The 496,547-nt window shown below is 44.2% G+C and overlaps 13 protein-coding genes across 56 annotated transcripts in view; 9 read left to right on the top strand and 4 right to left on the bottom strand.

The window, feature by feature from the left end:
• The first annotated feature begins 12,321 nt into the window (after positions 1-12,321).
• LOC102445789 (lysozyme g-like) lies at positions 12,322-32,197 on the top strand. Its single transcript, XM_075916771.1, has 6 exons — positions 12,322-12,475; positions 22,117-22,209; positions 23,008-23,109; positions 24,451-24,647; positions 30,212-30,350; positions 31,634-32,197. Exons 2-6 carry the CDS (start codon positions 22,167-22,169, stop codon positions 31,765-31,767), a joined length of 615 nt encoding a protein of 204 aa, XP_075772886.1. The 5' UTR covers positions 12,322-12,475; positions 22,117-22,166; the 3' UTR covers positions 31,768-32,197.
• Positions 32,198-40,453: 8,256 nt separating this feature from the next.
• Positions 40,454-60,519, top strand: LOC102446023 (lysozyme g-like). Of its 4 annotated transcripts, none has more exons than XM_006137415.4 (6): positions 40,454-40,643; positions 46,738-46,804; positions 47,648-47,749; positions 49,894-50,090; positions 58,975-59,113; positions 60,021-60,519. In XM_006137415.4, the coding sequence occupies exons 2-6, from the start codon at positions 46,792-46,794 to the stop codon at positions 60,152-60,154; spliced, it is 585 nt and encodes a 194-aa protein (XP_006137477.2). In that variant the 5' UTR covers positions 40,454-40,643; positions 46,738-46,791; the 3' UTR covers positions 60,155-60,519. The 4 variants fall into 4 exon arrangements, with proteins under 4 accessions (XP_006137477.2, XP_006137478.2, XP_006137476.2 ...); XM_006137416.4 differs by lacking the exon at positions 40,454-40,643 and adding an exon at positions 44,904-45,047; XM_006137414.4 differs by lacking the exon at positions 40,454-40,643 and adding an exon at positions 44,909-45,079.
• Positions 60,520-60,813: 294 nt separating this feature from the next.
• On the top strand, positions 60,814-80,463 carry LOC102445543 (lysozyme g-like). Of its 2 annotated transcripts, XM_006137412.4 has the most exons (6): positions 60,814-64,008; positions 74,051-74,143; positions 74,351-74,452; positions 75,551-75,747; positions 77,196-77,334; positions 79,480-80,463. In XM_006137412.4, the coding sequence occupies exons 2-6, from the start codon at positions 74,101-74,103 to the stop codon at positions 79,611-79,613; spliced, it is 615 nt and encodes a 204-aa protein (XP_006137474.2). In that variant the 5' UTR covers positions 60,814-64,008; positions 74,051-74,100; the 3' UTR covers positions 79,614-80,463. The 2 variants fall into 2 exon arrangements, with proteins under 2 accessions (XP_006137474.2, XP_075772877.1); XM_075916762.1 differs by lacking the exon at positions 60,814-64,008 and having other exon boundaries at positions 73,735-74,143.
• Positions 80,464-85,759: 5,296 nt separating this feature from the next.
• Positions 85,760-88,508, bottom strand: MRPL30 (mitochondrial ribosomal protein L30). Its single transcript, XM_075916763.1, has 5 exons — positions 88,352-88,508; positions 87,398-87,481; positions 86,768-86,914; positions 86,081-86,154; positions 85,760-85,995 (listed from the first exon to the last, which is right to left on the bottom strand). Exons 1-5 carry the CDS (start codon positions 88,403-88,405, stop codon positions 85,863-85,865), a joined length of 492 nt encoding a protein of 163 aa, XP_075772878.1. The 5' UTR covers positions 88,406-88,508; the 3' UTR covers positions 85,760-85,862.
• A 20-nt stretch (positions 88,509-88,528) lies between these two features.
• MITD1 (microtubule interacting and trafficking domain containing 1) lies at positions 88,529-94,562 on the top strand. Of its 2 annotated transcripts, XM_006137420.4 has the most exons (7): positions 88,530-88,834; positions 92,550-92,651; positions 92,795-92,931; positions 93,060-93,146; positions 93,776-93,891; positions 94,219-94,279; positions 94,354-94,562. In XM_006137420.4, the coding sequence occupies exons 1-7, from the start codon at positions 88,681-88,683 to the stop codon at positions 94,447-94,449; spliced, it is 753 nt and encodes a 250-aa protein (XP_006137482.3). In that variant the 5' UTR covers positions 88,530-88,680; the 3' UTR covers positions 94,450-94,562. The 2 variants fall into 2 exon arrangements, with proteins under 2 accessions (XP_075772857.1, XP_006137482.3); XM_075916742.1 differs by lacking the exon at positions 94,219-94,279 and having other exon boundaries at positions 88,529-88,834.
• A 4,637-nt stretch (positions 94,563-99,199) lies between these two features.
• On the bottom strand, positions 99,200-101,193 carry LIPT1 (lipoyltransferase 1). Of its 5 annotated transcripts, none has more exons than XM_075916710.1 (2): positions 101,017-101,193; positions 99,200-100,699 (listed from the first exon to the last, which is right to left on the bottom strand). In XM_075916710.1, exon 2 carries the CDS (start codon positions 100,416-100,418, stop codon positions 99,297-99,299), a length of 1,122 nt encoding a protein of 373 aa, XP_075772825.1. In that variant the 5' UTR covers positions 100,419-100,699; positions 101,017-101,193; the 3' UTR covers positions 99,200-99,296. The 5 variants fall into 5 exon arrangements, with proteins under 5 accessions (XP_075772825.1, XP_006137469.2, XP_075772829.1 ...); XM_006137407.2 differs by having other exon boundaries at positions 101,021-101,193; XM_075916714.1 differs by having other exon boundaries at positions 101,032-101,188.
• Positions 101,194-109,653: 8,460 nt separating this feature from the next.
• C1H2orf15 (chromosome 1 C2orf15 homolog) lies at positions 109,654-111,287 on the bottom strand. Its single transcript, XM_075920566.1, has one exon. It carries the CDS (start codon positions 110,233-110,235, stop codon positions 109,951-109,953), a length of 285 nt encoding a protein of 94 aa, XP_075776681.1. The 5' UTR covers positions 110,236-111,287; the 3' UTR covers positions 109,654-109,950.
• A 4,376-nt stretch (positions 111,288-115,663) lies between these two features.
• TSGA10 (testis specific 10) lies at positions 115,664-209,403 on the top strand. Of its 8 annotated transcripts, none has more exons than XM_025178620.2 (20): positions 115,664-115,937; positions 121,708-121,821; positions 126,985-127,200; positions 131,412-131,477; positions 133,651-133,851; positions 134,810-134,965; positions 135,727-135,900; positions 136,357-136,434; positions 141,071-141,222; positions 145,107-145,222; positions 152,212-152,366; positions 174,101-174,156; positions 175,192-175,360; positions 193,244-193,354; positions 195,091-195,276; positions 197,872-198,081; positions 201,102-201,304; positions 201,659-201,769; positions 207,843-207,977; positions 209,179-209,403. In XM_025178620.2, the coding sequence occupies exons 1-20, from the start codon at positions 115,887-115,889 to the stop codon at positions 209,201-209,203; spliced, it is 2,685 nt and encodes an 894-aa protein (XP_025034405.2). In that variant the 5' UTR covers positions 115,664-115,886; the 3' UTR covers positions 209,204-209,403. The 8 variants fall into 8 exon arrangements, with proteins under 8 accessions (XP_025034405.2, XP_075772807.1, XP_075772823.1 ...); XM_075916692.1 differs by lacking the exon at positions 115,664-115,937 and adding an exon at positions 116,177-116,231; XM_075916708.1 differs by lacking the exon at positions 115,664-115,937 and adding an exon at positions 116,212-116,231 and having other exon boundaries at positions 126,982-127,200.
• Positions 209,404-222,676: 13,273 nt separating this feature from the next.
• On the top strand, positions 222,677-310,749 carry CRACDL (CRACD like). 6 transcript variants are annotated; one of them, XM_075916687.1, is made up of 15 exons: positions 222,677-222,986; positions 223,825-223,941; positions 258,414-258,532; positions 259,509-259,600; positions 270,174-270,268; positions 277,171-277,247; positions 278,693-278,861; positions 284,249-284,384; positions 284,737-284,901; positions 285,776-285,844; positions 287,957-288,187; positions 291,282-292,923; positions 305,970-306,172; positions 308,484-308,631; positions 309,128-310,749. In XM_075916687.1, the coding sequence occupies exons 6-15, from the start codon at positions 277,181-277,183 to the stop codon at positions 309,268-309,270; spliced, it is 2,973 nt and encodes a 990-aa protein (XP_075772802.1). In that variant the 5' UTR covers positions 222,677-222,986; positions 223,825-223,941; positions 258,414-258,532; positions 259,509-259,600; positions 270,174-270,268; positions 277,171-277,180; the 3' UTR covers positions 309,271-310,749. The 6 variants fall into 6 exon arrangements, with proteins under 6 accessions (XP_075772802.1, XP_075772794.1, XP_075772803.1 ...); XM_075916679.1 differs by lacking the exon at positions 270,174-270,268; XM_075916688.1 differs by lacking the exons at positions 258,414-258,532; positions 259,509-259,600; positions 270,174-270,268.
• Positions 310,750-325,738: 14,989 nt separating this feature from the next.
• On the top strand, positions 325,739-451,540 carry MGAT4A (alpha-1,3-mannosyl-glycoprotein 4-beta-N-acetylglucosaminyltransferase A). 3 transcript variants are annotated; one of them, XM_075916644.1, is made up of 16 exons: positions 325,739-325,907; positions 333,217-333,527; positions 375,216-375,383; positions 379,211-379,351; positions 383,468-383,601; positions 401,276-401,322; positions 401,944-402,057; positions 403,930-404,005; positions 408,339-408,453; positions 420,374-420,504; positions 424,144-424,251; positions 424,665-424,858; positions 439,026-439,104; positions 443,076-443,142; positions 444,645-444,757; positions 446,589-451,540. In XM_075916644.1, the coding sequence occupies exons 2-16, from the start codon at positions 333,434-333,436 to the stop codon at positions 446,613-446,615; spliced, it is 1,608 nt and encodes a 535-aa protein (XP_075772759.1). In that variant the 5' UTR covers positions 325,739-325,907; positions 333,217-333,433; the 3' UTR covers positions 446,616-451,540. The 3 variants fall into 3 exon arrangements, with proteins under 3 accessions (XP_075772759.1, XP_075772771.1, XP_006137463.1); XM_075916656.1 differs by having other exon boundaries at positions 325,758-325,835; XM_006137401.4 differs by lacking the exon at positions 325,739-325,907 and adding an exon at positions 326,008-326,269.
• A 1,869-nt stretch (positions 451,541-453,409) lies between these two features.
• UNC50 (unc-50 inner nuclear membrane RNA binding protein) lies at positions 453,410-461,520 on the bottom strand. 4 transcript variants are annotated; one of them, XM_075916618.1, is made up of 6 exons: positions 461,388-461,520; positions 459,230-459,504; positions 456,859-456,979; positions 455,157-455,296; positions 454,969-455,070; positions 453,410-453,701 (listed from the first exon to the last, which is right to left on the bottom strand). In XM_075916618.1, the coding sequence occupies exons 2-6, from the start codon at positions 459,498-459,500 to the stop codon at positions 453,565-453,567; spliced, it is 771 nt and encodes a 256-aa protein (XP_075772733.1). In that variant the 5' UTR covers positions 459,501-459,504; positions 461,388-461,520; the 3' UTR covers positions 453,410-453,564. The 4 variants fall into 4 exon arrangements, with proteins under 4 accessions (XP_075772733.1, XP_075772723.1, XP_006137461.1 ...); XM_075916608.1 differs by having other exon boundaries at positions 461,321-461,469; XM_006137399.4 differs by lacking the exon at positions 461,388-461,520 and adding an exon at positions 460,788-461,025.
• Positions 461,521-461,542: 22 nt separating this feature from the next.
• Positions 461,543-472,128, top strand: COA5 (cytochrome c oxidase assembly factor 5). Its single transcript, XM_006137398.4, has 3 exons — positions 461,543-461,678; positions 469,066-469,149; positions 471,365-472,128. The coding sequence occupies exons 1-3, from the start codon at positions 461,577-461,579 to the stop codon at positions 471,404-471,406; spliced, it is 228 nt and encodes a 75-aa protein (XP_006137460.1). The 5' UTR covers positions 461,543-461,576; the 3' UTR covers positions 471,407-472,128.
• A 9,279-nt stretch (positions 472,129-481,407) lies between these two features.
• The window catches only part of INPP4A (inositol polyphosphate-4-phosphatase type I A), a 204,768-nt gene continuing 189,628 nt past the window's right edge, over positions 481,408-496,547 (top strand). For 10 of the 18 annotated variants that reach the window (XM_075916546.1, XM_075916548.1, XM_075916550.1 and 7 more), the window contains exon 1: positions 481,409-482,119. The gene's annotated coding sequence lies outside the window, so the exon portion shown is untranslated. Of the gene's footprint in view, positions 482,120-496,547 lie in introns of all 18 variants that reach the window. The other 8 variants (XM_075916551.1, XM_075916568.1, XM_075916572.1 and 5 more) reach the window with 6 other exon arrangements.

Genomic DNA, 496,547 nt, shown 5'->3' with positions numbered 1-496,547 from the left:
AAAGAACATGAAGTAATTGGTTACACCCTTTGGGCTGCAGTGTGTGTCAAACCTTTCATGTTATATTGTGCAGAGCACAGCATATCTCAGGCTATATCCCAGAGGTATCCCAGAAAAGCTCTGCCGCATCCAGGGAATGTGTCTGCCGAAAAAGTGAGCGCGTTCTTTCAGCATCCTTGTATTCCTCTCGGTGAGAGGAATAAGGGATGTACGAAAAGAGGTCTTTCTTAAATTTAGCCCAGTGTAGATGGATGAAATTTCAGAAAAGCCTCTTCTGAAAAAAAAAACCCACAAAAAGATACACAAAGATACACAAGAAATTTGCATATATTTTTCCGATAAAACTCTGCAGTCCAGATGTAGCCTCAATATCTGAGAAGAAGTAAAAGCACTTTGGTCAAGAATGGGCTGTAGATTGTGCTGATACGAGTGCCCTGTACTGTCTGCCTGGTCTATCAACAACCCTGCCTAGAGCTCTTAAAAACTGGGCTCTGTGTTTGGAAGAGTGCTGATCCCTCTCATGGAGTTGCCAGACATGAAGTTATTGTCCTTGGCCTTCCAGTACTGACTCTTAATACTCCTGACCATCTACTGGCACAAAGATCCCATTTGGTGGAGCCCTGGCTCTGCCAACTTCTTGCAGATGTCATCATAGAACAATGAATTCCAGGTCTCAATCTCAGAATCATCTTTCTTGCTGGCCTCACAGCAGAGGCCCAGCAGACCCTGGGCGTCAGCCTATGGTCAGCTGGCCACATGCTAAGAAGAGGTCTTTTTAGCTGCCAGTCCAATCAGAGAGTTCAGTACCAGAGCTGGAGACATGCTGATGCTTCTACTGAAAGCAACATGTGAATGTGGATTTCAACACTGAGCCTGCTCAGTTGAGCTGCCCAGTGGGGGTGGGTGGAAGAGGATTATGGGAAGGCATTGGAAGGCAATCAAGTTATGGTAGCCTGCATCAACACTGCAGACTTGCTCCATAAGGTTAAGCTTAATCAAGCTTTAGCCTATACTATTCTTAGGAAAGCCAAGTTGAGCTAAAAGAATCAACAAACTTGAGGCAGTGGTTTTTGTGTGTGGCAGGTCAAGAGTTAATCTGAAGCGAAGACAAAACTCAGTGGAGGCAGCGGCTGTCTTTTAGTAGGGAAGAGGAAGCTTGTGCGCGGTACTGCAATAAAACTAGAACTAAGAGGTCTATTTCTGCAAGTTTTAAAGAGACACACCTCTCATTAAGGATAGCTTTTCTCTTTATATTTCATGTATCGATTGAACATCTTATAGAAATTTGACCCTGGGAATTATCATCCAGTCTTTCCAAGGCCTCTCCTCTCCTTTTCTGGAAAGCCTGACAGTCTGTGTGGTTGTGAGTTGCACAATCTTAACTCTGTTAATAAATTTCATTGAGGGGGAGTGACCTGGAGTCCAACTATTATACAAAGCTACTAATTTCTCAGCAGGGATGTTCTGAAGCTAAAGGCAAAGCCAAGCACTTGCTGATCAGAACTTCCCTGACCTGATGATTCCTGGTGACACTGTGCCCACAATAGTGATGCCAACAGAATTGCTGTGCCCCTGGGCAAGGTGGATGGTTCTATGTTCCCAGAATACATGGGGCCTCAGGTGGAAGGTGTGAGGTTGGGGGCAGGCAGCCCTCAGTACCACCTGCAGCGCCCTGCCCAGTGTTTCAGTGGTGATTTAAAGCACCAGGGACTTCGGCTGTTGCCGCTCCAGCAGTAGCAGCAACAGTGGCCGGGAGCCCGGGGCCCTTTTGAATCAACAGGCTCCAGGGCGACTGCCCTGTTTGCACCCTCTGGTGCACTCCTAATTTGCACCCCCTGGTTTGCACCTCCTGGGCATAGGGGTACAGGAGATACATGGCTCCACGTACTTCCCCTCTCTGCTGGTGTAACCCACACACTTAGCGAGTGTGATTCACTGTCCCATGTAGTGGTACTGAGACCACTTACAGGGAGAAATAAGAACAAGTGCGCTCTATAGCCTAAGCTGAGAGCCAGCTGGCTTTATAGCTCAAGCTGTAGACCCGTGGTTCCCAAACTTTTCTGCATCACTCCTCCTTTTTGATTTTTGAGAAACCCTCAACCCTCCCCTCCCCCCCCAAAAAAATAGCAGAAAAACTTGTTGAGGGGGAAAAAAAGGAACTGCCCGCATATGAGAAACAAAAATAGCAGCAAAACTTGTTGAGGAAAAAAAAAAGGAACTGACCAAGGATGAGAAACAAAAATAGCAGCAAAACTTGGGGGGGAGGAGGAGGAGAGATTGATGGGGACGGTAGGGGCTGGGTCACCTTGCGCCCCTTTGGAATATCTTCACATCTCTCCCCCCCCCCCACATGGGGCACGCCTGCCAGTTTGAGAACCCAGGCTTGAGAGGCACTAAGGGTATGTCTACACTACCCTCCTAATTCGAACTAGGAGGGTAATGTAGGCATACCGCACTTGTAAATGAAGCCCGGGATTTGAATTTCCCGGGCTTCATTTGCATGAAGCCGGCCGGCACCATTTTTAAATGCCGGCAGTTCGAACCCCGTGCCGCGCGGCTACACGCAGCACGGAGTCGCTAGTTCAGATTAGGCTTCCTAATCCGAACTAGCTGTACTCCTCGTGGAATGAGGAGTACAGCTAGTTCAGATTAGGAAACCTAATCCGAACTAGCTACTCCGTGTTGCGTGTAGCCGTGCGGCACGGGGTTCGAACTGCCGGCATTTAAAAATGGTGCCGGCCGGCTTCATGCAAATGAAGCCCGGGAAATTCAAATCCCGGGCTTCATTTGCAAGTGCGGTATGCCTACATTACCCTCCTACTTCGAATTAGGAGGGTAGCGTAGACATACCCTAATATACTAAGCTCCAGAAGTCCCAAGTTCAAATCTACCCGGTGGTGGATATACTAACACTGCCCCCTCAGAGGAAGTGCACTGTTTCTGAGATTTCTTCAGTTCAGAGTCTCTCTCTCTCTCTCTCTCTCTCTCTCTCTCTCTTTCACATACACACACACACAGAGAGAAAGACTCTGAGCAGAGGGAATTTTCCGAAACAGTGCACTTCCTCTTTCAGAAGGCAGTCAGTCACACACACACACACATGCAGGCTATGTCTACACTACAGGGCTTTTGCGTAAAAAGCTTTTTGCAGACGAGATCTTCTGCAAAAACTTCTTGCACAAAAGCACGTCCAAACCTCAAAAGCACAACGAAAAAGCAATGTACTTTTGTGCCAGAGAGCATCCACACTGTATGGAGACTCTTGCACAAGAAAGTTCTGATGGCCATTCTGTGAATGGCCATCAGAGCACCTGTGCTTTTTGTGGTAGGCTCTTTTTGCGCAAGAAACCCCTGTGGAGCATCCACACACACCTTTTTGCACAAGAGTTCTTGCGCAAAAAGGAGTTATGCCTTGTAGAAGAGGTATACCTACACCGCAAAAAGCCCTCTGTTCTGTCAATTGACTGTAGATTTTCTTGTGCAAAAATGCGTTTGAGGTGTGGATGCTCCACGGGGTTTTGTGCAAAAACCCTGTAGTGTAGACATAGCCTCAGAGTTCAATTTCAGTGAAGACTGCTCTGAGTCCTCCTGAGCCACCTGTGCTCTCCCCTTTTCCCTGCTCTGCAGAGATGGGGTACAGGAGCACGGGGACACCCTGACATCAGTGCCTCCCTTCCCCTACCTCATTCTACACAGCCAGAGGGGGCTCTGGCAAGAAAGAGCAGTGTGGGTGGTGGGGAAAGGCACCTAAGCATATGCTGCTGGCCGTGCTTACTCTGCTTTCAGCAAACCTGTCTTACTGCCGCAGATTGATATCTATTGGGAGAGTCTCCAGGATCGACTAGTCATTCATGATCAACCTGATTGTGACCACTGCTCTACACTAACCCAACCTGTTTACATTCCCAGCCTGATAATCCTCCCTTTTGTCGTACCTGACAGTTTCAACCCACCCCTGTTGGCTCACATGCCTCTCCCACACCTCAATACACACACACACCCACCCAATGCTGCCATGCTCATGTAACCCTTCTGCCAGGCCGAGTAAATAGCAGCAGCAAGGGCCAGGTTCAGTATCTAGGGGTCTCCTCCCAACGAGGTAATACAACACCGGCTCGAGCCCCCACCCAGTGACCTGGGAAATCTTACATACACCTCTGGGTGCCTCAAAAGAGGCAATGCTTCCCCTCTCGCAAGCACAGAGCCCCAGTATAGTAGCAAACCTTTAATAACATGAGGTAACCGACATCTGCATTAAATTGGGGAAACACCACAACTCGGATTTACCAACCAAACAATGAGCAAAGGCCCTCCCCCCAGCCACAAATCTCCCCAAGTCCCAAAAGTCCAACACCCCAAGAGTCTCAGCCCTGGGTCAGTGCCGTCCCAGGGTTCAAAAGTCCACCCTCCACCCGGCAGGGTTTCACCATCCCAACCTGGAGGGGTGGGGGATCGATGCACCTTACGTGGCCCGGCGGTGGCTCTGCCTCTCCGTGCCGCCGCCCCGGGCTGCCAGCTGGTTGCTCCTGCTGCTGCTGCTGCTGCTGCTGCTGCTCTGCCAGCTGCCGCTCTTACCAGCCGCAGGCCGCCATCAGCCACTCCACTGTCTGCCCTCAGGTTGCCCCGCCAGCTGCACCTACTGTCCACCTGCACTTGCTGGTTGCCCCTTGCAAACTGCTCTGCTAGCAGCACAGCACCAGGCTCCCCTCAGCAACAGTGATTTCAGCTCTTGTCCACAGCTCAGCAACAGTGATTTCAGCTCTTGTCCACAGCACAGCGCCAGGCTCCCCTCAGCAACAGTGATTTCAGCTCTCATAGCACTGGCCCACAGCAAAGTTAGCGCCACAGCTCACAACTAGACCCCTAATGGAATCTAAATTAACTCTGATATTCCACAGTGGAGAGAGGAGGGAGTGCAATCAGTGTTGTTTAGGCCCTCAGACAAGGCCCCACCACCAGGTACCAAGACCTGTCCCCAACCTCTCTCAATTTGACTGGGTTTGGAACCCATGCCCCTTGTCTAGCGAGTGCTACTTAGTTTATGGCAAATCCCTCTGTCATAAACAGTTCCACCATTCCATTGTCCTTGATTCGCATAATCAGGGTAACAACACTTTTATCCCCTCTGCCTCAATAAGAGAGAGACTGGGGCTCCCACAGTGGCCAAAGTGACAATTTGGGCTGCTGTGGCACATACTAGACAGGGTGGGTGTGTCTATGCAAATTGGGCTCAGCCCCTGAAGTCTCTTTGCACCACTTGCCACAGTTCGCCACTAGATGTCAGGATAGAGTTTACCCTGACCCTGCTTACACTCAGAAAAACATTTCTTCTTACCTGGCATCCACCATCACCAGGTTCAGGAAAAAAAATGCTCAAAAATCCCCACTCCTGCTCCTCCTCCTCGTTAGGCTTAGAGAAGCAGGATCAGAGGCAGCAGGAGAAAACTGTGGGAGCAAGGAGCCATATACCCTGTCTCTACATGGTGACTCTGAATTAGCGCCACTGGAGCTTGTGTGACCCACTCTGTGCCTCCTACCCACCATCTATGCCAGGGCTACTCAACATGCGGCCCACGGCCTGTTTGTTTGCAACCCGCAGTGCAGTTTGGGTTTATGCAGGATTCAACATGTGGCCTGTGGGTTGGATCCTTTGAACATGGCCTCCACTGGAACATGATCCACAGAGGTGAGGCATCTCCCAGGCAGGGTGAGCACTGAAAGATGCAAGCAGATGGGCTGGCTGGAATAGATGGGTACAGGGTGTCAGCATTTCTAGCCCCCGGGGAAGAGATGCCAGGAGTGCAGGGGCATTGTGGGAAGTGCTGGCTGCTTAGCCTTGTGGGCAGAGCCTGAGAGGTGCTGACTGACTCACATGGCCACGTTTGGGTCCAGCATTGCATCTTAAGGCTTAATCTTTGTATTCATGCCCATCAGTGTGAAAGAAGCTATTTGCATATATATATATATATATATATGAATGTATATGAAACCACACTTAAGTTGTGGCCCTTGGCATGTGCTGTGAGTATCATTGTGGCCCCCTGTAGCCAGACAGCCACACCCCATCTCATCCATCTTATTTGCCTCTCTGAAGCATACAGGACAGAGAAGGAGCAGTAAAATCAGCATAATCTATGCTGGCTCATCTGATCCTGAGAAGCTGAAACATAGATATGAGGAGAGATCAGGATATGCGAGACTGCCACCGGCTGGCGCCTATGTTGATTCGAACACACACACAGTCCCTGGAAGAGGAATTTCCCACTGAGAAAAGAATCCCCAGTAATTCCAATTTAGTTATCTCTCTTACAAGTGTAAATTAAGTTCACAACTCCCTTGTAAGAACTGGTCTCACAAAAGACAGACCAGCCCCATTTGGCATGACAGACAAGAAAGAGAAATACGTGACCCCATGGGTATATAAGATGGGCCCAGCACACACTCACTTTGAGTGTCATTCTACCCTCTACCTGCTGGTCGGGTTAGGTGTTTGACCTCCCGAGGTTCTATGGGGACGCCCACCTCGTATTTTCGTCTTTCCTAGGAATTGAGGGACCGGCCCTGGCCTGACATGCTGGAGTCGAGAGGCACAGAAGGGGGTAAAAATTGTACCTGGATGTGGTCCTCTGTCTTAAGTGTACACATAGAAAGAGTAAGCTGTTACTTGGTACCATTATTTCTATTTTTCTATCTTTATCTTCTTTGTAACCATTTTTAAGATCTATATTTTGCTAGCAGTATCTATATTTTGCTAGTAGTTAAGAAATAGAGCAATAGCCATTGTAACCATATGATTTATAAGCTTCTTTAATAAACCTGTAACTGTTTAAGTTTTAACCTGACTCCTTCAGTTGCTGTAACAGAACCAAGCACAATTTAAAAGAACTTCAGCCGGTCTTAAGGGACAGATATAGGGAGCCCTGACCGTCGGCTGACACCCCCGGGGCTTCCAAAGTTGAATAGCCTCGATCTATGCGCTCTAGAGACTCCTGCCATATTGCTGGCCACAAGACCTAGTGCAGCTTCCATTGGGACAAGAGTCCCCTATCCACAGCAGGTATAGTCATGCTACGCAGTGTCTGCAACATGGCTGACAAATGTGCCATATCTGGTGGGGATTTGGCCAGGTAAGAGCTACTGAAGTGCATGAAGTGGTGCCCCACACTCAACTTGGTGGCGTTTGTCAGGATGTAAGGAGATAACTTTTGAGCAACACATTTGATCACTTCTAAAACTCTGGGAAACGTTCTAGGCATCAATAGGCAGAGTGAAGGAAGTAAAATTTCCTGAAATTTTGGAGGAATGGAAAAAACCAGCTCCCTTTTCCCATGAAAATGGAAATTCTGAAAAAAATTGAAGTATCTGCAGTAGTTACTTGCTTATTAAAACTAAACTTTATTTACTTCTTTAAGAAGGAGAAATATATTCTGTATAATTTAACTAGCACATAAAAGGTACTGTTGAATATATTAATGAAATAGATAAGTACCGATTCTTTAGTTTAAATTCAGATGATAATGATGAACATAGTTAGTATTAGGAAAGAAGCTGCAACTTCACACTAAGGTATTTAAGTGTATTTTTTAACCTCTTGGCACATAGGAAACTATTATAAAATGTTGAAAATACAAAGCACCACTATTGTTACAAACTAAAGGGAAGATTATATTTCACAAAGGGTATGTAAACAGACCTGGCTTAACATTATCATGCAGACAGTGGCACCATTTCAGCTTTTGGTGGGGGAAGAAGGGAGTGAGAGCCAGGGGAACGGACTGAACAGACAGAGGACAGAGACTTCAGCAGTGTTACTGAGTATGCTCAGTACAAGCCAAGCACCAAATGGAGGGTGAGGGGAGAACCAACCTCATCCGCCCTTCCTCACACATCATCTCTATCCAGGGGCTACTAAGGCATTGAAAAACTCATTCCCTACCCATTTTTGCTAATAGCCATTGATGGACCTTGAACTTATTTTGTTCTTATTGGAACCCTGTTATGGATTGGGCCTTTCCACCATCTCCGGGAAGATTTCCACAAGTTAACTATGAAAAAATAATTTTGTTTGTGTTAAGTCTGCTGCCTATAACTTTAATTGGGTCAGCTTCTTGGGTTCTGTTAGTGAAGGAATGAATAACATATCCTTATTCTATTTTTCTACTCCGTTCATGATTTTCTACACATCTGGCATATCCCCTCACCCTTTAGTCAGTTCTTTTCCAAGCTGAAAATTCAGTCTTATTAATCTCTCCTCATATAGAAGCTGTTCCTTACCACTAATTATTTCTGTTGTCCTTTCTGTAGCTTTTCCAAATACAATCTATCTTTTTTTACAGGGGGTGACCAGATCTGTCTACAATATTCAAGATGTCGGCATAAAATGACTTTATAGAGAAGCAATATGCTATTTTGTGTTATCTATTTTTTCCCCCCTAAGGATTCCCAATATTCTGTTAGCTTTTTAGTTTTTAGACTGCCATTGCACATTGAACAAATGTTTTCAAGAACTATCCACAAAGATTCCAAGATCTCTTTCTTGAGTAGTAACAGCTATTTTAGAACCCAGAATTTTGGATATATAGTTAGGATTATATTTTCCCATGTGCATTACTTTGCAGTTATCAACACTGAATTCTATCTTCCCTTGTGTTGCCCAGTCACCTGGTTTTGTGAAATTCCTTTGTAACTCTTTGCACTCAGCTTTGGATTAGTCGCTGTTCACCCCTTTTTCACAAACATTTATAAGTTTGAAAGCATTGATCCAAAAGCAAATCCCAGCAGCGCAACTCTCAATCCTACTCTTTTTTTCCTCCTAGCTCTTAAGTGAAGTACCCAGCAATGATTTGAAGATGATGAAATGATCCTTCAATTATTTGAATGCCAAGCCTTTTCTTATTCTTAATCACCGTGCCTCCCTCTTTTTATAACAAACTCCCTGCCCCATGGGCAAAACTGTAAGCAGCTCAAACTCTGTTGCAGTTAAGATTTACCTCTGGAGTCAGGGCATGAAGCTTAAAGCAGACCTCAAGTATGAAATCCAGGGGTTTTAAATTCAAGAGGGGGGCTATTGTCCCCCCAGAGCCCAATAAATGGTGCCCTTACATGCAGATATAAACAACATTTATGTTTCTACAAGGGTTTCAATTCATCACAGTCATCTCATGTGATTAAGTCAAAAAATGAATCATGATTAAGCACAGTTTTAATCATGCAATTAAACAATAGATTACCAATTGACATTTATTAAATATTTAGGATGCTTTTCTACATTTCCAAATATATTTATTTCAATTGGAATACAAAATACAAAGTTTACAGTATTCACTTTGTATTATTTTTATTACAAATATTTGCATTATAAAAATGATGAACAAAATAAATATATTTCAGTTGACCTTGCACAAGTCAACTGTAGTGCAATCTCTTTATTGTGCAAGTGAAACTTACAAATGTAGATTTATTTTTGTTACATAATTGAACTCAGAAATAAAACAATGTAAAACTTTAGAGCCCATAATGCCACTTTTTCAGGCACTCACTACGAGAAACAAGTTTGTTTACCTTTACTGGAAATAATGCTGCCTTGGGGAAGAGTTGTATGTCTCCTGCTCTGTGTTTTACCCACATTCTGCCATATATTTCACATTACAGCAGTTTTGGATGCTGACCCAGCATATGCTGTCCATATTAAGAATATTTTTACTGCAGATTTGACAAAATGCAAAGAAGATATCTGAGACAGGTTGGATCATAGAAATCCCCTTGGAATTGTCCCCCAGTGTGCTGATCAAGCCTCTGATGCTCACCTTCCTGCTCTTTGGGGCTTCCCACCACTCTGTCCTAGTGGGCCAGAAGTTCTGGTTTCCCCCTGACGATGCTGAAGCAGTTCAGCTTTAAGAGGATTCAGCTATATAATCCAGGAACCACCCCCAAAATAGACCAAAACCCCAAATAAATCCATCTTATTCGGTGTAAAACTTTTACACTGAGAAAGCTTATAAGGTCACCTCCTTTTATCAATGAGAGACATGGACAGTGGTTGTTCTTCTGGCAGGTAATAATTATTTACACTGGGCTTGATAATAAACAAAAGTGTTTTTATTGCATATAAAACATAGGATTTAAGTGGTTGCAAGTAAAAACAAACAGATCAAAGTAAGTTACTAAGTTAAAATAAACAAAAAATGCCAACTAGTTCTAATCCACTAAGAAACTTGTTACAGGCAAATTCTTACCCGAAACATCTGTTCTTATCTCAGACAGAGTATTTCAGGTCAGTGTTGATCTTTATTCTGGCCTGGGTCTACAGCTTTTTTCAGAGTTCTTTGTTGCCAAGTTTCTTCACATGTATCCTTTTAGGGTGGGTGAGAAAGTTTCACGGGACAGCTGAAGACAAAGACCTGATAGCTTTCCATTCCTTAAACAGACTTTCCCTCAGTGGGGCGACGTGGACGGGGGAGGAGGGAGGTGAGAGGTGGGAAGACCCTTTCTTTAGACTGCCCATCCCTAAGGAAAAATACCAGATTACAGATGGATTCCAATACCAGGTGGCATAGTCACATGTCTTTCTGGAATCAACAACGGTTAGGGCTTACAGGACAAACAAGACCTTTCACAGGTTGTTGGTTTGAATACAGAAACATTAAGTTCCTAAAGTATCACTAATGCCCTTCATTAGCACATTTAGAATTAAAATCACATTCACAATTCACATATCTAACTTCACATACAAGAACGACACATGTATAAAAATAGGATATACAGATTCAGCACTACATTACTTGTATTAAGTGAACTGAAAAAGAATATTTCTTTTATTTTTACAGTGCAAATATTTATAATAAAAAAGTGAGGACCATACACTTTGTATTCTGTGTTGTAAAAAAAATCCAAAAACATATATATATTTTTGTATTCTGGATGTTTATATGGATTCCATTTTTTTAAGAGCACAGCATTTTTAAGAACACAATTAATTACATGATTAGTCACAATTCATTTCCTTAATCACTTGACAGTCCTCATTTCTAGGGAAATATTTATTCATTGTGCTTACTTATTATTAGAAAGCATTTTGAAGGCCTGATAGGCAGAAGTAATGATATTATTTTAAACGTTCCTTTAAATATTTATTCACTCGTCATTCTGAGAGAAAATACGTCATATTAACAGTTTCTTTTCAATCTTCCCCAAAATTTCCAATCATTCCAGAAAAAGCCTCAGAAAAGAAATGCCATAAAAATTTTCCCAGCAAGATTTCAATTGTTCTTCTGGATCTCACATTTGAAGAGCTCTACTGATTTTCCTAAAAATCAGAAAACTGGAAAAGCCCTGAATGTTGTTCCTTACTCTCTGTGCTGTGACTCACCTAACAGTGCTGGGGTGGATTCAGAGCCAGCAGAAGGAGTCAGAGGTAGAGGAGAGAAAAGGAGACTTTGTTCTTTCCACACATGCTGTCTCCATAAGCCTGCTCCATATTTAGCGAAAGAGAGGTCAAGAGGATACCAGCCATAGGCTTGTCCCTTTCCATCAATGGGCACTGATGGAATTAAGCCTCCTTCACTGGAGGCTGAGGATAGTGAAAAGTGAAGGACACGGAGTGCCTGGCACAAAGGGAAGGAGAGAATGTGGGTGCCAAATACAGCTCCTGGTGTGAGGCAGGAGAATGCATGGAGCCCTGAGATATGCAGTGATCTGATATGTATGTATTACAGGACCATTTCTGTGCTCCATAAATGCAGGATATGAGGTGTAACTGTCACCAGAGAGTGTTACTTCTTTAGCTCAAGCTGTAGTAGTTTATGCTTTTAGCGTTAGAAGTTCCCAGTTCAGTCCCTGATGTATCAGCCAAGAAGGCAGCCATCTCACACCTAGCTCATGGGGCAAATGCAAGTGCCTCTGGTATGTTCCATGAGCTTGGAGTATGGACACAATGACATGCACCACCCGCTACTGAATAGTTACCCCCTGCTTTTTATGTTTCGTCCTTTCCAGAGTCTCCCCTGAGGGGATCTTTGACACCAGAACAGGATAGGACATGTTAGTCTGTAACTATAAAAACAACCAGGACACCTGTGGCTCCTTAGAGACTAACACTGTATTAATTTATTAATCATGAGCAACTATTTATTACCTAATAACCGTGTTCATCTCTAAGTTGCAACAGGACTCCTTCCTTGTTCTCTTGCTTTGGATTTTGTCACCAACTGCAAGAAGAGGAAACTAATAAAAAGGAGAACACAAGGGAAGGGGAAATTTTTTCTTTTGAAATTTGAATCTTGCCACATAGTGAAATTAAACTTACACCTTATCACACACAACCGTCATAGTGACAGAAGCTAGTTTGTTTTAATTATAAACACCAAACTTAATCACGTCTGATAGGGCTATTTTGAATAAAGAGGGAAGGAACCTTCTAGGATATATAAAGCTCTTCAAAACAACCATCTTCTCAGAAAAGAGAAACTGAAGACAGGTGAGTGAAATACTAAGCTCATTAGGAGTGGGACTAGTCTCTATTCTACTCATTAGTAAAATCCAATGGGTGGTAATGGAAGGCCATTTCTTGTCTCATTTACTTCAATGAAACTCTGCCTGAGAAATGACTCCATCATTTGCTCTTTAATAGTTGTTAATGTGTCTCTGCTGGACATTGAGTTCTGGATAAGAGGCATCTGCTGATTATTCAGATTACTTTAGACTAGAAAACTAGATTCACAGAGCAGCTACAAAGGAGTTTAAAGATGATAATCCCCTCTGCACTGCTCAAATAAAAAGGTGAATTTAGCAAACATCTGCACAGAGTATGCAAGATATCACGACACAGAAAAAAGTGCATTTATAGCAGTAGTGGGTCATATTAACACCATGAAGAATTTAACGTCCTGATTGAATATTACAAGGGTTTGTATTTAGAAATAAGATAAAATAAGGAACTGGGGAAACTTTTGGGATAGGGGGAGCCTATATAGGAAGGATGGGCTCCACCTAAATCAAAGTGGATCCAGACTGCTGGTACTTACCATTAAAAAGGTCGCAGAGCAGTTTTTAAACTAAGAGATGGGGGAAAGCCTATTGGTGCAGAGGAACACATAGATTTGACAGAGGAGAGTCTATTGATAGATATTCTCTAGGTTTTAGTCAGCAGGAGAGGATGGAAGAGGATAAAGTATGAGCCAGATAAGACAAAAAACATTCATATAAAAAAGAATCTGACACATCAGAAAAGGGCAGACAAATAAACAGTGGCAAGTTTTTAAAGTGCTTGTACACAAATGCTAGAAGTCTAAAAAATAAGATGGGTGAATTAGAGTGCCTCGTGTTAAAGGAGGATACTGATATAATAGGCATCACAGAAACCTGGTGGAGTGAGGACAATCTATGGGACACAATCATTCTGGGGTACAAAATATATCAGAAGGACAGAACAGGTCGTATGGGTTGGGGAGTGGCACTATATGTGAAAGAAAATTTAGAATCAAATGAAGTAAAAATCTTAAATGAATCAACATGTTCCATAGAATCATTATGGATAGTAATTCCCTGCTCTAATAAGAATAAAGCAGTAGGGATCTATTATCGACCACCTGACCAGGACAGTAATAGTGACTATGAAATCCTAAGGGAGATTAGAGAGGCTACCAAAATAAAGAATTTAATAATAGTGGGGGATTTCAACTATCCCCATATTGACTGGGTACATGTCACCTCAGGACGAGATGCAGAGACAACATTTCTTGATACCTTAAATGGCTGCTTCTTGGACCAGCTGGTACAGGAACCCACAAGGGAAAAGGCAATTCTCAATTTAGTCCTGAGTGGAGTGCAGGATCTGGTCCAAGAGATAACTATAACAGGGCCTCTTGGAAATAGTGACCATAATATAATAACATTTAACATTACTGTTGTGGGAAAAACACCTCAGCAGCCCAACACTGAGGGATTTAATTTCAAAAAGGGGAACTATGTAAAAATGAGGAGCTTAGTTAAACAGAAATTAAAAGGTACAGTGACTAAAGTAAAATCCCTGAAAGCTGCATGGAAACTTTTCAAAGACACCATAATAGAAGCTCAAATTAAATATATACCCCAAATTTTCAAAAAATAGGAGAAGAACTAAAAAAGCGCCACCGTGGCTTAACAACCATGTAAAAGAAGCAGTGAGAGATAAAAAGACATCTTTTAAAAAGTGGAAGTCAAATCCTAGTGAGGTAAATAGAAAGGAGCATAAACACTGTCAAATTAAGTGTAAAAATGTAATAAGAAAATCCAAAAAGGAGTGTGAAGAACAGCTAGCCAAAAACTCAAAAGGTAATAGCAAAATGTTTTTCAAGTACACCATAAGCAGGAAGCCTGCTAAACAACCAGTGGGGCCACTGGACGATCAAGATACAAACGGAGCACTTAAGGACGATAAAGTCATTGTGGAGAAACTAAATGAATTATTTGCTTCAGTCTTCACAGCTGAGGATGTTGGGGAGATTCCCAGACCTGACCCGTCCTTTGTGGGTGACAAATCAGAGGAACTGTCACAGACTGAAGTGTCATTAGAGATGGTTTTAGAATTAATTGATAAGCTTAACAGTAACAAGTCACCGGGACTAGATGGCATTCACCCAAGAGTTCTAAAAGAACTCAAATGTGAAATTGCAGAACTATTAACTATGGTTTGTAACCTATCCTTTAAATCAGCTTCTGTACCCAATGACTGGAAGATAGCTAATGTAACATCAATATTTAAAAAGGGCTCTAGAGGCGATCCCAGCTGTTACACACTGGTAAGTCTAACATCAGTACCGGGCAAATTAGTTGAAACAATAGTAAAGAATAAAATTCTCAGACACTTAGAAGAAGATAATTTGTTCGGCAAAAGTCAACATGGTTTCTGTAAAGGGAAATCATGTCTTACTAATCTATTAGAGTTCTTTGAGGGGAGTCAACAAACATGTGGACAAGGGGGATCCAGTAGATATAGTGTATTTAGATTTCCAGAAAGCCTTTGACAAGGTCCCTCACCAAAGGCTCTTACGTAAATTAAGTTGTCATGGGATAAGAGGGAAGATCCTTTTATGGATTGAGAACTGGTTAAAAGACAGGAAACAAAGGGTAGGAATAAATGGTAAATTTTCAGAATTGAGAGGTGTAACTAGTGGTGTTTCCCAAAGGTCAGTCCTAGGACCAATCCTATTCAACTTATTCATAAATGATCTGGAGAAAGGGGTAAACAGTGCGGTGGCAAAGTTTGCAGACAATATTACACTGCTCAAGGTAGTTAAGACCAAAGCAGACTGTGAAGAACTTCAAAAAGATCTCACCAAACTAAGTGACTGGGCAACAAAATGGCAAATGAAATTTAATGTGGATAAATGTAAAATAATGCACATTGGAAAAAATAACCCCAACTATACATATAATATGATGGGGGCTAATTTAGCTATAACTAATCAGGAAAGAGATCTTGGAGTCATCATGGATCAGGAGCAGCCCAAGGCTGGTTGCAGCAGCTGGAGCCCTAGCCAGAGCGGCACAATCGGCGCCCCTGCCTGCACGGCCGTCAATGGCCATGATGTCATCATGGGGCACCCTGGCACCCCGTGACGTCATCATCGGGCGCCCGGGCCAGCGGCACCCTGGGCAGCTGCCTAGCTCACCTAGGCTCACGGGCTGCCCCTGTCATGGATAGTTCTCTGAAGACGTCCACGCAGTGTGCAGCGGCAGTCATAAAAGCAAACAGGATGTTAGGAATCATTAAAAAAGGGATAGAGAATAAGACGGAGAATTTCTTATTGTCATATAAATCCATGGTACGCCCACTTCTTGAATACTGAGTACTGATGTGGTCTCCTCATCTCAAAAAAAGATATACTGGCATTAGAAAAGGTTCAAAGAAGGGCAACTAAAATGATTGGGGTTTGGAATGGGTCCCATATGAGGAGAGATTAAAGAGACTGGGACTTTTCAGTTTGGAAAAGAAGAGACTAAGGGGGGATATGATAGAGGTCTATAAAATCATGAGTGGTGTGGAGAAAGTGAATAAGGAAAAGTTATTTATTTGTTCCCATAATATAAGAACTAGGGGCCACCAAATGAAACTAATGGGCAGCAGGTTTAAAGCAAATAAAAGGAAGTTCTTCTTCACATAGTGCATAGTCAATCTGTGGAACTCCTTGCTAGAGGACGCTGTGAAGGCTAGGACTATAACAGGGTTTAAAAAAGAACTAGATAAATTCATGGAGGTTAAGTCCATAAATGGCTATTAGCCAGTATGGGTAAGGAATGGTGTCCTAGCCTCTGGTTGTCAGAGGGTGGAGATGGATGGCAGGAGAGAGATCGCTTGATCATTATATGTTCGATTCACTCCCTCTGGGACACCTGGCATTGACCACTGTCGGCAGACAGGATACTGGGATGGATGGACCTTTGGTCTGGCCCAGTATGGCCATTTTTATGTTCTTATGTAAAATTAGCAATGGGGAATGAATTATGAATGTCAACAAATCTGAATTATTGCTGAATTCAGGATTCTGAATTTATTCTCCTGGCTCTCTTCTATAGTGTAATAACCTTATTTGTGTGAGAGAGGCAGAGCTACAGTTATGGCCTCAGTCCCAGTAGTTATACAGGCAGTCCCCGGGTTACGCGGATCCGACTTATGTCGGATCCGTACTTACGAATGGGGCTTTTCTTGCCCCGGAGGACATGGGTGGCAGGACCACCCAGATGCGCCACGGTCCCACCACCCGTGTCCTCTGGGGTGAGAAAAGCTGCTCTGCGTCTCCCTGGTCTGCTGGGGGGGGGCCCAGCAGACCAGGGAGATGCGGAACAAAGCCGCAGAGGACGCAGGCGGCGGGATCGCCCAGACGTGCCGCAGTCCCGCTGCCCATGTCCTCCGCAGCAAGAAAAACTGCTCCACATCTCCCTGGTCTGCTGGGGGGGCCCCCAGCAGACTAGGGAGATGCGGAGCAAAGACGTGGAGGATGTGGGCGGCGGGTCCCGCTGGCCACGTCTCCCTGGTCTGCTGGGGAGGGGGGGCGCTAGTGCCCCCCCCCCCAGCAGATTAGGCTTTTCTCGCTGACACCTGGGGTAGAGCAGCTGGGGTGCTGCCGGGTTGGTCCCTGCAGCGTTGAGGTGCGGTGCTGCGGGGACCTACCCGGCAGCGCCCCAGCTACTCTGTCCCAGGCGTCCAGATTCAGCCGCTGTTGAAGCTGATCAGCGGCTGATTCCAGGAAGCCCAGGGCAGAGCAACTCTGCCTCGGGCTTCCTGTAGTCAGCCGCTGGTCAGTTTCAGCAGCGGCTGAATCTGGACGCCAGTTCCGACTTACATACAAATTCAACTTAAGAACAAACCTACAGTCCCTATCTTGTACGTAACCCAGGGACTGCCTGTACACAGAATTCATTTCTGTCTCATTCAGTCAAGACAATGCCCCAGCATTTCAAACATGGTTTCTTTGTACTGTAACCCACAGAGGGTATGTCTACACTACAAAGTTAGTTCGAACTAACTTAGTTCGAATTAGTTAATTCGAACTAAGCTAGTTCGAACTAACGCATCTAGAACTAAAAACTAGTTCGAACTAGCGTTTTGCTAGTTCGAACTAGTAAGTCCACATTGAGTGGACTCTGAACAGGGCTTAAGGATGGCCGGAAGCAGTGCCGGCAGGGCATAAAAGGAGGACTTAGAGCATGGAGATGCTGTCTCAGGCTAGCCGAGGGCTGCGCTTAAAGGGTCCCGACCCCCACCCCGGACACACAGTTCTAAGGGGTGCCCCGCTTGCAAAGAAGTTCTGGCTTGGAGTGCCCTGAGTGCCCACACTGGGCACATCACACCACTCGGCCATCAGCCCGGCTGCACTTGCCGCAGGCTGCCATCTGGGGAGAGGGAGTAATTGGGGGGCTGCAGGAGAGCTTCCACCCCAGAAGCCCGCAGAGCCAGCCCAGTCCTCCCCATCGGGGGCTCGTACCCCATTCCTCCCTCACCTCCTTCCACTTACCCTTCCCTAGCCCCCCTTCTTATTGATGTACAAAATAAAGATAACGTTTCTTCCAACATTGACTCTGTCTTTATTGAAAAAAACTGGGGGAGACTGGGAAAAGGAGGTGGGAGAGGGGAAGAGAAAGGCTGGGAGAGGGGAGGGCAACTAACATGATCAGGGGTTGGGAACAGGTCCCAGATGAAGAAAGGCTACAGAGACTGGGACTGTTCAGCTTAGAAAAGAGGAGACGGAGGGGGGACAGGATAGAGGTCTCTAAAAGCAGGGGTTGGGTGGAGAGGGTGCATTCAGAAAAGTTCTTCCTGAGTTCCCATAAAGAAGGACTAGAGGACACCAAAGGAAAGGAATGGGTAGCAGGCTTGAAACTAGTAAGAGAAAGTTGTTGTTGTTGTTGACAAAGCAAATAGTTAACCTGTGGAACTCCTTGCTGCAGGAGGCTGTGAAGGCTACAACTAGAACAGAGTTTAAAGGGAAGTGAGATAAAGTGATGGAGGTTGGGTCAATGGAGTCCTATTAGCCAGAGGGTAGGAGTGGTGTCCCTGCCCAAAGTTTGTGGAAGGCTGGAGAGGGATGGCACGAGACAAATGGCTTGGTCATTGTCTTCGGTCCATCCCCTCCAGGGTCCCTAGGGTTGGCCGCTGTCGGCAGACAGGCTACTGGGCTAGATGGACCTTTGGTCTGACCCAGTACGGCCATTGTAAGCTCAGGGCTCAGTGTCGGGGGTCTCAGTGGACCCCCTTGATTTTCATGCACACCTGGTCCTGGGTGGCCAGGCTGGCAGCTCTCCTGCCCTAGATGGCCACTTTCCTGTGCCTAGTGAGGAGATCGTGGACGAGGTCCACGATGTCCGCACTAGCCCAGGAAGGTGCCCGCCTCTTGCGGTCCAGGGCAAGCTCCCGGGAGCCGCCAGCCTGGTCCCGGCAAGAGAGGGTGGGCTGGGGGGCATCGGGTGGGTGGCTCTGTGCCGTGCCAGGTGCAGGGTCTGCTAGCTGGGTGCTGGCAGGCTTGCACCTGGCACGGGCACCGTAGCCAGCCCGTGCCCCTTTAAGGGGTCCGGGGCCGGGAGGGGGGCATAGAGTTTCCCTGGTGTTGGCCAGAGTGGCCACCAGGGAAACCTGGGGAGGGCTAGCCTCCCACTAGTTCGAACTAAAGGGCTACACAGCCCTTAGTTCGAACTAGCTAGTTCGAACTAGGCGTTAGTCCTCGTAAAATGAGGTTTACCTAGTTCGAACTAAGCGCTCCGCTAGTTCGATTCAAATTCGAACTAGCGGAGCGCTAGTGTAGCGCCTATTAAAGTTAGTTCGAACTAACGTCCGTTAGTTCGAACTAACTTTGTAGTGTAGACATACCCAGAGCTAGTTGCCCTTTGTTATATTCACTGCCTTGCTTTGGGTATATTCAGCTTTCATTTTATTCAGCTGTCATGCAAGAAAGCTACAGGCCTGTATGCTGTGAGGCATGTTGCTGAAGTGAGTTAACATAAGCAGGCATTAAGTATAATTAAGCATAACAGGCAACAAGCTTTGGCTTAGCTAAAGAGCCTAAGGGTTACATTTAGATTTAGAGAACTTAGGGGAGCTTGCTCAATGGTAGGAAGTAAAAATTTACCAGTAAATGCTGCCACAAGGAACATCAAAATAATAGCCACAAATCCATGTTTGGAAAGAGTAGCGGTTATGATAGTGAGCTCAGCGGTTATGATAGTGAGTGGCAGTTACATGGATCACTACATTAAGCAAATATATCATGACTCAGAGGGGTATCTGTGTTAATCTGTAACTTAAAAACCAACAAGTAGCCCTGTGGCAACTGAGAGTCTAACAAAATATACATAGTATCATATATAATATCCAGTGGGGTCCCCCAAGGATCTGTACTGGGACCCATCCTATTCAACTTATTTATGAGTGATCTAGAGAAAGGGGTAAACAGTGAGGTGGCAAAATTTGCAGATGATACCAAACTGCTCAAGATCATTAAGACCAGGGGTGTCCAAACTTTTTTCAAAGAGGGCCAGATTTGAAGAAGTGAACATGCGTGAGGGCCGACCATTTTGCCTGACATTCTTTGAACCATTAAAATTAAATGCAAATTAACTATTTTATGCAAAGTTTATTGCAAACGGCATACTTTTCATTTCGTCACATGGATGACAAATCTAAACAGGTGTTAAATCACTCTGCCTTTCATATCTGAAGGCCAGATGAAAAAAAAATCCAGGAAGCTGAAATATATGTCAGGAACGTTGTAAAGTACATTATATATTATCAACTTTTAAGTTCAAAAAATATGAACAGGAACATAACACCAACTATACATGTTGTGTCCAAATATATTTATAACTGATTTAGACCAACTGACATTAACTGAGATTTTACAATGTATTCATCTCAATTGAAAAAAAAAACTTGCCTACACTAATGTGAAGGGTGAAACTGAGATCTGGACTGCAGCACAGGAGAGCGCAGGGCACGCTGGCCTCACGGTGGCACGGGGGCAGGGCGAACCCGCAGCCAAGCGGGGGAGCGGGGCTGCGGACGTGCCCTACAGGGCAGGGTCTAGGACTGCGGTGGCGGCGGCAGCGCGGCCCAAAGCGGCGCGCTGCGCTGCGCGCGCCAGTTAAAAGGAACACCGGGGAGCCGGGAGAAGCGGGGGCCATATTAAATCCGACCGCGGGCCGCAATTGGCCCGCGGGCTGGACTTTGGACATGCCTGATTAAGACCAAAGCAGACTGTGAAGAGCTTCAAAAAGATCTCACAAAACTAGGTGATTGAGCAACAAAATGGCAACTGAAATTTAATATTGATAAATGTAAAATAATGCACATTGGAAAATATAATCCCAACTACACTTACAATATGATGGGGACTAATCTGGCTACAACTACTCAAGATCTTGGAGTCATCATGGATAGTTCTCTGAAAACATCCACTCAGTGTGCAGCGGCAGTCAAAAAAGCAAAGAGAATGTTAGGAATCATTAAAAAGGGGATAGCAAATAAGACTTATTGCCTCTATATAAATCCATGTTACTCCTGCATCTTGAATACTGCTTATAGATGTGGTCGCCTCATGTAAAAAATGATATATTGGAAAGGGTTCAGAAAAGGGCAACAAAAATGATTAGGGGTTTAGAACAGGTCCCATATGAAGAGAGATTAAAAAGACTTGGACTTTTCAGCTTAGAAAAGAAGAGACTAAGGAGGGATATGATAGAGGTCTATAAAATCAGGATTGGTATGGAAATAGTGAATAAGGGAAAGTTGTATGCTTATTCCACAAGATAAGAACTAGAGTCACGAAATGAAATTAAGAGGCAGCAAGTTTAAAACAAACAAAAGGAAGTTTTTCTTCACTCAGCACACAGTCAACCAGTGGAACTCCTTTCCAGAGAACTTGGTGAAGGCTAGGACTTTAACAGAGTTTAAAAAAGATCTAGCTTGATTCTTGGAGGTTAGGTCCATCAATGGCTGTTAGCCAAGATGACTAAGAATAGTGCCCCTAGCCTCTGTTTCTCTGTAAATGGATGACAGGGTGGCGGGGAGGGCTCACATGAAGATTACCTGTTGTGATCCCTCCCTCTGGGGTATCTGGTATTGGCCACTGTCAGCATATAAGATACTGGGCTAGATGGACCTTTGATCTGACCTAGAATGGCCGTTCTTATGTTCTTATGACCCTTCAGCTCACTGATGAACTTGGTGCATTGCACAAAGTGGCATGGTACAGATAGTTCTGGTCTGTTGTCTCTTACCACAAAGTCCTTAAGGAAGGGTGTGAGTATGTAAGTCTAAAAGCTTATGTAAAGAGTGATACTGCCGAAAGCCCCTACACTGTATTATCTATATGGTTTTATGTAGCTTAGATTTTTATTGGCTTTGTTCCTTATTTATTTCCACAATTTATTTGGTCCTCAGGGTGAGTTTCCCTGCCATCCACCCTGAGGCTCCCCAAAAGTGCCCAAAAGCAAACTCCATAGTTTAATTCTGTAGCCTGTGAGGAAAGAACTTATTACAGTCAGAACAATTGGCCATCATACAGTCATTATTAACTTCTAAAGGGCCAGACAACATAACTTCTTCACACTAGTACTGCACGGTGAGATATTTTGATTTCTTTGCAGATTTGGATTTATTTTCTCACTCCCTTGGGTGCTTGAGAAGAACCGTCCCCATGCTATTCACGCTGATGATTCTGGGCCTTGCTGCCCTTTTTGGTGAGTCTGGGGTCTCTTTCTATTTCACTGAGCTCACTGAGAAAGCAACTGTGTAAGATTGTTGTGGCGATGAAGTGTGGGATAGGTTTTATCTCTCTGGCATCCCCAGGAGAAGGGAGCCCCTCTCTCACACGGAACATCCTTCTCTGGACAGCAGCTTGACTGTAGCCTTTGCTCCAGACTGGGGGTCCAGCCCATGGAAACTGCCTCTTTGGGGCTTGGCTCCCTGCTGGCTCATGAGGTCAAAGCAGTCCAAGAGAAAAAGGCAAAACACTCCCGATAGCCAACTAATGGACCAGTTCCCCATAGTCTCATGTAGGGTACAGGCCAATAGGGAGGAAGGGTTGGGCTGCTTGTCCCTTGTGTGTCCAAACAACTGAGGCTGAGTCTCAGGGCTCCAAAAATAAAAGCGGGTCCTGCTGTTTCCTCAGAGGACTCAGGCAGCTTCTGTGTAAGAGAAATGAGTTTGGTTCAAGAGCAAATGGAATATAAATAAACTGTTTCTGACTAATTTGGCTCTTCATATCAATATATTGTCAGAAGTGGTAATAGGATGTTTTGCATGACGGGCACCTAACACAGAGGGCAAGAGGTTTTAATCTCTAGCCTATTTTAAAGATCTCACTTTGCACAGGCAGTGACTCCTGGCTAGCAAGACCTCCACTCCCAGAGAACTCAAACCAGACCCCACAACCTATGACACAGAACCCATCTGAGAGCGGGGCAGAGTCTGATTCTTGACTTTGAATCTTTTCACTGTACTTGTGTTAATTAAAATATCTCCATTTAATTTTTCAGGTACTTCTGAAAGTCAGTCTGGATGCTATGGTGACATAAAAAGAGTCGATGCCACTGGGGCTTCCTGTGCAACTGCAAGACCAGAAGGCTTAAGCTACTGTGGTGAGTAATGGCCGCTGTTTGGTTGCTGTATTATAGCACACAGAGTCATCACAGCGGTGCACAGTATTTTACTTCTGTAAAGTACTTTCCAAGAATTAATTGATTAAACCTCATAACATTCATTTACAGATGAAGAAATTAAGACAGAGAGTAGGACTTAATAAGATTTTGGTATAACGCCACCGTCTTTAATGCAGTTACACTAGGAATGATTTTGGCACAGAGAGGTGATGGTCAATTTTTTCACATGTGGCTCCTGGCTTTCTTTTCAGGAGTGCAACTCAGACACTTAGGTCTGATTTCCAGCAGTGCTGACACAAGCACCTCTTGTTAAAGTTATCAGGAGCTGTGAATATTTCTATCCCTCAACAACTAGACCCAAGGTGTCTCTGAAGAATCCAGAATTAACAACCACTTATTAAAATATGGCCCAACTGACTTTCTCAAGGCTTATCACAAATCAGTAGCAGAGGGGGATTGGCAGGGAGGAATTTCCTCACTCCCCGACTTTTGTTTAGTCCTTGCTGTTTTACACCCGCTACATGTACATCAGATCAACAGTTTATCTGGTATTGCTGGTAAAAAATGAAGGAACTCCCTGGTCTTTCACTCTAGAAACGAAACTGGACTGACTGCCAGACCCGCCCCTGCTGAGTAGGATTGAAATTCCCTCCTAATGCAGGATGAAATGGTGCTGAGACTCCCCTGCCCCCGCCATTCAAAAGGGCCCAGGGCTCCCAGCCACCACCACCACTAACACAGGAACTGTGGTGGCCGAAGCCTCAGGCCCTTTAAATTGCTGCTGGAGCGCTGTGGGGTGCGCTCCAAGCATTTCTTATGGATGCGGGAGGTGCTGGAGTAGTAGTGCTCTGGGCAGAGCTGAGGGCTGGCTTCCCCAGCCCCGCCCATTCTGAGAGCACGGAGCTATCCCTCCCCCATTTAATGGCCTAGCATGTCTGTCAGCCCTTCACTCTACATCTGTCCCTAGGAATCCCACTCTTTTGAATTCACCTCCCAACTTTGAAGCCCCGTATCACAGTCTTGTCTCTCTGGCCGTACGTAGATGGGTAGATGTCACTCCTCTTAGCCCTTATCTACATCACCCCTGCGTCATCCAGAGAGTGAGGCCTACTGAAATAAGAATTAAATCCAGATTTCACAAATTATTTCCAGGCACAATTTATTTTTCCTAGATACATCATTAACATTCATAATATGTAAAATGCAGAACACGCAAGTTGCACACGAGCAATGAGAGAGGAGAATGAAGCTCTGTGCTTAGGAAATCTCTTGCGGCTATTGCAATAAGAAACCATCTGATGACTTTTCCACTTACTACAGGAGTTCGTGCTTCAGCAGAGATTGCTCGGAAGGACTTGAGTAGAATGAACAGATATAAAACCATCATTAAGAGCGCTGCCAAAAAGTACTGTGTGGATCCATCTGTGGTTGCTGGTATCATCTCCCGAGAGTCACATGCTGGAGCTGCCCTAAAAGATGGCTGGGGTGATGGTGGAAATGGATTTGGTTTGATGCAGGTCAGTAATTGTCAATACACTAAGACCAAGCACAGCCAAGCACTTGGCAGAGAGCTAGGTGCATTTTCCGTACTGCAGCCCAGACAGAGATTGATACTTGGCCCACTGCCAGAAAATGCATTAGTGTTGAGGCACCAATGCATTGCTCTGGCATGTGTCAGACCGGGCAGTAGAGAGGCTGCCTCTTGTTCAACCTAAGCAAGTTCAACATTTTACCTTTCCACACAGAAGTTCCATTTCTCATTTGTATTATTTACTTAGGCGGCATTAACAGGGTTGCAAATCCCTGCTGTGTAAATACCAGAACAAAACAACAGTCATTAAAGTCTCAAGCTTTCATTTAAAGAGACACTATGCAGTAGTCCAGACATCTGACCTCTGTATTTGTTACCATATTGCCTCATTACAGCATCTATGATGGCACTGGTACTGATTTTATTAAACAGAGTGGAATCTCTGATTGCAGACATTCCCCAGAGCAGGAATAGGTATTAATTGTAATATTCAAGGAAACTGGACAGCTGTGCTGTTTGTTGATGGTGGGTGTACTCTGAGTGTTGACCACATCATAACTAAACATCTAAGTATCTGTTTGTCTTTGGTTTCTTTGGCTGGGTACATAATAGGTCCATTAATTTTTCCATAACAACTTCCCATGCCCATAACATTTCTTGAGGGCTTCACTATTTTTGTTTCTCAGCTGAGAGGTATCAATAGTCAGCAGCTATGAGCAGATGAAAGGTTCGTTCTTCATTTGCTTTCATGTGGCTAGTTCTACTAGGAAGGCTCTAGCCGTATTCCAAAGGATTATACAGAAATGATTTGTTGATATTTGGTTACAAATTGTATCTCAGTACTAGCCAGTGACCATATTGCACACATTTTCCTTCACCAGTTTGTCCAATACTTATCCCCTACCTATAAAAAATCCTCTTTCACTACTATTTCTCCAACACTTCTCTGTCTCCCAGTCTCCTTAACCCAGTTCTTTTAGTGTTAATTAGCTATACAGAATCTTTTCCCAGTGTGTCATATACAGACTTTTGTTGTTGTTAAGAAAGCTGGCTATGAAGGTTGATATTAATTTGTTATAACTTTTTTGTTTCATAATTGACCAGTTGCCATGGCTTCTATTAGAGTTATGTTTCTGTATAAAACAGCTTTCTTAGAAAGTTGAAAACATAATTCCCTAACTTTAGAGTACTGGTACCATGGAAGAATGGGCCAGTTAATGTTAGTTTTGTTATCTAAATGTGTTTAAAAAGTTTCTTTATTGAACAGATGTCCAACCATATGCATTCTATGGCTCTCCCAATTTTTAAAAATCATAGAATGCTAGACCTGGAAGGGACCTTGTGAAGTCATCAAGTCCAGTCCCCTGCCCTCACGGCAGTTCCAAACACCATCTAGATAGGCGTCTGTCGAACCTCCTCTTAAATATCTTCTCTGATGGAGATTCCACAACATCCCTAGGCAATTTATTCCACTGTTTAACCACCCATGTCTAGCCTAAACCTCCCTTGCTGCATTTTAAGCCTATTGCTTCTTGTCCTATCATTAGAGGCCAAGAAAAACAATTTTTCTCCCTCCTCCTCGTAACATCCTTTAGATACTTGAAAACCACTATCATGTCCCCTCTCAGTCTTCTCCTTTCCAAACTCAACAAGCCCAGTTTTTTCAGTCTTCCCTCATAGCTCATGTTCTCTAAACCTTGAATCATTCTTGTTGATCTTCTCTGGACCTTCACTGGTTTGTGATCTAGATTATTTGCAAGGGTATCATTAGAGAGGAGGAATAATTATCTTCTTTCTAGTTCAATCCCAAATGTTTAGAATAGCCTTTGCTCTAGCATGTGTGTGATTCCTGGAGGGTGTGATTTTTTAAAAAATTAATCCATGATAAACTAGGGATGTTTTCACTGCCACATTAACTGGATGTTGCATTGTAAAGCCAGTCTCCCCTGCATTTAACACTTCACTTTTACATCAAAAGCTAAGTATGGGACACTTCCAGTCCACTTAATTAGCCTCACTAGTACAAGTCCTATAATTGACAGGTACCCTTTTTTCCTCATTATAAAATACTTGGTTTCTGACTGTTATTCTTCTCTGGTTCATTATCTGATAAAGAGTGTCTTATCTACAAAAGTGATAGAAATGTAGCCGTGTTAGTCTGGTGTAGCTGAAACAAAATGCAGGACTATGTAGCACTTTAAAGACTAACAAGATGGTTTATTAGATGATGAGCTTTCGTGGGCCAGACCCACTTCCTCAGATCAAATAGTGGAAGAAAATAGTCACAGCCATATATACCAAAGGATACAATTTTAAAAAAATGAACACATATGAAAAGGACAAATCACATTTCTGTTCTGATGTGTAGGAGATGCAAAGTCAGATGCAAAGTGGGTCTTTGCCCACGAAAGCTTATGCTCCTACACTTCAGTTAGTCTATAAGGTGCCACAGGACTCCTCACCACTTTTGCAGATTCAGACTAACACAGCTACCCCGCTGATACTATTTCAAAATAGCGAGTCCACACTGAGTGGACCCTGAACCGAAGTTAAGGCTGGCTGGAACCAGTGCCGGCAGGGCATCAGGTTAGGACTTAGTGTGTGGGGCTGCTGCCTGAGGCTAACTGAGCTCTGTGCCTAAAGGGACCCTACCCCACTCCGGACAGACAGTTCTCAGGGTTCCCCGCTTGCTTGTCTACCTGATGAGGGACAGCAAAGCAGTTCTGTCTTGGAGTGCCCTGAGTGACCGAACTCGGGACACCACATCACTTGGCCATATGGAGCCAGAGCTGCCCCTGGGCACACCGGTGCATCTTGTGGGGTTGTTGCCATCAGGCCGGCTGCACTTGCTGCAAGCTGCCATCGTGGGGGGGTCCATCGGGGAGCTGTCAGGATCCAGGGGGCCCTGCAGGAGAGCATCCACCCCAAGGAGCCTTAAGAGCCACTCCAGTCCTCCCCACCAGGGCTCGTGTCCCATTCCTCCCTCAGGGTATGTCTACACTACCCTCCTATTTTGAAATAGGAGGGTAATGTAGGCATACCGCAATTGCAAATGAAGCCCGGGATTTGAATTTCCCGGGCTTCATTTGCATAAGCGGGGCGCCGCCATTTTTAAATCCCCGCTCGTTCAAACCCCGTGCCGCGTGTAGCACGGGGCTTCATTTGCAATTGCGATATGCCTACATTACCCCGCTAGTTCGAACTAGCGGGGTAGTGTAGACATACCCTCACATCCTTCCACATACCCTCCCTAGCCCCCTTCTTGATGTCAAACAAAAGACACGTATGTTCAAAAATAGAAACTGGGTATATTGAACAAAACTGGGGGGGGGGGGAATGAACCTCTGGGGAGACTGGGAAAAGGAGGTGAGAGAGGGGAAGAGAGACGGTGGGAGAGGGGAGGGGGAAACCTGAGAGGAGGGAGCTTGAATGGGGAAGCAAGGGGAAGAAGGGGGAGGGGAAGCTCAGGGCTCAGGGTTGGGGGTCTCGCCAGACCAACTTGATTTTCATACAAACCTGCTCCTGGATTCGCATGTGGCCTTTGGTAGCCAGGCTGGCAGCTATCCTGTCAAAGATGGCCGCATTCCTCCGTCTAGTGCGGAGATCATGGACGTTGGGGACATCCCCCCCAAACCTGAATAAGGTCCATGATCTCCACCCTGGAACAGGAAGGCACCCAGCTTCTCCAGCCCCTGTCAGGCTCCTGGGAGCTGGCAGACTGCTCCTGGGGAGCAGTGGAGGGCTGGCTGCCAGTGGCTTGCTGGCTAATGTTTTGGGGCCACTGGGTCAAGGGCCCCGGTGGCCACTGCTGGCTCTGGGCTGGCAGGCTTGGAGCTGGCACAGGCACTGTGGCCAGGGTCTACCCCTTTAATGGCTCTGGGGCTGGGAGACAGGAGAGTAAGTTTTCCTGGTTGTGGCCAGAGTGACCACCAGGGCTCCTTGGGAAGGGCTGGAGGCCCCCTATTTCGAATTAAGTGTTTACACAGCACTTAATTCGAAGTAGCTATTTCAAATTTGGTGTTACTCCTTGTAGAATGAGGTTTACCAACTTCGAATTAAGCACTCCGCTATTTCGAATTACAGGCAGTCCCCAACTTACGCGGATCCGACTTATGTCAGATCCGCACTTACGAACGGGGCTTTTCTCGCCCCGGAGCTCATAGGCGGCGGGTCGCCACCCGTGTCCTCTGGGGAAGAAAAGCTTCTCCCGGTCTCCCTGGTCTGCTGGGGGGGTCCAGCAAAGCCGCTGGACCCCCCCAGCAGACCAGGGGGACAGGAGCAAAGCCGCCCAGGCGGCGGGGATCCCGCCGCCTGTGCGGCTTTGCTCGGGTCTCCCTGATCTGCTGGGGGGAAGGGGGCGCAGCTAGTGCGCCCCCACCCCCCCAGCAGACCAGGCTTTTGTTGTGGGACGCCTCGGGTAGAGCAGCTGGGGTGCTGCCGGGTTGGTCCTGTGGGAACCTACCGGGCAGCGCCCCAGCTGTTCTCTCCCAGGCTCCAGATTCAGCAGCTGTTGAAACTGATCAGGCTGATTCCAGGAAGCTGGGGGCAGAGCAACTCTGCCTCCGGCTTCCTGTAGTCATCCCCTGGTCAGTTTCAGTGGCAGCAGCTGAATCTGGAGCCAGTTCCAACTTACATACAAATTCAACTTAAGAACAAACCTATAGTCCCTATCTTGTACGTAACCCGGGGACTGCCTATAATTTCGAAATAGGGGTTTGCATGTATAGACGCTATTAAAGTTAATTCGAAATAATGGCTGTTATTTCAAATTAATTTTGCAGTGTAGACATACCTAAGGTGCCATAGGACTACTTGTTGTTTTTACAGTTACAAACTAACATGAGACTTTTTAGCTCTTCAAAGGCAGTAACTTTCTTCTTTACTTGTTGTCAAATTAACTTTGTAGCCTTAATCTCAGGGATCAACTCCCAAATGTCCATTTTGGTAGTTGTTTGATTTTCTTCTGTACTTGGCATTTTTTCCTGATTTGGCTGCTATGTACTGTCTTGGAAGCTGAGAAGCTCATGCTCTGAGCCAGAAATACTGTCAGCGAGGTATCTTTTAAATGTTTAGATTTCGGGGTGGGGGAAATTGTGCTCCAAATTTGGGGGAGAATTTAGAAGGCTTAGGGGTGGATGGAGACAGATGTCTCTGCTATCCCCTCAGAATTCAGACTTCAGGTAGCCATGTTAGTCTAGCCCCTTGATGATCTCCATGCCCTCATTGTATATGCTTCTTGAGGCAGGACCAGTGGGACATATATACAGCAGCAGCAGGCATTGCTCAGTGCTAGCCAGTTAATTAATGACTATAACTTGAAATGGCAAAGAAGATGCATTTTAAAATAAATCCTTTTTCATTAGCACTATCCAGTGTATTATTCATCAGTGTTTATGCTGGGATTACAACAAGAAGTACCGTGAAGATGAAAACTTGACTAATTTCTCAACTGCAGTTTGAGACTTTAAGTTATGTACAGTGTGCTGGGAGGGAAGAATAGTATAAACACATTATCTTTTTCAGAAGTAATGTTCTCTCTGGCCCTTCTAGGTTGATAAACGCTCCCATAGACCAGTTGGAAAATGGAATAGCCAGGAACATCTCAATCAGGGGACAGGCATCCTTGTTAGTATGATAAATGGAATCAAAAGAAAGTTCCCTAAATGGACCAAGGAACAACAGCTGAAAGGTACAGTATAGACTGTATTCCGGACAGGAGCTAAGGGGACTTCTAGCACAAAAATCACGTTAACGATTTTTTTTGTTACTGATATTTTTAACATTTTACTGCTTATTATTCCAAGTACCCTGTATTATTTTTTTAACTATTGATGCTGTTTGTCTATTTTCTTATTTTGCATAGTTTGGGCAGTGAAACTAGATTAGTCAATTTTAGCATTTTTCCCCATTCTGTAGCATGGGTTTCCTTTCCAACACTAGATGGGGAACATTCATAAATTCTGCCCCCACCCACCCAATCTAGTTTATATTGACATTTGGGCCTCTACTGTTTCGCCATGAATGAAATCTGGTGCCTTTGAAGGCAATGAGAGTTTTGCAGTTTATTTGAATCAATTCAAAACTTCACCCCATATCTCTGTAGGTGTGTGGGTGTGGGTGCATTTTTAGGAAGTATACAGAGCTTCAGGGGACTGCAAAACTGTGTGGTACAACATGGAGCAGAGATTCAGAAAGGGGAGAAGAATGAAGTGCAAGCTCATGTTTTCACTTTCTCCCATATAGTTATTTGTAGGGCTGAATGTAAAGTAACATGGTAATTGGGTCTTATGTTCTATTAAGAACAGGCCTGGTACAAAGATGGAGGGCTTCTATTTGAACGTTCTGAGCCAAATGGTTCAGCAAGCTACTGACATTTGCTCACATCAAAACCAAAAAGCTCCCCGATCGTGGGTGGATTCAGACTTCTTTTATTCAGTCTCAGAGGGGTAGCTGTGTTAGTCTTCAACTAAAGAAACTTAAAAAACAACAACAGTCCTGTAGCACCTTAGAGATGAAAAATATATAGCTAGTACAATGAGCTTTTGTGGGCACAACCCACTTATTCAGATGCTAAAATATTTTGTCATCTGAAGAAGTGGGTTGTGCTCTCTAAAGCAGTGGTTCTCAACTGTGGGCCATATGGCTCCCAAGGGGCCACACCCTACCTCTAGGGGGCCACATGGAAAAAACGGATCATTAGGTAACTTATGTACCTTTTTTTCAACTAACAGTGGCTATGAGGGGGGCCACAGAGGTAAACAAGGCTCAGAAGGTGGCCAGGAGCAAAAAAAAAAGGTTGAGAAACACTGCTCTAAAGCTCCTGATACTATCTATCTAATAAAGACATTGGCTATGCATGAATTCTTCATTTATTTTGTTTGTAATAAGCTAAATCAAGACAGATCTGTCTGGAATTATTTGTGCTTTTTCATTTTAACACTGTTACTTTAAAATTCCCTTTTATTGTTTCAGGTGGGATTTCTGCCTACAATGCAGGAGTAGGAAACGTCCGAACCTATGCTGGAATGGATATTGGCACAACCCACAATGATTATGCCAATGATGTAGTTGAACGAGCCAAGTTTTATAAGAGAAATGGATATTGAATATGGGCGTTTTCTTTTCAGATATACAACGGTTCTTGCAGTGACTAGTGTTCAGGAAAGATACTATATATTTGGGGGAGATCAGAAGCTGGAACCTGCAAAATTTAATGCTGTAAATATTGTCATTGACTGAATGGGAAGACTTGCTTAAATAAGAGTTGACAGTCTCAGCCACCAAATTTTTACATTCTCCAGTCTTGGATATATGGTAATTTCAAAACAAATTTGGTCTTGGTCTTACTAAAAGGAATAGTAATAATCAGAGAGGATAGACCATTATTAAAATGCTTGTTTCTCTGGATTATTAAAGCTTCTCTATGTGACTATTGCTAATCATCTGCCTTCCAATTTTCAAGCAACAACATAAGATATTTCAATATCTGCTGCTGTCTTAACAATAAAAAAGGAAAGTAATCCATTGGGAAAGGAAGCCTGTATTTTCAATCTTTGTGGTTTATTTTGATCATATATTTTCCATTGCAGATGGACACAGGTGAGACAACAGACTCACTGGACAAGGGTGCCATTTATAGGAGACTAGGAGGGCAGTAGCCCCACTCTTGAGTTTGAACCCCCTGGATTTCATACTTGAGATCTGCTTAAATTCGCATGCCCTGATTCCAGATGTAGTTCCTAAATGCAACTGAATTTGAGCTGCTTGCAGCTTTGCCTTTGGGACAGGGAGTCTGTTATGAAAAGAGAGAGGGGTGGGGTGATTAAGAATAACAAAAGGCTGGGCATTCCAGTAACTGAGGAATCATTACATCATCATGAAAGCCTTGCTGGATACTCCACTTAAAAGATAAGGGGAAAAGAGTAGGAATGAGTGTTGTGCTGTAGGGATCTGCACTTGTATTACTGTGCAGTGACAGTCTAAAAACTAAAAAGCTAACAAAATAACAGGAATCATTAGGACATGAACAGATATTAAAACAAAATACCATATTGCCTCTAGATAAAGTCATTCTATGCCCACATCTTGAGTACTGTACGCAGATCTGGTCAACCCATCTGAAAAAAAGATAGATTGTATTTGGAAAAGGTACAGAAAGAACAAAAGAAATTATTAGGGGTAAGGAGCAGCTTCCATAGGAGGAGAGATTAACAAGACTGTGACTTTTCAGCTTGGAAAAGAAATGGCTAAAGGATGGGGGGATATGTCAGATGTCTAGAAAATCATGAATGGTGTGGGAAAAAGAATAAGGAACTGTTATTTATTTCTTCACTAACATAACACAAGAAGCTGACCCAATAAAATGTATAGGCAACAGATTTAAAACAAAGTAAATTATTTTTTCACAATCAATTTGTAGAACTCTTTGCCAGGAGATGGTGGAAAAGCCCAAACCATAACAGGATTCCAATAAGAACAAAATAAATTGAAGGAGGATAGGTCCATCAGTGGCTACTAGCCAGAATGGGCAGGGATTGGGTCCCTAGCTTCTGTTTGCCAGGCACTGGGAACGCATGACAGGTGATGGATCATGATGATTGCCTCTTCTCTTTATTTCTTCTGAAGCACCTGGCATTGGCCACTGTTGAAAGACAGGATACAGGGCTAGCAGGACCATTGGTCTGACCCAGTATGGCCATTCTGATGTTCTTATATAGAGATTAAATGTATCTGCCCCCTGCTGTAACCCACTGGACCCCACAACCCTTCCAGAGCTGAGATAGCGCCCAGCAGTCCTGACAGGGTCTGTCACCCTCCACAGAGTTAATAACAAAGTAAGAATATACATTAAAATATTAAGGCTAACCAGTGTCCCTTAAGTGACTTGCCACAAGATGTCAGAATATGTTCGTGTTCGAGCTGAGAGGATCTAATATTTAATTAATTGTATTTCTTTTACAGAAGAATTAGATACAGTGCTCCTGTCAGCTAAGTGCTAAGTTGTCTGCCAAAAAAAAAAATAGAGATTTCCAGGGCCTTCTCTCTTGGAGAGAGAAGATGTGTGTGTGTGGGGGGGGGGGACAGGGTGGATGGGGTTGGTCCCCCCCACTTGATGTCTGGCTTGTACCTGAGCATGCTCGGTAACACTGCTGAAGCCTCAGTCCGCTCCCCATTCTTTAACTCTTCCCCCCACTCTCCGCCTTCATCCTGGCATGCACAGGTCATCCCCTCCCCTTCCAAAATCTGAAATGGCACCCTTGTCACTGGGCCTCTGAGCAAGTTCGGGGTGGGGGAGGGGTGGGTGCTGCATTCCTGGAAGGGGTGGGATCTTTGCAGCTGAGATCTCTGGAGCACACTGCCTGGGTCTCTGCTGTGCATCACACAGGGCTTTGGCAGGGATTTAAAGGGCCCGCAGTTTTTGCCCCTCCCCTCCTGCCCTGTCAGCAGGCCTCACTGAACATGTGTCTAAACATATAGCATGTGGAGATTTTATCTATTATATTTTTGCTAGAAATGCCTGGAGACAGGACCGGATGCTTTTAATCAAACTGAAATAAGGATACAGACTGAATAAGAATTTTATTAGCAAATGCAGCAAGAGTCAAATATTCATCTTTCCAGCTGGAAAGTTCGCAAAGGTTGGATAATGATAATAGTCCGTGTAAAAGCAGATAAGCAAAGTAAAAAGCGCCTGTCACTGGCCCCTGCCAGAAAACAGGATACTGAGCTAGATGGACCATTGGTCTGACCCAGTGCGGTCATTCTTATGTTTACAGTAGTGAGAGGCTCAGCATGCTCAATAGGAGCATTTCCTGCTGTGCCTCAAGAAGTGAACCCAGGAACTCAGGTGGCTGGCTCACAAAGACGAGAAATCCGACACCTACTGGGTCTGTCAAAATTCAGTCCCAAAGAGGAGCCAAGGTGCATTTGTGCGGCTTCAGGAAGGCAGCAGTCACACTAGCAAGTGTGATCCTCTTGGGCAGCTCGAGTGGCCCCCTTCCATTCAGGAAAAGCTCAGGTATCCAACAGCCTTTGCCTGATGGCCGTCCTACAAAATGGTAAAAGAGGCCATTCTGGATAGACAAGGGCTGATACCAGATGCACACCAGCCCTACACTCCAGGAAAGCTTTCCCGTGGGAAATATACCGTTGTTTGGCGGCACTGTGGCTACGGTACCTGACAACAAAATGGGTCTAGCCCAACATGAATTCACTGGAAAAGGCAGAGGGCATTTTAATCATGGAATAATTTCTAAGGATCCTGCCTGGTGCTGTCCAAAGCTGGTTCCAGGTGTTTCAGTGATCTTCTACCAATGAGGCGGTAAGGAGAACAGAGGCCTATATGCAATTTGGTGATGCCTAGGCGGGAAACGCAGCAGGTAAGAGTATGGTAGGGAAGGGGAAGGAGATGGCAGCAGCAGCAAATCCAGAGCTTGGGCCTCTGGAGCCCAGGTAGGAGCCACGGGAAGAGAGGAAGAAAAGGGAAGGGAAGGGAAGGGCAGCAGCAGTCCCAGAACCCAGCAGACCTGATCCCAAGTAGGAGCCACAAGGGGGCAGAGAACAGATCCCCTGGAGCTTGAGTGCTCCAGGAACTGCAGGGGGAAGGAGAGGAGGAGCAGTGGCAGCCATCCCAGAGCTGGAGTTCTGAGCCCAGGCAGGACAGAAGCCCCGAGCTAGGCAGAAGTTGCAGGTATTGGAGCTGTGAGGTGGGGCAACCCTGAGCTGGAGCCATCCCCTGCAGGAGCTGCAGGGGGGAGAAGAGGCCTGAGCTTATGCAGGAGCCTGGAGCCTAGTTCTAGGGCTGCAGCAGCACAGAAATGACCTCACTGGAATGACCATAACAGAAATGACCTCACTTCTGTGCTGCCTGTAGAGATGTCATCTGATCTCCTTCCAATAACAGCTGAGAAGGGGAAATCCTGTCCCTCTCCAGCTTGGCTAGTTTCTGAGGGTATGTCTACACTACCACCCTACTTCGAACTAGGGTGGTTAATGTAGTCATACGAACTTGCAAATGAAGTCCGGGATTTGAATTTCCTGGGTTTCATTTGCATGTTGCCGGGCACCGCCATTTTTAAATGTCCGCTAGTGCAGACTCCGTGCCCGCGGCACGAACTAGATAGTTCGGACTAGGCTTCCTATTCCGAACTATCTGTACGCCTCGTGAAACGTGGAACAAGGTGTACAGATAGTTCGGAATAGGAAGCCTAATCCAAACTATCTAGTTCGTGCCACGTGTAGCCACGGGCACGGAGTCCGCACTAGCAGACATTTAAAAATGGCGGCGCCCGGCAACATGCAAATGAAGCCCAGGAAATTCAAATCCCGGGCTTCATTTGCAAGTTTGTATGACTACATTAACCACCCTAGTTAGAACTAGGGTGGTAGTGTAGACATACCCTGAGAGAGCAGACTTGATGGGGCAGAGCTAATTTCACTGTCCATGATATTTTTCATGGATGAAAATTGGTAGGGCCCTACCGATGATTAATGTTGCACAATTTCACTCTTACAATATAAATCTTTCCCCCTTTGGCCCTGGATATTCTCTATGGATCAGATTATTTCAGATCCTGAGTGCACCAACATTGTGATTTTCCAGCCATTGAAGTAATCAGACACATTAGCAGGTGTTTGGGCCGCTCTTCACATGGACTTTCTAATAGTTACTGATGATGACTAAGAAAATTCCTGTTTTCTTTGATGTGGCTTCCTTCTTCTTTGCAAATCCATGTCCATTGGCCATTGGCACTGCATTGGCTGCAAGTGTCATCTGAGCTGGGACCCACTTGGGAAACATTCTCTCTTAGCTGACCCCTGGGAGATCTGTGAATAGCTTACATCTGAGCCTCCTCCAATTTTTGAACCACTTCCTTTGCAATCTTTTTTCAATGAGCTGCTAAGAAGTTACTCTGGGGTTGGGAAATAACAGTCGATACTGATAGATTTAAGGAAACACCATTTTGCACTTTTTCAAGTCCTCATATCATCTGGTCCATAGCTAGCAGTTTATTTTCCTTCATCAGCAGATGATGAACTTATGAAGTTTCCCTGTTAAACCATTTATAATTGTCACCCAAGATTCTCTCATGGCTTGCACTGATCATAGGCCCCTCTCTGCATTGCCATCTCCAGATTAAGGCTTTACTCGAGCCATCTTCTGATCAGGTTGGGGTAGGAAAAATACAATCCATCTCCTAAATGCACACAAGTAACTATTCAGATGTTCCCCTCTTTGCTGCTTTGCCATTTCTTCAAGCATTTTAAAGAGGCCAATCCCACCTTATGTAAATGTTTACATAATAGGCTGTAAGAACCATGCTTTGCACTGGAAAACTGCTTTGTCATCACTATCTGTAATAGACAGGAGGAGTTCTGTCCTTTTCCGGGCATCCCAGTATTTGGTAACTAAAGGGTTAAAGTCAGGAAGCTAGGATGTGTTGGCAGGGAGCCAGGAGAGCCAAAGGAAGAAGGTGTTGAGATTTGAATTGAAAGGGACCCTGCTTGCCTTTTTTTCTTTGTGTGAGTTTAAACCAGGATCTGGGGGAACAAGATTAATTTAACCAGACAGGACTACCACGCCTACAAAAAATTCTGGGCATGGAAATGGACTGGACCTTGAAGCACAGATATGTGAGTAGATAGGGAATGGAATGTCTATTTAGATGTGATCGGTTATTTTCTTGGTTTCATTGTTTGGTTAAACTCTGTCCTAAGTCCATGTGTGCTCCCCATCCCCCATAAACTGTAATTTAAGTTGAATCCTAGGGATGGAAATCTGTTGTAATTTGCTCTTTTCTCAGTTGCTTTAAAATACCTAGCAAACAAGTATTCTTTACCAAGTATATTTTTTTGTTTTGTTAATAAAATCTCGGTTTTTTTAGGCTATGATTTGATTCCTATGTCTGGGAAGGTAATAGGAGGCCTATGTGTGCCTGCCTAAAACTCAGAGGTCAGTTATTAGGTTATGTCTACACTACAGCATTACTTCGAAATATCTTAATTCGAAATAGTTATTTCGAAATAACATTTCAAAATAATGCATCTAGACACAAAATTTAATTAGAAATAGCATTTTGCTATTTTGAAATAGCGCATCCACACTGACTGGACGCTGAATCGCATTTAAGGCCATCTGGAACTGGTTCTGGCAGAGTATCAGGTCAGGAGTTACCCTGTGCGGCTGCTGCCTGAGGCTATCTGAGGCCTGTGCTTAAAGTGACCTCCCCACCCTCCGCGGACAGCCAGTTCTCAGGTTTCCCTGCTTGCTTGACTACCTTGATGAGGGACAGCAAAGCATTTTGTCTCTGTGTGCTCTGGTTGCCCTCACTCAGGACACCACAGCACTCTGCAACATGGAGCCAGAGCTGCCCCCGGGCACTCTGGTGCTTCTTTTGGATGCGTTGCTGCGAGCCTGGCTGCACTTTCTGCAGGCTGCCATCTGGGAGGTCCATTGCAGGGCTGTCAGTATCCAGGAGGCCCTGTGGGAGAGCTTCCACCCTGAGGAGCACTAAGAGCCTCCTTGGTCTGCCCCCCTCGGGGCTTGTGCCTCATTCCTCCCTCAAATCCTTCCACTTTTCCCCCCAGCCCTCTTCCTGATGTAAAATAAAATACACGTATTTTCATGAACACAAACTGTCTTTACTTAACAAAACTGGGGGAGGGGAGGAATGAAACCCTAGTGAGACTGGGGAAAGGAGGCAGGATAGAGGAGGAGAGAGGGTGGGGGAGGGGAGGGGGAAACCTGGGAGGAGGGAGCTGAAAGGGGGAAGCAACAGAAAGAAGGGGGAGGGGAAGCTCAGGGTTGCGGGTCTCACTGGACCAACTTGATTTTCATGCAAACCTGTTCCTGGGTTCACATGTGGCCTTTGGTGGCCAGCTGGCAGCTATCCTGCCATAGACGACCGCGTTCCTCCATCTAGTGCAGAGATCATGGACGTTGGTGGCATCCCCCACAAACCTGAATAAGGTCCATGATCTCCACCCTGGACAAGGAAGGTGCCCACCTTCTCCAGGCCCTGGCAGGCTCCTGGGAGCTGGCAGACTGCTCCTCTGGAGCGGTGGAGGGCTGGCTGCCAGTGGCTTGCTGGCTCATGTTTTGGGGCCACTGGGTCAGAGGCAGTGACTGCTGACTCTGGGCTGGCAGGCCTGGAGCTGGCATAGGCACTGTGGCCAGAGTCAACCCCTTTAAGGGCTCCAGGGAGGGGGGAAGGAAGAGGCGTGTTCTTGGTTGAGGCTGAAGTGGCCACCAGGACACCCTGGGAAGGCCTGAGGCCCCCTATTTCGAAATACGTGTCTACACAGCACTTATTTCGAAATAGCTATTTCAAATTTGGCGTTTTTCCTCATGGAATGAGGTTTACCAAATTTGAAATAAGCGCTCTGCTATTTCATATTAATTTCAAAATAGCGGTTTGGCTGTGTAGATGCTAGTAAAGTTATTTCACAATAACGGCTGTTATTTCGAAATAACTTTGCTGTGTAAACATACCCTTTGAGAAAAAAGTTCGTTTACAGTTACAGGAGATAATACTGCCCACTTTGTATTTATAATGTCACCAAAAAGAGAGAACAGGCATTTACTTGGCAAATTTGTAGCAGGCATTGCAAGATATTTGCATACTTGATATAATGAACATGCATATGCCTCTTCATGTTTCATGCTTTGGACGCATTCCAATACAAGATGATGTTCATTAAAAATGCGTTCATTACATTTGTGACACAACTCTTCTGGGGAGAATCGTATCTCTCCGGCTCAGTTTTACCAACATTCTCCCATATGTTTCATGCAACAGCAGTGTCAGATGATGATGACCCAGCACATAGGTGACTAGTGAGAAGGGACAGAAAGGGGGCACTGGCCACGTGATCTCCCCACTGTCAAGTGACTCCTCCTGTGGTCTGGGTCTCCTCACCCCGCTTCCTCCCCATCCCATGTTACCTGCGTCAGGCTGTCTGTCTGTCCCAAAGCACTGCATCAGGCAGCAAACAGCATCCCAAGCAGCATGGTCAGAGGCTGCTTGGGACTGGTGAGAGTGCAGCTGGACCTCCCCATGCTTCCCCCCCCCCACCCCATTACTTGTCTAGGGTGCTGGGCTCTTTCTCTGCACCATGTGGACTGTGTCTCCTTTCCCCGGGTGTGAGCAGAGTGACCGGAGACTGCCTGGGAGAGTGCAGCAGCTGAGAAGCAGGGCTCATGGCATAGTGGGGGGGGAGGATCGGCCCTCCCTGACCCAGCACACATTTACTAGAGGGTAGTCTCAACCCTCGGGGGCCAAATCCAGTCAAGCCAGGGGCCATAACCAGCCCCTGGGCCATAGGTATCCCATCCCTTCTTTACAGCATTCAGTCCCCCGTACTGTAGCAGTGTAGAAAAAAACGCTGCAGGGGCTGGCAGGGCGAGCCAAGGCATTAGGACAGCTGCACTGTTTTAAGAGCACAAACAGGAAGCAGCCCTGTGCTCCCGCGCTGGTACGTTTCATCTGGAGAGAGGAAATAAAACCTCCTCTCTGCCCTCCTCTACTCCTGTTTTTGTACACTCCGCAGGTGGCTCATCTTCCTGGGTCACTGTTACCGCCTTTGCCTCTCTCTGTGTGAAGGCAACCTCCCCTCCCCTGAGGTGGACAGCACCTCCCCCCCAGCCAAACCCCAACTCCAATCATCCCCCATCTGATTTTTCCCTTCCAGTCCCTCTTCTGCCTCACCCTAAAGTTACCTGACCCCCCCCAGGCCACTTAATTTCTGCCCCCTGTTAATACTCTGCCCATCTCTCCACTGTGCCCTCTAAACTCCTTTTCAATGCTTGTAAAGAGCCAGAAATAGCATCTGAATCCATGTAAGGGCAGAGTGAAGGCAGTAGCAACAACAGCTCTTATTGAGCATGCTCAGTTTCAGTGTGCATGCTTACTACACACTAAGTATCAAATTCTGAGACTTCTGTCGCTGCACCCTCCCATTCTAGAAGAGAAACTGAAGACAGGTGAGTGAAATACTATGTCATATAAACTAGTCTTTATTTTACTCATTAGTAAAATCCTATGGGCAAGTATGCCGTTTAGGGGATTGGAGGCAGTAGCCCTCCTTCCTGAGTTTAGACCTGAAGTCTGCTTAAAGCTGCATGCCCTGACTCCAGAGGCAGTTTTTAAATGCAACAGAGTTTGAGCTGCTTTCAGTTTTGCCTTTGGGAAGGGGGTTTATTATAAAAAGAGGGAGGGGCAGGGTGATTAACAATAACAAAAGGCTGGGCATTCCAGTTGTGACAGACCGGGCCGGGTCTGGGCACGGCTGAGGGCATCCGCTCAGGGCGAATGGCTCAAACTCGGGGCTCCATACACCCCCAGACTGGAGGCCCTTCCCAAATAGGCCACAAACCAGTTGCACAGAGCACTTCAGCTGCCTGTCTGGCCAGCCAGAAGCCTCATGAACAAAACCCCTTTGAGACCTCAGCCCTATCTGTGCCCCTAACAGCCCAGGGCCTAACACACAGGTGCGGGGTTTAGAACCTAATCTCACCTTCTTAAAAAAGGTGTGAACAGGAACTAATCTAAAAATGACTGCAGAGTGATATAAGGATTTCATAAAATTGAGTGATTAGGCAACACAAAGGCAGATGGAATTCAGTGTTGATACATGCAAAGTAATGCACATGGAAAAATATAATCCTAACTATAGATACAAAATATCTGTTACCACTTAAGAAAGAGAGCTTGGAATTCCTGTGGATAGTTCCCTGAAAACATCTGTTCAATGTGCACTGGCTGTCTAAAAATTAAAAAGCTAATAGAATATTAGAAATCATTAGGAAAGGATTAGCTAATAAGACAAAATACCATATTGCAAAGATATATTGTATTTGGAAAAGGTACAGAAAGGACAACAGAAAATAATAGGGTATAGGAACAGTGCTCTTCACAGGTGATTAAGTAGCCTGCCCATGCACAGGGCCCGGAGCCTCTAACTGGGCAGGGCTGATTAATCACCTGTAAAGCTCTGTTGCCATGCATTTTAGAGGGAACATTGGTAAGGAACAGCCTCCATAGGAGTGAAGATTAACAAGACTAGGAATTTTCAACTTAGAAAAGAACTAACTAAAGGGGGGATATGTTAGATGACTAGAAAATCATGAACAGTGTGGAAAAGTAGAATAAGGAAATGTTAGTCATTCCTTCACAAACATAACACAGTAAGCTGACCCAATTACATTTATAGGCAGCAGATGTAAAAAAAACACAGTAAATTATTGTTTCACGTTCAACTTGAGGAACTCTTTACGAGGGGATGGTGGAAAGGCCCAAATCATAATAAGGTTCCAATAAGAACAAGGAAGTTCAAGGAAGATAGGTCCATCAATGGCTAATAACCAGAATGGGCAGGGATGGTGTTGCTAGGTTCTGTTTGCCAGAAGCTGGGAATGGGTGACAGAGGAGGGATCATGATGATTACCTCTTCTCTTTATTCCTTCTGAAGCACCTGACATTGGCTGCTGTTGGAGGACAGGATACTAGGTTGAAAGACCTTTTGTTTGACCCAGTATGGCCATTCTGATGTTCTTACATAGAGCTAAAATGTATCTGCCAACTTGCTGTAACCCACTAAATCCCAATCATCTTCCAGAGCTGAGCTAGAGTCCAAGAGTCTTGACAGGGTCTGTCTCTCTCCACAGAGTTAGTAACAAAGTAAGAATATATATTACAATGTTAAGGCTAACCAATGTCCCTTAAGTGACTTGCCACAAGATGTCAGAATATGTTAATGTTAGAGCTGAGTGGGTCTAATATTTCTTTAATTTTCTTTCTTATATACAGGGTATTCCCACTATACGTCTCCCCAGTATACATCCATTCCACACTAAGGTCATTGGCACTTGTAGGAACTGAGGGTATGTCTACACTACAGCACTAATTCGAACTAACTTAGTTCAAATTAGTTAATTCAAACTAAACTAATTCGAATTAGTGCATCTAGACTTAAAATCTAGTTTGAATTAGCGTTTTGCTAATTCGAACTAGCATGTCCACACTGAGTGGACCCTGAACTGAGGTTAAGGATGGCCAGAAGCAGTGCCGGCAGGGCATCAGATTAGGACTTAGAGCGTGCAGCTGCTGTCTCAGGCTAGCTGAGGGCTGTGCTTAAAGGGACCCAACCCCCACCCCGGACAGACAGTTCTCAGGGGTTCCCCGCTTGCAAAGCAGTCCTGGCTTGGAGTGCCCTGAGTGCCCACACTCGGCACATCACAGCACTCGGCCATCAGCCCGGCTGCATTTGCCGCAGGCTGCCATCCGGAGTGGGGTCAATCAAGGGGCTTCAGGAGAGCTTTCACCCCGAGGAGGCCGCAGAGCCACCCCAGTCCTCCCCATCGGGCGCTCGTACCCTATTCCTCCCTCACCTCCTTCCACTTACCCCTCCCTAGTCCCCCTTCCTGATGTACAAAATAAAGGACATGTGTGTTCAAAATAGAAACTCTCTTTATTGAACAAAACTCGGGGAGACTGGGAAAAGGAGGTGGGCGAGGGGAAGAGTGAGGGTGGGAGAGGGGAGGGCAACTAAAATGATCAGATGTTTGGAACAGGTCCCATATGAAGAGAGGCTAAAGAGACTGGGACTTTTCAGCTTGGAAAAGAGGAGACTGAGGGGGGATATGATAGAGGTCTATAGAAGCATGAGTGGTGTGGAGAGGGTGCATAAAGAAAAGTTCTTCATTAGTTCCCATAATAGAAGGACTAAAGGACACCAAATGAAAAGAATGGGTAACAGGCTTCAAACTAACAACAGAAAGTTCTTTTTCACAAAGCAAATAGTCAACCTGTGGAACTCCTTGCTGCAGGAGGCTGTGAAGGCTAGAACTATAACAGAGTTTAAAGAGAAGTGAGATAAAGTCATGGAGGTTGGGTCCATGGAGTGGTATTAGCCAGGGGGTAGAAATGGTGTCCCTGGCCTCTGTTTGTGGAAGGCTGGAGATGGATGGCACGAGACAAATGGCTTGGTCATTGTCTTCAGTCCATCCCCTCCAGGGTACCTAGTGTTGGCTGCTGTTGACAGACAGGCTACTGGGCTAGATGGACCTTTGGTCTGACCCAGTACAGCCATTCTAAGCTCAGGGTCGGGGGTCTCAGTGGACCACCTTGATTTTCATGCAAACCTGCTCCTAGGTGGCCAGGCTGGCAGCTCTCCTGCCCTAGACGGCCACTTTCCTGTGCCTAGTGCGGAGATCGTGGACAAGGTCCACGATGTCTGCACTAGACCAGGCGGGCGCCCACCTCTTGCGGACCTGGGCAGGCTCCTGGGAGCCGCCAGCCTGGTCCCGGGAAGAGGCGGAGGGCTGGGTGGCAGCGGGTGGCTGGCTCGAGCCGTGCCAGGTGCAGGGTCTGCTGGCTGGGTGCTGGCAGGCTTGCACCTGGCACAGGCACCATAGCCAGCCCATGCCCCTTTAAGGGGTCCGGGGCCGGGAGGGGGACAGAAGAGTTTCCCTGGTGGTGCCCAGAGTGGCCACCAGGGCAAGCTGGGGAGGGCTAGCCTCCCACTAGTTCGAATTAAGTGGCAACACAGCCCTTAATTCGAACTAGTTAATTCGAACTAGGCGTTAGTCCTCATGGAATGAGGTTTACCTAGTTCGAATTAAGCGCTCCGCTAGTTCGAATTAAGTTCGAACTAGCGGTTCGCGTGTATAGCGCCTATCAAAGTTAATTCGAACTAACGTCTTATTTCGAATTAACTTTGTAGTGTAGACATACCCTGATACATTATAAGTCCTCCCATTCCCCACTCTTAAGTCACTCAAAAAAACAAAATAAAAAAACAATTTGCACAAATGGAAGTCAGCCATAGGGAAAAAATTTAAGTTGTTTCGCTATAAATCCAAGTTTTTTGGAACGTATCATCTTGGATCTTATAGTGAGGACAGCCGGTATAGTAATTAGATACGGTGTTCCTGTCAACTAACTGCTAAGTTGTCTGCCAAAAAAAAAGTAGAATTTTCCAGTACTGTGGGAGCCACTGAACAAAGATGATGTGGGGTGGGTTGGTTCTCTATAAGCTGTGCACCTACATGGCTGCACAGCAGTTATCTAAGCTCCTCTCAGAAGCTCCATGCAGGCCAGGAGCTCAGCTGACCAGCAGGGGGAGAGGCATTGTTTCACTAAGCAAGCAGCTAATGGAGGGCAGCTGCATGCTTGAAACTGAGCAGCTCCCAGAGCATGTGAACAAGAGAGATAAGGAGAGAATAAGTGGCTGGGAAGCAAGCAAGAAAGGCAGGAAGCGAGTAATTGGCTGAGGGGGAGCCAGTGGGGAGGAGAGTTTAGAGAGTCTCATACACAAAAGGAGCGAGGCAGAAACTCACCACCCTCAAACCTCCTGGGAACGGGGAGATAAGATACTGACTTCTGATGTGAGTCTGGAGTTTGTTTGTCCTGTGGTGAGGTATGGATAATTTGTCTGTGCTCTTCCTGTCCTAATTCCCAGTTAGACTGCTGGTGCCTGCTACTTTGAGAAGAAACAGAAATTCTGCCCAAAGTGGGATCTATAAAACAATAGGAACCTAGCAGGCCTTTGTCTGGCAGGCATGACACACCCAAGGGAAGGAAGCAAAGACCCCGGGGGGAGGGAACTTCCCTGGGTTTGGAGGCTTAGCTGGAATACGAACAATTTGAGGGTGTGTGTGTAATAAGTTTGTACTGAGGTTTTAGTGTTAAAATTATCTAACTATTTTCTGTTATTTTAAATTTGTAACCTACTTTGCTCTGCCTCTTCTCACTTATAACCACTTAAATCCTACTTCTTGCCCTTAATAAAATCACTTATTTACTATCAATCCCAGTGTAAATAATTGTTACTTTGGGGAGCAGTCAGTGTACATTTCCCTTTCACTGTTAAAGGGGGGGTTACCTAAATAATTCATTTGGGGGTCTGATCCCATTTGGGGAGTGGTGTCCCAGGAAGCTAGGCCCAAAACTGCATTTTCCTGGTACTTAGAGTTTCAGTGTCTGTCCTGCTCCTTAGGGGAGGAGGAAAGAGGAGGGGGAGGGGGCATTGATCTCAGCTCTGTGCCTCGGCTGGGGAAGACCAGAGAGCTGTCCCAGCAGGACAGGGTAGCAAGAAGCCCCAGAGAGTAGGAAGGTGAGTGGCAGTGGCCTTGCCAGCACCCCGGTGCAGTAAGTTGAGGGTCAGTAACATGGAGTCAGCAGGCCTGAATAAAGGCCTGTAACATAAAAACAACAACAGGCCTTGAAACTAGCAAGCAAGTCTTTGGTTCAGTAACACAGGAGCCAAGAAAGAGACCCTATTGATAACTGTGTAAGTTAGGTTGAACATGGAAGGACACAGGGAGGCACCAGGTACAGGTTGTAAGCCAGAGGGGAGCAGCGGAACATCTTAAGAAATGACTTAATACCAAAGTAGAAAATGTTAGAGGAGGAAATGGGGTTCCTCCATCTCCATTTGGTGCTTGGCTTGTACTGACCATTCTCGGTAACACTGCTGAAGCCTCTGTCCTCAGTCTCCCCTTCCGCATACTTTCACTCTCCTCCTCCACCTCGTGGCATACACAAGACACCCCCCTCCACAAAATCTGAAATGGAGCCCCTTTCTATGGGTGGTAATAGGAGGCTATTTCTTTTCTCATTTACTTCAGTGAAACTCTGCCTGAGAAATGACTCCAGCATTTGCTCTTTAGTGGTTGTCCAGCAGAGACACATTAACAACCACTAAAGAGCAAATGCTGGAGTCATTTCTCAGGCAGAGTTTCACTGACATAAATGAGAAAAGAAGTGGCCTCCTATTACCACCTATGGGGCTAAATGTTGGAAAGCAATTGGAAAAAGCTGCACAAATTGTGTTCTGCAATCTGTGTAGCTTTTCTCTGGAGAAAAAAAAAAGCTATAGTGTAGACATACCTTTTGGGGAGCCTCAGGCTATCAAACTCCATAGTTTAAGTCTGGAGCCTAATTGTGGAGAAAAGAACCTTATTGCAGTCAGATCAATTGGCCATCATACAGTCGTTATTCACCTCCTAAATGGGTCCAACAACAGAACTTCTTCACACTAGTACTGCACAGTGAGATATTTTGATTTCTTTGCAGATTTGGATTTATTTTCTGACTCGCTTGGGAAGAACCATCCCTGTTCTGACAACCATGGGTCTCACTGGTGAGTCTGGGGTCTCTTTATATTTCATTGCACTCACTGCCAAAGAAACGATGTAAGATTGTTGTGAGGATGGGGTGTGGGATACATTTTACTTCTCTAGTATCTCCTAGGAGGAAGGGAGCCCCTCTCTCATGCTGGACATCTTTCTCTGGACAGAAGCTTGACTGTAGCCTTGGCTCCAGACTTGGGTTGCAGCCTCTGGCTCTGACTCTAGGACTCTTCTCCCTGCTATCATGTGGAGTCAGTAGTTCCAGAGAAAAAGGCAAAATACCACTATGGCCAACCAATGGACCAGTTCCCCCAAACTTAAACTGAGTACAGGCCAATAGGGAGGAAGGGTTGGGCTACTTGTCCCTTGTGTGTCCAAACAACTGAGGCTGAATCTCATGGCTCCAAAAATAAAAGTGGGCCCTGATGTTTCCTCAGGGGACTCGGGCAGCTCCTGTGTGGGATCAATGAATTTGCTTCAAGAGCAAATGGAATATAAATAAACCATTTCTGACTAATTTGGCTCTTAATATCCAGGGTGACTCTTCTCAGAAGTGGTAATAGGATGTTCTGCGTGAGGGGCTCTTGATATGGAGGGCAAGAGGTTTTAATCTCTAGCCTGTTTAAGAGCCAAATTAAAAGAGATCTCACTTTGCACAAGACTTCTTCACGCAGGCTGTGACTCCTGGCTAGCAAGTCCTCCACGCCCAGAGAATTCAACCCAGACCTCAAAACCAACGAAACAGAACCCATCTGAAACTGGAGCAAAATCTAATTAATGAGTTTGGATTATTTTTGCTTTACTTATGTTCACAAAACATCCTTAAACTACAATCTCTTCTTTTAATTTTTCAGGTTCTTCTGAAAGTGAAATTGAATGCAATGGAAACATAAATGACGTTGATACCACTGGGGCGTCCAGTACAACTGCAAGACCAGAAGGTTTAAACTATTCTGGTGAGTAATGGCTGCTGTTTGGTTGCTATATTTTAGCACACAGAGTCATCACAATGATGCACAGTATTTCACTTCTAATAAAGTACTTTACAGAATTAATTGATTAAACCTCATACCATTCCTGTTGGCCAAATACCATAGTCCTCATTTTACAGATGAAGAAATTAAGACAGACAGAAGGACTTAACATTTTGGTATAACTCCACTGTCTTTAATGCTGTTACTGAAGGAATGATTTTGGACAGAGAGGTAATGGTGGACTTTTTCACATTGACTTCAGCTTTTTTTTTTTTTCCCTTCAGGAGTGCAAATCAGACACTTAGGCTGCGTCTACACTGGCACGATTTTGCACAAAAGCAACTGCTTTTGTGCAAATTCTTGCCACCTGTCTACACTGGCCGTGAGTACAGGCAGTCCCCGGGTTACGTACAAGATAGGGACTGTAGGTTTGTTCTTAAGTTGAATTTGTATGTGAGTCGGAACTGGTACATATTGTAGGGGAAACTCTAGCCAAACATTTCTCCAGAACTCAGTTTTATTCTCCCACACCTCACTTCCCTCAGTCCTTTATTCTCAAGCTGAGGTGTCTGCTGAGAAAAGCTGCTCCCTGGTCTGCTGGGGGGGGGGCGCTAGTTTCGTGTCTCCCTGGTCTGCTGGGGGGAAGCAGCTAGTGCAGGGTTGCCTCACCCCGTTTGTAAGTAGGGATCTGATGTAAGTCAGATCCATGTAACCTGGGGACTGCTTGCATTTGCGCAAGAACACTGACTTTGTACTGTACAAAATCAATGGCTCTTGCGCAAATACTGCGGCGTTACAACTCAGGGATAAGCCCTCTTGCGCAAGAGGCCAGTGTAGACAGCCAAGTTAATTTCTTGCGCAAGAAAGCCCAATGGCTAAAATGGCCATCGGAGCTTTCTTGCGCAAGAGAGTGTCTACACTGCAACAGATGCTTTTGCGCAAAAGTATTTGTGCCAGTATAGATGCTCTCTTGCGCAAATACAGAAAAACTTTTCCGTTTAAAAGTGTTTGCGCAAAATCGTGTCAGTCTAGACGCAGCCATAGGTCTGATTTCCAGAAAGTTATCAGGAACTGTGAATACTTCCAACCCTCAAACTAGGCCCAAGGTGTCTCTGAAGCATTCAGAATTAACAGCCATTTAAAGTATTAAAGTTTGGCCCATGTGACTTAAATCAGTAGCAGAGGGGGATTGGCAGGGAGGAGGCTTTTGTTTAGTCCTTGCTGTTTTACACCCGCTACATGTACATCAGATCAACAGTTTATCTGGTATTGCTGGTAAAAAATGAAGGAACTCCCTGGTCTTTCACTCTAGAAACGAAACTGGACTGACTGCCAGACCCGCCCCTGCTGAGTAGGATTGAAATTCCCTCCTAATGCAGGATGAAATGGCACTGAGACTCCCCTGCCCCCGCCATTCAAAAGGGCCCAGGGCTCCCAGCCACCACCACCACTAACACAGGAACTGTGGTGACCGGAGCCTCAGGCCCTTTAAATTGCTGCCAGAGCTCTGTGGGGCGTGCTCTAGGCAGCTCTTAGAGATGAGGGAGGGGCTGGGGTAGCAGTGCTCTGGGCAGTGCTGAGGGCTCACTTCCCCAGCCCCGCCCATTCTGAGAGCGCACAGCTGCCCCTCCCCAGTCCAATGTCCTAGCAAGTCTGTCACCCCCCCCCCCCCCCCCCCCCCATTCTGCATCTGTCTTTAGGAATCACTCTCTTGAATTCACCTCTGAACTTTGAAGCCCCGTATCACAGTCTTGCCTTTCTGGTCATAAAGGGTTCGATGTGACTCCTATTACCCCCTGTCAACATCACTCCTGCATTATCCACAGAGTGACAGGTTTCGGCTGATTTCGCTATTGTGTCTGAGCACACTCCCCCTCCAGCTCCTCGGGGAACCTGTTCACCTTCACCTGGCAACCTCAGGAAATAAGAATTAAACCCAGATTTTGAAAATTATTTCCAGACACAATTTATTTTGCCTGGACACGTCACTAACATCCATAATACTTAATGCAGAACACACAGGTTGCACAAGAGCTATTAGAGAGCAGAGTGGAGCTCTGTGTTTGGGAAATCTGTTGCTGATATTGCAGTAAGGAAATATCTGATGACTTTTCCACTTACTACAGGAGTCCGTGCTTCAGAGGAGATTGCTCGGAAGGACTTGGATAGAATGAAAGGATATAAACCCATGATTATTAGTGCTGCCAGAAAACACAATATGGATCCAGCTGTGATTGCTGGTATCATCTCCCGAGAGTCACATGCTGGACTTGTCCTAGAGAATGGCTGGGGTGATCATGGAAATGCATTTGGTTTGATGCAGGTGGGTAAATGTCAATCAACTAGGGATAGGTATTTTTCAGTACTGTAGCCCAGACAAGGATTGATACTTGGCCTATTGCTAGAAAATACAATAGTGTTGAAGCAGCAATGCATTGCTCTGGCATATGTCAGACAACGCAGTAGAGAGACTGACTCTTGTTCAACCTAACCAGGTTGAACATTTTACCTTTTCACCCAGAAGATTCATTTCTTATTTGTATTATTTATTTAGGAAATATTAACAGGGTTAAAACAGGATCTCCTGATAAATACATCAATGGCCCAAAGTTGCTTCATGACAACATGAAAGCAACTCTTCTGAGCTGCACTGGCTCCTAGAGTGATCCTTTCAAAATACAAACAGGGCTGTATTATCGCTTGAAGCATGTTTGCAGTTTTTATTGCCGTCATTTTTTTACCTCATTGCTGGGAAGCTCCCATCTGGTGTTGAAATCGTCTACAGAATGAATGGAAAACTGTTTAGGCTTAGCAGTCCGAAAGCTAACAGTAAGATTTCCACCACATCAAGCATGGAACTTCAGTATGCTGATGACAATGCAGTTTTAGGCTGAAGATCTAAGAGTGGCAATCTTGAATGTGTTTGCTGATGCTTATGTATGTCTGGGTCTCACCCTCAACATCAAGAAAACCAAAGTGCTCCATCAGCCCTCTCCAAATGAGATACTATGTGGCACACCTATTAAAATTGAGGGAGAGGCACTGGAGAATGTTGATCATTTTCTCTACCTTGGAGGTTATTTTTCATCCAAGGCAGATATTGGTGTAGAAATCCAATATCGTCTGAGCTGTGCCAGTGCAGCCTTTTCTCATTTTGAGGCATGGGATTTTTGAAGATCACGACATTCAAACAGTGATCAATCTTCTTTTCTATCAAGCCATCGTTCTCCCATAACTACTGTATGGGTCTGAAACCTGGACAACCTACAGACATCACTTAAATGTCCTTGAGAAGTATCACCAATGCTGCCCCTGGAAGATCTTGAAGATCAAATGGAAAGACAGGTGCACTAACTTCAGTGTTTTGGAAGAGGCAAAGACCACCTGTATTGAGGCAATGATCATCCATCAGCAACTTTTCTGGACCGGTCATGTTATTCAAATGCCAGACGATCACTTCCCAAAACAGAACATGTTTTCTCAGCTGAAAGAAGGATACCGTAATGTGGAAGGACAACAGAAGCCGTATAAAGACTTGCTAAAGAATAACTTGAAGTGCAACATTGACATTGATACTTGGGAGACACTTGCTCAGGATCACTCAAAATGGAGACTAGTCCTATGCAATGGCTCCTGGCATTTTATATTTGCCCACTGACAAGCCGAGGAGGGGAAGAGGCACAGAGGAAGGGGAGACTGGCTTCTATCATGGTCAGCAGCCTCCTGCTGTACCTGGAAACATTTGTCCTCGCTGTAATAAGGCCTATCCTTGAAACACAAGCTCTATCGCCCACCTGAGAGTCCATAACTCCCATGGAAGATGATCATACTTGACAACAAGTGGTCACCCATCATCATTAACAGGGTTACAAATCCCTGCTGTGTAAATACGAGAACAAATAACAGTCGTTAAAGTTGCATGCTTTTGTTTAGAGACATTATGAAGTAGTACATACATCTGACCTCTCTATTTATTACTATATTACATCATCTAAGATGGCATTGTTAGTGATTTATTTAAACAGAGTGGAATCTCTGATTGAAGACATTTTATAGAGCAGGAATACCTATTAATTGTAATATTCAAAGACACCAGACAGCTGTTCTGCTAATGTTGCTGGTGGATGTGCTCTGAGTGTTGAACAAATGGCAACTAAACATCTAAGCATCTATTTGTCTTCGGTTTCTTTGGCTGAGTACATAATAGGTCCATTAATTTTTCCATAACAACCTGCCATACCATTCTTTAAGGGCTTCACTCTTTTTCTTTCTCCGCTGAGATGTGTCAATATCCCAACTGCTGTGAGCATATGAAAAATTCATTCTTCATTTTCTTTTGTGTGACTAGTTCTTCTAGGAAGGCCCCAGGAGGATTCCAAATGATTGTTTGGAACTAAATAGCCAATGATTTCTTGATATTTGGGTGCAAATTGTGCCTCCGTACTAGCTTATGACCATATGTGTACACATTCTCATTCACCAGTTTGTCCAATGATTATCCCCTATCTATAAAAATGTCCTCATTCACTATTCTTTCTCCAACACTTGTCTGTGTCTCAGTCTCTCAAACCCCATTCGTTTAAGGTTATTCATCTACACAGAGCCTTCTTCCCATGTGTCATATACAAACTTTTTTAAAGAAAGTTGTCTTTTTTGTTTCATAATTGACCAGTTGCCATTGCTTGTATTATAGCTATGTTTCTGTATAAAACAGCTTTCTTTGCTGAAATCATGCCTAACTTTATTGTAGTGGCACCATGGAAGAATGGGCCACCTACTATTAGTTTTGCCCTCTAAATGGATTAGAAAAGTTTCTTTATTGATCGGCCGTCCAATCACATCCATCCCATAGCTCTCCCAATTTTTAAAGATCACTGGTTTGTGATCTAGATTATTTGCAAGGGTCTCACTAGTGAGTGAAATAATGTATCTTACTTCTAGTTCCATCCCATTTCCTAGCATGCATTTAATTTTTGGAGGGTGTGATTTTTTTTTTTTTTTTTTTTGGTATTAATATATAGTAATCCAGTGATCTCATTGCCACAATATTTTTGTCCAATAATGACCGGATGTTTGGCTGGGTTAGAGCCTTTCTCTCCCCCCAGAACACTACAGCTTTGAGCTGGCGGGCTTGATCATATCAGACTGTTTGGAACAGCTAATCCACTCTGTTCAGTGGGTCTGTACAATGTATCTGCATTTATTCTTGATATTTTCTTATTCTATAGGAATTCTTACAATGTTCTCTGTGTTCCTGCTAGGATTTTAGTTGGGAAGACTACAGAAAGATTTTGAAACAAGAAAGATATCCTGAGTAAAATGTGTATGTTGAGTGTGTCTATTCTTTTTCCAACCCAAAATAGCTTATGTCCTTCAGCATTTCACATCCTTTTTTTTCCTTTGTTGAAGTAGTGGTTTGATGTACAGGCAGTCCCCGGGTTACATGGATCCGACTTACATCGGCTCCCTACTTACAAACGGGGTGAGGCAACCCCGCACTAGCTGCTTCCCCCCAGCAGACCAGGGAGACGCGAAGCTAGCGCCTCCCCCCAGCAGACCAGGGAGACTTGGAGCAGCTTTTCTCAGCAGACACCTCAGCTTGAGAATAAAGGACTGAGGCAAGTGAGCTGTGGGAGAATAAAACTGAGCTCTGGAGAAATGTTTGGCTAGAGTTTCCCCTACAATATGTACCAGTTCCGACTTACATACAAATTCAACTTAAGAACAAACCTACAGTCCCTATCTTGTATGTAACCCGGGGACTGCCTGTACATCATGGAGCTTTTGTGGGCTGTTTGATATTTAAATTCCCAAGTGACATACTGAAATTACTGCCCATTTGAACCCAAATGTTTTCAGAAGGAATGACTTCTCAGAGTCTGGTAAATTGACAACTAGTATTTCAGGCTTGGCACAGTTTACTGTAAATCCAGATGTTCCCCAAGTCAGAGATTTTCTTAAAAATAATTGTAGTGTATGCAGCACTTGTTTCCAAGGGGTTTCTGCAAGCTTTATTGCTGTGAGAGATTTGCTGATCCTTTTTCTGTGTGCAGAAAGCTCCGTGGCCTGTGCAGAAAGTAAAGGAGACAATGGACAAGTCCCCCGTAATTCAAACACTGCCTCGCAGAGGACAGGTGTAAAGTGCAGTTATCTGATTAAGGAACTGGGAACCAGTGTGCACGTAAGATAGGACTTCCAACACTATTCTGTCAAAAACTCTTTCTGCTTCAGGTGACATTTTGCTGATCTGGCAATATGGGTGCTTCAAAGTACCAGGGCTACAGATGGCGGGGGAGAGGGAGTAAAGGGGGCTATCACCTCAGCCTGGAGTTTCAAAGGGGCCCGGAGCTCCCGGCTGCTACTGCAGCTACAGCGGTGGCCAAAACCCTAGGCCCTTTCAGGAAGGACAGGTAGGGCTGGCAGGGGAAGGCTAATCTCCAGCCCACCCCTTCTGCGTGAGGCCTTATTCCTTCCAGAAGGGTCCAGAGCCAGACCCCGTCCCCTTTCCCAGGGGTCTGGCATTTCTGTCCTTAGCCCTGTATTCTCAGAATATTGCCTGACTGACATTTGACCAGTGTTAAATGACTCCACTTTGATCTGGATTTATAGAAGATGAGAGCGTGGACTGCACTCAGTAGCTAGTATTTTGGCTAAAATACTTATGCCATGATTCAGCAGTAATATGGGCCAACCAGAGTTGCATACAGTCAGATCTGTTTCAACTTTAGAGAGAAAGACAGCCTACCATCTTTCATAGTTTGTGTAAGATCTTTCCCTAGAACAATAGCTGTTTCTCTCAACAGATCTACTAATGCCACTTTAAATGCCTTATATAATTCAACTAAAAGCCATCAGCCCTGGAGTTTAGGGCCAATAGACAGTATAAAAAGCAGATAAATGTCATCTTCTGTTATTTCTTTATTGAAAGTCTCATGGTCAATTTTGTTTCCCTTTGTCAAGCCAGCTATTTCCAGGTTTTTTTTCTGCATAAATCAAGAGCTTGGAGTATCTGAGCTAGAGAAGTTTTTAGAATCTTTCATTTTGGTGTATAACTCCCTTCTGCTGATGCTATTTAATAGAGGAATAATATATTGTTCTTGAATCTCTTAAGCCAGATGTTTCCAAATGTTGTCACAGGAGCCTCTCTAACTTAAGAAAAACAAAAAGTGTGTTCTTCTCTAGAGCTTATTAAGACACTAGAAAGCATTGAAAATAATATAATTTGTACCAATACGTGTCAGGTGCTTGATGCAGGAAAACTGGCTTTGTAATGCGACATCCAGTTAATGTTTTTGTTCAAACCCAGAGTAACAATATCAAATTTACAGATGGAAAATTTAACTGTTTTCCTAGTCTTGAACAAAGTCTATAAAGTGCCGCAGGACTACTCAGTGTTTTTAAAGTTGGTGTGCATCTGCACTGCACTGTAACTCGAAATAAGATATGCAATTTGAGTGACACAAATTGCGTATCTTATTTCAATGCTATTTCAAAAAAGCTTATTTCATTATTTGGCACTGTTTACACAAGTGCCAAATTTTGAAATAAAATGCTATTCCAAAACATCCCTTATTCCTAATAGAATGAGGCTTACAGGGACATTGGATTAATGAACCTGAACCTGGACTGCTGTGAAGACGTGAGAGTTACTTTAGGATATCTCGATATCCTGAAATAGCGGTGCAATGTAGATGTAGCCTTACAGACTAACACAGCTACTCCTCTCAGACTTTCTACATCTTCTAAGGCAGTAATTTTTTATTTCACTTGTTGTCAGATCATCTCTTGTGGCCTTAATCTCAGGGATCGCCTCCCATATATCCACTTTAGTAGCTATTTGATTGTCTTCTGCCCTTGGTATTTTTTCCTGATTTGGCTGCTATGTGCTCTCTTGGAAGCTGAGTGGTTTCTTCACACTGTGAGCCAGAAAGGCTATAAATGAGGAACCTCTTAAATGTTTAGATTTGGGCATGGGGGAAATCCATCTTCTGCAGTTTGTGCTCCCAGATTTTGGGGGGAATTTAGAAGTCATAGGGGTGGATGGAGGCAGATGTCTTTTGAAAGAGGGAATATCAAAGACCCTGTAAACCTTGATTTACAAGGAGTAAGGGATCTTTCGAAAAAGGGCTTTTTTCCAACATTTGGCCCCGTCTATGCCAAAGAAAAACCTCTGCAAAAAGGATTGGGAAAAGATATGCAAATGAGAGCGCACTTTGCATATCTTCTGTTGAAAAAAACAGCAGTCTAGACGTCGCTTCAGACTTCAGGCGGCCATTGTAGCCCATCCCCCTGCTGATCTCCATGCACTCACAGTATAGGCTTCTTGAATCAGGAGTTATGGTGCAGGTATACTGCAGCAGCAAGCATTGCTCAGTGCTAGCCAGATAACACTGTTCTACAGCCAAAATGTTTCTGAAATAAATGGTCAAACTTTACTAATTCTGGGTCACTGAAAATGATGCTTAAAATTGTTGATTGACTCTAGTTTTCAAGATATGCTATTAGGTCAGTATATACGACCCTTGACTTGCAAATGGTGGAGGATAAGTGAGTTATAAACCAGAAATGACTAAAATACATCTTTGACTGGATCTATGAATAAATCTATGACTGGGTTTGGACAGTACTTGCTTTTTAGGCAAAACAATGAATGATGTAATCTGAAGCTAGCATTGCATGATACATGATATGAATTGCATCATGTTATTCCCAAAAGTCATGGATGATGCAATCATAATGAAGCTTATATCACGCTGCTGAACAAATTGCCCTATATCGGCTCTAGAAATCATACAGTGTCGTGCTCTCTTATTTGTCAGTGTTTGATTTTGCAAAGGGACACATTTCTGTTTAGCCAAAGTGAGCAGAGATGCCTCATACTTGTGTGAACAGTGCAGATAACTTCTGCTATGTTTGTGGTGAAGTGACTCTTGCATCACACAAGCGCAGTAAAACCACTATGGTTAAGAGAGCCTATCACCTTTAGTTTGGCTGCAAAATTGGAGATCAGGACAAGAGGTGGGCCCTACACATATGTTGCAACACTTGTGCAACAAATCTTCGCCAGTGGTTGAACAGGAAAAGGAAATCTATGCCTTTTGCAGTGCCAGTGATTTGGAGAGAGCCAACAGATCATACCAGCAATTGTTACTTCTGCATGGTGCCTCCAGTTGGGAAAGGTGTGTCAAAGAAGAAAAAGTGGACTGTGCATTATCCAAACATTCCATCAGCTATATGTCCAGTACTCCACGGAGAAGGACTGCCGGTTCCTGATGCACCAGAATCATTCTCACTTGAGTCAGACGAGGAAGAGGATGAAACTTCTGGTCCTGAGCCATCAATGTCACAGGACCCACATTTTCTCCCATCCTCCTCCTCTGAACCACACCTCATAACACAAGGTGAACTGAATGACCTTGTCAGGAATTTGGAACTACCCAAGAGTAAGGCAGAGCTGTTGGGCTCCAGACTACAGCAGTGGAATCTCCTGGCAGGTGATGTTAGGGTTTCCATGTTCCGTGACCGTCAAAAGGATCTTGTCCCATTCTTCTTCATGGAAGGTGATCTTGTAGCCTGCAACAACATCGATGGTGTGATGGCAGCCCTCAACATCATTCACGATCCAGATTAGTGGGACTGTTCATTGAGTCATCAAAGACGAGTCTTAAAGCTGTTTTGCTGCATAATGGCAATGTTTTGCCATCAATTCCAGTTGGTCATGCAGTCCATATGAAGGAAATCTATGACAACATGAAACAACTTTTGAGGTGCATAAACTATGACCAACATCAGGGGCAGCTTTGTGGCGATTTGAAGGTTGTTGCTCTCTTGCTTGGTCTGCAGACTGGATACAGGCAGTCCCCGAGTTACGCGGATCCGACTGATGTCGGATCCGCACTTACGAACGGGGCTTTCTCGCCCCGGAGCTTGCAGGCAGCGGGACCGCCCAGAGCGCAGCGGTCCTGCCACCTCAACCTCCGGGATGAGAAAAGCTGCTCCGGGTGCCCTTGGTCTGCTGGGGACCGTCTCCAGCAGACCAGGGACACCTGGAGCAAAGCCGGGGAGGCGGAGGGGTCCTGCGCCTCTGAGGCTTTGCTGTGGCAAAGCCGGGGAGGCGCGGGACGCCGCCGCCGCTGCTGCTTTGCTCCCGGTGCCTCTGGTCTGGTCGGGACCGTCAGTTTCAACAGCAGCTGAATCTGGACGCCAGTTCTGACTTACATACAGATTCGTGAACTTCTTCGAGATGATGCATTTAACCATGCACTGCGTGGCAAGGAAAAGACAGCATGGAAAGCCTTTCAGTTAGTGGCAATAAATATTCTCGGAAACAACAAGGCAGACAACTACAGGTTGTTGGTGGAAAACCTCCTCAAGGCATGCAAAAGCCTTGGTTGCAACATGTCACTAAAGATTTTTTTTTTTTTTTCCACTGAACTGCGGAGCAGTGAGCAATGAGCACGGCAAGCGATTTCACCAGGACATTGCAACAATGGAGAAATGCTGTCAGGGCAAATGGAGCCCATCAGTGCTTGCGGACTATTGCTGGATAGTGACAAGAGATGCTCCATTTAATGAATACAAGAGACAAGCCAAGAAGCACCGAGTAGACACTGAATAGGACTAAACTATGTACATAATAGTTTTTTGCCTTTTTGTTTCATAATAAATTTTATTTATATAACCCTTTTGCTGATTTTTAAAGTGTTACATAAACCAGACAGGTGAAATATTATCATGTAAAGCAACCATAAACACATGAAAAGACTTAGGTTTACAATTTATGATTAAAACTCTATCTACACAATATACATAGACGTAAAATGTAAACTTAAATATATTGGAAACAGTAGCCAGTCAGTTGTTTTAATTGTCATATTTGAATTCAGCACATCAAAATACATAGTAAATAGCACATTTTTATCTCTGAAGCAGATGACATCTAAAAAATTGTAGACCAGTGTAATTAACGACTATAACTTGAAATGGTGAAGAAGATGCATATTAGGATAAACCCTTCTTCATTAGCAGTATCCAATGTACTCTCCCTCAGTGTTTGTTGGGATTACAGTGAGAAGTACAGTAAAGTTGAATATTTGAGTAATTTCTCAACCACGGTTTGAGACTGAGTCGCGTAGAGTGTTCTGGGAGGGAAGAACAGCAGAAATACATCATCTTTTTCAGTAGTAGTGTTCTCTCTGTACATCTAGGTTGATAAACGCTACCATACCCCAGTCGGATCATGGAATAGCCAGGAACATCTCGATCAGGGGACAGGCATCCTTGCTGATATGATTAACACAATTGAAGATAAGTTCCCTGAATGGACCACGGAACAACAGCTGAAAGGTACAATATAGACTGTTTTCAGGCCAGGAGCTAAGGAGATTTCTAGCACAAAAATCATGTTAGAGGGTTTTTTGTAACTGATATTTTAAATGCTTTTTATTTCTAAGTATCATTTTTTTTCACCATGGGCGCTGATTATCTTTCTGATTTTTTTGTTTGTTTGTTTGCATAGTTGGGCAGCGAAACTGGTTAGTCAGTTACAGCAGGGTTTTTTTGTTCTTTGACGCAATACTGAGTGGTGGGTTTCCAACACTGTGTAGGGAACATTTATAAATCCATTCCCACCCTCTCAATCTAGTTTATACAGAAATGTAGGCCTCTACTAATTCACCATCAGTAAAATCCTGGTGCCTTTGAAGGCAATGAGCACTTGCAGTTTATTTGAATCATTCCAGGAATTATCCCTATATCACTATAGGAATGTGGGTGTGGAGTGCATTTTTAGGAATGGGACAGAGCTTCAAGTAACTGCAAAATTGTGCACTGCAATATGGAGCAGAGATTCAGGAAAGGGAGTGGAATTAAATGCGAGTTCATGTTTTAATTTTCTCCCTTACTTTACATTCAGTCCTGCAAATAATTGTAATATGGTAATTGGAGCTTGTGTTCTATTAAAAATAGGCCTGGTTCAAAGATTTAGTGTGTCTATTTGAATGTGCTTAACCAAATGGTTCACCAAGCTCCTGCCACTTTTTTGACATAAAAACCCTAAAGCCCTCTAATTCTGCGTGGACTCAGCAGAGAGCCTCCTTTTTATTTAATTACAATGTAATAAAGAATTCATACACAGCCAATTTTTTTACTTTATTTAATATCCTAAATAAAAAGAAGAAAGATCTAGCTGGAATTTTTATTGTTTTTTTTTCTTTTTTCTGTATGTAATTTAAATTCCCTTTTAATGTTTCAGGTGGGATTTCTGCCTACAATACAGGACCAGGAAACGTCCATAATTATCCTGGAGTGGATAATGGCACAACTCACCAGGATTATGCCAATGATGTAGTTGCACGAGCCAAGTTTTATAAGAGAAATGGATATTGAATATGGGGAGTTCTCTTTTGCATACACAATAGCGCTTGCTTGCTTAAATAAGCAGGGTTGTAAAAAGGGTGGGGCAAGTGGGGCAATTTCCTCAGGTGCATCATAATCAGGGATGCAGAGACACAACAAGTAAAAATAATAAGCTGCAAAAATAAAGAGAGACATACGCTAACCCTTAGAGGTGGGGCATAATTAATATTTTGCCCCAGGTGCAAAAATTCCTAGTTACACTTCTGCAAATAAGAGTTTACAGACTCAGCCACCAAATTTTTCCAGTCTTGGTGTTATATGGTAACTTCAGAACAAATGTGGTCTTACCAAAAGGAATGGAAATAGGATAGAACATTATTAAAACTCTTATCTGATTGATTCTCTGAATTATTACAGCTGCTCTGTCTGGCTAGTCATAATCATCTGTCTTCCAATTTCGAGCAACGACATGAGATATTTCAGTATTTGCTGCTGTCTTAACAATAAAAGAGGAAAGTAATCAGTTGGGGGAAGGAAGCCTGAACTTTAAATTCCTGATTTCTTTTGATTAGTTTGTCCTTGCAACTATACATCTGCAAGCCAACAGACCCACCGGGCCTAGGCAAACTGGGGGCATGGTACCATACTCTAAGAGGTGGGGCCTTAATTGGAGGGGGCAGGGCCTTGGCAGTTGGCCCTTAGCACTCTCGGGAATGTGCCGCCCAAGGCTCTGTAGAGCACCTCACAGGGCTTTGGCATTGATTTAAAGGGTCCAAGGATGTTGCCCAGTCCTCTGTCAACGTGCTTGGCTGAACACATGTCTGTAAACAGACAATAGGTGGTGATGGATCCCTTTAATCAAACTGAAATAAGGATACAGACTGAATGGCTACATCTAGACTGGCATGATTTTCCGGAAATGCTTTTAACAGAAAAGTTTTCCGTTAAAAGCATTTTTGGAAAAGAGCGTGTAGATTGGCACAGACGCTTTTCCGCAAACGCACTTTTTGCGAAAAACGTCTATGGTCAATCTAGACGCGCTTTTGCACAAAAAAGCCCCAATCACCATTTTCGCGATCAGGGCTTTTTTGTGCAAAACAAATCTCAGCTGTCTATACTGGCCCTTTTGCTCAAAAGTTTTGCACAAAAGGGACTTTTGCCTGAACGGGAGCAGCATAGTATTTCCGCAAAAAGCACTGAATTCTTACAGTAGGAAGTCAGTGCTTTTGTGGAAATTCAAGTGGCCAGTGTAGACAGCTGGCAAGTTTTTCCAGAAAAGCGGCTGGTTTTCTGGAAAAACTGGCCAGTCTGGACACAGCCAATAAGAATAGTAGCAAATGCAGCAAGAGTCAAATATTTATCTTTCCAGTTGGAAAGTTAGCAAAGGTTGGATAATGATAATAGTCCATGTAAAACCAGAATAGCAAAGTAAAAAGTGCCTAGGACTGGCCCCTGCCAGAAAACAGGATACTGAGCTAGATGGACCATTGGTCTGACCCAGTGCGGTCATTCTTATGTTTACAGTAGTGAGACACTCAGCATATCCAATAGGAGCATTTCCTGCTGTGCCTCAAGAAGTGAACCCAGGAACTCAGGTGGCTGGCTCACAAAGAAGAGAAATCCAGCAGCTACTGGATCTGTCAAAATTCAGTCCCAATGATGAATTGTGCAGCTTTAAGAAGGCAGCAGTCACAACAGCAAGGACTAGATCCTCTTGGGCAGCTTGCATGGCTCCCTTCCTTTCAGGAAAAGCTCCTACCAGCCTTTGCTTGCTGACAATCCTACACAAATGGTAGAAAAAGCCATTCTAGATAAAACAGAGGCAGACTCCAGAACCACACCAGCCCTACACTAGAATAGAGCATTTCCCTGGGAAATTCACCTTTGTTCGGTGGCACCCTGGGCTATTGGCCATGGTACCTGGCAACAAAATGGTTCTAGGCCAACATGTCTTCATTGACTAAAGCAGAGAATATTATAATCATTGAATAATTTCTAAGGACCATCTTTAGTCCAAGGCAGGTTCCGGAGGACTTCTACTAATGAGGCTGTAATGAGCACACAGGCCTATGTGCAACTTGGTAATGCCAAATCACCCAAACAAGGAGTTAGATCATGGGCAGGCAATACTTTTTGATAGGGGGGGCACCTCAAGATTTTTGTAAGCGGTCCAGGGCCACACTCTTCCATGATATTCATGGAGGAGGCGTGGGGTCTGGGATGGAGGTTGGGTGCAAAAGGGATCTTGTGGTAAGGGATTTGTTGCAGGAAGGGATGTGAGGTCTGGGTGGGAGTTTGGATGAAAGGGGCAGTTGTGACTTGGGGCAGGGGACTAGACTGCACAAGAAGTTACAGGGGTTCTGATTGTGACCTGGGGCAGCAAGTGCTTGTGACCTGGGGCAAAGGATTGGGATACAGGGTTTGGGAGGGGGTATGGGTTCAGAAGGGGAACAGTGCATTTGGCTTATGTGGGGTTGAGGGAGGAACCGAGGGACTAGTGTGCCAGAGGCAGGCTCTGGCTGGGAGACTTACTTGGGTGACCCCAGCCCAGCATGTTTCTCATGCAGTGTCCCTGTTTGCCCTGCACCAGCTGCATGGTGTGTCAGTGAATAAGAGCCTCAGGAGAGAAGGAAGGGTGCTTCACATGCTACCTGATCTTCAAACAAGAAGCTCCCATTGGCCAGAAAGAGGCCAATGGGATTGTGTTGGGGGCAGGGGCCATGTATGAAGATTCAAATGACCCAGCAGCTGCTTTTCTGAGCAGCATATGGAGGGTTCCTGCTTAGGCTCTGGGCTGCTGCCCCCTTCCAATAGCTCCTACTAGGATTGGGGGAGTGCCTGGGCTCCAGCTGGCACTCAGGACTTCAACCCTATGCAGCTCCTCTCTGGGTTCAGGAGGCTACAGTCCCTTTGGAGCCCAGGCAAGAGCCATGGGAAGAGAGAGAGGGAGGGAGGGAGGGGAAAGCAAGGGCAGCAGCATTCCTGGAGCCCAGGTGATCTGATTCCAAGCAGGAGCCACAAGGGGGGAGAGAACAGATCCCCTGGAGCTTGAGTGCCCAGAGTCTCCCTCCCACCAGCAGGAACTGCAGGGGGAAGGAGAGGAGGAGCAGCGGCAGCCACCCCAGAGCTGGAGTTCTGAGCCCAGGCAGGAGCCAGAGGGAGAGCAAAGCCTGGAGCAAGGATGTTAAATGGCTAATCGAATAGCCAATAAGGGTGCCTCTGTCTCTGAAGTGTAGCAACTGCCTCAGGGCTGTTGCTATACTTCAAAGGCGACAGCGCAGCAGGGGACTCAAGCAGTCCTCTGCTGGCCTCATGCGCCCCGTGGCATTTGAAAGCGGCAGGGTCAGTGGGGGAGTCCCCAGCTGGCTCCTGGCTGCACACAACATTTCAAAGCAGCAGCGCGGCATGGAGCTCAGGATCTGGCCCCAGGCTCCACGCAGCACAGCCGCTTTGAATCATCCCCACCTCGTTCCCTCCCCTGCTGCCTCTTTCTGATAGAGGAGGCAAGGGGGTGGGGAGGGAGCAAGTAGTCAACTGATAAGCATTGCTTAATTGACTAGTCATTCACATCCCTAGCCCAGAGCTAGGCAGAACCTGCAGGGACTGGAGCTGTGGCAACCACAGCCCTGAGCCCTGGCTGAAGCCATCCCCTGCAGGGAAGGTTGCCCTGGCTTGTTCAGGAGCCTGAAGCCCAATTCTGTGGTTGCTGCAGCACAGAAATAACCTCGTGTGTGTGCTGCCCATGGAGGTGGGTCTGATCTTCCAATAACAGCCAAGAAGGGAAAGTCCTTTACTGCTTTCTCAGAAGTTCACTCCTTCATAAGGAATAAACATCTCAAAATCCAGACACCTCTGACCTGTGGAGGAGTCAAATAATGTCTAGGGTGAGAAATTATTAGTTGTAACTAGTTTCTTTGGTGAATTTAGAGTGGATTGTGGCTTTGTATTATTATTGTGTGCTTTATTCCATTTGCTACCTCTTTAGCCACTTAAATACATCTTTTCATAATTAGTAAACCTATTTCTGATTTATAATACAATCCAGTTCATGTAATTTCTTACTGGCAGGGGTGGGCAGAGATAGTCTGTGCATATCTTCCCTCACATTGTGGTGAACCTCATATAACTTTGAGTATGTACTACAAAGGGGAAGGGAAATCTGGGTGCTATAGTAAGTCCCTGAAGTTGAGGCTTCCTAGAACTGTTCTCAGTGATGGTATTTTCTGTAGCTGGCTGTGACCCTAGTTCTAAGCTTTGCTAGAGGAGGCTTTAGTGCCTGGCTTAGCAAGACAGCTTAAGCGGGGCCCAGGCTGATGAAATAGGCTGACTCAGTGGTATCTTAACACCTTAGCTGGCATCCCCAGGCTGCTCCCAAATGCTCACAACGTGCATATGACTCATTGGATCACTGCAAATCCCACATCAAGCACAGAGTTAGGACTGAACTTCCTGCTTTGTTGTCAGCTGCTGTGTGTGGTGTTCTCCCTATGTATCATCCCAGCACTGCACTGTACAGCTGGTTCAGCAGCCCTCAGCAGAACTACTCAGAAAGACCAGAGTCAGTTTGCTGATGAAGGCTCTCGGCCAGGTTTATTGTTAAAGAAGCACAGTCCCTAGTAGCCTCCAGCCTCTATGGGAAAACTCACTCAAATATGCCTGCCACAATGGACCAGCTCATTCACACCAGGATTTTCTGCTGTCCCCTCAGCTGGACAAAGGTGCCCCTCCTGCTATTTCTTTGGATACATTGGTGCAAAGAAGTTACATGTCACAATCCTGAGATAGTTACTGATCCTACCCATTGTATCTGTTGCTTTAAAAACAAAACAAAAACAAAAAAACCCACACATTTCTGTCCATGATCCTATCCTCATCTTACTTGGGAGCAGTGAGTTCCTGTACTATCTTTCAGGACTATATTTACATCTTAACTCTATATTGGGTTGCTCCCATACACCCCCCCTGGAATGTCTTCACATGAATACCCTGCACCTAATACCTCTGAGAAGTGCCTCTGATTTAGCAGCATTAGTCACGTCATTGTCAAGTTCATTGATCAAACAGTTACCTTGTAAGAAAGAATCTGTTTTATGATAAGACTCGACTTTTGCTCATAGCATGGCTTTTGCTGACTTTGATTCAGGCTTTTGACCTCACACCAGGCCTCATGCTGCAGGCTCTCTTTCTACTGTTTTGCTAAGCTGCCCACACCCCAGCCAAATACACTGTAACAACATATGCAACCACTTAACACTAAGATAAAGACTTAGTGCCAGCTATTGGTGGTGGTGATGTTCACAATCATTACAGAAAAAAAACCCAGCATAACAAATGTAAGCACAAGTGGGCAGATTGGAACCTGGGACACTTGAAAGTAAATATAGGAGCTTCTATAGCTAGTTCTCAGCTTAGGCTATAGAGCTCACTCATTGTTATTTCTTGCTGTAAGTTGTCTAAGAGCCACTACATCGGACAGTGAACCACATCCCATAGGCATGTGGGTTACACACACACACCTGGAAGATGATCATGTTATAACAGCTTACCAGCACAGGTTCTGCAAAGAAAAAAAAATCCACATCTCACTAATCACTAATTGACTGTCAGGAAAGTAATGGAGAAAAGAGGACGAGTTCACATCATTTAGTTAGACTTCAAAAAGCCCAGAGTCCCATACAGGAGGTACTAAATAAGTTGTCACGGTCTGAGTCTCAAAGTATCGTGGTAGATCAAAAATTAGCTAAAAAAGAAAGAAAGGGGTAGGATTAAACGGCCAGTTTCCATCATGCTAAAATGTTAATAAGTGGGCACCTCAAGTTTCCCAGTAAGACCCCATAATGCTTAATGCCTTTGTTAATAATCAGGGAAGGGATGTAAGCAGGTAGGCAGCAAAATATGCAGACAACACAGTTATTAAGGTTAGTAAGAACCAGGGATGACTGTGAGGAATTTCAGAGGGACATAAACAAAATAGAATAGTGATAGAGATGCAGCTGTGTTAGTCTGGTCTAGCTGAAACAAAAGCCAGAACTATGTAGCACTTTAAAGACTAACAAGATGGTTTATTAGGTGATGAGCTTTTGTGGGCCAGACCCACTTCCTCAGATCAATATGTGGAAGAAAACTGGCACAATCATATGTACCAAAGTGATACAATCAAAAAAAGTGAACACATATAAAAATGACGAATCAGGTTTAAGAACAGAGGAGCGGTGGGGGGGGGGGGGAGGTAAGTGTCTGTGAGGTAATGACATCAGGGGGTGATAATTGGGGAATTATCTCACCCTTTGTAATGGGTGAGATAATTATAATAGCATAGTTAGGTCCAATTGGAACTTTCCCTTACAACAAACCCCGGTGCCAGCTTTGTCCACATACAGGCAGTCCCCGAGTTACGCGGATCCGACTTATGTCCTCCGGGGCGAGAAAAGCTGCTCTGGGTGTCCCTGGTCTGCTGGGGGGGGGGGGGCGCAGCTAGTGCACCCCCCCCCCCCAGCAGACCAGGCTTTTGTTGTGGATGCCTGGGGTAGAGCAGCTGGGGTGCTGCCGGGTTGGTCCTGGGGGGACCTACCCGGCAGCGCCCCAGCTGTTGTGTCCCAGGCTCCAGATTCAGCCGCTGTTGAAACTGATCAGTGGCTGATTCCAGGAAGCTGGGGGCAGAGGAACTCTGCCTCAGGCTTCCTGTATTCAGCCCCTGGTCAGTTTCAGCAGCAGCGCTGAATCTGGAGCCAGTTCCGACTTACGTACAAATTCAACTTAAGAACAAACCTACAGTCCCTATCTTGTACGTAACCCGGGGACTGCCTGTAAATATTTACAGGCAGTCCCCGGGTTACGTACAAGATAGGGACTGTAGGTTTGTTCTTAAGTTGAATCTGTATGTAAGTCGGAACTGGCGTCCAGATTCAGACACTGCTGAAACTGACCGCCAGTTCTGACTTACATACAGAATCAACTTAAGAACCCCAGGCGTCCCCAAGTCAGCTGCTGCTGAAACTGATCAGCAGCTGATTCCAGGAAGCCCGGGGCAGAGCAACTCTGCCTGGGGCTTCCTGTAGTCAGCGCTGGTCAGTTTCAGCAGCAGCTGACTTGGGGACGCCTGGGGCAGAGCAGCTGGGGTGCTACTGGACCAACCCAGCAGCACCCCATCTGCTCTGCCCCAGACGTCCTGATTCAGCCGCTGCTGAAACTGACCAGCAGCGGCTGAATCAGGACCTGGGGCAGAGCAGCTGGGGTGCTGCCAGGTTGGTCCAGTAGTGCCCACGGGCGCTGCAGGACCAATCGGCAGCGCCCCAGCTGCTCTGCCCCAGAGTCCAAAACAAAAGCCTGGTCTGCTGGGGGGGGGAGCACACTAGCTGCGCCCCCCCCCCCCAGCAGACCAGGGACACGGGGAGCAGAGCCGCAGCGGCAGCGGGGTGCCGCGCCTCTGAGGCTTTGCTCTGGCAAAGCCTCAGAGGCGAGGGACCCCGCCACGGCTGCGGCTTCAGTCTGGGTGCCTGTGGTCTGCTGGGGACGGTCCCCAGCAGACCACAGGCACCCTGACTGAAGCCGCAGCCGCGGGGGGGTCCCGCGCCTCTGAGGCTTTGCCAGAGCAAAGCCTCAGAGGCGCGGGGAACCGCCGCTGCTGCCGCTCCAGTCTGGGTGCCTGTGGTCTGCTGGGGATGGTCCCCAGCAGACCACAGGCACCCGGACTGAAGCCGCAGCCGCGGGGGGGTCCCGCGCCTCTGAGGCTTTGCCAGAGCAAAGCCTCAGAGGCGCGGAGAACCGCCGCTGCTGCCGCTCCAGTCTGGGTGCCTGTGGTCTGCTGGGGACGGTCCCCAGCAGACCACAGGCACCCGGACTGAAGCCGCAGCCGCGGGGGGGTCCCGCGCCTCTGAGGCTTTGCTAGAGCAAAGCCTCAGAGGCGCGGGACCCCCCCGCGGCTGCGGCTTCAGTCCGGGTGCCTGTGGTCTGCTGGGGACCGTCCCCAGCAGACCACAGGCACCGGGTCTCAAGGGGCAGCAGCAGCGGTTCCCGCGCTTCTGAGGCTTTGCTCTGGCAAAGCCTCAGAAGCGCGGGAACCCGCCCGGTGCCCCTGGTCTGCTGGAGACGGTCTCCAGCAGACCAGGGGCACCGGAGCAGCTTACAAACGGGGCTTTCTCGCCCCGACTTCCGGGGCGAGAAAGCTCCGTTCGTAAGTGCGGATCCGACGTAAGTCGGATCCGCGTAAGTCGGGGACTGCCTGTACTCTTCTGACGTCATTATTTGACCTAACCATGCCTATTACAAGATCAAGAACACATATTCCTGTTCATCCAGAAATATAATCTATGCTATCATGTGCCTAAAGTGTCTGTCTGCCATGTACATTGGACAAACGTCTCAGACACTTCGCCAAAGAATCAATGCACATAAAACAGACATCAGACTCTCTCACAGAGAGAAAGCTGTTGCTTGCCATTTCAGCCAGGCTGACCATTCTCTCAATGACCTTAAAACGTGTATATTGCTTCAGAGCGATTTTAACTCCAGACTTCAAAGAGAAGCTTCAGAATTGTCATTCATGCTTAAATTTGACACTTTGGCTACGTCTACACTGGCCCCTTTTCCGGAAGGGGCATGTAAATTTCACTAGTCGTCGTAGGGAAATCCGCGGGGGATTTAAATATCCCCCGCGGCATTTAAATAAAAATGTCCGCCGCTTTTTTCCGGCTTTTAAAAAAGCCGGAAAAGAGCGTCTACACTGGCCCCGATCCTCCGGAAAAAGTGCCCTTTTCCGGAGGCTCTTATTCTTACTTCAAAGTAAGAATAAGAGCCTCCAGAAAAGGGCACTTTTTCCGGAGGATCGGGGCCAGTGTAGACGCTCTTTTCCGGCTTTTTTAAAAGCCGGAAAAAAGCGGCGGACATTTTTATTTAAATGCCGCGGGGGATATTTAAATCCCCCGCGGATTTCCCTACGACGACTAGTGAAATTTACATGCCCCTTCCGGAAAAGGGGCCAGTGTAGACGTAGCCTTTATGTATGGGTCTCAACAAAGATGCTAATTATCTCACCCATTACAAAGATAGCTTCCTCAGTTATCACCCCAATGTCATTACCTCACTTTTAAAAAAAATAAGATGCAGAAGGAAAGGGATGGAAAGCCACACCAAAACTTGTATAATGCCTTTATGTAAATCAATGGCATGGGCCCATCCGGAATGCAATGCACAGTGCAGGTCACCTCATCTCAAGAAAGATATTGCAGGTGGAGATTCAGAGAACAGCAATGCTAGTGTGACCAAGGGACTGGAAGAACTCTCATACGAAGAAAGACTGCAATTGTTCACCCTAAAATAGGAGCTGAACAAGAGGGAATATGATAGGTGTATAAAGATATTAATGGTCTAAAGAAAGCAGATCGGGGACCTCTGTTCTCCCTAACTCATAACATACAAACAAGGGGACCATTCAAAGAGATTAAAAGGCAGAGAAGCTGAAAACAATAAAAGGAAATACTTTTCCACGCAGTGTGTAATTGATCGATAGAACTGGCTGAAGAGGAAGTACACAAAGCCAAGGACATAACATAATTCAATAAGGGATTTACATGGATGTCAAGAATATCTGAAGTTATCGTAATGAAAACAAGAATTTTCAGAGGCAAGGGGGCCGAGCCCCCTGCTCGCTGCACTCGCCAACCCCCCTCTTAGTGTGGGTAGGCAGCCTCGGCTCTCCCCCCAGGTGTGGGGAGGGCCAGGCCAATGCCGCAATATGGCAGCCCCAGCCCGCCCTTCTCCCCGGCCACTGGGCCGAGGACACAGTGTGACAGCCCCAGCCCTGCTCACCCCAGCCATCAGACTGGGGCCACACCAGCCCCAGTTCTTCCTCCCCTGGCCAAGACCACGCCAGCCCCAGCTGTTGCCCTCTCACACCAGCTGCCAGGTTGAAGCTGCACCCACCCACCACCCACACATACGGACAAGGCTGTGCCAGTTCCAGCTTTCTCCGACTTGAACCACTAACTGAGGCTACAGCAGCCCTGACTGTCCCCCACTGAAAACAGGGAAGGAGGAGGCCATGCGGCTGAGGGTGGAGACAGGCAGCGAGACACTGAGTGACGTGATGAAGTCAATGTCAGCCAGCAGGAAAAATTTAATTAGATATAGCGGTAGAGAGAATAAACCTTCTGTTTCATATCTTAAGCCAGTCTCTTACTAGTAAAAACCTGGATCAAACCTACGTGGGCTACACTAGGCTCTTACATTACCCTCCTGCACATTAGTCTCTGTCCACTGGCAGGTACAGGATAGTGAATTACATGCACCTGGGTTGTAATCCAGTATGTCAAGTCCTATGTAGTCTGAATGTTATGCAAAAATCAAGGACTTCTGAGACATATGTGGAGATTCCTGTGGTAATTTATGAAGAGTGTACCTTGACTGGGTTGTTGTGATGTTTACATTGTGTGCATGTATTGTGTTAGCTCTACAGCAGAATTGCCAGAAAATGCATCCGAGGAACGAGAAATGACTACAGATATAGCTATCTTTGTTCTTCCCATGCCACGTCTGTACATTTGGTTTTAGTTGTGAGACAATACGACCTATTAACCAGAGTCAATAATCTATCCTTGTCTGCAGGGCTGGGTGGCCCACTGGCCAGTGTCAAACTCACTCCCTTGTCTGCAGGGCTGTGTGGCTCATTGCTTACAGACAGGAAATGGGGAAAGGAGTCTAGGCCCTCCCTCTCTACTGCACTCCAGCCAAAGGTTCTATTAGTCATTGTAGCTTGAACCACTGAGTTGGTGGGGAAGAGTTCTGACTGAAACATGCGATCTCTTGGCTTTGGCTCACTCACTGGTTTGCCACCATCTTCTCCTTGGTGGGCGCGTGTTTTTAGTTTGCCCATAGAATCGTCTGTGATGCCAAAACAGTGCTGAGGACTGGAAGAAAACATTTATGAATGCCTTGTCTTTGGTTTGGACCTTGCCACAGATCTTTTACAGAGGAGACTGTGAAACCAGAGAAAGATGGGGGAGGAGAGACTGCTGGGAATAGGAAGTTTTAATTTTGAAATTTGAATCATGCCAAATAATGAAAGATTATATTTTTCCTCATGCCAGCTCCTACAATGGCACACACTGCAGTTTGTGTTAGTTATGAAACTTGAACAAGCTGAGTAAACAAGGAAGTACTGGCAGGTGTATATAAAGCTCTTCAAAACCATCCATCTTCTAGGAGAAGAGAAATTGAAGACAGGTGAGTAAAATATTAAGCTAATTCAGAGAGGGAGCTATTCTGAATTCTGTTCCTTAGAAAAGTCCTGGGGGTAGTCATGTAAAGCCAAATTCTCATGCATTGACTTTAGTGAGAGTTCTGCTGGAGGAAAGTCTCCAGGAATTGTCTTTAGATAAACATCTATGTTATGAAGTAGGAGTGTAATTCCCAGCTCACATACACAGTCACTCACCCTTTTTGCTCGAGGGCACTTGTAATAGCATGCACGACTAGCTTCCCTTCCAGGCTCAGAAGGCTTCAGTGTAGTGGAACACACATGTCCTTTTTTCCTTCCCAGTTTCATCACCACCAGCGTCCAGCTAGATAGAAATGCTACAAAGTTTTGCTCATCTCCCAAGCAGAATCAGTCACCAGCTACAAGGCTTCTAACTCCCTCCCTCACTAACTTCTCCTTGCCTTTTGGCTCCCTCCCAGACTTTGTAACCTCTGGCTCCCAGGCCTACAGGCATTGCCAGTTTTCAGGCAGACACCAAGGTTTTCCACCAGCCCCAATCTGTTCCTCTTTTTAAGAATGTAAGAATGGCCATACTGGGTCAGACCAAAGGTCCATCCAGCCCAGTACCCTGTCTGCCGACAGTGGCCAATGCCAGGTGTCCCAGAGGGAGTGAATTGAACAGGTAATGATCAAGTGATCTCTCTCTTGCCATCCATCTCCAGCCTTTGACAAACAGAGGCACAAAGGAGGCAGGGATTAATGAGGTGGTAGCTTAAAGCAGCCAGTCAGGGCCCGGGTGGGCTGTATAAGAAGGACTTCACATCAGAAGAGTCAATGGAGGAACTCAGGGGTGGGCACTGTGAGAGGGCACTACCCAAAGGAAAGGGTGCCCCAACCTGGGAGGAAGATAGCCCCCAATGTATTGGAGACCCTGAAAGAGATAGGTAACTACAGGCAGTCCCCGGGTTATGTACAAGATAGGGACTGTAGGTTTGTTCTTAAGTTGAATCTGTATGTAAGTCGGAACTGGCATCCAGATTCAGCCGCTGCTGAAACTGATCAGTTTCAACAGCGGCTGAATCTGGACGCCAGTTGTGACTTACATACAGATTCAACTTAAGAACCCCAGGCATCCCCAAGTCAGCTGCTGCTGAAACTGATCAGCAGCTGATTCCAGGAAGCCCAGGGCAGGGGCTTCCTGTAGTCAGCCACTGGTCAGTTTCAGCAGCGGCTGACTTGGGGACGCCTGGGGCAGAGCAGCTGGGGTGCTGCTGGGTTGGTCTAGTAGCGCCGCCACTCCTCAGCGCTACTGGACCAACCCAGCAGCACCCAAGCTGCTCTGCCCCAGGCGTCCTGATTCAGCCGCTGCTGAAACTGACCAGCAGTGGCTGAATCAGGACGCCTGGGGCAGAGCAGCTGGGGTGCTGCCGGGTTGGTCCAGTAGCGTCCAGAGCGGCGCTACGGGACCAACCGGCAGCGCCCCAGCTGCTGTACCACAGGCATCCGGAGCAAAGCCGTGGAGCACGGGGGCAGCGGGACAGCCCAGACGCGCCGTGGCTGTCCTGCTTCCCTCGGGCTCCGTGGCTTTGCTCTGCTTTGCCCCCCGTCCCCCTGGTCTGCAGACCAGGGGGATGGGGGGCAAAGCAGAGCAAAGCCGGGGAGCACGCGGGCAGCGGACAGCCCTGTCCGCTGCCCGCGTGTTCCGCCGCTTTGCTTCCTCTCCCTGGTCTGCTGGAGACCAGGGAGAGGGAGGGCCCCATTCGTAACTGCGGATCCGACATAAGTTGGATCCGCGTAACTCGGGGACTGCCTGTATTGCCAAGACACCACCAGAGGAGATTGCTCCTGGGTGGCAGAGCTAATTCTCGAGATAGACACAAGAGGTGCTGTGGTAGAGAGTACAGCCCTGTTACACTACTAAAATCAGTAGTGCAGTTGTGGGAACATGGACCATGGAAAGCAGCGATAGGGACTAGCAATGTGGAGTACTGACCTGCCCAACCCCATGGATATGTACTCCCCGTGCCACCACTCACCGCGGACTGTGGTCCTGCAGCCATGTCACTATTTTTAGTGCATTTAGTTAAGGAAAGCTAGCATGAGAATGTCTACGGAAGCTGGGAATCACAGCCCTAGTCCATGATGAAGACATATCCTTAGTAGCTGTTTAATGCTATAAAGTGCTGTATGCTGCATAGAAGAGATGAGGTATCTGATGATTATTTAGATTACTTTTTAGAAAATCAGCATCCTGGAATTGATGTAAAGAGTGGAGGGGATAATCTCTTCTATTCTGCTCATAGAAATAACAATTAGCAAACAACTGCCCCATGTGTATAGGAGACCCTGGCATAGAGTAAAGGTGCATGTATAGCCGTGGCAGGTACCTTCAACAGTATTATTTTTACTGATTCCAGATCAAATATTACTGGGGTTTGTACTTTGAAGTAAGCTACTAAGATGCTATGGGGCAAATTATGAATATGATCAAATTTAAATTATTACAATTTGCTGTGTTTAGTCTCCCAGATCTTTTTGACACTGAAATCTTTGTGTTCAGTGTCAAAAGAGACATAGGTATTATTGTGCCCACCATCCCAATATTTACACGAGTACACAAAATTCCCTTCGATCTAAGTATTTGCACATTCAGTGAAGAAAGACATCCCATCGTTTCTTTGTATTTCTTCACACCAGTATTTGCATATTTAGATATTTCAATTTTTCTGCAGACTTGGATTTATTTTCCAGCTCTCTTGGTCACTTGAGAAGAACTGTCCCCATGGTACTCACGCTGATGATTCTGGGCCTTGCTGCCCTTTTTGGTGAGTTTGAGGTCCATGTCTATTTCACTATTTCATGTCTAAACTCACTTCCAAAGCAACAATGTAAAGAGATGACTATGGGGAAGGGACAATATAAGAGATTAAGGCATTTTTCTGAACCTTCCTACAAAACCTAATTATGGACATGGAAGAATGAGTTTATGTTCACAACAGGTATTAATGTAAAATCACTCCATTTAATTTCAGGTACTTCTGCGAGTCAGACCAAATGCTATGGTGACATAACCAAGGTTGATACCATTGGGGCTTCCTGTAAAACTGCAAAAGCAGAAGGCTTAAGCTTCTGTGGTGAGTAGAATGCTGCTGTATCTCAGGACACAGAATCATTAAAATGATCTATAGTACTTTACACGCATGAATGGATTAAACCTCACAATATTTTAATCGACTAATTTCCTCATTTCACATGAGGAGAAAACTAAGACAGAGGAATATTAAATCTTTGGTGTAACTCCCCTGGTTTCAATGGAGCTACATTTGGGATGAAACCATCAGTGTTTACACAGGTGGCTTATGATTCTTTAGGCGTCCAACCTCAAATATTTCGGACCTAATTATCAGAAGTGCTCACATAAGCACCTCTAATTAAAGTTACCAGAAGCTGTGAATGTTCAAAATCTATGAAAATCAGGCCCAAGGTATCTCTTCTTGAAGCATTCAAAATTAACTGTCACTTATTAAAATTTGATCCAGGTGACTTTCCTGAGGCTGCTCAGCAAATCAGTGGCAGAGCTGGGATTGGTACTGAGGATTTCCTGTTCCCAGTTGCTCAGTTACACCTCATTACATTAAACTATTGATCTGGTGAATCTGGTATTTTAGACAACAAGGCATTCCCTATTCTTTTACTCTACAAAATAAATTGGACTTACTGCCAAAGTCTTCCATGCTGGTAGGATTGAGATTCCCTCCTAATGTAACATTAAATGGTGGTGAGATGGGAAATTCAAAATGCAGTTGTCCCCTTCTACCTTCTGCCTCTGTCACTAAGAATCCCACCAAGAATCCCCTTGGAACTTTGAAACCCCATAGTACAGTCCTAATCTGGCCACAGAAGGTAGATGTGACTCCTAGCTCCTCTCAACATCTCTCTTGCATCATCCAGACAATGACAAGTTGTTGCTAGTTTCTGCTCAGAGGCTGAGCATGCTCCTCCTCCCAAGCCCATTCACCTTCATCCTGGCACATAAAGAAAGAGGAATCAAACCAGCTTTTATATGTTGTTTCATGGCACAGTTCTTTTTTTACCTTGACACATTAACATTGACAGGGCAAAATTCACAATGCATGTAACTCTCAGATGGCAGAACAGAGCTCTGGGCTTCTGAAATCTCTCACATTGACTTAATCTTATAGAAAACACCCTTATTTTCACATTTACTATAGGAGTTCAAGCGTCAGAAAAGATCGCTGAGAAGGACTTAAATAATATGAACAAATACAAAGCCATCATTAAGAGCACTGGCCTAAAAACATGTGTGGATCCAGCTCTGATTGCTGGTATTATCTCTCGAGAGTCTCATGCTGGAGCTTCCCTGAAGAATGGCTGGGGTGATAATGGAAATGCTTTTGGTTTGATGCAGGTCAGTAACAATCCATAAAATACTATTGTGTAGCAAAGTGTTTCCACAGACTCAGCTTGTTTCTTGTCTCATTAGCCCCAGGCTGAGATCAATACATGACACTCTCCTACACGGTGCACCTTAGATGAGGCAGCAGCACATCACACTGTGTGACAGGGTGCTCGCCCTGCACTGGCCCTTTAAGGGCAGACCCCGGCCTGAACCAGGGCCAGGGAGTTTAGCCCAGCTGAGGCTGTACTAGTCCATTAGGGCCCAGCTGGGAGCTATAATAGAGGATGGGCTGCTGCTGTGAGGGGGAAGCAGTGAGAACCTGGCTGCTGAGGGAGGAGGAGGCTTCCTGGAGCTAGGGCAGGGCTGGGGGAGGCCAGGCAGGACTAGGGGAGCTCTGGCCAGCAAATCCTCAGACTGCAGGGCTTGAAAGTAGGCCCGATGAAGGAACATCGACCCCCGGAAGGGGGGCTCAGAGACAGACTTGAGCACTGCCGGAGGGCAGTGTGGCGAAGAGGACGCCGCAGCTGGGAGTAAAGAGGGGAGACACCACCCCAGAGAAGGCACCCTACCTGCCAAGGGAGCCAATTCCTGAGGACAGACGGCAGGGGGGTTACGGTGGTGAGTGCACCCCCCCTCACACACTGGCACATGCCAGGCCTGGGAGTGCAAAGGTTGCTTCTTGTGATGCAGTTTGAACGTCAGCTAATGCTATGGGTTAACAGAAGTTCCTGGAGAGGCTGCACATTTTACCTTTCTGTAGAAGAAAAGTGAAGTCCTTAGTGGCAGCAGCAAGTTAGGGGGAAAGCATCAGATAAAAAGACAAGGTGAAAACTGGCAGGTTCAGAATGACAGGGCAGGCTTTATCCACAAAGTCCTTAGGGATGATGATAGAATTTAAAACATGCACCTGTCTATCACCGCTTAGTGCACATTGCTTCTGTTAAGACTGTCAGTGATAATCCAACAACAAAAGAACAGAGTATAAATTTATGGTTCATTCTGAACTTTTGCATTTCTTTGAATTTAGCCAGGCCTTTGTCGTCTGTGGCAGTCCATGTTTATAATGAAGTCAATGAGACTATTCAGAAAGATTAAAGTCTTTAAGGATGAGAAATCAAGAAGATTTTTCCTAGATAAAACCCTTAACTTCCTCCTTGAGGCAAGAAGTGTGGCCCACAAACTGCAGCATCAGACATTGCAGCAGTAGAAGCCAAATACATAACTACAATTTGAAATGGAAAAGACGATGCATTATAAGACATCCTTTTTCATTAGCCCAGTCCAATGTACTATTCCGTGGAGTCCGCTCAGAGTACAACAGGAAATGCAATGAAGATCCATGGACATTACCAAAAATTGGTCTATCAAATAAAATTTGACAACTAAAATAACATAGATTATATTGAGAGAAATAGACAGTTTAAACACATCCTCTTTTTCCCCTCTGGCTTTTCTAGGTTGATAAAAACAATCATAAAATTGTTGGACGGTGGAATGATGAAGACCATCTGCTTGATGCAACACGAATCTTTATTGGCATGATAAATGGAATCAAGGCAAAGTTCCCCAAATGGACAATGGAACAACAGCTGAAAGGTACAGTATAGATTTGTGTTTATACCTGGAACTAAGGGAAAAATCTGACAACCCCATTTACAAGTTTGTGTTACTGAAACTTTAGAATAAGCATTTAAAAGAAAATCACAATTTTTCACCACTGATGCAGTTTGCTCAAACAATGGAAAAATCAAGAAGTAGACAGTGTCCCATTCTTTAGGACAGTGTTGTGTGGTAGATTTCCAAAACTGCACAGGAAATACTTGCATGGGCAGTGATTTATATGGGCTCGTGGTGCCCATGCTCCAGCAATATTCAGAGCCGGGGGCCCTGCTCCACCAATATTTGGAGCTGGGTCTCTCCCCCGTCCCTGCCAGGAGCAGACCCTGGCCCCCACCTGCCGGGGCCCCCACCTGCCAGCCCCCCCACGCATCCTCCCACCCCAGCCCCAGACTGACCCTGCTGTGCACAGCTTTCAGTCCGGCTCCCCCTTGCCGGCGCGCGCTGCCAGCTGCTGCTGCCATGCGCAGCATTTGCAGGTGAGCAGGGAGACGCCCGGGCGTGACATGACGGGGACAGGGTGGGAGCGGGGACAGGGTGATGCTGGGAGAGGAGAGAGTAAGAAGGGCATTGGCGGCTACAGGAGGGGGTGAAGGTGCTGGGAGAAGGCTTGAAAAAAGGGGTGGGCATGAGAAAGGTGGGAATGGAGCAAGGCATGTGTGAGGGCATAGAGGTGCATGAGAGGAACGGGGGCAGAGGGTGGTGAGGGGGTGAGCATCAGGGAAAAAGAGGGCAAAGGGGGCAGGGGCAGTGAGGGAAGGGGGAGGCACCAGAAGGGTGCAGGGGAAGGGAAGGTGCAGGTGCCAGTGGATTCTGGGGGTGAAGCAGAAGGGCAGACACCTTCAGAGGAAGGACCAGCACCAGAGGAGAGAGGCAGGGCAGGCGTGTAGAGGGAAGTGTTAGAAGAGGGGATGAGGAAGGGTAGCTCACATGATCAGAGTGGAGCTACTGGAGGAGTGGGCACAGAGGGGAGAGAAGGGCTGGTGGAGGGGGGCAGGTTGCAGGAGGGCTGAGGGCAGTGAGAAGGGCAGGAGTCAGGACAGCAGAGGAGGGTGAGGAGTTGGGGGGCAGCAGGCACGAGGGGAGCTGATGAAGCAAGGGGAGGAGACATGGCAGCAGACAGAAAAGGTAAAGGTTTATAAAAAAATGTATTAACAACTTGGGTGCCACAGTGGCACATCCAAACAAGCTACATGAACTCAGTACTGGTGCACAACACAATTCATTCTGCTCATGGGAGGAAACTCTTAGGCTATGTCTACACTGGTGCCTTCTTGAGCAATAACATCTTGAGCAAGGGTTCTTGTGCAAGAAGTCTTTTGCAAGAACACGTCCACACTGCCATGTGCGAGCTGTACTTTTTCGCAAGAGCATCCATGGCAGTGTGGACACTCCTGCGCAAGAAAGCTCCGATGGCCATTTTAGCCATAGGGGTTTCTTGTGCAAGAAATCCCTGCTGAGCATGCACACTGCCCTCTTGCGCAAGAGAGCTTACACCTGTTAGAAAAGAGCGTAGCTCTTGTGCAAGACACCCTCTCTTACTATGCCATACTGTAAAATTTCCTTGCACAAGAGCAGGCGGGCAGTGTGGATGCTCTGTGGGTTCTTGCGCAAGAACGGCTGTCCTTGCTCAAGAAGCCACGAGTGTAGACATAGCCTTGGAGGGAACATTTCCCCCAGCCTCTCTGCCCCTGAGTTAATGTCACACACATTGGGTTAATGCAATTGCAGGATAGTTGCATGAGGGGGGTTTGGTGGGGGCCAAACTAATCCCTGTTGGTAGGAGGATGGTGGGAAAAGTCCTTCGAGAGGGGTGACATGACACCTTTTACTTCTGGTCATATGTCCATATTGCCCCCAAAAATAAGCAAATGAAAATTGAACAAAAATGTGTTAGCAAATGCTCATCTTATCAGTTGCATTACCTTCAGAGGCCTGGCTAACGGGGGTCAGGGGGCGTGGTTAACAGGGGTCAGCAGTGTGGTTAATAGGGTTCAGGGGGTGTGGCTAATGGGGCACCACCAAAAATTATATAAACCTGCCACCCCTGAATACTTGTAATTCCTCCTTTCCCCAAAACTTGTTTCTATTAACTGTGCTCACTATTTTGGTGTTTTGTTTCAGGTGCAGTTTCTGCCTACAATGGAGGAATAGGAAATGTCCGAAGTTATGATAATATGGATATTGGCACACCTGGCAATGACTATGCCAGCGATGCCACTGCACGAGCCAAGTTTTTCAAAAAAGAGGGTTATTGAATCTGGAAATTCTCTTCTTTCAGATAATCGTAGTCACTACAATTTATCAATGTGATGTTAATGAGAGAGACTATGTTTGGGGAAAGATGAAAAGCTGTATCTATAAAATCCTTATTGATGCATGTTGGCCCATTGATGGCAGTGGTAAGACTTGCTTAAATATGGGTTTGCAATCTTGGACAACACACTTTAAATTCTGCAATCAGTAATACATTCATTATAGCTGGCTGTAATGGAAGCATTGATTCAGACCCTGCTCACCTTCAGTAACTTCAAAACATTTGGTCTCTAAGGAAACATTGATAATATCCTAGTCTGATTATTTCTTTGAGTTATTAAAACTGCTCTGTCTAGCTGTTAGTTTTCTAGCTTCCTAATTTTAATCATAGAAATTATATATCTTGTCTGCTGTTGGCATAACTAAAAAGAGAAGGTGATCTCTTCGAAAATAAATGCTTTCTTCCCCAATCTTTTAGTGATTTAATTTGACAATTTTTCACTGTAGCTGGACACACATCTGTAAACTTATTGCATGTGGGGATTTTATTGACACATCTTTTACTTTTTCATGGAAATGTCCATATCCTGGGATGAATGCTTTAATTGATCAAAAATTAGCAAATGAAAATTGAACAAAAATGTGTTAGCAAATGAAGTAAGATTCCAATGCTCATCTTATCAGTTGCATTAGTAAAGGTTGGATAAGTACAATGATATATTTAAAGCAAATCAAATAAAAAAAATCAAATGAAAGAAATTTGAGCTACATGAGACCATGGGTCTTCTCTCTTTTCAAAGGCCTTATAACACTTCCTTAAGTCCATGTCTACATTACGGGTAAGATAAAAGCAGCCACAGTTGATCTTCTGAGCTTCAAATTAGTGAGTCTAGTGAAGACATATTAATTCAAACTGAGAGGGTGATTCCATTGATACCACTAGTCCAGCTTCTATGAGGAGCAAGTCAAAGTGTGCTCCCTTCAACTTCCCACAGTACAGACATGGCCAAAATTCAAGTTAAGATACTTCGACTTAAGCAACGCAATTAATGTAGCTGGAGTTGCATAGCTTAATTCGAACTTATCCCTTAGTGTAGACCAGGTCTAAATGAAAAGTAATGATAAATGTCTTGAGAAAACATTAGTACTATCTGTAATGTAACAGGGGGTTTGGGACACCACTAAGAGGGTCAAATCAGGGCAAACTACTTAGAACCAGGGCTACTTACAGCCCAAGAATGGGGTCCTTCTGAAAAACCAGTCACACAGAGCACTCCAGCTGCCACTCTGGCAAGCAAGAATTTTCAAGAGCAATCTGCTTAGACACCTCAATTTTACGTGTGCCACAACCACCACCACTCCTTACACAGGGAGAAGGTTATAAAGCCAATATCACCAACTCTGAACAGGTTCTCCCGGTCCCAAAGGACCAACCGCGCTGTCCCAGGTCAATTTATACCTCCAACTTATCCAAGAAGTCCTTTAGAATCTAAATGCCAAAAGTTTATTAATAAAAAGAAAAGGTTGAGTGTAAGATTGTAAAAGAGAGCACATTACAAACATCAGTCACCAAGTTCTTGATGCAATCTCTTAGCAGAGATTTTACAAACTGCTACCTTAAAAGTCTTTGGTGTATATCCTATGCTAGGATGGATCAATGAATCCTTCTAGGCCCTATGTCCTTAGCAAAGGGGCTTCTGAAGCAGAGGGCAGGTGTGAAGAAAAAGATGGAGGCACCCCCTGGGATACTTTTATAATCATGCCCATGAGGCAGGAAATCCATTGTTCTCATGAGTGATGGCACCTCCCAAAATGGAGCTGATCACATGATCACCATGTCCTTTTTAGGCAAGGAGCCATGGAGTATCCAGGTATGTCCTAATTAGGCAAGGGGTCATTGTGTGCTCCTCAGGTATCAACTGGCAACATTTAAGAGCCATTGTCCATGCAGCATCCACTGGGTCGCCAAACCTCACAATAGGTGGGTGACACCTGGCACTATCTCCCAGACAGAAAACATTTAAAATATAAGTACAGAGCCCATACTCATAACTTTACATACAAAAACATACACCCATATGAGTAGCACAAACAGAATCAGCACAGCATAAGCTTTTATTAGATACCTCACATGGCCCACTTTGCACAGAATTTAGGGCAAACTCACAGTAGTGGGTGCAACAATGATCTACCTGGTCACATTAAAATCCAATAACGTGACACTATCCAACACAGCACGGTCTTACATTCTTGACTTTAATATCCAAATTGAGCACTTTTTCTGGAGTGCATTCATAGTTCACTTGCTCCCAGTGGGAGCTACAGGATAAGGAGAGTTTTTTTAAAACGGTGTCTTTGACTTGACCAAAAGAATCTGAACCAATGTCTATTGAGTCAATGGGAAGATGGTTTTACTATAAACAAAAAAAGTGAAAACATTCATGTTGGCATATGGAACCTCAACAATTTTACAGGTTTCTATATTCCTGAAAGCCTAGATAATCATTCTGGATTTGCGGACACGTTTTACAAACAAACAAAAAGATAACTCTACTGTTAATTATTCAATTGACAATACAACTGGTAGCTTGTTAGATTCCACTTGTCCAGTCAAACATTATAATTTCCCATATCATTAGTCTCCATTATCCATGTTTTCAATTAAAGTTAATTGTGAATATTTGTATCTTTCTTTAGATTCATAGAAGCATGTATAACCATGTTTCCTGGGAGTCTAACAAGAAACACTTAAACCAGGGGTCCCCAACGCAGTGTCCATGGGTGTCATGGCACCTGCCGGGGCATTTATGTGTGCCTGCAAGTGAACAGGGTCGGCCCAAGCCATTCTTGCACCCTGGGCGCCTGGCGCATGCGTGGTCCCCGCCCCGGGCATATGGTGCATGCACAGCCCCTGCCCCAGGCACACTGGCAACCCCAAAAGGTTGTGGACCACTGATTAACCAAATACACCAACTAAATGTTGTATTTCTTTTTTCTAAATGGAAAACCATCTTCACCAATGCATTTAGTAAGCACAGAAATACTAATCTGCATCCTCTTAATTTACATGCAAAGATTCTTGCAAACAGGCTGCAGTAGAACTGTCCTGTAAGCATGCCAAATCATAGGCTGTGTGTGTGATTTGTCTGTCTCTGCAATGGAGTGTAGTCAGCCATTGAAGTGTTGTTCTGGTGGCCCAGCAGTCATTTATAAAAGCAACATGTCCACACTACCAAGCCCATTGTTCTGTCATAAGGAGCTGCAGAAGTCAAATGCCATAGTCCTGCTTTTCACAAGGAATAACACTATTCTCAACCATTCATGTCCAAAATTATAGTGATAGAAATGAAGCCGTGTTAGTCTGGTCTAGCTGAAACAAAAAACAGGACTATGTATCACTTTAAAGACTAACAAGATGGTTTATTAGGTGATGAGCTTTTGTGGGCCAGACCCACTTCCTCAAATCAAATAGTGGAAAAAAATTGGCACAACCATATATACCAAAGGATACAATCAAAAAAATGAACACATATGAAAAGGACAAATCAAATTTCAGAACAGAAGGGAAATGGGGGGGGAGGTAAATGTCTGTGAGCTAATGATATTAGAGGTGATAATTGGGGAAGCTATCTTTGTAATGGGTAAGATAAGTAATGTCTTTGTTTATACCGAGATGTAAAGTGTCGAATTTAAGCATGAATGACAGTTCAGAGGATTCTCTTTCTAGTCTGGTGTGAAAAGGTCTTCGAAGCAGGAGGCAGGTAATCAAGTAGTTGGCGAATCAATGCCCACAAAAGAGATATTAGACAGGATCACAAAGAAAAAAGAGTTTCTTGCCATTTCAACCAGAAAGGGCATTGTCTCAACAACTTGATTACCTGCAGAAATGTCCATCCCATGTGGCCAGCTTCATAAGTCCTGTGCAAATGACCAGCATACGGAGACATGAATGCCCCCAATGCCCTCTTGGACTGCGAGCTCTTCTGCTCCCACAGTCTCTATTGAACAGGAATGCAGTGCACGGGAGATACTGGACCTCAGCAAGGTCTGAGAGGAAGGAGTCCATTCTCCACAACCTCCAGGCAAAGAAACAGAATGCTGACATCTACAGCAGGATCACCACCCACTTCACGGCCAAAGGACATACCAGGACTCTGAAGCAGTGTAGGCTCAAGATCAAGTTGCTCAGGCGGGCCTACCAGAAGGCCAAGGAGCAGAGCAGATGTTCTGGAGTGATACCTGCCACTTTTCTGACTAGCTGGATGCCATTCTAGTGGGGGTAGCCATTGCGCCTACCCTGGTCATTGAGTCTGCCCAAAACACACCTAGCATCACTCTGCAGGAGGGTGGGGTGGCAGAGCCACACAAGGAGGAGGAGACCAGCCAGACAACTATGCCCAAGATCCAGGAGCTGCTCTTCACCTTGGAGCTTGGTTCCCCCTCCCAGGGCATCTCTTTGGCCAGCAATGACTCCAGGGAGGGCACTTCTTCTGAGTTCTCTAATTACAGGTGGGATCAGGTAATAGGCTCTGGTGGGGCATGCTCTCTTTCAAACTACTGAGCAGGGGGGGTGCGGAACAGCTTCTACATGCATCTCAAGATGGAGTGCCAGTCATGAGTACTCAGTTCTATGAAGCTCTCACACAGGAACCCCTGATCCTTCTCACATTTCTGGGGAGGCCTGCTTAATTTCACATGGGGACCCGTAGTTCTTATATTGTGGGAATAAGTGAATAAGGAAAAGTTATTTACTTTTTCCATACTATTCATGATGTTATAGCCCTCTATCATATCCCCCCTCAGTCTCCTCTTTTCTAAGATGAAAAGTCCCAGTCTTTTTAATCTCTCTTCATAGGAAACATGTTCCAAACCCCTAATCATTTTTGTTGCCCTTTTCTGTACCTTTTTCAATGCCAATATATCTTTTTTGAGATGAGGCGACCACATCTGCACACAGTATTCAAAATGTGAGCATACCATGGTTTTAATGCCTCTACATAAGATATTCTCTGTCTTATTCTCTATCCCTTTTTTGATTCCTAACATTCTATTTGCTTTTTTGACTGCCGCTGCCCAGTGAGTGGATGTTTTCAGAGAACTATCCACAATGACTCCCAAGATCTCTCTCTTGAGTAGCTGTAACTAAATTAGTCTTCATCATATTGTACGTATTGTTGGGATTATTTTTTCCAATGTGCATTACTTTACATTTATCAACATTTAATTTCATTTTCCACTTTATTGCCCAATCACTTAGTTTGGTGAGATCTTTTTGAAGCTTGTCAAAATCTGTTTTGGTCTTAACTATCCTGAGCAGTTCAGTATCATCAGCAAATTTTGACACCTCACTGTTTAGCCCTTTCTCCAGATCATTTATAAATAAACTGAATAGGATTGGTCCCAGGACAGACCTCTGGGGGATCCCACTAGTAACCTCTCTCCATTCGGAAAACTTACCATTTATTCCTACCTTTTGTTTCCTGTCTTTTAACGAGTTATCAATCCACGAAAAGACCTTCCCTCTTCTCCCATGACAACTTACTTTACTTAACAGCCTTTGGTGAGGGACCTTGTCGAAGGCTTTCTGGAAATCTAAGTATTCTATATCCACTGGATCCCCCTTGTCCACTTGTTTGTTGACCCCCTCAAAGAACTGTAGATTAGTAAAGCATGATTTCCCTTTACAAAAACCATGATGACTTTCCACCAATAGATTATGTTCAGCTATGTGTTGAACAATTGTATTCCTTACTATAGTTTCAACAAATTTTCCCAGTACTGATGTTAAACTTACCGGTCTGTAATTGCCAGGATCACCTCTAGAGCCCTTTTTAAATATTGGCGTCATGTTAACTATCTTCCAGTCATTAGGCATGGAAGTTGATTTAAAGGATAGGTTACAAACCACAGTTAATAGTTCCGCAATTTCCCATTTGAGTTCTTTCAGAACTCTTGGGTGAATGCCATCTGGTCCTAGTGACTTGTAACAAATAAGTTTATCAATTTGTTACAAAACCTCCTCTAATAACACTTCAATCTGGGACAATTCCTCAGATGCGTCACCTAAAAAGAATGGCTCAGGTTTAGGAAGCTCCCCAATATCCTCAACCATGAAGACTGAAGCAAAGATAGAGACAGTAAGCTGTGCTTCTCATGGACAGATTGAGTTTCACTTTAATCATTCCTTAATACTTAAATTATTTAACTGATAAATTGGATTATTTTATAAAAGTGGGAATAGTCAGTGCATACTATGACATAATTGCTTTTTGTTCCACTGGTTTCAGACGCCGCCGAATTACTAATTCTCCCGTGCTCTTCAGGAAGGTATCTGACATTTCCTCTTCTGTTGGAATTCCATGAGGTAATTTCAGAGGTCGTATTCTATGGACAAGGGAATTTGTTTAAAACCTGGACAATGCTAACCGTTTCTTTTAATTGTTGCTGGTTAAAGGAACAGTTAACAAACCTTATCAGATGCTTTATGACTTTCAGTTTTGCATTCACAGCTGGGATATTTTTGTGCACTCTGGGCTGAAATCTCTGTAAACAATGCAAAATACAAACTCACTTCAAAAAGCAATATATGTCGGTAAGAAGTGAATATTAAACTGAAGCATTCATATATCAATAAAAGAAGATATATACACAAAATTAAACTACTTTGGGAAAATCACATCTTATTGAGAGTAAGTTAGTGAATCTCTTAAAGTTTAATGAATTTTAGCAGAAATTCACTAACATACCAGGGTTGCCCAATACTCATCAGCACGGATTAATATGACACCAGCATAAGAACGAGCATTCATAAATATATTTGAATTTTAATACATTAATTAAAGGCTAATAGGCAAAATTCTTCTCTGCCATGCATAGCAGTCTCAATGCTGGTGCTCTACTTTCCTTAAAAATGCATATTTCCTATTAATATCCACATATGTAGACTACAATTGTGCAAATGCCTACCTGTTGGCTCAACTTTACTATTGTGTGCAGTCCTTTTGATTTCAATGGGATTTCTCACTGTAGTCGCATTAAGCACATGCATAAACATTTGTGGAATCAGGATCAGATCTGAAAGAATTTTGTCCTAAATTTCTAGGCTAATTACTTTACTGATGTGCACGATAAACATGAAATAATTTAAAAAGCATACTTTATCCAGTCCAAAATCATGTATTATCTTCTTTTCCCAGTAGGGACGACCTATTCCACTTCTGATTCTAGTGATAAGATGCAATTTGTGAGGCTGCTGAGGATCACCTCCATACTTTTCATGATCTGAAGGTTGTAGCTGAAATACCTACAAATACAAGAAATATCTTTGTTTATTTTTAAACATTTACTGAATCCAAAAGTATCTTGCTGTAAGAATACTCTGCTAAAATATACTTTTGATCTTTCACAAAAAAGAAAACGGGGCAACTCTTGCTAAATTTCTAAAAATTGGTGATGGTGTTTCCTCATCACAGTTTGCAGAAAGACACAAAAAGTTTGGGATCATGATTCTACAATCGCATATCTGGGCATTTCAGTGGCCCCTGTACAAGAGCAAAGATCCAGTTATAGACCCAGGACTTGAATTTGTAAGATCACTGTGACAAGCTTATTATTCAAGAATGCCATATTTCAGAAATAAAATTAGCTACAATTGGATATTCACACAAGAACTTGAGTGCATATCTCTCTAGTTTAACAGAATTGTGCAGTACTCTTACAAATTAGTATTGAGAAAACTAAAAATAAAATCTAAACATGCTTTCAAATCCTTAAATATTGGGCTTACTGAAGCTGGAATTCTTGATTTAGTAAATTTATGGCGAATCCATCCTGTCCAGGTCAGTGACTCCATGCTGCTTTTTGCCAGATTCTAAACAAAACACAAAAAAATGGTACGTTGCGTCAAATATATTCAAGGATAAAGTTACCATTTGTATTGTGAATAAAAATGTATAATGACTAAATTAGGATCATGGTCCCATTGTTCAAACTAGAGATGTAAGATCCCAGTTAATCAGTTAACTGGTTAAACCAATTAACCGAGTAAGCAGGATCCTGCATGTGAGGGACCAGCTTCTGCTCCTGCCTTCCCCCTACACTTGGGGTTGCTGATGCTACCCTCCCCCTGAGCTTAGGGCTGTCTCCCCCTCCTCCACGTGGGGCAGCCAGTTCTCACCACCTGTTTCTGCAGGGATGGAGTAGCCCTCTGCCTATGGCAGGCAGCAGGTGGGGGGGCTGATCCTGAGTACGGGTTAACTGGTTACTGGTCAGCATCACCCGTTAACGGGTTACCCGTTTAGACTCCCAGTTTAAACAAAATAACGGACACACTGTTGTGCACTTATTGCATCAGCAGGGGCTCTGACTCTTAGAAATGTAGCCTATCCTCTCCGAAGGAAACCAAATGCTTCCGAATCCTTTTAAAGCCTGGGATTCTAGTGCCGGGGTCCTGGAACACGCGCGCCTGGCCCGAGCGCCCTGCAGAAGAAGACGGAAAACCTAAGCGGCCGGGACACGCTCTCGGGGAGCGCTCAGCCAGCGCAGCTCCCCGGGGGGTGGAATCAGGCTGCAGCGCGCCCTAGCGTGGCCCAGCAGGCCCGGAGAGGGGGGAGGCCCAGCCCCGCGCGAGGGGCCAGGGCAGCTGGCGGGAAGCAAAGCGCCGCCGCGGGGACCAGGGGCTGCGGGACGTCGCGCCCCCGCCAAATCAAAGGGACCCGCCGCGGCCCTGCGCCCCACTCACTCGCCAGGCGGCCAGGGGTCTCTTAGCAACGCAGCCCAGCACGGCCGCCGCCATGTTGGCCCCGGCCGCCGCTTCAGCGGCCACTAAAAGTCCGCGCGCAGAAACCGCCACAGTTTGGTTCCGAGGCGGGGAGGGGGAAGGAATAAAGCGAGACACCGCCGCCGCTTCCGGGGGGGGGGGGGGAGAAAACCACGTGACCTTATTTCCTCCGGGATCGCACCCGGCTGCCGCTTGTGGTGGCTGCTAACGCGCGTGCGCAGGCTTGGCCCAGCTGGGGTTCGATCCCCGCCCGGCGCGTGCCGCGCTGCTGCCCCCCGCGCCCCCTCCCAATGTCCCAGGATGGGCCGGGCGCGGTGGCCGCGCTGGAGCCCGCGGCGGTGGCGGCGCTGAGGCGGGCGGTGGAGCTGGACTCGGCGTCCCGCTTCCAGGAGTCGTTGGTGTGTTACCAGGAGGGGATCGACCTGCTGCTGCAGGTGCTGAAAGGTACCAACGGGCTGGACGCCGCCCACCTGCCCGGCCCGCTGCAGCCTCCCAGCCGGAGCTAACGCTGCTCGCCCCTGAGCTGGCGGGCGCTGGGGGCTGGGGACTGTCACGTTCTCTTGGGCTGCAGGGATGCATGGCACAAGGGAGCCCTGGTCTACACTAGAAAACTAAGTTGGCTTAATTGTATTGGTCAAGGGTGTGAAAAATCCCCCCTCCCCCACCGTCTGGTGTAGTTAAACCCAGCTAAATCCCTGTGTAGCCAGCGCTAGAAACATTCTTCTGGCAAGTTAGCGCTTGGGAGGTGGGTTAGCTATATTGTTGGAAGAATCCTCCCTCCTCCCCCCGAAGTGTCTATGCTGAAGGAGCACAGTTGTGCATTGCAGCTTTTTAAGAGTGGAGGAGCCCTAATGACTTTAACATAAAGGCAGTGAGGTGCATGTTATAGTTATTTTATGCGCCTGCCTTGGGCATCACTGTGAATAAATAAGGCTTAAGATTTTGTCATGGATATTTTACTAAAAGTCAGGGATAGGTCATGGTTAATAAAGAAAACTTCACAGAGGCTCATGTTCTGTCCCTGACTTTTACTAAAACTATCCATGATAACATGGCAATGGTTAACAGGCTACAGGGATTCCTTTGATGCCCTGCCACCTGTGCCAGGTACCCCTACTGCCCGTAGCAGCTCAGAGCTTGCCTGGTCCCTCTTGCCATGGGGGGTACACAGCTCCCTGCCACTGCAGGAAACCATGGGACCCTGCAGCTCCCAGCTGAAGTCATGGAGTCTTTGGAAGTCATATTCTGTGACAAAATTATGTCTTTATTCCTAAATGTCTAATGACTGGTCTACATTAGGAAATTAGGTCAGTAACTAAATCTCTGGGGTATTTACAATTAAAGCAGCCTAATCACTTGTGGACAGTTCTAGATGGATTAGAGCAGTGGTCTCCAACCTTTTACAGGATGAGATCGCTTTTTGAACATAAGTGCAATCCAGAATCTACCTCAAACACAAATATCTTTGCCCCGCCTCCTTCGTGCCTCTTCTCCAAAGCCCTGCCCCTGCTCACTCCATCATTCCTCCTTTCCATCAGGCAGGGGCAGAGGGTTGGGGTGCAGGCTCTGGTCTTGGGCTAAGGGATTTGGAGTGTAAGGGAGCTCTGAGCTGAGCCTTGGGCAGGAGTTGGGGTGCAGGAGGAGGTTCAGTGTAAAGCTCTGTAAGGGAGTTTGGGTTTAGGAGGGCTCAGGTCAGGGGCTTGAGGTACAGGAGAGGGTACATGACTGGCACAGGGATTCAGGATGCAGGCTCCAGCTGGACACTTCTTACTAGGGATGTTAAATATTGGTTAATTGATTAGTCGATCAACCTCATGAATTCTTATCGGTTAGTCAACTATTCTGTAGTCCCCAGGGATGGGTCTAGAAGCCAGTGCAGTCTGACCCCACTCCTGAGGAGCCCCCTACCACTCCACACTGCTGCCTCTGTATCAGAGCCATCAGCGTGAGGTGCTAGGCGGGAGCTGGTCTGCAAGAGGAGCCAGTTTAAAAATCCGCTCCCCTCGCAGACCAGCTATCTGTTGCCCTGGGCTGCTGCCTCTGGCATGAGCCAGAACTTAACCGGGCTGCCTGTCCACCTGACTCCTAATACACTTTAAATGCAGAGCCACAGTGGGGGTAGGTCCCAGACCCGGCATGAGCTAGAATTGAGCTGAGATGCTGGCCAGCCTGCTAAAAAATGTACTGGCAGGTGAGAGGTTTGGGGGGGGGGAGGAGGGGAAGGAATGAAGGTAGTATTAACCTATAAGCTTTTGCTTATCCATTAATCAATTATACTATTTGTGGCGGGTACCCCCCGATCCTGCACCCCGTTCTGACGTAGTGGGGGGTACCTTGCTGGTTGCTATGCTGGGCAGTGGGTTGTGAGTGACCTCCATTGGCTGCTGTCTGTAGCACGGCCCAGCAGGGCAGGGGATGAGTCATTATGCAAAGGGGACTTCGAACCTGTCTGACCAGTGATCTCCCAGGGAGCGAAACAATGGGAAGAAGGAGGATGGAGCCCTGGCTGGGGGCAGGGCTGGGAGCGAGTTAGTTTCTGTCTGGGATCATGGAGGAAGCAGCCTAGGCAATGGGCTGGGATTTAGGAGCCCAGGCTCCCCCATCTCAAGGGGGGCTGAGGCATCCTAGGCCTGCCCTGTAACCAGTTTACATTTGTGCTGTGCTGTATCCTGGAGAAGCAATAAACTCCCTCTATTCTACTGGCTGGTGAAGTCTGTCCATGCCATTACGGGGTGCAGGAGACAGGAAAACCCCAACGCGCTGTCACACCCATCTACACCAAGATGAGATTCCGCCAGCGAGTAGAAGGATGTATTGCTTCTGCAAGGTACAGCACAGCCTGGGTTCTATGTGGGCATCAAGGTGAGGGACCAGGTAGCCTCAGACTCTTTGGGGTAAGGGTCCACAGGCCCCCAAACTCCCAGTACTTAACTTAGTCTCTTCTCTCCATGTTTTCCCATGCAAGACCGACTCTTCCCCAAACCACACCCTTCCTTTGTTCAAACTCCTTCCCTCTCTGGTGAGAACCAGTTGGGCCATGGTCTACGTGACATGAGGGCCCTCAAGGCGACCCCCCCACTGGGAAGTGCTTACAGACAGAGACCACAGCCCACCATCCCAAGTATAGCGACCAGCGAGTGGACTGTACCCCCCACTACATCACACTATTACATCCCTCCTGCTTCCTACTACAGGTGGCTCCTTTGTGGTGGTACAGAGGGGCTAAGGCAGGCTCACCCCTTCCCTGGCCCTGCACAACTCTCAAAAGCAGCCAACAAACTCCCTGCACCCCAAACCCTGTTGTTCATCTCACCCCCATTCTGCGGAGATCGAATATAGGGTGACAGAGGGGGACAGCTCCAAGGCAAAGGGCAGGAGATGTGCAACAGTGGGGGAAGGGGTAGCTGAAGTGCTGTGCTTGAGAGCCTCTTGGCCAAACCAGTCAAGATCACCTGTCAGAGGCTCCAAGATCTACCAGTAGATCCTGATCACCTGGTTGGTGACCACTGGATTAGAGATTACCTACATCAGGGAGAAGTTCTCCCGGCAGAGTAGATAGCACTTCAGTGAAGTGCTACAGCAGCACTATTGAAGCATTTTGAGTGTAGGCAAGCCCCCTCTTACTTTTTTTTTTTTTAAAGAAACGCCATCTTTCTAGTACATACTTGTTAAATTCTCCTTGCTCTCTCATTCAGGCATCTGCTTGAAAACTTGATTTAAAGATACTAACTTTGTGTATTTTGACGTGATGTTAATAATTTCTAGGTTAACCATAAAAAATATCTTATTGAATCTCAACACCTAGTGTTGTTAAATAGTTGTTTTAACACCCTCCAGAGTTTTCCTGCAACTGTGAAAATTTTAAATTGATTAATGTTAAAAAGTGCTTAAAAATAAACCTTGAAAGTATCTGCCAAAATTAATTAAAAAAAAAAAATCTGCCACGCGTAGATATACACACAATAAAAAATACTGAGAACCAAACAATAAAGGGACTGAATCTTGGGCATGGATGTAGTTCCAGCCCAGGATTTCTCTCTTTTTCTGTACACTGTTAAATACAAAATATATCTGAGAATCTTTTATTGGTGGGACGATAGAAGATTAACTACCAGACATAGCTATCATCCTTTTTTGAGATATTATTTTTTATTTACAGGTACAAAAGATGAAACAAAAAAATCTCATTACAGACAAAAAATATCTGCCTACATGGAAAGAGCTGAAGCAATTAAAAAATGTATTGCAAAAGAGAGAGAAGGTATGAAGTTGTACTGGAATTTAAAAAAAAAATCATGAAATGATGCACTTGTACATCTGAAGTTATGATACAGTTACATAGGTTTTGCATAATACATATGTATGATTTGAACTGTCTTGTTGAGTGAAATATGCTTTTTTTAGATGGTAAATACCACAAGCAAATTAAAATTGAAGAGAATGCAACAGGTTTCAGCTATGAGAAGGTTTTCCAAGACTACCTTAATGAGACTGTTACAGAAGTTTGGGTAGAGGATCCATACATCAGGCATATTCACCAGGCAAGTGACTCTTGAATGTAGTCAGTCTCCTCCCTCTGTGTGTGTGTGTGTGTGTGTGTGTGTGTGTGTGTGTGTGTGTGTGTGTGTGAAACAATTATTTTAGTTATTAAATAATCTAACTCTTACAGTTGTACAACTTCTTACGATTCTGTGAGATGCTTGTTAAGGGGCCCTGCAAAGTGAGAACTATCCACCTCCGCACTTCCTATGATGATGTAAGTATCTAGACTTCTTGTATAAGATCTATTTATTCACATATACCAGTATTTGTCAGACCCTCTCTCTTTCAACAGGAGATGCAGGCAGGTCAAGAGGATTTAACAAACAGTGCAGTGAATAGTCTAACAGAATTTATTTACGTGGAATCCTAAGTGGAAGTATCCATGGAAAAAGAGATGTTTGTATTGTCATATTTGCCTGTCTACTGCACCATTTAAAAAAATTCTGCTGTGACACTAATAAGAAAGGGCTGGATACATTTTGATCTTTAAGGGTTATGACAAGTACAAACCTTCTCATTGTCATAGTACTCATTCTAGCCCAAATCTTAGTCTGAACACATAATCCTATGTATGTGGACACAGTACATCTAGTGGTTAGAGCATGGGACCAGAAGAGGGAATTGAGTCCTTATCTGTAATCTGTTGTGGTTTGCTATGTGTTCTTGGTCAAGGCAGTCATGGTGCCACAGTCATGCAATTTACAAAAATGAGGATAAATTATCTGCCTTTATAAAGCATGTTGAGTCTTGGACAAAATAACAAAGTGATGTTAGTGAATGACAGAAGATAAATGGACACAATCAGAACATGCATAGTGGAAAACAACTTTTACTCTTGAACAGGGCAATGGAAAGAATCAGCAGACAAGTTGCCTAGAAGAAATAAAGCAATCACTAAAGAACTATGGAATAACACTGAATGTCTCATTTTCATCTTCGATCCATGATCGAGAAATAAAGTGAGTGATGCAGAAAACTAATTAATTCAAGATTATTTAATCCTCACAAGTTGTCTCTGACCATGCTTACAAACCTCAATAAAAACAGCAGGCAGTTACTTTAGCCAGTAAAATAAGTTCTTCATAGTTTTACGTTGTATTCAACATTGAGACCCATAGGATATAGTTTAAATGCTTTTAAAAAGACACTACTGCATTACATAGTTGGCATCTACTTGAAGAAGTAATTGTGATTGAAATGGTAGGTGGAATTTGAATACCTTGTATTAAATGTATGAACAGTTTGCTACTCCATCTTCAAGTTTACAATGTGAATTTTTAAAATAGATTCAACAATGGATGGATGATTAAGATTGGAAGAGGGCTTGATTATTTTAAGAAACCACAAGTAAGTGTGTCTTTACTTTTGAATGCATTTGAACTACGTGATGACTTATTCTAAAACTGTGTTCCTTTCTGCAGGGTCGATTTTGTCTTGGATACTGTGACTTTGATTTGAGACCATGTCATGAAACAACAGTGGATGTCTTTCATACTAAACACACAAAGAAAACATGACCAAATATTTATATTTAATTACTGCTCTTCCAAGCTTAAAATGCCTGCTTTTAATGTCTCTCAATTATATGTACTGTATATTTTTATGGAATAAATTTTTATATTTTTGATTACTTGCAGTTTGTTTGAATCAAAATTTCTCTGTATATATAACAATTCTTCCTTCGGAACTACAAAATGACATCACATCACTCTGCATGCCTCCACCCTCATCTACGCAACCTCCTTCTTCATTCCTCCCCGTGCTCTGGAGAGCTGCAAGCTGTACTCCTTCCCTCCTCCCCGGTGCACAGGCATTGGACTTTCACTGTGGGCCAGAGGGGAGACATGGAGCAGCTGGCCACACACTGGCCCTTGTGCCTCACTCCTCAGCCCAAGTGATATGTGGAGTGGAACAGGGGGGAAAGCAGAAGCAGTCCAGGCCCTGCTCAGTGGCAGGTGTCCCATGGGGCCCGACAGATGGGAGAAGGGGCTACTTGCACACAGGAACAGTTTTAGCAACACTGGTTGTAGAACCCAAAGGGAAATCCGGGTAGGTCGTGTCTTTGCTTGTTGGGCTGCCCATTTGTTGGAGGGGCAGCATGTGCGTAGGGAGGGAGAAAGGGGCATAGGTGTATGTAGGGAGGGATGGTGAGATATAGGAATGGAGGCAGGAAGATGGGCAGTGTGAGGATGTAGAGGGGGAAGGGTTAGGGATGGATGGTGGGTGTACGAATGGAAGCAGGGGAATTGTGGTATAGAGATGGAGGTGGGGGGAAGGATGGAAGGAGGGGGGATGGGCAGTGGGCCATGGAGCTCCAGTATAAGGATTAGCAGCCCAGATTACCCCACTAGGATCTCTTCCAGTGTGACTCAAATCTTGTTTTCAGTAGGGCACAGGTGCACAAAGATGGAGACTCCTACATGGTTCCATGTCTGTCCATTGGGTCCTGTCCACATGGAGCATGTCCCAGCCCTGCAGCGGGAACTTGCTTGACAGCTGGAAGGGCACATCTCGAGCACTGCTGCCCTGTAAAGGCAGACAATAACTATGGAGAGCAGGGAATGCTCTCCCTACCTGGCCTCTAGCATGTAACCCTACCCTTGCCTCTCACTACCAGGAGCACCTGGAACAAAGGGGGTTTGCTTGGAGTTAGGCCCCATTTTACTGGTTTTCATTTACACGTGTGGTCCACAAGCCCATAGAACACAGCCCTCCCTGACATCACTTCCCCATAGACCCATGCTAGCTGCTAGGAGAGGCTACGAATTCTGCACATTAATGAACTATTTTATTGGTGGGTGGGGCAGGAGCAGAGGATGTGTGGGGGCAGGGAAGAAAAGCTGGCAACTGAAGGGCAGGATGGCTGAGAGTGTTCGGGGCTGTGGTGGGGCAGGAAGGAAGAAGGGTACAAGTGACTTGAGGCCATGGAAGCCACACAGCTGGGCTCAGTGCAAGATTAATAGGCTCTCTGACCACAAAAGTGGACAATGAGGGGAGGGGGGGTTGGGGCACATCGCTCTAGTAATTTCCAAAGAAATGAGTTAAAAGCAAGATACAGTAGAATCTCAGTTAAAGAGCAGGGCTATGTCTGCACTGGTGTGATTGTGTGCCAGAAGTATGCAAATGAGGCTAAGCATGCAATATCGCTGAGCCTCATTTGCATATCTAATGAGCCACCATTTTTGCAGAAGAGGCTCTTGCGCCAGAAGGAGCTGTGTACACTGCCCCTTCTTGCACAAGAAAAACCCTCTTGCACAATACCGTTATTCCTGAAAATAATCAGCGTAACGGCATTGCACAAGAGGGTTTTTCTTGCACAAGAAGGGGCAGTGTAGACAGCTCCTTCTGGCGCAAGAGCCTCTTCTGCAAAAATAGTGGCTCGTTAGATATGCAAATGAGACTTGGCGATATTCCACGCTTAGCCTCATTTGCATACTTCTGGCGCAAGATCACGCCAGTGTAGACATAGCCCAGGAGTTACAAACTGAGGATATATTTCCATTATGGGGTAAATAGACCCTATGCGGCTCACTTATTTCAACTCTGGTACTCCACAAGAACAAGATGTGTAACGGAAGTGGAAGAAAGTTTCTTCTATTGACCTAGCATACTGTGGACACTGCAGTAAGTTGATCTAAGCTACACTGATTTGAATTATACTAACATTCAAATTGTGTAACTTTGGGCATACTATGGCTACATCTAGACTGCCACTTTTTTCAGAAAACAGTACACAAATCGCACGCTGCATTTTGCATACCATTTTCTCAAATGTTTTTTTCGGACAAGACTTTTCCAAAATTTGGCCTGTCTACACTGGGCCAAGTTTCGCAAAAGCCTCCTCTTTTGGAAAAGCCCTTCTTCCTCGTGAAATGAGGAAGACAATTTCTAAAAGAGTGCATCTGCTCTTCCATAAAAAACATCAGAAGAGCAGATGCATTCCCTGGACGTGGCAGAGTGCCCAGCACCAGAGGAATCCCAGAAAAATTCTGTAGTCTAGACATAGTTTATGGGGATAAATCTGTCTATTAGGGCAGCTCTACAATACTTATTTTGAACTGAAGGTATGCAATTGGACAGCAGTATAGACAAACTCTCCTCCCCTTCCCCCTCCCCCCAAAAAAAGTACAATACTGTTTAAATTTAAGCTTTTAAAATGGGAAGTTGTAAAATACTGTCAAGGTAAATAAACTGTTTCTGTCCTTGTTTTGTTTATATTAAGATACAGTGAGCCCTCGCTACTTCGCGGTTCGACCATCGCGGATTCACGACTTCGCGGACTTTTTTCATTACATTATGTATATACGTGAATCCGCGATGGTCGAACCGCGAAGTAGCGAGGGCTCGCTGTATACATGTTAAATATACATGTCCCTACTTCGCGGATTTTCAACTATCGCGGTCGGGTTTGGAACCTATCTACCGCGATAAACGAGGGTTCACTGTAGCAGTATTTTTCTTCTATATTGTGAAGCCTCTTGTTGTAGTTGGCCTATGTTACTTTTGAAAGAACCGTAACATTGTCTAGAATTTAAAATTTCAGAATTAAACAGCCTTAATTACCAATGAGTTCAAAACTGAGGTTTTTCTGTATTCATGTCATGAATTAGCAATGCTGAAAGTTTAAATGCTTGAGACTAGTCGCATTTCTGTGAACTGTACATACACCATAAAGTTAGATCATTTTGTTCCAATGCAGAAAATCCAAATATATGGTGGTTAGGCATCATTCAGTGTCTTAATTTTAAAGAAAAATAGGACTTATGGAAAACATATTGTAGCTTAATTAGATACAGCCCAATTGTTTCCTTCTAAAACAGGCCTGGGCAAAATACAGCCCACAAGCCGCATCTGGCCTACCAAGCCCGGTGAGGCAGTGGGGAGCCCCCGGCAGCCTCCCCTACTTGGCCCACCGCCCACTCAAATGGAGCTATAGGGTGCTGTCTCTTTGTGTCCAGAGAGGAGGGGGAAGATTCAGATGCTGCTCCTGCCCCCAGCACAATCCTATGAGCCAGTTTCTGGACAGAAACTAGTCAGTGGGAGCTACCTGTTTGAATTACAGGCAGCCATGCTCCTGCTCACTCACTTAGGTACATAGCAGCAGGAAGAAACATTTTAAACTCTGTAAGCAGGCTGGTTTGGCTGCTAACTGGTAAGTAGTCTGGCCAGAACCTACCTCTGGTACCCCAGCTCCTCCCTCCCACAACCCTTTGCCCTCTATTCCCACCCTGCTATGCCACATGCACCTATACCCCCTCCCAGAACTGGCATCCCAGTCTCCTGTCTGAGATCACAATCCCCTCTTACTCTAGGTCACATCCCAAAACCTGCACCCCAGTTCCCTGGCCCATGTCACAATTGTGTCCTTCACCTAAACTCCCTCCCAGACTCCACTCTCCCTACTACACCCCAATCCCTTACCCCAAGCTCCCTTCTGCACCCACCTCCATCCCAGACCCCCCTGCCCTCCCACCTCTTATTAATATGGAAGAGGGTGGCCCTCAACCACTTTCAAAAATCTTAGAGTGGCCCCCCATCAAAAAATGCCTACCCCTGTTCTAAGACAAGGAGGAGAGCTGTAAAAATCAGTGAATACTATGCAGAGTCCTCTGAGTTACCAATTGGCCATCACACTGGAATTTAACAACTTTCAGAAGCCTTCTATTTCAGTGATAACTAATTTCAGTACTAATGGGAATACACATTTTGATAGGCTCAAATACCTGTAAATAGAAGATAGCCAAAACAAATGTGCCATACTTGATCAGGCTAATAATGTGTCCCTGCTTTATAGCCATTTATCCTTCTTGTTGAGAACCAGCCCTGAAAGCAAAAGCACAGGAATCCAAATCCAGTTCTGCATATCTGAGATGGTCACTGCGTTTTTACTTATTTTAAGACATCTTAACTATTTTTAATGTAGCCCACAAGATGGAAATCTAGAGTAAAGTTTAGTCCATAGCCTAAAATGTAGATAGAGGATACTCCATGTATAAGATTAACTTTTAAAGCTATCAAAGCACCACCTCATATTAGACTTGGGGCTTTACAGTCTTTTAAATATAAGTTTTCCTATCCAAATCCAGAATATCTTTGAATTCACTGTCTCTGAAATGTGAACTTTTAGCATATAAATCTGGTCTGAAGTATCTTCCTGTACTTGGATGACTATGTACATGTTCCATCTTAAGTAATTGAGTTTCATGTGACAACATATTTAGTTTTATGATCAGTCTAAGTTGTAGTTGCACAAACTAAAGCATAATCAACTTTTATAAAATAACCAGATTTTATTTTACATTTTTAGTAAATCATGTACTAGTCAATAGCAAAGATGTGACTGTATACACTTTCATTATTAAAATCACATTAGTGTCATCACAGTCTCACATAAGAGACTCCACTTGCTGTGCAACTCATAGTTTTGTGGACATACTCTCAGCAAAGTACTTGCTAATGCTGCGGTTTCACTTGGGCAAAGTTTACTGCCAGTTAGGTTCTTTTCTAGTTCACTGCACATTGCTGGTGGTAGCCACTGCTCCGGCAAATCTATGTTACAAGCTTCAATTCTTCCATGCTTTACTTGTATATCCACTTTAACTTCAAGGAGAGACTGTTTATACACCATGTTAAAGCAAGTTCTAATACTAAACTTTGGTGTCTTGCCATATATCCAGTCCCATGTTTGGAGTTCTTTGGTTTTCATGTTAATTCCAGGGAAAACTGTCTCATCACCTGGATTTATTAAAGTAATACAATGGTCAATTTTATGGCATCTCGCATATTCTGCAGCAATAGCATCCATGACAATCTCACATGTTAAACTAGGATCCTCTTCAAAGAGATTTTTCACTAACGCAGGCATGCTAGGAGTGGCATTGCTTTTTATCCCCTTGTAAGGACTCTTCAGCACAGAAGATAAAAGAAACCTATCCGCATTGCATAGTAAAGTGCAGTGATGGTAAGCTACAGTCCTTCCTAGCTTTGCAGCTGTACCTGAGATTTTAAAATTCCCATTTAGTAGCAGATCATATCTCTCGGTGGCACGCACATCAAACTGGGGTCGCAAGGCTTTTAGAGCCCTAACAACTAATTTTAGGTTTTCCATTCTTTCATATTTTTTCTTGGATGTGAAGAAAGTCAAATTGATATTGCCCAGATCATGGTAAACTGTCCCTCCCCCACTTCTCCTTCTGGCTAATTTTATGTTTTTTTCTCTCATTATCTTGAGATTACACTCTTGCCAGGGATTCTGGTGTCTCCCAATCACCACAGTGGGAGAATTTCTCCACATGAAAAGAACATGTCTATCCTCTAAAGTCATATTGTCATGAACCCAATCTTCGACTGCCAAATTCTGATAAATATCACTAGAAACAGACTGTATAATAAGTCCGGTGTTTGCTGAACACCTGAAGCCAGCTGCTGGAATCTTGAGGCCATAATGTAACTGAAAACAGTTCTTCAGGGATAACAGGATTACCATATTTTCAATACAATTCTCAGAAAATTTGCAGGAGACAGGTCTATCAAAATTAGGTGTGAGATGTTCATATTCTGCACTCTTTTAGTACAAACACATTACTAATGGCAGTCATGCCATAATCTCTTTCTTCCCTGGATACCAAAAATAGTGATGCCACTGCACTGAATGTTTTTACAAGGTGGTTTTCCTTCTTCCAAATCCAAGGATGGCACTGGGGCAGGGCCAATATCTAAGATGGGACTGCAGAAAGTGGCTTCCACTTGCTGCATGTTACTAGAAGCCTGCGGAGGAGAAAAATACAAAATCTGATATTGGTTTGTCCTCCCGCATGGAAGCTTTACAACACTGTCATTACCAGTAAATATTTAACAATACAATCTACCATTAATGGACAGGTTACTTTTTAAGACGTCAGTAAGGGGTCTAGCTCATTAGATGTAAATTGCCAGTGTGAAGGGTCTCTCGTCGTCTTATCACGACGCCCCCGCGCTGCCTCAGGGAGCGGCGCGGACCCAGTCCGGCTCCACGCCCCGTTGCTCGCCTGTCTGAGCTGGGCGCGGGCTCAGCGGCTCCCGGGCGGAACGTGCCCCGCCATTACCTACCGCCCAGGGGCCGGGCAGCGCTGGGACGCAGACACGCGGCGGGCCCGGGTCTGCCAGGAGAGCGGCCCTAGGCCTGGGCTGGGGGTGTCAGTCGTTTCCGGCTCCCCCACGTGTGCGCCGGGGCCCCTTATTTGAGCGTCTCTCCTGGGTGCGCTTCCCAAAGCCTTCCGGCCCCGCGCGGCAGCTGGGGCCTGACGTTCCCCTCCTCCCCCCGCGAATCGCCCGGTGACCTGGGGGAAGAGAGAAGAGGAGACACCGCATCCATCTCACGGGAAGGGGGCGGGGCTTGCCAGCCGAGCCCTGCAGGTCACATGATCGGGCGCGATCTTGGGCTGGGGGGAGCTGGCTCTGCAGAGCTGCTGTGGGTGGCCCCGGGCGCCGCGAGCTGCGCGGCTCTGCGTCTGCGGCATCGGCCCGGGCTGGGGTTAGGCGGGGGCTTTACGCTATGGGGGATCGGCCTCTGCTGGGGCAGGAGACAATCCCCTGTGGTTTGGCTAAAAACCCCAAACGAGAAAGGACGGGAAGAGCTTGGCCACTGGAGAGGAGTACTTGTTGCAAAGCCACCGCTCCATTCAGTCTTTGGCCTCCTGGGAAACTTGCACAACGGCTTCAATAAATGAACCTTGGAAATTGAGCTCATAGGCTGTGTCTAGACTGGCCAGTTTTTCCAGAAAATCAGCCGCTTTTCCGGAAAAACTTGCCAGCTGTCTACACTGGCGCTTGAATTTCTGCAAAAGCACTGACAATCTCATGTAAGATTGTCAGTGTTCTTGCAGAAATACTATGCTGCTCCCATTCAGGCAAAAGTCTTTTTGCGCAAAACTTTTGAGCAAAAGGGCCAGTGTAGACAGCTCGGATTTGTTTTCTGCAAAAAAGCCCCGATTGTGAAAATGGCAAGCGGGGCTTTTTTGCGGAAAAAGCGCGTCTAGATTGGCACGGATGCTTTTCCGCAAAAAGTGCTTTTGTGGAAAAGCGTCAGTGCCAATCTAGACTCTCTGTTCCGAAAATGCTTTTAATGGAAAACTTTTCCGTTAAAAGCATTTCTGGAAAATCATGCCAGTCTAGACGTAGCCATAATGTTTCCTGATCTTAAAACCCAGTCGAACCAATGACTTCATAGTTCATTACAACCATTTTCCACCCTACTAGCCTTCCTTTGGCCTATCATATATATAGTAGCCCAATGTCTGTGAGTCTGAAATGCTGGCTGTTTCCTCTGGGTGGCGCTGTTGCCTGAAATGCTGGCTGTTCCCTCTGGGTGGCTCATGCTGCATAGGGAGTGTGGGGCCCAAACGGGCAGCTGAGCAGCTCAGAAGTCAGCCAAGCGCCACGGCGGGAGGGGAAGGGAGGGCGGGACGGTGACGTGTGGCGTGACAGCGGCTGCAGGCCTCTCCCCCTGGCCATGAATGTCACTGCCCCGCCCCCCCTTTGCCTCCCGCCGTGGCACTCGGCTGACTTCTGCGCTGCTCAGCCGGGCCGCCGCGGGGGAGCAAGTGGTGCAAGCGACCGTTTGGGCTTCATGCTCCCCATGCAGCACGGGGAGTGCGGAGCCCAAACGGCTGTTTGAGCTCCATGGTCCCCCGAGTGAGAGGCAGGAGGGGGAGGAGAAGAGAAAGAGAGAGGCAGGAGGCAGAGGAGAGCTGAGAGAGAGAGAGAGGGAGGGAGGCAGGAGGAGGAGGAGGATAGGGAGAGAGAGAGAGAAGGAGCAAGAGACCAGAGGCTCAGGAGAGAAGACCGATGTGGAGGAGAGACCTGAAAATCCCGTCTTATGACGGACTAATTGGTTAGTCATATATATATATATATATATATATATATATATATATATATATATATAGTAGCCCAATATATATATATATATATATATATATATATATATATATATATAGTAGCCCAATGTCTGAGAGTCTGTAACAATGAAATGCTGGCTGTTCCCTCTGGGTGACGCTGTTGCCTGAAATGCTGGCTGTTCCCTCTGGGCAGCCCGTGCTGCATGGGGAGTGCAGGGCCCAAACGGCCGCTTGCGCCACTTGCTCCCCCCAGTGGCCCGGGTGAGCGGCGCAGAAGTCATCTGAGCGCCACAGCGGGAGGCAAAGAGGGGGCGGGGCGGTCACGTGCGGCATAACAGCAGATCCAGGCCCCACCCTCTGGCCGTGAACGTCACTGCTCCACCCCCCTTTGCCTCCCACTGTGGTGCTCGGATGACTTCTGTGCCGCTCAGCCAGGCCACTGCGTGGGAGCAAGTGGTGCAAGTGACCATTTGAGCTCCTCGCTCCCCATGCAGCATGGGGAGTGTGGAGCCCAAACAGCCGTTTGGGCTCCGCGGTCCCCTGAGAGGCAGGAGGAGGAGGAGAAGAGAAAGAGAGAGACAGGAGGCACAGGAGAGCTGAGAGAAAGGGAGGCAGGTGGAGGAGGAGGAGGAGCGAGAGACCGGAGGCTCAGGAGAGAAGACCGAAGTGGAGGAGAGAACTGAAAATCCTGTCTTATGACGGGCTAATTGACTAGTAACTGCAGAGTTGTTAATTGCCCATTTTATCCCGAATTATTTATTGCAGCCCCTTATGCCTGACAATATGTTCCACTTGTTTTTGTATTTGGTTGTGGCCCTCCAGTTACCATGCTGAGGCCTGAAGAAGAGTTTTGTATAGCTTAAAGCTCATCTCTTTCACCAACACAGTATGGATAAAAGGTATTATCTTGCCCTCTTTGTCTATCTCATATCCTGGGATCAACATAACTATAGTGTTTTTGAAATAGACATTTGAAATCTGTTTCCTTTTATTTTAAGTGTCCCTAATTCACTGTAGGAGTCTCTCTGATTCTGAATATGCCTCTAATTTTGCAAGTGTTGTCCAAATAATTTTTCACACTTTGCTTTCCCTATCTGTAAAATTGAGCCAGTAATCCTTCCAGTTTGTAACTGTTTTAAGATTAATCTTTGAAAAAACCTAAGTGCAAAGTATTCTTTATTAAAATAGCCTTAATTTGATAACCATTGTGTAGTTTCTCTATAAGCTTCTTCTCCCTTCAGGAATGTAACTTCAAGAGTTTATTTACTTTTGTGGAAAGGTAGGGATTTTTTGTTCTATCGCATTATAGATGATTGAGAAATTTGTTCATGAGTTTGTCTTCATTGTGTTAAAATATTAAAAATCAATAATGATCAGATATCTGATTGTAAAGTTCATATTCCACTAGGTCAGGGATGAGCAATATTTTTTTATTGGGGGCCAGTCCAATAATTTGGAAAGTGGCCAAAGGCCGCATTCTTCCATTATATTGATGGAGGAGGTGTGGGGTCTAGGTTAGAGGTTAGACACAAAAAGGAGCTTGGGGTAAAGGAGGGAGTCTGGGTGAAGGATGCAGTTGTGACCTGGGGCACTGGACTGGAGTGCAGGGGTTTGGATTGTGACCTAGGGCAGGGAATTGGAGTACAGGAGGATGTGCAGGAGTTTGGGTTGTGAATTAGGGCAGGAGGGACTGAAATCTGGGGCAGGGGATTCAGATGCCAGATCTGGGAGGGAGTATGGGTACATAATGGGGGCAGAGCATTTGAGTATGCGGAGTAGGGAGGCAGGAGTGGGAAAGGTAGGGGCTAGGGTGCCAGAAACAGGCTTTGGCCAGGAAACTTACCAGCCAGCAGCACATTCCTGAATTAGCCCCCTGCCTGCGCTGCCCCTGCATAGGCTGCAATCACGTGCTCTGTGAATAACTATGAGCTCCTTGTGCTTCATGACTGCCTGTTATTGAAACAGGCAGCTCCCATTGACCAGTTTCTGCCAGAAGCCGGCCAATAGGATTGTGCTGGGGGTGGGAGCAGTTCCTAAAGCTTCCCCCTCTCCCCTCTGGGCTCAGTTTTTAAAGTGGAACCACCCTTCAGATGTGTTTCTGAGTGGTGTGGGGGTGGGGCGAGGCAAGCGGATAACCTGCCCGCTCCCTGCAGCTTTCACAGGCTGGATCCAATGGCTTGGCAGGCCGGATCCGGCCCATGAGCCGTATTTTTCCCAGGCCTGCACTAGACAGTGGCAGATAGTAGAATATGGCTGTAAAGCAGTTCCCACAAGGGCTGCTAGAGTTTTGTCACCATTACTTTACTAGGACTGAAGCTGGCCAAGGCAGAAGGAATGCATCTTCACGTATGGTTTGATATAAGAAAATGAAGGAGGGAATGGTGGTTCAATATTCCACATTATCTAAAGATAATAGGTTATGGGATAGATTGAAACAAAAGATGAATGTGTGTGTGATGGGACATACTCTGTCCCACTGTCAGCAAGCCTAACAAGTGTCCCTGCATTCAAGTACAGTAAAACTCCAATGGTCCAGCACTCCTGATGGTCCGGCACCATCGGGAACCCGGAAGTGCTCCAGGCAGCCAGACAATTGGAGCTGCTCTGCCCCCAGCTTCCCCGATTCAGCCACTGCTGAAACTGACCAGCGGCTGACTCCGGGAAGCCCCACGGCAGCACCCAGCTGCTCTGCCCCGGGTCTGAGACGTTTGTCCAATGTACATAGCAGACGGACACTTTCGGCACATGATAGCATAAATTATATTTCTGGATGCGCAGGAATATGTGTTCTTGATCTTATAACTCACTTGGTTAGGTCCAATAATGGTATCAGCAGAATGAATATGTGGACAAAGCTGGCAACAGGGTTTGTTGCAAGGGAAGGTACCAGGGTTGGTATTAGTGTGGTATGTCCCGTGGTTGTTGGTAAGAATCATCTTGAGGTTAGGTGGTTGTCTATAGGAGACTATGGGTCTGTCTCCCAGAGCCTCTTGGAGTATGGTATCCTGTTCCAGTATAGGCTGTAGTTTATTGATAATGTGTTGGACAGGTTTAAGTTGGGGGTTGTAGGTGATGACAAGTGGTGTTCTATTGTTGGTTTTCTTGGGTCTGTCTTGAAGTAGATGGTTTCTAGGTATTCGTCTGGCTCTTTCAATTTGCTTTTTTATTTCTCCGGGTGGGTAGTTGAGATTTATAAATGCTTGGTAGAGATCCTAAAGCTTTTGGTCTCTGTCAGACACTTCACCAAAGGATTAATGCCCACAAAACAGATATCAGACAGGATCACAAAGAAAAAACAATTTCTTGCCATTTCAACCAGAAAGGACACTGTCTCAACGACTTAACTACCTGCATTCTGCTACAAAGACCTTTTACATCTGCACTTGAAAGGGAATCCTCTGAACTGTCATTCATGCTAAAATTCGACACTCTCCGGGGGGATTGAACAAAGACCCCAACTACCTTACCCATTACAAAGATAGGTTCCCCAATTATCACCTCTAATACCATTAGCTCACAGACATCTACCTTTCCCCACCTCTAATATCATTAACTGACAGACACTTACCTTCCTTCGCCCCCCCCCGTATCCCTGTTCTGTTCTGAAATGTGATTTGTCCTTTTCATATGTGTTCATTTTTTTAATTGTATCCTTTGGTATATATGGTTGTGATTATTTTCTTCCACTATTTGATCTGAAGAAGTGGGTCTGGACCACGAAAGCTCATCATCTAATAAACCATCTTGTTAGTCTTTAAAGTGCTACATAGTCCTGCATTTTGCTTCAGCTACACCAGACTAACACGGCTACATTTCTATTACTAGGTACATAGAGGCGTTCTACCCATTAGCTTCCCAGCATAGGATTCCTGAGCAGTATCATCCTGACATGGTTAAATCTGGCCAATATATGGGTTTAATACGTGCTCCGCTTCTCCCTCAATGTAAAGAGACCAAACACACTTGTGGTAACCAAGCTGAGATTTTCCCCAGACACCTTACTCCAATGCACACATTAAAATAAGTTTATTATCTACAAAAAATAGATTGTAAATGACAGCAAACAGATCAGAGCAGGTTACTTAACACATTAAAAAACTGCAAATTGAGCTTAATATGCTAGATAGGTAGTATATTAACAGGTTGAACCTCTCTTGTTCAGCAACTTTTTAGTTAGCTGGATGTCCAATTATCATGGGTGCTGCTAAGTTTCCCACAGTCTCATAAAGTTTGTTTACAGGCACCAGTCCTGGCTCTCAGTGTCCTGTGCTATTATTTTGCTTTAATTTACTCCTAAATGTCTTCTAAGAGCCCAGTAAGCAGTGGGTAAGTGGTGGCAATATTGCTATACAATATTGACCTCCCGTGGTTCAGCAAATTCTCTGGTTCGGCAACGGTCAGGTCCCAAAGGTGCCGGACTAGAAAGGATCAACCTGTAGCAAACTGTCTTTGCTTTGTAGCTTGGGTTTCCCAGGATTTCAAACACAGCCTAGAAATCCCTTTAGCCTGGGTCTATCACTTCCCCAGTTCAGGCTTTGTTCCTTAGGTGTCCCAGGTATGTTGTTGTAGGGAGAATGAGGAAAAATGATGTCATTTCCCTCTTTTGTATCTTCTTCCCACTTGCTGGAAAGGTTCTTTGTTGTGACCTGAGTCAAACAATTCCCATTGTGTAGTACTGTCTGAGATGTTTCTATTGTACCCAGTTTCTGGGGTAATCCTTGTGCTTGTGTGCATTTCTTCGACAAGCCATTTACATTGGCCTTTTTACTGTTGTACATGAAAAGCTGCTTGTGGATGTTTTCAGCCTCACATGTTTCAGTAACACATACATAGCCAAACTTCATAACTTCACATATGATAGCATATTCAATTCACGGAGATACTAATGTCTAGCAGATCAAGACTTTTAGAATAATACCTCACAAGGTGTACTTTGTGCCAAACATATCCTAATTATACAACAGTGTTCAACAAAATAAGGGAGTGCCAGAATGTCACAAGGTCTATATGTCCAATAGGTCAAAAGAACAAAATAGGAAAGGAAGTCTTTTTGACTGGGTATTTTATTTTGGTTCAGAATGTATCAAGATATATGCAAACTCTTCTCCATCAACAGAAGCCACTGAAGCAATTAACATTTTGGCAGGGGCATGAGGAGCGGTGCACCTCCTGAGGGCTACAATGGGTCACCTATATTCATCTGAGAGCTGATATATGATCCTATATGGGAGTCACCTGTGCTGAAGAAAAGAAGGATTTCTGTCCTTTGAAGGAAAGACATGCCAGGGTGTACCTCGCTGGTCTGGCACCTTCGGGACCTGACTGGTTCCAAATGAGGGCTACATCTACACAGCTTCCCTCTTCTGCAAAAACCTATGCAAATGAAGTGCGGATTAGCATATTACCACACTTAATTTGCATAATTAATTAGGAGCTGTTTTTGCACAAAAAGGCACCATCTACACAGCACCTTTTTGCACAAAACCCCCCTCTTGTGCAAGAGCAGTTCTTCCTGAAAAAATGAGGAAGAACGGCTCTTGCGCAAAAGGGGGGTTTTGCGCAAAAAGGTGCTGTGTAGACGGCACCTTTTTGTGCAAATACCTCTTGCACAAAAATGGCTCCTAATTAATTATGCAAATGAAGTACATCAATATGTAAGCCGTGCTTCATTTGCATAGGCTTTTGAGGAAGAGGGAAGCTGTGTAGACATAGCCAAGGATTTGCTGGACCAGGAAAGGTCCCTCCCTTCATGGCCATGCTACCATCAATGCTAGGGTTCCAGACTGCCCCCACTGCTGCCTCAGCCCCACTGCTGTTAGGGCCAGAGCTCCACAGCTGGGGCACAACTCCGCAGCTTCCTGGCTCTGCAGCTGGGGCTGGAGTTCTGCAGCCAAGGTGGAGGGATGGAGGCTGGAGGTCCACAGCCCGGCTAGAGCTCCCTGGATGCTGCTGGGGCTGGAGTGCCCCGGCCACTGGAGCCAGAATGTGGTGGAACTCCAGGGACACAGCCAGAGCTCCCTGGTTGCTGCTGGGGTCAGAGCTATCTGGCTGGGGCTGAAAGTCCACAGCCATGGCCAAGCTAGAGCTCCATGACCATTGGGGTCAGGGAGCTCCAGTGGGGTCAGAACTCCACACACACTCTCCACACACACATCCTCCACACACATCTTACGGCACTCCTGCCCCGCTGCCAGAGATCTCTCTTCCTGGGCTCTGTGGTCCAAGAACATCCATGGTCCATGCTGGACCATGGATGTTGCTGGACCAAGGAGTCCCAGTTAAGGGAGATACAACCTGTACCTCCCTGTAATAGAGTCCTCACAGGGCCAAGTGGTTCAGTAGGTAGTGCAGCCAATATCACCTCGCAGTGGGGAGTCCTGTCAGTCCAGTTCCTCACTTGAGCTGTCCGTGCCTTCTTCTTATCATGGAGGGACAAGGGGACACAAGATTGGAATGCGGTTTATTCCCCTCTTGCAGTTGGTAGAAGATCCCAGGCCCTTTGACTCCACTGAGCTCCCACAGGACTCTATGAGGATCAAAAGTGCCCTCAAAGATATCCTCCCTGGGTAACTTCTTACTTTCTGTCTCTTCCCATGGCTCCAAATCCAGTATAAGATAACAAAAGAAAAATGAAAGATAACAAAACTTTCTGTCCCTGTTGGTCTCAGCATGCAGCCCAGTTCCTCACAGGAATGCTTTTTCAACACCTTTGTCCAGGAGCTCTTAGGGCAGGTCTGTCATTCTCCCCACCCTCCTCCTTCTGAGCTTGGTAGTTTCCTGTAAACTACTTCTTCAGTTGAAAGATGCTCTACAGGTGGAGGGGTGGGGCTATTTAGATACAAATTGTTATTTGACCACTTTGGGACCAGTGTGTTTTTGTATACCCCATCACACTTCCATGAAGAATATTCTTTAAGACATTTGATCTGAGGTAGATGGGAAGAGTGAACATTCAACAATAATAACATTTACTCCAAAGATTGCCAAAATATAGGTTGTAATGCCAAAAGCACATTAGATAGGGTTATTTGACTCAACTATTAAACATTTTTTGGCTTTTATTTGGTAGATTAAATAGAATATTTTATGCCATATCCAATTGTTCAGGCTGGATCAAGTCCTGAATTATACCATCAAACTTTATTCCACATCAGTCATTTCTAACCCATCATTTTCTTTAACGTAAGTCACAGAGTGCAATGCATTACTAGAATAAGAATCTGTGTGAGTTTCTTCATTACTTCTAATGCTGTTTTCTGTCTCTTCAAACTTATTTTTTTCAGTATTTTGGAATAAGGCAGTCCTGGTTCCTAACTGGATTCCCTGAGTGTTTTGCAGTAAATAATCCTCTGTAGTATTCCCCATTTTTGGATCATTCTGTAGGACTAATATTGGAGTATTGGATTTACTGAAGCAGAAGCCCATGGTGCAATTTCAAGGCAAATCAGAGGAACATATACGGAGGCATCTTGAAGGTCAAAAAACAGGGTTAGCCAGGATGCTTTGCTTCAACTTGATTGTTATAAACATCCTATGCAGAATATTAGAAAAATATTTGAAAAAGATAAAGTATTAGGAAAAAATAGAATGAGTACAGGAACTCAGTTAACACAAATTAAAACAAAGGGGAAAAAATCTGCTTCTCAGCTGATATTAATGTCATGTTATTGGAAATAGGATAAGCATAAGAGTCCTGATGTACATTAAGTAGGAATTAACAGCTACATCTTGTTTACAATAAAAATTGTCATTATCTAAACCATGGGTTCCCAAACTGGGGGGTATGAAGAAATTCCAGGGGCGGGTGCGAGGTGACCCAGCCATATCCCTCTCACCCGTCAATCCCACCCCAAGTTTTGCTGCTATTTTTTTGGGAGTGGAGGTGTGAGGGTTTCTCAAAAATCAAAAAGGGGGGCATGATGCCAAAAAGTTTGGGAACCACTGATCTAAACTAAGGGCATATAGTATATTGATTTAGTTAAACTGTGGTAAACCCTTGCATGGACTTCTTAAATTGATGTAAACCTGTCTGATATCAATTTAGTTACATCAGTAAGGAATCATAGCAGGTTTGACTCACTATGTGTCACCTCCTTCTGGCCTGTCCTGGGAATTATCTTTCACCATCCAGAAATGTCCTCTTCTGGTTGGTGTTTCTCCTGCTGTTACCTGTCCCTTCACAATCTCGTCCCTCCCAGACAGCACTGCCCCTTCTCCTGGGTACTGTCCTGTGACAGCAGCCATATTCAGGAGTCCTCCCCTCCTAGGGAACTCAGTTACCCTTATGCCCATCACTTTCTTCAGTGACCCATTGCCATTCTTCATCTAGCCCCTTTCATCAGGACCAAACTGGTCGGAACTGGCAACTCACAATCAGCAACAGGGACGGACCTGCTTCCTATTCCTTTCTGGCTGTCCCTCTGCAGCCCTAGTACTTTCTTAGACCCATGTCTTTCAGCCTGGGAGTTAGGCCAGAACTTCTTTGGCTCCCCCTGGTGTTTCTCAGCACTGCTGTGCCCAAGGAACCTTTCCTTCAGTCCTTTTATTTCCAAAGTTGGAGCGAGATGAGCATGTCTATCTACACTAGGAAATTATTTTGAAATAACTAAATTTGAAATAATAACTCAAGAAATAACAGAATTGAAATAGTATGTCCCCACTACAGGGAGCCTCAAAATTAGTCCAAGGCAGACTATTGTGGATGCCCTACATTGACTAAGAGCCCCAGGAAGCACCGGGGAGTAATTACTTTGAATTTCTCTGGGGAGTAGTTATTTCGAAATAGCAGCAGCGGAGCGTCCACACTAAGGCTGTGTCCAGACTCCATGCCTCCGTCGACGGAGGCATGTAGATTAGCCAGCTCGGAAGAGGGAAATGAAGCCGCGATTAAAATAATCGCGGCTTCATTTAAATTTAAATGGCTGCCCCGATCTGCCGATCAGCTGTTTGTCGGCAGATCGGGAGAGTCTGGACGCGATGCCCCGACAAAGAAGCCTTTCTTCATCGACACAGGTAAACCTGGTTTCACGAGGCTTACCTGTGTCGATGAAGAAAGGCTTCTTTGTCGGGGCATCGCGTCCAGACTCTCCCGATCTGCCGACAAACAGCTGATCGGCAGATCGGGGCAGCCATTTAAATTTAAATGAAGCCGCGATTATTTTAATCGCGGCTTCATTTCCCTCTTCCGAGCTGGCTAATCTACATGCCTCCGTCGACGGAGGCATGGAGTCTGGACACAGCCTAACGCTATTTCAAACTAACTGTTTCAAAATAAACATTCCCCATGGAAAGCAGGAGCACAGATTTTGAAATAACCAATCCGTTATTTCAAAATAACGGGCTGAGTAGTGTGGACACTCTGCTTATTATTTCAAAATAAGGGGGTTATTTCAAAATAACTCCCTAGTGCAGGCCAGGGCAGAGTGAGCTCCCTCAGGCCAGCTGTCTTTTTATACAGGCCAGCAGAGCTCTCATTGCTGCCTCAAGCATCCCCCTCATTGGATGTTCAACCCCTTGTTCACCAGTGTGGTTGACCACCCCATTATAGGGATCAATTTAAGGATTGGGCCTTATTTATTAGCCCCCCAGGATAGTGTCCCATATCCTTTCTGCTTTGAAAGGAGCACCAACATATCTATATGCCAATAGACATATTAATATTAAGAATACCTTCTTCACTAAGTGCTCTGAGAAATTTACAATCTTCTTAATTTGGAAAGTCACTAATATATATTAGTATTAGTATTCCCGTACTGTTTTCGATCTAAGGGCCTCACTCTTTTTTGACCTCCTATGTAAAAGAGTACCCTTTCAATCTCTCCTACCACTAATGTTATCTGTTTATCTGTGTAAGTTTTTATCTATCTATATTTAAATAAAAAATATTATTTTTCTTTATGCTGCTTTTCCTGGTCAGGGTCATAGTGGCTGAATAGAGAGTAGGGAGGTCCTTATCTCGTTTTCCTCCCTAACAGGTTCCAGCTCTTCCCAGAGGGTATGTCTACACTACCCGCCTAGTTCGCACTAGGGTGGTTAATGTAGTCATACGGAGTTGCAAATGAAGCCCGGGATTTGAATTTCCCGGGCTTCATTTGCATGATCCCGGCCGGCGCCATTTTTAAATGCAGGCTAGTTCGGACTGTGTGCCGCGCGACTACATGCGGCACAAACTAGCTAGTTCGGATTAGTCTTCCTAATCTGAACTAGCTGTACACCTCATTCCACGAGGCATACAGCTAGTTCGGATTAGGAAGCCTAATCCGAACTAGCTAGTTTGTGCCGCGTGTAGTCGCGCGGCACGCAGTCCGAACTAGCCTGCATTTAAAAATGGCGCCGGCCGGGATCATGCAAATGAAGCCCGGGAAATTCAAATCCCGGGCTTCATTTGCAACTCCGTATGACTACATTAACCAACCTAGTGCGAACTAGGGTGGTAGTGTAGACATACCCAGAGAGATTCCCCAGAATTCTCAGGCTAGAAATATTATCCCTCCAGTATGTCATGGGTTAGCCTTGAGGCCTCTGCCCAATGGGATGTGACTAGTAGAGTTCCAACGGAAGCCTCCTAGATGGCATCCTTATCAGGTGCCCAAACCACATCAACTAGCTTCTCTCAGTCTGAAGGAATAGCAGCTCTACTCCTAGGGCCTCCCAAATAACTGCGCTCCTCACTCTATCTTGGATAGTAAGTCCAGCCACCCTGCAAAGAACCTCATTTCTGTCACTTGTACCCACAATTGGCGAGGGGGTGTAGGGTGTGTGTATGTATATACAAGATGTAAGGTGGGTATTCCACAATATGAAAATAATATTTACATAAAATAATATACTTATAAAAAGCTTTCAGTGTCCTAACACAACTAATACAACCAAAAAACAAACCAACCCCAACATCTTTAAAATAATAATATAACCTACAAAAAAAACCCTCTTCATCAATCTGGGAAGCATGCCCTCAAGTCCTTTCCAAACAGTCTCTCCAATAAATGTATTCTGCAGACCATCTACAAAAGTTGCCAAATTGGGGCTATTTTGGACCAATGTGGGGAGCAAACTCCTATCAAATAGTATCTATGAATTCCTTCTGCAATTATAAAGTGCACACAGTATTTCTCTCTCTCTTGTCATCATTTAGTAGGAACTGGACTTTGTATGAAGTTCTCTCTCTCTTTTAATGCAGTCTTCATACAGGAAGGTGAGGTCAAAGCCATCACTATGTTCCATCTCCTCTGTAAACAAAAGCATCTCTGCCTAACTGATGCTCTATCTACACTCATTTCTATCCTCCTGCTTCCTAATCCTCACAGATCACAGCTAATCACACCATCTCTGTCTTTCCTATCTTTCAAAAGTGCTGCTGTCACCTCTTCTCCTTCGGAAAACACTCTTCTGTATAGTGTCCAGTCTCCATTTCCTCACATTTTGGTTGGTGCACAGAAAATGCATTCTTTATTAGCACTGTTCCTTTAAGAGATACTCATTTTAGTTGGATTTCACTTAAGAGAAAAAAAAATCAAAAGTTCAAGAATAAAGCACAGATAAAAGATATTTCCCCTACAAATGAATTTTTCATAGTGAAGAATTTCACGGAAGGATATGAAATCATGTCCTGTAATTTCATTTCTATTTTGGAGACTAGATATTGTGTTAGATAATACAGATTTTCTTATCCTATACTTTCTGCTGCGACAGAGATAAAAAGCAATTTATTGATGCTAACCTGTCAGAGATGAAAACAAAGAGAGGAAGAGTGTTCCTGATACTGCCTGGAGGATTCTTGAGGTATAGTTGCTCAGGCTTCGCCCATGCTTTGTGGGTGGAGTTGTTTTTCAAAGATGCTGCTAGCTCCTAATCCCCAGGGGGGAATTGTCTCTGTCTAAATACAGGTATGTGTTTATACAGATGCTCGGTGGTGGCTAGCGGCAAACAGTTTGCCATGCAGAATGTCCTGGATACAAACTCCCTGTGCTAAAACCTGTTGGAGGAAGAGATGGTGCAAGTCTTTCCCATTCTCCATCAGCTCAGCTCTTGTAATCTTCAAAGAAGTTTGTCAGGAATGCCACCTTCACACTTTTTCTGGACAATGGCAGGCGTTAATGGTGCAAGAGGTCCCGGGGAATGACAAATCTTCTTGTCCCTTAACACCTCTGATGGTAGGGGGCAGGGCTCCACAGCATTGAGAGCCTGGGACTCATTTCCAGTTTGTCTTATGTTCCTAAAAGCTCATGCCTCAGAGTTTCAGCTGGCCACCTGCAGGATCTGGAAGAGATTTTTCTCCCAGTGTACTTGGGGTCATAAACTCATAAAATACTAGAACTGGAAGAGACCTTGAGAAGTCATCCAGTCCAATCCTCTGCCCTCACAGCAGGACCAAGCACCATCTAGACCAGTGTTTCTGAAAGTGTACCATGGAAACACTTTAATTGGCCTTTCCGGTTTATGTACAGGTGCTACAGCCACGGAGCCTCGCAGCTCCCATTGTTTCCTTTTCAGCCAAGGGGAGCCGCGGGAAGTGGTGTGAGAACCACTGACCTAGCCTCATGTATCCTGTATTCCATCAGCGATCAATGTCAGATGCACTGGCCACTGCCCTCTTACCACTGACCCTTTTACCTGCTCTTGCTCCACAGGCACGTTTCAATTCCTTCAGGCTGTGAGCGTTGAGCATAGGCTGTTCTGATGAACCAGCTCTTGCTTTGATAACTATTTTCAGTATCGCTCCTCCACAAGTGCAGCGGTGAGTCCCATGCACCAGGTGAGATAAATGCCAAGAGAGGGAGCTTAGTTGCGGGGGCAGGGAGGGACTATCAGAGCCACGGTCTCATCTCCAGGTGGGCATCAAAAGCATCTCTTGATTTTGTAAACTTCTGGCGGTTATTTCGGGGAGGGCGGGGGAGAGCTGACTCTCAAATGACCGACATAACAGTATCCAGCTCTCCCCCGCCCCTAGGCTCGGCACATTCAAGTCAATCGCAGCAGGCGGCTCTCAGGGCATTAAGGAATTGCCTTTGAAACCAAAAGCGCGTCTCATCTTCAGCCGCGCGGGCGCTGGCCAGAGCGCAGAGCGAAGGGGATTCATGCTGCGGTGGAAACTCCCTGGGCAGCTCCCCGCAGCCCCGAGACCGCAGGTGCAATTGTGCGTGGGGCTCTGAGGCTGGGGTTCTGCCCCCCCCCGCCCCATCCCGTGCATTACCGGGGCCGCAGCGAGCTCCCTGGCTCTGCAAAGGGGGGCTATACATAGCCATTGGCGCCCGGCTCTGCAGCGACGCTGCCCGCACGAGAGGCTGAAGGGCACGGGGCTAGCGCGCGCCTCACAACCCGCTGTGTGCGCGAGCGACGGTTGGGGGGGATGGAGCGCGCGGCTTAGAACGGGGCGGGGGCCGGGAGAGGAGCGCAGGGCAGCGAGGGGGTTAATGCAGCAGGTAACAGCAGAGGCGCAGGGGGTGGGGGGAGCCGGTGGCTCCGAGGGGCGGCTGGTCGCAGCCCGGGGCAGGTGGGGGAGCTCTCTGAGCAGTTGCCCCCCCCCCCCGGCCCGGGTGGCTGCGGGGCTCTCTGATTGGGCTGCCGGGCGGGAGCGGGAGAGGCGGGCGGCGAGGCGGGTAAGTGCGAGGGGGCGGCGGAGTCCGGCCAGAGCCGGGGGAGCCGCCGCCGCCATGAGCGCCAGAAAGTCCCCGGGGCGCAGGAGGAGGAAAGCGGCGCGTGCCCCACAGGTACAGACCCCCCCTCCCCGGATGGGGGGGGGAGCCGGGGACCCGCCCTGCGCTGCGCGGGGGTGGGGGGAGGCGCCGCCTGCGCTGGGAAGACCCCCCCTCGCCCCTCCCCCACCTGCCCTCTCCTGTAAGACCCGGCGCGGGGCGGGTTCCCAGAGCGCGCGGGGAGGGGGCAACAGCCTTTGCTCCCGCGCCGCCTGGGGAAGCGAGGCGCGGGGTAGCCCCGCAATCACCATGGTGACGGCTTGACTCTAGGCAGGGGGCATGGAGAGACGTTGGGCTTTGAGTGCCCGTAGCGTCCTGTGTGGCTAGACAACGATGGGTAAGCGCCTTGTCTTTACTGTACGGCCTCTTCTATGCAGACAGTGGAGTTCGCTTTAACACCCCCCCCCCCCCACCAAGCCATGGCCAAATCTGCACGGGGTTTGCAGAAATTTCAGAATATAGTAGCACGGGCACGAGAGCTGCTTGCTCACCGTAACAGTGATCAGGATGGAGAAAAGTTATTTTATTTACTGGTTAATCTCTGTCCCCCTCCAGTCACCCACAGCGGCTCAGGCAAAGAGAATCCCGAAAGGTTATTGCAGCAAGACCTTCTGGTCTAGTTACTTTCTCAAGACAGTGGATAGATAGAATGTTTCCCGCAATGAATAAGTTAGGAAGTTTCAGTAAGGGACTATGAAAGCATCACTTATGTTTTGTCGTGCCCCTCCCCCCCCAATAGATCTGATCTAGAAGTTTAGAAAGAAATAGCTAAAAGCAAATTTATCCAGGCTTTGTTAGATACTTTTAACATGTGAAAGGCTAGTTTTGCTTTTTTCATGGCTGGATCCAGTGATTTCTAATTTTTTTATAGCAGCAGACTCTAACCCTTATACAGTATTTTACATCTAATATCTTTCATTGCAATTTGTGATAAATACTATTTATTTTTACATTCAGTAACTGATTTTTATTTTTATGTGCTCATTACTAGGCAATCAGGGTGCATGTGTATTGTCTGTGATATAAAGTGTATCATTACATTTTCTTCCAAAGCATGACCACTTTTTTTAACTGAACCAATTTACCCCATTCATTTTTATAGCGCAATCCTGTTTCTTTGAAATTACCGTATTTTCCGGCGTATAAGACGACTTTTGATGTTAAAAAACATCCCCCCAAAATCGGGGGTCGTCTTATACGCCGGGTATGCGGCTTTGCAAAGCCGCGGAGGGGCTCCGGCGGCGGGGCAGCTCAGGCGCGCCTGGGATGCCCCGCCGCCGGCTTCCCCCGAGGCTTTGCAAAGCCGCGGAGGGGCTCCGGCGGCGGGGCAGCCCAGGCGCGCCGGGGCTGTCCCGCTGCCGGGGCATCCTCAGAGGCTTTGCTCCCGGTGTCCCTGGTCTGCTGGAGACGGTCCCCAGCAGACCAGAGGCACCAGGGGCAAAGCCGAAGCGGCGGCGGGGTGCCGCGCTTCTGAGGCTTTGCTCTGGCAAAGCCTCAGAGGCGCGGGACCCCGCCGCTGTTGCGGCTTTGCTCCCGGTGCCTCTGGTCTGCTGGGGACCGTCTCCAGCAGACCAGGGACACCGGGAGCAAAGGAGGTGGAGGGGCGCTGGGGTATAAGACGAAACCCTATCTTTTAACTAAAAAATTAGGGGATCGTCTTATACGCCCAGTCGCCTTATACGCCGGAAAATACGGTACTGGGGAAATTCAAATTTAATTGGAGTAGACTCAAACTCTTAGGCTATGTCTAAACTATGATCCTCCTCAGCAGGAGGAACTGCAAATGGAGCACTCATTTGCATATATCACACTCTCGTTTGCATTTCCTCCTCGGATTCCTTTTGTGCAGGCGGTTTTTGTGCAAAAAGCACTGTGTAGATGGCTCCTTTTTGCGCAGAAAAACCCTTTTGAGCAAGATCCTTATGCCTCCCGCTGACATAGATGTAGCCTTAATTACTAGCATTTGTCTTATTTTTTAGTTTGTTTAAAATGCTGAATACATGTGGTCAGTTTTGCCATTTTTTATTACAAAAACGTTTCTAATAATTTGACTCTGTAGAGCTGGTTCTCTACTAAATTTGTCGTCCTATAAAATTATAATAATCTACCCACTACTGCCTCAAAGAGTTTGTTGTATGTTTTGAGATCCTTGGGCTTATTACTAATGATTCATTACTAATAATCTTGTTTATTGTGGTGATGCCATAAAGCCAACGAGGCCTCACAGTGATAGCCTCTGCCCTGAAGAGTTTACAGTCTAATGGACAAGATAGTTTTGATTTTTCAGGACTAGATGTAGTGGTTATTTCAGTACTATTCCAGTTGGTAGGTGGAGCTGCACAAATAGACTTTTGGGCTTTTAGGGCACAACTACACTGCAGTCAATTGTATAGCTGAAGTAGAAATAGCTTAATTTGGTCTTTGGCACAGCAGGAAGTCAAAGGAAAAACGTTCTTCTTTCAATTTTGACTTCTCATACTCCTCATGAAATGGGTGTTACAGGAGTCCGAGTAAGAAGTCCTCCATCCCAAAATTATTTTGAAATAACGGCTTGCTGTGTATATGTGCACTTTGTTACTCTGAAATAACATCAGGGTATGTGTACACTAGCCACCCTAGTTCGAACTAGGGTGGCTAATGTAGTCATTCGAACTTGCAAATGAAGCCCGGGATTTAAATATCCTGGGCTTCATTTGCATGTTCCCAGACACCACCATTTTTAAATGCCCAGTAATTTGAACTACCTGCCCGCGGCTACACGCAGCACGGGCTAGGTAGTTCGAATTAAAGCTCCTAATTCGAACTACTGTTACTCCTCCTGCAATGAGGAGTATTATTTAAATCCCGGGCTCAGATATTTAAATCCCAGGCTTCATTTGAAAGTTCGAATGACATCATTAGCCTCCCTAGTTCGAACTAGAGTGGCTAGTGTAGACATACCCTCAGTTATTCCAAAAGAACACTGCTGTATAGATGTACTCCAACTTTCTGCAGTTTTGACTAGACTTTCTCCATCCCATTCTGTTTGCTCTAAACCTCTTTTTCTCACAGTGCATTCAGTTTCCTCTTCTTCCCTGCCCCATCACTTTCACCTCCATACCCTTTTCTTTGCATTCACTTTATCCCCTCAGAAGGAACACCCCTTAAAAACAACTGTAAAATTAACATAGTATGACGTCTTCTGCCATCACATTGTTCACTTTGCTTGCTTGTTATACTCTTTTATTCTGGGGTGTCTCTAGCTGGCTTCTCTCTATTTCTTTTTTCTATAATTTTTGACACAACTGATAGGTGCATTGCACTTCATTTGTGTAGGAGGCCCCAATCCTGCAAATACATTGAAAGTTACGTGCTTGTGGAAGAGTTTGCAAGGTCAGGGCATATATTTGGTATGCAACAACATTAATTCATGCACATAACTGGAGTTTTAGCTCAGTAATTTATCTTTTGGATTTACAACAGGAATTTGTTTCACTCCTGTGAATAATCAGTGGGTATTCTGTAAGGTTCTATTTTGGATCCACTGCTTTGTTTTTCCTTCATTCTGATGCTTTACGTATCATTTATATATGAACTGTAACTTTATTCATTTATATATGAACTGTAACTTTATTTTGTTTTAGGACAGCAACAGGCTGCTTTTATTTCTTATTATGAACAAAATATAAGTGTTAACAATACTTTTTTTTGCTTCCAAGCAGTATTCTTTTGTTTTCTGCATTACGGATCCAGCACCTACAGAAGTCAATGGAAATACTCCAGGGCTACGTCTAGAGTGGCATGATTTTCCACAAATGCTTTTAACGGAAAGTTTTCCATTAAAAGCATTTTTGGAACAGAGCGTCTAGATTGGCACAGATGCTTTTCCACAAAAGCGTCCGTGCCAATCTAGACGCACTTTTCTGCAAAAAAGCCCCGATCGCCATTTTTGCGATCGGGGCTTTTTTGCGGAAAACAAATCTGAGCTGTCTACACTGGCCCTTTTGCGCAAAAGGACTTTTGCCCGAATGGGAGCAGCATAGTATTTCTGCAAAAACACTGACAATCTTACATGAGATAGTCAGTGCTTTTGCGGAAATTCAAGTGGCCAGTGTAGACAGCTGGCAAGTTTTTCCAGAAAAGCGGCTGATTTTCTGGAAAAACTGGCCAGTTTAGACAGAGCCCAGTTGATTTCACTAGTTTTGGATTAAGTCCTAATTCCCAGTTTTATAAATTGTGGTTTAATTTATGTTTTATATGTTAGTCAATAATTAAAATGTGTGGATTTTAATATTTGTAATATTTTGTGTTTGTTACTAAATTGATGTAGTTGTATGACTCCGTTATTTCTTAGCTTGACTATTGTAATGGCTTTCTTGTCCAACTTTCCACTTTTTCCTTTTGGTATTCAGGCTGTTCAGAAGTTTGAAACTAGTTTCCAATATATTCTTTTATTACTGCTTTATTCAGGTTATACCTAAATCTACATGTTTTGTTAGTCTATAAAGTGTTACCACACCATTTGTTTTTTAAGTTTATCCTATACAGACTAACTTGGCTATCCCCTGAAGCAACTGGTAGAATTAGGTTAAATGTAAGGATTTTTGTTTTTGTCTTTTGTTTGTGGTTTTTTTTTGTATATTTACACACAGTCATTTATAGAATCCTGTTTACTCTCAGCTTCAGATTTGAGTCTTATTGTTTCCCAAGTGAAAATATTAGGCCTTTGTAGTGTGAGGCCCTTATGATATACATTTTCTCTTGAAATGTTTTTTATATTTGCTTTTATGTTTGCTATTTTGTTATCCTTGTAAAAGATGGTGGCTATTAATTGATGCCAAAGAAATGGAAAATCTGTATGCTTTAGAGTTAAATCACCCTCCCTAGTCAGTGGAGCTAGAGACTAGTGACAAAATCTAGGTTGCGTGCGTGGGGTTGTAGAACAATTCTACTACACGATCAGACTAAACTAAACCCTTTTGTTTGTTTTTAAAAATGAAATGGACAAAACTTTTAGCTTCTCTGGTGCATCCTCTTAGATCATGAACAATGTTAGTTCAGGAGTTCTTACAGTGTGTGGTGTTAAGTACCTTAAGGGGAAGTGATATGACATATCTACCAGGTAATGTCTTCTCCCATTTTCAAAGGTCACAGTTCATAATTGATGCCTAAATACCATTCCACAGATGGATTTTTTTATACTATTTTCCATTCCCCCCAAAAGGTAACAACAAGAGAAAATCATAGAAGGGATCCAGCATCTGACAGTGAGAAACCTTTTAAATTGGAGGAAAAGGCTAAGAACAAAGACAAAGTCATCCATAAACTGTATTTAAAGGTTGTTTTATTTTCTTCTTTTTGCTTTGGTGGCAGTTTGTAAGAAAAGGAATTCTGATAATTTTATATAATGGAATAACTCGGCACTAACATTAGTTATTTAAATCAGTGTCACAATCTGTAGAGCTGGCAAGATTTTTCTTACTGAAGAGAGTTACTGAATCAAATCAATCTAGTAAGCTTATCAGATAGTCAACTAGTGATGCAACTAGTTGCTTCCCCCTCTTGCTGCCCCTATCAGAGAGATAGGAAGCAAGGGAGGGGAGCAGGAGCCGGTGTTGGGGAGAACCAGCTTTAAAGCTGGTTCCCCCCAGCACTGTCTACGGGGAGGACAGGGACAGAAGGTAGAGGCACAGTAGGAAACGGTGCAGGGACTGAAGCAGTCTCTACTCACGCTGGTTCTGCTGTGATCCTGTCTGAAATATTTGAGAGCCCCACTAGGGCTCGTGTACATTTCAAAGGCTCAGGTGCTGCAGGGAATGCAGGGCCAGTCCCCTGCTGACCCCGTGCTCCCTGCTGGGCTTCTGCTTTTGAAGTGTAGAAAGAGCCAGGCAGGGCTATTGCTACAGTTCAAAGTCAGAGGTGCCCTTATCGCTTAATCAAATAGGTTAATCAAATGACCTGTATAGCATGCTTCTGGGCCTGTTTATTTAGCCAGGTTTTGGAGACAGAGAGGATGATATAGGTTGCGTGCGGGGGTAATGGAAATTTTTTTTACTGTGGTTGGTTAGTTCAAGTTTGAAGGTGTTGAGAAGCTGCTGGTTTCATCTTTGTTGTTTTTGTCATTTTTTATGTTGTTTATGCTATAACTATAAAGACATGTAAACAAATAATGTATTCCCTCCAACCAAGTGTGCAGATTTTGACCTCGCTGACATTACTTTGGTTTTGTCTGAAGACTCAGCAACTTCACCTTTATCCATTCTACTTCTTAACTGTGTTAGGTTAATCATTCCAGTGGACGAGCTGGATCAGTTGTGGGGGAAATGTGAAGCTGATTCTCTTCAGTTGCAACTCATATTTCCTTGCTAACTCTGTTAATATTGTATATGAGTTGAACAATAGGGGCGACAAAATTAGCCCTGGCAGTATCCCAAATGACAAGGATGTTGATATTTCTTAAAATAAGAACAGGACAGCCTGGAGCTCACCTGAACTGCCCTCCCTCTCCTACCTGTTGTACGAAGCTTGTAAGAGTTGCCCTCCCCATGCTGCCAAGGGCTAGCGTAGACCTAAGCTCTACACCACCCAGAGCTGGGGCTGACCTGCTGAGCTCTCCACTAGGACTGTGGCTAGCCTCCTGACCCTTGGAGGGTCAGCTCTGAAGGCACCAACAGCAAGTTTCTCCACACCCTTGCTGATGGGCACAGTTGCTTTCAGCTGTGTCCTAGGCAGAAGCCACCGCTCTCTGCTTTACTGCTGGCAGACAGTGCTGCCTTCAGCTCATCTCCTGCAGCAGCTGCTGATCTTCACTCTGCCTTACAGTAAGAATGTAATAGTATAGTTGTTTAGCCAATAAGCAAAAATGTATTGGTTAATGCTGTAGAATACATACATTTTCACTCCCCGCCCATTGCCAGAAAATATTTTAGCAGGCTGGCCAGCAGCCCATTTTAGTTCCAGCTCATGCTGGGTCCAGGAGTTCAGACCCGCCCCCTGGACAGGGTCTGCTGCCACCCCTCACTACTACCTCTGATACAGAGGTAGCAGCATGGGGCGACAGGCAGTCAGTCCGCGAGGAGAGGTGGTTTCTAAACTGGCTCCCCTCATGGACCAGCTCCTGTCTGGCACCCCATGCTACTGCCTCTGATACATCTGGCCCCACCCCCAGGGACTAAGGAATAATCGAGTAACTGAGAAGAATACGTGAGGTTAATTGACTATTCAATTAATCAATATTTAATATCCTTACCTTACAGACGGCACAAATGCATAGTTTTGGTGATAAAGTAGGGATGGCTGAGACAGTGAAAAAAGGAACTGTTCCTGCCAAAATGGAACATACGGTCTCCCTACAATAGATAGAATCCTCTAAAAGAAACATTTCACCCACACCATTTGAGGCCTCGCAGATAAGAATGATTCTGTTGACTGCTATTCATGTCTGCAGATACCCCAATAAATTGTTGTGGTTATTGATGTTGATTGCAGCTGACTGATCCAATAATAACATTAGGAACACTTAAACCTTACCAATTACTATGAGATTCTTCACCAGTGCAGTTTTTATTCCATGCTAGGTCTAACACCTGACTGACTGAGATCTCTAAAATTTAAGGATTCAAGCGATTGCCTGAGTGTCTGCCACAACTTTCTCAGTGACCTTCCCCAAAAGTGAGAGGGTCAGAGTAAACTGAAAGGTGGCAAGGTCACAGGCATATGATTGTTTCTGAAGCAGTTTCCTAAATGTAAGCGGGGGAATGGTCCCGCCCTTGTGGGGAACTTTCCTGGCTTCTATACACCCCGGTGAAATGAACCAGCGAAAGGATCTGAGTCCCCGCTCCCACTTCCTTTACCCCACGGCTCCCTGATCCTGAGGGCTCCCCCTCCACTCTCCTGAGTAGCAGAGCCCTTGAAACCCCAATAAGGCTGGGCCCAGGTTTCCTGGGGCTTAATCCCTGACCTTGTAGTCACTAGGGGCAGGAGTTAGGGTGTCCCCACTCCGAGGTGCTCTCTTTACACTGCAGGCCTTCTTGGCCCAGTGATCACTTCATAAGGTTCAAAGCAAATACAATTTATTAAACATCAACTGATTAAAGAGAATAGAATAAGAAACAATGAGAATGGTTAAATGAGAACACACAGCCCTGCTCTGTAGCACAGGGACATCAACACAGCAGTCTGCAGAGTGTAAGGACAGTTCACAGTCTCTTCCTTAGAAGCCCTGGATGTGCTGCAAGGGGCTGCAGGCTGGACACGCTTGCACTGGCAGCGACCACACAGCCTCAGTCTCTAAGTGGCCAGACCCCTCTCCCAGTCCAGAGCCTTTCCCCACACTTTGCAGGTCCCAGTAGCTCACCACATCCAGCTGCAGGCTGTGCTGCTTGGCCAGTTCCAGCTCCTTGTGTTGCTTCTCTGTTCCTTTTGGCTTTCTGAGCACTGCCAGTCTGCTGCTCAACACAGGGTCTGCACTGCTTGGCCTGTCTGTGTCTGGTTCTGTCGCTGCAGGACTTCTTCTTGTACTCCTCTTTCAGCTCTCTGTCTTTGCAGGACCTCTTCTGCACACAGCTTGTTTGTTCAGAGACAGAGCCAGAACAATCCCCACTTACAACCTGTCAGTCAGGCTGAGCTGGAGTGTTGACTGCTTTCCATTGTCTCTGGGGTCTGTCAGTCTCATGAACCCTTCCCCTTCTGAAGCTGGTAAACCAAAAAACTCCCACAGAGTTTTAGTAAGGGGTAACAGTCCCCTTACATAAAGAACATTACATATCCTGCCCTGCCTTTTAGGGAGATAGTAACAGTCTTCACCAATAACGGACCTAGTGTATTCCTCTAGCTTTTACCAGATGAAGGACATAGATCCCACAAGCAGATAGTGGAAAAGACACCTGCAAACACCTCTGTGAGCAAGACTAGTTGATATTCAGGCAGAGCTAAAGAGCCTTTCCTCTCCCAGAAGTATTAGAGGAATACTGCTGTAGCAGCTCAGTTTGTGAGGGTGACAAAGGGTGTCCCCAATGCCAGGGGTTACATGTCACACTGGGAGTCCAACAAATGGTGTACACATTGTGATGGGTTCGGTTACAGAGATTTCCTTGAGACTGACACTTGAGATGCTGAAATATCACTCAGCTCATCTTCCTAGGTTTTATTAAGCCAGGCCCTCCTGCCTCCTTCAACACTGACACAATGGTGGGATTACAACCCATAGCAGTGTAATACAGATGTTAATAATAGCTCAGCTGGCTTAGTTAAAGGGTCTTGCCACAGTACCTAAATTTACAGCCCCAGTAGGACCAGAATCTTAGATAAATGCATCCAAGTTTTATACTGAGCAAGTTAATATTGCCCACCCTCTTTCTTGCATAAGGAGAGATATGCACAGCTGCTTGCCCCTCCAAAGAATCAGTTATTTACACTGAGTTTATTAATACACAAAAGTGATTTTATTAAAAAAGTAGGATTTAAATGGTTGCAAGTAATAGCACTCAGAACAAAGTAAGCTACTAAGCAAAATAAAACATACCAAGTAAGCCTAATACGCTAAGAAACTTGTTCCATGCAATACCTTACCCTAATAGTAGTCATCTCTTTCACAGGCTGGAAAGCCTCCCAACCTGTGTCTGATCCTTCCCTCTATTTAGTCTTAGATATTTCCATTAGTCATCTTGGGTGGTAAGCAGGGGTGTCCTGACATCTGGCAGCTGCCTCTATTGTTTGGTTTCCCACCTTTATGTAGATTTTTGCCCAAGGCAGAAAACCCTTTGTGTTCAGTTTAAATTTTTTTTCACCTTCAGTGGAGAAGTACAAGGACCAAGATGGGTCCCAGCATCAGGTGATCTAAACACATGTCCTTGTGGCTTCTCTCAACCACTCCTTTGGACAGGTCCAAAGGAAAAAACAAACCCTTATGTAGATTGTTGTCCTTATCCATGAGACATCAAGTTTCCAAACTTTCCTTAATTGCCCTCACTTAGGATGCCTATATGAGTAAAACAGGTTTATACTTCATATTTTCTAATTTCAAATACAGGAATGTTACATGTACACAAATAAAATATACACATTCAGCAGATTACAACTTTTCAAATGACAAAAGAAATGTCATTCATGAAGCATATTCCAATTACGCATATTCAGAAGCACATGTCCATAAAGCAAATGGATAGATAGCCCTGTGAGACACATCACATAGAGAAGACAAGCAAAGAAGCTGTGGAGCTGCTATCAAAAGTTAACAGTTAGGATGAATGAGACACAGAAGCAGATTTCTAATTTCAACCCTGAATTTAGCAGTCTGCTTTCCCACTGCCATTACCTTTGTATACTCATTTACATCTGTACAAAATGTTTCTGGTGTAAATTAATGAAAAGCTTGGGCTTGTCATTGTCTTGCTATGCATTCAGTTTAGTGTAGATAAATATTTCTGCTGGGAAATGCCTCCTGTGTATGTCTTCTAATATTAAGAAAAGTAAATGTCTTTGTTCTTCTTGGTCCTAGTAGATTGATGAACTAAAGAAGAAAAACCATGAGTTAGAGCAACATGTTATGCAACTGCTTGATAAAAAGCAGGTGGTGGAGAGTCAGGTGGACAGTCTGACTAATAAGAATGAGTATCTGTGCAAAGAACTTGCTGTAGTTGATGAACTAGCTGAACAGCTGGAAAAAGAAAAAGAATTAGTATTGGATACTGCTGACCAGGAGCTTGAGGAAGCAAAGGTATTTAATTCAAAATAAAATACACATATTATAGTGGGAGCCAGTAAGTTTACAAAATTCAACCTTTTGGGCTGAAACTTTATAGCCATGGTCTTTGCCTGATGGTAAATTATTTTTGTTTGTCTTAATTTAAAATATTAATTTTAAAACTCACAAATGAATAAAGGAGAGAAGGAGTATTGGGGAGTGAAAATTGGAACATTCCAACCTGGTAAGTGTTGAATAGAGTTCCCAATAATGGGTTAGACTGAATGTCCAAGGGCAAGGAATTATGTTTAAACTAGCTAGAGTTACCCAGCGTTGCTCGGGACAGTTGATATAACTGAGGTGAAGAGCCTGAGAGGAGGGAGGGGGAAGGGAGCCGTGTGCCTGCTGCTGGCACCCGAGCCCACCCTCCACTTCCTTGTCCCTCCACCAGCCTTAGTGAGTGACTGTCCCTGCTGCTTCCCCCGGGAAGCTGCTTCTCCCCGCACTGCCAAGCTCTGTGCAGCCCCGGGGAGAGGCGTTGGTCTCTCATCTCTTCTCTCCCACAGTCCCTTAAAACCTCCTGGATGACAGGTTATCCCTCTGCCGGCCTTAGTGAGTGACTGTCCCCACCGCTTCCCCCAGGAAGCCGCTTCTCTCCTCACTGCCAAGCTCCGTGCAGCCCTGGGGAGAGGCATCCATCTCTCATCTCTTCCCTCCCACAGTACCTTAATACCTTTTTCTGGACAAAAGGTTATCCCATGTAAAGTTTGGTTGCAGTAGCTCCTATAGTGTCCAAGTTATTAGACCACAAACAGACAAACATTCTCCTTTATATATTAGATTAGGAATGTTAAAATGTATTTATTCTGGTAAACACGTATCCACTGAAAATTTCAGTAGTTGCATGTTACATGCAGAGGGAAGGTGGTTTTAAGCAGATGCAAAGCCAGCAGTACCGAGGGAGCCCTGCATGTAAACATGAAGTTTAACCGATGAGCCCAGGCTTATCGGGTAACTGTTTACACTTCCATATCTCTAGTTTAAATTAGGGAAGAGAGGTACCATTATTGGGCCTAACCAAGTGAGTTATACGATCAAGAATACATATTCCTGCGCATTCCGAAATATAATTTATGCTATCATGTGCCGAAAGTGTCCGTCTGCTATGTACATTGGACAAGCGTCTCAGACACTTCGCCAAAGGATCAATGCCCACAAAACAGATATCAGACAGGATCACAAAGAAAAAACAGTTTCTTGCCATTTCAACCAGAAAGGACACTGTCTTAACGACTTAATTACCTGCATCCTACTCCAGAAGCCTTTCAAATCTGCACTTGACAGGGAATCCTCTGAACTGTCATTCATGCTAAGATTCGACACTCTAATTGTCGGGCTCAACAAAGACACCAACTACCTTACCCATTACAAAGATAGCTTCCCCAATTATCACCTCTAATACCATTAGCTCACAGACATCCCACTCTCCCCACCTCTAATATCATTAGCTCACAGACTCTTACCTTCCTCCCCCCCACCCCCTGCATTCCCCTTTTGTTCTGAAATGTGATTTGTCCTTTTCATATGTGTTCACTTTTTTTTTAATTGTATCCTTTGGTATATATGGTTGTGACTATTTTCTTCCACTATTTGATCTGAGGAAGTGGGTCTGGCCCACGAAAGCTCATCACCTAATAAACCATCTTGTTAGTCTTTAAAGTGCTACATAGTCCTGTATTTTATTTCAGTTAACTGTATGTGTGAATGTGTGAGAGAAAACATTAGTGTTTTGTGGCTTGTTGAATTTATTAAAAAGAGGTCCAGATCCTCAGATGATGAAGTAAATTATCAGAGTTCAACTGAAGTAAGAGGCAATATGAAACTTACACCAGCTGAAGATCTGTCCTAGGGTGAATATTTAGAAAATGAATTTTTATAGTAAATTATATCATTCCCATATATTGAATTAAATTTTGTGCCCATCTACATAAAATGGGAGAAGAGTAACTCACATGAAAGACAACAGCCAGAGCTTCAGATTTTTGTAACTTATTTTAGAACTAGAAAATCCATGAAGGTCCCAGTTGTGCATCATATCCATCTGAACAGACCCCTGTGCTTGTAAGAAGTCCTGTTGGGCTCAGTGAGACTTTGGGTGCACTCAGGGTTGTCCTTTGTGGGATGCAGGGCCTAAGGCAACCCCTACCATAGGTCCTGCCCCCAATCCACCCCTTCCTTAAGCTCCATTCCTGGTCCACCCCCATTGTACCCCTTGCCTGAAGCCCCCTGCCCTGAGCAACATGAGCCAGGAGGATTACTGTGGGTGCCAGATGCGGTGTGGCAGCAGGGGTTGGGCTTCCTGAACTTACTATGGTGGCAGGAGCTGGAGTGACTTGGCAGCCTGCTCCGCTCCACCCTACCCACTGTCCATTTCTCAGCCTGCTATGTTCTGCTTCACCGTGGTGGCGGGAAGTGGAGTGCCCTGAGGCTGCAGCCAGGTTGCCCTGCTTGCCACTGCCACAGATGAAGCAAAGCACAGTAGGCTGGGAGATGGGTGGCAGAATGAAACGGGCTGACTGGTCGCTCTGGCGCTTGCTGCTGCTGTGAGTGCAGGGAGGCCTGCCTCTGGCTGCTGCCCATGCCAGACTCCCCAGGTAATTCTCTGGGCTGCTCTGGGCCCCGTGGGTACCATTCATAGGACAGTTGAAGCGGACAATGCAGGAGCACCCAAAGTGCAGGGCCTGGGGCAGCTACTTCAAATCATCCTATGGACAGGGTGGCTCTGGGTGCACTTAGAAGTCTCCCTGGGTATGTCTACACTTGCACTCTAGTTTGAACTAGGGATTCAAATGTAGGCATACGAAATAATCAGTGAAGCGGGGATTTAAATATCCTGTGCTTCATTAGCATGATCTCGCCGGCGCGTTACTCCGAATGCCAGCTGTTTCGAAAGTGAAAGTGCACGCCGGGACCAGTTAGTTCGAACCAAACCCCTTGATTTGAACTAACGTTACTCCTAATTTTTTGTATTAAAAAAGGGGTTTCGTTCGAACTAACGCGTCCCGGCGTGCACTTTCACTTTCGAAACAGCTGGCATTCGGAGTAACACGCCGGCGAGATCATGCTAATGAAGTGCGGGATATTTAAATCCCTGCTTCACTGACTATTTTGAATGCCTACATTTGCATCCCTAGTTTGAACTAGGGTGCAAGTGTAGACATACCCCCTGTCTGGAACTGATTGCAAGATTGAGGCTGTAATGACTGGAATATAGTAATTTAAAATGGCTGTAATTAACATTTTATTGTGGGTTCTGGAAGGAAGAAAGTAGCATACATTCTTGCCATTTTTTTAAATGTCCACTTCTGTGACAAAATGGTTGAGGGATGAAAGTTTTAATAGTTGTTGTTAAGAAATGCTTTTGAGCATTCTGCTAAAAATCCTTTTGATTTCACAAAGTGGTAAAAAAATATATTAACACTGTTCAGAAGAAAGGTAGGCTGTGCTATGCCTGTGTTGTTAATGTAACTACATGCTTATTCATCTTAGTCCCTTGGAATACTCAAACTGATACCATTTCCAAAAATTTATTGAAAATGCAGATCTGGTAAAAGGGGATCTTGAACCTTGTTCTTACTCAACCAGATAGACACTGCTTCTTCTTTGTCCTGATCCTGTACAATTTATGTAGGGTAGGGATGTAAAATCTTGTATAATTAGTTAACCAGTTAAATGCTACTGGCTGGGGCTACTCCAGCACAGCTGCTTCCAGCCCCACAGGGGGTGCTGGCTCCGAGCCTGCTTAGGCTGGGAGTTGGCAGCCTTGTGTGGGGATGGAAGTGGCAGTCTGTACCCATCTCCTGCCCTTTGGCTTCTGCTTCTGCCTTGCGTGAGGTTGCCGACTCCCAGCCCGTGTGGGCTAGAAGCCAGGAGCCCCTTGGGGCTGGAGTAGCCCTCTATCCACAGTAGGCGGTGGGTGGGCATTAAGGGTGATGCTTGCTAGGTAATCGGTTAGTGGGTTACCCGTTCACATCCCTAATGCAGGCAACTTTCTAATTGACTGCATTGTTTTGTTTTAATTAATCCTTTAAAGTTTCATCATCTTAAATGGTGTCTCCTGTCCAACAAACCTGGAAGAGTTACAACTAGATGCTTCAAAAAATCAGAAAATTAGACAAAAATGCTGTAATTTCATCTTACTATCTGTAAATAATACACTTCATCTTTATTATTTTTTATTCTAGACCCAAATTAGATGCCAGCAAAATAATATTAGAAAGCTGGAGCACACAATCAAAATACTTAAATCTGTAAGTTAAATCCGTATTCTTAGTATTTTTGCAGCTATTCATTTATATAGGTTATTACTTTCAAAGAGCAATTAATACCAATATAAGTACACATGTCTTTTTGTTTTCACTGGTAAACTAAAAAATAAAGATTATGGAGAGAATTTCCATTTTGGTGTATATTTGTAAATCTCATTTTTAAATTGTGCTATAATTAATCTTTTATATTGGATATTTTTGAGAGTTTCATTACGTTTTCTACAAAATCCAAATTTTAATTGCTCTGAATACTCCTAAACAGAATTCTGTGTATATGTGAAATGCAGTCAGTATTTTAGCCTTTAAACAATTATTTTAATATTCTGTCTTATCCAAATATTAATAACTACAAAGTTGCACAATGACATTTGGAAATATATGCAAATATATAAACGTCTAATAAATAGTTTATCAGCAAGAAAAACTTCTAAAAATGGATGTATATACTGATAATTTGCTTCCAGATTAAATTGGTATAACTAATAGAACTCTTTCATTTAATTACAAAGTAATTTTTTGAAGTTATCAAGATCACATAGACCTCTTACCATATATGTAGTAAACTTTTTCACAAATGTCCATGTTTACAGTATAAGGCTTTTGGTATTTACACTTGCTCCTTAGACCCCAATACTTTAATGAACTCCCCGTCAAAGGATTCCTTTTCAGTCCTCACTGCCAGATTAGGACCTTAATGGCTTTGATCCTATGAGTAGGAATTGTGGGAATTAAGAGCCCAGAAGAGCTGGACTCCAGGAAAATTTTTCTGTGATCTTGTCATTAAACACTGGCAAGCAAAATAGCCTTTTTGTGTTGTTAGTTGTGCTAAATTGAGACAGGTATTTATAGCACATCTTAATTTAGCACATTTATAATGACACAAAAAGGCTATCTAGCTTCCTGTGTGATTAAAATGACCTGATATTGAAATGGGATTTTGTCAGCCAAAACACAGGAATGGTGTACAAATCTTATTTCATGAGTATTCAACACTTTTTAAAGGTGACTCGTAAAACTAAACATTTGGTTTATCGTCCAACAGTAATGAGTGCATATTTAAAACACCCTTTCAGGCTCTCTTCCCTGCTATTTCTTTTCCATTAGAAAATCAGGTTCTCTCGATCTTGTGTTTCCTGAAAGAATCTGTTGATGACTGGAGAACTAATAGGTTTATAACATAAATGGCTTTATGTTATAAAGGTCAAACTGGAGTAAAAGAGAAAGTGATTCATATTCAGTTTAACATGTATTTAACTTAAATTAATTAAAAGCACTTAGGAGAAAAGATATCATTGTTAAAGACTCTGCACTTCTTCCTGCTCATATAAAGGCTTAACTTCCGCCCTCCCTCCAAGTCCACATCTGAGACCTCCAAATAGTTGTCACTCAAAACTAAGGAAGATGTCACTCAAAACTAAACTTGACATTCCTAGCCCTTTTAAAGTTATAAAAAACAAGCAGAAAAATGTGTAAATCTTTACACATCATTTAAAAAATAATCAAATAAACCACACCAATTTTTCTTTGCAGTTTCCTTTAATTAACATAATTACCTACTTTTCAGTTGACTGTCACCCTCAAAACTCACCATCTGCTACCCACACCAGACAAGATAGCACCATGTTTTGCCTTGTTGCAGTAGTAGTTATATTACTGTCTAGTTATGACAAGTCAGTAGTTTAATGGTGTTTCCTGTTAACTTGATGGTACTGTATCAAGGGTTAATCATCACTTCCCCATTTTGTCTTAGAGTTTATTAGCTCAAGACATATTACCTTTTAAGCAAAAAGCATTCTCAAGTGGCCATCTAAGTATACACAATCTTTGTTATAACTGGGATGTTGAAAGTTTCAAAGAGAACTCTTGTAAAAGGAAAAGTAGTTCAGAGATAAGATGGAGGAAACTAAATAACTTAACATCCTGTTAGATCAGCAATAGAGAGACATATTTGAACTTGGGGAAATGTTTCGGAATATGAATGTGCAAATATTCAGGCAGGGCTTCAAAATAATGAAGCCACATTTATTTTAAAATAAATAGTTACCTCACTTTAGTATTCTGAAGAGTATGTTTATCAACCTTGTGTTGAAAAATAAGTGTATTACATTTTTCAAACCTATTTCAATGAACGCATTTTTCATTTTGGCACTTAAAGGTTATTTTAGAAACAGAAACTGAAAAAGTACTAGGGAAATCTCCTTCAAGACTTGATACCTTTATCAAGGCATTGGAGGAGGACAGAGATTATTATAAAAGTGAAGCTGAGAATTTGAGGAAGATGTTTCAAAACACATCTTCAAGTCCTAAGCGCAGCCCTACTCGGAGCACCATTTCAAAACATTCTTCACTTATCCAGGTAAGTCTGGAATATATTATATTATAGCAACAATGCATTTATCTTGTACTGAAATCTGGCTGCTGGGCTCCGCTGATGGTACCAGCTGCTGGGCCTCCTGCCCCTGGCTGGTTTCCACAGCTCAGGCTGCCAGGCTCTCTGGCTGGACTCCTGCTCCACTGACCAGGACTCCCTGCCTTCAGGTGGCCTCCGCCGCCAGCCCCAGCCACCAAGCTTCCTGCACTTGGGCCGCTGATCTCTGCCACTAGCCCAGCTCTGCTCGTGGCCCTACGTCTGGACTCTGGACTCCAGGGCCAGCCCACAACATTTTGGCACCTGAGGCAGGAAGCTCAAATGATGCCCCCATGTTGCCTTGCTTGGGCCAAAATTTGAAAGGTCTCAGTTCTGCCTTCTTCCTGTTCTACTCTTCTCATGGCACTCCACCATCTCTGTGCATCTAGAGCAGAGAGAATACATATGCACCAGCAGCAGACAAAATTTTCTACACTCTGGGTCCTAGTGGTGTCCCCTCCCCTCTCCCGCCCCGCCACAGTCTGGCACCTGAGGCGGCTGCCTCAGTTCGCCTCATGGTAAGGCCAGTCCTGCCGGACTCCCAGCTGGCTGGGCTCTCTGTTCTAGGGGTTCTCTGGTCCAAAAATATACGTGAGTCTGCTGGACCAGAATGTACCAGATCAGAGAGGTTCAATTTGTATAAAATGAATAGAGAATACTGAGTCAGATTGATCCGAGACTGTTTTTGCATATGAAAGAGATTTCCAATCTCCATTTAATTTTTTTATTTAATATATAATATTGATAGAAATGACTATGCATTTAGGTTTGATTGTGTTGAATCTGTTTGATGCTAAGCTTTCTACTTTGTGTGTGTGTTGTTCAGAAGTAGTTTCAAACCCTAAAATACTGGAAATGTGTAAAAAAAATTTGTTTCTCATTATTAAACTTTTTTGACATTTTTAAGGGAATGAGTTTGGATCCAGAAATTATGAAAATATTCAGAGAACGTGAAGAACTTAAGACAATGCTGGAAAAATATGAGCGCCATATGGCAGAAATTCAGGGTAACATCAAGGTTCTAACAGCTGAGAGAGACAAAATCATCATTCTTTATGATCGGGTAATTTTATTCATAGGAGAGTGAGACATTGGAAAAATAATATTTGCAATACTTTAAAGGAAAAAATATTTTAGTCTCTTGCATTAGAAATTTGGGCCTCATCTACTCTGGAAAATTTTATGGTTAAAGTTTATCCCTTTTTTGGGTTGGCCCTTAAGTGGGTGTTTTAGTCCCCTTGACTTCAATTTAAGTTTGTTCATGAATGCTGTCCTAAATAAGGATGGTTTTCTGAACTGAAGAATACATTCATGAGTCAATACTTTCAGATTATGATCTGATTACTCACAACATTGTTGAGATACACTTGTATCTCTACTCACATGTCTTGTGATTTAAATCTGGTCAGAATTTTTTTTAAACAGTGATTTTTTTTTTGAAAAATCAAAAACTCAATTATTTATGCCAAAAATGATTTGTGCATGCTACTGCAACATCTTATGGGAGTTGTAGTACGAGTACTTCATGCTTTTATTTTCTTCTATAGGCCAAGCTTCCTTTTCAGACTATATCTCCCATGAAGTACCATAGTCTTTCTTGAAGAGAGCCGTAATGCATCATTGGAATGTTCAGGTGCTTAGTTTTTTTCATGAAAAATCTAAATTTTCTGCTTAAAGCAGACTTTTTAGCAAAACACTGAGTGAACAATCCAATTTTCTGTTAAGTTTTAATGGACATTTTTTATCCGGCCTTACTTATAAAATAGGTTGTCTGTAATACAGTACATTATCTGTTGCACATTTCCAATATAATATGTTTAACAGGCACAGGAAGAAATATCCCGACTTCGCCGAGATGTTATCAAGTCCCCCAAGACTTCTAAAAATACTATAACAGCCCAGGCTATCTTGAGGCGTGTGGAGGCAGAAAGGGATACAGCTCTTTCTGACTTCCGAAGGATGACCACAGAACGAGATAGCCTCAGGGAGAGGTTGAAGGTCTGATTTTTGTCCAACCTTTTTATAAGCATAATAGTATAGTTAAGTTTGCAATGTAGTGTTCATTTGATTAAATATACAGATTGAACCTCTTTAGTCCAGCACTATGTGGTCCAGCATGCTTTTAGTAAACTGGATGTCCACTTATTGAGGGTGTGACCACGTTTCTCATGGTCCATAAGGTTTGTTTACAGCCACCAGTTCTGGCTTCTCAGTGTTCTGTGCTAATATTTAGCTCTAATTTACACCTAATTGTCTTCTAAAAGCCCAGTAAGCAACGGGAGTGGTAGTAAGGTTGCTAGACAATATTGACCTTCCATGGTTCAGTAATTGTCTGGTTTGGCAGTAGTCAAGTCCCAAGGGTACTGGACTAGAGTGGTTCAGCCTGTACTAAATATATGCAGTGAATTTTAAAAGTAATGTTTTGTGTGCACTTTTTGCTTCTGTTTTAAACAGATTGCCCAGGAGACTGCATTTAATGAGAAGGCTCATCTGGAACAGAGAATTGAAGAGCTGGAATCGACTGTTCAAAATGTAAGGAAACTGTATCTTATTTAAATATAGATTTGTTTTAATGTCATAAAAATGACATTTATTGTTAAAGGTCTTCAGGTATAGGTTTAGTGCCTGCTTTTTACAGGCATATATACAGGCATACGTGCCCTCATAGTCCCATTTAAATCAATTTGACTGTTCAAGTGAGTCAAGTATTCACAGGATTGAGCCCTTAATTTATAAAAGAAAACTTTAATAAAGGAAATGTAAATATTAAGTATATAATTTCAAAGATTATACTGTTTTTTGAGGAGTAACATTAGTCCGAACCAAGGGGTTTGATTTGAACTAACGTGTCCTGGAGTGCACTTCCTGGTTCAAATCAGCCGTTGAATGGAATAATGTACGGGCGAGATTATGCTAATGAAGCACGGGATATTTAAATGCCCGCTTCATTAGCAATTTCGGTCGGCTACATTTGCATCCCTAGCTCAAACTAGGGAGCAAGTGTAGATGTACCCAAAGTGAGATTCTAATATACCAATAACTGAATATTACTTATAAGCAGCACTTATATTAAGCTAAAACCCACTAGAGTGGAACTCTAATAAATATTCTTAAACTTGTGTGATCCCTGAGCTGCAGGGCTTCATTTCTGCGAGAGACCTGGGGGTGAAGAAAGGGTCTTTGAAAAATAAACACTGAGAATTTAAGTTGTGATTACAAGTTTAAATAATTGATCTGTACCCCACATCCTCTTGGAAATCCCCTTGTTTAAGGGACACCCTTCTCTTTCTGAAATTTTCTTGATAAACATGGAGATTGGTTCACTGATATTCTGATCTTGTAATTTTAATGTTGAGAGATCTGATGAATATACATGAGTCCTATTGATTTGCTCTCAAATGGTTTGACTATTGATCAAAATAACTTAGTGAATCAATAAACTAAGAGAGAAGAAGGTGCAGAATTGGTAGGGTATTTTTTTCTGCAAACCCTTATACTAGGTGGAGTCAGTAGCGGCCAGGGCCAGGCTCAATATTTAGAGGTTCCTTTCCATTGATACAACATAGAACTGGCTCTAGCCCCCACATAGTAATTTGAGAAAATTACATACCAGCTCTGGGCACTTCTGAGAGACAATACTTCTTAACCTGCAAGTACAGAGGCTGAGTGTAGAAAAACTTGTTATGAAAGGAGGAAAGTCCCCCAACATTAATTAGGGTAAATTCCACAAGAGGATTGTTAATAACAGAATTGTGAGCAGGACAATTCTGCCTCATGTTCTGCTTCATATTCTTTAGTTCTGCAACCAAAAGTTCCTTTTCTGTGCCCCTTTACTCCTTCACCGGGCTGGGGGCCGACTGGCTAAGCAGCAGTTTGGCAGAAAAGGACCTGGGGATTATAGTGGATGAGAAGCTGGATATGTTACACCAGTGTGCCCTTGTAGTCAAGAAGACTAATGGCATATTAGGGTGCATTAGGAGGAGCATTGCCAGCAGATCTAGAGAAGTGATTATTCTACTTTATTCAGCACTGGTGAGGCCACATCTGGGCTGTGTCTAGACTGGCAAGTTTTTCTGTAAAATCATCTGATTTTGCGGAAAAGCTTGCCAGCTGTCTACACTGGCCGCTTGAATTTCCGCAAGAACACTGACGATCTCATGTAAGATTGTCACTGTTCTTGCGGAAATACTGTGCTGCTCCCGTTCAGACAAAAGCCCTATTGCACAAATCATTTGCGCAAGATGGCCATTGTAAACAGCACAGTACTGTTTTCCGCAAAAAAGCCCCGATCGCGAAAATGGCAATCGGGGCTTTTTTGCGGAAAACTGCATCTAGATTGGCCATGGACTCTTTTCTGCAAAAAGTGCTTTTGCGGAAAAGCGTCCTGCCAATCTAGACGCGATTTTTCTGAAAATGCTTTTAACGGAAAGCTTTTCCATTAAAAGCATTTCCAGAAAATCATGCCAGTGTAGACGTAGTCCTGGAGTATTGTGTCTAGTTCTGGGGGCCCCACTACAGAAAGGATGTGAACACCTTTGAGAGGGTCCAGCAGTGGGCAACCAAAATGATTAGGGGGCTGGAGCACATGACCTATGAGGAGAGGCTGAGGAATTTGGGCTTATTTAGTCTGCAGAAGAGAAGAGAGAGGGGGGATTTGATAGCAGCCTTCAACTTCCTGAAGGGAGGTTCCAAAGAGGATGGAGAGAGGCTGTTCTCAGTAGTAACAGATGGCAGAACAAGGAGCAATGGTCTCAAGTTACAGAGGGGGAGGTCTAGGTTGAATATAACAAAAAACTATTTCATTAGGAGAGTGGTGAAGCACTGGAATGGGTTACCTAGGGAGGTGGTACAATCTCCATCCCAAGAGGTTTTAAGTTCTAGCTGGGATGATTTAGTTAGCGTTGGTCCTGCTTTGGGCAAGGTGCCAGACTTGATGACCTCCTGAGGTCTCTTTCAGTGGGGGATTCACTATACCCCACTCACAATGGTTGTTCTTGGTCAGTGAGGACCCAGGGTTCTGAAGCACATCTATGTGAGTTCACCCCCATCCAAAAGAGAAGGCACCTTGCTTGCTCCATAATCTGAGCATTTGGTTTGGCTGGCTGCCATGTCAGCCACTGCTCCTCACTACCTGGCCGCCCTGCCAACTTCAGTCCTTGTAGACTAGCTGTCCTGCCATCTGCAGTTTCTTACTGCCTAACCAGCCACTTGTCGACCAGTCACCTTCTACTGCCACCTGCCTTCTGCTGTGACCTCTGCCCATTAATCTTTTCGTATTTTTCAGATCTTTGCAGGCTGAGCAGAAACTCTCTCCCATTTCAAGTTATTTCAATTCTCAGTGATTTTTTACACTTTGCAATCAGAAACTCAGTCCCACCACAACTGATTTCATTTTGATTGAGCATTTAAAATAATAGAGGCTCCTAATGAAGTCTGTTTAGCAATTTCTTTGAAAAGTGGTGAGAAACAAGATAAACTAGTCTAAGGATCTCTATAGAGAGCCCACACCTCCTGGCTGGGACACCTGTCTCAACCTCTTTTACTTTGGCAGGCTCTGGCATTCCAGTTCCTGGTTTAACAAGGTTCTTTCTGCTGAGGGTGACTCCCTCATTCAGGACAAGTCATCTGCTTCCCTGTATTTACACAATAAATATAACAATATTGATAACATTTTACTAGCACTGCATTCAGTATTAAAGTGATTTGTAACCCAAAAGACATAGTGATCACTTAAAACAGCTGCATTGTTCAACCTGCTGGATATATTGACATAATAGGTGGGTTCATGTAAATACACTTTGCTCCTAAAGCTTCTTCCACTTCCAGCTAGCTGTCAGAGGAATTAATTCAGACCCTGATTACATTTAGAGTGTTAAAACTTTCAGTAGATTGGAGCAGATGATTTCTTTAAATATTAAGCAGGAATTGTTTACTAAACAAGCTATCATCTTTTTGAAATAAACTGATTTTAATGATGGTTTACAAGGAATCATAATTGAAATTCTGGAATTAGTCTTTGTTTCTGGATTACAGAATTGAGAGACTACAAGGATAGCTTAATAAAAATTAAATTGGAGCCGTATGCTCTACCTCTCTGTTGTGTATTTGCTCAAGAGAGAGTGATGTCTAACATTTTTGATTCAGTGATTTTACTGTGTTGTGATTCTTTCACTCATTATCATGTTACATTATCCCACTCTGTGATTTTTAACTCTTTTAGGCATGATATGGCTTTTTTGGATAGGTATAATAATCAAACCAAGACTTTCATTAACATGGCAAACTACTACTAGAGATGAAAGATCTGACACTTCCTTTCTATGATTTGTCTCAGTCAAATAATATTGTTTTGCCAGTGCTGTTCTGTGCTAAGTACATTGATATAGAATCATAGAATACTAGGACTGGAAGGGACCTCGAGTCCAGTCCCCTGCCCTCATGTCAGGACTGAATACTGTCTAGACCATCCCTGATAGACATTTATCTAACTTACTCTTAAATATCTCCACAGATGGAGATTCCACAACCTCCCTGGGCAATTTATTCCAGTGTTTGACTACCCTGACAGTTAGGAACTTTTTCCTAATGTCCAACCTAAACCTCCCTTGCTGCAGTTTAAGCCCATTGCTTCTTGTTCTATCCAGAGGCCAAGATGAATAAGTTTTCTCCCTCCTCCTTATAACACCCTTTTAGATATCTGAAAACTGCTATCATGTCCCCCTTCAATCTTCTCTTTTCTAAACTAAACAAACCCAATTCCTTCAGCCTTCCCTCATAGGTTATATTCTCTAGACCTTTAATCATTCTTGTTGCTCTTCTCTGGACCCTCTCCAATTTCTCCACATCTTTCTTGAAATGCGGTGCCCAGAACTGGACACAATACTCCAACTGAGGCCTAACCAGCGCAGAGTAGAGTGGAAGAATGACTTCTCGTGTCTTGCTCACAACACACCTGTTAATGCATCCCAGAATCATGTTTGCTTTTTATGCAACAGCATCACACTGCAGACTCATATTCAGCTTGTGGTCCACTATAACCCCTAGATCCCTTTCTTCCATACTTCGAATCAGCCCCTGAGCACAGAGTAGAATTTGAACACTAAGAAGAAATACTCTGTACAAGACATATTTCTGCAGTTCTTAATGTCTAGTCATTTTACTCCTATAGCTTGACAGTGACCGTTTGGAACAAATATCAAAAATAGCATTGATGAAAGAGACCATAGATTCTGTGGAAATGGAGATGAAAATATTGGCTAGAAGGGCACTGGATTCAGAAAGTGAGCTCAGCAGACAAAAAGCAGAATGTGCTTCACTAAGGTACATTAAAGCATACACATAAAAATGATTGCAATTATAAAATAATCATGTATCCGCTGTGTTTCAAAGCTATTCTGTTAATTTAAAGGAGCTCATAACAGTGTTCTTATGAGAGGCCCTCATCTTGGTAATCAACTCTCTTCCTTTCCCCTGCCTTCACTTTGGTCTGATATAGCCTAGATTTGTTGACTTTCACAGGATGCTGCAAGGTATATTTATTTTCTCTGGCTTTTGTGAAAGGTAACATTTGATAAGAGTTTTGGTTTATATGGGGTATGGGATTTTTCTAGGAATGGATAAGGATTAAGTTTTGTTGGATATTGTTGAATCAGCTGCTAATTTTTATTTGTTTTGTAATTCCTTTAAGACCTTTCTTTTCTTCTATAAATCAAAGTAAATATAAAAACAAACATACATTTCATGTAATAGCTAGGTTTTCAGCCTCCTCTAGCTGCCCTCTGTTATTGAGAGAGGCAGCAAGAGGGGTAAATTATATTGGAGCTTCTTATAAGACTAGAACTACCAATCTTACTGGAGCTTCTGGCCAATACTAAAAGCTGCTAGTGGGACAAGAGGCATGAGCTACACTCAGGAGAGAAATAGTGAAGAAGGCAAATTTGGCAGCATGTGCAGGAGGAAAGAAAGATCAATAAAGGGGAAGCAAGATCAACAAAAGGGGGAAGCATGTACAGAGATGTGGAAAAGAAGAGGAGAAGGTGGTGCAGAATCATGTACAGAAGAGAGACAAATTTGTTGGTGAAGAGTCAATATGGTTTCTGCAAAGAGAAATCATGCCTTACTAATCTATTAAGAGTTCTTGGAGGCAGCCAACAAGCATGTGGACAAGGGGGATCCAGTGGATATAGTTACTTAGATTTCCAGATTGATAACTGGTTAAAAGATAGGAAACAAAGAGCAGGAATAAATGGTTAGTTTTCAGAATGGAGAGCGATAACTAGTGATGTCCCCCCAGGATTCATACTGGGATAAATCCTATTCAATATGTTCACATAAGTGATCTTGAGAAAGAGATAAACAGTGAAGTGCCAAAATTTGTAGATGATACTCAGTAAATCAGTGGTATCCAACCTTTTTACATCCAAGATCACTTTTTAAATGTCAGAACAAAGCCAAGATCTACCACCCCATCCTTCCCCCAAAACCCCACCCTCTCCTTGAAGCCCCGCCCTCTGTTCTCCTCCTCTCCATCACTTGCTATCCCCAGCCCTTATACACTCTCATGATACGGCTACACTGCCGCTTTTTTTTATACTGTCTTGACTGGGCCAAATGTCAGAAAAAACCCTTCTTTCGGAAGCCCCCTTATTCCTCATGGAATGAGGAATACAGGGGTTACCAAATGAGCATGTTCGCTGTTCTGCTAAAAAAAGTGGAAGAACAAATGCATCCCTGGACACAGAACAGTTTTTCCGGGATACCGCTGGAAACCCGGAAAAACTCCTGAAGTCTAGCCATACCATCACTAGGTTGAGACAGGATGTGTGGGCTCTGGGGTGGGAATGAGGGATTTGGGTGTGGGAAGGGGTGAGAGGTACAAGGTCTGGAAGGGAATTTGGATGGAGGAGGAGGTGGAGAAGGGGATGCTGGCTCGGGGAGAGGCCTCCAGGATGGGGAGTACAGGCAGTCCCCGGGTTACGTACAAGATAGGGACTGTAGGTTTGTTCTTAAGTTGAATCTGTATGTAAGTCGGAACTGGCATCCAGATTCAGCCGCTGCTGAAACTGATCAGTTTCAACAGCGGCTGAATCTGGACACCAGTTCCGACTTACATACAGATTCAACTTAAGAACCCCAGCCGTCCCCAAGTCAGCTGCTGCTGAAACTGATCAGCAGCTGATTCCAAGAAGCCCGGGGCAGAGCAACTCTGCCTCAGGCTTCCTGTAGTCAGCCGCTGGTCAGTTTCAGCAGCGGCTGACTTGGGGATGCCTGGGGCAGAGCAGCTCGGGTGCTGCTGGGTTGGTCCAGTAGCGCGGCCGCTCCTCGGCGCTACTAGACCAACCCAGCAGCACCCCAGCTGCTCTGCCCCAGGCATCCTGATTCAGCCGCTGCTGAAACTGATCAGCAGTGGCTGAATCAGGACTCCTGGGGCAGAGCAGCTGGGGTGCTGCCGGGTTGGTCCAGTAGCGCCAAGGAGCGGTGCTGCGGGACCAACCGGCAGCGCCCCACCTGCTCTACCACAGGCCCCAGGCTTTGCTCCACGTCTCCCTGGTCTGCTGAGGGGGGCACTAGCTGCGTCCCCCCCACCAGCAGACCAGGGAGACGCGGAGCAAAGCAGCGGAGGACCCGGGGCCGGACCCGCGGCGCTTCCAGATCAGCGCCGCGGGTCCGGCCTGGGTCCTCCGCCGCTTTGCTCCCCGTCTCCCTGGTCTGCTGGCTCCCCCAGCAGACCAGGGAGACCGGGAGCAGCTTTTCTTGCCCCTGAGGAGGCGGGCGGCGGGACCAGGCGTCCCGCCGCTCCAGTCCTCTGGGGCGAGAAAATCCCCGTTCGTAACTGCAGATCCGACGTAAGTCGGATCCGCATAACTCGGGGACTGCCTGAATTGGGTTTGGGTTACTGAGCAAGCCACATGCTTGTGGATGTGAGGGTGCAGGAATTTGGGTTGGAGTATGTGAGGGGCTCAGGGCAGGGAGGTTTGGAGTGAGATGGGCAGTGTGTGGATGGTGCAGATTTGCAGGTATGTGGATGGTGCAGGAGTGTTGTGGCAGAAGACTGAGGATGTGGGGCTGCAGGAGTTTGGGAATGTGAGGGGCTCAGGACAGGGGTTTCCAGTGTATGATAGGCTCAGATCTAGGGTCCAGGGCGTGGTGTACAGGAATGTTATAATGCTGCGGCCAGATGGGGGCTTGGCCCCAATTGGGGGTTTGTAGGCCAGGCTTCATTTTTAAATAAAATATTATGTCAAACACAAAAAGTTTCTGCATTGTCTTTATTTATGAGAAGGGCGGAGAACCTGTTCTGAGTCAGGGGTCACTGACCCACAGAAGTCAGTTGGAGCCACACAAGTAAGATGCAAAAAAATAACTCCTCCAGCACTCCCCCACACCTCTCTAATGTGGCCCCAACTGTGGTGATGGGAGCAGAGGACATGGTACTGGGGAAGGGTGCTAGTGGGGTCTGCGGCAGGAGATGGGATGCCAGTGGAAACAGGGTGCCAGTGGGTTCTGCGGCAAGGGACAGGGATCAGGGAACAGGGTGCCATTGGGTTCTGCAGCAGGGGACGGGGGCAGGGTGCCAGTATGCCACAGACCTGTGCCACAGGTCCCAGTGTGCCACAGACCTGCTTTGTGGTACAGCGCTGGCTGTTTAGGGGAGGGGGAGCAGCCTGTGCACTTCCTCAAACCCCAGAAGTGGCACGCAGCTGCTGGACTTTCGTCCACCCTGCAGAAAGCCGGCACTACTTCCTTCGTTGTTGGAGGTAGGTAGTGAGGCTTCTTCAAGGTGGGGAGAAATGGGAGGGGTCCTCACCATCAACTCGTCGGGGCTTCACGATCGATCGACGGGTTGCTGACCATGGCTGTAAGTGCACTTCTGTCATGATTTAATACAGTGTAACTTTCCTGTCCCAGTCTTGGGCAATTTCTAAGGAGAGCTTGTAGCTGATTAAAAGCTTTGAAATCTTACTCATTATTTAGTGTATGTTCTCTTGAAACCCCTCTAATTCTATGGGATTTTTGACCGGTATGGACTAGCCTTCCTACTAAAGACAAAGATACATGTTGATGCAATATCCAAGATGATCTGAAATATCTTGAATTTCTGATTCGCTTAACTTCAGCGATTGTGGTGACATTACAAAATGTGAGAAAAGCCATATTAATATACAGTGTTTGTATTAAAGCTGTCACTCTTAATACTTCTACAGCTTATTAAATGAAAAGACAGAACAGAGTCTTTCAGAGACACAACGACATCTTGCTAAAAAAAAATATGAATTACAACTTACCCAGGAGAAAATTATGGTTTTGGATGAAAAAATTGGTGAGTTAGATATTAGTTAAAATTAATAGTAGTATTGTTTTCTCTCACTTCTTCCACGTTATATAAAAAATGTTTGCTCCACAACTTTATTTTACACTATTAAGTGTTCCAGTAATACAAAGGCAAAGAAATTAATTCATCATCAGAAATTCAGCATTAAAATAGTCATTTATTTTATGGCTAAAAGGTATATGGGTACATCAAAATGCGATTTTATTCTTATGTTCATCAATAAACAGAAAATAATTTTCAGTTCTTAGGAGTTTTCTCCTTATCTGAGATGAGCTTAATTAAGATAAACTGCTCATTAGTTGAACAATAAGTTTTGTTACCCATCTACTTTGTCTGGGCTTATCAGTAATATTTGTTTACACAAACCATGACTCCCAATCCTGCAGGATACTGAGACAGCACTTCTAAAGACTGTTCCTTTAACTAAGGATGAAAGTTACCAGAATAAATTTTCAACTGACGTTCAGAGCAATATGCTCAAGTCAGGAAAAAGAGAAGGGTGCAAGAATGGTGGGGCAATCTGAGGATAATTGACCAAACTAGAACCCAATTAAAGAGTACTGTATAACCACTTTCTAGATCAGTCAACATAATCTATACTCGCCAAAGTAAAATGCAGCAGTTTACAAAAAAAATATTTTTTTACAGGTGGCAAAACCTACAGTTAAGATTGTTCAACACTTTCTGTTGTGTCATATTTTGTTTTCAGTTGCTTATGTGTACCTGTTGTGATTGTTGGGAGATAAGGGACCTCCTTCCTTCCCTCCAAACTAAAAATCCCTTAAACCAAGAGGAACCCATGCCACAAATAAATTCTGGGGGCAAATAGGAAAAAAAACCAGGTACTGGAGTGAAAGTCAAAGTCTAACAATTAGGAAACTGGGAGGGGATACAGTGCAGAGAACTCCTGATAGTACTCATGTTCCTCTGAGGCATCAGAGGAGTCGGTGTACACTGCCCAGAGGAATTCTGTTCAGATGTGTAATTTAACAAGAAATCTGAATTAGGTTGCTGAAGGTGCATCTACACAGCAGAGGTAACTCGAAATAAGCTACGCAAATTGAGCTACATCCATTGTGTAGCTTATTTCAAAATAGTTTATTTTGAAATTGGGAGCATCTACACAGCACTTATTTTGAAATAGGAGGACTCTTCCTCCGACTTCCCTTACTCCTTGCACAATGAGGGTTACAGGAGTCAGAGTAAGAAGTCCTCCAGCTTGACAGTATTTCGACATTATTTCAAAATAACTGCCTGCTGTGTAGACACAGGTTATTTCAAAATAATGTTGCTGTGTAGATGTGCCAGGAGTTGCAGAGTATACCTTTTGATGGTATGTGCTATTTGTACCACTGGGGCAGGCAAGTTGAAACCCACCCATATCTAAAGGCTCACCCCTCAATTGAGAGCGAGGAACCATTAAGCTGAAGTTACAAGAAAATAGCTGGGGCAACAAAAGAAAAAACAGGAGCAAGAGTGAGGTGAAAAATAAAGAATTCTGAGGGAGACAGTAAGCAGAGAACTCCTGATAGTGCTCATTGCTACTCTAGGGATAAATTGAGAGTCCCAAGCAGCCGTAACAGCCTAATAACAGATATTGAGTATGAAAGTAAACTGATGAACTACAGGTGAGAGCCTGAATTACATATTACCATGCCCCCGCCCCCAACCACCAAATCATTTGGTTATATTCTGGTGGAAGGTGTGCAATGAATGGAAAGAGTGGTCTCATGGTTGAGGCAGCTGAATGCTGCCCTGGGGAATTTGATTCTATCCTTACTCTGCCATTCAGTTCCTGTGTGATGCTAGGAAAGTCAATTAAACCAAACTTTTTACAAGTGATCACTAATTGTTCCTCATTTTCTGGGTGCCAAACCTGAGAGCCTGAGGCCTCATTTGCAAATTTGAGAAGCATTCACAGCTGCAATGGAATTCAATGTAACTTTTCTTTGCACATATAAAGTGCTATATTATACTATATACAAGTTCTTGGTGTCTTACATTAGTCACCTTGGATACTTTTGACTTCAATATATTTTTATATCTTAGTTCCTTGTAGTTAAATAGGGACAATAATGCCCTTTTATCTTACAAGGATGCTGTAAAAATAAAGTAATGTTACAAGCATTCAGATAAGTACCAAAGAAAAACTTAGGATGAAATTAGTAACACTGTCTTCAAAGCAGAATGTGAATGGTATGCAATAATTTAGTCTTGGAGCCACACATATAGAAGGAGAAAACAGTGAAACGCTATTCAGTATTTAAGTGAGCACCACTTATTCTATATACTGAATGAGGCAGAGAAAAACGATGATGATATAACTAAAGAATGTATGATAATATGTATGCACAATGGGACTGAACTAGAGTAGCACAAGCAACCTTAATTCTGGTTATAACTTTTTTGAATGCTTGATATTACAGTCTTAATAATTTTCTTTTAGTGTAGTTGCCTTGTATGTAAAATGCATAGGCATGTCACCATTTATTGTGTGTCATAGGCGTGTGCATGGGGTGTGCCGAGTATGCCCAGGCACACCCTAATGTCTGGGGCTAGCCAGAAGCTGCTGGAGGAAGAGGGGGATTTGGGATGGAGTGCCACAGCCCCTCACTTTAAATTCCTCGCAGCCATCTACTGGGCACTGTGGGGCAGAGAGAGCGCGTGAGTGGCATCCTCAAACGCCGTGCAACTGGTGAGAGGGGAAACGCTGGGAACTTTAAAACCCAGGAGCCCAGCTCCAAAAGCAGCTGGGGCCCGACTACAGACGGCAGCTCGAGCCATTTTTGCAGCCCGCGCCCAGCCCTACAGCACTGCACAGCGCCCCGGGGGCACCCCCGCCTGTCCCAGCAACACCACATGGCGCCCTGGGGGCACCCCCACGCGTCCCGGAAGCACCTGGCCCTGCAGCGCCCCAGGGGCACCCCTGCCCGTCCCAGCAGCACCGTGCAGCGCCCCGGGGGTGCCCCTCCCCAGCCGTTCAGCTTGGGCTGGGTCTGACTCCAGCCCTGCAAGCTGTAAGGCAGAAGTTAAAGGTAAGGAAAGTGGGGGGGAAATAAGAGGAAGGGGTGGGAGAGGAAGGGTTTTTTGCAGTGGGGGAGGGTAGAGGAAGAAGAAAGGGGAAGAGGTGGAAGAAAGGGAAGGCACCAAAGCAACAGGGTAGAGGAGACACAAATGCTAGGGGCGAAGTGGAGACAATGAGGAAAAGAGCAGGAGGGGAGGTGTCGGTGGGAGGTGGGATAGGGTGATGCTGGAAGAGGAGAGGGTAAGGGCATTGGTAATTGGAGAGGGAGGTGCTGGGAGAAGGCTTGACAGAAGGTGTAGGCATGAGGAAGGTGGGTTGGAGCAAGTCATGTGTGAGGGCACAGGGACATGAGAGGAATGGGGGCAGAGGCTGGTGTGGGGATGGGCATCAGGGGAAAAAAGGTAAAGGGAGCAGGGGCAGTGAGGGAAGGGGGAGGCACCAGGAGGGTGCAGGGGTAAGGGAAGGTGCAGGTGCCAGGAGATTCTGGGGGTGAAGCAGAAGGGCAGACACCTGCAGGGGAGGGACCGGCACCAGAGGAGAGAGGCAGGGCAGGTGTGTAGAGGGAGGTGTTAGGAGAGGGGATAAGAAGGGGTAGCTCACATGATCAGAGTGGGGCTACTGCAGGAGTGGGCACAGAGGGGAGAGAAGGGCTGGTGGAGGGGGGAAGGTCTCAGGAAGGCTGAGGGCAGTGAGAAGGGCAGGAGTCAGGACAGCAAAGGAGGGTGAGGGGCAGCAGGCATCAGGGGAGCTGATGGAGCAAGTGGAGGAGACATGGCAGCAGAGTGGAAAGGTAGATATTTATTAATAACTTGGGTGCCACAGTGGCACATCCAAACAAGCCACATGAATTCAGTACTGGTGCACAACACAAAATTCATTCAGCTCATGGGAGGAAACTTTCAGAGGGAACACTCCTTTCCCAGCCTCTCCACTCCCACATTAATGTCACACACATTGGGTTAATGCAATTGCAGGATAGTTGCATGGGGGGGCAAACTAATCCCTATTTGTAGGAGGATGGTGGGAAAAGTCCTTGGGGGGGGGGTCACATAACACTTTTTACTTTTGGTCATGTGCCCATCTTGCCCAGAGAGGGTTACCTCCAGAGGTGTGGCTAATGGGGGCCAGGGGCGTGGTTAACAGGGGCCAGGGGTGTGGCTAATGGGGGGGTCAAAGTACATTAAAAAAATTCTTTGGGTGCACACCCTAATGAAATGTGCTGCGCATGCCTATGTTGTGTGTCAAAACATTTCATTAGTTATTTCTTGACTACTAGAACTTACGATAATTTCTTACAAGTTATAGGTAGAGCATGGTCTATGTTTGCTTGACTGTCCCTCTAATTCATGGAGGACAATCTTCAGAAGTTTGAGAACTAGAACTCATCTTCTGGCAAGCAAGGACTGGGGCTTCAGCCCCACTCTTGCTGAAGCCCCAAGCCCTGGCAAGTGTATCCTGCAGGGCTTCAGCTCCAAGACTCCCCTCCCTTCTCAGAAAAAGACCTCAGCCTTGACTCCCTATTGGGCAGAAATCCCTACTATACCACCACTGTTGTAAGACAAAGCTCTCGATTTTTTTCTCTCCCCTCCCCCAAAGTCTGGTAGGTTGAGGATGGAGAGATTTGGGGAGGAGGGGCTCTGAGTCATACTCAATTTGCATGTGGTTGGTGAGCTATAGTTTGGCCACTCCTGAGAGAGTATGTATATGTAATCCTTCTGCCAGGTGGAGCCGGCAGCAACCAGAGTCGGGTATCTAGTGTTTCTTTTCAACAATACAACATATAACAGGCTTGCTCCATCCCCTTAGTGACGTAGGCACCTCTGAGATGCACTACATTCCCACTTGCAAGCACAGTCTGAGTGTAAAAAAGAAACTTTTAAGAAATGAGAGAAGTCACCTGACATTAATTAGAGACTATGCCAAAATCAGGATTCATAACATAAAACTATGAGCAGGACACTCACCCCAGAGTGCATGGTGCAAAGTCTTCTGCCTCATGCTTTTATGTTACGCAACCAGAAGCTCCTTTTTTGTGACCCCGCTCTGCTGCCTGATCATTCTCCACTCACAGTGGTTGTCCTTGGTCAGTGAGGACACAGAGTTCAATGGTGTTAACTGTGTGAGTTCACTTCCCACCTGAGAAAATAGGCAGCTTGCTTGCTCTACCATTTGAGCACTTGCCCTAGCTAGCCTCTCTGCCAGCTGCTGTTTCTCATCACCTGGCCACCCCACCTGCTGTTGTACCTTGCTGTCTGGCTCCCCTGCCAGATGTTCCTGTTTGACTCTTTTTTGCCAGCTGTCAGTCACTTACCTTCTGCAGGAACCTCTGTAGGTCAGTGTCTTAGTGACTTTTAGCTCTCAGCAGGCTGGGCATAAACACTGCCTCATAACAAGTGATTTCAACTCTTTTAGAATACAAGAAATAACAAAATAATGAAGCCTATTTAGCTCTATCTTTGAACTGTGGGGAGGAATCAATTAAAACAGACAGGGGAAGGGACCCTTAGGGAGAGTTCACATCTCCTGGCAGGCAGCCTGTCACACCTCTCTGATTTTCATGGGGCGCTGGCATTTGAGCCCCTGGTGTTAATGAGATCCTTTCAGCTAAAAGTGATCCCCTCATTTGGACCAGGATCAACACAATTCTGCTCTTCTTTATTCATACAATAAAGATAACAACACTGATAACATCATTTCACTATCCTGGCATTCAGCACTAAAGTGATTTGTAAACCAGAAGCCAAAGTTCATCACTTTGAACAACATAGCTCTTCTTCTGGATTTCTTGGTAGAGTAGGTGTGCTCATGTAAATACAGTTTGCTCCAGAAGTCTCTGCCCTTCCCCAGCTAGCTATCAGAGGCAAATTCATTCAGACCCTGCTTACATCTGTATGTGTGTAGCTGCAGTGCACCTGGGAGCCCTGCTTGTCAGCACTGATGCTAGCTCTGCTCTAATTAGCACTCTGCTAATTAGGACATGCTAGTTCTGCTCTAATTAGCACTCTTAAAATGTTAGTGTGGATGCAGTAGCACAGGGTGTGGTTTGGGCTAGCCACCGAAGTATATACCCAAAGGCTGTGTCTAGAGTGCATCCCTTTTCCGTAAAAGGGATGCAAATTAGACACATCGCAATTGCAAATGAAGTGGGGATTTAAATCCCCCCCGCTTCATTTGCATAAGCATGGCTGCCGCTTTTTTCCGGCTCGGAGCTTTGCTGGAAAAAAGCGCCAGTCTAGACGAGGGATCTTATTTTAAGAGGAATAAGGGATCTTTTGGTAAAAGCTATATTTTCCAAAAGATCCCCGTCTAGACTGGCGCTTTTTTCCGGCAAAGCTCCGAGCCGGAAAAAAGCGGCAGCCATGTTTATGCAAATGAAGCGGGGGGGATTTAAATCCCCACTTCATTTGCAATTGCGATGTGTCTAATTTGCATCCCTTTTACGGAAAAGGGATGCAGACTAGACACAGCCAAGGGGTCTGGCATGACTGTATTTAGACATCTAGCCCATGGTGCCATGTCCACACAGTTATTTTTAGAGCATTAACTTGTGTAGAGCTAGCATTTGTCTGCTGGGATGCATGCTCCTAACTGCAGTGTAGATTTAACCTTACTGTCATATAGCTCAGTTACAGCCTACTTAAAGTGTCTTGCATTATTTATATGACATTTTATTGTGAATTTGTTAGTTTTCTTTAGTTACTCATTCTGAATACTCTTGTGTGGAATACTCACTGCCCTTTTTGGGTTTTAATTAGCACTCAGGCATGGGCATTGAGTATGTTAGTAGTCTCATTGACATTAGTGTGTCTATTTCTGTATCTATCATTATGCTTAATTGATTTGCTGGTTCTGGGCCTTAGTTGTGTTTTCTTGTTGTTTAGAAGTATATCAAGCTATGTGAAATGGAAAATTAGTATTTTAAACAGAGTTAATGGGGCTTTTATATGTGCAGATAACTTTTCGAAACAAAATCTTACACAACAAGAAGAGATCCATATTCTCAAAGAAACTATTGCTGAACTGGATACAGAAAAGGATTCCTTACAAGAATGTATGGATGAAAAAACTGAAAAAATTGCTTCCTTTCAAGAAACCCTGGCAATTAAAGTATGTTCTTGCATGTACATTTCTATATATTTATTAGTATTAAAATATTTATCATAATAGTTATATATGCTAATGACCCATTAGGTCACCTCTTCATTGGGATCTCAAAAGTGCTATCTGTTAGCCAAACTCTGCTTCCATTAAAGTCTATTAAAAAAACTGTTGACTTCAATTGCAGCTGAGTTAGCCAGTGTTGAGTGCCCTGTCCTTCAGTGTTTTATACAGTCTAATTTTAACACTGTCAAGATGAGGAGGGATAGTTCAGTGGTTTAAGCATTGGCCGTCTAAATCCAGTGTTGCAAGTTCAATCCTTGTGGAGGCTGTTTAAGGATTTGGTGCAAAAAATTGTCAGGGAGGGTAGTTGGTCCTGTTATGGAAGGCAGGGGACTGGACTTGATTACTTTAGTCCCTTCTAGGAAATAGGTAATCTCCATTAATTTAATTTACTACTTTTCTTGGGTGAACCAGATTAAACTACAGGTTTGAACCTCTCTGATCCAGCACCATAGGGACAGGAGTGGTCCCAAACTAGGGAATTTGCTGGACCAGGGGAGGTCAGACATCTGGGCTCTCCTAGGACTTCCCTCCTGGCTGCTGCCCTGGGAAAACCCAGAGGCCTGACCTTGTGTGGCCTATTTGCCTGGCACTGCTGCCCCCAGCCTGCATACCTGCCCTCCAACCCCAGGCAGAGTGTCAGCTGCTTCTGGGGTTCCCCGGTTCTGCCTTGCGCATGGTGGCAGCTGCTTCCAAGGCTCCCTGCCCCCAGTCATAGCTAGGTCCCCTGTTGTAGTTCCAAGTTAGTTTCCCTTGTTTTCTTTAAAAAAAAAAAAGAAGAAAGCTAATTAAAATCTCTCCTCAGGGGGTTTGAACCTGCTCCCCCGCAAAGCCTCTGTGAACTGGGGCTCTTACAGCTGCTTTAAAAAAAAGAGAGAAGAGAAGAAGACAACAGCGACAAAAGAAGAGACAGAAATAAATAAAGACAGATAAACAAACAGCAAAATAAGAGAGGAGGAGGAGACAACTAGATATGTCTGGCTCCTCAGGATTTAAAAGATGTGAACAGTGCCGCAAGCCAATGCCGGCTTCAGACGGCCATGCAAAATGTATCCGGTGTCTGGAGGGAAACCCACTCACCCCAGACCTGTACACATTGTGCTTCCCTCATGGCGAGAGCCAGAAAAGACAGAGAGCTCCACCTGAGAATGATTTTATTTGAAAAGGTTTTACAACCTACTGAAGAGCAGGGGGCAACCTGACAAGAACTCCCCCCATTTGCGAAAAGTATTTCAAGACAGAGAGTCTCACTCTCTTCCACCTTCCTCCTCCCCAAAACACAGTGGAGGAGAGGCACGGGGCAGTATGAGGACCCCCGCTAGTAAAGCAGTTGGAAGATCCTCTCACTGAGCACTGGAACCAGTGCGTGCTTCCTTGGAGCTGGCAGAAGCCCAAGAGCACTCTAAACAGCCAGCACGGCAGGAAAAGCCAGTGCTGCTTAAAGCCATGGTGCCGCTTAAAGCTGCGGTGCCATAAAAGAAAGCAGCACACGCTGTAAAGCTGGCACTGACTCTACACCGACCGCCTGCACAGATAGGCAGCCAGACGAGGCTGCTATAGAACAGCCTCAAGCCTCTGCTGAAAGTCACAGCAGGCAGCAACATCCATGCCTGCCTCCTGCAGACCATTCACCTGAGAGATCTCTACCCAGATATTTTCCACATAGATCTAGGTCACCAATATCACTTCAAGAAGGTCCTTTATCTGATGATGACTGACACACAATATTCTCCTCGCGTCACACATTCTCTAGGAGATCGTGTTCATATCACTACAGGGGCTGTACCGCAGCAAAACACCTGGCACCATCCTGGGCTTACCCACCCCCACCTTATCCACCACACTGGGAGCCCTGGGACCATTGGGACCCATATAGATGCTGGTCCTCAACCCACTCCACACCATTGAGGAAAAGGTTGCCCCAGCCACAGTCCCTACCTCCTACAAAGCATTCAGAGGAGGAGAATGAACAAATTTCAGATAATGAATCAGACATTCACACAATGGATGTGATGTGCTCTGATAACCTGGCGTCACAAGCAGATGAGGCGGTTATACTGTCTGACTCTGTAGCAATTGATGACCTCAAACAATTTCAAGAATTATTTAAGAGTAGTGACAAGTCAACAAGTTTCCCTGCAAGAAGTACAGGAAAAACAGCACCAATTGCTAAAAAACCTATACCCCACCTTACATGGCAAAATTGCCTTACCAATAGAAGAGGCAATCATGGAAACTTTGGAAGAACTGTGGAAAGCACCTACATCCATTCAACCAACTAATAAAAGGGTTGACAGAAAGTACTTTGTTCCCCCAAAGGACAATGAATTTTCGTCTGCACATCCACAAGCAAACTCATTAGTTGTGGAATCAGCACAACAAAGAGCTAAGCTACTGCAATACAGAACCAGCAACCAGGACAAGGACCACAAGAAGTTAGATTTATTCAGCAAGAAAATCTACTCCTCTTTCACCTTACAACTAAGAAGCTCAAATTATTCTGCTCTGCTAGCAAATCATGATTTTGACAATTATTCTAAATTAGGAGAACTGATGCCACATCTCCCAGAATCCGAAAGATCAATTCTTAAAGCAATAGTCCATGAAGGGCATACAATCGCTTGCACCGCTCTGCAGACTGCAAAGGATATAGCAGACATCACAGCCAGAGTGACAGCTACAGCGGTGGTAATGCAGAGGGCCTCCTGGCTACAGTCCTGTGGGGTTCCCCATGAACTCCAACCCAAAGTAGAAGACTTGCTATTCGACATGTTAAAGTTATTTGCGGCTACGACGGATGAAATTCTCCGCAATAGCAAAAATTCAAGAACCACACTTCGCACTTTGGGCATGTGCACACCACCTTATAAATGGAAATGTTACAACCCATATAACCCATACAACCGAAAAAGATACGGGCAATAGAATCGACCACAGAGGTCCTATGCAGATACCAGACCAAGGCAACGGGGTCAGAGAAGGCACTCCAACCAAGGCAGCCCTCCAACTACTCAACCCTCAAAGCAGCAAATTTGAAGATGTGGTTGAGGGTCTGCACGACCTCCCTCACGATCTGACACCAGGACAACATGGCCATCTTTTTACCCACATCCGTTCCTTCCACAATGGGAATTTATAACATTGGACTGCTGGGTTCTAGAAATAATTCGAGTAAGCTATACCATCCCATTTACTACTATCCCACCAACCTTAACCTCTACACCACCCCTCTTCAAGGACCACTCTCACGAGACCCTACTAAAACAAGAGAGCAATCGCCTCTTGTACCCAAGAGAGGGTACCCGAGGAATTCCATGGAAAGGGGTTCTACTCGAACTATTTCTTGACAGAGAAAAAAACGGGGTTGGAGACCTATATTAGACCTCCACAAATTGAACAAGTTTCTCAAGAAACAACGTTTCAAGATGATTACACTCACAACGATCATTCCTGCGCTAGATCAAGGGGACTGGTTCACAGCCCTCGACCTGCAAGACGCGTACTTTTACATAGTCATCCATCCAGCACACAGACGCTACCAATGCTTTACCATTGGATTAGAACATTTCCAGTACAAAGTTCTCCCTTTCAGCCTTTCATCAGCTCCGAGAGTATTTTCGAAGGTACTAGCTGTTGTTGCTGCATACCTCAGATAAAAGAACATCATCATTTTTCCCTACCTAGACGACTGCCTTATAAAGGGATCATCACGGGACGAAACTGCCTCAATGATAAACACAACCAGAGCCCTCCTCAGTCGTCTAGGCCTTCTAGTCAATGAACACAATCAACATTGCATCCAGTCCAAGACAAAAAGCTTATTGGCGCACGCCTGAACTCAATCACAGCTTGAGCATACCTACCTCGACAACATTTTAAAACTATACAAGAAATTATAAACATTATATTTGCAACCCCTACCACCACAATACTTACCTATCTCCAGCTAATGGGCAACATGGCTGCCACTACTTACGTAGTTCATCACACTCACCTACACTTTCACTGCTTTCAACTTTGGGTAGAAACCATTTACATCCCATCACAACCTCGGAACAAAAGGTTTACCAGTCCACCAAATGTCCTCGCATCCCTATGATGGTGGACAGTACTGGACAATCTTCTGACAGGGGTTCCATTCCAACAAACCAAATACACTATCCAAATTACCACAGACGCATCCCTCCTCGGCTGGGGAGCGCATATAGACAACCAAGGGGTTCAGGGCAGGTGGTCTCTGAGCGAGACATCACTACATAACAACCTCCTTGAATTGAGGGCAGTAAGGGCCTGTGCACATTTTGCTCCTGAAATTGCCAATCGAATAGTCCGCATCCTAATGGAGAATATCTGCATGGAAGCTATCCGCCTGTGCAACTGGTGCATCCGCAACCAAGTCACTCTCATAGCATCCTCCCTACCTGGGGTGAACAACACCAAAGCGGATTCTATCAGCCGCAACTTTACCTTAGACCACGAGTGGGAGTTACACATGGAGGTCACCAATTCAATATTCCACCAATGGGGATGGTCATCTATAGACCTTTTTGCTTTTACCTGGAATACCAAGTGTCCCCAGTTCTGCTCATGGGCGGGACTTGGCAAGCATTCTCTGGAGGATGCCTTTCTCATCAAATGGACAGCCCCCCTACACTACTCCTTCCCCCCCATACTGCTCATCTCAAGAGTACTACGCAAAATCTGCAGAGACGAAGTCATAGTCATCCTGATAGCTTTGTCATGGTCCCGTCAAACTTAGTATCCATACCTCTACAGGCTAGTGGTTCAGCCTTCCTATCCATTACCACACTGGGCAGATCTTCTATCTCAGGACAATGGGAGGATACTGCACCCACATCTCCATACCCTACATCTTCAGGCATGGCTTCTCTCTGCTTCACAGAGATAGAAGACCAGTGTTCTCAGCAAGTGAAGGAGATCCTCCTCCATAGTAGGAGACCATCCACATGCAAAACTTACCTTTTTTTTTGGACAGCAGGCCAAAGTAGAACCCTGTATCTCTCCATTAAATATCATCCTCGACTACATTCTAGACCTTATAGCATTGGGACTGTCAATTTCTTCTCTAAGAGTCCACCTCTCTGCAATAACAGCATTCCACACCTCAGTGGATGGCTTCTCCATATTTGCCTATCCTATCATGAAGAGATTCCTTAAGGGACTTCACAATATATACCCACCCCATAGGTACCCACCTCCCTTATGGGACCTAAATCTTGTCCTGGATCCCCTCACCAGGCCTCCCTTCAAATGACTAGCTACCATGCCACTTCCTTTCCTTGTTATGGAAGTGTGCTTCCTGATAGCTGTTACCTCAGTTAGGAGAGTAAGTGAACTTGGGGCATTAATGGCAGAACCCCCATACACAGTTTTCACAAAAGATAGGGTCACATTGAGGCCTCATCCGGAATTCCTACCAAAGGTCTGTATGGTATTCCATCTGAATGAACCCATCATACTACCTACCTTTTCCCCAAAATCTCATGTCATCACAAAGGATGCTAGCTTACATACTTTAGACATTCAATGGGCTTTGGCCTTCTTCTTGGAAAGAACGAAATCATTCCGCAAATCCCAAAGACTCTTTATTTCTATCACTGAATGATCCAAGGGCACACCCATCTCATCACAATGAATTTCAAAGTGGATATTGACATGCATAGTCAGATGTCACATCCCGGCCAACAAACCACTACGATGCCAACCACAAGCACATTCCACTTGAGCTACAGCTGCTTCCACAGCCTTTTTGAACAATATCCCCTTAAGAGACATTTACCGGGCAGCGACATGGTCATCAGACCATACCTTTGCCAAACATTATGCCATCTTGCCACACAGTCCCAATTCAGTGGTTGCTACAACGGTGCTCTCCATCACCGCTAAAAACTGACTCCGGCTCCCTCCAGCCACCCATATTGAATACCGCTTTGTAGTCACCTGGGGAGGGTTGTGGAGCACCCACGGAGACGCCACTTGAAGAAGAAAAGAGAGTTACTCACCTCGTGCAGTAACGAGTGTTCTTCGAGATGTGTGTCCCTGTGGGTGCTCCATGACCCTCTCTTCCTTCCCTCTGCTCAGAGTTATAGTTACTTGGACGGAGACGAGGAACTGAAAGGGAGGGGATTGAGCCGTGCACTAGCAATGAGGCGGGAGCATCTCGAGACACCCCCTGCGCATGCATGGCCCAACCCGGGAAACTGCTTTGCAAAGCTTCGATCTGCGGCTCAGGCCAACCCTTCACATGGAGTGGAGCACCCACGGGGACACACATCTCGAAGAGCACTCGTTACTGCACGAGGTGAGTAACTCCCTTTTCCGCATTCTTTTTTTGAAATGTACAAGAGCCCCACTTCTTCAGAATCAACACTCCATGTCAATGTAATGGAACTACACACAGTTTGCAGTTCCTGTGCACACTATATGCCTCAAATCAAAGACAAAAACATATAGATGATGACAGATAATGTAGCCTGAATGATCCACATAAACAAACAGGGAAGAGTGAGATCCCACTCCAAGGCCATAAAACTCTGGACATGGTATCCACAACTCAATGTCATCATATCAGCCACCTACCTACCAGGATCTCAGAATATCATGGCTGATGCATTAAGTTGAAGTTCTTCTTTAAGTGGTCCCTGTCGGTGCTCCACTAACGGTGTCGGGCTCGTCTCGGCACCACAGCTCGGAGACTTTCAATAGCTGTGTTAAACCGGGTTGTGCATGCACGATCCACGGCTCATGCCATTCGCACCCTTTGATCATCGCATGCACCCGGCTCCTGCTCAGTTCCTCTCAACTGTCCTCGGCAACAGAGGGAGCTCCTTTCCCTTCAGCATTCTTTCAAACCCCTCAGGAGATCTATAAATAATTAGCTTTGACGTCCAAGTGGTCTTTCTCAGCGCCAAAATTGGCTTCAGTGCCGACAAGCGGCACCCACGCTTCAAAGGTGCCAGCACTGCTCTGCTCAATCCTGAAGATGGCGCTGGAGCAACAGCCACCCTCTCGGGCAGGGTCGGCTTGGAAAGAAACTCCACCAGCACTGGCAAGCAGGACGGTGCCGATGTCAGTACCGCAGAGCAGTCCCAGGGTGCAGACAACTCTGGCATTGGCAGAGGAACTGTAGCCTCTAGTAAGTCAAGTGCCGGCACAGGAGGAGGAGCCGGCACCGGTGAAAACAGCTGCAGAAACACAGAGGCAGCAGAGTCCTTGTTCCCTGTCTCCAATGTTCTTACCGGGACCCTCCCCTTCGCCTCTGCTATACTGGTAGCCACTCCAAAATGTCTACCGTCAGGACAGTCCCAGACATCACTACCACCACAGGCACTATTCGCTGTATAGATCCCGCACTCATTATAATGACCATTATAGACATCGATCCTACTCCCCGCCACAGAGACGGTCAACACACTATTCTCATTCTCCGCATCCAAGTTACAATAGACGATATACAAGCTGCAGATTGTCCAGGTACTGGTCACCTCACCCATCTGATCGATACTACGACCACCATTATGATTCCTCGTATTCTTTGTGTTATTGTTATTGCCAGCGTGCACATCAACAATCTCCACGCTCTGATCCACCATCAGTGTGATACATGCCACCACAGTCACAACATAATCGCCAAGTGACCCCTCCTGTACGCAGTCCGGGTGCACCCTCACAGCAGTCTGAGCTAGAAGAGGGCCAACTGTCGGAAGTGGAGGACTAACACATAGAGAACCCAATTCCTGACCGTTCATCTTCCTCTCCTGATGAGGCGGTGTTCCCAGTGGATATGTCTCTGCCGGATGATTTCAAACAGTTCCAGGAACTTTTTAAATGGGTGGCCCAGTCCCAGGAGGTCCAATTAACAGAAATACAAACAAAACAGTATTGGCTACTGAAGAATCTTCACCCAAAACAGAGTGCGAAAGTTGCCATCCCTATCGACGAAGCCATCATGGAGGCTGTGGAGGTCATTTGGCAGACACCAGCGTCGGTACCACCAACCTGCAGGAGAGCAGACAAGAAATATTTTGTTCCTTCCAAAAATCTAGAGTCCCTGTTTAATCACCCACAGCCGAACTCCTTGGTGGTAGACGTGGCACAACAGCGTGCCAAAACACCTCAGTACAAGACAACACCAGATGTCAAAAAGTTAGACATATTTGGTAAAAAAGTATATTCTTCCACAACCCTGCTCTTATGCATAGCAAATTATGTTGCCTTGTTACCTAACCACAACTTTGATAGCTATGAGAAGATAGCACAGCTCCTTTAGTATCTGCCAGAAACCAAGTGCCCCCTCTTAAAGTCCTATGTGCAATAAGGTTTTGCAGGAGTGTGAGTGGGCTTACAAATTTCATTAGATGTGGCAGACACAGCGGCCTGCACCACTGCGACAGCAATAGCTATGAGGCGCTCATCCTGGCGGTCCCCAAGGAGCTTGAGACAAAAGTGGAAGCCCTCCCGTTTGATAGAAACAAACTATTTGCTGAAAAAACAGACGAGGTCCTCCATTCGGGAAAGGATTCCTGCTCAATGCTCCATACTTTGGGGATGTATACACCTCCCTTTAGGTGCAGGAGGTACTATCCCTATCAAAGGAGGTACGACTACCCCTTTCAGAGGCAACAACATCAACAACGACCTATAGACCAATCTCACCCAAGACAATGCCCACAGCGCAGATGACCCCAACCATCCTGTACAGCCAACAAGCAAAATTCAAAGCAGCAAGTTTGATGGTTCTGTCGAGGGCATGTAGCAAGTCCTTCCAGTAAAGATCATAGAGCAGGTCACCTACCTCTTTCACCATCGACTTTGATCTTTTCAAGCTCAATGGGCAGCTATTACATCAGACCGCTGGGTATTACAACTCGTGGTATCTGGGCTCACCACCCCCTTTACCAACATACCACCGACAAATCCACCAACCCTGTCCATCTTCAACGACCCATCTCACGAGACCCTGTTGAAAGAAGAGGCCCAGAGTCTGCTGTCCATAGGAGCTATAGAGGCCGTTCCTCCCAAGTTCAGAGGAAGAGGGTTCTAGTCACGGTATTTTCCTCACAGAGAAAAAAAACAGAGGGTGGAGGCCTATCCTTGACCTCAGTAAGCTGAACAAGTACCTCCGCCATCAAAGGTTCAAAATGGTGTCCCTTTCCACAATAATACCATCATTGGACAAGGACAATTGGTTTGCAGCCCTCAACTTGCAAGACGCGTATTTTCATATAGCTATCCATCCAGCTCACAGACGTTTCCTCAGCTTCACCATTGGCGACAATCATTTTCAATACCGCATGCTACCGTTTGCCCTTGCATCAGCCCCCAGAGTTTTTTCAAAGACTCTGGTGGTTGTAGGGGCTCACCTGCGGCGCAGAAGCATAATCATATTCCTGTATCTTGACAACTGCAAAGGCACGTAGAGGCTAGAGACACTACACATGATCACGGTAGCCAAACAAACCTTCCAGTTGCTTGGACTCATCAATGAGCAAAAATCGACCACAGATCCCACGCAGATTATGAATTTTATAGGTGCATGACTGGATTCCACCACCTCTCGTGCATAATTACCTCAAGAGCGTTCACAATTTCATGTTAATGAACCTATCGTTTTGCCAGGCTTTTATCCAAAATCGCATGCCTCTGCTCAAGAATTGCTACTCCATATCCTCCATGTAGGTCAAGCTATAGAGTTTTATATCGACAGAATATGAACCTGGTGCAAAACTGACCGCCTAATGGTATCCATAGCGGATCGCTCCAAGAGCAACCCATTAACTTCCCAGCGTCTTTCAAGGATCATAGTTTCTTGCATCACTACCTGTTACTTGATCCGCAACAAGCCCCTTCAGACCTTACCTAGGGCACACTCCACCAGGGCAATAGCAACATCCACTGCCTTTGTCCATGGAGTCTCACTGCCAAACATCTGCAGGGCAGCCACATAGTCCTCAAACTTGACCTTTATGAACCAATACGCAATAGTTCAGCAGTGGGCAGCTGATTCCTCGGTGGCTTCAGCAGTACTTTCTGTCATTGAGAAACCTTAACTCTGGGAATGCAACAGGAGGTACTGCTACATAGTCACCATCAGTGGAGCACCCACAGGGACCACTCGAAGAAGAAGTTACTCACCTTAGCGCAGTAATGATGGTTCTTCGAGATGGGTTCCTGAGGGTGCTCCATGTCCCGCCCTTTCTCCCCGTTCCGGAGTTGTTGTTTTTTGTATCTTTGCAGATACCGAACGGTGAAAGGAACTGAGCGGGATCTGGGTACACGCGATGATCAAAGGGTGTGAATGGCACGAGCCGTGGATTGTGCATGCGCGACCTGGCTGAACACAGCTATTGAAAGTCTCCGAGCTGCGGCGCCCGACACCATCAGTGGAACACCCACGGGGACCCATCTTGAAGAACCATTGTTACTGCACGAAGGTGAGTAACTTCTTCATTCTTGACTATGAATGAGAAATCAATGCCTGAATAATCCAGAGCATATTTCATCTATGGAGATTTCCCCACAATAGACTTCATCAGCACAAAACAAAACAGCAAATGTCCAGCTTTTTCCTCCAGAGTGGGTCTGGAATCAGGATCCAGCAGTGACGCATTTTTCATTCCATGGCAAGCATCTCTTCCACATGTTTTTCTTCCCATCTCATTGTTGTCCAGGGTCTTGCACAAGATCAGAATCGATAGCATCAGCATGGTCCAGACAAAGCTGGTATGCATACTTGAAACAGGGGTCATCATGTATACTGCATTTCTTCCCATTTTTTCCAAATCTCTTTCAGGATGCAGGTCAGACTTCACACTGAGATTTAGAGTTGCTCCATCTCAGAGCCTGGCTCTTCAGTGGTTCCGGGGTAAGCCGATAACTTGTTCTGAGTACATTAAAGATGTCCTCTTATGCTACAGAAGACTTATATTCCACATATGCTTCCTAGGCAAAACAAATAACTCCACTGCTGCTTCCATACCAGTGGTCCTAGACTACATGCTCTACCTTAGGAAATCCAGACTTTCAGTGCATTCACTGTGGGTGCAACTCACAGCCATTACACCCTTTCAAGACAAAGTGGACAGTCTCAAAGTTTTAGTCTTTTCTCCCCCAGTTATCAAAGATTTCTCCAGGGAGTGTGCATCCTCTACCCAGAGCCCTAGTACCCTATGGAACCTGACTTCAGTACTTCAGTCTCTCACAACTACCCCATTTGATTCTTTGGCCAAATGTTTTCTTCTACATCTTGGCTTGAAGGTGGCTTTCCTAGATGCAATCATGTCTGTGAGACATTTAGGAGAAATTTGTGCTCTTATGACTGGACCACCCTATGTGTTTTTTCTCAAAAACAAGGTAACTCTCAAAGCTCACCCCAAAATTTTCTCTAATATTTCTTCTTCCTTTCACATCAGTCAGCCTATCCACCTTCTCAAAGTCATCCCTAAGCCTCATAAGGACAGGAAGGAAGTGATTTTGCACACCCTGGACATCAGAAAGACAGCAGCCTTTTATCTAGAACAGGCCAAATTGTTTAGGAAAACTACTAAATGGCTGTTCTTCACCATGGACTACTTCAAAGGCAAAACTATTTCTAAGGAGAGTCTTTCCAAATGGATTTCAGATTACATTCAGCTCTGCTACCAATAGTATGACCTACAGGCCCCCTCACAGGCTACAGTACACTCCATAAGATCTGTAGTGACATCAGTTGTCTTTTCAGTTCTGCACAGTTGTCAGCCGACGGTCAGGGCAGTGAGTCCCTTATGACCGGCTGAAGTTCTTTTAAATTGTGCTTGGTTCTGTTACAGCAACTGAAGGAGTCAGGTTAAAGCTTAAACAGTTACTATTTTATTGTTACAGGGTAAATTTAGCTGTTAAATGCTACTACTGTGTTACAGATAACACAGACACTACAAAGGACAGGACAGAAATTACACTAATAAGTTACTTACAGGTACCATGAAACCCTTTGGTTCTCTGAGCTCTTATTAAATGCATGCAAAATAGACACATAGCAGGTATATATTCTCACCCCTGCGTTCCAGACGTGGCGTGGCCAGCGTCTTTCTCTCAATCCCTCGGGAAGAAGTAGGGCGAGGTTGGGCGTCCCACAGACCTCGGGAGACAATCAATACCTGCCAGCAGGTATAGATGATTGGAGCTCAAATAGGGTGGGCTGCTGAACCTCTTTTATACCCCTTGGGTCATGTAGGCTTCTTCCTGGGCTCAAGTGGCCATTAAGGAAAAATGGCTTTGAATGCCAAGTTTCCCACGAAGGGTGCAAAGCATAATTTACACCTGGGAAAATGCAGACAATGGGCACCTCTAGTATGTGTTGGGCGAAGATTCCTCTCTGGGACAGTGCAGGCGTGTCAATTACTGGTACTAGCCATCAGGGCGACGGGAGGCCCCGGGTCATCAGCTAGCCCATTTACTGTCTGGTTTCTGTTTATGGTAGAGTCAGGGACAGGCAGCAAACCTGTGTTCCCAGGGCATCAAAGGCTGACTGCCTTTCTCTTGCTCTCTGGGGGGGGGGAACAAGATGGGGTTCGTGGAAAAACAAGATGGGGTTTTGTGTCTGGCTACATTCCACCCCCTTGACACGCCTCACTATGTCCCAGAACGCAAGATGGCGGTGATGCCAGCACCCTTTGCCCTCCTTGGAGGAAGCTAAAATCGCCCTATCAGCAGGGTCTGATCAGATAATTTGGATCAAGGGATTGATTAGGATCACTTCCCAACGCCATATACCAGATTTGTGCAAAGGAGGTAGCAGTGTACACAAAATACCTAACAATACATAGAAACATGCAGCAAGCAATTACAACAAGTAAAATGGTTAATATAGTATTTACAATAGAGTGAAGGAAGGGAGTTAACGAAAGTCCTAGGTGTTGGGCTAGACAATCTAGCCATGAGGCTTTACATTTTTAGTTACAGCATGTGTTATCCCATACCATTTGTTGCCACTTCCCTTGCCTCCCCCCTTGACCTCCCCCCAGAGTTATTTAGAGGATTGTGGTAGTCGCTGTCATTGAACCATACCGGTCCCCATCGAAAGATGTCACTTTGTTTCACCAGTCATTTGGGCTGAGAGGGACAAACTCGATTCCCAGTCCAGTAGAGGAGTCAAGTAAGGTGTTCTGGTACAGCAGTAGCAGTTGGGATGAGGAAGAAGACCATGGCGAGTTGGAGTACCATGTCTTATTTCAATAGTCTGTAACTAACAACAGTGGTTGCAAGCGCTACAACAGCAAGCGGTATATATATATACAAAAAGTTCATGGTGGTTTCCCGGATCCACACCAGCATTGGGAGGGATCCATCCCACTGGAGCACTGTTCAGGGCTATTGCCTCAGTTTCCTGTAAGAAAACATAAGGTTTGCTGGTCTTGGATACAATCCAAGCCTCAGTGATGGTTATTGGTGTTAGCCCAGCATCTGCAGTTGTCCAGACTCCTTTTCCCTTATAGGAGTGCAGTACATGGGTTTGTGTCCCCAAATTGGGGTGTTGGGACAAGGGCTATTAAGTGGTTTAGTCCCATGACTGTAAACAACCCTGTTGCCACTGGGGTTGAGTAAGCAAAAACCAATTCCTGAAACAATTTCCATTCCAGTTAAAACATACTTCCACCCTTGCTTACTGGTGGGTAGTGTACCAATATAATTTACTTGCCAGGTTGCCCATAGTATTTTTCCATCTCTTAGCCTGGCAAATCATTGCCTTTCTGTTACATGTTTTCTGAGTTCAGCACATAGGGTGCAAGCTTGTACCAGATTTCTGGCTTGTTTGTGGGTGATAGGCCACCCCCTGGCATGTGCCTGCCACACCAGCTTATCGCTCTCTGTGTGTCCCAAGGTTTCATGTAGCCAAATGTACAGGCGTTCCCAATCCACCTGGGCAGCAAAAATTTGTACTGCTGCATCTGCTAGGTTATTTAGCTATGCAGTCAGGGTGTTATTCTTTTGGACACATGACTTATGCTTAAGGCATTTTGGGTTGCATACTGGTATATCCATTTCCAATATTCCAATCTCCAAACAGGCTTTCCTATTTCCCAGTTATTATTCTTCCAATTAGTTATCCACTGGATGGCTCCAGCCCATACAGCATAGGAGTTAGTGTAGATGGTACTGGCCCCTGCCTCACAAGCTAATTGATTGCTGCCAGCTCTGCAAGCTGAGCTGTTTCTTCTATGTTTGTGGTCAGGGGTGCAGTGGATGTGTCTGCTGAAACAGCAACAGCCTTCCCTGTCCACTTTCCTTTGAAATAGCCAGGCAGCCTGTATTTACATATAATGTTGAATTTAAAAGCAAGCCAAAAGTGTTATCAACTCAGCCTTGAAAAGAGACAGTGAAGTTTCAAAGCTTGAATTTCTAAACTAATAATTTGGTTTCTAGAAAGTTAAATGTCCTTACAAGTTGAATGCCCAACAGAAGCACTAACCAATTTGTGCCTTGTCTATTTGCAATTTTAAGCAAGAGGACATTATCCAAAACAAAATAAAACTAGTTAATTTGAAATCCACAAAATAGAGTTACAATATATAGAGCTCATTCCTTATGCAGTTAACCAATTAAGTTTCAGTAGAATTCTTAATTTTCCTTTGCAGATTTAACAAAGGTGTCCATAGACAAAATGTTTACATTTGATTGTTTCTTTGCATAGATCGTTTGCACAGTGCTTAAGGAAGAGGCTGCAAAGAAACAAGGTGTCATTTTTAAAACAAGATTTCCCTTCACATATTATTACCATTGCTTAATTTTTTCCACACTCCCACGGAGTCCACCTTTTATCTTCACATTCCCTCAAATCACTTGCCTTGTCCTTTCAAAGAAAATGTCTCATTCCTAGTAACTTTCCAATGTCTGCCTTATTCCTTCAACTATGCCTATAGGGCTCCAAACTTTTTGCCTTCCCCTTCTTATGGTCCATCCTAATTCCTGCTAAATGACCTTTTTACAATGACACATGTTTGTCTACTATTAATTTGGTAAGGAGGGTGAGCTTGTTTACTAAGCCTCATACCTCCTGGTCCTTTTCTTAAGCATATTCCTGAGGGAAGAAAAATAAATACATCTGAGAGTTGCTTTAACTCTCAGCACCCATCCTTAAGGGAATCTAGCTCTGTCTAGGTACTGAGGGACATGCATGTCTACCTCTCCACTTCTGCAGCAGAGGCTTTTACATTTTTCCAGTTTTATATCTGGATTCTTATATTCAGACAATTTTGAAGAACACCTCATTACAGGTTTTCCATAGAAGACAAAAGCTGCAGCTGTTTCCCTCTCCTTTGAAGTTGAGGGTTTACATATCCACAAAGTTAGTCAATTTGTCTTCTAGGTCTGAAATTGTTTGGACAGCAATTAACACTTGATCAGACCAAGGGCTATGCCCGAACCTTTGCAAGATTTTGTTCAAAAGGGGTAACATCTTTTACAAATGCCAATTTCTCAGTCTTCTCTCTGCCTTCTTAAAAGACTGCTTACATTTAAACTTTTCCTAGTATACCCAACCTCCTATTGGGACTAAAACAGCAATACCAATATCTCCTTTTTCTTTCTTTTTTTTTTTTTTTTTTTTTTTAGGAGGGCTACAATTTGAACTTTCTGGTCTCAGGTAGTTTGCTGATAATACTATTACCTGCAAAGCTTCTTTGTGCTGTCAGCTAGGGCATTTGCACCACAAAGGAAATCACAACCTGTTGTGGCTCCTGGAGCTTTCACAGCATTTTAGTCTGTTTGCAGTTTTTACTCATTCTATAGTGTATATGGCATGTTACAGGAAAATGTGCAATCTTTGTTTACAACACTACTTAGCCACATTAAACTTTGCATATAGTGTAACTCTTTCTTTATGCTTACAGTTTTCCTGTTCCTTCATTAAACAACTTGGACTACAATGGTCTTACCAAACCACTTTGTTTTAAACCTACAAACAAGATTACTGGACCTTGAAAACTTCATATTATTTACACTATATATATATATATATCTACACACAGATACACATACATTCTCTCTGAACCTTTCTTACACTATTTCTACATAGCTATACAACAATTACATTCCCTTTTTATTCATTGGGGTAGTTCAGTTCCAATAGAACCCCTTCCCTTTAGAGTTCTTTTAGCAGTCTCTCTAATCAAATGTACGAATTTGAATCAAATTTGCCTGGGTTATTTACAGACATTCCTTTGGAAAAAAAGGGCCCATTTTTCCTTCAGAATGACTGTAAAGAAACCACAGTTTTCTATCTACACCATTTTAGCATTTGTACAACTGCTCAATTCTCTCCATTCTCTGCAGAGTTTAAATTCTCTGTGTTTTCCTTTTCTTAAAACACTTTCTTATCTCTAAAATAAAAAACTGGCCTTGTTTCAGATATTACTCTTGTAAGTATGTTTAAGGATTTAGATTTCCAGTACTTACTGCCTTTTTCTCAGTTCTACCACAAGGCTTTCAATCTTATCTGTTACCTGCCTGCTTGTCTGGGCCTGATCCTGTTTTCCATTTCTGCCTGCTTGTCTGGGCCTGATCCTGTTTTCCTTGCTAAATGGAAAGTGGCTCCTTTCCACAGACTCAGGCTTTGTCCCATTCTTTAGCTTGCAGGCAGTTCTATACTTACAGAACTGCACCCACAACTCCTCAGGATTTCCCCAATCCTTTCCTAACATTTCTCTATCCCATTTTGGGTTGCCCCAACCTTCCTGGGCAAACCCTTTCTCTATACCACTAAAATCCATGTCTATCATGACAGGCTTCTTGTTGCTGTATGTGAACCAGTAGCACAATCCTGCCGACTACGCCAATTCTGTCAGCCGACGGTCAGGGCAGTGAGTCCCTTATGACCGGCTGAAGTTCTTTTAAATTGTGCTTGGTTCTGTTACAGCAACTGAAGGAGTCAGGTTAAAGCTTAAACAGTTACTATTTTATTGTTACAGGGTAAATTTAGCTGTTAAATGCTACTACTGTGTTACAGATAACACAGACACTACAAAGGACAGGACAGAAATTACACTAATAAGTTACTTACAGGTACCATGAAACCCTTTGGTTCTCTGAGCTCTTATTAAATGCATGCAAAATAGACACATAGCAGGTATATATTCTCACCCCTGCGTTCCAGACGTGGCGTGGCCAGCGTCTTTCTCTCAATCCCTCGGGAAGAAGTAGGGCGAGGTTGGGCGTCCCACAGACCTCGGGAGACAATCAATACCTGCCAGCAGGTATAGATGATTGGAGCTCAAATAGGGTGGGCTGCTGAACCTCTTTTATACCCCTTGGGTCATGTAGGCTTCTTCCTGGGCTCAAGTGGCCATTAAGGAAAAATGGCTTTGAATGCCAAGTTTCCCACGAAGGGTGCAAAGCATAATTTACACCTGGGAAAATGCAGACAATGGGCACCTCTAGTATGTGTTGGGCGAAGATTCCTCTCTGGGACAGTGCAGGCGTGTCAATTACTGGTACTAGCCATCAGGGCGACGGGAGGCCCCGGGTCATCAGCTAGCCCATTTACTGTCTGGTTTCTGTTTATGGTAGAGTCAGGGACAGGCAGCAAACCTGTGTTCCCAGGGCATCAAAGGCTGACTGCCTTTCTCTTGCTCTCTGGGGGGGGGGGGAACAAGATGGGGTTCGTGGAAAAACAAGATGGGGTTTTGTGTCTGGCTACAACAGTTCATTAACAAAAAGATGACTAATGAGATGAATACAGGCAGTCCCCAGGTTACGTACAAGATAGGGACTGTAGGTTTGTTCTTAAGTTGAATTTGTATGTAAGTCGGAACTGGTACATATTGTAGGGGAAACTCTAGCCAAACATTTCTCCAGAGCTCAGTTTTATTCTCCCACACCTCACTTCCCTCAGTCCTTTATTCTCAAGCTGAGGTGTCTGCTGAGAAAATCCGCTCCACATCTCCCTGGTCTGCTGGGGGGGGGGGGGCGCTAGCTTCGTGTCTCCCTGGTCTGCTGGGGGGAAGCAGCTAGTGCGGGGTTGCCTCACCCCGTTTGTAAGTAGGGATCCGATGTAAGTCGGATCCATGTAACCCGGGGACTGCCTGTACTTTATTCCCATCTCAGAGGGATAGCTGCATAGACTGTAACTTTAAAAACAATGAGTAGTCATGTGGCACCTTAGGCTAAGTCTACATACAAAAAAAAGTCAGATTTGCGTATCTTTTCCCACTTTTTTTCCAAAAGAGGCTTTTCTGAACTTTGGCCCGTCTACACAGGGCCAAATTTTGGGAAAAACTCCTCTTTCGGAACATCCCTTATTCCTCTCAACTGAGAGGAATACAAGGATGCCGAAAGAATATGTCCATTTTTTCAGAAACTGTTCCAAAAAAGTAGATGTGTTCCTTGGACGTGGTAGAGCTTTTCCAGGATACCTCTGGTATACCAGAAAAGCCCTGCAGTCTAGACATAGCCTTAGAAACTAACAAAAATATATAATATTGTGCGCTTTTGTAAGACCCACTTTATTAGATGAGTTGTTCGTACCATAGCTATACAGTAATGGTCTATATCCTCCCTTTCCCGTGAATTACAGTTTTGTTTATTCAGCCCAAAATTGTATTGCCCTTTTTTATTGCAGTTGGGTCTGAATAATAACATCCTTTGCATACTAATGAGATGAATACTTTATTCCCATCTCAGAGGGATAGGGTTTGTCTACATAAGAAAGTTGCACTGATTTATTTAATTTAAACTGAACTCCGTATGGACATTATTATTTCAATTCAAGAGTGTTCAGTTGAGTTTAAACTTGATTGTTCGTTAAATCTAAAGTGAAAGAAATCACTCTTGAAACATAAATAAACTTGTCTACACCAGTTTTAACTAAATCGTTTTAAGGATGCTCAGTACCTTGGAGGATGGCCCATAAGCTAGCAGCATAGCAGCAACAACTTTCCTGTTACACTGGTCTACAATTTTTTAGAAGTCGTCTGCTTCAGAGATAAAATGTGCTATGTATTTTGATGTGCTGAATTCAAATATGACAGTTAAAACAACTGATTGGCTACTGTTTCCAAGATATTTAAGTTTTTATTTTATGTCTATGTATATTGTGTAGATAGTAGAGATTTAATCATAAATTGTAAACCTAGGTCTTTTCATGTGTTTATGGTTGCTTTACATGATAATATTTCACCTGTCCAGTTTATGTAACACTTTAAAAATCAGCAAAAGGGTTATATAAATAAAATGTATTATGAAACAAAAGGCAAAAAACTATTATGTACATAGTTTAGTCCTATTCAGTGTCTACTCGGTGCTTCTTGGCTTGTCTCTTGTATTCATTAAATGGAGCATCTCTTGTCACTGTCCAGCAATAGTCTGCAAGCATTGATGGGCTCCATTTGCCCTGATAGCGTTTCTCCATTGTTGCAATGTCCTGGTGAAATCACTCGCCGTGCTCGTCACCACTGCTCCGCAGTTTGGTGGAAAAAAATCTAGAGAGTGCAAAAAATGTATCTTTAGTGACATGTTGCAACCAAGGCTTTTGTATGCCTTGAGGAGGTTTTCCACCAACAACCTGTAGTTGTCTGCCTTGTTGTTTCCAAGAAAATTTATTGCCACTAACTGGAAGGCTTTCCATGCTGTCTTTTCCTTGCCATGCAGTGCATGGTTAAATGCATCATCTCGAAGAAGTTCACGAATCTGAGGACCAACAAAGACACCTTCCTTTATCTTAGCTTTACTTAACCTTGGAAATTTTCCATGGAGGTGTTTGAAAGCTGCTTGTGTTTTGTCCATGGCCTTAACAAAGTTCTTCATCAGACCCAGCTTGATGTGTAAGGGTGGTAACAAAATCTTCCTTGATTCAACAAGTGGTGGATGCTGAACACTTTTCCTCCCAGGCTCCAATGACTGTCGGAGTGGCCAATCTATCTTGATGTAGTGGGAATCTCTTGCATGACTATCCCATTCGCAGAGAAAACAGCAGTACTTTGTGTGTCCAGTCTGCAGACCAAGCAAGAGAGCAACAACCTTCAAATCGCCACAAAGCTACCACTGATGTTGGTCATCGTTTATGCACCTCAAAAGTTGTTTCATGTTGTCATAGGTTTCCTTCATATGGACTGTATGACCAACTGGAATTGATGGCAAAACATTGCCATTATGCAGCAAAACATCCATGACTTCTAGGAATAACATGATGCAATTCATATAATGTATGACACAATACCAGCTTCAGATTGCATCATTCATTATTTTGCCAAAAAAGCAAGTACTGTCCAAACCCAGTCATAGATTTATTCATAGATCCAGTCAAAGATGTATTTTAGTCATTTCTGGTTTAAATTGAGATCTCTTCCCTTAATAACTCACGGTATGTCTACACTACCACCCTAGTTCAAACTAGGGTGGTAATGTAGGCAACCGGAGTTGCAAATGAAGCCCGGGATTTGAATTTCCCGGGCTTCATTTGCATAAAGCCGGGCGCCGCCATTTTTAAATGTCCGCTAGTGCGGACTCCGTGCCGCGCGTCTACACGCGGCATGGACTAGGTAGTTCATGAAACGAGGAGTAACGGAGTAGGAAACGAGGAGTAACGGTAGGTAGGAAGCCTAGTCCGCACTAGCAGACATTTAAAAATGGCAGCTCCCGGCTTTATGCAAATGAAGCTCGGGAAATTCAAATCCCAGGCTTCATTTGCAACTCCGGTTGCCTACATTACCACCCTAGTTCGAACTAGGGTGGTAGTGTAGACATACCCTCACTTATCCTCTGCCATTTGCAAGTCAAGGGTCGTATATACTGACCCAATAGCATATCTTGAAAACTAGAGCCAATCAACAATTTTAAGCATCATTTTCATTCTCAGTGACCCAGAATTAGTAAATGTTGACTACATTTATTTCAGAAGCATTTTGGCTGTAGAGCAGTGTTATTGAAGCATTAGGAAAAATAAATGTTCTTTCAAAAATTGTTTCTCTTTATAGGGAATGGGGCCCCGAATCATAAATAAATTTGTGCCAGTTAATCAGTGGACAAGATCATCTTATTTGCTCCGGTAGGGGGGAAATGTGTCCATCCAGTTTTGGGTCCTCTCCCGCTGGACCTGTCTCTGCTGCTTTTGTTTGTTGTTCCTCCCCAAAAGCAGCAGAATGAAATTGATTTGATTCTTATTGGTATCCCTGCTGTCAGCACAATTAAATGGTAGCAGCAAAAGCTGACACTCATTAGTTTTCATTCAGCTGCATTATAAGTAAGTTTTGAGAAGACAGAGCTAATTGTTAGTAGTCTTCCAAAGACAGCACTGTGTTAACATTTGGTTCATATTCAGGAAATTATCTTTGTAACCATAGAGGTTGAAGAAAGGAAAGTTTAAAAAAAATTAGATTCTGCAGAAGTTAATATTATTGATTTCTCCATTTACCAGTGACAAGTAAGTAATTAGACTTTTACATGTGCTGGCCGTAGTAATGTACTGCCTTTATGCCAAAGTATATAATATTGACACAGTGATTCTCTATAAAATATATAGTGAAGTTCTGCAAAATCAGAAGGAGCTTGTAAGTTTCAATATAAACAATTAATCAAGCATTGAAATATTGACAGCCAAGAAGAAAAACAGTATTTCTGATTTTGCTCAATCTTTTTCATTCATTAACTAGGAGCAATAAGTTTTACTAAACATTTTATTTCTTTTCAAGGAAGAGACCATTTCAGGTTTGAAGGATTTCATTTCTGAGATGGAGCAATCATCAAAGTAAGTCTCAGATTTCAAGTACAGCATCATAGAGGTTTTAGTTTGACTACTATAAAATATGTGAAAATCTTACATTGTGAGCATACACACTGAAATCAAAATGTATTAACAAATAAATTATTTCTAATCTATCTTCTTACTGGAAGATTTGCCTGGTGTTACTTGGTTCCTTCAGGGATGAGGGTGTGTGGGGTGCAGGAGTCAGGACAGGAGCTTGGGGATTTGGTAGGCTCAGGGCAGAGGGCTGGGCACATGAGGGGTGCAAGAGTCAAGGTTGGGGGGTAAAGAGGGACTCAGGGCAGGGGACTCAGGGTGTGGGGGGGTCAGAAGTCAGGGTTGGAGATGAGGAGGGGCTCAGGGCAAGAGAAGGGGGTTCCAGAATGTATGGAGTTGGAAGGTATGTGGGGGTTCAGGGCAGGAGTGGAGGCGGCAAACACAGATGGCCCACCATCTGTCCCCTAAAGCTGGCCTGGGGCAGCAGCAGCCACACTACCTGGCTGCTGGTTTTTCCCCAGCACCAGCTTGGCGTGGCAGTGGCCATGCAGCCCAGCTGCTCCCTGGGGCTGGCCTAGGGTGGAAGGAGCTGTGTAACGTCCTGCCAGCTGCTCCTTGGGGCTGAGGTGCTTGCAGCTTCCTCTGGTCATTTGAGAGAGTATAACTGTCCTTGCTATCACATCCTTCCCTTTCTGTTTGATGAGAAACCATCACATCCACACACATCCCATTGTCCTTGCACAACCAAACCCTTACCTTGCTTTAAGTTAGGATAAGAGGAAGCAGTATGCCAAATTTAGTTGTCCTCGCTTTTACCCATTAGGAGAAGTTTTTGAACAATGGACTCACAGACAGACAGATGCACATTTCTAAAATATATAGTAAGAAGATTAAATGTCACTTTTCATTTTAGACCTGTTTTGCTTAATATTTATTTGTAAACTCTTTCACTCTTTGAAAACATATCAGTCTTGGTGGATTAATTATTATTATTTTATTAATTTAAATGCTTATTACATCCCTGTCTTATTTGCTGCATAGACAGTCTGCTGAAGCTCTTTGCATCTGTGAGGAAGATATAACCAGATTGCGCCAACAACTGGATGAAACCAATAATGAACTTGCTCAGACTGGAAGGGACAGAGAATCATTAGTTCAAGAGAACGATAGGTTACAGGAGCAACTTCATAGAGTTAAGAAGGAAAATCAGGTATGTCTATGTACAAAAAACTATGCTGAAAGGTAAAATTGCATATTTCCCAAAGTGTTGCATGTAATTTATATGCTATTTATATGCAAAAGAACTAAATTCAGATCTGCTGACTGGTTTATAATCTCAGCTCTGATATTATCATGCTCAGTTTCCTCCTACACCTCAATTACCTTCTGCAAGGGGTGAGAAATAAGCTTTTAGGTCAGAGATTCTCAATTTTTTTTTTCTTAGAGTAGATTATAGAGAGTATCTTCAGGGGCTACTACACTAATTTCTTACATAGAAAAGTAATATTAAGAAAGTATTTAGTACTTTAGTTGTCTTTTGGGTGACACATTCTTCTCCGTGTGCTTGTTCACATCGATTTCAGTGAGGTGTGTGCATTCTGGATACATGATCATTGGAAAGTTTTCTCCTTAACTGACCATTGGGTCAGATGTGGAGCTCCTTAGAGTGGTGCCTCCATGGTGCTTAATATAAAGCCCTGCTGACCTTTCCCCCCTTTGGTTGGTTCCTTCTTACCTCCATGATGATCACTGGAACAGTGTTTGTCTTTCCTGGCAAGTGCTCCTTTATCTCGTTAGTTAGTTCCCTTGGGTATGTCTACACTACCACCCTAGTTCGAACTAGGGTGGTTAATGTAGGAAACCGAAGTTGCAAAGGAAGCCCAGGATTTAAATATCCCGGGCTTCATTTGCATCTTGCCGGGCGCCGCCATTTTTAAAGCCCCGGTAGTTCGGACTCCGTGCCCGCGGCTACACGCGGCACGGAGAAGGTAGTTCGGATTAGGTTCCACCTGGATGGAAAGAGGTGTACCGGTAGTTCGGATTAGAGAGCCTAATCCGAACTACCTAATCCGTGCCACGTGTAGCCACGGGCACGGAGTCCGAACTACCGGGGCTTTAAAAATGGCGGCGCCCGGCAAGATACAAATGAAGCCCGGGATATTTAAATCCTGGGCTTCATTTGCAACTTCGGTTGCCTATGTTAACCACCCTAGTTCTAACTAGGGTAGTAGTGTAGACATACCCATAGTTATTTAAAGTTTCTCCTAGTTAAGAGTATTCTGTTTTGATTATGGACGAGGGTTCTATCCTTTCTCTTTCCGCCACTTCGCTCAAGAGCATAACTCAGACCAGGGGTTTAAGCTATGTGGCAAGTCTATGCCAACAAGTGACCCACCTGATGAGTGTTTGAAAAGCCTCACAGAAGTGCACCAAACATAAAGCTGTAAAAATTGTCATTTCGACAAGGACCAAGAAAAAGAGGTATTTTAGATTAAAACAAATCTTAATGGAGTCTGCTTTCTGACTGCAAATTGTGGATCCAAGTGAATCAGTGTGGAGCAGCCTAAAAAGCAGCCCAGTGATCCTCAGCACCATAGTGTTCCTCGCACTGTTCTCATTCACCGATGCCACGTAAGCAAAAGGAAAAGGCTGAGCAGAGCCATTCACCAATGAGGGCATCTCAGCCTTCAAGGCTAAAAGTAGTTTATCCCCAGTAGGAACACTAAACATCCAAGACTCAGGGGCCAGGGCTATTGACTTTGGTTCCCATTGTGCTTCTGTCAAGTCAGCATCTAATCTGTATCCTCCAATCTCAGGTGGAGGAATTGGATTTCCCATCCACCCTGACACTTTTGAAGCTACCTCATTGAGATGGCGGTGCTGTTAAGGACAAGCGTTCAATGCTGCCATTAAGGGGGAATACAGCTATGTTATGCCATTTTTCCTCAATGGCCAGAGCTGTTCTCCTAGGTGCCAGTCCCACTTGCTATCAATCCCAGTCACAGTTGGTACCCCCCGCATGAATGAAGTAGCACCATTTCTGGCACTGACAGAATGGCAGTGATTCCTGATCCTGGCCAAGTATCGACAATCCTCATTGGCACACCATTCAGCAATGGCACATTCAGCAGAGGTTGGTGCCTCCATAGTTTTCCAGCTCCAGATAGGAGCTATCAGGATTAGAAGTAGAATATGTTTACTCTTTTCTCACAGGTATGACAGCCAATACCTGCCTGTAACCTAAACCTGGTATTAGCTAGACTTATAGGACCGCCTTTTGAGCCATTAGTTACTTTTTCTTTACTCTCTCCTGGAAAGTGGCTTTCCTGTTTGCGGTCACATCAGCCAGGAGGATGTCTGAGCTGAAAGCACTAACTTTGGACCCTTCTCCTCCCTTATAGAAGGCCTTCTATAAGGACAAGGTGAAACCCAGCTTCACCCACAGAGCCTCCTGTGAATATAAAGGTCTGCCTGTGAAAGCAGCTACTCACTGGAAACGCCTCCTGACTATGAGACTGCACCACCCCCAACTCCATCCCCAGCTACATCTCCTGTTTGGGGCACTGCAGCCCCACTAGTAGCAAAGTTGGTGACAGTACAGATGCATGGCTGGGAAGAGCTGCCAGTACGGGACACTGGCTCCTGGGAGTGGTGACACCATGCTTGTCTCCTTTAGCCGCAGCATTTTCTGGGAATAGAGCCCTGCGAATTAGTGGATACCAATGTCTATCCACAAATAACTGCATCTGTGGGTAGACATTTGTATCCATGAAGGGCTCCACTCATCCAGCCTTCCTCCTCTAGGTGGTGACCTGGTTCCATATAACACCAGGCAATTGTCTGCCCATTTTTTACCCCAAGCAACACAGCAATGCTAGAGAATGACAGCTCTAAGCACTAGATGTTAGAAGGGCACTATCATTCTAAATCGAGTGCACCAAGCCATTCAGAAAATCGAACTGTTTGTGGCAGCAGTGGATAGCATGAAAGGGCTCTCAGTCTCAGTGTTTCTCTCACAACACGATGCTTACTTTTGACAGAAGGGTTTTCCAATGATTCCTTAACTCTGACCCTATCTCTGGAGAAAAACTTGGAGGTCACCTGCTTGGAATTGATATTAAGAAGCACTTGAAGAAAAAACACTCACCTTCTCGTAACTGTTCTTCAAGATGTGTTGTAGCCAGGAGTAGCTAGTGAGAAGGAACTGAAAGGGGAAGACTCATCAGGCTTAGCACAGCCAACCCAGTGTGTTCTGCTAAAAGAAAAACTTTCTGATGATCATACACACAGTGCATGCATACCTGATTAAAAGGGATATGAACAACACATCTTGAAGAGATTTCTTTCCTTTTAAAAATAAGTATTACACTATTATTTTTCATTCTTCCTTTTAACTCTCCCTCCCATGAGTTTTGTTCCTTTTTCTCCTCTTCTTTCTTGCACATGTTTCTCTCATGCATGCATGTCTTCTCCCCTGTGTATGTTTCCCTGTCATCTGGTTGCCCTCTTCGCTCTGAAGATGTTTTCCTGCAATTTGGTTCACTGTTCTTCTGGGTGTGCTGCCTAGTCACCTAGTGGTCTTCTCTGATGTCTTGAATGTTTTATTCTTTTCTTTTATTGCCATTCTTCCTTGCTTGTGCTAGATCATTTTGCTAAATAGAAGCTTGAAGGAAACTCACATTTGCTCTTCTCTTCTTAAATAGCAGTGGTATAACATATGCTTTATTTTCTCACAGAAATTGCATTGATTAAATATATTTCTGAATTGATTTTATTAAAATTAGTGCAACCTCTCCTTGTGTGGACATTCTTAAAAGGCTGTTATACGTATTGGTATTTGGTTTAATTTTTGTGTGTAGACCAGCTGGGAGAGAGAGCAAAACTTAGTTGCGGCTTCTTGTTTCAAGTTACTTTTACAGGGTTCCAGATTTTTCTTTGCAGTGATGAGTCTAGATTCCTGTGGCAGCAGTTGGAAGGAAGAAAACCAGCCTCCTGTAATCAGTCAATCTTCATTAGACCAATAGGAAGTGCTTTGTAGATTTAATCATTTTGCTCTTGCCCTATGGAACAGTTTTATCTTGGACTCTGTCTCACAAATAAATCAGAACTTTTTAAAATCCTATCTAAGAGGTTACCTCTTCTCCCCTAACCTTTTGTTATTTTGTTGAAGAGCTTTAGCACCAACTATCTTTGCTCCTTTTTATAAATCATTGTTCTTCATTGAGTAGTGTCCCCGAGGGTGCTCCACTCGAGGTGCTGGGCTCATCCTGGCGCTGCAAACTGGAGGAATTTTTCATAGCAGTAGCCCCCTACCGGACTGCACATGCGTGACTGCTTCCTCGTGCCTCTCAGCTGAGCGCGGTCCGGTCCTGTCAGTTTCTCTCCAACCGTCCGCAGCCGCAGACGGAGTTACATTAGACTCCCTTTGCCTCTCTGAGGGGAAAGGGAGATCTCTTAGTTAGACTTTGTTTCTTGTTATATGTAGATTAGTTGTTTCAGTTATAGTTGTAGATTAGTTGTAGTCCCGTTTTTTTTTGTTGTTTTTTTTTTAAAAGAAAACACAACAACAACAACAACCGTTTTTCTCTTCTGACGGTCAGTCCATGCCTAACCAGCATTGACCTGACTGAAATTGACTTAAAAAAAAATAGAAAGGAGGGAGAGCAGAACGACAGGATGCCAGGATCACCTGGATTCAAAAGGTGTATTCAGTGCCTGGAGGCTATGCCGGTCTCCGATGGGCATTCCTGCTGTGTGAAGTGCCTCGGGAACTCTCATGTCCTGGCAAAGTGCAGCCATTGCGCAAATCTGACAGCTTGCGCTAGAAGGGATCGCAAGCTGAGGCGGAGAGTCCTTTTATTCAACAAGACTCTCCAGCCTCCACAGATCTCTGAGTTGCGTTCTGCAGACGAACATCACACTGGATGAGAGATCCCCCATGGGATCCAGAAGACACTTGGTGGCAGAGCGGCAAAACCGGGGACCTCTGGCTCTTCGCCAAGGTTCCCCGCAGACAAGTCGGGCAAGGGTCGCAGCTCCTCGGCCCCTTCTGTAGCCCACCATAAGGACTCCGCTCCGGCACCCAAAAAGGGCTTGCGAGCGGAGTTGGTGCCAGCAACGGCTCCAATGGCCGCTGTGGAGCCGGCAGGGGAAGCCCCAGCACTGAGGGTATGTCTACACTACCACCCTAGTTTGAACTAGGGTGGTTAATGTAGGCAACCAGAGTTGCAAATGAAGCCCGGGATTTGAATTTCCCGGGCTTCATTTGCATATTTCCGGGCGCCGCCATTTTTAAATGTCCGCTAGTTCGGACTCCGTGCCCGCGGCTACACGCAGCACGAACTAGGTAGTTCGGATTAGGCTTCCTTTTCTGAACTACCGGTACACCTCGTTCCATGAGGAGTAACGGTAGTTCGGAATAGGAAGCCTAATCCGAACTACCTAGTTCGTGCCGCGTGTAGCTGCGGGCACGGAGTCCGAACTAGCGGACATTTAAAAATGGCGGCGCCCAGCAATATGCAAATGAAGCCCGGGAAATTCAAATCCCGGGCTTCATTTGCAACTCCGGTTGCCTACATTAACCACCCTAGTTCGAACTAGGGTGATAGTGTAGACATACCCTGAGACGTTTTGCACATGCGCAAGTGTAGCCAGCTGTACCAGCACCCGCAGGGCTTTCCCTTGGTGCCATCCCATGCTCCCCGGTGCCAGAGGCACCAGCACCGAAAACAGCACCACAGCAGAAGACTCTGCCGGTGCAGCCTGAGGCTGTGACGTCATCACCTGATCCAGTGACACCGAGCCTGAGCTCTGCAGAGGATCAATTTACAGAGCCTCCCTTGCTGCCTGCCTTGCTGCCACAAGCGGCTTCCCAGCCTTCCTTCACTTCCTCAGTGCCATCCAAAAGGCAACACAGTTCTGCACGGGTCCGGACACCATCGCTGACACCGGACCGTATGACCTTCTCTCCTGGAACTGACTCACCTCCCTCGTTCCGTTCTGATACCCATCGTCGTCGTCATCGTTACACGCCTCCCAGAGAGCACTACTATAGGTCACCTCGTCGCTCACCGCCATGTCGACACTACTGGGACCACTGTTCGCGGTCTCCTTCTCGCTACTCCAGGAGATCCTTATCGCCACGGTCTCCAAGACATCCAGCATATTCTTGTCGCTACGACACGCTCAGAAGACACAGCTGGTCTCTGTGCTACGACAGGCGGTATGACCGATGTTACCACGAGTGCTCTTCCTTTTCGTCTCATCGCAGAAGGCATTTGCAGTCACGCTCACCGCTGTTGTCTCGACCTGAGTTTCCACATGCTCCAGGCGAGTCTGCACATTATGTCACTCCACCGTCGTCTGCTGGAGATGTGGATTCAAGCTATCAGGAAGACAAGCAGGACCACACTCCTCATCAGGGGCAGCAGTGCCCTGATTCTCCAGCACGCCACTCCTCTTTGTCGCCTGATGATGCAGTGGTCCCTGGTGACTTGTCTCCTACGGAGGCCCACAAACAATTCCAGGAGCTCTTCAAAAGGGTTGCTCAATCCCAGGACATCCAGACCATGGATGTGCAGCAAAAACAGCATCGGTTGCTAAAGAATTTACAACCCCCCCAAAAGTCGAAGCTCACCTTTCCCTTTGATGACACTATCTTAGAGGTTGCCAATGACATCTGGCAGACTCCAGCTACATCCCTACCAACTAATAAGAGGTCAGTCAAGAAGTATTCATAAGCCAGAAGGGTATGGAGTTCCTGTTTACACATCCTCAGCCCAACTCCCTTGTGGATGCTGCACAACAAAGAGTAAAAATGTCCCAGGTCAAGAATGCTTCTAATGACAAGGAGGCTAAACGCCTGGATGTCTTGGGCAGGAAAATATATTCCTCTGCTACGTCAGCTCTGAGGATGTGTAACTTTGCAGCACAACTGGCAAATCATGATTTCGACAACTATTCAAAGCTGGTCCCTCTATTTGAACACTTGCCTGATTCCAAGCACCAGATTCTTAAGGCAGTAATCCAGGAGGGCTAATCAATCGCCCGAACAGCCTTGCAGATTGCGCTCGACACAGCTGATGCAGCCGCTAGATCCACAGCTTCGGCTATAGTCATGCATCGAGCGTCTTGGCTACACCAGGCCGCTGTTCCAAAGGAGTTGCAGGCCAAGGTGGAAGATTTGCCTTTCGATCGCCAGTCACTCTTCGCCCAGTCAACCGATCAGGTCTTCCACTCGGTCAAGGATACACGTACAACTTTAAAAGCACTTGGAATGTACACACCTCCCTTCAAGCGTAAAAGATACGTTCCTTACAATAGGCAAAGGCCTTTTACTTATGTGACACCTCGAAACAAGCCATATGAATAACAGAGGCCGAGACAGCGCCCCCAATAGCGTCATCAACAGCCTAACAAAGCATCCTCCCAGCAGCAGGGCCGGCAGAAGGTTTGATATGTTGATCGAGGGACTGTGGACCACCCCTTTGACAGACTCCAAACATCACACAAGGAGTGTTCCATCATCGTCTCAGGCCCTATCAACATCGTTGGACTCTCATATCCACCGACCGGTGGGTTCATGATGTAATCATCTCAGGATATGCCATTCCCTTCACTTCTCTTCCCCCTTCCTTCTCCCCTTCCCCGTCCCTTTTCAGGGACCCCTCTCAGAAGACTCTTCTTCACCAGGAAGTCTCTCGCTTGCTCACGTTAGGAGCGGTGGAAAGGGTACCAACTCGCTTTGTGGGAAGAGGATTCTATTTTCGTTACTTCCTCACCCAGAAGAAGTCAGGGGGTTGGAGGCCACGTTATCTTCGATCATTCCTGCTCTTGACAAAGGGGATTGGTTCACGTCCCTCGATCTTCAGGACGCTAACCTTCACGTAACAATACATCCTGCTCACAGAAGATTCTTTCGTTTCGTAGTGGGGTCTGACCACTATCAGTACCGTGTACTACCCTTCAGTCTCTTGGCGGCCCCATGAGTTTTCTCCAAAACCCTGGCGGTAGTGGCGGTTTACCTACAGCACCTCGACATTATAATATTTCCATACCTAGACGATTGCCTCCTGAAGGCTTCCACTGTCGATGAGGCCACGAGGGCGGTGTCCACCACTACCAGTCTATTTACAGCCCTTGGACTCATAATCAATCTAGAGAAGTCCTTCCTGACACCAACTCACGACCTGGAGTTTATCGGAGCAAGACTCGAGTCCCTGATCGCGAGGGCATACTTGCTCTAAAGAGGTTTCATCTCATACAGGACTTGGTGCAGTCAGTATCAATTTCTCCCAAGTCCGAATACTCACCTGTTTACAGTTGTTGGGGCATATGGCAGCCACCACATATATGGTTCCGCATGCCAGGCTTCATCTTCGCAGTCTTCAACATTGGTTGTTCACCATGTACACACCTTGGATGCACAGTACAAACAGGGTGGTTTAGGTGCCAACGCAGGTCCAGACTTTCTTGGCATGGTGGGACAGCTCCAACAATATACTGGTAGGGGTCCCCTTTCATGCCTGCAAGCCAGCACTACAGATCACGACAGATGCCTTCCTGCTCGGTTGGGGCGCTCACCTTCAGGAGCATCGGGCAAAGGGTCTCTGGATGCCCCAGGAATCACTACAACATGTAAACTTTCTCGAACTAAGGGCAGTCTTCAATGCTTGCAAGCATTTCCTCCACATAATTGGAGGTCACTCAATACAGATTCTCACCGACAACATATGCACGGTGTATTACGTCAATAGGCAAGGAGAGGCATGCTCCCGCTCTCTTTGCGCAGAGGCGGTATGCCTGTGGAATTGGACAATTCACATTTTCCAACTCTGGGGCTTCCCCAGTGTAGACTTGTTCGCCACCCAACACAACAGAAAATGTCATCAGTATTGCTCACGAGCTGGCATCGGCAAAGGCTCCTTGGGGGATGCCTTCCTGCTGGACTGGAGTCATCATCAATAGCTGTACGCCTTTCCTCCTCTTCCACTCATCCCGAGAGTTTTGGAGAAAATAGCAGCAGACGGCGCAACAGTAATTCTGATAGCGCCTTTCTGGCCCCGACAGGTCTGGCTAACACAGCTGTTGAGAATGTCAGTTGCCGAATCACGACGGCTACCGAAACTGTTCAACTTACTGTCTCAGCAGCACGGCACAATGCTTCACCCAGCCATCGACCGCATGTACCTGACAGCGTGGAACCTAGCTGGCTCCAAGCATCCGAGCTCTCCTGCTCTCAGGACGTGAGGCATGTGTTGATTAACAGTAGGCGGCATATGACACGTAAATCCTACCTCCATAAGTGGCATTGTTTTTAGTCATGGTGCTTGGCGAAGGATCTTGACCCTCTGTTGCTGCCTATACAACAGATCCCTGACGATGTGATATATCTAAAGGCAATGGGAATGGCGATTTCTTCCCTAAGGGTATGTCTACACTACCCCGCTAGTTCGAACTAGCGGGGGTAATGTAGTCATCCGCAGTTGCAAATGAAGCCCGGGATTTGAATTTCCCGGGCTTCATTTGCATGAAGCCGGTCGGCGCCATTTTTAAATGCCGGCTAGTTCGGACCCCGTGCCGCGTGTAGCCGCGCGGCACAGGATCCGAACTAGCCGGCATTTAAAAATGGCACTGGCCGGCTTCATGCAAATGAAGCCCAGGAAATTCAAATCCCGGGCTTCATTTGCAACTGCGGATGACTACATTACCCCCGCTAGTTCGAACTAGTGGGGTAGTGTAGACATACCCTAAGAGTGCATCTAGTGGCAATTTCGGCCTTCTGTCTTCCGGTGGACGGTCATTTGGTGTTCACTCATCCTATCACCAAAAGATTTCTGAAGGGACTCGGCAATTTATATCTGGCCCACAGGACCCCGCCAGACCCGTGGGACTTGCCGTTGGTATTGGACACTCTGATTCGTCCGCCCTTTGAGCTGCTGGCAACTTGTGATCTACAAACACTCACGATGAAGACGGTGTTCCTCCTTGCCATCACGTTGGCCCGTCGAGTGAGCGAATTGGCGGCTCTTTCAGCTGATCCACCGTACACGCAGTTCTTCAACCATGCAACAATACTGCGTATCCAACCAGCGTTTTTGCCAAAGATCAACTCTGTTTTCCTTATAAATGAGCCCATAACCCTTCAGACTTTCTACCCAAAGCCTCATTCCTCATTGGAGGACACACGCCTGCACACTTTGGATGTCAGGCAAGCACTGGCCTTTTACGTTGACAGAACTCGGATCTTTAGGAAGTCTCAATGGCTTTTCCTTTCTACAGCCAAACGTTCCAAGGGCAAGCAACTCTCTGCTCAGTGTATTTCCCACCTGGTCGTCGCTTGCATCACACGATATTATGCCTTGTGCAACAAATCTCTTCCAAGCGGACTTTGTGCTCATTCCACCTGGGGCATAGCAATATCTATTGCCTATCTTTGCGGAGTTCCATTGCAGGACATATGACATGTGGCAACCTGGTTGTCTACCCTCACATTCGCTAGACACTATGCCCTCGTGAACGTACTTACCTCTGATTCAAGTATGGCCCAGGCTGTCTTGTCTACAGCACAGGACCGATAGTTCCGAAGCACTCATAGGACAATTGAGCACTGCTGTGTATTCACCTCGAGTGGAGCATCCTCGGGGACACTACTCGATGAAGAAAAGAAAGTTACTCACCCTGTGCAGTAACATCTGTTCTTCAAGATGTGTGTCCCCGTGGGTGCTCCACGTCCCATCCTCCTCCCTGCTTCGGAGCTCCTATTTATATCTTTCAGATGCTTCTGGTTGGGAGGAAACTGACAGGACTGGACCGCGCTCAACTGAGAGGTGCGAGGAGGCAGTCGCGCATGTACGGTCTGGTAGGGGGCTACTGCTATGAAAAATTCCTCAGGTATGCGGCGCTGGGACGAGCCCAGCACCTCGAGTGGAGCACCCACGGGGACACATATCTCGAAGAACAGACGTTACTGCACAGGGTAAGTAACTTTCTTTTTTTGTCTTACATTAGCCAACTATGTATTTTTTTGCAGAATGTTGTTTTGTAACAGATTTAAATGTCCTTTTATGACTTTGATAAAAAATGAATCTGAAAATTAACTAGAAGTATAATCGTGTTAATATTTTCTGATATCTGTTTGAACAGCTGAAAAGTTTGAGTTTATAATTTTTTGCCTCTTTTAACCATAAAAAACTATGCATCAAAGTAATATTCAATAGTTCTTCGAGTGGTTGCTCATGTCCATTCGAAGTAGCTGTGCGCGCCGCGTGCACCACATCTTCCGGAGCGTTTTCCCTAGCGGTACCCGTAGCGCCGGCGGGGCGCCCCCTGGAGTGGCGCTGCCATGGCGGGGCATAAGTACCCCTGCCGGCGCTGCCCCACCTCAGTTCCTTCTTACCTCCGTGTCGGTCGTTGGAGCGTGTCTCTCTCTATAGCGGTTAGGCTTAGATAGTTAATGGTTCCCGTTTCTCACACTGTAAATAGTTGTGTAGTTAGATAGTTAGGTTTTTTGTTTTTTGTTCCTTCCCCCCTTGTGGGTAAGGAATGCCAGGGCCGCAAAGCTTCAAGGCGTGCGCTGACTGCGGGAAGTTTATGCCCAGGGGCGACCCACACGACATCTGTCTTAAGTGTCTGGGTGAGGCTCATTTGGCAATTGCCTGCAAAATCTGCAAGTCTTTCAAGCCTCGTACGAGGAAAGAAAGAGTTGCCCACTTGAAGCTTCTCCTCATGGAGACGACGCTTCAACCGGCATCGCCGGACCAGCCTGCGGTGCACAGTGCACCGGCCTCCACGCGCGAGGCCGCACACCGGCACCGGGCATCGACGTCAAGATCCTGGCACCGGTCTCACTCTCCACCATCTAAGAAGGTGAAGTCCCGGGGCAGGTCTCCGTCTAAGAAGCCGATGTCGGCTGGACACCGCACCAGCAGTTCACCGGTGCGTGTTTCCCCTCCGGTGCACCGTCGGCACCAAGGGGGTCTAGTGAGCCCTGGTCACCTGCCCTCTCATCGCCCATCTACGCCGGACACCTTTGAGGCGGCGCAGGACCTAATAAGTCTTACAACCTCCCCGCCATCATCGGTTGACTCGGACGGGTCGAGGTCGCCCCCGGTGCATGCTCGGAGGGCACCGCCGTCGCCCATGCATGGCCAGGGTCGGCATGCTACAGTGGCTTATGTGTCAGGACCAACCCCGGTGAGGTCGGCTCCCGCTACTACTATGGCACCCTTCACGACGCCGAATCATTACTCTCAGGGAGCGTCAAGCCATGGCAGGTCGTTGCTCTCCAAGTTGCCAGAGCCCCGCATGGGTGTACCGATACCATACCCCCATGGCCATGTGGCCTCCCAGGAATCGACGTCCGTCTCCGTGCCGTCATCAGCACCGGCATCGATCCAATGGTCTACCCCGGTACCGGGCCTGGGCACCCCGGTACTGCTTCAGTCGGGCACGACTCAGTTGGCATCGAGCCTGAGCACCTCGGTGCCATACCTGCTGGCCACGCAATCGGCACCAGGCCTAAGCACCCCGGTGCCGCAGCTGCTGGCCACACTATCGACACCGGGCCTGAGCACCCCGGTGCCGCAGCTTCTGTCGGCGCAACCGGCACCGGGCCTGGGCACCCCGGTGCCGCAGCTTCAGTCGGCGCAACCGGCACCGGGCCTGGGCACTCTGGTGCCGCAGCTGCACACGGCGCACCCGGCACCGGGCCTAGGCACCCCGGTGCCGCAACTCCAGGCATCGCAACCGACACCGAGCCTGAGCACCTCGGTGCTCCAGTTACTGGCGACGCAGCCGGCACCGGGCCTAGGCACCCTGGTGCCACAAACGGTGCAGCTGGCACCGAGCCTGAGCACCTCGGTGCCGCAAATGACATCGCAAACGACACCGGGCTTGGGTACCCCAGTGCCACAGCTTCTGACGGGGCAGCCGGCACCGGGCCTGGGCACCCCGGTGCCACAGTTGACTGCTTCAGCGGAGTTCGCTGCACCAGGTCTGGGTCCCCCGGTGCCGCACTTATCAGCGGCTTTTACGGCACCGGACATGGGTCCCCCGGTACCTCAAACGGCACGTCCTCGCCGCGCCCACGCAGGCAAGCCAGAGTCGATGGCCAAGTTTGCACCACATTCCTCGTCGGTTCCCCCTCGGCCTGAATCTGATTACTCTTCTATTCGGACGCAGTGTCAGTGCGGTCAGGGTCTTCGGGAGCTTCCTCAACCCACAGGTCCAGATCCAGGCACCAGAGGGACCACAACCAGCAGATGTGGCCCCCTCATGCGCAGTGGCCTTTTTGGACTCCCTGGGCCTATCATCAGTGGCAGGGACAACCACTACCATCTATGGGGTCGGAGGCTTCAGGGCACCGTTCCCGCCCCTCTGCGTCCCTGTCTAGGGCGCCTCCTCCCCCCTTCGAGTGCCGCAACAGGACCCTGTGGCACCGCAGCCACCGGTACCGGAGACAGGCTCTCCAGAAGCTCAGAACGTCCAACCGGCTCCGCAGTTGGTCACAACCGCTCCCCTGTTGATCCAGGAGTCGTCGTCATCATCCTCCCCCGATGAGGCACTGGCAGACCCAGCGCCCGGGCTACCATCAATGGATTCCAGAGCACATCAGGACCTCCTGCGGCGCATGGCTTCCAACCTGGCTGTCCCGGTTGAGCCCATAATTGAGGATACCGATCTGATGGTAGATTTCCTCACTGAGGACACCCCTGCACGCTTCGCTCTACCGCTCAATAAAACTGTTTCAAAAATTACTAATGCCCTGTGGCAAACGCCAGCAACTCTGACTCCTACCCAAAAAGGGGTAGAAAGGCATTATTTCGTCCCGCAGTCGGGTCACAAATTTCTCTACTCCCAGCCCATCCCTGGATCATTGGTCGTTCAGGCTGCGACCCAAAAAGAAAGGCTTCCCCAGCCCGGGCCTTCTCCGAAGGCAAGGGAGCCTAAGAAGCTGGACCTGTTGGGCCGCAAGGTCTACGCTACGGGTGCTCTGCAGCTCCGTATCGCTAACCAACAGGCGATGCTGAGCAGGTATGCTTTCAACACCTGGCAGGCGGTCGAAAAATTTAGAGACCGACTCCCGATGGAGGACTGCCAGGAGTTTGCAGCTATGACTTCCGAGGATAAGTCATTACTTGAACTGCCCTCTAAGCAGCTTTGGACACCGTGGACTCGGCAGCCCGCACCATGGCGACGGATGTCGTTATGTGCCGTGGAGCGTGGCTCCACGTCTCGGGGATTCCCTCGGACGTGCAGCACACCATACAGGACTTGCCCTTTGAAGGGAAGGCCTTGTTCTCGGAGCACACAGACTCCAGGCTCCATACCCTAAAGGACACTAGGTCAACTTTGAAGTCCTTAGACATACATATGCCAGCCACGCAGCGGCGACAATTGCCGTATAGGCAGCAGGGTAGAGCGCAGCCACAGGTCCCCTGTGGGGATTTCTACTGCTCCCAGGCCTCCGGTGGAGGTTCCGGGGCGGCTGCGCACCCTCAAGGGCCTAGGGGTTGACGTTGTCGCCCCAGGTCAGATTCCCAGCGGGCAGGCCCCCACGGCCCTTCCAATCAGGGCAAGCCTCAATTTTGACGTGGTGTTCGAGAGTCCCGTACCAGTCTGCCACCCTGGCCCCCCGTTTGGGGCCCAGCTTTCCCGTTTTGCCCAGGCATGGGCCCAAATAACATCAGATGCCTGGGTCCTGAACATTGTACATACGGGCTATTCTATCCCGTTCCTGGGCCCACCGCCTTCAAAACCCCCTACCCTGTCCCTAATAAGGGACAACCCTCACGAACACATCCTATTTCAGGAAGTGGGGGCAGTCCTCGGAAAAGGAGCAATAGCAAGGGTTCCCCCGCATCTGCGGGGCAAGGGGTTCTACTCCCGTTATTTTGTCATCCCAAAACCAAAAGGGGGGGTTCGTCCTATCCTGGACCTTCGATACTTAAACAAGGCGGTGGTAAAACACAAGTTCAGAATGGTGACTTTAGCCTCAGTCATCCCAGTGCTACAAATGGGCAACTGGTACGCGACTCTCGATCTAAAGGATGCCTACTTCCATGTGGCTATCAGGCCCAGTCACAGGAGGTTCCTCCGGTACTCCCCTTTGGGTTCACGGTACTCCCCTTTGGGTTATGTACTGCACCAAGGGTATTCACAAAATGTATGGCTGTGGTTGCCGCCTTTCTGCGCAATCGAGGGGTACACGTGTTCCCGTACCTCGACGATTGGTTAATCCGAGGTCGCTCATACGAGCAGGTAGAAGCTCACGTGTCACTCATAAGAGCTCTCTTCCTAAGGTTAGGGCTCATGATAAATGTCGAAAAGTCATCCCTGACCCCCTCCCAGAGCATAGAGTTTGTGGGAGCCCTCCTCGATGCGAAGGTGGCAAGAGCGTTCCTGCCCCACAGCAGGTTCCTCTCCATAGTGGAGCTGATTTCAGAACTAACCCGGTCCCCCATCACGACTCCTCGGGTCTGCTCCAGGCTCCTGGGACATATGGCGGCATTCACTTACACGGTGCGACATGCCAGGATGAGGATGAGATCTCTGCAGGCGTGGTTGGCGAAGGCCTTCTGCCAGTCCAAGGGTCTATGGGACTCCATAGTATCAGTGCCCCCCGGACATTCTGGACTCCCTACTCTGGTGGACCCAGGAATCCGTGGTGCGCAGCGGGGTTCCCTTCAACAGTCCTCCCCCCTCACTGACGCTGGTCACCGATGCAAATGACCTGGGATGGGGTGCACACCTTGGGTGCCACAGAACTCAGGGCCTCTGGTCCCCTTCTGAACGGTCCCTACACATCAACATCCAGGAACTGCGGGCGGTGAGGAGGGCCTGAGAAGCATTCCTGCCGAGGCTCTCCCACAGCTCCATCCTGGTATGTATGGACAACACTGCAGCAATTTTCTACCTCAACAAGCAGGGTGGGGCGCATTCGCCACCCCTATGCAAGGAGGCCCTGCGTATATGGCACCTGTGTGTCAAGCACAATATCACGCCTCAGGTGGAGTACCTCCCCGGGTGCAAAAACCTACTTGCAAACACACTGAGCAGATCCTTTGGAGCCCACGAGTGGTCGCTCAAGGACTCTGTCCTCAGCCAAGTTTTCCGCAGGTGGGGCTATCCCCACCTAGACCTGTTTGCCTCGGCATGCAATGCGAAATGCAGGAACTACTGTTCCCTGCTGGGGCTGGGGGAATATTCCCTGGGGGATGCCCTGACGACCGTGTGGCCAAAGGGCATTCTCTATGCTTTTCCCCCATTTCCGCTAGTTTCCAGGGTTTTGACCAGAGCGAGAACTTTCAGGTCCTCGATCATCCTCATAGCCCCCAGGTGGCCCAGGCAGTTCTGGTTCCCCATCCTGGTGGACATGCTGACCCAAGACCCTATAGCACTCCTTCCAGTTCGGGATCTGCTAACCCAACCTTGGGATGGGGGAGTAATGGTTCACACGGATCTCCGGTCTCTTCACCTAACGGCCTGGTTTATCCGTGGTTGAACCAAACAGAAAGGGAATGTTCCCGACAGGTACAGATGGTGCTCCTTAGCAGCAGGAAGCCCTCTACTAGACGGTCGTACGCTGCCAAGTGGCGGCGCTTCTCGTCTTGGGCGTCCCAGAGAGGAGTACAACCGTCCTCGGCCCCTATTCCAACTATTCTCGACTATCTCTTTCAACTCCGTTCTTCTGGCCTGTCCTTTTCTTCTATTAAAGTCCATGTGGCAGCTCTCTCCGCCTTCCATGTTGGTACGGCAGGAGCCTCTCTTTTTTCTAACCAGGTGGTTAAAAGGTTTCTTACTGGTTTGGAGAAATTGTACCCCTTGGTGAAGGCTCCATACCCTGAATGGAACCTCAACCTGGTTCTTCACAGGCTTATGTCCCCTCCTTTCGAGCCTTTGGCTACCTGCTCACTGAAGCACCTTTCATTGAAGGTTGCTTTCATAGTAGCCATTACGTCTGCTAGAAGGATATCAGAGTTAAGGGCGCTGACTATAGAGCCGCCCTACCTTGTTTTTTCACGTGATAATGTAAGGCTACGGCCTCATCCAACCAACCTTCCGAAGGTGGTGTCTCCTTTTCACCTATCTCAGGAGATTTATCTACCGATGTTCTTCCCTAAACCTCACGCATCCCCTAAGGAGCGTGTTCTACACTCCCTGGATGCCAAGCGAGCGCTTGCTTTTTATATTGACCGAACCAAATCCTTCCGTAAATCCCAACAATTGTTTGTTGCATTTGGGGATAAGGGGAAAGGTTCACCTATTTCCACGCAAAGGTTATCAAGATGGGTGGTGCAATGTATAGCAGAGTGTTATCAACTGGCTGGTAAAACCCCACCCAGGGTGAAGGCACACTCTACCAGGGCGCAGGCAACCTCGGTAGCCTTTGGTGCCCAAGTACCTATCACAGAAATTTGCAGGGCAGCCACCTGGTCTTCCCTCCACACGTTTGCAACACATTATGCGCTACCTCAACAGGCCAGGGAGGATGCAAGGGTGGGCTCTGCAGTCCTCGAATCTGTGATGTAAATATGTAAATATATAGATCTGGTTGTCTTGTTCTGGGTTGGTGAATTGTCACTGTTTAATTGTTCAAATAAATCTGTTTATTGTTCACCTTCCTTTTTGACTCTGGTGCTAAGACTGTTCCGACCCCTCCTCCTTGGGGTTAGCTTGGTAGTCACCTACTTCGAATGGACATGAGCAACCACTCGAAGAAGAAAAGAACGGTTACTTACCTGTAACTGTTGTTCTTTGAGATGTGTTGCTCATGTCCATTTGATTCCCACCCTACCTCCCCTTCGTCGGAGTATCTGGCAAGAAAGAACTGAGGTGGGGCAGCGCCGGCAGGGGTACTTATGCCCTGCCATGGTGGCACCACTCCAGGGGGCGCCCCACCGGCGCTACGGGTACCGCTAGGGAAAACGCTCCAGAAGACGTGGTGCACGCAGCGCGCACACCTACTTCGAATGGACATGAGCAACACATCTCGAAGAACAACAGTTACAGGTAAGTAACCGTTCTTTTACCTGATAATAAAATGGAATAAGAGTCTAAAGGCATATGAAGAGTATGTTCTATTTCTTCACAGAGTGTATACCAAAAATTTGCAAAGTGTCAGAATGAGTTTGATGATATGAAGTTGAAAGTGCAGGATTCAAGCACAGATATTGCCAGATTGAAGAGCACTTTGAATTCTATGGTAAGAATGAGTATGTAGGTGAGAAAATTAGAAAAAACTACATAGGTAACAAAAGCTGAGTTGTAGTTTTAATTCTTTTGCATTAGGCAAGCAAGGAAGAAGAGTACTTTACTGATTATTGTTGTTTGTTCGGGTTTTTTTTTTAAGCCCATAAAATGGGGTACTGGATGATGCAGGAACTGGGTGTCTTGCATCTCCAGGTCATTAATTTAATACCAGACTGGATCAGTAGTGACTGAAATGTAGCATCTAATTCAGGGCTACTCAACTTTGGAAGCTCCAGGGGCCATAATGATACAGCACATGCTGAGGGCCTCAACTTAAGTGTAGTTGCATCTATAAGCAAATATATGCAAATAGCTTCTTTCACACCAACGGGCATGAATACATAGATAAGGCAAGACTACACAACACGCTGGCCCTATTTAAGTCAGTTCTGCTATTAGTAAAATGCAATATTTACCTGATTTCTACCCATATAACAGCACTTTTAATGAACAATGCTAGTCTAGGAATTTAACTACTAAAACGCATATCAACAGAAGACCATTATATTGACTACTTTTTTTGTTTTGGATCCCACCTGCGGGCCGCGTGTATCCAAACTGCACCACGGGCCGCAAACAAATGGGCCGTGGGCTGCATGCGGCCCGTGGGCCACATGTTGAGTAGCCCTGATCTAATCAATATCCAGGGACTTTGAGTTCAGTCACAAATCTCCTGTTTGCTCCCATGGTATTCTTTGGCTCTATTGGTTTGGGGAGTGACTGTACACAACACAATGGGAACACAATTCCCATTAATAATAATGCTGACACTATTCCATGAAATGGTTGTAATTCACCAGATTTTTTTCAATATGAACCACTCCAAGTATATTTCAATAATCTCTCTCTTTATAAATATAAAAACATTTCCTGGGGGACAGAGTGATGTCATCTGTGTCCACATGCCACCACCATCACCTGCCTCCATCCTCAGCCGCTTGCTGTGGCCAGTCTCAGTGCCATTCCCTGCTGGGCATAGGCTGCTCTGGCTCCTGCTTTAATCCCCAGGGGGTTGCACTGCTGGGGAGGAGCTGCTGGGGATGGGTTCCCTCCACTATCTGTGCCCTCAGGCTGTGCAGGGTCCCCTCCATCATCTGAGCCCACCCCCCACTCCTTTGGGCCACCTGGTCCCCTCTACCATCTGAGACCCCCACCCTCCGGATTGCCCCACATCCCCTCCACCATCCAAGCCTGACTCCCTCCTCAGACCTCTCACTCATTCCACTGAGACCTTGCACTCCCAGGTTGCTCCTTCTCCCTCCCCCCGTTAGGGGGTGGGAAGCATAGAGAGCAGGGGGTGCAGCCCCCGACTGTCTATAAATGTTGGAACTTGTAACTTGGTATTTCTAGGATTTAGTGCACAGAGTTGAAAATCACTTATCTGCAGAACTATGACATTATTCCAATCATTTATGTGTCTGTTCAGGAATTTTTAATTTTAAAATATGAATGAGGCATATCGTTATACTGAAGAAATTCATTTTTATCATTTAACTTAAAAATGTGGTTATAGATAAGCCCATGTAAAAAGATACAAAACATTCTGACTCTTGAGAAACCTTTTATTGGATGTCCTGGCTAAAAGGGCAGACACTTTTTTTTCTTCCCTATAGATATTATGCTTCCTGTTTATTTGATATTACTCAGTACAGAAATCAGGGTTTTTTTTAATCAAATTCTGTATTTTAGGAGAGAGAGAACCGTGAACTTTCAGAGAGCTACCGCAGGGCCAATGAACAGGCAGAAAACTGGGAAACAAAATTTCACCAAGCAGAAGGAGATTGCAGCTCTGTCAGACTGATGCTCCTCAATACTGAGTCTGAGAGCCGTAGGCTGAAAGAAAGAATGGAGTCCCTTGAAACAGAGATTGAGCAAGTAAGCTGGCATAGTATCTTCATAGATGACCCTGATCCAAACAGTGCCTGGCAATATCTTAACTCTACAGTTGTTTAAATATTTCTTGTAATACCGTCTTCTACTGTATATTGCACAGAAGGAGGGGACAGAAGACAAATTTGTATGAGGAATCCTAGAACATGTTGTCACATAGGTTGGAATTCTGTTAATCACTGATTTAGGAGGCTCTTGATAGAATTTACACTTCTAAATGCCTAATTCCCATTTGAAAATGAAATTTAAACTCCTGAATCAGTTAGGCGTTACAATACTGAGCATAGCAACAAATACCTTTAACCTGGGACCAGATGTTTGGGGGATTCAGTAAAACTGGGACAAAACCCCAGTTCTATTAAAACTAACTCCTGTTCAATTAGAACTGTGGGTTGTAACCTACCCTTTAAATCAGCTTCCGTCCTAAAGACTGGAAGATAACTAATGTGATGCCAATATTTAAAAAGGGCTCTAGAGGTGATCCTGGCAATTACAAATGGGTAAGTCTAACGTCAGTACTGGGCAAGTTTGTTGAAATAGTAGTAAAGAATAAAATTGTCAGATACATACATGAACATAATTTATTGGGGAAAAGTCAACATGGTTTCTGTAAAGAGAGATTGTGCCTTACTAATCGACTAGAATATTTTGAGGGGGTCAATAAACATGTGGACAAGAGGGATCCAGTGGATATAACATACTTAGATTTCTAGAAAACCTTTGATAAGGTCCCTCACCAAAGGCACTAAGTAAAGTAAGTTGTCATGGTACAAAAGGGAAGGTCCTCTCATGGACTGATAACTGGTTAAAAGACAGGAAACAAAGGATAGGAATAAATGGTAAGTTTTCAGAGAGGAGCGAAGTAACTAGTGGGATCCCCCAAGGATCTGTCCTGGGACCAATCCTATTCAACTTATTTATAAATGATCTAGAGAAAGGGGTAAAGAATGAGGTAGCAAAATTTGCAGATGATACCAAACTGCTCAAGATAGTTAAGACCAAAGCAGACTGTAAAGAGCTTCAAAAAGATCTCACCAAGCTAAGAGATTGGGAGACAAAATGGCAAATGAAATTAAATGTTGATAAATGTAAAGTAAGGCACATTGGAAAAAAATAATCCCAACTATACATACAATATGATGGGTACTAATGTAGCTACAACTACTCAAGAGAGAAATCTTTGAGTCATTGTGGATAGTTCTCTGAAAACATCCACTCAGTGTGCAGTGGCAGTCAAAAAAGCAAATAGAAGGTTAGGAATCATTTAAAAAGTGATAGAGAGTAAAACAGAGAATATCTTAATGCCTCTATATAAATCCATGGTACTCCCACATCTTGAATATTGCATACAAATGTAGTTACCTCATCTCAAAAAATATATATTAGCATTGGAAAAGGTTCAGAAAAGGGCAACAAAAAAGACTGGGGATTTGAAATGGGTCCCATATAAAGAGAAATTAAAAAGACTGGGACTTTTCAGCTTAGAAAAGAGGAGACCAAGGGGGAGGGGGGGGGATATGATAGAGGTCTATAAAATCATGACTGGCATGGAAAAAGTGAATAAGGAAAAGTTATTTACTTGTTCCCACAATATAAGAACTAAGGGTCACCAAATGAAATTATTAGGCAACAGGTTTAAACCAAACAAAAGGAAGATTTTCTTCACTCAGCACACAGCCAACCTGTGCAATTCCTTGCCAGAGAATGTGGTGAAGACTAGGACTTTAACAGCTCTTTAAAAGAGCTAGATAGATTCATGGAGGTTAGGTCCATCAATGGCTGTTAGCCAGGATGGGTAGGAATGGTGTCTCTAGCCTCTGTTTCTCCAGAGGTGGGTGACAGGGGAGGGATCACGTGAAGATTACCTGTTGTGTTCCCTCCCTCTGGGGCATTTGGTATTGGCCATGAGAGCAGACAGTCAGGATACTGGGCTAGACAGACCTTTGGTCTGACCCAATATAGCCGTTCTTAAGGCCTCAAATTGGAACATACTTGGTAAACCACGATGTGCTCTGCCTAAACAAGGATGTTAATGAGAAGACCTGTGGCTGTGATCTTGTGAATGCTTCTTTGCTGTGATTTATTTTTGGTCACTTCCATAGGAACATCTCATTTTACAAGTAACAGCAATGTAAGTATTATTCACAATATCTAAATATTCATTTTTTCTTTTTCAGTCTGTTTTCTGTACATACAAAGTATTTATTTATTGTTCAGATAAGTAGTTCTGCTATGAAACTAAAGATCAAGCTGAAAGCAGAATTCTGAAGATTATCCACTCCACAGCACTGCAAAATCCCAAATGGATTCCAAAGTGTCAGTGACAACTTTATGATCATAAACAAGGTTTTCTGTAGTTATTCAATACAAGACGTGTGAAAAGTTTTATTTTAAAATTTACTCTAAAATCTTTCAGAAGTTCTAAGTTTTACAAAAGAATGCACAAGGATTTTTTTATTTTCCATGAAAGGTTTCTCAAAATCAATATGGATTGTTTTCTGGCAATATCAGGTTTGTGCATAGTATTAAATAGTTGTTAGTACAAGTTGTTACTTAACTTAGACCATTTGGTTTTGGCAGCACTTATCAACAGAAAAAGCCTACAAGTCACAGATTTCTACCATAAACAAGTCTCTCATGAAAATGGAAGAGGAACTTCAGAATGTGCAGCTGGAGAAAGTCTCTGTACTTGCGGATCTCACATCTACACGAGAGCTATGTATTAAATTAGACTCTAGCAAAGAACTACTAAATCGGCAGCTAAACTCTACAGCTCAAGAAGTAGAAAGGGTATGTAAAATAATATAAAATGAAATTTAATTTTTCTTCCAAATATATAAGAATTTTTTTGGTGCCTTGGGTCTAAATTTTCAAAAGGACTGGTGATGACTTGAAATGTATCAAAAGGGCATGGTCTTCAGAGGGCCGATGCACAGTACTTTCTGAAAATCGGGCCCCTTGAGGTGTCTTAAGTTGAACATCTCAGAAATGGAGTAAGCTAAAATTATTAGTCACTTCTGACAATGTGAACCTAAGATTTTAAATCCATATACCTGGTGCATCTTTCTTTGGAGCAGCTGGTTGCTAGCACAGACTTTTCCCAGAATTAATGTTGAGATGCCCAAACTCTGAAGAACCTGGCTGCTTTTCATACTGCTCAAATATTTTCAGTATAATGCTTCCCCTGTCGTTCCCTGTCTTTTTTATTTTCCTTTTGTCCCTCCTCCCAACATAACTCGATCATTCCTCTTTTCTGTCCCTGACTTTCAGCATTTTCCTTTATTTTTCCTCTCCTTTATTACAGACCCACTACCTTTAAAGATAATTCTGTGAGGTCTGGTAGTCTCTTTGCTGGGTTGTAGGTCAATTGTTTTAGTCGAATCTTGCATATTCTGCAGCTTTTCATGTCAAAGTAGTTCTGATAGGGGAAGCCACCTTCTTCTTTCATATGGCTGGGATAGGTAGCAATAATTACAAATTTATATCTAAGCTTGATAGCCAGAACATTGCTTCAAGAGTGAACTGATAAATGTTCTTCAGATCTCCTGCAAAAGAATGTAGGGGACACTCAGAGTATGTCTAGACTACGTGTTTCTGTCGCCAGAGCCATGTAGATTAGATTACTAGATGTACCCAAATGAAGCGTCGATTTAAATAATCGCTGCTTCATTTAAATTTAAATGGCTGCCGCCCTGAGCCAATCAGCTGTTTGTCGGCTCAGTGCGTTAGTCTGGACGCTTCGCGGTCGACATCAAAGGCATTTGTTGACAGCCTCGTTATGCCTCATGGGATGAGGTTTACCGGGGCAGTCGACAAATGCCTTTGATGTCGACTGCGGAGCATCTAGACTAGCACGCTGAGCCGACAAACAGCTGATCGACTCAGCGCGGCAGCCATTTAAATTTAAATGAAGCGGCGATTATTTAAATCACCGCTTCATTTGGGTATGTCTAGTAAACTAATCTACATGGCTCTGGTGACAGAGCCATGTAGTCTAGACATACCCTCAGATACAATTTGCAGGGGAAGCCCTATACTGTATAACTGGGTAGTTAGTTATTTTTTGTCAAGGTATAAATTTCTTCCATTTGATGTGAAGGCTGTACCTCAGGAATCTATTTATGAATGTGTGTAGCTTATGATTTGAAGACTTTTTAGTATGCCAGGTCTTGCATCCATATGTGAGCACACTCTTCACATTTGTGTTGAAGATTCGCAGTTTCGTCTTTGCAGATATTATTTGTGAACTCCATATAGGACGAAGAGTCTTGAATGCAGCTGTTGCTTTCCCTATCCTAGCACTGATATCCTTGTCTGTTCCTCCGTCTCTGCCCATAATACTCCCCAAGTAGATGAACTACTCCACATCTTCCAGGTCATCCCCTCCCAGTGTGATGGTGTTGTGGTTGGACTGGTTGATCTTCATTGTCTTGGCCTTTCCCTTGTTAATGCTCAGTCCAATCATTGAGGCAGTTTTTTCTAGTGTTGCAACCTTTTCTTCCATGCTTTCGTGGACATTGTCAGCAAAATCAATGTCCTCTAGCTATTTGAAAAGTGTCCACTCAGTGCCCCGTTGATGGCCATCTGTTGTCCTGCTCATAATCCAGTCCATTGTGATCAAGAACAGGAAAGACTTTGTCACAAATGAGGAGCTTTGGAACAGAGCAGGACAAGAATCACTTGTCATTCAAATCAAGAGTAGAAAGTGGAGATGGCTAAGTCACACTCAGAAAACCATCATCCAGCATAGTCCGTCAAGCTCTCATGTGGAACCCGCAAGGAAAATGCGAAAGAGGAAGACCTCGGACAACCTGGAGAAGATCTGCTGAGATTGAAGGACAACAACTGGGGTACGCCTGGAGTCAGCTAGAAGTTTTGTCTCTAGACAGAGTGAAGTGGAGGAGACTTGTAGATGACCTATGCTCCACTCCGAGAACAAGGGTTTAAGAAGAAAAAAATTTCCTCCGGAGAAAATAATACAAAAAACCCACCATGATGATAATATGTAAATAAAAGATTTCTGGGGTCCTTTCAAAAGCATCTGGCATTCTATATTAGTAGAACCCTATGTTTATACAAAAGTTTGTATCCTGTCCATGATCTACAAAAATGGTCCATGGATATAATGTGGATTTCTACAGATTTGCAGGATTCTATAGATTAAGCCTGCAATCTGCCTATTAACTACCCTCTGTATGAGGGCTGAGTGAGATTACCAGATTTGCTGGATCCTTTCATGAGCTCATCAAATAGGAGGGCTATTAGTGATTGTGGAGAGGAAGGAATGTTGCAGAATCTGTGTCTCGCTTTTCACATCGTTTATGTACATTTTACCCAAAGCTATGTATTCTCTGCCACATAGGTCCCTATTTTCTACAGCATTCCATTACAGAAATTAGCAACAAACTAAAAAGTCTATGGCAGCACGAAGTATATGCAAAATTGGAAATGTTTATGAATTAAAGTGGTCATGAATAATACTGTTATTACAGTATTCTACATATTCTAGTGTGCCTTATACCATGTATTTCATAATTACATTTATGCTGATTCCAAACTTTTAACATTTTCCATGTGCTGCAGATTTTTGTATTGATCTATATAGAACTACACTGTGAAAATTGAGAGGACAGGTAACTGAATTTTTTGACTGTGGGGTAGTAGAAAGCTGGACATCTGAGACCTGGAAAGATGATTTACATTTCAGCAGCCATCCTGCAATTTTAAATTAAAAGTTGAAACAGTACATTAAAGAATGGTTAATAGGCTAAATAGATATTAATGAAAGGCCTGTAAATCTTGTCTTTCAGCTGCAGAGTGAATGGGAGTCTTCTCGTTCTGAAGTAGAACTTCTCAGGAAACAACTAGCTAATGAAAGGATCTCTATGAAAAATCTGGAATCTTTGCTGGTGTCTAACAGAGAGAAAGAATTCCAGTCTCAAATAGCCAAACAAGAAAAGGAATCTGAAATTCAGCTTCTTAAAGAGCAGCTTTTGCTGTCCGAAAATAAACTGTGAGTAAACGACCAAGAGATAAAAGCTACATTATTATATGAACAGAACTAATTTTTGTCTGTCTTCTGATGTACATACATATATTGCTTATTTTCATTTATATTTTTGAGCAGTTAGATCTGAATTTTTTTTTAGATGGAAAAAGTTGAAGATTTACTCCCTGGTTTGGTTTAGCAATTGTACCATACACTATGTTTCCCCCTTTAGATTTTTATTTAACTCCTTTTTTGAATTGTTAATTTGACCTGCACTCCAGTACAGCCCTTAATGACTAAATTGTGTATATTGATGTATTTGGAAGGTTATAATAGCCCATTTTTTCTTAAGCACATGCAATTTTATATCCTTTACAGTGCTATTCAGAGTAGAGATTTTGCCCAGCTCAGAAATACAACAACTCAGCTAGAGTCGGAGCTAGATATCACCAAAAGGCAGCTGGGAACAGAGCGCTTTGAAAGGCAAGTGTACGTTTTTATACTACTCTTAATCACCCATGTTATTTTAGATGAAGTGTATAGTACAATTAGACTAATTGAAGGAAGATGGCCAAATATTTAAGGTACTGGGGGTATGTCTACACTACCCCGCTAGTTCGAACTAGCGGGGTAGTGTAGACATACCCTGGGTGATGTGGGTTCAATGCCATTGTGCTGCCACCGTATTAGTTTTATTATTTATAAGCAGTCAAATCAGGGTCCATGTTTATTTTAATTCCAGGGCTATGGCAAAAACATGCAAACAAAATTTTAAAATTGAAAAATGTTAATTGAAAAACTGTTACCCATAATGCTCCTATAGCCAGTTGATCATATTGTAATACTTGAATCCTAATAGAGCAATACAACTGCTTTTCAAACAAAACAACCTCTTGACAGTTTTCATATGCATTCTTTCCACACCATCCACACCTTAACTTTGGAAGTGCTAGCTAATCTGAACAAACCTAGAAAGGGAGGAGAAGAAAGAGAGAAAGTAGAGGAAAAAGGAGCATGGAGAAGAGGAGATCTATAGAAAGAAGAGTAGGAAAGCCAAAAGAAGGAAAGACGTTAAAGGAAATAGGGTATAGAGGGATGGAGAAGGACTACAGGCAGTCCCCGACTTATGCGGATCCGACTTATGTTGGATCCGCAGTTACGAACGGGACTTTTCTCACCCTGGAGGATGCGGGCGGCGGGACCGCTCAGACGTGCCGCGGTCCCACCGCCCGCGTCCTCCGGGGCAAGAAAAGCTGCTCTGCGTCTCCCTGGTCTGCTGGGGACGGTCCCCAGCAGACCAGGGAGACGCGGAGCAAAGCCGTGGAGGATGCGGGCGGGACCGCGGCGCATCTCGGCGGTCCGCCGCCCGCGTCTCCCTGGTCTGCTGGGAGGGCCTCCCCCAGCAGACCAGGGAGAGGCGGAGCAAAGCCTCGGAGGACACGGGCAGCGGGACAGCCCAGACGCGCCGCGGGCAGCGAGACCGTGGCCGTCTGGGCTGTCCCACTGCCCGGGTACTCCGTGGCTTTGCTCCGCATCTCTCTGGTCTGCTGGGAGGGGCGCACAGCTAGTGTGCCCCCCCCCCCCCCAGCAGACCAGGCTTTTCTCGCCAACGCCTGGGGTAGAGCAGCTGGGGTGCTCCTCGGCACTACTGGACCAACCCGGCAGCACCCCAGCTGCTCTGCCCCAGGTGTCCCCAAGTCAGCCGCTGTTGAAACTTACCAGCGGCTGACTACAGGAAGCCCGAGGTAGAGTTGCTCTGCCCCGGGCTTCCTGGAATCAGCCGCTGATCAGTTTCAGCAGCGGCTGACTTGGGGACACCTGGGGTAGAGCTGCTGGGGTGCTGCTGGGTTGGTCCCCGCAGCGCTGAGGTGCGGCGTTGCGGGGACCTACCTGGCAGCGCCCCAGCTGCTCTGTCCCAGGCGTCCAGATTCAGCCGCTGTTGAAACTGATCAGCGGCTGATTCCAGGATCAGCTTCCTGTAGTCAGCTTCCTGTAGTCAGCCTCTGGTCAGTTTCAGCAGCAGCTGAATCTGGACGCCAGTTCCGACTTACATACAAATTCAACTTAAGAACAAACCTACAGTCCCTGTCTTGTACATAACCCGGGGACTGCCTGTACAGGAAACTCTGAAGTATTTTGAAAAAAAAAAAATTCACTGGCTTCGCCTATAGAAAAATGCGAGGCAAATAGTTCTCAACCTTTTGATTTGATTTGAACTCTTTGTAATTAAAATAGAATTATAACTGATCATGGGCTATACATTTTCAAAACACAATCATGGACATCATCAGCCTCATTTTTATACTGAAAATAAAGGAACAGGATTGAGTAATTTAACCATTTGCTGATGCTACATGAGTAAAATCTCTTTAAAGAGCAGTTGCCTTTTGATCTGGAGACATGCTTGCCACACATAGAAATATCTCAGAAATCCATGGTCCCTGGTTATGATAAATATCAGTAATATAAGCCTTCTGGTAAAATGCACATCTTATATTTCAATTCATTTATGTAAACAATGACAACATACCAAGCTATGGAGTTGTATCATATGCATCAGATTTATGAAACAAAATTGGTATTCCTCCATAATTTCACTTTCTCAAGTCAATTTTTATTGTTCTACAATGGTGGAGCACATACTTTTCCTTTCACCCTTCCGCCCCCAGTAATGGAATCTGTCTGCACCTATCCTCCAGTCATAGTGTGGACTCTTTGGATAAAAAATTAGCAGTTGCTTAGCACCCACCAAAACCCAAGTGCCTCACACCAGCTAAACAATGAGAAGTCCTCTGGTACCTTACAGACTAACAGATTTATTGGAGCATAAGCTTTCGTGAGCAAAGACCCACTTCGTCAGATGCATGTAGTGGAAATTCCAGAGGCAGGTGTAAATATACAGACAAATGAAAAGAGTACCAATCAAGAGTAAGGCTAGAGATAACGAGGTCAATTCAGTAAGGGAGGATGAGGTCCACTTCTAGCGCTGATGTGGAGGTCTGAACACCAAGAGAGGAGAAACTGCTTTTGTTGTTGGCCTTTAAAATGCGATTGTACCTTAGTGCTTAAGCATTTGCTCCAACCCCTCAGACAGAGACAAACACCTACAAGATCTTCCCCAAGCATTTTTAAAACTACAGTACCCTCCAGAGGAAGTGAGGAAACAGATTGACAGAGCCAGATGTATATCCAGAAGCCTACAAGACAGGACCAACAAAGAAAATAACAGAACACCGCTAGCCATCACCTACAGTCCTCAGCTAAAACCTCTCCAACGCCTCATCAGTGATCTATAACCCATCCTGGACAATGATCCCTCATTTTCACAGACCTTAGGAGGCAGGCCAGTCCACACCCACAGATAGCCCATCAATCTGAAGCAAACTCTCACCAGCAACTATACACCACACCACAGTAACTCTAATTCAGGAACCAATCCCTGCAACAAACCTCAGTGCCAACTCTGCCCACATATTTACACCAGTGACACCATCACAGGACCTAACCACATCAGCCACACCATCATGGGCTCATTCACCTGCACATATACCAATGTAATATATGCCATCATGTGCCAACAATGCCCCTCTGCCATATACATCGGCCAAACTGGACAGTCCCTACGTAAAAGAATAAATGGACACAAATCAAATATCAGGAATGGTAACACACAAAAATCTGTAGGAGAACACTTCAGTCTTCCTGGTAACACACAGTAGCAGATTTAAAAAAACTTCAAAAACAGACTTCAAAGAAACTGCAGAGCTACAATTCATTTGCAAATTGTCTACACTACAGTGTTATTTCGAAATAGCTTATTTTGAAATAACGCGTCTACACACAAAATGCATTTCAAAATAGCATTTTACTATTTTGAAATACTGCATCCACACTGAGTGGACTCTGCATCACATTTAAGGCTGGCCGGAACCAGTTCCGGCAGGGCACCAGGTCAGGACTTACTGTGTGGGGCTGCTGCCTGAGGCTATGTGAGGTCTGTGCTTAAAGGGACCCGCCTGGAGAGCCAGTTCTCAGGTTTCCCTGCTTGCTTGTCTACCTTGATGAGGGACAGCAAAGCATTTTGTCTCTGCATGCTCTGGTTGCCCTCACTCAGGACATCACAGCACTCTGCAGCATGGAGCCAGAGTTGCCCCTGGGCACTCTGGTGCTTCTCTTGGATGTGTTGCTGCAAGCCTGGCTGCACTTTCTGCAGGCTGCCATCCAGGAGGTCCATCAGGGGGCTGTCAGTATCTAAGAGGCCCTGAGGGAGAGCTTCCACCCTGAGAAGCACTAAGAGCCTCCCTGGTGTGCCCCACTGGGGGCTTGTGCCTCATTCCTCCCTCATGTCTTTCCACTTACCCCTCCCTAACCCCCTTCCTGATGTAAAATAAAATACACATATTTTCATGAACACAAACTCTCTTTATTTAACAAAACTGGGGGGGAGGGAATGAAACTCTGGTGAGACTGGGGAAAGGAGGTGAGAGAGGGGAAGAGAGAGGGTGGGAGAGGGGAGGAGGAAACCTGGGAGGAGGGAGCTGGAAGGGGGAAGCAAGGGAAAGAAAGGGGAGGGGAAGCTCAGGGTTGGGGGTCTCGCCGGACCAACTTGATTTTCATGCAAACCTGCTCCTGGGTTCGCATATGGCCTTTGGTGGCCAGGCTGGCAGCTATCCTGCCATAGACGGCCATGTTCTTCCGTCTAGTGCGGAGATCATGGATGTTGGGGGCACCCCCCCAAACCTGAATAAAGTCCATGATCTACGCCCTGGACCAGGAAGGCGCCCGCCTTCTCCGGGCCCTGGCAGGCTCCTGGGAGCTGGCAAACTGCTCCTGGGGAGCAGTGGAGGGCTGGCTGCCAGTGGCTTGCTGGCTCATGTTTTGGGGCCACTGGGTCGGGGCAGTGACTGCTGCATCTGGGCTGGCAGGCTCGGAGATGGCATAGGCACTGTGGCCAGAGACTACCCCTTTAATGGCTCCGGGGAGCAGGGGAGGGAGTGGAGTGTTCTTGGTTGAGGCTGGAGTGGCCACCAGGGCTCCCTGGAAAGGCTGAAGGCCCCCTATTTCGAAATAGGTGTCTACACAGCATTTATTTCGAAATAGCTATTTCAAATTTGGCATTATTCCTCATAGAATGAGGTTTACCAAATTCGAAATAAGCCCTCCGCTATTTCAAATGTATTTTGAAATAGCGGTTTGGCAGAGGCAGGAAGAGGTGGTGAGACGAGGGATGAGCACTGGGGGAAGGAGTGGAATGTTGTTGGGGTCTAGAATAGAGTGGAGAAGGGAAGAGGCAGGGTGGGGGAAAGGATGCAGTGAAGACAGGACCTAAGATGAGGGGGAGCAGTGCCTATGCCTCCATTACTGCACATTTGACTCAGCAGAAGAGCTTGGGCTGAAGGCGGAGCGAGGGGCAGAACTGGTGCTAGGAAAGGAGCTGGGATGAGAGGCAGAGCTGGCCTGGGAGCAGAGAGGAAATGAGAACAGAGCTGAACTAGGAATGTACAGGGGATGGAATGGGGCTAGTGATGGAAGAGAGGGTGGTATGAAGCTACAGCTCAGGGCAGAATAAGGTGCTGAGACTGAATTTAGCTGGGCTGGATTTGGAATGAAGCTGCAGCAGAAGCCAGAGCTAGGTGGAGGCAGAGAGGAGCGGGATAGTGCTGCTTTTCTGTATCAATCAGAATATTTGCTTTAACAGATCATTTTGTGAACATACCTCCAAAATCTATTTAATACTGTTTTATCTTGGATTAATATACTGATGTCTTCTCTTCTTTTTGTAGCACAGATAGCAATATATTTTGTATCAGAAAATTCTGATTTTGGGCACCAGTAGAATGAATACAATAAACATTTGGGCTTGATAATATTTTTCATAATCCAGACAATTAAGTAGTCTTAAAAAGTAATGTGCTAGAAACACCTATGGCATTGCCCATAGGGAAATGGAGCAGTTATTACATGCTCTTGCAGAACCCCGAAGAGTGCAAGAAAGAAAACACTGGCTAAGAGATTGGGATTAACATCACTGTAAGGAATTTTTAGCTTTAATCTGGGCAACCACCAGAGAAGTGCAAAAGAATGTTCTGCTTAGTATTTCTTCTAGTGGATAAATATTGCTAAAAGTGCAGAACAGTTTATCTTTAGTGCATTGAATATGTGTCCAAGCCTTGTGCAGTACAGTAAAACCCTGTTTACCCACTCTAACTGGGGGACAGGTACCAAATCAGATAATCCAGACGATGGGAAAGTGAGAAGCCACAGCACTGTCTAATGGCCACAGAAGATATCAGTCACATCTGGATGTGTATCCGCTGGCTGTTCAAATAATATGGAGGGTCAGATAAACAGCGTTCAACTGTATTTCTGCCTACCACTTTGTGATTTATATGTTGACTGCTCTCTATTGAGCTGTGCTAACAAAACATTTATGCACCCTCTTTTTTATTGCACTCCATATTATAACATAAGACTATTTTGGATCTAAAGTAGAGTCTTATAGAAAGGCTTTGCTCCCCTGTTGGTAATGTGTCCTTTAAAATAAATTACCATTTTGATGTAGGGAACGTGCTGTACAAGAACTTCGTCGCCAGAGTCTTACTACTTCATACCAATTAAGCTCTACTTTAAGGACATCATCACCTGAACGTACTCTCCATCGATCTCCTGATTGGACTCTGGACAGGTCTTTAGATGGGTAAGTCATTCAAGAAACAAATAATACCCAGCATAATCTTCAGGAATTAGCCAAGGGGAAGGTATAGTTCTTTCTTAGGTGTTGTCTACATATAAACGTTCCACTGGTTTAAGTTACTGAATTAATTTAAATTGATATGAAACAATTGAAGTTTGTCCACTCAAGAATTTCTACTGGTTTAATAAAATTATTTGTTTTAGCTAGACAAAGGGTTGTGTATTACAAAGCCTTCAATTTTCAAAGGAAAATACTTGGAGTTGTTTTTCTTTGTTCCTTTTGTTTGGGTTTTGGGACTTGAATGGTTAAAGTAGCAATAACTCCTTCAGTTCTTTGACAGATTATACAAACTGGACAGACTGCAGCCACAGTCATTAAGAGTCTGAATTGAAAGAAGAAAACAATGTAAAATAAGTATCTTGATCAAATGAATATTAGTATATGTAGAAAGCTTAAGGATAGTAAAATCAGCAAAATAGAAAAATTGCTTATGGTCATTCAAACAGGTACAATTAGGACTTAATAAAACTATTTTCCACCTGTAAATTATACCATGAAATAGTCCTTCTACAGAAGTGATGGTATTTCGTTTATCATTTGAATCATTAATAACTAGACAAATCATTGGACAAAATAGACACAATTTGCCATTGGAAGGAGAGGCCTTTTTTCATAGCTCAAATCTGTTTCTATAGTATCTAAAATATATTGGGAGACCACACCAATGCTTACATTACCAGCACTGCTCTTTCGCTACTCCTACCTTCCTGCTTCTCAAATAAAGATCGAGTAACTAACTAATTTGATTGGTGACTGTCAACCAATTAACATATTTTTGCTTCAGTATGATTGCGATATCAGATGTATATCGGACAATGACTGACTTCTCCCTGTTATTTTTTCATTTTCTTCTCTTCTTTCCTTCTATCTTGTTTCATAATATTCAGTGCACTTTTCTCATGAGTTTCTGCTGCCCATAAAATGGTACTTTGGGTGCTCATTATCTCTGAAAATTAAGCTATTACTGTTTAATCCTGCAAATCCTCTGCACATGGATTCCCTGTTGGAGTGAATGGGAGTTACACACAAAGCAGGCTTGAGAAATTAAGCCAGTAAAGTTCACACACACACAAACCACTGAATTGATTTGTATATTAAGTGACTATACACACAATTAAACTTCATACTTTTTCTTCTCTTGTAGGAATTCTACATTCAGGGATTTCTAGCATTATTTAGGATGATCTGGAAAGAATCAGCATGTCCTCTAAAAAGCTGCAGGTTTAAAATTGAACTCAGAGCTTTCTGACAATTGTTTTGCCCAGCTGACTGCTAGATTTTGTTAAATATACTTACTGAATGTAAGAAAATGTACTTTGACGTTATTTTATTTTGGTCAATTTAAATAAATCAGCCTAGATGTTTTGTATTTTTTTATACAGCTAACCTTTATTATTTAGTGCCATATCACAATGATCCTTTTCGGAAGAAAAAAGGAGACATGCACACTGCTGCATCTGTATGCTAATAAAGCACAAAAGAAATATTTTATATTTATATTTCACTGTTAAAAACGTATACTGCAGCAGGGGAAATGAAGAAGACTATAACAATACAAAACTTTTAAAAAAATCTGCATGTATTTCTAATTCCAAATATATTTTGTAAATTGGGTTGTATTTTTGCTAATTTGTGTTTATAATTGAAAGCATGTATGAAGCCTTGTCTTCAAGATGAGGCATATTCTTCTCTTAATTCCTTAGTTTTGCATTTTGATATATCTAGTTTTGCATTTTGATATATCTCGGTAATATCAGGTTTTATTCATTTTTATTTCAAAGACAGTAAACCTATTACTCATTTAAGAAAATTAATATGTCTGTTACAAATATATGCATACTATGGGAGGACTATTTAATGAGTGAGCATATTATTATAACTTTGCTAAGCTCTTAAAATGCATTATTTTAGATATGTATTTATTTTTATACATAATTTGCTTACAATTTCAAAGAAAACTAATACCAGTTTTAGGAGGTAGGTGACATTTGATTCTTGTGTTCTTCAGGTGCAAGGTAAAGGCTTGACAGGTTTTATTAAACTCATCCAAGTAATTTTATAACTTTGATATTATATATGGATTTTAATAAGAATTTTAAAGTCTGGGTAAAACTTTCTTCATAGCCTGTAAGTGTTTACCATTTTCATATATGGAAACCATGAAAATAATTTATTTTATTTCCAGTAAGTTTCCATTTGGCTCTTTCCCATAATTTTTAAGGAGATTTCTTCACCCTTGTGGCCATAGTAACATAGGGAAACATTTTGAAAATGTTTTATGTGGTCTTTTTTTTTTCTTTGGGGGCAAGAAGGGTCAGTCATTCTAATGGTTTACTCTCATGTGTTTACTATAAATGCATGCATCCTTCCTCTGATATGTACATATATATCATTTGTGGGGGCTTTCAAATTCAGCTTTTAAATGCCACTCACTCCTCTGAAACCTACTGGTATGCACAGCACATATCAAAGCTTTTTATAGTGAAAGTGTTCTTAAAATTTTTTAAACTATTTTGAGGAATAATGTGCAAAAACAATTGTTTGTAACATATATATATATATATATAATAACAAAAATGCTCAAGTTTAGCCTTGCCGTCTTGCAACAATGCTCTAATCTTCTTTTTGGCAGACCTGGTTTAATGTTTGAGGCTTGAATCTGCTATCTTTATTTCAGTGACTAGTACTAAGCCCCACTAACATTAATGGCACTATTGGTATGAATAAGGGCTTTTGTTCATTGGGCTGGTGATAGGCTAGGTATTCTTCAATCAACTCCAGAATAAGAGAGAGAAGGAATAATCTGTGCCATTCAGCAGTGAGGCTGCAGTCTGATAGTTGAGGGAGCCTGAAGGTAACTTGATTATCCTTGTCCATAAAATTTATGTCTGTAACTTAAGGACATGAAGAGAGAGAGGTTAAGTAAGAAAAAAATGAGGTATCCTCAGGACTGTACGTGGTATACAAGGTCCACCCCAGGAAACATAATTTTTCAATTATTCGTGTTAATGAAAACAGTGCTATGTGGGTACATAGAAAAATCAGTTAATTGTTGATGATGTACTATCCAACAAAAAGTACAAGCTAAATATTTTAAGAAACTTGTTGGTATTAACTTTTGAAAATAAGAACTGATTAGAGCCAGATTAAGGGAATATTGCTTCAAAATAACAGTATTAGATATGATAATTCCATAATAATGTTCATGGCTGGCTTTTGTTTAGAAAACGTTAAGTGAACCAGAATTTTACTCTCCTATACATGGAGCTCTCCTATATATGCAGTATAGGCTGTACATAGAAACTAAGATCTTGGAGGTGAAATGGACTGGGGAAGAGAAACATAAACAGAAGATTGCTTTTTGTCATTGATTTGGGAATGGTTTCAGTTTGGTTTCAAGGAGTATTTAGTTCTATATTTATGCATGATAAAAAACGAATAAAGTATTAAGTGAAAAATTTGACAGGATCTACGGGCTGGTACAGACACAATCAGCCCATTTAACTGAAACTGAGATCAGAGAATGAAAGGATGGGAAAGGCAAAAAATATATCTGAGAAATAAACTGAATTTGCTTTAGTTTGTGAATCACCAGTGTAACTTAAACAAGAAACTAAAACCTTGCTGACATTCTTGTTCAGCTATAGGCTGATGAGGAGCTTTGGACAGTATTAGTTCACTGAGCATTATATGCTATAACAGTATATTCTAAAAGTCTTCAGACTGTTACTTTATTCAAGTATATTAAACTTTCTGCTTCATTTCCTAAATGAAAACTGTGTAATGAACTGTACTATTTATAGTTTTCTACTACTTCTGACAGCAGCCTTTTAATGGGTGAAAAGAGCAATTATTAAAAAGATTACAACAGGAAAGTATGGTGAATGTGTCCAGATTGAATTGTTTATATAACATTTTGCAGTGGTTTATCTTTCCTCATACTGTGGGATCTTGGTGGTCGGGCAGTTTTCTTGTCATCTTATTATAGGATTATTGTTTGGAAATATAAAAATAATCCATTTATGTATCAGTTGTTGTTGGTATATTGTATTTGACATTTAGGCACACTAACTACAGGTACTGTAATGTTTTTATGCTTTCATATTTCATGTAATCACTTTATTATTTGCAAATAATCTGAACAGTAATTTTTACATTTCTGACTTTGAAAACTTAATTTTATTTTCTAGAATGAATAAAGTCATACTAAATCTGTTAAATTTTATTTAACTTATTCTCAACTATTTATGCAATGCTATAAAATTTGAGTTTGTGTAATAAAACTTGCTGAAGTATTTCAAATAGAATTAAAATATTATGTGATTAGCAGCCATTCTTGGTTCATTTGTGATGAATTCATCCAGTGATTTGTATTTTCCTGGGTTTTGCTTATTCAAGGCTGTGAACACAGTTTCAGGGAAAGTGAACAGAAAAGGTTTTTTTATCGAAACATCACTTACTATTAACTAGAATCACAGTTAACAGTAGAGTGTGTCAGTAATCTCATGTCATGTGCTTCATCCAATTTTCTTTTTCAGAGGAAAGTGGCTTATACAAAACACTACTCCCATTACCTTTTATAGTTCCAGCAACCCAGCAGGAGAAATCCATAACACTTGCTAGCCAACAACCATTTCAGCATCTCTTTGAACTATTCCTGCAAGCAGCCTTTTATTAAACTCGGGAAACTACAGACAAGTCAGCTTAACTTCCATACTTGGAAATATAATGAAGCAAATAATTAAGCAATCAATTTGCAAACAACTAGAAGATAATAAGGTGGAAAGTAACAATCAGCATGGATTTGTCAAGAACAAATCATGTCTAATCAACCCGATATCTTATTTAAGGTAACAAGACTGGTGGATAAGGGGGAAGTAGTATTTGTGATTTATCTTGACTTCACTAAATCTTTTGATTCTATATCATGACCTTCTCAAAAACAAACTAGGGAAATGCAACCTAAATGGAGCTACTATAAGATGGGTGCAAAACTGGTTTGAAAATTGTTCCCAGAGAGTAATTATCAATGGTTCAAACATGCAGGAAGGGCATCATGAGTGGACTCCACAGGGATCAGTTCTGAGTTGGGTTCTGTTCAATATCTTCATCAATTATTTAGATAATAGCATGAAGTGTACACTTATAAATTTTGCAGGTAATACCAAGCTGGAAAGGGTTGCAAGTGCTTTGTAGGATAGGATTAAAATTCAAAATGATATGGAGAAATGGATTTAAGTAAATAAGATGAAATTCAATATGGCAACTTCAAAGTAATCTACTTAGAAAGGAACAATCAATTGCAAACATACAAAATGGGAAACAATTGCTTAAGAAGTACTGAAGAAAGGGATCTGGGATCACAGTGTATCACAAGATTAAATATGAGTCAACAGTGTACCACTTGCCAAAAAAAAAAGGCAAACATTATTCTGGAATTTACTAACAGGCACTATAGGCATGACCCAAGAAGTAATTAACATAGAATCATAGAACCACAGAGCTGGAAGAGACCTCAGAAGGTCATCAAGTCCAGCCCTCTGCCCTAGGCAGGACCAATCCCAACTAAATCAACCCGGCCAGGGCTTTGTCAAGCCGAGACTTAAAAATCTCTAGGGATGGAGACTCCACTACTTGCCTAGGTAACCCATTCCAGTGCTTCACCACCCTCCTAGTGAAATAGTTTTTCCTAATATCCAACCTGGACCTCTCCCACTGCAACTTGAGACCATTGTTCCTTGTTCTGGCATCCATCACTACTGAGAACAACCTTTCTCCAGCCTCTTTGGAACCTCCCTTCAGGAAGTTGAGGGCTACTATCAAATCCCCCCTCGCTCTTCGCTTCTGCAGACTAAACAGACCCAACTCCCTCAGCCTCTCCTCGTAGGCCATATGCTCCAGCCCCCTAATCATTTTGGTTGCCCTCTGCTGGACCCTCTCCAATGCATCCACATCCTTTTTGTAGTGGGGGGCCCAGAACTGGACACAATGCTCCAGATGTGGCCTCACAAGAGCTGAATAAAGGGGAATAATCACATCTCTGGATCTGCTTGCAGTGCTCCTCTTAATGCAACCTAATATGTCATTAGCCTTCTTGGCTACAAGGGCACACTGTTGACTCATATCCAGTTTCTCATCCACTGTAATCTCCAGGTCCTTTTCTGCAGAACTACTACTTAACTGGTTGGTCCCCAGCCTGTAACAATGCTTGGGATTCTTCCATCCCAAGTGCAGGACTGCACTTGTCCTTGTTGAACCTCATCAGATTTCTTGTGGCCCAATCCTCCAATTTGTCTAAGTCACTCTGGACCCTATCTACCTCTTCTCTTAGCTTAGTGTCATCTGCAAACTTGCTGAGGCTGCAGTCCATCCCCTCATCCAGGTCATTAATAAAGATATTGAATAAAACCGGTCCTAGAACCGAACCTTGGGGCACTCCGCTAGAAACTGATTTCCATCCTGACATCGAGCCATTGATCACTACCCGCTGGGCCCGATCTTCTAGCCAGCTTTCTATCCATCTGACCGTCCATTTATCCAATCCACATTCCCTTAACTTGCTGGCAAGAATATTGTGGGAGTCCATATCAAAAGCCTTGCTAAAGTCAAGGTATATCACATCCACTGACTTTCCCATGTCTACAGAGCCAGTTACCTCATCATAGAAGCTAATCAGATTGGTCAGGCACTTAGACTTGCCGTCGTGAATCCATGGTGACGACTCTACTCTGTGGAGTACTGTTTAGGCCTCAACTGGAGCATTGTCTCCAGTTATGAGTGCCACATTTCAATAAAGATATGGACAAATTGGAGAAATTCCAGAGAAGAACAACAAAAATTATTCAAGGTCTGGAAAACATAACCTATGAGGCAAGATTGAAAACACTGGGGCTACGTCTACACTGCAGGCTTTTTGTGCAAGAATGGCTGTTCTTGCGCAAAAATTTGCAGAGCATCTATTGTGCACGCGTGTTCTTACACAAGTAAATTTACAGTAAAGCATCAGAAGAGAGGGCTTCTTGTGCAAGAGTTATTCCTCTCCCCACAAGGAATAAGCCCTCTTACGCAAGTGCTCTTGCGCAAGAAGGCAGGGTGGATGGGCACCAAGAGTTTCTTGCGCAAGAAACCCCTATGGCTAAAATGTCCATCAGAGTTTTCTTGCACAAGAGAGCATCACACTGCCATGGATGCTCTTGCACAAAAGCACATCTCTTGCACAAAAAGCCTGCAGTGTAGCTGTAGCCTGGGTTTGTTTAGTCTGGAAAAGAGAAGACTGAGAGGGGACATGATAACAATTTTTAAGTATCTAAGGGTATGTCTACACTGCCACCCTAGTTCGAACTAGGGTGGCTAATGTAGGCATTCGAACTTGCAAATGAAGCCTGGGATTTAAATATCCCGGGCTTCATTTGTATCTTGCCGGGCACTGCCATTTTTAAATCCCCGTTAGTGCGGACTCTGTGCCTGCGGCTACACGCGGCACAGAGTAGGTAGTTCGAATTAGGCTCTAATTAGAGAGCCTAATTCGAACTACCATTACTCCTCGTGGAACTAGATAATGCTAGATAATGCTTAGTAGTGTCATTAGTGCAGGGGGCTGGACTAGATGACCTCTCCAGGTCTCTTCCAATCCTATGTTTCTATTGATTTATCATATGGACAGTCTAAACCAGGGCTACTCAACTTTGGAAGCCCCGGATGCCACAATGATATCTACAGCACATGCCGAGGGCCACAACTTAAGCAAGTAAATATATGCAAGTATTTATGCAAATATATGCAAATAGCTTATTTCATACTGACAGGCATGAATACAAAGATTAAGACAAGACTACACAACACAAAGGCCCCATTTAAGTCAGTTCTGATATTAATAAAAAGCAATATTTACCAGATTTCCACCCATATGACAGCACTTTTAATGCCTCTTGCCGCCCCCAGCAGCTCCTGCGAATGCGCCAACATGGCCTGGCTCAGGGAGGCACTGCCACTGTGGCAGGCGTGCTTTGCTGCTACCTTTTGACACACGCACTGCCTCCCACCGGCCGGCAGCTCCCGCACATGTGCAGCCATGGCTTGTGTCAATGCCACGCCATGCCACTCTGCTCGTGGGGAGGCACTGCCACTGTGGTAGTCATGGCAGGTGTGCTCTGCTGCCGCCTCTTGCCACCCCTTTGTCAACTGGCAGCTTCTGCGCATGTGGCCTGTCTCAAAGCCGCTTGGCTCGGTGCTGCTGCTGGAGCCCTAGCAATGATCCCTAGCAATGGCCTAGGAAGTGGCTCAAGGCACCTCAGGCCACATGAAAGGGGCCACGGGACACATGCAGCCCACGAGCCGCGTGCTGAGTAGCCCTGGTCTAAACCAATGGGATTTATTGTGCTGTCTCAAAGCAAATTGGTCAATCAGATTAATTTTTTCTACCCCTCACCTCCCCCAAATAGCTGCTGGTGGCTGCTTCTAGAGAGAGTTCAAATTCTCCAATCTGTGCTCAGTCAGCTTCTTTTAATGTCAAATTTTCACTAGTTAAAAATGCCCCCAGTGTGGAGATTACTTTGGTAGCAGAATCCTGGCACTAGAACTACAGGTCTATATCTCATCAACTAATCCAGCTCAATGCTTAGACACACTACAAGCTGTTTACAGAAGGAAGAGTGTTACATAGCAGCAAGGCCTGCAGCAGAAAATAGGGCCATTCCAGGTGCCTCTTAAGCCTACATAAAAAGAAGTATACTTAGTTCAGAAATAAGATTTTTCAAGCCTTAAAAGAGGTTTTCAAGTACACATTCATGAATGCATGGGAAATGCTTTTAAATAACCTATTCAGGGTTAATATCATGATATAGAAGGGGAAACTATCTCATTATGAATAAAAATGATTTAACAAAAATATATACTTGGTGTCCAGTGCCCCAAGGGCTTAAACAGGTATATTACTCTTTCTTATTGATCTGTAAAGAAGTAAAATATTTAATTCACAACTACTTTAACAGGTATAGGTATTTGAGGAGAGTATATTCTTATATATTAAACAAATATTTTATATGAACCTCTACAACTACTAGCTGATTCCCAGCAGAGGCAATGTATAAACGGAAAATGAATGAATTAGTAACTCTAGCAGCAGCAAAAATTGTAATTGCCTGAGCATGTTACCGCCTGAAAACAATTTCTGTAGCAGAAAGTTCAAGATGGGTTTTGAGTTTGGGACATATTTCAAACAGAAAAGTATTACTATTTGAATGAGCCGAGGAAAATATTTTAATTTCTTTATGTCCACAGAACATGTAATTTGGGATTAAAAACATTTATCATCAGCTGAAACATTGTCAGCGTCCGTAAAGCTTTCTTAATACAGTTGTGTCTTTCAGAAGGTAAAACACACTCTTGAGGGTGTGTCTAGACTACATGGCTCCGTCGACGGAGCCATGTAGATGAGTGTACTCGGCAAAGGGAAATGAAGCGGCGATTTAAATAATCACTGCTTCATTTACATAAAAATGGCCACCGCACTGTGCCGATCAGCTGATTGTTGGCACAGCGTGGTAGTCTAGATGGGGATCAGCCAACCCCAGAACCCTTTGTCGCTCCCGGGGGGGGTGGAGGACTGAAGCCCGCCAGGGAAACGGGACAGCCACCCAGGGAAGCCCTGCCAACCGCAGTTCATCCAAGGCAGGGGCCAGCCCAGCGGAGCTGCGGCAGCTGGAGATCCAGCTGCGGATGAAGGAATTAGAAGTACAGGACAGAGAGAAGCAGCGACAACATAAGCTGGCCATGGCAGAACGGAGAAACGCTAAGTATGGACGATCTAATTTACTTACACTGCTGTGATATTTTAAAATGTGGCCATTCCAATGGGCAGCTGCCCTTAAAGAAAATTGTAGCTATCTCCTATGCACTGTAACACTTTTCATTTTTAAAATGTATGATTAGAAAAATGACTATGTAAACCACCACCCTTTCCTTATTCAGCAGGACTGCTTTCTGTGTAATTTGACTCATCTTTTGACATGGCAATTGGTACTCCACAAAAATAATGAGAGCTAGATTTGTTATGACTGATTTTTAAATGCTCCCTAATTTCCCAGAAAGAAAACAATATCCTGGAAGGCAAAGCAAGGGCTGGAATTTGGAATGGGAAAGGAGCTGTGGCTGGAGGCAGAGCTGGCCTGGGAGTGGCACGGGGTGGAGTGGAGCTGCAGATGGTGGTGGAACTGGTCAGGGGCAGAGAGGGAATGAGGGAAGAGCCCATTATGGGGATGGCATTGAGCTGTGGCTTGGGTTCGTGCTGGCCTGAGGGAGGAGAGGGAATGAGGGCATCATGGAACAGGTTCCTCTACAACAGGGGTCTCCAAACTACGGCCCGCGGGCCGCATCCGGCCCGCGAGGCCCTCTCATCCGGCCCGTGGAGACCTTTTTGTCTGGCCCCGCCTTCTTCCGCGTGCCGGCGAGATTATCCCTGAGCTTGAGTCCGAGCATTGGTGTCAGCGGGAGAAACGGATTCGCAGGCGGCTGCGCGAGGCCCCAGCGCGCGCACGGGACAGCAGGTAGCCCAGGTCAGGGACGGCTCCGCGTGCCGCTTGGCCGGGCGGGCAAAAAAGGGGGGTCTCGATGGCGGGCTCCGGATCAGACCCGGCGGCAGAGGATCGCGGGAGGCTGGACGGAGGGGAGGAAACCCGACGGTGGTTTCTCAGGGGCTAGGAGCGAGGGGCTACTTCTCCGGGGGCGGTGCTGAGGAGCTGGTGCCCATTGCAGGAGGCGGTCTGGTTGCTGTGGCACAGCCTCTGGGTGATGCTGTGCCGTGCCTAGCGCGCTGCCCTGGTCCCTGCAGTGCGCCCTGAAGAAACATCCCTCTCCCTTCCACGTCTGGTCTCTCTCATCCACAACCCAGAGCAGCACCGCCCTGCCGGGTATCAGTCTGTGGGAGCGTTGGGCACTGCTTTCCAACTTCCTTTACCAAGTGATAACGTGTCTGCTTTCAAACCAGCTTTTCCCATTAAAATGCATGCCCCTTGTTCCATGGGGCTATGTTACAAATTGTCACCTCATTCCCTGCATGATAGGAGAGCGATCACATCTCTTCAAGTGTGAGTGTCTTAGGATGAACATATTGCCAGGATTATGTTGCTTACAATTTTCATCACATTGCGCAGGTGGAAATGAGTTCCTCAGCAGTTTCCCCGTTCTGGAGCCCCTCCTGCAGGACTAGGACAAGCACCACCCCCAATTTCAAACAGTGATTTCTAAAGCCAGAAATGTCTGCTATTTTGGCATCCAGGAAACAATTTCACCATTCACACTAATACAGGTGTTCATGTGTAGTGTATCAATGTGTTATTAAATAATAACTGAATAAAATAATATTAAATAAATAATTAAAAACAACATCCATGTTTTGATTGTTTTTTATTTGGACCTCAAGTGTGTAGTCGGCCCCCGAACTGCTGTTTGATAGTTAATGCGGCCCTTGGGCAGAAAAGTTTGGAGACCCCTGCTCTACAACAAAGAGGAAGATTTTTACTCTCACTATTTAAACAAGAAAAAGAATGGTGAATGCAGGCATATTTTAGACTTCAGAGAACTCAAAGTTGTAAAGGTCCAAAGGTTTAGGATGTTCACATTAGCAACAATAATACCAGCACTGGAACATGGAGACTGGTTTTCAGTCCTCAGTATGGATGTAAAATCCCATTTAATTAGTTAACTAGTATATTTGTAACCAGTTAACAGATTAAACAGGGAGAGGGTCTGGGCTGGAGCGGCCTCACCATGACCAGGCTAGAGCAGCCCCCATTTGTGGCAGACCCAGTGCAGGTGAGCTGCAGACAGGGGCTGCTCCCAGCCGGGCTGGAACGATCCCTGCCAGTTAGCCATAACTGGTAAGCATCACCCTTACCAGGTGATGCTTATCAGTTAACCATTCACATTCCTATTCCTCAGCCTCCAAGATACCTCAATGAACAAAATTCAACATTGACACCCATACAGTAATTGCAGTTCATCGGGGCGCATCTTGACACTCTAGATAAAGGCTAAAGCATTACTAGAACTGACCAGATTGAATGGTACATAAATACCAAAACAGACCTGTGTTATACCAAATAAAAGCAAGCAGGATCTTATGAGGGGGATAAGGCAAAAAGCCACATTTATTGTAAAGATAAAAAATAAAGAAAAGATAGAAGCAAACAACATTGTTTAACTACTTATTCCTATCACTACTTAACCCTTATACACTTATATATAACCATTCATTCATACATCCATTCATTCAAGTTCTGTGTATAGTTACCAGCCTGGAAGTTGCTTGTGACAGAATACTGGCCAGGTATTCTGTACACAAGTGATGGTAGTGGGGAGCGAAGTCCTGATCAGATGCGCATCTGAAACTCCTGGTAGGCTGGCAGCAGAACCTTGGACTCTAATTCCATAGTCTTTTAGTCCAGTTCTTATAGGAATTTCTTCCTATGCCAGTCTATGGAAATTGCAGCATCATGCTGATGTCTCCAGGGTGGCTGCCAGGTGCTCGTCAGTGATCTCATCGGGTGGACCTCCAGTACTTGGTTTTCTCCACTTGACACCTTTTGGTTGCACTGGTACCTGACGCCTTCTTCAGCCCTTTGTTGCTGTATTCTCAGGCTGGCACCTCTCAGAACCATTCACTCATCATCCAAGCACTCTCTCTCTTACATACATTCCTTAATGTTTCCCATACAATATTTTTGTATAATAATAACTTTACATATATCAGAGTTGTAGTTACAAAAAGTTTCTGGGTGGTATTGCTTAAAACATTCTCTGAGTGCTGAGTAAAGTTACAATGTTTTAAAGAGAACACGTGTCAATTATGTAACAATGCCCTTAGTCAATTACAGGGCTTGGCTCCCATAGCAGAGTTAGTGGCTTGACAATGCATTGTTACAATGTATCTCTGCAATGTCAATTTCAAGCAGCCCCTTGCACAAGCTTGAGCATGCCCTGGGGCACAGAGGGGGGGCTGTTTCTGGCTACATAGGATTATATTCTTAACAGTTCTAAGTTACATGACCTAATACATTATATTCTAACGGGGCAATAATAATAATAAATCTAAACATTTAACAATCTTAACAAATAATAATAATAAGAAGAAGAATTAATAAATCTAAACACTTTTAAGTTGTGGGGAACAAATTATGGGGAGTCACTTCCATTTGGGGGAATAATTTTCAATACATTAATATGTTATCCCTACACCTGCCTCCACTGATTGGGCCATGTGGAAACAACCACATTTGTAGTACGACATGCAGTATCTTTACACTTGGGTTTGGTAAAGAATTGTCTACATACCACACACTGACTAAACAGGTGCCTTGTAACGCTGCTCTAAGTCAGACTTGCTCTTCTGGTGGACACAACCTAACAATGGATGCACCAGAGCCCCTTTCACACAGTGGACCCAAGTGCACTCCACTTCCCTGTAGTTCCCACAACCATTGTTGTTGCCCCACACCAGGCCCCCTAGCCCTAAATCTGTGTCTCTCAGGGACGGGGTGACATGGGAAGAGAGGGAAGAGCAGGGATTGGTCATTGGGATTGGACAAGCGCCGGGGTACTCTTGGGCAGGATTGTGAATCTGCTCCAGCTGCATGGTCTGCAGGTCAGGAGTTTGAGACCCCTGACCTAGAGGAGCTCTGCCTGGATGTCTATTTGCATTCACTTATGCTACCTATTGGCTGACGTTACACTTCTAAGTAAAGTGATGGCTCACTTGATCCCAAAAGGGATGTAAGCGAGTAGTCGAATATTTGACTACCTGATAAGTTGAAGTTTATTGAGTAGTGAGTCAAATACTCAACTACTTGCTTCCCTTGCTGCCTCTGTATGAAAGGCAGCAAGTAGGGGCAGGGCAAGGAACAGGAGCAAGTTAAAAGCTGGCTCCCCAGCACCATCTCTGCAGTGGTGCCTGCCAATATCAACTACAAAAAATCCCTCTAACTCAGCAGATTAACCACAAAAAAACTTTCAAACATGACTGAAGGCAAGAAATTGTGGCCTTAATCTGCTGCAAGAAACCTGTAGGCTGGATATTAGGAAACGCTTTCTAAATTACAAACTGGTCAGGCATCAGGGGCAGTCTGTCCATATAGGCGAACTAGGCGGTCGCCTATGGCGCCAAGTTAAATGGGGCACCAAATGGTGGCACAATATCATTGAGGGGTTTGGAGATGGGTGCCAATTGCATGGTTCACCTAGGGTGCAAGTTGCTGACAGCTAGTCTAGGGCAGCCCCTGGTCAGGCTTCCAAGTGAGATTTGGGGAGGCCCGTCACCTTATTCTTAACGTTTCTACACCTTGTTAGTTCATCCTAAAGACAAGTTAAACCTGCCAGAAATCTGAGAGCAAAGGCACGAGGCTTCCAGAAACAGCCCTTGCAAAGAGGGAGGCTTTAAAACACTCGCGCTGCTTCCATTCCCTGGCTTGGACTCTCCGTTGCTAGGATTAGCGGAGAGGGCAACATCCCGCGCTCTTAGCCCCGCCGACAGGCCCATGGGACATTGGGCCGAGGCCAGCTGGGTACGCGGCGCCAGGGGCTGCCAGACACTGGCGCTTCCAGCCGCTTTCCAAAGTAAACCTGCCCGCTGGGGCGGTGCGCGGCGCGCTCCCACACAGGGAAGCAGCTTCCCAAGGGCTCCTTCCAGAGGAGGCTGGAGCCCAATGCCCCGGCGACTGCCGCCTTCCTGCCCACTGCTTCCCCGGGCGCCTCTTCTCCGGCAGCTCCCTTCCTCCTCGGCCCCCGCTGCTCCGGAGCGCCCGGGCTGGGCGCGGCGCTGCAGGTGCTCTGGCTCCGGCGCGACCCCCTCCCCGGGCGGTGCAAGCCCCGAGCAGCGCTTTCCTGCCTCCGGGAGAGTGCGGGGCCCGCGGGAGCCGCTGCTGGGAAGGCTGCAGCCTTGGTCTGACAGGCAGGCGGCAGGTGAGTGCGGGCGCCTTCCCTGGCACTTCACGGGGTGACCCAGCGGCGCCTCCTCTCAGAAGTGCGCTGGCCCGGGCTGAGCGGGAGGCCTGGCTTTGCCGCGCCACCACCCTGTCGAGATGACCTGAGTGTGTGGGTCAGAGCCCCAGTGAGAGCCTCCCCTGTCCCCCCCCCCCTCCTCTTTCCCTCCCCAGATCAGGTCTCCCCTGCCCAGGGAGAGGAAGCTGCTTGTTCTGAATCACAGCGTGGCACAAGCCTCCAGTGAGGCATGAGCCTGAGCATAGTCAGCAAGTTACAGCCCCAGCCTGCTTCTCTGGGACATTGGGAACAACTGTTTCACTGGGAGGGTGGTGAAGCACTGGGATGGGTTACCCTCCCTACCAGGGCCAGAGTCTGCCCGGCAACCCTTAGGGAGTGAGATGCCCCTCCCAGGGAGTTCAGGAGGGGAAGGAGGGGCCATTGTTGAGGAAGTCTGGAGCCAGCCAGGGCAAGGGGAAGGCTGCCTGTGTGGGAGCTAGTAAGCCCCAGGCCTGCATGCAAGGTCCCCCCTGAGAACTAGCCTCTAGGGACCTGAAGGGCAGGATCCCTCAGCTGGGTTTTATGTCTCCACTGCTGATTCCCAGTTTGTGGAGTTTGCTGGGAGGCTTCCCCAGCCAGGCTGAGTTGGTTCCAGCTCCCTGGGTGAGACCAGTCACGGCATGGTCAGCTCTGCTCTGTGCTGGTTTGGGGCTGCTGCCTGCTGTGTGTGTGTCTGAATGCTGGGGTAGGAGGTTACAGTTTGAATTTTGGTGCCGCTGTGTGGCCTGCACCTTGAGCCTTGCACCCCTTTGTGGTAAAGGGAAATTCTGGGACCAAAGCAGCCTGATTCCTTCCTGAAGAGGATCCCTGCCAGAAGAGAGCAGCCCCTCTGCAGTGACTCAGTCATCTCTGAACCTGAGGCTCATTCATGGAATATGTGAGTGCACCATTTTTTAGTTAGTAAGTCAGGGAATTTGTTTGGGGATTTTATTACCTGCTGCATATTAAACCTGTGGAGGGATTTACTGCCTTCTCCCATGTGAGTCCTTTGGGCCGTACTGGACCTAGTCAGCCCCACTGCTAAACCACAGCAGAGAAGAATTTTATGGTCAAAAGTCATCAAGTGCCCCAACAAAGTATGCGTACCAACGGGACACTAACCTTACAGTTGCTGGGCACCAGTGAATCTAAAAATAGTGTTTTACCCTGTTCTGTTATGTTTGTCTCCTGTTTAATATACTTGTGTTTATTATAGTGTATGTGTTTGTGCTATTTTCTGGGAATCTCCAACTATCTGGCAAATACCTGGGGATTATCCTGCGTTAGAATTTTCCTCCCAAGCTGCCCTGGTGACCCTGCCAGGAAGGAGTGAGGGGGGTGGAGGCACCGCCAAATAAATCCATCAGAAAAAATAAAGTTGAGTGCGTGGCGGGATCCAGAAGAACCCAGACCTATCCATCAAAACCTGTAAGCAGATTGGCTTTAAAGAAGGTAACCAGGTGGAGAGGGGGCGCTACATTTGTGTAACGTGAACTTGATTTCAAACATTAGCTTTAATAAACATTCTTCTGTGTAAACAATAATTGTATAATGTATGTCTCTAATTTTGGAAGGGTAATGAAAGAGAGCCATTTACATTTATGATGCTGATTCTGTGTGTCTTACAACCTGGCACTTCCAGTGACTTCAGTGCAGGAAATGCAGGCTCATTTCCAAAGTTTCCAGAAGGCCAGAAAGATTTTGTATTTCCTATTTTTATGTAGCCAGTAGTTCCAGGGTAATTTATAAGAGCTTTTTTATGCAAAGCATATATTGAATGAAATATTTAAAACATTCTGAGTTATAGCAGACTTTTCAGTGTAAAGTGTAGAACAGACCTCTTTTTGCAAGGCAGTCGCAGATTTATTTTCCCATGTAAATAGGAGATATTTGAATGGTGTATTATTTCATTATTAAACACTGACAGTAAATTTGTATGAGTCTATACTTTCACAAAGTGTTCATTTTCATTGAATGTCTTCCATTGGCTTTAGACTGTGCAAGATGGGTATAGCTCTGAGGTTTGTTTTTTAATGCTGAAAAGCTGTGGCTTTCTCTCTCAGGAGTCTATAACTATTTATAGCAAGAATAAATGGTGAAAAAAAAATAAAGAAAAATCTGCATAAGTCCTTAAGCTGTCCTATAAGATCTCAGAGGTAGTTGCGTGCATGTATTGTGAAATATTGCTTATCAAGTCACTAATTCACATTCTTAAATTATTTTGGCAGGTCATTTGCTAAAACTGCTCAGATTTTTATAATAAAATATAAATATGGTGTAATTTAATTGCTATACTTAAATATTGACTGTGGTAAATGTAAAATATATGTGGCCAAGTCTTTCTTAAAACTTAATAACTTTTAAAAAATGCAGTGACAGAGAGAGAGAGGTTTGTTGCTCTTAAATTGAAAAAAATAATTATTTAAATTATTCAGATTTTTAATCTTATTAACACTGTTAATAAATATGCATCTCCACTTATGGATTTTAAATCATATTCATAATTTCCATCAATCTCGCCTTATAATTCTTCCTTTTTCAATCTGCAGAATATGAGGGTCTTGGATCTCTAGCTAGCAACAGTATGAATACCAATTTAGAAGTCCTGGTCTGTAGTCTTCTGCATACTTCATCTAAATGTAAATAGTTACCCTAACGTACATGCATGAGATCTTCCACAAATTTTCTCCCTTGACTTCTTTTTTGCCTCTGTAAATTGTCATAATCTGTGTATGTATGTCCATTGGCTGGGGATCTTATATTGTGCTTCATGTCTGTTTATCCCTAGCATTTGCCACCTTTAAAACACCCATTTATGTGTGGTCAGCCTCATATTATTGTTGATGTAATTTGTTCATAGTCCAAAAATGGTAACCGTAGACTGTAAATTCTATTTGATCCTAATAAGGTTGTTTATCATTATTTTTATTGTTTCCTTGTTTTTTCACTCCCACTAATCTCAGGAGGTCAATTATTTTCCAGAAACAGGGCATAGTTTGTATTTATGCAAATTTCAGAGTAGATGCAGATTCTCATCAGCAGTTTCCGAAGGGCAAATATTAGATTAGTGAAGGGGAAATTGCATTATTATTACATGCACTTTCCTTTTAACTTTGTAAACATTGAAATGAAGCAATTTCATATCTCTGTGGCCTTATCGTAGAGAAGGAAGCATATGCATTCATGTTGATGGCAATAAAACAAGAATTCTGTTGATTGTATTGCTAGGTGATTAATTTGTTTGACTGTTTATATAAAATGACAATAGAAAAATTACATTTGTTTCTTTGTTATTGTCGTTTTGCAACCTCTCCGTTTTACGTTTTAAAATTGATTTTTTTATATCTGTATCTATTCCTCCAAGTTTACTGGGCCTGGTATTTCTCTCACTATAATGCAGGCCCATTGGCTATGGTAGTGATGCACCTGACTTACATATTTAGAATGGTGGGAGTGGAAGCAGAATCAATGCCTCCAGTCCATGAGCAAGCTCCATACAGAGGAGTGTGCTCACTTGATGCTCATTGCAGGATCAGAATACTAGTGACATTCCAAGACATTCCCACTAGCAAAAGGGACAACCAACAGTATATTAAACATTACATTATTTCAGTCCCAATGATGGGTAGGTGGGGAGACAGTTGCCCTGGGCCCCAGTGATTCCAAAGGACCTGGGGTTCTCAGCCGCTGCCGTTGTTACTGCAGGAATGGCAGCAGCCAGAACCCGGGTGAGGGATTGCGGCATGATGTGCATGATTATGCAATTGAATTGGTTTCATTTTTTTTTTTTAATATATGATATAAGTGGAAAATTAACAAGGCACATTTAGATATATAATGTGCCTGTCTGGGGTCAGAAATTAATACATATCTCTTTGTTGTAGATCAGGTACTATTGTTTGAGACAATTCACATTAATGCAGAATGGGGGAAAAATAAAACTAGAGAGATGTGGCAGTATAAAACTTCATTCTTTACTTATAATTTGCATTTATAGTTTAATTAATTAGGGCTCAGCTGAACATTTTAATGCTTTCAGAAATTAAAAGGTTCACTGTGCAGAGTTTCTGGCTCATTTTCTCTTTGTAGCTATCAGTTTGAAGGGCAATAGTAAGGTTGTAGTCATCAACTGTTTTATAGGGTTGCCAGATGGTTTCAACAAAAATACTGGACACACTTGACATTACATCTTATTTAGAAAATACCGGACATTTATATTTTCTCATTTATATTTTCTCAATTTGTTTCCTGAACAGAAAGCTCAAATACTGGAGTGTCTGGTTCAAAACTGGACACCTGGCAACCTTATTTACCTAGATCTGGTCTACATTCCAGTCCTCTTAAGTTACGCTGACCTACTGGCACCACTGTAATTAAACCGCTGTTGCATGCCCATACTACACTTCTTGTGTATACACTGACACTGAATCATCATGACTACACCAAGGTGGTTTCATTAGGTTGCTGCAGTGGGTGAGTAACAGCAGTGGGAGGAGTATTGTAGCATGTACACCTCCATAGGTAGATTGATGTAAGATGCTTTACATCAACTTAACTGTAGTGTAGACAAGGCCTATATAGATATAGCAGTTTACCTGTAATTCACTCTCCTCACAGCCCTTTCCTTAACCACTATGTTGGGTAACGTAACTTTAAAAGTTCAGCTTAAAACAGCAAAAGGAGAATTAGAGAAGGCAATTTGAAGGCTATATAAAATCCTTCAACAGTCTGAAAAGGTAGTGTGGAGCAGTTCCGTATATTAAAGAAAACATGCTACAAAGATATTTGCCATCTAAGTGTGTATAGCCCTAAATCTTAAATATTTAGTGTTTATTTTCAAGAATCATTAATTTTCTGTGGTGTACAACAATACAGGAAAAGCTTTGGATATCTTGCATTTTGAGGGAATGGGGAAGGTGCCTGTTAGTCATTGCTTAGAGTTTGGAATATGGGAGGAGGTTCTGGTCTGAGGCATGGGGTTGGGTACAGGAGGGGGTAAAGGTTCTGACTGGGGATGAAGGGTCTGGAGTAAATGGGTCTGAGGAGTTCACAGTGCAGGAGTTTGGCCTTGGGAAGGGAGTGTGGGTGTCTAAGGGAGTTGGGGCTCAGGAGGGTTTTCAGGTTGCCGAATGTAGATGGCATTCACCTCGGGCAGCTCCCTGCAAGTGGCAACATGTTCCTGCCATTCCTAGACAGAAGCGCAGGTAGGCGGCTCTGTATGCTGCCTCTTCCCACAGGCACTGCACCTGCAGGTCCTGTTGGCTGCAGTTGGTGGCCAGTGAAAACTTTGGAGCCATCAGTTGGGGTGGGTATGGGGCAAGGCATGGAACTCCATTGGCTATTTCTCCACCAAGGAGCAAGACATGTTGCCATTTCCAGGGAACCATGTAGTGAGCCTGAGGCCTTCCCCCGCCAACCAGACTGTGAACCAGACTTCAATAAAGATCAGAAATGCCAATTTATAGAGCTTTCCAGTTGGCACAGGGCTGGATAACATAACTTATACTGTATTTTTGTCAGTACATCTACATGGGTCTGAAAAGCTTCTAGATTGCATTTGTAGTTCCTTAACTTTCTTGCTCCATTTTTAAAGTAATTTCCTCTAAAAATAAAGTACTCTTAAACACAGAATTAAGTTTAAAATCAAATGCAAAATACATGATTCTAAGTCATGAATTGCTGATGCTATTGTATGAAATGATTTTGGAGGTGAAAGAGATTGTTCTCACCTCATTTCTTTTTCTGTCAACAGCAAGAATAGACTGTAGGGCTGCTGTGACAAAAGGGGAATTCGATTGTGATGGGAGAACAACCCTCCATTTTACTCCAGCATTTTTAGGCATTGGCGATTTCTACAGCTTTTTCTCTACCTAGTATTTTCTTGAGTTCCAAATTATAAGCAAAGTGAGTTACTAGTTTTTTCACAGAAACTGTGCTTTTCAAAACCTGTTTATTTTCAGAGTAAGCGCTTTACTGTTTAAAAAAGCAGATATTGTATAATGTTATCTGTAGAATATACAAAACACTGTAAGAAACTGTTGTAGCTTAGCTTTGCATATCTGGTACTATTCTTGATAACTTTCTGTACTCTCAGCAGTGTGCTGTTCTTTTTAAAATGCTTCCTTTCACATCTTAGCCAAAAATACAAAGAGAGCGTCAATAGAAAAAGCTGTCTTTCAATGCAGCCAAGAGCATTTTCCTTAGATGCTTCCTTTTTTTTAAAGCTACTCAAGTAATCAAAATTCTTTAACGTCTGACTGGGATTTGATGTTGTGTCAGACTTTCAGGATAAGAAGATGTGAAAGTCCCTTCTTACCCAGCAGTTCTCCCTCAAGCAATCCCTGCTTTTAGGAGAAAAGTACACAGTTCACGTCATTAGATTAAGGCAGAATCTGTGGATGCATGATTCCAAGCTGCAGGCTAAAAAGGGGACTGATGAATCTGCTTCTTGCCTCCTTCCCTCCTCCAACTTTCTTTCCCTTATTTGCCTCTGGCCTCACTTGCTCTCAGGACTGAGAAGCTGAGTGACTAGACAAAGATAAAATTATAGGATGAAACTGAAAGGCAGTTGATGGCCTGTCCCCTTTCATGCTCTCTGCTCTGAGTGCGACAGGGTAGACTGCAAGCATGGCTCAAATAGATACCATCTAATAGAATCTTTCAAGCTCACTCCCACTTCTGCCACTAGCATGGTTGCATATGGACAACCAATTAAAAATACTGTTTTTAGGAGTTATAACCATTCTAGCCTCATGTTGCATATATTGAACACTGTGGGGCCAGTTCTGCCACCCTCATTCATGATGTGCAGCATTATTACTCGGTGAATAGATAGAATCCTGATCTTAAGAGACACAATGAAAATGCCAGTACTTGTACATGTTCTTTGTTCCTCTCCATTTATACAATAGCCATTAAGTAGTAGAAGGGCAGAGGCTGTCGACAGAATTACAATACAATAAGTAGTTGTGTTTGGGGTTTGGAACACTCAAAATTCTGATGTTATGGGAGCGATTTGTTTAAAACGTTCACTTGCTGCCAATGGCTCTCTCAGGCCCTGCCTAAAGAGCATGATTATTAACTGCAGTGTACCCTGTTATTAAGCAGGACACGTGCCAAATTGGTTGTGAGTTCTATACTTAGATTTCACCAGCCAGCTATCAAGTGTAAACTCCTCATGCACTATAGCAGGGGTCCCCAACCTGGGGTACGCGTACCCTCAGGGGGTACGAGAAGCTTGTCAAGGAGGTATGGGGAATATTTGGTAAATAACTAGATTATCCTAATTGAAATATTCCAAAAGTAATAGTGTTAGTGAAAAAAGTTGTGGATTCTAGAGTCTGGAATTTATTTCCTTTCATATTGCGTAGGGGGTACAGGAAGGTTTACTAAAAGCCAAGGGGGTACAGGGACCGAAAAAGGTTGGGAACCCCTGCACTGTAGGAATAGCAAGGACATGTCGCCTTTCCCAAGGAGCGTTGTGGAGCCAGGAAGGGAGCCTGATGGCACTATGCCAACTGGACTATAAACTTAATTCATAATCACAGACAGTCCCGTGGCGGACTCCAGTCTGTCTGCCTTTCTTATCGGGCAGCACATAACACCTTCTGCTGGAGACCAGCGTTTTGTACTAATTAACGTCACTCTCCTTACACAGTTACAGAGGTTTCAAAAGCAAAAGTTTAAATATTACCTTACAATATGGAATACCAATGTTATATGTGATATTAGGTTTTATTGAATGATTGTTAGTTGGGGTATGCATTAAACTCTTCCATACACTTTTAATACCAACTTTAACAGTACTAACACACAGGTGAGCCAGACTGGTTTCATCTATGCATCTGTCAGGATTCAGTTGAGATGTGGGGAATTGGCATGAGCCGGTTCCATCACAGGTTCAAAGCCACAATATTCTGATCTGGACTTCAAATATCCCCATATTTATTGTCTGTTTGGATTTAAAGTTTAGATTTAGGCTAATCTCAAATTGTTTCTAAGACTTTCACATACTTTTCATTGAAACCTACAAATGTATGTGGTATTACAAATTGAGTTAAAGATCACACAATTATCAAACAAGGTCGGGTTTCTATTGAATGGTCACTGGGCCTCCTAAAGTGTTGTGCAGAAGAACTTTGTGGGAGGGCAAGGAGAGGCAGGAAGGAAATTTCCAGCGCATACTTTCCTGCTAGCAACCAAAGTTGAACTACCAAAGACTTGGTGGTACTGAACTGTATTAAATAGAGAAAGCTGGGGCCAGCCCACTGACTAGTGATAGTTTTCTGTGCCGCAGAAAACATAGGTTTAATTTTTATTGAGTCTTTAGCATTAGAGGCTGGGGGCTCCTATAGAGGCCATGTATTCAAGCATTGGAGCACCTTCTCTTGTTCAAAAATAACACTCGTGGCACTTTGCTAGGCTTAAAAGACTGACCCAAAAGCAACCTGCATGGGTTCATGATCTGGAGCTTTGAAGTGGGGGAAACTTGGGATATCCTTAGAGGTTTAACTGAGAGTCACACCGGGACAGGGTGAAGAAAGGGTCAGCCAAAGGTGTACCTGGCCACTCTTTTGGGGTGAGAAAGGGTTTACTAGAGAGTCATTTTCAAAATAAAAACAAGGAGGAAGATATACATGGAGTGGTGTTACGAGCAGAGAAACTAAGGAAGATAGCACCAACATATAATGTAGTTCCCTTGGTTTCTTTAACCAAGCAAAATGATCTAGAGACTGATTAAAAATGGGTTCAACAGAAAGTATCCTGAACAAACACATAAAATGGAGACGATCAAAAGGGCAGGTGAGAAACATGTTGGAGTTAATCAGTTGACACTGACTAAGCAAACTACTGAAATCAGTCAATCACTCTCCAGGTTATCTAGGTATCCTCATTCTGCACAGATGAACATTCATATACCTTACAGAGATAGGCATGGCACAGAGGGAAAGAAATGGAAGACAAATCCCCTTCCTTAGTCTTTATTCTGTTTTGCTGCCTTTAAAGCAAATCAGGCTTTTCAGTTTGACAGCTTTCAGTTATTTGCATGTAAACCCTGGTGTTTGTATTCTCTCTCTCTCTAGCTGTTTTTCTGGTGAGGGTGGAAAATGTTTACATTGCTTTCCCTCTCTTTGTGTGGCTGAACCAAAAACATACAGCTAGCCAATCAGCAAGGGTGGGAAAATCAAAATGAAGTTAGAATCATAGGGTTGGAAGAGACCTCTGGAGGTAAATTGGTGACCACCCTCCTAATCCACCCATAGAACTGGCCCTACTTATTTCTTGTCTGGTTCATTCATACTAGGTGTGGTAGCTAGATATTGCCAGTTCGTTCTGCTGTGTACAGAGGTAAAATTAAACAGCATAATCAGTACAATTACGCCTGCAAATGCTTGAAAGTAGACATTGTAACACAGTCAGGAAAGTTGGAGTTAAAAGCACAGAAGTAAAGTGGGCTGATTTTCAAAAATAATTAATGATGTTTTGGGGGTTCCCTGATTTTTTGAATTCCCATTCAGGAATTGGAGGCCTGATTTTCAGGTAGCAGGTGCTCGGCACTTTTAGAAAAACAGGCCCCTTTCAGGTGTCTCAAGTCTCTAAAAAACTGAAGGATCAAAATTGCTTTTGAAAATTTAGACTTGTGACATGCAAAAGAAGTTTAATTTAGGGAAAGGTTTGTTTTCTTCACTCATCATGAACAATCTGTAAGTGGACACAGGTAGCACCATCAGCAGGTATATTTATTTGTGTGCTGTCATTCACTCCAAGTAGTTGGTTTGTAGGAAGATGGAATAGTAACTCAAAGAAAATATTATCCAATTCAGTATTCTCTAATTGTGTAACAGGCTAATTTTTTCAAGACATTCTAAAACAAAATGACGAACAAAAATAATGTTAACAGGATCTCCTTGCTGGCACAACTCAGGTGTTCTCTTGTTTGCATCTTTATCAGTCACAATCTTCACAAATGTCAGCCTTCAGTACCACATGAGACCATAAACATGTCTTTTTGTCTTAGCTTATGCCTTTTTCACTGATTTCCCCAAATGAGGGGAAAATAGGTATAAAATACCCTTCCTAACAGTATATTCTACTTAATTATACAGTAAAATTCCGATAATCTGGCACCTTTGAGACCCAGGGGGTGCCAGATTATTGGATATGCCGGAGTACAGGAAGGGGGGCTATGAGGGATCTCGGGGGGGGGGGGGGGGTTGGGCGAGGAACTGTGCAGTGTGGGCAGCACTCCAGCTGCTCTGCCCCCAGCTTCCCCAAGTCTGCCGCTGCTGAAATAACCAGCAGTGGACTTGGGGAAGCTCTGCCCCTGACTTCCCCAAGTCCGCTGCTGGTCAGTTTCAGCAGCAGCGGACTTGGGGAAGCCAAGGCCAGAGCAGCTAGGGTGCTGCTGGGTTGGTCCTGCAGCGCCGCCTCTCACCTGAACAGCGCTGCGGGACCAACCCAGCAGCACCCTAGCTGCTCTGCCCCGGGCTTCCCCATGGCCGCTGCTGCTGAAACTGACCAGCTTCGGACTTGGGGAAGCCAGGGGCAGAGCAGCTCCAATTGTCCGGCTGGCCACAGCACTTCTGGGTTCCAGCTAGTGCTGGACTATCAGGAGTGCCAGTCCACTAGATGCCAAACAACTGGAGTTTCACTGTATATTGCTCTATAATATCATTGAATGCTGAGGTAAATTTATGAGAAAATGATTCTTTAAAATGCTTGGATTTTTTTCTCTAGTGAAGTAGTCAATGTACATGGGCTGTGTCTAGACTGCATCCCTTTTCCGTAAAAGGGATGCAAATTAGACACATCACAATTGCAAATGAAGCGGGGATTTAAATCCCCCCTGCTTCAGTTGCATAAACATGGCTGCCGCTTTTTTCCGGCTCCGAGTTTTGCCAGAAAAAAGCGCCAGTCTAGACGGGGATCTTTCGGAAAATAAAGCCTTTTCTGAAAGATCCCTTATTCCTTTTTTTAAGAGGAATAAGGGATCTTTTGGAAAAGGCTTTATTTTCCGAAAGATCTGCGTGTAGACTGGCGCTTTTTTCCGGCAAAACTCTGAGCTGGAAAAAAGCGGGGGGGATTTAAATCCCCGCTTCATTTGCAATTGTGATGTGTCTAATTTGCATCCCTTTTACGGAAAAGGGATGCAGTCTAGACACAGCCATGATGTTTTACCATCTGTGAATGTTGAGAGTATAGAGTTCTGAATACAGGTTGAACCGCCTAAATCTGGGACTCCCTGGTGCAGCAACATCCGTGGTCTGGCATGATCACGGATGTTGCTGGACCAGAGAGCCCCAGCGCCTGGGAATGGAGTCTGGTCGGGAGTCCAGTAGTGGGGAGTCCCACTATCAGGACTGGTGAGCCCTGTCCCAAGGAACCCCAGCTGGACGCAGCAGCAGCGGGGCTGCTGCAGAATCTTGTCTCTGGAAAGCTCCATCCAGGTGGCCAGAGCCAAGCCCAAGCCCCGTAGTAGCAGGGCTGGAGTGGAGCCAGCCAGAGGGAGGGGCAGCATCCTAGGAGGCTGGTGGCAGGGGACCTTCTCTGATCCAGCAAATTCCCTCATTCAGGATGAGTCAGGTCCCAAGGGTGCTGGACCAGGGAGGTCCAACCTGTATATGGATCAATGAGCCTTTTCTCATTCATGACTGGTTGGTTGTTTTTCAGTTGCTTTCTGAAAAGCACTTTTACTGTATGCCATATTGATGCAAGTTAAACTACTTTGCTACTTTTAACTGTCTTCTGACCAGTTTGTGCTGTCATTTAAAATGCTGCAGAATTTAGTTTATAGGTTTCCAAGGGAGTCGTATTTATTTGCTCCAGTCTGAATTTGAATGAAGATTTTCAAGTGGAAATATGTGAAAATTAGGGATGTTAGATATTGAGTAATAGAATAGAAGAGTAACTGTTGTTACATGTAGGAGCCTAGCAAATTACAGCTATGAAAAATGTTCCTCAAATCATGAAATCTGGTCTTTTGTGTGCCTTTAATCTATACTATACAGAGTTCACAGGGGAGACCAGCATTTCTTAAATTGGGAATCTTGACCCAAAAAGCAGTTGCGGGGGGGGGGGGGGGGGGGGTCAGTCATAAGGTTAATTTAGGTGGGTCACAGCATTGCCACCCTTACTTATGCACTGCCTTCAGAGCTGGGCGACTCAGAGCAGCACCTCATGGCCAGGCACCCAGCTCCGAGGGTGGTTCCCTGCCAGCAGTAGGAGAGATGGTAATACTAGGCTATGCCATCCTTGCTTCTGTGCTGCTGCTGCTGGTGGTGACCTCACCCCCTTTTTATATCAGGACCCCTGTGATTAAAACACAGGGTTTTTTTCAGATTTAAATAGTTGAAATAATGAAATTTACAATTTGAAATCATTTGTGAAATTGACCAAAATGGATTGTGAATTTTGGTAGGACCCTAATTATGAGAGACCTGTATGTGATTTCTCATCCATTAGCAGGGAGTGTTTCAAGTCTTTAGGGCAGGAAAGACCACTGATTACTGTGAAAAGATGTAAGAAAAATCCTATGCTTCTCCAGGGGAATTCCAGCTAATATTAATTAGGCAAGCAGCAGGACACAGTGATGTGGGATTATAAAGGGTACGGAATAAAAAGTAAGTTCCCTGGGACATATGCACATTCAAAAGAGAGCAGACATACCAGTGTTTCCATCTTATTTTTTCAGTATTAGATCATAACGCTAATCATAACTCTGAGATGATCAAACCCAATTTAGTTCCCAGAACTGTTGTGAGCAGATGATATACTGGGTGTTGCTAATGACTGCTCATACAAATCTGATAAACTATAGTGACAGTTTGGTGGCTTTAAGGTTAATTATATAAGCAAGTTTGGCACTGTAGTCAAAGTTAAACCTAACAGAATTACCCATTGATTTTTCTGTAGCTATGTGCCCCAGGGGATTTATTCATTCAGGGATAAAAATTGTTCCATGCTTGTCTGATTTGTTTAAAGATCATGTATGTATTGCCCTGAATCAGAGACAGTCTGAGATACCTTAGAAGTAAACATAACTTTCCATTATTCCTGCCTAGAGGAACAAGCCTTACAGTTACTATTCTATCTGTGTGGGCTTTTATTCCTCTAGTACTTCAAACAGTTCCTACTTCTTTCTTGTCCTCAATCAAAAATGAGTTGAAATATCTGCACTGTGAGATGGCTTAAAGTGGCAGAAAACTCAGAGTCAATTTAACAATATTTTAGCTAGATGCTGAACATGGAGGCTTAATTTGCCCCACTAGAAAATGAAAAGTCCAGGCAATTGTTAGGTAAGGTTTGTTCAGGGAGTAGGTCATCATCTCCAGTGCCAGATCTGATCAGCATTATGTATTTCCAGGAAGGAATATGTTTTGCCTTTCCCAATCATATAGCTTTCTCAGACGTTTCATGTTCTTCCTATTACACTGAGTGAATCTCAAAAACCTAATGAGTCAGACAGATATTGCAGTCAGCTGGGAAATCGGATGTGAACACGCAGCATCCTATCTTTAACTTTTTTTACCATTGTAAAACAAACCAACAAGGATATTCAAAGTGGAATCTATAGGTCCATCTTCTATTTGTACATAGGCATTTGTGAAAATGTTTTTAGTAACTGATCAAACACTAATCTAGGGCTCAGGCTACCCTTAAGCAACACAGAACAAGGCTCTGATACAAAGTCAGAATCTGGGCTATGACGTTGAATTTCCTTTTATCTGTGTTGTCACAGCCTTAAAATAATTAATATTTTGTTTGTACATTTCTCTTTTCATTTGAAATTATAGTGCAATCATATTTTAAAGAGAGAAAGAAAGGCAAGCAATGAAAAACTACTGAAGATGAGATTATGGAGACATTATAGTCTACTGGGTAACTATGAGGAGCTTGATCTGACAGCTGTCAATCTGGTAATGTTTCCATGGGATTAAAGTGTTGGGTGCCTTACAAAATTAAAGATCAAGAGAGTTTAATGGCATGTGTACTAGAATGATGGGGTATGGAAAGAAAATGCTTATTGACAAACTGTTTTGAGACGATTATAGTCTTTGAACATCTCCTGTGTAACTCAATATAATCAACAAAAATGTATAAAGCTCTCTGATGGGATATACAAACCCACAATGATATTTCAGATTTTGCTTTGGGGGTGTGTGTAAATTTAACATTGATTCCAGGGGTTACATAGGCACTTTTTGAGAGATAACTTAGCAATTTTCTGACATGAGCCCTGAATCTAATTCCTGTATATAAAAAAGAAAATTAAATAAATATTAGCCCCACTCTGCTCTAATAATCCATTCTGACATCTTGTGACAAGTCACTTAAGGGACACTGGTTAGGTTTAAAATTTTAACTCATCTTATTTTGTTGTTAACTCTGGGGAGAGAGATATCCCATCAGGACTCATGGACTCTAGCTCTTGGAGAGGAGTGGGGTCTAGTGGGTTACAGCAGGGGACAGATACATCTGAACTATATTTAAGAATATCAGAATGGCCAAAGGTCAGTCTAGCCCACTATCCTGTTTTTCCACATTGGTCAATGCTAAGTGTCCCAGAGGGAATGAACAGAACAGGTAATCACCAACTGAGCCACTCCTGTTGCCCACTCCTAGCTTCTGGCAAACAGGGGCAAGGGCCAAGCAGAACAAGGTGTTGGATACCTGCTGTCAAGGCTGATTCCCCACTCTGGCATGATGTATGCAGAAGTGGGGGTCCACAGAAGTACCCCAAAACCTTATATTTCCAGGCTTTGGTATAAAATTTCCCCCCAAAAATCCTAAAAACCTAGATTTTGGGGATAGAATCCACTGCCAACATCAAGTGTTTTTGAACTCACAAACAGGACACTTGAAACCAACCCCAGGGGTACCCCAAGCTCTTTTCTCCAAGAAGCTTGAAAAAGAAAGAGAAAATATAAACTGCAATCTGTGGCTGCTATTGCCTAGTCAGAGGCATGCAGATCCCACAGGCAGATTTTCTAGGACACACAACTGAACCAATACCAGGTTAATAAAAAAGAAAGAACTTTTATTATCAAAACAATACTCCTGTTGCAAGCATAAAGACAAGATGGAAAAGTCATCAATTAATATACTCATGGGGGACTCCCATGGGCCAAAACTTAGTTACAAAGGAGAGGAAACCCTATTTCTAACAGCACAGACATCAGATTCCCCTTTCCCAAACCATAAAACAATAAAACCTAACAGATTTATCTAAACTTTACCCTACTTACAGATGGTGAAGAGTCTTTTCTTGGAAAGAGACATGTTGTCTCTCTCCCTCAATATCTAGAGAGCAAACTGACTCAGAGATAAAGAAGGGAAAACCCAAAAATTCCTCTGTCTCAGTTTGAAATCCCTATCTGCATTTCTATTGGCTGAGCAGAGATGTGGCTCAGTACAGGGACATAGTTAACCCCTTTGTCCCCAGGCTGCTGCCCAACCCTCAGGGTTATGACACCTGCCCATCCTGGTTAATTAACCATTGATGGGCCTAACCTTCATGAACTTACCTAGTTCTTATTAGACCCCTGTCATAGTTTTGGCCTTCACAACATCTCTCAGCAAAGAGTTCCACAGGCTGACAAAAGGAAGTATTTAGTTAGTTTTAAGTCTGCTGTCTATTCATCTTGTATATTGTATATCAAACAACATATACAGTTGGGACTAAGGTTGAGATGCAAATAGAAAACAGACTTGCTGAAAGTCTGGGAAAGAATAAAAGGGTAAAACAAGGATGATGTCATGGTAGAGGTCTGTTACAGACAACCTAACCAGGAAGAGGAGTCAGAGTGCTTTTCTTTTTGCTTTTTTTAAAGCCTGATCTAACAAAATCATCCAGAGCACAGGACTTCATGGTTGTGGGGACTTCAACTACTCAGACACCTGTTGGGAAAATATCACAGTAGAGCACCGATTACCCAACAAAGAATGTAATGCAGACAATTTTTTATTCCAGACGGTGAAGAAACCTACTGGGGGGATTTTGATTTTGACAGATAGGGACGAACTGATTGAGAATTTGAAAACAGAAAGTAGCTTGGGTGAAAGTGATCATGAAACCACATAGTTCATAATTCTAAGGAATGGCAGGAGGCAGAACAGCAAAAGAAAGACAAAGGATTTCAGAAAGGCAGACTTTAGCAAACTCAGGGAGTTGGTAGGTCCCATGGGAAGCAAGACTAAGAGGAAAAACAACTGAAGAGAGTTGGCAGTTTTTCAAAGGGACATTATTAAGGGCACAAGAGCAAACTATTCTGCTGCATAGGAAATATAGGGAATATGGCAAGAGACCACTGTGGCTTAACCAGGAGATCTTAAATGATCTAAAAATCGAACAGAAGTCCTACAAAAAGTGGGCTCTAGGTCAAATTACAAAGGATGAATATAAACAAATAACACAAGTATGTAGGGACATCCCTCCCAGTTCTGGTGTCCTCTGACGTCCTCTGGGCCCTGCAGTTCGTGGGTTGTGGGGGCAGTAGCTTTGTGGGGGGCAACCCCAGAGGCAGGAGCAGGGCAGAGAGACAGCAGGGTTCAGGCCCACCCCCACACTCGCTGGCAGTAGTTGGAAGTGGAGCGATCCAGTCTTAACCCAGTCTGCTCACCCAGCTCTCAGCCGTATTGGGGAAGGTGGCTTAGGGGAAGGGATGCAACTACCCCCACACTCAGTTGCACTGGGAATCAGAGCAGTGCGGCTGGGAGCCAGTGGAGAAGGCTGGGCGGCTTCACTTCCTGCCACTGCCAGTGAGTGTGGAAGTGGATCTGACCCCTGCTGTCAGTACTGGGCCCCCTGGCTAATCCACAGGCAGCATTGCTCAGGGGCAGGAACTTGGGAAAAGGGGTGGAATGGGTTCAAAGAGGGGCAGGAAGAGATGGGGCAGGAGCTGAGGGAAAGGCATAGAGTGGGGGAAGTGAGAAGGTTGTTCTACTCTTCCTCCTATAACAACATAAATATAATCAGAGGCGTAAGCTTGAGGATTATATTGAATGTGACCTTATTTTTTTTTACAATGAAAACCTGAATGGAAATTAATGTGGACATTTAAAAGGCATTTTGGACCATGACATATGGAATAATACTAATTTTGCATAGTTTTAAAAACCCAGATGTGTACTAGTTCACAAAGAACTGGTCAAACTTTTAGGCTTTTCAAACCAGCTAAATATGGGCAACTGTGCCAGTTGTTCTGAATCTAGTATTAAGGAGAACAGAAAAGACTTGGAAAACCAATGTTCTAAAAAGATAAAGTTATAGATCAGTACATTTAAAGTATTACAGTAATACTCCAATTGTCTGGCATCCAGTGGTCCAGCACTCCCGATAGTCCGGCACCAACTGGAACCCAGAAGTGCTCCGGCCAGCCGGACAATTGGAGCTGCTCTCTGCCACTTCCCTGACTTTGCTGCTGCCGCTGCTGAAACTGACGAGCGGCGGACTTGGGGAAGCTGCGGAGCAGAGCAGCTTGGGTGCTGCTGGGGGCCAAGCAGAAGGGTGAGAGGTGGGCTGTGGGACCAACCGGGCAGCACCCCAGCTGCTCTGCTCCACACCACTTCCCCACGTCTGCCACTCGTCAGTTTCAGCAGAGGTAGCAGTGGACTTGGGGAAGCGGCACAGAGCAGAGCATCTGGGGTGCTGCCGGGTTGGTCCTGCAGCGCTGCTCCTCACCCCCCTGCTCGGCACCCGGCAGCACCCCAGCTGCTCTGCTCCGCAGCTTCCCCAAGTCTGCTGCTCATCAGTTTCAGCAGCAGCAGCGGTTGGTCCCGCACCACTGCCCCTCATCCCCTTGCTCAGGGATAACTACTGCAGTCTGGGGGGTGGGGCGCCCGCTCCCATCTCATCCCGGAAACTCTTGGTGGCGGTGCGGGGCTTCCCCTGCCTTCCTGCAAAACGGTGGAGGGTTCGCCCCTCGCCACACCGTTCTCGCCCACCCCCCGGACGAGGTGCGGGTCCAGAAGACCTGTCACAGCCCCCCTGCCGGAGTACCTCCCGATACTCCGGCATATCCCATAATCCGGCACCACCTAGGTTCCAAAGGTGCCGGATTATCAGAAGACTACTGTACATACATGCGAAGGAAACTTTAACATCAACAATAAAGCCCATTCTTTTCCTTATCCTAGTGGTGGGCAACCTGCGGTCCAAGGGCCACATGCAGTCCCCTGGGGTTCTGTATGTTGCCCATAAGACAGTTTGTTGTTGGTTGCCACATTTCTCTCTGTGTCTTTTTTTCTCTGCCAGTATTACTAAAGCAACACACATGTAAAGCAAGGACATGCAAAGTGAGGTATGTGCTGATTGCACGTGTAACTGCCACCAGGCAGATTTGAACCTTGGACCTCTGGAGCTTAGTATAAGAGTCTCTGCTGCTTGAGGTAAAAGAGCTCCCTTGTTGTCATCTCTTGCTGTAAGTGGTCTAAGTGCCTCCGCATGGGACAGTGAACCACACTAAGGATACGTCTAGATTACATCTCTTTTTTCTCTCGAAACAGGGATGTAAATTAGACACTTTGAAACTGCAAATGAAGTCAGGATTTAAATTTCCCACACTTCATTTGCATAATGGCGGCCGCAGTTTTTTCTGAAAAGGGGCTTTTTGGAAAAAATGACTGTTTAGATGGGGATTGTTCGAAAATAAAACCCTTTTTCGAAAGATCCTGTACTCCTGAAAAAATGAGGCGTACAGGATCTTTCGAAAAAGGGTTTTATTTTTGAACGATCCCTGACTAAACAGCCGTTTTTCTTACAAAAAGCCCCTTTTTGAAAAAAAAAAAGTGCTGCCATTATGCAAATGAAGCGCAGGAAATTTAAATCCCGGCTCCATTTGTAATTTCAAAGTGTCTGATTTACATCCCTTTTTCGAGAAAGGGATGTAGTTTAGACACAGCCTAGGTGTGTGGGTTACACATGCAACATTGACTGTGAGAGCTGCGTGATCCCTTTGCAGCCAATCATAATGCTGCTGTGGTTCAGTCAGCATACAACACAAATTCTAGGTACTCAAGAGCTATTAGCAAAATTACCCTATCCCAGGCAACCATCGTGGTTACAACAGTCTTGTGGCCCACTAAGATGGAGAGCTGCTCCTGCAGCCTGCTTACTAGCCTATGTTGTCTATCACTGTCTTATATTGGGCTCAAGTGTTTACAGAAGGATGGTAAATAAACTCAAGAACCTTTGCTATATCAAAGAATTTCATAAAATCATCGTACAAGTACTTTGTTAAAGGATCATTGTCAAATTGAATGTCTCGCTACTGACTAATTTAACAAAAAATCAGTTTTGTGATCCAGTAACCAGTAGACAATATGTCCTAGTCTTTAAAAAACCAAAAGACTTTTACCTATTAAAAGTTAAATCTGTTTTCTTGTTGATATTCAGAAGGTTCCCTTGAACAAGCCTAAGAATGGCAATCCCTCTTCTTTTTCAATCCCCGTCGTGGCATGCTGCCCTGCTGCCTCTTCAGATCCAGCTTTTCTATGTCGCTTCCTGTTAAATACTTTGCAGTACTTAAGGCAAAGCCTGCACCAGCAACAAAATGGTGAGACTAATGACTCTTAAAATGCTGTCAAATGCACAGTTAACCAACTGAAAAAAAAGAGTAAAACCCCCCAAGATTTCTTCCCATTTTCCATTGTAATAATTTTATGGGTTACTTCCAACAACAGTACATCCAATATCATCAATTGGAAATGTGATTTTTGTGTTGACAGTACCCCTCTAAGGGTTTTTCTACATATAAAAGTTTTACCACTTTAATCATCTCAGAATACTTAAAGTCCTTCCCTTGCCCCTCCAACTCTCTGGGACGCAGTTATACAGTATAAAAGTACATATATGACTATAGCATATCCACATATGTGATAGCTGAATATAATTCATCTTTGTATTGTACAACTGCATTCATAGTAGGGCTTGTACTGGTAAATTAGTGTAAAAAAATCACTCCACTATCCAACATACCGTATATGCCGGCGTACAAGACAACCTCTGAAGTTAAAAAACATCCCCCAAAAATCGGGGGTCGTCTTGTACGCCGGATGCCCCGCCGCCGGAGTCCCTCAGCGGCTTTGAAAGCCTCGGGGGAAGCCGGCGGCGGGGCATCCTAGGCGCGCATGGGCTGCCCCCCCGCCGGAGCCCCTCCGCGGCTTTGAAAGCCTCGGGGGAAGCTGGCGGGGGGGCATCCCAGGCGCGCCTGGGCTGCTCCCCCGCCGGAGCCCCTCCGCGGCTTTCAAAGCCTCGGGGGAAGCCGGCGGGGGGGCATCCCAGGCGCGCATGGGCTGCCCCCCTGCCGGAGCCCCTCCGTGGCTTTGAAAGCCTCGGGGGAAGCCGGCGGCGGGGCATCCCAGGCGCGCATGGGCTGCCCCCCCGCCGGAGCCCCTCCGCGCCGCCGCGGAGGGGCTCCGGAGGGGGGGCAGCCCATGCGCGCCTGGGATGCCCCGCCGCCGGCTTCCCCCGAGGCTTTCAAAGCCACGGAGGGGCTCCGGCAGGGGGGCAGCCCATGCGCGCCTGGGATGCCCCCCCGCCGGCTTCCCCCGAGGCTTTGAAAGCCGCGGAGGGGCTCCGGCGGGGGAGCAGCCCATGCGCGCCTGGGATGCCCCGCCGCCGGCTTCCCCCGAGGCTTTCAAAGCCGCGGAGGGGCTCCGGCGGGGGGGGGGGGGGGGCAGCCCAGGCGCTCCTGGCGGCTTTGCTCCCGGTGCCTCTGGTCTGCTCGGGACCATCTCCAGCAGACCAGGGACACCGGGAGCAAAGGAGGCGGGGGGCGCTGGGGTATAAGATGAAACCCTATCTTTTAATTAAAAAGATAGGGGGTCGTCTTATACACCCAGTCGCCCTATACGCCGGAAAATACGGTAAATGTACTACTACAGCTTTCAATTATAGACCATACTTACGATTCAGAGTGTTATCTTACACCTCTACAGTACATACATTTAAAATATTGTTTTAGCTTCTCAGATCATCAGTAACATTTCATAATTTGCCTATGAATTTCATTAACTATGATTGACAGACAAAACTCAGGTTGTCTTTTGCATGCAAACCATTAATGCAAAATGGACAAGACAGCTTGGGAATTTCAGAAAATTTATTTCCCCCTTTGGCACTTCCTAGATCACACAGATGTATCAGATTACAATAAGGGTAGGATCAGGAGTCTAGTTCAATAGAGAAGGAAATTTGTGCTGCAAATTGTGTCTTTTTTGTAGATTGCACTATAATTTAATTAAGCCTGATTTTACACCCATTGAAGTAATTCAGAATTTATTAATTGACTTTAGTGGTCATTGGATCAAAGCGATTGTGACCAAGGACATCAGACAATTGAGTGAGGTTGGTTAATAAATGTTGCAAGCTGAGTTAAACGCTGTAGGTTCAGTAAAAGCCTCATTGAAACTGATGTTCTTCATCTGAAATTGAGACATTTAAAGGGGTACACATCCCAAACAACGCCTAATAGAGCATGCCCAGAAATTAGCACCGTGTGGGCAGAGGATCTAATAGAGTATTGTTCTGACAGGTATGTATGTGTGAAAAGAAATAGTGCGGGGTTGTGGGGAGAGGTATGTAGTCAAGAATCAGAGTTCTAGACCTGGTCTACAATTAAATATTAGATTGACTTATTGGTGATGCTCAGGGCTGTGAAAATTTGGCATCCTGAGCACTATAGTTAGGTCAATCCGATCACCAGCATAGATGCAGCTAGGTTGACAGAAGAATTTCTCCATCAACTAAGTTGCCATCTCTTGGAGAGGTGGATTAATTACATAGATGGAAATACCCATTCTGTGAGCGTCGGAAGAGTCTGTGCTACAGTGCCAGTGTCACAGCTGCTGTACTGTAGCTGTGTAGATATTGTGGCTGCAATATAGTCATATCCTCAGAAGGAAGAGAGAAAGCAAAGCAGCAGCATGTAAGCACAGTATGACCCTGTATTGCTGGTGTAGGTCTTCTCCAGGTATAGTGAGGAGTTTTGGAATATCATACAACATCCCAAATGTTGTGCTCCTTGAGCTGCATGAAACATTCTTCAACTGACTGTATAGCACAATTTAGCACCTGGTTAAAGAATTCAACTTTGAATTGTTGTTTGGGGTCTCTTATGGGATTATCCCGTGCCTCGTAATCAAAATGTCTTCTTCTTCGGTGACTCTTGCATTCTTGAATGGGTGGGAAAATAGCTTCAATGTGAAGTTCCTCTGCCAACTTCTGTGCACTCTTCAGAATGTTTTGAAATCCCTCATCTGACTGGTAAGACTGTAGGTATGACTTTGCTTTGTCCGGTTGTTCCATTGCTCCAGATATATCAAGGTCAACACCTTGGAGTCTCTTGCTTACAACATTTATTTCAAACGGTATGTCATGCCACAACACTAAGCCACACAGAAAGTTTCTGGTGATTCCATTTCACTGTTCTCCCATGAACAGTTCCTGTCATAGCATTATCCTATATAATGGCAACTATGGCATCATCTATATTCCCAATTTGGTGTTTGGAGGCGATAAAGCCTATCACTCGACTTTTTTATCGTGTGGCACTCAGTGGTTTCAGTGTCAGAGAGGATGTTCCCAGATGTTGCTTCAAAATTTGCTGTCAATGAGTTGATGCAGAGAAAAATACATAGATGCTTTGAATTACATTAAAAAATTCAGCAGCCTCACTAGAAGCTGATGCTGCATCACTGACCACCACGTTCAATGAATGAGAATTGCATGGAACAAAAAAAGCTCAAGGGTTTAACTCTCGGATCCGGGTCTGCACTCCTCTGTTCTTTCCTCTCATGTTGGCACCATTATTGTAGCCCTGACCTCTCATGTCAGCTATTGCAATTCCCATATCTTCTAGCTTTTTAAGAAGCACATTTGTCATAGCAGCTCCTGTAGTATCATCAATGTCAATAAATTCTAGAAAATGCTCTCTGAGAGTCACCATTGCAGGGACATTTTCACTAGGTTCTGTTGTTGTTACAAAATGCACCATTAAAGTCATTTGTTCCATATGGCTGATGTCAGGTATTCAGTTCAGAATAACAGAGTAATATCTTGCTGACTTCAGATCTGTCACACACAATCTTCTGTTTGACTTTTGTTGCTAGTAACAGTATGATCTCATTTTGAATTGTTTTTCCAAGGTAGTGGTGTGTGTACATTTCTTAGGTCGTGACTCTTCTTAGATGCTCCTAGAGTACAGCGTCGAACTCAGCCATCAGCTTCACAATTTTAAGGAAGTTTCCATTGTTTGGCACATACAACTGATCTGACGTGCCATGCAGTGCTAGCTTTTGGGTATCAAGCATTCTCACAATGGCAATGAGCCTTTTCAGAACATTTTGCCAGTAAAGAGACTGTGATGCAATCTTCTCTTGATGCTGATCATCTATGGTGGTCTTTAACTGTAGTCTCATCTCAAGCTCTTTCCTCCTATGGAATGCTCTCTGATGATTTGATGCCTTCTCATGGCATGCCAGATTTTTCCAGTCCTTTGTTCCTGTAGAACCCAATGTGGCTGGGACATTAGACTGGAAGAGTTTGCAACAAAAACAGTATGCAGCATTCTGAGTTTTTGAGTACATAAGCCATGACCTCTCCACTTTGTCACCATTGGAGATTTCACACCAGTAATGTGTTGGATGGAAATTTCTATTTTCATTGTCTTTGGGGAACATGAAGTTTTTCTCTTGCTGTGGCCCATGCAGTACAAGGGAGTCCCTTAGGCTACTGCTCAAGTGGGTCCAAAGCCCTGGATCCTCTAGACTTAAGGAATTAAACTCAGCAGCAGCTGTGTCTTGCGCCTCCACCACACTCTTCTCTGATTTACACTTTTCTTCAGGAATGTACATCCATGTGAGATGGAGATATGGATGCTGCAGTAGCTGCCAGGTCACCTGTACTCTGACTAACTGGAAGATCAGGCATCTCCTCACCACTCACATCCTCACTGGGTCTGGAAGGCTCACCGTGAACATTTGTGTCTATGTATCTTAGGAGAGCTCCTTCCTGCTTAGATAGAAAAGCTTCCTTTGCTTGCTTGCTTTTTCTGAACGCTGCCCCAGAGGGGCGTTTTCTTCTTTCACTCATGACTGCTGTTCTGTGCCAGCTATAGTGGCTCTCAACACTCCCCCCGCCCCACAGACTGGCACCTGAGGCAGCTGCCTCAGTTCTCCTCATGGTAAGACCAGCCCTGGGGGTGAGGGGAAAAGCAGGTGGGAGCTGGCTTAAAAGCTGGCTATCTGTGTGCACTGGCTCCTAGGGAGCCAACTGCCATCTGTGTGTAACCACTGAAATTTTCAGCCATTGCACTGATATTTAAACACATTTTAACATCCCTAATAACTGAGAATGTGAAAATGAACTGAATATCACATTTTTATTATTTATTTATATTACAGTTGCCCCAAGAAGATTGAACCAAAATAAGGGCTCCATTGTACTGGAACTATATGACCACAAGAGACAAAATCCCTGCACTAAAAGTTTACCATCTGAATTAACAAGATAGACAACACGTGCTCAGTAACAACTTGGTTTCAAATCCTCTATGCTGGCAGGCACGAAAAGAGTTAGCATGTTGGTCTCCCTAGACTAGACTCAGAAAAATGACCAAGTGCAGCATCAAGTCTGGGTTTTCACTAACAGAGCACCAATCTGTCTTGGACCCACATGTGCATTTTTGTGCTCCTTGCTCTGATATGCAGCATATCATGGCATCCTTTACTATAAAAGGAAGTGCACTACTAATGGTTGTGCTTCCTCTTGACTGCCACTGGGACCATATTGTTTATTTAATCTAGATCAGTGGTTTTCAAACTATGGGTCACAACCTACTACTGAGTCGTGGAATATCAGGCACTGGGTCTCATTGCTGCAGAGTGATCAAGGGGGTCCTAAGGCAGGATTCCTGCCTGCCTTTGCACCATAGACTGCGCTGCATCTCAGAAGCAGGCCTAGCTCCCAGATAGGTGTGGAGGGAGAAGAGCGTGCAGGGCTCCACACATTGCACCTGCCCTGCGCACTAGCTTTACACTCCTATTGGCTGGGAACCTGCTGCTTCTGGCATGGAGCACTGTCTGTGGCTCAAGGAGAAGCAGGAAGCCTGCCTTACCACCCCTGCTGCACCACTGATCGGGAGCCACTCGAGGTAAGCACCTGCTGCCCTAGTGCTGACCCATCCCCAAAAGCTGGAGCCCCCTCCTATAGCCCAAAGCTTTCCCCCTCATCCCCACCCTGGAGTAGGGATGTAAGAGACTAGTCGACTACCCGATAAGCCTAGGCTTATTGAGTAGTTGAGTCACTACTCAACTAGTCGCTTCTCCCCCCCCCCTTGCTGCCTCTGTATCAGAGGCAGCAGTGGGGGAAGCAGGAGCTGGTGCTGGGAGGAGCCACCGTAAAGCCGATTTCCCCCAGCTCTGTCTCCACAGAGGCCAGGGGAGACAGAGGCGCAGCAGGGGAAATGGTACAAGTGCGAACTGGTTGAGTTCCCGCTCATGCCAGGTTCCCCACTGCACCTCTGCCTTTTAAATGTAGTAAGAGCCATGAGCTCTTTACATTTAAAAGGCAGATGCACAGCCCGGATAGTGAGCATCCCTCACATACACTGACTAATTGAAGTTTAACATCCCTAACCCAGAGCCCAAACTTTAGTCAAATTATGTTGGGTCATGGGCATCAACAATTTTTTTCAACTGAGTCATGAGGGTAAAAAGTTTGAAAGCCGCTGGTCTAGATTTCTGTTCTTCACTCTGGCTTCACTTTTCATTCCCTCTCATCCTTTCCTTCTGCTCTCCTGGACAGCCACTATCAAATTAGTGCAGAGAAAAGAATTCCCACTGTTGTTGCATTACCTTGCACATATCTGCTGTCTGCCTATCACACCACTCAGAGGCAAAACAGATGACAAGAATGAATTGGTCTTGTTAGATTCAAAAATATGTGGATCATTTAGGTGATTGGACCAGCAGATGGCAAATGTAAAAGAACGAGTCTGAGGGCAAAGAGCCAATCTAGGGAATAAGTGCTAAATTAAATGATTTGGCATATAAAAGAACATAAGGCCAAATTTTGCCCCAGGTATACACAAAAAACCATGTTGAAGTCACTAGGAATTCATTACCTCATACCAGGCAGAATTTGACCCTTAGGAAGTTTTATGGAGGTTGAAACCATCAGCAGACTTAAGAAACTATAAGTAAGGCATTTGGTAGCTGTACTGGAGAATACAAAACAAGAAACAAAATTTGACCTTTTAGGGTGCTTGTTGTATCCTATATAGAGTGTGATATACAGGCAGTCCCCGGGTTATGTACAAGATAGGGACTTTAGGTTTGTTCTTAAGTTAAATTTGTACGTAAGTCGGAACTGGCATCCAGATTCAGCCGCTGCTGAAACTGACCAGCGGCTGACTACAGGAAGCCCAAGGCAGAGTTTCTCTGTTCCAGGCTTCCTGGAATCAGCCACTGATCAGTTTCAACAGCAGCTGAATCTGGACTCCTGGGACAGAGCAGCTGGGGCGCTGCCTGGTAGGTCCCCGCAGTGCCGCACCTCGGTGCTGCGGGGACCAACCCGGCAGCACCCCAGCTGCTCTACCCCAGGTGTCCCCAAGTCAGCTGCTGCTGAAACTGATCAGCGGCTGATTCCAGGAAGCCCGGAGCAGAGCAACTCTGCCTCGGGCTTCCTGTAGTCAGCCGCTGGTCAGTTTCAGCAGCGGCTGACTTAGGGACGTCTGGGGCAGAGCAGCTGGGGTGCTGCCGGGTTGGTCCAGTAGCGCAGAGGAGCAGCACTGCGGGACCAACCTGGCAGTGCCCCAGCTGCTCTACCACAGGCGTCGGTGAGAAAAGCCTGGTCTGCTGGGGGGGGGGGGAGAAGCGCACTAGCTGCGCCCCCCCCTCCCCAGCAGACCAGGAAGACGCGGGCGGCGGGACCGCCGAGACGCACCGCGGTCCCGCCGCCCGCATCCTCTGCGGCTTTGCTCCGTGTCTCCCTGGTCTGCTGGGCCCCCCCCCCCCCAGCAGACCAGGGAGACGCGGAGCAGCTTTTCTCGCCCCAGAGGACGCGGGTGGCGGGACTGCGGCGTGTCAGGGCGGTCCCGCTGGCCGCATCCTCCGGGGCGAGAAAAGCCCCGTTCATAAGTACGAATCCGACTTAAGTCGGATCCGCATAACCCGGGGACTGCCTATACAATATTGTTCACCCTAGCACAAGAGTGAGGTATAAGATGTATAAATAATACCCCATCTGAAGAATCTAAATTATGAAGAAAAGATAGGGCTGTTAGTCATCTTATTGGGGGGATGAAGAAAAAGAAAGGATTAGATGTTACCAAATTATTTTCAAAATGATGAGAGATCGGTAAAGGTGATACACATTTTTACATTCCTAACTTGTAGAAGTATTTTTTATTATTTAATGTATGTCTGTTATTCTTAACACACAAAAATAAAAGGGACAAGTTAGTAAATAAAAGGAATAAATTGCTTATCATTCTTTGCTCATAAAATAATACTGTCATAGTTTTGTAACTTTTCATTATGGTATTTTTATTCACAGGAAAGGGACAAGGTGCTATTTTGTGTTTGAACGTTTAAACAAAACAATTTAATAAGAGAGGAAATTGAGTTTTGTATGAGTGTAACACTTTCTATTCTTGTTGGAAGTTTGATTTCAGGTAGTTTGATTTTGGTTTCAAGCTGTTTGATTTAGGAGCACAGAGATTATGGGGAGCGTGTTTGCATTTCTGTCATTCCACATTTACAAAATAGACAAAAAATACACCTATCTGCTAGTATGTCTTTTAAGTTGTCAAAACAAGAGACAGGTTTCTCTTGAACTTTTATTTCATGCATGACCATTATATTTATTTGACATGATGACAACATACCTTTAGTAGTACTGGAGAACCTGAATAGATAGTTTTATTGATAGGGAATATCTTCTTCACAAATTATTCCTATAATGGACAACTGGCAAACATTTTACAATGTGAACTTTGTTTCCTGTTATCTGTACTTGTAGCATTAAGCAGTATAAAGGACAACAGATCTGACTGCTATAAAAATCCACTGGCAAAAGGAGCAAAAATGTACACTGGGTCCCTGCTTTGTTGCTAGTAAGGTTAATAAATTTGTCATAATAATGAGGGTGATTAACAGCATGGATTTTTTTTTCATTACACTAAATTCAGACATTCACATTTAACAATTATAGCAAGGTTTAAAATCAGTCAAAAACAAACCCTTCAAGAATTTTTTTCAAGTACTCAGTTCATTTCAGAGTCCCATCTGTTATATTACTGGTTAGTAATTGTCAACAAACTTTGAGAAACTCTAAGTTGTCTTTATTTTCCCCTCACATATGATAACTGAGCTAACACAAAGACAGTATTTCTGACCATTGCTCTGGTGATTAATTCATCACCCTGCTGTTCTTGTGGTAAGTAAATTTGAAGCTGTAAAATTATTTATGAGACACTCAGGGACCACAGGAATGTATTTGCTGCTGTCAAGCATGTCACAACAGTCCATTTCTGTTACATTTTGGTTAAAGATTTTCCATATCTAGCATTAGAATGGTGGAATTCTTTAATTAGGGAACTCCAGAGTTTGGCAGTTTTTCAGTGCTATTCTTCTGATGACCAAGAGTGGCTATTTTTTCCAAGTCAGATTAACAACAGACTAGAGTGAAAATGTCAGTGTTGCTTGGTTACAATTCGTCAGTGTGAATCAATGCTCCACACGGCTCATTCTGGATTTGAGCAGCCTGGAGATTTCTCAGTACTGTATTAGTGATGTATGCTGGGATGTGACTGGCCTAAGTAATATCTCAATTACTGTAAAGCTACCCATTTCATAGATATTTGGATGACAGATTTTGATCTTGCAGGATAAAAGGAAGCCATCCCCCTTCTGTTCTGAAATGTGATTTGTCCTTTTCATATGTGTTCATTTTTTTTAATTGTATCCTTTGGTATATATGGTTGTGACTATTTTCTTCCACTATTTAATCTGAGGAAGTGGGTCTGGCCCATGAAAGCTCATCACCTAATAAACCATCTTGTTAGTCTTTAAAGTGCCACATAGTCCTGTTTTTGGTTTTAGTTTTACAAAGCATTTCTGTTTTAGTGAAGTACGCATATTTTTTGAAAATCTATGTTTCATTTTGTCTTTAACCCTTACCTTGCTTATCTACAAGTTTTGTTCTTCAGAAATATCTTCCTTTCGAAAGGACTCAGATCTCATTCAAATCTGCCAACTATTGTTTTAATGGTTGACACAGGCAGAGCTCCTAGGAAAGAACAGTTTAACTGGAATGCCTTCCTCCTCAACCTCGGAGTGGTGCCTCTATTGCTACTTTGCACCCTCCACCTCCAATTGGAAAATTTAAGTAGCAGCATTTGTTCAGACCACACGTGCACCCTCCCTTCCTTTCTCCATCGTGGTCTGCCTCAAGGCTGTGTAACCCACAATTCCTTCTCAGCCACCTTTGGCCTCAAATAAAACATGTAGCAGTCCCATTGACTACTTGACTTTTTTTGGTAGCCTATAGATAATAATTCTTAGTTTCCTTTTTTAGTATCTGTAGAGCTTCTATTTTTCATTTTTTTTCTTTTACCATTCCCTTCCCCTCACGTCTTTTGCCTCTGGTAGGGGTATACCAGGTTTATCCAGCATCAAGAGGAGCCTGTCCTGCAGGAGGCAATTCCAGTGACAGACTGACAGACTTGTTGTGGCCAGTGCCTTAGAGGGGTGCACATTCCACAGCAGTGCACCTTCTGCGAACGCTAAAGGCTAGATCCCAAAAGGATGAGGAGCTGAAGTTGAAATATCCTCTGGAGGGTGCTCTGAGGCTGGCATCTGACCCTGGCCCTAAATCCTCTCCAGGACAAAGGTTGTCCCTGGAGCCTTCAGCCTCTATAGAGCTGGAATTGATGGAGAAAGTTGACTCACTTCCCCCACAAAACCTCCAGAAAACAGCCCGTTAGCCAAGTCTTTGACCAGCCAGAGGGGATCCCTGGCATGTTCAGTCTCCTCGCCACCAATGCCTCTGAAGCACATTCCTAGAAATCTCAGGGGCCCGGTATTATGAACTCTGTTGTATTGCCTAATGATCCAAAGGACAAAGGCACTGAAGCAACATTGCCACCTGTAATATAACAGGTTTTCTAGAGGATCAAATCAGGATGAATTGCTTAAAGACTGGGCTGCTTACAGCCCAAGACTGGGCTCCTCCACTATAAGGCACACCTAACCAGTCACAAAGAGCACTTCTGTTGCCACTTTGGCCAGCAAGAAGTCACACAAGCAATCTCCTAGACATACCAGCTTCTCCTGTGCCACAAGCAGTTCCAGTCTTTACACTGATATGCAACTAGCGCCCTAGGCGAACCATGCAATCTGTGCCCCCACCTCCAAATCCATCAATGGAGTGATATGAGTTTATGAAAACCAATCTCACCAAATCCAAACAGGTTCTACCGATCCCAAAGGACCAGCCACATTCCCAGGTCAATACCTCAGCTCTTACCCAAAAGACCTTGCATTTAGAATAATTTAGAATCTAAAATCTAATGGCTTCTTAATAAAAGAAAGAAAGAAAAGGTTGAGAGCAAAATTGTTAAAGGAAACAAATTACATACACCAATTATAAAATTCCTGGTGCAGACTTGTAGCAGAGAGGGAATAATCGTCTATCTTATAAGCCTCTGGAATACATCCTTTGTTAGGATGGGTCATCAGTCCTTCCAGGCTCAGTTCATAGCAAAGAAGCTTCTGAAGTGATGAGCTGGAGTGAAGACCAAGAAGGAAGAACCCCCAGAGCCTTCTTTATACCCTTGCCCATGTGGAGGAAATTCCATTGTTCTCTTTGTGTGAAAGAAAGCCCAAGATGGAGTTTGTCACATAAGTTACCTTTCCATGCATGACTCAGTCCTTGGCAGCCATTGCTTACATGCTGGTCTGAACATTCATAACAAAGTTCCTCATATGAATTGGCACTGTTTAAGGTTCATTGTCAGCAAATTATTGCTATTCACTTGACTAGTCAGCCTTTTGCAATAGGTGAGCGAAGTCTGTTGATACACTCCCAGAAGTAAACATTTGAAATACAAGTATAAAGCCAACACTCATAACTTCAAATACAAAGATGATACAGGCATATGAGCAGTATAAACAGAATCAACAAAGCATAAACTTTCAATAGATACCTCTCTTGGCCCACTTTTTACAAGATTTCATGAAACATACAACAGTGGTTGCAGCAAATCATTGTTGCATGACCATGTCAGAAATCCAGTAACGTCACTTACCTGAGATAAGGACAGAGACTTTACCGCCTCTTAAAAAATCAGCAATAACAAAAAAAACCTTGACACCAAGTTCTTCAAAACAGCCCTCTTCAGAGTGCACCACCGATAACGGGCCACAGGAGTTCTGTTTCTTGAGAGAACTTGTGGTTGTGGAGGACCCAGAGTCCCCACTAATTCGTCCTTGGGACCTCCCCAACTGCACCTACACTCTGACCCTCAGTCTTCCTGGTACCTCTAGGTACTACCACCCATGTGCCTCCACCCCCCGCAAGTGCCTGTCCTAGGATCCATGGGCAGTCTACAAGCCCCATGTTTCTTGGGCATTGAGTGTCTCCCAGAGAGGGTCCACTAGACATTCCAATATGGCTTCTGTGTCCAGAGCCCCACAGTGGAGCTCTGTACACAAACTGTCCCACCAGCAAATATCAGAGGGGAGGCAATTAAAGCCCTGCATGGATACAAAATTTATATTAACGGATGCAGCAGTGAAAGCAGCAACCTGTTGGACCACCACTCGCATGAGCCAGCGCCCAGTCTGGGCAGCTCCTCTGACATGACTGTGCTGCCCATTGGGGCAGGCAGCAGATTCATCAACAGTTATCCCTGGTTACACTTGTGTGTGAAAACACTTTAAACGCTCCTAGACAGGCATCTCTTCCACACAGCAGTGTGTTTTCTGATTCCCAAGACAAAGGAAGGTGAAGATGCATGCTAGATGTTAGAGTACCACATAGATATGTGAAGGCACAAAAGTTCAAAATGGTGACACTAGCAGCCATTATTCTGTCTCTGGAGCAAGGAGACAGGCTTTTTGTAAGTTTAGGACCAAAAACCAACTTATGTTTCAGCCCAACAACCTCACAGGAAATTCCTCTGATTTAATCTTTGGGCAGGACCATTAGAGAGTGACCTTATTTGGCTTCTCATCCACACCCTTTTTCAAGGTCCTCTCCATCATATCAGTGTTCCTTCATGCATTAGGTGTTCCCATCTACCCGTTCCTGGACAACTGTCTTCTGCGGGCTCGTTCCTTCCAAGACGCCCTGCAGGCCACCAAGGTGCCTGTGCACAGCTCAACACTCAGAAATCAATTCTGAACCCAGAACAATGTCAAGTTCATAGGTGATGAATTCAGAATGGTGCGAGTGAGAGCGTTCCTCCTGCTGCGTCCATCCAACATCCTAATGAATCTCCATGGATATAGTCCAGGCCAGCCCACAAATACTTGCCAGGAGTTGCCTCCAGTTTCTTAGGCGCGTGGCAGCATGCACAGTTGTGACTCCACATGCCCAGTTGCTCATGAGACATTTGCCAATCTGTCTACTCTCCAAACAGCAACAGGCTAAACCAGTTTCTATGCCCTCCAGGGCCTAACCCTCCCTGGACTTGTGGAAAGAACCGTCCAACACCGTTGCAGCCATTGCTTTCAACACGATAACTTACAGTACTATTGTGTGTAACAGACTTCAGTCTGCTCCACAACTTGCTGGGTCCAACAGTCCCTGTCCATGGGGGTCCCAGTGGGGAGCTAGGACCCTGCCCCCTGCAGACGGAGCAGCTGCCGTAAAGCAGCCTCTGTCCATGGTGGTCTGGGCTGGCCATAAACAGATGCTGCTGCCAGAGCAGCCTTTCTTCTCAGCCTGCGCGGACTGCTGTAGTCAGGGGCTGCTTCATGGCAGCAGCCCCTGTCTGTGGGAGGTTCCAGCGGGGAGCTAGGACCCCCCGCAGCCAGGGGCTGCTCTGCAGGGAGCCTGGGCCTGTCGAAGGCAGAGGCTGCATTGTGGCAGCCTCCCCTGTTCTCCCTTCCCCTGCGCTGCTGCCTCTGGAGGCAGCAGGGTGGTGGGTGGCACCAGATGGCACCACAGAGGCCTGTATCAGAGGCAGCAAGGAAGGGGAGGAAATGTGAGTAGTCGATTCGACTACTCGCTTAAAGCTAGGGATGTAACACAAGAGTGCAGGGCATTTCATTGCATCTTGCTATGAAGGATTGCAACTGCGAAATACACTTGTTCTACATTGCTGGTCTCATGACTGATGGCATTTATTCACCACATGCCTTTTCACCTCTGTCTTGTGTAACTTCTGCCAGTTACTGTTTGATTGTTTTGCTACTTATTTATGTAGCACATTTTGGGATAAAATGAGTAGGAAAAATATATTGGAATCAGGTCCATTCTTAATCTCACTTGCAAAGAATACAGACTTAGTTTCTCTATAACTTCAAAAACTAGGACCCTTGAATCCGTATATCATTTTCATAAATCTGTGTGGTACTATTTCCGTGTTTAAAATATACTTTTTATTTTAAAAAGGTCATGATAATATTCATATTAGTAAAATTGTAACTGTGACCTCAATATTTCTATTCATGCATATCAAGTTTTCTTTGACAGTAGGTAAGGGTTATAGTTTGACTTTTGTACTCTTACTACAGTTAATATACAGTTAACTATAATTGCTTTCTCTTGTTGCTTTTTAAAAATCCATCTTAATTTGAATCTCACTGCTGCGTGTGCCATGATTATTTTATTTAGCGCTTTTAAGCAGCCTCAGCATAGCATTAATATATCCACTAAGTTCTTCAATTTCTGAAGAAAGGTAAGACAGAGTAAATGAGTGAAAGAACCATTACTCTTCTACAAACATTCCAGTCTTTGGGTAATACTCAGAAACATAGTAAAGCATGTGCCTAACTTTAAGTAATAGGTTGTCCTGTTCATTGAGGCCTATACTTAAATATCTTGCTGGATCAGGACTTTAATACTCAGTCACCTCTTCTAAGCCATTGCCTGCTAAGCAGTGGCCTGTAAGGACCTAATTCTGTTTCTATGGACTGATTGTAATGGAAGAGGCTCAGGCTCAAAATTATTGTGCTGAAATAGTGTAAAAAGTTTTATACAGTTTCTGTACTGCATTAAAATACTGCATGTCAGCATATGCCATCTACTAGATTTAACTCGCTTTTAAATATTTAATTCAACTGAGTAATGAATAATTTTTTTTAAAAGTTTGCATTTCTAAAACAATATACAATTATAATTTCAGTTCTTTTATAGTGGGCACAAATAAGCCTCTTTTCTGTTTTCTAAATAATTTTTCAAATTTCCAAAATAAGGCAAGAACAAAATTTTTTTTTACTTCAGCTAATGATCATTTATTCAGATGTGCTACTTTGACCAGCTTGCAGGTACTTTGTTAGTGAAACAAAAATATTGTGAGCAATACTGTGACCACCTGCTGGAGGTATAAACTATAGTCCCTCTCCCCCCCAAAGTCAGATATCTTAAAAGCTGAAGTTTGCAACTGGATCTTGTCCATGTAAGCAGGGAAGCATATGTTTACTAATCTTGAAAAGGAAAATTGTTTTAAATTAACAAAGTTACCAGTGTCTGAAAACAACACAGTCTTTCCCCTTGCACTTCCAGATACAAAAGCATGTAAAATAAGATGAACACATTTTGAAAAAAAGTTGAGCACATAGTTGGACTTTTTCAGCTGTAACCTGCACATTTCTGCCCTCCACCCAACTAATGCTCTCATACCCTTCTTGATTATTAGCCCACACATCTATATACATATCTTCCATGCTACAGAACATGTTTGTGCATCTAGAAGGATGTTTGGATCTCTTGCACTAACTGAGGAATGGATTCCCACACTTGCCCTTTTCCTGCCAGGGTTTGTTTTCAAGCCAAGCCAGGGATGGGGCCCCCACTCTGTTCTTTGGCAGAGCCCTCTGTGTGGGTCTTATAAATACCACACCATTCCTCCAAGACACACTCGTTATGGGAGTATATGCACTTCCACGGGTGCTGATACTTGGACCTACTCTATAGAACTAGTGCAGATCTCCTGTGAAATGAAGGAAATAGCTGGGCGTGGGAATATGACTCTGGGATGGGAAAGTGTCCAGATAGGGCTGAAGAAACTGCTGTTGCACCAACTTCAATCCTTCTCACTGTTGACTTCCTGTGTAAAGGCCTGTGAGGCTACTCTAGCCTTTGGGAAGGAATATCGTTCACTGGGGAGACACCTTTTTCCTTTTTATATATTTTTGCAGTGCACAGCTAGGTGGCTGGTTTAGGATTGGGGCACAATTGTGAACTTCAAGGCATATGAGCTTCATAGAAGCCCTTTTGTAACCCTTACAAGAAAAATGCTGGTGCATCTAGGAAGAAGGTAAATGAGAGTCCTTTTCCTCTCGTCTTCATCTTCCTCTCCTCTTTGCCGGCCCTTTTTTTTGTTTTCAACACACACAGGAAATTAAATGCAAAATATAGTAATTAATAGAGTGGTGAGGTGTGGCTTTTAATATTTAAATGCATAAAATGCAAAAGTAAAGGGTTTGTGGCAACATTAATTTGCTGCATTGCACATATGCAATATTCGGAGCACAATTTTTAGAGCTTTAAGGTGTCTTTTAATATATTTTACAGTGAGGGCTATTTGGGCCAATTTATTTAGCAATCAGAACCTTTACTTTTGCATTTCCTGATTTTTGTGTGTTTAATTTCACTAACACAACACTGCACTAATGTTACATTCATTTGGAGGGATGTATTTATTTATTTATTGTTTCTGTAACTACGTAATTTGACCATCATTTGGATTAGTGAAGCACAACAAACTGATGATAAGGACAACATTTCCCCAGCATTTTTTGGTAAAACAGCTAATTCACCATAGGTTTTTGTAAATAAGCTTAATGCTTTCATGAGTGGTGCCTTACTGTTACAGAAATGATTTTATTGTTGTTTGCACCTGATGGTTCTTTGCTGCTATCTTTTAAAAGTTAAGTGATAACTTTTGCTCTGGACGATCTCTGTGTGCATATTAAACTCTGGTATTTCAAGGAAGTCATCAGAACCTAAGCTTCCTGGGCAACATCAAACTAATCTAGGAATTCAAGTCAGGAACTCCCTCCCTGTTTCCTAGCAACTCTGGGATAGTGGTGCTTTCTCCTTTGACTGAATTGTTCCGCGTCAGATAGAGGATCAGGGCAGTATTAATGACTCATACTTTGGGAGTATCTCATTGGCATAGCTTGGTGTCTGGTTGTTCCTGAAGTATATGATGTGTCGCTCAAGTCAAATGGAATCAAAACATCTTCAGAATCCTTTTGTGTGAACTTAAAAGTGCCCATGTTTTTGTTTAGTGCTTAGGTATTTGACAAAGCGAGGGATTTTGCTATACCCACCAGCAACATTTTGTTTTAGATCGAATCTGGCAAAACAAGAACATATACAGGTAAGCAGTTAAATTTCATGTTTGATCTGCTTGGAGGTTAACTTCCTTGTGTTGTAATATGTTTCTTAGCTACTCAGCTGAACAACAGTATATTGTACAAATGTTGTGCTGTCTTTTTACTTATTAAAGTTTCGTCAGGTGGTAAGGAAGAATAGTTAGGTGGAAACATGAACTGGCTCCCTACATTGTTTGCTGATCTGTTTTATGAAGTGCAAGAAACAACCTTTAAACTTCTCTAGTTAATTTATTGTCATATTTAGTAATGAAAAATCCTTAAGTGATTAGGAGTTATTGTTGCCGTATCCTCTCTGAACTTGGCTGTTATATATAGTAGCATGTTTACCAAAAGAGAAATAATTAAGTTTTTTTATGTAAGCATTGTTTGCAGTCACTGACATGCATTGCCTGTTGTATTTAAAAGCTGTATGTTGCTGCTTTTTATTTCTACCTCACTAGTGTACAAGTGGAAACTTGTTCGTAAAGGAGAACAGACTTTGCACTGTTCTTAAAATAACTAGAAGCTAGATTATTTTCCCCTTCTTCTGCTAGCTCCCTTTCTTTTACATTATAAATCTACACTACAGTTCATGTAATATATATTGAAACTCTTATCCGTTATTGATTGTGTGGCTAGTCAGTTTTCTAAAGGACAGATTTTTACAGAAATTCTTGTTTTCATACTTTGAAAAATCTTGAAATGTACACTTCTAACTTTGTGTATGTTAATTTTCTTTAGCAGCCTATACAGTTTGATCCCCAGCTGTTGAAAATTGGCATAGCTTCATTGATTACAGGGGACGTGGGCTGAGTTACACCAGCTGAGGGCCTGACTCTCTATCTTTGCATATGTAGCCTAAAGTTGTACAGTAAAAGCTTTTTGTATCCAGAATATTGAGAGATTGGCAGCAAAAAGTTCCAGTTAACTGAGGGAGGGAGTTTGGATGTGGGATGGGGTGCTGGGTGCAGGCTCTGGAAGGGAGTTTGGGGAAGGGAATTGATATACTGGAGGGGTTTCGGGGTGCCAGATCTGGGGGTTGCTCACCTCTGGTGGCTCCCAGCAAGTAGTGACATATCACTGCTCCTGGCAGAAGCACAGCTAGGTGGCTCTGTGTGCTGCCTCTGCCTACAGATACCATCCCCACTTCTCCTTTTGGTGGTGGTTCCTGGCCAGTGGGAGCTACAGAGCCAGTGCTTGGGGCGGGGGCAGTGCTCAGAATTACCTAACTGTGCCTTTGCCAGAAGCAGCAGGGACATGTCCCTAAAACTACTCCCACATCCAAACAGCTTTTCAGAGCCCATGCCCTACACCCCATCCCACACTCTGAACCCCTCGTGGCTGTTCCTGCACCTAAGAGCAGCCAGGACATTTTGCTTCTCCTAGGCAGCCATGTGGTGCCAGGTTAGGGAACCTGACAACCGTGTGCCAACCGGACCACAAACTGAATGTTCTATGAAGATTAGAAATGCTGGTTTATAGAGCTTTCTGGTTGGTACAGAGCCAGAAAATACAGCTTTTATTGTATTTGCAGTTAGTTCATTTGCAGGTGAGTTTATAATGATTTCCTTACAATCTGAGTAATAGATATTAAAGACTGGAAATCTTTAACTTGCAACCATTTTTTTAAGTGTTGGTCTCTAGCTTGGAATTCCTTAATTTGAGATGTGCAACATCTAATTTTCATATCTGCTGAGTTACTTACAGTTGCTCTTGCTGAGACTTTCAGTGCTCAGCAGTTCTGAAAACAAGCCCAATAGGTCTCAAATGAGGCATCCAAAATAGTGGCCACATAAGAAAATTTTGACCTGGATATCTTGATTCTGATACTGAGGTCCCAAATATATACAGGCAGTCCCCGGGTTACGTACAAGATAGGGACTGTAGGTTTGTTCTTAAGTTGAATCTGTATGTAAGTCGGAACTGGCGTCAGCCGCTGCTGAAACTGATCAGTTTCAACCGCAGCCAGTTCTGACTTACACACAGATTCAACTTAAGAAACCCAGGCGTCCCCAAGTCAGCTGCTGCTGAAACTGATCAGCGGCTGATTCCAGGAAGCCTGGGGCAGAGCAACTCTGCCTCGGGCTTCCTGTAGTCAGCCGCTGGTCAGTTTCAGCAGCGGCTGACTTGGGGACGCCAGGGGCAGAGCAGCTGGGGTGCTGGGTTGCTTCTTTCAAGTAGGAATAAGAAATCCTACGGAAAAGGCTTTATTTTCCGGAGAATAACGTCTAGACTGGCGCTTTTCTCCGGCTTTTCCCCAAGCCAGAAAAAAGCGACAGCCATGTTAATGCAAATGCCGCGGGGGATATTTAAATCCCCCGCGGATTTGCCTATTCCAACGTGCTACATTAGCATCCCTTTTCCGGAAGGGATGCCAGTGTAGACGTAGCCCCCATGTTTAAACATCTGTCTAACATGACATCATCCTTCCGGAGCAGCCGCTCCCGCAGGTAGCGATCCCAAGTGCCACAGACTGTCCAGTCCCAAAACGGGGGGGTCTTTCAGATCCCCAAAACTACATGCAGCAGCCAGTGTGTTTAAGACTAGTAATATAGAAGTCTGTTCCCTCCCCTTCAGATTAGTCTCTTTTGAGAATTCTCTGTTGCTTCACAGTTTCAGGCCTGTGAACAGCTTGAGCGCTTCGTTCTGTTGGCTCCATTTCTAGGCTAGGTTTGTGTCTGCAAAATCCATGGGGATTCATACTGAATTCCATGGCTCATACTGCCAGCTGCTGCACTATACAGAAATCACAGCTCTGGCATTAGCACCCTGTTCCATTAGCAAAGAGTGAAGCTTGAGTGCAGGTTCAGTTGAACAAGTGGAAGTGTATTAAACTCTGTGCACTAGTCTGTCTGGGTATGTCTACACTACAATGTTAGTTCGAACTAACGGACGTTAGCTCGAACTAACATTCATAGGCGCTACACTAGCGCTCTGCTAGTTCGAATTTAAATCAAACTAGCGGAGCGCTTAGCTCGAACTAGGAAAACCTCATTTTACGAGGATTAAGCCTAGTTCGAACTTACTAGTTCGAATTAAGGGCTGTGTAGACCCTTAATTCGAACTAGTGGGAGGCTAGCCCTCCCCAGGTTTCCCTGGTGGCCACTCTGGCCAACACCAGGGAAACTCTATGCCCCCCTCCCGGCCCCGGACCCCTTAAAGGGGCACAGGCTGGCTACGGTGCCTGTGCCAGGTGCAAGCCTGCCAGCACCCACACAGCAGACCCTGCACCTGACACGGCACAGAGCCACCCACCCGATGTCCCCCAGCCTACCCCCTCTTCCCGGGACCAGGCTGGCGGCTCCCGGGAGCTTGCCCGGGACCGCAAGAGGCGGGCACCTTCCTGGGCTAGTGCAGACATCGTGGACCTCGTCCACGATCTCCGCACTAGGCACAGGAAAGTGGCCATCTAGGGCAGGAGAGCTGCCAGCCTGGCCACCCAGGAGCAGGTGTGCATGAAAATCAAGGGGGTCCACTGAGACGCCCGACCCTGAGCCCTGAGCTTACAATGACCGTACTGGGTCAGACCAAAGGTCCATCTAGCCCAGTAGCCTGTCTGCTGACAGCGGCCAACCCTAGGGACCCTGGAGGGGATGGACTGAAGACAGTGACCAAGCCATTTGTCTCGTGCCATCCCTCTCCAGCCTTCCACAAACTTTGGGCAGGGACACCACTCCTACCCCCTGGCTAAGACCACTCCATGGACCCAATCTCCATGACTTGATCTCACTTCCCTTTAAACTCTGTTCTAGTTGTAGCCTTCACAGCCTCCTGCAGCAAGGAGTTCCACAGGTTAACTATTTGCTTTCTGAAGAAGAACTTTCTCTTACTAGTTTGAAGCCTGCTACCCATTCCTTTCCTTTGGTGTCCTCTAGTCCTTCTTTATGGGAACTCATGAAGAACTTTTCTGAATGCACCCTCTCCACCCAACCCCTGCTTTTAGAGACCTCTATCCTGTCCCCGCTCCATCTCCTCTTTTCTAAGCTGAACAGTCCCAGTCTCTGTAGCCTCTCTTCATCTGGGACCTGTTCCCAACCCCTGATCATGTTAGTTGCCCTCCCCTCTCCCAGCCTTTCTCTTCCCCTCTCCCACCTCCTTTTCCCAGTCTCCCCCAGTTTTGTTCAATAAAGACAGAGTCAATGTTGGAAGAAACGTTATCTTTATTTTGTACATCAGGAAGGGGGGCTAGGGAAGGGTAAGTGGAAGGAGGTGAGGGAGGAATGGGGCACGAGCCCCCGATGGGGAGGACTGGGCTGGCTCTGCGGGCTTCTGGGGGTGGAAGCTCTCCCGCAGCCCCCCAATTGCCCCCTCTCCCCAGATGGCAGCCTGCGGCAAGTGCAGCCGGGCTGATGGCCGAGTGCTGTGATGTGCCCAGTGTGGGTACTCTGGGCACTCCAAGCCAGGACTGGTTTTCAAGCGGGGCACCCCTTAGAACTGTCTGTCCGGGGTGGGGTCGGGTTCCTTTAAGCGCAGCCCGCGGCTAGCCTGAGACAGCATCTCCACGCTCTAAGTCCTCCTCTGATGCCCTGCCGGCACTGCTTCCGGCCATCCTTAACCCCGGTTCAGGGTCCACTCAATGTGGACATGCTAGTTCGAATTAGCAAAACGCTAGTTCGAACTAGTTTTTAGTTCTAGACGCGTTAGTTCGAATTAGCTTAGTTCGAATTAACTAATTCGAACTAAGTTAGTTCGAACTAACTCTGTAGTGTAGACGTACGCTCTTTGTGGCTGAGTTGTTTTCCTCATATGTCCTGCTTTCCCTGCTGTTGTGGTGGTGCCCCCGGAATAACATTCCCTCTGGGAACTTGGCCCTTTTGACTCTAGTTCCACTGTTTGAGATACCATTCCCATGTCAATTCTGAGTTCATATCCTTAATCTGGAGCAGAGATAGTATTTATTTTTCTAAATTCCAAGATAGGAAAAAAATTGGTTGCCTGAAAAAATTGTCTATTTCAAACATTAAAATACAAAGATAGTTAATTGCATAATCCGGTATTAAGAAGAAAAGGTTTGTATGTAGAAAGTGAGGAGTCTACCAGACTAACAGAATCTGTTAATTTGTAAAAAACTCATGGTGCTTTTTGATTAAATTTAGAAGAAAGATTAACACAGGAGGAGGAACATAACAATGTAGCTTGATAGGAAGTGGACAGAAAGTAGCCCTTCCTGCTGACCACAAAATTAATCGTCTACTTTCATTGTGAAAAGGTTCTTCAATTTAGATCTTGTTTTGGAGAGATGCTGAAATCAATTTGGAGGCAACTCTGTGGATATGGCTTGCATTCACAATCTCTTGCCATTTTCCCTGAGCTAATGTTATCAGGTTGACATGCATTCATGATGGAGAAAGCAGGAACACCGCTAGAATGTAATCTATCCACCTCCAACCTATGCTCAGCACAAGAGAGTCACATTCAGCAGCAGGGAGGAGAGAGGAATTAAATAAAGTGGCAGTAATTATCATTAAAAAGCTACAGCGTGTACTCCTTTAGAGTGAGTCTAGTGCAAAGTGTTCAGCAGCCTGTTCTGCTTTGCTTTAGGCCCCTGGGTTTAGTGAAATGAGAGCATGTGGAATGTGTTTACCGGGTAATAGTTATTGTTAAGTAAGTGAATTCTGTTGCCTGGGGAGATTTCAGCAGTTGAGATTGTGGTGGCAGTGGCAGCACTTCCTGGATATTGTTTGTGTATGCTGGGGAAAATGCTGGACTCTGAATTAGCAGGTGAAGATCTTGAGAGTGAATGTGAGGAGGAGTGAAGAATGGTGAAGAAGGTGCCCATGCTCCTCGTGAAAATGCCTTTTCTTCAGACCGGTGTTGCAGCATCCATATCCCACTTGCTTTTCCTGGCTATCTGTTGCTACGATGATTAAGGAGGAGGACTGGTCCAGGGACTGGAAACATGGCTTCTTTTTACAAGTGCCTCCGAGGTGACTTCAGGTCAGAGCATAATAGCAGCAGATTGTGCAGAGTGATGTGGTCTAGAATGAAGTAAAAACTATAGGCTGCAGGTAGGGGGGCAGTATTGGCATCGTGGATGAGTAGATAATTGAAATCAGCCTTCTCAAACTCTGTCTCATATTAGATGCCATGCTGTTGTTTCTTTCTACAGAAACACAAAGGATCATCTAATCATGAAACTGTTTAACTCTGTGTCCACTAATGGCTTTCTTTGTTTATAATAAGCAATGTTAGGCCTATTTCTATTTTCTGTATAGACATTTACTTAGACTGTTCTTACCTTTGTACTTTAGGAAGTCTAGACTAAGAAGTGTCCACTTCTCTACTATGGCATGGACTTTGTCTCTTACTTTTCAGTCTTCACTTTTCAAAACAACAGCTATTGGCCTTGGGATATAACTGTGTAATGCAGAAAGGTATTGCATATAGAGATTACAGTGAAACGTGAAAAGATTTTGTTACTGTTAGTTCCTAATGGAGCTTAAGAAAATTCACTGATTGGATCACATATTATAAAGTTGGAAGCAAATAGTCAATGCATCATGGAAGGGCTCAGAAATGATTAAAATGTGCAGGATGTATGAACAATGGGCTGGGTTCAAACCTTCTGTATGCAGGTGCAATTCCTGTGACTAATTTGGTCCACTGAGCTTTGTTAAAAGCAGCTAAAGCTCACGTAAGGGCCTGATCCTCTGAAGTACAAAACACTTCCTGCAAAGTGCCAAGCATTCATAAACTCCCATTGAGCTCAACATTTCAGAAGATCAAGCCTTAAAAGGGTCTAATTGATGTACCTACTTGCATTATGTACAATGCTGTTCAGTTCTTCAGAGCTTACTTTCAGGAGTGTTTCTTTCACCTAGAAAGTGAGTGTGTGTGTGTATAGTTTTATATTCCTGGCTTCAAAGTGAAAGGAAAGAACATTAAATTGCACAAATGATAGCATATAATTTATGAAGCCATTTAGACTCAATAACAATTTGACTTTCTACTAAATCTGAATACTAATAGGCCTTTAAACAATTGCTTTAGTAAAATAGTTTCAGGAATGTGCCTATAATGAAATTCAAGTATAATTGTGATTGCTGACTGTGGAGTTTAGATGTAATTCTGTAGTTAAACTAAGACATTCTACTTTTTTTTATTGGTTTCAAAGGGTATGTGCAGTAAGTTTACAATATTTGTACTGAAACTCAGCTCTCAGTCACTGTAGTATGCTTATGTGTGAAATGCTGCACTGTCCATTGAACAAGGTTCTTTTTTACGCTATAGGAGGGTTTTTTTAGGAGGTATATTGGATACTATTTTAATCCCATTTTAAGAGCAAAATCTTTAGTTCATTTCTATCTGCGAAGCACACTTGAAACGTGTAGCTATTTAGCTGTTCGTGCTGCTAACTATGCCGTAACAACATTCTGACTTTCTGGGGTCTTGAAACTTCATACAGCATAGCCATCATTCCAGTGTTTGCTCCAAGAAAGGAAAAGAGACGCTATCCTGTTACCATATCAGACAGTCATTACAATGCTTTCTACTGTATAGAATAAAAATGAAAAACTTTGTTTTAGATCAGGAACTTTGTAAAAAAAGAAAAAAATTAATGTGTGGAGGGATTATGTAATGAGTTTAGTGTATTCTCTGTTGATTAAACTTTCTCTTTTTCCCCATATGATTTTTTAGGTGGAATTTTGCTTTTATTTGCATCCTGTCTGGAAGGGGTGGAAGCTAAAGCTATCTCTTGCACAAGGCATGACTTTTTACAAGACATGCTCTATTCTAACTGTATGTTATTGAGCTCAGTAGCTTTCAGTTACATGGTAGGGAAGAATAATTTCCACCATTGCAGGAATCACTGGGTGCAATTCTGTGGGCTGTGTTATGTGTCAGATTACACGCTTAGGCTGTGTCTACACTGCACCCCTTTTCCGGAAAAGGGATGCAGATGAGACAAGTCGGAATTGCAAATGAAGCGGGGGATTTAAATATCCCCCGCTTCATTTGTATAAACATGGCTGCCGCTTTTTTCCGGCTCGGGGCTTTGCCGGAGAAAAGCACTAGTCTAGACGGGATCTTTCGGAAAATAAAGCCTTTTCTGAAAGGTCCCTTTTTCCTGATTTTAAGAGGAATAAGGGACCTTTCGGAAAAGGCTTTATTTTCCAAAAGATCCCGTCTAGACTGGCGCTTTTCTCCAGCAAAGCCCCGAGCCGGAAAAAAGCGGCAGCCATGTTTATACAAATGAAGCGGGGGATATTTAAATCCCCCGCTTCATTTGCAATTCCGACTTGTCTCATCTGCATCCCTTTTCCGGAAAAGGGGTGCAGTGTAGACACAGCCTTACAGTGGTCCCTTCTGACTTTAGATATATCACTCTGTACATTAATTGTTACAAATGTGCAGTCTCCTTTCCCCAATTTATTTTCTAACACAGGGCTACTCAACAGGTGGCCCGTTTGTTTGCGGCCCGCGGTGTGGTTTGGGTTTACGCGGGGCTCAACACGCAGCCTGAGGGTTGGATCCTTTGAATATGGCCTCCACTGGGAACATGCTCCACAATGGTGAAGCATCTCCCAGGCGGGGTGAGCACTGAAAGACACAAGTGGACGGGCTGGCTGGAACAGATGGGTACAGGGTGTCAGCATTTCTAGCCCCCAGGGAGGAGGTGCCAGGAGCGCCGGGGCATTGGGGGAAGTGCTCTCTGCTTAGCCTTGTGGGCAGAGCCTCAGAGGTGCTGACTGGCTCACGCTGGCCACATTTGGGTCCAGTAGCACAGCTTAAGGCTTAATCTTTGTATTCAGGCCCATCAGTGTGAAAAAAATCTATTTCCATATATTTGCATATATTTTGCATGTATATGCAACCACACTTAAGTTGCAGCCCTTGGCATGTGCTGTAAGTATCATTGTGGCCCCTGGGGCTTCCAAAGTTGAGTAGCCCTGTTCTAACAGGTGGTTCTGGAGGAATGTTTGTAAAGCGTTTCTCTCCTTTCCTTTTGACTCAGAGAATAAAGAATGGTCTTTGGTTTGGTTTGGAAGCATGAAGGAGAAAAGTCGCAGATTTCCCCCTCCCCCACCCTCTGTGGAAATCTGTTGTGTTTGTAATAGAGAATGGAATGTGCTGCTGCAGCATTAGGTGTTCTGAGGATTCTTCACAGAGGGTCTGCACATTCTTTAGAAATCTAGAATTACAAATGCACCAGGGATGAGAGTTCAGGTTGCCTGGTGACTGAAGTAAAATGCCAAATCAAAGTTAAAGAATTAAACGAAGAAGCTATGTCTCGCATATCTGACCAAGCACTCTCATAAGAAAACAGAAGAGGCAGTAGGTGCAGTAGGTGTAACTATTTTTCTGTCCTGCTCTGTGATGACTGAAACACAGGTCATGGCAAATGTTATGCACAAGTCTTTGTTAAGGGTGTGTGTGAAAGCACATGTATTCCAACTCCCTCCTCTGTTTTTCTGCTCTTCTCATATTATATTTGAGGTCCTTAGGTAGTACGACAATACCAGCAGGGATCATGGGCCATGTTCAATTTGGCTTCGTACAAACTAGTCCCCTATGCCTGAGAGGTCATTACTAATATGACAATATGAAAGGGGGAAATTAATTGGCAGGGGGGAGGAAAACAGGTGCCTTCATACAGATCTGTAGCCGCGATGGTTTCAGTAGTCAGAGCTAGTGCTGCCTCTATCAGGGTTTCCTGCATCTACATCTTTGGTATTGTAATAGAAACATGTTGGTGCCCCTTGGCTCTGCTCCTTTGTGAAGGAAAGAGCAAACCACCAAAAGGTACTTCTGTTTGCCTGAATTCCATGAACAGGAGGCCCAGGTTTCAGACTGGGGGATGAGAAGAAGATAGGGAACTTCTGGCTCACTTCACAGGAGCCTAAAAAAAAGCATTTTTCTTAATACAGGTTGGACCTTTCTGGTTCAGCACCCTCAGGACCTGAGTGGTCCTAGATGAGGGATTTTGCCAGACTGGGAAGATCATTTCTGACCCCCCTGCTGCTGGCCCCACCCCATAACCTGCTGCTCCACTGGCTTTTCCGGGCAGCCCTGATGGGTCATGCTCCGACCTTCCAGGCTCCCAGACTGCCCCCAGCAATACAGCGAGTTCCTGGTTTCCAGTGCCCGCCCCCTGGGCAGCCTAGCTGGCCTGCTCACTGGGCACCCCTACATCATGATGGGCTCCCAGCCACCCCCCCACCCACCGCAGTGTGCAGGGACTCTCTGATCCTGGAACATCCATGGTCCTTCTGGACCATTGATGTTGCCACACTAAAGAGTCCTGGTTTATAAAGGTGCAACCTGTATTATAATGTGCAGTCAGGGATGTGCAAAAGAGGTTCATAGCTGGAGATGTGTGGGTTTGGCGGGGTTTTAATGTTAGTAGGTACAGGAGGATTTATCAACAGAAGGACGGAGGTAGTGGTTGGCTTGGAAGTGCTTGTCACTGAGGAAGTTGAAGAAGGGTTTGGAAGCCAGGAAGAGAGGGCTGGGTAGAAGGCACTCATCACTAGAGGTTTCGGCTGGACTGGATATTGAGTCGGGTTATGCTTTTCACTAGTGGATATTCACTTGATATATTTCCATTCTTCTGATTTTTTCCCCCTTCCCCTCCAGTGATCTTGCAGGTTCCTCCTTCTGCCTACCATGGTATCTTCATGATCCTCCCTATTACCAGAGATAAACTTGGGGTTTAGCTGGCTATTATGAAGGTAAAAAATTGTTTTGTTTTTGAACCTGATCACTCCAAATTCTGATCTCCTGGGATTTGATTCATCTGACACCACAGTAAGTCTGGCGTTTCAGAAGTTCAGGGCAGTGGAGAATCACAACTGTGCTGAGGCCCATGAAGGTCTGTTCCTTCCTCTTCTGTTGCTAGAGAAGCTTTGTTCATTTTCTGGGCTTGCTCCCTCCTAAAGGTTCTCACTTTTATCTTCCTACCCATCTATGACTGCAGGGAAAGTACTGGGTGGGGCTTAACCTCACATTAGATCTGTGGAAACAGTTAGGGAAACCTTCAGTTGTACCCTAAATTGCCTGCTCTGGGGGCTGCTTCTTCTGTTCTGCTGTAGGACAAGTGCCATGGTGTCCAACATGCTAGCCACTAGTCACTTGTGGCTATTTGGCAGGTTGGATGTGGCTAGTTCACTATAGCAGCAGCCACTGCTTCAGAACTGGTTGGACACCATGGGACAAGTGTTTTATGGATTTGTGACCTTGTTTCATTCCTAAAGGTCCTGATTTTACCTTCTCTGATCCATATGATTGGGGAGGGGATTGTGAGGAACCTGACCTATGGAAGATGCCCCTTATGTCAAGACTAGATCTGTGGAGAAGAATAGAGAGACCCCCAGTTGGGTGCTTATTCCCTGGATCTGGTGTGGCTTCTGTTGCTTCAGCTTCTGCAGCTAAAGATTTTGTCTGGCTTTTGGGCTTCCTTGATGGCTCAAGAATGTATGCATTTGCCTACCTGAGCCCACATTAGCACAATGCTGTAATCTAAAGGTACACATTTTAGTACATTTCACAATATTTTGAAGATTAAGGGCCAGATCCTCCACCCACTGAAGTTATGTTTATCTATGCTTTTAAAATACTCTTTATATTGAAGTTTTTCTCTAGCAGTAGAATGTCAAAGCAGAAACAAAAACAGCGGGTCTGTGTTACTGACACTCAGCTCAGTTGTCATTTTGTCCAGTTGCTGATATTTCCCCCTCTCCTCAGGTTGGTACACTCAAAAAATTTACAGTTAGCACATGACCACATTATCTATTGCATTCTCTTCTTTTATCTTTTTCTCTCAACTCTAAAGCCTTACGTCTGAAATGAGTTAATTTTTGAAAAGTGGTCAGGAAGGAAGAAGGGCAAAGAGATGAAGAAATTATCTTGTCTAGGAAAAGTTTGGTACTGAAAAAGTCAGCATTGTAATATTTTGCAATTTATGTGACAGTGTTTTGTAATAAATTGATTAACTGACTATCTGGAGCATATCATTGTGGAAAAAATGCAAAAATGCTATTAGTGGTGTGATCAGTCTTTCTCTAGCTAAGACAGGATCATATAAGAGGGCAGTTTAAGCAGTATGTAGTCTTACTGATGCGGTGCAACAACTCAGAATTGGTGCCTAACTGGACACATGAAACAATAGACACATAAGTGTTACATGAATCTTTGCTTTGGGGAAGCTGTGGAGCACCAGAAGCTGCCTAGAAGTGCGGAACGGGTGGTAGTGTTCCCTATAAGCTGAATGCTTTGGTGGCCACCGAGGAGAGATTTGTTACCTGTCCTTGGACCAGCCAAGGGAAAAACCCAAACAAAGGGTGGGCTAGAACAGCGCTAAAGCTTTTTTATTAACACCGATTCTAAAGGGTACGGTAATGCTCACACACACATCACATTCATGCTGGTAATTTGGAGGCAGGCTGCAGGTGTGGCATAGGTTACTTCCAATTTCACAGGTGGCTGGAGTTGGCCAGGTGTAAGCTTCCTGGAGATGGATTGTGAGGCCATGACAATCCCTAGAGTCCCTCTGGATCCACGGGAAGGCCTTATTGCCTCTAGTTCAATCCTGAGTTTCATGTGCTATTACATCGCTGCTGAAAAGAGATTCCTACCTGGCCACTCATTATATTAATTTACATACTTTGCAGGGGTTGAACTGCTGTTTGATTGGGTGTTTCATATTCACACTTCTTCACTCATTCCATAGATTAAATACATATTCATAACCACAGATATAATTAAGCAGTGTGGTTTCTCAGCAAAGTCTGGCATTAACAGCTTTAATATAACAGGAAGCCTAACATAAATTGTATTGAGAGAGCCAGAACCAATTGGGGGTGGGGATGGCCGTGTCCAGCTGGCTACAAGATTCAGATGCTGCCCAGCTGATTAGCAGAGCGAACCACAGCTGGCAGCATGTGTTTCTGCTGGTTGTGCACATCTTCATCTGCTTCAGTGCATATAACAAAATTTATTCTGCACATGGATGGAAAAAATTAGAGGGAACATTGGTTAGCAATGTCTGGACCAAGGTTCCCTGTAAGCTGCGCGCTTGCGCAGCAGTTCAGAAGTCCCACGCAGGCAGGGAGCTCAGCTGATTTTCAGGTGGAGGGGCATCTCACTGAGCAAGCAGCTAAATGGAGCTAGCTGCCTGCTTGAATCGAGGTGGTCCAAGAGCCAGTAAAAAGGAAGATAAGGAGATAATTAGTGGCTGGGGAGATGGAGCAGGAGGAAGGGAGTAATTAATTAATTGGCTGAAGAGGCGTCAGAGGGGAGTTTAGACCAGTGTTTCCTGAAGTGTTCCATGAAATCACTTTCAGAAACACATTAACTGACCTCCCTGGTTTATTTATATACCGGTGCCATGGCCACAGAGCCTCACGGCTCCCATTGGCTCCGTTTCGTCCTTTGCAGCCAAGAGGAGCCGTGGGAAGCAGTGGCCCAGCGCCAGTACGTAAACACCCGGGGCAGCCAGTTAATGTGTCTCTGAAAGTGACTTCGCAGAACACTTTCAGAAACACTGGTTTAGAGCATCCCTCTGCAGAAGGAGAGAGAGGCAGAAACTCAGCACTCAAGCCTCCTGGGAAGGGGGAGATAAGGGGCTGACTGCATAGGCTGAGGTTGAGGAAAGAGGGGGAGTGGGTGCTGGCATTGGTGCAGTGAGATGGAGGTAGGGGGCAGTTTGTTTGGGATGTCTGACTACCTGCAGTCCTCTCTGTCTGACTGGGTTGCTGGGGGAGCAGGCTGCAAGGGAAGTGCGTGAGCCAAAACATTTGCATGATTGTGTTTCAAACTAAGTTTGCATAAGGTGTTAATGGCTTAAGATAAAAAAGAAAAAGATTCTTTTAAAAGAATGTTTTTGGAGTGTTGCAGGTATCTAAAACTCTGAATTTAATATTTTAAAAATCTGTGTTACTAATTAATCCATAGTATATTGTATTGCATTAAGGCCAGATCTTTGCTATTTGGTAGAGTTCTGGCTCTTATGAGTCAGAAGTAGCAAGTACTAGCTTGAGCTGTTAGAAAGGTTGATACATGTACTCCAAGGGTAGTGTTCATTTTCTTTTTTATTTAATTTCATATTAAATGTTGCATGCATTGCTCCATGTTAAATATCCCTTGTTTTAAGATTTTTTCCTGCTTAAAATTATGTGTTTTGTTTGGATTGGTGGTGTGTGCGCGCACACACACACACACACACACACACACACACACACACACACACACACACACACACACACACACACACACACACACACACACACACACACACACTCTCTCTCTCTCTCTCTCTCTCTCTCTCTCTCTCTCTCTCTCTCTCTCTCTCTCTACCTCAGTATTGGTGTTGCACATAAGAAAATTCAACCCGCCCAAGGATAGGAAATGTTAGAGGAAACACTGCTCTGGACCATGGCCCTCTCCCCACTTAGCTTCTTCCTGATGCCTTGTTCCATGCTTCCTCTTTTCCCCAATGGCCCTGCCTTCTCTTCACTGCCCAACCCCAGCCTGGTTCTCTGCTATTCCTTATTGCCTCTTCCCATCCATCCTGAGCTCCTTACTACCCTAACGTCCCCTGGGGCTTCTTACTGTCCCCTCTTCAGGTTTCTTACTGCCCCATTATGCTTCCCCCCCGTCCTCCCACCCCCAGGGTTCAGCCTTAGGCCACCCTTCGTGACTGCCCTGTAATACCATATAGCAGCACAGAGGTGCACAGTGCCAGTGTGGTCAGAAACTGATCCCAGCTGGCAGGGAATTGCCATTAGAGGGCACCCAGACTTCTCGCTACTTCTTCCTGGCAGAGGTGCATGGGGGAAGAGGTGAATAGTGACAAACAGATACTGCCTTCCTCCCTCCTCCCCCCCAGATGTTCCTCTGCCTTTCCTTAAGGGGCTGTGAGGGGGGAGCAAGGCACAACCCTAAGCACTCTGTGCATGCAAGTCACTTTCCTCACCTTAGGAAGCAGTGAGGCAAGCATCAGGAGCTGCCTTTCCCTTATGGGGAACGCAAACTGGATGAAAATGGAGGTGCAAAGGAACAGGGACAGTGAGCAGTAGCACCAGCTGCTCTGTGCAGCTGGCTCAGTTTCCCCACATGGGCACAGGGATTAGGGGCAATGTGAGTGAGGAACCCTCAGAGGCAATAGAGAGCAATGCACCCCTAAGGGCCAGAGGCACCAAAAAACAAGTTCACCCAGGTTGCTATTTTCAATAAGGTCGGCTCCTGATCACACCACAGGGGGCACTGAGAGAAGAAGGGGGAGAGGCAGCTTGCGGGGGCGGCTCCCTGGAGAGCTCAGGTTAAGCCAGAGCTAGGCCACAGGAGGCAGGAGCTCCATGGCTGCTGCTGTTTCCCCTGGCAGTGCAGAGGGCGGTGTGGCTCATGTGGTTCACATTGCCAGTGGGTGCTGGCCTCCCGGGGTTAGCGCTGAGGGGAGCCAGGCACGGGCACCTGCGCTGTGTAATCAGCTGCACTGACACCCATCCCATCAGCATCCTGCCCCAGGCTCTCTACCTGGCCAAGTGCAGCACCACGGGTAGTCCAGAGACATGCCTGCGGGCAGGAAGAGCCATAGTGCCACACTGGAGGCAGGCAGGGGGAAGAGGTGAAGTGATGCTGGGCAGGGCCATGGTCTGGACACCACTACCTCCCCCAGGCAGCTTCCTGTGCTCCTGGCCAATGCGCCACCAAAAGGAGGTGACCCGTGCCACATCCAGCAATTGTCCCTTGCCTGGCCAGCTTTTGTAATTTGAGGGAGTTTTAGCTCCTCCCCGCAAACCTCTTATACACAGATGTAAACTGCCCTGGATGATATTGCCTGACCCTTTTTAAGGTTCGGGGGTAGCCAAGTTAGTCTGTATGGGTATGTCTACACATCAAAGTTAATTCGAAATAGCTGTTATTTCGAATTAACTTTACTAACGTCTTCACAGCCAAACCGCTATTTCGAAATACATTTGAAATAGTGGCACGCTTATTTTGAATTTGGTAAACCTCATTCTATGAGGAATAACGACTCCAGCCTCAAACAAGAACACTCCTCTCCCTCCCTCCGCCCCAGAGCCCTTAAAGGGGTTGACTCTGGCCACAGTGCCTGTGCCAGCTCCAATCCTGCCAGCCCAGAGCCAGCAGTCACTGCTCCTGACCCAGTGGCCCCAAAACATGAGCCAGCAAGCCACTGGCAGCCAGCCCTCCCCAGTTTTGAAAATCTGATTCTATATAACTCATCCAAAGTTCCATAGAGAATCAGCGGCTGAATGAGAATAGACTCCAGGAATCCTGACTCTGTTGTACCATACTCTCTAGACAAAATTAAATACCACATAACATGTTTTCATTTGCATTTCATCCATTTGTGATTCCTCTTTTGCAATTCAGCAGGAAAATGCAAATGCTCATTTATTTAAATAAGCAATTAAATCCTGATTTGCCAATGCCAGCCTAAGACTCCTTCCCCTGCAGGAGTGTGACTGGTAATCATCAAGATACAGACACACCCTTGTTGTCATAGTGACACAGTATGTTTTCATAACATAATGACTTTAATGAGAAACTACTGACCTTCTGATCCACTGAGCATTGTGTTCTTTCATGCAAATTAATGTTTATGGTTGTGATAAGTCTTTAACTGTTAAATCAAATACCAGTTCTGAATCCATCCACAAATGTTTATCAACTGAACATTCCCACACCTTGGTGATTTGACATCCTAATCAAAGTCTGGCTAGATTTTAGGGTGCTGGCATACAGGCATTGTAGATACTTTGTAGTTTAAAATAATAGCGAGATTTATTATCTCACAGGGTTAGGAACTTTGATAAGTGTAAATAATATAGTACATCTGCCCCAAATTTGCAATACTCACTTACTGACTACAGAATGATTTTTTTTCTAAAAATGGACAAGTAATATTGTTAATTTCCTTATGAGTTTTTATAACGTTTCAGTGTGACCCTTTCTGACATTTTTTGTAAGTCTAATATTTTTTTCTGATCCCTCAAGAAACTTCTCTGTTTATGTACTTGTCATCAAATTGTTTTATCATCCAAAAATTTACTTGATAAAGTGACTTCCAAATATGCACAGAACAAGTGGTCTGTGCATATTTGGAAGTCAAATATGTGTGTAGGATGTTTAGGATCTATAATATGCCTGATCTTCAGCTCATGTAAATCAAAGTGAATGGAGCTATGCCAGTTTGCACTAGCTAAGCCTTGTCTGTAGTTTATACAGGGACTGCAAGGTCCAAAGAGCTCACACTGTCTATAGATAATACCAAAAAAGACAATTGCAAATAGGAGGGGAGCTAAACCAAAAAAAAAAATTCTCTCTGAAGAGGTGATTCACACACTATGGAAGAAGTTAAAGACTTTATTTTCTGTCCGCTGAAGCCAGTGACAGAGTGCTCTTAGAATGAAATAGGAGTAGGATTAGGGGTAACCATAATATCCTATAGAATTCATTCCAATATTACCTAAAGCATTTTGCCTCATGAATGATGTTTATCAGTCTGGGTGTATACACTTACTTACACGTATCATTTTATAGTAATCAAATGACCCATTTAAACTAACTTTTCTTTAAAACAAATAAATACATTTTTTTCTTACATCAGTGACTGTCACATGAGTTCCACGAGAATAATGGATGCTAAATTGCGAGAAGCTGAAGGATGTGCTGAGGACAATTCAGGTAGAGTGTCTACTTTCCCTGTGTATATGAAAGTATTCATTCACTGTTAGAATTCTTGAGTTTCAGTACTGGGCTCCTCAAGGTAGTGATTCTATTTATGTAGGAAATGAGTTTTCTTGCACTCAGAATGATAATTTTGGGACATTTTCAGATGGTTAAATTAAGACACTTTCTCTGTATGAAATTCAGGTGTGGTGTAAATTAGCATAATTCTTTTCACGTCAGTGGACTTGCAGCATGTCTGACTTTTCACCCTTTGCCTCTAGTGACTGTTATAATCTCTGATGTTTGAAATGTGTGCATGATGTCCCTGCAAAATACTTGTGCAGATGTTTGGGTTTTGTTGTTGGATTGCTTTGGGTAAGAAGCGAATTTTTATCCCAAGAAGGTTGGAATTATCCATATTTAAGATCTCTCCCCTCTGAGCAGCATAGCATCACATTTCAAGATTATTGCTTAATTCCTGTTTTAATATTCCGAGAACCACTGAGTTACATAATTACCATTTAAAATATATTGGATTTGTTATAAAACTGATGCTATTAAAGCATTAGCCTCCTGACACTGCATTTTCCACCCAATGTGACATTTTTGCATTTAAATTAGTTTTGCCATTTGGAAACAATTTTGTCCTTATCTTAGAATCATAGAATCATAGAACTGGAAGAGACCTCAGAAGGTCATCAAGTCCAGCCCCCTGCTCTAGGCAGGACCAATTCTTAACTGTTTAGTTTGCTAAACAAAGTATTATAATTCCATCTCTGTAGCCCAGCTAGTTAACAAACAGTGTTTTTTTCTTCATGGTCTATTTATATCAAATCTTATCTGAAAAGGCAGGTAGAAACGGTATTTTAAAAGATCCCATTTCCTGAATTGTAGGTTATTGGCAGCATAGCACATTTTGCCAGCTAATAATAATAATAAGTATCTAAATTCAAGTATCTAAAAGAGTGTTACAAGGAGAAGGGAGAAAAATTGTTCTCGTTGGCCTTTGATGATAGGACAAGAAGCAATGAGTGTAAATTGCAGCAAGGGAGGTTTAGGCTGGACATTAGGAAAAACTTCCTGTCAGGGTGGTTAAACACTGGAATAAATTGCCTAGGGGGTTTGTGGAATCTCCATCATAGAGATTTAAGAGCAGGCTGGACAGACATCTGTCAGGGATGGTCTAGACAGTGCGTGGTCCTGCCGTGAGGGAAGGGGACTGGACTCGATGACCTCTTGAGGTCCCTTCCAGTTCTATTATGATAATGATAATAATAATAATAATAATAATTAATACATTTAGACTTAAAACCTGTTAATACAAAAGCCACTGTGGGCCAGGTTGTCTCTCCTAAGAACTTCTTATAAAGAAATGTTATGGAATATTATAGAGAATTGTGACTTTTTTCTTAGAATTTTAAAACTGTTATATAGACTCTCCTTAACATTTCTTTATTTAGGAAAGAAAAAGTCAAAGTTCAAATCTTTCAAAAAGTTCTTCGGGAAAAGGAAAAGGAAAGAGACCGTAGTATCTTCAGGGAACACCACTCTGAAACCATGCCAGTCAGCTAGTGATGTTACAACCCCAGAGCCCTTGCACCTTGGCTATGATTCTGAAGATGAACTTGAGTAAGTCTTTTAACTGTTATTCACTAACAAATAAGCAATTGCTTGTCCAAGAGACAGAATGATGTTTATGGATTAAATATCCAAGTGCTCACCTCCAATTCGTATTCCCAAAGCCACATTCTCAGGCACCTCATTTTCTTTAGGGAAAATACTGATTGTAATAATGCAAGTAAATATGAGTTAGTGCAACATTACTAATATTTTTAAACAGTCATCTGAGGAAAAATAAGCTTTATGATGAATTTTTTTAAATTACCCAAGCAGGCCAACACAGTTCCCTCTCTGAAAGGGATGTTTATGAATGTTTAATCCATAAACATTATATTTGTGTTCTTCAATACAGAGCTAGTCACTTAGTGGAATCTTCCTAACCTGTTTTGACACTTTTGTAGCTAAATCCCATTGAAGCGAATGAAAAGTAGGTGCCTACTATGCATAGGCACTTCTGAAAATCTCCCTAGGGGTTCTTTCTGCATTTCCAGGGATGTAAATGTTGTTGAAAATCTGACCCAAAGTTCATTTTGAAAATGGAACAAGGGTTCCTTAATCACTTAAGTGTTTTTGAACAATTTTCTCCATTTTTAATCTATAACATGTAAACCATATGACACATATGGCATAACATTAAAACATTGAATTTAATATACATACAAAGGGAAAGGCTCATTATTTGTTGCAATGCACTACTTTGAATAGGGGTAGCTGCTGAGAAAGAAAGTTCTTATTTTAATGGACAGTGAGTACTCATGAACAAGATTCTGGTTATGTCAGAATCCTTGGTTACACAGCCAAGAAAAAAAGATGCTATTTTTGGAGGTGTGTGTAGGTACTGGATATTAAATATTGCAAAATGCACTGTCTATCTAAACAAAACAAGCAATGAGGAGTGCTATGGCACCTTTAAGACTAACAAGTCAAGAAGTGGGTTTTTACCCATGAAAGCGGATGCCCAAATCTGTTAATCTTTACAGTGCCACAGGACTCCTTATTGTTTTTGCAGATACAAACTAGCACCCGTCTGATACTTGTCCATTTAAAGTGTCTTTAGAAAGTGTTACCACTAGATAGCGCCACACAACCAAATAATCTTTTTATAAGAAACCTTACATTTTTGTAGTATTGGCAGTAGTAAGATTCCTCCTGCTTGGTCTTCAGTGTGAAAGCCTGGGGGTTACGCAAGAGTATCTAAAGTGGCAGCCATAGATACAGCAGAGTTGTTGTATTCTTGCTCAACAAAAACCCTTAAGAACACTAATGGTCAGATCTTCTCTGCATGCTCTGTAACTCAGCCTTATCATATTGGAATGTGTGGAATAGCTCTCTGACTTTTTGTTCTCATGCTCTGTTTTTGTTAAGTTGTTGGGGTTTTTTGTTGTTTGTTTGTTTGTTTTTTAATTTTGATATTAGAAACAAAGGCAATTAAATATTCTGACAGAAGAAAAAATTGAATTCTGTCTCTCAAGATTTGTTGGGACATTTTATAAACCTCCAGTGCCCATTTAGAAAGCTCACTTGTCCTGAAAAAAGCTGGAGCAATTAAAAAACACGGATATATGTGCTCATACAACATTGCTTCTCCAGCTATTATTTCAGTCTTGGATAATATAGATGCATAAAGGAACGGTAACAGCCTTGGCTGGCACTTAGCAAACTACTATAGGTTTCTCTCTGACCTTGACTGTGTTATCGAGATCACATTTTCACTTAGCTACAGTTCTTGTAATGTCTCTAATGTTCTGGGCACAAGCAGCAGGCTTTCCTTCCTTCTGCAACTGGAGTACAGATCATCTCTTTCCGCCTATTGTTTTATCAAATATATTTATAATTTTCACTGAAAGGAAATTTCATCCACGTTTATGTTCCCTTATGTCCCTCTAGCTGTTTCTCAGTTTCAGATTACACAATGTTCTGATTTTTTTAAATTTACTGGTAGCAGTGATTTTTTTTTTTTATAATCTGCTGAAGATTTGAATGCTATAAACTAACAGTTGTGAGTCCCAACATTTTACATTCAGTTTTGCAAATGTTTTGGCTTCATTTATTTATTTATTAAAAAAAGGAGGGAAAGAAGAAAATCTAGGTGCGGTAGTAATACAAATAAATAATAACACCACCATCTGTTAAACAGAGTCAGATTCGCAATTGCAAGTATTTTGACTGTGATTGGAAAGGTTAGCAGCCACCCAGTCCTACTACTCTGCCATGCAATTAAAATGATTAGGACAGAGCCTTTAACAACTACCTGAGTGACCCAGGGCAGCACCTTACCGTTCTCAGGAGGAAACAAGACATAGGAGTGATCATGTAAAACATTTGTAGAGGCAGTTACCTGCTACTTCCCTCAGAAACCAGAAGTAAAATGCTAATATCAGAGGTAAATTGAGAGGATTCCCACATCTCTGCAAGCCCACAAGCAAGTGTCCCTGAAAAATTTAGTTTGCAGGTTGCAGGGAGACTAACAGCACTGCATGCATAGGTTCCATATAGCAATTGGTTCTGTGTGTGCAGGTCAGTCTATCAGCCTGGAGTCTTGTTGAAGTCAGTGGGACTCCCTATGAGTAGAAATGTCCAAGCTCTTAGATCCACTTGCAGTATGCAGGCCCATCACCAGGTGGACTCACCGACATGGCACCTCCTTCTGGTAGCACTGGGAATTAGCTCACATACTCACAGGGGGCCTTCCTTTGTCAGTGTCTCCCCTTGTCCTCACTTCTCTCTCCCTTCCAGACCCGTGGCGTCCTCTTCAGGACACTGCCCTCCTGCAGTGCCCACTCTAGTGTCTCTCGACCCCCTTCCAGGGGGTGGGGTGTTTATGAGTCTCTGCACTCCAGGGTCCTCCCTTCCCAGGGAACACCCAGTTCCCCTCTACCCTCCTTGCCTCAGTGACCCACTGCCAGTCTTCATCTAGCCCCTGCCACAGGGGCAAACTGCAGTCTGAAATGGCCACTCATCATTGATAAGGGTGTATGGACCTGCTGCCTTTGCCTACCCTGGCTGCCTCTCTGCAGCCCTAATAGCCTCAGGCCCTGCAGCCTGGGAGCTTGCCTGGCAAGAGCTTCCCCAGGTCTGCCTTCCTTCCCCAGCACTGCTCTACCTCCAGGAAGTCTCCTGCTTCCCAGGGACCCCTGCTGTCCAGCCAGAGCAAGAGCAAGTCCTCCCCTCTCCCGTCAGGAGCCCTTCTTTATATAGCCTCAGCTGGGCCCTCAGTAACAGTACCCGCCTCAGCTGGGACTTCGCTCTCAGCCCTTGCTCAGGGCTGGGTTTTTGCCCTTAAAGGGCCAGTGCAGAGGCAGATGTCCTATCACAAGGCCATAATGCCAAGGCCTCAGCTTGTTCTCTCCCACAATATAAATTGCCCCACCATCTCCACACAGATTACCATCTTTAACCTAGCCGATCCCAGGGGATCCATGTCTAGAAACAAGTCCCATATAGCCAGTGGAGTTAGGGATGGAAGACTGCCACATCAGAGTTGTGCTGCTAGGATTCCCCTCTTTTCTCTCCCACGGCTCCCCATGTCATGGCTTTCCTCAGAAAGAAACAAATCGGTGAAGATGTTAGTACAGTCTAGTAGAGGGGAAATCTGTATATGGAGAACCTTATCAGGACTCGAGAGTGTAAAAGGGAACAAATAGTGCACACAGATGTGTAAAATTATTCATGGATAAACCTTATAGCTTTAATAGAGAAGAAACTAACAGCGTTCCATATAAACTATTTTTAAAAACACTTAGAATTGAATTAGAAAACAAAATCCTTTCTATAGTTCCCCCCCCCCTTTTCATTCAAAATCTATGTAATTCTATAGGAGGGATGAAGCAAAATACAGGACTATGTAGCACTTTAAAGACTAACAAGATGGTTTATTAGATGATGAGCTTTCGTGGGCCAGACCCACTTCCTCAGATCAAGTAGTGGAAGAAAACAGTCACAACCATATATACCAAAGGATACAATTAAAAAAAATGAACACATATGAAAAGGACAAATCACATTTCAGAATAGGAAGAGGATGCGGGGGGGGGGGGGAGAGGAAGGAAGGTAAGTGTCTGTGAATTAATTATATTAGAGGTGGGGAGAGTTAGATGTCTGTGAGCTAATGGTATTAGAGGTGATAATTGGGGAAGCTATCTTTGTAATGGGTAAGATAGTTAGAGTCTTTGTTCATTCCTTCTCGGAGAGTGTCGAATTTTAACATGAATGACAGTTCAGAGGATTCCATTTCAAGTGCAGATGTAAAAGGTCTTTGTAGCAGAATGCAGGCGGTTAAGTCATTGAGAGAGTGTTCTTTCTGGTTGAAATGGCAAGAAACTGTTTTTTCTTTGTGATCTTGTCTGATATCTGTTTTGTGGGCATTAATCCTTTGGCGAAGTGTCTGAGATGTTTGTCCAATGTACATAGCAGACGGACACTTTCGGCACATGATAGCATAAATTATATTTCTGTGTGCTCAGGAATATGTGTTCTTGATCTTATAACTCACTTGGTTAGGTCCAATAATGGTATCAGCAGAATGAATATGTGGACAAAGCTGGCAACGGGGTTTGTTGCAAGGGAAGGTACCAGGGTTGGTATTAGTGTGGTATGTCCTGTGGTTGTTGGTAAGAATCATCTTGAGGTTAGGTGGTTGTCTATAGGAAACTTACCCATTACCAAGATAGCTTCCCCAATTATCACCTCTAATACTATTAGCTCACAGACATCTAACTCTCCCCACCTCTAATATAATTAATTCACAGACACTTACCTACCTTCCTTCCTCCCCCCCCCCCCCCCGCATACCCCTCTTGTTCTGAAATGTGATTTGTCCTTTTCATACGTGTTCATTTTTTTTAATTGTATCCTTTGGTATATATGGTTGTGACTATTTTCTTCCACTACTTGATCTGAGGAAGTGGGTCTGGCCCACTAAAGCTCATCATCTAATAAACCATCTTGTTAGTCTTTAAAGTGCTACATAGTCCTGTATTTTGCTTCAGCTACACCAGACTAACATGGCTACATTTCTATTACTATAGGAGGGATGTAATTCTTTATATAATGTAGTAGGATTTGTAAAGAAAAGCCCACTATAGTAACTATAATTATTCTGTTAAATTCTTCAGGGTTTTACTGTCAGGATTTTAGTAGTCTGTTTTATAAGCATTACAGATGTCAGTGCTTTCAAGTTGTTTTCTTTTTAAGGTACAGTACAAGTTTATCTGAATGTTGTGACCATTGTTTTTTCAATAAGCAATTTAGAATTTCAGTCATAACACATGATATGCACACTTTATCTGACATCACCATTTACAAGATCCTTTTTAGTTAACCTAAGAATTAAGTTCCAGTAAAAGGATTAAAAAAGCAAGCATATACATTTTCACTAACTTATTATATTATCCTAGAACCCACAAAGGTATTATGGGAAGCAGAGCTTTTTCGCATGATAGCATTTTCATTCCCGAGCCTGCGCAAGAGCCTACTCGGCCAGTACGAGTGTTTTCTCAGGATAACGTTTCTGATCGGATTAGAGCTTTACAGGTAACACAAGACATTTTTTTAAAATAATAGAAATAGAGTCTCTTTCAAGCTTAACTTTTTTAGAATTATTTATAACTGAACTTTTGGTTTCTGCTAAGTAACCAGAATTACATTTGTGTATAATTTGTTAATCTGACACCATTACCATATCTTGATTCAACCTGAATTATAGTGGTCAAGTATATGAGTTGTTTTGTACCCAGGGTGAACTTGAAATGGAGGTGCTCTACGCTCTGGCTCTTTCAGTTGTATCTTGTTGTGTAGAGTTAAAATCAAAGTAAATAATGGAGTGGACAGAGTCAGATAATGCAGAAAAAAAACATTCAAAATGTATTTCCATGTCATATGGTAGTTGAAACTCCAACAAAGCATGAAACTGGGACCACCACCTCCTTTTGGAATTCATGCAAAGCGGCTGGATGATGCTGGGACTAGTTCTGAGGACGATGGGTTACCCAGGAGTCCTCCAGAAATGTCTTTGCTCCATGACATTTTAAGTTCCAGCACAGCAACAAAGGTGAGTAGATTATGATATTGACAACTGTCAACACTTGTGGACTGGACTTTGCTAATTGAGCATTCTTTATTGAGTGAAAGGGTAGGATAAATGATTTCTTTTTGCTGTCCTTCATCAAGTTTGCTTTTTCCTTCGGAACTGGTTGGACAATTTAGAAAGCCTTACCTTCACAAAACACTGTATTTTCATAAAGCTGTTTAAGTTCTGTGTCCCTCAGTCTAGAATGTAAATGACAGGCCTATCAAAACCAGGAAATTAAGCACTAAAAAAAGAAGTGGAGAGTCTACACACCAAGCACATGTCACTTTGGAGACCAATGGTGAGACTTCTACAGAGCGGAAGTGGCTTCTACAAATGGCTGTGCATAAAACCATATAGGAATCAGGTTGTCAGCTGCAGTAGATCCTGGAAGTTTATGTCCCTCTTCTCTTTAGATTGTGATTATGTGTATTGGGTTATTGTAGCCAGCCACTGTAGCAACCCAGAGAGAGAAAGAGTGTGTGTTCAGGAATTGTAGAACAGCCAGGAAATAATAAATGGATGGAAAAATCCGTAGTTTTTCCTGAATCAGTCAGTAAAAGCAGAGTCTCTCACTCTGAACTCCGTGTCCCCCAACATGGGAAGAAGAAGAAACTTTCAAGAATTTGTAATTATTTTTAAAAGGTAATTTTGTGATGTAGTATTTAATGAATCCTTCATTCTTTTCCTGCGTCTTTTATGTTTGTAAACTCCTCACTAATTCTTAGAAAACTGTATACTGGACAGTAGCTTAGATCATCAGTATCTCTGTTAGTATTATGTGTAGAAGTTTTCTGTTAGAAACCCATCTCATTTGTCGTCTTTTACTGAATCTCTTCCTCATTCCATCCCACAGTTCTCTGACTCTCACAAGCATCCTAGCTCTTTGAGTTTAGCTGGAACAGGCAGTGAAGAAGAAGAACAGGTAACTTCCACCAAATGTATCAAGGAGCAAGCAACATATATATTAGTCTTTTAAGGAATGTAAGGCATAAATATGTTACTTTGTTTTCTGTTTGTTGCAAGAACAAGTTTTTGTATATATTATAGCTGTTTGCTTTTCTTAATCCTTGTCGTGCTAGCATAAACAGTTAAAACTCCTTATCAACAGAATGAAATGCTTTTTTTAACTGAGCAAAGTGGAATTTTAACTCTTTTTATAAAAAAATTAGATAACGCTGATGGTTCAGGGGGGCTGAAAACAGGTGTACATACTTTGTAAATGTATTTGGGCCAATTCCCGGTACACCCAGGAAGCACAACAATGTGAATGCATTCCTGCCAGATTGCTGGGCAACAGGACCTGCTACACTTTGAAAAAGATGTAGCCTGAATCATCCTCTCTCCATTCACAGCAAGAGAGCTTTGTTTGTTTGAAGTGGGAAGGTGGTGACTTGATTTTACTGCTACCAGATACTCCCCCTCTGAGGTTGGCTCCTCTCAAGGGCTACGTCTTTTCTGTGCAGCCAGTGGAATGATGGCTGTCCCCTAGCAGTGTGCTCTGCTTGGAAAGGGCTCTCTCAAACTTCTCCCCCTTTCTATACGTGCACACAAGGCAGCCATAACCTGGCATACCGTGTCTGCAGCAAACATATGCGTGGCACTCAACTCAAATGCTGAATTGTAAATGAAATGACAGAAACTGTTCTATAGTGTTCTGATCTAAAGCTCAGTGTTAGTAGTATGTCAGGTCTGACCTCAAGTGATCAAGAAGGGGCAGGGAGAAGGGGCACCAGGCAGTCTTGTTAGTCCTTCAGGTGAACAGGTGCTGTGCCTTTATCAAAGAGCTGAAATGTCAATGTTATTCGCTGTAAGTTACTATTGTGTAATGTACCCATATATCACTGTTATACATTAGTCATGTATGCATAGTAAATTGCAGATATTGTAGAGAGAACTTCAGTTCAAATTAGTTAAAACTAAGTCTGTGGAAGTTTTTCCATTGATTTCAAGAGGAGCTGGAACAGATCCTTTATATATAAAAGAATGCCATTTGGCTGCAGGGCATAACACAGGAATCTTTTGCACAAATGTTGATATTTCTCTATAAGCAAAATAAATATTTCACTACCCTTATCTGAGAGAAAAAAATATATATCAGGCAGTAGCCAAGCATACTCGGGTAAAATCACAAAGCACAAAGAAGGTAAAAACTGCAGTAAGGGAATATATTTCAGTTTCAAGCTGCCACGTGGCTCTTATGAATGGTGATAGATAAGACTGATACCTTGGCAATATCCTTTTTTCTTATTTTGAAGAATTTAATTATTGAAAGAGAAAAACTACTTTAAAAATTCATTTTGTAAGATGATCCTAATTTCGTATCTGAGTGGACATTGAGAAGTATGCATAAACCGTGGAACTTGCACATTACATATATGGAAGGTTGAAAAGTTGAACTCCTCTGGCAGGAAAGTACCAAGTCCTAAATATGGCAGCAAATTATTTATGAATAGATTGTTGTATTGGTTAGAAATTCCAGGCTGCAAGCAGGCCATGATATTTTATTTTAGGGAGTGGGGTGTGTGTGTGTGAAATATTCTGTTTGGAGAAAAAACTCACTGATTTACCAAATGCAAATAAACTGAAAAAATACACATTGATTAAATACTGGGGACACTAACCTTTGACATTGTTTTCTTAGCGAGGGATGTAGGATTGGAAGGGGACTTGTAAGTCTTCTAGCATTGTAGGCAGGAGTCAGAAAGGGAGCTAACACAGGAGGATTGGCCTTTGAAGTTCTTCATAATTTCTTTTCTCAAATGTGTTGACACTTTTTTTCATTTGTTGTAGGTTTGCAATTCAACAGTTTGACTATTGAAATAAAGTGTGTCTATTGGAAAAGATTCTAAGTAACTGTTAACATAGAAAACTGCTATCACAGTTTAGCAAAAACTAATAATTGCAGTGCAATTGAAATAGAAGTAAAAAAAAACCCAAACAGACCCAAGTAAACAAGTCTTGTCTCTGATAAATACCTGTTTTCGTAGTTCGGTTTCTATGTTTAATGTTCTCTTTTGGGATTTTTTTTTTTTAGGTCATATCAGTTCCTTCTTCTAGGCCCTGCTCTACAGAAGGCCAACTATTCCATAGGCATTCAAGTGCTAAAGCTCTGTCTCCCCAAACATCTGATAGCAGCAGCTCACCTGCAGCTGATTTTGATTCTCCGCCTGATTTCGCTACTTGCTTGGATAATTCTGCTGCTAGACACAAGCTTTCAATCAAACCGCGGAACCAGAGATCTAGTAAAATGAGAAGACTTCCTTCGGTAACTATAAAAACAAATGGAAAACTAGGCACTGACTTTAAACGACAGGTTGGATCTCCCTTATCCGGGATCCTGGGGACCTGACCCATCCTGAATGAGAAAATTTGCCAGATGTAGTGTGGACCCCTGCCACCAGCCTCCCAGGATGCTCTCCCCTCCTGCAGTTGGTTTTGCTACGGCACCACTGCCACTGGGCTCCAGCCTGCAGGTCTTGGACTTGGACTCCGGCCTGCTGGAGCTCCCTGGGGATGCTCCCACTTCTCTCCCCTCCCCGCCCGTGAATCCTCGGGGATGAGGCTTGCAGGCTGCCCCGCTTCTACCGTACCCGTGGACAGTGCTTACTGGCTGTGCTCCACCGGGATCCCCAAGGACAGAGCTGGCCAGCTGCCCTGCTTTTGCTGCTAGCTGCCTCACTGCTGGGGCTTCCATCCCGTTCATGCTCACAGGCTCTGAGGCTCTCTGATCCAGCAACATCTGCGGTCCTGCTGGACTATGGATGTTGCCAGACCAGAGGGTCCCGGATTTCAGAGGTTCAACTTTTACACATTCTTACTTGACTTGCCATTCTTATTTCAGCCTCTATAAGCACTTAAGTAGTGCCAGAGCTGTGAGTGGATATTTCATTGCTTTCTAATCACTAACGTTTAATGAGTGTTGTGTATGAATCTGGAAAAGAGCCCCTAAGAGCAATGTCCAAGCTGCACATTGTGAGAAGGGATTATTTGTTAATTCTCTTGCTATAGGGATTTATGGCCATATTTCTTTTTAAACTTCCCATGAGGTGTTATGCAGTGTTTAACAGTGAGGCGGTGATAAAGTTGAGGATCTACTAGCATGTGTTACTCATTTTAAAAAAAACAGAACATAGCTTGGGTGTAACCTATTTTTCTGGAGGGAAATTGGGTCTGTCAAATCTGACCCTTAGAAAAAAATTGTTATGGGGCTTAAAAAAAACAAACCAAGCCAATTGGACTATTTTATCTTTAGAAAGCACACAAATAAGAGATCAGGTGGGCTATCTGTTGGAGCCAAGTTCTGGTTCTTGGGGACATCAATTATTTTAATCTGCCTTGTACAACAATCTGGTCATATAACCCTTGTGTGACTTCACCAGTAAAGGTGGAAAACTGAGCAAAATATATGCCCTCACAAAAAAATTCTGTCAGTGCAGTTTTGCTGAGCAAAATGACAGCCATTTTAGTACACCCTTTTCTGATTCTTTCTCAAATCATGATGCTTTTAATTAAAATTGTACAAGCTCTTTAATACATGATTTGCATTAGTGTATTTGGATATTTTGAACCTCTTTTGTAAAAAAAAAAGTCAAATTGTCTTGTTTAAAGACATAAATATCACTTTCCCCAACTATGATATCAAAAGAATGTTATTTTTTCAAAAACAGTTAGCAACTTTTGTGCTTGAAAAAGCAGTCTCGAACTATGCGTAATGACAATGGAGACTGTATCAGAGAAGTATGAAAAGTACCAGTGCAAAGGTCTACCTAATCTATTCTTTTCTGCTGGTGCAGGAGTGTCGCCAAAGTATATTCACTATTATTTTGTCCAGTCCTGTCTTAAATGACAAAAGAGATGGAGCCTCCATGATTTCCTTTAGAAAGCTCTTATACTGTTCAGTAGATCTTACCACTAGTAATTTTTTCTCATACAGCTTTGCCTGAGTACTTCTGTACTGATCTACACATAGTTTTTATATTACTGGACCCTTATTTGGCATAGACAAACTTTTATACCAGATAGCATGGCTACTTTGTAGTTTGCAAAACTGGGAGCAGGGTAAGACATAATTCACTTTAGAATGCAGGCTTTGTATTCCTCGAATTAGTACCTACATCTGTAATATGGATTTACACAAGAGAGGACAATGGTTCAGTAAGCAATCAAAGACACTGAACAAAAATACATATTCTACATGTTAATAAAAAAGCTTTTGAAATAATCCTAAATATTCAGCCAGTCCTAAGTACGTATTTGCAAAAACTTATCTGATGCACTATCAAAAAGCCCTCCCCCAAATAAATAGATGCTTTATAAGCTGCCATGAAATATTTGTACTTGAAAGAACACAGAAATTCAAACACAACCTACAAAAGAGTGCAAGGGTGTGCCACAATTTGACCAAAAATAATACCATCTGCTGTGCATTATCTTACAATTGTTGCCCTGTGATCTTACTTAATACTTTTATTTTGCTCTTCCCTTTGCATAGACTTGCCACTCAAAGGTCAGGTCTTACAAAGAAGGGTGTGTTTGATTGATTTGTAATGGCAGGATGTAGTTGCTTCTTTTGCCTTTAGAGCACCACAATGTAGACAAATTGCATTGGTGAATCCAATCCCAAAAACTTGTCCCCAGAGTCCTACAGTGCCTGCTTTGCTGAATATTGGCTACGGATATAAAGGCATCAAAGAGGTTAATTATGTAGGGGTAAGAAATGACATCTTAATTTGATTGCTTGATGGTTTGATTAGAAATGTATTACTCATATAATACAGCTTGCCAATTATAATACAAGGAAGTGAGCATATAGTGCTTAAATATAAACTAACTAGCAGACTTACCTAGCATTGCCCAGTAGTGCCAAACAGAGCACTACTGCAAATTTCTCTGTGCTTTTTCTCTTTTCTGTAAGGTTTATTGAGAAACAATTGGTTCATCCTATTTTTCTGGCTTGATTCAGTCTCTTTCAACATTCACTCAGTTATGTCAGTTTTGAGGACTGTACTTTCTTTAGTGACTCTGTTTTCTGTTTGGTTTTATGAAAAGCAATCCCATTCTAGGCACATCCCATTGTTCTGGCACAAACCAAACCCTTATGTTGCTTTAAGTTATGATGAGAGGAAACTGTATACTATATTTGGTGGTCATAGCTCTTACCATTTAGGAGACAGACAGACAAACTCTCTCTAAAATGTATAGTAGATTAGCTATGAATTCAAGACAGGGACTGTCTTCCCCTCTGTTTGGAAAGCAGTTGCCAGACTGTGGAATCTGCCACACACTAAACAATAAATAGATTAAAATATATGATATTATAAAGAAATAATAAAATTGTAATAATTGTTTGTTCTTTGTAGCGGACACAATCAGAGTCTCTGACTGACTTGAGCTGCACCCCAGAAGAAGAGGAGAATGATGGGGAAGAGATGTTGACAGACTTGACACACGAAATCTTCACCACCAGCTATCAGAAATTGACACACAGCACAGCTGTGACAAGTGATGTGGCCTCTTGGCAGAGATCTGAAATGCCTGAAGATTTTCCCCATAGTTCCAGACACGGAGACGAAAGGCCTCCCACACGGCAGTTTGCTTCTGAGTCTGCTGTTGTACAGGAAGCCTTGTTACTTGAGAATGATCCTGCGGGCTGCCAAACTATGCTGGCATTAACACAGTCTGAGTCAGATTATCCTTCTCCTTTAGAACCTAAAGAAAATGGAATAACCCTGATTCTGTCTCCAGATGGAGAGACACGAAGGGGAAAAGAGCCCTCAGGATCTCTGAGTGTGTCCACTGAAAACATATGTGAGGTGTCAGTTAATACTTTAAATAAAGAAAATAAACAGTTTCTTCCTGGGTCGTCCCTGAATAACTTGCTGTCTAAAGAGGACACTTCAACCAGTACTGGCAGTTTTTCTTGTTTGGGAGGGCCAGAAAAATATATACAGGAGGGTAGTAAAATACCCATGGAAACATCCTGTTACAAGGAAACAATGAAGGAGTCTGCTGCATTGCCAGTTTCTGGCAAGCAATTACCTGAAGGATCTTCTCAGCTCACAGACTCACCCTGTGTTTCCTCTGATATTCCACTGCCTGCTTTATCACAGCTGGGGTCACCTGCTTCCTGGGCTCTGGAGCAAACTAAGCCCAGTCAAGAACCAGCCACCTCTGACAAGGAAAACAGTCAGTCTCTGGCACCCGGGGAGGCAATATTGGAGAAAAAAATGGAGAAAGCTGCCAATGAACTCAGTGTCTTGAGAAAATTTTCAGTGTCATCAGCCTGGGAGAGACCCAGGGCTGGCAGCCTTAACCTGAAAGAAAACTCAGAATCTGAAAGTTCATTAAATACCAAATTACCCCTCCCAAAAACAAAGCTCTTCTCAAGAAATGAGAAGCTGGAAGACAATGTGCAGGTGGGCGCGGAGCTAAAAGAGGAAAACAATCATGTCAAAAAGCAGGTGTCACTGGCAGATTCTGACTCCGAGGTCATGGGCAAAGCAGCAGACAATATGGTGGCTAGCTGTGTCTCTCAGGCCATTGGTGAAATTCCAGTGCAAAGTGGCTCTGTTGTGGTATCCCCATGCCAACCAGACTGTGAAGATAAAAGTCCTTTTCGAGTAAAACTTAGATCTACTTCACTATCCTTGAAATACAGAGACAGCTCTTCACCAGAATCAACGGGGTTTAAAAGATACAGTGCAGAGATTAATTTAGAAAAAGAGGGATTGGCGTCACTTCTAAAAGCTGAAAAGGCATCAGTCAAAAAAACAGCTGATGTAAATATCAGTGGCTCCGGGAATGACAGCATAAAATCTAAAACAAAGTCCTCTGAACTGCTTAGCACAAAACCTCCATTGCCTAGGAAGCCTGTTTTGCAAAATGCAACTATTGCAAACAGTAATGTGAACGTGGAAAAGCAAGAAAAAGTTACTAAATCTCCTGAATCCAAAAGTAAAGACAGAAACTTGGAGAAAAAATCATATCCTTCAAAAGTGCCTGGTAAGACTCCTGATATTTTATATAGTTATCAGAGTTCATTTGAATTCAGAAAGGGATTTTCATGGTCTTGAAAGTTATACTTCTCTTTGGAACAGGGATATAAAATCCCACTTAATCTGATGTTTGACTGGTTAACTGATTAACTGGTTAATCACTTAAACGGGGATAGGCAGGGGGCCCGGCTGGGCTGAAGCTCCTCTCACCCATGGTGTGATGGGCCCAGCCAAGATGGAGCACCCCCTCCACACCCCATATTATAGGCTGCTCCAGCTGGGCCAGTCCCAATGCATCACACTATAGGTAGGTGAAGAGCTGCTCCAGCCTGGCTGGGCCACCAGTTAACCACTGACATCCCTGCTTTAAAACAATGAAGATTTCTTCTCGCAGTAACGCATTCCTTACATTTGTTGCTTTGCTTAATTTACCAATCTGTTTGCCAAAGCAGAAGCATTTGTGCAGTTGCAGCCTAGCAGAAATGAAATGTTGCAACAAAAAATGAGAAATGAAATCTCTACTATTTCTCAAAGGGAAACAGAGACTGATGTCAGCAAAGTAATATTTCATAATCACTTGAGCTGATTACCGTAATTGAGCTAATATACCCTGCATCCAAATATAACCCGCACCCGAATATGCCCCGCGTTTTTTTTCTATTTCAGTAAAAAAAATCTTGTATACCCCATGGGTTATACTTATGCAAGAGGCATACAAGACTTTTCTGTGCCGGGGGTATATTTACTAATTTACGGGGGGGGGGGGGGGGAATTAGCCAGCCACTCACCGCCCCGGTTCCTGCGCAGCCTCTGGACGGGGGAGCACTTATTCCCCTGGTTCCTCCGCAGCCGCAGGAAGGGGCGGGGGAGCAGGAACCACCATCCACTGGGCGGGGGAGCACTCACCCCCTCCACCCCATTTCTGTGCAGCCGCAGGAACCACCAGCCTCCAGTGAGTAAAAACCACTGGTGAGTTAAAAAAAAACCCTATATACCCCGCGGGGGGGGGGGGGGGGGGGGAGGAGGTGAGCGCTCCCCTGCCCGGTGGATGGTGGTGGTTATATTCGTTAAATTATGGTATATCTCTGGCTTTGTGGAAGCCAGGCAAGATATTCTGCAGCAGGTTGAAGCAGTGTCCCTGCTGTGCTAATGGAAAGTTACATAGCAAAGTGGTATTTCTCTTCTAGTTCCAAAGGCTCACTTTTCTGGTGGTCGGTGATGATGACTTAGGCCGAGGTCCTTAAATGTATTTAGGTGCCTAACTTCAGTGAAATGCTTTAGAGGACCTGACCGTTAGGCTCTGATCTTGCAATTGGCTCTGCTCAAGCCCAATAGTCCACCCATACAGAGGCAACTGCAGGGTTGGAGCCTTAATAAGAAATATTAAAGCTTTTGGTAATGGCCAGGGTACTGGAAGAGCCAAGCCATGATTCACAAACATGTTTGAAAGAAAGTGCAAGGGAAATAGGACTCTACAATATGTAAGAATTTTCCAAAAACATCCCTTATAGTATACCAAAGCAAGATGAAAATATGACCTCGAATATCCTTTTGGCCACAGTCCGGTTTCTCACTGAGATTTCTCTAGTAAGGTAGTAGGAAGTTTAATGGAATTTTTGCCATGATTTGAACGTGCGTGTTTTAAAGTTTAGCAATATTTTTAAATACTGACTCAAAAAGTAGCTAGAGATTTTCATGACCAGATCTGCTGCAGTGCAGAAGTAGGTCCAAGTCTATAATCAGAATGTGAACTTCCCCAGTTCAGTGCTATTTGAACTTTGTGGTGGTGTTATATTGTGGTGGCACTGAGCTCTGAGACCCAAATCAGCAATTAGCCAAAGTTTAGGTGTATGTGGCCGCATCAGATGATGTACTGTGGTCCAAATCTACTGAGGAGCTGATTTCTCCTGGGTTTAGAATGAATAAGGATTCTGTATTAAAGCAAAACAACCTCTCCACACACAACCAACAGATGTTTAACATTCTTTTGTAAGCATATTTTAGAATACTTGAAAGATTGTTGACTGACATGACATACAGCCACATTCAGTCTGGTTAGATTTAACAGCCTCTTTTATCTGAAACTCAGGGCTTGCCGGTGACAATTTTGTAAGATTTTATTGCTGTTGCAGTGAAATGATAAATAATCTTACTGGAAAACATGCAGAAAACTTTACTGGCTGTTCTTTAGTTATAGGGACTCTGTCACTTTGAAAATCATACCTCTCTCTGAAGATATCCTGCTTACTATTATAGGTGGTGTTTGAACTGTCAGTGAAAGAAGTTACAGGGAAATAATTATTTCCATTGGTTCAGATCCTCAGCTGCCTAAATCCAATGTAGTTCTGTTGACTTCCATATTTATACCAGCTGAGGATTTGGCCCAGAGTGTTTCCTTTGTGAATTTGACAACCTTTTGTCTACACCCAGCTTCATGGCTTTGTTGAGTTGTTGGACTTCCTGTGTCATATGCAGGCCTGCTGACAGGGAGCAACTGACTCCGGGCCCAGCGATTGGGCTCCTGGCCACTGTGGCAACTAAAACCTCACACCCTTTAAATTGCTGCCGGAGGCTCACGCTGCACATTCCTGGCAGCATAGGATAGGTGTGGTGCACTCTGAGTGGCTCTAAGGGCTGTCTGGGGGAGCCTAGCCCTAGCTCCACTCCTTCCACCTCAGGCTATGCCCCTTCTGGGGGCACAGGGATCTGGCGAGTGTCGACCCCATTAGTCATATGCTACTGTAGTAAGAACATTCTCGTGTAGCACACATGGCAAGGAGCTCAAGGACATGCTTTCCCCACCAAAACTCAGTGACACAACTGCTGCTGCTATTTCTCCATTTGGTGCCAGGATGGTGTTTCCTTTTCCCAGGGCCTCTACATTGAGCCAGGAAGCAAGAACAGCTGGGAGGATGGCCATAGTAGTTCCTATCTTCCCTCTCCAGACTCCTGCACAGAGCTGGGGAGTGGTAAAAGTAGGGGAGGGAGGTAGTACCCTCAAGATTTCTCACGCCCCAGCCCCCAGTGGTGTGCCAGGAAGCAGTGGGAACCCGGTGGGGGTGGTGAAATTGGGAGACCATAACTCATTGCTGTTTAGGAGGCAGGCAAGCAAGCGGTGTTTGATGGTGGTAGGGAGAAACAGATTTAGCAATGCTACTCTCATACCTGTCCTCTCTCCCTTGTTGAGAAGGCCTTTGTGGATATCAAAGGCATGTAGAAAGTCCCTTATTGAACATTTTTACTGTCTCTTTTTTTTTTTAAATGAAAATCATTCTATAGTTCAAAACCTTTTGTCCAAGCACCCATTAAGAATCAGCCAGTGCAAAAAAAAAAAATCAAGTTGACTAGATTGATTTAACAGTAAAAGAGCTATTGTTGGAGCTGCTGGAGGGCAGTTCCACAAGAAACATTCTGCAGGTGCAAACAAGCCTTTCAGGGTACAGATGACTCAGATCTCTGGAAGGCACAGTCCTTCTTTTCAACAGGGACATTGAAGGTGGTTTGCTAATTGTTTGGCCTGCTTGGCACATTATTTATGGGCTTCCATAAATGCCTTTGAAAGGCTTTCTTGTTGCCTGCTCATTGTAAGCAAGGCTAAGATCGCTGGCCTAGGGTTACAAATATATTTAGTATGAGATAGGAAATGTTGATATAAGAACCCTGGACCATTTCATAACCATATGAAACCTGTTAAGCATATAAAAGAAGCCATCATACTATTTCATGTGTATTCACTGAATAGCTGTGGGGCAAGGGAATAAATAGAATAGAAATGTATTCTGGCATGTCAGCAGGAGCTAACTGGGGGCATTGTTAGTTTCAGTATGGAACAGACTGCTCTATGTTGCTCACCTGTGGTCCATAGTGCTTAGAAATCTGGTCATGGCTCTGTTTGTCCTGGCATTGCTTATCGTGTGACTGTGGGTTGGCATGTGGATAAGTCCTCTTCAGTTAAGTATGCATGCTGGGCCCATCCATAGTAAATACCCAGAGCTAGCTGGGTTTCGAAGGGACATTATGCAACACCCACTGATGGGGGTATAGCAGCAGATGTGCTCCCCCAACGCCCTGAGAAACCGGCTCTGGGGCAGTGCAGTACTGCGGGGTTCTCAGCCTTCTCCCTTCTGAGGCGCCCCACAACATGTTATAAAAACTGCAGGGCCCAGAGGGAACTCGAGGCTGAGGGCGGGGCTCAGACACTATGGCTGCTGTTTTGGGTGTGCTTTTGTGGGCACAACCCATTTTTTCAGATGATGTGGGTTGTGCCCATGAAAGCTCATGATAGTATCTATATTTTTTGGTTCATCTCTAAGGTGCTATAGGACCATTTGTTGTTTTTAAAGTTTTTTTAGCTTCATTTCAGTGATTTTTTTAAAAAAACATTATCTATAGGAAACCAAATATTGCAGATACATCACACAAAGAACTCCCATTAATGGAATTCCATGCACTTAAACCTTTTTAGTGAACTATCACCTCACACCAGCTGGCAAAAACACTTAAACATGTGTATTTCTTTACTTGTGTGACTAGTAACCTAGTAGGTCTTTAAAATCTAAATTCTCATGAAGGAAGTTATACATACCCCTCAATATTTGTAAGATCAGGGCCATCATTTGTAAAGCAATTTGGTATTCTTCTGAGTGGACAGCATGCTATATTGTTTCTTAGGATAAATGAATGCACAAATCATTAAAAAAAACTATCACTGCAGAAAAACACTGTGGCTATGTCTACACTCGCAGCTTCTTGCGCGAGTAATATGCAAATGAGGCTAAGCATGGAATATTGCCGAGCCTCATTTGCATACCTAATGAGCCATCATTTTTTTCAGAAGAGGCTCTTGCGCAAGAAGGAGCGTCTACACTGCCCCTTCTTGCTCAAGAAAAACCCTCTTGCGCAATGCCTTTCTTCCTGAAAAGTAATAGGTGTAACGGCAGTAATAGGTGTAACTTTGAAGTAGGAATAAGACCCTCCGGAAAAGGGCACTTTTTCCGGAGGATCGGGGCCAGTGTAGACGCTCTTTTCCGGCTTTTTTAAAAGCCGGAAAAAAGCGGCGGACATTTTTATTTAAATGCCGCGGGGGATATTTAAATCCCCCGCGGATTTCCCTATGACGACTAGTGAAATTTACATGCCCCTTCCGGAAAAGGGGCCAGTGTAGACGTAGCCATGGTATGTTAAAAAACAAACGAAAATATGTAAGCTGAGATATCCTTAATGTCATATACATTATGAAGCCTTTCTTAAAATAACTTGATTATTTATGAATGAACAAAGGTAAACTAAAGTGGAATGAAGTGTTTTTCCACAAACACTATAATAAAACTATGGCACAGTTATGTATATGTGTTTCCCCACCCCTACAAAAATATTTGCATTGCTTTTAAAATTTGCTTGGAATATATGGTGTGGCTTTGCTTGCATATTAAGATCATGACTTTCAAAAAGACCTCAAATTCAGTCTGACTGCACCAGCATGATGTTCCAGCAGTGAGGAAATATAGACATATTTTACAAACCTTAGATATGTAAGCTCCTTGTTTTCAGATACTTAGACATCCTAGTGTGACAAAGCTCCTATGAAAACTCAGTGGGTCCTGCGCCTCCTGGCAGATTGCCTCAGAGGCTCACAACATCCCACAGTTTTAGGCACCACATCTAGGGACTTAGTTTGCTGCTTGTTGAGCTCTTTTCATCATTGGCCAGCAAATAGTAAAACAGGGTATGTCTACACTACCACCCTAGTTCGAACTAGGGTGGTAATGTAGGCATACCGCACTTGCAAATGAAGCCCGGGATTTGAATTTCCTGGGCTTCATTTGCATAAGCCGGCCGGCGCCATTTTTAAATGCCGGCTTGTTCGAACCCCGTGCCGCGCGGCTACACGCAGCACGGGCTAGATAGTTCCACGAGGCGTACAGATAGTTCGGAATGGCTTGCTAGTTCGAACTATCTAGCCCGTGCCGCGTGTAGCCGCGCGGCACGGGGTTCGAACAAGCCGGCATTTAAAAATGGCGCCGGCCGGCTTATGCAAATGAAGCCCGGGAAATTCAAATCCCGGGCTTCATTTGCAAGTGCGGTATGCCTACATTACCCCGCTAGTTCGAACTAGCGGGGTAGTGTAGACATACCCACACAGAATAAACGCCACAGTCCTTTTCCCCAAGTGGAAATGGGAAGATGGGTGTTGGGGCAGGGGACCCAGGCCACCCTTTACTCCAGGTTCCAGCCCAGGGCCCTGTAATAGTAGCTGCCGGTGTGAATTCTCAACACCTGCTATGAGACATCTCCAAGACCCCAAGACCCCACACCTTCCCCAGCACCTTCCTTCTCTCTGGTTTGTCCTCCTAGTGTTCAGTTGTTGTCTCCTTTCCTCCTACTCCCAGTGGCTTCTTCCTCCCTCCTCTCAGCTACTCACACATCCCAACTGTAGGGAAAACTTCTTTTATAGCCAGTCTGAACTGGCTTTCTTAATTACCCCCAGCTGCCCTAATTAGCCTAGGCTGGTCTGACTCTGCAGGCCTGGTCAATTAGCCCCGATTGCCTCTGCTGATTCTAAACCAGCCCCTCCCTGTTACTCTGGGAACAGAGATCTCCTCAGTCTGAGGCTTATAAATCTCCTCTCTACTCTTTTTCTATAGCCTTCTGTTCTGACCCTGTCACACTAGTGCTACAACATTTTTGTGCTTGCAAATACTTGACACAAATATATAGGAGTACGACTTGAGGTTACCTCTGAAAAATTAAACCTTGAAGCATCAGTTACTTTAACTTAGAGTTGGAAAAAATAATTTTCAAATATATTGTTAAGTAATATAGGACTGCATATGGATAACAGTGACCAATTATTAAATAATCATTTTACTTTTTCACCTCTCACATGTGTGCAAAATCATTCACACTCACCTAGTAAATATGTCAACAACAAAATTCCTTTTATATCTAAAGATTAAGATTAAACCTGTAGAATTATTGTTCAAATAACTAGAGATAAATATATTAAAGAATAACCTTCACACAAGGATGAAGATAAGGGTATACAGGCTATATTGACACGTTTCCAAAATGAAGGAAAACTTCATTCAAAAGGAAGAAGGATTTCAATTGTTCTTTCAAATCCCCTTATGTCAAATTAGTTTTAAAGAATCAAAAAGCTCAACCATGAGGGTTGACATATTCTGAATGATTGAATGTGATTCTGAGTCACCACCCTTTATTACTTGACAAAGTCACTCAATAACTATTTTTAAATATCTTAAATGATTTTTTTCTACACAGTGAAGTAAAAACCACAGGAATATTATTCAACATTAATGCAGTGTTTTTAATCCATAGATCCCAAAGTGTAATCCAAAGGGGGAATCTATGTAGTTCTATTGTACAAATGGGGAAACCAAGGCAGAGGTTACGTGGTATGCCCAGTGTCACACTCCATGGAAGAGCTAGGAAAAATCGAAGTCTTCTGACTTCCAAGCCTGTGTCCTCCCCTCCCTCTACAGGACTCCCTATCTCCATAAGAAACAGAATATACAAGTCTTGGAACTCTTGGCTGTTCTTCTTGTGAGTAATAAGCAGAAATAATTGATTTATGCTAAAGCTTGCTACCAAGTTTTACTGTACCTTGGCCTTAATTAAAAAAAAAACAACTTCAGAGCTATTGAAACTGAGCACTTGGGCAGCCACCCAGGAGAGATTCAAATTCCACCCAGTTGATTAGCAGACCGCCCATAGCTGGCAGCATGTGTTTCTACTGGTGTGCACATCTGCACATGCCTTGGTGCATATAACCAAATTTATTCCAGGTGTAACCCTTCTGCCAGGTAGCACGAGCATCAGCCAGGGCCGGGTTCAATATCTAGGGGTTCCTCTCCATCCATCCAACACAGAACTGGCTCAAGCCCCCACCCAGTAACCTGGGAAGTTCACACAACACCCCAGGCACCTCTGGGAGGCAGTGCTTCCCCACTCGCAGGCACAGAGTCCGAGTGTAGAAAAGAAACCTTTAATGAAAGGGGAGGGAAATAACATGGCATTAATTTGGGAAAACACCACAGACAGAATTCATAACCAAACACCATGGCTACGTCTAGACTGGCATGATTTTCCGGAAATGCTTTTAATGGAAAACTTTTCTGTTAAAAGCATTTTCGGAAAAGCGTATCTAGATTGGCATGGATGCTTTTCCGCAAAAGCACTTTTTGTGGAAAAGCATCCATGCCAATCTAGACACGCTTTTCCGCAAAAAAGCCCCGATCGCCATTTTCGTGATCGGGGCTTTTTTGCGGAAAACAAATCTCAGCTGTCTACACTGGCCCTTTTGTGCAAAAGTTTTGCGCAAAAGAGACTTTTGCTCAAACGGGAGCAGCATAGTATTTCAGCAAAAAGCACTGTTCTCTTACAATAGGAAGTCAGTGCTTTTGTGGAAATTCAAGCGGCCAGTGCAGACAGCTGGCAAGTTTTTCCAGAAAAGCGGCTGATTTTCTGGAAAAACTGTCCAGTCTAGACATAGCCCATGAGTAACAGCCCCACCCCAAGTAGGTTGGGCGATGTCCTTTTCCACTTAGGTTCTTAGGTCCAGCAACCTAAATGTCCCCTTCTCATGCCCAGCCCTTCTCTGCACCCCACTCAGAATTACTGCACTTAGTCATGGCGAACCCAGAGTTCAGAGGTGCATCCACAGAGTTCACCTTCCACCCTGAGTGGGAGGGAGATAAGGAGGCATCTTACTCCACCCTGTCACTCACAATACACCTGCTTTCTGCTCTTTGGTGCTGCTCTGCTGGATATTCATTGCACCTCGCTGGCAGCTGCTCTGCTGGCCAATCATTACATTTCTCCATCACCGCTCTGCTGGCTGCTCATTGTGCTGTCTCTGCTCATTGCATCTTCCACTGGCTTGTGGATTTGGCTCTGGGCCAAACCTAGTGATTTCAGCTCTGTGATTTCAGCTCTTGACCCAAAGCACAGGAGACTCCAGCCACAGGAGACTCCAGCATCCACTGAACTAAATTTAAATAATAAAAGAGACTCTTTATGAAGCCTTTCTTTAGCTCTATCATTGAAACAGTGGGGAGAAACGGGTTGAACTAGTCTTACAGCTCACACCTGGAGGTCATGTAGCCTGCTGACTCAGAGTCCTGCCAGTCCCAGTTTAATCTCACAGGGCTCTGAGATGGGAGCCTCTGTCTATCCAAGTTTATTTACACTGACAATGTCTCTCTTTTGTGCCAGGTGAAGCACAGACTTTGTACTTTTGTATTCCCACAACAATTACAGACATTTCACATTGTGTTAACACAGTTTGTGACCCAACACCAGCCAAGCCTATTACAATGAGCAAAACACCATTGTAACAGCTGACTATCTAACACACCTAAGCAAAGCAGGGGCAAACTGTATTTACACAGACACACCCAGGGTTTCTCTCCCATTCCTGCTGGCTGTAATGGAAACATTCATTCAGTCCCTTATTTCCATATGAATGGAAATAAATGAGGGGGAACATTGCTACCAAGGACTCTTGGTTCCACCCTGACTATCTCTATTTCCCGATCCTTTGACTTGCCACATCACAAGTCAAAAAAGTATATTGACAGTCTCATGCTTGAAAGAGATAAGAACAGGGTTATTCAAGGTGTAAGACAGCGTAGGTCAAGGCCATAAAGGAGGAGAATATAGTAAAGAGTGAGATGAAGGTCTAAATTAGTGTTTTAGGTGTGTGGGCAGAGAGGCAAGGCACTGATCTTAGATATACTCCACAGAAAAGAGCAAGAGGATTTGAAGTATGGTTTAGTAATATATATTTAGTAAGACAGCTGCCCAGTTTATGCACCTGAATAAGGAGGAGGATGTTGGCCATGTCCATGATTACTGAAGTAGGGGAAGGGCAAGTGCTTCGGTGGAAAGACTGCGAGCTCAGTTTTGAGCATAAGCTGATTGTGACAGAGTGTCGGGCACCCACAGCGAGGGTCCTGCACCCTGCATTAAAGCGGCGTCTGGTCCCGGCGCCGCAGGCAGCCAGCTGACTGGCGGGAGTGTGCCTGTGCTGGCATCCCAGCTGGAGGGCGCCGGCTTTGAAAAGCGGGACGCTTGCCTGCTGGAAGGGGGGGGTCTAGGGGAGACGGACTGGCGGGAGGACGGGAGTGGAGGTGGAATAGATCCCGGACTCCGGGGGGAAGATAGCCCAAGAGGGCTCACCAGGAGGGGAGGAAGTAGCCCAGGACGGGGCGAAGGACAGCCTGTGGGCCAGTGAGTTGGGGGGAGCGACCCCACCAGCCGAACAGGCAGCGACTGTGCTTGTTCTTAGGGTCCTGGGCTGAGGTCTGGAGCAAGGGCAGGCCCAGACCTCCCTCCCCTCCCTGCGTGAAGGAGATTCAGGACAAGGTTAAGGGACTTGACCAAGGCCGTTCCACGTCAGGCAGGGACTATTGACTATTAGTAAGGGTAGAGACACTGAATGGGGTGGTTCTCTCCGCTAGGGGCAGGGAGACCTTGTAACACTGATGAACAGACATCCATTAGGAAATGCTGAAGGAACAGGTGGCGATGTTAGTTTTGGATGGAAGTGATTTATGACTAAGTGATTTAGGATTAATCATGCCACTTTGCCTATTACCAGAGAGGTGCCCACAACTTATTACCTGGGGGAAGACATGCATGGTTCCCCTCCATGTGCTGATAAATGTTTTAAATCTGGGCAACTTCAGATGTTGTTATGTTTCTTATGGAAGTGCCTACAAGCCAGCCACGAATAGGCTGACTCGTGCTAGGCAGCATACCAACAGAGAAGCAGGCAATCCAAATAGACAAGACAGACATGGGGTGAGGAGAAACAAATAAACACACAAGCAGTAAAGAGCATGTGTTAGTACCCTGATTTTTTAGTTTAATTCAGAGATGGTGAGTTAAATGGAGAGTGGATAATGAAGGGAATGAGGGAGCCATGGCAGTAGAAAAGAGGGTACAGGGTGAAGTGAAGCTGAGATGAAGAGACTGTGATGGTGGAGAGAGTTGGAGCCGATCAGCAAAGGACAGAGAGTGTCCATACAGAACTGTAGAAAGGTCTCTGGATGCCCAAATGCCCCTGCTTTGGTTGCTTCAATGATTATAAAAAATGAGCAGTACTGTAGCACCTTAGGGTACATCTACACAGCAGGGCTAAAATCAAATTAAGATACACAACTTCAGCAACGTCAGTTGCATAGCTGAAGTCGAAATAGCTTAACTTGGCTTTTGGCGCTGTTTGCACACAGGAAGTCGAAGGAAGAACACTCTTTCTTTGACTTCCCTTACTCCTTATGAAATGAGGGTTACCATGAGTCGGTCGGAGTAAGAAGTCTTCCAGCTCGACATTATTTCAGAATAAGGGTTTACTGTGTGACGCGTCTGGGCTGTCCACTGCCTGCGTGTTCCGCGGCTTTGCTCCCTGTCCCCCTGGTCTGCAGACCAGCGAGAGGGGGAGCAAAGCAGAGCAAAGCCGCGGAGCCCGAGGGCAGCAGGACAGCCACGGCGCGTCTGGGGCACTGCCGGTTGGTCCCGTAGCGCCGCTCTGGGCGCTACTGGACCAACCCGGCAGCGCCCCAGCTGCTCTGCCCCAGGCGTCCTGATTCAGCCACTGCTGGTCAGTTTCAGCAGCGGCTGAATCAGGACACCTGGGGCAGAGCAGCTTGGGTGTTGCTGGGTTGGTCCAGTAGCGCCGAGGAGCGGCGGCGCTACTGGACCAACCCAGCAGTTCCCCAGCTGCTCTGCCCCAGGTGTCCCCAAGTCAGCCGCTGCTGAAACTGATCAGCGGCTGACTACAGGAAGCCCCTGCCTCGGACTTCCTGGAATCAGCCGCTGATCAGTTTCAGCAGCAGCTGATTGGGGATGCCTGGGGTTCTTAAGTTGAATCTGTATGTAAGTCAGAACTGGCGTCCAGATTCAGCCGCTGTTGAAACTGATCAGTTTCAGCAGCGGCTGAATCTGGACGCCAGTTCTGACTTACATACAGATTCAACTTAAGAACAAACCTACAGTCCCTATCTTGTACGTAACCTGGGGACAGCCTGTATTTCCAAACATCACCAGTAATTATTTATATAGATTAACATAAGGCAATTGCTTTCTACCATTCACAGATTATTTGCTATACACTTCAAATAGACATGAATACATTAGAGACTGGAACTGCTTGATTAAATCGGGGGTGGGGGACCCAAGGTCTGGGGGCTGGATGCAGCTCCCAGCTTGCCTGGAACCAGCTCCTGAGGCTTGTGGCTCTCCCCTCCAGCATTGGGGAGCCGTCCATTCTAGTGCACCTGGACCCCACCATCTCCCCTTGGGGCTGGAGCACACAAAATCTACTAGCTTGGTCCCCTCTATGCTCTGGTGTGCAAAGGGAATTTGGGGAATGTCTGTCTCCTTCTCAGTCAGGGGCCATGTCTGTGAGAGTTTGTTTTTTGTTGTTGTTTTTTGCTTCTCACATTTTCTTGCAGCCCCCGACCCAGAAAAGGTTCCCACCACTGGGCTACATTATTAACCTTTAACAATATATCTGTAAATACACAAAAACACAAACCTTATCTACCAGCACGTCCCTAAAGATTGGGTCATTTGGCCTGTAAGCTACTTACCCCCTCCTTCTGGCCATGTTTCACAGCCGGATGCATTAATTTTTGTGGTTTTCCATTTTAACATTTCACTCTTTTTAGTGCTGTTGAAGCTGTGCCTTGGTATTTAGGAGAGAGAGAGGGCAAGATCAAAAGTAGACAGCTGTTGACAGGTTGCAACTGACAGTTGCAGTGTTGTTCCTGCTCCTGTATGTCACTCATATGAGTGGAGCAACATGGTGTGACACTCTGGACAAAGCTAAAGAAAGCATCTCTTACAAGTCAAATTGCAATTTAACAAAGTGAATAATGAACAGTGATATCAAACCACCTAAAAGGATCAAAATAGAATAATTATTTAATTTACTGTAATAACAAATCAGTGGACTGAGAAAGTGGAGGAGCTAAAATGAATTAAAGTTTTCTTTCAAATAACCTTGTTTCCAAATGAATCTGTCAACAGAGAAGACTGTGCCTTCCCCAGTGTTTACAGCAGACTCTGCAGGAGGAACTGATAGCCAGTCAACACCAGCCTGGATTACTATAGCAAGACAGAAGCAGAGAGGCATGCAACAGGAGCAAGAACTCAATAAAGAAGAGAAACTTGTGGCTGAAGATGTTAAGCCAGACACAGAAAAACAAAATAAGGAGAAGGAAAGACTGGAGGTGCTTATAAGCAAGCTTGCTTAATGCTTTTGTGTAAAATTGCTGTAGCATTCTTGATTTGGATCAGTTGCTATTAAATAATTCTTCAAATTCTAATTATTGTTAATGCTTATTTATGAAGATTCTGATCCTGGAAATAATTGTACACATGCATAGTCCCTGTAGTGGTCATGGTATTGCTTCTTGAATGTAAATTATTTATCTGCTTAAATGCTGGCAGGATCAGGCCTAGCTTTGTGTATACGTACACTGAAGTAAATAGATGGATATGCTAAAATCTGGTCTATCCCTACTGAGGGAATCTGTTCTTTTTTGTTTGTCTATAAACCCCGCTCCTGCCCCATCCCTCATATTTTATAGTAATCCTAAATCTTCACAGTGATTTTAAGGCTGACTGAACAGCTTGGTTTCAAAACCTCCTACTCAACCATTTTCAGTGTCTGGAGAAATGAAATAAGGTAAAAATAACTTTTCTGTGTGCGACTCAATGACAAACCCGAGATCTAGATTTTGGCTCTTTTACAATGATAAATGAGATTTATGAGAGAAGTTGTGTCTGTCTATTAGCTAGCATTGCCTCATAGAAAACTCATGCTAAATAATTCCTTCCAGTAAGCTCTCCTGATGGTAGCTATGGGTAGTGTATTGTATTCTAAAGTTTTAAAAGAAGCCTTTCTAAAAGACGACAAATGATAAATAATGACAATGTGATTGACAAGAAATTTCCCTAATGATGTGTCCAGATGAGATTATAAACTGTAATAAGTTTGTACCCATTCATGACTCCTAAAACATAGAGGCTACATCTAGATTGCATCCCTTTTTCATAAAAGGGATGCAAATTAGACGTATTGCAATTGCTAATGAAGCGGGAATTTAAATCTCCCCCGCTTCATTAGCATAAAAATGGCTGCCGCTTTTTTTCGACATGGAGCTTTGCCGGAAAAAAGCGCCAGTCTAGACGCGGATCTTTCGGAAAATAAAGCCTTTTCCAAACGATCCCTTATCCCTCTTGAAATAAGGGATCTTTCGGAAAAGGCTTTATTTTCCGAAAGATCCGCGTCTAGACTGGCGCTTTTTTCCGGCAAAGCTCCGTGCCGAAAAAAAGCGGCAGCATTTTTATGCTAATGAAGCGGGGGAGATTTAAATCCCCGCTTCATTAGCAATTGCGATACGTCTAATTTGCATCCCTTTTACGAAAAAGGGATGCAATCTAGACATAGCCAAAGGGTTTAATCATTCCCTGTGTGAGAAATTCCCATGTAAGGTTTAGGAATCTCTTGATTTCAAAAAACTTAAGAAACAACAAGTCGTTCTGCATCATCTTAGAGACTAACAAAAATATAGATGGTATCAGGAGCTTTGATGGGCACAGCCCATTTCTTCAGCTCTGATGCTGTGAAAAAGTGGGTTGTGAGCAGGAAAGTTCATGATACCATCTACATGTTATTTTAGTCTCTAATGTGCTGCAGAACTATTTGTTGTTTTTTAAAAGTTTTTTCAGTTACAGACTAACGCGGCTACCCCTCTGAGACTCTTGATTTTGAGTTGCCTTGTATCCTGGAGATTGTGCCATGTAGATTGGCCCCCACAGAACAGCTAAAGGGATGTGACCCTCCTAGCCTGTTGGTTTCCCCGGGATCCTGCTGACAATATGGCATGAGGCCTAATGCCACTACACTGCTTCCATTATCTCTGCCCACTGGGCTCCTTCCAAAAACACTACTATGGATTTCTGCCACGGTGGAGTTTCACAGGACAGTATGGGAACCCATGGGAGAATATATTGATGTAGTTAGCATGGCCTTCCTTCAGGAAATTCCTGAAGATCTAAAGGAAATGCTGCCTCAAAGAACCTCTAACCACAACCCTAAGCCCCTTCACTACCTGCACACTAAACTTAAGAGTTGGAGAGAAGAAAGAGAAGCATACTGTGAAGCCACTACTCCCCCATGTGTACCTCAAACCATTTTCTGCCAGGTGTGACTCCTGTCTCTTCATGTTAGCAGAAAGTTGCATATGTCTCAGAATAAATTTTCAGTAAAAATAACAAAATATAGAGGTTTTTTTTAAAAAAATTGCAAAATAAGAGTCCTGGAAACAAATCCCAAAATCTTAAGAGCTTTATGAACTGGTAATTTGAATGAAATAAATGGAACAAGTGTGTGACCAGACTTTTCTATGGTTATGCAAGAGTATCTTGTTCACTGTTGTGTTGCTCATGTTTTGTTTTGTTTTTTTTAATTCCTACTGTTTTCTGCTGAATTATTTAAATCTTTTCTACTTGCTTTTTTCCCCCCATTGTAATTAGTGGCCAGTGAAGCAACAAGCAGACTTCATCAGGAGCAAACCTTCACATTTTACAACTAAGGCTTCTTCAGAAGAACAGAGGAATGAGACAAAGTCTGAAGTGAAAGAGCCACTGCCAAGAACCAACTCACTGTCACGTACTATTCCTGGTATGAAAACAAATGCTCAAAATACTGATGTAGGATCCAGCCCTGCAAACTATGAAGCACGTGAATGACTTTGCTCATATGAGCCAAAACTATCCATGTGCTTAAGTGTTTGGAGGATCTGCTCCCCAGTGTCTAGTCTTGTCTCTCACTTGCCACTAGTTGCAGTGAGGACAAGAATTAACTTTATTTATTTAACACAGTTTTATTTAAAAGAATGCTGCTTATAATGGGCCAATTCTGTAGCTACTTCAATTCTCATTGAAGTCAATGTGAGTTGAGGGTATTGGATGCATCATGGATTGGGACCTAAATTGCCCCCTTGAAAAGAAGGCAAGTGCATGTGCATGTTGCCTTAGATCTATAGTACAATTTTAATTCTTTGCTATGGCACTGCAGAATAAGTTTCCACGTGAAATATAAAGATTTTATTTTATAAGAAACGGATGAGGTCTTTTGGTAAGCATCAAGCTAACATATATATATTTTTTCACAATAGCTCAATCCTCAGTGCTGATAGAAAAAGAAGAAATGAACCAGTTTAAGAAAGTCAATCACTCTGTTCCTGATCAGCCATCGTGGATGGAACTTGCCAAAAAGAAATCCCAAGCTTGGAGTGATATGCCACAGATTATAAAATAGGACAGTACATCTCAGATCAATAGTATATGCAATTTTGATATGTCAGTAGTTCATGTAATTTAACTTCTATAGATTAATTAATCACAAAGAAGAATCTATGGTACATCAGAAGGGTTTTGTTATAAAGCTTTTGAAAAGAGTGCAATAAATGCAGTCAAAAAGTTTACCTTAAACATCCTGTAGCAGTCAGGATGCTACTAGAAATTATTTAAGAATAAGATACTTTAAGGACACACACCAACTTAGAGAAACATTCTGCCTATATACATTGGGTATTTCCCTCTCATTAAATTTGCCCAAAACCAGTGTCTTGGTTAAATCTTGCTGAACTCTTCGTTGCAATCATTAACAACACTGTAACGGGAGATTGTTAACACTGCTCATTAGCTGTTTGTGTATTGGCCACTATCAGGTCATGATAATATAAATGTTTAACTGGAATTACCTGACAAACACAACTCTAATGTGGGCCTGAACTTGCCACTTTCTGGATGGAACCCTACCCCATTGAAGTCAGTGTGAATTTTGCCACTGACGTCAGTGTGGCAAGGATAATACATCCTTTATGTTCAGTATTTTCTCTAACTTGACTTTGCCAAGAACAGTGACAGTTGGCTGCTAGGAGCCTGCTTGTAGATCCATTGAGATCAAATTAAGACTTCCAGTGATTTTGATGGGAACTAGCTTTGGTTTTACAAGGTGGTCAATACTACTATATGGTACTTGCTCAAATGCTGGTTTCTCTTCAGATCATATAAATCGTTTGCCTTTTATTAAAGTGCTAACCCATCGAAACAGAATGAATTTAAATATCTCAAATGTAGGGTCTGATTTCGCTTCAGATAGGTTATAGTGTCAATATTATCCTGTGCTGGGGTTTCTTTTAGATCAAAAAGTCATGTGACTCTGCTATAGACAATTGCTATTCTGTCACCAACAGCAACGTGGGAAATATCTTAAATAGTTTTGCACTCGTACATATCTTCTTTCAGCCAAATGTATTGTAGCTGACAATCCCAAGATGTAATACAAATGCATTTAGGCAAACTGATTTATGGTTTATATTCTTCAATGTGTAGAAAGAATGGTGATCAACTTTACTGTAGATGTCACTGTATTTTTCCAGCCCAGAAGCAATATGACTGACTGAACACAGTCCATTTTGCTCAACTGCAAGTACTGTACAGCATAAAGTAGCAAATCTACTGAAATAATACAGGCAGTCCCCGGGTTACGTACAAGATAGGGACCGTAGGTTTGTTCTTAAGTTGAATATGTATGTAAGTTGGAACTGGCGTCCAGATTCAGCCGCTGTTGAAACTGACCAGCAGCGGCTGTATCGGACACGCCTGGGGCAGAGCAGCTGGGTTGATCCCGCAGCGCCGCTCCTCGGCGCTACTGGACCAACCCGGCAGCACCCCAGCTGCTCTGCCCCAGGTGCTCCCAAGTCAGCCGCTGCTGAAACTGACCAGCAGCTGATTCCAGGAAGCCCGGGGCAGAGCAGCTCTGCCTCGGGCTTCCTGTAGTCAGCCGCTGGTAAGTTTCAGCAGCGGCTGACTTGGGGATGCCTGCAGCAGAGCAGCTGGTGTGCTGCTGGGTTGGTCCAGTAGCGCCACACCTCGGCGCTGTGGGACCAACCTGGCAGCCCCCCAGCTGCTCTACCCCAGGCCTTGGCAAGAAAAGCACTAGCTGCGCCCCCCTCCCCCCAGCAGACCAGGGAGACGCGGAGCGGCTTTTCTTGCCGCAGAGCACGCGGGCGGCAGGACCGCTGAGACGCGCCGCGGTCCCGCCGCCCACGTCCTCTGCAGCGAGAAAAGCCTGGTCTGCTGGGGGGGGGGGCGGTGCACTAGCTGCGCCCCACTCCCCCCCAGCAGACCAGGGAGATGCGGAGCGGCTTTTCTTGCCGCGTCTTCCTGGTCTGCTGGGGGGAAGTGCCCCCCGCGCCGCCAGAGGCGGCGACAGTGGGGGAGGCACCCCGCACTAGCGGGGCCCCCCTCCCGTTTGTAACTAGGGGTCCGACTTAAGTCGGACTGACGTAACCTGGAGACTGCCTGTATATAAAAAACCAAAGGTTAATTCATGACCTTTTCTCAGAAAGTAATTTAGTTTTAATGAAATTAAAACACAAAGAAAAAAGGAAGTAAAGAACAGAAATCCTTAGGAGCTTTTTTCCCCCTTCCTCCCAAAGTGATGGACCATGTGTTGTTTAAAACCAACTCTTCTTACTGTTTAATGATCAAGTTCAAGTTCTCGAGGTGGCTATCACCCCAGTGCTAAAGTACTGCATATAGTGTAAATGAAATTGTGTGTTGTATGTTTCTGAATGCAGAAAACTGTAGATATTGTGACTTAACAGTGTTTACTCTTTTTCTTATTGTAATATAGCTACCTCTTAACATTTAGCTCAGTAATTTTAAGTAAAAGAAAATCACAAATAAACAATTTTAATGTTATATAACAAAATGTAATAAATACATTTTTAAGGCTAAAACGTCACTCTGGACTTTACTTCAAAATGGGACTATGCTATCTGTAGTGTTAACAGAGAAAACATTTACTAAAACTGTTCTACTTTTCAGAGACAAATAGATATTTAAAATCTTATCAGCAAAAATGTTCAACAATACTTTAGCAAACAGCATGTTATTTTGTGATACCATTAATAGCCTGTTTGTCTCAAAGAGTATAATAAAATTGCCAGAATGTTTGCTTTGTATCCATGATGAACACTCTACCGTGGGACACAAGGGTTAATTACAGAACTCTGTTTATGGTTAACTTCACAGGTTTGTATTGTGTGAAAAACAAGCAACTCTGAGAAGATTTGGCAGTGCTGCATCTTCCATAACATCCTAAGGTGAAATTCACCCATTTAGAGAGCAGGCATAGGCTATGTCTAAACTACATCCCTCTTTCGAAAGAGGGATGTAAATTAGGCAGATTGAAAGTGCAAATGAAGCAGGGATTTAAATATCCCGTGCTTCATTTGCATAATCGTGTCACAGCGTTCTTTCGAAAAAGGATATTTAGAAAGTGAAACCACCATCTAGACAGGTTCTTTTGAAAAAAACAAACTCTTTTTCGAAAGATCCAGTACTCAAAAAATGAGTACGGGATCTTTTGAAAAGGGTTTTTTTTTTTTTTGAAAGAACAGCGTCTAGATGGTGGTTTCACTTTCGAAATACCCTTTTTCGAAAGAACGCTGTGATACGATTATGAAAATAAAGGGCGGGATATTTAAATCCCGGCTTCATTTGCACTTTCGATCTGCCTAATTTACATCCCTCTTTCGAAAGAAGGATGTAGTTTAGACATGCCCATAAGGTCTGTGGACTATTTAAGACTCCAGAATGGGCTTTATGTGGGTCTTACTGGTGCATAGGCTTTATGCTGGCTCTCTTCACATGGATGAATTTCACCCTCACTTTCACATTCCCAGCATTCACTGATGTCTCAGTAATTAGTGTAATATGTGAGGTTCTACTGTATGATGTTTTATTGTCTGACAAAAAATCTGAAATATTATCAGAAGATCTTTTTTATTAATTCTTATACCTGGGTAATTCTCCAGTACAGAGGTATTAAGGTGATCTGTATGTCTGTAATCCCTTCCACATGTTCTTGCTTTGCAATATCTTTCAATGGCCATATTTTATCTAAACCTTCCAGTTCTTTATGTACATTGGCTTTATTTTCAGAACCTCCCCTACCTAGTTTAAATGGAAGTTGTCCAGGAAAATGTTTAACAGTTTCCTCTCACCAGGATCCAAAATATACCCAAGAACTGTGAGTGAATTCAGTAAGGTCTGTGGAAAATTTTGTTAAAACAAAGTAGGTTTTGAAAACATTCTATCCTTTACCTTTGCTTTCTATACCTTTCATTGAGTTCATTCTGTTTGTGTCAAAAAAATTAGGATGGATTCAAATGTTTAATCCTTTGTAGGGTGGATTCTTTGCAAATAAAATTACACATGCTGTATGTCAGTAAGTCTAATGAATGGCATTCTGTTCTATTCAAGTTCTATAACACACACATGGCATAGTGTAATGGGGTGCTGCCCTAGGGAATAATGTGAGAGGCCAGTTACCAGGATCTTTGTGTCCAGGGAGGCAGATGAAGGCTGGAAAACAGTTGAATTAGTAATTGTAAGAGAGGAAGATGGTTCCATGAAGTCATCAGTGCCTGGGAGAAGGACAGTATGTGTGTGGAGGGGGAGGGAGAAGGCATCCCAAATGATTTTTTCTTTAATTGTAGAATGGGTGAGGAAGATTCTTCTATCTCAGCCAGTGCAGACAGGATGATGGGGTTGGATCAAGAGGCTGATTAGGGACTGAGCAAGGAAATCAACAGGATGCCCCAAGCACAGTCAGAGGAAGCTGCTGGAAGAGCTGTTTAGGAGGAGGGACTCAACCAGTTCCCAGCCCCAGGAAGGAGGGCTGTGTAATTCCTGAGTGTAAGGGAGAAGAGTTTGGAGGCCAGGGAAGCCAGGATTTGAAATACATGCCCTAGAAGGAGGGCTGTTAAATGCTGAACTGGGGGGAGGACACCCAAACCAGCCCTTTTGGAAGCTGTATTGAGTTCAATTAATTAGACTCCATGGGAAGGGGGCAAATACTATTTTAAAGACTCTGGATGCAAGTGTAATCTTTGGAGGTTTTTTTGAATTGTGATGGAATGTGGCCCAAGTTGCTGATTAGGCTGCAAGCCAGGGAGCAAATTGTTGAGGAACAGGATCACCGGGACACGAACAGGCGGGGCTGTAAAAAGGCAGGTAACTGGCTAGAAAGCAAGAGAGGTGGCTACTAGGGGAGGACAGCTATTCCCTGGAAAGAGAGAGGAGCGTTTGTGGGTGCAGAAAGGCAGGCTGCATACACCCCATAAGAGGAGGTTGTGGAAGAGCAGGTGAACCCAGAGAAGTGGGGAATCAGGTAGCAAAAATGGCAATAAGGTCATAGGCAGTACATGGCTAGGCTGCATGTAGTAGGGTCCTGGGCCTGGAGTCTAGTTTAGAGGGCAGGCCTGGGTTCCCCTACCAGCTACTGGGTAGTGGTTCAGGGCAGGGGAGAACTTGCTGGACAGCTGGTCTGGAAAGATGTGATTTTTCCCAGAAGGGGAGGGACTTAGTGAAGGGCCAAGTCACAGACTGAAAGCAGCAGCAGTGAGAGCAAGAGAGGCTGCATACAGAGAGAAGACAGCTGGAGAGACTACCTGAGAGATGGAGCTAATCCCAAGAGCAAAAAGCAGGAGGTGCCATGAGCAGAGAGGGAACCTCACAGAGAAACTGAAGCTCGGCATCTGCAGGATCATCTCAGGCCATTGGTGGGGGATCCCCTGGAATGGCAGTACCTGTCTAGAGTTGGTATCCAAATGCCTATTAATTCATACTGATGCCTGGTGTACCCACTGAATTCTAGACTCTTTATGGTCTGTTGATTTCCAGGAGTTTGTCATTAATCTGTAACTAATTCCATAAAGCTGCCCCTGAAAACAAAATCTATGGGAGAAATATTCTGATGAGGAAAAGACAGTGTAAGAAAATATAGGGGCCATCATGTGCCATGAGAAGGATCAGAAAATAAATCCTTGGTGACTTACTACTAGAAAATTAAATTCTACTCAAAGGATTGGGCAGGTTATTGGACTTGGGAATTGCTCCTTGTTGTCCATAGGGGCAGGTGCTGGGAGCACACATGAAATAGCTACTCACCTGTGGAAAGAGACCGGGACAACTTTCATGCTCTTATGTTGGCACGTGGAGCAGCATGAACAAGGCTAAGGCTGAGAGAGGAAATCAGAAAGGGAATCCTGGAAGGCTTCCTAACCACAATTCAGAATTCTGTTGTCCTGTATGATTGATACCTGCATAAAGTAACATTGATTACTCATGTGATGGTCCCTTTTAAACCAATTGACTGCATGAGTAAGTGCCCAACATCACTAAGGATTGCAGAATCATCAAGTAAACTTTCATTTCTTCACACTTTTCAAGTGAACCAATTAGAAACCCACATTCACCCCAGCCCTTACCCTGGCAAGTTTGTCTCCTGGACTAATGTCATCTCCAACCAAAAGGAGCAATGGAAAGTATCCACAATTATAGCAGAAGAATTTCAGCTAATTGCATCCCAGAAGAAAACTTTTTTTTCTCTGCCAAAATAACTTTGAGGTCCTTATTAACTCATTGGACCTTATTCTATACTCCCCAGGCAGGAGTGAACTTCTATGGGCATGTTATCTACACAGAGAGGGGAGTACAGAATAAGGTCCTGAGCATGTCTAATTTAGCCCCTCCATTGAACAGTTATTCACTTTTTTTATTCACCTGTAGCATTTGCATTTTAGAATAACACTGGAAGGACACACTTCAGCCCCAGTCCTGCAAATACACATGGGTAACGGTGTACAAGCAAATAGTCTTACTGAGCCTGTAAAATAACTCACATGTAATAAGTGTTTACTGAATTAGGCCCTGTCTTTGGAACATGCCTTTATTTACAGTGTTTCATTCTGACTTTAAGTAAGAATGACTAGCACAAAGAAAGCAGGAGGTAGCTGTAATAGTTCAGGAAGGCAGGGTGTGAATAAGCAATGAGATCAATGCATAGGAGAATACACAACCCTCCTGCAGTTTATTCCTCTTATCCAACATAATACCAGTGGAAAATCAAAAGCAACATCATCATCCTCTTTCCAAAACCCAAAAGGAAGAGAAAGGAAACACAACACTATCTGGTTAAAAAATAAAGAAGAAAATAATATTAGATGACATGGCCAACTACTTCTGGCTTAACAGAGCAACGGCTCTGCACAGAGAAGCTTCTTTTCCTATGTTATTATTTATTTCTATTACTGTAACCAGACATGAACCAAGACCCCACTGTGATAGGCACTGTGCAAACACTGAACAAAAAGAAAATCCCCCAAGCAGCTTACAGAATGAGTAGACAAGAGACCACATCTGGCTACAGATAGACTAAGAGGGGTACCCTACGACATAATCAGACAATATTGGACAACATGATAAGCAGTGGCCTGAGCACACCAACAGTCTAACCAATGTCAAGACATTTGTGGGCATTATCGCAAAAGGAGAATTTTAAGGAGGGATGCGAAGTGGGTTTGCTGATGTTTACAAAGCGCTCCTCCCTAAATTGTCCTTTGTTGCTTTCTCAATTTATTGTGATGCCACAGTCCAGCAGTAGGCTGCCTGTTGCTGAATAGTGATAGAAATGTAGCTGTGTTAGTCTGGTGTAGCTGAATCAAAAAACAGGACTATGTAGCACTTTAAAGACTAACAAGATGGTTTATTAGGTGATGAGCTTTCGTGGGCCAGACCCACTTCCTCAGATCAAATAGTGGAAGAAAATTGTCCCAACCATATATACCAAAGGATACAATTTAAAAAATTGAACACATATGAAAAGGACAAGTCAAATTTCAGAACAGAAGGGGAATGGGGGGCGGGGGGGAAGGTAAATGTCTGTGAGCTAATGATATTAGAGGTGATAATTGGAGAAGCTATCTTTGTAATGGGTAAGGTAATTAGATTCTTTATTCAAACTCAGGCGTAAAGTGTCGAAGTTAAGCATGAATGACAGTTCAGAGGATTCTCTTTCAAGTGCAGTCTTAAAAGGCCTTTGAAGCAGGATGCAGGTAATCAAGTTGTTGAGACAATGTCCTTTCTGGTTGAAATGACAAGAAACTGTTTTTTCTTTGTTATCCTGTCTGATATCTGTTTGTGAGCATTGATCCTTTGGCAAAGTGTCTGAGACGTTTGTCCAGTGTACACAGCAGACGGACACTTTCGGCACGATAGCATAAATTATATTTCTGGATGCGCAGGAATATGTGTTCTTGATCTTATAACTCACTTGGTTAGGTCCAATAATGGTATCAGCAGAGTGAATATGTGGACAAAACTGGCAACAGGTTTGTTGCAAGGGAAGGTACCAGGGTTGGTATTAGTGTGGTATGTTCTGTGGTTGTTGGTAAGAATCATCTTGAGGTTAGGTGGTTGTCTATAGGGGTATGTCTACACTACCCCGCTAGTTCGAATTAGCGGGGGTAATGTAGTCATCCGCAATTGCAAATGAAGCCCGGGATTTGAATTTCCCGGGCTTCATTTGCATGAAGCCGGCCGGCGCCATTTTTAAATGCCGGCTAGTTCGAACCCCGTGCCGCGCGGCTACACGCGGCATGGAGTAGCTAGTTCGGATTAGGCTTCCTAATCTGAACTAGCTGTACTCCTCATTCCACGAGGAGTACAGCTAGTTCGGATTAGAAGCCTAATCCGAACTAGCTACTCCATGCCGCGTGTAGCCGCGCGGCACGGGGTTCGAACTAGCCGGCATTTAAAAATGGCGCCGGCCGGCTTCATGCAAATGAAGCCCGGGAAATTCAAATCCCGGGCTTCATTTGCAATTGCGGATGACTACATTACCCCCGCTAATTCGAACTAGCGGGGTAGTGTAGACATACTCTAGGAGACTATGGGTCTGTCTCCCAGACACTCTTGGAGTTTAGTATCCTGTTCCAGTATAGGCTGTAGTTTATTGATAATGTGTTGGACAGGTTTAAGTTGGGGGCTGTAGGTGATGACAAGTGGTGTTCTATTGTTGGTTTTTTTTGGGTCTGTCTTGAAGTAGATGGTTTCTAGGTATTCGTCTGGCTCTTTCAATTTGCTTTTTTATTTCTCTGGGTCGGTAGTTGAGGTTTATAAATGCTTGGTAGAGATCCTGAAGTTTCTGGTCTCTGTCAGTGGGATTAGAGAAGATGCGATTGTATGAAAGGGCTTGGCTATAGATGATGGATCATATGGTGGACTTAAATGTTGATTTGATATGAGAAAATGGTGGTCAGGAAGTCAGCAGTGGGGTCAACGGCCACTGTGGGCCTAGAGTAGCTGAGCATTTGCAGTGCCTGGGAGCTCTGGGGCCCCTTTGAATCTCCAGGTCCTGGAGCAATTGCCCCTTTTGTCCTCCATGATGGAGGTCAGTTATATGAAAAAGCAAATTTGTGCTAGTTTTTCTAGGTGTTTCTCCCAATTATAGTTTGATCAAAGGAAATTAGCTTTCTAGATAAGTCTTTCACCTAGTTCCTGTTTGATAGGACTGCTACTGGGCTGTGTCTAGACTGGCATGATTTTCCGGAAATGCTTTTAACGGAAAAGTTTTCTGTTAAAAGCATTTGCAGAAAAGAGCATCTAGATTGGCACGGACGCTTTTCCGCAAAAGCACTTTTTGCGGAAAAGCGTCCGTGCCAATCTAGACGCGCTTTTGCACAAAAAAGCCCCGATAGCCATTTTCGCGATCAGGGCTTTTTTGCGGAAAACAAATCTGAGCTGTCTACACTGGCCCTTTTGTGCAAAAGCTTTGCGCAAAAGGGACTTTTGCCTGAATGGGAGCAGAATAGTATTTCCACAAGAAGCACCGATTTCTTACAGTAGGAAGTCAGTGCGTTTGCGGAAATTCAAACGGCCAGTGTAGAAAGCTGGCAAGTTTTTCCAGAAAAGCGGCTGATTTTCTGGAAAAACTGGCCAGTTTAGAGACAGCCCTGGAGTGCTCTGGAATAGATTTACCTCATAGATATAGGCAGGGAAGCGAAGATTTCTTTGCTTGCTTTATGCATCCTGATGGGAAAAGTGGTGACTCTAAAAAAGATCCCTCAGTTGAAGGTAATAAGTGAATTCAGGAAAAAGTGGAAGGACATGAGAGTAATTATTTGCAAAAGGTTACTGAAATGCTGCTAAAGTATAACTTAGAAGAGAAAATAAAAATCTTCCTTGCTGCTAAATAAGATAACCTTTGAGTTTTATGCTTCCACTTAGATGTTTATGATTGATTTCAATACAATTAGTCAGTATGTCTGCAGGTATAATCAGAATCTGATTATCTGTATCAATGACAAATTATGTAAATAGCTTTGTGGAATAAACCTGTCTTGGATCATCACAGTAGCTTTTGTACTTGGTGTCCTTGGCTAACTCTTTAATTTTTTTTTGGCCTTGTTCAGAAATCAGATTCTAATCCAGTGACATTCACCGGTTTCTTTCTGTAGGGGCTGGTCTATACAGAGATTTATGAGTTTTCAGATGTTAAGCTGATAGGATTGGTTCTTTTAGTTCAAGCAGTTGAGGCTCTTTGTTTTAGAGCCAATTCCCCAGGCCATCTATCCCACACAGGCCTTGGGAGAGAGTGGGTGAAGCCAGGTTTGCATTCACAGCTAGGTCCCTGCATTCTGCTTTTAGGCCCTACAAAGACTCCTTTGTAGTGCTTATAATCAAGCATGAAGTGTGCTGGCACACACCTTCCTCTGAGGGCTTCAATATGATCAGCAGTAATTTTATCAACACCTGGGCTGCTAGTTAATCAGGATTTCCTCAAGACCTGGAATCTGTTTTCAGCTATCAGGTCTGTGGTGGCCACTGAGGTGGAAGACTGCCTTGCTGAACTAACAATACACAACACACACTTTCGTGTGCAGGTGGTTGATTCTGCCTTGTAGTGCTAGAGTTTGGTGCTGGCTGGGGTCACCAGCATCAGGGACCTCTTGAACTACATCCGAAATGTCACGGTGCGTGGCCAGTGCATGGGGTTGCTCTCCCCACATACAACCCCACTGCATGCTTCAAGAGAGAGGACAGCCTTGCCCTTCACGCTTATTTTAAGCAAATTCTTTGGGGGGCCTCTCTGCTCACGCTTGGCCTCCCAGATGCTGCCATCAGGTCCCCACTCCATGGGCTCCCCCTCAGCCTCTAATGCATACCCCTAAGCTGGCTGAAGGCATCTCGCAACCATGCCTCACTAATCTCTAGATGCACTCATGCTCCATACTCTTCACTTCCTGGCCCTCAGGTTCTGCTCTGACACAAAGTTGAAGGACTTCCTGTTGTCTGCAGAAAGTAGGGAGCCCTAGGGGTTCACCCTGTATTACACCTTAGTTCCATGGTCCACAGGGAATCTCATTTGGTGGCTCCTCCATGCAGCACCAATTACATTTGTGCAGTTGGTATGGTTCGTGGAATCTCCCATAACATGCTCCTCTTGCGAGGAAAAGGATACTATGGAGCAATTATGCAGAATGTGTCAGGCTGCAGTCTCTTGTTGGGCTCATCCAGAATCTCCTGCTGAACATGTATCACCACACTCCTGGGCTATGTCTACACTGGCACGTTCTCACACAAACTCTTTTGCAGAAGCGTTCTTGTGCAAAAACTCTTCCAGAAGAGAGCGTCTACACTGGCATGTGCTTTTGCGCAAGAGCATCCATGCCAGTGTAGATGCTCTCTTGCGCAAGAAAGCTCTGATGGCCATTTTAACCATAGGGCTTTCTTGCGCAAGAAATTCATGTTGCCTGTCTACACTGGCCTCTTCTGGAAGAGTTCTTGCGCAAGAGGGCTTATTTCTGAGCGGGAACATCAGAGTTCTTGCACAGGACGCCCTTATTTTATACATTAGAACAACAATTTACTTGCGCAAGAACACGTGGCCAGTGTAGACAGGCAGCAAGTTTTTGCGCAAGAGTGGCCATTTTTGCGCGAGATCGCGCCAGTGTAGACACAGCCCTGGTATTTGTGCTCTCCATTCATGGCCCCACAAATTTTCAAGATCTCCTTGTCAACCTCCCACTTGGCACTGGCCAAGATGGCTATTCACCAAACTAGAAGGACAAGGCTCAGTGGCTTGTCAGGAGAGTGTGTGTCTGCAATTGTGGGGCTTGTTTCTGACACATCGTTGCCTCATGTCTTTGGGCAGCATTCACTTTCACCGTGGACTTCCAGAGTATGCAATGAGCCTTCTGCTAGTCCTAATTTAACCTCAGTCAATATTAATGAACTTCTCAGCAAGATCTATATTATTGATTTGGTCTTTCAAGGAACAGATACACAGATTAATGAGCAAATTAAACCTCTGAATTCTGTCTACTTGAAATTGCCAGATTCAGTAGCTAAATTGCTGTATTGGGGGTTGTTTTTTGCTCACTCACATGCCATAGTTTGTATTGATTTCTGTGTTGTCCCACTTGGAGATTCCTTGGAAAGCAGTACATTTTGATGATGTAGTTATTGATTTTTCTTTGACAAATATTTTTTGAAAGATTTTCATACTGCAGATAAGTGTGGCATTTAATTATTGAGACATTTTATAAACATGTTTTTAAAAGACACACATTTTATGTTCTAAGTAATTAAACATTAGGCAAATGCCAGGAAATCCAGTCGTCCAGTTATAGGCAAAAATGCTTAGATGACATCCCAGTGTGTAGACTGAATTTGTTTATGATGGGTCAGTAATTAGCAGCAGATATTAGTTTTATCCTCAACCAGAAGTGGGGAGCCTTTTTTGGGAGAGGGGGCTCCCTGACCCACAGAAAACTCAGTCAGGGGCCATACAGAGGTGAAGCAAAAAAGAAAAAAACACACCCAAACTCTCACTGACATGGCCCCCAAGGAGAAAGACACTCACCACATTCTCCTCACACACCATAGCCTAAGAGGGCCCAGGTAAGTAGATTTTGTGTGCTTCAGCCTCATGAGGGACAGTGTGGGGATTGGAGCATCAGTACAGGCTCCCCAATGCTGGGGTGGGGGAGGAAGCACCAAGCCTTGGGGATCAGATCCAGGCAAGCCAGGGGCCACATCTGGCCCTCAGGCCTTAGGTTCCCTGCCCCTTCCTAAACATTGGCTTAGGTGAAATGGAAGGAGTTATGTTATAGGTTTAAGGCCAGATTATAGGTAGCCTCAATGTAAGAGGGATGGAAAGTGAAACTTCCCCCACTCTTTTCACTTGTGCCTCCTGTTTAACAGCTGACCACATCACAGTTCAAATAATCCCGTGAGTGCTGGGCAACTCAGAAATGTTCCTAGAGGCACTGCTTCCCTAAAAAGAATGGGGAAGACTCTGGGGTCATGCCTAGCTACGGAAGTGTGTGTGCACATGACAGCCTCTCAGAGAGATGCAGTGACCATTTGCAACAAGCGCTTGCCCTGAAGTAGTGTGACTCTGCAGTCCCCTGTTCAGTGCTGTGTTTTAGGGGCATAATCTGGCCCTACATAGCTTTAAGATTTAATTATGTGTGTATATATACTTAAATTATGGTGTAGTATGAGGCACCTTGAAGTTTGATGCTTGGTTAACACATTAATGAATACACTCTATGCGTCTGTATACTGCAGCAAGAGTGCTGTTGTATTATTAAAAACATGTCAAATGTTATAATTTGTTGTAGATTTGTTTCTTTCAAAATAGGAATACTAGAAAAACAGAAATACTATTCATGACATGCATATGCTAGCAATATAATGTTTGAAGTTATCAAACTTGTCATCTCAGGCATTTTATCAACCTCAGAAGCAGTTTATTAATTGTTTGGAGTAGTCTGGCTGCCAGAAATTCTTTTGAATTTCATTTGTGTTTATTCTTGCTTTTAGGGCCAGTCACAATTCATTCTAATATATGTATAGCTACCACTGTGTAGGTGGGAGCAGCATTCATCTCCATGGTCGCACAGTATTTAGGCCCAGATCCTTCAAGTTATTAAGCACCTAACTCTTGATGACTTCGGCGAGAGTTAGGTGCCTAAATATCCTTGAGGATTTGTGTTTTGATGTCACTGAGGGACTTTAATATTGAACAGTATTTCTTTTATAGGATGTAATATTGATAGCTCACTTAAATTGCTGTACAGGCAGTCCCCGGGTTACGCGGATCCGACTTATGTCGGATCCGTACTTACGAACCGGGCTTTTCTCGCCCCGGAGGACGCGGGCGGTGGGACTGCCCAGACGCGCCACGCTCCCGCCGCCCGCGTCCTCCACGGCAAGAAAAGCTGCTCCGCGTCTCCCTGGTCTGCTGGGGGCTCCAGGGAGACGCGGAGCAAAGCCGTGGAGGACCCGGGCGGCAGGACCGCCCAGATGTGCCGCGGTCCCGCGGGGTCCTCCGCGTCTTTGCTCCGCATCTCCCTGGTCTGCTGGGGGGGGGGAGCCCAGCTAGTGCGCCCCTCCCCCCCAGCAGACCAGGCTTTTCTCAGGATGCCTGTGGTAGAGCAGCTGGGGCACTGCCGGTTGGTCCCGTAGCGCTGCTCTCGGTGCTACTGGACCAACCCGGCAGCACCCCAGCTGCTCTGCCCCAGGCGTCCTGATTCAGCCGCTGCTGAAACTGACCAATGGCTGACTACAGGAAGCCCGAGGCAGAGTTGCTCTGCCCCAGGCTTCCTGGAATCAGCCGCTGATCAGTTTCAGCAGCAGCTGACTTGGGGACGCCTGGGGTGCTGCTGGGTTGGTCCCCGCAGCACTGAGGTGCGGCGCTGCGGGGACCTACCTGGCAGCACCTCAGCTGCTCTGTCCCAGGCGTCCAGATTCAACCGCTGTTGAAACTGATCAGCGGCTGATTCCAGGAAGCTGGGGGCAGAGCAACTCTGCCTCGGGCTTCCTGTAGTCAGCCGCTGGTCAGTTTCAGCAGCGGCTGAATCTGGACGCCAGTTCCGACTTACATACAGATTCAACTTAAGAACAAACCTACAGTCCCTATCTTGTACGTAACCCGGGGACTGCCTGTACTTCCATTGACTAAAATGGCAGTTACCTGTATACCATAGGGCTAGATTTGGGCCTTGGGCTGGCATCTAATGTTCCTACTGGATCTGTGGAAAAGGAAATAGCCTACTTAATTTATATATAATTTCAGTACTGACTTGGGGTTGTTGGCTTTTGTTAACACTAATATTTTTGTCTGTCTAATAGGTTCATGATTTTTGATGCATGTTTGTTGGTGCTTGACAGTAAATCTAGACAGGTTTATAGCTAATAATTAGTCTGTAGGTTCCCTGTTTGGGATTTGTCATTTGGCTAAAATGGTCTAAAATCTCCTAAAATGTAGGAATCTGCACCTATACCCCTACTCCCCAAGACTGCTCTTTGATCAGGGGAAGGAACCTGGCCTTGCCTACCTTCTCCATGGTGCCTTTAGCAGTAGGGAAGGAACACTGGCTGACCCTTCACCTGCTGCTAACTAAAAAGAGAAAGTGTTAACAGAGCATGGAGAGGAAAGAAGGGGCACCAGACTATGAAGTGATGTAGGTAGGGATTCCACTCTGTCACTGAGGAAGGGGGATAAGAATGCCTCAGGCTTGGGAAAAGTGTGTGTGAGATGAAGGGGGGGGGGACTGAAGAACCCAGGAGCTGCAGGAGGAGAAGAAACTATGTGAGGGGATTGAATTGGATGCTGGAGAGCAGAAATAATTACTGGACGGTCAGATGTGGGGCGGGGGGGGAGAAAGCACTGGGTTAATCTAAACTACTACATACACACCCTCCCCCCACTGCATCTATCTTGGAGGCAGCAAGGCAGGAGCTAGTTTCCACAGAGGCAGCAGCACAGAGGGCAGGCAGGAACCACTGCACTGGATCCTTCAGAGCCACCTGTCCTCCTCATGCCCATGCTGCTGCCTCTGATAGAGGGGCTCCAGGTGGCACTAGCCTCACTTTGCATGTAGGCTCCCTAGAGCCACCTGCCTCTCCTTGTTGCTTTCCAGAGGCATGGCATGTGTGGATGTGTGTTTGGGACAGAAGGGGGGGGGGGGGGAGAAACACACATGGGAGCTTATGCCCAGGGGGAGCCATCTTAAAAGACAGCTCCCTATGAGCGCCAGCTCCGTGGGTAGGCCGAGCATCTATAATGGTCCTGTATCAGAGGCAGCAACACAGGAAATCGGGGGCTCCACAGGAGTGAGGCCAGGAGCATACTGGCCGCCAGCTCACCCATGGGAAAGTATTTTAGTAAACATGTAACTTCAAAAAATTTTCAGTCACACAGTGACTACAATATGTAATGTGCTTAGTAGGGATGTAAAATAATTAAAAAAAACCAGTAACCAATTGAAACACACCCAGTTACACTGTTAAATGCTCTGCAGGCTGGCAGGAGCTTAATCAGTAAACAAACATAGCTGATCAGCTGCCTGCTCAGCTCTTACCCCTACTGGCTAGGGATGTATCACTTGGGGCAGCTTGCAGAGCCGTGGCTGCCCGGGTTGCTAGATGGTTTTAACAAAAATAGCAGACACCCTTGACATACCATCACAATCTACATCACACTTTTAGAAAATACTGGACATTTATATTTTCTCAATTTGTTGCTGGAACAGAAAGCTCAAATACTCAAATACTGGACTGGCTGGTTCAAAACTGAACATCTGGCATCCCTACTGGGGGGGGGAGGGGAAGATATGCCAGCTGTTTCGGAGGGAGCTGCATTGCACAGCAAGGCACCTGCTAGCAGCCCCATCAGCACACATCCCTGCCGCCACACACAATGCACCGCTCCGTCGCGCGACATTCTATTTATAGCCCGAGAATCGAGAGTGACAGACGTTCAAGCCAATGGCAGGGCCCCTCTCTGCCAAGTTGGCGGTTGGCCGGCCGCGGCCAATGGGCAGCCCGGCGAGCTGGCGGAGGCGGGCTCTGGGCGTCGCGGGCGGAACGAGCGGCTGCCGCTCTATGGGGTGGGCGGAAGCGGCGCGGGCTGCGCAGCTCGTGGCCCGGCGGGAGCCGCCTCAGCCCCTACCGGTGAGGACGCGCGAGCAGCGGCTGCTCCGTCCTCACCCGCCCCCCACACTCCGCGCGGTAGCCGGGACGCAGGTGAGCGCGGCGCCCGGGACACGCCCCCTCAGTCGCGAGTCCCCGGGGCGGGCAGGTGGGGGCTCCGGGCTGAGCCGCCGGCGGACCCTGCTCGCCCCGTGCTGTTACCTGGGGGGAGGGGCTGCCGCGCGCGCGCCGGGTTCCTAACGGGGTCTCCCCGCCCTGGCGCGGTGCGCGAGATGGGCTGGGATCGGGGTCGCATCTCCGGAAGCTCCTCCCCGCGGCGACAGTTATTTAGCGCCGCTGCCGAAGCTGCCTGGCGGGGGGGGCGCGTGGCGGCGATTGGCAGGTGCGCGCGCTGCGTTTCCCCTTCCCCCCCCTACCCCGGCGGCGTGGTGGGGTAGCGAGCTACGAGCATGCGGGTAAGAGAGAAACTTCCTCCGCGCACGGATGCGAGCAAGACCGGTCAAGGGAGCGAGGGGAACGGGGTCCAGCCCTCACGTCTCTTGTGATCTAGGGGCTGCCCGAGGGGTTTGTTCTTGCTGCAGTGCTTGTGGTGCTGGCCTTGCCTCCCGGGTTAGCTCTGCGTTGCTTTTCGTTTTGCTAAAGTTGTCATGGTGGTTACGTTGTTTATCAGTCTTGAGCTGCTCTGCTAATGCTCCGTGATGATACTGTTTTTATGATTTGAACGTGATGCACATGAGGCTTTCTACAAAGTGACTTACAAATGTTAGCTCTAATTCTCAAACCCATCCTGTGAAGTAGGCGCTGGCGCCTTCATTTTTACAGAGGGGGAGAACTGTACTAGAGAGGTTTCCTGCTTGGAGGCAACAGAGAGACAGGCAGTATCGACTCGGATGAGGATGCATTCAGTTTTCATTCCCAGTCTTGTGCTTACACCCCTTCTTCCAACCATAAAAACATTAAAAAATGCTTTAATAAAAGGAAAGCTTTAAAAAAGCTGTAATGAATGTAAAGCTCTTGTTTTCTTTTTAAATAATATATAACACAGGTTTTAAATGCTCTTTTGCTATTGTGAATTATGTTTTCTAAGGGTAAATGTGCTTCAAAATGTGTTTAAGGTTTTCTCAGAATCACAAGGTTGTTTTGGTCCTGATACCACAGACTTATGCACAGGGCTGGACCAAGCCATTCCAGTGCCTCGGGCAGACAGTTTAATTGCGCCCTGGGTTGGGGAGGGTGTATGCATGGCCCCACCTCTCTGCCAGCGTGTGGGGGAGAGCACATGTGCGGCCCCGAACCTGCGTGTGGGGAGAGGGTGTATGCGTGGCCCCGCCTCCACCCAGCGCGTGGGGGAGGGCACGCAGAGCTGGCAGTGGCAGGATGCATGTGTCTGGCCCGGCTCAGCCCAGCTACCGCCGCTGGCACACAGCCCAGGGCAGGCCGAGCCTGGCCATGCGGGGCCCCGCGGGAGGAAAGGCGCTGCTGGCCGACGCTGCGGGGGTTAATGTGGCCCCCGTTCCGGGCGGCCGCTGCAGGGTGGCCGCTGGGAGCTGCTGTAGCCCGGGAGCCGGGTGCGCAGCGCCTGATGGCAGCTATAAGGGGTGCTCTGCGCCCCTTACAGCTGCCATCAGGCGCCCCCCCATAGGTTGGCCCCTGGCGCCCAGCTAGTCCATGCCTTAATCCAGCCCTGCTTATGCACACTTGGACTGTTCAGAATTGGTGCATTAACACAACAGGTTTTGACAAACAGAAACTTACTTATGTTTATTGACTAGAGATGTCTGGAATTATCTAGCCACTAGCCAATTTAAGTTTGATGGCTTCTTGAGAGATTGAGGGCTCTCAACTGCCATTGCCTTAAGAGCCTCACAATGTCAGGCATTTATTCACATTGTCCATAGTTGGGATCCCTGAGACATCTCTCTAGAGGAGAAGTTTCACTGATTTAAATACAAGTAGATAAATTGGTAGAAATCACATAGTATAAACATATATAAACTGGTTGACCCTTCTTTTAAATGAACTTTGCTAAATTAATTTGCCTTAAAAGAAAATGTTTAAAAAGTGGAAGTTAAATCCTAGTGAGGAAAACAGAAAGGAACAAACTGTCAAATTAATAAAATAAAAAAAGCCAAAAAGGAGTTTGAAGAACAGCTAGCCAGAAACTCAAAAAGCAATAGCAAAATGTTTAAGTACCTCAGAAGCAGGAAGCCTGCTAAACAGCCAGTGGGGCCCCTGGACGATCAAGATGCTGAAGGAGCTCTCAAAGACGATAAATAAATTCTTTGCTGCTTCAGTCTTCACAGCTAAGGATGTTAGGGAGATTCCCAAACCTGAGCCATTCTTTTCAGGTGACAAATCTCTGGAATTGTACCAGATTGAGGTGTCATTAGAGGAGGTTTTGGAACAAATTGATAAACTTAACAGTAACAAGTCACCAGGACCAGATGGCATTCACCCAAGACTTCTGAAAGAAATCAAATGGGAAATTGCGAAACTATTACCTATGGATTGTAACCTGTCCTTTAAATCAGCTTCTGTACCCGATGAGTAGAAAATTGCTGATATGACACCAACATTTAAAAAGGGCTCTAGAGGTGATCATGGCAGTTAGACTGGTAAGTCTAATATCAATAGTGTACAAATTAGTTAGAACTATAGTAAAGAATAAAATTGTCAGACACATAGATTGATATAATTTGTTGGGGGAAGTCAGCATGATTTCTGTAAAGGGAAATCATGCCTTAATAATTTACTAGAGCTCTTTGAGGCTGTGTCTAGACCTACATGCCTCTGCCGACAGAGGCATGTAGATTAGACACATAGGCAAAGGGAAATGAAGCCGTGATTTAAATGATCGCGGCTTCATTTACATTTACATGGCTGCCGCGCTGAGCCGACAAACAGCTGATCAGCTGTTTGTCGGCTCGCGTGCTAGTCTGGACGTTCCCCCTGTCGACATCAAAGCCCTTTGTCGGCAGCCCCGTTATTCCTCGTGGAATGAGGTTTACCGGGGCTGCCGACAAAGGGCTTTGATGTCGACAGGGGGAACGTCCAGACTAGCGCGCGAGCCGACATACAGCTGATCAGCTGTTTGTCGGCTCAGCGCGGCAGCCATGTAAATGTAAATGAAGCCGCGATCATTTAAATCGCGGCTTCATTTCCCTTTTCCAGAACAACAAATCTACATGGCTCCATCGACGGAGCCATGTAGTCTAGACGTACCCTGAGAGGGTCAAGCAAACATGTGGACAAGGGAGATCCAATGGGTATAGTATACTTAGATTTCCAGAAAGCCTTTGACAAGGTCCCTCACCAAAGGCTTGTTAGTAAAGTAAGTTGTCATGGGATAAGAGGGAAGGTCCTCTCATGGATTGATAAAAGGTTAAAAAGACAGGAAACAAAGGATAGGAATAAATGGCAAGTTTTCATAATGGTGAGAGGTAACTAGTGGTACACCCACATCTTGAATACTGCATACAGATGTGGTTACCTCATCTCAAAAAAGATATATTGGCATTGGAAAAGGTTCAGAAAAGGACACAAAAATGATTAGGGGGTTGGAACAGGTACCCTAGAAAGAGAGATTAGAAAGACGTGGACTTTTCATCTTAGAAAAGAGGAGACTAAAGGGGGATATGATAGATGTCTATGAAATCATGACTAGTATGGTAAATGTGAATAAGGAAAGCTTATTTACTTGTTACCATAATATAAGAACTAGGGGTCATCAAATGAAATTAATAGGTAGCAGGTTTAAAACAAAAGGAAGTTTTTCTTCATACAGCACATGATTGACCTGTGGAACTCCTTGCCAGAGGAGGTTGTGAAGACCAGGACTTTAACAGGATTCAAGAAAGAACTAGATAAATTAGGTCCATCAATAGCTATAAGCCAGGATGGGTAGGAATGGTGTCCGCAGCCTCTGTCAGAAGCTGGTAATGGATGACAGGAGAGAAATTACGTGGTGATTCCCTGTTTTGTTCTCTCCCTCTGGGGCATCTGGCATTGGCCACTGTTGAAAGACTGGATACTGGGATAGATAGACCTTAAGAATGGCCATACTGGGTCAGACTAATGTAATTTACTAATTATTGTAAACTAAATCAATGTCTGAGGGATAAGTGGTACTGAACTACATATATATTGGGGAATGCATTGGGTTAACTAGATCATTTAAGATTTTAGTTAAATTGGTGCAACCTTTCTAGTATTGATAAGGTCTTAGGATGTGCAGTCTCTAAAGTAGGGGTGAGCAATACGTTTTTTTTACCAGGGGCCACTTCAGAAATTTTTGAAGTGGTCCTGGGCTGCACTGAAGGGGCGGGGCCAGGATACTTCCCTGCTTCCCCACCCATAGGCCATAATTTGTCTGGGGGTAGGAAAGCATTTGAAGTCTTTGCTCTTCCTCCCCTCCCAAGGGTTCCCCCTAGATGCCCATTTCTCAGGTGCTGGGAGGAAACTTCATGCGCTCCCCTCCATCCCCACGCCAATCAGGGCTTGGGGACAGAGGAGTGCGCGAAGTCTTTTCCCACCCTGCCAGAAGCATGTGATCCTCCTAAGTACTGCGTGCTCCTGGCAGGACTGAAGAATCTTCATGCACTTCCCCCTCCCATGGGCCCTAATTGGCTTGGGGGCGGGGGCATGTCAGGCCCTCCATGAACTGTATCAACTCACTTGGCGGGTCGGATCTGGCTCGCAGAGACCCTGTTGCCCACCCCTGCTCTGAATAATGTTAACTAGGTTATGGGTGGAAAAAGCGGCCGGGGGGGGGGGGGGGGAAGGGAGGGAGAGAAGAACAGCATAAGAACAAAGCCAACCAACCGAAACCCACAATATTTATGTGATCTAGGGCCTGTACTACTTACTTACTTTCTTCCTTCCTTCCTCTTTCCACTGCTGCTGTTTGAAATGTTTATATATGTGTCTTGCCTCCTAAAAACTCTTAAGGCAATGACAGTGTCTTCTATGAGTTTGTACAGAACAGTGGGAACCCAGTCCTAATTGGGACCACTAGATATTATTTCAGATTTATAATCACAGTAAAATCAACCTAACACTGTTACTGTCAGCATTGTTGACATTATTAACCTCCCTGTCAGTTAGGCCTGTCATCTAGTAGTCATTTTTTATTCCTCCTCCTTTCTAATCTTACACATCCAAGCCATATACAAATCTCACTGCTTTTTTCCCCTTAACCCTTCCAAGATCAGTCTTTTCTCTCTGTCCATGCTACTTTAACTCTCATTTAGGCCTTCATCTTCTGACTTGACTCCTGCAACCTACTCTCTGACCTTCCTTATGTTCATCTTGTCTCCTTCAGAATGTTTAAAATGGAGATGGTAAAATAATTTTTCCTGATCTATAATTCAAACCATGTCAGTCCTTTTTTTGACTCTGTTCTCGTTCTTTCTCTCTTCCTTCACATGAAATTCAGTCTTCTTGTCTCTGTTACAGTGCCCTTCACAACTCTGCCCTTTTTATTTATCTAGTCTTATATCTTACTGCATTATGCCAGGTGCTCTCTGTGTCAATCTTTATCACATTTATTCATTTCTTCCACAATTACCTTCATGATGCTCCTTACACATGGAATGCTCTCTCTGAACTAACATGTAAAGCAACTGCCCGAGTCTGTTCTTAAATTTCCTCAGGATCACTACAACCATTATACTAATTGTAAATTACCAAGTGAAAAAGATTGTGAGGGTGTTTTGATATTAATATTTTTATACTATTAAGAAAAGTTCTGTAAACTGAAAATTGTTTGGTTCTAGTCTCCATAATGATGCTTATAAATGTTACTTTCTTCCCTCCATTGTGACATATTTTTGGTCACAAGCCCGGCCACTGACTGCTTCCTGCAGCTCCCACGGGCTGGGAATGGTGAAATGTGGCCAGTGGGAGCTGCTAGCCGGTGTACCTGCAGACTCACAGGTAAATAAAGCAGCTGGTGGCCTGCAAGGGGCTAACCCTGGTGGCCTGCATCTGGCCCAGGGGGCACTTATTTTCCACCCCTTCTCTTGGTACATCTTGCTCAGTGGTAAGCTCTCTGCTTAAGGATCTTTCTCTTACTATGTGTTTTTACAGCCATTGACACAATAGGACCCCACTTAATTGGGGTCTTTAGGTGTAGGTGTAATAAGATTTTTCCTTTGGGTCAATGATAAATGACCTGTTAGAATGAGAAATAAATTATCAATTCTTAATTTCTGTCGACTTACATTTTTCAGTTATCGACAGCTGAGTAGCAAATGTCTGTAAGGATGGAATTTGAAATAGAAATATGGGCAATACCTTAAAAAAACAGTATCCGGTATGTAGGCTTCCTGTTTATGCCATTTCATAATTATGTAATGTGGTATGAGGAAAGTCCTCCAGCTTTCTCTGCTACTACAAAAAATCAGACATTGGCATGTTTTGGGTCCTTTGATTTGCTCAGTGCTTAGAATTTCCCAGTAAATGGAGTTATTGTCTGCGGCAATACTGGCAAAGCTAGTACCTTCACTATACTCTGGTGTGAAAGGTTGTGGTGGGGTGACAGGTAGGTTATGGCTAGAGTGTAGTATTCTCAGCTGATTCCTGCTGTTAGCTGGTGTAGACTGAAGAGCACTTCCCTGCACTGGACTGAATGGTATAGAATTGATTCTGGTATAGTGTAAGTGAGATGCACAGATGACAATATTTTGGGTTTCTATGCAGCTGATAATGACTCAGGAAAGTTAATTAAAATGCTACATTGCTAACTTAGAGCTCTAATCCTTCAATTCACTGTTCACAGGTGCACCACTGTACTTGCACAGTTTTGTTGATTTCAGTGGCACCCTGTGCAACTCACTAGTTATCTATATGCAGTGCATTACAGGATTGAGGCCTTTTTCTGTAATCCTTCAATTCATTGTTCACAGGTGCACTACTGTTCTTGCACAGTCTTGTTGATTTCAGTGGCACCCTGTGCAGCTCACTAGTTATCTATATGCAGTGCATTACAGGATTGAGGCCTTTTTCTCTAAGAGCTTATTTCTGTTGTACTATTCACCTGTGCAGCTCCTTGAATTATGAGGATTAGTCCTGTTTGGGCCATTTGATACTGCCATAACAAATACTAATGTTATAGACATTTATGGCATGCAAACAATGTGTTAACTGCAACTTTTCAAAAACCAAGCTTTTTAATGGAAAGGACAAATTAGTATGTGAACTAGAAGTCAGGTTTGAAGTAAGCACCCAAAAATGGGGGACAGAAAAGGAGATTGAGTTTGTTCCATATTACATTTTATCCCCCTTTTAAAAAGCATTGTAGTATTTATGGTGTTTCTATTATGTGTTTTGATATAGAGGTGCAACTGCTTATGAATGTATTTTTGTGTCTCTACCTGATCGATTTTGTTCTCTTTGTAAACAGGAGTAGAAGCATAAAGAAGCTTATTTTATGAAGGCTTTTGAGTGAGTCGAGTAGAAGTTTGAAGTGATGTAACTTCTGGACTGGTTTTACAGAGCTTTTCAAATGAGATAATAAGAAAGTGATGCTGGTGGTGGAATAAACTGTCTTCAGCACAACAACTTCAAGTGATAAATCCGAATTGCAAGTACCATATAAACAAGTGTGATGTTGAAATGAGATGAGGCTCCGAAATGGAACTGTGGCCACCGTATTAGTTTTCATCACTTCTTTTCTCAGTTTGTCGTGGTACACTGCATGGCAAAATGGTAAAGGTAAGACATGTTTTGTGAAGCAAAAGGAACTGAACTCTAGATATGAGTGAAGGAGTAGTGAATGATGCAACATATGCTGTTTTTCCCCCAGATGCTTTAATACTAGTAAGCTGTAAACTGAATGTTGACTACTTTTGCTCAAGAGTACTATTTTGATGAGAAATATACATCTGTTCTTGCAGTCAGAAAATCAACCTGGAGGAATGCCTGTTATTTTTGTTTGAAAACACATTTCTGTGGAGAGAAACAAAATACTTTTTTTTTTTTCTTAGGGGAAGGGCTATTTTAGGGAGGTGAATAGCTTATCTCCATTGCACATTTGCAGGAGTAACAGATGCTCTCTCTAATTTTTCCTGTGACAGTTGCCTAGTGGGCCAAGCTTGAGAATATAAACATTACTTTTTGGTGCCACATTCTATTTTTTTCCTAATGATTTGATGATCGAAATGGCAAACTGCCATTCAACATCTTTTGAGAGATTTTTTTTTCTCCTTCTGTCTTGCTTTTTAAGGGAAATGTAAAATATTTCCAGTTTGACCTCTTCACATGACACATACATTTTTGAGTAATATAAAGATGAAATTAGTGACGTGTGTGTGTATATTAGATTTTACAAAACTTACACTTTCAGGATTATATTACTGTTCTCAGTCACTTTAAAATGTGTAAACCATTTTTTAAAAGATCAGATTAATTTTGTTCTGATTGAACCTGCTAAAACAGACTTTTTCTCAATGAAGGGCATTGGTGTGTAAAGGATCCACATCAGCGGGAGGCCATGCCGACTCCCTATACTGCCCTGTTGCAATGTCACAGTCAGTAAACAGTTTGCCTGGCCCGTCTCGGGCTTAGCTGTAGGCCAAGCAACAATTTATAATGGCCGCACCGTTGGTCAGGGCGGGCACTAAATAAGCACTTTAAACAGTCAGGGACTTAAGCCTCTCAGTAGGCTGAGAGACAGTTTATAAGACCTGGCCTTCAATTCAGGCAGAGCCACAGATCAACAGTTAAGGGACCAGCCTGGGGCGCAGCCTGAACAAGCAGTTTATAAGGCCAGATAAGCAAGGGTTAGGGTGGGGCAGACAGACAAAAGCTTACCACAGGCAGTTCAACAACAGTTTAAAGCTCCATCTGGTCCCAGCAGGGCAAGGGTCCGGGTCTCCTTGCTGGTGGAGAGCCAACAGGAGCACGGGTTTTGCCCCACCAGGGGGAAACCTGCCACCTGAGGAGAGGAGTGTCAGGGGGACGCAGGCCCAGCACCCTGACAGTGGCAGCATGGCGGCCACTGGGTCATTGGGGATATGGAATGCAATCTACCTGAAAGTTCTGATACCTGTATTTCTGCACCTGCTCTGCCAATAGTTGACTTTCATTTGTACTATCAAGGTGGCTTGTGTATAGCTTATGGCAAGGGGTATGTTGGGTCCTGAAGGATCACTACTGGCATTTCAGTATTGCCAGTGGTAATTCATTGGTTGAGAGAGAATGTGATTGCAATCTTCTGAACAGTTTTGGGTTCTTAAAGATGTTATACACCTTTTCTGAGAAACCCACACTGATGCAAGTAGAGAAGCCATGGCCAACCCGCACCTCTTGAGCCACGTGCGGCTCTTGCCCCCCCAAAAGTGCGGCTCATGTGGCCCTCCGCCCCAACTGCCCTCGTCGACTCTTCCCTCTCTCCCCTCGGCTTCCCTGTGCTTACTGGGTCGGAGCTGCAGGGTTTTCAAGATGGCGGCGGTCTTAAAGGGGCAGCCTTCTCTTTTAAAAAAACCTTTTTTAAAAGTTTTTGGTTTTGCTCAACAATTCTGTTGTGGGGCCTTTTTTCTTGACAGTTCTGGTGTGTCTCTTCGCATTTTTTCCGCTGCTGTTTTGGCTCTCTTTGTTAAATGGGTTGGCCACCCTTGAAGTAGAGTATCCCTGGTGAACCACCTAGTGCTTAACCATAGAAAAGTAGCTCATTCTATTGATGTACTCTGTGGCAAGGACAGGTGCCGAAATAGGAATGTGCATGTTGTGTGTTTCTTCCAAGTGATTTGGGAACCCCGTTGCTGCAGATCCATTCAGTATGTGCTGTATGTTGCAGATAGTTAGTCCCAAAGTTTATAGATACTGCCTAAAAAGATTGATTTATTAGTTTTTGTCAGAGAATTGTACTTGCTCACACATACTGGCAGGTAACACCATTGTCTATGATAAAGAATTTCCATTTCTTTGATACTATTTCTTTTGTTGTCCACATATAGAGCCAAATTGAGAGTGAGATTTTCTGACTTGCACACTATTACCAAAATTAGGTTCTAACTTTATAACCCACATTCTTTCAAACAAATCTGTGTAGTCCCTGAAGGCAATCATACTGCACAAGTCTAACTAAGGACAGTCAGTATCTTAACATAAGAAAGGTGCTCAAATGTAACTGAGGGCAGAGTTTGATTTGCAGACTTTTTATTGTTGGTAGGGTAACCTGAGCCAGAGTTTAGATCTTAGGTTGAGTTTATAAGGATGCTTTTTACTTGTAAAATGGGTGATTTGATTTGAATGTCAGGAATGCACAATAACCATGAAATGTCATTAAAATACCCTTACAGCTTAAATAATTTAAATACCTCAAAATGCAGTGCTTGTATTTTGTTTGGATACCAAATAGTGAGTTACATGCTGATTGATTCTTGAACTTGTAATGTAGTTTGAAGTGGGGGCATATGTGTTAATCTGTGCTATGTCTCATTAGCTGAGCTTTCTCATATTGTTTCAGACTGTTACACAAGACAGAGTTTCTTCTCACACCTAATTTAATCTTAAATTGACATGACATTTTTTTGTAGTAGTTCTTTATATAACCTTAGTGGGTGCATAGCATTTTGTTGTTGTGGTTTTTTTTGTAATTTAAGAAATGGTTTGATTCTTATATAATGAGAATTTCAAAACATGGACGTTTTGACAGCTTTTTATACTGGTGCCACATCCAACTACTCTAGTTTTAAGATGCTGACGTTGTCACTGAGTTACTGCGTTTTCTGCTTAAGAAAGGCCTTTTCATTTCACTAAATGCTTTCCTCCAGTCTATTGATCCATCATTCAGTTAGTCCATTAGAATACCTATGCATCTAAATACACAAATCTAAATTATGTATGCATGTAATGGTTATCCCCAATTGATGTTGTGTGTAGTCATAGTAATATAGCCAGTATGCTATTTGTAAAATATATAAATGGAAAAACACTATGCAAAAAATTACTTTTTTTGCTGAGACTCCTTCTTACTTGTGGTTTTTGTGGTGCCTTACCAAGAGTGCTAGTCATTTGTCCCAAAACTCTTAAATATACATTTTTGCAGTATTATTGAGATTTATTGGAAAACTGGGCAGGTGCTATATTCTAGGAGTAATTTGATTTAATTTAGTAAGGATCACCTTAGGGACCACTTTTCCCTCCACTGAAGGAGTTGAGCCCGGGCAGGGTATGAAGGATGGATGAGAAGGGTATATCTTTCTTTGTTTTATTAATAACATTAGCTTTTTAAGACTGTTTCCTGTGTCCTAGGAGAAAACAGGAGGGTCTGTGTCCATGTGCCTAAACTGAAGGTCAGCTATTAAGAGATTACGGTTTGCTTCCAAGCTCTCTCCAAAGAGAGAGTTAAGAGCTTGGGGTTACTTACAGGGAGATGTTCCCAAGTGCTTCTTCTTGGCTTAAAGGGGTTTTTGCATTTGGGTGACAGCAGCGAGGGAGTCTATAATGTTGGGGAGTTCTTAAACAGAAGCCTTTAGTGGCAAGGTATTTTAAGGCCTCTTGTGGGCCCACATCTTCTGCAGTTGCAGTGCCAGTGTGTGAAACAGCCTTGACTCAGGGTGGCAAGAGTCTTGTCCATAAGCCTTAGGGATCCTCCTAACATAATGCGATCGCTCATATTGGCCTTAATTTGGGCTATCAGACGCATATGCATAGTTTCCAAATTCTTTATGGTATACACCCGCAAAGGGGTAGATACCATAAGTAGAGATGTGAATGGGTAACTGGTTACTCAGTAAGCATCACCCTTACTGGGTGATATTTACCAAGTACTAGTTAACGGGTACTTACTTGGACAACCACCTGCCTGTGGCCTGCTGGGAGCAGAAGCCGGGGATAGGAACAGGATCCCACTTAATCGGTTAACCAGGATTTTATATCCCTGACCATAAGTAGCCTTACAAGCAGAGACCTTTACTGTAGTAGTTCTACCATCAGAGCTCTTATGAGCCACCATATTAAATGTCAGAAGGTACAAAAATTAAGATGTGCAGCCCCATCCACCCTGATGATCAAAGATGCTTTTAACTAGATGCTCAGGAGCTTTGAACCAAAGCTGGTGCCATTTCCATCTAATTCCAAGAGCTGTTTTGGCAGATACTTTCCAAAGTTTTCTTGGAATCATAGAATACTAGAACCTGAAGGCACTTCGAGAGGTCACAACAGGACCAAGCACTATCTAGATCGTTCCTGGTGGATGTTTATCTAACCTGTTCTTCAGTGTCTCTAATTATGGAGATTCCACAACTTTCTTTGGCAATTTATTCCAGTGCTTAACTACCCTGATAGTTAGGAAGCTTTTCCTAATATCCAATGTAAACCTCCAATGCTGCAATTTAAGTCAATTGCTTCTTGTCATATCATCAGATAATAAGGAGAATAATTTTTGTGTCTCCTCCTTGTAACACCCCTTTAGGTCTTTGAAAGCCGCTATTGTGTCCCCCCTCAATCCTCTCTTTTCCAAATGAAAGAAGCCCAATTCTGCTGAAAATTTTAGCAGTAACGGAGGGGGAGAGGCAAACGGCTTCTGCCTGCCACCCTACGCTGCTGCCTCTGTATCAGAGGCAACAGTGAGGGGAAGGAGTGTGTGTGTGTGTGTGTGTGTGTGTGTGTGTGTGTGTGTGTGTGTGTGTGTGTGTGTGTGTGTGTGTGTGTGTGGTGAATGGTGAAAACAGTTCAACAGGAACTGGTGCATGTGAGAAACCAGCTTAAAAACTGGCTCCCCACACATACCGGCTTTCCCCCACCAGCAGTGTGGAAGGATTGAGGGGGCTGCATGTAAACTACATGTTAGCCAATGTGCCCAGGCTCAGTTAACTGTGTAGAAGGTTACACTGTTACATCTCTAATGGCTACCACTCACATGAGGAAATCTGCTTTCAGGAGATGGAGAAATTCTAATAGGGAGAAATAGAGTCCACCTCTTCAGCATCAAAGGGATTTATTTTGAATAAGCAGACTGGTAATCTGTTTTCGACTTGTCAACTCAGTTTCTTTATTCACAAGCTAAAATTTTGCATGGCTACATTGGCATTGATTATAGCCTCCCTAAAAAGGCATATGATTTGCAGTTCTTGAGATGGAAGATGAATACTTTCATATTGATATTCACCCTTCCCACAAAAGATTCCTAAGATTTGTGGTAGGTTCTGATCCCTACCAATATATCTGTAGTCCCATTTGATCTAACAACTATACCAAGGGCCTTCACAAAAATATTTTCTATAATAGTAGCATAATTCAGATGGAGTTTCTACAAACACACTTCCTCTTTTCCTTCCCCTTCCTTTCCGGGGAAAACCTTTTAAAGCAACTGCCCCAGGGTTTAATTGGCTGCAGGGGTCTGATTAGCCTGCTCCTTCATGCCAGCTACTAACAAACCTCAAGTGTCTGCCAGCTTTAGTTATGTGGCAGTAGACTCTGAGGGTTTATTCAGGGAATATAAACTGTTTATCCAGTGTCCTGTATATCTGCCCTTCATTAGAGTGTGACAGCCAGCTAGTCTGGATCAGTCACAAATGGTAAATATTTGTTGAGTGCTAGAAAGATGGTATTATGTTTCTGATGTGCAAAATGTTGTATTTATTAGAAGAAATTTAAAATGCTGATTGATCTTGTTATATGTTTGAAAGTGATGAGGTGGAAGGGAGCATGCGTGATATTACATTGATTGATTTGTGTATGTATACACACTGGCTACATCTACACTGCAAGGTTTTTGCTCAAAAACAGCTGTTTTTGCGCAAAAACCCACGGAGTGTCCGCACCTCAAATGTGCTTTTGCGCAAAGAAATCAAGAGTAAAACGGCAGAACAGAGGGCTTTTTCTGCAATAGGTAAACCTTCTTTTACGAGGCATAACTCCCTTTTGTGCAAGAGTTCTTGTGCAAAAAGGCAAGTATGGATGCTCCAGAGGGGTTTCTGTGGGGGGGAAAAAGCACAGGTGCTCTTATGGCCATTCTGTGAATAGCCATCTGAGCTTTCTTGTGCAAGAGCATCCATGCAGTGTGGACACTCTCTTGCACAAAAGCACATCACTTTTGCGATGTGCTTTGAGGTGTGGACGTGCTCTTGGGCAAGAAGCATGTAGTGCAGACGTGACCACTGGTTTTCCTATAAGAAAAATAGTGTTTTTACTATTCAGCCTCAGTCCTACCCAACCCCTAACTGGAGGGAGAGAGCTGGGCTAGCTGCAGCCTCTATAGCCTAGGTCTGCCCCCCCTTACTCTCCTCCCTCTCCCCCCCCCCCCCCCCTGCAGCCACCTGAGGGAGGGAGCCATACCAGCCTAGATTTGCCCCCACCGGTGGCTGGAGGGGGGAAAGCTGGTGCTACCTACCCCTGGAAATGGGGGTTGGCAAGTGTAGTGAGAAGGGGGCACCATCCCCTAGTAATATCCTAGTCAGATAATTAATTAAAACCTGCATATTAATGAACAATAAGAATACTTTAATTCTTTATGATACTGTAAAATAACTTGCTAAGTTTGCCTTGCTCAGAAAATTAATTGGGGGGAATTTCATTTTGTGCATCATGATGAATGAAATCATTGTGTATTTTCCATGTAGTCCTGTGTGTGTGTTGGTTTTTAAATTAAAGATATTTTTTCAATTTTGAAATTTTAAAATTGTGATAATGATCTGAATACACACATGGGTATGATATGGTAATAGTGATCAAAAGAAAGACCATGATTTGCAGTGAGACTTAAAATAGTGTAATATATTGGGGAAAAAAACAGTTTCTGCTACAGATTATATCACCTTTTCTTTTGTACTAGTTTTTTTTTTAAGGGAGAATATTAAATTAACTGAAACCTTAATTCTTGCTAATCTCTGAGGATCAAAGGTATTGGGTATTTATGCTGGAACTCATTCAACATGTGGTTTTGGAATATGAAAATTTTTTTGTTTCACTATCTCTTCTGTGAAGAGAAAATCTAATATAATCAATATTATTTCTTGACATTGAGAATATGGTACAAACCAAATAACCAGGGTTTAGACCAAAAAAATTGAAAGATATTAGAGTACAGGTTAGCACAGTCCACTGAGTAACAAGTACAAACACTGGTTATGTTAGTAGTCAGAAGGAAAAAATCAAATATTAGAATTATTTTTAAAAATAATAATAAAAAATCAACCTACAATGCAATAAAGAACTAAATTGGCAACATTTAAGCTGCAAGAATTCTTTCCACATAAAGCATGTACTTAATTTTCATTATTGGTTGTAGCCAAGGCACAGAGAGAGAACCATATTCTTCTCTTGACGTGAGCTCCTTAGTAGGAGTCCGGATTTTCTTATGTTTTGTTACAATGGTAGTATCTCCTACAAATGGTTGGCCCACCATGTTTTTCATTAATGAGATAGAGCTGAGGTGTTATAAAATTCATGTCCTTTCTGTTTTGTACTGTGAATATATAGAAGTGCGTAGAAAATAAGTCACATCAGGAGAGAGTAAAACCTGTTCCGAGTAATTCTATCAACTGTAAAAATTAAACACTCCTTGATAGAGTTGGCACCTGTGCCATTACTAGCATTAGGCTATTTTAAACGCTGTGTCTGTTTCAACACTGTCAGATTTCTGGTATAATCTACTATATGTTTTAAAGAGCTTCAGGGGGTAGCCGAGTTAGTCTGTTACAGAAAAAAACAACAAATGGTCTGGTAGCTTTTTATAGACTGACTCCGGTCATCTGAAGAAGTGGTTTGTGCCCACGAAAGCTCATGATACCATCTACATGTTTTGTTAGTCTTTACAGTGCTACCAGACCATTTGTTGTTTTTTAAGTTTATCCTGTACAGACTAACTCGGCTATTCCCTGAAGCTGTATGAGCTAGTACCACCATATTTGGTATACAGCTTCCTTTCACCATAACTTAAAACAACATAAGAGTTTGGTTGTGCCAGGAAAAGGAGATGTGCCTGCAATGGGATTGCTCCTCATAAAACTAATCTGTGGTGAAGATTTGGCATTTTCCGGAGTGGTGCTGACCAAGGATTTATCTCATCTACACTCCAAGTAAACTGTTTTTATCTTTGGTTCAGGAGGATTGTTGCTCACAGTTATCAGGTGTTTAGGGTGCTGTGTAGACATGCCCAAATTTGAAATAGGATAGGCAATTTGCACCACACAAATTGCCTATCTTATTTTTATATTTGGCATGTCTATACAGCATCAAATTTTGAAATAATGTGCTATTTTGAGACATTCCTTAACACTTGTGGAACAAGTTATTATTTCAGAAAATATTTTAAAATAATGGGCGGCTTGTGTAGATGCGGGATAGCTATTTCAGGATACCTCTGGTATCCCAAAATAGCCTTGCAGTGTAGATGTACTCCTAGTGTGTCTGTGTTACTTCCTGTATTCATCCTCAATAGATAAGGTTCATAAGCTTTTTTAAAAAAATTCTCCATTGATTGTATCCTGGTGTAAATAACTAGTACAATACTTGAAGAATTATCAGAATTTTGGAAGTAAAATAAAAAGTATGGGTGGGACCACCTTGATCCGGTACCAGAGTGGTCCCAAAGGAGGGATTTTGTTAGACCGGGGAGGTCATTTCTGGCCCTCCTGCCACCAGCTTCCCCTAGCACAGCTCCATTCCTGGCCTGCTGGCCGACTCCCAACCTGCCACTAGCGCCACTGCCCTGCCACTGCAGCCCATGGTCCCACCACTGGAGCTCTCAGCTCTGCTGCCGCAACCCACTGCATCGCAGCCTGTGTTCGCAGCCCCACCAACCCTGCTGTAGCAACACTGGCCCTGCCAGCCCAGAGTCCTGCTGCCAGGACTCCAGCCCCCACGTGGCAGATCTCTGGTCACCCTTTGGGGTTCAGAATTCAGCCAGCCCTATTGGGGCAGCACTAGCCCTGGTGTTGGGGCTCCTAGCCCCGCCAGTTCTTCTGCGGCAAGCCATGGTCCCACTGCTGGGGCTCCTGGCCCCACTTGTGCCCCACCACCAGGGTTCCCGGTCCCACCACAGCAGACTGCTGCCCCACTGGAGTCTTCTGGTGTTCCTGCTACCTTGCCACCAGCTCAGCTGGATGCCCATGATAGGACTTCCAAGTGATGACTTCCCTGCAGCCTATCTGGCGGGGTTCCTGGACCCCCCAGGGGTCCTGCATCTGGCCCTCCACTGAGTCTTTCTGGTTCAACGACATCCATTGTTTGAGAGTCCCAGTTTAGAGAGGTTCAACCCTGTAGCTCGTTGAAACAAAAGACAGGACTATGCAACACTTTAAATACTAACAAAATGGTTGATTAGGTGATGAGCTTTCGTGGGCCAGACCCACTTCCTCAGATTAATATGTGGAAGAAAATTGGCATGACCATATATACCAAAGTGATACAATATATGGTCATGCCAGTTTTCTTCCACATATTGATCTGAGGAAGTGGGTTTGGCCCACGAAAGCTCATCACCTAATAAACCATCTTGTTAGTCTTTAAAGTGCTACATAGTCCTGCCTTTTGTCTCAGCTAGACCAGACTAACACAGCTGCATCTCTGTCACTGTAGCTTGTTGTTACTTTACTTATTTAGAAGGTAACTAGGGTCTCCTTATTTCATAGGATCTTTCTTTTTTGAGAACATATTTAAAAATGCTTTTAGTGTAATCTTCATTTCAGTCATGAGCAGAATATAAATGCAGCTCATTATCTGAAGAACAGTTACCACTTGTTAAGGAAAGAAGGGTTGAACTGGCAGCTTCCTCTGCACAAAAAACTTCAAAAACAATTAGAAATTGTGTAAGTGATAACATGCATCATGATTTTAAATTTTGATTTCACTTGCCCGTTCTATGTGTAATTATAGTGGAGAAACTACTCTTAGAATTGATTGTAACTGAAAATTCTTGTATGTGTCTTGCAGTTCTATGAGGCTTCCATTTTATTTGAAATTAGTGGGCAGAACCTAATCTGCACCACGTGTGGGAGCTGTGCCTCCAGCTGAAAATGAGGATAATGATTATTGTCACTTTTCTTTAAGTGATTTGGGTATGGATGCAAAGTGCAATTTAAAAGTCTTATTATTATTATAAAGGAAAGCTACATGCCTGTTGTTTTTTAAAAATGCTGCTTGACTAGTGTCAGGAAATCCTTTGTGAAATGTATATATTTTGAAGTCCATGCAGAAGGATTTTGAGCCAAGGACATGTTCCTAAATTTGGATTTGAATACTAGAATTTTTCCCATCTTACTTGAGTGCTTACTTTGTTTTCTTTATGTGAATTGAAAAACTGACTGCTATATTTTTACATCTGTTCTTGAAAGCAAAACTTATGAACTTGTTTCATTTAGGTCCTTTTAATCTCTCTCTCTCTCTCTCCCTAAAATGGTTTTCCCTGCTTGGCAACAGAATTACATCATCATGCTCTCTGACCGTGAAAGCCGCCGGGGGGGGGGGGGAGGGGAACTTGGCGAGTGTAGTGAGCAGCGGGCGCAGCCCCCTAAGTTATTGTTAAAGAATGATTAGTATGTGAAGTTACTTACTGTATATCTAGACCCCTGCATGAATACAGAATTTGTATCTGCAGCCACAAAAATGAGACACAGATATCTGCAAATTTGCAAGGCTCTGTGTATATCCTTTAAAGTGGAGACACAACAGCTCCACTTAGACAACAAGAAAATCAAGTCATCCTTGCAATTTGAACAAGGAATAACTGCTAATCATCTCGAAAAACTTCTTTATGTGATATTTAAAAACAACGCCATTTTTTTTGGACTGCCAGTCATAATATTTTTAGTATGTTGAATTATCAAGTGAAATAATTTATAACCTCAAGTTTCTATGTTGTGCTTTTACAAATAAAGTATGAAAAGTGTGCCAAATCAGTATGGACATTCACGGTGACAACTAGTTCAGCATATATGATAAATCAAGCCATTTCACCTCTTTCCCTTCATTTCCTTTTCTTCTAGGTCAATGAAATTGTGACTGTTTTAGAATTCTCTGAGAAAATTGTACATTTTGTAAGGACATATCCTATTTTTATACTCTATGGTTATTCCTTTGTTTCATGATGCGGTAGAAGGACAGTTTTTGCTAGGATTTTTTTAAGATATTCCAGTCTAAAATTTTAGATTTTGTATTAGAGATGTGTAACCACCTCTTATTAGAAATGATTTTATTAAAGCAATTTTAAAAGATTCCGTGAAATTAATTTTGTTGCTTTAATTTATTTCCTTAAAATGAGAGTTGAAGGTATTTAGAACCTTGTAAATTCAAACTCCAAAGTTTTCGGCTAGGACGTTTCAGTACTGTGCTGATGCATTCAAACCACAAAGTTGGGTAGAGGTAGAAAACAAAAAACAAGAGTTATTGGACTATACTCATTGACCAAGATCATTTTAAAGTGTAAAAAAGGGGGGAAATAGTGTAAAAAAAAAAAAAGTTAGATGTTAAAATTGTTTCCTTTTAAAGTCTAGGTTTGAAAAATCTTGTAACTTAAGATGTATAGGAATCTATCCCCAAATCTGAAGCTTTGTGAATGGAAGAGTAAAAGTATTTACTGCCATCCTTCCACCAGTGTTCCCTGTAAGCTGTGCGCTTGAGCAACTGCTCAGGACAAATTAAAATGCCACCCAGCTGATTAACAGAGCACTCATAGCTAGATTTTGTATTTCTGTCAGTGGTGGACATTAGGGATGTAAGCAACTAGTCAACTACCTAATAAGCAAATGCTTATTGGGGAGTCTAGTAGGAATTTGACTAGTCGCTTCCTCACACTCCTTGCTGCCTCTATCAGAGAGAGGCAGAGCCAAAAAGATTGACCTGCTGGCAACTTCATGCCATTTGGCTTCGCCTTCAATAGCAGCGGCACCGGCGGTCTCTGTTCTGAAGCCATCGGCACCGTCTGTTTGCAGCGGAGCCGCGTGCCCAGTCGGCATCAATACATGCCGCTTCGACATCCTCGGAGTCATGCTTGGCACCAGAGAGATCACCACCTGAACAAGCAGCGCTGGCTTTGGCACCGCCCCAATTCTCCACCTTTAATGTTTTCACTGGTGCCGTCGCCTTCTCCACTGCCACCATCCAGCAGAAGATAGCTCTGGTTGTCTGAGAGGTACACATCTCCGGATAGGCTCCCATTTCCCTTCCTTACTCCACCAAGGGATACTCGCAAATACTACCGTCAATTCTTGGCTTCTCCATCACCACCTCCGAGAAGATCCTATTCTCCTTCCCCATCGTTACACTCACCGAGATCATTTTCTTGACATGACTACAGAAGGTATCACCCCTACAGGCGTTCACCTTCATGATCCTCGTACTATCATTGTGATTATTATGAGCGCCATGATTACCATAGGGATTATTCACCTCACCATCGCCATCACTATTATTCGCCCAGATCTCCACCAAGATCTACTGTGGGCTATTCTTTATCGAGACACTCTCCTTTTTTGGCGCCCCCGTTTCTGGATCATGAGCCACTGCCGCCCCAACCTCCCCCTCCTGATCAAGAAGAGGAATGACTCATGACAACAGAGGCACAGTCACCCGAGGTGTCTCCCATAGACCAGTCCTTGCCAGATGAGGCAGTTGTCCCCAGGGACATTTTCCACCCCCTCTCGGGATGACCTAAGGCTGTTCCACACTTCAAGAGAGTGGCGGTTTCCCAGGAGGTACAGCTAACAGAAATAAAGAAGAAGCACCATTGTCTCCTTAAGACCACCCAGAGTGCTACGCCTTTAGATGAGGCCATACTTGAGGTTGCCAATGACCTCTGGCAAACTCCAGCATCTGCCCTCCCTACTAATAAACAGGTAGACAAAAAGTACTTTGTACCCCCTAAAGGGTCTTAATTTTTTTCCCACTCACCCTCAGCCTAACTCCCTTGTAGTTGATGCAGCACACTAAAGAGAAAAGGCACCTCAATACAAGGACAACGCAGCAACCAGAGAGTCCAAGAGACTTGATTTATTTGGGAGAAAAGTTTATACTTCTTCAACCCTGCTCCTCAGAATAGCCAATTATATAGAGCATTTATCGAACCATAACTTCGATAATTACTCCAAACTGATGGCTCACATGGGGGCACTCCCGGAATCCAAAAGACCACTGCTGAAGTCCATCGTACAAGAGGGCTATGCATCCATGCGGGCCAGCTTGCAAATTGCCATGGATGTGGCAGACACTGCAGTTCGGCTGTAGTTATGAGGAGGGCTTCCTTTCTTCAATCTGCAGGAGTCCCCAGGGATCTGCAAATGAAAGTAGAAAACTTACCATATGAGACAGACAAACTATTCGGAGAAAAGACAGATACTCCATTCCAGTAAAGATTCTAGGACAGCCCTTCGATCTTTGGGAATGTAAACCCCCCCCCCCCACCATATAGGAGGAAGCGCTATATACCTTTTCAAAGATGCTGTGACTACTCGCACGTGAGACAGCAATGGCAACACCAACACCACCCTTTTGACCAACCATGCCAACTCCAGAGACTTCTGAGATGTCGTAACCTCAATAATCATTCGCAGACACAGCCTGGCAACAAGCAGCAGGTTTGATGCCTTGGTCAAGAGTAAGCAGACAGTCCCGTCCATATAACCAGATGACTCTACCCACATCTTTCATCATCATCTGTGGCCCTTTTTATCATCAGTGGGCCGACATTACCACCGCAAGTGGGTTTTGGAGATAATTCAATCCAAATACACCATTCCATTCTGCTCTATTCCTCCTACAACCCCACCATCCCTGTCCCTCTTCAGGAACCCCTCTCATGAAGACCTACTAAGTACTGAAATTGCACACCTGCTGCATATACGGGCAGTAGAAAGAGTACCACATCGGTTGTAAGGGGGGGGGGTTCTACTCCTGCCAATTTCTCATACAAAAGAACACTGGCGAATGGAGACCTATACTGGACCGCCGTCAATTGAAAAAATATATCTGCACACAGTGCTTCAAGATGGTAACACTGGCCTCCATACTACCAGCCTTCGAACAGGGTGACTGGTTTGCTGCTTTTGACCTGAAAGACGCTTATTTTCACAGTACAAATCATCCTGCATAAAGGAGATTTCTCCACTTCACAATTGGTACAGACCACTTTCAATATCGAGTTCTACTGTTTGGCCTCTCCACAGCACCCAGAGTTTTCATGAAAACACTTTCGGTAGTAGCTGCACACCTTCGACGCAGAAGAGTAGTAATATATCCCTGCCTAGACAACTGCCTTATAAAAGGATGTTCGTCAGTGGAAGTTTCTGAAATGCTGCAGATTACTGGCCAGACTTTCCGTCTCTTAGGTCTCCTCATCAACAAAGACAAATTGACATTTCAACCTACTCAAAATCTAGAGTTTATAGGAGCTCGCCTTGACTCCATGGCTGCAAGAGCATACTTACCCATCAGCAGATTTCGGGCAATACAGGAACTATAGGACGAGCTCCTCTACAAGCGTTCAGTACAGGTTCTCACAGTACTCAAACTTATGGGTCACGTGGCCTCCAGTACATAAGTCGTCCTTTATGCCAGACTGCACTTTTGTCTGTTGCAATACTGGCTGATTACAATCTACAATCCTGTGAAGCACAATATACACGGGTCAGTGCTCGTTCCTTCCACAGTCAAATCTTCTCTCCACTGGTGGATCCAAGATGGGAACTTATTGTCAGGGACTCACTTTCAGCGACTGCAACCTCATTGCCATATTACCACAGATGCCCCCCTCTTCGGATGGGGTGCTCACATGAGCAAACTCTCCATACAAGGCCGATGGCCACCCCAAGAGACTTTACTTCACATAAACCTCTTGGAGCTGAGATCAGTTGCCAATGCTTGCAGACATTTCCACACCCACATCTGCAGCTGCACAGTGAGCATTCTCACGGACAACATAGCAACTATGTACTATATAAATCATCAGGGAGGTGCACGCTCCCGATCTCTGTGTGCAGTGGCGGTCCGACTATGGAACTGGTGCATTGCCAATGGCACAACCCTTGTGGAATCTTATTTACCTGGCATCAGCAACACGATTCCCCCAGCAGGAATTTCGCGCTAGATCACAAATGGGAGATCCACCCCGGAGTCCTCCATTCCCTCTTTCGCCGGTGTGGTACTCCTCTGATAGACCTAGTCGCCACCGATAACAACATGAAACGTCACCTTTATTGTTCAAGAGTGGGCCTCGGTCGCAATTCTTTAGGAGACGCCTTTCTCCTTGACTAGAGCGGACCCCTCATGTAAGTTTTTTCACCACACCTCTTATCTTGAGGATCCTCCAAAAATCAAACTCAACAGGACCACAGTAATATTACTAGCACCTGCATGGACATGACAGCGCTGGTATCCATTCCTCCTACGCTTAGCAGTGTATCCCCCGCATCCGTTCCCACTGATCCCGAACTTGCTAATGCAGATCCAAGGCTCTCTCCTGCATCTGCAATTGTGTACCCTTCACCTCCCAGCGTGGTACCTAGCTGGCTAAATTCGTCCGAAACTCTGTGCTATGATCAGGTCAAGGACATCCTAATCCACAGTAGGAGACAAAATACATGATCTACTTATCTTGCTAAATGGCACAGGTTCACTTCTTGGTGCTCCAAGTATCATATGGATCCTCAGACAGCCCCGATCCACACCATCCGGACTATATGATGCACCTGAAATAAACAGGATTATCCTTAGCATCCCTAAGAGCCCATCTCGCAGCAATGACAGCCTTTCAGCATCCAATTGATGACGTTTCTTTATTTGCTCACCCTCTCACAAAGAGATTTCTCAAGGTGCTAATAAACTTGAACCCTCCTCTATGTACTCCCTCTCCATTGCAGAGCTTGGACTTAATACTTGGAACTCTTATGGCACCACTTTTTGAGCCATTAGCCACAATACCTCTCCAGACGTTGACGACAAAATCGGTCTTTCTTCTCACCCTCACCTCAGCACGTAGAACGAGTTAGTTTTCAGCGCTTACGGTGGTTCCTTCGTACACCGTTTTCAACAATGACAGTCTGATCCTCAGACACCATCCAGCCTTTATCCCTAAGGTTTGTTCTGATTTCCACCTTAACGAACCAGTGGCTCTACCTGCATTTTACCCAAAACCACATGCCTTACCACGTGAGGCAACTCTCCACGCGCTAGACGTCCGTAGAGCCCTAGCCTTCTATATAGAACACACTGAGTCTTTTAGGAAGACAGACCGATTACTACACTCCCTAGCTGAACGCTTTAGAGGTAAGCCTATATCATCCCAGAAAATAGCAAACATTATTGTTTACTGCATAACCCAGTGCTATGCTATAAGTAATGTACCACTGCCACAATGTCCTAGAGCCCACTCTGAGAGCCATGGCATCTTTCACTGCTTTCCTTAGAGGTGTTCCCCTTTCCAATATCCGTAGGGCAGCCAGCTGGGCCTTTTACCACACATTTGCCAAACACTACGCTATTCAGCGTAGATGGCTTCTGGATACTTCCGTAACATCTGCAGTGCTTTCATCCATAAACAGATAAGGGCCTCCGAATTCCACCTTCTTTTTCATGGGTGGGTACTGCTCCTCAGTCAACTACAGTGGAGCACCCACGGGGACATCACTCAAAGAAGAAAGCAAAGTTACTCACCTTGGTGCAGTAACTGTTGTTCTTTGAGATGTGTGTCCCTGTGGGTGCTCCACTACCCACTCACCTCCCCACTTTGGAGTCTGTTTTCTGTGTCTCAGATTCTGTGGCGGGTTCAAGGAACTGGTTGGAACCGGATCATGCAAATGCCGTGAGACACCCCCGCACATGTGCGGTCCGACCAACTACAGCTTGAAAGATCTCCATCCTGCGGCGCCGGGACAAACCCAGCACCTACAATAGAGCACCCACGGGGACACGCATCTCAAAGAACGATAGTTACTGCACCAAGGTGAGTAACTTCACTTTTTAATGGAGACAGAATTCTAGTTTAAAATACTTAGTGGATAGTTAAATGTAAATACCGTGGTCTCTACTGGTAACAAATGCACCTCTACCAGCTCTTTCTCTAGAACCATAGGACACATCAGTTTGGACCAATCATTATTTTAATAAGGAACTTATCTACTAAATAAAGCTGAACTAAACACTCATATCCAAAGGACACTGCCCTCATAGCCAGCACATTGCTTGGTCTTGTGTTTATTCTAGTGAATCCATAGGGCTATGTTTGACTTCTATATTTGTAACTTCCCTAGCTTCTGTGCTGTTCTCAGAGAGTGACAAGGTGTGACCTGGGCAAATGGTTTGCCCACAATGAAAACTTGCTATGAAGCTTCAGAATCAGCTATAGAGTATAAATAGTAACTGCTACATTTACATTACTGGATGTGGGGGCATTCTAGCTCAGCTGCCTTGCACTGCTTTCTGTAGATATGCAAGATTCAGAATACTCCGTTCTTTCAAAAGTTTTTGCTACCAGAAAATAATTGTATTTGGTTGATGGAGAAACAGTTTTGTGATCGGGAATGTGTTAGTAAATAGAGATGTATAACAGCCATTTTCCATAACTACTTGTGACTATTTCACTTCTTGAAGGATAATAGAGAGATTTGATAGCTTTGACGTATCTAAAAATGTGGCAGGAAAATTATCCTGAGTTGCATAGATGAATAGAATAAAATATTTTAAAACAGATGTCAATTTGAAAGAAGTAAACTGAAAACCTTTTTTTAAAGTAATAAAAATATGCAGATCAACATTTATGGATAGCTATAGCTCTTGAGGCCCAGAGGATAAAACTGGCAAGTCAGAATGCCTAATGAAATTTGATCCCAGGCAGTTTCTTTAAGAACATCTATTTTTAGCATCTATATTGTTAACACTTACTATATATTGCTTTGTTTATTTCAATAGCTGATTAATCTTCTGCTTCAGATTTAATAATTCTCTGGAACTTACTTCAAAAGGCTTTGTTCTAAAAGTAGCTCATTTCAGTCAGTAGTGAGGTAGCTAATTAGCCCATGGGAAGTAGTCATCCATGTCAGTTCATTTCCGACATTTCAAGCATGCCATACATCAACTTAAAGCAGTTTCAAGGCACAAACATGGATGATACATGTTTGCATTATGTCAACAATTTTTTAACATAACTCTGTGTGTTGTAACTGTTAGATGAGTGTCACAAAAGCCCTTTCTATGCTAGGAAGGTGAACCATAGTGGAAAATTATTTTCAGCAGAGTTCCCCTGAGACAGTATTGAAAATGAGTTAGTGCTAATGTACAGAAGAAAAAAACTATTTTCTCTATTATATTTTATTTAACTGCTCTCAAAAATAAAACACAGTCCATTCAATACTACTTGTTCAACTTGTTTCTATCTGTTTACTGCTTACATTTCTAGCTCTGTATTATTAGCTGGACTGTGTTTGAAATGGCTAACAAATTTTCCATATTTTGCCAGCAGTTTTTCAAAACTATTGTGTATAGCTGAAGACTGAGTGATGCACATTGTCTTTAAAAGGCAAATAACTGTCTGTTGTCATTACGTGCACTGTCAGTACTAATTATTGTTACCTTTTTTGAATATTTCATTCTTCAGAATATTTCTTGGATGTTGCAAAAGTGTCAGCATAATGCCTCTTCATTTACTGTTAAAGGAAATGACTATAGTGTCTATATAGCACCAGTTAGGTGTACCGTGATGGCAAGATATCTGTGATTGCTCCAGGATGTCCAATGATCAACAGTCAAAGCAACAACTACTGTAGTTCATTTTTCAGAAGTTCTAACTTTGTAAATCTTCCTGTTGTGATCAGCAGGGCTCGACAAATAATGTAATCTACTCACCACGGGCGAGTAGATTACAACCCGGAAGAGCTGGCGCAGAGTGATCTGCGCATGCGCAGAACCGCGCGGCTGGCGAGCGTTGCTCGCCATTGCTTTGTGAGCCCTGGTGATCAGTGTTCCCGCTAAGATTTTCCAACCATGATCAGAGTGAGTTTTGGCTTGTGCACCAATAATGCAGTCATGTATGCTGGTTAGTATGTGTGTCACCATGGCCCCCAATTTATTAACATGCACATGTTCCCAGCTGCGGGAGTTGGGTCGTCTGTCCTCTGCCGCTGCCCCCCCTCCCCAATGCCATGTGGCAGCCTCGGCCACCAGAGCAGGCCCTCCCTCTGCCATGTGGCCGTGACAGGTCCCACCCCTCCTTCACTGCGGCTCCCTGACCATGTCTCTTACCTGGCTTCACCCGCCAAAGCAGCTGTTGCATGGCTCTCCAGATGAGGTGGGAGGGGGGAAAAATTTTTTTGTGCCCGGCCATATAGGTGCACATCTTAGCAGGAACTGCAGTTGTGATATAGGTCATATATTTGTGATACAAATGGTTCCTAGGGACGGCAAGGTGCGTGACTGATTGGAAGATGCAATTTGAATAATATCTCTTAGCTCTCTCATGTTTACAGTGTTGAGTGGTCTGCAGTCCATAGCTATCCAGTTTACAAGAGCATTGGTTAAGCTATGTACTTCGTTTGATCATGGGTTTGTGGTGTTCCTGAAACTCTAAGTGTGCTCTGTCATGGCTGGTGGGACATCAGTAGGCTACCTATAGTACAGGAACTGGAGAAGAAAGCATGTTTAGGGCATTAGTGGTATGCAGACTTGAAGTACTTTGATGGTATTGGAATTCAACTTTGCAATTACTACAGATAACCAGAGAGCCATCTGTATGTTTTTTTAAAAAAATCCCCATTCAGAAGTCCATACTTTTTGCTGCTTTGAGCTGTTTTTTTCCTATTAATCACTGCAGAACATAGTAGAACTGTGCCAAACTCTGCCATGTGATGAAGTGAGTGACGTGGGTCAAAATAGAGGTTTGCAATCAACATTGTTTACAAAAAATCATTAATTTATTTTGTGTTAATCAATTGTGTTAACTGCAATTGCCAGCCCTTGGTTTTTTAAACAGACTGTTAACCCTCAGCTTTATCCCAGGGCTGCATTTGATTTTAGGGCAGATCTTCTCCACTTCACATCTGCTGAGGTGTTTGTATCAACAGATGTCTCTGTGGACTCCAAGAGCGAGCTGACCCTAGAAAAGCCAGAGACAAAAGGAAGGCCCAGTTTGTTCATCCCATTACTAAGCATTGCATTGAGGATCTTGGCTGGCTCTGTGCAGAGTGAAGTTTATCCCTCAGAGCCTAGTCCAGGTGGAATTATCTGATACCCTCCCTAAGGCAGAAAAGAAGACCAGCAGGATGTGCAACTGTCTTGGGTGGGCAGGGTGCAGACACTGTCTCAGCAGGCCAGTCTAAGGAGCCCAGCAGGTAAGGAGCCTGACCAGGTAAGGAGCCCAGCAGGATTGGGAAAGAAGAGGCTCCAGGCATAAACTCCTTTCTTTTCCCCATCTCCCTGAGGGGGAAGCTGTCAGAAGAGCAACATATTAGATGGAAGATCAGATCCCTAATGTGCACACCTTGATTGTAGAGTGTGTCCTCAGAATTGTAGGCTGAAGTGTTTGCACAAAACATAGAAGCTACGTTGTACTGCTTAACAATTCTACTTTGGGTAGATTAGCAAGAATGAAAGTTTGGGCTTTTTTAGTGTTTGAGTACATTGTGGAGCAGGGGTCTCCAATCTATGTCTCTTGAGGCAAATATGGCTCAGTGTGGAACCAAAGATGTGTCTCTTGTCATTCCCAAAATGTATGCAACTTTTTAAATTAAAATGAAAAATTAATTCAGAATTTTAAAAACGCATTATTACGATGTAGCTTAAATGCATGCATGAATCTGCATTTGACCAGTTATGATGTAAACTTCAAAGAAATACATGAAAAGATGCAGCAGCAGAAGTCCCATTAAATAAAGTCTGTGAGTACAATGTTTCTTTTATGCTATTATTCATCATGTCAGTTATCAATAATATTAAGTTGTATATTTTTAGTCATGTAAATGGGCATTCTTAATACGGCTCTTAGTTGACCACTTGTTCTGAATTTTGATGTTTGGCTCTTCCGTTTGAAAAGGTTGCCAACCCCTGTTGTGGAGTATGATACACCCGATATCCAGTATCATCATTGGAGTTAGTTGTGTCACTAGAAAAAAAAAAGATGCACAGTTCACAAACATGTACATGAGCTTTCTCTCATTAAATGAAAGAAAAGAAAATACCAGACCATTTTGAGGCTTTTTATAGTTGTGTGGATGGGTAGGATGAGAGAGGCTGAGCCTGGCGATGTTACACCCCCACTAATAAAAACAACAAACAGAATGCAGCCTCTTACGCGTGTCCTACTAAAGCTTGTATCTGTACAGCTCACTTGCATCATTTGGCAAATGTATACAAAGCAATTCCAAACACAGCAAATGTTAGATTTTCAAGTGTACAGCTGTTCTTTGTGTTCTTCCATGGAAACTGATAGAGCCTTATTAAATAGCTTCTCTTGTAACATGTTAGGTGGGCTATAACAGTAGAAGACTTTGAACAGAGTCAGCAATAAAGTAGAACCTGCTAAGTAGTACTAAATGATTCAATATGCATTGCAAACTAATTTGTGAATTGGGTAGTAAGGACCCTGTTCCTTCTTTTATTTAAATTGATGGACAAGTTACCATTGACTTCAAATGGAGTAGCATCTAAATTAATAAATATATTTAAAAAAGTAATGTTGACTCACAGAATTCGCTCATTGGATGCATTTCACTTTTTATATTTACGATGTCATATGCTTATAAATCCAATATCCTAATATTTTAGTAAAATTCAAGACCTCACTACAGAAATGTCAGTTCTTTAATCTTTTCTCAGAAATGGGGAGAGACTCGAGCATTTGGGTTGTAACAATTTTGGGAATACTCAAGTGCTAAGGCTTTTCCTTAGAGATTTTTTTTTTTTTTTAAGAATTTGAAGAAAAAATACTTGATTAAAATAACAAAATTATACTTGGAAAAAAGCTAATCTATCTTTAAAAATCTTTCAGCTAATGGAGGCTACACACACTAAACAACCTAATCATAAGTGTATTGTTACATCATATTTTAACTAAGACTGTCGATTGATTGAAGTTCATTCAAGTGATTAACTTAAAACAAATTAACTTGGTTAAAAATTAATTGTGATTAATCAATGTTAATAATAGAATATCAAATGAAATGTTTGCACTTTAAAAAAGATAACATTTTTCAATTCCCCTCATACAGTACTGTAGTGCAGTCTATTTATTATAAAAGTGCAATTTACAAGTGTAGATTTTTTTGTTGTTATATAACTGCACTCTAAAACAAAATAAGAATTTACAAGTTAATTTAGTCCTACTTCCCTCAGTTGCTAGCACAAATAAGTTTATTTACATTAATGGGAGATAATGCTGCCTCCTTTTTATTTACAAGCAAGAGCAAGTATTTGCATGGCATGTTTGTACCCATTGTTGCAAAGTACTGACGTGCCAGATATGCTAAACATTTATGCGCACCTTCATGCTTCAGTGATGACTGCACTTGCTGAAATGCTGAACAGAAAGAGCTCCCAGCCATGCTTGTAGCAGTTTGCATGATACAGAGGTAGCGGTGCAAGGTGGCAGCAGTCCCTGTCTGCAGGGCTCGAGCTCCCCACGGACAGAGTTTACTCTGCAGCAGCAGCAGCCCCTGTCTGCGGGGAGCTCAGGCCCATCACAGACAGAGGCTGCTTTGCGGCAGCCTCCCCTGGCCCCCAACCTCCCGTGCTGCTGCCTCTGATGGAGGCAGCAGCACAGTAGGGGGGGCAGGTGGCACCGCAAAGCTAGTACTGGGGGGAATCTTCGGTAGGAGGCAGCTGGAGGGTTGGGGGCAGGTGGGTCCGCAGAGCTGGCATGTGAGTGGAGCCTGTTTGAAAATTGGCTCCAGCCTACCCCACTCGCCCTCTGTGCTGCTGCCTCTCTACCAGTGCTCTGGGGGAATTGGCTTACAGTCAGCTCCTCACTGACACCCACTCTCCCCCCTTGCTGCCTCTGATGAGAGGCTGCAAGGGGGAGGGAGGCAGAAATGTGTGTAGTCAACAAGATTAATCGATAAAACCAGGCTTCTTGGTTAATCTTGTAGTTGTCTATTTGATGACATCCCTAAATTAGAGCTAAATAACAGTATAGAACAGTGAGTGCCAGGACTTGTGGGTGTAAACAAACTTCATGAGAGTACAGGGAACTTGGCCACACTCATGATAAGTAGACATCTGACTAACTGAAGTTATGCCAGACAACGGACATTGCCAGACTAGAAAGATTTGACCTATATTAAGGCTTGGTATACAGGGAAAATTGACCAGAATATCTACTTTGAATTATGCTATTCTGAAATAGTTCTCAGTGTGGGCACTCTTTTTGTGGCATTTTACCAATCATATCACCCATGGTGACAATTATAAGCCATATTCTTTAATCTTTTTAAAATTGGGATACATTTCTGTGTATTTTGTTTTGTGAGGGATTTTGTATATCCCAATGCTTCCATGTACTTATGTGACTTTTTTAAACTGGAGCATTTTTAATACACTGTGTAGACCATATTTCTGTGTAATTTCTTAACACTGGGTAAAAAGACTTAATGACAGATGGTTCATAGGTATAATAGTTCATGCGAGAGTTACCAATTGATTCATCAAGGTAATTGAAGACTCTAGCCTGTATGCATAATAACAGAATGAGATTTTGTAAAAATGATCTTTTATGAAACCTAAGACAAGTATAGATATTTCCAAGAGTTAAAATAGACACTCTAGAAATAAATTTGTAAAAATACACTTCTGCATTGTTTAAAGCATTGTGAAGTGTGTGGGAACTTGAAAGTATAGTTTATTAAAAACTAACTTATAAGCAACTAGTCTGTCTTCAAACTAGTTTTTTAATTGCTCAGACTCTTGGGGAAAAAGTAGACAATGAAAATATTTTAACTGAATATTAAAAATATATCTTCTATCTGTTACTAGTGTGGGTGATAATCCCCATACAAATACTTGCAAAGAAACAAAGTAAGAGTAGCATCGGTTGTGATGAGATTTATTCTTAAAATATGTATTTAACTTTTTAATTACAGATTGGTAAATTTCACGCTAGCATTTCAGGCTAGATGTCACAGTGAACCTGTCTGGTCTTACTCTGTGAATCTATGAAATTTTCAGATTTTGTTAAGTATTGTGTGGTTCCATGATTATATTAGACTGGGAACATAGAATACTAGAACTGGACGGGACCTTGAGAGATCATCAAGTCCAACCCGCTGCCCTTGCAGAAGGATTAAGCACTGTCTAAAGCATTCCTGATAGATGTCTATTAGGGATGGTCTAGGTTGTACTGGGTCCTGCCGTGAAGGCAGGGGACTGGACTCGATGACCTCTCGAAGTCTCTTCCAGTTCTATGATTCAATCAACCTGCTTTCTTAAATATCTCCAGATTCCACAACCTCCCTGGGCAATTTATTCCAATGTTTAACCACTTTGATAGTTAGGAAGTTTTTCCTAATGTCCAACCTAAACCTCCCTTGCTGCAATTTTAAGCCCATTGCTGCTTATCCTATCATCGGCAGCCACGGAGAACAATTTTTCTCCCCCCTCCTTTTGTAACACCCTGTAGATATAGTAGTTTGCCAGATAAGAACCTGGGGATTACAGTGGATGGGAAGCTGGATATGAGTCAACAGTGTATCCTTGTAGCTAAGAAGGCGAATGGAATATTGGGGTGCATTAGGAGGAGCATTACCAGCAGATCTAGAGAAATGATTATTCCCCTTTATTCAGCTCTGGTGAGGCCACATCTGGAGTATTGTATCCAGTTCTGGCCCCCACCCCGTCCCACTATAGAAAGGATGTGGATGTATTGGAGAGGGTCCAGAGGAGGGCAACCAAAACAATTAGGGGGCTGGAGCACATGACCTATGAGGAGAAGCTGAGAGATTTGTGCTTATTTGGTCTGCAGAAGAGTGAGGGGGGATTTGATAGCAGCCTTCAATTTACTGAAGGGAGGTTCCAAAGAGGATGGAGAGAGGCTGTTCTCAGTAGTGACGGATGGCAGAACAAGGAGCAATGGTCTCAAGTTACAGTGGGGGAAGTCTAGTTTGGATATTAGGAAAAACTGTTTCACTAGGAGAGTGGTGGAAGCACTGGAATGGGTTACCTAGGGAGGTGGTGGAATCTCGATCCCTAGAGGTTTTTAAGTCTCAGCTTGACAAAGCCCTGGCTGGGTTGATTTAGTTGGGATTGGTTCTACTTTGGGTAAGGAGCTGGACTTGATGACCTCCTGAGGTCTCTCCCAGCTCTATGATTCTATGAACCTCTTAAATCTGTTACTCTCTGGTTCAACAACATCTGTGGTCCAACAGGATCACAGATGTTGCTGGACCAGAGAGCCCCTGCACCGGGAATGTGAGCCAGTTAGGAAGTCCAGAGGAGGTGAGCCCATCATCAGACTGGTGAGCCCCCGTCCTCGGAGAGTTCTAGCCAGGCAGGGCAGCAGCAGGACCAGCAAGCCCCATCCCAGCGCGGCAGCTGCAGAGCCCCATCCCTGGGAAGCCCCAGCTGGGTGCAGCAGCAGCAAGGCAGCTGCGGAGTCCCATCACCGAAAAGCCTCAGCTGGCCGGGGCAGAAGCAGGTCTGCGGCAGCTGAGGAGCTCCATCCCCAGAGTGCCAGCCAGCTGGTGGTAATGTGTTGAGCCCACGCTCTGTAGCAGCAGGGCTGGAACCAGTGGTGGTGGGGCTAGAGCGGAGCCAGCCAGAGGGGAGGGGAAGTTTCATGGGAGACCAGTGGCAGGGGACCTCCCCGATATGGCAAGTTCCTTCATTTGGGACCAATCAGGTCCCAAGGGCGCCGAATCAGGGAGGTCCATCATGTACTTGAAAACTGATATCATGTCCTCTCTCTCTTTTCTTTTCTAAACTAAACAAGCCCAATTCTTTGTGTTCCCTCATAGGTCATGATTTCTAGACATAGGTAGGTAGGAATTGTTTCAAATACATTTTTACTTTTGATTTTGATGTGTATGACTACAGTTTTGTTTTGAAGATAACCCAAAACCTGCTCCACATTAGCACACACCCAAATAGCAGTGTTGCTCCAAATTCCAACCAGCCAGCACACATAGGGAAGCTGCGCGCACAGACACAATTTTTCAATCCCCACCAAAATCAGCTGCCCACTCTGAGCCTCTTCTAGCACAGCCTGGCTTCTACAGGGGACTTTCTGTCCCAGGGAGAATGGGGAGCTCCTGCCCTTGGCACCCACCCTGCTGCTGCAGCTCTCACCAGAACAGAGGATTTACCTGACCCAAGTAAGTGCCTCTGTCCTTCCTGATCTTGGCTGAGGTGGCTGCTGGATTTCCATCCTATTTAGCTGGTTGGGCCAGGTAAGGTTACATGAGACTGTTCAAAGCCCACAGTTAAATGGAGAACATGGAGACCTGGGAGATGGATCGGAAATGGGAGGGAGCGTGGGCTATAATGGCAGAGAGAAAGGAGGATCAGGGCAAAGCTGGGAGGCATGGTCAGATCAGTATCTTAGATGCCTATATACAAATACAAGAAGTAAGGGTAATAAGCAGGAAGAACTTGAAGTGCGAATAAATAACTACAATTATGACACTGTTGGCATCACAGAAACTTGGTGGGATAATACACATGATTGGCATGTTCGTATAGAAGGGTACAGCTTGCTCAGGAAGGATAGAGAGGGGAAAAAAGGGAGGAGCTGTTGCCTTATATATTAAAAATGTACACACTTGGAGTGAGGTGGAGATGGACATAGGAGACGGAAGTGTTGAGATTCTCTGGGTTAGGCTAAAAGGGATTAAAAACAAGGGTGATGTCATGCTAGGAGTCTACTACAGGCCACCTACCCAGGTGGAAGAAGTGGATGAGGCTTTTTTTAAACAACTAACAGTATCATCCAAAGTCCAAGATTTGGTGGTGATGGGGGACTTCAACTATCCAGATATATGTTGGGAAAATAACACAGTGGGGCACAGACTATCCAATAAGTTCTTGTACTGCATTGGAGACAACTTTTTATTTCAGAAGGTTGAAAAAGCTACCGGGGGGAAGCTGTTCTAGATTTGATCCTAACAAATAGGGAGGAACTGGTTGAGAATTTGAAAGTGGAAGGCAGCTTGGGTGAAAGTGATCATGAAATCATAGAGTTCACAATCCTAAGGAAGGGTGGAAGGGAAAATAGCAAAATAGAGACAATGGATTTCAGGAAGGCGGATTTTGGTAAGCTCAGAGAGCTGATAGGTAAGGTCCCATGGGAATCAAGACTGAGGAGAAAAACAGCTGAGGAGAGTTGGCAGTTTTTCAAAGGGACATGATTAAAGGCCCAAAAGCAAGCTATTCCGCTGTGTCGGAAAGATAGAAAATATGGCAGAAGACCGCCTTGGCTTTACCACAAGATCTTGCATGATCTAAAAATAAAAAAGGAGTCATGTAAAAAATGGAAAGTAGGATAAATTACATAGGATGAATATAGGCAAACAACACAGGAATGTAGAGGCAAGATTAGAAAGGCAAAGGCACAAAATGAACTCAAACTAGCTACAGGAATAAAGGGAAACAAGAAGACTTTTTATGAATACATTAGAAGCAAGAGGAAGACCAAGGACAGGGTAGGCCCACTAGTCAGTGAGGAGGGAGAAACGATAACAGTGAACTTGGAAATGGCAGAGATGCTTAATGACTTTTGTTTTGGCCTTCACCGAGAAGTCTGAAGGAATGCCTAACCCAGTGAATGCTAGTGGGAAAGGGGTAGGTTTAGAAGATAAAATAAGAAAAGAACAAGTTAGATGCCTGCAAGTCACCAGGGCCTGATGAAATGCATCCTAGAATACTCAAGGAGGTGATAGAGGAGGTATCTGAGCATCTAGCTATCATCTTTGGAAAATCATAGGAGACAGGAGAGATTCCAGAAGACTAAATATAGTGCCCATTTATAAAAAGGGAAATAAGAACAATCCAGGAAACTACAGACCAGTTAGTTTAACTTCTGTGTCAGAAAAGATAATGGAGCAAATAATTAAGGAAATCATCTATAAACACTTGGAAGGTGGCAAGGTGATAGGGAACAGCCAGCATGGATTTGTAAAGAACAAATCATGTCAAACCAATCTGATAGCTTTCTTTAATAGGATAACAAGTCTTGTGGATAAGGGAGAAGCGGTGGATATGGTATACCTAGACTTTAGTAAGGCGTTTGATACGGTCTCGCATGATATTCTTATTGATAAACTAGGCAAATATAACTTAGATAGGGCCACGATAAGGTGGGTGCATAATTGGCTGGATAACCGTAGTCAGAGAGTTGTTGTTTACGGTGCTAAATCCTGCTGGAAAGGGATAACAAATGGAGTTCCGCAAGGGTCTGTTTTGGGACCAGCTCTATTTAATATCTTCATCAATAATTTAGATATTGGCATAGAAAGTATGCTTATTAAGTTTGCAGATGATACCAAGCTGGGAGGGATTGCGACTAATCTGAAGGATAGGGTCATAATTCAAAATGATCTGGACAAATTGGAGAAATGGTCTGAGGTAAACAGAATGAAGTTTAATAAAGACAAATGGAAAGTGCTACACTTAGGAAGGATCAGTCAGTTTCACACATACAGAATGGGAAGTGACCGTCTAGGAAGAAGTATGACAGAAAGGGATCTAGGGGTTATAGTGGACCACAAGCTGAATATGAGTCAGCAGTGTGATGCTGTTGCAAAAAAAAGCAAACATGATTCTGGGATGCATTAACAGGTGTGTTGTGAGCAAGACATGAAAAGTCATTCTTCCGCTCTACCCTGCTCTAGTTAGGCCTCAGCTAGAGTACTGTGTCCAGTTCTGGGCGCCACATTTCAAGAAAGATGTGGAGAAATTGGAAAGGGTACAGAGAAGAGCGACAAGAATGATTAAAGGTCTAGAGAACATGACCTATGAAGCGAGGCTTCATGAACTGGGCTTGTTTAGTTTGGAAAAAAGAAGATTATGGGGGGGACATGATAGCGGTTTTCAAATATCTAAAAGGGTGTCACAAGGAGGAAGGAGAAAATTTGTTCCTCTTGGTTTCTGAGGACAGGACAAGGAGTAATGGGCTTAAAGTGCAGCAAGGGAGGTTTAGATCGGACATTAGGAAAAAATTCCTAACTGTCAGGGTGGTCAAATATTGGAATAAATTGCCAAGGGAGGTGGTGGAATCTCCCTGTCTGGAGATATTTAAGAACAGGTTAGATAGACATCTGTCAGGGATGGTGTAGACAGAGCTTGGTCCTGCCTTGAGGGCGGCGGGCTGGACTCGATGACCTCTCGAGGTCCCTTCCAGTCCTATGATTCTAATACCCCACCCCTTTGAGGCCCCGTCCTCTCTGTGCCCCACCGTTCCCTTCCTCTCCATCACTTGCTATCCCCAGCCCTTATACACTCTCACTGGGTTGAGTTAGGAGGTACGGGCTCTGGGGTGGGAATGAGGGATTTGGGTGTGGGAAAGGGTGAGAAGTGCAAGCTCTGGGAGGGAATTTGGATGCAGGAGAAGGGGATGCTGGCTCAGGGAGGGGGCTCCAGGCTAGGGAGTGCTGGGCTCAAGTGGAAGGTTGGGTTGCCGAGCATGTCACAGGCTTGTGGATGTGAGGGTGCAGGAGTTTGGGTTGAATATGTGAGGGGCTCAGGGCAAGGAAGTTGTGAGAATGATGGGCTCCGGACACAGATTTGTGATGTGTGGATGGTGCAGGAGTGTTGTGGCAGAAGACGAGGATGTGGGGATGCAGGAGTTTGGGGATGTAAGAGGCTCAGGACAGGTGGTTCCAGTGTATGACAGGCTCAGATTTGGGGTCAGGTGGAGCAGGAGTTTTAAGATGCTGCAGTGAGATGGGGATTTGGCCTCAACTGGGGGCATGTTGGCCAGGCTTCATTTTTAAATAAAATATTATGTCAAACTCAAAAGATTTTAGTATTGTCTTTATTTATGAGAGGGGCAGGGAACCTGTTTTGAGTCAAGGGTCACTGACCCACAGAAAAGTCAGTTGGGGCCACACAAGTGAGATGCAAAAACCCCCCTCCAAAAACCCCATGCCTCACTAATGTGGCCCCAGCTGTGCTGGTGGGGGCAGGGGACAGGGTGCTAGTGGGTGCTGGGGCCAGGGAAAGGGTGCTCCTGGGTGGCAGGATGCTGGCACAGGTGGCGGGGTACTGGGGCAGGATGCTGGGGTCAGGGACATGGTCCTGCTGGGCACTGGAGTGGGTGGCAGGGTGCTGAGGCCAGGGACAGGGTGCTGCTGGGTGCATGGCAGGGTGCTGGGCTGGGGACAGGGTGCTGCTGGGTGCTGGGGTGGGTGACGGGTGCTGGGGACAGTGCTGGTGGGGACAGGGGACAGGGTACTCATGGGGGGGTCTGGACAGGGGTAGCTGGGACCAGTACCTAGCAATCTGAAGCACCTCTGGGTTCCAGGAAGTGTGCGACTGCACTTCTCTTCCCAAAACAGCTGGCGCACACGCTGCCTGAACAGCAGGGGCCGTTGCACCCCAGCAACTTACTTCCTTGATGCTGTCCTGCAGAGGGGGGGGGGAGCGTGAGGGTGTGGGGAGTCCCAGGGCAGAGAGCATTGCCTGCACAGTCAGAGCTGCGCAGACCTGGGTCTCCTGACCTTCCCCCACCGCGCAGAAAGGCCGTGGAACTAAGTTACCGGGTGCCACAGCCCCAGCTGTTCAGGCAGCGCACGCTGGCTCCTTTGGGGAGGGGAAGTACTTCCCTCCCCACTGTGGGTCACGTGGGGTCACCACTGTCCGGCCCAGAGCAACTGTTTCCCTCTGCCCCCACCTCACTGTGCCTCTGCATCACCAGGGAGGAAGGGGAAACAAGTGTGCTGCTTTTTTAAGAAGCTGGCTAGCTGGCTCTCTCTCTTTCAGAGGAGGCAGAGGCGTGCCGGCTCCTCGCGGAACTCCTACTTTCGCTTCGCGGAACACCAATTGGGAAACACTGCAGTAGATTGTTCATTTAATCCTAGGGCTATTGACAGTTTTTAAAGCTCTAAAGCTTTAATCTTCAACACTGTAACATTACAGCAGCAAAGTTTTGAGAGAGTTTTAGACATTTTGATGTTCAGAGTATTTTTCATTTAAAATGTTGATATTCAGCGCTTTCTGGTTTATTGGCCTACTATTTAGGCTGCTTCTGCTGCGGTATTTAGATAGTCTGCCAGACATACACACACAATAAAACTACAGTATGGTTTTTCTCTGCTTTTCTTATTTCTTTGCTTTCCCCCTTTTCTTGCTAAGGGAACACTTACCTGTTAAAATCATCAAGAGTTTGAAATGCATTCATTTTAACACACTGGAATAGTAACGAAGAAAATATAACTTAAAAACCAGTGGAAAAACTCACTAATTTTCAGATTCTTGCTCATTTTGAAAAATTGGCATCTATTGTAATACATTACTTGTTAGCTGACCAGAACTGAAATTAAAATCTAACCATATAATAACAAATGTATGTGGGCTGAGGCTTCAAGGAGAAGGACAACATTTGTAGCTTATGGAGCGTGTTCTTCTCTTGAGGTCTAGTGGAATTCCTGTTGCATTTTGATGAGAAGGCACACAAGAATCAAGCTACCGAAAGAGCATGTCTGAGTTCTTGACTCTGCATGTTCATGAGAACTGCTTTGATCCAGGGAAAATAGATGGAAAAAACAAACTTTTAAACAAGCAAGCAGACTATTAATTTTCCAGGAAATGCAGAATATATATTAAGCCAGATAAAATATTTATTTTTAATTACTGGCGGTGTGCTGGCTGAATGAAAATTTGCAAAGAATTAAAACGTTCAGTTCTTAGAAATTATTTTCTTGTTGAGAAATTACATTAGCAGTTATTGAGTATTGATATTTTTATTTGATCCATTTGACTTCCAAAAGCAAAGTGTATGGCATAGCATCAACTTTCCATTTTTATTGAAAAGCAGTATATGTTTCTTAAATAAAATATCAAGGACCAAGATGTAAAACCTACTGGGTTTTTAAACACCAAATAATCTGTTACATTTCTACTTGTCTCAAGAAATCAGTTTAGTTCCTTAATTTCAAAAAATGAACCAGGAAACGTTTGAGCAATAAAACATTGAACTATCAAAATGAGTTAAAAAAATTGACTATATCATTGACTCTATTTTTATAATGTTTACAGGACAAATGGATGGACATCAACATCTTATAAAGCCTAATTTGAGTTGCAAAAGAGGCTTGTGTAATTAGTTCTATTTTTTTGCTTCACCCCTTGTGAATGGGGGAGAGTGGTACAGGTGAAGTAGTGACTTGAAATGTTTATGCAAGTACTATTTAACTGAAACTTTTTTGTTCTGTTTTCCCTTTATTTAAAAATAATTCACTGATGGGGCTTGGACAGAAGTTGAAAAACATGTCACCTAGCCATGTGGTCTGCAAAATTTATTTAATATTTTGGTTGACAAAAAAGAACAGAAAATGTGTCACACATAACTAAAGATAACTGTTGAGGGGCGACCAACCCTTGGAAACTCCGCGAGCCTAATTTTCTTTGATGGGGCGCTTTGACTGTCACCAGGTCACTTTACAGGGCAGCTAGGCAGCCTCAGTCTATACCCTTGGCCCTTTTCTCAGGGTATTATGGCCCAATAACCCCAGTCCACATGCAAGTCACTGTTACTCAGGGTAATACAGCCCAACGGCCCAAGTCCATATGTTGGGAAAACTCCCACACACAGGGGGATGTATGGCAGGGGTAGGGAGACCGTGGGCTCTCCCACTCCACCGGTCCCAGCCCAGGGCCCTGTTGGCAGTGGTTCCATCCATTGCTTGCTCAGTGGGGAATCCTGCTGCAATTCCCCGCCCTGGGCTATTGCCTTCCGGAACCTGGCAGATGTCTTCCCCACCGTCTCACTCCAGTTCGGTAGCTCCTCAAGTAGCACCTCTTAGCCTGGCTGCCGTTGTTCGGTCTGTCTGCACTTCCTCCCCAGGAGCTTCTTCAGCAGTCAGCCCTGGGGTTGGGGCCTTCTCCACCATCTGGGCCTAGGTCACTCTGTCAGCTACAGTGCAGGGTTGATACACTCTGTCACAGTAACAAACAAGATTTTTGAAAAAATACCCGCGTGGTGATAGTCACATAAATCATAGTTAAGCAGCTAAATAAGTGACTTTAATTTTTCAAAAGGGTGGAGCACTCAAAGGTTCTAAATGAGGTTCTTCAATTACATCCATTTTTGAAAATCTTAGGGTACAATTTTTGTGTAGTGATAAATAAATGAGGTGGTTTGAGAATTCAAGGACTATTTCTTCCTTTAGAAGGCTTTTGATAGAGGTTTATTGTTGCAATTGCAAAAACATCCTGACTGTTTTCTTTACATTGTGTAAAAGGGTCCCAGAAATGAATAAGAAATAATGGATTAATGTTTTGAAATACTACAAGAAGACATAGACATGACTTTTTTAAACCATTTTCTTTAACTTCTTTACTTTTTGGAGGGGCATGGTCAGTGTGAGACAGAACTGTGAATAAATCTCCCTGCCTCCGAGCTATGTAAGTTCATCAACATAACCACTCACGTGCGCAGTGCTGTATTGGTGGGTGAGTTTCTCCCACCAGCATAGCTATTGGCTCTGGCAGACATTATGCTGATGGAAGAACTCTCTCCTGTCATTATAGAGCATCTTCATCAGACATGCTGCAGTGGTGCAGCTGTTTTGGTAAAACTGCAGCACTGTGTGTAAGCATTCCCTTTATTTTGTGGTTCAACTTTATTTTGAAGTGTGGTTAATCAAACTATAAAATGGCAGTGTCTCACTGAGCCTTATCTACTCCCCCAGTCTCTCTAAGTTCTAGTTTATTACTCCCTTCTAGCCCTCTGCAGACCTGATGCTTGTGTGATCGCCATGAATTGGAGGTCTGCCTCCTTGCTGCAGGAGAAAGCAGAGGTGAACACAGTGGATTTTTTTGCTTTCTCTACTCAAAGAACTTCCTGAGGAACTTCCCACAGATGATCCACAAGGAGTCCTGTTGCTATCAGCTGGAAAAACTGAGGGCTTGTTTACGTGACGCAGCAGTGTAAATGATGGAAGTGTGATTTCTAAAGTGCACTAATGTTTCACATTAATTGGTTCGCACAGATTGTGCTGGTGCACAGTAAAAAGTACCTAACACACCTTAACGTAATATTGTTTGAAGCAATGGCCAGCCCTTCTGGAGATTGGGGGGGAAGAGAGGGGCAGGGAGGGAGTATCACTCTGCCCTGCCCTGCCTCCTACTCTGCACTGGCTCAGTTCCCTTGCCCCCAGCATGGCTCCATTTTAGGCCCCACTTATGGCTCTGCCTCTTGCTATTCATGGCCCAATGTGGGGGTGAATTCCATTATTGGTAGGGGAGAATGGGAGGAAATATTTGGGCACCACTTGAGGCCATCTCTGTACTTCAAGATGAGGTCGACTCTGCAAAATAGAGTGACCAGAAATCAACCTTAGCAAAGTCAAATCTCCGGGTCCCCACTGTGGGGAAGAATTCAAGTAGAACATCCCCATTAGGGAGACTGCTGTTGACTTGGAGAGTGATGCATTGTGGGTAGCTATCCCACAGTCCCTGTGCCATTTTGCATTCTGGGTTATGCTCCCAGTGCACACTGGTACCAAAACTATGCAGCGGGTAGTTCTGAGTTCATGTTGTCAGTGTCCCATAATGCGCTCATATACTCCCTCCCCCTTTTTGCTTGAGATCAATGGGAAACAGTCTTTGTGTCTTTTTTGGTCCTCGTTACCCACACAGACACCATAGCAGCACGAGCATGGATTCCATTTTGCATCAAACCATTGTGATGATGGTGTCTATCTTAGTGTGCCTAATGGTTCAGTATATCAAGAGCATATGCACATCACTCCACCAGGAAGAGGATGAATCTCAGGATCCCATGAACTCACTGTACAGGCAAGCCCTTGCGTTGATGGAAACGCAACCACCAGTTGATCCTCTGGACACAGTGGAATGCCAGTTCTGGTGCTGAGAGACAAGCACAGACAGGTGGGGTTGAATAGTGCTGCAGATATGGGATTATCAGCAGTGGCTACAAAATTTCTGAATGTTCAAAGCCGTTTTCTTGGAACTTTGTGAATGGTTTTCCCCTGCCCTGCAGCTCAGGGACACCCGAATGAGACCCCTTCTGACCATGGAAGTGCATGGCAGTTGTTCTATGGAAGCTTGTAATGCCAGACAGCTACTGATCAGTTAGGAATCAATTCAGAATGGGGAAATCTACAGTGGAGGCTGTTATATAAGTAGCCATGGCAATCAATTCCTTTCTGCTATGGAGAATTGTGACTTCGTGAAATGTAGCTACCATAATGGAAGGCTTTGCTGCCATGGGGTTCCCTAACTGCGGTGGGCTGATAGATGGAACCCACATCCCCATCTTGTCCCGTGAGCCCTTTTGCCAAAAAGTACATAAACAGCAAGAGGTACTTCTTGATGGTGCTGGTAGATCACAAGGGGCATTTCATCAACATCAACATGAGATGGTCAGGAGAGGTGCATGACATGCACATCTTTTGAAACTCCTGTGTCTTCAGAAAGGTGCACTCGTGAACTCTTCCCAGACTGTAAAATCAGAATTGGAGAAGTGGAAATGTCAATAGTGATCCTTGGCACCCTAGCCTATCCCCTCCTCCCGTGGCTCATAAAGCCGTACCTAGGCAGCTTTGACTGCAGTAAGAAGAAGTTTGCCTACAGGCTGAGCAAGTGCACAATAATGGTTGACTGTGCTTTTGGCCATTTAAAGGGAAGTTTTAAGAGTCTGCTGAGTAGGTTGCCCTTTGTGGTGGCAGCCTTTTGTGTGCTCCATAATCTTTGTGAGAGCAAGGGGAAAAGCTGTCTGGCAGAGTGGCGGGGCTGAGGTAGAGCGCTTCTAGCCAGAGATTTTGAGTGGCCAGACACAAGGGCGATAAGGAGAGACCAGCACAGAGAAGTGCAAATCAGAGATGCTTTGAAAGAAAATTTTATGAATGGCCAGTTTTGAGAGTCATGCACATTTCTCTGTGAGGTGCCTCTGCATTCGCTGTGTTTCTCTGTAATTCTCCACCCCACCCCTGCAGTACAAGTAACAGAGATTGTTGTTCAGGGATCATGCATTTTGGGAAGACAGCAGGGAAAGAAAAGAAGTCTATAGTGGGAGCCTGAAGGAGTCAGGGAGGAGCTCAGAAATGCGAAAAGAACAGTCTTTTGCTTCCTGAAGCCCTGTAGATTGTGTATGAGGCTGCCCTTGAGTTCCCTGCCCTCCAGGTCCTGGGTTCCCTAACCCCAAACTGTTAACATACAGTGAAGGTCTCTGTAAAGGTAATGGAGGCAGCAAGGGGGGGGCGAGCGGGCAGGTGGCTATGCAGAGCTGGCAGGTGCGGAGAGCTGGCTTAAAAGCGAGTGAGCTCCCCGCATGTATCTGCTTCCTCCTGTCCCCTGCCCCCACTGGTGCCTCTGAAAGAGAGGCAGTAGTATGGGAGAGCAAGCGGCTCCACATGAGCCAATTTCTGTCAGGAGCTGGCTTGAAAGCTGGCTTCCCGCATGTACCGGCTTACGCCTGCCCCCCTCATCCGCCTCACTGGTGCCTCTCCCCTCCCTTCCACAGGCAGCAGCACGGGGAGACTGAAGTAGATCAGCCTCTATCCATGGTGGGCCTGGGATCACTGCAGGCTGAGGCTGCTCCTTGGAATGCCAGCACAGCCTCTGTCTGTGGGGAGCTTAGATCCCCTGTGGATAGAGGCTGATGCAGCCCTACACTGTTGCCTCTGTATGAGAGGCAGCTGCCTGGGTGGCAGGGGGCTCCCAGGGAGAGGGACCAGAGCACTCTGGCTGCCAGACCCAGCCGTGGGGGCTATCGAATAATCATGTAATTACTAAGATTTGGTGCAGTTACATGATTATTCAGTTACACAATATCTAACATCCCTAGTGGTCACATGGTTTAGAAAATTGACCTTATGCAGCTAGGTTCAGCCTAAACTCCTAGGCTGTGTCTAGACTGGCAAGTTTTTCCGCAAAATCGTCTGATTTTGCGGAAAAACTTGCCAGCTGTCTACACTGGCCGCTTGAATTTCCGGAAAAGCACTGACGATCTCCTGTAAAATCATCAGTGCTTTTCCGGAAATACTATGCTGCTCCCGTTCGGGCAAAAGTCTTTTTCTGAAAGACTTTTGCATGAAAGGGCCAGTGTAGACAGCATAGTACTGTTTTCCGAAAAAAAGCCCCGATCGCGAAAATGGCGATCGGGACTTTTTTGCGGAAAACCGCGTCTAGATTGGCCACGAACGCTTTTCCGCAAAAAGTGCTTTTGTGGAAAAGCATCCTGCCAATCTAGACGTGCTTTTCCGAAAATGCTTTTAACAGAAAACTTTTCCGTTAAAAGCATTTTCGGAAATTCTCACCAGTGTCGACGTAACCCCAGTGTAGACTAGGTCTGAGTTATGGAGCATATGAGCACTATTTTTGGGCATCTTGTGAAGTATCCAGAGATGAGCTATTTTCTTTAAGTTGTTAGAAGATGTGCATTAACAAGCCTTGCAGTGACAGATTTTATAAATTGTGGAAGATGGGGGAATTCGCTTGCTCCTCAGCTTCTTTCTCTCCCTAGTTCCATAACTAATTAACAGATTTTAAAACTTCACAGATAACACTATTGAAAATAAGGTTGCAAACAAATCAGTGATAGGAATATATATATATATATATATATATATATATATATATATATATATATATATATATATATATATATTGCTGTTCAAGAAAATGCCACAATGTGTGTATATCTAATGTAGTAGCTGCACAAAACTATGTTCAAATAACATTTTTAAGCTTAGAAAGTCAAATACTCAAAAGTTAGGAAATGCCAGAATCAAGGTTGCCTGTGCAATCTTATTTTAGTCCTATTTTGATTATGCAGTATGATACCGTTTTTAATTACATGTTCTGCTACTGTGTTTTTGTTTTGTTTTTTGTTTTAAACAGGGCCTCTTCCTCATTCAGTGCACAGAATGGGTTGTATACCCTTACTGAGCAGTTGGCTATTCAATAGTTTTTTTCAACATTTGGAAAGAGGCTCCAGGGCGCTCTTACTAGATACAATTCAAATCCTGCTCTAAAAGTATTTCCTTATGGAGAATCTTGATACAGCTAACTAAGCAATAATTCTTTTTTCAATTAGCTGCCTGGGTTTTCTGGCAGGAAGCAATAGACCATTTTGTGTATTATTCTGTCAAAACAAACTGAGGCGTATCAAAGAGGCTTGAGAATTATGTTCTGTTCTTTTCTAAATAGAGGATATTTCTAACTAATTAGGTTTTCAAAATATTAAATGGATAATCCATCCTAAGTACAGAGAGAAAAGATATGTAAAATATAAGTAAACTAGAAAGACAAAAAATAAACTCAATCTTTGATGAACCAGGGAAGATGAGCAATATGCGGATAAAAAAGAACTTGTACTGTATTACTCTTTTTTAACAGCAAGATTTTTACCTGCAAAACTTAATTAAGTAGATTTTAGGGTTAGGGTTATGACCTTCTTCGGAAATTGGCATATGAGATCACCCCTGAATTACAGATAAATAGTTGGAGCAGCAGTTGACTAGAGAAGAAGGAAGAAATGGATTGAGGTGAGAGGTGGAGCTGTTATGTGATCAGTTATGGATCTTCAAAACAGGGAGCTGATAGACTGGCAAAGTGAAGAGGGCAACAGTGAAGGGAAGATTGGGAGAGAAAGGGTCATTGAACCTGGAGATGCTTCTTGGGTGGTTAGGTCCTAGAGGACATAAGGCCTTGGCTGTGTCTACATTGGCAAGGTTTTGCGCAAAAGCAGCTGCTTTTGCACAAAATCTTGCCACCTGTCTACACTGACCGCGAGTATTTGCGCAAGAACACTGACGTTCTAATCTATGAAATCAATGCTTCTTGCGCAAACACTCTGATGCTCCTGCTCAGGGATAAGCCCTCTTGTGCAAGTATTCTTGCGCAAGAGGCCAGTGTAGGCAGGCAACGTTAATTTCTTGCGCAAGAAAGCCCGATGGCTAAAATGGCCATTGGAGCTTTCTTGCGCAAGAGAGCTTCTACACTGGCATGGATGCTTTTGCGCAAAAGCACATCTTTTGTGCAAAAGCACATGCCAGTGTAGACGCTCTCTTGCGCAAATACTTTTAACGGAAAAATTTTTCCGTTAAAAGTATTTGCGCAAAATCATGCCACTGTAGACGCAGCCCTTGTGTGCGTTAAAAGGAAGATAGTCACTGCCGCAATCAATCTTTCAGCCATGGATTTAGTGAGTCTAGTTGAAACTTGCTAAATCAAACTCAGAGGGCACCCCTGCTGGTGTCTGGTGGTACTCCTGTTGCAGGGAGCAAGGAGAATCAACGGGAGCATTTCCTTCTATCGACTTCCCATTGTGGGGATGCTGCCAAGCTCCGTTTAAAGTAAGCTGACTCCAGCTCTATATTCTAGATATCTTAAGCTGAGCTGCTGAGTTTAGTGTAGACTTGACTTAAGATATCACCGAAAGGGTTTTGTTTTGACTGTAGCTCTTTTCTTTCTACCTTAAAAAAAGAAAAGATGAAGGTGTATTTGCCTAGAAACACATTTGATTACAGGTTGGACCTTCCTGGTCTGGCACCTTTGGGACCTGAGTCATCCTGAACCAGAGAGTCCCGGGTTTGGGGGGTTCAATCTGTACTAATATTTTTAGTAGGAATCCACAGCTTTAGTCATGAGGGATTGTTGCTGGCAAGGTAGTTCTAAAGTTTTAAATAAAGTCAAACTATATTGCCAAACTCCATTTATTCATTCATACAGATTATTCAAAAAAATATATCTTTTGCAAACTTTCCAAATGCATGTCTGTCTTCAATCTTTTTTTTTATATAAATCAGTAGTGCTGCCAATCTGAGACTGCTACAGCTGTACTAACTCCTCTAACTGATGCAAATAATGAATAGGGTCTGTGTTATTTCACTCTGAAAATTAAGCTTATATGATAGTTTGGTCCCAAACATTTGGGGTATTAGACTGTACTACAACAAGTATCTTCTTAATTACCATGTCATCTAAATCAATGGTTTTCAACCTTTCCAGACTACTATATCCTTTTCAGGAGTCTCATTTGTCTTGTGTACTGCTGTTTTTATTTCACTTAAAAACTACAGGTTGAACTTCCCAAACCCAGGACTCTCTGGTCTAGCAACATCCGTGGTCCGGCAAAGTCATGGATGTTGCTGGACCAAAGAGCCCCAGGAGCGGGAGCCAGCCTGGAGAGCTTAGGGTCTGTGGAATCCCAGCTGGGCTAGCAGTGGCTAGGTAGGGGAACCCTGGGGTCAGTGGGGCCAGGTGGCATCGGGGAGCCTCTGTCCTGTCTGGGAAACCCCTGGTGCCAGCAGGGTCGCGTGGGTGGAGAGCCCTGGCAGCAGTCGGAGAACCCTGGAGACCTCCCTGTGGCGGGGCTGGGATGGTTGGGCAGCCCTGACTGTGAAATCCCAAGCAGCAGTGGGGTCAGGCAGCAGCCTGGGAGTCCGGCTCCAGTAGGGGAATCTCTGATGGCAGCATGAACCCCAGAGAGATGAGCTGGGAAATCTCCAGTGGCAGCGGGTGCAGGATGCCACAACAGAGTCGCCAGCAGCCAGGCGGCCTGGGGTTGGGGAACCCTGAGGAACCCCCAGAGGTAGGTAGGTTGGTGGTGGCTGGGCAGCTTTGGCTGGGGAATCCCTGGGAACTGCCTGGTACAGTGGTGCAGCAAGGTGGGGAGCCTCAGCTGGGCCAGGTTTAGCGGGGCAGCAGCAAGATGGGGATCCCCAGCTTTGGGAACCCCAGAGAGATGAGCTGGCAGTGGGGCAGCCAGCAAGGAAGCACTTACCTCCCTTGGTCCGGCAAACTCTGTGATCCGGGATGACTCTGTTCTCAAGGGTGCTCAACCAGGGAGGTCCAACCTGTACTTGTTTTCAAAATGGGACATGAAAATACAAAAGTGTCACAGTACACTATTGGGGAAAAATTGCTTATCTTCTCATTTTACCATATAATTAGAAAATAAATCAATATAAATACTATAGTTACATTTCAGTATATAAAGTGATACAAACAGATGATTGCATGAAATTTTACTTTGTACTGACTTCGCTTGTGCCTTTGTCACATGTTGTAAAAATAGGTAGATATCAAGATGAGTTTATATACTCCTTGGTCCCCCCCCTCCTTCTGAAGGCCTCAGCATTGAGAAACACTGGGGTTAACAGGAGTATGTTGCATGTAACTTAGTAATTTGATGGAGGTTGTTCAGCCTTCCATAAAATAACTATTATTTTTCTACCTGTTCAGAAACTGTAGGCCCAAAGTTTGCAACAAAATTGTTTTATGTAAGTACAGTATTTGAGGAGTGGAAAGCAGATGAAATGTCTTCAAAAGTAAATAACCAGACTTTTTTTTTCTTCCTACTAGAGAAGCTGATTGCTTATCAACGAGAATTTCATGCTTTGAAGGAACGTCTTCGTATTGCTGAGCATAGAACTCTGCAGCGTTCCTCTGAGCTAAATGCCATTTTGGAGCAATTCAGACGTGCAGTAGCAGAAACAAATGGAAGCAAAGATGCATTAAACAGTTTTTCAGGTATAAGCCATGATATTTTTTTAAAACTTAATGATTTACATCTCTAGATTACTGATTTTTATTGTACATAATTACGAAAAAAGCACAATATCCTAAAAACAAATGCTTGGAAGCAGTGCATAAAGGCAGTTTATGTAACATAGTGATAGAAATGTAGCCGTGTTAGTCTGGGGTAGCTGAAGCAAAATGCAGGACAATGTAGCACTTTAAAGACTAACAAGATGGTTTATTAGATGATGAGCTTTCGTGGGCCAGACCCACTTCCTCAGATCAAATAGTGGAAGAAAATAGTCACAACCATATATACCAAAGGATACAATTTTAAAAAAATGAACACATATGAAAAGGACAAATCACATTTCAGAACAGAAGGGGGATACAGGAGGAGGGGGAAGGAAGGAAAGTAAGTGTCTGTGAATTGATGATATTAGAGGTGGGGAGAGTGGGATGTCTGTGAGCTAATGGTATTAGAGGTGATAATTGGGGAAGCTATCTTGGTAATGGGTAAGATAGTTTGAGTGTTTGTTCATTCCTTCCCGGAGAGTGTCGAATTTTAACATGAATGACAGTTCAGAGGATTCCCTTTCAAGTGCAGATGTAAAAAGTCTTTGTAGCAGAATGCAGGTGGTTAAGTCATTGAGAGAGTGTCCTTTCTGGTTAAAATGGCAAGAAACTGTTTTTTCTTTGTGATCTTGTCTGATATCTGTTTTGTGGGCATTAATCCTTTGGCGAAGTGTCTGAGATGTTTGTCCAAACCCCATAGGGGGTTGTAGGTGATGACAAGTGGTGTTCTATTGTTGGTTTTCTTGGGTCTGTCTTGAAGTAGATGGTTTCTAGGTATTCGTCTGGCTCTTTCAATTTGCTTTTTTATTTCTCCGGGTGGGTAGTTGAGGTTTATAAATGCTTGGTAGAGATCCTGAAGCTTCTGGTCTCTGTCAGTGGGATTAGAGCAGATGCGGTTGTATCGAAGGGCTTGGCTATAGACGATGGATCGTGTGGTGTGTTCTGGATGGGAGCTGGAAGCATGTAGATAACTGTATGAGTCGGTGGGTTTTCTGTAGAGAGTGGTGTCTAATTTTCCATTGTTGATTTGTACTGTGGTGTCCCTAACCCTAACCCCCTCCTGTTCTGAAATGTGATTTGTCCTTTTCATATGTGTTCATTTTTTTTAATTGTATCCTTTGGTATATATGGTTGTGATTATTTTCTTCCACTATTTGATCTGAGGAAGTGGGTCTGGCCCACGAAAGCTCATCATCTAATAAACCATCTTGTTAGTCTTTAAAGTGCTACATTGTCCTGCATTTTGCTTTATGTAACAGTGTTTTTTATCTCTTATCTCCCTCCCTCTTCCTCCATGCCTTCCCTCAATTGTATACTAGTTTAAGTGCCTAGCAAGATGGGTGTGGAATTTCTGGGTGCTTTTGAATACGGGTAATCTGGCAGCAGTTTGTGTTACATCAGTTTTGGCTTAAAATGTATAAAAAGTAACTTAAAAAAGGAAACTAGTAATCCATGCACATGAAGCAATTTATATAAACATTTAAAGATGAACTAAATTGCTTTTAAATAAATACACACCATACAAAACACTGGTTAAGATTTTAAATTGTTAGCATAATGCATGAGAATAATTAAAAATTAGAGCTTGGTACATTTAAAAGTAGGATGAAATCATCACCTATCAAGATCTGATTTGGGGATTCTGTATTTCTAAAGTTTGCCTTTTAAGCAATGCAAAGCATTAGTAAGTAGCAGCAAACATTCGTTAAACGTTTTTGCAAAACTGGTAATCCAATATTTAAGAGTAATTACAACATATTCCTTTTCATCAAATTATGAGGCAAATCCTCAAAATTAACAAGAACTGTATTTGGGGAAGTTATTAGCTTATAGCCTAGCACAGTTTTGCCACTGATTCTGTTTCAAAGCTGGCATGCTGCGTGGAGCCCGGGGTCAGTTCCCAGCTGATCCCAGACTCCACCTGGCATTTCAAAGTGGCAGTGCCACATGGAGACCCTGAGTTCCCCGCTAGCTTCCAGGCTCTATGCGGTGCTTCCGCTTTGAAATGCACAAGAGTCCCCTGCAAAAGAGTCTCAATTTTTGCCTGCTGGAGCTTTTGTACATTTCAAAGGCGGAACATGGAAGTGCTTGTCGAGTAGTCGATGGAAATTCCATCGACTACTCGACTAGCAAATTAATCACTACTTAACATCCCTACTTAGTGGTAGCTTGGCATGGGAAGGTGTCCTACCACAGAAGACAAAGTAAGGCAGGCCTTTCCAGGTTCTTGTGTGAGAGCTTCATGGAGCTGAGTGCTACAGACTGATGCTTTACGTGCACTCACATGAACAAGTCCTTGTGCAGCCCCCAGGCTGAGGAGAACAGCACCTCGCAGCCTGTTGTCTGACCCCCTTGTAAATAGGGGAAGTTAGAGAACTCACCAAAAGTGCCTTCCACGTGTTCGTCAGAAGCTTGGGAAATATCCTGGGAGGGGAGACCATCTCCAAGATGAGGAGCAGGTCCTGGCTCTTAAGCATTGTTGCCTGACCCGCTGCCACCACCACCTCCACATCATTGCTATCTTCCTCCACCCCCCCCCCCCCGCCCTCCTTCAGGCTGACACTGGGTATGTCTTGGCCAGATTCAATGACAGTGGGGTGGGGGACAGTGACTAGCCCCCCCTCCCAAGATGGCATCGAGCTGCTCATAGCAGCAGTAGGTGTGCGGTGCTGCCCCAGAGCATCCATGATGCTCCCTGGCCTTGCGGTAGACCTGGCACAGCTCTTTTATTTTGAGCCAACAGTGCTCAAGTCTCCTACTGTACCCTTTCTTGGCCAGGCTGGCAGCGATCCTGCCATAGATGTTAGCATTGTGCTTCGTGGAGTGGGGATCCTGGAGGTTGGGCTCCTCCCCCCCACACCTCAGTGAGGTCCAAGATCTCCACACCAGTCCAGGATGGAGCTCTTCTGTGTCCCTGGGCAGTGGAGGTTGTGTGAGCAGCAGAAGTGCTGGCAGTTGTCAGAGGGAGCATTGGGGTTGCTCGTGTCTCTCTCTGTGTCCTGGTTGCTTGCACAGGGCTCTCACAGCTGGCCACATGGGACAAGCCCTTCTCCTGCTCCCTGGAGTTTTAGAGCTTCCCAAGAGAGGAGAGCTGTGGAGATGCCAGCTGTGGTCAGAGCTGACAGCTGTGGGAGGTCTCCAGAGGCCATTTAGTTTGAATTAGCAGCACCAAAATATCTGTACTATAGTTATTTCAGAATTAGCAATACTCCTGATGAAAAGCACGAGTACATAACAGTGTTTGAATTCTGCAGCCTGTTTTGAAATAATAGGCTTGGTAGAGTGGACGCACCTCTTATAAATGTTGACCTTGAGAAGGTGGGATTATTCTGAGATAAGGTCCTAGTGTAGAGCAGGGCTGTGAGAATAGTTACACATTATTTTGAATTTGTGGGTTATACTAAACCCAATATAATGTATAATATAAAGACGTACTCAAGATAAAAATTTATAGTGGATTCTATTCAAGGTGAGTTCTTTCCTTTGTCATTGGTCATAGCACATTGTAACTCACATGTGATGATGTAAGAATGATGTTCCTATTTCCAGAAAATTATTAAAAATCAATCTTGTTCATAAGTATTTAAAAAAAAATTAAATTGAAAAGCCTTTACTTCCTAGTACACACACATGAAAAAAGGTTGCCAACTCAAACAAAGCAAGAATGAATGATTAGTCTTGAAGTTGCATATGGTTTATCACTCCATGGATGTATATCCTCTCTGATTAATTTTTTGCATTACTGTTTTTGTATGTTTGCGCAGATGAAACACTGAAATTGTTAAAAGAGCTAACAAGCAGAAAATCTCTTCAAGTGCCAAATATCTATTACCATTTGCCTCATTTGCTGAAGAATGAAGGAAGCCTTCAACCTTCTGTGCAGATTGGCCTGGGACGAACAGGCGGTATGCTGACATAATTTAAATTATTATGTTTGATAAAAGTATGTTTGAAGGACTTCCTAATTTTGTTTTGGCAATATAGTTTGTGGTTTTTGGTAGCTGTAATTTTATTTGTATGATCTCTTAGAACTTGCACTGAATCCAAGATGAAAGAAGTTGGCTTCAGTTTTGCTCTTTACTGCATTATCACAGATCTCACACTACCCCAGGTGCTAAGGTATACAACCAAAAGCATTTAATCTGGATCAATTTGTGTTATCTTTTAATGAGATTTATGAAACTTAACAAGGCATGGAAATACTATAGGCTCCAAAACTAGTTTTCTAACAGTTCTGTTTGGTTATTCAGAAATATAGATAAACAAGCATGAATCTAACACTTTCAAAGCTGGTTGTCTGGTATACCCAAAATAAATTGCAGTGTATAACTCAGTGGACTTGGAATTATGGGTACTGAATGATAATTAGCTTGGTCTTTTCCTTAAAAGTTATACCTTGATTAGAGGAGAAGAATACTTCTAATATTAATTTACATGTTTTTAGTTTTACTGATTCCTTATGCTTTATAAATAACATATTCACCAAAACAAGTTGATTAATCTTTAAAAGTTCTGCTCCTTCTTAATCAATAGGATTTCACAAAATTCCATTCCTACAGCTGCAGCCCTTAAAACAGATAATGCCCAACAAGGGTCATGTACTTGAAAGCATGTCTGCATGTCTATAAGGCATGAAGGCCCCACACATGTCTGCTGGTTTGATCTGAAGCTGCTGATTCTCTCATAATAGAAGCTTCCTTCTTTTGATCGTAATACTTACAGATATGGTCTTTTTTGTGTCCTGTGGGTTAGATTCTGTGCTTTTAAAAAGATGAATGCATGTATATCAAATGTGCAGAATCAAGTCTTTTATTCTCAATCACACACTAACAAAATTGAATTAAATGTATTATATGTTACATGGCCTAAATTCAGGGATGTGAAAAACACACCATGAACCATGAAATCTGGTCTTTATGTAATTTTACCCTATGCGATATCATAGGGGAAAAGCACACAAAAGTACATGGTGTTTTTCAGACTAGGCGTCCTGTAGAGCTATTGTAAGGAGGTCGTGGTATTGACACCCTTACTTCTGCACTACCTGCAGAGCTGGGCATCTGGAGTGTGACAGGAGCTGGTCAGATGTACAGCTCTGAGACAACACTGTCATCAGCAGCTGTGCAGAAGTAATGGTGGAATGGCATGGTGTATTTCCACCCCTACTTCTGCGCTGCTGCCAGAGGAGGTGCTGCCTTCAGAGCTGGGAATTTAGATATCTGCTCTCTGACTACCAGCACTAAAGGCAGTGTAGAAGCAAGGGTGGTGACACTGACTCCATTCCAATAGCCTTGTGATCCTCCCTCTTGGGTCAGGACAGCCAGTGTGAGAGATGCTGATATAAGGACTTTGTGTTTATATTCTTCTGTTGTAAGAAAACACAAAGGCTATGTCTACACTTGGGGCTTCTTGCACAAGAACATCTTGCACAAGTGTTCTTGTGCAAGAACTCGTGTGCAAGAAAACGTCCACACTGCCATGTGCGAGCTGTGCTTTTGCGCAAGAGCGCCCATGGCAGTGTGGACGCTTTCTTGCGCAAGAAAGCTCTGATGGCCATTTTAGCCATAGGGTTTTCTTGCACGAGAAATCCCTGCGGAGCGTCCACACTGCCCTCTTGTGCAAGAGCTCCTGCGCAAGAGGGCTTACGCCTGTCAAAAAAGAGCGTAACTCTTGCACAAGCAGCCCCCTTACCACACCGTACTGTAAATTTACTTGCGCAAGAGCAGGCGGGCAGTGTGGATGCTCTGCAGATTCTTGCGCAAGAACGGCCGCACTTGCGCAAGAAGCCGCAAGTGTAGACATAGCCAAATATGTATTTTAAAACACAATGAAATTTAAGATTGAAATTCACTTGAACTTCTTATATCTGGCAGTCTTGGGAAATTGACTATGCTGGATTATGGAATTTTCTGGACCATAGGTGTTTGCAATAATGAATGGTGATGTGGGGTTGGAATGCAAGGTCCGGGCATAAGAGGGAAAGGGTAAGCACCCTGCTTCTGGGCGCATATGTGGCTTTGCACCCCTTGTCGCTATCAGACACGCCATCTGCTGCTGTGGGAGCATCAGGGGAAAAGCCTCCAGACCAGCACTTTGTTGTGTTGTCTTCCCCCTACTGGGGGGTGGTGGGAAGGGGCAGAGTAGCAGTATACAGAGCTGCTTCTTTTCCCCTTGCCATGGTTTGAACCATGAGTGTTCTTGGATCACAAGCACCTGAATCACAGAGGTTCAATTGTATAAAAAACTATGAATTTCACGATTTTGAAAATGCTATCTCCATGAAATTTAGAAGAAGTGTCATTAATTTGGTAGTGCCCTATTTATATTTATTAACTGGAAAAGTGGAGGACTCAGACTTCTTCCACTGGGTAATGCAAACTGTATATTTCAAATGTAAATTGTAAAAAAAAAAAATCCAGGGTCCCAGTACTAGTAGAAAAATTAAGATATGCTTCACCACCCTTCTGTCTTTCTGTTGTGCCTGCTTTGTAGGCATTTCTACTCAATCCAGAATTTAACGTCAGATGCCTTTCAGAGGGAGTTTGTAGGCACAAGAGGATGAGTTGTTAATGCCAATTAGTATTTTCAGCTCTAACCTGATTTTTTTTGTATTTTAAAGTGAGAGCCACTTGTATTTAAGTGCAGCTTTTTTCAGCATAGAGCCACTGGGCTTCCTCACTAATGCATATAGTTCTACTCATCCCTTTTGTTCCCTCTACCTATTTTGCTCCCAGTGGGAGGGCAGCCCTGTGTATTGGGGGTAGGCTAAGGAGCATGAAGATTGAACAGCCAGGCAGAGGCACAGTGGTGGCGGGGAGAGGGTGCCAGGGAAGGTCCCTGCACTATAAGCAGGGAATGGATGCTGGCCCTGCCTGGCACCTTCCTCCCTCCCCTAGCCTGGAGAGCACTGGCCTGAGGGGGCCCCAGGTCTAGCTTGGGGACACATACTGCCTTCCCCATGCGCTGTTCTGTTCTGCCAGCTGGTGCAGCTGGGAGCATGTGTAGGAGAGGCAACCCATATCTGGAAGAGGAGGAGGGCTCCCAAAAAAGCACTGCCCTGTTTCAGGGTACAGAAAGCCCTGTGGGCAGGGCCCAAAGACAGTACCCCTCTGTCCTGCTGTGATCTGACAGAATCTGCTGCTGCCAGGTGCCATTGCTCATGAGCCTCTGGCAGTAGCAGCATGAGATGCAAGTCTGTTCTTCCTTCCATTCCCTACTCCCCCTCAAGTCCCTTACCCTGCCCTTGTGCTGCCCCTTACCCCCAGTCTCTGCTCTCATGCTGCCTGCCTCTTCCCTGCAAGATGCCACCCCTCAACTCATCTGTGCTCCCTCCCGGCCAATTAGCTTGCTGTGCAAATGCAAGTGCAAATGAAAGAAAAATCTGGATTGTGGATTGGATGATGAGTTGAGCCTGGCCGATGTGGATCTATTTATAAGTTTCTTCTGCAAAAGTTATTTAATATTTTACTTTAAACTTCTAGTTGTTTTTTTATTTGTGAAAAATGGCTGTAACAAATTGGGAGGCTAAACTCTGGAAAAAGATTCTAGTTTACTTTGTGTTAGTCTCCGTGAAGACTATTTGAAATCCTGGGAGATGGGTGAGCACAAGTCTGCTCACTGCTAAAGGCCCCTCCCCAGCTCTGTGGGAGGGACCACTAGACCAGAGTTCCAGCTGATTACTTGGGACAACTAATGAAAAACAGGGTCAGGGTGCAGGTTCAGTCTCCATGCATTTTTAACTAACAGATACCATGGTTGTACCCATTTTAACAATAAATTAATACTGTGACACTTTTAGCATCTGGGTATTTTTCTTTTTTTTTTTGGCTGTCTGCATTTCCTCTGTGAATTGATTTTGTTTTTGTTTTTATTAATAGTATTAACAATAATGCTGGTATGCTCTGGAATCGTTTTTGGGTACCACCATGTTATCTCTTAATAGTTCGAGTGTATTTCTGAATAAATGCTTTGTTAGATAAGACAGATATGAATTGTGCATTTGATTGTTTATTTCATTTCAGTTTCAATTGTAATGGGAATTCCCACTGTGAAGAGAAAAGTAAAGTCTTACCTGACAGAAACTCTTCACTCTCTCATTGATAAATTGTCTCCAGAAGAGAAATTGGATTGTGTTATGGTTGTCTTCATAGGAGAGGTAATCACATATATTTTTCAATCATTTTATTGTTCTATTTCTAAAAATTGGTTTGAATGTTCCACAAGGACATACAAGGTTATAGAAGAATGTTTTTTATTCTTTAAGTGATTGCTTATGTGCACTTCAGTAGGGGTGTGCATGTTGCATGCATGATTATTTGAAAACTTTTCCTTTAGTGGTACCCATTGGGTTGGCTATGGAGCTCCCTAGTACGTGGTGCCTTAAGGGAGCAGTATTTAGGACACTACTGGACCTTCCCCCTTCCTCATCCCCCATCCTTCCAGTGACAGTCTCTGGAGCCTCATATTGCTTTTGCTCTGCAAGCACGTTTTGGTATCCATTGTCATTAGTTCTTCAGTTTTCAGTTCTGTAGTTAGGTAGCATTAGTTAGCCTGGGGGAAGGGGAGGTACAGTTCCCCTAACTGGGACATGCTGCAATTTCAGGGGTTCAAATCTTGAGAACTGTGGAAAGTCTAAGCTCAAGGGTGATCCACACTCCTCCTGACTTCGCTGTTTAATGGCCATCTCCAAAGCACTTAAGTGCCCCATTTGCCAAAGCTTTAAGACTCAAACTAAAAAAAGAATATGACTATCACCTGGAGTTCATACTCATGGAGATAGCTCTCCGTCTTCCACCTACGCTGGAGTTGGCACCAGCTCCAGTGTGAGCAGTGCAGTGGTCTTGGGGCAGCACCTTCAGCACCACATAAAATTGCCTTGAGGGTCCACTGCCACCTCCCCTCACCACAGCTGGGTTTAAGCATGCTGTGCTGTTCCCGCTCCTCAGTGCCATTGCTGCCATGGTCAGTCTCTGAATATTTGTTGGACTTGGGTGAGAAGTCCTCCATGTCCAGGCGAAGCCAGTACTGCTTACATTCCTGGCACTGTAGCCTTTGGGTTGCACTGGCGGCAGCAACAGTGGCAAGTACTTTTCCAGTGGCCCTTGTGGACTTCATGGGCCTACCACTATTCACAAGAGCTGGGTGTCTGGCTGATGAGTCTTGCCCCCATGCTCAGGGTTTAGCTGATCGCCATATTTGGGGTCGGGAAGGAATTTTCCTCCAGGGTAGATTGGCAGAGGCCCTGGAGGTTTTTTGCCTTGCTCTGTAGCATGGGGTACAGATCACAGCTGGAGGATCTCTGCATCTTGGGGTCTTCAAAGTATTTGAAGGCTTCAATATCTGAGAGATAGGTGAGAGGATTATTCTAGGAGGGGTGGGTGAGATTTTGTGGCCTGCACTGTGCAGGGGGTCAGACTAGATGATCATAATGGTCCCTTCTGACCTTAAAGTCTATGAGCTGCCCGCTGTGGCCATGTCTGATGTCCATGCCCCACTGTTTGCTACCTCAGATTAACAGCATTCTCCAAAAGAGCATGTGTACACACCTGAACCTGTGCCACCAAGCATGGCATCAAGCCCTCTCTTCTGGCACGGTGTACGACACTGATACTGGAGGCAGCTACACAAAAGCTGGCAGTCCCTGACTCTCTCCCTGGGGAGCAAGACGGTCAGCAAGCTCCTTTTCCACAGGCCTTGTTGTCCTCATTGCCAGAAGAGGCAGTGGCTGCTATCTCCACCACCACACTTCCTCCCATGGATAGCAGGGAGGATTTCTGATGGCAAGTGGAACAAATTCTGCAGTTGCAGGTGGAGGAGATCATCAAGGATGCTGACACGATGGTTTACATCCTCTCCTCAGAGGGCCCTTCAATGGTGGCCCTTCCATTTGTTAAGACAGTCCAGAATACTACAAAGGTGTTATGGCAACCGTGGCATCCATACCTCCTGGATCCAAGGGCATTCATGCTTCACAAGGGTATGGGCACCTCTTTGTGCACCCATAGCCGGGCGGGGCTCCCTTCTGGTGGAAGCAGTGAACCACAAGGAGCGGCAGGGGCAGCCAGGGCCTGCACTCAAGTTAAAGGAAGTTAAAAAGCTAGACCTCTTTGAGTGTCAGGTTTATTCCACCTGGTTTGTTGGCCAGTAGGTGGTGCTGAACTGCTATTCCTTTAACTCCTGGAGTGCCCTTGCTAAAATTCAGGAGCTTCTTTCCACTGACTCCCACCAGGAATTTTCAGCCAATGTAGAGGAGGGCAAACAAGTTGCCAGAATCTCCCTGCAGGCAATCCTGGAATCTGCTGACTTAGTGGCCTGTACAATGCTCACAGCTATAACCATGAGAGAAGGCTCATGTTGCAGGTCTTTGGTATCTCTCTGGACATCTAGACTACTTTCCAAGACCTGCCTTTTGACTGTCCTGCTATTCACAGAGAACACTGACTCCTGTCTGCACAGTCTGAAAGATTCTAGGGTTACCCTTAAATCCTGGGGGATCTACACCCCTGCACTCCAGAGAAAGCACTTCAAGACCCAGACCCCTGCCTGCATCTACTCTGGCCAACCAAGACACAATTCTTTCTGGCATAGGGACCAGAATCGCAAGAGGCACCAGTCCCACTCTGTCTCAGGCCAGGATCAAGGGGACACTAAGCAACCCCTGGGACAAAACTCAGCTTTTGGGAGTGTGCCCAAGAATGGAGCACTAGTTTCCATATCGTGTCCTTTTTGGTTTGGCAACCGATTATCCCATTTCTACCATGCCTTGGCCCAGATCACCTCACTTTGCTGGGTCTTGACCAGGAGTAGGGGCAGAATACTCTATCCAGTTCTATTCCTTCCCACCCACGCAGCTTTACCCAACCCTCTTCAGGGACCCCTCTCATGAGCATCTCCTTATGCAGGAGGTGCAAGCACTCCTCACACTGGGCGCCACAAAGGAGGTGTCTCAGATTTTATTGATCCCAAGGCCCAAGCACAAGTTCAGACCCTGTCTGGACCCGCAGAACCTCAATATCTTTATCAAGAAGTTCAAGTTTTGGATCTCCTTAGCCACAACCATATCTTCCCTGGATCCAGAGAATTGGTATACCACCTTCACATTTCTATAATCCCAGCCCACAGAAGATTTCTCAAGTTTGTGGTCAGTGACCACTATTATTAGTTTATGATGCTCCCTTTCTGTTTTTCTGTGATCCCTCAGGTGTTCACAAAATGCTTGGTGGTCATGGTGACTTTCCTCTGGAAGCATCAAGTGCATTTCTACCCATACCTAGACAACTGGCTCATCAAAGGCAAGTCCAAAGAGTGGATTCTGGCTCACGTTGCCCTAGTGAGGACAGTTTTCACTGACCTAGGTCTTCTCCTAAAAAGAGTCCAAGTCACCCCTAATTATGACTCAAAGGATAGAGTTTATAGGCAACAGTCTCCCCGTGCCCAAAGGCTGTTTTCACACAATGTCTGACCTCCGTCAGCAGTTCTGCACTTCCATAGTAAGGATCTGTATACGACCTGGTCAAGGTCCTGGTGCTGATCCTGATAGCTCATTTAATGAAGGCACAATCTTCCTTGGTAGCCTTCCTTGTATAGGTCTTTATCCAGAGTATCTGCTGGGAAGCCGCGTGGTAATCCTGTCACATCTTGACATTGCACCAGGCAGAAATGAGATGATGCGGCCTTTTCAGGGCAGTCCTGCAGGCAGCAACCAGGTGATTTCTGACCCCTTTTCCATGGAAACTGCTGGTGAGTCACCTATTGGAATGCACATGAGCAATCACCTGAAGAAGAAAAAATGGTTACCTACCTTTTGTAAATATTCTTCAAGATGTGTTGCTCATGTCCATTTTAGACTCCATGCACCTGTCCTCTGATTAATTTGGCAAGAAGAAACAGAGAGTGGGAGGGGTCAGCAGTGTTCTATATATTGTTCCTTGAAGGCGCCATGCCAGGGGGCACTACTGCCAATGCAGTGGGTAGCACTAAGGGAAAAATTCTCCAATGACTGTGCACGCAGGACATGCACGTCTTTTGGAATGGAGATGAGCAACACTTGAAGAACAATAGCTACAAAAGGTAGGTAACTTTTTTTTTCTGTGGTTGTGCATGAGGTGGCAGAGTGCATGGTTCACATGTTATACTGAGATACATCACCTTGAAATTGTGTGTATGAAGGACTTTCTGTTCAAAAGAAAGAAAGTGGAGGAAGATCCAGAGGCTCCATTTCCCACTGATGACAGTGGCATGTGATGATGCTGGAGAACACTATGGCAGCTGTTGGGCTTCAGTAGCCTCTGCAGGGTGCTAGCTTGGTGGGGAGGATTCCTCTTTTATACATGTGCTTAATCCTCCTACTCTGGGTACTGTGCTGAGGATTTTGTCCATAATGCATAATAGTGCTGACAGCTGTGTTTGTTTTTCTGGACAATATGTTTATCCTGCTAAAAGATTAATATTTCGTGACCCTAGTCTTTTGGTGGACACCATTCAAACAAAATTTCATTGGACAGTTTGGAAAGCTGATTTAATGTTGTTGAGTACACCAGATGTTCTAGCTCGCATCAAAAGGACAACGAAGAACAAGTGTCTCTTAGGAAGAATTTTATCAGTTGCTGCAAAGGCCGCAAATCTCTTTTTAGAACTGTGTGCTCTCCTTGATAAATTGTGATCTGAGTTACACAACGTGGCAGGGTTTATAAAGGACTGATTCTCACACATCTAATTGTATAATTTACTCATGAAGCAGAGTGATTTTTCATTACAGGGGCTCATTACTATCTGTTTTAGGGGCAATGTGAAAACTATCTGTTGAATGAGCCTATAGTTGTACAGTGGCCTATATTTACTTCAGCTTATGTAAGCCAGAACCTTTCTGTGAGTGAGAGTTGAGTGAAACGAACACTCAAGTGGCTATAGTTCTGTTATCAGAACACACTGAGAAATCAGCAAATTCTAATGCCTCCTTTTTAATGTTTTAGACACTCCACTTGACATGTTAAATTTGAACAACCTGGGAGTCATTCTAGGTCATATTGCTCTCCCTTTTTCCTACCTGTCAACCATGACTATGGGTCTGAATATTACATTTGGGTAGCTGTCAATCTTCATAAACTGCAGAAAAAGTTCTTGGGACATGCTGATTGGTAACAGCATGAATGGAATTAATATGAAAATTCATAGTGATTTTATTGCTACATGCAATTTTGTCCTGAATTACATTAAAGATGCTAAAATTCCTACTAGTTAATATTTTTCTCATTTCAACCTGTAAAAATGTAGATGGATTTTCTATTTTGTTTTTCTGGTGTGATGAAGAAGAGGGATTGTTGTTTGCTCTGAGAATTACAGTTATCTGATAACCACTCTGCCAAAAGTAAAGAACAGGAGTCGAGATCTGGATTGAACTCTATCATTTTTATATGACTTTAAATAAATCACATTTCTTTGCCTCTGTTTTCCATGGGGTTATGAATTTGTCCTTTTGTATCACCGACAAGCAGAGCCAAACCTTGGAGCTTAGTGCATGAGCCTCTACTGCAGTGGTCCCCAATGTTTTGGGGCTGCCGGGCGCATGGGGGCGGGGTTGCTCACAGGCCACGTGACTGGGGGCGAGGTCAAGCATGCGCCGTGCGCCTGGGGCCGGCACCAGCACGCGTGGCGCGCCCGGGGCCGGGGCCGCCCATGCTCCCGGGGCTGGCACCTGCCGCATGCCCGGGGGCGGGGCCAGCCCAGATTGTTCCACGGGCGCACATAAATGGCCCGGCGGGCGCCATGGCACCCGCAGGCACCGCATTGGGGACCACTGCTCTACTGCATGAACTGAAAGCTAGCTGGCTATCAGCTAAGGCAGTAGAGCAGATTCATTATTCTCTCTAAGTGGTTTCAGTGCCTCTAGAGGGACAGTATACCACATCCGGAAATACACATTAAGGGATGAGGATATGAAAATAAATCACATTTTGTGAGGTGTCCCAAGATTCTGATTAATAAAAGCCACATGCCTGCATGTAAATAAATGAACTTCAAAGTTTTAAACAGCCTCTATAATTGTGGTGTCCAATCAGTTCTGAAGCAGAAGCCACTATAGTGGCTATTGCTATAGCAAACTAGCCTCACTCAAATGGCCAAATAGCCACATTGTTCAAGCCAGCTGTCCACACTCAACTGGCCAAATAGCCACTAATGGCTAGTGTTGACCCCATGGTTCTGTAATTTCTGGAAGAGGAGGGCTGGACTTCATCTGGAGTCAGTCACTGGTACCACATTTGTCACCTGTCCTCAAGGTGTTGCCTTAAGAACACCACAGTGTACTTTTCAAATACATCCTTGTGGGTTGTTGGCCCAGGTGTGAAAGACTAGACTGAGAACCTTGATTTGAATCCCTGGCATGTCTAGGCAGTATACATGTCACTAACTTTTGCCTGGCCTAGCTTTTCTTTCCTTCCCCTCCCCCCGTCTTTACTATTCCGTTTGCTGTATTTTATATTTTTCTGAAGATCCAACTTCTTGTGAGCATAGTGTACAATTTGCCTCTGTAAACTCTCCTTTAATGATGAAGAATCATTTCTCACTGAGCAAGCCAACTGTACACAACATTTTGCCAGCTTCTCCAGCCTGGAATTAGTGGCTCTATTAAGAGTTATCTTTGGTTATTTGAAGGACAGACCACTACTTTTTAATTAAAAGCATGAACTTGTACCACTAATGTCAGAGGATTTTGCCATTGATTTAATAGAAACATGATCAGGCTTCTAATGAACTGTTGGAAACCTGCAACAGAAAACTTGTATGACCACATGAAAATGTATAACCACTTCTAACAGAGAGGATGATGGTGCCAAATATAACAGTTTGCCATCTGAGAATTACGTCTGTAGCTCTGGGTCTTTCACTGCTTATGGATTTTTATTTCATCCAGTATCTGTATATGGCAAAGCTAATTTTCCCAGTAACTACAGAATGCCTGTGCTGCTTCCACATCTCATTTGTCTGAGGTTTACGTCAGTAGCTAGAAGATCTTTTTCTGCTCTGCCCTGACCCCTTCATTGTTTCTCATTTTGACCTATGTTTTATTCCCAAATCTTTTCTAGATTAATATTTTATATTCATAAACGTTAAGGAATGTCAAGAGTTAGAATCACCAGATTTTTTTAATATATTTCTGTAAGCTAGTTACAGAGCAGGCAGATTCTTTGCCTCTTTCCTGTCTTGGGTTGTAGTTATACTCCTAGTATAGCCCATAGCGGTTTTGCCACTCACTTCAGGAAGAGTAGGAGGGCACACTTAAAAACAATGAAGTAATTCAGCTTTTAGGCCAGGGTCTGTCTCCTCTGTATATTTAAAAAAAAAAATCACTAATAAGTTGAAGTGTGAGACATTTATTAGCTCTTTAAAGGGACGTAGGCATCTTGAAAAACATTTCTGCCTACATTTCTTTACCAAGTTACTTGATGGCCTCTTGAAGGTCACAATCACAGAATCGGAATGAACGTCAAGTCTTTTTTTTTGTTTAAGTCACTGCTTTCCAAGATAGTCCTTTTTCTGTAAGCATGGCTTACATTCTTCAATCCTCGATGTATATACTGTATTTACAATTAGCCATATTAAAATGTATATTGTTTTCTTGCACTCAGGTTTACCAAGAACTCCATGTTGCTCTTCTTTTGTTATTACTCCTCCAAGTTTTGATCAAATTCTAATTTTATCAGTGATGATTTTGTTTTATTTGACGTCATTTATAAAGATATTAACTCATGTAGGGCCAAGAACTAATCCTGCTAGAAACACACCTGTTCTTTGATGATTGCCTGTTTTCAACTGTTGTGAGATTTATCAGATAGTCAGCTTTTAATTCATTTTACATATAGTATATTCATTTTATATCCTAGTTTTTAATCAAAATGTTATGCAGTACCAGATCTTATCCCTTATAGAAATCTACATGTATTATGTCATCACTATTGCCTCTATCAACCAAACTTGAAATCTGATTTTAAAAATTAAGGCAGTTTGATGGGATCTATTTTCCATAAATCCATGTTAATTGGCATTAATTATATTACTGACCTTTAATTCTTTATGGAGGCCCATATGAGCAGTTCCATTGTCTTACCCATGATTTCCAGATTGTCAGAAATCTCTAGTTACTTCAATCATCATGTTAACCTTTTAAAAATATTAGCCTAATAATATCTTTCTTTTGGTCTTCTGGAACCTCCCCAGCATTCCAAGATTTATTGAAAATCAACATTTATGGTCCATTGAGTCTTTGGTTATCTCTTTTGAAAGTCTTAGATGCAAGCTATCCAGGCCTGCTAATTTTAAAAGTGTCTAACTTTAGTAGCTGCTTTAGTCTCCTTGGGTAGCCATGTTAGTCTGTAACTGAAAATCCTTAAACAATGAATGGTCCTACAGCGCCTTAAAGACTAACAAAAAATGTAGATGGTATAATGAGCTTTTGTGGGCACAACTCACTTCAGATGAATGGAGCAAAGGGTCCAGAGGTACAAATAAATAGCAGAAAAAGAGGGGATGAGGAGGGAAAGAAAAGGGGAAAAAATATTGTCAATTAGTGTACATGCTAAATGAAAAACTTAAACAACAAATAGATTAGTAGCACCTTAAAGACTAACAAAACATGTAGATGGAATTATTAGCTTTTGTGGGCACAGCCCACTTCTAAAGAAGTGGGTTACATCCACAAAAGCTCATGATACCATCTACATGTTTTGTTAGTCTTTAAGGTGCTACTAGGTTATTTGTTTAAGTTTTTCCTGTTACAGACTAATTTGGCTATCCCTCGGAAGCTTTTGAACATGCAAATAGAGAGGGCTGTAAGTGCCTGATGCTTAGTTTTTGATGTCATTAAGGTGTTGAATGTAGCAGCCCATCCAGTTAGGTCTTTAATCAAACCTTGATTAAAGGTGTCAGATATGCAAATGAAGGCAAGTTCCACAGCTTCCCGCTCCAGCTTGTTTTTGAAATTGCCTTGTAATAGTATAGTCACTTTTAGATCCATTAATGAGTACCCAGGCAAGTTAAAATGTCCCTAACAGGTTTCTGTGTGTTATCATTTCGAAAATCTGATTTGTATCCATTGATCCTTTGTCATAGATACTTTCCAGTTTGGCCAATATATATGGCAGAGCGGCATTGCTGACACTTGATGGCATAGATCATATTAGGGGATTTGCAGTTGTATGAGCCTCTGATGCGGTGCCAACATCCTGCTGGCAAATGCATGTTTTTTGGATACAGATGATATAGTGTACTTTGAAGTTCGGTTATACAAGGAACATTCAAAAATCCCTTCTAATATATTCACTTTTCAGAAATTTAGGAACCAGTGTACCATAACACACTGTATTGTTAAAAAATGCATTTACAGGCATTTTGAACACTGCTATCCCTTTTTACAAAACAGAACATAGACACAAAGTGACTTGAGACTTGTCTAGACAGTGCAGCATAGTGCACTATGGGGAACGGATGTTAAAATGTGTGTAATTGATTAACCATATAACCGCTGAAATTTTCAGCGGTTACACCGTTTCACTCAGAATTGCCACCAGCTCCCAGGAGCCGGCATGCACCAGCTCCTGCCTGCCACCTTGCTTGTGGGGAGCCGGTTGCTGCCCTATGCTGCTGATTAGATAGAGGCAGCAGCATGGGGCAGCAGGCAATTCTCCTGGAGTCAGTGCACGCAGAGAGACAGCTTTTTAGCTGCTTTCCAGCTCGTACCAGCTCCCACCTTCCGCCTTGTGCTGCTGCCTCTGATATTGGACCGGGAGCTGCATGTAGCCATTTGGGTAACTGAGAATTTCATGCTTATTGGATACCCATTGAAACGGCTACACTCCTATATCCCTACTACAGGAGTGTGATTCTGTAGTGCACAAGCAGCTCCATGTAGTCCCTGCTGGTGAGCACTATATATTTTATACGGTGCTTTAATGTAGATATTATATGAAAGCACAATAGGTGACTCTGTACGCTAGCAGGATTTGGGTGGACCAGTTAGTAGTGGACAACATGTTGGTATGTTTTAGAAATCTCACCAATATAGGGTACTTTGCTGCACAATCAATCACTTAGGATTATGCAGTCTGTGAAAGAGCCAGCAGCTGATTCTGTAACTTCTAACTCAGTTTTCCATGCCTGTGTATTAATTGCAAAAACAAGCTATGTTATGAGTTAATAGCTTGAAAATTTTTACTTTTAGCACTAATCTTAAAATACAAATAAATATAGTGTTCCAGATCATAGCAGTTTTTAAGCAAAAGCTTTAGCATTTATACTAATCATGAGAACAGTTTTCTCCAGGGCTGACAGTGTGTGCCAAATGTCAACACAGAATAACTATTATGGCTGAGTTGTAGTATAAACTAATAAATGTAAGGCTTGTAAGAAATTCCTAAAACAGCCTTAACTGTAACAGCATAAATGTACTCCTTCATATGGTATCTTGCTCTCCACAAAAGCAGTACTGAGATTCTCAACACTTTTCAAACACATTTTGTTCACTAACCGTATATGCCAGGTCTACTAATACAAGTCTGGTTTTGTTCCTGCAACCCTATATTATTTTAGTAAGAAAAGCAGTTCCCGGAATGCAGTATGGTGAGAGACCAGAACTAGTTTGCAAAGTTATGCCTGTCTTATTGGAAGCCATCTACATTCAGTTAGTATGTAAAGTGGGACACTGTTTACTGAGTGGGTTAAAGCAATCCATTTTTAATATACTATATGCTCAAAAGACTGTTAAAATAATCAATGATCTTTAATTCAGACATATGGGTAAAATATAATAAGGTACACCTCTGTTTTTGTTCCTCCGTTCCCATTACACATGTCTCTCACTTCTTGCACTTTGCATGTTAAATGATCCATTTTTAAAATTTCTCATTTGAATTTCCCCAAGCTCACTAGCCATGTTCCTCTTCCTTTCCCTATAAACTTAACTTCATACTGGTTTAACTTTTTACATAGTATGTTGAAAAAATGACATGAAAAGAATATTAAGGTTGGAAACTCAAAAGTTAGGAAATGATAGAATAAAGGTTGTCTGTTTAATTTATTCTTATATCATTCCTATAAGGTAATATGGTATTATTACCCCATTTTTACATCTGAAGACATGAAGCTCAACAATATTAAGGCCATAACTAAATCCATTACATCTGAGTACATAACTAGAATTTAATTTTTCAGAGTATGTTAGCATTTTATAAGTTCAGAGCACAGATGGCATTGATTTAAGTTGGGATTCTGAGTACTTAGCACTTGTGTAAATCAGGCCCTAATTGCCTGAAGTTGGGCACCTAGAAAATTAATACGTAATCAGTGGCTACCTGTGGAAAAATGTGGTTTAAAAAATATGCCTAGCATCATATGGTAACTTTGTAGGTGAGGCAAGGATAGAATCCTGTTCTCCAGCAGGGCAATCAACTGCCTTAACATAAGACCATCCTTTCTTTTCCTCCCTCTCTCACAATAGTTTCCAAATTCCAGTAAAGCAGCAGTTCTACAGACAGTAGGCTTATGCATTGCACAGTCTTGATTCATTCTCTGAGCAGTGTCCATTCAATTTGTTGAATGAGGCAGAAGTCTGGTGGAAAAAAATAGTATGCAATCATATAGTTAAAGCATCAGAGAAGTCCTGTGACACCTTATAGACTAACAGATTTATTGGAGCATAAGCTTTCATGGGCAAAGACCCACTTCGTCAAATGAATGTAGTAGAAATTCCAGAGGCAAGTATAAATATACAGGCATAAAAAAAGAGTACCAATCAAGAGAAAGGTTAGAGATAAGGTCAGTTCAGTCAGGGAGGATGAGGCCCCCTTCTAGAAGCTGATGTGGAGGTGTGAACACCAAGGGAGGAGAAACTGCTTTTGTAGTTGGCTAGCCATTCACCCTATACCGAAAAACTACTGACCACTATGCCTACCTACATGCTTCCATCCTGGACACACCACACGATCCGTTGTCTACAGCCAAGCACTAAGATTCAACCACATTTGCTCCAGCCCCTCAGACAGAGACAAACACCTACAAGATCTTCACCAAGCATTCCTGAAACTGCAATACCCACCTGAGGAAGTGAGGAAACAGATTGACAGAGCCAGCCATGTACCCAGAAGCCGCCTGCTGCAAGACAGACCCAACAAAGAAAATAACAGAACACCACTGGCCATCACCTACAGTCTCCAGTTAAAACCTCTCCAACGCATCATCAGTTATCTACAAACCATCCTGGACAATGACCCCCCACTCTCACACACCTTGGGAGGTAGGCCAGTCCTCTCCTACAGACAACCTGCCAACCTGAAGCAAATTCTCATCAGCAATTATATACCACACCACAGTAACTCTAACTCAGGACCCAATCCCTGCCACAAACCTTGGTGCCAACTCTGCCCACATGTCTACACCAGTGACACCATCACAGGACCTAACCACATCAGCCACACCATCATGGGCTCATTCACCTACACATCTATCAATGTAATATATGCCATCATATGCCAGCAATGCCTCTCTGCCATATACATCAGCCAAACTGGACAGTTCCTACGTTAAAGCATAAATGGACACAAATCAGATATCAGGAATGGTAATATACAAAAACTTGTTAGAGAACACGTCAATCTTCCTGGACACACAGTAGCAGATTTTAAAGTAGCCACCCTGCAACAAAAAAAACTTCAAAAACAGACTTCAAAGAGAAACTGCAGAGATACAATTCATCTGCAAATTTGACACTATCGTTTTAGGATTAAACAAAGACTGAATGGCTAGCCAGCTACAAAAGCAGTTTCTCCTCTCCTGTTCACACCTCCACATCTGATGCTAGAAGTGGGCCTCACACTCCCTGTCTGAATTGACCTCTTTATCTCTGACCTTACTCTTGATTGGAACTCTTTTCTTATGCCTATATATTTATACCTGTCTCTGGAATTTCCACTACATGCATCTGACAAAGTGGGTCTTTGTCCACGAAAGCTTATGCTCCAATAAATCTGCTAGTCTGTAAGGTGCCACAGGGCTTCTTGTTGTTCATATAGTTTAAAGATTCACAGATTCCATGATCAGAATGAACCATTCTGGTTATAAGGTATGTCCTGTATAACATAGTCCATACAATTTATCCCAGATATTTCCTGAAGTACATCTAACCTTGATTTTAAAATTGTCAGTGAGGGAGAATCCATCAGGATCCTTATTTCCAGTGCGAATTTGTCTTCAGCTTATGCCATTGGACCATGTTATACCTTTCTCTTTAGCAGAAAAAAAGTGCATTATTAAAAACTGGTTTCCTATATGGGCGACTATAAACTCTAATCTAGTCATCACTTAACTTTTTCCTTAAGACACATGGATTGAGCTTTTTGAGTCCATCATAAAGCATGTTTTCTAATCCTTTAATAATTTTTGTGGGTCTTCTCTGAACCATCTCCAATTTATCAACATCCTCTTCATTGAAGGCACCAAAACTGGAGACATTATTCCAGTAGTAGTAGTGTTATGTCCATACGAAGCACACAAGCTCTTTTAAAGGGGAGAAGGCAGTACGCCACATTTATTGAGACTACAACAGTTAGCATATGCTTTTCACTCTCTCACTCTCACACACACGCTCTCTCTCTTTATCTTTCGCTCCCATTCTCCCACCAGTCGATGTTCTAGTTACCAATCCAGAGTCTGGATCAATCGAGTGGCCAGCCAGATTGATCGCAGAGCGGAGCCGGGCTTTGTCGGTCGCAATCTGATACTCCTGGAATTGGTGGCAAAATGAACCCAAAGTCCCATAGCAAAGCACCCTGTTCTTATATAATCCTCTTTCCTCTGTTGAAGTCTATGGATTTCGCTGTCAGCTTGTGACTGGTTACTCCTTAATTGATGTTATCTTTTGACGTTAACATTCCAAAACACCGCCGAGAGGCTCAGCCTGTCCTGGATTACTTAATCAGTTGTTTTTAGGGGTGCCAGCTCCACCTTAGTCGTCAGTCTGCCAATCCCTGATCATGGATACGCACTGATGGTTCTTTGGTGTCGGTAAGTCTCTTCGCCCCCTCTTCTCTTGACCATCTGGTTTTAACAATGGCCTTCACACCTCATCTTTCTGATTATACATTCTTCATTCACATAAACAGTCTTTCACATATACAAACAGCAGTGTTTTTTATTGAGCAAAAGCAAAAAGCATTGTAAATTAAACCTTACTAAATCTTGTAATCAATACAGTTCACATTGAAGGCCCGGGCCTTCAATATTTCTAATCTCATTAACATAGAGACAATACAAAATCCTGTGTCTCAATTACTAAACCTTAAAACAAAGAAATGTATATTTAACTAAAGGGCCTAGTGGTCTGTCAGATGCATTTCTACCAATGAGGGTGGCTGGCAGGATAAAATTAAGTCATACATTACTACATTATTGAACCTGAAATACAAATATAAAATCCCACTGCTACAGTAGCACCAGTGCCAACTAGATGTAAAACGAATTTATTCTTACTGGCCTTTTGGCTATCGGGTCAGATTGGGAGTCTTTCCCAAGTTTCTTTCTTTGGTGACTCTCCAACACACATTGATATATCCCATCTTTTTAGAGACTCACTTTGGATTTTCTGGTTTGGCTCATCACAACATTAAATTTGCCCATTTAAAGGGAAAATTTGTGTTTTTCTTCATTTTCTCCCCTACACATCTGTCTCTGGAGATATCGTGGATTCATCCTTAAAGTTTTTAGAAAATAAGATCTTCCTCAATTAATAGACAAAAGTTTTTATCTTTTCTAGGATGAGCCAAGTGATGCATATCTGAAAGGAAGTCACTAATCAGATATAAGTAGGGTCCTACCAAATTCATTTTGTCTCTGTCAATTTCACAGTCACAGGAATTTCAAAGTCATAAATAAAACTGAAATGTCAGGATGTTGTAATTGTAGGGGTCCTTTACCAAAAAAGGAGTGGTATTGATGTGAAGGTATTGTAGGGAGTGTTGCAGTATTGCTATCTTTATATAGCTAGTGCTGCCTTCAGAACTGGGGAGCTGGAGAATAGTTGCTTCTGACCAGGAGCCCAGCTCTAATGCAGAGGTGCCACCAGAAACAATTCAAAAGTAAGGATGATATGTTATGGTATCAGGGTCCCTGTAAGCTGCACAGCTACCTAATAAGCCCTGTGCAAGGGCTCACGGGTGTCTGTGCATAGAGCTGCCATGACTGGAGAAGAGGCGCGCACTACTCTGGCCTCATCAGCAGGGTCAGAATAAAAAAGGGGCTTTGGGGCTGTAGCCTTAAGGCTAGTAACCTTAAACAGGATTAATATTGCTATAGAAATTCTTGGTTCCTATTCACCTTTCAATACACATAGCTCATTAATGCTAATCTGAGTTATGAGCACATAAAAAGAAGAGTATAAATTATCCTTTTGTTTTCCATCATTTGTAAGAATAACCAGCAAGAGGCAGTAAATAAAACATTTTGATGAACTTCCAGAATCAGCTTTGATTTGTAAAAGTCTAGAAAATTTCCTTTGAAAATTAATAATTAGTTTATCAAAGTATTAAATTAATAGCTGTAACAAAGACTGATTTTCAACTTTGATTTATAAAATCAAAGGCTCACTTTTCCCATGTCCATGGTTACATATTACAGAAGAATAGGTTGTATAATATGGCAGGTTTAGAATGTTGGTGACCCACATCTTATAAAAGGTCAGGATTTAATTTAACTTAAAGTTGCAAGATATTTATGCAAAATTTAAACTAGACTTAAGAAATTGCTAGTAGAAATTTGTCTCTTGCAAAATTTAGAACCTGATTCATGAAAGAGTGCTTTCCTGAATAGAGGCTTAAGCATGTGAGTTGAGACCTTAATTGGTACTATAAATTACAGTTTTTATGTCTATTTTCAAGACAAATAATCTGACTTCTAGTCATCTAGTTGTAGAAAAATTGTTTATCTGTTAAAGTATTTTTCCTAAGAACTGGTAGTTCTTCATGTATGCATAGATCCCATTGTAGGTGTGTATGCGCTACGTAGGTGTAAGCTTGGAATCTTTTGACTATCAGTGTCTGGGGGGGCTCTGTGTGTGCCCTATTCCTTTTCGTGCACCCATACAAGGAATAAAGGGCAGAGTGGCCATGCCCGTCCCTCAAATATTTCTGTGCCTGTGGTGTGAAACAGAATCTGGCCTGTGGCTCAACCCACTTCTGATATATGTAACTCTTCTCAGGTGAAGAAATATCTTCTTCAGGTCTCCCATTAGTTAATTTCTTCATTTAACTTTTTTTGATCTTACTCTTCCATCCTGACAGAAAAAAATAAATTAATACAGATGGAGGAAATCCTCCTGGACATCCCACTGTATAGCAGGGCAAGGTGCTTTGCGGCAACCAGTAGCTATAGTGTACTTCAGGAGTGCTCAGATGTCATTGCACTGCAATCCCTTTCTGACAACAAAAATTACTACATGACCCCAGGAAGGGAGACCGAAGCCGAAGCCTGAAACCCTGCTACCCTGGGTAGGGGGACCAAAGCATATGGGTTTTAGCACCAGGTAGAGACCTTAACCTGAGCCCCACTGCCCAAATTTTGGCTTTATCCCTGGGCCCCAGTGCTCTGGCTACAGCATCTGGCTCCAGCAAGTCTAACACCAGCCCTGGTGACTCTGTTGAAATGGGGTCATGACCCATTTTGTGTCCTAAATCACAGGCTGAGAAACACTGGTATATTCAAAACTCACTGGGTTCAAACCCTGTCTTTCTTCATTGTATTAAAGGCCATCGTAGATTAACAAAGCAGATGCCTATTTTATTTTGGAAAACCATCCTTGTATCCCCAATTAAGTATACTATCTGCTGCTCTTTTTGTCCTGCACTCAGAAATCCTGGGATGTGAAGGTCAAACTATACCTCTTAGAGCAATCCATGGGGGTAGCTTTGAAGGATGTCTGCATTCCTCAATCCAGACAGTAACTGAGAAGTTTATCTTAGGCACGTGTTCTGACGATCTGGTTCTAGAGGAAAAGGACAGTGAAGAAGGAACCAAAACCATCTGTGCAGGCACTAGCATCACTGACCTTTGCTTGATGCCAAAGTCCTCCATGCCAATTGGGGAAGAGAGACGCAACTCCATCTTCCAGAGCAGAAAGGCATGCCTGCACCAAGTGAAAACACAGCTTGGAGAGGCAATATGTGTATCCTGCAGAAAGAATTCTGGACTGAGAAAGAAACCCTCAACATCAACAAAGGATAGTACTAAGATAGCAGCACCACCGTCTGTGGCAAGGAAGACAGGCCCAATAATATCAATGCTGAAACCCATGCCAGCACTAGAGCCAAAATGCTTCCCAGTACCAAGATATACCTTCAAGCCTCACTCACTGCTCCTCTCAGTGCAGATATTGGCACTATTCCATTCCCAAAACACCCGCCTCTCCGAAATTATGAAGGAGTCTTGGGTTCTAGTTACTTCATTACAAATTCACCTGAAAACAACACAAATACCTTAATTTTTTCTTATGATTTTTAATTAGCCATTTTACTAAATAGTACGCTTCACAGATGTATCTTTTTGTAGGTTTAGTAAAAATTACTTTTAACTCTTTTTGGCATGAATCTCATTACATGTCAGACCCCACTAAAAATTTTTGCAGCAAACATTTAAGAAATATAACTTTTTAATTGCATGTCTCCAGTTTAAAAAAAAATCCCAGTATTGTTAGCACCTTGTGTTCTAAAAATGGTTGTGAAATGTTACTATTTAAAATCTTTTTTTTTAAAGGGGAAAAGTGTAGTTACAAAATGGCTGTTTTCTTTTTCCAGACAGATCTTGACTACGTACACAGTGTTGTAGCAAGCCTGGAGAAAGAGTAAGTTTGGGGATTTGTTTTATTTTCTTAACAAAGCTATGCTTTGAGGGAAATATTTTGGTTACTTCCTTATTTTCCTCAAGGTGGTTTTGGTTTTAGAAAAAATGAGCACATGAAGACAAATCAAGGAAAAGTAATTCAGAAGATTAAACTGTAAAACAGTAAATGGGATTAAATGGATTTGGCATGACAAAAATGGATTGGTTTGGCATCTGCATTCATTTTCTCCTATGCAGTAGTATGCTCAAATTGAAGTGTAGAAGGGAAAGCCCAGGTATTTAATAAATTGATATTATATTCTGGTTAATGTAATAGAATTAGATAACAGGGACTGTTTGGGAAGACTCACTTAAAAATAACTTTTATGCTAGTTTTGTTTTATGTTGCTTATTTAAAAAATTAATCTGCTATATTATGCTGTCAAATTAAGAATGTAATTTTACTAGACATAAATCCTGCAAATCATAAAAATTAAAAGATGAGGTTTCGTTCTGATGTTCTTTGAAGGTATAATTATGCATTTGTTCCAGATGATTACAAATATATTTTATGTGGACACAGTAACTGCACCAATAATAAATAGTCCCATTGCACTTATTCACTTGATGTTTCTGATGATAGATTTTCTACAGAAATCAGTTCTGGCTTGGTGGAAATAATATCCCCGCCTGCATCTTACTATCCTGATTTAACAAATTTAAAAGAGACATTTGGAGACTCAAAAGAGAGAGTCAGGTAAGATTTTTTTTCCCTTAGACTTTTCTTGTTTATGTAATGCCAGACTGAGTTCTGGAAATATTTTTGTATAATCTTGAAGTACAGGCAGTCCCTGACTTACGCGGATCCGACTTATGTCGGATTCGCACTTACGAACGGGGCTTTCTCACCCCGGAGCTCGCAGGCAGCGGTCCCGCCACCTCGACTTCCGGGGCGAGAAAAGCTGCTCCCGGTGCCCCTGGTCTGCTGGGGACCGTCTCCAGCAGACCAGGGGCACCGGGAGCAAAGCCGCAGCAGCGGCGGGTTCCCACGCTTCTGAAGCTTTGCTCTGGCCTGGGGCAGAGCAGCTGGGGTGCTGCCGGGTTGGTCCAGTAGTGCCCAGAGCAGCCAGAGCAAAGCCTCAGAAGCGCGGGACCCTGCCGCGGCTGCGGCTTTGCTCCCGGTGCCCCTGGTCTGCTGGGGACCGTCTCCAGCAGACCAGGGACACCGGGAGCAAAGCCGCAGCCGCGGCACGGTCCCGTGCCTCTGAGGCTTTGCCAGAGCAAAGCCTCAGAGGCGCGGCACCCCGCTGCCGCTGCGGCTTTGCTCCCTGTGTCCCTGGTCTGCTGGGGGAGAGGGCCGCAGCTAGTGTGGCCCCCCCCCCAGCAGACCAGGCTTTTGTTGTGGACCCTGGGGCAGAGCAGCTGGGGCGCTGCCGGTTGGTCCCGCAGCGCCGCTCTGGTCACTACTGGACCAACCCGGCAGCACCCCAGCTGCTCTGCCCCAGGCATCCTGATTCAGCTGCTGCTGGTCAGTTTCAGCAGCGGCTGAATCATGATGTCTGGGGCAGAGCAGCTGGGGTGCTGCTGGGTTGGTCCAGTAGTGCCGAGGAGCGGCGCTACTGGAGCAACCCAGCAACACCCCAGCTGCTCTGCCCCAGGCGTCCCCACGTCAGCCGCTGCTGAAACTGACCAGCGCTGACTACAGGAAGCCCGAGGCAGAGTTGCTCTGCCCCGGGCTTCCTGGAATCAGCCGCTGATCAGTTTCAGCAGCGGCTGAATCTGGACGCCAGTTCCGACTTACATACAGATTCAACTTAAGAACAAACCTACAGTCCCTATCTTGTACGTAACCCGGGGACTTCCTGTAATGTAGAAACTAAGGCTCTAATTCTTGAAAGAAAAACACACAAGTGAATCCCAATGAAGCACTGCCTGCGTGTGTTTTTTTTTTTTCCTTGGGTGTAGAAGCCTATTGTTAAGTTTTGTGGTTTTTGTTTAATGAGGTGGGAGTCCAGAATATAACAGCGCAGAAGATTCTTGTTATTTAACGTCATGTTGGTTGTCTGTTCTTGTTTTCTGTTTTCCTTCGTGCTGTCAGGAATAAAACTATATTCAGTAATATTTGAAGGGTAGCTGTGTTAGTCTGGATCTGCAAAAGCAACAAGGAGTCCTGTAGCACTTTATAGACTAACACATGTATTGGAGCGCAAGCTATCATGGGCAAAGACCCACTTCATTAGATGCATGTAGTGGGTCTTTGCCCACGGAAGCTTATGCTCCAATACATCTGTTAGTCTATAAGGTGCTACAGGACTCCTTGTCGTTTATTCAGTAATATTGTTTAGTTACCAATATATTTTTAGAGAAAGCTCAAATAGCTGCAAAGGATCCAGTTTAGTTGGGCCATTCCTCTTGCTGTGTTGCAGCATACATGGGGTGAATTGACCTGGTTGAGGTTGTTGTTTTTTTCCTGCCAGATGGAAGCTTTTCTGAGGGAATAATGCTGGATCTAATTGTTCTTACATTCAAATAATATGTAATAACTTGTCATCTTTTATAATACAATTCATGGTATTGTGAAATAATTTTTAGTTTATAATTCCTTGGCCTTTTTAACATTTAATTTCAGATGGCGAACAAAGCAAAACTTGGATTATTGTTTTCTTATGATGTATGCCCAAAAAAAGGGCATTTATTATATTCAGGTAAATCTCTTTTCTTTGATGCTATTCAAAAAAGCCTGAAATACCATGGTGATGGGAACATCATAAAAAGCAAAGTAGATATAAATAGAATGACTATATATTTGGAAGGTTATTGCAATTATGGTTATTATAGTATAGTGAATGTGTGTAAATTGAATTACTTGCACTGGCTAAACCAGAAACCTACTGTATAAACTCAAACATAAGTCCGTTCATAAAATGACCCCCACCAAAAATGTCACAGGAAAAAAATGTTAAGTCAATGACCTATTTATAAGCTGACTCCAGTGTACAGACTTCCAGTCCCACCTCATCACTGTCTGCATGGACTGAGGGACATGCTGGCTGCAGGAACATAGTCTTTCAGCTCCCAGTGGCTGCTGTTCGCTGTTTCTAGCTGATGGAAACTGAGAGGTTCCACGCATGCAGCCAGACATTCCTCAGCCCACGCTGCTTCCTGCAACTTCCATTAGCTAATGGGCTCCTGTCCACTGATCTTCTACGTTGGCTTTATGTAGCTCAGCCATACGGTCTGCCCTGCCTGCTTGCCACTGCAATCCTAGTGCTGGCTGCAGGCACTGGACCTTTCATCTCCCATAGGCAGGAGGTAGGGAGGAAAGGACAGGTGCTGCTTCCTGTCCCAGTATAGGAGGAGTTGGGAGAGGGATGACCTGGCCCATGTCTTTGCTAAGCTCATCTCTTCTTCTCTTCCACATAGGTAGAAGTAGCTTTGACACCTTCCTGCCAGTGCAGTGTCAAAAGGCAGCTAATTTATTCAGGCTGCTGCTGGCCACTGACATAACTGCATCCTTCTCTTCTTCTCCTCCCCTGCTACAGCCTGGGCAGGAAAGAGTTAAGCCTAAAGGATGCATTGCGTGCTAGGGCCCGTGGATCTGGTGGGTGAAGAGGATACTAAGGCACTGCCCTGGGGTAGTTGAGGAGCCCGCAGATTTGGGGTGTGAACAGGTTGGAAATTACTCCCCCTCCACCCACCCAGTACTCCAATGCTTAGCTGACAGGTGGAGAGACTTTCCCGTGCCAGTGCTGTGCAGGGCTTTGGCACGTGCAGGTCCTGGCCAGTGCCCTGAGCTAGAGAGTCTTTAGTTTTCCTGGGATGCCTGCGCAGCCAGAGGCAGTAGGGCAAGGAAGGAGCCTGCTTGCCAGGCTGCTGGTGAGTGACCAGGTCTGGTTCTCAGCATAAAGTTGTAAGTGGGACCAGCCCTACTAGTGGGAATATGGAGAAGCAGTGGGGCTCGGGAGGCAACGAGGCAAAGCAGGGAGAAGATAGTGAGAGGGAGAACATGTAAAGGGCTGATGGGTGTGCAACAGAGGTGACACGTAACTAGCTCCTGCCTGGTGTGGGTCCACCTTCACCAGCCACAGTAGTACACAGACAATGCCACTTGGAAACTGGATGGGGACAGGACCCTGCTGGAGGAGAGCTGGTATGCAGCTGGGCTGCGTGGATGGAGCAACAGGGGGAAGCAGCCAGCCTTGTGCGCTGGATCTTTGCCCTATCACCAGCTTTGCACATCCACTTCCATAGTCAGTCACTAGACTCCCACACTTGCTGCTGGTGGGAAGGCAGCTGGTGAGCAGATATCTGGCCACCAGCTGGATCCACCAGTACTAATCTGAGGGAGTGGGGCTGGAGGACAGAAAATATGGGATAATTTGCCTGTTTTTAAGAAAAGGCAGCACATTTGCAGAACTGTCCCTTTAAAAATGGGACATTTGGTCACCCTACATCTTCACTTCTTTATCAAATACATTTAAGGCTAGAGCTGCTATTAGTAAAAGAGCAGCATGTTTTCTTCAAGCAACATTTTGTGCCATGATTGCCCCCTACTGACACACAAAACCACCTGATCACAGTATGGGACTTCTATTTTTACACAGAGAAAAAGAAGAAAATTATGGGTCCCAAAATGAAAGTGAATTAAAATGAGATTTAAAAAAAAATTGACACATTTTTTTAAATGGGTGAAACTTTGTTATGGTTTGATCTACAGCTGTATTCAAACTGTGTGAATGCACCCTCCCTTTATGATAATTGTAAGATACAGCTAAGGAGTTACAACTAAAACAAGGTTTATTAGATTTTGCCCAGAAACTAGCACCAAAGTTCCCCTGGGTATTTTGACCAGGTGTCTGAAAGAACACACACAAACTAAAAACAGAAAGAAAGGCAGAGTTAAAAAGAAAGTCAAGTGATAATTCCTGTGAGCACTTGATTGTGGAAAAAAGCTAGGGAAAGAGTTTTGATCTGGTGTTGGCTTATAGATGCTTGGGGTTGTAAACTTAAAAAACGTTCCCTTTTGCTTTTTGTACCTCCTGCATTCAGACCAGCAGGATTCTGTACAAGCCTTGCAAATAAACAAGATTGCATTAAGGAGATTACCAGACTCCATCAGTTTTACTTGCAATTGGAACATCACCAGAGCCCCAAAGTTTGAATAGCTGCTCATATCAAAGTGGGGCAGCAATACCAACATTGCACCCTACATTTACTGTTTAACAATGGCATTAGAGAATGATGATCTGATTGGCCTTTCAGTTACATTTATTTATACATCTTTATGGTATAATCTATTAAAAGCTAACAAAATAACAAAAGTGTAAAATTCCTTTTCTTTATTCAGATTTTACACAATATACTTAGTCCCTTCAGTGTTGTCTTGTAGTATGTGTTTTTAGGATGGTTAAGGCACATAAACTTCGTCTTTCTATCTCACAATACACTAATGGATGCAGTTATAAGACAGTAGTTAAGCTGTTAGTAAGATGTGGTCCTGTCCTTGGATTTTTACAGCACCTACCACAATGGGGTTCTTATCTGGACTGGAACCTTTGAATGCTACCATGATACATATAGTAAATAACAAGTAATGCACTTTATGGACTATTTTATTCTCACACTGTGGCAAATCACTCAAACATATTCTTACCATTTATATTTGTGACAATAAATCCATGAAGAATTAAAAAATCAATGAGATTAATCCATTTTTATATTTGTTTTTTTTAATTTAACTTTACTAGTCCTCACAGTTGACATGCCATTTTATATATACAGCTTTGTTGCTGTCAAGTTTGTCTTAGAATATTAGAGACACAGAGTAAATGAGGTAATATCTTTTATTGGACCAGCTTCAATTAGATTTGAAATAAGAGCTCTTTATAAACTTAAAAGCTTGTTTCTCTCACCAGCAGAAGGTGTTCCAGTAAAAGATCACCTCATTCACCTAGTGTGTGTTATGCCATTTTGTAAACTATCGTGTAGTCATCTGCTATGATGTCAGTTTTGTTACAAATAATACATATATTCACATGAAGTAAAGCAGGAATACAGCCAATTTGTCTATATCCGGAAACTCACAATAAGTCATTTATGTGCCTGCAAACAAAATACGCTATAGGAAGAGATGTATGTATGGGTACTAGTATTCAGCATATCCACTACAGGCAACAGCTGTAAACGGAAGTGGGCAATTTTGGGGATAGAGTCCAAAACTCTCACTATGGAACATTTTACTTTTTTTAAAAAATGGTTTAATCATGCCAGTATTTGCTTCATAAGCATAATTCTAAAATGGAAATTATGCTGCTTTGAGTTATATAAACATTTTTATGCTTATTTTCTGTGGTGATCATTTTCTAAATTTGCTGAGATAATTGCTTTTGAGGGAATGGGATTATAACTTCTGTTTTCAAGCTGTTATTTTTATTGGCCCTTATAAAATGAATGAAATAGATGCTTAGTTTTCCATCTAAGAAATGTGCTAGGGCAAATAACAAATAAAACATTCTAGAAGTGAAAAAATGGTGCTTTCTCTTTTGCTGGAGTTTTGTTTTGTGCCAAAAAGTAGTAACTTCAAGCAAATTCACAACAGTAGTGTACTAAAGTATTCAATATTGATACAGATTTATGAGCAAGGATTAGAGAGCACTGTTGATATTTTGTAATTTAGCAGCAGTTAAATACACCCTCAATGGAATCTTTATCTGGGTATTATATACTTTTAAAGAGAATTTAAAAAAAAAAGTCTAGTTAACTCTTATCTTGTCCCAAATAGTTGGTGTATACATACCTGGATTTTTATTAAAAAGAGTTTCCAAGTAAATTATCCTCAAATAGGTGGCCTGTGGTCAGTCATGCTTTTACAGCAATAATTCTTGTATATGATACCTGGATACAAGCGTGGTGATTGCACTAAAAATCTATGGATAAATACACATAAGAAGTATATTTTATGACTACTTTTTCTTTGCTATGCTACCTTTTGCTTTGCTTTTTCTGCTTTGTGTTAATACAAATGTTTGATTCCTCTAGCTTGAAGATGACATTGTTGTCAAGCAGAATTACTTCAGCACGATAAAAAATTTTGCACTTCAGCTCTCGTCTGAAGATTGGATGATTTTAGAATTTTCTCAGCTCGGTTTCATTGGTAAGAAAAATATCCTGTTCAGTAGTTTGAAAAGAAAAAATTCAACCAGTGGTTACTTAAAACTACCTTCTTTATTACTGAAAATGGCACAAGGAATAAAAGCAGATTGACTTGTATTGCTATATGCTGTAACTATACATTACAATAATTGTGGCTACCTATAGATCAGGCTGGGCAAAAGGGCCTCTGTAGGCCGGATCCGACCCGCCAAGCGGGTTGATCAGGCCCCTGGAGGCCCTGCTGCTTCCCCCTTCCCCCAAGTCCTGATTGGTCTGGGGGCGGGAGGAGTGTGCGAGGTTTCCTCTGCCCTACTTTTACCCTGACAGGAGCACATGACAAGGCGTGAGAAGGCTTCGCATGCTCCACCTCCCCAGGCCAATCAAGGTCATAAAAATTATTCTCTTTTGCAAAAAGTTTCTATCCTTGTCCTCCTGCTGCCACTTTGAGCAACCATGTGACTTCCAGAGCATGCCCCCAAATACCACTTATTGTTTATAATGTTTATAATGTTTAGATAAAGACAAAGTCGAGAGAGAAAATACACACTCCAGTATCTTAGATTCTGTCATGAAAATAAATTTGTTGCCTACTGTATATAATAATGAGATTTTACTGACACACACAAAATTTACATAAATGCAACTGAAAAAAATTTCAAAGGGATTTAATGGTTTGAAATCTGATACTACAGTCACAGTCTGGTTTGATCTAATTTAACCATAATGAACTAGGCCCCCACAATGATAAATTGGAAACTAATTCGGAGAAGCTATGACAGTTTTCCATTAGTTAGTCAGCATCACTGATTCCAATTCAAGTATCATTAGCTGAACACACAACAGGAAGAGGAATCTGAAATGTGGCTAGTTAAATATAATCCTGAATGTTTTTCCTTCACTCCCAACAATTCAAATTTGAAGACCTAGTTCTCTACTTGCATACTCGTCTCAGTTCATTGTATTAAGGTAGTGGGAAACAGTGAGGCTACGTCTACACTGGCATGAATTTCCAAAAATGCTTTTAACAGAAAAGTTTTCCGTTAAAAGCATTTTCAGAAAAGCACGTCTAGATTGGCAGGATGCTTTTCCGCAAAAGCACTTTTTGTGGAATAGCGTCTGTGGCCAGTCTAGACGCAGTTTTCCGCAAAAAAGCCCCGATCACCATTTTTGCGATCTGGGCTTTTTTCCAGAAAACAGTACTATGCTGTCTACACTGGCCCTTTTGCGCAAAAGTCTTTTGGGAAAAGACTTTTGCCCGAACGGGAGCAGCATAGGATTTCCGGAAAAGCACTGATAATTTTACAGGAGATTGTCAGTGCTTTTCCGGAAATTCAAGCAGCCAGTGTAGACAGCTGGCAAGTTTTTTCCGCAAAATCGAATGATTTTGCGGAAAAACTTGCCAGTCTAGACACAGCCTGAATGTAAAATTAGACTCTTGATTTCAGAATTTTGTCATTATTTAAAGAGCCTGCTTTCCCTTGAAGTTAGCTTAGTATCAAACATGTTTTTAATATGTTCTTCTCATGCATGTCTTTGATTATGCTCCCTCATAGGAACTGGGGGGAAATATAACCTTTTACTGGGCTGTATAGCAAGCAAACTGGGTGTTAACTGGGTTGAAAACATCAGCCAGCAACCTTTCCCCAAACCAAAATAGCAGAGGTGGTGATCTGTACATTTTATAATGAGCTGGAAGGCTCGAACAACAAACGCACTGGGGAGACAGGAACCTCAACAAATGAGAGGAGGAAATTTTCCAGTTCTTCTTCAGGTGATGTCCCGTGGATGCTCCACGTATAGTTATGGGCTTGTCCTGGCTCCGCAGATCGGAGTTTTTTCTAAGCAGTTGCTAGTCGGGCTGCACATGTGCAACAGGTGTCTCATGTTGCTGGCAGTTTGACTGTTGAGCGTGGTCCGACTCCCTCCCCTCAGTTCCTCTTCTACTGCCCTTGGCCATAGATGGAGTCCTGCCACTTCAGGCACTTTTCTCCTCATAGATAAAACCTTCACAAAAAAACCTACACCTTCACAGCCTGACACCCTCACATAGTCAGCAGCTTCACTAACCTCCCCCGCCTCCAGCCCAACCACCAACACCTGGAATATGCCTGCCTCGCAAGGCTTTAAAAAGTGTGGTGGCTGAAGCAATCCTATCCCAGCCCCAGACAGACACAGCTGCTGTGTCAAATGCTTGGGGGAGGCACACAGTCCTCAGGAATGTGACCATTGTAAAACCCTGCCTGCAAGAGCGAGAGAGGACAGAGAGCTTAGGCTCCTTGTGTCCCGTATGGAGAGGGCTTTACAGCCCCAAGCAGAGGTTGCTCAGGATCAAAGGACACAGATCCCCAAGTGCAAATCAGCCTCCTTGATGCTGAAGGCACATCAAAGGAGCAGGAATTCCCCTCCAGATGCCTGCTGCAGGCTCCATTCCCCAGAATGAATGGGAGGGACCTGGCAGCCTCAGAGTCATCTTCCTCTGCACCGGCCAGGCACAGACAAGCTGCGAGATCTCTCCCCGCACTGGGAGAAACTCACAGACAGCCTCCGGCACGGAAACAGGCACAGGCGGCACCGGATGAAGCAGCGGAGCTGGCTTCAAAGTGGCCCTGCAAACCCTCGGTGCCCATTACAGCAGGACTTTAGCCCACAGGCTAAGCAGATGGGCTTTGAAACAGATGCAGATTGCATGGAGCTAAGGGGGAACTATACCAAGCACAGATGACTCCCCTCCCCCACCTACATCAAGGGAACAGTCCCTGGCACTGTACCCACCCTATTCAGCACCAAAGCAGGGATGGGGATACTCAACAGAGATCTATGATGAGAAGAATGTGTTCTCCTCCCAGCAGGCATCCTTCACTTCATCTCTACAAGGGCACCACTACACCCCATGACTGTATCACCCACAGTGGCACCCAAGCTGGTATTACCCACAGCCACATTGCCAGCGACAGTGGGCACCTTTGGATTGCTGGGCACCACCCAAATACCACTCTATTGCCCCATCCTCAGGAAAAAGGCAACCACCAGTTTCGCCGTCCCACTCTATGGTAGCCATACCTGACTTGGAGGAGGAGGAAGGCCAATTAGCTGATGATCAGGATGACACTCGGCTGGCACAGTCACAAGACAGTCCCACTTTCCCTCCATGGGATGCCATGGTCCTGGATGATGATCACATGATAGTGGACCTGAAACAATTCCAGAACCTTTTTAAGAGGGTTGCTACATCACAAGAAATAAAACGTCAGGAGATTAAGCAGAAACAGCATGATCTTCTGAAGAATATCCACCCATCATCACAGGGCAGAATCTCATTGCCCATGGATGAAGCAATTATGGAGGTCTCTGGAGACATCTGGCAAACACTAGCATTGACTCAGCCGACCTGAAAAAGGCGGACAAGAAATATCTCGTCCCACCTAAAGATCTAGATTTCCCTTTTTCCCATCCTCAGCTAAACTCACTGGCCATCACTGCGGCAAGCCAACGGCCCCTCACCTTAGATCAAATAATGGCAACAAGAAGTACAAGAGGCTAGACCAATTCAGAAAGAAGGTCTCCCCATCTACCACCCTGCAGCTTAGAATAACCAATTACTAAGCACGTCTGGCAAATCACAACTTTGACAGCTACTCCAGACTAGCAGACCTGATAGAGCATCTGCCTGATACCAAAAAGCCCATACTCAGGGCAGTCATATGTGAGGACCACACAACTGCCCATACAGCACCGCTGTCTGATTGATGTGGTGGACACAGCAGCGAGAACAATGGCTACAGCAGTCATGATGAGAAGAACATCATGGCTTCAGGCCATGAGGGTACCAAAAGAACTGCAGTCAAAGATAGAAGATCTCCCCTTTGACGAGCACAAGCTTTTTGCCAGCAACACTGATGAGAATAAGCACAACAGCAAAAACACGCTCACCACCTTGTATACTCTAAGAATGTACACACCACTGTACAGGTGCAGGTGCAATACCCCGTACAATAAAAGCAGGGACTCGTATTACAACCGTACTCAATACAAACCAAATGAGTACAATCGCACCAGGCAACATACCCAGAGGAACCACAAACAACAACCATGTCCCTCTGGTGGCCAGACCTTGAAGCAGCAAATTTGAAACATTGATTGAGGGCATGCCCAACCTCCCCAACCATCCAGTGCAACGAGACCAAAACCATCTATTCAACCATAGATTACGCTCATTCCTTCATCATGGGCCTCCATAACATCTGAACAGCGAGTCACAGAAATGATCCGCATGGGATATTCGATTCCATTCAACTCCCTCCATCATACCCCATCCCTCTTCAGTGACTCATCTCATGAGATACCCCTCAAACAAGAAACCAACCTGCTTCTTCATCTAGGAGGTACCCAAACCATACTGGGGAAGGGGGCTCTACTCCACCTATTTCCTGACCCAGAAGTGTACAGGAGGCTGGAGACCAATCCTAGACCTCTGCAAATTAAAGTTCCTCCGAGAGCAGAGATTCAAAATGGTCACTCTGGCTACAATCATACCACCGCTGTACAGAGGGGACAGGTTCGCAGTCTTTGTCTTACAAGATGCATATTTTCACATTGCAATACAGATGGTTCTTTCATTTTACAGCAGGCGGGGATCATTTTCAATACAAGGTCCTTCTCTTCGGCCTGTCATCTGCCCTGCGAGTATTCCCCAAAGTCCTAGCACTTGTGGCTGTATACCTTACCCAACAGGGGGTAATGATTTCTCCCTACCTCGATGACTGCTTACTGAGAGGTCGTTCACAAGGGGAAGTGATCAACATAACAAAGACCAAGCGACCATTCAACCTGCTGGAGCTCTTAATCCACAAACAGAAATCAACACTCAATCCAGTTCAGGACTTAGGGCATCTAGTCTTGCTGCTATGAATTCTATCAGCCAGGGCATACCTTCCACAACATGGGTTCCAGACTATTTGAGATTTAGTTCTTGCCCTCACCGCAAACCCATCCGCCACAGTCTGTACTTGTCTTAAACTCGTGGAGTACGTGGCGGCCACCACATATGTGATACAGTATGCGTGCCTCCATTCCCATGCCTTACAGCATTGACTAGCATTGGTTTACATGCCCTCATGTCATTCGTTGCAAAAACTGGTGCTTGTGCCAAAGCAAGTACTGCAGTCGCTCAACTGGTAGACATGTCCACACAACCTCTTAACTGGAATCCCATTTTTACAGGAGGAGCCTGCCATTCAAATTACCACAGACGCTTCACTACTGTGTTGGGGTGCACACTTCCAAAGCAAAACTGCTCAGGGCAAATGGCTGCCAAACGAGGCTCTGTTACACATCAACATTCTGGAGCTCGGGGCTGTAAGAAATGCCTACAGGCACTTTGACCCTTCCATAACCAATTGCGCAGTTCGTGTTCTCACAGATAGCACCACCACTGCCTATTACATAAACAGGCAGGGGGGGAGCGTGTCCCAGAGCTCTGCGCACAGAGGCAATTTGCCTCTGAAAGTGGTGCATGAGGCACAGTGTTACCCTGAAAGCCATGTACTTACCAGGGGTCAACAACACCATGGCGGACTCCCTAAGCCACAACTTTACAATTTACCATGAGTGGGAACTCCACCAAGCAGTCACAGATATTGTCTTCCACAAATGGGGCTATCCCAGCATGGATCTCTTCACTACACCACCAAATGTCCCCAGTTGTGCTCTTGAACAGGACTGGGTGGGGGATCTAAGGGAGATGTTTCTCCTTACATGGGATGAACCATTATATTATGTCTTTCCCCCAATTCCATTGATTCCTAGGGTGTTGTGCAAAAATTCAGCTTAATGGCGCTCGGGTTATTTTGATAGCTCCGCTTGGTCCAGACAGATTTGGTATCCAGCCCTTCAGGACTTGTCTCTCCAACAAGCTCACTCACTATCACTTTGCTACAACCTCCTATTCCAGAATGGAGGCAAGCTGTGTCACCCAAAACCGCAGTCGCTATATCTCTGTACATGGCTCCTCGAGGGTTCCATGACCATAAGGCTCAGTGTTCTGAGCAGGTGAAGGATATTCTACTACACAGCAAGAGACAGTCCACCAAGGCAACTTACCTGCAAAAATGGAGGTATGTCACCTCCTGGTGTCAGCAGACACAAGTCCATCCCAATGAAGCTCTAGTGCAAACCATTCTGGACTACTTACATATCCTGAAGATGGATGGGTTATCCATCTCTTCGATCAGGGTCCATCTTGCTGCCATCTAGGCTTTCCATGAACAGATTGAGGGGGTTTTCATGTTCACAGACCGACTATCACGGAGGTTCCTCAAAAGTCTTCACAATCTGTACCCACCTCATAGTGCTAACCCTTACCTGGGACCTTAAGCTGGTGTTGACTGCTCTCATTAAGCCCTCCTTTGAGACAATGGCTTCGTATACTCTTTCACTATTCACCATGAAAGTTCTCTTCTCATAGCCATTACTTACGCGAGATGAGTCAGTGAAATAGGCACACTAATAGAGGGCCTGCATTATACAGTGTTTAGTAAGGACAAACTGACTTTGAGGCCACACCCAGAGTTCCTTCCAAAGGTCGGCACAAACTTCCACATCAATGAACCCATTGTCTTGCCCGCATTCTTCCCCAAACTTCATGCTTTGATCGGAGAGGCAATGCTGTATTCAAGGGATGTACAAAGAGATTTGGCTTTTTAAAGTGACAGAACCCAAGGCTTTTGCAAGACCCCATGACTCTTTATTGTTTTGACTCGCCTTTCAGCGAATTTCAAAATTGATAGTGACTTGCATTCTCCAATGCCATTTACTCTCTGGTAAACAGCTGCCAACTCTACCGAGAGCCCATTTTACTCGGGCTATTACAGCATCCATGGCATTCTTTAAAAATGTGCCTCTGAGACATTTACTGAGCAGCCATGTGGTCCTCTAACCACACACTCTCTAAATGTTATTCAATAATGTCCCAATTAGAAAAATGATACAGCGGTGGCTACAACACTTCTGTCTGCATTCATTAAACAGTAACTCCAGTCCCACCAACCGCACGGGACACTGCTTGGTGGTATCATATGTTGAGCACCTATGGGGACGTCACTCGAAGAAGAAAAGGGAGTTATTCACCTTGTGCAATAACATCCGTTCTTCGAGGTGTGTCCCCCCGTGGGTGCTCCACAATCCTCCCTTCTTCCCCGCTACTCGGAGTACATCTTCTCTGCGATAGACAAGGAACTGAGGGGAGAGGGTCGGGCTGCGTTCAACTGTCAAACTGCCGGCAGCGTGAGACACCTGCTGCACATGTATGGCCCGACTAGCAACTGCTTAGAAAAAGCTCCAATTTGCGGTGCCGGGATGAGCCCGACACCATATGTGGAGCATCCACGGGGACACACACCTTGAAGAACAGACGTTACTGCACAAGATGAGTAACGCCCTTTTCTTAAGCCAGGCAAAAACTAGTGTGTCTTCATCTTGAGTCACACAGGGTAAAATACCTCCTATTAGTTTCATAGCTCCAAAATGGGCAGGAGTGAAAACAGGAAAATGACCAGACTAAAGTGGAGAGCTAAAAGTTTATTTATTTGAGATCTTCTGTTCTCTGATTCAGCTCTCCTGCTAAAGAATTTTCTGTACACCTTGTAACTCTCTGTGACTGCCCAACCTTTGTCTGAAGATACTGGACTGCAACCTAGAATGCTATGGATCTCAGTTTCTGGATTGAGGAGATAAACCCAAGTAAAATCCATAATTAAGGTTTTTGAATTTCCTTTACAGACTAACTAGTCTCATAGCAGCGTTATTTTGGAATAACTGATGTTATTTCGAAATAACAAAGTGCACATCTACACAGCAAGCCATTATTTCAAAATAATGTTGAGATGGAGGACTTTTTTCTCCAACTTCTATAACTCTCGTTTCATGAGGAGTAAAGGAAGTTGAAGGAAGTGTGTTCTTCCTTGACTTCCTGCTGTGTAGATTGCACCAAAAGCCAAATTACGCTATTTCTATTTCAGCTACACAATTGACATAGCTGAAGTTCCGCATCTTAATTCAAGTTTTAGCCCTGCTGTGTAGACGTGCCCTTAATGTAGATTTTGTATCAGATTCTGTGGTTTTTACAACTAATGTAAAATTAGTTATAGATTTGCTTCATTAGCATAGTACAAGCTGGAATGTCTTGTGGTATGCCAGAGCTTGCCATTTGCAATTTTTTGTGAGACCGAAAAGGCAAAATATTTAAAATTTACCATGTGTTGAATCCTTGTTTATGCTTAAAATGTGGGACATGCAATGTATAACCCTATGAGTAGAGCCTTACGCGAATACAAAATTTGTATCTGCATCAGATCCCAAACATGGTCCACAGATATGAAGTGGATGTCCACAGATTTACAGTGGCCTAGATATAAAATTTGGATCTACATCCATCCACTCTCCACAAACATGGTCTAGCTTCTGCCAAACATAGGCAATAGCAAATATGAAGAGAAAAATCATGGAAGTCAGGAGAAATTCCAGAAAACTAGAAAAGGGCAAATATAGTGCCCATCTATACAAAGGGAAATAAGAACTACCCAGGAAACTACAAACCAGTCAGTTTGACTTCTGTGCCAGGAAAAGAAAATGGAGCAGGTAATTAAGGAATTCATCTGCAAATATCTGGAAGAAAACAAGGTGATAGGTGACAGCCAGCATGGATTTGTAAAGAATAAATCATGTGAAACCAATATGATACCTTTCTTTGATAGGATAACAAATGTTGTGGATTAGGGAGAAGTGGTGGACATGGTATACCTAGACTTCAGTAAGGCATTTGATATGGTCTTGCATGACTTTATCAGTAAACTAGGCAAATACAATTTAAATGGGGCTACTATAAAGTGGGTGCATAAGTGGCTGGATAATCATTCTCAGAGAGTAGTTATTAATGGTGCACCATCATGCTGGAAGGACATAAGTGGAGTTCTGCAGGGGTCTGTTTGGGGACCAGTTCTGTTCAATATATTCATTAACGATTTAGATATTGGCATAGAGCAGGGCTACTCAACACGTGGCCCGTGGGCCACATGCCGCCTGTGGCCCATTTGTTTGTGGCCCACAGTGCAATTTGGGTTTATGCGTGGCTCAACATGCAGCCCACAGGTGGGATCCTTTGAACATGGCTTCCACTGGGAACACGCTCCACAATGGCAAGGTGTTTCCCAGGCAGGGTGAGCACTGAAAGACACAAGTGGACAGGCTGGCTGGAACAGATGGGTACAGGGTGTTAGCGTTTCTAGCCCCCAGGGAGGAGGTGCCAGGAGTGCAGGGGCATTGTGGGAAGTGCTTTGTATTGATGCCTGTCGGTGTGAAAGAAGCTATTTGCATATATTTGCATGTATATGCAACCACACTTAAGTTGCGGCCCTCATCATGTACTGTGAGTATCATTGTGGCCTCCGGGGCATCCAAAGTTGAGTAGCTCTGGCATAGAGAGTACTCTTATTAAGTTTGCAGATGATACCAAGCTGGGAGGAGCTGCAACTGCTTTGGAGGATAGGGTCATAATTCAAAAAGATCTGGACAAGCTGAAGAAATGGTCTGAGGTAAATAGGATGAAGTTTAATAAGGACAAATGCAAAGTTCTCCACTTAGGAAGGAACAGTCAGTTTCACGCATACAGAATGAGAAGCGACTCTCTAGGAAGAAATACTACAGAAAGGGATCTAGGGGTCATAGTGGACCACAAGCTAAATGTGAGTCAACGGTGTGATACTGTTGCAAAAAAAGCAAACATGATTCTGGGATGCATTAACAGAATTGTTATGAGCAAGACACGAGAAGTCATCCTTCCGTTCTACTCTGCGCTGATTAGGTCTCAATTGGAGTATTGCGTCCAGTCCTGGGCACCACATTTCAGGAAATATGTGGAGAAATTTGAGACAGTCCAGAGAAGAGCAACGGAAATGATTAAAGATCTAGAGAACATGAGCTATGAGGGAACACTGAAAGAATTGGGCTTGTTTAGTTTAGAAAGGAGAAGACTGAGAGGGGAGATAATAGCGGTTTTCAAGTATCTAAAAGGGCATTATAAGGAAGAGGGAGAAAAATTGTTCTCCTTGGCCTCTGATGATAGAACGAGAAGCAATGGGCTTAAACTGCAGCAAGGGAGGTTTAGGTTGGACATTAGGACAATTGGAGAAAACTTCCTAACTGCCAGGTTGGTTAAAAGCTGAAATAAATTGCCTAGGGAGGTTGTGGAATCCACATCTCTGGAGATGTTTAAGAGCAGTTTAGATAGATGTCTATCAGGGATGGTCTATACAGTACTTGGTCCTGCCATGAGGATAGGGGACTGGACTCGATGACCTCTCAAGGTCCCTTCCAATTCTAGTATTCTATCATTCTGTAGAAGGTGATAATATGCAGGAGAGCCCAGCTCGCCAGCCGCACGGTTTCACACGGTTCTGCGCTCTCCACGTGCGCAGATCGCTCTGCGCTGGCTCTTCCGGGTTGTAATCTACTCGCCACAGGCGAGTAGATTACATTATTTGTCGAGCCCTGATAATAGTTACTAGCAAATTTTCCACTTAATTTTTTTTTTAATCCCACCCTCTCAATTGCCCACTTCTCTATAGAAACAGAAAATAAATATTTTGAATACGGAGAAATAATCTTCAGTATAGTATTGCAAATAGTTTACAGAAATCTGGTCCCCTTTAAGTTTGACTTTTGTATTCTAAAGCTCTCTGTTCTTGGAATTGTTGAAAATTTCTGTATTTATATGGAGGTTTTTTTATTATGTAAATTGAGTGTTTTAAAGATGTTGTGATTTGTAATTCCATAAAGAGTTGTTTTATGAAGTCGTCTTGTTTTATAGAGTTTTATAAAACTTGTTGACATGCCCTTTTATGATATTAGCTGTGATTTCTGAGTGAGAGACAGTAATACAACTTGCCTTGGCACAAACAAGGTAGACTCTACGCCCGTGGTCACCAACAGGTCGATCGCGATCGACTGGTCGATCGTGAGGCTTTGACCGGTCGATCGCGAGGCATCCTGTCCGCCCCGCCCCCATTTCCCTTTCACCCCCGAGAAGCCCCACTACTTACCTCAAGTGAAAATGGAGGTAGTGTCGGCTTCCCGGGGATGGACAGAATTCCCGGAGCTTAGTGCCACTTCCGGCGATTCCGGAAGTGCTCTAGCTGCTCTGCTGAGTGTACTGCGGGAGGGAGCATTGGCTACCTGCACCGCACAGGAGGGGTGAGTCAGCACTGGGGGAGGCACGCACTGGTTTCCCTCTGGGGAGGGGGGGAATCCTGGGAGGAAGCAGATGCACGGGACTCTCTGCCTCCACTGGCACCCCACTCCCCAGCCATAGAACTCTGTCCCCACTCCCCTGTCCCCAGCTACAGAATTCTGTCCCCACTCCTCTGTTCCCAGCTACAGAACTCTGTCCCTATTCCCATCCCCATTCCCTGAACTCTGTCCCCACTGGCACCCAGTCCCCTGCTGCAGAACCCTGTCCTCTGCCCTCCCAACACCATGTTCCCTCTCCCCTGCCCCCAGCCGCAGAACTCTGCCTCCACAAAATGTATAATTATAAAACCTTCATTTTAGATTTAAATATCATGAATAAAAAACAGACCATTTATTTCATAACTATAAACACGTGATTTTAATTTTATATATCGCATAATTTAAAAATAAACCATTTATCAGAGTGTGTAAGTAAGGGTTGGGGATGGCAAGTGATGGACAGGAGGACAATAGAGAGGGCGGGGCTTCAAGGAAGGGGCAGGGCGGTAGATCTTCGCCTGTTCTGAGATTTAAAAAGTGATCTTGGGTGTAAAAAGGTTGGAGACCACTGCTCTACGCTCATGATCACCAAAGAATTGTTTCAGAATAACTATTATTAATTTAGAATAATATCTTTACAGGTAAAATGTTCCAATCTCCAGATATCACTCTTATTGTAGAGTTCATATTTATGTTTTATAAGGAGAAACCTATTGATTGGCTCTTAGATCATATACTCTGGGTGAAAGTCTGCAACCCTGAAAAAGATGCAGTAAGTTCTGTTTTTGTTATATAGCTTTCAATGTTTCTTCTTGATAAAGAGCTTTGTTTTCTGTGAATCTGAGTAGTAGTATGTGATGTACTGATTCTTTTCATGGTTCCTTCATATCCCAGCACAAATCTCATTCTATGATTAAATCTGAATCTGTAAGAGTTTTGGAGATCTCAGAACAAAGAAATGGTTTTCTTCGATTTCTTAATATTTCAGATTTGAGGTGCCTAGAAATGCAGTTTTGGGAAAAAACACTTTTGTGCCTATAGTCCTAAAACATTAATATTCTGCAGCTAAAACATTTAAGACCACTTTAATTTTTAAATTTCTGGTACTTTTGAAGTCAGGAAAGTTTTTCCATTGACTTCAGTAGGTGAGGATTTCACCTAAGTTTTCTTCATCTTTAGGCTACCACATACCTCTGGAGGTAGATCTTGTAGCCAAATAGAGTGTATTTCATGTTGCCACATCAAAAGTTCTCTGTCCAGTGAAGAAGCATTACTGACTAGTCCCATTAAGAGTCTCCTCCAGGTCTCAATAACCAAAAGAATGATGGCTATACTGTGTGAGACTTTGAAAGGGAATGTGGGGGAAATCTTTGAAGTCCCCTGAAAAAATATTTAAAATTACTTACTAAAATAAAGTATTTACATATATTATAGAATAGCTGCAGGTCTTTTAAATACTGGAGACTCCTTTTGTAAGAGGGGCAGTTTTTTAAACAATCACAACTTTATGGTTCAAGGTTCTAGATTCCTCATTATCTTTATCAGAGGGGTAGCCGTGTTAGTCTGAATCTGCAAAAGCGGCGAGGAGTCCTGTGGCACCTGATAGACTAACTGAAGTGTTGGAGCATAAGCTTTCATGAGCAAAGACCCACTTCGTCAGATGCATTCGTCAGATGCAGTGCCACAGGACTCCTTGCCTCTTTTGCTTGTTATCTTTGGCACTTAAGAGAGCCATTTTGCAATTATTAGTACAGGCAGTCCCCGACTTACGCGGATCCGACTTACATCGGATCCGCACTTACGAACGGAGCTTTGTCGCCCCAGAGGTCGAGGTAGCGGATTGCTACCTGCGAGCTCCGGGGCGAGAAAGCCCCGTTCGTAAGCTGCTCCGGTGCCCCTGGTCTGCTGGAGACCGTCTCCAGCAGACCAGGGGCACCGGGCGGGTTCCCGCGCTTCTGAGGCTTTGCCGGAGCAAAGCCTCAGAAGCGCGGGAACCCGCCGCTGCTGCCGCTTCAGTCGCGGTGCCTGTGGTCTGCTGGGGACGGTCCCCAGCAGACCACAGGCAGGGGACTGAAGCGGCAGCAGCGGCGGTTCCCCGCGCTTCTGAGACTTTGCTTTGGCAAAGCCTCAGAAGCGGGGGAAACCGCCGCTGCTGCCGCTTCAGTCGCGGTGCCTGTGGTCTGCTGAGGACCGTCCCCAGCAGACCACAGGCACCGGGACTGAAGCCGCAGCCGCGGGGGTCCCGCGCCTCTGAGGCTTTGCCAGAGCAAAGCCTCAGAGGCGCGGCACCCCACTGCCGCTGCGGCTCTGCTCCCGTATCCCTGGTCTGCTGGGGGGGGGGGGCGCGGCTAGTGTGCCCCCTCCCCCCCAGCAGACCAGGCTTTTGTTTTGGACCCTGGAGCAGAGCAGCTGGGGCGCTGCCAATTGGTCCTGCAGCGCCTTCTGGGCACTACTGGACCAACCCGGCAGCACCCCAGCTGCTCTGCCCCAGGTCCTGATTCAGCCGCTGCTGGTCAGTTTCAGCAGTGGCTGAATCAGGAAGCCTGGGGCAGAGCAGCTGGGGTGCTCCTGGGTTGGTCCAGTAGCGCCGAGGAGCAGTGCTACTGGAGCAACCCAGCAGCACCCCAGCTGCTCTGCCCCAGGCGTCCCCAAGTCAGCCGCTGCTGAAACTGACCAGCGCTGACTACAGGAAGCCCCAGGCAGAGTTGCTCTGCCCCAGGCTTCCTGGAATCAGCTGCTGATCAGTTTCAGCAGCAGCTGACTTGGGGAAGCTTGGGGTTCTTAAATTGAATCTGTATGTAAGTCAGAACTGGCGGTCAGTTTCAGCAGCGGCTGAATCTGGACGCCAGTTCCGACTTACATACAGATTCAATTTAAGAACAAACCTACAGTCCCTATCTTGTACGTAACCCGGGGACTGCCTGTATGCTTTGCACTAGTGCCTTGGATCCTCTAAAGAGAACTCTTATTACAACAAAAATGTTTTATATTCAGGGTACTATTTTGCATGTGTATTTGCCAGCAGAATGTTTCTAGGTTACAACTGCTTATTTTTTGTTTAGGTTTTTGTGTATTAAAAACTCTAGGGGTAAAATTCATCCATCAGTTAACAGGTACGGTGCAGCTGAACCACTTTAGTTCTGCTGCATGTGCATAACAGCTGTTGAGAGAATACATATAAAGTGTCTCTGTGTATAGCACGGTTGTCATACAGACCTGTATAAATAGAGAATATGGGAGTACATGAGCAGATTGCTCTAAACGGAACACTGTAGTCAGAGTATAATCCAGTTTTATCCCATACATAAGAATTAGATTAACCGGCACTAGAAACAAGAATTAAACATGAATCTTTCTCTGAGTTTTCTGCCCAAGTTTGATGTTTCAGTGTTTTCCTGCAAGTGCCATTAATTCCACTTTCTATCCCTCTGTGGTTAACAATCTCCACTTATCACTATGAAGCTATGGCTACACTGGTTTTTCCAGGGTACTGGAGGTATCCGGGGAAAAACTCCGCCGCATCCAGGGAACGCATCTGCTTTTCCGCTTTTTTTGTGAAAGAGCAGACGTGCTCTTTCAGAAGCCCTGTCTTTCTCCTTCTATGAGGAAGAAGGGCTTTTCTGAAATTAGGCCCAGTATAGGCGGGCCAGATTTTGGAAAAGCTTCTCCTGAAAAAAAAAAAACAATTGGAAAATTGCTTCGCAATTTGCATACCTTTTTCTGATAGATCAGTGTAATCTAGACTTAGCCTGAGTGAACAGAATTACTGAGCAATTTTGACGGGTCCAGTCGCTGGTAGATAGTGTGGATCAAAAGGAAAATCCCAATAGTCTTGTCACAGAGTGGAAAAGGGAGAGAAGAGAGCATACTGCCTGAGATTATACAGACTTATTGGTAATGTATCATCATGTGAAGGCAGGGCTATCCTTACCCATAGGCAAGATACACAGTTGTATAGGGCACCTGAAAATTTGGGACACCACTGGGTCTAATTGTCCATCCACCCACCTCTGTCATTGGGCATAGGGCCACCAGTTTAATAGTACTGCATAGGACCCTGTAAATCCCAAGGATGGTTCTGTGTGAAAGCTGTACAGAAATTACTTATTTGATTGGGAAAGCAGTTGTGGAGGGTTTACAGGCTGCCCTGCACTCTACCTACAGATTGGTAGATAATTTCTCATGTAGCTCCTCTGTACAGAGTCCATTTACTGAGCCTTTTTGCAAGAGGAGAAGAGGAATAAATTTTAACCAGAATGAATAACCCAATGATGTTCTCAGGGAATGAAAAGAGATAACATTAGGAACAAAATATATAGTTCTTGTTTCTTATCATTTGTTTTGGTTCATGAATTATAGATCATACAATTTCAATAAAAACTCATTGATTTTTTTTAAATTTTATTTTAAGAAACATTGTGATCGACAGAAATCTAATCTACGTATTCGCTTCAGGCCTTCCCTTTTCCAACATGTTGGTCTGCATTCCTCCTTAGCAGGAAAGATCCAGAAACTCACGGTTAGTAGCTAAAACTTCCCTTCCCTTCCAGATAAGGGATTTTTCATCAGATGAGGAAAATTAAGTTTTTACTATAGTTTAACATTTTTTAATGTAATATATTATATACTCTTACTGGAAGTAAGCCTGATAAAACCTGGCTACCACAGAGTAGAATGCTTAATTCAACTCATTTTTTTTATAAACTCCTTCATGTGTTCTCTCATTTTTGATCTCTAACCTTTTATCTGAAATACTATTACCTTTTAATTCATAAATACAAGGTCTGAAATATACAATGGAGAAAATGGATAATACATTAGTTGCCCTTTGTTTTCAATTTGTCTTTAAGTACTGTACTAGCAAAACTTAGCCACTTGGGAAAAGAGACTGCCCAGCCAGCTTAATAGCATGCTTGTCTTTCTTTCAATTAGGATAAAGACTTCCTGAAACCATTACTACATAAAATTCATGTGAACCCACCTGCAGAAGTTTCTACATCTTTAAAAGTCTACCAAGGACATACTCTTGAAAAAACGTATATGGGGGAGGATTTTTTCTGGGCTGTTACACCAATTGCTGGGGATTATATCCTATTTAAATTTGACAAACCAGTCAATATAGAAAGGTTAGTAATCACTTTGTCTTTTGGTCTCACAGCTAAAGACGCTTGCTGAATGAATATGCTTCAGGATAGAATTAAGGAACTATAACAAAAATGTAATTTTATATAAGGTATCAGGTTAAATGGATACTTTGAAGTTCAGTTAAAATTTGCTTCAGTCAACTTTGTTCTTTGTAATTGATTCTGTATTTTATTGAGTATATTCTGCTGTAAAACCTATTTCTGCAACCTTCTCTAGAAGTATAACATCTCTTACTCCTGCCAGTAGTTAAAAAGACTGCAAATGGAGTCTGTTCCAATCAGTTGAAGGTGACTTGTTTTCAAGCACAGTATTTTACTCCAACTTGATGTGTTTTTTGTATTTGTATCAGTGCTTGAATTTATGATTTAATATATTGATGCAGAGGAGTGCCCTTTTTTATTTTTTTTTAAACTTTTTGGCCAGCTAAGGCAAGAAAATAATACTCTTTAAAAAAAATTGTTAATGAAGTAATTTTATTTGTTACTACTGTCCTCTCTTTAGTTAAGTTGGCATCTCTTCTGTTTGCTTATTTTCTTTTCACCCAATCTTTCTTGTACACTCACTCAAGACCTATGAAAGAAAATTTGTATATGGGGTATCTTTATATTCCCCTTATATTCTCCTTTCATGCATGTTATGACTTTCTGATACCCAGTTTTACAGACTCACAGTTTTGCAGTGGTAGTAACTATTACTGGAGTAATCTGACTAGATGCTTTCCTTGTGGAGGATATCATAGGCTGTCAAGCTGCTCTTCAAAGCTTTTCCAATTGGTTAGCTTCTTCCATGGGTTGGCAAACTTCGCTGAAGACTCAACATCCCCTTAACAGATCTTAAAGATCTCAGATTCCTTTGAGTTTGATATTTTCCTCACATTGTAATTTTTGCTCTAATAGGTCTGACCTATGAAATGCAGGTAATTTGAGAGGTGAAAACATTAAAAATTACTCTTTTGTTGCTTAGAAAAGTATTTTCTTCAGGTGTACTTGTTAGCCATGAATGGAATGTACCTTACAGGGGTACATACATGACACTTTATCAAATCAAAGTCAATAACTTTTACCTGTGGCAATAATATGAAATGGGAAAATTTCAGCTAGTGCAGTGTTTCTCAAAGTGGTTCGCGAAACCACTTTGAGAAACCTGTTAACTGACTGTGCCGGTTTGTTTATTTGCTGGGGCCAGAGAGCCTCGCGACTCCTATAGGCTCTGTTTTGTTGTTTGTAGCCAAGGGGAGCCGCAGGAAGTGGCAGCCTGGCCCACGCCGCTTCCCACTGCTCCCATTGGCTGCAAACAGTAAAATGAAGCCAGTGCAAGCTATGACGCTCCCTGGCCACAGTGCCAGTGAATAAACAAACCAGCATGGCCAGTTAACAGGTTTTGCAACGTGGTTTCGCAGACCACTTTGAGAATCACTGAGCTAGTGTGTAGGAATTCAGTGGTAGGCTTTTAATCAACTTCAAAATGTGTTTCCAAGTTCCATGGACATGAACAATATTTTTTAAGCTTTTTTATCCATTTTTGAAAAAATGCACACTTTTGGAAGCTATGAATTTTGGGGAAGGGGATTGGAAGTAGTTGATCTTTATTTTGCTTAGATACTAGTTTTATTAGGATGTGTCATAGGCAACTGGGCGGTTTTGACAAATGCTCCAAACTTGCTAGAAAATGTCAAAAATAAACTTTGTGCTTCAAAAATGAACATGACTTAGACCAGGGCTACTCAACATGTGGCCCACGGTGCCTTGAGATGCTTCCCAGGCCACCTGCCTGCCTCATTGCAGTGGGTTCCAGTGGCAGTGCCTCCCTGCAAGCCAAGCCACACGGCACCACACTGAGACAGGCCGCATGTGCGAGAGCTGCCATCTGACGGGGGGATAGCAAGAGGTGGAGGCAGAGCACACCTGTCACAATGGCAGCACCTCCCCATGAGTGGAGCTGCACGGCGCAGCACTGAGCCAGGCCACGTCGGCGTGTGCACGGGAACTGCCGGCTGGCGGGGGAGGGGCGGCAGAGCAGACCTGCCATGTCGGCTGCAGCAGCAGCGCCTCCCCACGAGCGGAGCTGTGCGGTGCTGCGCTGAGCCAGGCTGCATTGGCGAATGCACAGGAGCTGCAGGGGGTGGCAAGAGGCAGTGGGAGAGCCAGGCAGTGAGGCACGTGGCAAGGCAGTGGCAGAGCTGGGCAGCAAGAGACGTGGCAAGGCGGCGGCAGAGTCAGGCAGTGAGGCTGGGATCTGAGAGGGCTGAGCTGGAGCTTGGGTAGGGTTACCATATGTCTGGTTTTTCCCAGACATGTCCTTGTTTTCACATGTGAAATCACCATCTGGATGGATTTTTTAAAAGGCAAAAAATGCCCAGGATTTTTTGCCCTGCAAAAGGGATCACGGAGAGGGTGGCGGCACATGCCTTCAATGGCCATGCCTTCAGAGCTACACATCCAGACCATTCACAACCGCTCTGTGCACGTGCCCCAGCACTTGGAGGGAAAAGCGCATGGTTCCAGTGAGACCCAGAGCATTACCCTGTGCTCCACTAGATTTATTTCCCTGTCTCTGTGGGAGGGAAAGGGCATTGAGTTAGAGCGGAGAGGCTGGTGGTGTCTGCTTCTGGGGGAGAGGAGGGACATTGGATTGGAGCAGGTGGCTGGCGGGTACCTGGCTCTAGTGGAGGGGAAGAGCATTGGGTTGGAGCAGGGGGATTGGGGTGCGTGGCTTTGGGGTAGAGCAGGGGCAAGGGGTTAGAGCACGGAACTTGGCATTAAAACTTCTGATTTTCCTTTCCTTTCCTGTAGGTATGCAGTGGGTCTGGTTAAATTTGGGGGTTCCATCTCAGATCTGTGAGGACTGTGGGAGCTGGTACTTGGGGAGGCGGGCAGGGGAAAAGAAGGGATTCTGGGAAGCAGGATTCCTGGGTTCCTTTTTTAACCATGCCACTTCTCCCCTCGGTGCCTTTAACTTCACATTGATTGTACTTATATTTCAGTAAATATTCTATTGACAGTTTGTTTGATTTGTTAAAATTGTGAAGCCAAAACAAAAAAGTAGTCAATATAATAGTCTTTTCTTGATGGGACTCAGAGAAAATAAGGTCCTTGTAAAGAAGCTAAATTAAATTTTTGCACTAGTCTTCAGTTCAGAGGATATGGGGGAGATATGAATATCAGAGCTGTTCTTTTGGGCAACACATCCATCCCAAATTGGTCTCTGTCAGTAGAAAAGATTTTTAGAACAGATTGATTAAACTGAACAATAAGAAGTCAAAAAGCAATGGGCTTAAACTGCATCAAGGGAGATTTAGGTTGGACATCAGGAAAAACTTCCTAACTGTCAGGGTGGTTAAACACTGGAATAAGTTGCCTAGGGAGGTTGTGGAATCTCCATCTCTGGAGATATTTAAGAACAGATTAGATAGACATCCATCTGGGATGATCTAGATAGTACTGGGTCCTGTCATGAGGGCAGAGGACTAGACTCAATGACTTCTCAAGGTCCCTTTCAGTTCTAGTGATCTATGATTCTAAGTCACCAGGACCATATGATATTGACCTTAGAGTTCTGAAAAAACTGCGGTACTGATAACTACAGTATGTATCGCTGAAATCAACCTCTGTACCAGATAACAGAAAGATATTTAATGTAACATTAAAAAAAGGGGAGGGGGGCGGAAGGAGATCCTCACCAAAATTTCTTAAGCAAAATAAGCCGTCATGAGAAGAGGCAGGCTGTTCTCATGGATCAGTAACTGGTTAAAAATGTACAAATATGTGGGTCAGCTTTCACAATGTAGAAAGCAAGATTCCCTAAGGATTTGTACATGGTCCAGTGCAGTTGAGCATATTTATCAATGATCTGGAAATAAAAAAGGATGAACAGTACGACTACTGTCAATCATAATACGCTTATTCCAACACCTTGGCTTTCAATGAAATAAAGCCAAATCAACGCTGTCTCCTGCACAAAATATCCAATTTATAGGAGCATGCCTTGACTCAACGAGGGCCACCGCATCCCTCCCTTCGGACCATTTTTCAACAAATTGTGGCTTTGGTAAACACCTTATGATCCAGCCCCCACAAAACAGCAATAGAATGTCTTCGGCTGTTGGAACACATGGCAGTGTGCAATTTTGTTATCAGCAATGCTTGCCTTCACATGAGATGTTTACAAGGATGGCTGGTGCAGGTTTATATGCCCAATATCCACCCATTATCCAAATCTCTAGTCCTCCCAATACTGGTAAAGAAACCCCTGCAGTGGTGGCTGAGTCTACACAACCTTTATTCCGGAGTCCCCTTCCATCCATCCATCAGAACCATCCATCTCCATGATGACAGATGCATCTCTTACATGATGGGGTGCCCACCTACGGCATCAGACACCCCAGGGTCAGTGGTCCAGTAGTGACAAGAACCTACATACAAATGTCCTGGAACTCTGTGCAGTCAGAAATGCATGTGTGAAATTCCTTCCATTCATCGTCAACAGTCATGTCAGACTATATATAGACAATGTTGCAGCAATGTTTTATATAAATCGTTGGGGCGGGGCCCAATTTCGAGCACTTTGCAGAGAGGCCACAGCACTTTGGAACTGGTACCTGAAATACAACATAAATATTACTGCAGTGTACCTGTTGAACACCCTGAACACAACAGCAGGTGCATCAATCCACCAACACAACTGTAGGACCTGCATTTAGTACTGAACGCTTTAACTCACCTATCGAACCAATGGCCACCACCTCACTATTACACTTATCCATGAAAACCATTTTCTTCATAGCCATTACCTCGGTGAGACAAGTGGGAGAGATCGCAGCCCTAATGGCTGATCCTCCATACACCACGTTTTTAAAAGGCAAGGTCATTTTATGTACCTACCCCAAATTCCTCCCCAAAGTATGCTCATCCTTCCACCTCAATCAGACAATACATCTTCCTACCTTTTCCCCCAAACCGCCACTTCCTTCGAGATAAAGATGCACACCCTTGATCTGCGCTGAGCCCTCTCTTTCTACCTGCAACAAACTAGACCTTTTTGAGCGTCTCTGAAACTGTTTGTGTCAATAGCGAACCACAATGAGGTCCAGTCCTTCTCGTCACAGAGACTCTCCCACTGGATTTTGGACTGTATCACGCTCTGTTACTCCCAAGTAGAGGTGCCCAATACAGACAGCATAAAGACATGCTCAACTAGAGCCATCACTACCTCAACAGCATTCCTCCACATAGTATCCATAAGTGACATTTGTGCAGCTGCTACATGGTCGTCAGACCACATGTTTGCAAGCACTACACACTTATGCAGGGACCTTTCTCCAACCTGAAACGTGCTAAGGCGGTCCTTTCTACTGCATTTCTGCTAGATCCAAAGGCCCTATGTCCCTAATCAGGAATAGCTTTGTAATCACCTAATGTGGCGCACCACTGGAACATCTCTTGAAGAAGAGAAGGTTACTCATCTCAATAGTAACTGATGTTCTTCAAGCTGTGTCCCCGTGGGTGCTCAACAACCCTCCCTTCCTCTCCTCTACTTCAGAATTCTAGCCTCCTCACAGGCATCGTTCTGGGGTAGAGATGGAGCCGGGGAGGAGAGAGGGGGGCTCGCACATTGCGCAATGCCTGTCACTTAGGAGCGTATGGTTGCAGATGCATGCATGTGCAGCCCCAGGGACTGCTCAGAAATCTTCAATCTAAGGCTCGGTGGTAGCACACCGACCAAATGTGAAGCACCCACAGGGACGCTCATCTCAAAGAACATCAGTTACTATTGAGGTGAGTAACCTTCTATTATTAACTCTGACCTACACTTCTCACAAAGAAAGTGATGGGATAAAGCAGCTTTTTACAGTTCCGTTTTTATGGAGTAGCTTCATGTTACATTTACAAAATAAAAAATTAATAGTACTTTTCATAGACAAACTTTTATTTTAGAATATCTGAACTTTTACATGTTTAAGTTTATAGCTAAAATGTTTTTATAGTTTTCATTTTTAAGAGGAGAATAATGTAGCAATTTTCACTTCAATTAGGAATAATATATATGAGCACAGGTGAGCTTTCTAGAATTTTAATGTTAAATAATGATTCTGAGGAAATTAAGTTGAAATAGGAGACAGATGAGACACTATTCCTAATGATTTTAGTAACAAGAAAAATGTCACTCAAGAAGGAAAAAAAATACATATTTTCAATGTTCTCATAGATTGTCACCAGTTAAATCCCTGGCTAGGTGTCTTAATAATTCATTAACCAAAAGCACATCTCTCTACACATCAGTCAGCTCTTGCAACGAGGAAAATGTTTTGTAGCTCAACTCCTCTTGGGCCTTGTGATTATTATCCACTGAGAGGAAGGCAAGCTTACTGCAACATAGCTAGTTAAATGGCACACAGTATAAGACCAACCACATTTTGATCTACTGTCAAATCATTTTATCTTTAAGAGAAATATAATTCTTATAAATCTGAGGTACAAGAATATACTATCATGCATAACTTTATATTTTGTATGCATTCTTTGACAGATCAAGTCTACTACCATAATCAAAGAAATTACACGTATGTATTTTTATTGAGGAAGAGAGATACATGAAAAGGATAATTTTGGAGGGAAGGAAGCCTAGTAATTCATTCAAGTCAATCATTTGTGAAAATCATACCAGCATCATGTTAACTTTCTGCGTGTTGTGGTATTGATACAGTGAAGCTTGATAATTGCTGTAAATGAACAAAATCACCCCCTACTGTTTAAATGTTAATAAAACAACAGGAAAAGAACTGCTACCATGGAATATTTTCAGCATTAATTTACACGGCTTGATGACTGTGGAGTAATTTCTTTGGTGATTGTTCCTAGCTCTGTGCTGCTGTCAGAAGTAATATTTGAGAGTTGAAATGTGATGAAAAATACTATGTTGGCTTCTCTGCAAGAGCATTTTATGCATTTGAATGTTTGAAGAGTTTCCCTTATGAAAAAATATTGGCAAGTGAGAGTGGTAAGAGAAAGGTTGCCTCAGTAAACTCCCACTGATGACTATGATGTTAGAATGTGTATGGATATCAGAATACATCTAAATGTGCTTTTTAAACAGAAATATCTTTCTGGGCTTCTTTGATTCTTTGGATGATTTTGGAGTTGGTCATGTTTTAAGCAGGCGGTTGGACTAAATGACCTCCTGAGGTCTCTTCCAGCCTTTATAGTCTGATTCTGTGCTGTAATTTTGTTATACATATCACTGAGACCTAGAGTAGAAGCTGAAATATGTACTCCTTGTATGTTTTTGAGATTTCATAGATATTTAATAAAAGGATTACAAGTTTGATTTTGCAGTCCTTAATCCAGGAAAAGCTCTCCATTAATTCCAAGAAGATTTTTTTATGTGATTAAAATCTGCAGATTAAGGGCCTATGTATGATACATTCTGTGTCTGTTAGCATTGTGTAAACCCCTATAATGAGCATTTAATAGTTAAAAAGAACACATTTTTTTCTTGAAGAGTTTACAGAGCCAATGTCTCTGGAGTAAATTCCGTTCTGATACTCCTGTGCCATTCCTGTTGTACTCTATGTATGCCATTGAAGTCAATGGAATTTGCATGTATTTGATAACAGAATTTGGTTCTGTCTCTTTCAGGGCCCTAATCCTGTTTTAGGAATTTTTGTTTCTTATCACTGTATCACTTGATGGAATTTCCATCAACTACTCGATTAGTCTATAGGGGGAGAAATTGTAGAACTGAACTGGGTTAGCTAATTCTGCTGTGGCTCCGCCTTTTAAATGTAGTAAGAGCCACTTGGCTCTTGCTACATTTAAAAGGCAGAGGCACAGGACTGAATTGCGGAATGTATTAAAAAAAAGAAGCACAGCGTCTGGGATCAGGCAAGAGCGGGGGCAGCTGAATCCCGGCTTTGCCTGATCCCCCACCGTGCCTCTGCCTCTCATGCCCCACTACAGAGACTGTGCTTGAGGGGGGAGACTGGCTTTTAAGACAACTCCCCCCAGCACCGGCTCCTGCTCCCCTAAGTGAGGGGGAGGAAGAAGTGACTAGTCAAGTAGTGATTCAGCTACCTGATAAACTTATGCTTATCAGGTAATTGATTATTAAACTAGTCGCTTACATCCCTAATCAGGACTAGAGAGAACACATTTCCTCTTTCTGTTAGTGAAGATTTTTTGTAAGGATCATTGATCAGCAAAAAAAAATTAAAAAAAAAAAAAACCCTTCCAGATTATGTGGATTAATGACAACTACTTATCCAGCTCTAGGCACAGTAAATAATAATAAATTAGACATTTAATGTCTGATTATATTAAAATAAATTGAGTGGGGTTTTTTCATAATTTTAGTTGATAATTCTTGAATTAGTTTTAACTGGGTCATGTGAATGTAGTGTGTTAGGTACTTACTTTACATTTCAGTTGAAATGAGGGCTTCAGTGTTCAAAGATTTTTCATCATATTTATTTAGATTCATTAAGAATAACAAAAGCCTGTTAAATTAGGTGTATTGAGATGTCATTTTTATAAGCAGCTGCCCAGACAATAATCTTAGGAAAGTAGTCTATTTTCTGTTAATATAAATGAATGGCTTTAATAAATTCCCAAGCTATTAATAGATACCATCTAGTGGTAAAAAATGCTGTTGTTTCTCATTCACATAGTGTGTGTTTTAAACTCAGTGTTAAAAGGAATGCTTGCAGTATTGCATGCTGTTGTACTTCGGTGTTCTGTACCTCAGTACCTTTGGCGGTCTGAACTGTCAGTGTTAGTCGTCTTGTCCAGATCGTCCTGGAACGCTTCTGACAGGACCTTTACGCCATCGGTGGTGATAAACTTTCGGCTGCGTGCTTAACAATCGGTACTCCCTTTATCTAGAGTGTTAGACCCCCGTGCACTTGGGTCAACACAGGAGATCTCTGAGAGGCCCCGGAAACGATAGATGCAGGCAAGGTTTGAAATCAGTCGAGCAGGTTTATTATCAAATACGAAGCTCTAACAGTTGGTAACAGTGATCAGTACAATGTTACACCACTGTGCGTTATGGCCTGTGTTGACAAGGTACCAACACCGAGCAGGCCTATTGCCATATAACAGATATTAACAGCAGTCAATCAGAGTTAAGCTATTGTGCATTCTGTAAGTTTAAGCAATGACACCTGCCGTTCAGGCGCCTAGTGCACCCGCCCTCCCCCCCTTCCCCCCCGGTCGGCCGGAGAGCACCCTTCGCAATGTCCTTTTATAGACAGGTACAAACAACTTACATAATTTCTTTACGTACCAGGTTATCACCTTCTGCTGCCTAGTTACCACCCCTCACCTTATGCAAAAGGGGCTTACTTTCTATTCGTCATCTTGTCAGGTCTGACCTGGTCCTGAACCTAGGTCTGTATGTGCATTAGTTTTTGGGGAGTCTGTACCAAGACATTTCTTCTTAAGATGTTCCGTTACTCCCTTTGGCTTACAGTCTGTACTTGGTGCTTCCCTGTGTCCTTCCATGCTTCACCTAACTTACACAATCACACAGTTATCGGTAGGGCCTCTTTCTTGGCTCCTGTGTTCCTGAACCAGAGTCTTGCTTACTAGATTCTAGGCCTGTTGCTGCTTTCATGTTATAGGCCTCTATTCAGCCTGCTGACTCCATGTTACTGATCCTCAACTTACTACACATGCAGCTGTGTCATAGGTGCTGACTTCCAAAGATTTCCTGGGGGGTGCTTGTTGCTCCGCTCCACATCTTCCCCCATGTCTACTCCACCCTGCTTTTTCCTGCCCTTGTTCTGCCCCCTCCTCCAAGGGGGCTCCATATTCAGCTGGTGCTTCCCTTTAGTGGGGGTGGGGGCACATTTGAAATGACCGGTCACATGTACAGACCTGGGGCCACCATGTGCTCTCACTGTTTCAAGGTACCTGGGGAGGTGCTTTGTCCTCCCACTATACCTATTCCCTCCCCCCACTCCCCAGTATGTTCTCCCACTCTCGCTGACAGGCAGGACTCTTAAGTGTGGGGCAGGTGGGGAGCCATTTTTAATGCCAGCCCCCCTCAGTCATTTCTCTGAAGCTGTGCCCAGCAGCTACCTGAGGCTTCTGCTCCCTACCCAGCTCTGCTTCCACAGACTTTCAGTGGGTGATCCCACTGCTTCCACTCCTGGCATGTGGGCCGAGCATAGCTCAAGTGTGCCTTCTGCTCTCCTCTCCCCCAGTGTTTCCAGCCTGCTGCCAGAGGCAATGTCGGGAGGAGGACAGGGACAAGCTGATAAGTGGGGCCAGCTGCTAGGAGGAAGTGCCGAAGAGTGGAGAGGCCCCACCAGTGGGTGCTCAGTATTAGTGTTCCCTCTAATTTTTTCCATCCAGGAGCAGAATAAATGTTATGTGCACCTAGGCTTGTGTGGATGTGCTGCCAGCCATGGGTGCTATGGTGCTCTGCTAACCTGTGACTTCAGGGGATATTAATTGGCCAGTTCATGTTGAATGATCTCTTATAATACATGCTAACTACTTATGCTAAACAATCCATTTTGCACTTAGCTATGATACTCAAAGTTCCTTACCTAGATCTGGTAGGAAATTAGGACATGTCTATACTATGAGAAAAGGTAAAATCTATCTTGGTCGATTTCTGGGCACCCAATTTTGAGAAGGCATGTCTTCACTATGGGCAAGAATCGAATGTTTTCCGAAGTAGCATGTCCTCATTCTGGAGCCTGCTGTTGACTCAGAGAGTGATGCTCATGGGTAGCTTAGCAGTCTGGGCTATGCTTTCAGTGTCCACTGGGTCTAAAACTCTGCTGCAGGTGGTTAGAGGGGTTCATGTCATCTGTGTCCCATAAGGCACTTCTCTAGTCCTTCCCCTCTTGCACGAGATAAAGGGGACACAGTATACTCGTGCCTTTTGGTGCCCTGATTGCCAGTGTGGATGCAAGAGTACAGCAAGCATGGAGCAGTGTGTGCTGGGAAGCATTGTGTGTCAATCATGTGTGTCATGAAGTGACTTGTGTATGCTTTTGAAGTAAAGCACCGTGTTGCTCCACCCACAGGAGAACGAGCACAAAGCTTGACATGACACAGAGACCCTGCTCAGGCAAGGCCTGTCACTCATGCTAGCACAGTTACCAGTCAGTGTTATGGACACAGTGCAACACTGGTTCTGGCATCCATAGATGAGCTCAGACTACTGGAACTGCATCGTCATGCAGAGATGCGACAATCAGCAATGGCTGCAAAAGTTCCATATGCGGAAGGCCTGTCAGCCGACGGTCAGGGCAGTGTGTGTGTGTATGTTTCCGAGAAAAGGTTTAACGTCCGTGCCTTTACTGCTAGGACCGGGGTCCCATCGCAGAGGGTGGCCAGCAGGCCAACAGACGCCCCGTTATATAGGAAGAGCTTATTACATCTTAGATTTCAGCTGCTAGAATTTCATAATTCCTTCGCAGCGGGCAGCCTTGAGGAAAGACTGAAAGATGCCCCAGTGGGTCCTGTCACCTGGGAGTGACACAGATCCAAACGCCCAAGCTCTTCCTATAACTGTCCCTTTAGACCGGCTGAAGTTCTTTTAAATTGTGCTTGGTTCTGTTACAGCAACTGAAGGAGTCAGGTTAAAGCTTAAACAGTTACAGGTTTATTGAGGAAGCTTATAAATCATATAGTTGCAATGGCTATTGTTCTATTTCTTAACTATTAGCAAAATATAGGTCTTAAAATGGTTACAAAGAAGATAAAGATAGAAAAATAGAAATAATGGTACCAAGTAACAGCTTACTCTTGCTATGTGTACACTTAAGACAGAGGACCACATCCAGGTACCATTTTTACCCCCTTCTGTGCCTCTCGACTCCAGCATGTCAGGCCAGGGCCGGTCCCTCAATTCCTAGGAAAGACGAAAATACGAGGTGGGCGTCCCCATAGAACCTCGGGAGGTCAAACACCTAACCCGACCAGCAGGTAGAGGGTAGAATGACACTCAAAGTGAGTGTGTGCTGGGCCCATCTTTTATAATCATGGGGTCACGTATTTCTCTTTCTTATCTTAATTGCCAATTGATGCTGGTCTGTCTGCTGTGAGACCAGTTCTTACAAGGGAGTTGTGAACTTAATTTACACTTGTAAGAGAGATTTGAGATGATTAAATTTTGAAGTACAGGACATTGTTTTCTCAGTGGGAAATTCCTCTTCCTGGGACTGTGTGTGTTCGAATCAACATAGATGCCAGCCGCAGCCTCGAGGCCAGCTTATTGACTTAGCTACTCTCTATCCACATATCTGTGTTTCAGCTTCTCAGGATCAGATGAGCCAGCATAGACTATGCTGATATTATTGCTCCTTTTCTGTCCTGTATGCTTCAGAGAGGCAAATAAGATGGATAATATAGGGGTTAGTCTGTCTGGTCACATTGCCATGTTCCTGAAACTCTATAAATGGCTTGCCCCTACCCTGAGGTGCCAGGATACCCGCATGAGATGCACTCTGACCAGGCAGAAGTGTGTGGCAATTGCCCTATGGAAGCTTGCCATGCCAGGCAGCTACTGGTCAGTCGGGAATCAGTTTGTTGTGGGGAAATGTACAGTTGGGGCTCTTGTCATACAAGCAGCCACCGTCATCAAATAACATTCTGCTATGGAGGGTTATGACTCTGGAGAATGTGGACACCATGGTGCAGGGGTGGGCAATAATTTTTTGCTGGGAGCCACACAGGAAGGGGCAGGACATCAAGTAAAAGGGGTGGGCACTGAGCGGAAGGGGTAGAGCCAAGATATTTCCGGGTTCCCCACCCCCAGACAATGATTGGTCTAGGGGTGAGGGGAGTGCCTTTGCCCACCCCACGTTCCCCCAAAGTGCCCATGCCCCTGATGTGGGAGACTTCCCTCACTCCACTCCCTGGGCCAGTTAAGGCCTGGGGGCGGGGGAGCATGCAAAGCTTCCTCCCGCCCTGCTAGGAGCAGGCAGTGCTTTCAGGTGCCACATGCTGCTCACAGTGTGGGGGCAACGCGGATAAGGCTTTGCATGTCCCCCAGGCCCTAATTGGCCTGGGGGCAGGGGAGCAGCAGGGCCTCCGCGGGCCGGATCCACCCATTTGGCAGGCCGGATCCGGCCTGTGGAGGCCCTTTTGCCAACCCCTACCATAGTGGATGATTTTGCTACAATGGACTTCCTAACTGCGGTGGGACCATAGATGGAACATTCCGCATCCTGGCCCCTGACTACTCTGCCTTGGAGTACATCAACCAGAAGGGGCACTTCTCCATGGTTCTGCAAGCACTGGTGGATCACAAGGGCCATTTCACTGACATACACATGGAATGGTTGGGAAAGGTTCATGATGCACGCATCTTTCAGAATGCCTGCCTCTTCTGAAAGATGCACATGATGAAGAGCAGGAATACAGGAATAAACTTCACTGGCCCCATAGGCCGGTGCAACAGTCTTGGTAGCGTGGACACATCATTTAGAAAATCGATCATAGGCGGCTCAATTTGGTGTAAAGTCCTACTGTACATTATAGTTATGAACACAGATGTGTAAATACAATTATGCTAATAAACTATGTAGCCTTGTTGTTGGAATTTGTGATTTTGGTTAGTGCTTATTCAGTAGCTTTTGCTATGATCAGCAAATTTCCATATGACGACAACAGCATTTACCATATAGCATTTTTCATCTGTAGATGTCAGTCTGTTATGGAAGGAGTTTAGTATTAATTTTGCAATTGGGAAAGATGGGTTGCAGTGGGCTATGTGAATTGCCAATAGTTACAGAACTGGTCAGCAGCAGAGCTAATAAATTGAATTTTCCTGACTCCCAATCCTATGTTCTATTAAATGGACCATGTTCCCTCCCAGACCCCTTTGTCGTACAGGATAACTCTAAGGTGTCAAGACCAGCTTTATATGACTCTTTTCCTAGGTATAAGTTCTAGTAATACTTAAATCTGTTTTAAAAAAAAAAAACCTTTGGTCACTTTTTAAAAACTCAGTACCTTCCATTAAAGCAGAACTTTCCTGTACATTAGTGTGTGAAACTAATTTTCAGTTGATTTTCATAGTTGCACTGGGATCATCTTCCAGTGGCACTTCCATAATATTGTTTAATGTTTCTTATTAAGCCAATAGTGACTGAGATGTGCAGACCATTTATGTTTAATTTTGTATTTACAGATACTTATTTCATAGTGGCAACCCAGAGCATCCAGGAGATATACTGCTAAATACTACAGTAGATGTTCTGCCTTTTAAGGTATGACTATATTAATATCTCTCCTTTTTACATTAGAGTGAAAGCAAAACTCCTAATTTCTAATGACATCATTGGGTTGGGAAAATATAGGTGTCTGTCTTATTGGAATAGAAATAATGTGATAAGTTTTCACTTTACTTTAAACAGACCTTATTAACAAAGAGCAGACTTTCATTCAGAGTAAAGTTTGGTAAAAGGGAAATAGGTAATCTGGAGGAGGAGAGCAGCATTTACTTATCTACTTTTGCTTAGTAGCTGGTACTTTATATTTTAAGAGTTGGATTTTGGAGGAATTGACTTCACTCTGCTTCCCCATTTTTCATCCACATGCTGTCCAGTCTTAAAGATCTTGGCAATAAATCAAGCTAAGCAGATATTGTGGGATCCAAATTGTCAAGTTAATAGAACAGAGTCTAAAACTTTATATTCCTTTTACACAAACAGCCTGGATTTTACCTCAAAATGGCAATTCGGTAAATGAAGTCAATTCCAGACTGAAGTCAGACTCTAATCACTGTACCTAAAGGAGAATCTGTAGTCTTTCACCATAAACATTTCTATTCCAACAACAAAGACATTATTTCACAAAGGGTATGTCTACACTACCACCCTAGTTTGAACTAGGGTGGTTAATGTAGGCAACCGAAGTTGCAAATGAAGCCCGGGATTTAAGTATCCCGGGCTTCATTTGCATCTTACCGGACGCCGCCATTTTTAAAGCCCCGGTAGTTCGGACTCCATGCCCGCGGCTACACGCGGCACGGAGTAGGTAGTTCGGATTAGGCTCTCTAATCCGAACTACCGGTACACCTCGTTCCACGAGGAGTACCGTGTCTGAAGATTAACATGATTATTCAAAATTATATCAGATCAGTGATCTTCTTAGTATTGTTCTCTACCCTACCTGTCTCTCTCATAAATCCTACCTTCAACACTCGTGAGAAAATACTTCACAATTTTAATCAAAACAAGATATTCTTTTTTCCCATTTTCTTGTATTGGAAGAGGCCAAATGTATAAACATATTTTTAAAAGTGAAACTTAAAAAAGTAACTTATCAAAATGCAAATGTTATTTTAAGAGCTGCATTATTTCATACTGGAAATATCTTTAGCCATATTCAGAACCAGCAAAAAGAGATACAAAACAGAGTTGAACTTGCTAATATTAGAATTCAATTTAGCTCCTTATCTTTATATTCTACTGGGTAAAGCTAATTTGATTTAAGTTTGCAAGCTTTATCTTGGAAGTCATGTGGAAGAGAGAAAACATTTCAGACAGGAGCAGGTAAAGGGTGTTGTAAATCAGATTGTATCTTGATCTCCCTTTCCCCTTTATCATGTTTACAGTTCTAAACATTATTAAAATTAATTTTAATAGTTTGCATTTAATCATACTTTTTACATATCTAAGTAAAGCTCCGAGATGTACAGAAAGACAACTAGAAGTCCATAAAAGGGGCTAAAATGCAACGCCAACTCTTGTGATTTTATCGTTTGTCTTGCCATAGTGTTTTTCTTAAATCCCTAGTATCTTGAGTCAAGTGATTAATAAGGATATTCGCTTTTTTTAAAGGAAAACAAAAAATAATATTCTAGCCCTTGTGATTAGAGAAAAGTTTGAAAAAGTGACCTGAGGACTCGTCTACATGTGGATATCCAGAAAAATTAATCCGAATTAACTAAAGGTGTGAATTTGAAGTGGATTAGCTGAATCACATTTACTTCCAAAGTGAATTAAACTACATTGCATTAAGGCTGCTTTAATTCTGAATAATTAATCCATATAGGGATTTAATGTGCTATGTAACTAAACTACTTCAGAATCATGTTTTAGTAATTTTGATTAATTTTCCTGGATGTCCCCATATAAGTTAGCTACTGGTGTATTGCTCAAGAGTTACAAACCTTTTGAAACATGTTGTTTGTAGAACAAGCAGTCAGCCCCATCATGGTGGGTGAATGGTATCTGATCCTGCTTCCTGAAACTGCAGATGAGAACAAAAACCATCTATAGAAGTACAATGAACATATCTGATTTATTTGTGTATATATCAGGAAGATTGGCTAGACCTTTTTTAAGATTAACATATGACATGTGTCATGAATTAGGGCCCTACCAAATTTATGATAATGAAAAACTCTTAAAAGGGAGTTGCAGGAGAGGTGGTATCATAGGGCTGTTGTAGGGAAGGTTGCAGTATTGCCACCCTTAATCCTGTCTTGCATTCGGAACTGGGCAGCTGCTGACTGAGGACCCAGCTCTGTAGGAAACATTGCAGAAGTAACAGTGGCAATAACATACCACGCAATTTTTACGTTTGTGCTGCTACTGGTGATGGCAGCAGCTCTTCCCTCAGAGTTGGGTTCATGGCCAGCAGCTATTGCTCTCTAGCTGCTCACTTCTGAAAGCAGTGCTGCCAGCAGCAGCAGCAAACAAATAAGGGCACCAGTACCACAATCTCCCTACAATAATCTTGCAACCTCCCATAACTCCTCTCTGGGACCACTATAATTACAACACTGTAAAACAGGTTGGCAACCTATGGCTCGCAAGGCAAATATGACTCACACGGGAACCAGATATGGCTGTCTTGAAGCTCAGGCTCAGACCTCCCTTATTCCCTTCCCCCCCTCACTCCGCAGGGAGCCCGTGTGCTGGTGCTACAGCAGGCCTGGACAAAACAATTAAGCCTGCAGACAGATTCCCCTGTTTGACTCGCCTCCACACACTGCTCAGAGGAACATTTGTGGGGCCAAACTGTGAGTGGGAGAGAGGAGGGGAGTGGTGCTTCATTACTCCTTCCACCCCTAACACAATCCCATTGGATGGCTTCTGGCCAATGGAAGCTGCCTGTTTCAAGAACAGGCAGCACATGAAGCACCAATCCTCCCTCCCCTCAAGCTCTTATTAACAGAGCACATGGCCATGCAGCGTAGGCAGGGGCAGGACAGGCTCCTGAGAAATGTTCTGCGTTGCTGCTCTGGTGTCTCATTGCTAAGTTTCCCGGGTAGATCCTGCCTCTGTCACCCCAGCCCACCCCTTCCTCCCTTTCCTCAGCCCTCTGCCTCCCTCCCACATGAGCCAAACCCTCCCCCCCTCCTGAGCCAATACCTCCCCTCAGACTCTGCATCCCAATCCCCTACCCCACATCCCAATCCCCTGCCCCAGATCATAGTCCCCTCCTGCCCTAGGTCATAATCCAAACCCCTGCATCCCACTTCCTTGTCCTAAGTCACATCCCCATCCTGTCCTAGGTCACAGTCTAAATCTCTGCACCTCAATCCCGTGCCACAGATCACAACTGCCTCCTTCACCCAAACTCAGTGGCCACCAACCCCAAAAAGGTTCCCCACCTCTGTCATAAATAAAGACAATGTTGAAACCTTTTGTGTTGGACATAATATTTTACTCTATTTTAAAATGAAGCCTGGCTGACACACCCCCAGTTGGGGCCCAACCCCCATCTGGCTGCAGCATCATAACACTCCTGCAGTCCCCCCCACACACACCAACCCCGAGCCCATCATACATCTGAACCCCCTGTCCTGAGCCCTTCATACCCCCACATCCTCAGACTCCTGCACCCCCACATCCCTAGTCCCGTCATAAAACTCCAGCACCCCACCCATACACCAACCCTGTCCTGAGCCCATCATATATCCCTGCCCTAAGCCCCTCATACCACAGCCCCCTGCCATAACGCTCCTGCACCCCCCCACACCAACCTTCTGCCCTGAGCCAATCCTACATCCAAACCCCCTGCCCTGATCCCCTCATGAATCCCAACCCAGATTCCTACACCCCCACATCCCTAACGCACTGCCATAAGATTGACAGAAGGCTGCTGATCCCTGTTGTAAAAATTCACATTTGAATAGCTGAAATGAAACATTTTGCTCTAACTTATAAACGGTTAGGTATATGCTGAATAAGTGTTCTAATTTTGTTTCGTGACTGTTTTATTTTAGAATGAAGACTTGGTATTAAGCAAAGAAACCAAAGACAAACGTTTAGAGGATGGTTATTTCAGGATAGGTAAAACTCTTTACCATAGAATAGTGGTGTTGATTCTTTTACAAATGAAATAGAAGTGTTTTATTACTACGTCAATTAGTAAAAAATTGTTTTAAAAGCCTTCATATGTTTTCAGTCATTCACTTTGGGTAACTCACCTTGTAAATGTTACTTGCCCTTTTCAGTTAGATTTACTGAACAAGGTAGGGATGTCACTGAGTAGTGACTAGACAATTAACCAGTAAGCCTAGGCTTATCAGTTAATCTTGTCAACTACTCGCATTCCCCCCCCTTGCTGCCTCTGAGTCAGTGCTAGGAGGAGCTGTCTTCAAAGGAGGCTGGGGGGCAGAGGAGGCTGTCGCAGGCCTGGGCCTGCCATGGGCAGAGGCTGCGTCACGGTAGTACCCCGTCTGCAGGGGTCCAAGCTTCCCATGGACAGAGGCTGCTCCGCATGCTGCCTCTGTCCACCTGCGGACAGAGTCTGCCTTCCACCCCATGCTGCGGCCCCTGATATAGGGCAGCAGGCAGCCAGTCCGTATGGGGAGCTTTTTTAAAAATTAATATAGAGGCAGCAGCGCAGGGTGGCAGGGAGCTCCCCGGGTGTGGGGCCAGAGTGCACTGGTTGCCAGCCCTGCCCCTGGAGACTATAGAATAGTTGTGTAACCAATAAGATTTTATGTGATTACATGGCTATTCAAATACCTGATATCTAATATTCCTAGGACAAAGTGAAAAGGATTTTATTAATCACTTTTAGAAGTATAGCTAAAGTTTTCATTTTAGTCTATTAGTACCCTTTACATCATCATATTTATTCATCATGATATACTCAAAAGTTTCTACCAGTAGGGAATACCAATATCCAAGGCTCGACAATTACTGTAATCTACTTGCCCGTGGCGAGTAGATTTTAGCCCGGGGTGGCCGCACAACACGGTCTGCACATGCGCAGCGTGCGATTCCGCGTGGCTGGTGAGCAGGGCTTGCCGCCACTTGGCGAGTCCTGCTAATATCTATAAATGTTGAATGTAGTTTGAATATACTAAATATGTCAAAATTTAAAAGTTGGTTGCCTAAAACTAGACCTCTGAATCAACATTTAGTTTCCTACCCAAAAATGGCTTGATTTTTCAGAAGTATTGAGCCCCCCACCCAATGGCACTGAATAAGATTTTTAATTCCTTATTAGTGCCTCTGCTGCATAATCAGTTTTCTGAGGATATATGTACTGCAGCATTTGCCAATGAAAAGCTGAAGCTGGAAGCAAAGAGCTCAGACATTATGGCAGATTTTTGGGTGGTGGTATAAGGTTCTATCCTCCTACTATTAGGTTTAAGCCAAGCCAAAACAAAACCCTCAACCTTATTTATGGTGAATTACTGCAGCAAATTCATGACTATAGCATTGAAAATCCATTTATTGAATTCACTATTGAATTCACTATTTAGAAGTCTTTCTACAAACTAGATCTCATATTTGTCTGGAGATTGTTTATTCAGGATATGCTTTTGCTCATTTTAAAGGTAAATTCGAAAGTGGTATAGCAGAAGGGACAGTTGATCCAAGTCTAAACCCTATTTCATCACTTCGGCTTTCAGTAATACAAAACTCACCAGTCTGGGCAATTCTGAATGAGGTGAGATTTTGTATCCTTTATCCCTGTGGTCACCAACCCGTCAATCACGAGGCGTTCCGGGCCCCCCATTTCCCCTCACCCCCAAGAAGCCCCACTACCTACCTCCAGCGACAATGGAGGTAGTGGCAGCTTCCTGCTGGGTGGACGGAAGTCCTGAGCTGTGTGTCACTTCCGGGGGTTCCGGAAATGTGCTGGCTGCTTCCTTGCCCCAGGTCTGTGGCGTGCCGGGAGCTTACTGGCGGGAGTCCCTAAAGGCGCACGCTGGGACTTCCCTTCTCTACAGAGGAGTGGGGGGAGTCAGCCCGAGAGGGGATGCATGTGCGGAGGCTTCCAGCCCCACAGGGGGCATGAGACAGGGCTTCCCTCCTCTGCGGGGGGGACGGGGGACCCGCAGGAGGAAGTCCTGGGAGGAGGCAGGTGCAGGGGACTCTGTCCCCCCCCTGGCACCCTGTCCTTCCCCTCTTTCCCCCCCGGCACCCTGTCCCGTTTTCCCCACTGGCACCCTGTCCTCTGCCCTCAACTGTAGAACTCTGTCCCCAATGGCACTCTGCATCCTGCTGCAGAACCCTGTTCCCTCTCTCCTCACCCCAGCCAAAGAACCCTGCCCCCACTGGCACCCTGTCCCCTGCCCTAGCACCCTTCCCTAGTACCATGTTCCCTGCTCCCACCAGCACAGTTGGGGCCACATTAGTGAGGCTTGGGGTTTTTTTGGAGGAGTTATTTTTTTGCATCTCACTTGTGTGGCCCCAACTGAATTTTTTGTGGGTTAGTGACCCCTGACTCAAAACAGGTTCCCTGCCCTTCTCATAAATAAAGACAATGCAGAAAATTTTTGTGTTTGACATAGTATTTTATTTAAAAACGAAGCGTGGCCAACAAACTCCCAATTGGGGCCAAGCTCCCATCTGGCCACAGCATCATAACAATCCTGGAACCCTCTTTTCTCCAGACCCTAGATCTGAGCCTATCATACACTGGAACACCTTGCCCTGAGCCCCTCACATACCCCAACTCAAATTCCTGCACCCTCACATCCACAAGCCTATGGCTTGCTTAGTATCTCAACACTGCCCAGCATGGACCCCCCTCCTCGAGCCATAGTCCCCTTCTCTACCTCTTCCTGCATCCAGATTTCCTCCCAGAGCTTGCACCTTTCACTCCTTCCCACACCCAAATCCCTCATTCCCACCCCAGAGCTTACACATTCTGTCTCAACCCAGTGAGGGTATGGCTAGACTGCAGAAGTTTTTCAGGATTCCAGAGATATTCCAGAAAAACTCCTCTGCATCCAGGGATGCGTTTATTCTTCCGCTTTTTTAGTGGAAGAGCAAACATGATCTTTCGGTAACCCCTGTATTCCTCTTTCCACGAGGAATAAGGGGGCTTCCAAAAGAAGGGGTTTTTCTGACATTTGGTCCAGTCTAGACAGACCAAATGTTGGATAAACCTCTTCCTACAGAAGAATTGAAAAAAAAAAAAAAAGCAGCAGTATAAGGGTTGGGGATAGCAAGTGATGGAGAGGAGGAGAATAGAGAGGGCGGGGCTTCAAGGAAGGGGAAAGGTCTTGGGGGAAGGATGGGGTGGTAGACCTTGGCTTGTTCTATCATTTAAAAAATGATACTGGGTGTAAAAAGGTTGGAGACCATTGCTTTATCCCATTTAAAATCAAAACATCAAATATGAGATGTCTGTTAATTGCATCAGTATATTTGAAGCTAAGAATTTTGAATTAATTACAACGTTTTTTCCCTTTTATAAAACTTTAAGAATTAGTGTAATGCACTGAAAATTGTGGATTTTTTAACGTGATTTTTTTTTCAATTCAATTTAGATTCACATTAAGAAAGTCACAACCTGATCAGACTCTGCTTGGAAGAAAAGAGAAAATCTTTTCAAACTTTTCCACATCTTTAATAAGTCACAAATTGGAAATATTGAGCATGCACCTTATTCCAGTTTTCTTTTATTTTTCACTTGAACTCTACCTCTTGTGAAATCTACTGTAGATGAGAGAAGATTGTAAGTAGCCTTTCTTTATCCAACGAGAAGCTGATGCTCCACATTGATAATTCATCTGAGATCTAAGTTGTCCTCCGTTTTTACATGACTGTGCCATCTTATGTTTGCAGAAGCCTGCTACTCTTAATCCATATGTTTTGGTAGTATAGTAATACAGAGAAGTTGTACATATTCTTACATTTCTTGAAGATGAAAAAATATAATTAAATGCATTTTATGAAGGGGGGACTTTTGGAATTCCATTTATTTTGTTACAATAAAACCCTCTTATAGATTATCAGGATATATCTATATATAAAGATATATATATAGAGAGAGATTAAAACATTAAGGATATTTAATTTATTAAAATAATTTGAAAACTACATATTTTTATGCAGTAAAATTTTAAATTGATATAGTGTTTCTAACGGATTGTCTAGCTTAAAGTATCTTTCTACATTTTTCTTTGCCACTGCAAAAATAAAAAAAACCTTGTTTCGATTAAACTGCCATGGTTAAGAAAACTAAATCAAGTTTCTAAATTATCTTTGTACCACAAAACCTATATTGCTCAAAGGCATAAGAATGCCTTAATTACCACAATTCTGAAGAACATTATCCTTGTGAGCTACCATATTCCATTGATTATAAGGCAAAGCCACATAAAAAGCATGTTGAAGAATCTTAATATTTCAGTTTAACATAAATTCTAAATCTGCAAAGATTAAGTCTAATCTGTCACATTTTAAAAAGATTTCGATACCAAACTACCCCATTTTAAAAGCCTTGTAGAAAGTTCCTAAACTTAAATGAATTCATTCTCTGAAAAGAGAAGCATTCCTTATTTTTGTGCTGCATATTTTAAATTTTGTCTTATACCCATTCATTCTGTTCAGTATTTTAAATGAATACATGAAGTTTTTATCAGGAAAAAATAATAGCAATTAGACACCTGTAATTAACTTCATTATAGGTCTCTTGTAAAAAGTTTTTATTTCAGTATTTACCTTATGTGAATGTTGTAGTGACTTGATTTTTTTAAAGGGTGAGTCTTATATAAGTTCCATGGGAATCAATGAAAAGATTTTCTTTGATTTTAGTAAGATCCCGCCCAAAATCAGTTTTCTGCCTTTTGCGCTTCAACGAAAAGAACAATGCTTGTTTAACTGGTGAGCAGCCCAGACACCTGTGTTAGCTGTTTGTGCTGCTACAGCGCTGTTCATAACTGTAATGCCATTTAACAGTTAATTAAAATCGAATAGATTTTTCATCACATCTCAGCAGAGATATGGATAATTATTTTTCCCCAATTGTACAAGGGAATGGTGCCAATAATTTAAACTATAGCTATTTATTAAATTTTGTATCATTACTTAATTTTTAGTTAAATACATGTTTCTGAACATAACATGCACTTTTTTGTAGCCAACTATTGTCTTATCTGTCCATGAAATTAAAGTGATTTATAATAAATTTGCCTGTACCATTATTAGGTGCCTTTCCTCTGAGCAGTGTCTTCTTATGAGCTTATTCCATCAGCCCTGCTGTTCCTAAAGCAATGTTCATATAAGAAACTTTCTATCTGTATAGAAACTTACTCCAAACTCATCACATTTTTGTGGTGCAAGTAGTGTTTTTGTTAGCGCTGTCCCATATTTTTATGAATAACTTTTTTTTCTAGTGGTCAAATTACTGAGTTGAAACTCCTCAGTTGACATCCATTTCCTCCTATTTGATAAACTGATTATTTTAAAAGTATTAATCAATATTCTATTTTGTTGGATCTTTGCTAGCTGGAGCAAGAAATACCCTAGGATACTATGACGGATTTGCATTTTTATTAAATGAATGTGCCACAACGATAAAAGTGAATTTATTATAAATCATTTAGGGAGCAGATAGGTTTTATAGATGAAATTCAGACCTGATGTAATCAAGTAAAAGAATGTTGATTTCCAGAGAGTTTGTCCCTTAAATTAGGAGAAGGTAGAGGAAAAATTAGCTTTACTTTTTGTAGAGAAATATCTCTACATACTAATGCTTTAGACTCTAAAATCTCAAAAATTCTGATTCACAAACCACTCTAAAGTGGTATGCTTTCCTTTTTGGAGATCTACCTATTTATGGTAGAATAAGAGCATTTCCAATATTGCTGGACATTAAGCCAGTTTGTGTTTTGCATTCCCCCATGATTTATGATTAATAGATACACCATATATACTTATATGCAGTCTATCAATCAGAAACAATAGTATCTAACAGAAGAGCTCATCTCAATGTCTTGGATTTACTATAGATTTTAATATCCTTAGGATTTTTTCCACATTTTCATTTTCAGTGACCTTTAAGTTCAGCCTTAAGCACTTCTGTACAGTATTGGAGAATAAAACCTATTGTAGCTTTCCAGTAGATTGAGTGGTATTAGCTTCTTCTGAAGTTATGTAGCTTAAGGAAATGTAAAGCTTTTTTGAAAGAGTTGACATATTTTTGCATTTCCAGACAGCTTAATTTTCTGATCAAGTTAAGTTTTAAATCACCAGATTTGATGCCAGTTAGAGCTCTTTCTTAAAATACTGGCTTTTTTGAACAGATGACCTTTAGCAGGGCCCACAGCAGTTGTGAAGAGTTGGTCTATTCATAGCTAAATTCTGTTTGTCTTGCTAAGCGCTGGTCTACACTAGGGAGTTATTTCAAAATAAGCTGGGTGTCCACACTACACCAAGCCCATTATTTCGAAATAATTATTCTTGTTTTCCATGAGGAATAACTTATTTCAAAATAGCGGGAGTGTGGATGCTTCACTGCTTGTATTTCAAAATAACTACTCCCCAGAGTCATTCAAAGTAATTACTTCCTAGTGCTTCGTGGGGCTCTAAATTGAGGTAGTATGTCCACATTAAGGGAGCCTGCCTTGGACTAATTTTAAGGCTGTAGTGTGGACATGCTATTTTGAAATAGTTATTGTGGGAGTTATTTCAAAATAAGTTATTTTGAAGTAATTTCCTAGTGCAGACATGCCCTAATAGTCTTGTTGAAGATCTTTGTGTGAGTAAGTAATGTAAGCAGGATTTGGCTCCATGTCAAAACATCTTAGATTACAAGTGTGCTTTTGAAAAAACAACTTAGGCTTTCTGCTCTATTAGAGACATAAACCTTTTATTTGCATTAATTGAAAACTATTATTAATAGTCATAGGGATAAATGTTTTTTCTTCTCTACCCATGGTGATTTGGCAAAGTTCAAGGTAGGTAGTAGTAGTAATGGACCAGATTAGAATTCTCATCCCATCATTCCTTTTATTTAGCCTTTTGAAAATTTAGTCTAGAATATCATGAGGGTCTCTTGTAAGATACTGGCTAGGCTTTGACTATGTTGAGAGATTGTTTAGTCTTTTACTAAGACTAGACAGTTTTGTACATTTTTCCTTCACTTTTTTCCCAGCAAGGATAAAATCTCTTCAGTAATTCCTTGATATTTGTGTTGGAAATATCTGCTCCAAAAGGAGTATAGTATTAATCTATATCTTGTGCTTCTAATCTGTGCTTTCCTTTGAAAACAAGAATACAAATTCTTTCTAATACCATTGTTCATGAAATCAAGCGTGTCCTTAAGTTTTAGGTTTCTTATTAACAAGGATCCTTTACAAATTGGACTAAAATTTTTTTTAAAGTATTGTTATGCTCATTCATATTTGCAAGTGTTATAGTTTAATACCAAAACGCTATCCTACTGCTATGCTGCTGCTTTTAGAAATGGAATTTGATTGGTGTGAATACACCAAGAATGTCATTATGTATCATGTTTCTTAATTTGTGTTCTTGAATGGGTTTTTTGTGATTTCTACTGTAAGCATTGAGCTAGAGTTAGCTTAATGTTGAGAACTATGAAACTTTGTTTCAAGGGGACAGATTTTGGTATCTTTACATGACAGGCAGTTATCCTACTTCCATTAATTTTATTGGTGCAGAATCAAGTCCTAATTGAAAAACACCATTACTATTAACTTTAATGGTAGTTAGCATAATCATCACTGGTGCTAAACATTCCTATGATGTAAGGAAGGGTTGTTTTTTTAACAAGTGTTAATTGGTGGCTGCCTGCAGGTCAGGAGCTCTCATTGTGCCAGTTTGCAGCTGATCACAACAGGAATTCCCAGCCCCCCTAGGATCAAAGGTATATTTAGTGCTTTACTTGTTGAAATGGTACATTTTTTCCCTGTTGAGCAGTGTTTGCTGAGATTTCAATAGATAACTTGGAATACATTCTCTTCAAATCTTAACAGTGGTTGATACAGTACTGTAAAATGAACTGCCACCAGATTTAGGTATTTTAAATTAAATGTAGTTTTTTCTTAGTTCAAATTCTGGTAATCAGCTATTGAAGTCTTATTGTAACTAGTTTACTGTTTAATATCTTTTGAAATGAAAATCTGGTGCTTGAGTTTGATACTGAGCGCTACTTTTAGAAAATTGCCATCTTCATTTTCAGGTTCTTTTTGGGGGAAGAGAGGGAGGATGTCTGTGTGTACTCCTGCATTGTGGAATCTAGTACAGTCCTAAAACATTTTCTGGCTAAACTTAATCTGTACACTTCCCCCCCATGTTTTCATTAACCAAACCCACATTAGCCGCTATAATAGATTTTTATAAATTGGCTAGTTTTGTTTAAAACTTGCTGCTATATTTGATACCCTGATATGGGTCATGTCAACTGTGCCTTTCATCAATGTTTCTATGTGCCACAGCTGTCCATGTATATTTGAAATAAAGGCTTTAAAATAAACTGTTTTGTAGTTCTTGTATAAACTGATAAGACTTCTGTCCCTAAGAGACCCAATATGTTACTTTAATAGTGTAGCAATATTTTAAAGTGAGTCCAAATTTCAAACATGAAAAGGCTGTGAAAAAGTTAATCTTTATTACAATACTTCCATTGTGCTAGGCCCTGTCTGAAAATAACACAGTCCCTGTTCCTAAGCTTACATAGACAAGACACATGGTGAAGGGGTGGAATACAAGCAGAATGAACAATTGTCAATTCCACACTTTGGAAGGGTGAGTTTGCTTAGCACTAGATAATGGAAATGTGTGAGGTGGAGAGGGGGAAGGACTTGGAGCAGCCACTCAGAAAAGGGGGAAAATAGTTTATGCTGAATGTGTAGAGGTGCTTGCTATGGGAGTACTTTCTCTCACTCACCATCTCTGCCTTTTTGCACTTGTCAGTAGTTTTCAAACTTTTTTTCTCACAATCTAGTTGATGCCTGTGACCCAGCATAATTGTATCTTTTGACTAGAGTGCAGGCTGAGAAGGGGGGCAGAGGGATTTAAGATGGTGTATGGAGTAAGAATATACGTGATTAGTCACTTCCCCCCTCCCTGGGCTGCCTCTATCAGGAAGAGGGGGAGCTGGCTTAAAAGCCTGTTCCCTCCAGCTCCCTGGGAGGGGGCAGGGCTGCAGCAGCAGCATTCCACCTTTGAAATGTACAAGAATCCATGCTGGGGCTCTTGTACATTTCAAAGCAAAAGCACAGCCTGGAGCCAGTGGGGGACTCTCTACTGGCCCCAGGGATCCATGCAGAGTTTCAATCTTTGAAATGCATTTAAAAGGAAGAACACCAGGGCACTTCTGCCTTTGAAATGTAGCAACAGCCAGGCAGCTTTTGCTACATTTCAAAGCAGGAACACCCTTATGGACTAATTGAATAGTCAATGGAAATTCCATCCACTATTTGATTAGTTGGTTCATATAATTTTAATATCCCTAGTAGGGAAGTGTGGTACAGGGAGCACAGGATGAGTGATGAGGATGAGGTGTTGAGGGTACAGGAAGGGTTTCTACCTTGAGAGGGGTTCAGGTGTGGGACAGAAGATTGTTGGGGCACAGGCTTCCCTCCACTAGCTCCCAGTCAGTGAATCAGTGGGATGGTAAGGCAGGCTTCCTATCTGTCCTGAAATAGTGGACAAGCAGCAGGTCCAGCTCCACAGGCTGCCCAAGTTCTGGCTCCACACACCCATTGGCTGGTTCCTGTTCTGGTTCTAGGCACTGCCAAGCAACAGTGGATGGACTTCAAGAGCCTGCCCTGCTGCTGACTGTTTCTAGGGTACAGTATGGTCTGCAGTGCCAGGACAAGGAGAAAGCTGACCTTAGCACCCCCACTCATCACCCTACAGCAAAGTAGCCCATTCCCTTACTTGCTGCAACCCATACTTTGAAAATCACTGACTTCTGTCTGTATTTTAAGGATACTGACTTGGGTCTTGGTTGAACCTTTCTAGATCCATAATGGTGGGCTCAATTTCACCTCTTATGCAGATGCAGGAACCCTTGCTGTGGCTGACTCCAGCAGCTAGGAGGGGAAGACATGGCTCATGCACTGTACGAACTAAGACCATAGAATATGTGAATAGCTAGAGAATGTGCCTCAGCAGCAGGCATTAAATGTAACTGAACCAAAGAAGCATTCAACATCAGTATACACAATAATACACCAACCACTTTTTCTTCAAAGTGACTTATAATTACCATAATCTGACTACCTCATCCACTAACTTACTTAACAATTCTCACTGATGTTTTTTTATGGGATATTACAAAAAAGTACAGACAGTTTGTCTAGGAATGTACTGCAAAAGTATTCATACACAATTAACATTTTTACTGTTTGTAAATATTTTAATTAAAAATTGCAGTAGACACAAAGCTCTTTACACTTATCTACAAAGACAAAATTTACAACCATTTACAAGATCTCAGCTGTTCAGGCTGCCAGCAGCTAAGAAACTAGACAGATATATGAAGTCCTGTTTTTATTTCACTCTGAACTCATAGAAAGTACAAAGTGTCTTGGTGAAGTTCCATCCCAGTGCTAATGAGAGCACATACAGCAGAATTAAGAGTGCGAATGGATACAAAAGGATAACAGTGTTCTTCAAAAATGGCAATGCTAGAAAAGAAATAAAATTATGATCAGACTGCAAAATTTAAAACCAGCAGTTAGGCGAATTAGTGGACCAAAGCCATAAACTGTTGCATCTAGGACAACCCTGGAGAGAGGCTGCGATGCCAGCATTCTATCAATTTAACAGCTTGGTTAAAAGTGCGTTCGTCAGCCAGCCCTGCCATGCTGATTCTGTAGCCCTTTGCCTAGATATAGAATAGCTTCTACCGGAGTAAAAGAGTAACTGAGATAGATCTGTGTATATTAATAAAGCCAACCTGCTAATGATTTCAGTACATTACTAACTTCTTTAGTCAGAGTCCAAAACTAATATGGGTCTTGAGGTTTGCTAGTATAATACAATGGCCAGCATCAATTAGTAATCTCTTGTGCAGTGTTTTAACACCACATAAATCTTTCAAGCATAAACATTAATCCAGTTTGGACACTTAGTTAAGGGAATACCTAGCATGCTTGGCAAAGGATTACAAATTAACTCCAAGGACAGAGGCAATATTAGGTTTAGAAAGAAACAGGGGAAAAAGCTATGTTCAGAAAAACGTTAATGGAATATGGATGAATCTGCCCAGGGAGCATGTGGAACTGCTTCATTATACAGTGAATACTAGAAGACATCTGTCTAGAAGGGATAGTTTAAAAGTAAATCCACACTGAATTTTTCTACTTCTGTTAAGAGTAGGAATATAAAATTTTGATTAACTGACTAATCAAATATTCAATGCCATTTGCATCAACTATTCAATTAGTTAAGGGCACCTCTGCCTTTGAAGTGCAGCAAAGCTCAGGGCTGTTGCTACACTTCAAAGGCAAAAGCGCTGCAGGGGGCATGAGGTCAGAGGGGGACTCAAGCAGTCCCCTACACTCCCTGCAGCACTGCATGGAGCCCAGGGTCAGCTGGGTAGTCCCCACCTCACCCAAGCGCCACACGGTGCTGCCAGTGTCAGACTCCACATGGTGTTTCAAAGCAGCAGCGCCGTATGGGCTGACCCCGGGCTCCATGCAACACTACCACTTTGAAGTGTCATATGCAGCCCCAGGCCAGCTGGGGATGGCCCGGACTGCTTGTGGTATTTCAAAGCCACAGCGCCGTCACTTTGGAGCACTCCCACCTCTTCCACACCCCCTGTTCTTTCTAGTAGAGGCAGCAAGGCAGGGAAGCAACTAGTCGACTAGTTATCATACCTAGTTAAGAGATGATCATTACATACTTATGAGTTCACAAATTAGAGTAGTTGTTTTAGAAATTACTTACCACTGTACCCTAGAAATGTTACATAGATATAATAACCAATTGCAATCAGCCATACTGTATTCCCAATAAAATAGCCCACAAATGAGGTTGATGAGATAACATCTGTAAGAGAGAAGACAGTTGCTCTCAGTTACCTGCCTGATGCCCTACACCATAGCAAAAAGCATGGAAAAAGATGCTTTACTCACAATTGATGAAAAACAGTTGGATAAAATGCAAAATGACTAGAAGTGGATAGAAAGCATTCAGATGAACATCGAAAGCATATCCCCATTCCACCTCATAGTCTCTGCTCTGTTGCTTTACCAAGTACTTATTAGAAATAAACCTATTTGGAAAAAAATAAAGTTGTGAAAAATTTTGCACCTTCATATTTTCTAAAGTTATAACGTTGATTTGACATCACCACTGGTAATTAAAGTAATTGGAAAAAAACAAATCTTTTCCATTTAATTCATAACTACAGTGCTTTCAAACATGTCTGGAGAATTGTTTCCCTAAGATGTAAAGAAAGCATAGTAGCCTACAAAAAAAGACAATGCTGACGAGCCTTTTGTTAGCCCATCTCTCTCTCAGAAGTAGTTATACTCTTTGGTGCTTAGTAGAAAGTGCAAACATTGTGCACAGGAGGGCAGCAGCTTCCTTTTGCAAAGATTGCTGGTGTAATTACAAGATACTGAAGAACTATCAGTTGTCCAAGCACTGACTTCCCAAAAAAGGCTAGGCCTAGCCTACATATTCCAGTTTCTTTTAAAAAGATATCTTGATTGCATTCAATTTTACAGACAGAAGGCACCCAAGTTACCTCATTTAATATAAATGTCTCACCACCAAAAAGTCTACAAAATACTTAATATGGATTTTTGATATGAGCATGAAATTATTTGCTGCATCCAAATATAAAGGAGGGCAGACGTGGTTTCTGGTTGTAAAATTACCCACCAACTCCATAGCTTAACCTAATTTTCCTAGGCAAATTTCCACTGCATGATGGAGTGGGGAGCAAGTAAAGGGGCCTGTTTCCCCTCACACCATAGAGAAATGTAGTGGGAAAGAACCTATCTGCTTGCTGTATGTCATCTACCTCATCCATTTTATTGTGGCTCAAGGGAGAGAATTAAGTTCCCCTCCCAATACCATACAGGGCACCATGGATAACGAAGAAAAGTGACTACCACTCAGTGCAGGTGTCCCAAAGGGAAGGGTTTGGGTAAAAAGGAAGTTTCTCAACTACTTTCCCAGGCTCCTGCAATGGTCTGAAGAACAAGGGAACCCACCCACTTCTCTGAAAGACATACTCTTCCCAGGCCTGGAAAAGAGCCTGCATATGAACTCTTTCCAGAACAGGGCATAATACTGATGTCATGATCTGGCAGGAGACAAAAAGTGATAGTGACCGCAGGAGCAGAGAAGCCGACAAATGCATAAACAGTTATCGTCACCTCAGGAATTACTTGTGACAATAGCTAAAACGGTTCAGTAGAAGAGTGGGTTGATTTTACAGTGTCCCATTATACAATGAGAATACCAAACAAGTAACCACATGTTTACAAGAATGTGATTTATTAAAGCCCAACAAAGTAATTAAAAAAAAAATGTCTTGATCCCTCTAGCATTGTTGAAGACCAACTCTGCAAGAAAATATAGGGCAGCGTACAAATGACAAATTTCCTTTAAGTTAACCGGTTTTTGCAGGAGGAGGTCAAGCGAAGTACACATTTACTAGTGTTCTTTCCCAATAATGGCACTCTATTCACAACCAATGAAAACTCTTAATCCTCTCGTCTGAGCAAAGTCATATAGTTTAAAGTACAATGCCTCAGCAGCAGGGAAATTTCAACTGCCCTATAGCAATGTACAACTTCGTTTTAGATGGAATTATTTACTTACCACATTAAAGTTGATATTAGAAGGCCAACACCCACACAGTCAATAAACACAACCCAAAGAAGAAGCTTTATCATTTCAAAAAATCCCATATCCAGCACAAATCCAAATCCTATTGTGGACACTGGAGAGGGGAGGAGGAAAAGGAGAGAGATTAATCCTTCCAATCTGGAAAAATGCTGCCTTACTATACAATGCCAATCCTTCACAACTTTGAATAAGAGCAATATGCAGACCAGAAGACACATTGCTTTCAGTTACACAAAACCACATGATAGTGTATTGTCCTTAACAAGAGCATTCAGATTTCCAGTCCATTTTAGTTGAATGAAAGTGCAGTATACAAAAGACAGTTTATGGACTTCCTTTAGCAGTTTCAGGAAAATGTCCATGAAACACAAAAGGATCTAGAAAATATTTCCCATGCAACCACAAGAACATTAGAATTTCAGAAGTAACAGCTCTGATATGACTGCAGATATTGTGCTGTGTCAAAAATGGACTGAGTGTGATGTTTCCCCTCTTGCTTTTTAAAAGAGCAACAGAACAGAAATTTGCCTGAAGTACACAATGTCTTATTATGGTTTTGGTCATTAGTGTTATTTATTATTTGTATTATAAAAGTACCTAGGATCCCTAGTTGTAAACCACAACCCCAGTGTGCTAGGTGCCATACAGTGAGTCTCTGCCCCAAGGGGCTTACAAGCTAAGTATCAGATAAGAGACAGCAAATAGATAAAAACAGGCGGAGTCTACAATGAGACAATAGTGAAGGTATAGGGAGGTTGAACGAGAGATGATTGGTAGATTAGGGACTCACCATGAAGAGCCTCAAAAGTGATCACAAGCAGCTTATGTTTGATGTGATAGCAAAGAGACAGCCAGTGGAGGGATTTGAAGAGAGAAGTGGGTGACATGGTCAAATTGCAGGCTTTGAAAATGATCTTTTCAGCAGCATTATGAATGGATAGGCATGAGACAAGACTGTATTTGTCAAGGACAGAGACGATGTTACAGTAATTGAAACATGAGATGATGACATCTTTGACAAGTTTTAGCTGTGTGGATGGATAAGAAAGGCCTATCCTTAGACCTAGTGAAAGATCTGAGTCAAGATGATATCTGGGTTATATTTCTGAATGACAGTCATGATAGTGAGGTTTTCCCCAGTCAGGAGGTAGTAGGAGGGAATAGGCAGATTGAAAATTAGGAGCTCTGTTTTAATCATGCTTAGCTTGAGCTGGCAGATAGATATCTATGAGGGATGTCAGACACACAATTCAAGATTTTAGTTTGAACAGAAAGACTGCTTGGGGGTAGAAAGGTAGATCTGTGAGCTGTCAGCATATTTGTGTTTGTGGATAAGATGACCCACAGATAAGGTGTAGAGGGAGACAGAATGGGACTAAGGACAGAGTTCTTGTAAGGGGTACTTTGCATGTAATGGGTTCAACATTAGTGACTGTCTTTTTGTTCTATGCTTGCACATCCCATTTTCTAATCATACAAATATTAAATTATTTTTAAAATAAAAGAATACTCATTCATTCATGAGGTTGTCTTCCTTTGACAATTACTGAAACCCATACAAGTATCAGAGGGGTAGCTGTGTTAGTCTGAATCCGCATAAACTGAATCTGCATAAACAATGAGAAGTCCTGTGTCACCTTATAGACTAACAGATTTATTGGCGCATAAGCTTTCATGGGCAAAGACCCACTTCATCAGAGACATGTCATGCATCTGACAAAGTGGATCCTTGCCCCAGAAAGCTTACGCTCCAATAAATCTGTTAGTCTATAAGGTGACACAGGACTTCTCATTGTTTATGTTGAAACCCATGCAGTTTCAAAACACATAACAGAGGCAAGACTCGATTATAATAAATATAAATAATCTTAGAGGATTCTAGATACAGCCAGCCGATTTACCCTGGTTCTCTAATTCCTAATGATTACTGTATCCTTTGATTTAAAGAGCTCTTCAGCTTTTCCATTCTGATTAAGGGCCTCTACAATAAAAGACCCAGAGTGCTAAAAAAATCCTGCAAAGGTACATTCCAGCAATTGTATTGAGAAGAGAAAAAACTCTTCTATATTAGGTACATAAATAGCCATTTTCACTGTAATATTTTCGCGCACAAACTTTTTAATGTGTTTATTCTCACAACGCTCATGTAAGCTTGAGAACTACTAATAACCACATTTTACAGATGGAGAAGTAATGCACAGGGAGATGAAATGAGTTGCCCACGGTTACACAAAGTCTATGGCAGAGCAAGAACCTGAACCCAGGCTTCATTAATCTTAGGCTAGTGCCCAATTCTTCCTCTTTGCCCACCTCATTTTTGCTGATCACGGAAACTGACACTCACCACACAGCCAGATACTCAGTAACACCAAGAAAGCAGGATCATCTCTTGCCCACTGGTCCTTTGTTTGTTTCCGGTAGTGAAAGTTTCTATAAACTTTCTGTGGTGAAGTGAACAGGTAAAGCATCTGCCAAACAGCAAACTCAAAGTCCATCTGTCGGAAGTGAAAGAGCCTCCTCAGGTATTTATATCGTTTTGCACCAGCCGTATGTCTTGCTGCATCCCTGGAGTTTAAGGCACCATTACCCTGGTTTTGGGAGGTGGTCGGCAACATTTTTCTGAAAGATTTTAAAAAATAAAATTAATGTATTTTTCATAATCTGAAATGATAGCAGAGGTAAATTACAACCATTTTAAATTATGTAGTGTTAATTATGGCATTTAGATACACCGTACAACTGATTTGGAAGGATAATCAGGAAAGTACCAGCAAAAGTGAACATGCAGAACTGTAGGCTAGCTCCTTTCAAAATGTGTCTATGTGCGTTATTTTTAGGCAGCAGAAAGTTGAATTATTTAATGTATTTATACAGCACGATTTAGAGATCGGCATCAATCCTGGTGTGTAAATACTACATAAATTAAAATGCCAATCTACCATTAATTCACTGTGTGGACTTTTGACTCTATGCAACCTCTCTGTCTCTTCCCTTTCCATGTGTAACACAAATACTTACTTACCTACTACATTGGGGTGCTAAGACAATCTTTGTACAACACCATGGTAACAGAGCACTCTACGAGTACCAAATATAAAGACACGTTTTTACAATTCCCCTTAAAAGTTTTAATGTTCAAGATATTAAAATTTACACTCCATTAATTATTTCAGATAAAAATTCATGGTGCCCCACTCCTCAAAGAAACATAGGCATGTACTTTTGGTCTGGAAGCAGACACCTGTCTGCTTAGGCTTCAAAGCCATGAACCTTCTCCCCATCTAAGCCCTTTTATGCAATAAACAAAACATAAGGAAGACAAGATAACAGGGTGTCCCCTTATAAACTTCAGCCCAGTGGATAGGGCACTTACCCAGGCTGTGAGGGAATTCTGAATCAAGGGTTTCATTTGCCTGAGGTGAGAACTCAAGTCTCTCATGTTTCAGGAGAGTGCCCATAACACTTATTATTGGGTACTCTGGAGTGGATCTCTTAATCTGTCCTGTTGAAACTTCAACTTTGTTTGAATAATTTATCATTGGAAAAGGGTCTTGAACTCACACCTGTAAATCATAGTTTAAGGGCCTGAAAGGACCACCAAATAGTTTAGTTCAACCTTCTGTATTCCACAGGCCACCAACACATCCAGAACCACAGGCTAAACCCAACAACCAAAATATGGCTGCCTCTTCTGAGAATACTAGACTATGACATGTCCCAGGCAGAGAACAGGAGGGACTAAAGCTAGGTCCACACTGGCACTGCCGTTGGCAAAACTTTGTCAATCAAACTTTTGTTGGACAAGACAGTGAAAAATGTGTAACCCCAACCGACTTATGTTTGGCAGGCAGAAGTGCCAGTGTGGTCAGGGCCAGGTCAGTGGGGGGAGAAGGGGCGCTCACCTGCTCACACAGCGACTGCCACTTGCTGGGGGTGGCAGCTGCACCGCCCGAGACAGCCTGAGGCCGCTGCCACGGCAGGCAAGTGCACCGCCCTAGCAAGGGATCCCCGCGGTCGCTGCCAATCCGACCTGGGGGCGCGTCCTGCCCAGCCCCCAACAGCGGAGACAGACCCGGAGCAGGAAGGAGAGGAAATGCTCCACTGACGCGGGTTCGAGTCCCTGCCCCCCCCCCACCCCCACCTGAGCCGCTGCCCCCGGAGTAGGGGCGGGGCCGCCCTCAGCTCCCGTCTCCCGGGCAACAACCCTTTGAGGCCCGCGCGTGGGGCGGAGGGCCCCCGCCCCCCACATGGCTCCCGCGGGGTGCAGTGATCCCTGCGCGTGCCTCGAGCCGCGGCGCGCGCGTGGGGCGTCAGCGGTTGGTGGCGCAGGCGGGACCCCCGGGCCGCCCTCGCCAGGCCCCGCGCGCGCGCGCGTTCTGCAGCTCCGCGTGCCCTGGCGGCGCGGACTCTCCCCTCCCTCCCCGCTGCCGCTCACCTGCCGCTCCGGCCCCGCCCCTCCCAGCCACACCGCGCGAGGGTCTCCCGGGCCCGCCCGCGCGCACCCTCCGCAAACTCCAGCTGCTTCCGGCAACGTAGCGGGGCACGTGGCCTCCTGACACGGGTCGTGACCCTGCGGCGCGGTGCATGCTGGGTACGGCAGTTCCTGTCCGGGCGGGACCGGCCCGGGTGAAAGGGCAACAAGATGGCGGCGGCCCGCCGGGCGAGGAAGTAGGCGCGGGCGCGTTGCTAGGATGCCCAAGTACTACGAGGAGAAGGAGGAGGACGGGCGGGCCTGTGCGGGGTTGCGGGAGGACCTGCGCCAGTGCCTGCTCGAGTCCCCCTGCCTCGTCCAGGTAGGGCGGCCGGGGCAGGGCCGGCGCCCCGCGGTGCAGCAGGGGGAGGGCGCCTCGCGTTACCGTCTGGTTTTACCAGCAGCAGCAGCTCGCGCGGCTCGTTCGAAAGGGGCGCGTGGGCAGCGTCACAACCAGGCGTTCTGACCAGCCCCCGGGGCGCGTGGGCAGCGTCACAACCAGGCGTTCTGACCAGCCCCCGGGGCGCGTGGGCGGCGTCATAATCAGGCGTTCTGAGCAGCCCCCGGGGACTAAGGGGTTAACCCAGGTACCCAGCAAAGGTGTCTGCTGCTCGGGCAATCGGCCAGTAACAAGGCAGGTAGAAGAGTGATAGAAATGGAGCCGTGTTAGTCTGGTGCAGCTGAAACAAAAGACAGGACTGTGTAGCACTTTAAGATGGTTGATTAGGTGATGAGCTTTCATGGGCCAGACCCACTTCCTCCGATCAAATAGTGGAAGAAAATTGTCAGAACCAGATATACCAAAGAATACAATTTAAAAAATGAACATACATGAAAAGGACAAATTTCAGAACAGAAGGGAGATGGGGGGGGGGGGAGGTAAAGGCAGGTAGGAATTTCAAACTGGGACGGGGGGTGGGGAGGTGTTCTCTCTCTCTCTCTCCTTTGTTTGAGAGCAGAGCAGTTTCTCCCAGGTATTGAGATGGGAAACCCCTCTCTCTCTCTCTCTCTCTCTCCAAGAAGGGACTTCTTAACATGTAAGTAGAGAAAAGTTCACCAGGGTTTGGAAATCATGTCTGAGCTGGTTAATTGTTCTCTTTTGTAACTAAAGATTACAGCCCAGGGGCTTTCCCTGAGTATCTATATCAAATGGTGGCTCTTTCCATCTAGTCCATTTAACATGCTTGCAACTGTTGTTTTGCTTTGACAATAAAAGATTGGGGTTTTTTTATTCTAATTAACTGGTATTGGTTGATTCTTGTTTCCTGGAAGGTCTGTCTGTGTGTATCATTGAATCATAGAGCTGGAAGAGACCTTAGAAGGTCATCAAGTCTAGCCCCCAGCCCTAGGTAGGACAAATCCCAACTAAATCAACCCAGCCAGGGCTTTGTCAAGTCAAGACTAAAAAATTTCTAGGGATGGAGACTCCACTACTTCCCTAGGTAACCCATTCCAGTGCTTCACAACCCTCCTAGTGAAATAGTTTTTCCTAATATCCAACCTGGATCTCTCCCGCCACAACTTGAGACCATTGTTCCTTGTTCTGCCATCCGTCACTACTGAGAACAGCCTTTCTCCAGCCTCTTTGAAACATCCCTTCAGGAAGTTGAAGGCTGCTATCAAATCCCCCCTCACTCTTCTCTTCTGCAGACTAATCAGACCCAACTCTCTCAGTCTAACATTGTAGGATTAGCTCCAGCCCCCTAATCATTTTGGTTGCCCTCCACTGGACCCTCTCCAATGCATCCACATCCTCTTTGTAGTGGGGGGGGAGCCCAGAACTGAACACAGTACTCCAGATGTGGCCTCACCAGAGCCCAATAAAGGGGAATAATCACATCTCTGGATCTGCTGGCAATGCTCCTCTTAATGCAACCTAGTATGCCATTAGCATTGACTCATATCCAGCTTCTCATCCACTGTAATCCCCAGGTAATCCACTGTAAATCCCAGTTTTCTGTAACAATGCTTGGGATTCTTCCATCCCAAGTGCAGGACTCTACACTTGTCCTTGTTGAACCTCATCGTATTTCTTATGGCCCAATCCTCCAATTTGTCTAAGTCACTCTGGACCCTGTCTCTGCCCTCGAGTTTATCTACCTCTCCTCCTATCTTAGTGTCATCTGCAAACTTGCTGAGGGTGCAGTCCATCCCCTCATCCAGGTCATTAATAAAGGTATTGAACAAAACCGGTCCTAAAACCGAACCTTGGGGCACTCTGCTAGAAACTGACTGCCATCCTGACATCGAGCCGTTGATCACTACCTGCTGGGTCCGACCTTATAGCCAGCGTTCTATCCATCTTACCATCCATTTATCCAATCCACATTCCCTTAACTTGCTGGCAAGAATATTGTGGGAGACCGTATCAAAAGCCTTGCTCTAAAGTCAAGGTATATCGCATCCCCTGACTTTCCCATGTCTACAGAGCCAGTTACCTCATCTTAGAAGCTAATCAGATTGGTCAGGCATGATTTGCCCTTGCCAGCTCTCCTGGACTCCTTTCCCCTTCATCCCAGGAAATCCTGCCCATCAGGTCTCTGAGGGAGTAAAAAAATCTGCTTTTCTGAAGTCCAAGGTGTGTATTTTACTACTCTCTTTTCTTCCTTTGGTCATGATCCTGAAATCTATCATCTCATGATCACTGCTTTCAAGGTTGTCACCTACCTCTGCTTCCCCTATTAGTTCCTCCCTGTTTGTGAGCAGAAGGTCAAGCTGCGCACAGCCCCTGGTCGAATCCTTCAGCACATGTACCGAGAAGTTGTCCCAAACATTCTCCAAAAACTTCCTGGATTGCCTGTGCAATGCCATATTCGTCTCCCAACAGATGTCAGGTTGATTAAAGCCCCCATGAGAACCAGGGCCTGCAATCTGGAAGCTTCTCTCAGTTGTCTGAAGAAAGCCTTATCTACCTCATCCACCTGATTCGGTGGCCTGTAGCAAACACCAACCACAACATCACGGCTGTTGTTTGTACCTCTAAACTTAACCCATGGACTCTCAACAGGCTTTTCTCCCTCTATATACTGGAGTTCTGAGCAATCATAGTGCTCTCTTACATACAGTGCAACTCCTCCCCCTTTCCCCCCTGTCTGTTCTTCCTGAACAGTTTATATCATTCCATGACAGTGCTCCAGTCATGCGAGTCATCCCAGCAAGTCTGTTATCCCAATTAAATCATATTTCTTGGACTGGGTCAGGGCCTCCAATTCTTCCTGTTTGTTACGCAGGCTTCTCGCATTGGTGTACAAACACCTGAGAGAACCAGTTGATCACCCTACCTTCTCCATTCGAATCGGGTCCTCCTTTGTTGCTTGTTCCTCTTTGCATTTCTTACCAGTATCCGACTTTCCCACTCCACTCAGGGTTTTGGTCACCGTCCCCCAACGAACCTGGTTTAAAGCCCTCCTCACTAAGTTTGCAAGCCTGCCAGCAAAGATGCTCCTTCCTCTCTTGGTTAGGTGGATCCCATATCTTCCTAACAATCCTTGTGCCTGGAACAGAGTCCCATGGTCGAAGAAACCAAAGCCCTCTCTCTGACACCACCTGTGCAACCACACATTTACTTCCTCAATTCGACGATCCCTGCCCAGTCCTTTCCGTTCAACAGGGAGGATGGACGAGAACACCACTTGCACGCCGAATTCTTTGATCCTTCTTCCCAGTGCTACATAACCTGCAGTAACCCGCTCAAGGTCATTCTTGGTTGTATCGTTAGTTCCCACATGGAGAAGCAGGAAGGGGTAGCGATCCAAAGGTTTGATCAGTTTTGTAAGCTTTTCAGTCACATCCTGAATTCCAGCTCTTGGTAAGCAGCACACCTCTCGAGATTCCAGGTCCGGATGGCAGATGGATAGCTCAGTCCCTCTTAGAAGGGAGTCCCTGACCACCGCCACCTGTCATCTTCTTTTGGGAGTGATGGTCATGGAACCCCCATTCCTAGGACTATGAATCCCATGCCTTCCAGTAGATGGTGTTCCCTTCCAATTTCTTCCTGGTGAGGTCCCTTCCAAAGCATTCACCACCGCAGAGCTAAGGGGTCAGCTACCAGAGACTGCAGCTTGTTTTTCTATTTTCTTTTTCAAGCTCTTTTGGGGGGAAGAGCTTGGGGTACTCCTGGGATTGGTTTCAAGTGTCCACCCCTATTTTGTGTGTGTGTGTGTGTGTGTGTGTGTGTGTGTGTGTGTGTGTGTGTGTGTGTGTGAATTTTGGGGATCAAAATTTGATGGTGGCAGCAGGTTCCCCAAAATCTGGGTATTAGGATTTGGGGGGGAAGTTTTTGTAACCAGTGCCTGTAGAGGCAGGGGTTGGAGCACTCTTTAAGGCCCCAACTCCTGCATTCATAGTGCCAGAGTGAGGAATAGGCTTGACAGCGACTTGCCTGTTGTGCCCTGGCTGCAGCGCAAGTGTGGCATTTCTCTTCGCTCCAGCCTGCGTGTAACGATGCGCTGCAAATGAGATGGGAAGCAGGTTCCCACTAAGATCAGCCTGTGGCGCGTTTACATTTTTATGCCTGATTTCATAAGCAAGTTGTTGAGGTAAAATTTGGGGGTACACAAGACAAATCAGACTCCTGAAAGGGGTGTGGAAAAGTGGCAAGCCACAGGCTTTGCTGATCAGGGGGTTCTCTCTGTGGTTGGACCAAGTAAACACCACCATCCTCTATCCCATACCACCCAGACCCTCCACACCTCTACCCCACTGCTGCATCCTTCCTCTTGTCCAGGCCCTACACTCCCACCCCACTCCTGTACTCTATCTGCCATCCAAATCCTGCACCCTCCCTTCTGGCCAGACCACACACTTTCACCCGCAGCCTGCTACTGCATCCTGCTTCCCACCCAGTCACCACACCTGCACTCTGCCTCTTGCCCACAACCCCCACTTCCAGCCCACTTCTGCATCCTGTGTCCCAACCAAATTTCACACCTTCCCACCCAGAACCTCCCACCTGCTTCTTGGCAGCTCTCCACTCCAGCCCTGAACATCAGTGCCTCTCCCCACCCCCTTCCTTCTGGGGCTGGGGTTTAAGAGGAGTGTCTTTTTTTTTTTTCTTTCTCAGTTGGAGATGAGGGGTTTTGAGGGCCAGGTCTGTGAGGGTGTTACAGGTCCTGGGGCGCGAGCACCGCCCTGGCCTGGGCGGAGCCCAGCGAGCCCCCTCCACCTGTCTCTGTTTTTCTCTGGGGCGTCCCTATGGGCGTGAGCTCCCGGGACCTAGGCCGAGGACAGGGCCCAGCGAGCCCTCTTCCTGTCCAGCTTATGAGACCGCAGGGTCTCCGGGGTCCTTAGCCCCTCTTCGGAAGTCCTGAGCGGGTCCTACACCGCTACTAACGCTGAGGGAGGTGGGAGTTTAGGGGGACCCGGGCCCTCCCTCACCACCAGGTCCCAACCCGGGGCCCTAAGGGTGGGGTTTCCTCGCCCCAACCCGGCTGACGGGGATCCAACCCGAAGCTTGCCAGCCCACGGGCGCCAAAAGCGCTCTGCCCTGAGTTGCTTCCTCATCTGCCTGCCTGACCCTGTTCGTGGGGAAGTCCCCCGGGTCCTACCATCGTTTTGGCTTCTGGTTCCGGCCGGGTGGGATTGCTGCCTCCCAGGCTCCTTGGAAGCCCCTCTGGCCAGGGCGTCAGGGAGGCTCCTTGACCGCTACGGTGAGGGTCCGCTCCCCCACGCTCTCCTGGGCCTGGTTTAAATGGCCCACCATCGGACGTCACGGGGCGTCGCTTCACCCCTCTCACATCCTCCAATCCGGCGCACGCCGGTCATGCACCAAGCAGCTGTCCCTGCAGGCCATGGCCACCTGACGGAAGTGCGGTCCTAAAATCTGCCGTCCCGCTGCCTTGCCGGCGGCCGCTTCTCAGCCAGCTGGTCATCCTGGTGGTTCCCGACCTCGGTGTGGGCTTTGGCAAGCCCGTCACAGACGGTTATGTGCTTTTTGGGGGTTGTTTTTGTTTCTGACTTGTTTGTAGCCCCTGGCTGACTTTTCTGTGGGTTAGTGCAGAGATATAAGCAACTAGTTGACTTTCTGATAAGGCAAGGGTGGGCAATAATTTTAGATGGGGGGGGGGCACTTCACTAATTTTTGAAAAGATCTCAGGCCACCCCAGAAGGGGTGGGGTCAAGACATTTCCATGCTGTCCCTCCCACTGACCCTGATTGGCCTGAGGTAGGGGAGCACTTGAAGTCTTTGCCCCCCATCCTTCCCTGCCTAGCGAGAACTGCCAGATGTACTGAAAAGCTAGCAGTTCCTCCAGGCACCTGCCCTCTTGCAGGGCAGGAGGAGACTTCGCTAGCTGTGTCCAACCCAGGCCATCAGGGTCTGGGGTCAGGAGGAGCATGCAAAGTCTCTCACTCCCTGCTTCCACCCTGCAAGGGGTGTGTGGCGCTTGCAGGGCGGGGGCAGGGAGCAAGAAACTTGCACGCTCCTCCCGATATCAGATAGTGGCAGCAAGGTGGGAGGCAGCGGGGCGGGAGGGGAAAGAGCAGGGTACTTAAGAGGCAGCACTGCATGCAGCCTGGAGTCAGCTGAGGACTCCCCAGCTGACTCCGGGCTTCACATGGCTGCCAGCTTAGAAATGTACAAGAGTCCCCAGTGGGGGCTCTTGTGCATTTCAGAGAAGAAGCACAGCATTGAGTCTGGGGCTAGCACGGGACTCTGAGTCCCCCGCTGACCCTAAGCTCCACGCGGTGTCCCAACTGTGAAGTGCACATGAACCCCCCCCACTGGGGCTCTTGTATATTTCAGAGATGGAACGCAGAAGTGCTTATTGACTAGTCGAGTAGTCAATGGAAATTCCATCTAGTACTAGACTAGCAAATTAATCGCTACTTAACATCCTTAATGGAGACTGAAAAAACTTTCATCCCCTAAATATGGCCCTATCAGTTAGGATTCAAGCATATTAGCAGGATATTATATGGAAGCATGGTCTGCTGTTGCCTGTTATGTATTGTGTAGATAAGCAGAAAACTTTTGTCTCCAAGGTTATGTCTAGACTGCAAGCCTCTTTCGAAAAAGAGCGTCTAGACTGCAAGCGGAACTTTCGAAAAAGCAAGCCGCTTTTTCGAAAGAGCACCCACGCAGTCTGGATGCTCTCTTTCGAAAAACCTGTGTGCATTCAAGAACGCCTTTTTTCGAAAGAGCACTTTCGAAAAAAGGCGTTCTTCCTCGTGAAATTAGGTTTACCGCCGTCGAAAGAAAAGCCGCGTTCTTTTGATTTAATTTCAAAAGAACGCGGCTGCAGTCTAGACGCTGGTGAAGTTTTTTTCGAAAAAAGGCTCTTTTTTTCGAAAAAAAACCCTGAGTCTGGACACAGCCCAAGACTGTCTAATTGACACCTTTCACCAGCACAATTAACACTGTTCTGGGTTTTTTGGTCTTTTGGTGGTGATAACTTGCTTTTAGTTTTATATTAAGTACACCTTGAATAAATCTAAATACCCCCAAAAGATGTGTATCCAGTTAGACAATTATTCATTTTACTGGTAGAAGCATGTGTCTTGGGAGGAGGGAGAAGAGAAAATTATCATCTGGACTTTCACAACTCTCATCACCATTTACGTGGATCTTACTACAGCAAACAACCCAAGTTAAAAGATCTTGGACAGAGTTTCAACTGTGTGCATAGAACTTTTTAAAGGTATTTTGTCTGTAGTATCCTTTCCACTGAAAAATACACTGGATTCTTATGTTGTTATATTTCATGTGACAGGAAGGAAAAAGCCCCAGACAATGCTTGAAGGAAGGACACTGCAGAAATTTGCAGGTTTCATTTTTTGAGTGCAAAAGGTCAATGGTAAGTGGTTTGATTGTTTTTCTAGCCTTTTTTTACTTTTTTCTTTTCTAAAAAAATCTGACATGCAAGAAGACACCATCAAAATTATTCAAATTGGCATTACTAAGTAGAATAGCTCCTTCTCTGTCATAATTGTAATTGGAAACTCATTAAAGGATAATTTTACTATGGCAATAGACTTCTGCTTTCCACTTGAAGTTTTGTAGTTTTAATGTAATGTACTTAGGTAATAATTAATATCTCATGTAGGGATATTAAATTTAGATAAATGAATGAATTGAACCTACAAGGCTACCTCTGCTTTTGAACTGTAGCAAGAGCCCTGCCCAGCTCTTGCTACACTTGAAAAGCAGAAGCGCTGCAGGGAGTGCAGGGCCAGCGGAGGACTGGCCCCACACTTTCTGTAGTGCCTGAACCTTAATGTAGAGGAGGCCGCTGGGGCTCTTGTATATTTCAAAAGATGGCCCTACGCTTCCTGCAAGGCTCTTGTACATTTTAAAAGCAGAATCAGAGCAGAACTGGTGCGAGCAGAGATTGTTTCAGTCCCTGCTTGCACCATTTCCTGCTGTGTCTCTACTTTCCCTGTCCCCTGCGGAGACGGTGCTGTGGGAACTGGCTTTTAAGCCAGCTCCCCCGTAGGACTGGTTCCTGCTTTCCCCCCTCTCTCCCTTGTGCCTCTGATAGAGGCAGCAAGGGGGGAAGCTACTAGTCGCGTCACTCGTCAACTAGCCAATAAGCTTATGCTTATCAGATAGTCGACTAGTCGCTTATGTCCCATATCTCATGAAAGCGTATACCCTAATACATTTGTTAGTCCTTAAAATGCCATCAACCTCCTTGTTGTTTTTGCTGAAACAGATTAATATAGCTGTCCCGTTAAAACTAAATGATTGTTACTTTAAGGAGATGTAAATCAGGTTTATGATTATCAGATTCTCCTTTGGGAAGCTAGTGCTGAAGTACCACAGTGAGATGCCTATTATAAACGTGTTTAGTGTTTAGAATTTATTTATAATTCTAATGCCTATTTTAACAATAGTAATACATTGATGAGCCAGACTGATTTCAACTACGTCAATGTTCAACTGAGATATGAAATTGGTCCTATCTGAGTTTCTCTTCCTAAACATGGCAACGATATGGTTATTGGTGTAGTATGGTCCATCTTTTAGGTTTATCTAACTTTTTCTACTGAGGTAGCAGTGAATTCTAGTTAATGAGATTAGGGAGGCGAACAAGTACACAATTAACTGATGCGCCAGGACTCATTGGTTAATCCTAATGTTTATATCTTCCCCCACATCCTTCGCCCCGACTGCCTTTGTATCAGAAGCGGGGGAGGGAGTGGTGAATGTGGGGAGCCAGCTTTTAAACCGGCTTCCCGTGCATACCAGGTCCTGTGGAACCGCCTGCTGCATCTGATATAGAGGCAGCGGGGGTGGAGAGGGCAGGCAAGAGCCAGTACGCACAGAAATCCAGCTTTTAAACTGGCTCCCTGCTCATGTCTGCTCCCATGGAGCCACACGCACCCACCTCTGCACTACTGCTTCCCACAGATACAGCAGCAGGGGGGCAGGTAGGTGGAAGCAGGTGCTTAAAAGCTGGCTCCCCATGAGCACCAGCTCCTGCCTCCTTCTTTCCCCTCCCCTGTGTGTAAATGTGTAACCACTGTAAATTTAATCAGTTATATGTTTACAAAAATAAACACATTTTAATATCCCTATATTGGTTTGCATTTTTTTTACCCATATTTTACTCTGTAGGTTCCTTTTTATATTGTCCCAGTCTCACTGGGGATTGCTATGTCTACGCTACACAGCTTTTAGTGACATGGCCATGTTACTCAAAGTCTGAAATTATAAACACTGTTAGTTGGCACTTTTGCGGACAAAATACTTCCAACTCTTATTACCAGTATTTGTGTTCACAGGAGAGCACTCCTGCGGACAATGAGCCATTGACACTGCCATTTGCCACAGCAAACCTTTTGTCTTTAGTATTAATTGAGTAAGATTTCTGAAGACAGCATTACCATGTGCTATCACACTTGTCTTGTGTCTTTTTTATGGACGAACCTTTTATTCTCTTCAAAAACAGATACAGTAAAGAAAGTCACTGAAGTGCCAGAAATAGAAATGCAGGTGCTGCAAAGCAGTTCTAATAGTAGTATTTTATTTTTTGCAATATGTTGACTTAATTATTCTTCAATCTTTAGTTGGATACCAGAGCAAGATTCAGAGGAAGGAAGGGATACTGAAGCCTTTATGAAGAGAGCGAAGCATGGGCAATTATGGGTGCCTTATGCTAAATACAGAGACTAAAATAAGAAGAGTACATTTGCTGCATCTTCCCAGTCATGAAGTATTTCATGGAAAATACCTGCTTTCAAGAACTCTGATAGATTGAGGCTGACATGCATCTAAAATATTCAAAAGAAATCCAACATTTGGTGGGCAGTTTGGAGTGCTATGAATACCCTAATGCGTTTTAAATAAGCTGTGCAAAATCTAAAATAAGCCTTAGCAATCTTTAGCTGAGTCATCTTGTTTTGAAACTGAGATTTCTTTTTATTTTGGGGTTTATAGTTGTATTTATCTAAAATCATAAGACATAGTCAGAATGAAATATTATAAAATGATTGAAATTGGTAGGCTGCTTGACTAATGTTCAGCAGCACCATTCAGGAAACCTAAGATAATTCCCTTGTTTCCCAGGTTAGCAGAGCTGGCATACACAGTGAAATGTACATGTTAGCCCCTGGGGAAGAGTGGCTTATTTTGCTTACTAGTATGGTGTAACAATTGATTAGAGTGAAGTTGGTACCTGTCTAGTTCCCAAGAAGTATGACACCATCTCTTCACCCCCCCCTCCCCATAACATTCCTTATGTAATATGATGTTTGCTGTAAGTTTTCTAATACACTGTAGAATTTCACTTCTGAAGAACTAAATTAAAGTTGAGATTACTCTTAAAAATTAACATGTCTCTGATCTTTTGGAAAAACAGTCCCAGCTTTTAAAAGAATTATAGTTCATCTGCCTCATATTAACTCACGAATACAGATGAAGACTTGCATGTGAGGAGTAAGTAAATAAATACCATGTTTTTCTCTCCAACCCGCAGCTAAGAAGATACTGGTTGACATTCTTATAATGTGCCTGCAACAGCCTCTAGGGGTTCCTTTGAGGTTATGCTGGATCTCCCTCTTACTACTCAAAAAAACCCAAAAAACTTTACACACTGAACCACAACTTAAAATATTTGTTCTTAATTATGCATTGCATATTAATGTTGTATCTCAAACTTTATACCTTTATACTTTTTAATATGTGTTTTATTCCTGCATTCTTACTCTTTTCTGTACTCTAAAATGTTTTCTGTATTCTAAAATGTATGTATGGGTGTATAATTTTCAAATTGTCATCTACATTCATTTAAATTGTGACTGCTTTTTCATGGTAAAATTGTTTTATTTAAACTCCCAGGATTTCCACATGTTGTTTTTATACTATTTAATTCACAAGATTGTATAACTGCAAAAGTTTTAATGTAATTCAACTGGAAGACCAAAGTTTAAATGGGGGCTCTTGCGCATTTCAAGGATTGAAACTTAGTCCTCTGCTGGCCCCAGGCTCCATGTGGTGCTTCTGCTTTGAAATGTACCAGAGTCCCAGTAGAGACTTTGGTATATTGTTGCACCCCTGCCCCCACCCACAGAGCTGAAGCTTGGGAGAACTGGCTTTTAAGCCGGCTTCCTCAGCACGCCTCCTCTTCTCTCTCTCTCTTTCCCTCCTCCCTCCCCCCCGCTGCCTCTTTCTGATAGAGGCAGTGGGGTTGGGGGGAGGACTAGACTAGTGTGTCGAATATTCAACAAATGTTGCATATCTTTGCTTTGCTGTCTTTAGCTAGTTCCTTCACTAGCTAGAGTTTGGAGGTGCAGAACCTGAAAGTAATGGTGGTGATGATGATGATGAATTAACCAGGTATTTTATAATCTTATTCTTTAAAAAAAGTGTAAAAAGTTGAATAGGTCCAGAGGGGAATTTTGTTTTTAAAATCAGTACAGTTGTCTCCACTATTTCTGATATTAAATAATGACATTATTACTAAGAATTAGTTTAGGATGCAGATTTCTAAAGCATTCATTATTGGCCTAACTCCTGTAGACTTCAACAGAAGGAGAATCAGGTGCTTTTGAAAATCCAAATATATTATGAATTTTAAATAAATGTTTAGGGTACTACCACATCTAGTTTTCCTATGGTGTTTTGTCTATGGCCCCAGTCCTGCAAACAGCTATGCACCTTCATAATTGCAAGCATGAAACTAAATTAATTGTGTGTTAAGTATTTGCAGGATTGGGACCCAACTTTCTAAGGGTATGTCTACACTAGCCCCCTAGTTCGAACTAGGGAGGCTAATGTAGGCATTCGAAGTTGCAAATTAAGCCTGGGATTTAAATATCCCGCTCTTGATTTGCATCTTCCCGGCCGGTCACCATTTCTGAAATTTACAAGTCCGGACTAACTGCCCATGTCTACACGCAGCAGGGACCTGGTAGTTCGAACTAGGGCTTTATTTCGAACTACCGGGTCCCTGCCATGTGTAGACGCGGGCAGTTAGTCCGGACTTGTACATTTCAAAAAATGGCGACCGGCCAGGAAGATGCAAATCAAGCGTGGGATATTTAAATTCCGGGCTTGATTTGCAACTTCGAATGCCTACATTAGCCTCCCTAGTTTGAACTAGGGGGCTAGTGTAGACATACCCTAACTCTTAAATTGTAAACTCTTCAGGGTAGGGTCTCCTGTTACTCAGTTTAGCTCTGTGCCCACACCAACATACAAATGGATAATAGACACTCCCATTGTTCAGCTAATGAAAGTAAGAAGTAAGATGTTTCTTTCTTAGTTGTCTTCTGACTCTTCATTTTTAGGTCTATGTAAACTCTGGTTGGATGAGCAAAAATCTAGGCTTCTAAAATACATTTTTGGGGTGGGGAGGGGGGACCAGTCAGACTGCCAAGTAATCTGAGAAGTAAAACCATTCAGTGGTTTCACTGGTTGGTTTCCTTCTGAGCATTGAAAATGTCTATTTCTAAAAATTCAGCTTCAGTAGATATTGAAAAGCTTCTAAAGTCTCCAGTATTTTAAAATTTGGGGTGTGAAAATTAAGTTTAAAAGAATTATAACAAATATTTTATTTATGATATAATTGCAGCCCAGATAGTGCAGCTATAGCAAATATCCTCCTGCATGTGTCTGGAATCTGAAAGGTGTGGACAGACAATATAAGTATACCTATTATCCTTACATAATAACATGAGGCTTGCCTTACATTATTCTCCACAATTGAAGCTTGAGTAACTAGACACTTCAGATTGATACTGTAACCTTGTTTATATTTTAATATATAATCACAATTTGTAAAACTTTTATATTTTCCCTTTCCCTCCCTGCATTTCCATATTCTTCATGTCTCTCAAAGAGTTTTTGTTTTAGCTGGTGCTGGGCATGGTTTTCATGCAAACATCAGAACAATGTCAAAAAATTCTGAAGTTCCTGAAAATCTTCTAATTCTGCCCTATCATGAATCTTCTGATTTTGTTCATGACACCACGTACCTGATATTTCTTGCTGTATGTGGATTTTTCAGAAAAATATTAGATATATGAAAAGTTGTTTCTTGCACTGCGCTGTATTTTATTTTTAGAACTTAAAATAACATTTCTCATGGATATGAAGGGAGAAGAAACTACTGCTTAGAGACAGGAACACCATTATGAGTGACTAGCATTAGCAGGTGACGTATTTAAGACATTTTTCTAACCCAGTATTTTAATAAATATGGGGGGAGAGGGGTTGAGATTAATCAAACAAATTTCAAACGATTTAGGAAGACTACAGCCAGCCCCAAATTCAAATGTTTTATAATTTACTGTTGATCTCCTTTTTAATAGAGCTTTAATAAGAATTGGGAAATAAACTGTAAATAAATAAGGCAAACTGAATGCTGAAACTGGGAAGTTGGCCTTTTTGGTAGCATTGAAAGTTAGTTACTTCTCCCCACTTGCTTACAGGCTGAAGATGGTTACTTATTTCATAGATCCTAATTTTAAATTGTGTTCTTGTAAAATGTTTTTTACTCCATTGTTTAATGTCTTTTAAATTTATACCTGGGGTTTTAAGTCTTATGAAAGGGTTATTCTCTTGGGGCAGGGAAACTGTTTTTCCCTCAAGCCTTTTTTGGGGGCTAAGGGTTAGGCAAATATTATTCAGTTAATGTGTGTTGCAACCTGCTTTGACAGTTTTTACTCTCATATCCAGCTGCACTCCTTCAGTGACCATTCCAAGGTGATCAAGAGGGTTGACTAATACTATTGCAAATTGTAAATATAGAGGTCTAGGTCAGAGGAGATAATTTGGTCCTTGGCATGGTGGGCACAGTGAGGATAAATAGGAAGTGTGTGTGCTTCAGGCATGGAATACAGAACATCTATGATCCTCTCTTTAGAGTCATGTTGTGCAGTACTAGGAGATAATCTGTAAAAAGCTGTTGGTCCTGGGTATCAGATGAAGTTCCTCTTTCTCTCAAAACCTGGCAGTTGAGATCATCCGGAACCCTAAAGCTGAAATTCCTAAATGTATACATGAGGATGTTGGTGGCAGTGCATACTTTGTGGAGGGCTCCCTATTTTGAAACTCATTTCCCATCTTGATCTGACAGAGCATATTTGACCTTCTGGCTATGCACTCAGGTGTTTTATGAGCAGATAACCCCTCCTGAACAGGCTCTTTCGTTTTTTTTATGGTAGACATGAAAGATTGTTTAATTTGAATGATGGTTTACGCATTTTTAAATATATATTGTTCTTTAGTTAAGATCAGTGGTGCCCCATCTGTGGCCCTCAAGACTTTAACCTGTGGCTACAGGCAAATGTTAAAAACATTTGTTTTGATTATTAATGGAAAATAGGCTCTCTGAGCTACCTTCTTGATTTTGTTTGTGTTTGAATCAGCCAAGTCAATGCAGGGAGATAGTAATAGTAGACAAAGCCTCCTACTTTCCGTGTTACCCTATGGCTCTCTGATTCTCTGCTTCAGCCTGGGGGCTGCTCTAGGATGAGCCAGTAGCTAACAACAGTACTCTACAGACCATGCATGTTTATAATTCTGAACAAAGCACTGTTCTGGCCCCAGATCCAGCAGATCATGTTCCAGGCTAGGATCAGCAGCAGCATGAGTTTGCAAGCTTGTCCCCTTGCAGTCAGGGATGGATATGTGTGGGAAACAGTGTCTCCCTTCTGATGGTGGGAGGCTGCAGTGGAGAGACAGGTAAAAGCTGTGTAGACAGTGCTGCTCCTGCTCTGCTGGCTCCAGTGTCTTGCTGTTAGTGGCTGTTCCACAAGTGGGGGTAAGGTTGAAGTGGGGGCAAGCAGCCCAGAAATGCCTATCTTTAAGATGCAATATAGGCACAGTAGTACAGTAGTTGCTTTTTTCCTCTCAGTAGCTGGCTGATTGGTAGCTTCTAGTTTCACATAGTGTCCATAGTGCTGGTGTTTGTATTTGTGAGGTTTTATTGTAGTAGTATGTTCCAGCCATTCTTCATCTCAACATGTTCCCTACTCACAGGACCTAGCTGTCAACTGTTAAGGGGAATCCAGAACAGGTGAGTTGGGGGTAGCACCCGTTCCAATTATATTCCCTAAACTATACACAGGAAATGGAATGAAGCAGAGAGCTTGTCTTAAAAATGCCAATTGTGGTCCTCAGAACTTTTCAAAATACAGTACAACCCCTGTTATCTGAACCTCAATTATCTGCCTGTCCATATGAACTGAATCAGGTGGTGGGACTGACAGCCAGAGCCCAGCCGTCTCCTAAAGCTGACAGCCAAAGCCCTGCTCATTCTTCTGATTATCTGCATTTTTTATTACTGGATCTGGCCCTGGTCCCACGTAGATTGTATAAATGGGGTTCTGCTGTAATATGTTTGGCCTTTAGCTGAACAAGTTGGACACTTGTTGGACACTTAAGAGAGAGATCTTGGAGTCATTGTGGAGAGTTCTCTGAAAACATCCACTCTGTGAGCAGTGGCAGTCAAAAAAGCAAACAATGTTAGGAATAATTAAAAAAGGGATAGAGAATAAGACAGAGAATATCTTGTTGCCTCTATATAAAACCATCATACAGCCACATCTTGAATACTGCGTACAAATGGGATTGCATCATCTCAAAAAATATATTGGCATTGGAAAAGGTTCAGAGAATGGCAACAACAATGATTAGGAATTTGGAGCAGGTCCCATATGAAGAGAGATTAAAAAGACTTGGACTTTTCAGTTTAGAAAAGAGAACACAAATGGGGGATAAGATAAAGGTTTATACAATCATGACTGGTGTGGAAAAAGTGAATAAGGAAAAGTTATTTACTTGTTCCCAAAATATAAGAAGTAGGAGTCACCAAATGAAATTAATAGCTAGTAGGTTTAAAACAAAAGGAAGTTTTTCTTCACACAGCACAGTCAATCTGTGGAACTCTTTGCCAGAGGATGTTGTGAAGACCAAGACTTTAACAGGGTTCCAAAAAAAGCTAGATACATTCATTGAGTGTAGGTCCATCAATGGTTATTAGCAGGGCTTGCCGAACCCTGCATGCGCAGGTCGTCCAAACACGGCTCTTCTGGGTTACAATCTACTCGCCACGGGTGAGTACATTGTATTATTTGTCGAGCCCTGGTTATTAGCCAGGATGAGTAAGAATGATGTACTTAGCTGGTAAAATCACGTGATGATTACCTGTTGTGTTCACTCACTCTGGGGTATCTGGCATTGGCTACTGTTAAAAGACAGGATAACTGGTCTAGATAGACCTTTGGTCTGACCCAGTAGGGCAGCTCTTACGTTCTTATTTGTTAGTTGAACACCTCTGACCTATAGTCACTGCCATCCATATGGTATACATTGATTGACAAATGGAATTTAAACCCCTGATTTAGCATTTTCAATGGATGTGGTGAGTAAATTGCACTAGTTATCAAGGCAGCACTGTTGAGCATGGCCACATAAGAGGGGAGATAAGAAATATGCTGTACTTCTATACTCTGAATTGTATCCTCTTAAAAATCAGTGAACATTGTTGTCCACACACATCATCAGTTACTTCAGTGGGGCTTTTTGCATGGTCAATGTGTGGAGAATTAGACTACCAGCAGGCAAAGAAGTCCGTCTGCATATGACTTCTTGCAGGGTTGGGACTAATTGTCTTTTATTTTATAGAGAAGCTGGTGCTATAGCTCATCTTAAATCTTTGTCTGTTTTTGTTAAAAGCACAACTTTAATATAAATCGGCAATAGTCAAAACATAATTTTTTTTCCCTACATGTACTGTTAGTTTACTTTTGCACTTTAAATTGGACATGGAGAAGGAACTGGTTAGTTTTCCTGCAGTTTTTGAAACATGAACATCTGAAATGTTTAAATCAAACAAAATAATAATTGGAGAGGAAATAAGTAAGGCAATGCTTCATACAAAATTTAAGTATGTCTCTTTGGATGCCTTTTATTTTGCCCTTTTTAAAGTAAATGACACACCTGGATGTTTATGGGTCAGACTTCCTGCAGTGTTGTCAACAGGTGTGATTTCATAGCTTTGCAAGGGCAGGGCCCTGCTACCTTGTGCAAGCCAAAATGCACCTCTGAGCACAGTGAGCAAGTAGGGTGCTCCCTGGTGTGTAAGGTACAAAAAGAGCCACTCCCTAACCCAGCTGCTTCTGCCACTTCAGTGAACTCACTGACCTAACCAGTTCTCAATGGCTTAAATGACTGCTTCTTGGAGCAGCTGGTGCAGGAACCCACAAGGGGAGAGGCAATTCTCGATTTAGTCCTGAGTGGAGTGCAGGATCAGGTCCAGGAAATAACGGTTACAGGACCGCTTGGGAATAGTGACCATAATATATAACAACATTCAACATTCCTGTGGTGGGAAGAACACTTCAGCAGTCCAGCACCCTGGCATTTAATTTCAAAAAGGGGAATTACACAAAAATGAGGAGGTTAGTTAAACAGAAATTAAAAGGCACAGTGACTAGAGCCGATTCCCTGAAAGCTGCATGGAAACTTTTTAAAGACACCATAATAGAGGCCCAACTTAAATGTATACCCCAAATTAAAAAACATAGCAAGAGACCTAAAAAAAGAGTCACCGTGGCTTAACCACCATGTAAAAGAAGCAGTGAGGGACAAAAAGGTATCTTTTAAGAAGTGGAAGTCCAATCCTAGTGAGATAAATAGAAAGGAACAATAAACACTGTCAAATCAAGTGTAAAGGACAAATCTCCGGGACCAGATGGCATTCATCCAAGGGTTCTAAAAGAACTCAAATGGGAAATTGCTGAGCTATTATCTGTAGTTTGTAACCTATCCTTTAAATCGGCTTCCGTACCTAATGACTGGAAGGTAGCCAACGTGACACCAATATTTAAAAAGGGCTCTGGAGGCGATCCTGGCAATTACAGACCGGTAAGTCTAACTTCAGTACCGGGCAAATTAGTCGAAACAATAGTGAAGAATAAAATTGTGAAGCATATAGAAGAACATAATTTGTTGGACAAAAGTCAACATGGTTTCTGTAAAGGGAAATCCTGTCTTACTAATCTATTAGAGTTCTTTGAAGGGGTTAACAAACATGCGGACAAGGGGGATCCAGTAGATATAGTATACTTGGATTTTCAGAAAGCCTTTGACAAGGTCCCTCACCAAAGGCTCTTGTGTAAATTACATGGCCATGGGATAAGAGGGAAGGTCCTTTCTTGGATTGAGAACTGGTTAAAAGACAGGAAACAAAGGGTAGGAATAAATGGTAAATTTTCAGATTGGAGAGGGGTAACTAGTGGTGTCCCCCAAGGGTCAGTCCTGGGACCAATCCTTTTCAACTTATTCATAAATGATCTGGAGAAAGGGGTAAGTAGTGAGGTAGTAAAGTTTGCAGATGATACAAAACTGCTTAGGATAGTCAAGACAGAAGCTGACTGTGAGGGACTCCAAGAAGATCTCACCAAACTGAGTGATAGGGCAACAAAATGGCAAATGAAATTTAATGTGGATAAGTGTAAAGTAATACACATCGGGGGGAAAAAAAAACCCAACTATACGTACAGTATGATGGGGGCTAATTTGGCTACGACAAATCAGGAAAGAGATCTTGGAGTTATCATGGATAGTTCTCTGAAAACTTCCACGCTGTGTGCAGCGGCGGTCAAAAAGGCAAATAGGATGCTAGGAATTATTAGGAAAGGGATAGAAAATAAGACCCAGAATATCTTATTGCCCCTGTATAAAACTATGGTACGCCCACATCTTGAATACTGTGTACAGATGTGGTCTCCTCACCTCAAAAAAGATATTTTGGCCTTGAAAAGGGTTCAGAAAAGGGCAAAAAAATTATTAGGGGTTTGGAACGGGTCGCATATGAGGAGAGGTTAAGGTGACTGGGACTTTTCAGTTTAGAAAAGAAGAGACTGAGGGGGGATATGATAGAGGTCTATAAAATCATGAGTGGTGTGGAGAGGGTGGACAAAGAAAAGTTATTTATTAGTTCTCTAAGTAGAAGAACTAGAGGAAACCAAATGAAATTAATGGGTAGCAAGTTTAAAACTAATAAAAGGAAGTTCTTCTTCCCACAGCGTGTAGTCAACCTGTGGAATTCCTTGCCAGAGGAGGCTGTGAAGTCTAGGACTATAATAGAGTTTAAAGAGAAGCTAGATAATTTCATGGAGATTAGGTCCATAAAAGGCTATTAGCCAGGGGATAAAATGGTGCCCTTGGCCTCCGTCTGTCAGAGGTTGGAGAGGGATGGCAGGAGACAAATTGCTTGATCATTGTCTTCGGTCCACCCTCTTTGGGGCACCTGGTGCTGGCCACTGCTGGCAGACAGAATACTGGGCTAGATGGACCTTTGGTCTGACCCAGTACTGCCATTCTTATGTTCTCATGCTATCAGCAACTGCATCCATAAGCTGCAGCTGCTGTTTGCTATCAATAAGTGTCAGCTTGATGATAGTTGATGTTTACTTATAGTCCAGCTTCCTGGGCACTGAGGTGAAACCTTCAGCTTCATTGTGTGGGAGATGGGGATAGTAAAATAACTTTCTAACCTTCATGGTTTCAAAGCAAAGCTTGAACGTGTGATTGGATTCACCAAGAAAGCTAAAAAAAAGAAAGAACACCCCTGTACAAAGTCTGTATTTTTAGAGCGTTCATGATTTTCCAGTTAATTTTTTAGGGTGGGGACCAGGCTCCCTCAGCTCTGAAAGTTTGAGGTTGGCAGCAGCACTGTTCACAGGGATGGGTGGCCACAGCTTGTGGGTGTGGTTGCTGCTAGCATGCCTTCATTGCAGTGTCGAGAAAGCTGGGCTGGGAGCAGCTCTGTGTACCAGCATGGAGCACCTGCCTGGTTGTGCTCAAGGTACGTTTTGACTTGCACAAGGCAAGCAGGGCCCCTTCTTGTGAAGCCTGGCTCTTTGCCTGCAACAGGTGAAAACACAAGCACAGGGGCGGTCAGGGCGCTGCAGAAGGGGTTCCCATGATGGGCCTACAGCTTGGCTCAGTGGCTGCCAGCCCCCCTGCTATGCCCGCTGTCCCAGCAGCCCGGCGCCAGGCGGCTCGTGGCCAGGCCGGAGAAGGGAGGGGATTTCAGCAGCGGGCTGCCTGCCCCTGTGACACGCCTCTGGCGGCGACGCGCGGGGCTCCCGGCGGTGCCGCAGAGGCTGCCCTGGCAGGAGTCGCCCGGTAGGGGGCCGAGGCGCTGCGGCGGGAGGAGGGGCCGGGCTGCTTGTGCCGTCACAACCGGGGAGCTGCTGCGCCTGGTGTCTGCGCCTCCGGCCGCTGGCGCCGCGGCTGCGGGGTGGGAGCGGGGCGCTGCTGCGGGGACGAGCCATGCTGGGCGGGAGCGGCTGAGGCGCGGGGCGGAGGTAAGCGGGCTTGGGTCCCGGGCTCTGGCTGCCCCCCGGCGGCGGATGCACGGGAGGGGGAGCGGGCGCGGCCACCGGGGGTGCAGCGGATCCTGCGCTGGACCGCGCCCCGCCTGCTGTGGCTCTGGCAAGGGGCCGCTCAGCCCGTGCAGCCTGGCAGGTGTCCCCGGGGAGGGGGGGGCTTTTGTGACAGTCACCGGGCTGCGGGCGCTTTGCATCCGAGCGGGGCTGCGGCGCTCCCGCTGCCCCAGCGACCGCCCGGGCGGCTGCCTGCCTCGCGGCGCTGCCCCCGGGCCGGGCGGGGGAGACAGCAGCGCGGCTCGTGCCTGGTGATTGGCGGGTGCAGAGATCGAGGGAGCATCAGTTCGCAGGGAGGGACCGAAACCAGCCCTGCCCGCGCGACAGCTGTGTGGGCCGGCTACCCTGCAGGCGGGGCATGCGGATACCCGGGCCTCTGCTCCTCCTGAGCCTAGCAGTCAGGGCTGGGCTGTGTTTTCTACCCAGACAAGGGGGGATGTAGAGTTTCCCTGCTTAAGCCCGTGGATTAAGGTGTTCATATGCAGTGTCCATTTTGATCAGGTTTCTGATGCTTAATGTTTATTTAACAGGGCATTGTCAAGGTCTCTCTCAGATTAAAATAAAAAAACATTTCTATCTTGCTGCTTACTAGTTCAGCTGCTTGTGAGCTGTATTGATCCCCCCCCTGCCACTGTCTTTTGTTTTCTGTATTTTTGATCTTGAGAAGTGGGCTTGTGTGAGCACTTTAAAATAGCTGTCTGATGGGTGTAGTGTTTTGGAGGAAAAAATAGATGCATATAAATCACTATCTTGCAAACAGATGCAGAATGTCAAAACTGATTTTTGTAAATAGCCCTGCCAACAGTTGATTTTAATGTTTTATGATGTGACTGTTTCATTGTCATGTTTTCATCCATGTTTCAAGATATTTTATCACAGAACCTGACCTTTAATGTTAGCATGGACACTGTCACCTCTTTTTTTATTAGTATAGTGCTGTTAGAGTTCATGATACGTTAAAAATTCTTGATGATATGGTCTTTGCACTAGAGTGATATACAATTTAGATTGTGAATCAGTCTAGTGCGTCTGTTTTTGCAGAAGTACTTTGATTCTAACACTGATAGTTTAAAAATGCTACAATATGTTGCATCTGCCTCCGCCTCCTTCCTCCTTTGCAAGTGATACTTCTGGGTTGGAAACTCCACCTGATGTTACTTTAGGGCTGAAGTTGGTGGAGTTTCCTGCGATCACTCACATTAAAAAAAAAAAAGTTAGAACCTCACCTGCTCCAAATCCTCACCTATAAACCAATTGCTTGTTTGTACATGGGGTGCATGATGGTTTTGTGATCTTTGCCTTTCAAGTGACATTATCTGGCAAGGTGCAGAAAAAGCCACAATATCAGGATTACAGACATATGGACAAAGAACTGGACAAATAATGGTAGGCCCATGACTGGAGTAGGTGATGGAGAAGGAGGACAAAATTTGAGAGTGCATCCACTTTGAAAATGGATTAATCTAAAATGGAAAAAGGCATTCTTCTGGAATATGAGTGTCCACACAGCGAGCTATTTTGGAATAGTTTATTCTCCAACAACCATTCTGGTCATGATAAATTTCCACATGCAGACAAACTCTAAAAGGAAGCAGACTGCCTATTTGTTTTCTACTTATCTTGGATTTTTTTTTTAATCCACGTGCAAGACCAGAGCATATCAATAGCAGAGAGCTATATTTTGAAGAACAGCTATATTGGATCAGACCAGAGGTCCATCTAGCCCCAATACTCTGTCTTCTGACAGCGGCCTATGCCAGATGCCCAATGGGAATGAACCGAACATGTAATCAAATGATCCATCCCCTATTGCCCCTTCCCAGCTTCTGACAGACGCAGGCTAGGGCAGGGGTGGGTAAAATCTGGCCCTCCAAGCCTTTGAATCTGGCCTGCCCTGCCGGGACCCTCAGGCAGGGAGCAGCCCCAGCTCAAAGCATCTGGCTTCTCAAAGCATCTGGCCACACGCCAGTGGAGAAGGCTTCCAGTCCCAGCCAGTGGGAGCTGAGAGATTGATCTAGGAGTGGAGGCAGTGAACAAAGCCTCCCTCCCCCAGCACAGTAGCACAGATAGGCATATGAAGCAGCTGGCCGCTTCGAATGGCCTCAGGCAGTGACAGACAGGGAGCCTGGCTGAAAGCGCCTAGGGCCATGGTCACCAACCCATCGATCGCGATTGACTGGTCGATCGCGAGGCGTTCCAGGCCCCCCCTTTCCATCCACCCCCAAGAAGCCGCACTACCTACCTCCAGTGACAATGGAGGTAGTGCACTGGCTGCTTCCTTCCCCCAGGTCTGTGGTGTGCTGGGAACTTGCAGGAGGTGGGGGTAAGTCCCCAAAGGAGGTGTGCACCTGTGCTTCCCTGCTCTGCAGGAGGTGGGAATTGTCCCTGGAGGACACGTGTGCCGGGGCTGGAGGAGGGAGGAGTCATGGGAGGAGGTGAGTGCAGGGGACTCCCTGTCCCCTGCCCCCACTGGCACCCTGTCTCCTACCCCAGCACCCCCTAGCACCTTTGCCTAGTACCGTGTCCCCTGCTCCCACCAGCACAGTTGGGGCCACATTAGGCTTAGGTTTTTTTTGTAGGAGTTATTTTTTTTGCATCTCACTTGTGTGGTCCCCAACTGACTTTTCTGTGGGTCAGTGACCCCTGACTCAAAACAGGTTCCCCCCCTTCTCAGAAATAAAGACAATGCAGAAACTTTTTGTGTTTGACACAGTATTTTATTTAAAAATGAAGCCTGGCCAACAAACTCCCAATTGGGGCCAAACCCCCATCTGGCCACAGCATCATAACAATTCTGCGTGCGCACACCCAGACCCTAGATCTGAGCCTATCATACACTGGACCCCCCTGCCCTGAGCCCCTCACATACCCCAACCCAAATTCCTGCATCCTCACATCCACAAGCCTATGGCTTTCTTAGTACCCCAACCATCCATCTGACCCCAACACTCCCCAGCCTGGAGCCCCCTCTCCGAGCCAGTGCCCCCTTCTCCACCTCTTCCTGCATCCAAATTTCCTCCCATAGCTTGCACCTCTCACCCTTTCGCTCACCCAAATCCCTCATTCCCACCCCAGAGCCCACACATCCTGTCTCAACCCAGTGAGGGTAGGGCTAGACTGCAGGAGTTTTTCCAGGATTCCAGAGATATCCTGGAAAAACTCTTCCGCATCCAGGGTTGCATTTGTTCTTCTGCTTTTTTTAGTGGAAGAGCAACATGCTCTTTCAGTAACCCCTGTATTCCTCGTTCCATGAGGAATAAGGGGGCTTCCGAAATAAGGGTTTTTTCTGACATTTGGTCCAGTCTAGACAGACCAAATGTTGGAAAAACCTCTTCTTACACAAGAATCGGAAAAAAAGCGGCAGTGTAGAGTGTATAAGGGTTGGGGATAGCAAGTGATGATGGAGAGGAGGAGAATAGAGAGTGCGGGGCTTCAAGGAAGGGGTGGAGTCTTGGGGGAAGGATGGGGCAGTAGATCTTGGCTTGTTCTGATATTTAAAAAGTGATCTTGGGTGTAAAAAGGTTGGAGACCACTGGCCTCAGGTAAGTGCCTCCCAGCCAGAGGCTGCCTGTGGCATCCCACCCCCTCCTGCATCCCAACTGCCTGCCCCAGGTCACCCCCCGCCTCCTGCCACACATCACCCAAACCCTCTCTACCGCCCCTTCTCCCCCATCCCAGTTCACAACTCCCTTCCAGACCCTGCTCCCTCTCCTACACCCCTTCCCCAGGCCAGAATTCTCTCCTGACCCCATACCTGCTCCCAGACCCTGCACCTCAAGCCCCAGATCAACCTCCCGCTCCTTCACCCAAACTCCCTCTCAGACTCCACACCCTCTCCTGCACCCCAAGCTCCTACCCCAAGTTTCCTTTAGCACGCCACACCCCCTCCATAAAATAGCATGGCCCTTGGCCATTTACCAAAATCTTGACACTAATAGCCATTGATGGACCTATCCTCCATGAATGTATCTAGTTCTTTTTTATAAAAATTCGGATAGATTGTGGTTGCCTAAACCACAGGGAATGATAGCGGTGGTTGTGTGTGTATATTTGATTCAAACTCTTAACTCTGTCATGTCAGTTGAGGTGAGCTTAAAAGTGCAGGTTGTCCTGGAAACAAGACTCTCTTTCCCCCTGTGAAAACAGCTTTTCTGCTTGTGTTTGTCTCAAAGGCTCCTGTTTTTAAAAGCGCACTGTTGAGCTCTATTTTTCTTCTGAAGATTCAGTTCAACAGGTTGCTTGGCCCCTGGGAACTCCTGATGCAGTAGTGGGCAAATACTGGCTCATGGGCTGGATCTGGTTCTCCAAGGTTAGCCCCTGGGGGGCTGCTGCTGCTGTGCTGTAGTTACCTGCGCTTCTGCAGGATGGGTGATTGCAGCTCCCATTGGCCACAGATCGCCATTCCCAGCCAACAAAAACCACAGGAAATGGTGTCCTGGTCCATGCATGGGATGTAAGCGACTAGTTGACTCAACTAAGTTGCTTCCCCCCCCTTGATGCCTCTATCAGAGAGGGGCAGCGGGGGGGGGGGGGCAGAAGCCAGTGTTGGGGGGAACTGGCTTAAAAGCCTGTTCCACCCAGCACCGTCTCTGGGGTGCCACCTGCCCCCTTTCTCCACTGCCTCTATCAGAGGAAGTAGGGGGGGAATAAGGGGCCCTGTCTGCGGCCAGCCCTGGCTCCTTGAACAGGGGTTAGTGCTGGAGCAGCCCCTGTTTGCGGCAACCAGGGCTGTCTGCCTCAAATGGGCTGCTGGACTCAGCACGAGCTGGGACTGAGCAGTCCCGGCTCATGCTGATCGCTGCGCCTCTGCACTGTCAATGTAGTCAGATCCCAATGGCTCTGACTACAGTTACAATGCCGAGCCACAGTGCGGGTGGCTCTGGGGCTGGAAGGAGCCAGGACTGCTCATTCCTGACTTGAGTCGGCTCCTGGAGCTACCTCCAGTGCGGCTCTGCAGAGGCGCTTGTCTAATCTTATGGTTAATACAAATTATATCGACTATACAATTAGCCAGATAATCGCATTTTAACATTCTTTGTCCATGCCAGTTCCCGCAGCTTCCGCTGGCTGGGAACAGCAATCCGCAGCCAACGGGAGCTGCAACCGCCTATACCTGTGGAGGCGCAAGTAACTATAGCAGTGGTAGCCTGCCAGGGCTTGTTAAACCACCACTGTTTTATTGGCCAGTCCTGTCCTAAGGGAATATAAGACCGTTATTTCCCTCCTAGTCTCACTAAACTCAACACTAGTGCTAAATGTTGCAGGGGAGCTGAGACTGGTTTGGAAGTGCAGTAGATCTTTCCATGGGTATAAACTACAATATTTTAACCCCAAGAACTGTGCATTAGCTAGTCCAAATTTAGAAGTGCAGTTTGCTGCCTCTCCCCTCCCAGCCAAATAGTACCAGGTTCAACAAGTTTCTATTGTAGCACTCTATTTTCAGCTCTCTGCACCTGTGCCATATATGTTTCCTAAAGACTGACATACGACAGCTTTACTCTGGAGTGAATTTGTATTAAAATTGGATTATTCAAAACAATCCATAATGTGCACTAGTATCTTTTGGGCATGCCAATGAAAAAAAATTATTATCAGGAGTCCTTTGAACTGTAGAAGGAAGACGGCTGCCTACTTCTGAACTCTGTGACTAAGACCCCTATAAATTATATGTTTACCTAATTCACCCTTACCCAAAAAAATGTCGAACATTTTTAAGAAGCACTTGAACTTACAGGGATGACAGCAAGATCTTCCAAATCTCTGATGGAGCAAAGAATGGTGAAAGAGTTGAGACAAAAATCTGTGACACATCTACCCGTCCAAACACAGCAGGCTCACTAGTGCAGAACTACTTCTGATGCCATCACTAGCGTGTAGTCCATTCTGGTAACAGTTCAGATGATGCGGTAGGATCTGACTGTGTGGCTAGCAGAGGCTGCAGAACAGATTTGGGCTTTGGAAGGTCAATGCTGGGCTGCATAAGAAGTGAAGGCAAAACCTGCCTAAGCTGATAAAAGCTCAGCAGGAGAAAGTGGATAGAGCTCAGCACTGCAATAGAATCCTAGGATATAGATAGCAAGCATACTAATTCCTTCATTGCACATTCTTGAAGCTTCCTCAAGACATGGACTTTGATCAGATGCACAGATTTCTTGCATCTGAGACTCATTTAGATATCAGGGGATGATGACTAAGAGCTGTGGGAGCATTCCAGAGAAGGCAGCCTGCCAAACCCCTGAGAGTGATAGCTTCTCAGCACAGAAACACTTGTCTTCCACTCCTTCCCCTAATTTGCATAGAATCATAGAAGTTCAGGACTGTTTGGGACCTCAGCAGGTCATCTAGTCCAGTCCCCTGCACTCAGGGTAGAACTACTAATAGTTCGACCATTCCTGACGTGTTTTTGGAGGAGAGTTGAGACTGAAGTGGAAATGCAGCAGACCTTTACATGTGTATAAATTTAAATAGTTTAAACCCTAAAACTGTGTAGGCTAGTCCAGATTTAGAAATGGAGTTTGCTGCTGATCCCTCCCAGCCAAATTGTACGAGGTTCAATTAGTTTCTATTCTATTTTCAGTTCTCTACACCTGTGCCATATATATTTCTTAACTACAGAAACGTATACGGAGCATGTGTTGAGACTTTAAAGAAGGTGTCTTACCTCCTGTCTCATGAACTGCCCTTATCTCAGTACTGCAAAAGCCCAGATAAATATGCTAGCTATTCTCCAATAACCTGGATCAACACTTATTGTAAGAGATTAGGAAAATCCCCCGTCTCAGAAAAATCCTTTTGTCAAATACTGTCCACACTCTGGCTTGCTTTGGTAAACATAGATTTGGGGGAAGTAATCTATATCAGAGGCAGCAAGGGGGTGGGAAGGTGGGAGTTGGTGCCCGCTTTCTATGCATGCTGGTTCCCACAGTGCCACCTGCCCTCCCTTTGCTGCCTTCTACAGAGGCAGCCAACGTGGCAGGAACCAGCGATTGGGGGAGCCAGCTTAAAAGCCGAGCACTGGCTTCCATGGAGCCACCTGCCCCTGTGCTGCTACCTCTGATAGGCTATGTCTACACTGGCGGCTTCTTGAGCAAGGGTTCTTGTGCAAGAACTCTTGTGCAAGAACACATCCACACTGCCATATGCGAGATGTGCTTTTGTGCAAGGGCATTCATGGCAGTGTGGACACTCTCTTGCACAAGAAAGCTCTGATGGCCATTTTAGCCATAGGGCTTTCTTGCACAAGAAACCCCTGTTGCGCGTCCACACTGCCCTCTTGCGCAAGAGGACTTACATCTGTTAGAAAAGAGCATAGCTCTTGTGCAAAAAGCCCTTTCTTACCACGCTTTACTGTAAAACTTCTTGCGCAAAAGCGAGTGGGCAGTGTGGACGTTCTGCAGAAGAACGGCCCTTCTTGCGCAATAACCCGCCAGTGTAGACATAGTCATAGAGAGGCAGCAACACAGAGGGGGGTGTCGGGTGGTACAAGCGGGAAGCTGGCTTTCAAGCCAGCACCCTGCACCTACTGGTTCCACAGAGCCTCCTGCCCTCCTCCCACTGCTGCCTCTATATCAGAAGCAGCAAGGCGGGGGCAGTAAGGGCTCTTAAAAGCCAGCCTTCTGTGAGCTCTGACTCCCACCTGCCCTCCTGTGTGTAAACGTGTAACTACTGAAAAATTCAGTGGTTTAGACGTTTACAGAAATAAACATTTGCTAACATCCCTTCTTTAGACCAGTCTGCTGCAGCCACAGCTGCCTCTCCATCACTTCCATAGCTAGTTCTCTTATTTGTGTTGCTTCACCTATTTGGAAATCCTTCCTCACAGTCACCAAATCACATGAGACAGAGGAATAAATGGAGAGAGACAAAGAAGAAATCATGTTGAAAGTGAAGGGTAGGCCAAATAAAATGGGAAAGACAGAGATAAGCATTGTAAATAAGAAGAGCTGCTAAGATAAAAATGCTCACTTTGTAGAGGGATAATACTGCTACAATTGACTCTTGTGGTTTGCATTGCAGTAATTAGGTTACCCTAAAAAAGACACTATAAAAAAACTCTCATCAGGCAGCTCCCTAGCTCTTGTCTCTGAGCTGCCCCCATTCTTTTTCAAAAATTAAGGTTTAATCATTTTGGAACAATCAGTATGGAGCAGTTGAGCATTCTGGGCTCCTATTTACACTTATTTCCATTAACACAGTTGCTTTTCTGTCTGTTATAGAGGAAAGGAAGTTACCAACAGTCTTATTAGCACTTTCAAAATTCTTTTGAAGCTGGAGATAAAGGCATGCTCTAACCAGGAAGAGGGTTTTTTTTTTTGGCCCACTGAATACCCATCACTAAGTGTCTGCCCATTTGGATTGCTCAACACCCATGCTGTTTAGCAGATTCACAATACATAACAAGGAAGGAGCAGTAATGCTTACCTTAGGTGGAAGAACTATTTGTTTAAATGTGTAAATCTGACCTATCACACACATTTTGGTTGCTCAGAATGCATTAATAAATATGTTTGTGTAGCTGAGTTTTCCTTAGATAGCAGGGTCCATGCATCTTAATGTCCAAATAATCAGTATTAGTCTCATAAATAGTAAAATCTCATTGACAGACTACTAAAAATGGGCTCAGGGTTTAGCTGTGTTTTGGTTAGTCTTTAAGGTGCTACAGGATCATTCGTTGTTTAAGGGTTTTATTGTTTGGTTTTTTTTTAACTAAAAATGGGATACATTTATTTAAAAGGGGACCATTGATATGCTGGTGATGTCTTGCATATTGATAAAAATATGTTCCTCTCCGTTGTGTTGCATTTATTATGACGGCTGCTGCTTTCTTGGCTGTGCCTTCCATTTCTGTCATGTTGACAGTGAGGTCTGAAGTGTGAGAGCTGACACTGTCTCAGTTGTAAGTTCTGCTCACTTGTTGCAGACAAATATAGTGGAGCAGGCTCAGCAGAGTGCAAAGGAACAGCCCTCCCATAGTGAGGATAGAACAGGGGTGGGAAGGAACAGAATATAGAGAAAGAGGAGAAAAGAAGAATTAGGGAGGCAGGAGTAAGGGGGCCGTAGGGTTGCCAGGTGTCCAGTATTGACCCAGACAGTCTGGTATTTTCGCCTCCTGCCTGGTAAAAAAATTCAAAGTATACCGGACACATAATATGTCCAATATTTTCTGGTTTTTGTTTTCTCCCGACCAGGAGGCGAAAATACCGGGCACCTGGCAACCCTACAAACACTCAGCACCTGGCCTCTGGTCCCCAACACCCCCAGCTCCCATGCTTACCTGGTTCCGCAAGGCTGCTGGCACAAAATGGCAGCTGAACAAGGGGACCTGGGTCTTAGTGCTCAACTGCTCCCCTGTTCCTATCCCTGCACTCACTCTTAAAGGGCACATGCTGTTTTAATGGTGTTTTTTTTTCTTCTTAAGTCTTGGAGTCCTCTTCCTCCTCCCTTCCTCCCCCCCCCCTCAACAACTTTGGTCTCCCCCCCCCCCTTTTTTTTCCTTCAGAATTTTTTCCTGTTTTTTTGGGGGTGGGGTGGGAGGGGGTATTCGGTATTTTTGTTTCAACCATCTGACAACCCTAGGCAAATGGGAAACAGAAAATAAACTGTGCGAAGAGAATTATGGTGCTCAATACTGGAGTTTTTGAAGACTAATTTGTAATGGGGAGGACTGCGTAAGAAGGGATGTTAGTCCTGCAGATAGGCTGTATTTGGCCTAGATCCACAACTTCTGCCAGGAATATCAAGCCCAAAGGGAATAAAAAGGGAGGAAGCAGATGTCTAACCTGGTCTTTCCTGACAGAGGGATCTGGGGTCTGGTCATAGAACAATTGAGGTGGGCTGATCCTCCACCCTAATCTAGAGTCCCTAGAAGGAGTTTTAGACTAGACTTTTTCATTGTTTTGATTGTTAATAAAAGTAAAAAAGCAGGAAGAGGGTGAACTTTGACTCTGGGGAGGATAGGGTAGTGGCTAGTGTCTTGGAGCAGCTGGAGAAAACTTTGTTTGGAAAATATATATGGATAAATGTATAATGCAACTATGCATATTATTTTAAGAATAAGTATACATTATACTTTGCACTCTAATGGTTCTGATCCTGGACAGTGTTTGTGTAAAGACTCAACAAGATTTTTTTTAAAAATTGTTTTATTTTTTATAGTTGATCCTAAATTTGCTTGGCAGCATAATTAGAATACGTTAGGGTAGTTTGTAGATGTACGGTTGCAAATACGGTGAAGTAAACTACAGTAAAACTCCAATAGTCTGGCATTGAATTGTACCGCATTCCCGATAGTCCAGCATCAAAATGGCAAGAGCCTAGTGGGTTTTTTAGTGTTTAAGTGAATAATTTACAGACTGTATTAGTGTTGAAGTATATAATTTTTATGTTTAAGTTAATAAAGTACTGTATTAAGTGTTTTAAGTTACTGTATTAATAGTTTAAGTGATTAGCCAGTGCTGCACACTACTGTACATAGTATCCTCTGCTTTCTGTATTCAAAGGTTTCACAACAATGATGGTGAGTACTATACTGTATGTTTATTCTTTCATTCTATGACTATATTTATTACAGTATGTACAATAAAAAGGGTTAAAATACACATGGTATGTATAACAATTTTATAGTACTTCCTGATAGTCTGGCATATTTGATAATCCAGCACCACCTAGGTTCCGGATTATCGGAAGTCTACTGTACATTGTATTCCAGTTTTATGAAGGATTTCTCTACTTGTTTGCAAACACTTCTGCCATGTATCATTTACTTGTTTTATTTCTCAGTGCCAAGAAACAAATACTACTCTTTTATATTTGAATAAACTGTTTGCAGGGTAATTCTGCTCCAGATAAGTGAAATTTCCTGTAATATGTACTGCTCCATAGCTAAGGTGTAGCATATGCCAGTTGAATTTGGTGACTGGCATTTCTGGAGGGAAGTTTTTCTATCTAATGCATAACCTATAAATCATGGAGAGTAATAGCATCAGAAAACTATTAGATTTATCAAGAATGAGTTCTGCATCTTTGCCTTCACAGTTAGAATCTTTGCCCTCGGGAAACATATAGTAGTGTAGGTACTTCATCACTGCTAATGATGAGGTATTGTCTCTTTGTGGTCCTGTGGCTTACAGGTGTTTCTGTAAGTAACAACTATTGCTGGTATGTGTGGTGGATCTAGGCTTTGTAAGTGTGTTCACAAATAACTTTCAAGAAGGAGAGCCATAGTGAGATTTTTAAAATTGGCAAACTGTGTCAAGTGAACAGCTTTCATAAGGTTTTACTAGGTTTTATAATATGTGCCTTCCTTGGTACCCCATTTGTACCCCCTCACTCCCACACACACACTTTCCTTGCATTTGTCCACTAGGCATGGAATGGTCTTTATCTGGTTCTTCATTCACATCAAACTTTTAAAAACAGTAACAAAAACCACTTCTCTGATTCCAAAAACTGAATTAATAATGAGGGAAGGGAAAAACAAAATGGTCCCATATTCCTGGATTTCTCAGTGAATCCCATCTATGTATGTAATCTTTCAGTGTAAACTCCTTTAGGCAGGAACAGTCATTTTATGCACATTGTAGTGCTCAGCTCACTATTGGTCTCAAACTGTGGATTATAGACCATATTTTATAGAATTCTAAGGGTACAATGGATCATTGTGATAATCTAGTCTGACCTCCTGCAGAATATGGACCATAGAACTTCACCCAATAATTCTTGCATCAAGTCCATAACTTCTTGTTGAGCTAGGGTATCTCTTTCAGGAAAAACACCCAGTCTTGCTTTAATTTGCATGTAAATATATAGCCTCCCATTGATAAACAAAATTCTCTCTCCCTAACAATGAGTACAACGATCAACCATCAGTTGAAGAATAACAAATTTTGATAATTAATCTGAATATTGTGGATTTTTACTGGAGAAAATGTAGGGAAAACATTTTAAAAATTCTAATTTGTCCATATCTAGAAGGCAATTTCTGTGCAGAAAGTGTTGAAAGGAAGGATAGCAATGCAGTGCTTTGGCTTTGAAATTATATGTTGGAGGCAGTTAGAATTGATACAATGCAGATACTTTTTTGTTGGCATTTTGAAATGCTCATGATAAGGTCTCTTCACATTTACATGAAAATTATTCAGTATGAATTCTGTCGTTGAAAAACTTTTTTTTTCTATAGTTTGAGGCTGATAAGAAGTAGTATGTTGTCAGTTCTGCTGACAGTTTGCTTTGTGTCCATATTATTTAAAAAAATCTCTACAGCATTTGCTTAAAAAATGTATCATATAAAATCCTGTGGAAATGTTATATGTAGCACTCTGTAAAATCTGGCCTTCCATTGGAAAACTACTTACAAACAGCAACTGCTACAGGATTTCTTGAACGTTTCCTAGTATTGTTTATATCTTTAAAGGAAGGATTATTTTGTGGATGCTTTACCCTTCCAGTCCTTTTTATTCTAAATCATGCCATAGCAAATAGATAGTGACATGTGTTTAGCTGCATTTAAAACCAGTTTAACAGCTGGAAACCAGGAGCAGGGAACCAATAATATGGGACCACACTGCTCTCTGTGGATTATGTTCCTGAATACAGTTGTGCCTACGTGGGGTTTTGTGCTTCTCATTATGCTGCACTTTGTCGGCTTGGAACTTCAAGAGGGCAATACGGGTAAAATGTTGTTCCTGCCCCCAAATCATAGGCCCCTGCCAGTTGAGCTCAAGGATTCTGGCAATGTTACAGTGTTGAGGGCAGAGTAGAAGGCAGTGCTGTACATGTAAGTAAGCCAGTTCACTATGGTAGTAGCCAGACACTGTATTTTTAATCCTATATGATAATTTACATCTTTATCACATACCAAACCCCCCTACCTATGATAACAATATTATTAAGCTTGCAAAGTCAAACATTCAAAAGCTGCAGGGTTGCCTGTGTCTCTCTAGGTTGTTTAACTCATCTCCACTAACCCATTTGACCTCATCCATGTTGCCTTTTGTTGCTTACTTTATCACTCAGTGTGTTGCTAATGCTAAGAGGATTGGTGGTAGCATATACTCTTATCTAATTCCAGACATAATATCGAACTACCAGATTCAGGCCTGCATCCAATTTAATTGCACATCTATTTCCATCATAGAAACTTATGTTGATCAGCTTGTCTGGGATCTCGTAGCTAGCAATAATCCACAGGGTATCATATGCTTTCTTAAAATCAGTACATTTCAAAAGCAGAATCGCAGCAGAATCAGCGCGAGTGGAGACTGCCTTAGTTCCTGCTGTGCCGTTTCCCGCTGTGCCTCTACCTCCTCTGCCCTCCGCAGAGACAGTGCTAGGGAGAACCAGCTTTTAAGCCAGCTCCTGCCCCCTCCCCTTGCTGCCTTTCTCTGCTTATCGGATAGTCGACTAGTCGCTTACACCCCTAATTGGAACCAAGGCCAGGTTGGATAACCAAAAATGCAGATAAACCAGAGAATGGGTGATAGGGCTCAGGTTGTCAGCCCTGGGCAGTACGGCACCTTCTGTCATGGTGAGATCTGGAGCTCCTCCAGTTGCTAACAGCCCCAGGTGGCTGGTGGCTGAGTTAATAGAGAGATCTGGATAATGGAGGCATGGTTAAACAGTTCTACTGTACTTGGGATGCAGAATGGACAAAAGAGATAGAATAATGTTGGATAATATCACAACAAAGCCCCTGCAGGCTTGGGAGCCAGTGAACAACAGAATAACAAGTCAGGTTGCAAGCAAGACATGACAAGCATCCAGTAATCAGAGTATATGCACCAACATATTGCCATAGGAAATGTGAAGAGTGAAAAGTGTACATTCCATGCACAGGTGCAGCAAGTATTTGATGATGTACTGAACCATGATATCAACTTGGTAGGCAACTCCAGTGCCCAGACTGGCAACAGCTGTATTGGCTGTCAACAGCTGTATTAGGCACTACAGCAGAAGATATCTAAACTGATATGGCAAACAAGCTCTTACATCTCTGTGGCAAAAACAATCTAAAGATAGAAGATTCACAGGGTCACACTGAGATCACCAGCTGTGATTGTCAACCAGATAGATCATGTGTGTGTACGTGAGGTATGGATGCTTTTCTGGAGGGATATTAGCAAAGGAGCAGATGTTGGCTCAGGTCATTATCTTTTAGTGACCACATTACAACTTCAAGTAAAAAGATCATAAAGGCAGACAGCAAGAGTGTTTATTGACATGGTGTCCCACCAGTTATATATTGGTGTTCCATGGTGTCCCACTACTATAGCGAACTAGCCACACTCAACCAGCCAAATAGTCACAGTGTTCAAGCCAACTAGCCACATTCAACTGGCCAAATAGCCACATG

The sequence above is a fragment of the Pelodiscus sinensis genome, chromosome 1, assembly GCF_049634645.1.
Source record: "Pelodiscus sinensis isolate JC-2024 chromosome 1, ASM4963464v1, whole genome shotgun sequence".
In the NCBI taxonomy this organism is placed as follows: Eukaryota; Metazoa; Chordata; order Testudines; family Trionychidae; genus Pelodiscus; species Pelodiscus sinensis.
This window is presented reverse-complemented; position numbering and strand designations above follow the sequence as displayed.

Excerpts from the sequence above, each read along its gene's own strand:
- COA5 (XM_006137398.4), top strand. The coding sequence starts at position 461,577 with ATGCCCAAGTACTACGAGGAGAAGGAGGAGGACGGGCGGGCCTGTGCG. Across the intron at positions 461,679-469,065 it reads AGTCCCCCTGCCTCGTCCAG|GAAGGAAAAAGCCCCAGACA; the intron begins GTAGGGCGGCCG and ends TTCATGTGACAG. Across the intron at positions 469,150-471,364 it reads TTGAGTGCAAAAGGTCAATG|TTGGATACCAGAGCAAGATT; the intron begins GTAAGTGGTTTG and ends TTCAATCTTTAG.
- LOC102445789 (XM_075916771.1), top strand. The coding sequence starts at position 22,167 with ATGCTATTCACGCTGATGATTCTGGGCCTTGCTGCCCTTTTTG. Across the intron at positions 22,210-23,007 it reads GGGCCTTGCTGCCCTTTTTG|GTACTTCTGAAAGTCAGTCT; the intron begins GTGAGTCTGGGG and ends TTAATTTTTCAG. Across the intron at positions 24,648-30,211 it reads ATGGATTTGGTTTGATGCAG|GTTGATAAACGCTCCCATAG; the intron begins GTCAGTAATTGT and ends TGGCCCTTCTAG.
- MGAT4A (XM_075916644.1), top strand. The coding sequence starts at position 333,434 with ATGAGGCTCCGAAATGGAACTGTGGCCACCGTATTAGTTTTCATCACT. Across the intron at positions 402,058-403,929 it reads GACTCAAAAGAGAGAGTCAG|ATGGCGAACAAAGCAAAACT; the intron begins GTAAGATTTTTT and ends ATTTAATTTCAG. Across the intron at positions 424,252-424,664 it reads GAAAGATCCAGAAACTCACG|GATAAAGACTTCCTGAAACC; the intron begins GTTAGTAGCTAA and ends TCTTTCAATTAG.
- MITD1 (XM_006137420.4), top strand. The coding sequence starts at position 88,681 with ATGTCCCAGGATGGGCCGGGCGCGGTGGCCGCGCTGGAGCCCGCGGCG. Across the intron at positions 93,147-93,775 it reads TCCGCACTTCCTATGATGAT|GGCAATGGAAAGAATCAGCA; the intron begins GTAAGTATCTAG and ends ACTCTTGAACAG. Across the intron at positions 93,892-94,218 it reads ATCCATGATCGAGAAATAAA|ATTCAACAATGGATGGATGA; the intron begins GTGAGTGATGCA and ends TTTTTAAAATAG.
- C1H2orf15 (XM_075920566.1), bottom strand. The coding sequence starts at position 110,235 with ATGGGCTTCTGCTTCAGTAAATCCAATACTCCAATATTAGTCCTACAG.
- UNC50 (XM_075916618.1), bottom strand. The coding sequence starts at position 459,500 with ATGTTGCCGACCACCTCCCAAAACCAGGGTAATGGTGCCTTAAACTCC. Across the intron at positions 456,980-459,229 it reads ACTGAGTATCTGGCTGTGTG|TGTCCACAATAGGATTTGGA; the intron begins GTGAGTGTCAGT and ends TCCCCTCTCCAG. Across the intron at positions 453,702-454,968 it reads AACATTTCTAGGGTACAGTG|CATTGCCATTTTTGAAGAAC; the intron begins GTAAGTAATTTC and ends TTTCTTTTCTAG.
- CRACDL (XM_006137404.4), top strand. The coding sequence starts at position 265,495 with ATGGCTTCTTTTTACAAGTGCCTCCGAGGTGACTTCAG. Across the intron at positions 277,248-278,692 it reads ATGTGCTGAGGACAATTCAG|GAAAGAAAAAGTCAAAGTTC; the intron begins GTAGAGTGTCTA and ends TTCTTTATTTAG. Across the intron at positions 284,902-285,775 it reads GTTCCAGCACAGCAACAAAG|TTCTCTGACTCTCACAAGCA; the intron begins GTGAGTAGATTA and ends TCCATCCCACAG.
- LIPT1 (XM_075916710.1), bottom strand. The coding sequence starts at position 100,418 with ATGGTAATCCTGTTATCCCTGAAGAACTGTTTTCAGTTACATTATGGC.
- LOC102445543 (XM_006137412.4), top strand. The coding sequence starts at position 74,101 with ATGGTACTCACGCTGATGATTCTGGGCCTTGCTGCCCTTTTTG. Across the intron at positions 74,144-74,350 it reads GGGCCTTGCTGCCCTTTTTG|GTACTTCTGCGAGTCAGACC; the intron begins GTGAGTTTGAGG and ends ATTTAATTTCAG. Across the intron at positions 74,453-75,550 it reads AGAAGGCTTAAGCTTCTGTG|GAGTTCAAGCGTCAGAAAAG; the intron begins GTGAGTAGAATG and ends CATTTACTATAG.
- LOC102446023 (XM_006137415.4), top strand. Across the intron at positions 50,091-58,974 it reads ATGCATTTGGTTTGATGCAG|GTTGATAAACGCTACCATAC; the intron begins GTGGGTAAATGT and ends CTGTACATCTAG. Across the intron at positions 59,114-60,020 it reads CACGGAACAACAGCTGAAAG|GTGGGATTTCTGCCTACAAT; the intron begins GTACAATATAGA and ends TTAATGTTTCAG.
- MRPL30 (XM_075916763.1), bottom strand. The coding sequence starts at position 88,405 with ATGGCGGCGGCCGTGCTGGGCTGCGTTGCTAAGAGACCCCTGGCCGCC. Across the intron at positions 86,155-86,767 it reads ATGATTTTGGACTGGATAAA|AGATTTCAGCCCAGAGTGCA; the intron begins GTATGCTTTTTA and ends CATTGTTTACAG. Across the intron at positions 85,996-86,080 it reads GTCATAAAGCATCTGATAAG|AATACGACCTCTGAAATTAC; the intron begins GTTTGTTAACTG and ends CCTTGTCCATAG.
- TSGA10 (XM_075916689.1), top strand. The coding sequence starts at position 116,463 with ATGAGCGCCAGAAAGTCCCCGGGGCGCAGGAGGAGGAAAGCGGCGCGT. Across the intron at positions 174,157-175,191 it reads GAGATGGAGCAATCATCAAA|ACAGTCTGCTGAAGCTCTTT; the intron begins GTAAGTCTCAGA and ends TTTGCTGCATAG. Across the intron at positions 195,277-197,871 it reads TTGAAACAGAGATTGAGCAA|CACTTATCAACAGAAAAAGC; the intron begins GTAAGCTGGCAT and ends TGGTTTTGGCAG.